At 39.9% G+C, this 484,828-nt stretch overlaps 7 protein-coding genes across 26 annotated transcripts; 4 read left to right on the top strand and 3 right to left on the bottom strand.

Annotated features, from left to right (window-relative positions):
* The first annotated feature begins 107,235 nt into the window (after nt 1-107,235).
* Nucleotides 107,236-224,016, top strand: MGAT5 (alpha-1,6-mannosylglycoprotein 6-beta-N-acetylglucosaminyltransferase). Of its 4 annotated transcripts, none has more exons than XM_082763173.1 (18): nt 107,236-107,402; nt 122,698-122,839; nt 149,788-150,178; nt 154,865-155,035; nt 168,226-168,302; nt 169,389-169,478; nt 180,963-181,034; nt 182,151-182,312; nt 184,063-184,232; nt 185,136-185,270; nt 191,322-191,455; nt 194,933-195,066; nt 201,546-201,695; nt 208,138-208,284; nt 211,573-211,689; nt 212,538-212,612; nt 216,004-216,161; nt 216,778-224,016. In XM_082763173.1, the coding sequence occupies exons 3-18, from the start codon at nt 149,941-149,943 to the stop codon at nt 216,974-216,976; spliced, it is 2,229 nt and encodes a 742-aa protein (XP_082619299.1). In that variant the 5' UTR covers nt 107,236-107,402; nt 122,698-122,839; nt 149,788-149,940; the 3' UTR covers nt 216,977-224,016. The 4 variants fall into 4 exon arrangements, with proteins under 4 accessions (XP_082619299.1, XP_082619298.1, XP_082619297.1 ...); XM_082763172.1 differs by having other exon boundaries at nt 122,693-122,839; XM_082763171.1 differs by lacking the exon at nt 122,698-122,839.
* A 5,137-nt stretch (nt 224,017-229,153) lies between these two features.
* Nucleotides 229,154-324,583, bottom strand: TMEM163 (transmembrane protein 163). 2 transcript variants are annotated; one of them, XM_082763039.1, is made up of 8 exons: nt 324,140-324,583; nt 319,236-319,355; nt 266,262-266,305; nt 265,060-265,151; nt 248,535-248,631; nt 234,726-234,837; nt 231,682-231,823; nt 229,154-230,272 (listed from the first exon to the last, which is right to left on the bottom strand). In XM_082763039.1, the coding sequence occupies exons 1-8, from the start codon at nt 324,315-324,317 to the stop codon at nt 230,212-230,214; spliced, it is 846 nt and encodes a 281-aa protein (XP_082619165.1). In that variant the 5' UTR covers nt 324,318-324,583; the 3' UTR covers nt 229,154-230,211. The 2 variants fall into 2 exon arrangements, with proteins under 2 accessions (XP_082619165.1, XP_082619166.1); XM_082763040.1 differs by lacking the exon at nt 319,236-319,355.
* An 11,551-nt stretch (nt 324,584-336,134) lies between these two features.
* On the top strand, nt 336,135-370,425 carry ACMSD (aminocarboxymuconate semialdehyde decarboxylase). Of its 2 annotated transcripts, none has more exons than XM_082762950.1 (10): nt 336,135-336,188; nt 346,929-346,973; nt 351,992-352,088; nt 354,897-354,946; nt 356,274-356,510; nt 359,108-359,201; nt 360,539-360,634; nt 361,104-361,276; nt 369,595-369,693; nt 370,007-370,425. In XM_082762950.1, exons 1-10 carry the CDS (start codon nt 336,150-336,152, stop codon nt 370,067-370,069), a joined length of 993 nt encoding a protein of 330 aa, XP_082619076.1. In that variant the 5' UTR covers nt 336,135-336,149; the 3' UTR covers nt 370,070-370,425. The 2 variants fall into 2 exon arrangements, with proteins under 2 accessions (XP_082619076.1, XP_082619075.1); XM_082762949.1 differs by lacking the exon at nt 336,135-336,188 and adding an exon at nt 343,207-343,390 and having other exon boundaries at nt 370,007-370,419.
* Nucleotides 370,426-373,449: 3,024 nt separating this feature from the next.
* CCNT2 (cyclin T2) lies at nt 373,450-400,813 on the top strand. Of its 7 annotated transcripts, none has more exons than XM_082763277.1 (10): nt 373,493-373,700; nt 374,198-374,279; nt 381,792-381,920; nt 383,010-383,070; nt 384,161-384,223; nt 390,037-390,082; nt 391,437-391,600; nt 393,518-393,588; nt 393,816-394,965; nt 395,064-400,813. In XM_082763277.1, the coding sequence occupies exons 1-10, from the start codon at nt 373,681-373,683 to the stop codon at nt 395,126-395,128; spliced, it is 1,851 nt and encodes a 616-aa protein (XP_082619403.1). In that variant the 5' UTR covers nt 373,493-373,680; the 3' UTR covers nt 395,129-400,813. The 7 variants fall into 7 exon arrangements, with proteins under 7 accessions (XP_082619400.1, XP_082619403.1, XP_082619404.1 ...); XM_082763278.1 differs by adding an exon at nt 387,052-387,213 and having other exon boundaries at nt 373,555-373,700; nt 393,816-400,813; XM_082763274.1 differs by having other exon boundaries at nt 373,450-373,700; nt 393,816-400,813.
* A 1,366-nt stretch (nt 400,814-402,179) lies between these two features.
* MAP3K19 (mitogen-activated protein kinase kinase kinase 19) lies at nt 402,180-410,008 on the bottom strand (the record flags this gene model as incomplete). The annotated part of the gene is made up of 5 exons (XM_082763231.1): nt 402,180-402,246; nt 403,780-404,477; nt 404,681-404,830; nt 405,279-407,732; nt 409,928-410,008. The coding sequence occupies 5 exons, from the start codon at nt 410,006-410,008 to the stop codon at nt 402,180-402,182; spliced, it is 3,450 nt and encodes a 1,149-aa protein (XP_082619357.1).
* A 4,744-nt stretch (nt 410,009-414,752) lies between these two features.
* On the top strand, nt 414,753-437,529 carry RAB3GAP1 (RAB3 GTPase activating protein catalytic subunit 1). The gene is made up of 24 exons (XM_082764009.1): nt 414,753-414,937; nt 415,035-415,090; nt 416,310-416,385; nt 417,676-417,808; nt 418,070-418,148; nt 418,846-418,965; nt 419,532-419,697; nt 420,484-420,583; nt 422,845-422,926; nt 423,690-423,758; nt 424,162-424,235; nt 424,763-424,855; nt 425,904-426,073; nt 426,274-426,372; nt 426,683-426,855; nt 427,793-427,847; nt 428,128-428,505; nt 428,868-429,005; nt 430,342-430,569; nt 431,069-431,165; nt 431,255-431,358; nt 431,460-431,575; nt 432,614-432,716; nt 435,627-437,529. The coding sequence occupies exons 1-24, from the start codon at nt 414,920-414,922 to the stop codon at nt 435,867-435,869; spliced, it is 2,970 nt and encodes a 989-aa protein (XP_082620135.1). The 5' UTR covers nt 414,753-414,919; the 3' UTR covers nt 435,870-437,529.
* A 36-nt stretch (nt 437,530-437,565) lies between these two features.
* ZRANB3 (zinc finger RANBP2-type containing 3) lies at nt 437,566-484,694 on the bottom strand. 9 transcript variants are annotated; one of them, XM_082763079.1, is made up of 22 exons: nt 484,595-484,622; nt 482,595-482,670; nt 478,874-479,032; nt 463,388-463,406; nt 462,134-462,312; nt 459,633-459,864; nt 457,892-457,977; nt 455,157-455,328; nt 454,602-454,730; nt 453,172-453,291; nt 452,340-452,459; nt 451,641-451,820; nt 450,263-450,415; nt 449,159-449,627; nt 447,992-448,186; nt 447,223-447,314; nt 445,605-445,706; nt 443,260-443,402; nt 441,666-441,809; nt 440,387-440,771; nt 439,108-439,239; nt 437,566-438,246 (listed from the first exon to the last, which is right to left on the bottom strand). In XM_082763079.1, the coding sequence occupies exons 3-22, from the start codon at nt 479,023-479,025 to the stop codon at nt 438,148-438,150; spliced, it is 3,303 nt and encodes a 1,100-aa protein (XP_082619205.1). In that variant the 5' UTR covers nt 479,026-479,032; nt 482,595-482,670; nt 484,595-484,622; the 3' UTR covers nt 437,566-438,147. The 9 variants fall into 9 exon arrangements, with proteins under 9 accessions (XP_082619205.1, XP_082619208.1, XP_082619204.1 ...); XM_082763082.1 differs by lacking the exon at nt 482,595-482,670 and having other exon boundaries at nt 437,566-438,281; nt 484,595-484,694; XM_082763078.1 differs by lacking the exon at nt 482,595-482,670 and having other exon boundaries at nt 484,595-484,694.
* Between the last annotated feature and the right edge of the window lie 134 nt (nt 484,695-484,828).

Genomic DNA, 484,828 nt, shown 5'->3' with positions numbered 1-484,828 from the left:
TTTATCCATCTAACTTCTATTCTAGGTCATCGTAAGATACAGTTACTGGCTGTGCAGATACAGCTTATTTTTGGCAGGAATGTCATGGCTTTTGTTAGAACAAAACTCACAACAGAAGCCCGTCCTTGACGAGCTACAGGTTGACTGCAAAGATAAATGAGTGGAAGTTGTGAGCTACAGCAGTCACTCCCGGGCTTAACATCTGAGGACTGCATCAAGGGACTGACTCTGCTTCATGCTGCCACATTTCCAATGGGCAGACAGCTCAGATGAGACATAATGAAGTGACCCAAGTACACACAGCCATTAGTAAAGCTTGTCAATTCACCTATCGCAGCGTAGGCAGGATCTGTTAAAGACCCAGTGTCTCATGCTAATACAAATCTATACCATCTCCAATACTGCTGTTTGCTGCTCACCAGCACGAGATCAGAAAACAGCTGGGATCCCGGATGCTTGCAGTCCCCTCTCCGCGACAGAGCCATAAAGCCGTGGTGTGAGCTGCTCGGCTCCCATCAGTTGAACAGGAGGTGGCAATTGCTGAGAGGATTTCCAGCCAGGGCCACCTAACAGCGCAGGGAGTTGTGCGTGCTCCAGCACAGCTTCACGCGGTGAGCCCGCGGGCCGTGCAAAAGCCTTTTTGTACCCAATGCCTGGGGCAAGGGCAGGCAAGCTGGCAGACTGCAGAACAGCATGGCCTAGAAGGATTAAACTGCAGGACATTCACATCCCAACAGATTGCAACACAATATAATATGAGGTTATGTAGCATAATGCAATACAATAACTCATACTACATGGAATAGAATAACCCCAATATGTTATAGTATTATTCCACAATAAATACTCAGATCACTGGAGGGCAAATTTGAAAAATAGTAAAACAAATCACAGGCTGCAGAACTTGCCCTCCTTGGAGTTGCACATGGTTGGAAGTGTCGGGCTGATCCTTAAAATATCACAGAAATTTCCCCAGAATGGCACCAGGGAACTGGAAAGCAAAACGCTCTTTGGAAATTAAAATTATTCTCTCTTTTACCATCACAATTAAGTATCAGTTTCATAAAACAAATACCTAAAAGCATGTGGGATCATCACATGTTAGCACAGTAAACACTTTTCTAAGCATGGGGTAGCTGGCAGAGAGGATAAACAACAGAACCAAGTAAAAATATGTGGAGAGAATAAAAGGAAATGTGTGGAGGCGGTGTATGAATCTCCTCAAATACTCACTGTCAAAAAAGGGTCTTCAGCTGAAGCAGTTTGATCAGGCTGGTAAGCTTTTGATCACAGAAACAGTTTGGGTTTTAACCTTACTAGGTGATTTTTCAAAGCTTTTTACCTCCCCTGCATGTCAGGAATAGGGGAAAGGTCCTCAGCAAAGGAAGGTTTTATTGCTGGAACAAACGATAGATCTCTCCTTTGTCACATTTACGAATTTAAGCTTCAGAGAAAGCAGCAAGTAAGATGTAACAACAATAAGTGTGCCCAGTTGGCCATTCTGCCCCATCTGGGGTCACGGGACATTATCCATCTGGTTTGTCCTTCCCAGCCCTGCTCTGCGCATGTACTGCCGCATGCTCCCCACCACCTCGCAGACAGCTCTGTGCAATGGGCTGCCTGCTCCCCTGTACCTGGCACTCCGGCACCTAAAAAGATGATATTCCATCTCCTGGAAGAGGACAGTAACACAGAAGTATTTCCTTTACCTCACATCCTACACTAGGAGAATCCTGTTCTTAAGTGTCAGGATAAACTTGACACCACATACTTACACGTAAGAAAGAGAATGGCTAAAATGAAATGTTTTATCTAACCTTTTTAGATGAGCTGAGAACTAAAATGAGCACCTACCATTTTTCCAGCTGTAACAGTGATGTGAAATCAATTCCTAAATCTTTTTCAGTTGCATAGTTTATGCTTCAATAGAATTCCAAAAAAGCATTCACAGGTGAAAATTGATGTGATGCCTTCAAAGGACATTGACTTTCACTATAAATTGCCTCACTGTAAAATACATTTTTAAGCAAATCATACAAAGTCTCTTTCAAGTGTTGCCACTTGAGCCAGGAAAGGGGACACAGAAGCTGGATTTTTAGCTTGCAAAGGAACTCAGAAACATTTTAAATGTGATTACTAAATACAAGTACCTTTGACTGGCTTTCATTAATTTCCCAATTTAAGCCATTATTCTTTCTTTGCCTTTCCTGTTGTTTCTGGAGTCGTGAGATTGATTCAGCCACCAGTGACCTTAGCCAGAGTTAATTGAAATCAATGGCATTAGTGCATTCTGGAGCAGGCCCAAAATCAACCTGCGTTCAAGGGCTTTTGTGTATCCTTAATCACACGAGTAAGTCTCTGCAAATTTAGATTCCAATGGGTCCAATCATTAGATCAGTTATGCAGTGTTTGATTTCACATATGGACAGTGGTCCCTCTCTGGTTATCAAATGTGGTCTCTACTAAGAGGAGAAGGTTATTTCCATAATTTCTTTCTGGTGAAAATACTTATTTCTGCAGGTGTTGGTGTTCCAGCAAGGCTGGCAGCTAATGGGAACGCTGACTAATTTGCACTCTCCTCCTGCCTTTTCGGACATGTCCCTGTGTGTCAGGAAGCAGAGGTATCAGCTTGTGAAACACACATTCCTCTGATGCGAGCATCTGGCCTCTTGGCAGCCAAGTCGTGACAGGTTCTGCAGCAGCTGTGATGGCTCCATGCTCTTTCAGATGGTTAAACAGCCTTGTTTTCTAGCCTCGCTGTTTGTTTTCTGCTGCACTCCTGGATGAAAGCCCATTTGCCCTTTTAATCAATGAACTGGCCGTTGGATTGGAGCAATCAGTTACATTTTTGTACATGTCAGAGCAGAGATTCTTGCCCGGGGAATGCCAGCCTCACAGCCCTGAGCTCTCGACTGGATGGTTGTGCTCCTCTGGCTGCACCCTGACACCCTCACCCATCGAAGGAAGGGTTGGTCGTCTTCCCAAAGCGAGGGCAAGTGCTAGCATATCGCCCTCCAGCCCTCAGGCATGGAATTGCCTCGCTCCTGTTCTATTACAGGACCTGGTAATCAGACTGAACAGAGGAAATGAGGAAAACGATTTATATATTTCAGATGGCTTTATAAACCATCCTCCCATGTGCATTCACCAGATGGAGATACAGATCTGGCTGGAAGCTGTACCCTTACGCTGTGCGGCACAGAGGTAGCAGCACATCAGCGTACTGAGGGGGAAAAATCCTCAAAGATTATATAAATCAGAACCAAATTTTATGTAAATTGCTTTTAAACACATAACACAAGTCCATAATATAGCAAACAGTTCCAAATAGTTCCCTTGAATGAACAAGCATGTTGCACTGTAACAGCTGGGGTGGTGTTAGGGATAACACCGCATCTTTTGAAAGCTCTCAGAGACCTCCTGAACGCTGGGAGCTGGCAGCCAGCTCCCGGCCATTTGTGAGCCCCTCTCTGCCCTCTCACTCCCAGCGATAACCCGTGTCTCTCTGTAACAGATGCCCTCTTTTCCCCCTGTGTATTGCTGCTTGTGGAGGAAAACCAAGTAACGAACTGGCTGGGTCAGCCTACTTTCTCTCTTACCAGGCTTTTACTCCAAGTTCTTCTTGTACTTGCCACAGGAAGCTCTTTTTGTGGGGTGCCACCGCTCCTGCTTCTGCCTTTCTGTCACAAAGGGGCCGCTTCTTGCTCCTGCTGCGGGGTGAGTCTGAGGCGGGAACAAAGCTGCCTGCTATCTACCTGCATGTGTTTCATCGATCCCTTGACGAGGACATAGTAACCATCTGATGGGTCCTATCACCCACTCTATTTGCCAAAGGGCACACATGTAGTTAATCAGTACCCACGAGCAGCTGTGGTCACTGGCCAAAGTGCCGCCGTGAGAGCAAGGCAGCGGCGTCCCCACAGGGCCCAGCCACACCAGGGCCTGTGAGGCCCAGCATGGCGACCAAAATGGGGCCCTCAGCTCCACTCTCGCCCAAAGGCTGCAAAAAAACAGCAATCCTGGAACTGTTAGAGAAACATTCATATAATTTAAAGATCTCTTTGGGTCTTTCAAATTCTGTCTTCAGAGCAGGACGGGGAGGAGCCACTACCAGCATATGACTTGTCAAATAAGAGGCGCAACAACACGCCGTGTTTTAATACCACACAGTTCCATACTGTGACACACCGCAGGGCTGATAAAAGCATCCCGTTTTCCTGGCTGTGATAAACAACAGTCTGCCTGAAACACCCTGCAAGTACACTGCTCCCACAGCACCCCTGAGACCCACAGAAAGCTGATCCAGCGGCACAGGTAAAACCCTCGGGGGTCAGTTGCCTGCTTAAAGCCAAAATAGAGCCACCAACAAATTAAAGTCTGGGAGTTACTGTTCTCTGTACTGCCAACAGCCCCCTGAACAGCATCACTAATTCTTACCAAAAAGTACCTCAATTCAAGGCCTCTGGCCTCCCTCCACTGCCCTCTTGAAAAATCCTTGTAGAAGACGGTGATAAATTGCACACCCACTTTCAACACGCAGGATTTCAACAATCTGCTATGATTACCTTAAATCTGTGAAATATAACAGTTCGTAACAGCCAGCTAAACAGTTTTCAGGGAAGGGGACCAAGTGTGGCTTTGCAAAAGGGATGATGAAACAGCCTGAAATTATTTTTGTGAGCAGAAAAGTTTCTCAGGCCTCCTGCAAAATAAAGCCCTCCATTCTGTGTGCCTGGCTCGAAAGGGGCAGGTATATCAAATGAAGGCTGTGCTGCTTTATCACGCTGCCTCTTCTACTACAGTACTGAAGATTTTATGGCACGCTATAAAGAGAGGAAAAACTCATCTTGTAATCATATAAACACAGTGAACAACACAGAATAAGTATCAATTACTTTTCAAGTTTCAGTGATAGCCTCAGCCCCTGAGGATAATTTCAAATGGTATGATAAAGACTTCAGTTAGATTAAAAGCATCAAAAGCAAGCTAGCGTTCAAAAACAAACAATTCACTCTCAGCTACCTAAGTTACAATAAATTTTCTGAACTGGCAGATTTCCCTCCTAGCTGTTCAGCTGTTCCTTCCCCACAGGTAAAACAAGTCAATCTGCTTGAGAAGACAATTTGCCACCCAGCTTACTTAACGCCACACATTAAAATAAAATGAATAATTTTGATGTCAAAACGCTGTTTTAATGTGAACCCACGGTTAAAAGAAACAACCACAACAGAGAAATGCAATCAGCTGCTGCTGACTTCTATACAGATTAGATCTAAATGAAATAACTGTCCAGCTTTTGGTCTCATATTTTACACCGAACCTTCCTCAATTCCTGCAGCAGGTCGCTGCAGATACGTTACTCTTTGCTTGCTTTAATCTCATGATCCACATTTTTCTCAGTGACATTATTATAAACACAAACGTGACTAACAGACAGCAGTAGATCTGTGATAAATTTTTATTCATCTGGAACCAAACCGATGATCAAGTTGTGTAACACGCTAGCGACTCAGCATAGCTGCATTTTACATTGACTTTGTGCCAGTGTATGTGATGGGAAAGTACACAATAGTGCAGAAAAGCAGTACTAGGTGATATTCACACAGTGCAACGCAGTGACCTGCAGAGGGGCTTGAAGTGTCTTTCAACAAGCTACCTGGGTTATGGGAAGCAGCCCCGCCACATCAGCTCCCTGCACGGAGCAGAAGGAAAGGAGTACTTCTCAGCATTGCTGCGGTCACGGTCCTCCACACACAGACTTCATATACCCATGGATACATGATTAATGAAATGGGCTATCACCAGCCAGAACCACTTGCTTAGTGCATTTGGCACATCCTAAAAATACAAGCCCTTTACAGTTTTATCTCAGAGATTCTAGCTCTAATTTGGGTTCTAGGCTGCATTACCAAACTACTTGGATCAAGTCTTGTGTGCTGACCAAGGGGTCGGTCATCACAGACACATGGGACAGCTTCTCGGGCATCTCCCCTGCCCTGTTGCTGCTTCCTTACCCCTCCAACAAGACGGATACAGCAGCACCCAGAATGCAGAAGTGTGTCTCACGCTGCACAAGTTTGCATTACCAGTTGGTATTGCTCATACCATACCACAGGTTTATGGACAACGTCTAAGAATTTTAAATAAGGCCCCAAACATTTCATTCACTGCCCATAATATTGACAATTTCCTTTCAGAGCTTTCCTTTCAAACATCCCAGAAGCCTGGACGTGAATAATTTCTCCAGTGCTCTAAGTTTGGCACATGTCTTTAAACAGATGGAAATTACTGTTATGCAGCCTTAGGACATATCAAGATCTCTTTTTGTTTCCATAATGAGGCCCAATTAATACCTACGACTTTCTGCCACTCAAATGATTTCAAAATATCAGGATTTCAGCCAGAACAGCCACGCTGATGTGTGCTTTCATGATTTAATCTAACTGTAATTATCTAAACCAATATCAACGTCAGTAATGATAGTCATTCTATAGGAAACTCAGGTATTCTGCTATATTCAAACTACACCTACTACAAAAGACTTCCCTTTCCCATTGCAGAAGCAACATTATATCATCATAAGGCTTCAAATTAGAGTAATATTATTGAGCTAGATAATCTTTGGGGAAGCCTCCATGGAAGTTTTGCTGCAAAATAGGATGGGACAGAGCAGTTGTCACTGTGTGCAATCTTACCACATGGCAAGCATTAGAAACATCTGCACAGAGAATCAGTGTGGAATAGCTGTTTTGTAGTGTGATTCACTGCTAATTTTGCAGTAACTTTTCTGTGTAGGCAAAGCCCTAAAACTAGGTTTCTATTTTTAAGACTTATAAATCTCAAAAGCTTTTACAGAAAATGATACCCATGAAAATGCAGTATTTATAAAACATTGCAAATGAATAACTTAATTATAGCTTATTTACCCGTCAGGACCAGGGTTACCACTCCCCCCTTAAAAAGTCAGTTTATGAATGCTTGAAATGCTCATGGCAATTCTTGAACTTTGTCCTGTTCATGAAAAGTTTGCTGTGATTACTTACTATTTTAAAAACAGGCAACTCTAGGCAAATAATAAGATGACACTTCTTCCTAATTAGCTGTACAGTTCATGAGTTTTTCTCCACCTGCAGCGCACTAGGAAACCTCTGAATTAATTCTCAGCAGCTTTGCTTGATCCACTAGGACTGTTCACTCGCTGTGGTTTCCAGCTGCTACCTAACATACCTGAAAATTTCCAACAACCTCAGAATCCTGGCTGTCGTATTCAGAACAGATTGAGAAATATTTTATTAGTATACCCAGATACATTACAAAACAGAAATTCTTTACAACATGGACAAGGCTGAACCAATGCTATTAAAATATAGGTAAACTGAACACAAGCAAGCTGCTTTCTTCTCCTCTCCTCCTTTCCTTAGAGAGATTCAGTGACAAGACAGTGTCAATAAATGCCACTGTGTCTTCCTGGGCACTATGTACATACAAAGCAGAAATGGTAAATACCGTGGCTGGAGTTGGTTTAATATTATATGCTATAATTTTTAAAAATATATTTAATTACTACTGTCAGAAGCTGTGCTAAAAATAGGTTATTGAGCTGCATTTTTTCTAAATGACAGATAACTGTAGGAATGCAGCATTCACAAGGAACTGTTTGTACTAGGCACTGTATTTCCCCTCCACCCAACAGCACTTCCAGCAGAAGATCATATGAATTCTGCAAATATATCAAGGAGAGAATAGACACCAAAGGCTGTAAAAACCAGAAGATCATAGACATGCAAGTATATGCAGGTGTTATAAGCAAACTACATTTTTATCCTGCCAAAAAGGCCTCTCTAATCTCAAGTCAGTGAGAATGTCCTCATTGCTCCAATATTTTCCCCCTAGCCACAACAATTATTTAAAATACATGTATGCAGCCATTGGAGTTTTTCACCTAGAATGATAACTTCATGTACACGCTGAAAATCAGCCTACATACTGGGGCTATCTGTACAGTTATTAAAATACTGCCAGCAGTCTTCAAGAAGGAGAAGAGCTTGGAATCCAGCTCCTCCTGTAGCCCTGACTCAAGCTAATTCTCCCGAAGCCGAGCGCAGAAGTCAGACCCTACGGGGCAGATAACTGACGCCAAATCACTGCTCCTCTGCCTCAGACCTACAGAGCTGGTTTGTTTCGGAAGGGTTTGGTGCTAAGGGCTGAAACCACAGCTGCCTGCTATCCAAGCAGCTGCGTAGGACGCGCTGCCCTGTGCTGCACCAGCCTGCTGGTGCTGCTGGCGGCCACTGGAGCTGGGCTCTCGCTTGTGGTCCGCTCCTGAGGCAGAGCTGTAAATCAAGGCATCCGAGTCAGCACAGCTTTAATTTACTCAAAATAAAGGCTTTATAAACCTATCTAAATACTCCCGCTTCCACTGGGAACAGCACTGTCCGCCAGTGCTAGGAACTGGAAACCCACCTTCCCAAACCGATGCCAAAGCAGGGGAGAAGCACGGCCCCGCTGACCTGGGCAGCAGGTAACGCTGCCAGGCCCCTGAAGTGACAAATCCCATGCCTTCCAATGATCAAGTATTTATTTTCTATGGGCCCCTGGGGAAGATAGTTGCCCTCCCTCAAGATGGCAGATTCTGGAAAAGTTTGTGAGGAAAGTAACACGGGTTTGGGGAGCAAGACAGTCTCAGGGGCACTGCTCAGGGACACACATTTATCTGGAAAGTTTTCCCCCGGAGTTCCCATGAATGCTGGAGAAGTCTCCCTGGCCACCTCAGGTCTGGAGCATCTTTACCACGATCTCTTCTTGCTGCCTGCAGTTACCCCACTACCGGTGTCTGCGCCTCACCACAGCGCTTACCCCTTGCTCTAGAACGTGAGCTTTAATTAAACGTTTCTACACCTTATGCCTGGAAGGAAGATTTATCAAAACAGGAGCGGAACATAAACCTTGAGCCTATATAAAGCCTGAGACACCAGCCCTGAAATTCTGCTAGTCTTTCTTAGCATGATGCTGAGATGAAATAACAGTACTTTGTAGAGGCAGCTTCACTGAGAACACCAACTTATTAAATAAAAATTAAAGAACAACTCTTGCTGTTTTTTTTTTTTTGGCACCGTTTTAAAGGTGCCCTAACAGATTTTACCTTCAAGTCTTACTGCTTTCCTCCTGATGACCCCAAAAGGAAATCTATATTATTTTTCCAATTTAAAATTTAAAACTTATTTAGAAACAAGGTATTAAAAGACTATAATAAATTGAACAACAGTATAATGGACTTACGTAGTAGAACGTTTCTAAAAATATATGTTTACACATTTAATTCGGCAAAAGCACCCTCCTTTCAAAAACAGCTGGGCTGCTGACCTGGAATTTCAGAAAACGAAGAGAGACTTCAACGCCGGGGCAAGGCCTCTACAGAGGCTGCACAGAGCCTGCTAGGGGTGTCACAGGCACTCAGAAACTGGCTCTTATCCACATATTTAGCATCCTGACCAAAACCCAGCCGGGGGTCTGCTGACGGCCACTGGGAACCCGTGGGGTGCCCTGGGCTTTGGGCAGGCGGAGAGGCGAGCTGCAGGGCGGCTCCGCGGTGCGCATTGCCAGCAGGAGCAGAAGCCGCAGGGACACGTCCCGTCCCGCAGCCCTGCCTCAGACAGCAAATCTTTCAGCCTTGGGGGAACGGCAGGCAAACAGTTTAATCACGGCACACCGCTGCGGGCATACAAAACCAGTTTTGTTTCGGGACAGAACCACAGAAACAACGAGGCACGGCACTGGGGTCACAGATGCTGCTGGGTCCTGCCTGCTGCTGGCTGGGAGGGCCAGGGAGCTTCCCTCAGCTCCCAGGTGGAAAACACCCAAAACTTCCCCGGCTGGGCACATTTGGCCACAGAGACATGCTTCAACTGAGCCGGGCCGCCCCACGGCCAGGCCATTCCACACAGGAAGGACTGGAAAGCTGTGTGGGTATGGCAGGGCCAGGCAAAGACGGAGCGACGTCCAGGTGGGCTACAAGGTAAAAGGCCGCAGTGTGGTTGCCCTCCGTGCACCGCTCAGCTCGGAGAGACGTGCTGGGCTTGCACAAAATACCCCCAGATGATTGCATTCTGGTTTTCGTCCCTACTGTAATGAAAGAGATGAAGCTATTAAACTTTCCCCATGTAAAAATCTAATTTATCATCCATACCGAGCTAAGCTTTGCAGCCACACCGATGTTCAGTGACAGTGCTACAGTAGGCAGTGCTTCTGTACACATTAGCTTTGAAGTCTTCCACACCCATGGACTGTCTCACATCTATCCAGCCTTACAGCTTACAGACACTCACCCAGTTAACACACAAGTACCTTCACAGGATTATATGGGGGAAAAGAGGAAAACAAGAGGGAACCCAACACACCATCCCCTCTCCTTGACTGAATGCCAGAGGTTGCCCCTTTTTCCCATTTCTCTTTCTTTGCTCTTGCAAAGTATGAATGACAGCACCCCATGGACACGCTTCTGGCAAGAATGGAGCTTCCTTCCATGCAGACGTGTTGCTCTCTTGGAGGACGCACTTCAAGAGGCCAAGTGTTCTTCTAACACGCAGCTTTCCAGTGTGAGTGACGGCTCCTCTCCCTCCACAGCACTCGGCAACCACACTGGTGCTAGGAAGATGGATTCAGCTCAGCTCTACCTGCCCACCATGCCACAGAAAATAGACCAGAAAGGTAGAGGTCTTCACTCCTTTTGAAGGGGGAAAAACATTTTCTGACCTCACTTTCCCAATCACGCTTCCATAGGTTGGTTGCACGCAGGGTCTGATAAATACTGAGCAAGTTTAAGGTTAATGTACACTCCTAAAAGATTGGACCACAAAAGGGAAAAGCTCAGACAAAAGCTCAAGACAATCAGCAAATGCAGCGTGCTGTCAGGATGGTGCTTTGCTGCACCGCACAGACCTGAGCAGCTCTGGGAGCAAAGCTGGTACAGAGGTGGGAATTTGGCTGAAAGCTGATGAAGCTCCTCCCAGTGCTACTGGCACTCACATAGCTGCGATCAAACAAATCTCACCTGAATTTTGTGAAGACACAAAGACAAATTACCACAGGAGTCACCATTTCTAAGTTTGTTACTGAAGTAGAGCACATGCAAAAAATTTACAAACCTCTTTGTGCAACACAATTTCCAGCACATCGCTGAAGACCCAAATTACTAAAAAAAAAAGAATAAAAAAAAATAAAAAAATGCAAAGGCCTGTGTGACAGTGTGTGGCAGGGAAACATCCATGTGTTGAGCCCTACAATTTCTATTTGCCAAGAGATACAATTGCAACTGCCGGATGCCACAGGGGATTAAACAGTTAACAGAAACGTCAGAAAATGCACAATTACATAAAATACAATCTGTCAGTCAGCTATTGGGAATGGACTACAAGGATGCCAGTGTAAGTGCACGTACTTATACCCAGAGACCACTTTAAACAGCCGAGCATGATTTACACGTACTGCAGCTGTCACGCACACTATTTTTGACATTCAAGAGCCTATGCATACTGTCACTCGAAGAAATTTCTAGTTATTTGCTATTTTGTAGATCTGTAAATCACATAAATGCTCATATTATTACCATGTGCTCTGACAGAGCACATGCATCAGCAGACCATCTCGGAAGAACTACAGTGATGAATTATTGATAGTATCTCACATAGCTGGCAAACATTTATTTGAAAATCAGACTCCTGTGATACAGAACCTGCTTCCTTCCAATCTTGAGATCGACCCTAATGTAAACTATAGCATACAACAGATTAAAAAATATATAGCCTAGCTCCCAATTCATGTTCTCATTTTTATCATTTGATGGTTCCCATAAAGATTGTTTATTATTGATGTGAAATGTTGGAACCAAAATATCCTGTAGCTGGAAACTGGAAGTCTCAGTGACTGAGTCAGTGTGACTCTTTTGGCCTCCTCTCAATATGCTTTATTTCTTCTGCTGAACAAACAAGCAGTCCCATTCTGTAATGACAAAGCAAACCCGAATTTTCCCATATTGTTTTGACAGATGTTGTCAGGGGCTGATTACAAAAACCTGTATACCTAGCAGATATTTACTACTATGATTTTCCGTAATGTAACTGAACTTACATGCAGAATAAACTCATGTCGTAAGAAGCTGTGCTAATGAAAAACCTCTGACTATGGAAATTAAACTGCAAAATAACTTTTCCAACTGCAGTAAAATCTATTTCATGAAAGGACCGATTATCAAAACACCTCGGTGTCTGGCTCTGGCACCTTGCAGGAGGAGATCAGATCTTTCTCCAAAGGTCTCCTTCCTCAAAAGCTCTCCGTGAGAACAGCCAGGCCAGCCTTTAGCTGACTGCTGCTTAGCTCAACGCATTTAGTCAGCATTTAGTCTGTTAATGAGTCTGTTTTGGACTCTGTTAGTTGGAAAATGCATCAAAGCTGCTGAGGTTCAATTATAACCAATTATTTTAAAGTTTTTTGGGGGTTTTCTGTTCCAGGATGGTTAGAGGATGATACTGTTTCACTGACCACATCAGGGCATTATTTTATCTCACAATACATACAAGTGGAACGGTGCTGCCGTACAACTACATGCAGAATTGAGAAAGGGAACGATTTTCTGTTCTCAGGTGTTAATGTGCCATTTGTAGCTGCCAAAAGGAAGATCCCAGACACCGCCACATCAAGGGGCTTCCTTTTGAATATTATTTTTCAGGTCTCTAGCCCCCACTGGCTCTGACATTTACTTGTTAGATAAGAGAGCACGAGTGAGTACCAAGAGGACAATCATCTTTTGAAGTTAAGGGAAAATGAGACCTACTGGATAAGGAGCATCGCTGCGAGGATATTTTCATCACAGCAAGGGTATTTAGACCAGCAGGTTTACACAGGCAACAGGTGTTTTTGCAAGCCCAGGTGACTAATAATTCTGGAAATTAAAAACATGTCACTCTGTATGACTGCCAAAAGAGATATTTCCCCACGTCATTTCGTCTGGGCAGAATGAAGCAATACAATTCGTATTTAAAAGCATGTTTCCCCAGTATTTCTCCAGATTTTGTACAGCCACAAAGATAAATGTGCGTGTATGTATGCGTACACACTACAGATAGGTTCAAATGACTAAATATAAATAAAAGGGCATCAACAACACAATTCACTTGGTTGGAGTGGGATCCTAACATAACACGAGTCAAAAGGTCGAAAAAGTTTGTGATTTGAACTTTTCACTGCTCTCTTTGATAAAAGACTTCCTTCAGTGAAAAAAGAGGGGTTTTAATTATCTGTGGAAACGTATCATTTGATGGCTTTTCTTCAGTTGTTTGTCTGCAGGTAATTGCATGTTAAGCAAGCCCAAACCTGAGGATTTTGCAGGTTTTCTATTTAGAAGTAAATGGGAACTGCAACTGGGGGAGGAAAAAAAAAGGAAAAAAAAAAAGAAAAAAAAGAAAAAAAAAAGCTTAATTCTTCACCAGTGTGGAGTAAAACTTGAAATATATTAACATAATTAGCATACAGGAGGAAAAGTATTTCAGTGAGAGTTAGGATATCTTATTCTCTACAAGGATATGGGCCTAAGCGCCGTAGGCTTTCCTGGATGTGAATAAAAGCCAAAGCCTATTTTAAAATCCACTAATTTTTCCAGTGATTTACTTTATCGTTAGACTACAGATCTGATCTGATAGAAACCTCAGAAAAATGGAAACCACTTTCTAAGTTAGTGTCCTTTTCCCAAAACATTCACTTTCTCCACATGAAAAACACATTAAAATGGGCTGCCATGCTCAGGAAGGATTCTGCCCCAGCCACTGTCCCTCCGTGTCATAAGGGTCATTGATGTGGCGCTCCTTCCATGCAGAAAATTATGTAAGAAATTACAAAAGAGCCCTACTAAAGATGATTCTCATTTCATATATTAATTGCCCAGGAACAGCAAGGTAAAAAGAACGTGTACCAGTGGGAATTTAAAGAGCACCGCTGAGCAAGCTACATGTATGGTAACAGTTCACATAAGCACTCCAACCACCCCAACACTACAGATCCTTTCCCAGTTTCCACAAGTTTCCAAGAAGCAGCACAGGGAGTCATCTCCCTCCACCTGATGATATTCACCTCGGTGGCATCCCACTGAGGGGATAATGCACTGGGATTTGTGCAGCTGAAACTGCCCCCGGGAGGCTTGTGAAAACCCTCAGCCCAACGCACTATTTAAAATCAAAGCCTGATTTAAGGAAAAAGACAAATTATTTGGAGGGCAACATCATTAAACTAACAGATAAAAAAAAACTGTGGCAAATATGCATACAGATGAGAATCAAGCAACACTTTTATTCAACAAAACAAAAAACTTCAAGTAACATTCATCCTCCAATACCTTTGAAATCAGTCATGCCTTCAGCAAAAAAAAAAAAAATGTCCTTGTGAGCTGTGATGATACTGATAATATCTCTGGCTGTAGGGAGTATTAGGTATTTGGAAAAACAGAGTCAGGCTAAATCTGGTCTGCTCATCGTTGCCTGACTTGCAGATGTGAAGCAGCCGTGGGGGAGCAGGGGGTGCTGTCACCACGCTCCCAGACCCTCCCACAGCACTCTAATGATGCTCCCGCAGATAGTACAAGCTGTGGGCATTTCCTCCCCCTCTTATTATTATTTTTTTTTTAACTTGTCTAACCCTGGAGAGTCCTCCAGACTGTACAGCATAGTACTGTTTAAGGCCAACATCTTACTTCATTGTGCCCCTGAATACAATTAAACTTCAAACTCAAGTTGATTGAAGGGGGATGATGCTTAGCATCTCTGTGAAAAAAAAATGAAGGTGGTTAAACCCATCAGCAAGTGATTCATCTTTCAGATGAAATGAGCACCACCAGAAAATAGTAGAATGCAACAGACAACAGAGAAACAAAACAGGTAGGTGCAATCTTTAATTTAGATATGATAATTTACACTGTTCTGGTCACCTTCAGCAATCATTACTGCATGCAGGAAGGGTGATGTAAACTGTAACTAGAGGGTGAAGAAAAGATGCCAAGGAATCAGATTAAAAAACACAAAAGGAAGTGGAATTTCAGCCAGACTGACACGCACAAGCATTTTCTTGAGCGATACATGGCTAGAGTGAGAGAGAGGCTGAGCTGTCATTGATTTCCTTTCAATTACACGAGCAAAGCCAAGAGGGCACAGCATTATTCATTATACGACCATCTTCCCAGTGGGCTGTATGCAAATAGGGCCCAGCACAGCAAAGTTGGATTGTCTCCGCAAGAGCACTTGCAGCAGATGCTCACCAAGTGGTTACGTGCGCTTCACCCAAAGACTGGCCATGGAAGTGGCAGTTCCAACCCCAAAGCCACCCTCCTTGCCACCAGCAGACCTCCCAGCTCTGTGTCACCCAGCCCAACACACTTCCCAGAGTAGAGCCACCACGGCCGTGGCTAACCACAGTCCACTCCCAGGAGATGCGCAGAGCCCAAGCGCTCACCGCTCGAGCAGGAGGCAGTGGGCCTGGCTGCGGGCTCGTGGCCAGCAAAGGATGCAGCAGCAGGGGGAGGCTTTGCTGAGACCCGGATCCTCACTCTGTGAGAAAAGAAATTCCCGAGAGGCTGTATTTACAAAGCATTAAAGTGCTGTTGGTCACATCCACTGCAATCCAATTGATCCAAACAAGAAACACTTGTAACTATCCAAGGCTGTCAATAATTCAAGAACAAGTTTTGCTTAGTTGAATTTCCGCAGCTGACGCCTCTCCCATTAAAGTCTCCCGTACTTCATATGCAGAGCTCTACAGATTTATTTCGTATACATGCTATGCTGCTCATATAAAGTTGTCATTTGAAATTATTTTAAGCATAATATTTACAAAATTAATTCAATAAGAAAGCTTACTGCTGAGGGATTCCGATTTTGACTGCTGAAATCACTTGGTCCAATCATTTATGGTAGTAAATAAATGTTATGAAACCTCATGGAGAAACTATTATCTAAATTACTGAACAAAAACAAAAAAAAGCATTTATTATGTTCCAGGAATGCATTTCTGGCAGAGAAAATAACATTCATATACAATGTCTTTTTATAGATTAGTCAGGGGAAAAAATGACTGCATTGATGTACTGCAAACTGTAAGGATTTTTTCCTCCCTGAAGAATTAGAAGTGACATCAGTTTTCATAATATCCAAAAAGAATAGAAAATACTTTGTTGAAAGAATTCCAGCTTTTTTATTCTGCTAAGTTGTGTTACTGGGACAAAAATTCCCATTGTTTATTGTCTGGCCAGTTGTGGATGTGGTGTACATAAAGGGAAAGTGTTTCAAGCTCTAAAAGATTTTTTTCTGAATAATTATTTTATTGTTTTCTCTCGAGCCAGGCAGCAAAATGACCCTACTGAGATCTGTGACAGCATTTGCCAGCGGATTCAAGCCTCCACCTCCAGCGCGCAGAATAAAGCTGTCCGTGTGGTCGTGGTGGAGCATTCTCAGACCATTTATTCCTGGATCAGGTGAGTTCAAACAATCCTCAGCGACAGCCAAAAACTTTGCTCAAAAAAAGGGCAGCGGTAATTACTGGGGTTCTGCAGAGGAAAACAGGCTATGAGATCTTCCCAAATTGCTAAGCAAAATGCAAAGTGTAGTGGGGGAAAAAAAGCATCCACAGGCTGGGATCTTAGAGTGAAGCTCTAGGGAAATCCACTTGTGCTCTTCTTCATCGCTGTACAACATCCAGAGCTTTGGATTATACTCCTACATGCAAATACACCTGATGGTGTGTATGGGATGTGTTGTCTATCCCAGGACAAGTCCCTTTATGAAATGTTTCTTCCCAGGTAGAAACTGGAAGGGTGAGCTTTTACTCCACCGGTTAAACTTCTCATAAAAATGGTTCGTGATGCCATGTGTTAGCAAGGAACTCAACAGATTGACCATGCTGTTGACTCTGACTTCAACAGTGCAGTTTATTTTTTTGTCCATCTCACTGGGAAAAGGATAAAAGTCACACATGTTGAGTTGGTGAGACACTGCCACTTGTCACGGGTTACCGCAGAGTCATGCAGGTCTGCATCAGAAAAACCCCTTACACAACTTGACTCACTCTGGCAAAAGTAGACAGCACCCATTTGTGCTAGTTACAGTTTGTCCTCTATTTCTTTACTGCATCCCAATATTCCATTGAAGAGCATTTCCTTTTTTTTTCCCCCCCCCCCCATCTACAAAACTTTGTTTGCGGAGTTAATGTTGGTATGGCATCCTTGCCCTCAGGATGAGTGACCCCCAGGGTTTGTTGTGTCTGTTAGGTGTAGTCTCAGCACATCTTAGCATCCCCGTTCTGCAAAAGACATAGGCAGTGAGGTACAGGGACTGTCCCATATGCCAAAAGCACAAGCTCTCAAAACGGTTTTGGTTCAGGGCTAAATGAAGAGATCAGGCCAAACGTCTGGACCCATCTGGCTTTGTACAGCTGTCCTTTAAGGTTTCTGGTGGTCTTCTGCCTGTGGCGGAATCCTGTTCTCGCAGGAGTCACCAGAAGGCTCCTTACTGTTGTCCTCTAAAATTAAAAACTCTACCAATGAACGCAGTCCCCCTCCAGAAGACATTTCAGGCCTTTCAGACCAAATGCACAACCTAAGTACCTCCTGTGCAGTAGCTGAGGATTTCACAGCAGAATGCGCTATGCAGCTGCGTGCCTAGCAAGCAGTGTCACACAGAATGAATTTTTCTTCCCTTTCATGTATTAAAAGGAGCACTTGACAAGAGACAAACTACGCTGTTGACTCAAACTTCGGCAGGCATTCCACAAGCCGCTGCTTTATGTGAGGCAGAGACCAGCAGCTCCGTACAATCATCAGTCATTTTGGGAAGTTCTTCTGCAAAGCCAAGATTATAACAGCTCAAAGGAAATAACTTTGCAACTGTCAAAAGGCAAGAACATGCTCATCTTTTGAAGAAGTCCTATAACAGTGACTGTCATTGCTAGGAGCAAAATTATTTAAGAGCTTCATAGAGAAAGGGTGATGGTGTGGTTGTTAAAGCACAAGCATTTAACCAAGATGATTTGGGTCTTTTTTGTTTGTTTTAAACTTTGCCACTGCCACCTGGGGGGCTTTGGGCCAACCCCTTACCCATCTGCATTTCTGCCCCACTCTACACCTCTCTCACTTTGAGGTACCCTTTTTTTCTCCACTCAGTTGATTCTGACTGCCAAGATCTGGGTGCCAGGAGCAAGCCAGCAGTGGCAGGGTGAAGCTGCAGTGACAGGAATGCCCCGGGGAGTGAGGCATCACCAACTGGGAGCACCACCTCCAGCATTCCTGTGCTGTCCTGCACCTGGTGCACGAAGCTGGATGCCCTCAATATCAAAGTCCAAATGAAGTTGCACCTGGATTCCAAAATCTTAAATCTTACTGAAGAATAAGTAGTTCTTCAGTTCTTTCCAACACCACCTGAATTAATTGGTAAAGCATATTTTTGGGTGACACCAATTGCCAAAGGTTCCAGTTGTGCACCAGCTGTGCTCTGAGGTTCAGCAAGTTCAGTGCAGCAATGACAATAAACCCCACCTTAGGATCCGTTCCAGTGAGCTGGGGCAAAGATAAACTATTTCCTAATGTAAGGTGGACTTTAGCTGGAAAGTAGTAAAGGGTGATTTGAGATTCATGTTTGCTCAGCTCTCTTTTCCCTTACCCCTCTCCTCCTCCTAACCCTCCCCCCCCATCCCTTTTTTTGTTGTTTTCCTCTTGTGCGTGAAGGAAATAGCTTTGTAGGAGTTAAAAAAAATAAACAACAAATCACAAAAAAAACCTCCACTTTGGTGTCCTGTCACATAGGTAGCCTGCTGCTTTGCAGAAGAATCAATGCTTTTACTATTCAAGAAAATGTGTCTTTGCTTACTGTACCAATTTTGTGAAACATTTAGTAATCAATGAAAGAAACACACCATCAACAGATCCTCCGTGGTGGAGGAAAGGTTAGCTCAGAAGAAGAGATGGAAGGCAAGCTCAAAGAGCTAATACCAATTATGTACTGCGTGCTGGAGAAATTGTAGTGTACGCCTCCCAGCGCTAGGAAGGATCTTGCCAGAGGTACCCACACCTTGAACAACAAAGCCGTGACATTCTGGGGGAAGCCTCCATACTTCTCTCTAGGATCCTTCAAATGCAAAAAAAAAAAATAAAATAAAATAAATCCATTTACTGATACTTAGCTTCAAAATTACTGTTTCAGCAACCCCTGACAGCCTCCTGAGGTGACCAAGTACAGTACAGGCAGAGCTGCTTTCTGTTCTCATAAAGCTCCATCATCGAGAGCTAGCCAATAAAATATTCTTCCAGTTCGTACTCTCACTAGCGATGCACTGTGTTTGCAGCACACGCTTGAGGCCAGGCAATCACAAAGCACTTTAAAATACCTTATTTTGCAGAACAGCTATAATCACACATCCCACCCTCACAAAGAGCCACGCACACCGGGGCTGAGCAGGGATTGCAGCACCTGATCGCTGCCCCTGCTGCCTGTGTGCCCAGGCCAGCCTTCAGACCTCCCCACTGAGTACCTGCCCTGCAAAAAGGAGCAGAGCAAAGTCTGCAGGGCTTTGTAAGAGATGAAATTTCACACCTGGTTATTCCCTGCATCATGTATTCCTAAGCCTCAAGAGTGTATTAACAACTCACATCACAAAAACCTGCATCACATTACTGAAAATAAGGAGTTAGCAACAAAAATGGCAAAACAAAAATGGCAAAAAAATAAAAAAAAATGCTGTGCTTCTCCGCAGGAGTGTCAAGAAAGTATAAAATAGTTTTAAAAGCTAACCTGCGCTAATAGGCATAACGATACTTGTTCCTTGGACTTTGCAATGCCAGAGCATGCTGCTCAAATTGTGTTGCTTTGAAAGAGCACATAGCTCCAGGAACACAGTCTGTTCCCCATTACAGCAGCCTCCCATACACAACCCTTTGCAGTGGGTCAGTTTCTTTCTTAGCTGTACACAGCCCTTCTAGAATAAAAAAAGGAAGACTCTAAATGCAGGTGTTACTTTGATAGTGTCCCCACATATATCCCCTACAGGCATAGAGGAGATGGAAAGGAAAGAGTAGGAACTACACAGCTACTGTTATTTTCTCTGGAAGGGCAACTTGGAAAGACTAATGAATTGGCTTTTCCTTTAGGACTAGCCACAAAAAGCCAGTGTGGGTGAGAGACTGGAAAACAGAAGCAAATTACTTCTCTTCCAACAAATTAAGGAAATAAAGGCAGTTCCTTCCTTGGAGCAGTCGCATTTATACAAATCGGTGTCTAGAGACACAGCCTAACCCTACAGGAACAAAGCTCTGTGTAATGAGCCCAGCTGCCTATCTGAGAAATTCTCCTGGGCCAATGCGACAAAGACAACATTCACGTGGGCTGCTGCAGAAGAAGTCTCATAAAAATTACCCTCAATTTCTGTTTAGTCGCTCCTACCACAAAAGAAAGGAAGGGAAGAGCTCCTTGACTTTGTACAGGAAAAAAATGACTTTGGTCCTGTAGGCTGGATTCAAGTTTGAAGGAATAATTTCATTAAGGCCCAGGATCCAGGCTGAGCACACTGATCACCAAGGCCCTAAAACCTCATCTGACTGCGATGCCCTCATTTATCAGCTTTAGTTACTGCTATGAGATTAAAGTTCCAGGCTACTGCATTGAACTGTGCAACTCGGGGTAACTAAAATAGTGATTGCATTGGAATAGTTCTCTGGAGAGGAAAGGATGGTCAGCAACTTAATTGTATGCACGATGATTTCATTGCTTAGGTGAGAGGCCTCTTCTGCCACTGAAGTACGTGAGCAGCTTTGAGGTCTGTCTTCTTGGGTTATCCACAGGATCTCAGACAGATAGTGTGAGATTCGAAATAATCATTTTAAAGACTATAGATTAAGAGTTACATTCATTACCAGAGCAAAGTACTGCAGAGAGAAGCCTACCAGAGCTCTTACCAGATGTTGAAGGACTACCTGAACCAGCCTTGACAATCCCATAATTTGGGTAATTAAAGGATAGCTCTATGTTTATGTTTTGTCATGAGTACTGATCACCACCCCACTTTATCCTTATTATGTAAAACTAACAGGAAGAGGAACTTCACATTAGAACTAGCTCCACAAGAAATAACAACACGTACTCACACAGCAAGTCCCACTAAGAGATTTCCTGCAATAAGTTCTGATTTGCCCTGCTTGCCTTTTACTATTTCTTACTCAAAATCAATCCTACCAAAAATGTAGTTCTTGTTACACACATATCTGGTATACATTACTCTTTCCTTTAAGCTTTCCAATAACCATGTCAGAGAGTTTTACAATTTATGTTAGCTGAGTATTTCTTCTCTTCCTTTACACATTGCACAACCTCTGTGTTTGGAAATAATTATCCATCCTTCCAACAACTTGCCCCTGACTTCACTATGCAGGATCCTAAGCAAATAGGAACCAAATCAATGACTGAACAAACAAAATAGTAAAGTTATTTTTAAGAATCCCACAGAACCAGAAATCCCAGAACTGAAGCCCCAGTAGAGTTGTTTTGCAACAGCAAACATGCCTGAAATGAACAGAAATCCATGTTTTGGCATTAAGATACCCCTAGAAAGTACGAGTAAACTACGAGTATGAAATGAATGAGAAAAGAACTGACCACCTCACTGAGGACCAGACCCTACTGTCTGTCGAAACTGAAGGAACATGAGTGCTACTCTAGCTTCTTCCAGCAGTTTCTCTATATGCACACAGGTGCAGCCATTGCGCTTGCTTTCAGCTTTCACTTCACAGGTCCAAGGTTATGAGGAAACTCTCAGGCACAGCTTTGGTGTAAAGGAAAAAATCTACTTTGTAAGCGCCCTGAATTCTCTCCCTTTTAATCTAGAAAACAAGCACCATCCTTTTGGCCTTAAAAAAAAATAATAAAATGATATCCCATTCCAATTTTTTCATACTCTAAACATAACTCTCAACTCCCTCTTGAGACTTGAAAGTTATGAGATCTCTCCACCCCTGTGCCGCACATTGCTGCAGAGATATTTATCTGGTTAAGTTTGATCAACAGAGGACACGTCCTGATCCAGGGTTTTGCATGGAACATGACCCAAGCCAGCCCATGCAATTACTTTTTATGGTTCAGTAGAAAATATCAACAACACTGGCCCTACCAGAGCTTTTCAGGTCTCTGGAACGGTCGTGGAAATTTAACCTTCATCGTGCTTACTAGAACAGGCTGTCCTCATGGCTCACAATTCCTCCTAAGTTATTCTTACTGCACTCAGGTTCCAGTAAGGGTAAAATGAAGAATTCTCTTATTAAATACGAAATATAAGCAATGCTATTCCACAGTTAACAGAAGTGAACACAAAAATCAAATACATAGATGTATTTCCTCCATCTTTCTGACCCTGCACAGTCCACCCAATGGTCTGCTAGGTATTCAGCTGCATTTTTGTTCTTGCACTGACTGCATTTATGTCAGAGGATCTAGACTTGAGGGTCTCTCATTCCTCTCTACCACTCTGAAAGAGCCATACTCACATTTTCAGCCCTGTCTTTCCTTCTTCCCCCAAGAGTTCCTAAATCTTAACTGGCTTGGGAATAGGGTTTGATCCTCCACTGGCACCAGTCCTGCCATCATCATGATGGGATGTGATTACCACATGCTCAGAGTGGAGTCAGCTCAAGAATTTTTAGTACCTGCAAAGCCTCAAAGAGACCCGTGGGCCACTGTCAGCTGAGGCAAATGGAAGCCAGTCCCAGCTCACTGTGTGCAGTGTGCTACTGCCTCCCGTCTAGGGAGGGACACGGTGGTGTGCAATCATGCTGGAGGGACAACGAGCATGAGAAGAAACTCTGGAAGATGCATCAGGTTTACTCCAAGTTAAGTCCTTCTGCAGTCTCCCATTATAAACAGCTTCTTCCTGGCCGTACGCCAGCAGGCTGGGGACCTCAGGACCAGATCCAATGACCATGGCAGAAGACACTTGCGGCAGAGAGAAGCACGTGCCATACAGCACCCGTCACAGAAACCAACCACCAGAGCTATGAGGGCTGACACAGGGCAACAGCCCCCTTGGGCCAACTCCTTCATCACTTGTACATCATCTGCACATCCTACAGGAGTCCTCATCAAGGCCACGAAGGTGGACCCAATGTAAGAGTCAGAGGCATCTATTCGCAGAGCTACAGGAAAATATCATGCACAGGAGAAGTCTCCCCCTCTGCCAGGTAAAAGGAGTTTAGTTAGAGTTCAGGCTGCATGAGACTCATCTTCATCCACTAATTAGCTTTCCCTCTGCTGCCATTCCACTTACTGTGAGGTTGGGGACAGGTTCTGTCCTCTGGAGTCCTCTAGAGCATCAGCAACATAATAAGGGAATGAACAGCAAATCCTAAGTAAAATGAATAGATGCTTTAATGCAGAAACCAGAGAGCACTTTGATTTTCAGGAAAGCAGCAGAATAGCCGTTCTCTAGTCCTGTGGGCAGTATAATCATTACGGACTCCTTGCAAGCCTTTTAATAAAGAAGGGTATATGTTCAGATACCCAAAGATTTCAGAGTTTGACCTGCCAAAGACATGAAGTAGTAGTGGCTATAGCCATACCAGAATCACTAATACTGCCCAGGGGAATATTGCAGAAAAGTTCTCATCTGTTTGCCATTATAAATTATACCGACCCTTCAGTTGGACTCATGTAATTTTCCCTGTGGAGTCACACCAGAGCCATACAACTTTTCAGCAAGTCATTCTGGGGGAAAAGCCCAATAGAAATCTGCCCGTGTTTTGGCAGAATTTAAGGACTAATATCCAAGGGAAAAAAAAAAAAAAAAAAAAAAAGGCGAGCTTTCCAAAGGATATTTAACCTTGGGGAGACCTAAAAAGCTTTTTAGCATTCCCAAACTATTTCCTTAACACCTGTGTAGAAGCACACTGTAGTTTGGAAAGTTTCACACGTAGCTCCACCTAAACTCCAGAGACCAGGCAGCAGCGTGCCCGTAGGTCAGTACGCTCCCCAAAGAGATGCTTGCTCCATGTTTAATTGTGCAGCAAAGGACTGCAAACGGTTGAAGCCCAAACGCTGGTACGAGAAGAAGGAAATACAGAAGTACTAATACATCCTTTTCACCTGTTTGCATCCTTTCTAAGCACCTCTCTCGTTTTCCTTGAGGTAAACAGTGTATTAGCTGAATCACTGGACCTCGGAGATACATCCATCATTGCATACATGAAAAGTACACGAAATGCAAAACATCATTGTGCAGGAGGACAGACTCATCTTTTGATTTATCCTGAGTCAGCCAAGTCTGTTTAAGATGGAGACTTAGTTTGAAACAAGTTTTGCCCATTGCTGGCCCTGAAGGTCCATCAAAAAGGTTAACAGCCCACTTTTTGGTGGGTCTCTACTCATGTATTGGCTTCCTCATCTCCCACCTCATTTACTTTGTAAATGTTCAGAAAGGAGTCGTTTGGTATTCTGTAACAAAAATACTCAAATAGCCCTGTTCATCTGCAGATCCAACAAATTTTGCAGATCTGCAAAATGTCCTAAAACATACCGTTTATTAAAAGTCAGATAGCATACAAAACTAACTACTAACAGTGTTAGCACACTACTGCAGCCATAGCTGGCTTGGTCCAGCCCCTTTCTTTAAGGTCAGCTAACTCCTTCACACTCCCTTCTGTACTCCCACTGCCTTTGGGCTTGGATCAGATCTTTAATGCTATAACAGACCAGGTGCTGCTAAAACTTTTATGCATGATTCAAGTCACTTAAGTCAAAAAAAAAAAAATCAACATATTATGTACCTATGTATTTCATGTACATGTATATAATTTCCGTAATACAAAACTGGGGCCAACACTTGTTTAATTGCAATACGTAACAGTGAATGGTGATGAGTAGGACTTACCCAAACAAAATAGTTCCTAATCTGTCAATAGATTTCGCTCTGAATACCCGCAGTTCAAAAAGGGTATTTTAACAAGAACACCAACCTCTCAATTTAGAGATTTTTTAATGTTGATTCTCTTGAATTTTATTGTCTTAACTGCATTAATTTTCATAGTATAAGTGTACTCTTATTTAAGTTTCTTGATAAGTGTTTTTAAAGTTTTATAATTTGACATTTATTTTGGCAATAAGCTTGTTGGTTTTTTTTATAAGCCTCCCTTTGGCACTCTCTCTGTGCTACTCACACATCAGCAATTAACAAGGCACTTTTAAACGCACCCCTACTGCTGCAATATGATCTGTCACCATGAAATTTGCAGGAAACTTTACTCACAGTTAAATATATGAAGCCAAGACTGAATGACCATTATATACTGGAATAGGAAGGAATTAGGAATTTTGTATAATTTCATATGAGTTTCATATGATAAGACACAATAGGTAGAAACAAGTACTTGTTAGTTATGGAAGATGTTCTCTGAATTCTTTATTACTTTCTGATAAGACTTAAAAAAAAAAAAAAAAAAAAAAGAGAGCGAGAGAGAACATAGGAAAAACTTTTCATTCCCCTACTTTTAGCTGCTTGTTGAATACCAAAAGGTAAAGAGAGTATTCAAGAGAGTATTCTCTGATACACTATTAGATAAAAAAACACTGATCCATCTATAAAAATATTTGCATTTGCATTTCTAAAATCAGCACAATAATCAGTTAAACAGCAAAAAGTAAACTTTACACAGGCATATTACAAGCAGCAAATTTTGAAGGCTCGCTTCTAACCTAGCAGGGCAGCGTAGCCATTCAAACCTAGACGTGCATTCATTTGTGCACCTATTGCACACAGTATCAGCAGCGACTGTGTACAGCTTCTTCTGGTAAGGTCTTTCACCTCTTCACATTGTCGCTTCCTCCCAAAACACGAGGTTAAATCAAAAGCATTAATGGCTTCTTTCAGAGCTCTAACTGCACACCTCCTTCAGAGCAACATTTAAAACATTAAACAAAAAAAAAATCTCTCCTTACTTACAAGGCAAAGCAGAAAAGGAAGGTCATTCATGACACCCCATTCACTATTTTCTGTTTCTTTCTGTAAATATTACAGTGCTACTGAAAAAAAATATCAAGTCTGAGGTTCTCAGATCTTCCTTCAGAGTTTTAATCATTCGCTTCCCAAGAAGGGGTTTAACAAATACCACAGTGTTCTGTCAATATTTGTATGCAGCACCACACAGGGCAAGCTGCCAAACTTGCATGGTTTAAAGAGCCAAGGGTGGAAAACTGACACCCTAACAAACACACTCCCCGCTTTGTCCCAGTTAAGGTGGTGCTAAAAGTGTCATCGTTGCTGCCGGACTGTGGTTGAGGACAGCTTTGTTCGACTGCCGTGCTTCTGCAGAAATGCAGCATTTAATAATCGCCTTCACCAAACTTCAGGGATTTGTTTCATGCCCAAACGGTTCTTAGGCAATTACGAGCCTTTTGCTTTCCACCAGCTGCACTTTAAATGTATTTTAATTGGCTGGAATTTCGAAGGAATCTATTTGGCAGTCATTTACATTTGAAGCACGCCCCTAGCAGCTGAAACAGGCCCCAGAAGCAGCCCGATTACTTCATCAAAAGAAACTGTTTGAATACCGTTGACTCCTACATAACTACAGTGAACTCCATTATATAGGTGTGGTGATGCAATTAATAATTCCTCGCTGCATTTTTGCTTATCCTGGGAGCAAAAAGCCTTATGAACTGAGAAACTGAGAGTGGTCTGCAGACTTACAGAGCTCGGCGTTAGTTTTCCAACATCGCTGCGCTTCCAGAGAGAGGCCTTCCTTCTGCTTTCTCTCTATCTGATCTGAGCCACTCTGTGGAAATGACAATGGTATTATTGTTTCTATACTTGCAACGCATTAAGAATGTTACCAGCTGGATTTCTGGATATAAAATTATTTTAAAAGCTAATGTGTTAGTTATTCGAGGATCAAAGTATAAAGCAAATTTAGTCCATTATATTAGTTATGGCTCATTTTTCCCCTTTCTCTTTATTTTTGGGCTCCTAAAAGCTTGCTCACTGCAAGCCAACTTTGCCGGGCCTTAGTTTAATGCAGCGAGTTCATCCTGCTCTGCAGTTTGTAATGCAGAGGTTTAAGGGCTGACAGCATTAGGGAGAGCTACCAACAGCTGCTCAGAGAAAAGAATGAGAAGACATTAATGAAAGAACCACAAGAATTCACACTGCAAAACGCAATATTTAGGCTGAATGTAGCAACATTAAGAAGTCAGATTTAAAAACAGAGAGACATTTCAAGCCATGCTGATTGAACGCGTGGTATCTGAAAAACCCAGAGCTCTGCAGCCCATGAAAGCTCCTGTGAAATTGTAACTGCTTGAGAGTTCACTTATCATCAGTGCGCCACGGAGGATGAAGGCGCAAAAGAAAGGGGATTATTCTCTAGCTGAAGCACAATGAGAACTGTTTTTTACATTTAAAAGGTGAATAGTTCTTGAAGTGAAGTTATGACAATACTTGCCGCCTACGGAGAAAAGCAGCATTTCAAGTGCATTGTATGAAAAGGAGAAGGATTAATGCCACAGAGAGAGACCATTATGCTGCAGAAGGGTTGCATATTTTAATAATTTGACTCCATCCAGCTCTGGAAATTTCCATAGTTAACTGGCTTATGCTCCTAAGAAGTACAAACCCTCAGTGTACGAAGGTCTTGAGGGAACTTACTGGAAGTAGCACTTGGGAGAAAGAAAAAAAAAGCAGACATGAAGAAGCAGCCAAAGCGGATGATAAATGATGAGAAGCCCGAGGATTTGTTAGTTTTAACTACCTCGTGATACTTCACTGAGAGAGGGTCAAGCAGCCATCCAGACTCTGTCCACATTCTTATGGTAACCCCGTGTATCACAATCACTTCATGTATTTTATCCTCAAATATATTCATGACATACAGAAATATTCTTGTCTTCCTGCTTTTGAAGGCACGACACCTCTGACCAAATTGGGACATGAACCCAGCACCTCAATGCCTTCCTTCTTTCATTATGCATCTATAGATGTCCCATGCAGACATGCTTGCAGCTACAGCACAGGTTAGAGCTGACCCTGGTTAACGGCTGAAAAGCACTACAAAGCATCTTAGATCTTTGAAAGCCAAAGGGAACAGAAGTAGAAGCTTAAATCCAGACTTTCCCTCCTCATCCAAGTGGGAACAGATGATTAGAGAGCACCGGACACCTCTATCTCATCTGTAGCCTACCAAAACTGATGACAAAACTCCAAACAAGTTCAAAAGGTAATATGGGTGAAGGAAGGAGAATCGCAGTGACCTCAGCCATAAACAAAAAGAAAATCCTAGATCATCACCAGCAATCGCAACTCACCGTATTTCAATCCGTAACCACATTACCTATACAACTTCACGTATTTGTTTGAAAAACAAAAGCCTTCCTGATAAATCTGCTACAGTGCGTCTGGGGATGTATCAGCAGGAATCATGCGGAGGACCAGGAGGAGGTCCAGGCGGGATGGCTGAGGGCACAGCAGCACAGCCTGCCCCGTCCCGCTGCCTCTGCCGAGCCCTGATCTGCAGAGAAAGGTCGGAGCTCTATTCATGCTGCCGCTCTGGGAATCCCTTGCGTTGTCATGGGCTGCGTGATGACAGCCATGAAGCCTTGATGTGGCACTGATTGTTAGAGGACACTGAAGACAATCGGCCATTATTTAGCTTCAATATCTATCTTTACTATTATTTAAATCGGAGGCACTGGCCAGTGTTTCCAGAGAAACAGCGCTGGTGTGATTTTCAAAAGAAGGAGACTGATTTATTTTCAAGACTCGTGTGGGATTCGAGTCACAGCCACAATAATCCTCAGAAAAGCTGTACACTAAACTGATTTTCTGGTAACAGTTACACAAGAAAACCCATGCATTGACAAAAACTTAAGCATATGAAACATTTACTATTAAGACAGTTAATAGCCCTTAGCGCAGTGAAAAAGAAAAGCATTACTTTGAAATTTCAGAAACTATTAAAAAAAAACAACATCGAGAGAAATATGGCTGCTATCAAAGGGAAGATAATCAATCCTTCAAAAGCAGGGACATCAAGCCGTAAAGAACACTTCCACCATGCCTAATGGCAATTCTCTGCTGCCTTCCTGCTCTAACTGCTGTTGGCATTCAGCTGGACAAGAGGAAAAAACATTACAGTACTACACACAGGCACGAATGAACTATGGCGAAGGAGAAACCCCACAGTGAATGGAAAGCCGATTTTCCCTTATGCAAATGCTACGCATCAATGAAACAGTTTCCAGTCAAACAGAACCATCTTGAGGAAATATATAAAGGCTATTGGTGTAACTGATACCTGGTTAAAAATGAAGGAGGCGAGGCAGACGAGAATATAAGCATGGAGGATTTATTGAAACACCAGCAGGGTCCTCGCAAAACACATGACAAAATACAAGAATGTCGTCTCTGAAAAGGACATTAGAAAGAATATGTCCTCTGACCAGCATGCTAGAAACCAGGAGGTAGAACCATTACAATAAGGCTTATTACAGGCTTTTACAAATTAGGTGAGAATACTGCCAGGTCAGATATTTCTCCTGAACACAGAGATTGCCCACCTGAAATGCTGTAAATGCAAGTAATTAGATGATCAGACTCTCCCTGGCCCTAATTGAGGTAGACAGGCAGAAGGTTGAGGTAGACAGGCAGAAGGAAAGCAGAGGACAAATCACAGCCCTTGTGCTCACAAAGACAGACCATACCTTCTGTACATTTCTTATCACTTTCTGCCTGCCCATCTTCCTTCTGCACATTTCAAGGTTTCCAGACCTGGGCAGGCAAGAACAGGGTAGCAGCAGACTTCAGCTCCACTGCCCTACAATGTTCTCCTAAGCATCACCACAAAGGCTGTCACAGCGCACCCACAACTCCACGATGCTGTGGTGTATGGGGAAGGATGTATATTTATGAAAATACACTTCCTTCTGTGACCTGTTTAGATCTGGTTCTGCACTCCTTGCTCATGAAGAAACTATTGTACTCCACTATGCCACTCCTGCTGCATTGCACTACTGACTAATGTTGACATATCCCTATTGGAAGCCCCCTTGGGGATTAATGATGATTAATGTCTTATGCTTCTGGATAAGAAAGTCTAGGCTTTGTAAACAAAAGAATGCATAGAGAATATACCTGATAATTTTTTTGGATGGCAGAACAGGTAAGGAAGACAGTCTTCTTCCTTGAGCACCTTGACTGCTTGACAGCAACAGCAAAGGGAGCTGGGGATGTCAGAAAGCAGCCCCTTCCTTCACAGGAGGCAGCACTGAGAAGTGTTTCCATGTTGTCAGTCTCCTGGGATTTCAAATGTCATCTGTCTGTACTGACTTGGAAGGAAAAAAAATTCTCTGATCCTGGAAGTGGAGCACAGGGCATGCTGCTGAAATACCAAGAGCTGAGATGATAGACAACCTTTGACTGATCAATTCCCTAAAGCTAAGATACGTGTTGTTGGTCCATTATCTGCTACACACACTCCTGTGAATTGGCATTTGCTGCACTACTACAGTCTTCAAAGTAGGCCCAAACAGCGTTAACATAGAAAAGATTTCTCAAAAAATAACAAATTATTTGTGTTCTAGACCAAATTTATACCCTTACCAAATACGGCTAGGCACAAAGTCATATGACTTAGCATTAACATCACTTTGGAAGTTTAATGTATATTAAAACCCATGGAAGTTTAACGTATATTAAAACCCATAGCATCACTTCTTAATCTTTTCCTTCAAAATATCATACCCACAAACTCGTTGTTATTACTTTTGTGTTCCCTTTTATCACTTGAAAATAAATAAGGTATTTTAAACATCAGTTAGCATTCAGAATTGCTGCAATCATATGCCCTGCAAACTGCTGCTACCAGATAAGGTAATCTGCTCCTGAAGAGAAGCATATGACCAAGCAGGGTGGTTATGGAAAACTTCAGACCACCCCTTTGCAAGGGCACGGTCTGAAAGTTCACATTTTCAAGGCAGAAGACAGGCGTGTGCAGAAGACAGTAAAGGTTGTGGGAGAATGCAGTTGGCTACAAACAGGTCTGGACAACATAACTGACTGCAGGGCAAAAGTAAACAGGCGTGGAGCAAAAACAATCCAAATTATGCATCTTGTGTGGATGCACATTCACCTCCAGGGTAGTCAGTCTGCTGCCCTGGAGAGATGCGTCATCTGCAGGTGCATATTTCCTTTGGTGAGTTAAGGCAAATGCCATTTTCAGCTGTGCCATGGTGGTTTACCTTAGGACCAAGCAGAGTCACATGCCAAACTGTGACAACTTGAAAAGAAATAACAAAAAAGCTATATATAGAGAGAAAAGAATCAGTGTTTCACACAATATTTAAAAATATTTACAACATCATCTGCTACTCTAATAGGTTATCTCACCGGGGATTAAATGAAGAATCAAGAGTGCTTACAGTTAGAGGAGTCAGGGGAAGATGCAAGCCAACAGCTGCTCTTTCTTATTACCTCTATTGGCTTAAATTTCTATTGAGCAAACAGGTAGAGGAAGACCAACAGATACTCAGCATAGAGAGTAACTATGGACACCTAGAAAAGCTTAAGGTTTGGTTTACACATTCCTAACAAAGCCTTGGTCATAAGGACTCACAGCTTGTAATAAAATAATGCCTGGAAAGTTATTTATTGAAAATGCTTTCCTTGAAATATAAGAAACTATGACATTTACACTAGCTTTGTTACGGTAAGACAGCCTGCAAAGATTTTATTATTATTAATAATATTTTAATTGAAACAGCACAGAACAGTAATACACAGCGTTACCAGTGAAAGTGGTCAACCACTGAGTTTTGTGAAATAGTGCTGTGGCCCAGGATACCAGCCGTACTAGCAGGTTATCGGTGCCTGCATGGAGTCCCACTGGTGCTGGGGAAGTTATTTCAGCAGAAAGTACCATATCACCCCTTAATCACTCAGGTTTTCAACACTACTTAGCAATTACCATAACAATTCATATATTAAGAATTTTGTTTCACATACTCTTTTAATAACAGTACTTGGAACTCTATACAGTATCAGGGAGCTCAGCATCTAACCCTTCCCAGAAGGCAGGCAAAAAGCAAGTGTCGTACTTTCATAATGCATTTAGGTACTGCATAGATGGGACATAATTAAAGCAAGACTTAATTAAAGCTTTTCTTCTCCGGAGACGGACAGGTAAAACATAACTTACTGTATTCCTGAGTACAAAAGAGTCTAAAATTGTCTCTCCTGTTACACAATTGTAGTCTCTCTGTGCAGCAAAAGAGGAAAAACAGTAACAGTCGGGAGTAAGTTTTGCTTCCACCTGTACCCTGCTCAGTCTGGACTAGTTTATAATACCTGGAAACAAAATAGTCAGGATTTGTTCTGCTTCATATAGAAAACTTGGCCTTTGTAGCATGCTGCTGAAAGACTGCATGGGTAATCCCTTCTGCTCATGCTAAACTGCACTGCCTTCAACAGTACACCACGAAAAATTAAGCAGGGTGGAACTAGCCACTTGAAAGTGTGTCCTTGGGCAAGTTACTTAGCTTTCTCGGTTAACAACGGGGTTTCTTTGTGGCGGTACTCACCACTCACTATCTGCAGGCATAGAAAGTACATCCACAAAGGCAGCATCGCTTGCTGGCACCACATTACTGAGCACTATGTAAACTTCGTGTTGGCTGCTTTGTGCTTGGAGGGAGATCTCCCAGACGGTGGCTGGCCACAGTATCCAGTATGGTGCACGGGGAGAGACTTAGAAAACAAAAACAGCAGCATGTGCTGAAGTCAGGTACACATTAAACCTCAGTCCCTCTTGTACCTGAAGAACCTTTTCAGAGCTGGGCAGAAATCCTTCTGCCCATTTCTATTCTAAACTGTGGGTCCCCTCTCTAAAAGGAACTGGGCAATGCCAGTTCTCTGACAAAACTTACACCTAAGGATACCACAGGAAGCAAGCTACTACTCTGTGTTCCTAAATAGCAGCTAGAGGTAAAACGGGTCAAGGAAAGGTGCCACCAGACTGTTCGCAGTGCCAGCAGTAAGCCAGCAACAGACATCTACTGAAACAGCCCAACTCTTACTGTAGAGACCCTCTGACTTCAGTCTGAGGGTGATGCAGAGGCAAAGCACAGATTGGAGAGACAGAGCTGGGGCAGGAATTGTACCCACGAGGTGGAAACAAGAGAACTGACATCTGTCAGATTCAGCTACAGACTTGCTGATATCCTTTCTTCTTAGTTCCTTGATCTGCAGAATAGGGATAACCTTCTCTTCTGATGACTGCAGTGGCAGGAGAAAAACTTCCATCAGTTATATTGAAGAATTTACTTACAAAATCCTCTGCTAGAAGAGACAGTTCAGGTCCTGTAACTGCATTACATGAGAACTATCACCCAAAAAATCTATTCACAGATTCTAAGTTCTCCTGAACACAAGTAACATTTTAGCAGAATTTTTCTTGTAAAGGCACAGGAAAGAAAGGGGGACAAAGAGTTACAGCATGACTAGTACACAAGTCCATGTTTTCTAAGGTCATAAAAATAAAGCAAGACAGTTCTGTATATTAGCTGTAAGATCTTCCAATTACCTCACTCTTCCTCCAAAAACAAATAAAGCTCCCTGACCATATCATTCGTTACTGAGTTTGCTCATCCTCCACCAAGTAACTCTGTGGGTGAATTCTGAACAAACAGAACTGCAGGATAGGGGTATTTATGATTACTCAACTAAGTAGACATGTGCACATGTAAACAGTCAAGCCAGAATTAGGGCATTTTTGTCAACGAACCAGCAAAAGACAGAAATAAAGGTAATAGAGTTGACAAAGAAGGACAAGAGAATAAACAGCCAGTCTGGGAAGAGGTAGCAAGTTCAGCATTTCAGTTTCCCAGACCTGATACTCACTTTTAAGGATTTCCCCCCCACACTATGAGTTCTGAGGCCTTAAGGTGCTATAGGATGTACAGCTGAATCTTCTATCCTGTTTTCATTTTCAAGACAACAACAAGCATTCACCAGATCAAAGGAGACTTGTGCCAGCACATTTTTTCCCCAGTGAACTAGAATTTGTCGTCTTAACCACAGAGCCCACAGACAACTTCTCACAGATGCATTCTAAGTTTTAAATAATCCATAGAAATATTTTAAACACCTTCTGATGACAAAGCACTGTTAATCATATTCCGTAGTGCAGGAGCAAAAACGGACAGCTGGATGTCTGCAAGAAGAAATGTGAATTCTGTTTGTAGCTGGAGTTTCCAGAGCCTCGGTAGTGATGCTCTGAATCAGTGCATTCTCTAGCTACCCAGACCAGTATCACGTATTTTTGAGATCACATTTATCCCTTCTCCAGTTGCAACAGAGATACGAACACAGTATGCTTCTGCAAATGATTGCTTACCCCAGATTTCCACTCCGGGAATCCTAGTCAAGGGTCTTGTGTTGATACACACCAAGAGTGAATAAGGCCCTGAGTATTTTGACAATAGAACAGCACTTAACTTCTAAACATATTGCCCAGCTGTGGTCTTATTAAATCTAAATAAACTGCATGTCTGAAGCAATTTTCTTCCTTGCATGATAAGCCTAGTTTGCTTTTGTTCTGATCCCTAAATAGACCTCTCCCATTTGTGTTTAGCCAAATATTTTGCTGTAAAACTTTAACAAGGGGAATGATGATTCACCTGAATTACAGCTATACATCTGCAGTAACTGTTTGTAAGGATGCTTGGATGCTCAACACACCCATGAGATGGCTTGCAAAATAATCCACAGGAATGTACATGAGAAAAAACAGCCATAAACACACCAAGATGAAGGTCTGACGGGGATTTAGTCAGTTAAGACAAATATTTTTGCACTAAGCAATTAGAGTCACAATTAGAAGGTGTTCTCTTCACTACATGGTAGGTGCGTACGGTTCAAATGGAAGAGATTGTTAGCGCTTTGGTCAGTAAGCTCATTCTTAAAAATTGCAAGCAGAAGGGGTGGATAAAGAGCCCCAGACCAGGTTGGCCTTGGATCACGCATGAAGATTGATGGAGCCAGAGCAGTTGCAATAACAAGCATTTCAATCATGCCCTAGGCCTCCCTAGGAAAGCGCTTTTAAAAGGCAACAATAGAGACACTACTGCTGATACAGGAAAACTACAGTGTGTATCATCTGGATCTCCCAGATGCTAGGCTGTGCGCCCGTGATGGATTGACTTGTCTACACGACGGCAGCACGTGGGGAGCGTTTCATTGTTCTTTTCTTCTGCAGCTATTCTTTGGGCTGCCTCCTCACAGCAACGGGGCACTGGGCTGCACGGGGCCTCAACGGCATCATATTACTTTTCCTCAGCTACCATCGCTAACTATATTCTGGTCGGTACTCTTCAATAAAAAGGACAAGCTCGGCTTTTGATTGTGCTGCAAGCAGTTGGAAACGCAGACCCAGCCTTTAAGCCATAATAACCCTAGCACACAGAACATATTTCATGTTCTATTTTTATGCTACTTCCATACTGTAATTAAAAGAAAAGATTACCACCTCTTTCTTCCCAATTAAAAATCTCCAGATGGAAGTAGATTGGGCATGGCAGATAGCAATCCAAAAAGAGAGACGATGAAGTGAAGCAAAGAGGGAATTTATCTTCATTTTATCAACAATTTCTAGGGAAATAAGGAATTACATTCATTAAGAAAAACAGCAATACTGTCTGCAGCACCAATGCAGTAGTCTGCAGCTGCGCAGCGGGAATTTCCAGGGATTCAGTAACCCTTTTACATGAAAAGGGACTTCTTCCATCCCATATGAAGAACAAATAGAACAGGATACGTTCATTTGGTCCATGATCAGAGAGAAAACAGGACTAAACATCACTGTACAAATGATGTCACAGCTTTGCAGCTCAGGATCTATATTGGTCTTTGAGGACTTCTAGGTTATCCAAAGTTTTCCTAGTGCGCTGCGGGACTGATTCTGTCATTCTGTCCCTGGTATCTGATGGCAGGACACGTGGGAATGGCACACAGCTGTGCCAGGGGATATTCAGACTTGACATGAGGAAAAGTTTATTTACCATGAGGGTTGGCAGGCACTGGCACAGGCTTCCTAGGGAGGTGGCTGATGGCCCAAGCCTCTCAGGGGTCAATCTTTATAGGTCCATCCCAACTGACCTATTGTATTCTCATCTTCTGTGGAGTTCCTGGAGTAATACCCATTTATTCCAACTGTGCAAGAAGAAAACATGAGACATTTGTTGGTGTTGTGTCATAGATGAAAGAGATACAAAAAGGCTGACCAAGCCACAGAACAGTAAAGCTGACTTGGGAGGGGAGAGAGGAAAAAAAGTAACTTTTTATGGGAAAAGAGCTGGGAGCACTGGAATACTGTCTTGCCAAAAAATAGTCTGATGGACTCTGGCCTGAATGGTGATTAGACCTTTGTCAGACAAACAAGAGGGAAGATAGGCTCCTCAGAGCTGCAAGATAAAGAGTCCTGCTCCATCAGCTCCTCAGCGTCTCATAGTGCAGAAAGGAGAGGCTCAGAGCTGCTGCTTATTTAAAGATAGACCTGCTAATCTGTGGCTTAATAATTATAAGCAAAGAGCATACAATTTGTTAAGTTTCAGGCCAAGTTTAGTCATATTTCCCCAGCACAGCAAATCCACCTACCCCTCTGGCAAGAAAATGAAAGATGTAAGAATCAAGAATAAACATGTACTACTGGAGGACACACACCGCATTTTTAAGCCCAGACGCTTAGAAGCTTTCACTATAAAGCAGTTAATGATAGGCCAAAACCCCAAAGCTTTTTTATTCTCCTTAACCATCTGTCAGCTTCAATTGCAGATAAAATAGGATCCTGATTTAAGTTTCAAAGATAAATCCAGCAAAACATCCAAAGTTTAGATCATCCCCATGACCACTGGTAAGTATCTTACAAGCATAAGTCATGGTGCATGACTTCGTTACCCCCTTGATTTCAAGCAATGTTATAATCCAGCTCTGCATGCAAAATGCTCGAATTCAGATTGACAGAGCCTATGGAATCTGTGGAAACAAGGATTCTTAAATAAAAAGCAGAAGAAAAAACAAAAGTTTCTGACCTCAAATCATGAAGTTTGCACAAAAAGCAGTATAATAAAACAGTCTGCAGTTATTTTATGGTCTGGTAGCTGATTTCCTGATAAGTACTGAGGGAGCATGCATATAGAGGAAAATCCCTAACATAAGTAAGAGTTACAAACAGAACTGCAGTCAAAAATTTCTCTGAAATGACCATGGTTCCTCCTAACATACTTCTCAGTACACTTATTTCCTTTGACCTGGAAAATCTGATAAAACTTGTGGGTTTCTTTTTTTTTTTTTTTTTTTCTAATATAAACTAAATAGCAAGAGAATTATTCAATGTGATTATTCCTTAAGCATGAACATGTAGTCATTTTTTAAAAATGTGGCTCTGGATGAAAATTTTTACATTTCCTTCATAGATCTGGAATGTGCAAAAGGAAAGATGTAGTTTTAGATGGTTTAGAAACCACCTTCATCTATATAAACATATATAAACATTAATGTTCTTCATATCTGGAAAAAAAAATCTACAAAACTAAAAACCAGGATATTAAGATGTAAAGTAACTTAAATCACGGTAAACTAGAACTGACTCAACAGCCAGCTGTGAAAAGAGAGATTCTAGATGAAATGGAGTGTAACATATTTACAAAAGAAAGCAAGGAACATAACCTTCAGCTTTCCCTGAGGCTTCATAAAAGAGATTCAACTGTGATTTAAGAGACCTGAGGCAGGAAGGCATCACAGAACACTGAAGATTGACTTGGCTTAAAAAATAAAAAATAAAAAAAAAATAGTTACTCAAAAGTTTACAAACAAGATATTATGCACTTAACTATATATATGAAACTATATATTTTTATATATATATATATATATATTTTTTTTTTTTTTCATCCTCTCTTCTTCTCCCATCCCATAAGATGATAAAAATCTATTGCTATACTGATGTGCTTCCATGCAAAGTATTCCTAATAAAATGAAAGTCCTCTTTGCAGGACAGTAAGATTAAAGTAACAGCAGCTAAATAGGAACAAGTTTTGCCCCATCCCTCTTCCAGCAAAATGAAGTTCAGACCTGCTCCAAAACCCTAGCCTTCTAGCAAGGCAGTTTCTCACTACAGTGAAACTTAGAAGGCATTCCAGAATTTAATGATATTTTACCATCTTCATTTTCCAGTAGTATTCACCACCATCCTAGTGCCTTATGTGTGCAGGCTTCAATCAAGTGTCACTGAAGCCTTTCCTTTACAGCAAAAAGCTGTTGCTTGCCTTCCCATCTCATAAGGCAGCTTCGTGTCAGGTGAACCTCATGTAACTGTAATTCAGTTTATGTTAACCTGCTGTCACCTCCTCCATTTCTCTATTTGAGCAGACCTGCTACTCAAGGAATCCTGCCCCGGTGCTTCCAGTTTATCAGACACCAAAACAAGTTCTCTGGTAAACCTGTGCTGTAACACCAGTCAGATCCGTAATTAGAGGAAATAAAAATGTCTAATGGAATATATATCTAATGAGGAAGAAAAAAACTGAGAAGTAAAAAAAAAAAAAAAAAGTCAGGTGTTCTATGAATCATTATGTGGCTTGTGGACTAAATTCTTTAATAATTATGTTTTTTGCTGACACGTTGTTTGTATTTGCCTTCATAACTATCTGTATTAATAATGAGTAATTTCATTTGGAAAATATTTACATAAAAGTATTTATTCTCATGCCATAGGCATAGATAATGGATTTTTAAAGGGGAAGAGCAGCCAGGAAATGACTAATGCTGCAACTAATTTAAAGTGCTGCTCTGGGATATCCCACCAGAAATCTATAGATACACAAGGGATGTGACTCCAACCTCAGTTACCACCACTTAAAAGAAACAAGGCTCCACTGGCCCTCAGGTTTTGGGATACTCCGTGATTCTGTAGTGTCTGAGTAGGAAGGGGCCCACAAGAGTTATCAGGTCCAACTCCTGGCTCCACACAGGACCACCCAAAGCCAGGCTCTGTGTCTGAGAGCGGTGTCCAAACACTTCTTGAACTCTGGCAGGCTCAGTGCTGTGACCACATCCTCGGTAAGTGCCCGACCACCCTCTGGGTGCAGACCCTTTCCCTAACCCGCAGCCTGACCCTCCCCTGTCCCAGCTCCATGCCGTTCCCTCGGGTCCTGTCGCTGTCCCCAGAGAGCAGAGCTCAGCACCTGCCCCTCCGCTCCCCTCGTGAGGGAGCTGCAGGCCGCCATGAGGCCTCCCCTCAGCCTGCTCTGCTCGGGGCTGAGCAAACCAAGGGACCTCAGCTGCTCCTCATACATCTTACCCTCCAGAACCTTCACCATCTTCGTAGCCCTCCTTGGGATGCTCTAATATTTTTATGTCCTTATATTGTGGTGCAAAAAGCTGCACGTGGTACTCAAGGCAAGGCCACCACCACACACATTATGCTACGCTCTGCCAGCCAGACAACATTCAGAAGTTTCCACTAGTGCAAAGGTTTTCAAAGCCACCCCCGTATGGTCTGCAACCACAGTTTACATTCATGGTTATAATGTTTGCAGGAGTAATTAATAGGGCAGGTGTAGAAATATTTGTCATATTTCACTGTGGCCCCACCATTTTCCTGTATTAATTGTTAACTCGGTCTACAGACATTTTCATTTGGAAATAAAGGGAACACAAAGCATTGTGGAGTAGGTAGAAGGCATAATGCTCTCTTCAGAAAAGACAGTCTGTGGAGAACAAAAAGAAGGATACAGGACGATGCTGATAGATTTTAGATGCAGAGCAATAAGGATCATGGTGACTCTGAACTTAGAACTGCCAAGACAGCAAAGCTGAGGAAAAAAGGCTGAACTGGACATCAGCTATTAATAATTCAACCATCCTCCTCCCTCAGGAACAGCTGAGTTTTGAATCCAAAAATCAGGTTTTCAGAATAGCTTTTACACCCAAAAAGGAAAGCATGTGAGAGAGCAGGACAACAAAGAGGAAACAGAAGAATCCTTCCCGACTGCTATTCCTGCTAGCTCTAGCTGTAGCTACCACTAAGCAACATTTATCTGTTCACACTTTACAACACCCTGCATTTGTACTAAGGAGTTTGTAAATTTGTAGTACAGCTAAGATTAGAAGTGATTTTATTGACATTTTTGTTTTACAAAGCATGGGGCTAATTTTACTTTGCATCATTTTTAAAGATATTCAGTTGCAGATAAGAAATAAACCTAAAACACACACAAGCTGCTATAACTTAAATTTTAAATGGTCTACTGTGGTTTCAAAGCTGCCAATTGTAATCAAATATATCCTTCTGAAAGCAAAGCTGTTGTACTGTAAAAAGCCTTGCCCGGGAATATTTCCCCACTTGGTGCTTGCTGTAAGAGGCCTGCCCAGTTCAGGCAAAAGCAGCCTCTACTGAGAGGGTGGGAAAGTGTAGTTAAAATGAAATATCAAGGAATGGACTGGAAAAGAACTTCCCATTGGCAAAAACAGGGAGCAAAGACTATGCAAAGTGCTGCTCAAAATCAAAAGGTTTTCCCAAAGCTGTTCAAGTATGATAGAGGTGAACAACCCCAGAGTGAGATGCAGAACGTGGCTATGCCTACAATACCCATCATAAGCTGAGAAAGGAGAAATAAAACTAAAAAGATCACAATAAAACATTACACACATCATGTGTTTTTCTTTACAGCTGTATCCATAGCTGAACATCCAAGGAATTCTGCAGATGTCTTCCTTACATTCCTCACAAAAGATAAACATCTGCTGGGCAATGAGACAGAACCAAGTGAATAAATATCTCAGGTTGGAAATACCCAAAGGACTTTGTGCGTCTTCAGTATCTTTTTGGACGGTTTGACTGTGTGAGTAACGCAGTACAGTGTAAAGTGAAGCCATTTAACAGGCCCACAATTAAGATATCCCCTCGTTGTTACAACTTCTTGCTTCCAAACTCAGCAGGTTCTCCGTTTGCTTTGCATGACTGAGGGAGAAAATCCCGACATGATACATTACTCTCCCTTTTGAACTTGCACTTTTAAACATTTCCAACAGCCTGTGCAGGAGGCAACCAAGAAACTAATGAGACCACTACATATGGCCTTTGGATGTTGCAGCCATTGTAAGCCCACAAGCCACACTGCCTGCTGCATATCAGGCGTTGGTGACAGCTGTCTCCTCGGAGGACAATCCACCCCAGCAGCACCTACACCCGGAGAGCCAGTTGTCTCTGTTGTGGCCAGCACAAAAGGCTCACTTGGGCATTATTCATGCAGCTCCGTGACAGATTGTGCCACACAGCATGGCTCCGTGCACCGACCTCTGCTCTGAGCATCATAGTGAATGCAGCAGGTCATAAGCGAAGTGTTTGCCCAAAAAGCTGTTATCATTTCTAAATTAGAAATGGCTAAACTGTGCAAAAGGCTTGCAAACATTTTGTCAGCGTTCCCACCCACAAGCCGTCCTAAGTTTTCCAGATTGCTTTGCAGCCACAAATCCAGCTGGCGACTGTGCATAACCTGTACAATGGACTGCCTAATACCTTGCTCATCTTGCAGGTTGGATATTTGATGGCTTATCCGTGGTTACAAATCACACCATCACACTGTGCTACTTTTATAAACGCAGCTAGGCCTGCTTTTAAATAATGGCTATGATTTCCAAAAGGGAGTCCACAGTCCTCTTAGGTGAACCAGAGCTAACAAAAGCACAACTCTGATTCTCTAAATCTGACAGGTTGCTCAAGAGATGGATGAATTTAGCATAGCTGGAAAGCATTGCTTCCAAGAAAGGTGACATGAGACAGATGCTAGTCATATCCCCCTATTTTTTTCCTGAGACTTACAAATAAGAGTTGAAATTTACCTCTGCCATGAAATAATATGTGCACTCTTGTTTCTCTGCCTTGGAGAATAAAAAAGAAAAAAAAAGAAAAGCTGCTACTTTTTTTTTCCAGAGCTAAATATACAAAGACATGCCTGAGTATTGCCATAGGCACCTTTAATGAAAATTTAAAAGACATTTCAAATGAAAACCTTGGCAAACATCTCCCTTCTACCACCCCCCCCCTCAAAAAAGAAAAAAAAAAATCAACTGCCAACAGCAAATATTTCCACTGGCGAACACTTTTCTGCTCTATAAAGTTCTTCCCCATTAGGAACCTCCTTCCCCAAAGGCCTGGTAAAAAGCGTTTGAGTGAGCTCCACAAATATTGTCAAGTGGAGGCTACACTTAGCCGGAGGGCCAGAAGGGACCATTAGATCATCTCGTCTAACACCTGCATTGAAAATAAAATAATAACAACAACAAACATGATTTCACTCTCTCAATTCTGTGTACAGTCAGCAAACTGCATTTGGTTGGCAAGTATCTTCCAGAAAGTCAGTCTTTACCTTTGCTCATCAAGAAATTGAGAGTCCACTCTGCAGCTCCCCTATTTTTATCTCTATGGAAATATCACATTATGCATCTCAAGAATAACTTCCTTGGAAAGAGCTACCCTTGTTTTTTGTTTTTTGTTTTTTTGTTTTTTTGTTTTTTACTATTACCTGTGTTTGTATTTCTGCCATGCCTCTTTCTAAATGCAGATTCTCCATCTCACTGAAATCTGTTTAAGCATGAGTTGACCCTGGTTGTACAATACTGAATTTATCAGTCATTTTGGAGCCACATCATAATAGAAGTGTACAGTTAAAAGTACACCCATCACTAACAGTAGCGTGCCAAATGTATAAGATAGACACATGTGCTAGTGGCATTGAGTCCTCTAGAGAGTGGATTTGGAGATGGATCCTGATTGACGCTGAACTACATTGATTTACTGGCATCTGTAAAGTAAAAGGGCTCCATCTATGACAGCTGCCCGATTTGGTTTATCTGCTAAGCAGTTAGTTCAGCTACTTATGTAGAAGTCTTGCATTTTTAATGCAACCCCCCCAAATGTGTTAAATAAAGATAAAATCAAGTTAAAATATTTCACCACATTTTGTTTTTAAAAGTATAAAACATTTCTAATCAGTTCTTGTCTTCCTGTACCCCTAATAGAATCATGGCACGTGCATATGCATTTTAAAGAACCTTCATGTTTATATATTTCCTATTTAATTTTATAGCACATAACTGAGTGGTTTACTGGCACTTCACATTTATAATTGATCACATGATTTTTGCCTGGTCTCACTTGCAGGAACATTTCCCATTTGGGGGAAGAAATCCAGATTGGAGTTATTTGTCCGTGAGGTAGTGTAGGTTTCTATTTATCAGCATATGATTGTTGTGGCTCTGGTTCTGTAGAACTATGTTAGCTTCCCGCAGTATAAAATGACATTTCTGCCTTTTTGACAGAAAGTATAAGTGATGGCACAAAATTAAATCCATTGTCTTCATAAAAAGATAAGAGATAATGAAGTAGAAAATAAATAAACAGAAGTTTCAACAGCAATAAATCCAACAAAACATGGAGGGATGTCAGCTTCTGAAATAGTTGGTATTCTGCTGAAATCTATGGCACAAATAAAGCATGTGTCTGTGTATATATAGAGCTGACACAAACCTGGGTCACCGTCCAGTCAGAATTAGTGGGAAGTATTATGCTTGATAGTAATGGTTTGCAGAATTGGCCTTAACATGGTCAAATCTGACACCTAGCAAACAGCTTTAATGTGCAAAGTCTGTTTTGCCTTCTGCAAGTGGTTTTGCCAAGACAAGAATAAAGTTATGACATCATCTGAAAAAAATCTAAATTACACTCTTACCTGAACAATGGGCCGCCTTGCTGTTTTGTGCAGTTTGCATACAATAGCTGTGCGTAAGCATTCCAAAGCAATCATTGTCAGTGCTCCAAATTTGCATCCTTGCCCATCCAAAGATAATGAAGTGCTTTGCAAACACTGGCTCTTAATCATTTGGGAAAATACATTCATCCTCAAACACCGCCCTTCAGAGGCACGTATGGAAAAGTGCTTTCTCCAACGCTGATGCATGCAGACTTTCTTATGAAGAAATATAAAGCTGTGTGGTATAAAACTACTCCTATCTCTCTGCACAGCATCATCATAAGCTTCCTCCTGTGTCAAAAACTATACTAGTCATCTGCAATAGGCACTCTTTATGAGAGAGAGGGGGAGGGGGAAAAAAAAGGAAAGATTTACTGTTTTATTGTAATTTATGGAAGAAACTTCATCATTATAGTAGAGACTTCATCTTTCACAGCAAGAAAAAAAGCATCATGTTCTGTTTTCAGATGCCTCCACTGGGAGGCATCCCTCAAATGATAAATAACATTGGCAGACGTAAGACTGGAACTCCGCTCTCCTCCAGGAGTGGAAGTGGAATTGAAGCTCCGACACAAGCATTTATAAAGTTGCTCGAGGAAAGCAACTACAATTAGAAGATATATATTTAAAATGAATCTTAGAATGTGTGAAAATCCGCAGGACTGAGGCACCTACCTACGGCTAAATACATGCTTGAGTACTTTCCTGACCTAGGGCCACAGCTGGGAGTTAGGAGTTTCTCATTGGCTTCAGCTCAGGCTCCCAGGTGTCTGTCAATGGTGAAATTAGAAAGCAGATATCTATTTGCACTCATTCGGTTTCTGTGCTAAATAACCTGCACTGACTTGAGGGCTACACCAAATCTTGCTGTCGTGGTTCCGCTCGAGTGGGCAGCCGAGCTCCACCACAGCCGCTCTCTCACTCCCCCTCCTCAAAGAGGAATGGGGAGAAAATATGTGAAAAGGGCTCAAGGATTGAGATAAGGACGAGAAAATCACGCAATAATTATTGTAACGGGCAAAACAGACTCGGCATAAGGAGATAGTAAGATTTATTGCCTACAACTAACAAGCAAGAGAAGTGAGAAAACAAAGGAAAAAAAAACCAAAAGCACCTCCCCCCCCCATCCACCCTTTTCCACCTCCTCCCCCCGAGCGGCGCAGGGGAACGGGGAATGGGGGTTATGGTCAGTCTACAGCACTTCTTCTCTGCCGCTCCTTCTCGGTCACTCTCGTCCCCTGTGCTGTGGGGTCCCACCCACGGGATGCAGTCCTTGATGAACTGATCCGGCGTGGGCTTCCCACAGGCAGCAGCTCTTCCAGAACTGCTCCAGATATGGGTCCGTACCACGGGGTCCATCCCTCAGGAGAAAACTGCTCCAACCTGGCTCCCCTACGGGCAGCAGCTCCTGCCAGATCACCTGCTCCTGCGTGGGCTCCTCTCCACGGGCTACAGGTCCGGCCCGGAATCTGCTCCGGCAGGGGTCTTCCACAGGCGGCAGCCTCCGTCGGTGCAGGGCCACCTGCTCCACCGTGGTCTCCTCCACGGGCTGCAGCGTGGAACCCTGCTCCACCGTGGTACTCCATGGGCTGCAGGGGGACATCCTGCTTCACCATGGTCCTCACCACAGGCCGCAGGGGACTTCTGCTCCGGCGCCTGGAGCACCTCTCCCCCTCCTTCTACACTGACCTTGGTGCAAGGCTGTTCTCCCACTCCCTTGACTCTCCCGGCTGCTGTGTGGCGCAGCGTTTTTTCCCTGTCTTAAATATGCTCTCACAGAGGCGCAAAACAACATCGCTTATTGGCTCGGATCTGGAAAACAATGGGGCCCTTCCCAAACATGGGGCAGCTTCTAGATCTTTCTCACAGAAACCACCCCTATGGCTCCCTGCTACCAAAACCTTGCCACGTAAACCCACTACACTTGCTCAAAATCATGCACCAGGCTGGGGAAAGAATGAAGTCACTAGCGTAACAATCAAGGAGTCAACATAATGAACACATCTGCAAAAACCTATAGGGAGACACTGGGCTCTTATAAGACAGGCAGATCATTTCAGTAGCTCCTGTGTAATGACTCTGCACAGAAATATCTGTGGTTTATACACAGCGTAATTCCACACAAACAGCTACAGGATAAAATAGATCACACTAATTCGTTTACGCACAAAGATGAAATCCCTGTGGATCTCAACGCATTCAGTAAGCTACAGCCTGTGATAAGCAGCCAGAATAGGTGGCCAACTGCACTGTCTGCAGCCTCCAGGAACCCCCAATCCCTTTCTTCCCCTCCTACAGCCTCTGCTAGGAAGGGACAATAGGATGGAGGCAGGTAGAGTTAATCCCCTGCAGTGCAGTACCAGTTACTTACCCCAACTAAGGAACAGCGATGTTATTATCAGCCCTGCTGCAAGCGTACACACTTGGATCACCAACATGAAGTTGTTTCCAGGTTGCAGAATAGTGATCGATTATTTGATGTTGGGTACCAAAAGCACCTGTCCACGAGGGCTCTGTTCCACGAACTAATTAAGATCAGATGGTCTTCGTTCTGTCTTTGCTTCTTATGTTTTCTTAGTGTCCTCTTAGAAATGTTGTGCTTCAAGTGGAGGGATCAGAACCCACTGAGCACAGATCAGCTATGGATTAAAGACTAATTAAAGTCTTAATTTAATTAAAGGCTAATTAAAGACTGCGTATAAAGAAACCTGCAGAGCAAGTGCCTGTCCTCTTATCTAAGCATGGCTACTAAAGCAATTTCTACGGATGTACTTGCAAATCCGTACATGTAACATCAATATTGCAACTCCTCACCAAGTCTTTTCAAGCTGCCAATCGGCTTTTCCCATTTGTCTCCATTTCCACATTTGTCAGACTGAATTCATTCCCTATGAATCGATACTAGCTAGCTTTTGTCAGCTGATACCTCTCCAGATGTTGTGTGATCTCACGGCTTATTAATGCCTCCAGGACACCGCCTGCCAGTAAGGTTGGGCACATAAACCTGTAATTGTTTGTCTTGTGCTCTTCCAAAGGGCTCCCACGCCGACTTACAGGTCTCCTCAGCAAGGTCAGCCAGAGAGAGCCACACGCAGAAAGCACGCTTAGGGCTGTTCACGAGGAGCACTCGGCATATTTCTCATTCCTTTAGTGGCCAAGACATTTGCAACGGCATAAATCTAAAATATATATCTACTGGCACAGAGCCCACAGATCCAGTGGTGGGAATTAAATGGTTATAAGTAAAAGAGAAGAGAAAGGGAGATGTTTCCCACACCTATCATTTGAAAACTTATCATTCAAAGAAAATCCCTCTCCTCCATCTCTTACAAATACTCTTTTGTGCCTGGTGCATTTCAAGTCGCTACTAGTCCTCAGGTTATGCCCTGAGAAGAGCCCCAACGCTAGAGAGAGCAAGATGTGACAGGAGAGCTGGCAGGAATCCAGCAGATACAATTTGCACAGCACAGATTTGAGGCAGCCTTAATTCAAGGTACAAACTACTGGGGGCTTCTACGGTGGAGTCTTAGACACTCATCTCAGAGACAGCGTGGGTACAGCAGAACGGAAAGCATGAATGACCACCTTATAAAAGGATTGCTCATACTGGAGAGCTACACAAAATCTTCTAGCTGCTTCTACTGCTATTCCAAATTCAGGTTTGCCTCCATGTCGTTGAATAGTTTTCTTTCAAAATCCAAGACTTTGCATAGTTTTAAAGTTCAGAACAGCATGCCTATGCTTGTGCAGGTGCTTCCCTCCTTCCCTTTCTGCATGTCTGAGAACTCCAGGCAGAGAGATCTCCCTATTTACACATCGATTAAACACCCTTCTTACCAGCCATACAATGTCATCTGTTAGTTCATTCCATATGATGCAGTACAGATCATTTAGATTATCCTAAAGCACATCAACATTTTTTAAAACTGTGTCAAATGGTCATTCAGAATTGGACTTCCACAGATTTTCCTTAAGCTACTGTACACAATGGGGCCTCTGAGCTCTTTGTGATTACACCTCTGTACCACAATTGTATGTGCAAGACCCACCTCAGCCAGGTTTACAGCCCTTCTCCTTTCTTTGCTTACTCCTAATGCCCTGCTTCAAGTTTTCACTCACTAAGAGGAACTGGTCCCATTTCCCACTTTCTTTACATCTGCCTAGAATTAAGTTTTCAGCATGTGTCCTTTTTCAGTCTCCATACTCATACCTTTGTCCTCAGTTTTGTAAACAGCACTAAAACCATAAGCATCCCAGCACTTGTCTTTCTAAGATTTCAGCCTCAGTTTTATGCCTACCTTTGTCTGCCTTACAAAGGAACAAAACTCATTTGTGATTACTCCGTGCAGGCTGGTCTCCAAAATTTGTACCTTGGTGATTCACTAACGGTTTGATATCAAGACCATCAGGTCCAGGAGCATCTCAGCTCTGCCTTTTATTTTTCCAAAATATTTCTGGGAAATTAAACACTTCTATTACTGCACAACTATGAAGTGTACTTATTTTCCTTACAAGCTAGTAGGTTATTACACCACCTGGCACTACATCTGACTCCACCATCCTCTCTGGTATCTTCCACAAACATTTCCTCCCAGAAATCCCCTCATTCCTTCCTGTTTGCCTCAGACTGACTGGCTGTTCCTCACTCAGGCTCCATCATATACTACTGGGAGTCTTCCCCCCTTACATGCCATTTAGCTCCATTTTCCTGCACTGGCTGATTTCTCCATCCCCCTTCCTCACACTCACACTCTTCTGTTTATTAACCTCCTCATAAAAGGGTCTCCAATTTAGAGATGATGCTTCTCTTGAGCATCAGCTATCTGCAACTTGCCAGACTTATGACGAGCCTCAGTCTCCTCAATAATCTCTCAAAATTCAATTGGAAACCCCAGGACTTTCTTTGATTGTGCTTCTACTCTGTAGAGCTTTCTGTCCATGAGGTTTATTAAGTGCTCTTCCATACCAGCTGCACAATTTGATAAATCCTATACCCTGTAGGCTTGTTTGCCCATGACATGTTTTCATATTCAGTATTCAGCTGCCATTTCAATCTTCCTTATCCTAACCAGAAAAAGACAGAGATGCTCCCCCTTTACTTACACAGGCACTAAAAAGCTCATAAAAACTCCTGCATACAAATATTTGCCGGCTTGTACTACTTGTTGGACTTCCAGCAAACACAGTCCGGTGGGTTTTTAAAGCTCTGCCCCTCAGCCAGCTCCCTATTAAACTTGACCCAGGACTGTGGGCAGGAAAGAAAATCTTGCCTGCCAGCAAAAAGGCTCCTACAATGTACCTGGGAAAGACCCCCCAGCCTACCAACTGCTACAGGTTAATGTCACCGTGCTACAGAAAAATTCTGCTGCTCACACAGCCTCTGAGCAAAGCCTCCTTCCTAATGCTCTGCTCCCTGTTTTCTGCTGGGCAGTTGGATTGAAACATCTTTCTGCTCCTTCTATGAAAACATTCTGGATTTTGGGGGAAGGATCACGACCTAAGATAAAACCTTGGCATCAGCCAAGCCCAGTGGCCACTAACACGACAGGGGGAAGACTTGGCCCAAAGGTTTCAGTGCCCTAAGGAACCAGCACCGATCTCTTGTCAAGTCTCCGCACGCAGAGCTGGATTAACTCTGGAGATTAACGCACTCTATCATCTCCTGAATATTTACACTTTATTTCATCTAATACCAAGTATGAATCTTGTAACTAGCTATTGCATATTAGCCTGTTCCATTCCCGTGATTTATGGCGCTCGTCTCTTGGCATCCACCTCCGAACATAAATCAACCAGCATATAAAAATCATTGCCAAAAAGAAATAAGATTTATGCGCAACTCAGTGGTCATGCAGCATCTCTAACTGTAAAAGATGTTCTCTAATCAATTTAAGACGCATCATCTTTCTCATCTCAGAGCTTTAAAAATATACAATATATTGAAAACCTATTCGCAGTAGTCCTCAAAGACTGCACTTTAAGCCCTTGTTTTCTGTAGCCCAATAATACAGGAGCACATCTTTCAGAAATACACCTTACAAGCAGTCAAATGCAGTCGTCAGCCTCCTAGTGTTAACAGTAGAACCTTTTCTGTCCTAATTTTTAGCACAAAGAATTACTACTAATGAAATTCAGCATTCCTGAGGCACAAATGAAAGGCAACACCTAATGGCAACTATTTCCATCATCTCCTTTGTTATTCCGAATGTTTTTATCTGTTGCCATTGTTGTTATCCCACAAACACAATTACTTCTAGAATTACAGTTGTTAGTAAAGTCTGTAATACAAAATGAGCCATACCTATCAAAGGTTATTATGATAAAGTCAGAGCTGCTATCTAAAATTTTTCCCAAAAGAATTGAGTACCATAAAAAGTAAACTTACCTTCACTAAGTATTTTTAATTGAGAAAGTATTGATTATCAAATTTCCAAGAATATATCATTACAACTTTATTTTTTGACAAGCTTTATCTGTATTTTGTGTGTGTGTGTGTTGTGGGTTTTTTGTTTTTTTTTTAAGTTTCTGAAAAAGTGTTGTAAAACCAAACAAAAAAAGTGTCAAGAAATCAAAACTTTTTAAGTAACAAGTTTTTAAGTTATGGTATTTGTGGAAAAATTAAAAAAAAAAAAAAAGCTCAGAAATTAGAATGCAGTAACAGATATACAAGATCTACAGTTTTCACAGAACCATCTTTCTTTTGAAGAAGTTTTATATCCCCAAAGAAATAGAGCTACAAATATTATTAGTCAGTCCTGTCAGCTAATGCATGGATGGAAACTCTGCAACTTCCTTCTGGATGTATCAGTGCTATTAAAAACCTAAATCAACAAGCATAAAAGCCCAAGGAAAATAAGGATGAAGTCAGTTCTCCCGTTTATTATTACCATTAATTAGAATAAAAGTAATTGTGTTTATATTGATCTGTAGCTACTGGATGAGAAACACAGATTCTTTGACACAAATGATCCCCTCAGATCATTAAAAGTCCTCTTCCAGGCCAGGAGAAGAAACGACAGCCATTACCCCCACAGAACACCTTCCCGATTTAGCAGAATGCTGTTATGTGCAACTCATCTCTTGGGGGTTTTGTCTGCATCCCTTCGGTTCACAAACCTTCCCCTGCCTCCGACCAAACTATCACAGAGATGTCTCCTCCTTGGGCTCTCTGCTCTGCCTGGACCCAGACCCACCCGGAGCAGAGCACTTGTTCCCCTGCCTGAGGCCAGGACCAGAGGCACAGGCCAAGAGCCGAGCAAAGCAGAGCCCAACCTGGGTAATAACCCCTGCAGCTGGAAGCTGCAGCCCAGCTGGAAGTCCTTCAGTACCATGCACAGCCTGTCTGCTTGGAGAAGCCCAGGAAACCCCAGCCCCTGAGCTCAGGGAGTTAAAATCCTTCACTTACCTCTCCCTCCCACAAGTAATTTTAATGGCATGGGTTTCAGCATAACCTGGGCACTTTAAAACCCAAAGCAAGTTGAACCCATATATCTTGTGTGTTGGTGTGGGGTTCCCCATGCACTGCTTTGAGCAGCTTGCTGAAGGCCTCCGGGGCCGAGGACTGAGCAGGGCTTTCTCTCTCCAGCTCATTTTCAGCTCTTGTTCCCACACAAATGTGTGGCGGTTTTAAAAATAAGATACTCATGTTTTATGGCCCTGACTGGGCATTTGATTTTCACAAGGGAAATAATACAGAAATGATGATAAATTGTCCAATAATTCCTCCAGTAGGAATCCAGGGAGAGAAGACACCGAAGAATTTAAAACTGGAAGTAGGAGCCAATTCAACAGGACAATGGTTTTGTTCTGGAAGAGTGTGTATGAAATGTTACTGCTCCTTTTTTTTGGGTTACTTCTGCTGAGAATATTTGTTCACTGTGACCATGATTTGTGAAGTTCTTTGAGCAATAGATAACTACAGCAGTGTTCACAATGTGCTATGCCAGTGAAAACACAGACTGCAAGCTTGCAGTGCAACTGCAGAATTAAACATTTGCTTATTTAGTGGGCCCTTTAATCGCCCTGTGAATCTTAGCAGCCTGCTGCAGTACTTGCCAAGGGTCATACTCCAACAAATCATCACCCAAGTGATGGAAGGAGAAGAGAAAAGGTGTACCGTACCCTCTTATGTCTCTGCGTTCAGGATGCGACAATTATCCCAGCTCCTCCGTACCTGGTTAACAGCTCACACAGGTGGTAAAGCTGTCAGGGTGTACGCATATTGCAACACATGCATAACACCACATAGTCATGCTTTCCTTGGAAAGGAAACAAATCATGAGCCCTCAACTGAAACGTTAGTCTCCTTCTTGGTTTGAGAACAAAACACTGCTAAACTCCAGCTGAACTGAACTTTTCGCTGGCATCTGACTGTGCCTCATGGCATTTAAGTATAATGAGAGAAGGACGAGAGAAGGACAGTCATAAAACAGTATATGGAAACTTTGGATATAACAACATTAAAGCCAAAGCTCCCACTTAACTTCAGAAGGGCCAGAATTTTAGCCCAAATCTAGAGATGATGACACAAAAACAATGTCACACCCCCCCACCAAGAAAAAAAACAACACACACACACACCCCTAAAACTAGTTGATTTACAGTATTCAAAATGAATATAATCAACGCTTCCACATGAAAGCAGAATGATTTATACCATAATATCCAAAAGAGACAAGACACAGATGTCAGGAACGCTTCAGAGAAGTTTAGCAATCATCTTTACAATGCAGCTTTTTATTCCTGTTATGCTGCTTAAAGGTACATGGACGTTTGCTACTTTGCAAATACACATTTCAATTCCTGCATTCACAACCAGTTTGAAACACATCCCAGTAAGAGCTGTTTTCCATGGTTCTGCATATTGCTGAGAAAAGAGAATGAATTTAAAGAAATACTGCAAATGGCTTAAGTTGGCATCAATTTCACTCCACCGTGTATGTGCAAACAGCCCCAAAACAAACACAATAAATAAAAAACTGAACCGAACTGGAACATCATTTGTCCACAAGACAAGACTCATTTCAAGATAAAGGAAATAAGGTACTGCAGCATCAGGAGAAAGACTGCTCATCCTTTAAGTCACCCAAACCTTTAATTCCTTACATTCTCATCTGCCTTAACAGAGGACACACACAAGATCTGGACTACACCCTCACAAATTCTTCCTCCACAAAAGCTGAATGCCCCCCTCCTCACTGAAATATAGTTTTGTTTTAAACCTGTTCTTGCATCCGCAACATGGAAATGGGGCTGGGGAACTCACATCTCATTGAAGTGAGGAGAAATTGAGGATGAGTAGCCTCTGTGAGCCTTCTGTAAATGAAGGCATTGTCTGACCTTTCATATTCTTATATTTATGCAAATTCTCCAAGAATATCCTAAATTGTTACTCAAGTTTAATGCCTTCGTGCAATTTAGCACCAAATATACCTGCATTATACATGCAGAGCCCATAGTTCATACTGAATGAACTCATTTATCTCAGAAATAGAGACACTACAACCACTTAGTACCTGGTGTGAACTTCTCTGCCAGCTACTTACCTGCACAAAACCAAGCAGACATTCCTTAGCAGCCCTTTCCTTAATTACTTGCGGTAGTTTAGGCTTTTGTTAGTGGGCACTATGCCTCTGTGCCATGTGTCACAAATATATCATGAGTAACACCGCAGTGATACTGAGACAACAGGTGTAAGAAACTATTACTAACACCTTCAGTCTTGATTTTGTCTTGGGTCCAAGAGATATTACTCTTAGTACAAATCCTGACATCTCATATTTACAGTGTGAAGTGGTGAATCAGTTCTTCTGTGTTGTCATTAACACACCATATCATTTGATTATAAGTTACAAGTATAAATGAGACCAAAATGGAGCTGCTGCTAGAAATATCTATTGAATGATTGATGTTCTCGCTGGTTTTTCAGTCCCATTGTCTGGTGTTTTGGTGCACTGCAGTGCAGTCATTTCTGACTCAAAAGCTCTGTGCAGGGGATTTAGGAAGATAGGACAGACTGCAAACGGCCTAAAAAAACCCTGAGAAATTTGGGACAACTTCATTGTGAACAAACTTCTATTCATCCGCTGAGTGTAATGCAGTGAGTGACAGCTTATACAGAACTTGGCAGGCTTCACAGAACGAGAAATAAAAGCAAACTTTTAGCCTGTGATAAGCTTTATGACAGGGCAGTAAAATCTTAATTGAGATACACTGAACCATACAAAGAAGCTTCTATAATACAATGCAGGTTTAAATGAATAGGCATAGTCAGAAGAAGATGAAAGAACCTTCATTTAATGATATAGCCTCTGATATTTTTATGGTATTATTCTAATTCTCACATTTGCTGTTTATCTTACCTATTCTTGGCATTTATACGATGCATAAGCAGATAAACTCTCGTATTTCCTCTCATTCTTGTAATTACTTTGACAAGCTTTAATTGCACTAGTCATTTTTAATTCTCGTTTTCAGAGGAACACGTAGCACAGCCTTAAAACTTGTATCATCTTGCCCATGAAGTTGTGCCACCCCAAACACAATTCTAAGCCTCCTGAAATCCAGCAGATGTTTAGCTCATTACATCACACCAAGTGTGGGAATAGCTCTTACCATACTTCTGTCTCATTGCACCCTCACTACAGGATTTGGTACGACAGGACGGTTTGTGCAGAAATTAAGTCAGCTGTAACTATAGAACGAGAGATGTTCAATCAATAGACTTCAGGGCAGCTCACGTGTTCGTGCAGACCTCCCACCAGAAAGTCACATTGCAATTAAGGGATTAATAAAGGAAGTAGAAATAAATATCTGAGGGCAGAGACTTATTTTATATCCTCTTTTGCACCATCATGACAAGGCAGCTGAGAAGACATGAATGATCTGCTGAACTTTAGTCTCTCTCAAGAGGCACCGCATGATTTGGACCGCATGAAATATTGCCCACATAAAAGGCTGCATCAGCTAAAGATTTTGAGCTCGAACTAGCAGCCTTTCTGTACCTAACAGCCCTACCTCCAATCCCAAAGCCAGCCCAAGCTTTGCATTTTTCTAGAAATTCTTTATAACACAGACCTAAACTCGTGGTCCAGACTGACAAGCAACAGCCCTAAAGTCAGACCAGATCCCCACCCCTGACCTCCAGCAATGCTCACCACAGCCCAAGACCCTTACAAGTCCCAGGGCGCTTTTAGACCCATCAGTATATCTCAGACTCTGCCAGTTCATATCCCATCCTTACTCCTAACCCACTGATTCTGCCAACCACAGAAACCTAAACAATTCTCGAAGGCACCTGCCCTGTATCTATCCCAACAATCTCTGGTCCTTCAGCACTTCTGATCTTTAACTCTGTCCCCTACTCTTAAATCATTTCTTCTCATGCATAACCCTGACCATGTTCCATACTTTCAGCCCGTATTTGTATCAGCCACTCATCTCCCAAGAGCACTAGGTTTTTTTCTGAGATAAAAGGAAATTCAGTCAAGGTTGTTTGCTGTGTCTCCACTTGCTGTTAAGTCAGGTTAACAGCTGCACAGAGCACTATTTTACAATCACACTGATCCAGTACCTGGTCACTATCCGATCCATTTGAAACTAACAGCCTTTAGAACATCGCGGCTGCTCTATCTGCTGTGCTACCACTGCCGGATCAGTAAACCTAAGGCAAGGATATTGGTCCTCCTGAGACTGACCACAGCCTGGGCTGATGCCCGTCATTCTGCTTGGTTGCCTTGACTACAGCCCCTTCTGTCAAGTAGCCCGTGAAGTCAGGAGTTCACTTTGCAAACACACAATCCTAACCTTTTGCTGGGGGTATTGCTGAGCCTCTTTCATCAGAAGCTGATAAAAGTTCACCACCACGATAAGGGATCACACGAATACAAGCTTTCTGGAGTCTTTCATTGTAGCTCCCATTTCTCCATCGAAATTTGAGCTTTAAGAATAAGACGAGCCGCTTTCTCCTCACTGTGTTTTGCTGTATGTGATTGCTTTGATGTCTACAAATTATAAAATCCCACATTTCTGATACATTTTTCAATTTGGTGAATGACCTTTGTAGCTGGTTGCCATGTGGAGTGCACTCATTCCAGTATTTAAATGCTATCCAAGTGGAACATCTTCCTCTTGAAGACATCACTGAAGACTCTTCAAAATTTAAAATTATTAATACTTTCTCTCAGTTACGTTCATGTAAACCACTGACATTACCCAGGGGCAGCAATGAGGTGAAGACGTTCCTACCATGGATGAAAAGAGCCCATTCATCGCCTGGAAAACTTCCGACTTCCAAATATCTGCCTTTGACCTCAAAGCAGTTTTATACTTAATTTTGGAGGGAAAAGAGAAGAAGAAGGATTGAAAACCCAGAGACATGGTCTCACCTTTGCATCTGAAACTGTTTCATTGATTTCAACAGATTTATTGCACTCAGTGTCACCGGGTAACAGGGTGTTTAATTCTTAGGGTTTTACTTCCATTTTAGCATGGCCATAGTTTTAAAGAGATGGATATTGGCAAAGGGAAGCAGACTGAAAAGGAAGGAGAGGGTAAAACTGTTTCCATGGCAACTCCTCCGATAACAGTAACAGTCTAGCTAGCCTAGAGGGATAGGTAAGCGAGACTAAAATATGTATGTAAAATAAATACTGTCAAGGCTCTTCTTCAGTTTATATACATGCATTTGAATTCAGGTACTGCCTGAAAAATCACAGATATTATGCACCCTGTATGTCCAATTTCAACAGTAAAAGAACATGTTTTACACTGTACAGAATGATTTAGGTGAGAAAACCCTGAGATCTGTCCATGGAAAAAAAATCATCGCTATATCTTCCCTAGGTAAGCTGCACAGGCTTTGGCTAATTTAGAAGTCCACTGAAGTGTCAGTGAAATGGATCTCCATATAGCTTGCCTCCTGTTTCATCGCAGGAATCATTGACCTAAAAGGTCTAGACGATTACTTTGCCATTGCTAGTAAGAAAGCAGATGCTGGCTTCACACGCTGACACCCTTCACGGTGGGGCCATGAGAAAGCCCTCTGGTGGCTGCAAGAACCTGGACAGCAAGAGGCCAGTGGCATGGCTGGCAAAGCCAGGCCAAGCAGAAAACCTTGGAAAACACACGGGAAAGATGTTAGAGGAGAGAGTCAGACAGCATTAGAAGGATGTTTAAAGAAATTAGGGGGTGCTTGTGGGAAAAAAAGCTCAGAAGTCATCACACTAGCACCGGGAAAATACCATGCCCATCCCCAGGATGCTCAAGGTCCCACACCCAGAGATGGGAACCCTGGAGCAGAGTCAACTGCCCCAGCTGCACTGCAGGATGGCTCAGGAAACAGATTCTGGACTGCAGAAACTTTACTCCAACGTGTGCAGGCAGAGTAACACCAACCAGTTCTCTTACCACATGTTGCAAGTTACTCCATGAGCAGCTTGGCTATTCTGCACCGAGGCTGTGGCTACAACTCCGTCTTCCTAAAATGCTCCTCTGCTGAGGCAGCAATTAGGAATCCAATTAGAACACTGACATCCTCTACAAGTCTTCGCTGCAACTTAAGTGATTCCTTTTTTCTTCGAGGGGGAAGAAATAATAGTCATTTATCTCCCATCTCATGTCCTGAGAACCACCTGCTGTTCTCATTACTCTTCTCTCATTTCTTTCAAACTCTTTCTTGAAGCGTGGTGCCTAGAGCTGAAGGCAGGATTCCAGCTGAGCCTTCACCAGCACCGAGGTGAGCAGAATAATTACATCTGACACTCCTCCTACAGCCTTCTGCAATGATATTTGCCTTTTTGCAACTGCGTCATGTAGCTGGCACACACCTGAGTAGCCAAAGACTTGCGATACATATGTATTTCATTTCCAAAAACAGAGCCTAACTTTATTTCCAGTTTAGCCTCTGTTCTGATGCCATCCTTTGGAGCGTTTGATAGCTCTCCTCTTCTTCATTTTGAGTCATAACAAATATTGTTGTAACTGCATTTGCTGCTCCATTAGCCAAGTTGCTAAAGGAAAATGCTGCCCAGAACTGAGTACACGACAGACCTGGTCTGCCCCAACTCCAGAAGCCCTCCCACCAGTTTCACAGCAAGCCACTGCACACCACTCAGGCTCACGAAAAACTTTTAAAAACTGCTTTTTAGTGTGTGTGCGCGCGCATGAGCACACATTAAAGCAATGACCTCCAGGCCTGCCCACCTAGCTGGATTATGGCATTTGGGAGTGTTTAAAAAAAAAAGCTTTACCTAAAAATACTTCAAAGCTCTCAGCTATACCAAAGGTACTGCTTCTGCCCTGTTGGGAGTTCAGCTGACGTACTGCATTTACATTGTGTGTCAAGGTAAGGCTCTTGATTGTCTTCAGCCCAGAATCCTTCAGAAATCAAAATTTGACTGACTGTTCTGCTGTGCACTAGCTCTTCCACACTTTTTCACTGTAAAGATACTTGCTATGCTCATTTTTCTCCCCTCCTTTGGGATATCATTCATGAAATCTTGCGGATAGCCTCAGATAGTTGAGCGATCACTGCAGTTGACTCCTTACATACTTAAAACCAAGCCTGGAGTTTACCAAGCCTTTTAACTAGAAAACACAGAATTTATTCTTTCCCTGCATTGGCCTACACATCTATCCCCTTATTAAAATTTATCTCATTAAGCATCTGATCACAATTAACTGTTCAGTGAAGACAGAAACAAAGGCGGCATTGAATACTCCAGTCCTGTCTGCTCCATCCATTATTTTCTCATCTTCTCTTTTCCCCCATTTAGCAGGGAACCTATGTTTTCCTTTTTTTTTTTTTTTCCTTCCTCCCCTCCTTATTCCTAATATATTCATAAAACCCACTTGGGTTGTCTTTTACATCCCTTGCCAAGCAAAACACACAGCACTCGTCCCACTAAATAAGACTGAGACACGTAACTGGGCAGTTCTCATAATCCATGAAACCTTGAGACATCCCAAATGCTCACTCTCTCTTGTGCTCTTGAAAAATATCAGCTGCGGATCAGCTCAATTCAAGTAGATTCCAGTGGAAGAACAGCTCATCAGCTACCAAATATAATTCCCTCTCACAAACAGAGTCCACTGCAGAGAGCTGTCACAGGAGACATTTGCACCACGTGCCGGGTGTCACTCCAACCTGCACCTTGTTTGTAAAAAGTCAAAGCTCAGATTAACCACTCCCCTCCTTGCACTTCAAAACCCACCATGGTCTCCAGAATCAGTGCAGTGAGTGACTCTACCGCAGCTCTGCACAGACTGTAAGAGTACTTAAAAGACTAACTCTGAAATATCTGTTTAAGTTCTTGCCTAGCAAAATAGTGAGCTTCCTTCAAGTTTTTCACTACCCATGTACTACCACAGGGCTTCTTATTTGTACACAGCTCCCTCCTCATGAATTGTCAAATAACTGCTTAAACAGTTTTAAAAGAATAGTTAGTTCTCTGCAGAGTTGTAAATAATTTATCATTGCCAAGAATCTGAAAATTAATCCATACCTGTCCATCCAAGCAATAGAGACATAACATTTTACTGGTTGCTAGAGAAAGGCTGCTGGTATTAAAGTGGGAGCTATTTAAAGTAATGCAAGGGAAAAAAATATTTTTGCTCTTATCCTCCTTCTTTCCTCGCCTTACTCCCCTGGTGACTTCGCACAATTTGCTAGCAGCCCGTCTTCTCCAACCTGGCTGCAGAGCCAGTGCCCTTTTGAACTCAGCCAGCAATCTCATCTGAAACACCTACAGCAGGAAGCGTGACAAACGCCGAGTAGCAGAACGCTGGCAGCGTTTATCAGATACTTCCATCTCCCCCTGTAAACTTCTGTCATGGGCATTCTGCATTCCCTGTCTGTTCAAACAGACAACCTGGAACAGTGACGTTATTCCTCGTAGAAAAAGCCCTCACTGGCAGATCCTGCAGACAAGATTTAAAGGCTGTGAAGGGGTTTGAAGTGTGAATGCACTCAGAGGTCACCCCTCTGCTCAAGGCCAGGCTGGATGGGGCTTTGGGCAGCCGGGGCTGGTGGGAGGTGCCCTTGCCCATGGCAGTGTGTTGGAATGAGATGGTCTTTAAGGCCCCTTCCAACCCAAACCATCCTGTGATATTCATGCCTGAAGTAGGTTTTAAGGGTATGGAGGAAGAGTTTACTCTAAAAAGAGTGATCAAATTTGTACAATTCTGCTTTTTTTTATATTAAAATTATTATATATATTTTTTTTTCATATTAACATATACCTAGAAGTTCTTTGGCAGTAAAATATTGTGCAGCCATGAATACAAGCACTGCTCTTCCTTCTGGAGGCCTCATTTTGCCTCCATTTGTGCCTCACTTCCTCTGATTCTTCCATGCTTTACAAGCAGTAATTACTAGACTCCAAAGAATTACACTTGAAAGTTTTGTTCTAGTAGCATTAAGCCTGACTTAGTATTCCAGAAACAGAAACCAACCTCAAAATGAACAAAAGCAGTAGGCAGGACATTACCTTTTTACACTAGTAAATAGTAACTGAACACAAAGTGCTATGGGAAGTCTTAAGACACAATCCTGTGCAACAAAATGCAGCAGTCCGTCAGTGTGTACACCTGAACTACTTCTGAATTATCTCACACAAGGCCAAGTTGGCAGCACAGCTGTGTTAGCATGATGCCCTGCCTGCGTTACTTACCCCAAGTCAAACTATCACATGCAACTGCAATCCAGGCAGCTACATTGCTTCTGGGATCAAGCTAGCTCAAAAACTACATTGTGCCACGTAGACATACACAGAGCGGTGGCAGAAGTGCAGTTTGAATGGATAAACTGTGCCATTTTTCAACTAAGTGACTTAATGGATGCAGCACTTCAAATCTGTTCCCATGGCAATGTAGAGACAGCAATGGAAATACAGGCAGTTTCCTCTTATACTCCCAGTACAAGGAGCAGAACAAAAACCTTTTCTCCATTTGAATGAACAAAAGCAGGAGCATTTTCCAGTGCAAACATGTAAAGCCAAAATCTTTCCCATGTCCCAACCACAGTAAAATTCATGAATAAACAGAAAAGACTTGCCAACAAGGTCAAAAAACTTGGGTTTTGCTTTGTCGGACCAACAGGGGTTAGGGCTGATTCACAGAGAACATCCTGCCCCCATTCCTCCTGAGCTAAAAATCAAAGCACTTTTGGAAGAAGAGTCCCAGATGTTCTTTCAAGAGGGTGAATAAAGGCAGAGACAGCCTGTAAGGTAGCCTCGGCTTTGCTGATTAGTCATCAGTTTCCATTGTGTGTGGAAACAGACAGCTAGCACAGTACAGGAAGCAAAGAGATACACCACACACACAGAGATCTCCCAGAGTATCTTTGTGATGTGTGTCAAAAAAAAAAATAAAATAGAAAGAGTCCAGACAAACTCCAAACAGTTCTCCTGGTCGCCTCTGCTACCTTAGAAGCCTGCACCCTCCCATCGCTCCCAAACAGAAGGTACCTCTTGGGCTGCTAGCTTCATTAACAGAGGGGATTTAAGAGAGATCCCTCTCACCACATTGTCCTGCTCTCTTGCATCACTGCAGTCTGGTCTGGCAATCTTCAGAAAAGCTGGCTGTCAGGCAGGCCCCTAAGGCAGGTGTTGAGAAAGCCCAGAGGCTGGGCCATCACACTGTGACTCAGCTGAACATCAATCTGTGTACCCAGCTCATGGTTTATCATAGCCACCTATTTTTGGTACTTGCATCCTAGTTGTACCTAAAAACACCAGTCAGCAGCAAGAACTCTGTTCTGCCAGGCATTTTGTACTTAAATCTGCCCCGTGTACACACAGAACACAAAAGCAGCACAACTAGCTGGCCTGCATACTGAAGAACTAAGCTAGAAAGCAACCCCTTTGCATGCTTTCTAGACTCAAACACCTGAAAAACTAACACAGAGATCACCTTGCTTAAGGGCTTGTAGCAGCAGCAATGCGTTTGCAGGAAGACGCCATAACTTCTTCCACTGGAACTGCTGTAGCCTGTCTGGCCTTCTTCAGGTCCTGAGTTCATCAGGAACCTGACCAAAGAACACAGATATTTCATTGCATTTTCCTGAAGGAAATACAGAGATTCAAATAGAAACAGACCCAGTCTCAGAATAAGCATCCTGACCTTTAATGCTATGAAAAAATATTATCATAGCATCCGTCATTTATTGCCTATCCAGAAGGCCAAGGCCAAGTTCTCCTGTTTTCATTGCAGAGCCCAGGCAAACAGCTTCTCCCCCGACCCTTTCCCATGTGGTCCTAATGGATTTGTCATTAGGAGCTTAGTTTCGGCTGCACTGTGTAAATCTAGAAAAGGAAAGTGAGAGCAGAGACTTCTGAGAGCAGCCCTCCAGCATAAACACCGGTCTGATTACACTGCCTGTCCACTGAGAAGTCCTCTGTCTGCCTCTGCCATCCCGCTTTTCTCCTCCCGAGCACTAGCAGTGAAGCACCAACATGCAGTAACACAGATCCTCTCTGTGAGCACAGCGCTGTCCCTGGGCCCTGAAATCCAGGGCACTGCCTGGCGGCTCTGTTCCACCTCACACTTCATGATACAGAGCCGAGCACTAAGAAGTGCAGGGCTCCAGCTGAGGAGACGCAGGCTTCCCGCTACCCTGCCTTTTAATTAAATAATAAACAGGATTAAATGGAACTCAATTCCCTGGGAAACTCCCACCCACTCCACGGGAGCGCATCACTCGCCAGCAGCCAGCACTGTAGGCACGTCTCTTTTTATTAATAAACGCTCCTCCACTGCAGACTCTGCTTCTGCTTCTGTCTCCCTGTCACTCTCAACGTGGGGCTTTCCTAATCTCTTGCCTTTAAACACGCCAAAGCCCATCATCAGGGTATTCAGAAAGAATCAGGATGGGATGTCTTTGCACATGTAGGCTGCGATATACTCAAACGTTCACAATACGGTCTTGAATTTAACCCGATGGATGTGGCAGAGTATTTTTGTTAATATTAATGAGAATTATTTTCTTTATAAAGGGCTCAGGGGCAGCTTCTCTGTGCTGAGTGCAGCATGCCAGTTCGCACTCCTCAGCCACGAGGAGTGCTCTTTGTACCACAGTGCACCCCGAGCAATCAGCATTTGGGATGTGAATTTTGCATCTCATCCAGTGGCATGTGGTCTGGAGACACACTTTACTTGGTTTCTCACAAAAAGCCCTGATAGCCTGTACCACTTCATCCCTGCTGTAATGTTAGCTGAGTCAGTGGAACTTAGCTGGCCCGGCTATGATTTATATATCTGCTGTACGGCCTGCTGCAGTAATTTCAGAACAGGCATATCACAGTGACCTTGACATGCCTTCTGTTCGCTGTTGTTTTTAGCAGTTTTAATGAATACATCTTTCCTGAGCAAAGGATCAAGATGTGGTCCCTTAGATTACCCACATGGATGATAGCTTCCAAATTCATTTTAAAAATCGCAGGGAAAGGATTTAAGAGTTATTACAAACAATTCAGAGATGGTGCCTTCTGAAAGCCTGATTATGCTCCCAGCCATCATTTTTCAGACAGAGGGAAATCTGTTAAAGTAAATCTCCAATTAGGATGCTTGTGTTCTTTTAAATTAATGTTTCATTTCAATTTTGTTGCCTAGTTCCTCCTGTCATTTTCTAAGGAATACATGTGCTGAAATCATCCCTTTGATGAGGCTTGGACAAGAAGCTTAGTGTGCTTTGATGTGGAAAAGGAAAATGGGCCTCCTTTTTCTACGGAACTGGCTTGCATTTCTACGGAATAGCAAGCTGTCGTTAATGCAGGGTGAGCCTAACTTCTTTTTTTCCAACCAGTAAAGAAGGCAGGAAGAAGCAGCTTATCCAAACACTAATGAGCAATCAGGTGATGACAAGAACTTCCACAGTTACCCAAGTTTCCATTATTCTCCTTATCCTTCAAAGCACCACAGGGCAGTGGAAGAAACCACATTTAGACCAGGAACTCCTAGGACAAAGCGATGCCACCTGGACATCAGAACTACGCACTTGTAGCATCACTCTGTGTCTGTGCAACCTTTGCATCGCTTGGCCGGTAAGAAGCAGAACTGAATCAGAGCAAGAAACCCATTTTTGGATTTGTTTTTCTCACTGATGTGCTCCCACAAGAATAGGAGGAAACAACTGAGGACATTCAGAGGCACTCATACCTAACACACCCCAACTATAGGGAGCAGCATCTGACCACAGAAGAAATGCAGCCAAGTAAGTCTGTAAAAGGACTTCGGTGTGTGAACAGAAGAGGTGCAATGGTACAGCCACAGTCTTCCCCTATAAATACATGTCCCTTGGTTTCATCTTTAGAAGAATCAGAAGCAAAGATCCAAATTGCTCCAGCAAAGCCAAGAATAGAAGTACTGCTGACATGGGCGTAAGATGGGTCAAGCCTAGACTCTGCTGATGGACAAGACACCCTGCTTTTGTCAACTAAAAGCAAGAATATGTCAAACTACATTAGCATGCTGAAAACCAAAACAAATGTCTGCCTTGTTACCTTCTATAACTGTTAACCACGAATAAAAGCAGGTAGTTGCTATGAGACCCATAGTTTTGTACATTGCAACCTCACTGCATCTAAAATATTAGCAATAACATCACGCTGCTGTATCTGGTTTCCTATACAGCAGGATGCTTCAACGTGAAAGTCACATTAAAAATGGATTGGATTAGATTAGACGTGCTAAGTGCCTTGTGCAAAGTGCAGCATACCTCCAACTCTCCTTTTTCTTAGAGAAGTCCATGAGAGCACCAAGCACTTCACATGAGCTGGTCAGTGATGACAGGCACGTCTCGTCTCCTCTGCGTTTCAGCACTTTCCCACATGCATACTGTATCAGTGAAAGGAATAACTTCACTTGAAGCTATTATGTGCTAAATCATACATAACACATAAAAGGTTTTTTACGCTGTTAATTTTAGAATGAGAAATACCCAGTTCTGCTAAGTTTTATGGCTCCCTTGCACTAAATGACATGCAGCAGAGAGAAGGCTGCCATTTCAGCTTATGCTGTTGGCAAGTTTTTGATTCTTTTTTGAGAAAGTTTCTTGCAGGTCAGTTCCACACACAAAGGAGGTAGAGAATTAACAATGTTAATAAAAATGCGCATTAATCAACCAATTCATTTTTAAAAAGATGCTCTTAGTCAGCAGAAAGTGTCACAGTGAATGATATATTGCCACCCTGATTCCACAAGCCACCTGCAGCTCATCAGGAAGCTATAAAGTAAATTCTTCAAAGAGAAACAAACAATCTTCTGACCCAAAAATAATGGAGAAAAAAAAAATGCAAAAGGGAAAAAAATCCATTCCCTCTATTGTGAGTCAGCTCTGGTGGGGAAAAAAAAGAAAGAAAGAAACCTGTAGCAGTTACATTTTTGGAGATGTCATGTTCCTACTTCTATATTCCTTTCCATTTCTTTGATCTAAAAAGATCTCAGCCACCGGGGGCTGAACCAATCCAGGAGATTTACATGGCTTCTCTGTTCACTCCTGGGTGCTTATCACATTTTCTACTGCAGGCACTTTTTAACAATTCTTTTTAATTTCAATTTGGAAAATACAGACACCACTACAGCACATAAGGCTGTCTTTCTTATACCTCCACTGACCTCAGGATTAGGGAAGGGTGAAGCTGTTCCCAGCTGTGCCTCCTGTGCTCATGCAAATCACTTGGGTACCGTACACCTCTCTCACACAAGTGAGCATCACTTCTTGTGCTGCGTTTCATTGCTGAAAAGGTTCCAGGTTGTTAATGCCACGCTTTGATTAGCCAAACTCTGTGCTGAAGACAGCTCCTTTTCTGACAGAAGCGTCACTGCTCCTACCCAGAGACTGACATGCTGTCACTGCAACGCACGCAACTCCTCTGCAGCAGGCAGGATACAGTGACCTGCGGAGAGAGAGAGCCCGTGCCACTAATAGAGGGCTAAAATCTGAGTTCTTTGCTTGCCATTAAATGCTGCTCCCTGGGCAAACACTCCTAGGCCAAGTAACAAGAGGGCAGTAGCTGCCGTGAAGGAAACAGCCCCGCAGCCATGCCCTGTCCTTCCTTGCCAAGCAAGCCGTGAAGGAGCATCTTAAATCCCAGAGAAGCAAATCATGACATGACAATCCTTTACGTGCTGGTAGGTGCATAATGCAGAGACATGTGAGGGAAAGCTGTCAGGAGGAGGAAGCCTAGGCGTACGTGCAGCACAAAGCCTGTATTTTACCTATCTAGAATCTAAAAATCCATTCCAAAGCACTAGCAGACAAAACTTCTGAATGTGACAAACAAGTTCTGGTACACATTTCAGCCTGACATTTTGCTGCTTCCTGCATGTACACAGAGACCCCTAGCTGCAATTCAGCTCAGGACAAGTACGTGCCTAAGAACACCGTTTATTATCATTTTAAGTGAATAGTCATGTTTCATTTTTAGCAACCATCACCCCAAGCTGCACAGCCGCATAGTGTCACTACCCTATACAGCACACCTGGCAATGCTCACAGATTTCCAGTGGCAAAAATCGGTCAATCGTATTTGCAGTTTCCCACTGAAACTTCTTGGCTGAAGGGTAGCTAAAACTTGTGTTATTCCCTACAGAAGTAACCAGAAGAGCCTCTGAGCACTACAAGATCTACCTCACAACCCTACAAAAGCTGAAGCATCATCTGGGGGGGTTTGATTCTAACAAGACGTGCTGGGAAGCCCTTAAAAAATGGTCATGGGAACTTTTATGATGAAACGAAATGCTGACTCCCCCTGTTTCCACGTTACCCCCTTACAAGCAGACCCCCAGCACAGCCACACGTGGCTCTGGAAGCGCAGCAGGCACCGACCTGAGACCAGGACTCTGCACGGAGCTGCCAGACAAGCCCGACCATGCAGGAGCCCAGCTGCACGCACCAGCTGCCAGCTCAAACACCAGATATGCCCGGGCACACAGGTCCCAGCATGTTCTGACCACCTGCCTCCAGAGGGCTGCCCCAACACTACACCCCAAAAGTGCCAGATGTGGCCAGAGCTGGGCCAGGTCTGCTTTGGGGACAGATGGCTCATCCACTTCTTGTTCCAACTTAACTCCACATTCACACCTCACAGCACCGCTAAGATCCCCCCTTTTCTCTGTGCTCTCAGAGTAACATCTGATGCTGTCCCTCTTCCCTCGACACAGACGGGTACTGTGACTGATTCAGCAAGGAAGCAAAGTACTTGTGTTTACACTTCCATTTACACAAACCCCAAGAAATATGTGATCCCACAGAGGTGATACACACTTCCTTATTTCTCCAGCTAAAAGAAAAGAAGATTTAAAATCACTTACAGCTTCCTGGGATCAGCACATTTAGCAGGAGGGCTGCTTCCATCTGCTGACTCACATAACAGCAATGAGCTTTTGGCCAGGTGTGCTGAACCCTACTGGATCAATGCAGAGGGGAAAAAGGCAAACTTGTTTGAGTACTCCATCCTCTAATGTACACAGAGAGATGCCAAGACAACCTGTGTACGCTCTACAAAGTCAAACTAATCGTATGTTATGTTGCCTCTTCCTATCCATCCTGCTTTCTCTCATATACACTCAAGCTATTAGGATGCTAGCAAATAAATCCTGAGGGAGAGAAAAAAGGCTGAGACCTCTTACACCTTGCTTCCAGATTTTCTGCCACTCCAGTTAAAGTCAATCAACTTGGTAAAATAACTTTTGGAGAAAATCAATCAAATGATCAGCTGAAGCAGTAGCTCCCTGTCTGAATGCAAGTATTGATGAGCAGAGATCTTAAGCAAAAAATATTGAAAAATACACGTATACATATATACGTAAAAATGTAGAAAAGGTAAGTGAGATTTTCCTCGAGTGGGCCACTGAAGTGAAAGAGATGCAGCAAACAGACAGGGAATGGGAGACTGTGGCCCTTCTCCTGCACCTTAAAGGTGGTCATAGTCATTTTTTGCCCTAACGTAAGATTAAGACACACAGATCTCACTATCACAGTGAACTCTGCCGCATTTCCCACAGCAAGCAGGGCCTGCGGGGAGGGCAGCAGCCCCCGGACAAGGCACATACCTGCTGCATATCCCACCAGACTGCTTGGGCTGCCTCGAGTCACCTTCCCCTTGGAGAGTCACAGCTCTCTACCACCCACACAGTAAGACAACTGAGGAGCCAGGAGGAGAACAGCAACACCTCGTGAGGCCCAAAAGCCATGATTAGACTCTCCCACACCTCTCCAGTTAGGGGAAGGAGGAATACCTACCTCTCCCAAGGCAGCTCTGAGCTAACCCTCAACGAGCTAGTGCTGGGACCTGAAGAGCCACAGCTGCAGCCAGCTCGTGCTCAGGCTGCTGAGCCTCCTGATCCCTGCCCACCGACTCCAGGCAGAAACCAGCTGGGCTGTGTAGATGTGCCAACCCATTCCAGCTCACACCTGTCCTGTAGGCATACCAAGAAGGTCTTGCCATATATCGCTACACCAAAACATTCAGAAACACGCTGTGGTACAGTACAGTACCCAAGAGCTCTGCTTTGGACATCTGTGGCTGGGAATTGCTCTCCTGAAAACAAACAAATGCCACAGCAAAGGCTGACTCACCTGGTTCACGTGCATCCCACAGCCATTTCTCTGGCCCACAGCTTGCCACACACCACTTGGGGCTGATTAACAACCTCGTGTACATGGGAACAACCTGACCCAATCATCTCCAGTAAAGGTTTCTCATTATGTCAGTTAGCAAGCAGCTAACTCCTCCTGCTGCTCGTTGAAAAAAAGAAAAAATGAATTTTCCTGTATGGGAACACATTCGAAGAAGAAATGCCCCATTAAGGGCAACAGTAAAATGCATTTGCATTTCAAAGGAGGCAAATTTGGCTTCCTAAACTCTAGAGGATCATGAGAGATTTCTTACTAGCTCTGTTGGTCATTAACAAGAAGTAACTCATCTGACACACCTGTCTATAAAAGAAGGATCGTGGAAGTGCCTGAGTCACTGAAAACAAAGCATTTTCAGATCTGCAAATGATAAGTGCTTTGGCACAAAAGCAGATATGCAGGACAGAGTTATTCATCATTCCTGCCCGCTAATAAGACAGCTTCCTAGACACCTAGGCAATTTCTGAAAACAGTTTCAACAATTTTGATTAATACCTACTGGGTGGCATTATTGCTTTCCTTGCTAAAAAAAAAAAAATAATAATAAAAAAAATACATTATAAAAACCATTTGTGATTGAGCTGTGTTAGAACAGCTCTTAAAACATAGCATTTCTTAGTTTCAGCCCAGCCTCCAAAAAAAAACTCTCATCAGATCAGATAAAGTGGGTGGGCATGATTAGGCTAATGCATAACTTTGCATGCAACTTTTAAAACTCATGGGCTGATGTATAAGGACGAGAGGGCTGTGAGACAGCACATCTTCCCCCATGGCTAACAGAGACAGACATGGAGCTCTCATAAATTCTTTAATGCAGAAGTTAAATATGAAAATCACGTGTAAGCAGAGTGACACGAGGTCTGGGGAAGCAGCTGACAATTGCTAGAGACTCATTGCAGAGCATATGAATTTTGACCTTCCCTTTACAACCAAGCAGGTTACGACCAAAGGCCAAGTACTTGCCATTCTGCTTTTTTTTTTTTTTTCCCTTTAGGTTACAAATCTTAATGTTATCTCAATATGCGTTATGAAATCATGCGCCTCATTAGGAGTAACGAGGCAGGCAAACATCGAACAGCCACTTTTAAGACCTTGCAGTGTTGCTTACACTGCGAGGAAGAGCACCAGGGCACAGGTAGAAAGGAGCTCTGAAGTAAGGGTGAAGTCGCTATGGAGATGCAGCTGATTAGCACGTGATCTGTAGGATATTAAGATGGATGTGAAGGATTAATAAACAAATAAATACGACAATCCTTTACGCCGCAGTTGTGCACTGATGCTGGATTCCCTCTTAACTCCCCGGCCTTTTGCTGCCACCTCCCGGGCTGCTGCTCGTCCGCGGCGGGGTCCCGCACAGCCGCGGGGTCTGGCTCTGCTCGGCGGGCTGGCTTTGTGAGAACTTCGTGTGATTGTGCAAATCCTGGCGCACGCACTGCACGATACAGACCGCGTTATATTGCAGCATGAAGCATAAATATCACTCCCACGCGGCGGGGCTCATTAAGGAGCGTAAAGCCTGTTGTGAGATCATTTATCGTCTCGTTTTACTCGTGGAGAGTGCGTGTTTGCAGAGGAGCTGTCCTGTAACAGCTGAGACAACAGCACGAGGCCAGGCCTACCTTGTACTGCCAGCCTTGCAGTCTTGCTCTAAGCAGAGCCCCAGGTATGCTTGCTCCCAAGCAGGTCTGCATACCTGTGCTGGCAGCACGACCCAGCCGCCTGCTGGGCGCAGAGATCCTCACGATCGGATTGTCCAGGGCTGCCTGCTGCCAGAAATGAAACTGGAACAGTTTAGGTGCAGGAAAACGTGGGCCTAATCCAGCTGGGAGAGCGGCGCCGAAATCCCTCAGGTAGAAATACACTGACAATGAATCGCTCTCTTATCCTTCGTCTGGATTATTTAATAAGTGAAGAATGGGCACTACAGGCTATTTTTCACCCAGCCAACGCCTTTCCTCATGCATGCAAATCAGCACACAGGAGATTTTATGCCCATTTTTCGCTTGGAAGGGAGCTAGAAGAGTATAAATTCATCTCAGTCCTTCACGCTTCCCCTGTTCACAACCGGTCATAACTTTCATTTATTGTTTGTGCTATCCTTTAAAACTAATCACACTTTGCTTTTCTATCTTGCCACTCCAGCGTCTTCTGCTATTGCATGAGGAATGACGGCAGTTTTCTAAGAGGCTCACAAGCAACTCGGTGGAATAATGTCCTTAGGCGCCCTCTGACTGGCTTGCAGCCCTGGCACCCTGCGCCTCTACATTAACCCCACGGAAGCAAACAGGAGATCCGACAGTGTCAGGGTAAGGGAGGGGAGACTTCAGCTTGTTATCTTTAGGTGTATCCTAAACCAAAGAAGTAAAGGATTTTCCTAAACACCAAAAGAAAAGTAAAAATCTACCACCATGGGTTTGGGATCAAAAGGACTAAAATAAAAGAAGGCAAATTTATTACCAAGAGCAGCAAAACACAAAAACAAGTTTCTATTCGACTAATTTTCAAGTTTCTAACACTATATTTTTATTTTATTAAAAGAAAGTTCCTCCAAACCATTTTTTTTTCAGATTATCCTTACATATTTCAGATCAGACCAACATGAGAGCTGCAGCAGCACCCCCCTGACGCCGCTCTCAGCGATCAGTACTTCCAGCATCCACCCTCCTCTCTGGGCGAGATTCCTGCAAAGCTGCAACTCCCACAGCTTGCCTGAGAAAAATCTCATGGATACGGTGGCTGTGAGCCTGGTGGGAAGAGAGATCTGCCATCCGCTTCTAGGAACAGCAGGTGAGGTGAGGTGGATGTGCAGAGGCTGAGGACAAACCATAGCCCCGGTCACCCTGTCCCTGCACTCTCACCGCTTGTCTGATGCACTCCGGGCATCTCACAGCCGTGGCCAGCACCCTCACCTAACGCATCTTTGATGTCACAGAGCCTTGCTGCCTCCCTTTTTGTAGGCTGGCTGGGCTCCTAATGGCAATTTTGCTACGGTAAGGCACAGATCTGGGCTGAAATGAAGCATTTTGCAACATTCAGAACAACAACAAGAAAAAAAGAGAAGACACAAAGGAGGAGTTCCAGCTTTATAACTCAGTTTATAGAAGAGCAGAAAGAGTTAAAATGAGAGGTTCTCTCCCGTGCATCTCACTGGTGCAAGAGGGATTCAGAACCAAGTGAACGCTCTCTAGAAAGGTTTTAAAAGGCATTTTCTGTCAAAAGAAACGTTTGATGTGTTCCATCTTTTGCTGTTAGGGCACACATAAAGGAACGACTTGGATAAAACTGTGTCAGAATTGCAATTCTGGAACAAAGGAAGGGCTCTCTGTAAAGAAAAAGGAAGGGCTCTCTGTAAACAGCACCTGCACTGTTAGAAAAGTCTCGATTGCTTCCTGGTGCTGAGCTGGGGCACGACTGGCCAACCAGCCTGGAAGGTGGCATCATCTCCTTACACGGGGCACCAGGACTGACCTCGGTTAGGTGGCTCAGCTGTGGGACCTGCCATCTTGCTGTGAGTTGAGGTGGCTCTGTACCCAAGAAACAAAAAGGTGATAGGTGTCCCCTTGTAGTAATGTCTGCGTTGATTTTTGGCACTTGTTCAGAGACTCCTTCAAAATTAGTCCAAACAAGCTCATGGAGAATCACCAGCCTCCTATGGCTAGGCCAGCTGGTCACGCTCACTACGAAGCGTATTGCTCATTTTAGGGCTGTCGTTCCTGAGCTGCCACACAAGTTTTGAGCCCCTCTTATTGCTGTGAATATTCTTAACATCCAAAAAAGTCAATATGGAAGTGCTGGGACAGAAGCACTAGAAAGCCAAGAAGAGCAAAGAGACACGTTTAGGAGCCCGTGAGCTCCCGTAGGTTAGCATCCTGTCAGTTTTGTTTGAGATACTCAGAGAAGCCAAATGCAAAGTCTGAATCAGTTTCACGATGATTTCCCTGCCAGAAGAGGTGGCATTCACTGTGAATGCATTACCAAAAAAAGAAAAGCACAATTGTTTCAAATGCCACATTTTTCAAATAATAGGTAGCTTCTGAAGCCTCATCTGAAAGGAATAACTCGAGCTGAGCCAGGTCATGCCCAGAGGATCCCAGGACTTTGCCATAAGGAACAGCACATGTCACAATCATTTTATTTCCTGAAAATCCGTGTGCTAGCAGAAAATTAAGTTAAAAGGCCTCTGTACACAAAGGATCTTTTTTACTTATTTTGCCCACAGTGTTCTCTGCTGCATCTCTGCTCTCTGCTTACCCAAAGAGCACAGTGTGTCCCCATGGCACAGCCCAGAGCAGAACAACATCTTCTCCAGAAGCCAGCACGCTCTCAGAGGCAGAGGACCAAGGCCATGCTAAAGCTGGGCTACCCACCATAATGCAGCACCTCACCCGCAGCTTTTAAGAGGTGCACACACCTATGCCAGAACACGGAGGAACAAGCTCTGTCGTAGGCCTTGGACAGCTTCACAGCTTTTTGGTCAGGCTTGCAAAAAGAGGCAGCTGGCACTACAGCCTGCCCCAGGGGCTACCTATTGGCTGCCCTTACATGACAGCTCCTGCACAGAAGTCTCAGTGCACCACAGCTGCCTTCAAGTTTTGCCAGGGATGTTCCGAGGGCAAAAAGCTCCCTTTTTTTTTGCGACACTTCTTGACAGGGACTCATCCCTTCTGCTGGGTGAACAGCCTCACTGGGGAGTGAACTGGCTGGGGAGCCTCAGGCAGGAGGGAACCTTGCAATTGCATTCAATAAAAGGGGAAAGGCCGGGAACCTCAGCCTGATCTGGAGCAATGCATTTGTCTTTAATCCAAAACCACCGGTGTGGTGTCACCTAGCATGTCCACACAAGGCTTTTCTGCCACAGAGTGATTTAATAGATTTATCTTAGAGCCTGTCCACTAGGTAGGAAACCTGGGCCAGCTAACTGGAATACTGGCTCTCCTTGCATTTCATTTAGCTAGAAGAAAACTAGATATGATGAAAAAAAGGTTTTAGAATAACTGAGGAAATCCTAAAATTATCATTCAGTGGCTGTATGGTGTCTCGTGTTATTTTAAATCAGGACTGACTGGGGTTGATCCTGCTAAAAACTAAACATTCAAATCTAGGTATAATTTTAATTAAGCCTAGCCCAGTACATAAGTGAACAGGAGCCACCTCTCTGATCCATGCTTCCTTCAAGCTAGGTGGCAACTGGCTCCCAGCTTCTCCTACAACTCTCTAATGTTGGATGGAGTCTCCAGAGAGAAGTGATTTCAAAACCAGCAAAGCATTCCTGGGAGTGGAATCTCTTTAGGCACTGATGTGAATTCCTAACATTTATATTGAAATACTGTGATGAGAGAGAAGAGGAAGAGTTAAATTGGCACCTTGTTGGGAAAGGCACCCATAAATTCTCCAGTGATTGCTCTCACAGCTGAACTAAACACGACAAGACAATTAATTGGCAAGGGGCACAAGGTGACAGCAAGATTATGACTAATGTGACAGCTAGCAGTTACAGCAGCCCCAGCACTCAGAAAGACTCCAGGGTTCCAGATAATATAGTGAAAAAAACTCTTTAGAAAGCACAGAGATACTGAGCACTGGAATAAGAGCGTGTACTGATAACATGCCTCTATGATATCTGTCTCCATCCAAAAATTGTCCATTTCTAATAGTCACAAGTAAGTATACCAGATTCTTCTGAGGTCCTGGGACATCACATTTGTCATGTTTCCCTATCACAGGGGCAAGCGATTGCTGCTTCTGGCAAGAAACCCCTGCATGATTTGTGGGCTCTTCCTCTGCTCTGTTTTAGAACAAACTACAAATGGTTAAAGGGAACCAGCTTTTCTTTGAACTGGAAGAGAACAGAGTGGTTCATAGATTCAGAAGCAACAGAGAGGTATTTAAAGAAATGACAGACTTTGATCTGAGAGCACTTCCTGACTAATACCACAGACAGACTCATACACATTATCATCAAACACATAGGTATGCTGATAAGTACGTGTGACTGAGCTTGCAATCACTACATCTTTTGTGTAATCATGCAAGCATACCCCAGCGCTATTCCACAGATAAATTTTCAATGGAGGAAACGCAGCCTAATGATATATGTTTGGCATAAAAGAAGCTAGATCAAAGACGGGTGTCAAAGCTGCAATCTTTTCAAGACGGGAGGGAGGAAATGTCAGGATGGCCTGAACAGTGCACAGTTTTTAGTCCTCTACGTCCTCCTGCTCCAAACCCAGACAGGCAATAATAAGTCCTCCTGGAGTATCTTGCTCCAAAACAAACCCAAAGCATTGAAATCAGTGTTTCACAAAGCTCTGAGAAGCACGTCAACACGCAGCATTACAGATAAGTGAGGCCCACAGAGGTCCAGGCCATGCCTGGACTAGGCTGGGAAGAGCCTGATATTCCCTGTTCTCATTTTCTTATTAGAGAGCTGGCAAGCGATGTTATCTAGATTTGCAGGGATTTATTGCCTGTTTCCAATCTTATCAAAATGAATAACCTCTGAGAAATTTCACAGACAAGCCTGCAGGCAGAGGGATACCTCGGCTGTTGAGATCAGCGTTTTTCGATGGCAGAAGATTGCAACATAAGGACCGTCCAGCCGGCTCTAAGCCACAGCGTTAGCGCTGATACCAAACTGTGACAGGATCAGTATTGCTGGCACCTCGTGCCCTGCTCTGCAACCTCAATTTGAGGAAATGAGTTAGCTGGTTGGAACCAGCACCAGCTACAGAGGTGCCCACCTTCGGCACCTGCTGACCCCAGAATCTACTGAGGGAGGTTTTTATGGGTTGTTTCCTTCCAGAGAGGTAGCAGTGCCAGTTAGACCCTCAGCCTGGAACACAGGAAATTTAGGCTCAAATTCCTTTTTAAATACAAATTCTTGAATGCCCTTGTGAAATCCATTTAGTTTCTTAGCACCCTGGTTCTGCTACCAGGCAATGTCCTGTGGCAGAAGAGGTGTTCAGGTGCGCAGAACATAGGTGTGGTGGAATGAGATGGATGACACGGGCAGCCAGGATGAGGAGTGATATCCCTCTGACATGCATTTCTGCACAGTACGGGCTGCTGGGTTTTTCCTCTCAGATTTTAGCAGCACTACAGCCTTTTATGACATTGAGCTCTTCACCGTACATGAAGCAGGTCATGTGAAACAAGCACCCCTTGCGAGGCAGCCCATCCTTCAAACACCCTGCGGAGGCATCCAGCCCCATCTGCAAATGCATTTTTCCAATGAACAACTGCAGCGTGATAAGGATTAGCAAGAAAATGGTTCCCTTCCAGTACTTTCAACCCCATGGACAGTTGTGGCCTCATATTAGCATCATTTAATCAGGAAAACAACAAACAAGCCTGGCCATTTTTAAGCCAGCCATGCCTGCTGCAGTGTGTCACCAGAAGCCTCAGTCATGCTAAAACCAAGATTAAAAACCAATTAAAACCAAGTTTCCATTGGTTTTCCATCAGTCTAATGCTACAGTCATTATACAAGGCCACCTCTTGTCTGCGTATACTGGTTTCAGCATTTTAAAAGAACAAGATGTCAAAAAGTGCCAGCTACTGCATAGGAAATGAGACTGGGGGATATATCACAGCCGCTTCTCTCTTCATCTAATGCACCCAAGATTTGAGTTTGATTTTGGTGCACTGAAGTATAGATATAATAGGTATCAGATTTTTTTAGTAGGGGTAATACCCTTCAAAATATTTTAAAGTATACAAATAGAAAGCAAACAGAAAGCAATTGGGCATCTTTTTCTACTCAGAAAGAAAAGTTTACTGCAACACTGTTAGAAGGAAGGGTACCCAAGAAAGTCCATTTCCTCCTTCCTCCCACTCTTCATAAGTGGTTCCTAAAATAGATTTTCCTTCCTATAAGCAATCTGGAGCTTTAATGGAAGATACTTTAACAGAAGGTAACACTTTCATTCATGCATTACTGGGAGATTGTAAGCCCAGGACACCTTTGCTCCGTGCCTCAAATATTAGCATGCCACTTCAGAAACAGCAAAACACAGACAGATCAAGCAGTAGTCTGTTCAGTCACCCAAAACCAAAGGGCTGTTGCCCACAACATCTAGGAATACTCCTGGCAAGTAAACAACTGTCAGTTTTTGCTGTTATAGGACAGAAAGCTCCCAAATACAACGATATTTAAGAACTCGTTTAAAAGCAATGTAATTCCATCAGTATGAGCAGCCTCTGAGTTTGGCTGGCCATTTCAAAAAGAGGGGAGTGAAAGAATCTCAGCACTGTAAGAAATCCCCAGCGCTGGAGCACATCTGACTTGTTTGATATTCCACATGCTGCACTAAAGAGCAGAAGACACGTCGTAAGCTTATATCCTTACTGAAGTGTAAGAGGTTCGCTTCAACAAAGAGCACGCTGCATTCTCTTGCATGATAAGTAGCATCTTTCTTTTAATCTTCTTTAATTAATATCTGTCAGCTAATTTTTAATTTGCCTGTATAATATGACCAATGGGCAGATGATTCATGAACTGATACAGCATTTCAAAAACTCTTTCATCAGTAGTCTGCATTCTTAATTATTTTGAAACTTCTGTGTTTGTCAAAACCCACAGTGCATTATCCTAATTTGTATTATGCCTGGAGGTTTCAGTGAAGTAAGAGCCCAGAGAAAGTAAATGAAGTTTTGATGGAGCCTGAGAAGTTGTTGTGAATACAACCTTCCCTTTCGCTTGCTTTGTTCTCTTGTGTTTCACAAACATACCTGTCTAAAGAAACGTGGATTTGGCACCGTGCCTATGGATTGAACTTCTGTGGATAACCCTAAGTGGATGGAAATGTAATTGGACAGAATCTCTATATCCCTTTTATGTATCTTAAATAAGGCAAGATTTTAGTTTACTGACGAGGGATTTTACTTGCTGAAATACAGAAAAGCTTTCTCAAGAATGAGGAGCACAACATCCCCTTTTTCAAGCAATAATTTATGAAATGTCTAGGGTTGTGTGCAAAGCAAACACTCAGGGCTCCCCTGCCCTACGCAGCTCAGCACTGAGCTTGTGCAACAGGGCTAAGTGCAAGGTAGACAGAATATGCCTTTCATTTGATGCTAGTCCCAGCTCTCAATTCTGCACACACAATTTACATTAAACAAGTATTAGTTAAAAAATAAATCAGCCTCAGAGCAGAGACCAGGCACAGGAGCTTTCCATTCCAGCCAAGCACCTTGAACACCAGACACCACAATTATTTTCATCTCTCTTTGATCTCCTTTTGGCCCCAGGAATACCTCACAGTGACCCACTTTTAGACCGGGCACAAGAGATTTCTCCCTCCGTTTACATCCTCATGCTGGGAGGCTCTTTGGTGAAAAAGCAAAGGGAATTCACAGCCATTCAGGCCACCAGCAGCTACACTCGGGAGCAGGCTCTGTACTTCGGAGCATCAGCTCTCAGAGCGTCTGCCTCAGATGCCATAATCTCCCTAAGCAAGGGGAAGTATCTGAGCTACGGACAGCACTTGGCATTTCCTTTGAGCTAATTCATTCAGCACACATCTGAGATACCACGCTGAATTACACCTTTGTTTTGGCAGCCATCCCCATCTCCCTTGTTTTTCATAACACTTCTCATTCCCAAACACGCAGTGTGCCTCCAGGTCGTTACGCTGCTTCCATAGCTTTGAAAGGCTCTAAGCCAGTCCTCAGGAGCTGTGACATCCACGGGGCATGAGATCCAAGGGGGTGAGGCCTGCTCAGATCCATATGTTGCCCCTGACCTGAAAATCCAAATTATACAACCTAGTTCTAATAAGGAATGAACTGACAGAGCACAACTGAAAAGCACTCTCAGGACAATGGGTCTGTTTTCAGGTGCATCCACGTTCTCTTGAACTGGAGCAATCACAAGCTGCTTCAATCCATTTTAATCCATCTTTTGTCCCCGAATTACAAACGCTGAGAAACCAAGGAAACTAGCTAGCAAGGTTGTCCAGACAGAGTAATTCGAGTATGGAAATGACCAAAGAAAAAAACAAACAAAAAGAAAGACTCTCAAGAGAAAGAAAAACTTGGCCAAATAGACATCCCAATGTAAAATGTGTCTATGTAGAGTTTGTAAAGGGATGGGAAGGGCATTCATTTGCAAAGAGCATTCTTCATAAACGAAAGGTATAGAAATATACCCAGGAGGGTTTAGCTGACCCGTACAAAGAAAATTGAGCTGACTCTTTAGTTCCTAAGTAGAGAAAGGCTAAAGAGGCAAGAAGTGAGGCCTTTAGCCACTCAAAATGTTGTGGAGTCAAAAGATAATTTAGGTCTGGCCTAGCAGTTAAATACAGCTTTTCTGCTGTTTTTAACAGAGATGGTTACATTCATGGGGATAATAGGAGGGCACCTCATAGCAGTGAAGCATTAACCACATCCTAGGAACTACCAACATTTGGAAAATCACAACAAAATTGAACATAAAGGGTAAATGGTCTCCACCCAAAGAGGTACAAAGATCACCAGTCCATCAGATAGCATATCTGTCTTTTAATTTGACAGTGATATGCTATGATCCAGAGCAAAAAAACATTGTGTGTATTTTTAAAAGTAGGGAGTGGTAAGAGAGAAATAACATTTTGCAAGACTTTAGTACCATTAGTGGAGAAATGAGTCAACCTAGGAGAGGGAGGTAAATTAAAACTGTGATGAAATGCCCCATGGTTTGATCAAGCTTGATGGTGGCAGCCTGTAGCATCCCTGTTCAATAAGAGAATTGTTTCCTTATACAAGTTCAATGATTGGAACTAATCTCTATAGACTTAAACCAGGCATTTCCTTCAGTGCCTCCAGGCAGATTATTAAAGTGGAAAAAATGGAGATTAAGAGAATAACTATTAAGTAGGTAAGAAGTGGAGATTGTAATTGTTTACACCACTGGGAAGAAGCATCCTCCTGATATCAGTGCTGTGCTCAGCTCTGCTTATATTTTAATAAAAATCTTGGTCCAAGAAAAAGGTGATCTAAAAAGGTGTGTGGTCCTAAAGCTTCAGGTAACACAGAATAGGAAAGCAGTGCTAATTACTCAGAATACGTCTTCATGCATGCCGAAAGAATTGCACAGCCTCATCAGTCTGAGATGGGCAGAAACTCAACACTGCAATTCCCCAGCCTGCTGCACCCACCCTGCCAGGCAGCCAGCCGGGGACAGGGGCAGAGGGAGGCACCAAGAGTCCAGAAATGGGGAGCAGCAGTGCCCGGCCACGTCCTCGGCTCCAGGCCATGGACCTCCTGCCACAGTGGCACGAAGTGGAGCTGGCTGGAGGCCCGACAGGAGGCCTGAATGCACACCTGCATTTAACTGACTAGTCACTAGATGTCGCTGAAAAATGTCTCAAAAGGCAGAGAGGGAAAAATACCTGTCTGTAAGCATGGCCAACACCATTTACCGGCTCCCAAGCAGGAGCGTGCACCCTGTGCCGAGCAGCAGCCCATCCCGAAGCCTTGGCCGAAAGGGAGCAGCAGTTCCTGTGCCTGAGCATCACTGACAAGTTTCGGTGCTGAGCACCACGGGTGCTGATGCAGATCTAGAGCTTGGCAGAAGTTCAGCACCCTCAATACGGCCAGTGGGACCCAAAGTGGTTTGTCCCAGGTGGTTTGTGAGTGTTGTACCAAATACCAGAGTTTCTACAGGCTGTACTAACTGCTCCCTTTTCACTCTACACTGAGAGCAATTCCTTCTCGGCCCTTTCGCCAAGGCCATTTCTTCCTAAGCACAAAAAAGCCACTGTTGGTACTGGATGGTTTAAATGCCGAGTCGGTGCCCACCATGGACACCCGGTAGCTGGTAGAAGGCAGCCGTCTGTGCCGTGTGCCCGTCAGCAATTCGACTTTCTTCCTCCCTGACAGCATGCTGGATAACCTTGTGCAAAAAAAAGGCAAAATGTTATTGCTACCATGCTTACAGCTCTATCTACTGCTTTTACTCTGCACCATGAGACAGAAAGTTTGTTTTCTACCTTGATTCTGAATGTGACTCTCATACTATTCATTTTATTTTTATTTTCATTTATTTAGTGGAACTGATCCAGAGGGAGAAGGCAATAATTTGTGGTGGTTTGGTCTTTTGTTGTTGTTGCTCTTTGTTTTCACTCTAAGAGAGCTAAAAGAAAGCTTGTGGGTTTTTTTGTTTGATTGTTTTTGTTTTTGTTTTTGTTTTGTTTTGTTTTTTTCCTGATAAAAACAAAAAATGATCAGTCCTTGGCTCCCTCACTTTATATGAAATAGTTATTGATGGCTTGCTGGTATAAATGCATACCAGACAGAAATTCAGTCCTCCCTAGCTCTATCCCCCACAGAGCATTTAACCACTGTCTGTGTAACACCGGAGCCACTTTCCTGTCTTTTTTTTGCTTCTAATGAATTTATAATACACAACGCCTTCCTGTACATCACTCCCCTTTCTGTAGAGGCCATGAGTTACTGCTTGTTCTTCCTCACAGACCTGTTCTTCCTCTGCTCCCACCTACAGAGCAGAGGCTCGGTCCTAATGAAAATCCATCTGTTTCTCCCTCCCATCTCATGCATGCCATCCACTAAAGGTAACAGCTGCTAGTTTCTCTGCCAGTCTTTCCTCCCTGTTGAGTGCTCTCATCCAGCTGCTAAAGTTCCCAGAAATACTTCACTCAGCACTGTCAGGGCAGGCCCCACTCCTGGGTACACCGTGGCCGCTGCTCCTTTCGCAGCAGCAAGAATTGTGGGCAAACCTGCAGCCTGACTGAAATTCCCACTGGTCTCAAGAAGATCAGGATTTCTTCCAGACTTGTATCGATGGAGAAGAGAGGAACTAGGGATTCCTTTTGTGGATCTAGCTGTCTGTATCACTGTACAAAATCACCTAATTTTGACTGGTGGATTTTGATTTAGCTGCTCATTCATAGCAGTCCTAATTGCTTTGTGATTCCTGCTCTATGACTGCATTTTTGACAAGTCTCATGATGTTATGAAACCTGATTTATTTATTGCTATGATCCTCATTCTCTGTATAAATTCAAATGTAACTTGTAATGACTTGAACTTTAAGCACTTTTATGCAATTTTAATTTTTAATGTACATCTTAATATCATTTTCCCCTGCTCTTTCCTAACTCACTTAAAAATACCATTAAAAATCACATGAGCTTGCAGTGGCTGTATCAAGCAGAGCAGTGGGAAAGGTGGCATTATGTCTCTCAAAAAAATGAATTAGATTTGTACTGGAGGAGCATTTTACCTTCAGGGAAATTGAATTCCAACATATGAACAGAAACTGTGAGAAGTCTGCCTGCGTATGGGCCTCAGAACTCACCCCAGCACTTGAAAAAAAATAAGTGACAACTCACAAAGTGTTTCTTCGTTCCTATTATACATGCAAAAAAAAAAAAAAAAAGTTTAAAAACTACATTTTAGAAGACTTCACAAACAATCTGAACTGCAAACCTTTTGACTGAGTTCAGCAGGTTGTGCCTTTGCAATTCATAGGCATTCAGAGATACAGTCCCCAAAATACAGATACAATTTACAGGAAGCATATTTGTCTCCACTGCTTAGATAGGGAGATCAGACAAAAGCCTGGAGTGCCTAATTTAAGCACCATGGCTGGTGGCTTAGTTTTGGTGTCAGGACACACCACAGATTGTACAGGAAGTCTGACTGACAGCTGAGGAAAACTGGCAGCCTAAAACACTTGTTCTTTTGAACTGCATGTCACAACACCCCGTGCAGCCTTGTACGTTAGGCAGAATTCCCCTCTTCAGTGCTGTCCCTGCACAGGAGCTTGTGAACGGTTCCCTTTAGGACCAGAGCCCTACCTTTTTGCTAGCACCATTCATCAGATCTTCAGGGCTAGCACAGCAAGCTCAATTCTGTTTTGCTTTACCTATTTTCAGTAGAATCGCTGATGATGCTTGAGTGAGGGAAAAAAAGTGTGACAGTTTTCAATCCCACAGTGAGTAGGCGGTGCTCATTGTCAAGGGGAGAGTAGAGAAGGAGCACGTAACTGTCCACAAAAGAAACCTTCAGATTTTAAGACTGAGGGGGGTCAATGATCATGGGGTCAATGATCAGCATTTGGTCTCCTGGTACTAAATCGATTAGATTGTTTATAGGTAAGCATGTTGAGCTTAAGGCGCTGAAAAAAATAATATAAAAAAGTCATAAGCATTTAATTAAATATCTACAGAAAGAAATCTATGGCTAGTTTGGAGGATGCAGTTGATTTACTAATGGGAGTTTTGAAGAACTCAGCAGCACAGCTGTATTTCCTCCCAAAGCAGAAACCAGAGCAGGTTGAAAAAGAAAGGTTCTGTTACACACAAACATTTAGGATGAGTTTGTTTTCTGAAACACGACTGCAGTCCACTGGGACTAAAATCAAGAGTTTTCAAGGATGGATATTTGGCAGTAACTTTGTTTAAGAAATAATACAAAACACATTTCAGATATGAAATATGCTATCTGCTGCCAGTAGCATGATGTTACCGGCTACTTAGAACTGGGCTCTCAAGCTTCCCAATGCAAATCCTCAGATGTCTGGAGAAACTGTCTGCTCGGATTCGCAGGGTTGCCAAGCCTGAAGTAGTTTAGCTGGCAAGTTTGCCTGAGAGCTACCGATCTTGGAAAATGGAGGTCTCACTGTCATTGTGCCAGCAAACTTCACTGTAATTTGGTGGAATGGAAACTCTTGCCATATATTAAGCAGAAGAAGAGGTAAACAAGGATCTGTAAGTAAGTAAGGGTTACATGTGGAGTCAAAACATGGAAACGAATACTTGTTCTCTCAGGGTAACCCGAGGGCAGAAGGGAGGGATCATTTCTGGTTCCCATCTGAATATAAACCATTGGAAAGAGGCAGACAGAAGAGAGGGGGAAAAAGAAGGAAGAAACAAAAGAGAATTTTAATTTCTTCCTTCATTGGTCTAAAGACCAAACTTTTCAAATCTTTTACCATATTGTTTAAAAAGGACTGGAGTTGTTACAAGTAGCAGAGCAGATCCCTGTGGGTTCAGCCCTGCTCCCGTGGAAGGTGATAGATGTAACAGCACGCCAGCTGTGAACGCACGGTGTGGCTGTGCAGACACGTGCACACAGTGAAGGGTTAGGGCTGACCATGTACATCAAATTGTATGAATTTAAAATAGATGCAGGGCTTTGTATTTTTCATCTGACCAGGGCCTGAGCTTGCTGTTTGTAACATGCAGAGCTTTTATGGAAACTTACCTGCAATTAAACCCGTTGTTGAAAGGCTTAGGAATATCTGGAGAATACTAATAAATTAAACAAACAAAAAAAGACCACACAATTGTCTAAAATAGCTGAGAGTCTAACATAAAAAAAAATAAATTTTGTCCTGTTGGTAAGTGAAAAGCAAAGAATATCTTCTCTTTTTCATATTTTTAGCTTTCCAGTCAGGATTGCAAATGGAAATATTTATTTGTGCCTTGGATTCTTATTTCTAATTAACAACAACTATTATTATCTGCTTCAGTCTATAGCTTCAGGATGTGCATGGCTTCCACAAAAACTTCTTAGTAAAACCACAGTGAATCACTCAAATTCAGGTCTCCGTGTAGCAGCCTCATATTACAACTACAGTCTAGCACTTAACAGAAAGTGAAGCAGAGTGGAAAAAGAAAAAAGAAAAAAAAAAAAAAGCCAAAAAAAGCCAAGGGGAGAAGGGGAGATCTCTGTAAGAGGTGTAGCCTCTTCCTTCTAGACGCCATTCCAGCAGTTGCTCCTCCCTGCCTTGCCACACTGCAGGGAATCTCTGCAGCAAACTCCAACAGAAGCTGTTACATAGCCCTAAGATGCTGCTACAACTGTTGTTAATATGTTGGTGATAAATATATAATCTTATGCCAATGTTTGTTTTTATAAAAGACAATATGCAGCTGCCATCCAATCTACGAATACGGAAAGGACCAGAAATAGCTCCTGAGTCATGATGAGCTTTTTTCTCATGATAGGGGAGTGGGTATCACTTAATTTATTTGATTCGTGTCTCCCACAGCACACATGTACATGCAGACATACTCTTACCTTGCTCTTCTTACTATTAACAACTTTCTTCTAGAGGTGTTACACTTGGCTGACTTACAACACTGAATTCACAGGTCAGAGTGACATACATAAGAGCTAAGGATAGACCATTGTTAGCCAGAAGGATCTAGCTTTGACTATTGTGAAGGAGATTAGATAATTTCAGAGTCCAGGCATCCTTACAGAAGATGGCAAGGCAAGCTTACCTTTAAATAAGTCCACCCATGACAAGAACAATTCACAATACTGACCATTCCCTGCTTCCCAGACACAAACACTTGTACAGCGTGGGGCAACTAAGCTGGGAGTGAGGGGGGAAGGAAATACATTTTCCTTAGAAGTCTCCAGTAAAGCGCATACACAAAAATGAAATGAATAAAAACTGGCAGTAAAATCATACCCTGCATTAATTTCCCAAACAGAATTTTGGTCCTGAAAAAGGGAGAAATAGGATGATATCGTGCCATCCATTCAGAGACATTTTGTGCTGGGTAAATTACATGATATTATTCAGAGACCAAAGTGGTCAGGGGCAACCTGGAACTCCAAGGTACACAGCCAGGGATTACTTACCTCAACTTATGAAGACATAGGAATATAGGTACACTGTTTTCTGACAACTTGAGCCACAGACGTCTTTTGTACTTGGATGTATGTATTGATTTTAGTTACACAGGTGTTCCCCAAGGACTCCTGACAGGTGATTTAACATCAGGAAACGTTGTGAAGCCATGCTGCTCCTCTCTGAATCAATTCTTCGTCTTGATAAGCTGATAAATGCACTTTGTTGCTTTTTGTGTTTTGTAACTAGTGGTTTCTCATAATTGGTTCTCAAAGCTTACTTTCTTCAGACTGCTCCTTTGATATTCTGTAATGCCACAGACTGTCTTTGAAGAGTGAGCAATAATTGAGAGCTTAAAAAGACTGGTAAAAGTTATAAAGTCATAAAACTCTATTTGATTCCTCCTTCAGTCTGCTTCCTGAAAACGCGCTGAATTTTAATGGTGAAGAGATCTTGTGGGTTTTGAATGAAAGATTCTTTTTCCTCTCAAGCCATGGTTTCTACTGCACAATCCTCATTGATATTTCATTGCCTTCAGGATAGCAGAATGTCTATAGAATTTTTTTCCAGGTCTCTTATCAACAGTGTTTTGTGACATTTGGCCCAAAAAACATGTACCTACTCTCCCAGGTTTCCTTTTCGAATGCATTGTGCAAATCAATTCTACATGGAGCTACAGTCATTGTGATACAAAAGGTACACCAAGACACATTTTTTGCGAATAGGCATTGTATTCTTTTTCATTTCACTTCTTGTTCCTGGCAGTTGCATATAGGAGCTTCCCATAAACTGAGTACATTTCTCTTCTTCTTTTCCCAAGGTGTGACTGAGCCATAAATAATTGATGCTTCTGTGAAGAAAAATGGTGGGAAGAAAATGAAAAAAACTTTCTTAATCATGGTGCACAGTTTCAAGTTCCACCAGCCCATTAACTCAAAATAAACTACTATGCATGCTGTCTGCTCACTGTCTGCACACTGACATTTACCAGGGGAGAGGCAGACAAGAAATAGTCAGTGACGAGATTTTTACAGACCAGAATAGTGACACTGTAATCTTGCTCTTTCCCACCCTGTCCCCATTGCCCCCTTTTCCAACCTCTATGTCCTTTTCAAGACTCAGCTAAAATGAGTCTCAGAAGTAACATAACATGTGTTCAAAACCAAAATACAGGTATTAGATTTCACTTGACATTAGAAGAGGTAGATGATGGGAAAGAGAGAAAAGGAAAAGGAGAGAAGGGGAAAGGAAGAGGAAGAGGATAAAAAGGGAAAGGGAAAGGGAGAGGGAAAGGGAAAAAAGAAAGGCAGTTTAAGCATTTTCTTGTTCCATGACAAGCGGCAGGAGAAACATTACTGTTACTAAGCTCATTTCTGTAGTCAACAGATGGTCTTGGAAATTGTTTTGGTGTTTTTTGTTTGTTACAGAAGAGAAAAAAAAAAAATGAAGTAGTTTCAAAAGATTGTATCGAAAAGGCATTGTGCCAATCCTACTTAAAGCAGCATTTCTCATACAGCTGAAAACAACTTTTACAGTTGTGAGTAGGTGTAAATATTACAGGACATTTTTAAGTACACATGAGCTCTGCCTCCAAATGAGAAGCAACAAGAAAAAGTCAGATGTTATCAGCCCAGTATACTTCATGCAGCCAGTCAGTGACAGCAGCCCACATGTGCCGAGGCCAGAGATGCTTTGATAAATCAAAAAATTTGCAGCATCATAGGAGCCATCAGCACAGCAAAATAACCTTCTTGGAGGCATGTGGTTATGCCTCTTCCTGAAAGGAAAAAAAAAAAAAAAAAGTGAAAAGCAGAAAAAAAACTTGCCTGGAAAAGCTGATTAACTGCTAGCTATGTATCATACAAATGGAAGCAAGAGCTCTTTAAATGGAAACAGAGTTACCACAGCATTTGAGTAATTAATGTCATGCCCTTTTATCAACTACTGTTATGGTTTGGGCTGGGATGGAGTTAATTTTCTTCACAGAGGCTCACCCAGTGCTGTGTTTTGAATTTTTGATGCAAATAGCGGTGGTAACACAGCGATGTTTCAGTAGCTGCAGAGCAGGGCTCACCCAGAGCCAAGGACTGCTCAGCTCCTGGGGCTGCCCTGCCAGCCAGGGGCTGGGAGGGGACACAGCCAGGACAGCTGGGCCAGGCTGCCCAAAGGGACGTCCCACACCATGGGGCGTTGTGCTCAGCAATAACACTGGGGTAAAGAAGGAGGAAAGGGAGGAACATTTGGAGTTTGTCTTCCCAAGAAGCCATTCCAAGTGCTGAGCCCTGCCTTCCTGGGAGTGGCTGAATGTGGCAGCTGATGGCATGTGGTGAACGGGCTCCTTGCTTTGCTTGCACACGCAGCTTTTGCTTTACTGCCCGTCTGCATCTCACCCCATGAGCTCTCGCACTTTTACCTTTCTGATTCTCTTCCCCATCCCACCTGGGGACAGCGAGCAAGCGGCTGGGTGGTGCTGTGCTGCCTGCTGGGCTGTCACAACAGCTCTCTTGGTGTCTTGTTTTAGGAAAATGATCAGTACTTAACACTGCTTCTGACCCTGGTCACATCCAGCCCCACCTAGTAACTGCTGATTCATTCCCAGTAGCTCCTTGCAGTTATCACAATGGAGACTGGGAAAAGCTAGGTATAAATGGCACTAAAACTAAATAACCACAGAGTACTTCATCCATGCGTTCTCCATCTGCTGCCTCCATTTATGGATAATAATGCCATTTGCAGACAACAGCAGCAAAACTTTTCTCCAGGGATTTATTTATATCCCTGTATTTCCTGGATTATGTATTTCCTGGATTATGGTTTGTACTTGCTAGTGCAATAAGTGCCCCAGAGAAACACTAAGTGCAGCAATTAAGAGAAGAGTTCATTTTCCTGCCCAAGTAATCCCTGCCTCCTAAGCCATCAATAGAAGGAATGCCTTAATACCACACTGCACCGGGAGCTGAATTCATGCTTCTCAAGCCACCACTACTAACAGAGGATAGCAGAACTGCAGGCTTGTTTACTCAAATGAAAGCATTTAAGTTACTCACCTGATCTGCGTCCACAGGCTGGTGAAAGGGAGGACATTGCTTCTGTGTTTTAGTAGCTTTGATAATTTCAAATTACGCCCCGGGGCTATTAAGGTGTACTACCAGAAAGAGATGGTGAGTTGAAAGATGAGGTTATTGACGTGCCTTCCCTGTGAAAAACTTGAGGCAAAACTGAAATGGTATTCTGCTTCTTTGTAATTTTTTCCTCTATTATTTAGCATAGATAGAATGTACACTCGGTGATGCCCTGTGCTTCTCGTGCAGATTATCCATCTTCCACTGTCATGTGTCCTAAATTACAAGTCCCCACTGCCTAGGCTGAATAATAAAATACTTACAACAGCAGCTGAAGGGGAATAAAAGCAAGCAACAAACAAGAGAGCTTTTATCTCCTTTCATTCTTATTTTTCCCTGTCCTTTTAACATCCAGCAGGACACAAAATGAATGACAAGGATTAAATTATTTGGCTGCCAGATTATCTCAGTGGCAGTTCTTAGCCGAATATCCATGCGAGTCATTGAGAGGTCATGATATGAACGAGTGAATCAGACTCTGCAGGGTCACTGCACATCTCCCTGTGTTACCTGCTCTCTGATAGAAGGAGGATTCAAAAGGAAAGATAACCCATCTAAACGAATTCTAAATATTGAATGAAATCAAAGCCAATAGATGGGGATTTTGGTTTTCTAACAAATCCAAGCTAAAAGGAACAGGAATTCTGCAGATGGCCTACATGAAAACTCCCAACATGCTTGCACCTGCCCACCCTTTAAAGTACATTTACTTCTGGAAAACAAAGATGCATCTCACCAACGGGAAATATGAGATCCTAATGTGCAGAAATTGAAATTCCAAAGCTACCATGTTGTCCTCACAAACCAATGATTTAAATTTGCAATGATTTAAAATTGCTCATTGTTCTGGTGAGATCCCATTGCTTCTTTGTTGCATTTATTTCCTCATTAGATTAAAAGGTGGTTGGGAAGGAGAATGTGTTTTACCTGCACAGTGCTTTGCACAATGAAATATTTATCTCCAAATGGAGATTCCAGGCTTTATTACCACATGAATAATATATGGAACTTGAGTTATGACCTCCCAAAGACCTGTTTACAGGTCAATTTTTCTGTCTGTTCACCATTGTGATTCATGACTATGGCCATTGATAATATTTTCTTATTTTATGATAAAGGTTATTTTTAATAACCTCACCTTGTCTTCATAGCTGTTAACTATTCTATCACCCCTTGCAAAAGTACACCACTTGTTTAAACTAAACTACTTATTTTAAAACAAACAAATAAAGAAAAAGCTCCTCTGTTGACTCAAGAAAAGCAGCCAGTAGCAGCTTAACCTAATAAGCAAGTTACCCCAGTGGATGACTCTTAATATAACAGCAGAAGAATTTGCTTTCATAATAGGCAACTGCCTGGTGGGCAAAACCAGCAGATGAGAAATTGCAGATTCCCATGACAAGGACATGCAAAGACACCACCTCCTATATTCTTCAGACATAAACTCTATCTTTTACAAGCATCTTATTAGAAGAGGAAAAGGTTCTATTAAAAATCTGCCTTGCTAAACTGACAGAGAGGAGAAAGAACTGAGACAACAAACACCATTTGCTTGCCTAGTCACTCCTAAGTTTTCCCTGATTCCTCCATACAGCTGAAGAGCAGATCATTTCTAAAGATATTCAAAGTGCTACTTGGCTATGACCTTAGCCCAGACACTCTGCCCGTTCTGCAACGCCTGCTCTCATATTGAAGATGTGTAGCATCGACTGCCCTCCTAAAGGCATTCAGCAAAAATAACTGAACTTCGTACACAGATGCAATGGAGGAAGTCAAGAGCATTTGTGTTTAGTCACCTTGGATTTTTAAGTATTTTTACGTTAATGCCTCTCTATACTTGTGTGTATGGTGCTTTCAGGAAATTACTAAGCAGTGGTGCTACAGGGAAGAGCCTCCTGCATAAAAAGAACAACAAAAAAGTTCTTCAGGCATGGTGAAGTTGTCTTGTGCTTTCTAAGATGGTCTGCACCTTCCAAGGAAAACTGTAACTAAAACAAAACACTTCATGGAAAAGCTGCAGGTACCTTCTGGGTAACACAGACCTCACATCTCTTCCTGTGTGTCTCCGACTTTTATTTAAGCCTGTTGATGAGGCTAAAAGTTTCCAAATACTTCAAGTACTGAAGGTAAGGCTCACTTCCCAGCAGTGAAAAATTGAACGCTGAGTTATAACAATTGCAATTTCCATTTCTAGGACTGGTGAGTGATGAGTGGTTTCATTACAGATAAAACATTGACAGCGTGACAGCGCTCCGTGAGACAGTACAAATACCTTCCCTACAGCTGGTGCCGTGTGCTTACCTGTTCCTGGCAGCCAGAAGAAACTATCAATACCCATGACAAGATACTAGAATGGGCTTCCCAAATTAACAAATTCTGTCCCTGCTATCAGCTAGCTATGGCACACAGTCCCCTTCATAACCTGATTGAAGGATATCCTCCGAACAAGTTGGGAAGAGCTCAGTCATATGGCTGCTATTACTGGAGTCTTCTCAGCTGCTGTCATTGTGAACAGGTAATCTCTCGGTTCATAGCAGACATTTTTGTTTTATCTGCCTAAATTAGGACTTTGTATTCTACAACACTAAATTGAAAGCCATTTCTACAAGCAAGGTAAGATAGCTCTTCTCAACCGTTTATAAGTCCCTTTGGGGAGCGCAATCTTTTCCATCCTTGGGGAATCACTTTATCCTTCAGTTCTCAGCAAAAATCTGAAATAAAAGTGGTTGCCACCTCAGCCGAGGAGCTTTCTTATTATTCCTTCTCCAGAACTATATTTCTTCCTTTAGCATAACCTCCCTTTAATACTAACTGTACTCCTTCAAGCCATTCCTAAAGTGTATTTACAATTCTTACATTAATACCAGTTCTAAAATTATCTAAAAGGTAAGCTTTAATGGTATGTAAGTGGTACATAAATATACTGTGCATTTCCTAAAGCTTCTTCCTGGTTCGCAACAATTTATTATTATTTTCTTATTTACGGTAATACTGCTTTTTCCAGAAGACAATGCCAGAACCTAAACGACAAAAATGGTGGTTTCACCATATGGGCTGCTATGAAGAAAACTAACCATGGCACAGCCAGACCCAGCACACTTCCAAATCCACAGTCAAAGCTTTCAAACTGTAAGGATGAGAAGGAACTCCGTTTGCTTTCATTTGGCTAAAAGACTCTTGCTTTCCAGAGCAGTTGTCATACTAATCTGTATGCTGTGTATGCCTTCAAGGACAGCACATCAGTGCTGCCAGCATGTAAAGGAAAATCAGGACAGTTTGTCAAGGGTTAATTAATCAAAGAATTTTTATAAATCCAAAGTGCATTTTGGAAGATTCACAATGGTCAGGATGAGTCTCAGAAACATAGAAAGCAAAACAAATTGTGGCTGTCAAGCAAAATTTAATCTTCTATTTGGAAGAGACATTGCTTGGCTTACAAAACCAAGACAGATAATGACCAGCAGGGACGTGGCAGTCCATGGATGCAGGGCCTAATGGAACCATTAACCCGCACGGAATAGTGCCACGCTGATCCAGCAGCACTTCCCAGATTTATCATGGCTTGGGGGAATCTTTCACAAGATTAAGAATACTTTATTTATTTATTTATTTATTGTATGGCCGACAAGGCTGCTCAGTTAGAAGGAGCTAATGGCAGTAAAATGATTTTAGAGAACCCCCAGGAGCTCAGGAAGTTGTTTCATATCTTAGTTAACGCCAGACGGCTGGGTAGTAAGGGAACAAACCAGAGATCCCAAATAAACAGCAATTAAGGGTTTGGTCTAGACTGTAAGACTGAAGATGTAACCTGCATCAGTGTTGTCTTCTAGTATAACTGATTCATTAGAAGAAGATGGATTTTTAAAATAAAATTACCCTGGTAAGTCATATTCTGGCACATATATCTTTATACATAGAGCACAGAAGACACAGAGGCAGAGGGCTTGCTGCTGTTGTCTCTGAGCAAGGTACCTATCGGCATAGTACAGTCTGGGGACAATGATGCAGCCTTCCTGACACTTCATTTTTTCCCAATTTTAACTTTTCTTCTTTACTCTTTCTTGTACCATTTATTTCTACAGATTACTCAGTTCAAGCACTTAAAAAAATATGTTATCACAAGCTTAAATCCAGTATTTTTTACAAAAGAAACTCTGCCTACAAAATGTTTTTTAATGAAGTTAGGAGAGCTTATGCTTTCAAGTCTACTCGATACACAATCTCAAAAACAAGAATAGGAAGGATTTTCTTCTCAAAACTTTCTGTGAAGCATTACGTTTGAAAGCAGGTGTTTCAAGGTGTTAACAGAGCTTGAAACAGGTTTATACTACTTGATTTTTCCTTTGCTTTTACATTTACAAAAATACTCCATAGCATATCTATAACATTTTATAGTATATACTCAAACAACATATTCACCCATTCTTTAATTTTGATAATTTAAGGTTTATGAAGGTGTGAGTGGCATGTACATCCATAACACAAGAAAACACTAAAACAACGTACTTGTTGAGATAATGAGGCAGGATAACAAACAAACTAACTAATAAAACACTACTGCTGTAGCTGGTTTTACTTTTAAAGCAGTCCACTTTGGGCAAATTACTTTTACAGTTGTTTAACCCCATGGACAGCTCAGGGAATTGCTTCTGTGGCTTCTAACAGAACTCTACATTTTTTTATTTGACTTCTGCTATTGCCATGGGTTGCATCAGACATCTGGGGAAAACAGTTCACTACCCCACCCCACCCCAACAACAACAACAATAAATAAAATAAATAAAAGCTCTTTGACACTGAGGTCAGGGAATAAAAAGCTACACAGAGGGATCAAACCTACCACAATGAAGAAGGCGTATCTGGAAAGTAAAAAGGAGGAGCCACTCATTCTTCCCAGGGCAGTATCATTTTCCTGTGTGAATACTTAGGCAGAGCTCACATTATTCATGCAAACATGTCCATGAGGGTCAATGGGAGCACAGCGAGCAGGATGTGCAATGACATTTCCCTGGAACCAACAGGGACCAGGAACTCTGCTGTGCCAGATATTGTTTATACACATTGAAAGGTCTTCTGGCTTCTACTGTCTAAACTATAAAAAGCTAAGGTAAGAGGAAGAGAAGAACAGAGGCACAGTGCAATTAATGCCGTGGTGAGCAGGATGCGTAAAACGCCCAGCTTCAGGTGTATGAACATTAGTGTCTGACTGCCCCAGTGTCTGAGTTTTTTGCTGGACCAGGGTCAAACTAATTTGACAAAGGTCACATACAGTGGAAGAGTTAAGCATTAAATTCCATTATTCTACAATCCAAGCTACATCAGTATTCAGCCCCAGACAATTAATCCTGTTATCCCAAATCCAGGCAATAACATGCTATGCACATTTACTTCTGTAACAGCAGTTTTACTGTATTGTGGTAAAGTGATAAAACAGATTAGGAATAATAAAAAGACCTAATAACACAAGAGTGTTTTTTTTTTTCCCCTAAATTTAAATGACGGAAAAATCCTCGAAAGAATAAAAGCAATTAGGTCAGATTCCTTGATAGTAGTTAGATATTATTCATGTACCTACACCACTTATAGAGTGTAAAACCATCCATTTAAAAATAAATATTGTATTACCACCTCATTTACTATCATTTTAAATGTACCTGCTTGTAAAGAATATGATAATATTCTTCATGTCAGAAGAGAGCTATCTTTTTTTTTTTTTCCATTAATCAAGCCAAATATCTGCCAGAACAAGTTTAAATCAAATCCTCCTCCTTCAGCACTATTTCAGTACGTATTCTTTCCCAGAACAGGCGGTTGCACGTTGCGTTTATGAAGTCACTGAAGTTGTGGTTGAACGTGACGGGACGTAGCATGAACTATTTGATCAAAGCAACTAAAATGCAAGAGGAAATAATGGACTGCCACATCAGATGGGAGGTATCTGATGGAAACCTCTTGTAACAAATTAAAACACCTTTGGTCTCTGAAAAGTGAGTAGCAGGTAATGCCCTAAATAAGATTCACTATTCATCAGTCTTTGTATTCACAACGTGTTTCAGGCATTTATTTTTGTTGTTGAAGAGACTCTCTTCATTCCTTCTCAAATCAAGGAGTTAGCATGAGCTGTGAGTCCTTAAGGAATGTGGTATCAGATGCTAGATTTATTTTGCTCTGTTTAAAATTCAAATGGATCATTTTTGAAGTAAAATCAGCTACAACAGGGATGTCTTTTGTTTTGATTAATTTGCTCAATTTGAAATGCTGGAGCTGGATTTGACTCCACACTATCAGTATAAGTAGAAAATCAGACACCCAGACAAGGATGCAGAGTCCTTCGCTTTTTGTTGGAGGGGAGACTATGACACAAAATGCATGCTTTTATGCAGATAGTACAATACAGCTGATGCAAATTCTATGCAGCCCTTGCTAAACGCTGTTCCGAGACCTGACAGGACCTTACAGCATCCAGCATCCCACAGAGCTTAGCTCTTCAAACAGAGAAGTCACCGACAAGTACATTTTTGCAAACAATTGTATTCCAACTGCACAGACCCTTATCAGTTCTTCCACAGAGAAAAGCAGCCCTGTCCACCAGACTGCCAACGTGGCCAATTTTCACACTTAGCTACACTCATTTTCCTCAGGAAACACACTATTAAGGACATGCTGATCAATATTTCTGTTTTCTATTTTTTTTTTCTATGAAGGACAGACAATTGTTACCAATTGTACAACCGAAGCTCATCTGTGAATTTCTCCAACCCCAAACAGTTTCTCAGCTTAAATTTTGTCTCCCTGTAATAGCTGCCTTATCTTTATTTTATATAACAGTGCTTTTTGTATAACTAAGTAAACAAAAATAAATAACAGAACCCCAGCGGTTCTGGTAAATTGTTCTCTGTAAATGGCTGCCATGCATTGCTTCAGCTCCGCGGTGGTGGCTCACTGCATCCCGACAGCTGAAAACTGCTCCTTTAGAAATCTCTTTCCACATGCCTTAGCCTTCACTCACCAATAGCTTCATTTTTTATCTTTTCAATATAGACACTGACAGGTCACATGTACCAGAACACAAAGAGTTGTCATGGCAGATCAGCCTACTGGTCCATCAGGCTTCCTATTCTGTCTTTACGAGATCTCAGAGGAAGGTGCAAATCCTCCTAATGCAATAAGCAATTATGCAATGGTACCCATAAGGGCAACATTTCTTTTCCACTTTGACAATCAGCTTATACCCAGAAGCAAAAGATGCTATTATCCTTTAAATAGTTTCCTACGTTGTGCATAACAGATTCCCTTCTCTTATGATCGATACGCAACAGGACATGGTCACAGTTAATAGGCTCCAAATCTAATTTGGCCAAAAAAGAATGAGACTAAAAATCCAGATTAACAGTACAGCTGCTTTTCAAAATTAAGATTGAAAAAAAAATAGAGAAGAAGCTGGATTCTGTGGCATTAACTTTCTTAAAGTTCTGTGTGCAAGCTGTCCAATGATTTTAGATTCACGTGTGACTCATGAGGAAGACAAAACAAATTTTAGCATCATGTGTCAGGAGCCATTTGGAACAGTCACGGAGTTCGTGACCTGGATTTATTTGCAGTCCTGCAGTAAACTCTGAATGCTAGCCTTTAATAACAACTATTTATATAGAAATACTGCTTTTATTCATGTTTCCTGCTGATATTTTGCATGTCAGTAATTGCTCCCTTGAAAAGGACTTTCCAAAAGAGTAGCTGTAATGTATTTCTGAGAGGAATCAAAGCCTATAATCCCATTATTCTGTGATTCCGGTACTTCTGGACCTACTGCTCAACAATCTGTTGAACTTGGAAGAGCTCAATTTCCGCAGTTTCCAGTCTACTTTGTAATTACTCTTCATAATTTGTAACAGATTATGCAGAATGTCCCACAGAGATCAGCAAACCATCCGAACTCTCTGAAACTCTGACAAAAATCATTGAGACGTGAGTCAGATGACTGTGAGTTCAGATTTCCTTTCTATTAATGGGTAGTCATTTTTCCATTCTTTGGAACCCTTATTTGAATCCCAAATCTGACATCTTTTCCCATGAAGGGAGTCAGCTATTAACCCTGGCTGGTGTTTAGGCTCAATCAGCAGGAAGGAAGACCAGCAGAACTAGAAAAATGAGAAAGAATATCCAGAGAACAGTTAGGAAAGAAGTAATTTGTACAGAGTGAGAAAGAAAAAACAAATGTGCTTTCAGAGACAAACCAGCAGCCTACTGAAGGCTATTAGCTTTGTAATTTATACTAAAACATGTTATTTCCCAAAACATTTGAAAGATCAAAAAAATACAGGAGAGGAATTGTTTTGAGTTCTGTAAATGGAAACAACTGGAATTACATGAAACTAAGAAAAGAAGGACTTAATGAGAAAACAGTAAATACAGCTGTTGGATTCCCTAGTATCAGTTAGATATGAAGAAAGTGTAGGAATTTGGAAAGTTCTTAAAAACAGCTTAAACAAAAACATCAGCAAATACACTGTGTGGGAGAAGGCGATTCCGCATTCGCAGCAGGACAGACAAGCCCTGACTGGTCTTTTCTGTGTGTAACTGCTGTAAGTCTGTACGTGCAAGGAACGGAACAGGAGATTGAAACAGTTTCTGACTTTTTTGAATAAGCACATATAAATGAGTACATCTATATGTGAATACATAAATGAGTAGATATAATTTCTAGGAAAGCATATGCAAAATAAACATTTGAAATATGTTCATTGGGTTCTCTGTGGTACATATGTAATTTTAAAACAAAAATGCCATCTAAAAGGGAAATATCCACAGGCTTCTACATTTACAGGAGTACGTATTGTTTGTCTAGGGTTTGCCATTAAATTCGTCTCTATTTTAGCAGCTGTTTTCATTTTTTGCCAGAAGGGGTTCAGGAGGGATTTGCAGTGATAGGGAAATCTAGGAATGTTGGTATAAAATAGACAATTAAAAGTTGTGTGGGTGGTTTCAGAAGTGACTCCACTGGTTTTAAGTATCTTTACAGCAAAAGGGCAATGTGGAGCTTTCCACAAAATAGTCAAGCACCTAAGCCTATGGGCTAGAACAGTGGTCGCTTCTCAAGTTCTTTCTGAAGGAAGAGTGGTTTGAAGCTTGCTTTGCACCTGCCCCAGGCATCTGCAGTTCCACCTGCTGAGCTGACAGGATAGCTCTGATGATTCCTACACTTTCTGGTACCATCCTCACTCAACCCCAGCTTCAGCAGGCTGGTTAGATTTTACCAAAGTAAACCTTTCAGCTACCTGATTTGACATACTCAGCCTGCAATATTTTTTAGGGGATGATTAATGGTAAATCACCAGTATATGCAAAAAAATTTCTTTCCTGCTAGCATCTTATACCTCATTAATCTACCTCCCTGCAATATTTATACACATTATAAGATGACATTTCTATAAACTCTGCTTCTCCTGACTCAACATTTGTCCTTGTTACTTGTCAACCACCCTAATTCCTACTGACTTCAAAAAAACAAGTCTTCAAACTACTAACTGTATTATTTAGCCAGATTTACTTAAACTGCAGTGATGTCCTAAATCACCTGCTACTCCATAAGCTAGGCAACCCATAGATAGACACATCTTCCTGCTTGCTAAGATCTAAATGCTTGTTAAGATCTCCTGGTCCTCTACCATGTGCAAATGTGAGGCTGCTGAGGGTCAGTAGGGGATAATCTGCAATACCTCTCCCCAGTTTGGGCTGATGGAGTCTGTATCAAAAGACTTTGTCCAATGGTCTTTCTCTTGCAACAAATCACAAAAGATGTTTAGGAATTTGATGCTGAAATATCTGTCATAAATCTGGCTAGAATTCAGTTCTACAATTTTAGATGAAGCCACCCAATCTTTCTTTGTGTCTTGTGCCTGTCAGGCGTGTTGTGTCTAAGGAGATAAAATTACCTATGAGAAATATATTCTAGAATGCCTAAGGAAGGAAACCAGAGAGAGGAGAGTCATTTGAAGCCAGGGACCTAACTTGATTAGGAATACTTGATTAGGAATTAAAATTCCAGGATCTCAGTCATATGAGAAAACTCAAAAGCTGGGCTGCATCTGCTTAGCAATGGGATGTATCTCCAGGGATAACCAAGTATGTCTAAATGCTTCCTATCCATGGGAATTGTTATGGGTCAAAGACCAGAGTGACATGAGAATCGGATTTGGAGATTCTACTTGAATTTTGCTTGTGACTGTTGATTTTTGTATAATAAAAAATATTCTTTTGGCAAAGAGTAAGAAAAATAAATAAATATACAGGTATATTTCAGTATCTGGGAAATCCACAGAATACCTCAAACCCAGGGGAGAAAAGGAAAAATAAAAATAAAAAATTGCCCATTTTCTAGTACATTTTTCATGTAGAAATAGCATCCATTATAATGGACAAGCTGCTATAAGTTCCTTGTATTGCTTTCCCAGATTCCTTCTGGCTGCAGTTGTTTTTATCACATTTATAAGTCCTGAATGGCCTAGGAGCTTATTACATTAGCAAGCTAAATAAAAACTTCTACTTGATGACTGGTTTTATTGGCCATCTACAACACAGAATTTCTTCCGAAGGTGGCAGCTCCCAGTAACAGCAGAAGTGATGGTTGAGGACAGAACACAGAAGGAAACTGAGTTTTTGGAATGATTTAAAGTTGAAGGAAACAAACAAAGAAAATAAAAGCTTTAGAAAACAGGACTTTTGTTTTCTTTAATACTGTCTTGTTCTTGGAAAATGAAGTTAGCCTTGTTACTTAAAGAAGAGCTTCCCCAATTCTTGTGTCCCGACTGATACTCACACCTGAGATTTTTCCTGTTAATGCATATATTTTATCAAATAAGTAGTAATTCACTCTTTTGTGATCCAGAATAATGTGAATTTTACAGCTGCAGAAAGCAAACACAACCGATTCCATCTTTGAATTCTGAACTATCTCACAATGTCCACCTATTGCTATAGAGCAGACCTGGGTGAAATAGTGAAGATGTGTTGTTATTTTCTGCACACACACCCCTTTTTTTTTTAGAAAAGGAATACATTTCTGAGTAAGTAAAAACTCTCCCAGGTTCCAGCTAGAGTCCTTTCTATTCAAAGGGACTGTCTGACAAAGGAATATTTTCCCTTAATGAATGGAAGCCTCTGTTGTCTGACTCCCTTCTGCAAGACTTCTCTCAGGCTGGCATATACATAAGGTCAAATGACTTGGTGCATGTCTAGTGGCTGCATTTACCATTAAGTAGCTTATTATTTTAAGAGACCTTGTACAGAATTATTCCTTTCTCATAATAATTTCACTTCAAATATATATTTTTTTGTCATGCATGACATGTCCTTGTTCAAGAAAAGCATCTCAGAGAAAGCAGTCTGTTAAGGTTAAGATACTTTACAGTCAGTATAATCCATTTCCATAAAGCCCACTGTATTATGCAAAAAAGTCTATAAAGTCCACTCTCTGCAAAAAAAAGAAACGATCCTTTTTTAAAAGATCTTCAACTGCAGTATAGTAAAAACACATAAAAATAACGAGTCTTGGGAGTTTAAGGTAAAAGTTGGAAGGCAGTGGTAGGACAGAGAAAATATGGTATTTCTGCTAGTAAGTAGTGAAGACAATTTTAATTTGTTAGGATTTATCAAATTCTTGCAAGAGCCAATTTAGGAACTCCATTGTATTTTGTCCATTCTAAATATGTTGAGTGAATATTGACGTTGGGCTAAACTTTGCAACTAGTCAAGCACCACTTTCAGAAAACTGCAGAAGTAAAGCAAGGGGGATCCTTTGCATAGACTTTCAATTTCCAGAAGTGTCCAGTCACTGCACGAGGAGACTCAGAGGTCACTGACATTCCAGGTGGACGAGCACTCCTCCAGGACTTTTGCGGAGCTTGAAAGACTGTGCCTATATTCTCTGTTGTACAAACATGGTGGGACCACAGATTGCATAGTGTCAGCATTCCAGAGAACTGCAAGCATCTAAAAGATTCTCACTGATGTCAGATGAAAATTTTCAAGCTGAAACTTTAAATTACTTTTAAGGAGATGCCATTTAGGATAACCTACAGAACTGAGTTATTATTTAGGAACTAAATTCCACAAATGCTTTCATTTAGCACCAACAACAGCAAGTATACGCTTGGTATTGTCCAGACCTTAGCCAACCCGAATGTTTTTGTTATTAATAACAGCAAACAACAACATAAATATACCTCAGCTTCGTATTCATAGACCATGGGACTCTTAACCTTTTAGACTTCTAAGTTAAAGCAAAGGGTACCTACCAGATCCACTTTACTAGCAGAAACTCTACAGGTAAGCTCTCATATGTGGCAGTTCTCCAGTCAAGAATTCTGTCTTTTTTGATCATCTCATAATTAACAGACAAGACCTACTATAAATAATTTCCTGGTTTAAAAATATTCCAGAATTTCAGACGTGGGGTGAATTACAGTGAATCAGTACCCTACAAAAAATTTCCTTCTTTTTGGGGGCTGACAGGAAGAGTGTTCAAAGCTGTTGATCTAAATCTCACAGTTTGAGTGTTTCTAATAATAACAGAAGCTTCATCTATCTCCTGTTGAGTCTGTTTTGTCACAGTTCATAAATTGTTGAAAACAGTTTCCTTTTTGTGAAGTTTTAGAATCAGTTCTTTCTTGGCTTTATAAAGCAGTCCCCAGTTTAATGTTTTCTATAAATCAAATGCCTCCCACTTCCAAACTTTAATTACCAAAATAGTGACAACAGCTCCCTTTTAAGTAGATAGAAAGTAAACTACATCTATTTTTAACACCCTGGTTTAACAGTTCCCATAAGTGAAATGTCACCTGGCTACTTGAGAGAGAAAAGATGCCAATTTCAGTGACTGCCTACGTGATCTGTTTTCTTCACCCCTGTGTGGTAATGCATTTAGCATTAGTAAAGAGTGAACTTTTAAGGTGAATTTCTGAATCTGTATATCCTTTTGAGTTTCAAATAAACAAGTTAATAAAATATTTTAAAGAAAAAAAAAATCACTTAAGAACAACTACACATACGGACAACAGTACTATCCAGATTGTGAAATTTATAGGAAATATAAACATCTTATAAAGTACTAGGCCTGGTTCTGAAATCTCAAATAGCAACCCAGTTTATACTGTAAAACCAGAATCAAAATTAAGGTTTATTTGGCTCCTAATAGTTGTTTTGGATATGAAGAACAACAGAAATGCAGAAACAATTAATAATGTAAGGCTGAAAAACAATCAGTTTCATGATTTTGTTTTGGCATTGACCCAGAGAGTCCTTGGTTATGCCAGCGATAATGCAGCAGAGATGCAAGTAGATTGTCTGTATTCCAAATTCATCTCTCCATTACACTGCTTGCAACCACACCAAGGGTGCACATTAGTTTATAAATAAATAAATAAATTTGTACATGAGACAGTTCTATGAGATGTGGTACTATAGCACCAAATTATTGGGGCTATATTGGGGATAAAGAGGTGTAACATCTACAGGTTGTTATGACTTACTGAATTAGAGGCATTCTGCACCTTGAGGAGGTTGAATTTCAGTGTAAACGCAAAGCATTCTGCCCTGTTCAGGTCGTTTCTGTTAAGGTGAAGCAGACAGTCCTTAGAAAAGATTCCGCAGATCAGTCAGCAAATAAGAATGTGGCAGCAGCTGCGCTCAGCCAGATGAAGGCCCATCTGCTCCCTGTCACAAAGAAAGAACAGGAGGAGACACTTTGGTAGGCAGAGGAAGGGACAGGACAAATACAGAATGATGCCCCCCAGGGAACATCTTCCCAGCTTCCTAACAGTCACAGATTTAGAGGCCTCTTTGAAGTCATTACCTAATTAGCAGCAGCTAAAGGATCTCTTATCCTTGAACTATGCAATTCATTTTCGAACCTATTTAAATTTTTGGCCTCCAGAAAATCCTGCAGATTCTACAATTTAACTTGTATGTTGTCTGAACGAGAATTTCAAGTTGTTTGCTTGAAATCCACTGCTAAAAATTCTTTGGGCGTCACAGGTTCTTTTGCTGTGGAAAACACTGACCAATTCTGCCCCATTGATGTTTATATGATTTAAGATTTCATAATCTTGTTGTATTTAATCTCTGTGACCTCTTTCTTAAGTCTCTAGTCAGTTTAGTCTTCTCATATGATGTAATTCAAAGTCTCTGATCACTCTTACCATCCTTTCCTGCTTTACTGTATCCTTTTTGAGGTAGGGGAAGAGAACTGCCAGGGGAAAACAAATCTGAGTGTACCACAGATCTGTACAGACATAGGAGTGTTTTATTTTGTTTACAGACCTTTTCTTAATAAGTCCCCAAATTCTGTTCTTTTGATCACTTGAACATGAGCTGATATTTTCTGAGACTCTTCAAAATAATCTCATAATCTCATTCCTGATTAGCAACATCAAACATCCATTTGGTGATATAGGCTGTCACTTTTCTGTGCAACTTTGCATTTATCATGCAAAGCAATATCAACACTAAATTATATCTGCTGTTCTATTTTCCTGTCACGTAGTATCACTGTATCCTTCTGCAACATTTTGCAATCAGCTTTAGATTTTATTATCATGAGCAATTTTATATCATCTGCAGTTGTCACCTCGATATTCCTTCCCTTTTCAGATGGCTTACAAACATGCTAAAAAAGCAAGGTCACAAAACAAGGTACTGAGGGATTCCAAAGATAAATTCCCTCCACGGTGACAAATGACCCTATATTCCTAATTCTATTTTTGTTTCCTGTGTTTGTTTTGTGTTTTTTTTTTTCTACTCCTATTTTTTTAGCCTTCTATGACAAATCTCATGACAATTTAATTTCTTTAAGTCACTAAGCATTTGGCTTAAGATTTTGTTTAAAAGTTGCCTGATACCTGAACAGAGATCACCCCGATCAGAAAGATGGTTACCGACTCCTTAAAATAGCAAACTAACCTGGGAGCTTATTGTTTACCTCCAAAGAATAGCATCGTGTATAGATATTAATCTATTATACATATGTCATCTGTATATATTTTATGCATATTTCCAGCCAATCCATCAGGGACAGAAGTCAAGCTAAGCCATTCATTTCCAATTTTCAGAGTAACTACAGCGCTCTCTGAAACTGGTGCCTCTGGTAATTATGAAAAGAGGCTGCTTAGGCAATGTACCGGAGATAAATGCTCAGAATCTTCCTTCCTTCGTTCCTTTAAAACACTTGGATGAATACCATCTAGCCCTAGTACTGTTAATTTCATTAATTCAATCCAAAAACTTTTGTATTGATTTTTTCAGTTTGAGACGATTGCTCCACAAAGATGATACTGGAATGGAAATTTCCCAAATGACCACCTTGGTAGCAAACACCAACACAAATAACCCACCCAGATTTTCTACTGTGTCCTTACCACCTTTGTTCCTTCTCAGTTTTACTCCGTTTCTGCCTTGACCGTGTATCTGCTGCACAGTCCCTCTGGCAAATCTCCTTGAGCGGCCAGTGACTTGTTTGCTCAGTAAAATCTCTAATTCCTCCGGGTCCAATGAAGTCTCTAAAATAAATCACGGTGCAATTTCAGTTTGCATTCAAATGAGAACACAGAGTATCTCTTGCACCTTGAGAAGTCATTCAAACCTGTGCAAGGTGGGTGTAAAATACGACCATTCTTACTAATTACTATGAAGAGCATGAGACACCGGAGAATCAATCAGATCTATCAAATTTAGACTGTGCCTATGAATTTTTCCAATTACATGCCACTTTGCACTGAGATGCCACTGTGATCTCTGAAAAAAATCTCAATTTTCCTGCAAACACGGCGCTGCTTAATATACTTTTTGCAGACATTACATACCGATTGGAAATGTCCGTTTTGGTACCGAAAAGCAATGGTTTATTTCCTGTTTGATAACTTAATGCAAAGTTAATGGAAATGTTTGTACAAATACAATTTATATTTACAATGCCTGTGGTAATGGGAAGATCTGTTGGAATACTGATCAGTTTTCCGGTGACAGAACATCGTATAACCTAGTTGTTACATTTATGAACGAGGGACAGAAGAAAACCTTCGAAGGTGAGGGTCAAATAATTAATGGGTTTGGTCTTTTGTGATGGGCAGAGTTTATAATACCTTTAAAAATAGGATTTTTTCATATCCATAAAAATTATGTGGGAAGGATACAGCTAAAGTCTAACTGCAAAGTCTTAACTGCTTTAAAAACAGGGGCTTTACCTGATTGTGGGCAAAGGACAGGAACATTTCCCATTTCCTACTCTTTCGATATTTAATCAGAGTTAAATCGAGGTTATCCTTTAGCAACCTTGAATTGTGAATGAGGAATGAAAGAGAGGGTGATTCTTCAAGATTTCAGTTTGTGATCAGAATACTAGTCTTGTTGAATATGAAAAATACAGAGCTTCAAAATTATTTTGCATTGCACTTCAAAAAAAAAAATCTGAAACACAGATGAGACCCTGAGAAAGGTGCAATCAGACAAAAAAAAAAAAAAAAAAAAAAGCAATATGCATTCTTGAATAAGACCACACAAGGTTTCTGATCTCTAGCATAGAGGTTGGAGTCATTTTGTGTTAAACGCATTTGTATGAATAAAGCTGAGGGAGAGACCTCAGAAAGCTTTAAAAGCTTATGTTGGAAGCCTCAGGACACAGCTACTGTGCTTGACAATGAAGAGAGAAACATGCTTTTCAGGAAGGTCTTTCATTTTCTCTTTGTTTCAAACTTTAGTCAGTTTTTCCTTCTTCTTTCCCTTCTTTTTCATTCTATTGAAGTCACATTCAACATTAATAACACAGCACTTGGCCTACCAGCAGAGTCCACCTGGTATCTGCAAAGCTAACAGATAACGTGTGGGGTTTATAAAAGAAGGTAAGAAACCCTGTAGAGAAAGTATGGAGACCTTCCAGAGTCCAAACAATAGGACTTGGAAGGAGATGCAGATCATAATGTAGGTTCTCTCTCGTTCCATCCCAAGTGCTTTATTGCTTTGTTCATCCAAAAAGCATTACGTGATGGAACGCTGTGCCCATTTACCTGAGACATGTATGGGCTTTCAACCAGAACCAAGGCAGGGACATTAGAGGTAGTCGACCTCAGAAGAAAGAGATTTCTATATAAAAAACATATTTTGTATATGTATATTCTCTAATAATAGGTATTTTATGATTTTGCTATTAGGAAAGGAAAACTAAATTTTACAATAACATATGTATGCTGTAATATCATTACACCTTGCCTCTTGTTATGCTTTATACTCTTGTTACGAGTCGAATGCTGACTTGAAGCAATTCTGGAGTTAGCACCGGTAAATTCTGTGCATTTACATTTTAGGTTAACATCCGGTGTTGTTCCATAATCAGAATTTCCCCAAAATCGGTATAGAGAAGTACAAAATAATTGGTCTCATAATGTAAACATTCCTTAAATTGTCCCCTCAATGTCTTTTAAGGATTACTTCTGTCCTGCTGTGTTGTGTTCACAGTTCACAATCAGGACTTCACAAATCTGTGACTTCTTAACACAGTCTGAGCCCTCGGCTAATCAGTAAGCTGAAAGACCTCCATGAACAAGAGGTATAGCTGAGACCCTCAGTCCCAGCCTTATGCAAAGCTTAAGCGTTCCCACAAACGCAACAGACTTACTAATTTGTCTTCTTCAACCACTGAACGTGGGCTCATGGGATGTGCTTGTTTGCAGGCACTGCAGATGTACCTGTGGTGACACTCAGGAAGCACGTGCAGAGCTACATGGCGGAGTGTGACAGCCCCCGGGAAGCACACTTCTGGCTACTCCTTGAACACATAGGTGCCCTTTGGAGGCACCCTAAATTCCCGTGTAGCACTTCCACATTGTTCCTCGCAGCACCCAGCGGTGGGGGGGATTAGCAGGCAGCGTCCTGGAGGTGGAGAGAGCTTGTGACTCAGCGATGCAAACAGGCAAGACGAGATGCCAGCATCAGGGCCCTGATTGCATTAATTGGCCTTAATGGTCCTAATCAGCCTCTCCTTGTGCTTTCACCCCCACACACACGCTCTTTTCCTGTAGGCAAAGAATGAGCAAGTGTATGGGTGAAGATTTAACCGTGACTTTCTTGCTGAGTGTAGAACAGGCCTGAGAGAGCTAACTCTTCATAAGTGGTGGCCTACTTGCTACACACTGCAGTCAGGAACCAACGGGTAAACGCCAGCTGATGGTTGGGTGCTCTTAATGCTTTAATGCTGTGGGGATCTCTGCTGTCTTCCCTCGGCCTCTTGCCTCTGCGCTCCCAGGAGCCGTCCTTTCCTCAGCGCGGTTCCCTGGGCAGGCAGCACTCTCAGCCCTGCGGCTCTCACTTCCCTCATGGATGTGCTTGGCGTGCTCATCTCTGCCAGGCTTTGCCGTTCGGCCGTGTCAGACACAAACGCTGTGGAATCGCCGTGACTTCCTCACCCTGTACGCGGAATCACCTCAGCGAGCTGTGAGCTCCTGAGCTGTCAGTTCCTACTGCTGCCTTTGGAAAGGGCTCTGCTGGGGGACTCGTGCGGTTATTTTCTGGGTAAGTTACTTCAGTAATACATCACGTCGAACCCAAAAGTGACGGATGGGCGCCACATCAGCTGCTGTGTGCGCGCATCCCCAAATTCAACCCTCAGAGGAGCGCGAATGTGGCCATCGCCCCCACAGCCGCTTTACCCCGCTGTGGCAGCAGCCAGCCCACCACCTCCACCACCACCTCCCCTCACGGCGTGCCCGGGAGCACTCTCCCCCTCGGGGCAGGCAGCAGGAGGCCGGCAGGAGGAGCGGGACCGCCCGCCAGGGGTCCCCCTCCGCCCGCAGCCGCCCCCTGACGGAGCGCTGGGCGCTGAGGGGCGGCGCCTTCCCGCCCCCTTCCTCCTCCTCCTCCTCCTCCCTCCCGCCTGCGGGCCGGGCTCGCACTTTGCAGACGCTCCCTTGCGGTGCCTCAGCCTGTCATAGGCGCGGGCGTGCGCGCGCGCATTCCCCCCCCCTCCCTCCCCGTTCCCCTCCCCTCTCCTCAGCGCCGCGCCGCTCTCCCTCCTCCTCCTCCCTCTCCCTCCGCGCCCGGCACTTTGCAGACGCTCCCTGCGCCCTCCTGCAGGCGGCCCGGCCGCCCCTCAGGCCGCGGGCCCATGGGCGCCGACGCCCCGCCCGCCGCGGGGGGCTGCGCTCGGGCGAGGCGCTGAGGTGAGGCGAGGCGGGTGCGGGGGGCGCCTCACGGCGGGGCGGCTGGGGGAGATGAGGGGGGGACGACGCGGGGGTCGTGGGGGTGTGAGGGGGGTGAGGGGAGTGAGGGAAGATGGCCCCGGGGGCGTTGGTGGCGCCCGTTGGTTCCCCTCAGGGCGCCCGTTGCCTCCCCTCAGGGCGATGAAGTTCGGGGTCGGGGCCGGGCGCCTCAGCCCCTGGGAGCCGCGGTGAGCCGGGGACGCGCCGTGCCCTTCATGCTGCGGGCTGGGAGCGGTGCCGGTGGGGTGCCCGCTCCGCTTTCCCTCAGCCGCCCGTCCCCGCTGGGGCTGTGTCCCGTCCCCCCCCCCCCTTCCCTTTTCCTCCGGCTGCGGGCTTGCTGCTCGCGGCTCTTCCCAAATAGTTTCATCATTTCGTAAAGGGCTGACAGCCGCTCTCCGGAGGAGGAACCGGTTGGTTGGTGTCGGTCGCTCTTGGAGCCATTTTGCCTGGGGACACTGGGTCCGGGTTCGGCTGAAGGGGGGATTTGCCTCCTCCTGTCTCCATCTCGCGCAATGGCCGAGTTCTCCAGGAGAAATCGTGCTGACTGCGGGACCCGCGGTTCACGTAGTGACTGGTGGCTGTGCCAAGCCTAATAGTGGTAAAAAATCCATCACTTTTCTTTTTTCTGGTGTTTTTATTACATATAAGGCAACTTGCAGTGCTGCCTCCTGCTCTGTACCTGTACAGGAGAATATAGGGAATAGTTTAGTCTTAAGCAGAGCGCTATGTGTACCGAAAGGACTGGCTACTCGCCTTAATTTAAGGTGTACAGGCTGTTTTTTCTTTCTCCTATGTAGAATATGGATTTATTTTCCATCAGCAAATAAGGTTTAAACAATATACGCGCCCCTTTTCTGGGTGGTAAATCCATCCTGCTGTCTAAGAAGGAGCCAGCTTGTACAGCCTGGACTGAAAAGATGCTGAAAGACCAAGTGGCTGAATACCGAGCGTAAGAAGATCAGGTTGCTTAAGCTCCAGGAACTGAACTGCCTAAAACTTAGGAAGCGGCCAGCAACACTGAGTGCAGATCATCTAAAATCCTTAATCTGCTTCGTGATGTAGAATCGGGCAAAATAATGAGGTGCTCTGCATTCCTGAAACGATTTAGATTAACAGCAATTGCTCTCCAGTTTGTCATCTCCTTCCAACCAAATTCCTTTCCCTTGATTTAAACAAAAAGCAAACAAAAAGTTACACCATCAACTTCTATTCTTGAGGTAATATGAAGGATTTTAGTAGCACCATTCATTTCAGTCTGAATTTAATTTATTCTTTTTATTATTTTTACAAGGTTACATTTCTGGCATTATATTCTGCTGTCATCTAACAGGTTTGCTTCGCTATTTTAATAAAATTTGCTTATTGTGCAGTTTTCCTCCCCATCTTGGCTCTCAAATTTTACTAAAATTCAGAGGTTGTTGACGTGAAGAGCCCTGCACTGATGTAGTAACTTGATTATTAGCTGTGTGGTAGGTGTTTTGAAGGCTTTTGTGAACACAGTGTTCATATTTTGAGCAGGTTGAATGCTAAAGAAGATTGCCTTAGTGTTTCATGAGAGAATTCGTTTTTGTTGTTGTGAAAAGGGACTGATAAGGGAGATAGAGCAGCAAACGTTACTTTATGGTTACTTGCTGACATTGACATAGTCTATTGAGCAGATGGTGGAAAGAAATCTGATATGATAAATATCAAAAAGCCAGGTTCTGGTAGTATTTTCATTTACGTCATGTTATTCCAAAAGTGCCTGCTGAACTCGCTTGCTTAGCTGCGTTTGGAACCCGAGCAGTGCTCCTGCAGTCACTTGGTAATGAAACGCAGGAGTAGCTGCTGGAGGAGATGAACATGCTGCACAGCGCTAATTAGCTGCGAATCTGATGAGGGGAAACTCTTCCACGAATCAAGCAGTTCTGCTATTATTGTGTCTTCAATTTAAGAAATTTCTTAAGTGGTTGGAGTGGTATGATGCCGTCCTTTAATCTTCTCTGCTTTTGCAGAGTTAGTATTTACACGGCTCTGCAATTCATATGTTGTAACAGTTAAACAAAAAGCAAAAAACACTTTTGTCTGCGATGCTTCAGAAGGAAAAGTAGAGTTTTGTATTTGCCTCTGTGTGTATGCACGCACATGCAAACCCCTCTGGTTTTCTTGTTTTAGCCTCCTGTTACTGGTATACATTATTGGATCTGTGAAGGCTTCACTGCATCTCGCTTCCATTTCTTGAACAGCCTGGATGAGCATGAGGGCATGTAACTTCTGTGAGAAATAAGTTTCATTGTTCAGATCCGGTTCTGGTAGTGGCTTGGTTTCCCTCACTTGTGACCCCATGTGCTTTTGTCAGTTTCTTGTGTTTTTTTGTTTGTTTTTGTGTGTGTGTGTGTTGGTGACAGTTACTGTGAGTTACTCCCCAGCCACAGAGGGAAGGAGAGAAAACTTTTCTACCAGTTTTTATTAGTTCTGTGCAAGACTTTAGTTATTGATATAGGAGCTTTATTTGGACAGCGTTGGAGGAGGAACAGCCGTGATTAGAACTCGTGACACGAGTGCTAGCACAACCTCTCAGATGCGTGGCAGCTGCTTTTTGTGACCGTGCAAACTTTCATCAAGGTGGATAGCCTCACTCTTCTGCTCAAGCTGGGGTGATGGTTGAGCTGTCTTGAGACAAAGTGGCAGGGTTTTGTTCTCGCCTTGCAACAAAAAGAAGTCTTGTTGGTTTTAATTGGGTGGTTCCTTCAAGGCCACGATGCAGGCACTCAAGCCAGGTTGTTGCTTCTGCCAGGAACTTCTGCTAAAAATGTGGCAGTTCTGTGTACTACGGAGACCCAAAGGAAGGAATGGAGAAGACAAAATTAGTTCAGGGGACAGGGATTCCCTCTTTGAATGCTCCAAGTAGCAAAGTCCATGATTCAAAGTAGCAAAGTCCTTTTCACAAGGAAAGCTTAAGTCAATGATGTGATTCATTTGATTTATTATTTATGGTTTGTATGAGCTAAGAATCCTGTGATCCTTGCCCTTCGTTGAGTCTCACAAGGTCCTGTTATTCCTATTAGCTAAGCATATTTCTTCATACATCCCACAGGCATTCCAAACTGTTTAACCTTGATTATTAGCCCAGCTCACTGGTGTTTGTCTTACTGCTTTTTCTTTCCTGATAGAAGACTGTAGTATTTGAAAGCTATCAACCACTTCTTTTGACCTCGTCCTTTAGACAAAAGGGTTTACGTGGGTTACAAGTAGCAGGCAGATTGTTTTAGTGACTTGTTTTTTCCTTACATAAGAAGGAAGGAGATTCGTACTGTTAGGAAAAAAACTGATTTCACTTGTATCAGTTGCTGGCCTTGAATCATGGAGTTTGTTTTGTTTCTTTGTGTCACCATTTTTTGTTTTGTTTTCCCCATACAGTGTATTGCTTTTGGTTACGCTTCCTGAGAATAGTTTTGTAACTAGAATGTCTTTCTGAAGTCAGAGATTTGAGTGAGGAAGCTTGTTGCTGCTTCCTGTCTGTTACCTGTTAAGGTTGCATTCCCTGCTTCCCGAAGAGTCAGGTGAGCCACGTGAGCACTCTGACTGTTGCACAGCAGTTTACATGACCCCTTTTGAGGTCCTATCAAAACATTTTCAGATAGCTACTGATGAAGTGGTCATTGAAGGTACAAGCTGCAGTGAATTACAAATCCTGCCATATTCTGTGGTCTGGAGGTTTATTGGATATGTTACATGTCAAGATATGGACACTCTGGATTCCAGCCCGTTATGTGATAGTCCTCATGTCTGAAACACGTGGGAGTGGAGTGGAGTCACCCATTCCTACAGAAGACCTCCAGCAGTGCAAAGCTGTATGTGTGGATTCACTCAGGCAGCGGTTCTCTTGGGCTTAAAATACTCTCTCTTATCCCTCTCCTCTTTTTTACCTCCCTGTTCTCTCCGTGTGTCTGTTCCCTTGCTGCAAAAATTTGTTCTTTTCTCCTTCCCTCCCCACTGCTGTGTCTGACAGAATGAAAACAAATCTCCGTTGGTTGCTTCAGGGCCGTTTTTGGAAGTTGCCCTTGAACTCTGCAGAATGTGGCTGTAATGTGCATCCGGTATACCTGGAAGATGATTCCAAGTATTAGAGACCCAATGTAATCAAACTTTCATTTTTCTCTGCTGTTATGACCTATTTTGTTAAAACAACTTCATGGTTTGAGTGTAGATGGTCTATTTGAAACGTTTCAGTGGTGATGTAAAACTTGCCAAGGTGGGATGCATGAAGGAGTTACGCGTGTTTTTCTTAACTCATTTAGTAAATTTGCACCTTTGATACGGTATTCATAGCGAAAATAAATCTTTGAACAGATCATTTACTTCTTAAAATGCTTTTATGTAATTTCAATGAGCCTGTCTTGATAGGCTCTGTTCAAGACAGCGTGTGCATTGATTTAATTTTGGATGTTGTAGACAAAGAAGAGTGAAAATGCTAGCCTGAAGTTCCTGTGACGAAAATTTTCACCATCCCATTCTCTTCTTATTCTATTCTGAAATGTGGTGACGTGACTGCCTTAAAAGCAGTGACACTGTTTGCTTGACCTAACTGTAGAGCCCAAGTCCCACGCTGCTGCAGTCCACTGTTGTGTGAAGGCTGTTTCTGCATGACAGAAATGCTTCCACTACGAGGGCTTCTCAGACATTGCTCCAAGTAACAGGAGCCATCAAATAGTTTTCTTTTCCTGAAGTTGGTTTGAACTGCCTATTTCTGCCTAGATGCAATTAAAGCATCATCATCCTGTCTGGATGAGTTTTCTTTCTGTTTTGCTTTTGGTATGAATTGTACATTAAAATGAACACACATACATGCACCTTTCCTAAAATGAATCTTGGTGTGTCTTTGTCTACCTGATCTCAGAATTTGAGCCACCTGACAAGGAGTCTTCTCCCTGGAAGGAAAAAAAAAAAAAAAAAGAGGAATGAAGCAGCCATGTATTTCATGCCTAGAAAAATCCAGAAATACTCTTAACACTGAGACTTTCATACTTGTTTTGCAAATGCCTGTGATAAAGGAGCTTGGCAGCAGTGTTCTCTGTACAAGATAATTTGCTGGATGCGGATACAAACTTTTCAATGCGATTAACACACTGTAAAACCAAAATCAGGTGAAGAAACAGCTCTGAAACTCCCTCCTGAAACACTGAGAGTCCTGACAAAAATGCATTTGGCTAGTGGTAGACACATGGCGTGTTCAGTGATAATTCTGGCAGGAGGAGGGGCTGCAAAATGAGGGGGCTGTGCCCTGGGCAGTAAGGAGATGTTTAAAACACAAGTAGGCAAGGAGTCCAAGCAAGGTACCTTTTTGGTGCTTGGGCAGAGGACATCTTAGAGGTAGGCTTGCAAGTAAAGAGCATGAGCAGGAAAGGGGCTCTTTTGCAGTCCATGTGCTGGTGGAATTTCAGGTGGAAAGTTAAAATATGTACCTCTGTTGAAGGGGTTGTGGACATGGGTCTAGAGAGCTCAGGAAAGAGTCTGGAAAAAAATATTTGGAGGACTGAACAAAATGACTTGTTTGAGAGAGGCTTTTGAAGGGCTCAGCCTGTTTGTAAGTTTAGTTTCTAGGTTTAGAAATCAGGTGTGAACTTTAAACAGACATAAAGCTAAATTAGAAAAGGAGGTTCCTTCTCCTTCTCTCTCTTTACCGCTCAGACGTCAGCATGGGTTGTGCTGCATATTTGACCGGATAATTACAGCTGCATCATTTCAATCAGTTCCTCGGCACATTGTTTTGCTTTGCAAGTTCTTAACGTGAACAGCTCCCCTCCCTGTATTTCCCTTCATGAAATGCAGTTTCACAAGCAACACTATTGATCCCCCAGGAGCATGGAGAAATGTAGCGTCGCTCTGTTGGCGCTTAAGATCTTTACATGTTAGGCAGCTACGTTTCTTTTACTACAGTGGGGAAAAAAAGCATGAAGGAGGAGAAAGCTTAAGTAGGAAAATACAGTGAAAGCACTTGCAGCTAACGGCTATTTTACTATACAAAAAATTGACCAGTTCTGAATATTTAGACAAATTTTAAGAGCCTGTGATCAAATTAAATGATTTTTATGGTTATACTTTAAAACAATTGGTTTTTATTTCTAATAGCCATTTTCTTAGATACTAATTGAGTTTACTGGTACACTAGTTCCAGAAATAATCTTTGCCTCAATATTGTAACTTCTCTTGAAAGAGGAATACAAACTGTCCTCCTTTCCTGCTAGGTAGTAGTAGTTCTTGTTGGAATACTTCTCCAGATTTTTTTTCTTGAGTAGTTTGGCAGTTACGTTCGAGAAATGGGATAATCAGTAAAACAAGAACTTCTGCGTTCCTTGTAATGATGTAAAAAACAAATGAAACCAGGTCACACACATAACAAAGCAAATTGACGTGTTAATTCTGAGCCTAGGTCTCAGTGCTTTCAGGCTTCTGGGGACACTTACTGCCCCTGCTTTATGGCACTAGTTGTTCAATATTGTGAAATCTTTGAGTTCTCTTTGCTGCCTCTCCTTAGGGCTGTCTGGAGAACCTGATAGGACTATGCATGATTCCTTTTGAGCAGCAGGCTGCAGTGACTATCATCTCACCAGTTTTATCCGAATTCTCACCAAGTAAGTTAAAGGGGGAGCGAGGAAGATTTTCAGACTGGAAAATGACTAAGATTTTGGCCTTGCTGCTGGCTTCCATTGAGGCTTGCTAGCAGCTTAGATGGAGGTTCCCTGGAAGTAGCGCTCACCAACTGATGGTCTGGAAGTTCAGCTCAATCTGTTCAGGATCTGTTGCCGCTGGTGGGTCACCAGTGGTGATTCAGTGTGCCCCTGGCCTGGAGGAAGGGATTTTCATCACACTGTAGCGAGAGGCTGAGTGCAGTGGATGAAGTGCCATCCTGATGTAAAAGGCGTGTTGCCGCTTGCTTTAGCTCTTGAGTAGATGCTATTTAAACCTCTGGCTTTGTTTATTGAAACTAGGACAACGAGGCCCGAGTGTGCTCTTAAAGTTTCCTTTGAGGTCTGTAGTGGCTGATTTAAAAATAAAAATCAGCTTGTTACAGGTTTAGCTTCTGTTCAGCTCATATTAAAGTCCTTGTACCTTGATACGTTTCCTGCCATAGTAGCTTTCGTGTGTCCCAGTTCCATGGCTTGCACGCTGTGAAATGGTACAGAAGAATGCCAATATTGTGTAAGCTACTTAAAACATGTCTAAGAGCACTTCCTTGCGTGCTGAGGCCTTGGTATGCGTGTGGCCACATCTACAGCAAAGAAAGCTATAAGCCTTATCGAGCAAAAAATGGTCTTTTAAGAAAACCCCACCAGCCGTTCCCCAGCTTCTTCACCTTTTACCTGTGTCAGCTGGGGAAGGAGCTCAGGAGGTGGTAAAGCTGCTGCTGTCAGTGGCAGTGTTGGCTTTGGCTGTTTGAACATCAGCCTAATTTAGAAGACTGGCTTTATTCCTTAAAATTCTGTGTTACTAGGGGGTTAATATGGGTTAAAGCTCCCTCCAGTAGGCCAGGTGGCCCCAGTTTTATTTAAGAAAGTAATGGCCTTTCCCCTCTCCCGAAATGTGCTGTGGAAGTACTATTAACATACGTGTTTGTGCCTATTCTAATTAGGACAAAAATATCCTACTCACTACAAAAACTTCTGATATTCAAATCAGATTTTGTGCTATTGATTTTGGATGTGTGTTATGCAAAGAGGTTTTTTTTTTTTTAACGAAGGCAGACTCTTGCCCTTCCACAAGCTACAGAGTATTTTTAAATATGCCACCCACCTCACTCTCTAAATAACTAAAATTTGGCATTTTATTAGAAAGGCTGCTGATGCAGCATTGTATTTTGGCAGAAATTACTCCAGGAACCCTACAGTGCTCAGTATTTCCACCATGCCTATCATATGAGGATCAGGCCTAATTGCTCAGGATAAAAATGTGACCTGTCTATAGAAATACAGGTGAAGAACATTTCCATTGCTGATTTTGTACTGACCTCCTCTGTCATCCTTGCATTTGACAAATAGAAGAAGAAATTTGTCAAATGGTATTAGCAAACTGTCTTCCTTTTTTTTCCCCTTCTGCTGCTGTCATTTGGCTTGCTGGTGTGGCTCACTGTACCGCTGATGGTTGTCCAGCTATTGTTGTGTTAAGGTCTTCATTTCCTAATTTGATATTTAAGAAATTTTTTGATAGTACACCAGTGTTTGAGCTGTAAAACTGATTTAGGAAAAAAATAAACAGGGAGAAGTGTTAGAAATTCTCCAGGACGTTGTGTAAGAGGTTTCAGGGTTTTGGTCGTACCTTCCTTTTCATCTGGGCTTGTGTCTTTCTCCTTCCTTCCCTGTTTTTGTGTAATTTGAAGCATGTTTTCTTTGTCACTGCTACTGAACTGTTGCTATTAGCACTGCCTCCTGTGTTCCACACCTCAAAAAGACTGAGAGGCTAATGGTGTTGTGCTCTCTTTTCATTTGGCATTCAGAAAAAATGCAGGCAACATACGTATTTCTGTTCTGCTCAGCCTGGCTGCTTCTCCACTGGAAGCAGCCTTCAGCTGGAGCATGAAAATTTTAGTGAACGTTCCTTTCTATTCAGCTGTTTCTCAATGTTAAGTCAAAACAGTCTTGCATATTGTTTTTTGTTGTCTTTTGCTTGGTTGTTGTTTTTCTTGTTGTTGTTAAGCTGGATTTCTGTTGTGTGTGAGAAGTGTTTGAGTGTCCTCTGCAGTGCTCAGGAAGAGGCAAGCTCTTTTTCTCAATACAGACTTCTGATGGCTTTTGTCTGTTTTCCCCAAACATCTTCTCTTCAAGGCTGTGGTTTCACTGTATGACTTGACATATTGTCATACACTCAATGTTTATGCTTTACCTTGCGTGTTCCTTCCCATCTTCCAGTTCTTTCTCACGTCTTTGTAACCTGTTTCCTTATTAGATATTTTAGAAAATCTTTACTGACCTGGGCTAAAACAGATCTCGTCCTTCCCCATCCAATCAACAAACCTGAACAGATTCTTCATCTGTAAAAATTAAGTAGAAATTCATGAAGTCTGAGAGGTATGGTTGTAGCTATGCGGAATCTTTGTATAGTCAGCTGATAATAGATATGAGATGAATATTTCTATTAGGTTGCCCACCAACTAATTGTCAAACCAGCTGATTTCAAAGATGGCTTGCATGCCTTTAGAAGGCCAGTGGATCTTTTATCTATTTCTTTGTCACATTGATAACACTTTCACGCAGTTCCTCTTCCTTTTTTTTTCTGATGTGGCTTTTTTCAACCAACCTCAAGCAACTGTCTGAAATGATTGAGTCATTTTACTGAAGGTCAGACTCTGCCCATGTTGCACAAGCTTTGAATCTACAGAAAATCAATGTAGCATGTTGAAGAGGTGAGTGATCATTAAGTGTCCTGTAGTTTGTCTGAATCTGCAGATTTTTTTTTTTTTTTTCCCTGGGGGGTTATTGGCACCGGAATTGACTTCCATATTTTGCTGTTCTAATCACATATCGGGCTTCGTTGCTGCATGGTCAGCCATTGGGATGGGTTGCCCAGGGAGGTGGTGGAGTCACCGTCCCTGGGGGTGTTCAAGGAAAGGTTGGATGTGGTGCTTGGGGACATGATTAGTGGGTGACATTGATGGTAGGGGGATGGTTGGACCAGGTGATCCTGGAGGTCTTTTCCAACCTTAATGATTCTATAATTCTATTCTGAATGTCTATATAGGCATCTCTTCTAAGCCAGTCATTATATTTAAAAAAACAAACTGTCATGGTTTAACCCGGCTGGCAGCTAAACACCACGCAGCCGTTCGCTCACCCTCCCCCCTCCCTCTCTGGGACGGGGGAGAGAAATGGAAAGTGAAGCCCGTGAGTTGAGATAAAGACAGTTTAATAAGACAGGAAAATAATAATAACAAAATAATAATAACAATAATAACAATAATGTTACAATGGTGATAATAGGAAAGTAATAATAATATGTACAAACAAGTGATGCACAATGCAATTGCTCACCACCCGCTGACCGATGCCCAGCTTAACCCCGAGCAGTCCGGCCCCCTCCCCCCGGCTAGCCACCCCTATATATTGTTTAGCATGACGTCAGATGGTATGGAATACCCCTTTGGCTAGTTCGGGTCACCTGTCCTGGGTCTGTCCCCTCCCAGCTCTTGCTGCACCCCCAGCCTGCCTGTTGGCAGGACAGAGCAAAAGTCTGAGGTGTCCTTGGCTTGGTATAAGCACTGCTCTGCAACAATTAAAACATCGGGGTGTTATCAGCACTCTTCTCATCCTAAGCCAAAACACAGCATTCCACCAGCTACTAGGAAGAAAATTAATTCTGTTCTAACTGAAACCAGGACACAAACAAAAAACAAAAACAAAAAACAAAAACTGGCTGAGCAGGAGAAACAAAGGTGATGTTATGACAATTATGAAGAAAACATGACCTTACTACTTCAGATTGTCTCAGCAGCTTGTTAGAACATCGGAGAGCTGAGCCAAGCAAGTCATCAAATGAATCTAAATTTCTGAACCTAGCTTTTTAATATCATTTAAAAATTCTTTTCCACAGAAAGCTTACACTTCTTTTATACTTCATTTGCAAGTGGGCTTTTTTGAGACCCTTTTTGCAGTGATGCTCCCCATTTCATTGTATACAGGTTTTAGGTACCTGGTGTGGAACTGAGTGTCATAGCAGCTAGAAGCCTGTAACCATGAAGTGGTGATCATTTTGATTTTTTAGCTAAGCAGAGAAAAAGTATTTCTAGTTCTAAAGAATCTTACGGAACGACAGGCAGAGAGTCTGGTGGTGGTGAAGCTGTTGTTAAGGAATTGTTGAAGTAACTGGTGGAGTTCGGCTGTCTTTAAGGTAAAGCAAACTTGCATATGGAGAACAGGAGCAATGCAGTTAATGAAGGAGAGGTTAGGGGTTAAATGAAACCTTACCTATGGGAAAACAAGTTTAGTTGCAGGACTACTGTGAAAATCAGGTGTTTCCTCAGGTTTAAAGAATAAATGAAAACCGCTCAAAAGCCATACGCTGAAATAACTGTTCGAAATAACTGCTTCTTAAATCCCTAATTATTATGTCATACAAAGTAATGTTACAGGACTACAGAGATGATTTTCAAAGCACTCTTCACACTTAAGCCTTAAGTCATGTGTTGGGTCCAAATCGTGGGGTGCATCTTTTCCTAGCATTAAAACAGCAGCCTAAGCTGGAATAAAGCCTGAAAGCTCTTGAGTGATATGAAGCTGTAGGAAGGAATATTGTAACCTCCTGAAGCACGGAGGGAAATGATAACGAATAAATATAGTGTAAAGATAAATAATAAATATAGGCTGTCTTTTGTCAGGCTGTTAGTAGGAACAGCTCTTCTCTTTAAGACCAGCCCTAATGAACATGAGCGACTGACATCTGAAGGGTTTTATTTTGCTGCCCCTGATTAGAGGTACCGTTACACTCTGCATTCACATGGCTCAGCTATGGGTTTATGTCTTCTGCAGTGGGCTGCAGGTGGAAGTCAGTAGGCTAAGGTACAAAACGGTAGTAGAATAGCCTGTCTTGGGTCCTTGTGCTTGTAGCTTACAAAGAAGGTGGATTGCTCCGGGTGTTAAAAATGTGCTAAAATGTCTTCAATAGTTTTCTGCAAGTTCTGTCAAATCCTGGCGGTTGCTAAGGTAAATCCATATAGCCTGGTTATACAAGGTTTAAAAGAGTAAGGCTTCCTGTACCCACTTAGCCTTTAAAGATGCGTGTGCCAGCACATTCCCCCAGTGAGTAGAAAGGAATGAATATTTTCATAATATTGGAAAATCTGTTCCTCTGTGTCTCTGCCTTATTATCTTTGCTAGCTATGACTAACCCACAAAGAAATCCATTCAGCTGTGGTAGCGTCAGTGATGTGGCCTCTTCCCCTCTGCTGCTACTACAGTACTGTTTGAAGACCATTTAAATTTTGCTCAGAGCTCTAGGTGATCTTTTTTGGCAGCCTTACGTATGCTTTTACATTAAGTGCTAGGTTGCAATAATTTTTAAAAGGCTTGTCTGAAAGTGGATGTTTTTGTGTGTATTTATAGGTGGTATTTGTCTTAGAGGCGTGGATTTATTTCACACCCTGTGCCTTTAGCTCATTAACAGGACCTTGGTTGTAGGAAGGTTTGTCATACCGGAGTTGTACAACAGTCAGAGAGAATGGATGCTGAACCTGGCCCTGAGGTCCAGAAGAAAATCAGAAAGTAGAAGTAATTCCAGTGGGTTTGCATATTTGATACTGGGTGCCTTTAAGAGCTCATTAGCATGTTCTCCACCTAATGTTTAATTAGATATGTGGCAAATAAATGTTGTCCTTGCTGCTAATGAAAGTTCCTTTTGAGGCAAGCCTACTACCACTGTATTTGTCCTGGAAAGTCTCCTAGCTTTCTCTTGTTACCTCAAAATACACTTATTTTCTGCACCCCCGTATTTTTCCCCCACTGTGACCATGCCAGAGATGAACATTATTTCCTCTTGGATTTCCTTTTGGACTCTGGAAACAGTTTGGTTTAGGACAGTGAAGAGCTTTGTGGAAGTAACACGTCCTGCTGTAGATGTTGCCAGGAGTTTAGAACGCAGCTACAGTGGAAAGATGTTTCCTACATTACAGCCACAGCAGCTCATCTGCTGTGGATAGCACCACTTGTCACAACCAGAGATATTTTTAGAGCATTTTTTAAGGTTCTGCTAGTTGTGTGTTGTTTGTTTGTTTTTTTTAATCAGTTTCATTTCATTACAATGCTTTAGTTCACAGAAAAGTGTTTTCTAAGAACTGACTTGTGTTCTAAGCACTGTAGGGAGAAAAACCTCAATTTGCCTGAGAGCGTGCCAAAGAGCTTGCATGGTGGAATTCCTGGTCTAGTGAAATCAAAGAGGAGGGTGACAGGTATAAAACATGCCCATAGATCATATAATCTTTGTATGGTTCAGCCAAGTGCAAAATTAACTCACCAGATTTGTTTCAGTTGCTTCAAATTGATTTGAAAAGGTGGAGAGGGGCAGAATTCCTTACACTGAAATTGTTCAAGATAACTGCAGTGGGCAGGAGAAGAAAATAACCCTTTGATGTCACTCAGAGTGAAAAACACAAGCTTAAATTCATGTCAAGGCAAATGCAATGCTATTTTGTAGTTGTATAAGGCTGTTTAAAGTGGTTATCAGTGTTGGGGAAAACATGTCTTTATTTTCCAGGCTCTTTTTTTTAACGTACCAAATAAGTGTTTTTTCCTCCTCCCCTTCCCACACTAGAAGGAACACTTTTTCCTCTGGGGACAGAGATAGGATGAAGCTAAATATATCACTTGTCGGCTGTATTCTCCATCACGTTGCTTCAGTGGTTATTATTTGAGTTTTACCTTCAGAGGTTCTGCCTGATATTTGGTGACATGCATAATGAATAGAGACATAGCAATTTAAAATTCATTCTTTATTGCACTTTGGTTTTAGTTTACAAAGTGCTATAAAAATGAAAGGGACTTTGTAAGCATTAATCCAGGCACTTGGGGAAATTTCACCTCGATTTGTGTGAAGAGGAAAGAAAACAGCATAGGACTCTGCTTGCAAGTTTGTTTTTTTTTGTTGTTGTTGTTTCGTTTTCTGGTTTCAAATGCTATGTAGGAAGGTGACATTTCTCTTCTTTCAAAGCACCACCCTTTCCGTGAGGGTGAGGAAGCCGGCTGGGTTTGAAGGCCATGACCTCTGGCCTAGCTGTGCGTTTTTGGTTGGTGTTCTTGCTTTCTGAAGCACCAGCTCGAACAGCCTAAAGGCCAGCCTGAGGAGAGCAATGCACGTCTCTGGAGAAGCAAGCCTGGGAGACAGCAGCTGGAGAAGAGGCTTCAGGTAGAAAGAGAGTGGCCTCTTCAGCAGTCCATTACTGCTCAGAGGTACAAAAGAAACTCTAGGTGTACCTAGGTGTGCTGTAGACATCAAAACCTTGTTCCTTTAAGTCGTCTTATGCTGTGCTTTGGGTAACTGAGGAAAGGACTGGAAGGTTCCCTTTCCCATTGCTAATGGGAGCCAAGCAACGATGAGGAATAAGTTTCATGCTGCTGTAAACAGTATTCAAGCTCTGGCTTTGCTTTTGATACTCCTGACTCTCAGAATTGGCATAACCAGTTGCCAGCAACAGCAGCTTTGTCCTGAAAGCCAGGCTTGGAAGTTCTACTGGTTGCGATCATTTACTCTGACTTTCCAGTCTGCAGCTAAATCCTGTTAATCCAGCTTCTAGTTCATCCAGTATTTTATCCTTTGTAGGAGCTGACAGTAAAAATTGTGAGTTCATGCTGGAAATGTGTGTTGGCAAATAGGTAGCCATTACAACGCACATCACAGGAGCATCTCCTCAAGCTTTATGCACAGCCTTTGATCGAGAACTTACTAGGGAGACACGGTGGCAGCATGCTGACCTGGAGAGGACAACAGAGTGGTAGTAGAAGGTGTTCTTGATCTTGATTGAAGGGCAATTTATACTGTCTGAGCTATTTTAATCAAAATAGCCAGACCAGCCAGCTTTGTAGTTCAAATAGCAAATGACTTCTAACCCGCTTTCATTTGACTGAAATGTCTGGGGGACTCTCATTCAGGTTAATTCCTTGGGCAGATGTGAGGAGGCAACGACTTCTGCTTGGAGAAAGAGTTGGGTTTCTGCTGGCAGGGGTGGATCTGGCAGAGGTCACGCCTTCCTGGCCCCAGCCTGTCACATCCAGAAATGTAGGCAGGGCATACTGAATCCCATGGTCCTCGTGACTTCCACTCAGCAAATCCTGTAACCATTTTCCTCTTCACTCTCTCCACCGCTTCAACTTCACTGTGATAGCTTCTGCTGCCAAAAAGGGCTGTGGGTAAGCACGTGAGCCTGCTTTCTATTTTCTAAATTATTTTTCCTGATGTTCAGGAAGAGATTAAAAAGTTGATCATTCTATATTGGGAAGCAGCATTAGGAAGTAAGAACAGAAGATACAAAATCTTGAATGAGTTGCAGGCACTAATGGGTCCTGACTATTTGCTGTGTTGTAGGATACTGGGGGGCGTGGAGAGAGAGGAAGAGGAAGAGATAAAAGCAGGGATTGCTCAGAGCTCAGGGGGCCGGCTCCATCCTTGGTCAGCATAGAGTGTGATGCTTTTGAGGCTGCTGCTTGGAATCGTTCCCCCAAAGGTGGAGAATGGCCAAGCTGAACAGCTCTTCATTATGAAAAGATACAATTTCTCCTTTTTGTTTTCACCAGCTCAGATACACACCTGACCCATCTGTCGGACAGCTTGGTTTGCACAACAAGCCGAAAGCTTGTGTAAGAGAGAGGCTCCTTTTGTTTTCGTGATCTGAACAGCTCATCAAGGGATCTGTTGATTTGGCACCGCTCCTCCAAAGAAGGGTGAGGAAATGAGTGGCTGGAGCAGAGGGATGAGGGGCGTGAAACGTGAAACAGGGCTGCCCCTTCTTCCTCCTCTTTTGCCCCACGTGCTCTTGATGTTCATTTGAAAACAGCAGACGTGGTAGTCTTGGTAAACCTTTATACCTTGCTAGGTACAAAGGCAGTAACTAAACACTAAGGGGGTTCTGTGGAAAAAAAAAAAAAAGCCAATTTCTCAGTTGTTTTGGTTATGTCACCACAGCCTCACTCCTGATGCTGCAGAATGTTTGTATAAAAATGCTTCAAATGTAAGCAACAGCCAGCATTTTTGTTTTGAGGCTGTTGTCAAGAAGGATGCACTTAAAAAGGACTTCTGACTGAGAATGCCCTGCCACACCTGGGGCAGTGTCAGAGTGCAGTACCAAGCCCATTGACGCTTCCTTTCGTGGGTCACATCTGGGTGCTTTGTGTTTTGGCACACGGTCAAAAACCGATTTAGCCCTTTACAGGGATTAAGCGTTGCTCTCAGACGTTGTAACTCAAAAGACTGTGTCCAGTGTGTGGTGTGAAATTAATCAAAAGGAAAGAAAATTAATGACCTGCTGTGGTGCCATCCATCAGGATATCACTCAGCAGGTGTGAAATTAACTTGCCTTGACTGTGGATTAAATTTAACGGCGTGACGTGAAACTACAGAAACCATTTCTGTTATTACTAGGGAGCAAGCAAGCTTTTTTTTTTTTTTTTTTTTTAAAGATTCCAGATTAATGAACTGCTTACGCCATACAGTGGATAGTCCTGTGATCATTTAACAGCATGAATTTAGATTATGTTCCCTAAGAAGATCACGTATTACTGTATCAGTAAAAATTGTTAAAGGCAGGCCGCAGAAATGCGTTTTTAATTTCTATAATTATGGAGCGCCAGATGGTGGGTGCATACTTGTTTCCAGTGTACTATTTCAGCTCAGATATAAGCAGTTGTGATCTTTATTTACAATTAATCAGATTTTAACCTAGGTGATTTGAAATTGCGTTGTGACTATAATGAGTTCCAAAGAAACACACAGAAGAAATGTCTCTGCTGCTTGCTATAGTTGCAAAAAAGCCTTTCTTTTTTTCCAGATCCTAATTCTGAGGATAGCAAAACTAGCCACTAACTTTAATTGTCTGCCAACTATTTTGGAATGAATATCTAATATTAGATTATCTACTTAAAGGACTTGATAAATCATGGTTAGTTTGTTACATATAGAGAGAGAGTTCTTTGAGAAGTAATAAAGAACTCAGTTCCCCTACCGAAGGTCGCAACCCTCAGAGTATACCCCTGCTGCTGAGGCTTGACTTCTTATCAGCTGCTCTGAAAGAGCAGCACTACAGAGATGTAAAATACATTACAGTTTATCAACTGCTCAAGATGAATGAGGAAGATGAAGGAAACATACCTCCCAGTTTAAAGATTCTGCCAACTATTTTTTTCTGTCCATTCCTGCTTCCTTATGCGTGTGCACTTTTTCTCTGCAGTTGCCTCATATTTTTCATGTGGCATTTATTACCAGCGTGAAGGCTCCCATTGACTTGAACATCCTCCTTTAAAAGGTTCAGTTGCCTCACCTGTTTTAGAACTCATGATGTTTGTGCCCTCAGCAGAGAAGTAGTCATTTATTTTTTTTTTTTTTTCATTCCTTCACACCCTCCTCACCCCTCTCCAAATCAATTCTGACTCCCCATTTCCAAGAATTAAGGAAGCTGCATGTTTGTGACTAGAAAGACTGAGTTGGGACTTGCATGGTACTTTCCTTGGAGGTGTATTAGCCCCACATCTATGAGTTCATCTTCAGGTTGGAAGTTCACAGTATACATGTATGACCATGTGCTTGACTATCTGCTCTTTATAAGTTGATTTGTTTGACCTCTTATTAAAGAACATCTGTGGTTCATAAAACACAATATTTTTGTTTAAATATTGTCAATCAGCTGTTAGTAAAGTGAAGGTCTAGTTAAAGCTTCACTGCTGTGGTACCAGAGACAAATGATGCTAGCATTGGTAACAAGATTTTGGTTCATTACAAGCATGATATAACCACCAAAGAAACATCAGGGCTGTCCAACTCGGTGGTTGTGTCACTGGCAGCCCTTTCTTCAAGGGTAAATCATAAGCAGTTCCTGGAGGATCTGTGCTGCCCTGCAACCTGATTGAAGAGCTCTGTTAAAAAAAAAAAATAAAAATAAAAATCCTTTTGTTGAACATTAATTTGGGTTGAACTGCCAGGATATTCTACAAGTTTTGTCTCCTCTTTGAAGAGAAATGTCAGTCTTGGTGCCTGTTTCAGGACGAGGAGTTGAACAAGTGATGGAGGCCTAATGCTTTTTATCTTTATAAGCATTAACAATTCAGGTCAAGCTTTTAACCGAGAATAAAGGCTAGATGATTACTAGAACAGTTATTTCAGCTGGACCTTTGGGCTGTTTTCTTTCCTGCATTAGAGAGTGAAAATCTTGATATGCATGCCTAAAGAGACTTGCTCTTTAGGCAGAGATTGTAACATGGTGCTCTTGCAAACTTGCTTGTGTTGAAGGAAACGCTGGAATATTGTGCTCAACTGCTGCCTGCAGTGTGGCATTTAGATTACTGGGCTTATTTAATGTACTCCTGCCATTCTCTTGCTGATGGCTTTTATAGCTGCCTAAGCTTTTATGATGAATTTGTAGCCCCTGGAGAGGGAAAGAAGAGAACAGATAACTTCAGCTCTTTCTGTTGAACTTGTTTAGGTTTTGAAGACAAGTGGAAGGAAAAGCAGCAGTCCTCTTCGCAGCTAGGGCAGCAAGACAGTTGATTTGTTTCTGTCCTGGGAAACTTCTTGCCAGCAAGAAGTCCTCATGTCTGTTTGCCATGATAGGCTGTGTGAGCTGGGTCTGTGGAATCTCTTTATTGTGTTTTGCCTTCAAGCTGAGCTTGTGTTGGCTGCTTTTGCGATTTGCTTTATCTCTGTATATCTATTCTATCCCATCAGAAGGGAGCACACGAAGCTAATGGAGCTGTTAGGGTGTCTTCACAGCAGTGCTTTTTTTTTTTTTAAAATGCAGCTCTCCTAGATTTTGGGATGAAGAGAACTCAGATTTTTCTGTATTGTCTGTAACACAGAAATATGCAAAACTGTTTCGTCAGCATGCTCAGAGTTGAGCAGTGTGATGCTATCTGCCTGTGAGCATGGGCTCCTGAGAGCATATTCCCGTTTCTCAGTTCAACTGAGGAGTGCTGTTGAAATGAGAAGACATCGATCCCTGCACGCAAGCAGAACCAATGGAGGAAAAAAAAAAAAAATAATAATAAAAAAAAAAACTGCTATTGAATGTGGTTTGCACAATATTGACCCAACTAGGGGAAGGGGGCCTGGATCTTCTGGTTGCACCCAGTATTTCCAGAGCATTTGTTCATCTCCCAGGTTATGCTGACAATGCTCTTGAGTTTCTGGTGGGCTCAGAGCATGTGAGCAAAGGGGGAGCTTGTGTCTGCTAGCAAAGACGTTGGCTGTAGCCAGTGGTTGAATCACTGGGTAGGGTTTTTTGTGGATCTGTGTGAGGAGTGAAGGCTTTATTTGGCTTTTCTCATGACATTCTCTGTATTTTCTCAAGCTGCAGTCAATAAATGTCCCTTCCCAAAGGAATTGCCAGTCTGTAGACTTGTGATTGTTATTCTAAGTCAGCCATGGAAACATGTTGTGTAACAAGTCTAAACTATGATATTTAACAAGATACTAATTCTTCATGGCAAAAATATAGAGTTGTTTAATTAGCACTCAAACCACTTCTTTAGCCCTCTAGTTCATTATGTCTCAAGTAGGTTTATGCCACTGATTCATATAGCTCATTACTGCTCATAAATGTCACTGTAAAATTACTTAAAATAAGAGTGTTAGCGTCTTGCTGTCATTAGTTCTACAGCTGGTTTGGTTGTGGTGACAAGTTGGTAGATAAAGTGTGAATTTTATAGTTGAAGATGTCAGGACTTGGAGAGCTTGCTGCTCCTTGTCATGGGAAGAGACATGCCTGCAGAGCTGAAAGCTGGAGTTGGAAACTTCTTTCTGGTCATATCTACTGCCTACCTCTTTTGTCAGCAGTATGAGTCAATGTCCCGCACAGAGTTTAAAAGCAATAAATGCAACGGTAAAAACTGTAAATTAAGTCACTGATGACACTTCTGGGAATGTGGCATCAATGAGAAGCTTTCACTGAATCTTTGTGTTCTCTGAGTAAATGGCAGGCAGTCAAGGTCTGGAGCATAACAGCATAGGCTGAAGTGGCCACTTCTTGAGTAGTGCAGCTGATGATTTCCAGATGCAAATTATAATAATTTGCTCAAATACTTTACACATAGGTGGGATCCTGTAATCTGCATCTCAGAAGACTGTTGACATTGTGAGAAGGAAACTAGAAACAGGACAGGAAAAGATTGTGTCAATCACTTGACCAATTGATAATATGATAAAAAGTCTTGATACTTTAAAGTAGCAAGTTGTGATGGTGAACAGATAACATGTCTGTCGGTGGCACTTGAAGTTTTTGTTGTTCTTTTTGATGATGTTGGCAAATTCCAATTCAGCTGAGTAGGAGAAGTCTTGGAGGCTAGAAGTTCAAATTGATTTATCTTAATAGATTCATGGGCCAAATATTTGGATATCTACAGTATCATGAGCTCTCCTTGTGACAGCTATCAGTAATTTTTGCGTGGCTTCATATGAACAGATTTCAAAGGTTGGAGGTTATGATGTTGCTTGTTTTATTGTGTATGTAGTGAATGAGGTACAGGGCTGTACAGGAGTAGCAGGCCAGCATTAGAGTCAAACTACATGACATGTTTCATGTTCCAGGGTGCAGTTCATCAGTGGGAAGAGATTATAGATGTGCAGAATTAAAATGGGAGCATCCCTGGTTTTAATGGAACTGATGTGGGTAAGATGTATCCGTCTACTAGAAATTAGTGAGGCACAGAATTTGGCCAGGTAAGAACTTGTATTATCAGACTGCAGTGGCACAAGTACTGCAACCTGAGCCCAGATCATTTTCTGGAAACCCTAAAGCAGTCTGCTAGGTATCTGTTGTTTGTTTGCTTGACAGGGATGTGCACATACACTTAGAGGAATATATCTCAAGTGACTGAAGATGAACTTCTTTTTATGTGTCTTTTTTTAAATGAACTGTAATGTTAACCAAAAGCGACATTCTAGTTTAGTCTCTGTTCAAAGAAAGATCTGTTTTTAATAATTTATGTGGAAGCTCTATGAAAGATTTAAAATGTGACAGCTCTGAAATAAGAAGATTGATGCTGCTCCGGTGTGATCTGATTTGGATTCTGACCTAATTTCTGTTAGTTAGTGATCGGTATAAAACTTGGTGGGGTACGTGAGCTTACGACTTCGGGAGGTTACTGGCTGATATTTTTAGGCCACCAGCTAATCCTGTTTAGGAATAGGATTCTCATCTGAAAACTGACAGGTCTTTAAATTCTTCCCATTTTGCTTTATGATGACAAATGGAAAGTGTACAGAAAAAGCAAAGGATTGATTGCCTATTTCCAAGTGCCTTGTGCTGTGCTGCTCTCATCTAGATAAGGATTCTCTGCATGCATGTGTTTAAGAAGTGGTATTTATTTATGATTGAACAGAATGAAAATCTTGTATTGAAGCTGTTAATTTTGCATGTACTCCAGAGGAGGTATGGAAAAACAATGCACACCGAAGATGTTTGGAGCCTTTCCTTCTGGATTTTTCTCATGTTGCCTTGTAGCTGTTTGCATAGCAGCCATACTGTAGATAAACTAACAAATGCAAATTCCCTGTTCTGTTTGCTTAGTCAGAAGCTGTATTCCATATATAAACACATCTTCCAGATGTTTTCTTCTTGTTAGCAGTTGCTTTCTTGCACTTGTAGCCTATGGCAGAGGCAAACGTGCTCTTTAATTCCAGTCTTACGGTGGGGTTGTCATCTGCTATGTCTGTTAAATTGATAAGTTAGTAGATGAAGTGTTTTGTCACTAGTTTCTACAGATGGAGTCCATACAGCTTACTATGGAATCCTTTAGATGAGTCCACCCATGTGATTTTTTTTTATTAAACGTCATAAAAATTAAGAAGAAGCAGGAAAAGAAAGGGCATCTCTGATGCTAGAGTGTTATATCCAGGTTTGTATTGTCTTGTAGCCGTTCTGTTTCCTTTCAGTTGTACATGTTGATGGGAAGGGAAGTCAAAGCTAAGTGGAAAGATGGGAATTTGGACTGAAAATAGAATGTGTATGAATAGTACTAGGTTGTACTGAAAATACTGTAACTCGCTCTATTGCTGCTATCCCAGTTAGAATCGAAGGTGTTATTTACGGAGAGGACCCAACTTGGAAGGCTTTATGGAGTGCCACAGCTTCCACCTGAGTATCTGCTCTACTACGCATAGAGCTGTGCATGTAGGTAATGAAGTGAGAGTCTGACAGTTTTGATGAGGTAAGGTGATCTTTATGTGAAGAAGGATTGTTCAGTTAGAGCTAAGAAAGTGAGCAAGGCGTTCAGGATTGCCTACAGGTGAGGTTCTTGCTGTGAGCTACTTTTGAGGCTGTATCTCATGGCAGTGGCTCTTGCTGACCGTGTTCTGCTTTTTGACTGCCTTGAGTTGTTAAAGGATAATTAAAGCACATTCAACACCTGTTTAATACTGTTATTGTCATATGAGCAATAGCTGTGCCATAATTTAATTTGGAATTGTTGGCTCAAATTGAACTGTGGGGCTTTTGTTGCCAGTTTAACTTGATAATACAAATGGGTCCTTCCCTTTTTAGTGAAAGGGGAAACATTGGACCAATCTCGATTTAATTTTTGACTTCCACCACCCCTTGCTCTGAACTGCTGCCTGCTAAGAACCCTCGTAATACATAGTTTGTGTAGTGAAACCTCTTTTATTGCCACAGAAAGCTCCCATCATGGCTTGGTGAGGCCTTCATTTCAGTGGCGATGAGGGGTTGGAGTGAAAGGCAGGGGAGTAGGAGGGTGTCACATCTGTATGGGCGACACCATGCCTTGCAAGACATCCCTGTGTCCTAGCACACAGCTATAGCCAAGCCCGTGTCTCCTCGGAGCAGAGACAGCTGCGGTTCTGTGGGCAGTGTTACCAGTGAAAGAGAGCAGCTAACTCTCAAGAGATCTCCCACGCAAGTCAAGACAAATTCTGCAGTTCTGCAGCACAATGTAGTTCTTATTTTTTTTCTTTCCTTCTTCTCCCTTCTTTACCAACTTTTGAGAGTTATTTCAGTGTTTTCTGGGAAGAAACTGATTCAGCTACTACTCATCAACCAGATGTTTGGGTGTATGAAACACTTCTCACTGAGGCTTTCTGCGCTTCCTTCAGAGCTACCTTAATAATTGTCCTTCCTCCATTTTTACTTCCCTGTCTTCCTTTTACCTCCTCTTTCCTCTGCAGTTTCTGTATATCACTCATGGTTTTTATTTGCCTCTACAATATCTGAGTAAATAATATCAGGTATTTGCAGAACTTGATTAATTGATTAAACTTTTCTAAAGCTGAAGCTGTAGACATTTTTGCAGACTTATTTAATTATCTGTATTCATCTGATCTGAATATTGCATAAATCACGCAACTTGAGCTTTCTACTCTTTAATTGCCTGGTTTAGTTATTGTGGCAGTGCTCACATGGAAAGAGGCTCTACTGCCTAAATACCCAAGTGGGCTGGATTCTGGTGAGAGAGGAGATGGCATGCTAAGGAAGGCTGCTTTTTGTTTGTTGTGGTCAGTGCAGGTGTTGAAGCCCATCTCACCTGCTAGGCAAGGGGCTGATTGTGCACATGGTGTGGAGGAGCGTTCAGTCTAAAGAGAAAAAGCCCAAGGTGTGGTGTTGAGGTAGAGTATGCTCAAAGCATGAAAGAGCCACTGAAAGTGTCACATGCTCCCAGCTAACCATGGGAATGGCTCACAGGTGATAGGAACAAGCATCAGTTCCAGTCTGAAGGGGGCCTCAAGCTGTCTGGCCACAGAACCCACCCCATAACAACTTTTCTGAGTGCAATGAAGTGACATAGTCATTAAAAAGCTAACCAACAAGTTAGGGTACTACTAAAAGGGAAGGATTGTGCCTAGAATTGGTCTGCTTTGCTTAGAAATTTTGCTGACAAGTGGCACTGATGCAGCAAGATGTTAAGGTGAGTTGGAAAGATGGGAAAGTGAGGATGGAAGTAGCTTGGGCTATCCCACTTTAAAAGATACCATAAAGAGCATCCAGTGCTCTAAGTGCTTCTTGTATATTAAATACATACCAGTATGTTTATGACTGCTGTCACAAACCTTGTAGTATTTATGTGCGTCGTTTGATGGCCTTAACTCAGAAATAATTAAATTAATCCCTTTCAAAGCCAAATAAAAACTTTACAGCACTGGACAAAAACATGTGATAGAAATCTAAACTCAGAACGCAGATTTGTTTTACTTGGTGTAATGACTGTGTGTCCTGTGGGATTTATGTAACAATTTTTAAGTGGCTCAGTGTATCAGGAGACCAAGGCAATTAGGTACTTAGAAGGGGCAAAGGGAGAAATGTCAATTGCTCTTTTAAAGACTGGGCAGCAACTCCTACGCTGTCAAGAAATGATCTTGCTTTTACATAAATTGCCACTGAACAGCTGTCTGTGTTCAGTGGGATGAATTCAGTGGGATGAATGAGCTTTAAAGAAGTTTAAAAGAGTTAATTTCTTATTCTTCCCAATACAATAAAATTCAGGACTTGCTCAGTCACATTGCAAGGATGTAGCAATAGGTGAGAAGCAGGCATTGGCAGTAGGGGTTAAAGATGCTGTATGTATCAAGTGTCATGCTGAAAACATGTAAAGTGGGGGCTGCTGTTTTGGGGTCATTCTTTTTCTTCTTCTGCTGCAGGAAAGTACATTGCTAATGATCTTGTATAAACTGAGCCTGAAGTGCATTCAGTGGTGGGCTTTTCTTCTCAAGTGTTGTCAGTGTAATCACGCCGCGTATTATGTTTTTATTTTGCTAAATGAAACGCTATATTTTCATTACTTAACTAAAAAAGAAACAAGAATGCATGAGTAGAGATGGCTTTTATAGTAGTCTTTATTTTCCCAGTACTGTAAGCAAATGCACTTTAAGTTGAGAAGCATCATTAAGCTGGATTTCTGAATGATGGAAATTATTCCTTAAGTTGTTCAGTGCTTTGATTTATTTATTTTTTTAACGGTGCAGTTCTTTTCCTTAGACCAAACTCTATGGGACTGAGTCTGTTACTTGATACCAGCTGTGTGTTTCCTTTTCTTCCTCCTGTTCCTGAACATGCAGCGTTGATAATTCCCCCCATTCAAGATCAAATGGACTCTTGGAAAAATGACGTATTTGTTTTAGATGCTATAGAAATCAACTCTGTATATCCATAATTTCTTGTAAGTAATCCAAAATAAATCTGTATACCTTCAAAATAAGGTTTTGCATTTCTGGGCAGCTTTCTAGTTTTTGTTTTCTTTCTTTTGGTGGAATGCACAAGAAGAGTTGAGGATGATTTTGGTACAGCTGGGTTATGGGAAGCCACACTACCAATGTCATGACCAAGCAGAGTAAGGCTGACTTACTGTGCTCATGTGTTGGCTAAAGCTCAGAGGAGAGTGCCCATGTGCTCTGACTGCTCGTGCTGACCTGTTGGGCTGTGCTGCTGTACTCATCAGAGCCGATGGCGGTGAGGAGTGCCCCACCACTGCCTACCAGCACGTCCTTGCTAGCTAGTGCTCTGGGCACGCAGCCTGGAGCCATGGCTAAATGGTGTGGGTAGCAGTGAAATTAGCCTCCTCCACCTGGCATGCCAGGTCATCCTCGTCCGCGTCAAGCCATCTCTCCGTTTGTTGGCATCTCTGAAGAAAGCTGATCTCTGCACAGCAAAAACACTAACAAAATCTGCTTCAGTTTACAAAGCTTAATATGTTGGGTTTCTTCTTTTCAAGTTTGTCCTCGAATCTCTTTCTTCCTACCTTCACTGCAACCTGTGTTTGTCAGATCCCTTGGGGCTGTCATTGTGTGGCATCAGCTGTGCAATGCTAATGAGCTTCAAGAAAACAGAACAGCAGTCTGTGCCTGGTGCAACCCCTGCAAGATCTCTATCAGTCTTGTTGTGTTTTCAGGAAGGCCACGTTTCTTGATAACATTAACTTTGTGAAAACAGCAACATTTTCTACAGCAGAGGCAGCTTACCAGTGTTTTAGCAAAGAAGTCCTGGCCATGTGTTACTGAACTCACTTAGTCTGCAGCTCTTGAAGTTATAACACAATTACGTGTTCAGGGTTGAGTGACTGACCCCCACAAACTTTAACTGGTGACAGAAATCTGCAGCGTCTCTGAAATGTGCTGACCCATCTGCCCTTGGGTTAAAAGAATCCTGTCCTAAAAGGTTGGTGTGGCCTACCTATGAGCCACAGTTTCATTCCATCTGTTACTGTGCATGTTCTGGAGATGAAGCCAAGAAGGAATGTACTAAATATAAGTACTCTTTCTGGGACTGCCCAGTCCTTGAACTGAACAAATTTTCTCAAATACCAAAATTAAGCAGCTTTTGACCACCTTCTCAAAAGACAAGGGGTAGGAAATGCCCTCCTTCGGCCTTCATTGCCTATATATTGCCTTTGTTCTTACTGTTTTTCACTCATCTGGAATGTTAGTCTGTATTAGAGCTATTCTTGTATTCATGTGCATTCATATGTATATATTGAATATGCTATGAAGGTATTTAAATTCGTAACTTAAGATATTTTTATAGTCAAATTATACTTAATCTGCTATAAAACTGATACAACGTAAAAGATGTGGCAGTAAACTGTGATTTCTTGTTATGGGGATAGTTGGTAAAATATGGGTCACCTTAATTTTCTAATATTTAAGCAAATCATGAGAAGTAGACGAAAACTTTTCAGTCCCAGTTCTCAAATTTACAGAAGAGATTTCTTTCTTTTGTGAATTCTTGATTTCCAGTTGTGATTTAGGTTGACTTTCTAACAGCAGCAAATATATACCAAATCCTAAATAAATTATTATTTTTTCTTTTTTAATATTGAAAAAGACTGAAAAAAGTCCTTCTGGAACAAAATAAAAAGGAAAAGCTGGTGCTGAAAAATTCAGCCCTCCCTCTTACCCTTCTATAAATTGCTGTTTAGTATTCCTGTCTCCATGTGTGAGCCCAAGGTCCAGGCTTGTGGTTTAAGCTATAAACAGAGATGAGATACTTTTATACAAGAATAAAAGTGCACAGATGGAGATAATCAGAAGTGACTTAACTGTGTAGGCATTTCCCGAGGTGCCAAAAGCCCACAATGCCAAGATGATGTTGATGAGAGCTACAGGTGCAAAGTGTGCTCAGACACATCCTTAGAGGCTGGTTCCTAAAAGGTGTGCAGACACCTTCGGGAGCCTCGTTAAGTGCAGTGGAAATTGTGCTTTTGGGTGTGTTCTTAAATCTCTTAGATGCCTCTTTGCATCTTTTGAGATGTCTTTAACATCCTTGATTTTTGCTCTGCTGTTGACAGTAGCCATAATTAAGGGGAGTTCTGTAGGGCTTGGCTTATAATTCTTGGTTAACTATAACAAATCCTGATGGTGTGGGCTAAAGACTAGAGACAAAAACTTTCAAGGACAATACTTGGCATGAAACAAAAGATTTCTGTGGGATAAATGAACCTATATGATACATTAAAATCCAGGTAAAGGACTTGATCTGCTTTAAGAGTTCTTAATTAAAAAAAAAAAAAAAAAAATTTTCTTTAAAAGAAAACAAACTTCCATAGTTACACCTCTTCGTTACAAAGAATTTTTGTCTCTTAGGAAAAAAAAAAAAAAAAGTAGAATCTGTTAACAAACTCTTTGCATTTTTAGTGGCAGTCACCTGGCATGACTGTCTGACAAAAATGCTTGTTGTTCTGTGCATGTCACTTGCACTTCAGCCATGCTTCTATAGTAATGGAAACATTGGCCTTGAAAGAGATTCAGGATTTGTTCTCATTCGTTAATAGTCATAATGATTAAATGTGGAGAATAACATGGCTTTGTTGTTTAATAATAAAAACTGTGAATGAGCATTTTTGGTGATATGTTCTTACATGTAAATCCTGTATTGACCAGTAAGCCTCCATTAAACTAAGAAGTTTCATGTTGTTGAAACCATGTTCTTCTCCCAAGCTGAATGTGAACACATTTAATTCTTTTTTTTTTTTTTTTATTTCCCCCAAACTCTACTTTGCTGTGATTTATACAGGGGGGGGAAAAAAAAAAGTGAGAAGACTGCCAGTCTCGTTGGCATGACTTCTTCCTGCTCGTTCTTTGTATTGCTGCTCCATCCACTTGCACCCTCAGCATTTACACGGCTCGGCTGCTGGGGGCAGGATCTGTCTTGTCCTCAGTGCTGTCAGATGACAAACCCAAGGCTCCTAATCCATATGGAGGATTTGCTGTAATGCAGTAATACAAGTTTGGAGGGGTAAGGCTATAATGCTCAAAACACTGCATGTGCAGTATGACACGGTCACTGGTGTATTCTGCTGAAATCCAGCCACTCCTTGGCTAGGAAACAGCAGTTGTGCGTCTTTCCTTTCTTTCCCTTCCACCTTTTGTTATGCTCTACAGGCTACACAATTGTACGGTTTGATACATTTACATATCTCAAATTTAGCTTTCCAGGCAGAAATACACAGACATTAATTACACCTTGACATGAAAAATGTGGGCAGGCTCACGGGGTTTTTGTGTTTCAGAGGAACTGGGGACTCTTCACAACTTAGGAAATTTTCTTCTAAGAAAATGTTTGCATGTTCTCCATGCTTACAGCTACAAATAGCGCTATCGCCAGCAGATGGTAGGTGGTAGGATTAACCTGGTTATTGTCTCACCTAATCATTTCCACCCTTTTAGGTGACATTTCAGTGTTTACTCATCCTCCAAGCTGCCAATTTGTACGATCTGAAATGTAATAGGGGAGAGCGGTGTGGTGGTTAGATAACTGTTCCTACTTGTCTCTCTGTTGTGTGTACAAACAGGGAGTTTTGTACTGTGTCCTTTATCTTGTATGTTTGCTCAAAACCTCTTCGATACCATGTCTTTAACAAGCTGATTTCTTCCTTCTGCTTCCATCGGTTGTTTAGTTCAGGCGAATGGATTTGTTTCAATGCAACCTGTAACCAGCCGTGCCTTCCTACAGCCTTTATTATTCCTTTAGCTTCTTTTAATTCTTTTTTTTCATTGGGAGTGGTACATAAGATTACACAGTCCACTGAGACCTTGGTGTTGCTGCTTCTCCAAGTAGCCTCGGTCAGCTCCTTTTGTTCGTTGGTTGTGTTTTAGGCAGTCCCCTTTGATTTGCTCCTCTTGAGAAATTGCACAAGAGGCCCTTCATTTATCTTTCCAAACCTGAGCATCTGGAATTTTCTTGCCATGTTGAAATGGAACGGTTTCAGTGGAGGAGGAGAAGTAAGGAATGTTAGGGAATGAATTTTTATTTAAAATAAATGGAATTCAGTGGGTGACCTGGTTTGTAGTTATGCAAATGCTCGCTTCAAAAATGAATTCTTGTCAAGGTTCTTGGGGAAAAAAAGTGGGATGTCTTGGTCCCTTTCTCTTTTCTGAAAACTATTTGTTCTCTGAGAACTTTTTCCTTGGAGTTGGCTACAGTGTGGAGAGCTTTCTGTTACTGTTTTCGCTGACGCTTTTCTAAGGCTTGCTGGTTTGCATTTCAAATCTCCCTGATGTTTATTTGCTTGCAGTGTTTGCAGTGTCACTTCAATTATGCTCATGATTTTTTTTTTAGGCATTTATCCTTCACCCACTGCTAACGTTAGATCTTGAGTAGTTTTGGTTCCCACCTTTGTCCTTCAAACTCTTCCTTTTTCTTCCCTACTCCCTAAAAAGACTGAATTACCAACTAAAGTGGTGAAAAATGCTATCTGACAGGTTATCTTTTCATTATCGTGCAGTTTTAAATGTGGTTTGCTTCTGTACCTTTGTAAAGCACATTTAACAAAGTCCTGTGTGGTTTAGATCTCTGTGCACTTAGGTGAAAATTACTTCTCATGTTGTGCATGTTTGTCAAAATACTCTTAATGCTTTTTTCCCCCCTACTAAACTACTTTTTCTGAAGTGATGAAAATGGTTCTGTTTGCTTGTTGATAGTTGCCTGAGAGAGAGCCTGCCTTCGATGGAGAATGAGATGCTTTTAGTTTTATATCTAGTGCATTATAATGCTTAGAAGCTAAATGATGAGAATTACCATTATAACTCCTTTTCTAAAGAAACTGGTGTTATACTGGGTTTTGTCTTTGTTTTGAGAGTGTAGAAAATTGGAGTAATAATTCTCTCCATCTCCTCAAAAGACTGAAATGTCTATTAAATTGGGAGAAAAAGCTTATCTACTAGGTTATTTTTTCATTATCATGCAGAAAAACTGGGGTTTCATTCTGTTTTAATTGAAAACATCAAGGAGCCAGGCCATAATGCAAGGGAAGCACGGTGCAGTTAGTAATGGGAAATAATTGAAGGGGTGCTGGGCGCAGACTGGTGCTTGGAGGAAATTGGCAGGAGGAAATTTAAGGGCATCAGCTTCGGGAGTTTCTGTGTGATTTGTCCCTGGCTGTGAAACCTGAGTGGAGCTGCAAGGGGATTTCTGTGGGCTTTTGTGTTCTGCATAACGTGTATGTCTTCCTCCTAGTACTGGGAAATCCAAGCCCATCAGACTTGGTGGTCCAGATTTTCTACTCTACTGCAAAGTGAGGGAGGCCAACAGAGGACACTGCATTTCTGTAGTACCTAAACTGACACCAAGGTACAGAAAATATTTATTTGGGTGCACATACAGTCAGTTGCTCTGTTAACTGACTGGGGCAGCTTATTGCAAGTGAAACTCTACCCGTGTGAGGGCCTAACAAGCTGTTCCTTCTTTACTTCAGTGACCTCTGCGTTGTGGTCGTAAATCCTAAGGAGCTGCTGCAGTCAGTACCGGGCACGCTGCAAGGATTGAGTCTGTATGCTGGGAAACAACTTCAGCTAATGACACACACGTGCTTGGATAGAATGTTTTCTGTTGGTCACACAGAGAAGCTCTCTCTGGTAGAAATGGCATGAGGAGATAGATTCTGCCTCTTTGGGACCCAAAACAGAGCTGCGGCTGAAGCTCCATGAGCAGCAGCCCTAGCAAACAAGCCGTGTACTTTCAGCTGATCGCACCAAACTTGTTGCATCTCTAAGCCAGGTGTTTGGTGGGTTGCTTTTCTGTTGGGTTTGGAGTTTGAAGTTCAGATGCGAAGGGGAAGAGGCAAGGGTGAGATATTTAAATCTTCCTTGATAAAGAAATCTGAACAATCTGATATGTACCACAGTCATCCTTTTCTCCAACAGGATGTGCTTCTTGGTTTGTGCTTATATAAAAGTGCAGAAAGGATGTTATGCAAATAAGTGTTTTTTAGCTTGACACTCACTACGCAGCCACCTGTTAAAACATAACGGTATGGATGAGTCCCAGCACGAGATACGAACGCTTTGCTGCTTGTGGTGAAATGTTTACTAACCAGAAAGCACATTTTGTTACCAAAGGAAAACTTGAGAGCTTGAAAAAGTGAATGTGTATGAACTGTGAGAGTTGGGCAGAGGCTGGTGGTGTTCTAGTAACTGAAACAGCCCAGCTGACTCCTGTAGAAAATTTCACTGTACTTCTGAACTACAGATGCAGGCAAGGCTGGGTTTAAAAGCATGTTCTTTTTTGACTGTTCAGATTTAAGAGTATCAGAAGAACTCTTGACACTCTCGTGAGAACCCTTAACCGAGTCTGAACTCGGTATCACTAGCCATACCAAATTATGTGCTGTCAGACCAGTGAGAGGGGTTCCTTCTCAGAAACCATGGGGAATAGCTACTGGCAGTTGCTGAAGTCTTTAAAGGATGTCTAGTTGTGCCTCTTCTGTCACCTGTGGTTAGATGTGTGGATGTGCAGTGTTTCTGAACATCTCTGCCTGCGTAAGTCTGTGCATAAAGCGTTTTGAAGAGGGTGGCTGCTTTGGAACATGTGGAGGCACTGCTCACAGTTCTGAAAAACAAGTGTAAAGGAACTCTAAATTGTTACTGACCGCATGGAAGGAGATCATGTTCACCAATTAATTAATTACTGTGACACTACACCTTGTGGTTTGTGAGATGTAAATGCTAATATGCAATTTGTACTAATTTTTTCGTAATCCTGCATGTAAATCTTGAATATCTTCTTGCAGTGCCTCTAGCTCTATTTCCTACTGTTTGCATCCAGCATCACCTTGCTACCTGGGCAGCAACCTTAACACAGACCCTTGATGTCTCGGGCAAAGGTAATGTTGTGTCTCAGCCCTGGTGGCAATGGAGAGCTGTAGAAATAGTTACACTTGTGAACGTAAGATCTACTTTATTGCATGTATATATTTATACACTAAGGGCCAGATCCTTATGGGGTAAACTGGCATCTGACCATATGAGATGTTTTTTGTTAAGCTGATCCATCAATACAGCAGCAGTACTGAGGAATAGTAATAATGAGGGAGTATCCCCTTATCTCGGAGAATGTATTTACAGAAGGTAAAATCACTGCCTGTGGCTTTCTCAGACAGGAGCTGGTCTGCCTATTCCTCGCTGAAGGTGAAAGCTCTGCCAGCTTTAAGTGTATCAGGAAGCACCAGTAACACCGTGAGCAAACTGTTTCCTTCATTGATGTTTACCGACCCGTTTGTGTGTGGGACTTTATTAGTTATACATCACTAGTTGCCCCTGTAATCTCCTTTTCATCTGTTGGCATCTCAGTCATAATGTTGATTTAATGACACTTAGTGGTTTGCTGTGTTTGCTTTTGTTGGTTTTGTTTTCTCCTGCATTGGCCAGCATGTTCAGTTTGTTAAGCCCTTGTCTTTTCAGGTCACTTCTGCTAGTGCCTTTTCATCTGCTTATGGCGTGTTTGGTTTACTTTGACTTGCATTGAAGTGTTTTGTTGCCTCATCTCCTCATTTGGAGCGTTTGTTTTCCTTCTCGCTCTGTCACCTTTCACTTTCTTGGCTAGCCTAATACTTGATTTTAGTCTTTATTGTAGTGATTTATTTCTCAGATGTTCAAGTTTTTTTCCCCTTTTTTACTCTTGTTCTCTCTGGCTTTCTTCCTGTATCTGTTATTCTGTAATTGCATCAATTGCTGTGTCAATGAATTGCTGATGATATTTTCCAAGCCTTGCTCATAATTAAAAGGAAGATCTCACCTTCTCTTCTGTGGCTCATATTATCATCCCCGACTTGTTATACTGAAAATGGGAATACAAAATTTATGCCCCTTTGATTTTTCTAGTCTAATTTTCCAGTGAAACAAGGCTCTTCCAGTCATCTTATTTTTGTCCCTCGTAATTTCAGAATCAGATGGAATTACTGTGGGACTGCTGGTTACACTTGTGCAGGTCTGTGTAAATTAGCAGCAGGCTCAGAAGACCCTTGCTAGCGCCGCAAGGGAAGACATGGAATCAAAAGAGATGATGAAAAATGCAGGAAGCTAAACTACAGCTTCCTCTTTGAAGTATTTGCATGTTGTTACAATGGTTACCTGGCTGTAAAATGGCCAGTGTGAGATCTGGGCAGCTTCAGCATGGGGCAGGAATTCAGGTAACCCTTTTGATACAATTGCAGCTCATTCAAACAGAAGCTGTATTCTGGTTTAAGACAGGTTCTGCCTTAGTAAACCTGCAGCTGTAGCCGTTCTGTAACCAAAATGTACCTGGGTAAAGGCGCAGCTTCTTGTATTCCTTTTTAGCCTTTGAAGTTGCTACGTGTTTTGTTACTTGAGGGAGTAACTGCAGGTACTTGATTTGAGTTAATTTTCTTGGCAATTCCTGTGGTGAATATCTATGATGTGAATGAGTTTGGTAGTTCAGGTTGTTTCCAAACATAGGTTCAAATGAGAAGCTTTTAGAAGTGAAGTAATAACCCTGCTGAGAACACTTCGGCTTGTATGGTGGAGTACTCTCGGAGATCACAAATGGGATTCCCCCGTAGTGAAGATATTCTAGGAAGGTACCAAATGCCCTCAAGCTGTGAGCAATTCCTCATTAAGAGGAGTAGGTACAACGCACGGCACTGTCCTGTCCCGTCCCCCCCGGTATTAACCCACACGTGTGGACATCAGATCCTCAAAACCTGTCATTTTATTTTGCAGATCTGCTCCTGTTCTGTTGTGGTACTTGCTAACATAAATCGAGATTTTGACACCTAAGGTGTGCTTTTGGCTGGTACAGACAGGCTTCAGGCTTCGCTTCCTGGTTCATTTCAGGATACCTTCAGTGAGGAAATGTCTTGTGTAAGATCTAACTACCTTCTTTGAGGAGGAAGAGCAAATCCATGATGACTCTGAAATGAAAGCATTTGATACTGTAAATAATTAAATTTGCCAAGATGTTAACATTTGCTTTGGAACTATGCTGCAGAAGGAATAAAGGTTTGCTTTCAGCACTGCAAATGAAGCTACTCTTGCTACCGAACTTTGAATGAGAGCATTGACAACAGCCTCAGCAGAGCATGCTCTGGAAAGGATGGCTTTCCAGTAATTTAGATGATTTATAAAAAGCATTGAGGCTTTGAAGAAAGTTCATTACCCAAAGCATCATCGTGCTGTGGACCAGAACCAGCAAGCAAAATGGCTTTCTTGAGTAATAATAGATGGTGGCTATCTAAAGGACCTGAAAACTTGGGAGGGAGAGAGGCTAAAAAAGATGCATTGTTAACGATGGGCTATAAGCAACAAAGAGCTGTCTGGGTTCTGCATCTGTCCTTACATACCAGTAGGTTCCCAAAATGCTCCGTTATGCAGAATAGCAGCTTAGAAACCTGTGTCGCTTGCTACGGCTTCTTAAAATTATTTCCTCTGTGTGTGTGCATGCATTTGTGTGTCCTCTCCCTCCCCCTCTCCCTGCCTGGCAGCAGTCTCAGTTTGAGAGAGCAACAAAGCGATAATACAGATTTACTTGCCTTATGCTGCTTGACTGTGCTGGCTGTTTTCTACATTTAATTTTTTTTTTTCACTTAGTTCTGTAAGGGCCACAGCTGAAGTATTCCTCTGAGTTTGCCAGTACAAGCTGTTCTACAGCTGTCTAGGGATGTTGGAAAAAGGGAGGCTGTTTTCCACCTACTTAAAATAGTTCCTAAGTTTTGTGCCCTACACAATATGAAGTAAAGCTCGTATTTGTGCAGAGGAAGCTGTATAGTTTATTACATCTTCAAGATAACTGGACAGCTCTGTCTTGTGTGACTGCAGTTTTCGAAGTGGGCTTTTGGGATGTGTGCAGACCTACACGTATGCCCCTTTAAACGTTTTGATAGTGGGATTGCAATGTTTCTGGTACGATGCTAGAGTTTAACAAAAAGCAAGCTTTGTAGCCCTGTTGCTGTTGCTGACTCAGCAACACTGCAGCCCCTCATCTGCTAGGACGGGACAGACTGCCTTTTAGTGCTAAGTAGAGCTGATCTCCCTGCTCCAAAATGTTACTTAGAAAGAGAAATAAGAACCATTAGCAGCGTTAATTTTGAGTGCTCATCTAATTGTGTCAGCAGTTGGTAAATACCAATGCTTATAAACAGGGTGTACACAGGCGGTATGGGATATATGTTGGAATGTTTTGCTGTTTTACTAAGTTTTACTAACTTTCAAATGAGATAGGTAACAAATTGCAATCTAATCTTTTCCCATAATAAAGAAAAGGCCTTAAATACAGAAACTAGAGAATAATCAACAGCGCTGTCACTTCCAAATGGGCGACTGTTGAAACTTTAATTCCATTAAATTCTGTGCTTCGGGGATGCAGCTCGTATTCTCAACCATTTGTCTAACCACATAAATTGGAATGTGTTCAAAACGCTTGCCAAGAACAAATCTGTAGGAAGAGATGTTATACTTTGACCCAGGTTCAACGTGTTCTAAAGCAACGAGAAATAAATATTTCTGAAGACTTATTTAATGCTCAGCTAGGGGAAAAAACAATTTATGATCTGATACGCACTTTTGCTCAGTAGCACACACACATTAATTTCCTATGCATTTCTTTCTACTTTTTCTCTATTTTAACCTGAGTCTCCTGTCTTTTTGTCTTGGTGTGACCTTTATGGAAAGCTTGGATGTATAATCCTGTAGCTGCAATTTATTGAAAGCCAGCTTAATAAGAATTTCTTTCATGTTTTGATTATCCTGCATCCCCTGCAAATGATAAGAACTTGAAGTAAGTTAATTTTCTTGCAGAGATGTATTAATTCTTCAGCATCTTTTGTTGTCTAAAACTTTTCCAATAAGATGTAGTAAGCATCAACATGTTTGGATCTTTTCTTAAATCTTGAACTTTCTCAGTTGCCCGCATGGGGTCCGGCACGATTGCCAGAGGCCGCATTTAGCCTGTTGGCCATCAGGTTGATGAGAGATGGTAGTTGGGCATCCACATCGATGAGAGCTTTTTTGCTGAACACAAAGCACTTTTTGACTTTGCTCTGTGAGCTGGACAGGGCTGCTGTTGAGAGCTGCTTGTTTTTCTCTTGGACAGACCGCAAGATGTGATGTAACAGGCGGAGTTGTGGTTAATAGCGGTGGGAGAGACGGGGGCCTGGAGTGTCTGCTCGGTGCGTGAAATGAGCTAACGATTCCATTTTTCTGTAATAAACATTGGTTCCCAGAGTGCTAAGTAGTTTGGGTGCTTTGATTATCAGCTGAATTCAATTCCATTTTTCATTTAAAATATTTTCTGAATAAGTTCAAAGCAATTTTTGTTAGCTCCTCCAGCTTCAGCTATACTCTCTGACCCATGGAGGCGGGAGAGAATTCCCCGAGCCCAAGCTGCACACACAGGACTCTGCTGTGTAATAACCGAAGGCATTTTGCTCATAGGCTTGGAGAATTTCCAGGTGATCTAAAAACTGTGAGACTGTGTTTCTCAGCAAGTGCCAGCGTTATGCCTCTCAGTGGTCATAATTCAGCTCTAAGTTCCAGAATGGCGTACGAGGATGTCGTGTGTTAGGCTTTGAGTTGGATGTCACCTTTTGGGTAGGTGCAAAGAGGGGAAGACAAAAAGGTGTGTGCTTGGATCAGAAAAATTCTGATCCATGATTCCTGTTCCTTAAATTCATTAAAATTAATGACGTGACTTAAGGTTTGCCTGTTGAGTTATGAGGGACTCTTGAAGGCAAGAAAATATGACCCAAGCATACTTCTTTGTTGAATTTAGGGATGTTTTCTAAGTCTTAGAATGACTGGGGCTCACAGTCTCTGTTTTTCAGTTACTTCCTCCTATATATAACAAAAAAGTAACTATTTCCTAATCTCTTGATCACCATGCTGACATCCCCAAATGTCATTTTTTCAGTGAGAAAATGATATTTCAGGAATCTTCTTTTAATGCAATGACAAGATAAATGTTATTAATGTACCCTGCAATTTGCCTGTAAATGGCTGCAAACATTTAAATTTTTTTCAAGGTTAGGGATATTTCTGGTTTTCTGAACTTTGAGGAAGTCTTCCAATTCCTAATCCTAAAATTAATTCAGGTTTTTGATCTGTAAGCACTGTTATTAAAAGACTGGGATAGGTTTTGGTTATGACCTTAAATTCATTGTCTGGAATGTCTTTAGTCCATAAGAATTATTTGAACCGTAAGAATTTCAGTCTGTAAGGATTTTTTCATATGGATTTTCTTGTAGCCTTTTTTTCGCTATTTAACACGTGTGGGTTAAAAACAATGGGATCACACAAAATTCCTTGTCACATCTTTCTTCCATGTCAAATCCTCAGTTCTGAGCTTCTCTGGTATTGATACTAAAGACATTTTGAGCTGTAGGTCAACTGTCTGAGCGGTATTCTTTTGTTGGCTTGTTCATCAACTGTGTTTTGATGCATTTCCCTTTGCTCTGGCCAGTCCATGCTCCAAACATGCTGAAGCTGGCGTGCATCTTCACGTAAAACAAGAATGGTCTCTGATCTAATGAACTCCTTTATGAGTTTTTTATAAAGACAGAGCAGGTACAGTAAAACATTGAATTAAGCAGTATAAGAAGATACGAGGTGCATCTTACTGATCAGAAAACATTTGGAAAACTGTGCAATATAAAATTGGTTTAATTAGTGAGTTCGGAGAGGGTTTTAGGTAGGATGCTGGAGGATGGCACTTAGCAGTGAGTGCTCAGTGTGAAAGAGCAAAGAGTAATGGTTGGGACACTCTGCATGATGGCTGAAGCATGTAGATTGATCCCTCTGCACAGTTTTGGGAAAAACAGGCTTTCTGCATGCTGGAGAGTGTCCTGTATCCTCCTCTTCTATCTTGGCTCTGGTTTACTGTGTGTTTGTGGGGAGGTTTGCCTTTGTCATCACTTCTTTGTAAACATTCCTCTTTGTCTTTCCTCCCTGAAATACCAAGGTAAGCAAACAACACGAAAAGCAGAATGACAATGTATGTTATGTAGGACTAAACTGCAGAAAATGCTGTGCTTGGTAGAAAATTGGAAACATTTTGGAGTGCTCTGTGAAATCACAGGCCCACATGGGGAAATGCTGCTTGAGTTGCCACCCAAACTGTTTCTAAGTGGAGAAATTTATTTTTGAAAGTGCAGGCAAGCTGCTTGCTCAAGATGCAAATTTACTTCTTTATGGCATCTTATCAATTCCTCTCCTTCAACTTTCTTCCCACCGCCTCCTGCCAATTTCTACTACACACACACATATATATGCGTGAAAGCAAACATGCCCCCCCCCGTCTAAAAAACAAACTCGGAGTATTTATACTCCTACTCTCCCTCAGTCCATCTGGCCTGCTTCTCCTGTTGTGCCCCGGTGGTGTTCTGCTTTTCTCACTCGGTGGTGTCGCATCCCAAATTGCCGCTTCGGGAGCAGCGTGCGGTGCCCTTTCAGCTGTGGAGGGGGGTGAGAGAGGAGAAGCAGTGACATCTGTCAGCTAGAAGAAAGGAACCAGCTGGCGGGAGCATTGCTGAAAATAAAGTTGAGCAGTAGGAAGAACAAAACTCAGGCTCCGTAGTTCAGATGAGGAAATGTTGTTATGCCTTCTTTTATATACTAAGGAACCTAAATTGTACCCCTACTAAAAGCATGCGTAAACATTGGTTACTAGACAAGGCTGGGATAGTTGCATGAATTTTCAGCTCCCTCTCCCTCCTGAGATGCTGGCATTGTCTTTGAGGGACGTAGAGGATGTGTGCAGCTCCAGTGAGCTGCAAACCTCGCGTTTGCCTACTTGGGTTAGCACTGCAGGCTTTGCTAGCTGCTTCTGCGCCTTTCAGATCTGTGTGCCTTGTCTGTTACAGGACTGATCCCAGCAGAATTAGGAGAATTTATTTTTGGGGTGGTTCAAGTGTATGACCTTAACAGTTGAAGTAAATTAAGTGATTAGTTGTTGGAATCAGCGGACTAAATGATCTGGCTGCGTCTGTCCTCTTGTCAGGGAAACCACCGGGTTGGTGCTGGGAGTTACTTTGCTGTCAGGTTTCTCCCGAAGTCTTGTGAAATGGGTTATTGCGGAACTTACCTCTTGGAAGAGCAAACAAAAAGCAGCTGCTGGAAGCTCTCAGTGGGTCCTGAGGCTGCAGTGCTCTTCCTCTGCTTCTGCGACCCCGCCAGGCTGGGAGGGCAGTGTGCTGCCCTTTGCAGATAAGGAGTGAACCTTTTGCTGTGCCTGCTGTCTGCCCCCTGCTTGGTGGTGTGAAGATGGTCAGCAACTAAAAGAAAAAAAAAAAGGGGGAAAAAAAAGAAAAACAACCAAGAAGTATGACTGCGTGGATTCAGTTGTGGTGAGATTTGGCTGGCTGCAGTTGAATTTGAGGAAGAACAAAACCATTCTTTATTAGTGTTGTGGTTCATTTTTTTGCTTTGCCTGGTATGTTTTTTCACTTCCACCCTGTTTTTCACGCTCAACTTGTAGTTTTGGTACAGTAGGTGCTCCCAGGAATTCAGAGGGGTCGTCTTTCTAACAGTTTCCCATACAACTTCACAACTATGACATAGCCAGTTCCTAGAGGGGTGCTGGAAGTATTTCAGGAGTTGTGCTAGAGTGAGAGCACCTCTTTCCAAGCCCCAAGGAAGGGGGACGCAGTCCCACATTCTGCAGAAGTGCATACAAATCTGTTTGCAAATCCTCTTCAGCTACTGCTTGCCATTGTGCACTTTGGAGAACAGGCGAAGTCGGAGTAAAGAGCATCAGCTCCTATCAGGGGACTTATAAAGGGGGAGGTGGGGAATAGGGAAATAAGCTGCCACCTACAGCTTGGCATTGGCTTACTTGATATGGGCAGAGAAATAACTAGTCAGCAGGCATGGCCAAAGTCCGTGAGCAATTATGATGGGCACGTGTGCGTTTATAACTTCACCTGTGGCTCACTTCAGTCACTCATTAATTTCTTGCTAGAACAGCAGCGTGGGAACATCTCTGATATTTCTGTCTCCATGCCCTTCACCTATCCCTTGATGTCTTCTGACCGATGTCTGTTTAGATACCGTATGTGTCGTCGTAAGTACGTGGCAGTCACTGCCTGTGGAATAGTTGTGTTGTCATCAACGTCTATCAAAGCTAGGATTAAACATACACCAAGGCCAGCACAGGCGTGCAGTCCAGCCACGGAAGGAGCCTGAAGCCCAGAGTCTTGTCCTGTGTGCTCTGAAAGCCTTCCTGCACACCAGCAGTGCTGTAAGTTGATGAGCTGCACAAATACTGCCTGGTCATCTCGGTGCTACTCGCTGGAATTGCTTTAATGGCAGCAAAAAATGGGCTGGATGTGGGGAGTAATTTCTCTGTTTTTCTTAGGGAAAATCCTTCATATTTCCTGACTGCCTTCTTACCATTTGGGGGTGTGTTTAAGGCTCTTTTTCTGATTGTTGATGAACAGAATAAAGAAGTCAACAGCTGTATTTAAGTAGGTAATGCTCATAGGTTAGACAGATGTTTATAATCATCCTTGGTTTTCCTCTAGAACTTAAATAAAATTGTGGGATACTTGCATTATTTTGTAATTGATATTTTTAATGTTCTGTGTGCTTTTGCTAACAATGTTTTATGAACAGTTGTTTAGGGCTTGTCTGTTAAAACAAGGGTGGTGGTAGCTTTACCTTCTTGTTCAATATTTAGTTTGTTGCATAAAGCTGATAATTGGGAACAAAATGTTGACTGTTCTAACCACAGATCGTATTGCCGCAGAGGACGCTGTCAGTTCTTAGGTGAAATTAAGTCACTGAAGGGATTCCTGTTGGATATTAGGTATTTCATTTCCAAATTGCAATGTTGTTTTAAACAACAATCTTCTGTATTTTTTTCACATCAGATGTTGTAAGAGAATTAGTAAAACATTCAATTTTTAGTGAAATAAGTGTTGCACTTCTCAGACAGCCCAAGAACGTCCCAAGACTATAGCTAAATAAACCAAAAGAAGTGAAACTTCCTTCTGCTGTTTCTCAGAAAATTCACTTAAGTTTATGAAGAGCAGCATTAATCCTTTGTAATCTTTTTTTCCATGAACTCGTGATTCATTTTTCTGCACCATTCTTCCTTAAGCAACAGATGGCTTCAAATTGTTCTTTTAGCAGCAAAGACGCCCGGTGCGGTTACTCCTCTTCTGCTTCCAGTTCTGTGTAACAACACACTTCCACAGGCAGTGGTCATCAGTAATCGCACGCAGAAGTCATGGTGGAAGTCAGGTAGTCCGGGGGTATTTCTGTCCCTCTGCAGAACCCCTAGCTGGACTGAAAGGGGAAGATCTAAAGGGAATTTTCACAAAAGCAGAGTGCTGCTAGCAGGCATCTGTGTAATTATCCTATTAAATGAGAGTAACATCTGCATTATCTGGGCAAGTGCAGAATGGGAGGGAACATTGTTTTCTAATCCTGTCTGGGAGCATTATGAAGTTAAAAGGATCGCATTTTACCAAATCCGTGTTTTAACACGATAGCTTACACTTAATTACCTTTTAATTACCTTTCTTCTCTTGTAGGGTTTTACGCTAAGGACCCTGCCTCTAGCCCTCATCACAGAGCTTTCCTTGCCTTTGGGTAGCTTATGCCAGGTTTTATTTTTGAGTTCACCATGAAAAGATGGTCCTACTGTTTGTCTTGAAGGCAGTTAGCCAACTTTTTTCCTTAGTGTGGGAAAGGCTCCGAGAATATTAATTTTTATATACAAAAGACGTGTTGTAGCATTCAGAGGGACGTGTGTGGAATTTAGCTGCAAAGTGCAAACTCATTGGACTCCATTTTATGAATAAGGAGTAATGATACATGGCAGAGGCCACACAGGAGCAGGAAGAGATTATTTCAGCCTTCTGACTCCTTGCAATGTAAGCCAGGAGAGTGGATTGGTTTAAATAATGTAGACTTTTTTTTTTTTTTTTTTTTTTTTTTTTTTGCTCTTTACCCTTGAGGGAGTCTGATTTCCTGATAATCAATCTAGCCATATGCCATAGCTCTTGCCAGGAACTCCTAACAGTGTCACTGCCAGCTAAAATTACGTGTTTTCTGAGAACTGAATTATGTTAAGAATTGTCTTAAATTGCTGCATTGGCAACATCACAAAGTTTTTTGTGTACACACACAGGGGAGGAAAAAAAAATGTTAAAGCAGCATTACCTTGAAATTCAGCTTGGAAACAGCTTCAAGCATTGAATTTGATCTGAGAGGTACTGAGAGGTGTTCTTCACCTGCTCAGGCGCATCACTCTTTGTTCTTTTTCCAGGGCTTTTCTTGGCTTGTTTGTGCTCTAATATAGTACAATATTGATATGTACAAACTAAACATTTACAAAAAAAAAAAAGCATATTGTCTACTCTTGTTTTATACTAGTTACAATGGAGACCTAGTAAAGCTGGTAAAAATTCCTAGTATTTTGTGTTAACTGTGCTACTTTTCTTTCCTCTTTCAACAGGATGGAACTGAGATACAGATACACGTTGACTAAGGAGTTGGAATAAGATTGAGTCCTGCTCTGTGATCTGTATATACCCGGACCATGAACTTGCTCTTTGGCTTTATGCTTTAGGACCCTTTGTAGTAACTCTGTGAGAAGCTGTTGGGAATCATGGCATTCTCTCCATGGAAGCTGTCCTCTCAGAAACTTGGCTTTTTTCTGGTGACTTTTGGTTTTATTTGGGGAATGATGCTTCTGCATTTTACTATTCAGCAGCAAACACAGCACGAAAGCAGTTCAGTCCTGCGTGAGCAAATTTTGGATCTCAGCAAAAGATACATCAAAGCATTAGCTGAAGAAAATAAAAATGTGGTTGATGGGCCTTATGTCGGAACAGTGACAGCATACGGTAAGCGTGTGTCCTAGATTATGTGATAATCTGATAAAGGGTTTTTCGAAGTTGTCCAAACATTGTACTTCCTAATGCTGCTCAGTTGACAGTACTTCATACTGTGGGTTTTCTGCACAGATGGAGAGAACGTTCTTTACTTGTAAGTTACAAAGTGGGACAAAATTTAAATTTTCAGTCATTTGGGAATGAAGTTATCAGCTAATTTTTAATTTTTTTTTTTTTTTTTACTGCATCTGTCTAGTAACAGTGTCTGTTATGCCTCAGGTTATTTGTTAGAACTTGATTTAAAAAAATGTGTGGTTTTGCTGTTCTTGAGAACCTTGGGAAGCTTTTCAGTTTACATGTCAGTGATTTAAAAAATTCCTTCTGGAAAAATAACTTGCCTCAGCAATAAAGCAGAGACCTGCAATGTTTATTTTTCCTCTTTTCCATTGCACTTCTGTGTCCAGTCAATTTACCTAACATTTAAGATTATGGATGTGGCCTAAGCTTACTGTTAAGCTTGAATACGTCATATTTACCTCAGGGTAGAAAACTTTCTTTCATGAGTTTCAGTGCTTGTCTGGCAGTTACTTCTGCGTAGTGGGTTGTAATGCTTCTCCCCCTCCATTTCATACTACATGGCAGTTCAGTTTGTGTTTATGTGAGAAAGCATGAAAGAAAGAAATTCATGGTGTGTTACAAGAAAACGTCATAAAAAAATATATTTAATTTCAAGTGAGGTGAGGTCCCTTTTTAATCTGATAGAATCTGATTGATTGATTTTTAAGCTCACTTTCTTTCCTACTTACCCGTGCCCTTTCAGACTATCTGGAGAATTAATTGCTAATTAGTCATCTTGATGTCTTTCTTTTAATATTTGTCTTGATATTTTGCTATAGAAAATCATCTGTTTTTTGTAGGCTTAAAAAGGAATTAAGGTTAGGGTGCAGCAGATCAAAGCTGCACTTCTTTTCTGTTGTTTTTCTCTTTGCATATAATGAAAATATCATGCTGGGATGTCGTCTTGTTTCTGTTACCACTTCTCTTAAAAAAAAAAAAAAAGTTTGTATGACGATGCTTTTTTGTAAGGCTGATATTGTTGTCCCTGACATAGCTAACAATTAGATTGCTTTGTTGCTTAAATAACGAGCATTCCCTATTCTTCAGTTCCTCAGTAACTTCTACTCATCTGTGACTTCACTTTGATCTCTACTGCTATTGTAATCTTACGGAGCAACACAAGCAAAACAGAGAGGTTGAATATCTCCAAGCACATAGAGGTCCCTAAAGGATTCACAGAATCAGGGAATGGTTGAGGTTGGAAGGGACCTCTGGAGGTCACCTTGTCCCAGCCCCCTGTAGGGCCCACCCAGCACCACGTCCAGGTGACTTCTCAAGACCTCCAAGGCAGGACACTCCACAGCCTCTCTGGGCAACCTCTGCCAGTGCTCTGTTACCTGCACAGGTGGCAGATGGAAGCTCTTGTGTTCTGGGTGGTGCCCGTGGCCTCTTGTCCAGGTGGGGCCTCACCAATGGTGACATGAAGGGAAGGGTTGCCTCTCTTAACCTGCAGTTACATTGTTTGCATAGTTTTTTTAAAAAAATAAAAACTATCTAATACATAACTGTTATCAATATCCCCTTATCTTGTAAGGTTGCTTGATTTTAGGTGAATTGAAGAAAAAAAGAAATAAACCAAAACAATATATTCCTCCAGAAGTTGAAGGGTAACTGCGTGAATCCGTGCCCTAGCTAGGATATCCTTAAGCTAAGCTCCCCCTGCAATTTTTTGCCTGTGACTTTCATTTCCTGCTCCAAGTCCTGCTGTGGAATACATTGACTTGCTGCCAAATAGTGGTCAGGTTCCCCAGGAGAAGTTAACAGCATTTGAAGGTGGGAGAAATAACTCTGTAACACTTCTGTAAGTTACAGCTAAATCTTGCAGAGAAATTTCAAGGTCTACAGCTAAGAAGAATTTGCAATTTAAAGACAAGTGTAGACAAGCATTTTTCAAATTAAGGAGTTTTGAAGGATGTAAAATCATGGTAATACATGTATTTAAAATGCTAGTGGGAAAGGCGCTATGGGGAGCGAATGGCACCATATGAAATAATGCTGCATTAAACTGAGTAAGATCGTTAGTCTGTCTTCCTTAGTGCACCAAATGATTTATTAATAGCAAATTACCAGGTTAGCTGTTCAGAAATAAACCCATTAATGTCTAAGGTTAGTGATAGTGTGTAGAAGTTGGTTCATTATTCCATGACAACTGCCCTTGCTATTTGGCCTTTTTATTTCTTGTAATCCTCTGATTGCTATTAGTGAACAGGCTTCGTGATTCCTGTGTGCAGGCTCCAAGTTTGCTTGATTTTGGCCACTTTTACCCACTCAAAAGATTTTCAGTCACTCATTAATCTTGATTGCATAGCTTGTTTTCTTTCTTTTGCTTTCTACTGTATTATCGGCCTGTCAGGTGGATCAAACATCTTCATTTAAAAAGCTGTATTCCAAATATAAATGAGTATTAGTTTTTTATAACAGTAAAGAGTTGTTTTACACAATTTTTTTTACAGTCTCTGCTTCTGCCTTCCCCTTCTCAAACTGGCCTTCAGTTGCTTTTTTGTTCTAGGAAGGAGTCTCTTACCACCATGTTTCAGCATTAGGGTTAAAAAGTTTCAGTATCAGGGTTAAAAGATTACAAGTTTCAGCTGTTTTTCACTTGATGCTCTGTCTGTGCCTTTGTGTACTGTGTTTCTTCCTCACTGTTTCCTGAATTTTTTGTACTACCATTTTTTCTTAGATTTTCCTTCTCTCTACCATGGTTTTGTTGATTTTAAGTCCCTCCTCCACACTTTGCTTTTCTTCTGCACACTACTATCCCATTAAGTAACTTCTGGACTCTGACTGAATCGTTTGATTTTCATAAATGCTTCTTTTATTTGTTGCACCACATCAATATTTAAAATTGTATAAAGGCACTGTATTATTAGCACTTAAGGTTCCACATTCTGATCTTTAATGTAGACTAAAGAAAACACACAATCACAAAGAAAAATACATTCTTTATGGCTCCATGGAAGAAATGTAACTCCTTTGCTAGAAAAAAATAACTAAATAAGCTTTCTAAATGCAGTAGCCTTCTCTTATTTACTCTCACATATGCACAAGAATTGAGCTGTCCCTAAGAAAAACAATAAGGAGCACAAAATCTCTTTTATGGCAAAACTGTAGCTGATACCAGGGCAGATGAATCCCTTCAGGTGTATGGAGGAATTTTTTATTGCAGATCAGAAAGCTGTTTGATTTTAAATTTGTGGAAAGCAGAAAGTGTATTATACAATGTACATGTAATTATTTTATGTAATTAAATGGGAAAATAATGTAAATTCATCATACCAAATTCTTTAATCATGAGACAAGTAAACGAACAAAGAACAGTACTTCTCTTTCATCTTATTTGGCTTGTTGCCACTTTAATTAAAGTGTAGTATTATAGCGGTCTATCTCCCTCCCTCCCCCCCGTTGCCCACAGTTCTTTTAGCTTACCCACATGTCTGTTACTTTAAGAAAACTGAACAAAAGAACTAGAAAACAAAAAATCAGGGAACATTTGCTTGGTTGTCATATGGATATGCAAACTCCTACTGCTGTTAGTTGCTTTCCATGCAAAGTGAAGTGCCACTTCTGATCCAACAGATAAGTACAAACAGATAAGTAGAAACAATCGCCAGCACAATGAACGAAAGAAATGGGTGATTTTTTTGTGTTTTGGATATACAACAGAAAGTTTGGACTTCAACACTGTGTGCCAGTGCAGAACCTGATTGTGGCGGAATAGATGCAGGAGAAGGTTTTGATACTGGCCCAAAGCTGTCCCCTCTTTTGGGAGTGGCATTGTGGTTTCCAAGTGACTGAGAATCTTACAGAGCATTAAATTCTGTTCCTCTGATGGCACTTGAATATGCATTAAGGTCTTGCTATTGGAGTAGTTGGGAAATATGGCAAGGACTTCCCTGCCAGATACCTCAATCAAGTCTAATGCCTGCTTTGCTTTTAAATTCAAGTACTTTGTCCTTGATTTCTCCTTTTTTCCTTTCTACTTATGCTTAATTTTGATAGCTCCAGCTGATTCTGGTAGATTGAATGAGCAGTTTTGTGAAATTGAAATGATTTGTGCCCCATGTGTTTGTGCTGGAGTGAAGCTCTTTCATTTTGCTTAAGACATCCCAAAACCCACCAGCAATGTGTAGGTACTGCATTAGAGGTGGGCAGCAGGTGTTTGTGTGTCTGTGCGAAGTTCCACCACAGTACCTGAAGGCAAGTGGTAGGTGCTTGTAAGATGCAGCCATTCATTGTTATTTAAGCAACATACTATTACTTGAGCTACTACAAAGCAAGTATTTGTTTTTTTATTTTTCTTCTATGGTTATACCCACATGGATGCACATTTCCCCCTCGAGTGTAGGATGCATACATGAGTTGCAGTGTGCTTTATAAAATGCATAGAAAGACCAGTTCCACGTCCAGGGAAACTTATACCTGAGGCTCAACAAAGTAGGGAACGTTAGAGCACAAAACTGCTAATGACAAAGACTTGCACTGATTGTGTGTGTGTGTATTTCAGTCTCATTCTTGTCTCTATTTTTTGGTTCTTATAGCATGCATTGCATTATTAAACATAACTTCCTTTTTCACTTATAGATTTGAAGAAAACGCTTGCTGTCTTGTTGGATAATATCTTGCAGCGCATTGGGAAGCTAGAGTCCAAGGTGGAAAATCTTGTACTGAATGGAACAGGAGCAAACTCTACCAACAATACTAGCACCACTCCTGCTCCCAGCTTAGGAGCAGTCGAAAAGCTTAATGTAGCAGGTGGGTATGGCAGCACATGTGGGCTGTTTAATCTGTATTTTCTCTCTCTATGCAATAATGTTTTTTGAGTTAAAGAAATTTGAAGTATCTTAAACAGAATTCAAAAGTCTAGCCCATACCAATTGTACTCTTAAGTCCACTGATCTTTTATAGTCTCAGAGGAAGACTTTCAGTGGTAACTTGGACACACTGAGGAAAATTATATTCTATGCCAAAATGTATAAGCTACTTTATTCACAGTAAATGTTTCATACTTTTAAATGTTTGTGCATTAGAAAGATGAAACTCAGCATATATTTTTTCACTAAGCCTTATTACTTGAGTTGGTACGAATATGCTCTGCATTTCTACCATATGCACTTGACTGGGTGTTAATTAAAAGAAAACATATGTGTACTGGTTATGAGATAAAAATGTAATTCCCTGCCCTGGCTAATAGCTCTTATGATTTGACACACAGAGATGACCTACCCTGGTACCTTCAGCTTATGCATTTTAAAAAGTCATTTGAAATCATTAGTTTTGTCTTTTGGCATAACTGCATGCTTAAATCTTTCCTACGCTTGGTTTTCCTAGCAAAATAAATACTTGTGTTGAGAGGGTGTTTAAATATGGCAAAAGGGAGCAGATGCAAGCTTTGTTAGGGTCATGCCTTTGACAAGAAGCCTGGGAGAGGGGTTGTGCAAGTGACAACACAGCTACAGCATGCCAGCAGAGTTAGTGTCAGCTGCTCTGTCCCACCAGCATTTGTCCATACCAGGATGTTCAAGCCATCACATGGTGAGAGAAGTCTTCTGTGTCTCATTTGCCACAAAATAAAAGCATGCTCATAGACATGTAGTAAAGCCCTGTGCATGCATTTTATGCTACTGCTTTTCTTGCAGTAATGCTTTTCCCCTTGTATCTCTGGAACTCTTTCCCGTGTCTCTCTGGTTTTGGTTAGACTGAAGACAGATTAGAAACAAGCAACTAAAGAGGTATGGCACTTGCAGGCTAGTGACAGGGTGAACCACATCACTGCCACAAGGAATACAACACAACATCTTAGTCACAGATGGAATTTGAGATAGGACAGGATTGTTACAGGTTCTGAGTTACATATAAAATGAAAAACAGACCTGTATATTTTGCTTTTGTAGTAGGACAAAAGAGAGACCTGATGCTGTTTTCAATAGATTTGCAGATAATTTGAAGAAGCAAACTCAGGTTGTTGTTTACATGTTGGTAGGCAAAGGACCATTGTTCCTGCTTGACTAGGATACATGACTAATCAGTTCTCAGGGTGAATTAATTTTGTTGTTGGAGTTGGCCAGAGTTGCAGCGTTAGTACTCGCGATCAACTTTTAAGGAGCTGGGTAGTTTTCAATTTGCTGAATCTATCTAGCTTTATGCTGCCTCGGGCTTGATCTGTGGCAAAGAACACTATTTGTCTTATTAGAGCTTCAGGCTTTTTTTTTTTTCTTTGACTCTTGATGCATTAAGTTTAAAATACCTCCCTGAAGCAATTATAGTAAATAGTGATGATGGAAAAAAACTTTAAGAAACAATATCTTAAGGTTTGATTAATATATTGTGCTGGTGTCTGTTTGGATGACATTACTGCTCAAGTATCTCCAGGCTGGATAGAACCAATGGCTAAAATAGAGCTTGGGACTAACCCGTGTGTATCTGCTGGTTAAAGTGTTTACTAATTGTCCATTTGAAGCCATGAGTAGAACTCGTTTCATTGGAGGCATTTCCCAATGGAAATGAAAAGTTTGTTTCTACTTTTGTCTTCATAGTAGTTTTCTGACAGTAACAGACTCTAGAAGCCGTACAGTTATTGCTTTGAGGTCAAATGTAAGTATATTCTATGTTAGCAGTGAGTTGTTCAGAAAATAAGCTGGGTAAGTAAATATTGTGATTACAATACCAGCCACAGTGGTGGTTTTTTCTGTTGTGATTCAAGTGTGTCCTTTTTTCTTGTTATAGAGCAACTGAGATAATCTGCAAATTGTTGTAGAGGAGGGATTTTGTTACCAATGGTTTGTCAGTTTATTGAAACTGAAACATGTATGCATACAAATACATGTGGTATTTCCATTGCTTTCTTTGTAATAGCTTATTCAGCTCTTAGCTGATGAAGTGATCACAAAATGCAGACACGATAGGATTACTGTTTCTATCAGCTGTAATATTTTAATGCTGACTTGAGAGGAATGATGTTACTTACTGCTAGTAATTTAAACTCTTTCCATGTGGACAACTATGCTAGGATGTTCCATAAATAATAAACATGTGTTTAATATTACTATTAATATTTTTAAAAGAGCACTTGAATTTGTTTTTGCAATTTTATTTTTTTTTTTTACCTCTGGAGTAAAATAAGCATTTAAAGCCTCATTCATCAGCGTAACAGTGCAGACTTCTACCAGACTATCCTAGAAGTGCGCTGCTTCCAGTAGAGCTACTTGATGAATTTAGGATTTTTGTCGCAATACTCTAAAACCTATAATCTGTGTAACCATGCTCCTTTATCTATGGTAAGGCTTCCTGAAATAAATGAAGCTTCATGCTCGCTTAAGCTGCACCATAATATCTATTCAGTGACTGTAAAATCTTACTTTTGTCCTCCCTGACCTTTTACAAAGTTTTTTATGTGCTATGTACTATCTGCTTAGCTACAGGTGATAAAATAGGATGTAATAGAAAGACAAGAAGCTGATTACATTGTAAATGTTTGTCTGTTTTCATTGCTGATTATTACTAGTCACAAGCTCAAGAACAAACATTTTTTTCTTATAAATTGAAACCTGACTACCATGGCGGACTAGACTTGTCAGTCTGAGCACCTTGAGATTTTTTGTTACATATTTTACATAATGCTAGTGCTTTCATTAAGGAAACAAAAAAGGGTACTTTTTACCCACATACTAGGAAGAACAAAAAAAAATGATTAGTCAACATTTCTTCTCTCAAAGTCTGCCTGTAAGTGGAATCTCTTTATCAGTTACATTGCTGTAAAGAGACAACTGTTGTAAAAACAGTATCTATGTGCTACAGGTAGTGGATGGTAATAATGAAGGAATCCTGGTTTATTTCCAGAGTCCAATTACTAGAATAAATCCAGTTTGGTTTTATGATTTTTTTTCCGGCTGTAATAAACAGAGCTGGTATGTGGTTGTGGCTCAGATTTACGGATTGCAAAATTCCTTTTTGTGAGATAAAAACACTGACACTCGGACCAGATCAGGATTTCTCGTTTTTTAATTTATCACATCTGTTGACATTATATGAACAACCAGAATAATAGTGTAGAAGATAATATTTACCATATTAAAAAGGATGGGTGTTTTCCCCCTGTTCATATGTACGTTGTTTTTTAGCTCGGATGGGAATTTGTGTCTGACTATGCAGGTAATCCAGGTAGTGAAGTTAATGTGTTCTGAGAAATGGCTGGCTGTTACACTTGCTGAACAAGTGGTTGAGAAATCAATTTGTTAAGAAAATGCTGATGTGTTTTTCAATGAGCTGAGGTCGGGATATTTAGTTTTGCCCAGTACACATGTTGATGGTAAAATATCTGCTGGTCCAGGAAAGCTCTTATGTATAATTAATGAACTTGCAAGGATACTTCTTCTAATGCACTACACATAAGCTAACACCACCTTTAGTTACTGCATTCCCTTGATACTGAATCTATCATCTGTCCTTCTAAGGAAGAAAAATAATAACTTGTTATGTACTTTGATGTTTTCAAATTCTTTTGTGGATATACATATCCAGACTTGGAGAGTGGTCATTGCAGCTGCCTGAACAGACCTGCTGTGTGTTTGCTGGTGGGCAGCAGGTGCCTCTAACTCTGTCAGTGTTGAGAAAGGGATGCGTGACCTTCACAGCCTTATATAGAAACAAATGAAATGAGGAAAGACCTAATAATCAGTTTTGTAGCTGCTTTGAAAACAACTAACTACTGGTTGTCATCAGAAAGGCATTTAAAGGGCTACCGAAGGTCATCTTAAACTTCGGTCAGTAACTTCTGTAGGTTATCTTGATAAGTAAAACGAAAAAGATGAAGTAAGACAGTCTGAGGAAAAGAACATACGTGGGAGACTACCTGGATATCCGAGTTTAAAACCGCCAAGCCCCACAGCACAATGTCCAACAAACAGAATGGAGTCTGCCCTCGGAAAGCGTGAGCAATGAGCACCGAGTCTCGGGATGTCCAGATGGGTGTTGAGCTGGGCGGTTTTACAACCAGGGGCATTGTGTAATAAAGGAATGAGCAATGCCTAATGTGAAAGAGCCTGTCGGTGAAGGAAAAAGGAGGCACCAGCCTGGGAAATAGCAGAACTGCTTGGCAGATTTGACGAATGATCTGTCTTTATTTTAGGATTAACAACACAGCCAGAAGTTGAATTAAGTCTGGCTAAACAGCACCCATCATGGCTATTTTGCTCTTGTAACAGCCTAATAGAAATGTTTGTGGCTTCCTAAAAACAGTTTTCATCAATCCTTCAGCCTGTGCTTTGACCACAGTAGCATGAACAAGCAATTTCTGTGATGGATATTACTTGGTATGGAGCCCATGACTTTTTCTTTCAGTGGGGTAGCCTCCTCGTTATCATAATGAAACCTACGACACGCTGTTATTGGGAGATTACCTAACATAAGTAAAATGTATTCTTTGAACAATATTTATAATTGTACTTTTGGGCAGAGGTGCAGAAATCGTAGGAACATGACTCAGTGTTTGAAATTTAGAGGCTGTGTCAAATTAATTATTCATTACTTTCCAAAAGTCTCTTTATCAGTTGTGCTTCTTGTTTGGCAAGCCATGGAGAAATGTAGCTTTTTTTCTGTTGTTCTACCTCTGGCTGTCAAGCCAGCTGTACAACTGAGACAGCAGTGGTGAAATCTGCAGCAGAAGATATTAGAGTGGTGTGCACAGTTCTTGGCACATTAAATGATCTGAAGAAAATCCATCTGGATTACGCTCGTTCGTGATAAGAAGGTGATAACAGCTGGTAGGAGGAAATGTTGAGGATTTAGCAAGGGCTGGAGCTCGGCTGTCTCTGAAGTAGGTAAATTCAAAGTTGTCTTGGATTCATTTTTCAGTTCACATTTAGAAACCAGAAATGTCTTTCTCCTCAGACTCTCAGACAAATTACATTGTTGATTTGGATATAGAAATGTACAGTGTGTTCACATCCGTGTTTTGTTTAGGTTTAGTGTTTGTGTAGTGTTGCTACACCTGGGTTCTTCCTCTGAATTTGGTTTTGCAGAATCATTCATTGAGAAGCGTAAGAGCAGAAGCTTCTCTTTTTGTTTGGCTTGCATGAAAGGATAGTGAAGTGCAAGATTTGTGTCACAAATATCTTTAATCCTAATCCCAAAGGAGTTGAGGTTGGGACCTCTGCTAGAGAATGAGATGGGGTGAGCTGATGCACTGCATAGGCAAAGTTGAAAAGCAAAGCCATGAAGTCCCTTGGATAGCTTGAGTAGGAGGGTAGGTGCTCCTTTTTTCTCCCTCTTAAGATCCATGAGTAAAACTATGAGCATGCTTTCTTTTCTCCCCTCCTCAAAAGCATCAAACAAGCTTGTTGATTTGATACCGACAATTTTCAACTGCTTCTCCAGAACCTCCATTTGCTTTATGAAAGAGTAAGTTGTTAATAGTGATGCTTACAAGGCTTCATCTGACTGGTTTCAGATGCAACGAAGTCCCTTTTTTCCTTCTCTCTCCCCCCTCTGTTTTCATTTGTCCAAATTTTATTTGATGAAAAGCTTTTAAGAGTTCTGGTAGTGATCTTCTCTGGCTTTGTGGGAAGTGGTATATTCTCATATACATAATAACATATTTATCTACACCTGGGGTGCAAAGCAGATAAGAGTTTTTGTCAGTCTTAGAACGGGATGCTCCGAGCCACTGCCAATCAAAACACTAGGTCAACCTTAAATTACTGGTTTTAAGATAAAAATGGGAGAATGGGAAACCGTGGCACCTTCAGGCAGGGCTTCTCTACAGCACAGCTTCTTTTGCAGCTGAGTTGTTGGATCCTTGTAACGGGCACAAGATCAGTTTCATTTAGGCAGTTTGGCTTTTAACACCAGGGCTTTACTAAGATAAAGCATTTGTTTGTTTGCTGGTTGTGTGGCACAGTGTTCTGCTAAGCGTATTTCGTCCGATAGGACAATCTCCTTGAACAAAAATGAACAAAGAGCGTATCCTGTTTTCTTTAAGTTTTTATTTTTTGATAAGCAGGGCATGTGGGTTTTGTGTTGCGGGTTGTTTATTTTTTTGGTTGGTTGGGCTTTTCTTGTTTATTTTTGCCTGAAATCTCGCTGTGTACTTCAGGCAGCCATGGGAAAAATTTGATTCAAGTAAATTGAAAGAAACTTTCAGTGCCTTATTCTTCAAACCACTGCTAAACAATAGTGGTATTAATTATGAATATAGCTGTTACAAACATTTTTTTTGGTCAAAATGTTGATTTTAAAGTAAGGGCGAAGGTGCTCTGAGGCCATTACCTTCACTATATTTCAGTGCGTGTTCAGTAAAACAAATTGCGGTAAGTGTCACAGTCTTAACGTTTCAGATGGTATAATTGCACAGAAAAGTGTACCAGTGTGGTTGTTAGCAGTGTTATTTGCATTGAAAAATGTGACTTTGGAAGATTTTTTGTGCCTTTGATCTCATAAAAATGAGGAAATGATGGTCTGTGTTCAAATTCCTCCCTTGCACATAGGTGACACTTGGAGGACTCCTTCCGAGCCTGAGCCCAGTTCAGTACCAGCGTGCTGTACGTACCCTGCTCAGGGAGGGAGAAATTCCTGGTGTATCTCTTCTTAGCTTCCACAGCATTTTGAGCTTATGTATTAGCATGTTCTGGTGTATAGGCTGAGTTCTCTTTAAAGATGTGAAGACTAAAGTTGTTCAAGTCACTCATTTGGATGCAGACTTCAGTATTTACTTGTCATCTAAAAGATGATGCGTGGATGCCTGTCAGCTAGCTGGCATCACCTGTGAATATGTAGCAAGGCAGACTGACAAGTCAGTTCTGGCAATGCTGCGAGCAGGCATTTTTATTTAATGTTGCTATGGTGAGAAGAACATTTGGCTTTGTATTTCCATGTACTTCTTCCTGCAGAGTTTGGGGTGACATGATGAAGACTTTGAGGTGGGAAGGAAGACTCGGGTAACTTTGTGAGAAGTTGGTTTGTTTCCATGGCTCTTTTCAAAGAACTTTGTTACGTGCAGGACAGACCTGTTGGTTTAACAGGCTGCGATGATGGTTTATCCCATAATGCTGTGCTTGCAGAGACAAACTTGATAAAAAGCTAAGTATTGTGTATTATTGTGAATTTCCAAAGCTGTCCTCCTGTCTTCAGAAGACTACAGTAGGTTTTTCTTCAGTTACAGTAGTACATATGGTATTAGCTATGGCCGTGCCTTAAAAACAAACTAGTCCTCACAAAACATCTGTGAGTACTGGATGCAATAGGATGTGGGCTCCGCTGATACCAGGAGTCAAGATTACAGTTTGCTCAGGGCAACACTTTGATTAGTATTTATTGTGCCTTCTCTGTTGTATTCTTCTCCACACTGTGTGTAATAGCAAGTGCTTTTTCCCATTTTCCTGTCAGTTTGCCTCCTGCAAAGGCAGTAGCTTGGAGCTGAGGAGAGCTGTGTTTTCAAGCCTCGCTGATCCAGCTCAGCATAATGACCGTGCAGAAGACCACACGTGAATATTTTCCACTGCAGTGCTAAGCTGTATTAGTAATGCTGAAAGGGGCTGTTAGTGGTCCCCGGGGCTGCATTCTGATTAACCACTTGACTACTACTTGAATTCTCCTAACATCGCATTGATTTCAGTAGCATTAATGGAACACAGCAGCACAGCTGGTGTGAGGATGGACTAGCAGTCGAAAAGTTAATTTTCTCTAAATCATACCAATGCTTTGCTCCCAAAGTTTCTGAAATGTTAGTAGAAAGCGGTTTGTGCTTTGCATTTACAATCGTGTAACCTCTAGTTTGTTTCTTTGAAAGTGTCGATAGTGCTTTCAGCTCACACTGCAAATTCTCTCTTTAAAGAAACCTTCCCAGCTGGAGAAGAAAAATGTGAATTAACTTGAGAATGTGTTAATTAGTAGGAGAAGGGAAGGGAAGGGAGATATTACACAAATGAAAATTGCCTTAACTAGAGTATTGCATCTAACCTTGGATTCCAGATTTCAGAACAGAAATAGAAGCAGAAAGATTCCATAAAGCAAGAATAGTACATTGATTTAATGATCAAAACCAGAAAGAGAGCAGGAAGAGAGAAAATTGGTGAATAGACTGATCAGATGATTACTCCATCCTTTTAATATTAAGGTTTCTGCTTTTATGAGATAGGAAACACTGAGTTGAGCTATTATTTGTGCTCTGCGTCATCACAAGGTACTCTAATATGCTTCTTCACGCTAGTCTGAAAATGGCCTTGATGTTCCAAAGTGTATAAACTTGACGGCATCTAAATTCTTAGGGTATTTCTGCTCTTGTAAGAACAAAGAGTTGGTCCTTACCCAGCTAGATATGCCACCAGTGTCACAGTTTGCAGTTCAATGGTGTTGGGGCTTCTTGATTTGCTTTAACCAAGAGTGCTATTTTAGAACTTCGTTAGGTATTCCGTTTGTCATAAAACAACAATCATTATTAAATAACTATGCTATTGCATCTTTTTTCTATTACTATTATTCAGCTTGCTGTCTTTGCAGATTGTTTCTAGGCTTCAAAACCATACTGAGAAAAACAAGCAATTTTTGAGGGTATCACAAAGCACGTTATTAAAGTACTTATTTATTGTAAGGGTATTTATTATTATAAGCCGTGCATAGCAAAGGGACAAAGTATGTATGCAGTACTTACTAAGCCTTATTTTTACTGTTTTGTGAGTGAGTAACTAGAGAGCAAACAAAAAATGAATGCCTCATCACAGATTATTCTTTGAGCCACACAGCTTGCTCTTGAGATTGTAAAGCTTCCCTAAAACAAACAAAACCCCCGATACGGAGTTGGATTGCATGAGCATTAAAGACCTGTACCTGCAAAGTGGCGTTTCAAGAGTTCAGTGTCAAAGGCAGGTGACTGGAACCAATCTGTCCTTAGCTGTACACAGCAACAAAGGAGAAGCATCCTTTGCAGAGCAAGGTCAGGTGGCTCAGCTTCAAGCTGCCACGTCATTCATGCTAATGCGCCAGACTTTGCACTGAAATAACTGCTAGTTGTTCACAAGTTCAGTTCTGCCTGCTGTGCACTAGCGATCTCTGATGCAGAGCTGGTAGTCTTCAAACAGCCCCAGACGTTGGTGAAGTGAACATATGGCTGCTTTCCGAGTGCCGAGATGGAGTTTTAGTTACATATCCAATGGCCCAGCACTGCACAAACGAAGCACTGCATTAAAAAAGCCTCTGTGCTCTTAGGTTTATAATGTGCTCACATCCAAGTTTTCAATATATCGGTGTAATAATGTATTAGGTAAATGTTTAATCTGTGCATAATAGCAATCAAGAGGATATAAGTTGTGCTTGACGTGAAAAACACTTGGGTGTCTATAGAATGGAAACTGGCATCATGGACTTAACTTAAGAGGAAAAAAGTGTGTTATCTGGTGTTCTGTGCTGACTTGACAGTTTGCATTTTTAACTGTTGGCATAAAGTTCTAAGTTTTGGCTGGAAAAATATCTCAGAACTCATATTTTACTTGCTATAAATCCTAATTAAGAATAAAAATCTGTGTGGTTTCTTATACTATTTTCTCACGAAAGCAGCATTAAAAATGTCTGGCTTTATGATGTATTTTGGGTTTGGGGCTTTTTCATCATCTTCCCACCAGGAAGAAGCTCTGTGCTCTTGACTTGTATTTTTAACTCGCTTTTTCACACTGCAAGACCAAGATTGGTGTAGGTCAGCATCCCCAGGTTTCCATTTGCTTCACGTGCTCTTTGTAAGCCATATAAAAGGGTACATTGCTAGTGTCTGTCTGAGGTGGTCACAGCTGTCCGTGGGATAAGTATGATTTGTTCACCTCTGGATTTCTGATGAAGGGGAGCGTGCTCTGTGCTAGCATGGATGGTGGCAGCCTCGGAACAAAACAGCATGAGCTGCTTTGGCAGCACAGGCACATTGTGAGCTAGATGTGCACGAGGAAATGCTGTCCAGCCCATGCTTCCTCCGCTGCTGCAGCTGCACAGCAGGGTGTGATGAGGGCAACCTGGGCTGTTAATCTGTAGCTGTCAGCTCACAGTTAGAGGCTGGCCACTGTGCCCTTGACTTTCAGTATTTTACAAGGCTGTTTTCTTTGTCTATAGTTCACAGCAGCTAATGCAGTAAGGGTGTGGAAAGGAGCCTTTCTGCTGCCCAGAAAGGAGCATGTTCCTTACACCTAGCTGGCAGCGAGCTGGTTGAAATGTAATTCTTCATGCAGGCTCTGATCGAGGACGAGGGAGAAGTGGGGAGGGATGGTTCTCAGTCTAGAACTCGCACTGACTGTGGCTAACATGGAAGCGTACTGCTTCAGGGCAAGCTCAGATCCACCACCGCTTTTCACAAGTGAACTCAGACTTCTGCATTTATTTCTCACACTAATGTATGGAGACCAGTATGTTCAAAACAAGAAAGGCATTAACATGCTCACCTATAAAAACATTTGAGTGCAGAGACTGTGTTTATGCATGCCAAAAGTGAACTATCTAGACTACAAATGCATGTGTACCTAGAGAGTCCGTTCTCTCTATCTTGTGTTTTTTCTCCTTCCTCCCGTTCTCAGGAGTGTCACAAGATACCAATGCAAATCTAATATGGTGTGACAGACTTGGCACACTAAAAGGTTTTGCTCAAAAATAAAGCATTACAGTTGTATTTCTTTAAGCACAGGGTAGTAAATAGCCTTTAGAAGAAGAGATGGTTTGTTGCCTAGACATTAAGTATTTTCAACCCTGAGTTCAGTACAATGTTGAAAGTTGAATTTTTCCTGCAGTTGAATTATATTTCTGATATGATATCATAGATTTAAAGTGTCTTTTATGTTTAGGGAAGATCTGGATTTAACATGTCTTATAAAAAGCTCAGTACTTATTTTGTATTCAGGCTTACGAGTTCCTAGTTTAGTAATGGATAGCATATCTAGCATAGAATATATTTGATTTCTTGAAATTCTCACAGAATTAGTTGACAAGTGAGGAGAGAACTTAGCTACCACCCAGATCTTAGATCTTTGTGAAACTGCTCAGAATACCAACTACTTCCCTCAAACTGCTACAGACAAGACCTGAATACTGGTGTGATGGATTACTTTGTATTTATGCAACGCCGTTCTTTTGCAGTACTGGAATTTTAATTTTCAGAATGCCTTTAAAGATTTATTCTGTAATTGTTCCTTATTACAAAGGATATGAATTATTAAAACTAGAACAGTCCTTTTGCAAGAGGAAATCTTCTGTAAACACAAATAAATAAACCTCAATACTGTTTTATTTTGCCTGAAAGGGAAAAAAAGTAAGGGCCAGACTTTAGACCACAAACTAATGTTTAGCTAATGGCATTATACTAATTATCAATAATCACCACAGTTTTATCCACACCTCTTTTTGTTTTAGGGTGTGTATTATTTGATCTCGAGCGCTTTTAGTACAATACAGGTGGGAGGTCTGACTCCTGAACTGAGTACAGCAGAAAGTCTCAGTGTTATTTACCTTTACTGAGGCAAAGTAGAACATGCGTCCAAGCTCTTGACACCTGTCTGCGTGCTCTGTGTGTTCCTTCTTTGGGCAGAAATCAGAGCCGTCGATGTCAGCAGTCTGGTCTGCAAGAATCCTGTATGGATAGCAACATCGGAGTATTTTGAAAGCACTTATTGATTTGAAATTATAAAGTCATCTGAAAAACTGCTTAGCTCCAGCGTTGTTGTCGGTGGGGGTACAGCTCGGTTTGTCAAATTGCTGCTGCTGCTGAGACTGCCAAATACATCTTCTTCCAGGCATAATTCTTCTTTCCCCATCCAATCCGTTTTGTAACACTTCACTTGCATTTCAAGCTTTATCTTTAAAATAAACTATTTCAAAAAAAACTAACTAAATAAAACGCAAAATATTCAGATAAATCAGGAAAAAGCTTTTTTTATTATACAGCAAAACCACAAGTACCCTAGCTTTTTTTCCATGGATTTTGGCCATACTCTATCCTAATGCTGCAGCCTTTTTTATTTTTTTAACTGAGATTTCTAATTAGCATATTCAGGTTGAGGTTGTGCAATATAACTACAAAAATGCCATGGTGTGAAGTGTTCCTATGTTGATGGATGGTTGGCTTTAATGATCTTGGTTCTAGTCCATGGGAAAAGCCAGAAATGATGCAGGTGTAATTTAGATAACTCCGGGAGGAACTAGCTAAATTAAAAAACTTATCCTCCGCTGACTCTGGTGAGAATCTCTCCACCACATTAATCATTTTTCTTGCCTCAAAGGCCTGTGTTAGTGGGTTCTTAGTAGAAAGTCCCATCCTGGAACTGGTGTGATAATGTCTTTAAATACTGCTCATTTTTCCTTGGTTTATGGTCTAAAAGAGTTGATCTGTCATATTCTTTAACATGCTGCAAAAACTGAGAATTACAAGGTATTAAAATAGTTAAATGTATATGCATTAGGAGACCATAATATTTTTTATGTTGCAGTGTTAGTTGTAAATTTAGATCATATCACAGTATTTAATTGGGTCAAGTATCTGGTGCCAAGCCTGCTGATCATGAGTATTCTATGAAATGATAACAGAATCGGAAAAATCTTGAGTTCACGTCTAGAGTAATGTACACCTTACAAGTGTTTGGCAATTATAAACAAATTATTGCAGTTTAGTAGCTTTAAGCATGCTTTCATTAGGAAGCTGTTTTGATTTTTATTATTTTCAGTATGGGTTAGCTTAATTTTTATTTAAGTCTTCATAGATTGCGTTGTATAATTCAGCGCTTACTGCAAGTCAAAGTTGAAAGCTATGTAACCTTTTTCTATAATCAAAAAAGAGCACACTGAGTTTTAATGATATAACAAATGTTACACAGTGGGACTCTTCAGTCAGTCTGGATGTGGATTCATAAAAATAAAAGGAAGGATTCATTAGGCTATCTGTCAGAACTGTAAAACAAAATTCAGTTATGGTCTCTGTTTCTCTTTAGATCTCATAAATGGAGCCCAAGAACAGTGTGAATTGCCTCCTATGGATGGTTTTCCTCACTGTGAAGGGAAAATAAAGGTAACTGTGAACTGTTCTTAATCTTATTATGTGTGTTTTGTTAAGAACTGAACGTATGTTGCAAGAAGTCACTATTCAGTGTTGTAATACAAGAGCAACTGGGTCAAAAAAGAGGGTATTTAGGAGCAGGTGTCACTACAAAACTCACCTTACCCTTTAATACTCCTGCAGAGAAACAAAGGGTCATCCTATTAAGAAAGACATAAAATGCCATGTTATATTAAAATGCCACATTATTTAATGAAATTACTCTTTGAATGCTGTTTTGTTATTTAGACACCTTCTCGTTTTTAAAAAGTCCTGTCTGTTTTCTTCCCCCATAGTGAGTCATTGGACGTCTCCCCACCCAGGGTTGGGATTTTGTGTGCACCTCACTCCAGCCCTCCCTCTCTTTCAGCAAGATGCTTGTTCATACTTCATATGTATGAACAATTGTTGAGTACTTTCATATGATTATCAAATGCTAGGATTTATTTCTGAAAGTGTAGCTGGCAAAGTGTACATGAAATTTCCTTACCTTTTTTTCTTAAAATAAAATTCTTACACTATAGTATTTAAAATAAATATGATTGTATATAAATTTGTTTTGATCCATTTTGACAAATGGGCTGTGTGGTGGCTATGAAATACATCATTTCTATGTTAAAATAAGAAGTTAAATGAATTATTTACTTCTGCAGAATTGGTATGTTCTTGGCAGAGTCAGATTACTGTCTTGGTAACTAAAATGACCAGTTAATTTGCAGAGCGTGTGTAACGGCGCAATGAAAGTCAGTTCCAGCCACACCCATGTGTATGAATCCTGATTATATTCTCCTTTTGGTATTTGCCTCTGCTTGCCTTGCTTACAGTTTGTGCAAACTGCACCCACACCTTATATGTAGTTCCTTCCCCACTGTAGTTGAATGCTGAGATGCAGTCTGCTGCAAAATATTCATAGAACTCTTTCGGTTATTTGTGGTTTTTATCAGTTTGGATATAGTGGCTTGCAGCTTTCCTTTGTTATTCATGACTTCAGTATGAAATGGTATGTTTCAGAGAGATTCTGTGAGGCTTAAACATAACCCTGTTCTTGTTCTGTTTCAGTGGATGAAAGATATGTGGCGATCGGATCCCTGTTATGCAAGTTACGGTGTAGATGGGTCCACGTGCTCCTTTTTTATTTACCTCAGTGAGGTCAGTAATCTTTTTATCTGCATAAGGGGAATATCATAGTGCCTCATTAGCTTTTGGTAACTGTTTGTAAACATTTTTCAAAACAAATAGCTTTCTTCAGAAAAATTCTAGAAAGGAAAACAATAAAACAGATTTTTGGAGAAGTGTTTTGCTATTTTTCTTCAGTCTACCAGGTGTTTCTAGCATTGGAGAATTTGAATGTTTGTAACTGAAGTGAAGTCAACAGCGACTGCTCAGTGAGTCCACACAAGATACCCTATAAAACTGAAGTGTGAAGTTCAGTCATAGATCCTTGCCTCTGAATGCTTGGTGTTGTCTTCTATGTAGTTCCTAAGGTAGCAGTAGATAGGAATTTTAGGGGGAGGTGTTTGGAGTGTGAAATTTAGGAAGTGGTATGCGGTAGTACATCCTCCTAGGAAGCATGGTCACTTCCTGCTTAAAGCTCAGTTTTGCACACAGCTGAATAAGGTGCTTGCCCTGGTGTTTTTGTAGGTTGTTTTTTTTTTTTTTTTTTTTTTCCATGGATCTCTCATTTCCTGAGCAATGCTTGTTTTCCAAGAAGAAATTATGGCTAACAAGACTCACTGTGAACTCTGTCACTAGTTGGTGGTGTGTATGCCAGAAATAGTCAAATGTATTTGATGACTTGACCCCTTTCTTAATAGTAAAATTCTGATTATTTACGGCAATTGACTTAGGTAGAAGTTCTGATGCCTAGTGGCTTCCCAGTTGTACAGAACTGAGAGAGCCAGTGCGGTTACAGAACTGTGAACTGATTTTAATTACACAGTTTCTGCAGGATTCCAGGAGGAAGGGCTGGGTTTTTAAATTCTGTATCAGAGATGAAAACAGTAAGTCTGTTATATGAGTAACTCAGTTATAATGAAAGCAGATTCTGTTCAGTTACTCAGCTTGCTGTAGCTGAACTTCTCAGGGCACTGCTTTAGGCAGCATTAGTAGTTAAATGCGTGTCCAAAACACGCATCTGAAGAAATAAAAAATGCTGGGTTTTATCACAAATTTGACTCACTACATTGCTAGCACTTAGTGTTGATTTATTTATGGGCTATAAAGCTGGTGTAGGAAAAGATCCAGTATGACTGTGTTATTTATCCTGTTATTTTTCAAAAAAGCTGAAGGTACGGTTTCGTAATCATCTGAAGCTGATCGAAGTTTCTACTAAAAGATTGTTGTAGCCTTAGTGGATTTCTATTAGTGCAGTAGTATATTGTCAGCCAGCTGGTGCTTCATGTCTCTAATGCAAATGTATCTTAAAAATGAGAATACCTGTCAACTGAATGTGAGAATCTGGTATTCTTAAATGACAAATTTATTATTTTGTGTTCCTGTTGAGTCACAGTATTTTCTGTGACAAACTTCTGTTTGATCATCAGCTTTGAAAACTAAGTTGATGCTGTTAGTCTTTTCATAATTGATCTTTCAGCTCATCCCTGTGGCAAAATGTGAGTAGCTCTTGCTCCTGATGTCGTATATTTCAGAATGCAGATGTACCTTGTGGTTATACAGATAACCACTTCTTATGTGCATCAGTTACAGTACTGTGTTCTCCCACTCTAAAACCATGTGCCTCAGCTTGCCAGGAAGGCTGTTTGTGAAATACTCTTGTGTTGACAAAAACAACTTTCTTTTGCCTTTGAGAAGGGGATCCATTTTTAAAGTGTAATGATATGTAAAGAATGTTAAGTACAGAATCTTCTTAAAAAATAACTTCTGAGAATTTTTGTTAGGTTCCTTATCAGATACTATTCCTCGTTAGTGAAATGCTATTTAGTGTAGTGTATCTTTATTGAGAACATAACAGTGAATGTAGGAAGATGTCGTTGTAGGCACACAAACACTTGTTCCTTCACACACCGATGAAGTTTATGAAGGTGTAGTGCCAGTTGTGGATTCCTACTGGCCCCAACCCTTCTTTCCTCACTTTTTATTGCATGTGGTAGCTATTCAGCTGCAACAGGCAGGACCTGCAGTCTTGGATCAGGACCACATTGTGTTATACTCATAAACAGTGCCAAGTAGATAGTACCTTCCTCAAATGAACTGCTGAGCCTACAGAAACTAGTATAAGGGCCTTCTGATTTGCACCTGGAACTTGGTTACGGAAGCAGAAGTTGTACTTAAATTATTTTGTTCCGCTAAAGCTTCAAGGCTTTTAGGGAAATTTTGAATCAAACTTTCAGGAACAGGGAAAAGTTACCACTTAAAACTACTCAAGGCAGAACTGTATTACTTCATAGCATTAAATATTGTATCATTTAGTCAGTAAACATTAAACCTTCTGGATAAAAAAAAATATATGAATAAATTACAGTTCAGTTGTTATTCTATGAGTTGTTGACCTTTTGCTTTTAAGTTCACAGCTAGCAGGAAGTAGTATGAGAAAATTCTTTTTATTTTGCTTGTGGATAAAATGTATCTCGTAATTGTTAAATGGTGTAAGAGGATTCATTCAGCTTGAGTTTTCAGAATGCTGTGAAATAAGCTAGTCTATTCGAAATAATTTTTAAATTGCATAAACTGCCTACTGTGTGCATAAGAATGTATCAAATACTTTTACAAATATCATAGTTGTAAGGCCTTTTCCATGCTTCTGTCCTTACAGTCTGCTCTGCTACCTGTAATATTTTGGAAGTTTAGTAGTATTTCTCTTAAAATTTAAGCCAAGGTAACAGATACATTAAAGGAGATGTTTTTCCAATGTAAGGCTTGTGTCACTTCACAAGAGGGCAAATGGGTGTTTTTTTACAAGGGTGCAGGAAGTTGATTTTTTTCTTTAGGAAGAAACGTAGAATTTGGGCAACTTGTTGCCTGATGGAACAAAGGTACAGTTAGCACCGTTGTCTGTGGGTATATTTGGGAACTTCAGACTAAGGCCTTACATATTTTTTGGAAGTTTTGTCCCCATGGCAGAATGTAAAACTAATATTGGTTGAGCATGTTATTAACCTTGAGTTTAAATTTGGCATTCTTAATCCTATGATTAATTCCATGATTAATGCCCAGCAGCAGAGGTTGAAAGCTTAAATGTTTGCGAATGCAAGCATGAAATGAAATTCTAATAACACTACAATGATGTGGATTTATGAGGTGTGTTGGCTGCTAAGGATAACTGGAAATGCTACTGCAAGAGTAATTTGTCAAAGTGGACAGGGATGAAGAGTTGACAGTTTATAGTATGGTTGCACAGCTGAATGATAAATGTGCCTACAGAGCTCTCAAGTAAAAACCGCTGGTTTAAAACATCAAACTGTGTTAGGGTTCTGGCAGGTTATTACTGTTAAGATTTTTTTTTCACTTCAAGGTAACTATCTAGGAATAAAATAGTTGCGTATACATCTTCTGTTTGAAAAGGCAATATTAAATTACGTGTAGAATCACAGAATGGTTGGGGTTGGAAGGGAACTTAAAGCCCATCCAGTTCCATCCCCCTGCCCTGGATAGCGACACCTTCCACCAGCCAAGGCTGCCCAAAGCCCCATCCAGCCTGGTCTTGGATACTGCCAGGGATGGGGCAGCCACAGCTTTTCTGGGCAGCCTGGTCCAGGGCCTCACCACCCTTATAGAGAAGAATTTCTTCCTTACATCTACTCCACTCTTTCAGTTTAAAGTTTCATCGTAGGGGCCCCTGACAAAGAGGCCCTCCCCAGCTTCCCTGTAGCTGCCTTTAGGTACAGGAAGGCTGCTTTAAGGTCTGCCTGGGGACTTCTCTTCTCCAGGCTGAGCAACCCCAATGCCCTCAGCTTGTCTTCATAGGAGAGGTGCAGTAGCCCTTTGATTATCTTTGTATGTCTACTTTTGCTCTTAAAATCACTTCTACAATCTAGTGTGACAAGCACATGTGCTCTTTCATACTTTTTCGGGATCTGATTTTATCTTCTAAAGCAATTCTATTAGGATGTTATATGTTTAACTCACCTCTCTCTAGTAAAGTGATTTCAAACCTATAAACAGAGGAGCCCAGAATGTTACTTTTCATTGTGTAATATGGGTCAGAACCACAGAGACACTGTAATTTGCCCATGGTTTATGCAAAGCCGTAAAAACACAGCTAGGAATAAAACTGTCCTACACCCTGGTTATGTTGTCACCGTGTATCTGCAAAACAAAAACAGCACAGTGAAAATCCAAGTCATCTTTTCTGCAGAGCCTGCACAAATGCAAGTATTAGCAGCTCTGCCTCCTCTGGTTTGCTTTTGACGGCGCTCCCGTAGGAGTACGAGTCATCGACAGCGAGCTTAACAGCTCTTCTCCACTTCTCTTCTGGTGTCTTGGCTGCTTGAGCAGACTGGGAGGCGAGCATGGCAGCAGAGGGAAAGCAAGAAGCTGTCCAAGGCGTTCAGGTTTAGTTTCTTTTATTATTTAAAGCTCTATCCTGTACAGACTTGCAGGTAAAGCTATAAGGATTTTGTACTTCAAACCAGCTGCCTTGCTGGAGGCACCAGGTCACTCCTGGTGGACAATGCACAACCGTGCAGTACTCTAGTTGTGCTGGAGCCTTTGAAAGACTGGAGGAGAAACAAATGTCCTGAATAGCAAAACCAGACTTGTGTTTTCTGGAAAGAAAGAGCAAGGCAGGGATTAGAAATGGCAAAAGTTGAAAAGGAAGTTAAGCTAACTAAGGTTTCTGAATAATTGCAGCATGATTTCCTTTTAACTGTGATACAAACTTACCCATTGAGAAGAGGTCTCCCTTCTAACCTTATTTAGTTATGAAAAAAGCCAGTTGGTTAACACTATGTCATTGCCACACTGGTTGATGGTTAGCATTGCTTCTGGTGAGAAATGTGTCAGAATGAATTTCTGGACAGTACAAGAACATGCTTCACTGCAAAATGTCAGTTTGCAGCTTATGAATTTAACTTGAGCAAATATCTTCTAAAAAATAAATTTGGCACAGTTTCCCAGCTTAATAACAACAAAAGGTGGAGGGATCTTATTGCTCCTTTCCTTCATTTAGACATTTGTGTCCTCAGAGGACTGCCTGCCACCCAGGAGCGGGACTGCTGCTGTGCCTGCTGGTCAGCTGGTGACTGTGGTGCAAGTTCCTGCAGCCCAGGGAAGCTCTCTCTGTTTTGCTCTTTTGTGCTCCCTTGAGATTTGATGCTGGAGCTGGGCAGCTATCATGAAGATTCCAGGCTTTGGATCCCAAACTCACCTTTCAGGTGCAAGTGCAGTGTTTGGTGTTCTTTTTCAAAGTGGATCCAACACTTCAAAAGACTAAAAAGCTGTTTCAGCAACCAGTCTTTGAAACTTCTGTAGCTTTTGTGTTTCCTAGTATACCACTGGAGAGAATTCTTATTTTTAGCTCTCTAGACTTCATAGAACCAACACTTTTTTTTTTTTTTTACAGTAATATTATTCTTTATGCTGTGAAGGGGTGGAGCAGAACAATACAGACCAAAGGTGATTTTCAATGTGGACTTGTTCCCACAATGCAGGCTGTAGTCTAAGGCATGTTTTAGTGAAATAGTGAAAACATCTGGTAATTACAGTTATGCAGGTTCCTTAAATCCTTGTGGTTTTGCTAGTTTACTGCAGTTTACTAGCTTCTGTGTGGAAGTCTCATTTCCCCAACTGCTGCTGCATGTGTTAGATAATCTCTAACAATGAGGTGAGTTAGCGATTTCCACTTCTTCAGTGTAACGTAACATTACACCAACTTCCTTAAATACTAAAGCATTACTTAAAAAAAAAAAAAAAAAAAAAACTAAAAAAAAAAAAAACCTAAAATAGCATTCTTGTCTGAAATGTAAATTAGCAAAAAGCTTGAACTGAACTTCTGCAGTTCCTAAGAAATTGAAATGCTGATGATATTCAGTACTTTGTCCCCAAATCAGCCTGGATTTGGGAGATTGGAGCTCAGCTATCTTTTCTACCTTGGGCACTTTTTTAAAAAAGGATTATTATTTTTCTGTCTTGCTGGAGGATGCCAGTGTAAGAGAGGGATAAAATTGAGCACATGTTACTGAAGCTAGATAAGAGACTGTTTGGGATTGCCCGTGGAAACAAACTCCCAACACTACCTGCATGTGCTTCTCAATTTCACTGAACAAGCTGGCAGTCATCTTACACACCACAGCTTTTGTCCCATCTTCAAAATGATTATGTATCACTGAGCAAATGCTAAACAAAATGTAGATGTTACGGCTTCTGGAGGAGCAGAGAAAGTCACCTTCCCAAAGGTAGCATTTCATTTGTCTCAAATACCTAAATGGGTTTTCTAAGTGAACATTGAGTTATCTTCTCTGCCTACCTGCGTACTGTCCAATAAATTTCAAGATGCAGTTTTTCACCACGTACTGCAGCGTTGTTTATTTCCTGCTCTTATTGACAGAAGATTGTTAATAGCAGCGCTTCGCCGTGGATTGAATTACACTGAGCAATAACTCCGCTCACCCAAAGTGCAAACGCACTTTAGTTTCCCCGTAGACGTGCTGCACCTTTCCTTCAAAAGAGTCCAAAATGAAGTTACTGCCAGGTGTTCAGCGAGTATCCTTCAGCTCCTGCTTTGTCCAACTCCCACTAGTGCTCTCTGTGAAAATATAAAGGACCTCCTGAAGCTGGGGATGTGGAGAGCCTCTGGCAGAGTACACTTGCATTCAGTTTGGAAATGCTCAGAGTGGCCTGTGCTACAGACGCTTGCCAGCTTTTTAGGAGTGTAATCAAGGTCCTTGCTCTGTAATATAGCTGAGCACTGCAAGCCTGACATCTCCTCAGTTTCATTGTATTTCTGAGGAAGAATTATTGGAACAGATGAAAGCTGCAAAGCCTCTGAGATACTTTTCTGATTGCCTAGGTTTGTTTGGGGTTTGTTTTGTTCTTTTTTTCATGTTAACTCTATAGTTCAGTTTAAGCAGTTCAGAGCACTTTCCACTAATACCAGGAATTGTGTAGCAATTTGGGGCTCCTAAAGTAGCCTGTAACCCAACCTTATAGAGGTTGGTTACAACCAATGTACAACCTACATATGCTGTAGACAGCGCTGTGTCTACTGTGATTCAGAACCAGGCAGGAGAGGCTAGGCTTCTCAGGTGGACTTAGTCTCTTGAGCATGATCAAAGGCTGCCCAGTGCATTTGATTTGCATTGAATTCAATGCTAGTTACAGGAGGCACAGCTGTTCTTAGTCAGAAATATGACAGGAGAAGATAAATATAGTCTGCTCTGAAAAACAGCTTAGCATTTGTATCACTCATCCAAAAAATGGGCAGTCTTCAAATCTGCACTTGCTGCTTCCCAACAATCTCCTGTAACTGCTGTTCTGGGCTTTATCACATCCTTCCTGCCCAATCATGCAGAACAGCAGAGCACTCAGTTGCTATGGAGAGAAGAAGCTAGAGGAAGAACCGATGCTAACCCAGGGAGAGTAAGGCTGTCCTGGAAAGCACAGAGAGAAGTCCCAGTTCCTTCTTCAGGGATTAGTTTATGTATTTTTTTTTTCTTAAATGATCAAGTAAAATGCATAAACAAGTTGAAAGGCAAGATCTGAACAAATACTGCTGCCCTCCTTCCTTTTGTTCAGACTTGTGGCTTTTGGCCATGTGGTTATCTGTAGCTAAACAAACACAAAGCTGCAGTGTTTGTACATTTCTGACAGATTTCATCTAGACACGCTTTAGTGATAAAGTAATCATTTGTCATCGTTTCCCGTGACAAGGAAAACATCTGTAACAGCAAGCAACAATACCATGTTTGTAACTCCATACTGCAGCCTTATGCACATTCTGTGTAGTCTTGCTATTTATAATCATGTATATGTGTGTATGTATGTGTATCCACATGGATTTTTTCTGTTGTATCTGCCACATGATCATAAAGATTGCTGGCCCAGGACAAGGTACACTTCTGTGCTGTTGCATTTCCTGCACACTTTTTTTCATTAGTTAGGTGGTACAGTCTAAAATTAACCAAGGCAGTATTTTTTTTCATGTCCCACTGCAGCAGCTTCCAGAAGATGTTTTGCAACACAAGTCCTGAATTCAACCCCTTATGTTCCCCAGCACATTGCTGTCTCATCCCTCATAGCTTCAACAAAAGCTGATGGGTCCCATAGGAAAACTTCTTCTGGGCACCGTGAGAGCAATGGGAGAGAAGGAAGCTCCAAGCATCAGGTCTTTTCCCTGAGCAGGCATTGCTGTTGGTGCTTGGCTATAAGACTAAGGAGATTAAAGGCCTTCACTCAAACCAATCTGAATGGTTTTCATCCACATTTATAGTTGGAGGTTGCTGCTCCAAGAGGTAAAACACAATTTCTGAGAGATCATTTCAATGCGGAAGGATGCTCAGAGCACCTCCCTTTGTTTTCGGAGAAGTTGGCTTGGCAGTGGTTACTGGGCTGAAGCTGAGACGAGCAACTGTGGGGCTTGCGCAGAACTGCTGAGCACAGTGACTGTCTGCTCCAGACCGTATTTGGTCACACAAGGCAACCAAGGAAATTACTGAACCCTTTGAGGTTTCATTTTGAGTGAGAGGAATCCTTGTGCTATTCTCTGTGAACCCTGGGCAACCTGTGCCAGTGCCCCACCAACCTTCAAGAACATCTTCCTAATGTTTGATCTAAATCTCCCCTCTTTCAATTCAAAGTCATTACCCTTTGTCCCATCACTACATCCCTGACAAAGAGTCCCTCCCCAGCTTTCCTGGAGGCCCCTGCAGGTACTGGAAGGCTGCTGCCATCCAAAACCATGGCTAACCGGAGGCTTTTTACTTGAAATGCATAGGAAAATACAATCGTTGTGTTTCCTGAGGAAAGCTGCAATTAAAATTTAGCAGCCTGATAGTTCTTGTGTAGGTAACATCACATCAACAGGCTGTTACATTCTGCAGTCGAAGCCTGTCAGTGCTATTGTTTCCCTTTCTAGTAACTTGACAAAGCCTCTCAAGTTTTAGATAACTTGTGTAGTTGCCTAGGCTGAAATCCCTCTCTGCTGCCGAAGAGCATAAATCATTGATCATCTGTTGCTCGCACTGAGCAGGGAAGCAAGAACCTGAAACAGAGAAATCTCTCTGTTCCCCCTGAAAACCTCGTCTTCGTTAGAAGTCTGATATTTCTTGAGTGCTAGGCACCTTTATAAGCACAGGTATTACAGCGTGCGTGGGCTTCTCTACTATAGCTTTTCACTGCTGCTTTCTTCATTCTGTGTCTGTGATGGTATCGCCGTGTTCTGAAAGTAACTTCTGAGTAAGCTGCAGTGTGTGTTGAGCCCTGCCGTGGCTCTGATCACCTTCTGATTTTCCTTTCACTTTCTCTTTGAACCGCTACATCGTAATTCCAGTTCTTTCTTTAATTGCCTGCAAAATTCACGTTTGTTTTGATCAACACAACAGCATTTTGGCTGTTTTGGTCATCATAATGTTTTCTTCCTGGAGGCGTGTGTGCCTTTGCTGGTTATTGCTCAAAACTACCTGAAATTCACTGCTAGGTTACACCTGGCTTGGTGAGTGTGTCAGTTGTGCTTTGCTTCTCCAACCCCACTTCCCCACGAGTCAGTAGATTAAGTTAATACAGTGATTATCTTCTTTCCCCTCCTCCTGTACATCACATTTTTAGTCTTCAACTTTGCTTTCCGCGTGCTCCTGTTCATTATTATCCCACATCTAACAGCTCTCACTTTGTGAGCCACTGGCTTAGCAAAATGTGCAAATCCTTTCCTTTTTCTATAAGAGAATGCCTCTGCGTTCTTCCTACTGCATTTACCACTCCTGAAAATAACGAGACAACCAGAATGCTTCGAAGAGTATGTGTTTAAAAATCTTCTGGTGAGCCAAGTTATGGTTTTTTTGTAGTTGTTTTTTTGTTACTGTTTTCAAACGAAAAGAGGAATTGACTAAACGCCAATATGGAAAAAATGAATGCTAGACCAGTTGTGATATATCCTTGAGTCTACTCCTGCAATGTTCATCCCTGAGCTGAAATGCAGCATTTTGATTTAGATTAGAAGGAAAATGGAATATTACTAAAAGCACAAAGGTACTGTATTGTTCAGCATGATGCCCCATGGTGCGGGACGTCCCTTTGGGCAGCCTGGCCCAGCTGTCCTGGCTGTGTCCCTTCCCAGCCCCTGGCTGGCAGGGCAGCCCCAGGAGCTGAGCAGTCCTTGGCTCTGGGTGAGCCCTGCTCTGCAGCAGCTGAAACACCGCTGTGTTATCACTGCTATTTTCATCAAAAAGTCAAAACACAGCACTGGGTGAGCCTCTGTGAAGAAAATTAACTCTGTCCCAGACAAAGCCATGGCAGGAGAAGAGAGAAATTGAGACTGTGTACAGTTTTTAATACAACTGTTTTCTAGTAGCGATTCCACAGCTAAAGTTAGGACTGTTAATTGCTACAATTTCTAGTATCCTTCCAGAGCTGGAGATAATGAATAATCAGGTATTTCAAACAAGGTTGTTCATGTCGTGGCTTTCAAACATTGCATTAAGTATGTTGGGTAGATGAATTCATAGCATTCAAATTAAGGCTTTTATATAATTTGTCAAAGAAAACTACGCTCGATACATTTCTTTTTTTTAATGAGGTTGTGATATTTGCTAATTTATTATTTTCATGTGGTTGGTTTTCTAGGCAATCATTCAGTCTTAAGGTATCAATCTCTAATGCTTCAGGCTTACAGGTCTGTGACTGGAGGGACCCTCCCTTTTTGCAATACAGTTCTGTTCCTGTTGTGCTTTTGTGGTTTGCCTCCAACAGTGAAATTCCTTCACAACACTGAATGGGCTGATTATTTGATGTGGGTTGTACAGATTCCACAGGACAAGTGAGATTCCTATGGAAAGCGCAGGCAGTTTCAGTGACTTGTGTCCATTTGCTGTTTCTTCCTTACCTACTAGCCGTTGTTTTTCTAGTAGACAGTGGTAGTACTGTATTTGCATGGATTGTTTCTCTCAGAATTATGGCTACTAGTACTTGCGGATACCATTACCTAAGTTAAAATCCTATTACTTATCAAATAAGATTTTTTGGTGAAGTCATCTTTCTTTCAATTTTTTGTCTAGATTTCTACAAGGTAGAACTCTGATCCTTGTTTTTTGATCCTTGTTTTTTCTCAGTCTTTTTATAGAGATATCCTAGGCAGATGGGAAATGTGTATATATAGAATACATATTTTGTAAGGTCTAGAAGCACAGAAAACTCAGTGCTTTTTGAAAATAATTTAGGACCTGCTCAGAAAAAGCATTTAGCAGCTGACCTCTGACTTGAAAGGGTTTTCTGTTATGTATTCATTATCATGAATGAATATCTAAATGCTACTTTTAGTTGCAAATTTGCAAGGTTAAAGTAGAATTGAATTGCAAAAAGTCTTCTTAAGCTTCTCTTAGAAGGCAGGTTTTGCCATGCAGTGACTTACTAATCAGCTGATGTTGTATTCAAACCATAGGAAAGTGGAACATAAAGGCAGTCAGAGTTTGGTAGAGGAGCTGAAAGTAAAATAGAATTGTTTGTTTTAATTTGATTGTTTTGCAGGTTGAAAATTGGTGTCCTCGTTTACCTTGGAGAGCAAAAAATCCTAATGAAGAAACCGATCAAAAAACAGTGGTAAGAAAAACATTAAAACATGGGTGTTCAGTAATTGTTCACTCAAAAGACCCTGGAAGCCTGTGCCACATAAATGCTAGTAAGACTAGAATTTACTATTGTTATTCCTCAGCTCCTCAAAACTGAAGGGCAGCTTCCTTGACTGTGTATATGTAGCTCGTCACATATTTTCTCAAGTCATACTGCAGTCTTGGTGGCAGATTTCCACTAAAAACATTCAAGTGTTCTAGTTTATGTAGCGTTGTACACAGATACTGAGAAAATTTGCAAAGCTATAGACTGTTCCCCAGTATTAAGTGACCATATGTGAAACTATCTATTTTTATTATCCCATAAATCTGGGCTTTATATAAAACAATGCTGTAACAGAAGAGGCCTATGTAAATTTCAGGTTTGTAAGGTTTTGATTTTTTCCTTGAGAAATAACTCAGTATGCAGTAGAGTTTTTAAACTGTTACAGCCTAATTATGTAGCACTTAGGTATTTTAAGATAATTATTGGGCTGCAAATGAACATCGCCTATAGAATTTTGGTGTAGAATGTCATACTTTGTAAAACCAATTGTTTTGCATCAGTCTGGCTTTCAAATGAATATTTCTTTTTAAAGGAATACTGTAGCAATGTTTCTGCCTTAATGTTATTGTAAGAGCCTTCCTTGTATTTTGAAGATTCATGATGATATCTGAATCCTCAGTGTAATTGTCTGAATTTATATTGTGTCCTAGAGATACTTTTAGCCTCCTTTGCAAACACATGAACAAAACTAAATCTTGTACTGCAGAAATAAATACATGGTGAAACGTTGCAAATATACTCCAGTGCTAATAAGTACTACTAACAAAAATAACCGTAATTTATATGGCTTAGAAATGTCCATTTAAATGGACATGGGAGGAGCCCAATTCCCACCTTGCTACAACCTCTTCTAAGGTAATTTGCAAAGTAAAATCTTGACTTTAGCATAAGAAGCATTATCCTTTTTTGTTTGCTTTTATTTATTATTTTTTTTTACACCAAATAATGTAAAGAACAATTCATGTTTGTGTAGTTTCGTCACTTCTGAAAGGTACACACAATAACATTGTCTTTTTGTTTGTTTTAATGACTTAATTGAAGGCTGAAATTCGTATCAACTTTGATCCTCTCTACAAAATGATGTCACGGCATGAGGAATTCAGGTGGATGATGTTACGCATCAGACGAATGGCTGATACCTGGATTGAAGCAATTAAATCACTTGCAGAAAAGCAAAATTTGGAGAAGAGAAAACGAAAGAAGGTAAGTTAAAACATTTTTTTAGCACTTGCCACTTGCAAACATTTGCCTTACTTAAGCTAAATTTTCCAAAAGTAACTTTGGAGCAGGAATACCAAATATGAGTAAAAGGCTCATGTTCGTACATTTGTCTCTTTTCAATGAGTATTTTGTTGTTTGGAATTATTTGTAAAATGGATTTGTGTTTGTATACATCCAGTAAGTCAGTCTTTGAATAAGTTTTTTAACATCTTTAATTTTGGATAAAAGAGAAGTTATGCAGAAGGTTTTAAAGAAATGAACTATAAATTTACCACAGACTGATTACAATGGAATGTTTTAAATAGTTGTAGAAAACAACAGTTGTATATTTCCTTTGGCCACAACTAAAATCTTACGTGGCATCTTTCTGGTTTGGGTTGGAGTGGGCTTGAAGTTGATCACAACTTTCAATCAGATCTCTTTTGACTTATAGTGAGTCCAGGTTAAAGTCTGTGAGACTCTTGAAATCAAAAAGTCTATTTTATTTGAATTATTTTTTTTAATTACTTCAATTAGTTAAGATAAAGCTGAAGCTCTTAAACACAGAAATTTCCCTTCCTGCCTTGTGCTTACTGGAGCCAAACCTGAGTGACAGTCAGAGTTGTGTTCCTGTCCCCTCAGAAGGCTGCCTGTCTGTGGCTCTGCTTCGTGCTTGCGATCCTCAGTCCCTGCAGGAGACCTGGGCTCCATATTGTGGCTCTCATGTTTGTCACTTACCACAGTCCTTGTGGAGGCTCACTCTCTGTCAAGGAGCAATGCTTTTCTTTCAAGCAGCAGTGCAGCCTGTTTTATTAAAGAAATGTAACATCTGAGAATACAGAAACTCAGAAATAAACAAAAGCAGCACTGTCCTGTACAGGCAGTTTTGATGGGATGCTCTAGTGCTTATTCTTTGCTTTTAAAAGTCCTTTAAGGTCTTTTTAAAGACCTTTTTTAAGGTCTGCAAACATATGGTGATTTCATTTTAATGTGTCTAGTTCTCTTCTGGGAGCAGAGATTAGAACAAGATGTTTTTATGAATGCTGCTTCTTTTTTAAAGAGTGAAGGATAAGGTTTTTGGTGTTTGGGGTTTATGTTTGGCACTATATGTATCAACACTCAAAGAGTAGTCCAGATGTGTAGCGAAGTGTTTGAACTCAGCTGTTGTGCTCCATTAGAAAGGCAAGCACAGATTTCAAGGAACTTTAGAGAAAACTCTCCTCCAGTGGCAGTGCAGAAAAAAGGTTGATAAAGCATCCTGTCATTCTTACGCAATCTTTCCAAGTTCCTTAATGGCTCATCCAAAAGAACATACCCTTCCTGGACCGAACTGTCCTGTTGCATAAGCAAGAATATCCTACTTGAGAATATAAGTGGTTATTCAAACAAAAGAAATTAATGTGAACCACAACTTACTTTCTGTGTAGAATTACATGTTGTTTTGTGAATAACACTGATTTAAGCATTTTGTAACTGATCTGCTGGCATATCATAGTGCAAAAGAATAAAGTAACATTCTTACAATTACTGTTCCAGAGATCTATTACAGAATTAAATTATTTACAGGGTCTCCAATTAGGGTGGAGGTGTTAGGTTGTTGTTGTTGTTGATTGTTGTTCTTGTGTGTTTGGCTTCATTGTTTGGTTGGGTTTTTGTGTGTGTCCATAGTGGGAATTTAAGAGAGAGAAAATGCTGTGAAGTATGCTAGTTACATGTTTAATGTTGGTAACTAACATACAACTTTTCTTTTCAGATTCTTGTTCATCTGGGGCTTTTGACGAAAGAATCTGGATTCAAGATTGCTGAGAATGCATTTAGTGGTGGCCCACTTGGTGAATTAGTCCAGTGGAGTGATTTAATTACATCTCTCTACTTACTGGGCCATGACATCAGGATTTCAGCTTCTCTGGCAGAGCTCAAGGAGTAAGGAGATTACTTTCAATTTTGAAACTGGAATACAAAAAAAATAATAAAAATCGGAAATTGTAAACTCCTGAAGCTTCTATTAACAAAGTGTATAATTTCTTGAAGCATAAAATGAAAGTGATAATTCACTAAACAGACAATAAGATTATTTTCATGAGCTAAATATGTGCTATAAAAGGATAATGTGTTTTCATTGTAGCTTCAGGCTCATGAGACTTCATAAATGAATGCTGTAAAATTCAGACTAAGCAGCTTATTCTTTAACATTCCAGGTGCTTTAACCAGCTGCAGTAAGAAGTTTTACAGATTATCCTAATTCTGTGTCCTCTTCTTCAGTTTTTACTATTCTTCACTCAGTATCTGATTTTAAAATAGAGGTTTTAATCCTTTAAACAGATTACTTTTGATGTAGTTAATTGCTTATGTTAGGTCACATTGCTGCCTCACTCATCTTTGTCTTGCTTTGCATGAGACGTTCAGCATTAGGCATAATACAGCTATTTTAAGGTTGGGAACATGCACCTTTTCCGTAGCTTTCATTTTTTTATAACATGACAGCATCATTTTGTAGAGAGCTCTTATTCCATCAAGCTGCCAATAGAAGAAATTTATTTCCAATCATTTCAGAACACTATTTTTAAACATTCAGATCATATTATTATTTTTTTTTTTAAGTGGATGGGATTTTTAGTGAAATTAGCTCTTTACTGATGCATATGCAGCTCTTTAATAAATGCTGAGGATCTTCAGCATTTGAATGTTTTTACATAGTTACTGATTTGGAAGAGATAAAACTAAGGCTTGTGTGAAAAGGTGAATTATTGGTATAAGTAATATAGCATGAATTTCAAGGTTGATCTGAAAGTAATACTTTTCCACGTTCCTTCTTTTTCCATCTAGGATTATGAAGAAGGTTGTAGGTAACAGATCTGGCTGTCCTACCCAGGGAGATAAAGTTGTAGAACTCATTTACATTGATATTGTGGGACTCACTCAGTTTAAGAAAACCCTTGGTCCATCGTGGGTACATTACCAGTGAGTATAATATTTATTTGACCTCTAAACTGCTTTGTTGAAGAGCTTTTGTGGAATAACATGTAAAAATACTAAAGTGGGTACACTTACATGAATTGGAATTTATTTAAAAGTAAAAATACAGTTCTCTGTTGTCCTTCATTCTTAAGAATAAAGCAACTGTTACCTGTTTGTTGCATACCAGATGTAAGGCCCTCCCCACGCACGTATGGAATACTTGTTGTAGATCGAAGCATTTTTAATCTTAATGAATTACATTGCTGAGTCATCATCTTTGTCTTTTCTTCATCCCCTCTCCCAAGTTTTGTTCTTCCCATCTATTTGTGAATTAATAGATGGGCTGAAAGATTATGGAACTTTGCTGTTGAGTTGGAGCAGAACATGCATGTTTTGCTTGTCTGTGTTTGTCTCCATACTGGATTGATGGTTGTGGGGATTTATCTATTTAAATTTTATTGTTTAACAACAATGTCATATTTTCTGTCCCATCCCTAAAAATGCTGGGGGCAGAATTGTCTTCACTAGTAATTCTAAAGAATAAATCTGCTGTTAACTGCAGTTGCTGTTGCTTCTGTAATCTATAAGCATTTTTCCATTAAGGATGGAAGATGGTTGTCACAAGAAATTACTTGGAATGGCCTTCTTATTGTCTGCAGTTTTAGAACCAGATTTCTTTTTATCAATATGTTTAAATGAGCAAGCCTCACACATGTTGCATTAATATAGATCAGCATGAAATAAAACCAAATCTAAATCACTGACTTTGATTTATTTTTTTTTAGACCTAATCAAATTAGCTGTATTTCATGATCTGTAAAGTCCAGTAAATCCTAGCTGAGGGAAGAAATTGAAAGGTTCTCTGAAGGCAGAAGAATTGTGTTTTTTCCTACTTCAGGATTTGCTAGAACATTGCATCTTTTCAGCATAATTTTAAATAAAAGTACTGTGATTAGCGTCGCATATTAGATTACTCTTAATCTCTTTTTTAAAGTAGAGGAGTAAACAGATACTTGGGTTTTTAGGAGCCTGCTAATAAAGCTAATCCCATTTTCCACTGAGTTAGAGTTGGCTGTCTGTCTGCCAGATGCAATTGTCATTAGGCGATCACATATGGTATTGTGGTCAGGATAGAAAACCAGGCTTAGGAAATTGTAACCAAAAGGGAAGAAGCGTTTTAAATTTCTACTTGGCATATTCTGTAGCAAAGATGGTGGAAATGCAGCATGACATTGAGTTTATTAGATCAGCTCTTCAATTTTTCTTGCTTGTTTCATGAATCATTAAATCTTAAGCTGCCAATCTGTTTTTCATTGATTCCTAATTTGTAGTAATGACTGACTTTTTTTTTGTTTAAGGAGAGAAGAATTAAATTTCACTGTAAATACATACGTTAGGCAGTATGAGATGTTTTTTAGCTGTGCTTTTGAGGAAGAAAAAATATCACTAGTTCTCTTCCACAGCCAGCATTGTGTATCTGGGGATTGAACAGGACCTCATCAGGTGTATACTGTTGCAGATCAGGTGTATTTATCTTTCTTGAGAGATTTTTGCCTAGTCTCTTAGAGAAGACTCCAAAAGACAGCAACAGTATTTCATACCTTAAAGAGAAGTTTAATAGTATCTTTCTTGGCTTGATATCTTGCAAACTGCATGTTCCTGCTTATCCCCCATGGTTTCAGAAAATAAATTACTTCCTCCCTCTCTCTGCCAGCTTGTAGAATATCTTATGTACTGTGCTTGCTTCAATTTGCCTTCTCTCCCCTGCCCCACATAAATAAATAAATTCAGAGGTTTGGATCACTCCTTATAATTCAGGTTTTCATTGCATTTTTTGGGGATCTCTGTAGTTACTTGATACTGTTCTTCAAGGTCAGTGTAGAAAACAGGGTCCAGAGTCTAGCAGAGACCATCAGAGAAGAAGAATTAATTCTTAGTTTCAAGCAAGCTGTCTCCTGTTAAATGATCCTGTTGCAACCTTTTTTCTTTCAGCATCATGAGTTACCTCATAAAGTTTGTCATAATAATATTTTTAAGTTAAGAGAGTAAGCCTGGTATAAAAGATCATATTTACGTATTCTTGTTGAATGCATTCCAGTAAAACAAAAGCATTATCACCTATAAAGCTGCCTCGTAGGCCTTGTTCTTCACAAACTTCTCTTCCTCACTCATTAGTATCTAATGTCAGCAGGAAAGATTTTTTCCTCTTGAAAGAGGTGTCCTGTTTTACGCCATGTAGTTCAGCAGATGTGTGCTGGTCAGCTTGGTCTTGTGTGCAGACCAGACTCAAATACAAATAAAATGTGTTTATTCACTTTGAAGTAGAGCAGTAGAATTAACCTGTGCCTTCAGAACAGGCTCTTCATAAGAGCGCAGTATGTAATCTTTGAGTGAACTTGAGCCCCGAGGAAAGTTTTGGCTGTCTCAAATCAGGTTTCTAGGACTCGTAGCTCACAAGAATGACCTGCTGTGAGAGGTGAGTGCTTCTCAGCAGCTGGAATACTGCATTGTACTTCTGAGGTCTGTAGCACCAGTGACTCCTGATAGTATGTGCTTTATCTGGGGTATAACTGTGCTACAAATAGCAGGAATACATCAAAACAGATTTCATTTGTTCTGAGCACCGTATTGTCAAGCAGAATGCCTGGACAAGCTGCATTTTTCTCTTCTGAAGTTTGGGTATTTGAACGCAGTTCACATGCGATGAAGCAACATAAAAATTAGTGGCTTAATATAGATTGAGGGGTGCAGCTCATTGCTTTTCTTGTCACCCGCGTCCTCTGTACAGCGCAGATGAATCTGGTATTTTTTCATTTTTCTCCAGCCTCTCTAGCAATGACTCATTCCCATATGCCTAAAATCTAACTGGCTTTATTCTTGAAACAAATGAACATGACAGGTATCCTGCAAAATGAGCAACATTCCCGCTGTTTACGTGTTTTCTAGAATACGTCTGTTTTAGGAGGGATATTTTCTGACTAAGTTCTTACATTTTGAATTTAAGTAGTGAGGGGCCTGAAAAAATACGTGCGTCTGCAGAGCTTGCTGTAGGCAGACGTGAGCTTGGCTGGGCATGAGCCAAAGCAGTCTGGAGTCTGTGTATGTGTGCGGGCATGTTGCTGTGCCTGAGCTCAGTGCACCTACAGAGCTTCTGCACCAGAACTGCTTGGGTTTTGACCGGCTTGCTCCCAGGAAAATGTCTGCTGTCTGTCTGCAGCCACGTGCCCTTCATTTAGCAGTGCCTGCTGGCGTAGGTGTTAGCTGCTGACAGTGATGGGTGCTGCTGGACAGCACTTCTCACCCAGACAGAGAGGATGTACAAGGAGGGAACAACTATAACCTCAGGTGGGAGAATGACCTGAATAAATATGTAGAAATACTTCCACCAGGGCAGCCCAGTTCAGATGGTGCAAATGCCCAATATTTATGGAAAAACGCTAACTTGAAAAATGGTGATAATTCTGGGTTACTTTTGTCCTTTTTTTTGTAAACACAACATTTGTCACTTCTAATATATCAGAAGAAAGAAAACATCGATGTGGTTGTTTCCATAGGCAATTTGCTACCCACCGATCCTTGTTTTAGAAGAACTGTTCTATGGTTTGTGGAAATCTTTTTGAGATGGGAAGAGTGCTTTCTGGTACACTCTGTGAAATATTCAGTGGTGCCACACTAGTGTGTCAAAGGACAGCGCTCTGTTCTATGGGGGTGATGTACCCCTTGTTTTCTCTTCTTTGGGTGTGAGAGAGATTTCAGACATAGTTTATTTTAAATACTGCCAGCTTCAGTGAGTTACAAATACACATATAATCACTAGTTTTCAGTAGTTCTGTTAGCTTCATAAAATTAGAAAGAAAAAGTTCAGTTCCTCATTTTAAAAAGGAGATGGGTCCGTTTCATTTTTACTTTAACATCTCGTGAATCAACCAACTGTGTCAATGAATAGGCAAATCAGTCTCACACCAGTTCCTTCTGCTGTGATCTCTTCCTGTCTTCCTGACTTTCTTCATGCCCTAATACTATAAACACAGGTTTCGTTTTCCCTGCTTCACTGCTTCACTTACTTTCCATTGCATCATATTTCCTGTACTTCTGCTTCAGAGCCCTGTGTAAGTTGGACTTAGTGACACCATATCACTCTAAATAATTGGTGCTAACATACCTTACACCTGAATACAGAAAAACGAGAGGAAATGAAGCACATTGAGACGTTTGCATGCACTGCAGTGCTCCTTAAACGTATGATTTGACAGACTCCAGTAGTGCTGCAGGTTTTCAGTAGCTTTCACCCATTTTCTTATTCCCCTGCATTCCTGTACCTGGCCAAAAGCTGTACATTTGCTAAGAATTCTGTTTTAAGGCCTGCCAAGAAGTAAGAGGGCTTTTATTACTCAGTGATTCATCAGTGCAGAAGTTGTTTTGGTCTTGCTAGAGTATTTTGTATGATGCAGAGATAATTGCTACTGTTGTAAAATATTTTCATTGAGAACAGTTGACATAAAACACTGCACAGAAACGGATCTGTCAGCTTTGTTGTTTGGTGAATCACAATGTGTTGTATCTTTTGACTTTCTTTTTTTGCTTGAAAGATCTCTATGAAGATTTAAAAACAAAGTAAATTTGCCCCTTTTGTACTCTGAAATACAAAGGTGGCATTTCATTTTGTTTTATTTGGTTTTGTTGTTGTTTTTTTTTTCTTTTTCACAATTTAATGAATACTTCAGTGAAAAGAGTAACATGTAAGTATGTAAGTGTGGTTTGGGGACTAAGTTTTTTCACTTTTTAATGCTGAACTATATTTGGAGCTAAGTTCTGTTACCTGCTGAAGCCAAGAACTTGATGTTTTACCGATGAGAATGTGTATGGGCTTGAGGCATGGGAAACTTTTTGAAGAGTGAGAAATACAGGCATTTTTTAAAGGCACTTTTACCAGCTACCGATATTCTGTGCCACCTCTGAGGTTGTGTTTCTTTCTTAGTGACAAAGTGTGTCGTGATAAGAGTTGATGTCTTTACATCACAACCCAATGTGGCACATGGCCCTGCACAGCCTGTATCAATCTTTTCCCCAGATTTTATTTGTGGAGGGCTGAAGAACAGAAGGGTCAGCAGCTTTAGAGCCAAGTAACACAATTCATTTGCAGTAGAGCTAACGGTCAGTGTGACCACTACAAATAAAGTTCCTGTCTAAGCCATATCAAAATTTTACAAGGCTGCATTTTGGAAACATAAATCCTTGAACCTGTATGCTAGAATATCCACCATCTTATATTGAGGGTGGTTTTTTTCAGCCTTTCATGTGCTGTGGATTCTTTTTAAAAATAACACGACTCATGACTGAAGTAGGTTTGTTTTTTGTTTTTTTTTTCAAGGAGTTAATAAGACTTTTCAATAAAGAACTGAGTGTGAATCTCTTCTCCAGACTCCTTGTAATCCAATGCCAAGGTTTCTCTTAGTTGCAGACATTTGACTTTTGTATTATTTTTTCAAATGTCTCTAACAAACAGTTTTACAAACAAATGGCCTGTCTGACTGCAAGTCTGCAAATTAAACTGTCTTCAGGGCTTCTCCAGTAGGTCTAACTGACCCAAAAGTCAGAATCTGGAGACTAAATAGAGTTGTCTAAAGACAAAATACTATTCTGCTCTGATCTTGGTATGTAGCCTTTGGCTGTTGCACTGGTTTTGTAGTAGTGGGTAAGAACATTAGGAAATAGATGAAGAATCCTCTCTTCTTCTGCCTAAATTCTACTTCAGAGCCCCAGGAATGTAGGTGACCGCAGCAGTGTTCCCATAAGCTGTACTTGGATGTTGAAGCATGAATTCATTTTCTGAGAACAAGGAAACCAAAACCAAGCTCCAGGGTTTCTATTTGAATGTCTGAAATGTCCTTCAACTTGCTGATTGTAGTGCCTTTGAAATTGAAATATGCCTTCAGTTTATAAATCATTCACAGTTGCAAATACAAACAGAACACATCTTAATTATAACTGTGTACACATATATATATATATATGCTTGTGTACCTGCAGTAAGTCTTTATTTTTTTCTTTTAGGTGTATGCTAAGAGTTCTGGATTCATTTGGAACTGAACCAGAGTTTAACCATGCCCATTACGCTCAGTCTAAAGGCCACAAGACACCATGGGGAAAGTGGAACCTTAACCCCCAGCAGTTCTATACGATGTTCCGTAAGTATCCCTGGCTTTATAAAGAAGCTGGGGTTTTAAAAAGGAATGCTGTCATTGAGAAGAATTCTTGTATTATTTAAAACAAGTTCATGACTTAATAAAATGCATGTAAAAGGGCAGAATCGTAAGTGTAGACTATGCAAATACTCTACCATACTGTCATACACACAAAAAAAAAAAAGCACAATAGCAAGGAAAATGATAGGGCATGGTATACCTATGTGGAAAGTGATGGCTGGCCTTTCCTTCAAAAAATTTTTGTCTCAATTTTTGGAGTGGATTTCTCACAAATTTTCACCAAACTTATTGTTATGTTGTGAGCATTTATCCTGAGAGGAACTGATTCTCACTTTTTTCCCAGCAGAGTACAAAGCTATTGGAAAACAAGTAGTAGATGTCAGTATTGTTATAAACATTTAAGGAATCTTTACATACTCCCCACCACCACCCCAGGAAAAGGAATTCTCTGTAAATTTTATCATGTTAAATGATTGCAGTGACCTATTCTAGCGCTAGTCTTTGACTTTATGAAACTCAGTTCTAGAATCAAAGGATCATTCTTTTGCATGCTGTAGTACTTTAAGTTTATCTCTGAAAAAAGCAGAAAGATTCACCACTGCCAGCTAGCTTGAGGGTATATGACGCTTAGGAAAGAGGAAGGTGCACGCTGTTACTTGCAGGAGCTTCTCAGCTCAAGTCCATAAGGAAGTCCTGGGCAGTGACCAGCCTGACCTCCGAAGTTTGCTGGTGATTCTTACCTGACGCCAAGACCAGGGACGTATGCTTTTTTTTTTTTTTTTTTTTTTTTTTCCAAATCAGACTCTATAGTCACATCTTGCAAACTTTCCTGCTCTTCACAGCAGAAGTATGCATGCTGCTGTCTAGCTTACATGCTTTTGAATTCGGTTGCCTTGTAAAATCCTTTGAAGAGGCACATTTTGTCTGTTAACATTTACTGTGCAAGTTTTTTCCATTCCCAGTTATGCAGAAGCAAGCAACCAAAGGCGTGGCGGGGAAATGGGACTTGGGAGTGGTTGCGGAGTTAGTGCCTGGACTTCAGTGAGCAGAGCTTGTTCCCTGTCCACATGACTTGTTAACATTTTTTGGTTTGTCATACATGGAAAATGAGCCAAAGGCCCAATTGTGCTGTATTTAAGTAGAACAGCTATTAGGAAATTTGATTGTGAGATCCTGCTTCAAGATAGCACCAAGGGTGACGGTGCACTTGAGGAAAGTAGTTGCATGACTACTTGTGGTACAGCTGTGTTTACTCCTCAATCCCACTCCAAGAAAGGCAGAAAAAAGTAAATCTTCCCTATAAGGAAGATGTTATCTGTTGCAGTACAGACTAATGTTACATTCTGTTGTTTGGAGCAGATCACTTCATAATAAATTTTCCAAAGAGTATGACTGTATTGAAACTCCAGTAGGTAACCATTTCTGGGTTTTAATACCAGCAATGACTGCTGTTTGGCTTTGCAGAGAAAGTGCTGAAGAGACTGCAAGCAAACTCATTCTGAAGCATGAGTGATTACAGTGCTATAGATTGTTCAAGGATTTTTCCTTTTTGTGCTAGGTGCTGAAGAATCAGCATGTTTGGATATCTAAAGTTTATTTTTGTATTTTGTCCTCTGCTGCAGAGAGAGCAGCATCTTTATTGGGTTATGATTGGAAGTGCATGTTATGAATCAGTAAAACTTTTACACCAGGTTGGAACCCTGGACACCTTCCCAAGATCCCCAGACTCTATTATGTTTTGAGAACTCTGATTATAAGGGCAAAAATTATTACTGAGCAAAAAGAAAGCCATATTCAAACCTGTGGCATATTACCAAATGCTTGAGCTTTCCAGAGGCGTGAACTTTTTTTCCCTTTTTATGTTCTTTTTAAAATCTTTTATGCAAAATAGCAGCATTGGTACTTCTTAAAACTGCATGGTCTTGCTTAAAAATCTGAGTGCTTTCTGTCAATGATATTTAAGGCCCTGAATTCCACCAGTTCTAAAACTTCAACAAAGGTTTAAATTCAAGTGTGTGCTGCCTTGCCTCTCTTTGAATGCGGTCTCTTATCCAAAAATACAAAAGGATAGAAAAATGCCCCTTTTCAGGAATATTTGCAACATGCCATTCACTGTGCTAAATGTTAAGGAGTCCTTGGGTTTAAGTGAGTGCCTAACGGTTGCTGAGACATTTTTCTGTGAAAGAAGGATAATTGTCATTTGAAAGATTAAATATAACAATAAAGGGAACCATGTACTGCGTATAGTTTCTGTTCTGTTGTGTTTTCCAATTTGCTGGGTTTGAGGAATCAAAAGTAAAGTGTCATAATAGCAATAGAATTTCTTTTTGTAGAACTTTGACTACGGGTTTAGCATTGTATGTTGTATGTCTGGGGTCTTTTTTTCCTCCATCTTTTCCTCCTTTTTTCCACCTTTTTCCCCCTTTTCTTTGGCAAAGCGCACTTACTAACAAGTTGTCAACTTGAATTAACAGAATTTGAAAGGTGAGACTTGCAGAGGAGATCCTGGTTTCCATTAGAGTGTTGTTCTGTGTAGACATGCAAGGCTGTGCCACTTTTTAAATAGGTGCAATACCCCCATATATTGCAGTATTTTTATACAATAGGAATGAATTCTTACCTGAAGCTGTGAACACTGCAGTCCATCCATGCAATTAAACACATTTTCAGCAAACAAGCAAACAACTTAGCTGTAATGAGCCTACAGCTCTGTGCCTTTAAAGGAGGAGAGCGAGAGCAGTGCCTAGTATCACTGGATGTCAGTGCTGAAAAAAGAACAATGGAGGCTAAAAGCATAGGAAATTAAGACCAAATTCCATAACCTTTGCAATTAACACAACAGTTTTGATCATTTCAGTTGTCACTTTTCGATATTTTAACATAGATATATGTAGTGAATTAGGCAGTGAAATTTCTGTTCTGATTTACATGGTGTGACTTCGTAGGCTAATACCTAACACAGATACATAATAGGCAGCAAGCTGGATGGAGTGTTAGCTCGCCTAATATAAGAGATGAGCCCAGGAAATTCACAAAAATTTATCACATTGAGAAACATACGGCTTTGTTAACCAGCATAAACCCAGTGTTTTTTCCAAGTGTTGGTGTTGCGTCTCTGGGATTGTCAAGCTAGATTCCTTCTGGCTCTCTTATCTCTAATAGTAAAGTAAAGCTGAACACACAAAGAATCGTTATCATTGGCCTGGGTCCAGCTGCAGACTTTCATTGCAGGAAATGAGCCAGAAAATAACTGCTTACTTCAGTAGACATATGCAGCAGGACTTAGTAAGAACTCTTCTCAATAATAAAGTAAGCAAATATATCTGTGTGAATGTGAAGAAAAGAGGTATCTGTTGTACATTGTGTTCCTTATACCTACTTTTATTTTTGTCAACGCTTATACTGTTGTAATGTTAATTAATGCTTTAAAATGTTTTGAATATTCTCCATTTCTTACAGCTCACACTCCAGACAACAGCTTCCTTGGATTTGTGGTAGAGCAGCATCTGAATTCCAGTGACATCAAACACATTAACGACATCAAAAGGCAAAATCAGTCTCTCGTTTATGGCAAAGTGGATAACTTCTGGAAGGTGAGTTTTCCATACCTGATATGCTTGAGCAAATTTATTTTGATCAATGTAATAGTGCATAATTCTAAACTTAAGTATTCTTTTTCTATAAATCTGTTAAGTTCTTTTTCTGAAAATAATCAAAGAATTCAGTTGAACAATTTGAAGTCTTTCTGATGAACAAGATTGTATCAATCTAGAATGAGATGGATCATCTGTTATTTATGCACACTTTCGTAGTATAATAAAGTTTTTATGGTCTTGATATCACAATAATTTTAGAAAATGCAGAAGCTATTACAAGTAATATGAAATTGAAGGTGTCATAGACTTTGTAGACTTTAATCGTTTTCGTAAACAAATGTCTCGATGATTTATTTTAATATATCTACAAACAAAAATGCGCTGTATTTTGCGCTAGAAGCTGTGTTTCACTGAAAACCCTAGAAGTGTGAAATCTCATTTTATCTCCCTGTAATAATAGCAGATGTGTTTTTTTAATACTTCAATTGCTGCAATGTCTCTTCCATTTGCAGAGGAGAGCTCCAGAATAACAACAATGAGATTTGGTCGTATTTTCACCGAGTATCATATGTTGGACTGTTAAGCTCACAGTGCTCACTGCTTTTTGTCCACTGTCCTTTCCTGGAGCTCTTTTTTTCTAGGCTCATACACCTGGGAGTGTAAATTTTGTTCAGCTTTCAAAGAAAAAGGATTATTCCTTAATAACAGTATTTCTTTTTCACTCATGTCTGTGTGTCCATATTCCTGGTGTGCCTTAGGACCTTATATTTTAAGCTCCTTCTCAATTGAAAATGGAACTCATCAGTACGTGCTGTGTCATACATAGGACCAAATGATACAACAGTGTGAGAGCATCTGTTTCTCACATTTTCCTTCCTTTTCTCTTCCTTGGCATAAGAATGTCAGTCTTACACAGTTTTCTGACCCATAGGACCAACATTGTCTGGTAACTGTGACTATACAGAATATGTTCTTGAAAACTGATAGCTACAAGTGGTCCATCTGTGAGACAAAAGAAAAACTTAAGGGAAAGGGGAGAATGCTAACAGGTTTTGTGTTAGAGAAAAGGTAGAGCTGAATGCTTCTTGGCTCCTCTGCTGAGAAAAATATGTACATTAGTTATGCTTGTTCAATTTCAATCTCTCAGGTTTAAATTTGGTTTTACTGCCCTAAGCTATGTAATCTGTGTCTTAACAGGAAATTTCGCTTAGCATCGTACTAAATACTGTGGCAGTTACTCTTTGAGCTCATGGAATAGAATGGCTTGGTTTGTCCCCATTTGCCCCCTGTTCTTCTGCCTGCAGAATGCTGGTGCAGAGCTGGGTTCCTTTAATTCATGTCTCTTCTAGCTGAGGCTCATGCACTTTTAGTTCCTGATCTCATTATCAGTCTCTCAGGAACAGTTGCATGTAATAATTGTCTACACTTCCTGACCTGAATTGTACTGCCTATCAGTACAACAACCTGTTGAGTACTGGTTAAATTTAAGGAACAAGATACTGGTGTAGTCACCAGCATTTGTTTTTTTCCCACTGTTATATATATATATCTTTTTCAGTTTATTCAGCCTGCATTAATTCAGAAATATGTATTAATAGATTATATGCCCAGAGGGAAGACTTGTGATTGTGTAGTCTGAGATTTGGTGTGACACAGAGGATATTCATGAGCTGATTAAGACAAGAATATGGCTTTTTTGGAAAAGAACATCCGATCTTGATTTTTAAATAGCACACAGTGGAAACCCCACTACTTCCTCTGGTAAATTCCTTAATTGCCTTCTCCCTCAAGACTGCATTACTTCTACTACAGATTTCCAAACTAATTTCCAGTTTTAATAGCAGGTATAGACTTTGTCTACTGGACTGATGTTTCTGTTCTGTTTTCCTATAGAAATACATAGGATGAGGCTAAAGCAACTCATAGTCGTCTTCTGAAAAGCCTGGATGTGCTGAGCCACTGAGAGCTTTGTGCTTTCTAATCTTTAAGCGTTCTCTCATGTCCCTTTTCGCTGAACCTTTTCAAGATTGTTCACATTCCTCTTGCAGTGTGAGTGTTGGCAAAGGGTGTGTGGGCCATAAGAGCCTTGAAGTCAGAAAGAAATACTACATGCATTATTATGCACATACCCTTTTCACCATTGGGAACTCATGTTTAGGTGACTTCTCAGCCAAAACCCTTGTATCTCGTATTTTCGAATTGCTTGTTCCAAGTCAGTGCTCCATTTCTGTAAGTAACGCCTGTCTTGTTTCTTCTAAGAGCTATAACTTAATATTTGGTGGTATTAAAATGCTTACTGAGGGCTTGTTACGTGAAGTGCATCGTAACTGTAACTTGCAGGCTGTAACAGCAGTCATGCCTATATGCACCCGTATGTGAAATGCAGTGACTGCAGATAGGCTTGGAATTGGTGACAATGTGGGGTGTGTTACATGGAGAGAGAAAATCTGGGTCTTGTGATCACCAAAAGGCCTGAACTAATCTTGTATCTGTAATTTATTTCATGTTTTCTCGTTTTCCCTGTGCAACGTTCTTTTCATCTGCTGTCACGGCATATACTGAACCAGGCTAATCTATTTGTCCTGCTATCTTCCTTTATATTGAACGTGGCCAGTTAACAAAAAGCATAATCTCCGCTGAACACACATCTCTGCTGGTTCTGGTCAGTCACTGAAGAAGCACAGTGTGAAGGGGAGGGTGCTCTGATTCCCAGACTAAAGTGCTTTTTCAGAATATCGCTCGCAGATAACTTGTTAAATTTTAAACCAAAAATTGTTGAAAAGTTGAAATGGAACTGAGGAGACTACATTGTCAGTTCAGAGTGAATTCTTTTCTTTTTTCTTCCCTGGGAGTGGGACTAGAATAGCTAACTGCCATCATGGTTTCCTATAGCCATGGACAAGGGTCCTTCTCTGCATCTAGCTAAACATGTAGAAGAAAGATCCCAAATTACTTGTTCCTTAATATTTGCTGGAAATCCCCATACACCCGTCACTGCTGCATGACTAGACAGAGTTGGAGAGGCTAGCTCAGACCATCTACTTAAACTGGTGAACTAACCCAGTTATTGTAGCTAAAGAGAACTATAGATTGCTTCCAGACAACAATCTGTCTTGCCACCTCATTCAGTGAGGTTAAACTCTGATATAAGCATGATGATACTTATGCCTTCAATCCTAAAAAGAAGAGTCAAGATTCATGATTCATGCATCTTACACTTCCATCCGTCTCAGTTACACACTGCATATACCACTGGATTTTGGTTTATCTTGGGATTGACACTTGGGCGAATAAGCACCCAAATGTTTGGGCCTCTAGATGTAACAGTATGCACTTAGGAAATATGCAAAGACCTGTCCCAGTAGTTCTTTCTAACCTGAATTGCATATGTCAAATTTTATAAAAGCATTGTGTTCTGATTTTTTTCAGTGTTTGAAGGTGTGGAAAGGTTATATGAGCTGTTTTACATGCATTTTGCAGTTTCAACTTTTGGCCTCCTAATCCACTTTGGGACTCTGAATCAAGATCTTGTGTAACATAATGAGCCTGTAGCTCTGCATATGTGATGGCTACTTTCATTCCCTGTGGAATTTACCGTGTTCTGTGCAGTTGCCCAAGTGGTCTAAAATTGTAAAGAATAATTATAGACTCAGACTGGCAAAGTCATAGTAAAACTTGGTCATGCCTTCTGTCTACCACATCAAGAAAATGAAAGTTCAGTTCTTCATGCATTGTGTTTCTACTATGATTTTTTTGTCACATTAATACCTCTTACATTTTCATCCAACAAACTTAAAATTTCAGCCTTTCAGGACTGAAATTGCTATGTCTCCCTGTCAACATTGTCTTAGGGAAAGACTTACCAGACAGTTGTCGTTTGATTTCTTTGATGAGAAGGGCTTTATGATGCTTTTAGAAGTAGGTAGAAATAATTGATGTACAGTAATAACAGTTCTGCACTCAGTGATCAACAAAAATGTCGTTCCTGAATGGCAAGTTTATTTTAGCTGCTAAAAACTTGTTTCAGAAAAGGCTTGTATGACTCTTAGTCACCGCTACTCTTACATTTTGGTTCTGAGGAGAAATAATTGCCTCTTTTGTGATGTGATTATCTTTCATGCTGTAGGTCTAGATTTGTACTGCAGACACCAGACGTACAGTGAATAATGCAATCTGACCCAAACTCTGCAGAGAATGCTGATTTTGCATTACTAGCCAGCAGCCCATGATCTGTTCTCTTTAAATTACCTTTGGAAAAGGAAAAATCTTCAGTTTATTTTTATTCTTTAAGATAAAAGAACGTTTGAATCTGCACGCAAGCAAGCAAACTCAGGAAATGGATTAGCAGCGGAAGGAATGTTGGGATTCTGTTTGTTTGCAAATCACATTCCTTGATTTATTTACTTACAGCCCTTGTATTTATAAATGCCGTATTTATGCTCTCTCACTTTCTAAACATTAAAAACATTGAATTAGAATGTTTTGCTCACTTAAAGCATACCTCCATTCCCCAGAAGTGCTACTGTAAATACAGCATAGAAACCTATTTGTTTCATCCTATACTGCTTTCTTTTGCTATATTCCCTGTTTTGTAACAAGCAGGTGCCGGTATTTATATAGAGGACAGCACATAAATACAATACAGTAGGAAGGTTCACCTTGTTATAGATGATTCGGGAAATATTTTGGGATACACTGAAGGTCCATTATGTGTATCAAAGAATGTTTCCAGCAGGATTTAAGTGATGAATGCCACAGATGTGTTACTGTTCTGACTGTTCCTGCAGTGCACAGGCAGGTCGTGTTGTCATTAATGCCCATGCTTCACGGCTTTCTCTTTGCGTTCAGAACACTGAAGCCAAACTTGCAGGCTTTGTTCATAGCAAGCGCTGGGCAGGCAGGAGTTAGTTCTGCTTCTGACAACAGGCTGGTGCTTCGTTCTGGGAAGACAAGGAGGCTACGCCATTTGTATTTCTCCTAAACATTTGCAAAGTTCCAAAATGGACTTTTGTTTAACAAAATATATGGCTTCTCTACGGTTTCTAATCGTGGTACTTTATTTTACACATAAAGGAAGGAACATCTCTTTCAGAGTAATTCAAACTTAAGTAGAAGTGGAATAAAAAAGAATAAGCTTTTTCTAATAGTTTGTGTCAATTAACAATAACAGCAACTGTATCAAAGAAGAAAGCACATTTGTCTCCATTTCTTGGCTATTTTATATAATACTCAGCCCAGGACATTGAATGGTGTGATCTTGGCATAGCCACCAGCCTAGAGCAGTTCAGTAATGAGGCAGGCAGTTTATTTCTTCACAAACAGAATCGCCAGCAGAAGAAGGTGCAGCTAGAAGCCAGTCGTTATGTGACATTGAATAACCTGTGTATTTGAACGTCTATCACCAGTTCATTTGGTAAGGAAGTTTCAGGAAGCAATGGTGTTCATTCTTTTAGGCCCGATGCCTTATTGTTCCTCCATGATTTTAAAAGACAGGGTTTTTCCAGTCTACTTGCCCTCTGAATGAACTTCAGTCAAATTGTTGGCCAGCTTTCATATAGGTCTGTGGAAGAACAGTGTACAGAATTTACATGACAAAAATAGTGATTTGAAGTAGAGTTCTTAAGAACTCCCTTGCTGCCAAGAAGTACAGAAACTTGTTTCGTGATTTCAGAGTTATTACTAAGACTATGTGCAAATATTGAGGGAAAGTCTCTGATCTGTGCTGCATACTGGCTGTAAATACAGTCTTTAGCTAATTGCTTTTGGAATGCTAGTAGTCTTTAAAACTCAAAAACATATGGCATTGAAAATTAAAGTAATTCTTGTTTGCAAACTAGGGTGGTGTACTGTTTTCTTGTGGGTTTTTTGTTTTGATTATTGCAACAATATAGAACTGTTACTCTGGGTCTTTTCCAAAATGCTTTTTAAAACTTTAGGTAATTTGGATATTTGGAGGTATCTTGTGATTCAGATACCACGTACTTAGATAAGAATGTGTTTTCATTTGGCAGGAGTGCAGCTTACCAGGTGAAATTCACCCTTTTCTTCACAAAGATGATGAACAATAATGAATTTTGTTTCATCTGTGACTAAAGCAGAATGACAATTTGATTTCTCTTTTTTTCTTCCTTTTAGGACAAGTGTTGTTTAGGCAGTGCTAAGAATACAGCTATCTGGTGACCTATTTTTGGTCCAGTTGGAAGTTAATAGGACCTTGATATTTATTTATACATACACTATGAAACAAAAAAAGCTGCAGTTCTCTTCCAAACTAGTAACAAAGAAAATTAATGATGTATGAAATATCAGATATTGTAGGAACCATGTAAAAAAAAAAAAAAAAGAAGCAGGATGTAAGGAACCATGTTAAAAAAAAAAAAAAAAATATATATATATATATATATATATAAAAGAAGCTTCTTCCCTTTCTAGCTTCTGCTTGAAACGTGTAAAATATTTTACTGTTGCTGTTGCAGGATAAGAAGGCTTATCTGGACGTCATTCACACCTATATGGAAGTCCATGGAACTGTTCACGGGACAAGCACAATGTATATTCCTGGCTATGTAAAAAACCACGGTATACTCAGTGGGCGGGATTTGCAGTTTCTGCTGAGAGAAACCAAGGTAAGTTGGTAAAGGAGAAATGGCAAAAATAGCTAAAGATAGACAGTATCTGAAGTACATGAATCTCACCTCCTACGATTGCGCTCCTAATTTTAAAGTACTGGAAAAATAAATGACCAATAAAAAGGAGATTTAACTGTCTTCTGTATGCTAAGAATACATTTTTCATCATGTCCGTGTTTTGTGGATTGACAGCAGTTCCTAGAAAATCAGGACCACAACCTACAGTCTGAGAGAGATGCTTAACAACCAACTTGAAAAATGTGGATGAATGCATTTTTCAGTTTCCTAAATGTGATATTCAGCTCAAGATTACCAGCTAAGAGTATAGTTTTAGATCTGTAATGTGAAAGTTAAGCATTATCCAAAAGACATGCAATAGAAATGGTTGCTCTGCCCTACCAATGACTTTAACCTAGACTAATCCTACTCTCTAGGGTAGAAAAGAAAGAAGGCAAGCACTTCATGCTCGATTCAGTTCTTTCCTCTGTTCCAGTTGTGCAGAGACAGAGAAAAACATTGTGTGCTTTTTGTGGTATGCTTTGCCTGTGGCCCCGTGGTCAAGGGAGCTCAAGATAAAGGACAGTGTATATATTTAAATAAATAAATTTTTGTCCAGGAAATCAGAATACTTTGTTGGATTTTCAATGTCATTCCCATAATCTTTGTGGAACACTTTACAACATTAAAATGCTTTAGTAGACTACCTTTAAGTAGAATGTTTAACTTTCAGTTGCTGAAATAAATGGGTCGTGTTTAAAATGAGCAAAAATATATGGAACTTACTCTCCATTGCTGATGGTTCCTTGCTGTGCACTTTTACTGAAAGAATCTATTAAAGAAGAAAAGAAAAAGCAAGTACTTTTCCAGTCTTCCCACACAACTGTAGAGATCTCCTTTTTGAAATATTTGGGAAAATGATGGTAATTTGACATCTCTGTGTGACAGCTGTTGGCAAATTATGACTTTTTAAAGGCAACCACTGGGTGTATGTACTTGATGCATACAGATACACATAATGTTGCAGATTAAAAAGTCAACATTTACTTTCATCATAGATAATACTGAGATTACACAGCTTTCACCTTCATGGAGTCTGAAATCACTGTGTTAATCATAGTACTAACGTGGGTAGAATATTGACATAGTAATAACCCCAAGTACAAACAATGACTTCTTTCTGGAAAAAACTGCGTTCTGTTCACCAAAATAGTAAAATAAGCTAATGAGCTTCTTATTGAGTTGCTGAACTCTAAATTTGCAAAGAACAGTTCATAATACTAGTTATATTTGAGTAAGTCTTGATCTTGAATTCTTTTTTGTCTGTCTTACATGTGTTACAATAAAAAACTTGATTTTCATTGTTAACTGGATAGCTCATCTAGTTATTGGTTACATTTGCTGTATGCTAAAATGCAACATAAAGACACAGTTTAGGACAAGTCAAAGTTAATGCATACTATGCAGTTTACACAGGGTTTTATGACAGAAAGTAGTGAGACTAGCTTTACTCCATCCTTTGACTAGTAATTGCAAGACTGAATGGAAGATACTAACTTGTGACAGTGAAGTACTCCTGTGCTCAATAAGTTCCTTATTTTTCACAAACTATATTTCTGTGAGAAGTGTGGATCCAAGCTGGAGCGTTTTCAGAGCCCTATGGGCATTTTAATGATTTTCTATACAATTGGTGTGTTGTTGGATTTTTTTTTTTTTTCCTCCTATCATTGAGGAAAGTTCTTTGAAAACTTACAGTTCTTTTTCTTTTTAGCTGGATGACTTGTTTAAAGGAACTTGCACCTGTCGACTTACTTTCCACTGCCTTGTTTTGCCCTTAGACAGTGAAATACCAATAGGTAACAGTCATGATTCTTGATCGGAGCTTTGCAATCCCAAAAATTGGTCCCTAAAGTAGTTGGTACAGTACATAGTTATTCTTGAAAGCATGCAGCTGCCGTTTTCTTCTAGAGTACGTTACAAAGCAATGTATTTCAGAATAAGTATGCTTTTCAAGCAGGAGGGGGCTGTTTGAGATTCATCGTGGCTAGCTCAGCTGTGCAGTGCGTGACACAAAGTGGAGATGCCAACAGCTCCTGATGAGAAGGTGGAGAGCCATTCATCACGTCAGAGGAAAATAGGGTAGGCAAGCTGGCAGCCTTCCTGCCAACTTAGCTGACTTCCAGCCAAGTGGGCAGCTGGAGGAGTTGGACCAGGCTGTCTTGGAGAACCAGTACTGAATTTTTGAAGAACACTCCTCCTTTAGAGAAAGTTTCAGATGCAAGTTTTTGCTTCCAGTCACTGAGCATTTTTGAGGGAGTCCAAATTCTTCTATTAAATGGATTTTACATTTTCTGAATGGTGATTCATAAAAGCAGGACCAGTACCCTGTTGAGGCGGTTTAGGAAAATTCCTGCTGTGGCGTTGGCTAAGTTTAAATAGGGAAATGAACTTTTACATTTTTTTTCTTATATTGCCTTTTAGGATGTAATATACTTTCACACACTTCACAAAATCAGCTGCATAGACATTTAACTAGTGAATCTATTCTAAAGGAGTTTCAATCTCAAAAGGATTGACTTTTTTCAGAAAGCATTGTATATTCTTGAGGAAAATATAGCAAGATAGTTAACAATAGTCTTTGTTGCATGTCTCTTTCTGTTGTTCGGAAGAAAATGTATGAAGTAGTTCAGTAAGGAGGCATACAAAAGTGGTGATAAACCCACCAGCCCAATAGAATAAATTAAATGAACTGCACTAACATTAAAAAGAGGAGAAGAAAAGATAAACACTCCTGTTCATGGAAGTATAGCACTTAGTCTCTGGAATATGAAATACTTCTCTTAAATATTGAGCTATTCAGGACTATACAGTTGCAACATTCATTCCTCATTTTATTCTTTTGCCCGTAAATGAGAAAGAGACTATTTGTTCAAGTACTTGTTTTAATAATGGTCCAATCTGTTTCTGTGAACTCTGTGGATAAATTGCTTAGTGTCAACTGAATGTCACTGGTTTTAAAGAATACAGATTTTTTTTTAAATCTGCTTTTTCATGGGAGTGGTTGTAAAGCCCTCGTTGAGTTGGATGTCATGTCAGGGAAGTTTCCATTGAGCTACTACACCATGAAGAGAATGCCAACACTGGGATCAGACAAGTGGCGTCTTGGCTGATGTGGTGCTTGCTGGCCAGCTCCAGAGCCTGAAATTTCCTAACAGGGATTCAGTTCACTGCAAATGCAGAAAAGGTTCCTAAGGAGCTTTTCCTATGAAAACCAAAGTATTCCGGCTGAAAGGTTTCAACTCCTGCTTTATTTGTTTCACTTGGGCAAGTGAGACCCTGCTTTTGATTCATGCAGCCCTACAGGTACGGCTGGGTAGCAGACCTTGCAGACAGGGAAGTGGTTTTAAAACATACACGCGGAAGACAAAAAAAAACAAAACCACCCTGATGCTAATAATCTTTCTACATCTGCATTTTTCTGCTGTTATCTCCTGTAGATACACTTTCATAAACTCCTCCTGACAATCATCTTGTATGTGGCATAAGCATACACCACCTGCTGTGGCATGTGCCCACTGGAAGCGCTGTGTTAATAATAACAGTGTGACTGTCAAAAACATTTTAAAGTTCAGAAAAATGCTCACACAGAACGAGATGCTTTCAAGAACCAACCCACCAGTGGAGTACAAAGGAATTCCACTCTGCCTAGTAATCTGGCTCCAGCTAATAAAGCAAGGTCAGGACTGTTTCTGAACATCGTGTAGCCACAGCTACGTTATCAACCCGGATTGGAAGCTTTGCTTTATGGACCTCCAGGTGTGGGGTGAAGGTGCCTGTCCTCTGCAGGCTGTGTTATCGGGCACAGCACCTGGTGAGAGAGCACCCTGGAAACCATGGTCAGGAGCCTTATGTGGAGGCAGCAGAGTGCATTTATGTCAGAAAACAGTGGAAACGCCGTCTGCTCCTAACCTGCCATTTCTGGGGGAGGGCGCCTTCTCTTCCACACAGCCTTATCTGTACTGAGGATGGATGGTACTTTGCTGGTAGCTGACAGTAGTTGTCCATTTTTAGTCTTTGTTGTTTCTACTGCATGTTTTGCCTTCTTTTTCCATTAGTGACTTGCAGCATTTCTATTACATGCCTTTAGGAAGTACCTTGAGGGATTGTTTTAGCCTTTTGGGAAGTAACAAGTTGCATGTAATTCAAAGGATTAGCAAATTAGAGCATCATGCCAATGAGTTACGGAAAGGACCTGAGTTCTCTAATGCTTGCCTTATGAATCCTAATGAATGTGGCTTTCTTGGAGCAATTAAGATAGTCCTCAGCTTTGATCTTTATCCCGTACAACAATACTTACCAAGGAACTTTTGTAAGGCCAGTTTTCAGGAGCAGGGTGGAGATTCAGTTTGGCTATCTCAGCTGAGCTGATGAAGGTGTTGTGATGGTGACTAACAGAAGACTTTGGAGGGCTGCAAGTAGGAGCTTGGGACTGCGAGCAGCAGCAACCTTGGACTCGGGGCCGGCAGGCAGCACACACAGACCCAGCATCCTAGCCATGAGGAGCATCCTTCTTTATTTCTTCAAAGGTGTGGTGCTGCTTAGAAGTAAGGTTTGAAAATGGATGTGAAACAGGTGGTAGGCTATTTATTATAGATTAAGTGTTGACAGTGTGCTCTGTGCTGTCAAAACACAAAAACACATTTCTTTCCCCATGGAGCTTCCTCCTAAACAAACGGACCAGTCAGACACAAAACTGTTCAGCAGTGCACAGCAGCAGTTTATCAGAAAAGTGAAGGACGAAGCAAACAAACCAGCCTTCTCTGCATAACAGGCAGATACTGGATCATGGGAGAATTGGTGCTTCAGGTGGTTCTAATTGCTGGTTCTCATCTGGTTGTCTGCTTGAACTAGGGAGTAGTTAAAAAATAATAATAATGACAACAGTAACATCCTATGTGCAGATTGCATGAAATGGTTTCACATCTGTAATTCGTTCTTTTCAAGAAACTGGAGTTCCTTTAAATTAAGCCTCGAGGTGAATGTCAGTATGTAACTTTTTTTTTTTTCTGGCAAAAAGGTGATGTATCTTATGCCATATATAAAAACCCAAATTTACATAATCTAGCTTTAGTGGAGCGAGGCTTTCAGATCTGTTTTTATCAGCCACTGGAGAGTTTTCTGCAAGATTTCTCAGCAAGATAGCTGAGAAACATTTTGCAAGTGGGTGACTTTTTTTTTAACCTGAAAATTGGAAACTGAAAGACCAATCTTCAGCTCTGTGCAGTGAAAATTGCATGCTCTCAAACGAGGTGAGAGGTGTTAACTTTCTTTTTAGCCAGCCAACTTGGAATTTGTGCTGTTGTCGTGGGTCAGAGAGGAGCAAGGCTGCAGTGCCTGCACCCAGCCCGACGTGCATCGATGCTTCCAGGTTAGCTCCTGGAAGGGCCCTTCGGTTGGGAATATCCTGTTACTAGGTGTCAATGCCATGTTGCAGAAAACTTCATGTAGAATAGTATAATTTGAATGGTTCTAAGTTATGAGTACTTGATTCTAATAGTGACGAAGATTCCCTTTTGTTTTGAAAAAAATGGGCAGCTCTATAATGTATGTATGTACGTGAAGTCATTCAGCGGTGCTGGGAGCTTGCTGGTATCAGAGCTTTTCATCTCCCATTACACACAGACTTCCAAATAAAAATATTTAATTCAGGGGGTTTAATTATGCTAGGCCAAGAAAAGGTTCAAGATCTAAATAAATGCTGTGCCACTGACAGAATATTACATTTCTTTGCATGAGGACAAACGCTGCCTTTTTGGAGCACCTGTGATCTCAGCTGACAACAAGGATGGCTTTGCGGTGCATTTTTTTCTCCTTCCATTTGCCTTGGGGGCACTGAATCCACCTAAGCCTATGCAAGCCCTTGCTGACTAGTTACAGTCTCTTCAGCTGCTGTTTGCTGCCATCTACCGTTTTAATTAGACTTAATCAGTCTGGCAGGAGCATGGTCGTACTGGCAAACCAGCAAGTTGGCTGATGTGGGGGAGAGGGGGAAGACAGTCGTGTAGCTGTTCGGGGAGGTCACTGCAGTAAAACCTGGACCTGCAAGAGAGCCCAGCAGCTTCGTGTGAATGCTAATCAAACCACCAAATGACTTCTTTCCCCTCTCCTGCCCCCAAAAAATGAAAGAGTCTGTTGTTGCCTCAGCCAAATGTAAAAACACTCAGCTCATTACAGAAGATTTTGGTCAGATGTTTGACGAGACATTCCAGTACTGCTCGGGTGTGAGGGAGTGAGCCACTGGATCCCTCCCATTTTCTTCTTAACATTAAGTTCTCTTAGGCTTGTACATTTTGAATGTGTTATTGTTTAGTTTATGTTAATTCTTAGCTTTCAATTTTTGTGAAGAACAAAATTAAGGTAGGCCATGTTTTCTATTTTTCAGCTCTTTGTTGGTCTTGGATTTCCATATGAAGGGCCTGCTCCTTTAGAAGCTATTGCTAATGGATGTGCTTTTCTGAATTTAAGATTTAATCCACCAAAAAGTAGCAAAAACACAGAGTTTTTCAAAGGCAAGCCTACACTCCGAGAGGTAAGCTTTGTTAATATTGGTAATTCCTGTATTGAAAATTTTTGTGGGTTTCTTTTTAGTAACACAATATAGGAAAAGTTGCATAAATGTTCACAATTAGTAGCGAAAAGTGTACAACTGTCATTTTCCTTAGCCATCAATGGGATTGTCAGTCCTTATTTCTAAAGCTTAATAAAAAATTCACTCCCATACTGTTAAGCTTTACTTCTGTGTCTGTCTGTGCATTCTGCTAATACTTGTTGAGAGACCATAAACAGGAATTTCATTAGGACACCTGATGTTCTGAGCTGAACAGGTAGGACACCATCTCTGGAGGCGTTCAAAGGAGGTGTAGATGTGGTGCTTAGGGGCATGGCCCGGGGGTGGACTGGGCAGTGCTAGGTAAATGGTTGGGCTTGGTGGTCTTAGAGCAAGGACTTTTCCAACCGAGGTAACTCTAAGCTTCTGTGTCCTGTGATGCTGATGCATCATTGGAAAGTTTTTGTTTGGCTGAGGAAATGTTACTGTATACTTTTCGGGAAGTGAATAGGTATTTAAGTAAATGAGAAAAACAGTATTTGCAGGTCACTGTGTATGTTTTGGGATTTTTTTCCTTCAGAAAAAATTCCACTCAAGGCACTGTTGTGTGCTGGTATTAACACTAACAACCCACTGCATTTGTGGTTGAACACTGAATAAATTTGGAGAACTGATTCTTCAAGAGAACAGGAAAACCAAACCTCAAGGTTTCATAACAGCCAGGGTGTTAAGACTCCAGTAAGGGAAAAACAATGCTAAGGAAGCCAGCCCCTCATCCTGGCACTGATAACATAAGATTTTTCTTCTTTGGTGTAGGTAAAATTCAGCACTTGCAAACATCTGATATTCACGTAGCCATTTCTGACATGAACACTTTTACTTGGGGCCGTTCCTCAGCAGTGTGTGTGTATGTGTCTATTTTCTTTCCGTGCTTGCCTGAAGGACAGCTCTGTGGTAACACTCGGGTGATGTGAAGCACGCACAGCAGTATTTCCCAGGAGAAGTTGCACTTGGGCTTTACAAACTGTGCACTGAGCAGTGCCAGGTAGCTCATGAGCATAGGACAGCTTCCCATTTAAAACCATGAACATGAGTTACTCACAACTTTGTGTGCCAGGGCTGTGGCCATCGTTCAGCTCATTACACACTCAGCAGGTACAGGACACTGAGTCCAAACTGACCCCTGCTCACAGCTCCCATTGCTAACGAAGGAGATCGCAGTAAGAAGTCCATTTAAACCTCCTCCTTGGCACCTTTTGAAGCTTTCCTTCCCTGAGCTGCTCAGCGGTGTGTCTCTTTTTCCAGTTGTTCTGTGCCCAGACGCTGGAACCAGCCAGGCCCAGTAAATCATCAGGACCCACCCAACCCAGCAGGAATCGTAGCACAGGGAGCGCCGTGCTAAATCCTGCCGGCTTCTGTCGGCTGGAACAGAAATGCCGTGCGCCTGACCACACAAAAGTCATCCCTGTTGGCAGCTCTGCTACAAAACAGTATAATGGGCGTTTGTCACAAACGTGGCTCCGTTCACGTGCGTAGCTGATCTATCGTAAGCGCAGCCTCTGCTGGAACTGCCACGGCTGCCTTTAGATCCAATCGCCTCTTACCCTGGTGCTGGTTCGTAGGAATCAAGGAAGTCCTTACAATACAATACCTCTGCCGGTGTTTTTAGGCTGTAAAGGAGAACAGGAGCTTGTGTAATTCTGCAAATTAATTATCTTCAAGTTGGTCTATGAATAAAGTTTATATTTAGTAGAGTGCAGGAACCATTGCGAGTCACTGTATCTCTTGTTCAGGTGGGATTTATTTAGTGGATCTGGGGCAGGAGGTGGCCAGGTTCCCTTCTGCTCCTGAGATGGGGTCCTCTAGCAAAAACTCCATATAAAAGCTGGAAAAGACCAGAAAAAGGGGAAATAAAACACGGTATGCTAAATCTAGTCAAAATGTGTTTGGTGGGTGCAGTTTCTTTCTCTACAGAAATCATTTTCTGCTTTTAGGAAGAAGGAAAAGAGACTTTCAATTAGAAATTCCAAATGCATTTATGAGAACTCTTAGGGGCTTTTACCGTAGCCAGGAGAAGTATCTCGTGAACACACGAAACGTTACGCCTCAGCTCATTAAATCATTTCAGTATTAGGAAATAATACATTTTGAAAGAGCAGGTACAGAATAACCTGTGCAGTAAAACCTGGTGAGAACGGGAGCAGTGACTGGCCTGAGAAGTGCAACTCTTCATCGGCCAGATCAGGTCTGGCCGAGGTGGTAGAGGAAAGGGTGGGCTGAAGCCTAATGCTGAAAGCTTTGTGGTACTTACCATGCTGTCTGTATTCATATTTTTAAGGGTACAATAGGTGGGTTTTTTGTGATCCCACGTATAATTGTAAGACTGATTACTTTTGTCCACAAACTAAATGCAATGGGCAAATTTGCAAATTTAGTTCCTTGTGTTCACTAAAGCAAGAGAGCAAGCATGGTGTATTTTTTAGCATCATGCATAGAGCGGCAGGTGTACAAAAATTGTCTATGACTAATCTATCCTGCAGTTTTCTGTGTTTATTTTGAAAAGTTTTCTTCTGAGACCAGTGTGAAACGTTCCCCTCTCTTCTGCAGCTTTTCCTTCCCTTCGGTGTGTTCCCTTGCGTGTTCATTTCACTCCCATGAGCCTGTCACCAAATATACCCTCAGTGCTGTCCTGCTAGTTCTGAAGCATCTAACAAGCAATCTCTGATAGCGCTTTTCTCTGTTATCTACTTGAGTATTTATTGAAATTGTTTTCCGACAAAGGGGTGAGCACAATGCAGTTAACCCTTCCTGAGGTCAGATCACGCTTGCAGTAGCAGCAGCAAGAGTCAGAACTCATCCGAAGCCATAGAAATGGTCATTTGCTACTCATGGAAGTTTACAATTGCTTGAAATTTGGGGAGATGGAGCAAGGACACAGTCTGGAGGTGGGACAGGGCAGGGATGACAGCTCTGGGGGATAGTCACGTGGGACCAGCCTGGAGTGGTAGCAACTGCTGCTGAGACAACGGGCGGCTTTCTGCCAGGGGGCCTTAGCCCAGTTCCTATTCAGTTTTCCAGCTACAGTTGCTCTCTAAATTGTAAACTCAAAAAAAATCTGAAAGATAGCTCAGAAGGAATGAAGTTGACTTCTCAGTTCTAGCAGAACCCCTGGGTTAGTGGAGCACATCCTATCTGTTCAGTCTGGTGAAGGGAGAGAGGAAATGATATCCTGAAACTGGAATTTTTACCGATGTCATTTCTTCCTTTCAGTTAACGTCTCAGCATCCCTATGCTGAAGTTTACATTGGGAAGCCCCATGTCTGGACTGTGGACATCAATGATCTTTCTGAAGTTGAGAGGGCTGTGAAATCAATTTTGAATCAAAAGGTGAGAAATGTATTCTCGATTTGTAATCAACACCTGAGAGCGTATAATGGAACATGCGTAGGCTTCCGTAATGTTAGTCTAATTAAAGGGCTGTGCTTTGTAGGTTATTGGGGAAAAAATGTTGTCTTTACAACCCTATGGTATCTAGTTATCATGATTTTGTACTAGACAAGTCAGTTTTCTACCTGAATTTAAAAAAAAAAAAAAAAAAACACAGTGAATTTGGATAGAAGTACGAATTTTGCATGTAATTTATAAAGCAATACATATTGTCTGTGCATTCAGTAAGGTTTCCTTGTTGATTCTTAGAGCAGTGCAGGCTGTCCAAGCACGTACTTAACTATTTTGACTGATTTTATAGCCTTAACATAACGGCCACTGAAGTGCCTATACACTTGCAGCATGGGATTCTAATCAGAGCACTTTCAAAAGAAACAAAAAGTTTGAAAAAATGTTGACAGCATGTTCAAAGGTATCATGTTCTTTTTGTGTCTCAATGTTTTGTTTTTTCACTTAAACTCCTAGAGCTGAAAGTTAGTTAAAACAGGAGCCCTAGTATCCAGAAGGGTCTCAGGGTAGTTTTATATCTATTACTTTGCAATAAACCCTGAAGTTCCAGCATTTGACATCTCCTTAAAGATAGTCACTGAGCAACTTTATAGCCATTACAATGGAGTAAAAATCAGCTCAAACTGCTGCTGACTCTGTACAATTGTGGTTTGTTAAGGAGTATATTTTCATTTATTTTTGCTTCTATAACGTAGTATTTGGAATACAAGCTGCTACCACAGTGCAACACGATGCTGATTTGAACAAAAATCTCTAACCTTAACACACTGTTTCAACAGATTGACCCCTATTTGCCCTATGAATTTACGTGTGAGGGAATGCTTCAGAGGATGAATGCATTTATTGAAAGACAGGTATGAACTTTTAGACTTTTATTGTGGGAAAATCTTCATGTTGGAAAGGGAAGACCCTCTCAGTTCTAAATCTTCTTAATGCTGCTGCTGTTCAAGTCAAAATGAACTTAACTGTGCAGTCTGTGGCTGGGCGGTTGCTTGGTCTGCTGAGGTTCCACTGGCAGTCTACAGGTATGGGGACGTTCACTTTTGTGTACGTGGCTCATAAAGCTCCTACCAGGCACTGTACCACTGGGATTTTTTTGTATACACAGAGGATGTTGAGCAGTTAAGATAGCGTGCTGGCTACTAAAATATTCATTCTGCATTTCAGTTTTGGCACTGGGTTCTGATTTGTCCATGAATGTCTGATTTGCCATATGTCTTTGCAAAAAATGGGTATACTTGTTTGTATTTCAGGATTTACAGGAGCTTTTAAAATTATATAACCGTATATACACATTTATACAAAGAACCTTCCTTCTTCTGGTATTGTATCGAAGCAGACAGGCAAAGTAATTTTTCAGCATGTACGTGGCCACTTTTACAGCTGGCATTGTTGGTGTGTACGCACAAAGCACCTCTGGACCATGAAGTGTCACATAAATATCAAGATAATTTTGTGATGTGTTTGCTTGGTCTCCTGCCAAAACCAGATCTGTTGCCAATGCCAACTTTCCCTTTTGTCCTGGCTGCTGCAGGAGAGTGATAAGAATAAACTATATCTCTGTTATGCCAATTGACTTCCGGAGTTTCTTTCAGGAGCTCTGGATGGGCTCCCGTACCTTTATTTCTGAAGATGACAGTGTTACAGGCAGTAGTAAAGAATAACATGGCGTCAGATCAAAAGTTCAGTTAACATAGCATAGCTACTTCCAACTTCCTGCCAATAAACACTTCGATGTTTTTTGCTGCTGTGCTGATGCTGTAGCCTGTAGAAATACCTCTGCTGCTGTTGATTCTTCTGAGTTAGCTGTAAATGAGATTTTTGGTCAATAAGGGAGAAATGGAGCTCCATAAAACGGAGCTCCATACAACAAAGATAGAGTCAATGTAGAGAGAGCATCTTTGGGCAAAACTGTTTCTTTCCCCTCTACACCTCTCCTGAGGACTAAGCCCTGATCTTTAGTGCAAGGCCCTCAGAAATAAATACAGCAGTATCATTTTGTTCACTGCTTTGACTAATTGTCAACAACTGTTGTTATTTCACAGCCACCAGGATGCTCAAGTACCATTACTAGCTCTATGTACTTAGTGTTGTGCCTGCCATGTCAGATGAAGCAAAACAAAAAAAAAACATTTTTTTTTTTTTTTTTAAAGAGTTTGGGGTTGGATGCAGGCAGAACAGCATCCTCCTTTGTCAGCAGCAGCTTACTTAGTGGGCTAAGTGCCTCACCTTAAAATTGTGGTTATAGGTGGAGTATAAACACCACCTCTGGTGAACCTTCACCTCTGGTTTTGCATAGCATCTTTTCTTTATTTAACCCTTACATGTGTCTGATTGTGGGGCAAGCCAGACTGGGGTGAAGTTACCACTTCGGTTGCCTGCTGTGGTTGATCAGGAAACCAGATGGTGACAGCCGAGTGCAGCACGGCTACAGCACAGCCGTGTGTGTGCTGCTACCTGCAGGGGCAACGTCCTGAGACATGCTTACAGGCAGCGTGTGCTGGGGAAGCCTTCCCACTGAGCTACGGACCAGAAATGGGAGGCTTGGCATTTTCGCCAAGAAATATTAAAAGCTGAAGTCCCCAGCAAATGGTGAAGCCTCACAAGTGGTTTCCCTGTCTGAATAACTTTGTCTTCTGGCTGCATAAGCTGGCAATCCCATCCAGTGTTACAGTACTGGGTTGGATTTGGAACCCAGATGAATTTCCTCCTACATCCAGTATTTAAATGTTGATTATAAAAGTGCAGAATAAGCAGAGCACCAAAGTCCAAATAACACAACCTCCACAAGCAACTTCATTAGAAATACCTTTGACCATCTGTTGTGAACCTGCTTCCCGTAGATGCTGTTAAAATCATTCTGCCACAAATGTCCTCTAAAATTACTCATTTCTTTCAAATCTGAAAGCTCATTCCTTTGCCATAGAATGCACTAAACCAAATAGATCAATGGCACCTATCAATGTAAATGTGTATGACTAAAAAATTAATTCATTTGCACTGTGACTTCAGGAAAAATCAGAATTTTTTCCTTTTCAATTTATGCCTGAAGCATAAATTGAGACATATTTAGATTCTATAGATGTGTATCATACTACTTTGGTACACCAAAATGCTACTGTGCAGATAAAGCAGCTGTACAAACCAGTAGTTCATTCACTGTGGTTATATTAAAGTGTTTGTGAGGATAATATTTATAAAATGTGGACTGATACGGTCTAACTGTGAACATCTGCTCTGTCCTATCAAATGCTTGACAAATGATTTAGGATATTAAATTTATGGTTAGACCTAGGGTTACTAAAGCCTCCGGCTTCAGCATGGGAAATCTAAACAGAGGAGAGAAATCAAAGAATTGATATTGAGAATTGGTAGGTGTTTTGAAATCTTGTATCTGTTAAAATTTCAAGTAGCCCAGCCTTCCTAAGCCTTGGGTCGCAGTCTGGGACCTGTTCCTAGTTTTGTCAGGAGAAAGCAAAGCAAACCCTCATGGAATGGGCCCAAACCTTTTGATGTCCTTTTGATGAGAGCTGCCAAATACTAAAGTGCTGGCTGAGTATAAAGGAGTGTTACATAAGGGCACCAATTAAATTTTTATCTTTACTTTTTCACACTTTAAATGTCAAGACTGTAAAAAACTTGTACTAGTCTTTGCTGGCAGGTGTGTTTAGGTAGTTTCTTCCTTCCCTTTTCTGCTGCATGTGATGCTTGGCTGCACGCGTTACTCTCAGCCAGCTTCTCTCATCGCTGGGAGAGCACCTCCAGCAGCACTTCCACCCAGAAGGGCAAGTGAACTCTTTGAACCCTGGCCGCTTCTTCAGTAGCGCCGGGAGTCCCCTGACCCTTTCCAGAGCAGTCGCCACATGGCCCACTTGAGGCATTTCCCACCTGTGGGGTAGCTGGCCTCTGCAACTTCCTCGTGGTACTACTGAGAGAGCCAAAATGGGTTGGATTTGTGAAATTAAAGAGAGGATCTGCAATTTCTTATGATTAATGAAGCAATGTGCAGGTGGAAAGAAGGTTCTTGGGGAGCCATGACCCCACCCTACCTCATTTCAACCAATAATCAGAGGTGGCAATTCCCTCATGCTAAAAATTCTTTTTGTTATGTTTCTTAGTAATTTTAGTACAACCAAGATGAACTGAAAAATGAGTGTTTGGGGTAATAATCACTTATTTAACTAATGGGGAAATTGCTACCAAGGGACTGGCTGCATCATCACAAGATACTGTCTGTCGCTGCAGGACTTCTGTCACGGGCAGGTGATGTGGCCCCCGTTAAGTGCCCTTCAAGTGAAAATCGCTGATCCTGGAAAATCCTGTAAGCAAGTTTGTCAGGAAAGCCAGCTCATCTGCGAGCCTTCCTTCTTCCAGCATCTTAACAAGGACAAAGCCCTGCTTAAGTAAGTACTTAAAAGCACAAATACGTTACTTGGTCTGTCTATGTTGCTCTGTTTTTTTGCCACATATGATGCTTTGTGTACGAGTTCTATGAGAAGGTCAGGTGGGGGGAGAAGCGCTGTTGGTTTTGGCAGCAGCAGCCTGTGAGGTCAGCAGTCAGTCCTTCACAGCAGCGGGTGGATGGCAGAAGTTACTGCTGTGCTGCGAGCTGTTTCACCTAGCGTGTGTTTTTGCAGTGAGGATACAGCCCCGAGACAAGCGCAGAGCCAAAAATTTACATCTTTGCCTTCCTTCCTCCACCTCCTACGTGCAAGCTCGGTACAGTGCCCTTCAACATTGGGCTGCCTGCATTAAGCAAAGGTGCTTGTGCTGCAGCATCACAGATGCCAGAAATGTGATTGTGTTTGAAGGGACTTGTAAAACCTGGGGCCCTCTGCAGCCCTGGCCGAGCAGGTGCACTGCTCCACAGCTTTGGCCGTAATGAATAGTACCTGAAAAAACACAGTTCTAGAGGTACTTGATTTAGTTTGTAATAGGGTATTTTACTTTATTTTTAGTGAGTTTAGTACTCAATTCCCATAAAGTCCACTGATTTTGATCATGTGCTTCACTTTTTAGGCATAACATTGAGTGTCTCACCATCGAGTCTGTGAATGACATTCTGGTCCCCTCCTTTGATGGCAGAAGGAAGCACTGCGTTTTCCAAGGTGACCTCTTACTGTTCAGCTGTGCTGGATCCCACCCAACCCATAGAAGAATCTGCCCGTGCAGGGACTATATTAAGGGACAGGTTGCGCTTTGTAAAGACTGCCTATAGCAGCAGAAGAGCTTTTTTTGAGTTGAGGACAAAATGTAAGTAGTTTTGAGAGGAGCTACTTATTACTTCCTGCACTTTTGTCCAGGTTTTTGGCTGCAGGCAGAGCTATCATTGCTGGGCAGAATTATCTACTAAGAGAGGAAGGATTCATAACAAACAGCTAACTGATCTTTTTTTTCCTATAAGAACATTTGCTGTGTAACTCTTCAAATTGCTTCATCTGTTTGCGAAGAGAAATGAGTTTCATGTTCTACAGTGATTTGAAGATGACTGCACAGAATAGTTTGTAGAAAATTCCCACACCCATCAAACTTCCTTCTTGGTTCTTTGGGTGACGTGTTTTCTATTTTTTTTAATGAGTTAGAACATCCCCGACCATGGTTAGCTAAAGGATGTCAGCATCATTCCAGTAGAAAACAAAAAAAGTGTGCTTGGGGGGGTGGGTGCAGGGGAGGGAGGACTACAATTTATTATAGGTGCACTGTTTTGGGGCCTGCTTTATCTCGAATGGCTGTAAAGTGGCTTACTTCACGAGAATTTGGAATCACAAGATAGCTCTTTATCTGTTATTGGCTTATCTGGGCCCAGTTCTTTGGTTTGTTTGTTTGTTTGTTTTTAACTTTGTATTCAACAAGGTATTGTCTGCACCACGGCTGCTGCACCACAGCAGCCTGAACAGCGAGCATCACGAGTGAGCCAACAGGCAGTTGCCAGAGCGTGACACATCTCGGTGACTCGACGACTGGCTCGGGTGGCGGCGTTCCCCGGGGTGGAACAGCCCCAAGAACGTGCTGCCATGTCACGGACGGACTCGTCCCAGTTTACTGGTCCCTTTTAGAGAGTGACCCTTGGAATTTGCCCACGCTTCTGTTGTAGTCTGTCTACTAGAAATTCTGTGTGAAGCAAAAAGTATTCAGCATCTTTGGAGCAATATTATCGTTAGAGCCTCAGTTTGTTGCGCCTTCCAGTAGTTCAAGTGTCGCTGAATGACATAGAAAGGTTAAACTAAGCTAACTATAATTATTGTATGGTAGAAATGTAAAATGTTGTCATAACTAGCTAGGTTTTTAAAGAGAAACTTTTTCTGAAGAACAAGAGGAGACAAACAACTGGTAAGAAAAGTACTGATCAATCTTGGGGGTTCTTTGATCATTTTTCTCTTTAGAGGGAGCGTTTTCTGCTGCTTTTTGGTCTTTAGTTTTTAACACCAGTTACAAAATTAGAAAAAAAAAAAAAAAAAAAAAAACAATTCAAGAGTTTGAGTTTGATTTGAAACAGCGAGTTAAATCTTACTTTCATAGAGCTGATTTTTGTTATTTTCAGCAGAAGGTGGCATGCCTGACAGCACCATTTGTAGTCAGGAAGCAATATGCTAAGGTTAGTGAGAAACAACTCGGCAGTATGTTTCGAAAGCAGCCATCATCTGCATGTTCCAAATTCGGATATGCTCTCATCATAGTGGAAAAAATCACATTGGCATGAGGGCTTTTTCATAAAGGTTAATATTACCAGATAATCATGAAAAGCACCAATGAAAAGCATAGAAACTTCAAACTTTCCTTTTTTGGAAACATCTGGTCAGATTTTTCTTGTAACTGGCATTCATTATCTGTGTGAGCATTCACATATCTCCTGACCAAAGACCAATCAAGGGAAACGCCGTGTAATCTTGGATAAATTCTGAGAAGCACAGAGAAGTACCAACTGAAAGTTTCAGTCTGCCAGCAGTGTTCGCTTTCTCGAGTTTGTTTCTTGCCTCAGCACTCCTGAGGGTGTCACGCTGTACCACCCGTAGCACTGCTGTGAACTACAGAGGACCTGAATCCTGAGCTTGCTGAGCATCCACAAAGCATCCATGGGAGATGCTGAGCAGCAGCAGTACCCCTGACTGGGTTGCGATGATAAAATCTGCTGTATTTTAGGGTAGTTTTCCAAACCCAGCGCAGTGGGGTCCTTTAAGGGGAGGCAAACATTTTGTATGAAAAGAAAACAAATGCAAACTAGTCTGAAATTCTTACTGCTAGCATATCCCAGCACTTGCTGCAGTCAGCACAAATGTAGCCTGCAGTTGTTTTAATGCCCTCGCAAAGCTGGGGGAGGAGGATTAGAAATGCCTCTGAGCAGGTGTGACAGTTCGCTTTGTATTTATATAAAATATTCCCCACATAACTGCGTATTTGTGCAACTGGAAAATCCTGCGTATTAAAGGAAGCCCGTGCTTCTACCTGGTGCTGGAAGTCCAGGCGACGGCTGAATTGGTCGTTTAGTTCAGCCCGAGGTTCTTCAGGCAGGCATTTCATTCAGAAGGACATATCACAGAATCACATCAGAAACAAAGATGTGTGTGTGTGCACTTACGAATGCGAACCGCGTCGCTCGGGCTGTAGTGTAATTCCTTGCTGTAAATACCGATGTGCTTGATGCCCACCGCTCTGCGGCCCACTTGGCATTCTGCTTTTTATTTTGCCTCTAAAGTTTTATAGATGGGGAAGGTTTTGTTGTTATAAGATTTTCTGGTCTAGTGCTTTGCTCAATGTTAAGTCTGCATTTACCACAGCAGGGAGAGTCTATTATAAGCTCTGTTTTTTGTTGTTGTTTTTTTTACATGCTGTAGCACTATTTCTTTCTAATCTACTGAACTGAATTACTGCATTCTGGCACAAATGAAACAGCAAACACCAATGCCGCTTGCATTTCAGCCAGGGACAGACTATCTGAACTGGCTTGGCGATCAGTTGGGTCTGATCCAGTTTCCACTGAAACCTATGGAGAATGAGTCCTTAATCGTAAAGAAAAAAGAATCGAGGCCTGTAATTTCATAGGCCCGTATTATTCATTTTGAACATAGTAGCTGGACCTCTATTTTCAGAAGAAATATTACTTTCATGAAATACAGCTTCAGTCTAAATTTCTGTAAAAGGAAGACGTCATACAAGAACTGTAAGTGGATAAACTTTGAAGTGCTGATACCGCACTGCCCCGTCCCCAAGCAGCATTAATTCATGCATTGGTACATAAGGGAATCCACCCACAGACAGGCACTCGGCAAATCCACGTGGGACTACTTAAAAGTTTGAGTGATTTAGTAAAATGTGTAATAAATCCATGTTTGAGGATGGAGGCCAGCCTTCTGTCCACATTCCAGAACTATTTTCCTTCCTAACTAAAGGCTAAAGATGTAGTCCGAGTATTGCACTTAAGGGTATTCGAGCTGGGGCTGTGCTACTGGCTGCGGTCGGACAGCTGAGTGTACGGCTTCTTTTACTCCAAAATCAGGTTTCTGCATGACTTGCGTTTGAATATATTGACCAGTGATTGATGGGGGAAAAATGTCAAAAGTTGCATAGAAAAACATTTTACAAGCTTTTAAACATATCTCTCATATCAAGACATTCTTTGTTTTGAAATTTTGTATTTTTGTATGTGACCTAGTTTTTTCAAAAGATCTTGTTCCTACGAGATTAGAAGACTTGAGAGAAACATTTACATATTTATTAAAATTAACATAAAATTATGGCTTGCCTTTGAAAGGTGAAGTTGGTAAATACACACTGTTTAAAAATGCCAATATAAACCTCATTTATTTCATATATGCAAGTTGATTTGCACATGTATAATAGAGTTGCTTTTTGCATTTTTTGCTTAGTTTCTTTGTTTCTTTTTGTACTTTATAGTTGCAGCTCTGTGTTTGTTTATATCAGATTGTTTCTCCTACAAATATTTAATGTTTATGTGCCTTTTTTTTTTTTAACTTTGGGGTTTGGATGGGTGTTTTGAATGTGGACACTGTCTGAACAAGTATAATGGAACACTAATTGCAGGTAAAAGTGGTGCTTGATGAGCATATACCTGTTAGCAGGATGAATTTTGAATGTTTTTACACAGCAGGGAAATTGGTTCTAAAAAAAAAAAAATACAAGGTAAGGGTTAGTAAGATAAAAGAAACTGTAACATATTAATGATTCTTGCAAAAAGTTGGTTCTGCAAGCAAAATGCCCGTTACTTGAATACCTGTAATTTGCCAGGTGTGCTCCTGCTAGGATGGGATGTCTGTGTAATGGCCAGAGAGCAGACTAAAGCGGTTACATTCCCCAGGGAGACAATGCTAACAGAAAATACCTGGTAGTCATACCTGATTTGATCAATACGAAGAGCTAAGATCTGTGTTCAAGTTGGTGAGGAGCTCGGTTTTTCAGATGGGGATGTCTGTAGGAGGAAATGCATGGGGTGAGCCAGGTGCTCCTACAGTCCTTTATGACACCTGAATTTACAGGTCTCAGTGGAGAGGGACCTCTGCCTGTTCATCTTACTGCAAATGATTTTCCTTTTAATGCTACTGCTTTGCTGTCAGAAGGACACTTTGCCTGAGAGCTGCTGCCCAGGTCTCGGCAGAATGGGCCTGTTTGTGGGCAGAGCCAGGATTCTGCGCGTTCCCTGTCCAGCTCCGCTCCCAAACACTTGTACCAGACTTCAAAATGTGCTTATTGACAGCATTCTGCCTTGTTCAAAGTGTCGGGCAGCTGCAGATGAGGTTGTTAGCTGTGTCCTCTCTCCTTACCTGGTCACGCTCCTGCTGTCCATTAAATCCTACTCGAGGTCCTCGGTTTACCCTTTAAATGAAAGACTCTCACCCCTCTGAAAAGCGAGTGGCCCCTCTGCGTCATAAAGGTGATTTACAAGTTTGCTGCTCTCAACATAAACAAAGTTCAAATTGCTTTTTTAAGTATAAATTTTGCTCAAGATACATTTCAGGACCAGATTTTGCTCCTAGGAAAAATAAATTAAAGGGGATGAATCAGGCTGGGTGCAATCTCATCCAAGTCTAATTAACTTCACGACTCCCACTGGCTTCAGTGATAGTGCAACTCCTCCTTTAATTTCTCCACAAATTAAAAAAAGCAGCTCTCCCTTTTTAATAAAGCACTCTGTGCTACAGCATGGACACCAGACGCAGGTTGCACTGCACACATTATCAGCAACCCGTCCTGCCTCTGCTGTGGCACCTGCCATTGCCCGCTGGGTTGGTGTTACTTGTTCAGGAGTGTCACTGCAGAACTTGGCTGTCTGTCTGTCTGTCCAGCCTACATTTTGAAGTGCTGGGGGCAGTGGAGGCTGTTTTTTTTGTTGTTGCTGTTTTTAAAGAGAGTATTAGCTCTCCATTTCCAGTTTTACAGTCTTTTTTTTCCAGGGGTGCTAAATTTTTGGCATGGCTATTCCTTTGTGATGTTTGCTCTACAGCTGCTATGCCTTCAACTTACAACTTGTGATTTCCATTTGTAGTTCTCTGGTCCCATCGTTTTAGGGACCACTGTAAAGTCAAGGAGAGCAATGCACTGACACATGTATGTTTTCTCTTCAGGCTGAAGGGGCCTGGGACAGATACAGTTTCTTTAGATGTGCTTTAATACTGCTGTAAATGTAACATCAAAACCTGTTTTATGGGCAGTGACTTAGCTCATCTTCACATTTTTAAACAGCTCTATAGTGTGTTTTTTTTTAAAGTTAGTTTGTAACTTCCAGATATTATATTTAAATGGAACATGTAAACAGCAAGCTCCGTGTATCAAGTGTGAAATGTTTACTGTAGGAATGTGCTGAAGATACCAGGGGCTGAACCTCAGATTTGAGGCATTGTTCGTGGGCTTTTTCCAGGGAAAAACAAAGTGCAACCATTGTCAATGCATCTTGTAATCCTTCACATATCCACCTAATGAAAACCAGTAGTAGCTTTTGATTCAGCAGGCCTCGCAACAGCACTAAGCCACCTGCTTATTAAATGGGTAAATCAATCAGGTCCTTAAGTATTGATAAAAATGAGTCATAACCCCACGGCCCACACACACAGCGCTAAAAACATGCTCAGCTGTAACCAAATCAGAAGCACCTTGCTCTGCTGGGGACTGGGTGTGCGTCCTGCACTGAGACTCCGTGTCCCTTTATCAAAGGCATGGGAGCAGCATCCCTCAGGGTGCACGAGGGCTTGCAGAACTGATGCATCACAGACCCTGCTGTCCCCACGTTTCTCAGCAAGAGTGAAACGTGCTGCTGCCTCCCTGTACCAGGGAAAGATGCCCAGATTGCAATGCACTGAGGTGCCTGCAGGCACCAGCCAGCCCTCAGGTGGCACGGCCTGCCTCGATCCCAGCAGCTGCAAAGGAGTTCAAGGTATCACACAGGTACACGATAAATCAAGTTAATCTAATCAACTGCTGTCTGAAGGCAGTTCTTTTTAATAGGGTTATGCCCACAACTAATTTGTTATGGTCATTAACAAGGCTGTAGCGCTACAATGACAGTGAAAACCATTTTTAAGAAGCCCTGGGTTTATTTGGTTTTCACAAAGAAGTACAGCAGAGGAAATGGCAGTGTTTACCAAAGGGAAAAATAAATGTTTTTGAGAAGGGTTACCCTGAAGATTCTAAGAGAGAAATGACAAAAATAGGGCAATATTCACGAAACTAGTTTAAGCTTAGAGAGGTTTGTCTCCTGAAGCTTGTTGGGCTGGCCACTGGAGGGTCAGCCTCTGGAGGGTAACGTGGGGCAGCTCTCTGGGCTCTGCTCTGATTCATCCCCTGGAGGAGTCTCTCCATGGGCGAAGGCTGTAAAATCCTGACTAATCCCCATAGCACCATAAATGGGAGAAAACAAAACAAAAACTTACTGAATCTGTAAAAATAAAAAGCTGCTTTTTTCAGGTAGTAATTTGGAATCAGTGAGAGTTTTTAGGTGTCTGTGAGCTGGCTGGTACCACGTGTGTTTGGTCTGAATCTCTCCTAAAATCTTGATTCTTTGTTGTATTTAAATGCTTGTGTTCCACTATATTTTGTTCAAGCAGTTTGATTCCAAAAGAACAGAACACAGTGGTTCGCATACTGTCAAGTTACTGGGGTTCAGTAGGATGGGATTATTTTATTTTTTTTTTTAGAAAAGTAAATGTCTGTACTTTAATGGCATAGAAAAATGCTTTGTTTTCACTGTTGTAGAAAAAAAACTAGGGAGAACTTTATTTTTCAATAAACTTTTTTCTTGTGTGATTTGGATTTATGATTGATTTGTGCCTAAATGGGGAGCCCACGAGCTGCCTATTTCTGTATGGCATCTGTGTGGCCTGTCCTGCAATTCTGCTGCTGCTGCTGGCCCACCCCTTGCAAAGCCAGCCATCGCCTGAGCTGTCCCACTGACCCACGTCATGGTGATCAGAACAGGCAAGTAATCATCTTCTGGTTTGGGTTTGTTTAAATCTACATTGGATTAAAAAAGGCATAAAATCAAGCTTCATTTCAGGAGGACAGGTCTACACTGCACTAGTTAGGAATTCTGTTTCCTAGAAATTTCAAGCACAAAAGGAAGATTTGGGAATTGCACGGTGAGACACTGCCATACAGTACTCATGTGGTAGGTACATCATGCCATTCAAAGAGAAAAGCTGTGTTGTGCTAGCATGGCCTTACAGAGTGTTGTCTATCAAAATCCAAGTTCAAAAGCAAAGAGCTTGTGCTGCTTAAGAAACGCTCACATGTGGAACAAGAGATCAAGCAGGAAACTTCGGACCAGGCGCCTGCATTGCTGCAGTTCACATCCCTCCCACGGCCGGGATGGAGTTGCTGCTGGAGAGCAGCAGTGGAGAGCAGCTGGTAGGTGCTGCAGCAACCTCCTGGGAAGTGCCAGGACTGTGTGAGACGTCACTTGTGTCATCAGAGACTGGGGTGTGCCCCCCGGGCACTTGATAGGTGCTGTAATAAAATGCCTGGGAGGTTATGAGCTGATGTGTCAGAAAAGACATGCAATATACATGTCTACAAAGAGAAATTCTTATGCTAAACAGTCAGTTTAGGAGCACTGAGAGGTTTCAGTGGAGCCATCCAGGCCTAATAGAAGAGGCTAAGAGGGGAGCACAGATTGCGTTGGGTCATAAAATGGTTGGGGGGTGGGGAGGAGTAAAAAATGAAGAGCAGGAACAGGAGCTGTTTATGTTATAGAAACGCCCATTTGTAAGACAATTGCTTCATACTTTTTGAAACTACACTGGAGGGAAGCAACTGCTTACTTGGCTACAACCACTTCCTTTTTCTACCTTTTTCCAAGTTTGTATGTTTTGGACTTTTTTTTTTTAATCTGGTCACACAACTGAGTAGTTGAAAGTTAGAACAGTACAGAAAGCTGTGACTATCACCTTGGGCTGGTTTTTTTTTTCCCCCTTTTTTCCTATTCTGATTAATGACACACACCACTAGTAATCAATAGCATTAATCAAGATGTCAGGCTGAAGCAAGAACGTGAAACGCCTCCAAGCTGGGAGAAGGCTTGTGCCTTGGTTGTGGCTATCCAGCTGCAGGTCTTTTTGCTGGCTGGAACGAGGCATTGCTTCGTTTCCCTACTTGTTGTTCAGCTCTGACATTGTAAGGAGGCATCTGTAAGACGGCAGGCAGTTACAGTCAGATGTGCTGCAGTCACGTAACAGAAAAAAAATGTATGAATGCTCGAACTTGGAATAAAAACCACACGTGTTGTGCAGCTGTATTGGAAAGAAGATCATTGGGGGAGATTAAATACTAAGTGCTTTAACTCTTGCACATTTAGACTGGTTTCAGTCAAACTCCAGCAGGTAGAGAGCCCATAGATGGAAACATTTCTGCGAGCAGCACGAAGCAGTCACTGGAAGGCTTCCCTCACGCTGCTACTTTCCACTTCAGCATGCAGCAGGCCAGCTGACTGCCTAATGATGCTCCTAATTTATGGTTGTGCTTGTCGGGACTTGCACGTTTTATTACTGTACCAATCGGGGGGTTGCATTTCACTGAACTCCTCACAGTAAATCTTTGTTGCCAAAAACTTAGGGATGTTTGCACGGAGCAGGCTCCGGGTGTGAAGTCTCGCTTTACTGGAGCCCTCAGCCTGGGGGAGCAGAGGCATCGCTTTGTGCACAGCTGTGACGAGGGAGCCTTCAGAGCAAAGCGTGCCGGACACAGATGCTGGAATGGTAGCAGCATCTCGTAAAGGAATTGTACCATGGAGCGAGGCTTTGCTGTTCCAGCAAGTGACGGCTGGTGTTCGCGATAAGATCAGTGCAGCAGAGCTCTGAAGCCCCCTCTCGGCTTTGATTTCCCCCTTCCAGAGCAGGCAGGAGGCAATGGGACCTGCCCAGGGCTGTGCTCGATGGCTCCTTTACTCCTTCCAGCGTGCTGAGGTGAAGGGTGATGGTCCCATGAGGCCCAGTCCTGTAAGGCCCGTGTCACTGAGATGTGACTTCTGAAAAATACCAGTTGGTTGCAAGAGCATTGGCTGACAAATGGCCATGTGTCCTTGTTACTTGTGAACCAGACTTTAAACATCGTAGCCCTTCTGTAAAGGCTTAGTATAAAAAGTATCGCAGCCTTCCTGCACCTGCTCTCCCTGGCGGTGGGGCCACTTCTGGGTGTGCAGGTGGTGTTGGGGTCTCCTCTCTCACACTGCCGGAGCAGCAGCCGTGCTGGCCCCAGCCTGCAGCACCAGGCAGGGAACAGCCCCGAAGTGCCCCGGCTTCGTCCTGCAGTTACAGGCACTGGGCAGTGTGTGCGGCCACAGCACCGCGCGGTGGCACTGCTCCCCCCACAGCAGCAGCCTGAGAGAAGCGACGGGTGCTGTGAGCACAGCGAAAAGCACTCTCCACCTTGCAAGTCCTGGATGGGGCGGCTGCAGAAATGCAGCCCGGGGACACCCCTGGGAGCAGCCCCGGTGCTTCCCTGCCTCTGTGGCTGCAGAGGCAGCGTGCTCGGTTACAGCTTCCCTACAAAGCTGGAAGCAGACTAAAGCAGTGCAGGATGCGAACTTGGTGATTTCTGAGTTCAAAAAAATATATGTAGCTTTTAACTACAAAGGGAACGTGACCAATTTCCATTATCTAACAAGGGAGGTATTCAACATGTACCACGTCCCTACCTGGCATATGCAAGGCACGGCTTGGGGCTCAAGGCTGCAGCTGCTGTAATCCTTGCTGTGAGAGCTGTTGGGAGCTTCCTTCTCTGCTGAACGGCAAGGCAAACTCAAAGCCTCTGCTCAGATTCATCGTCACTTTCAGGGATTAATTTGCAGCTCTGAGTTTGGGTAGGCTTTAGTGTGCAGCTTGTGATCACCAAGTGAAATGGCACGCTGGGCAGTGCTGAGGTTCAGGTGATTCGTCCTGAGCTACCTCAGCTTTTTTGAGAAGTCCACCTTCACTCAGCGTAGCTGGGCACTTGTTATGTCATAGTTAGGAAACAACTGGTGCAGACATCTACTGAAGAAAATCAATACAGAAAGTTTTACCTTTGGGTGCCTGGCTAGATCAGGACATCTCAGTAAACTGGATGAGCAGTGATTGCCGTTCCTTATGTGGTGTGCCAAAAGAAGTGGCTTTGATGCTAGCTGGCTTCATCGGCATGTATTTGTTCTCATTTTTGAGGTATCATTTCCTGGTCTTTTTCCTTTGAAGTCGCAGAAGTGTTGCAGTTATTTTCTTGTACTTACCTGCTAATATCAGAAGTGCTTTGAAGCACCTGAAAAGTTTCTGCAGTTTAGGATAGGACAGGATTAGGGATAGGATAGGATTAGGATAGGATAGGACAGGACAGGATAGGATAGGACAGAACAGGATGGTTGGCAGGGGTTTTCAAAGATCCCCAAGTCCAACTGCCTGACCACTTTCTCACCAGAAGTGTGTTACTGGGAGCATTATCCAGGTGCCTGCTGACCACTGGCAGTGCTGGGACATTACCCTCACTGGGAAACCTGTGTCACCATCTGCCCACCCTCACGGTAAAGTTAATCTGGTAAGAAAAAAGATGAAGTTGTTTAACCTCACCTTTTCCCAGGCTATGCAGCTGGAGGCTGTGCTTACAAACATCCTCTGAGAGGTGTGAAACTTCATTTACTCAGCTTTTACCTTTACCTCATGCAGGAACACATCTGCATCGTCCTGTGCTCAGCATTTTAACAGGCTGCTTTAACACTGGAGCTGGACACTGCTTTGAATGTCCTACGTGCTTTCAATGATCTGGGACCGTGTTGCCAAGATTATATCAGGAGTTAAGTATCTTGCCACAACCAATTTTACCTTCTTGCTTCTCTTCTGAAGCAGCTGGCACTGGGCTCTGCTAGAAACCTGCTGCTGTTGCGCACAGCCCTGCGGGGCAGCTCTGTTAGTAGGTCCCAGGGGTCATTCTAGTGACTAGCACTGGGACTGGAGAAGTAACAAAGCCCCTGAAGAGGTGGAAAAGGGTAAACAGCATGAACAGAACTAACAAATATATGAAACGTGTAATACAGGTAGGTTCGGGCCATGGGGCTATGATTCTGATGCTGTAAATGCTCGACACAAGTGAGTTCAGCTACAGGGACGTACCAGTTTCATGGCTCTCTTCAGGGGACTTGGGAAACACATTGGGAAAATATGAGGACTAAGCAAAAGCATAACAATTAGGCCCCTGTGCATGAAGAAAGGGTTTTGGGGTGGTATGTGCTATTTAGAAGTCCACCTTTTGTATGGTGACAAATCCTCTATGCTAGGTCCTTCTGGACTTCTTGCTGAATGCATTTATGAACACCCAGTGACAGTCGGGCATAAGCAGCACCAGGATACTGATATGAACAGTAGTATGAAGTTTGTTTACAACCATTTATACAAACTTGATCAATCCAAGATACATGTAAACCAGCTATAGCAGCCAAACAAAATTCATTTTGCAGTAAAGCATTTTATGTTGTTTCAAAAGGAAGTGTGACACCTTCCCAGCGCTGCACACCTCACGTAGGCACTGTCAGGCCAGTGAAACCTCTGGGGTCTCTCCCTGCATGTGTCATTTGGGGTTTGCTTTTAATAAAGATCCTTGAGAACCTGGCTAAGAACTTGCTAAGTGACACATGATGGGAAATACAGTTTTAGATAACACAAGGTGCCGGTAAAGAGAGTCCCCACTTTACTTCAGTCACTAAACTACTCCTTGTAGGGCTACTGTCATTTACATAACCTATTGTAGAGTAGCTAGAAATAGGAATTTCTAGCTACTTGGCTACTTACCACAGTCCTATTTCAACCTCTACAGTGGACTGTCTGCTATTTTTTATCCACCTTTGATAAACAGAAGCAACAATACTGTCTCTGTGTTGTGAAAGCCAACCTGAAATATATAAAATAAAGAGAAAATGGATATAGCCAGAGAATCCAGTTTAATAGGCTGCTATACAGGAAGACTTTGCTCTATGATACATTCTGGAAATAGTTTTCAAATGTTACTTACAGGTACTGTATAAAATAGATACCAGTTTTATTGACTATACATCAAGATTCTTTGATAATTTAACCTGCTATTTAGTAATACATAAGACGTGTGATGGAAGGTGAGCAACACTTTACGGAACAATCTAAGTCTAATAAATAGATCTCTATCTCACCACCAGGTTGAGCCACTGCTGTGTCATTGTCAGACTACAGAGCAACCACAAAGTCACACACGCTGACACATCTGTGCAAAGTACAATAGAAGATGAGAATCCCATTCCTCAAGCAGCTCCTCTTCCTTGCAGGACTTTTTGGCTTTGGTCTGTACAGTAATACTGCGTGTGCTTGTTTGATCCATGCAAAGCAATGGATGGTGTCTTGTTAGGAAAAATCAGAATTTAAACTGAGGAGGGATAGTTTCAGTTGGTTTAGGATTAAAACGGAGTACCTCTCTGCTCACAGAAAGGTTTGCAACTGCTCTTTCTGTGGGTCTATTTAAAAAGGGGTGGAAGAAGTTGCTACTTAAGTGTTTCAAGCAACACAGCTCTCGGTGTCCGCTCTCTACACAGGGTACTCTGTTAGCCAAAGAGGTTAGCAAGGCTTGCACTTCTGTTACAGCACATGTTGAGGAAAATACAGGCTGGGGGAAAAAAACAGGATCTGAAACTGGCACTTCTTTACCCACAGGTTTATCACATCATTAAGAACACTTTCACTCTAGAGTATACAACATGGCAGCTGGGTTAAAACTGCAAACTGCATGTTTTCTATTTTCACAGGAATCGATAGCATACTTGACAGAAAAATGCTGCTGTTTCGCTGAGTTGCAAGCAGTGTGCACATATGCCGGTTTTACAGAGAGATTTCCCATTAAAACAAACTTTAACAAAAACAGACCACGGGAAACAAACCGCATAGTTAATAAAATACCATTGGCACCACTTGCCAAAATGCATGATGCTGTAGGTCTACAGTCCTTACAAAGAAGAGGGTGTGAGCTTCACTCAAACATTTCGTAGTGGCGCGTTTGCCTTACACGGGGAACCATGTCGATGAGCAGCCTGCAGGGGAGAGCACAGGAGCAGTTATGCAGGGACACAAAAAGAAGGCCCTAGAACCGGGAGGTTTTATTTACTTACTTATACACACAAATTTATGTTATAAGTAAAAGAAAACTCACACATAGTAACCCTTATCTTGCTTTCTCCCGATCTAAATTAATTCTGCCCCAGAACTGATTCTGCCCAAAAGGGAGTCTAAAACTGTACAGAGATGGTATTGCCTTTAGAAAGTTTGGACACACAGCTGCATTTGGAAACTGAAATGCACAGCAGCAGTCACTTCTGGCTAGGGAAGATGGGGCATTAGTGGAAGAAAGCATCTTGTAGCCACCTGATTCCCACACAGCTGCTGTAAGGTCTCTAACCACACAGAACTGCAGCAGTTCCAGCAACTGGAAAAAATCAGGTCAGCTGCTAAAACAGAATTTAGTTTTACCCTTTGTTTTCTTCATTATCCCTTACTGTGTCTTGGTGACACAATGGCTGAGCTGACTGTCGGGCAGAATGTTGGCAGGGATGTAGTAGCACGAATTTCAGAGGCCCTACGAAAGGTTTCCAACGCTGTTTGGTACATTTAAATATTTTGGTACTGATTTGCCGCTATAGTTTTCCAGAATAGCTAGCTTTGCAATTGAAGTAACAGCAATTATAGTGCTTTTCCAGGAATGGTATTCCCCATTAAAATGTTAATTTAGTTTTCCAAGTTTAAGGGGAAAAAAAAGCACACAGCTTCCAGAGGGCTTACTGCAGCCTAGGGCTAGTTCTCTACAGTGGTGACTCCAATTAAATAGGTTGCTGCATCTCCCCCTTTGTCTTATGGCAGAAAGAGAGATGAAACACAAAACCCTTAGATTCCAAGCCACCAAGGGAAATTGTGGCAGTAAAGGAGCATGTGGCAGAGCTTCACTTGATCTTCCTCTATTTCTGATGTCACGAATCAAGAAATCATCTTGCAATTTAGTGGAAACAGCATTATTTGAAGTATAACTGGCTAACCTTCAGTTCCGAAGTTGCTACAGGGTCAGACTAAGAAAGAAATCAGAGGTAAGACCATTCTTTAAGCTTAGGCATCTTACCTTAAAGCTATGGTTTTGCTGGAAAAAACAGTGCTTAGAAGTGCAGCATGGAGTGATCTTACCACATATTTGTAATTATTTTTTTTTAATATTTCAAGGCCAAAACTCTAAATTCAGGTATAGAAAAGCCTTCCTTCCTACTGATGAGAGACAGCCAGACAGTCTTTTGTCCTTATTCATGCGCTGTGCTTCAATACTGGCAGCTAGTCTAACAAAATCCAGTGACAGATTTCACAGAAGTTACGCTGGCATTTAAGAGCCATAGCTTTTTCCATTAACAAGACAGCCCACCTACAGTATATAGAGAAATACCTACTAGCAGGAGATACTCACTTGATCCCATAGGCAAATATTGTTAGTCCAATTAAAACTCCTATACTGCCATCCAGAAACCAGACAGAAGAATTGTGTTTAAACACTTCTGCACTAAGAAGGATGGAAAATCCCATTATTCCACCTACAAGAGAGTTGAAACCTAGACGGGGGGGGAAAAAGGGAGAATCAAATCTCAATAACCTCACATACGGAGACAAGGTCACCTGTAGGGAGAAAAGCCGTGGTTGTAGCGGTACCACCAGAGAGGGACCCATACACGAGGTGAGCCAGGGCATGTCTACACAACAAACTTGGAATATTTGGTGTCTGACCAGTGTTTTGTAAGACCTCTGTCACTTGTCAGTTCTGATTTAAAATATTTTACATTCATTTCCCCATACTGTGTCTTGATTTAGTTGGTCCCAAACTTTTCATCCTCTGTTGAGTTCCAAATGCTAGATACCATGATGACAAATGAAGAAGACTAACTTGACATAGTCTGTGCTGTGTCATGAGCCAACTCCAGTCAGCTGCAGCTTATACTAATTGTCCATTTTTTTCCAGCTCTCCATGTCTGCCAAGAACCACATGCATGGCACTTACTCCTGAACGTCTCCTTTGATCCACGCCTCCCACATCCCAGCCCTACCTAAGTTGTGTTCATTTTTTCTGAAAGATGTAGCTAAGACTTGACCTTCTATAGCTGACCTACTTGTATAATCCATCCATATTTTGATTAAGATGCACCGGGTTCCTGTCAGGGGGAATTGAAGTGCAAAGGAAACCCTGGCATGGAAAAGCACGTGTTACCTAGCACGTCTGTGGCAGAATGGGGAGCGAAAGGTCTCAGACTCCCCAACCTGTGAGAAAAGGGTTTGGGGCTGTGTTTATTTGTGTTGTTGTTTGTTTGCTTGTTTGTTTTCCAGCTGTGGTAGTGCATTCTACAATAGGAATCTCAAAACTTGCACGTAAGTGCTTGATTGCTGAATTAATTATACCAGTCTAGCTAAACCAATATTGACACAAAGCACTCGAATGAGCTCCTGCTCTTTTTTATTCCCAAGCAATATAACTTGTACTGCTTATACTTGTCAATGAAATGTAGTGTGTGTATAAATATATTAAGTATAAATTAATTAACTATATATTTAAACCAGTGCAAAAGGCAGGAAATAATAAGACATTTTCTTGCTATTATTGGCTGACTGTTCCAAATGATCTAAAAGCTACTTTCAGAGGAAATTGTCCTCTCTTCCTGCCTGTCCTTCAGTCAAACCTTTCTTTGCTGGTGCAGCAGGCTGCAGGTATGAAACCAGATGCCACATTCTGTGCATAAGGCTCGCTAGCACAGGATACAACAGGTGGTTAAATCTGGGAGGGAAATGGGTATCTAAAACCTACAGGAAAGCTGGGTGACACTACCCGTCTGTCTCATCTCTGCACCTGTCCTTTGAGATGGTGCAAAATTCAAGATAGGAAAGGGCTGCATTTATTATCCAAAAGGCCATGAAATTTTGCTATACACAAACTGTATAAATGACATTCTGCCTTATCAGGATTAAAATATTAAGGCTTTAAAGAGCTACTGTTGTAAAGCCCTATTCGAAAACAAATGTTTTCTAAGAACAAATATCCTCAATAGAAGTTGACATGTATGGCAGAGAATCTGAAGTTTTGGAAATAAACCTATTTTTCAGAAAGAAGAATGTATGCTCAGCTTACTCAGAACAGTTTGCTGCTATACAGCCAGTGATCACAGGAGGTAAAACAGCAGGAAACAGAAAACACTAATAAAAGAAATGCAAGGGAGTGTTAAATCTGTCTCAGACACTGAATCACATTGTCTCCTCCTGATTGTTAATAAACCAAGTATACATGTAAATATTTTTTGTGAAAGAAGTTATCTAACTACATGTGGTAAGATCAGCCTCTCACATTTTCTAAAATAGCTCTAGAAAGAAGAAAATAGAAATAAAAAGCAGAATGAGTTAATTGTTTACTTTATTCCCTAATTTTTTAATCAAACGATGAGCAAGCTCCAGCTCAGAAGCAATATAATTAGCACAAGGATGTAATTATGGGCAAAGTGATCTCTGTGTTATACAGGAGACCAATTCAGAGCTAAAGTGATACAGGATTTTGTCAGCTAATGTTTTGTCTGAAAAAAGTTGATTGTTTAAAAAACAGGACACCTTTTTTAAAGGGAGGGTTAGATTTTGCCTGCTTAGAAATAGTTCTAAAACAGTCAACACATCTCGCTTACACTCTGACAGCAAAGGAAGTCAGACTCACTGGTCCAGTTCCCAGGATCCTTTCCAGAATCCTTTTTGCAGGTTGCTGATCTTTTTGTTTCACACAAAAAGGGGGTCCCTAGTAAGGAATAGGCTCACTGAACAACGTGGTCTGCTGGGAAATAATTACACCTGCAGGGAAGCAGTAACTTACTCCTACCTCCCTGCACTGCTGTTTTGATTATTTTTTTTTTTTGCTTCTTTTGTATTTATAATATAGATACTCACAAAGCATTTATATAAGCTGGACAACATAAAATATAAATACTTGTGTTATCACACATCACAAAAAGAAAAATGAAGTAGATTTAAATTACTCATACTAATGCAATTATATGCATGAAGGCTGATTGCTGCTGAAGGCAGGGAGGCATTCTCTGCAACAGACTTGCTACACATGCATTGTAGGCATGAGTTTATTCACCAGGTGTAGGCAGCAAGGATGGATGTGACTTTGCCAAAGCTATATAAATTGGTGTCATAGCCCCACGCTGCAGTCTAACCTCTGACACACACCTCATTGATTATATGCTCTCTCTATACTTGTATTATTGCTTACTATCTAGCCATTAACTGCTTGACTTCCATCAGACAAACCTATTTCAGTATCTACGTAAGATTCCAGTGGTACCATGGATTGTTCTGTTTCTTGTTTGTTTTCCAGTGGCTTTCTCATTTTGTTTCCCTTGTGCAGGGATCACTAGCACCCTATGTGTCTGCAGAATTCCTTTGGGGAGTCTATAAGTGCAACAGGATCATCTCCACACTCACCGTCAGTTATCAGCGCTCTGCTTGTAAGGACCTTTCCCAGCATAAATTTGATTACTGCCAAAACAGTGCAAAGGATGCCACTTAAAACGGAGACGCTATACAGGAAATCATCCTGAAAGAAAAGACATCAGACATTAGTACATCTTATGGTCCTGTCCTACATATTAAATGACAAATAGTACTCGTTAATATGCAATTACTTGTGCCACTGAATTATACAACCTGAGAAAAAGATTTCCTGAGTTATGACTTTCATGACAGCCGGTGCTTATTCTGTTTATAGTACTGTCAGTAATTGCTCTTGCAAACATAATTAATGATGGTTCCAAGCAACACAATTTGAACAGACCCAAACTCCTCAGATTCAGCTTATGTACCTGCTGGGCTGACTGCAGACTGCCTAGTAATCTGATGTCTAATGCAATCAAACACAAAGGCTCTACATGCAGGATAAAAGACTGAGAGCAAAATCCCACTTACCAGATCTTTGTTGATTTTTTTATTTTTTTTTAATGTGAGAAATAATAATTTAATTAATTTCCGAGTCTGCAATTGCTTTGATTATGTTTGTTTTCCTTCTTTCCTAAGGTAAAGTCTGGTCCAAGCTATAGCCATATGAGTTTTGCTACTGATGTGCAAAATTGGGTTTAGCTCTTAGAAAACAAATTTTCACTGGGCTTTCATTTCAAAGCTACAGAAATATCCACATTGCTTAATTTGAATACATAACGTGAGCTCCCTAGGCTCCCCTGACAGAAAGCTGAATGTCTATGTAGGGCAAATTTAATTATTGTTTAACATACGTTCTCTTAAGAGGTCATCTGCAGGCGCCTACCTCTTTCCCCTGACTATTTAGTGTTCAGCTGGGGAGAGCAGAGCCACTTTTGGGTGCTGAAACACTGGCACCGCAGCCAGGTGCCCAAAAGGGGTCCCTGTGCTTCCTCCCCAGTGAGGTCCATCAGCCCACGGGCAATGCAGAAGCACTACCATGCCTGCCTGCCACCTAACCACAGAGTTGGAATAGATTAATTTATTACTCTTCATAGAAGCTTTAATTTAAGCTGTTGCAACATCAGTAGAAATAAAGGAAATATCAAGAATACTTTTTTTTTTATCTGCAGGTCTAAGTGGGCCAGTGCCACTGGGACCCTGTTACCGATTAAAATACCCTGGCAAAAATCCCTGTTGATAGTAAACACTGTCATCATGATTCATCATCACCTCCATCCATTTTCGTTATTTCAGCAGCAATTCAACACCCAAAGAAATCAAAAAAGGGTTTTGAAGGCTGCATAGGAAGATACGCTGGGAACTGGATTACTAATGCAGTGTGCTCACATCCCCAAAATAATTCATTCCGTATGTTTTCCAGCAATTTTTTTAAGTTGTATTTTCCACGTCTACTTCATTCTCTGTCAGCCATGAGCTCATTCTCTAGAGCTGGTGCAGTATTGAACAGCAAGACGAAACGCACTGAGGGAAGGAGCACAAAACAGAAGAGGTTAGAACAAAGAACTAGAGCAACTGGGTAACGGTAGGAAAAAAAAAAAGGCATTTGTGAAATTATTTTACCAAAATAACTGGAAGATACCCAGTTAGTTTTGGAGTCAGGAAAGACTGGGAATGTTTGCTTGGTGCCAGCCCAGCGGGTAAAGCTGGAAGCTTCCAGAAGATCTGAAACAACAACAAAGCTTCCAAAGGCTGGATAAGCTTTGCAAGAAGCTCCTGCCAAATTTATGCTTCTATATGTTGTGCTTCTTCCTCAAAAATGTATATTTACCACACCCAACGATTTAATTTTGATAGTTTGACAAATTCTGGTTGGTTTGGGGATTTTGATCTCATCTAACATTTTATTAAATAGTTCATCTGATGTTTAATGTGCAGCATAGGTGTAAGAGTTCAGAATAACCTGAAGCAGAATGACACGCTCCCTCAACCTAATGACCACAGAGTCTCTACCCTGAGCTAGCAGTCAGAGCACTGCTCTCATGCCATCAGGCTGAATACAACTTTTCTACAGATGAGCAAGTTCATTTTCACTTTCTTTGCAATAGTAAGCATGGCGAGCAAACCTGCTCATGATCCCCTCGAGTCTGAAGGACCTGAACTTTCTTTTTTCCCTACAGAATCTCGACCCAGCTGGTCACCAACTGATAGGAACTGCCTTTCATCAGTTATTGACCCTGAAAAATAGCAGTATATATACTGTGATCAAAATCAGTCTAACAGCTTTAGTGACAGCCAAGGCAACTTATATGTGATACAGGTTTCTGAATAAACTCATAGAGTGAATTTATGAATCAGATTTTTATCAAGGTTTCAGGAACTAAAAAGTTTTCCTAAGTTCTTTTTGTTTAATAATAAAACACAGGCTCATTTTATTGCTAATACCAAAGTGACCGGATCAATCATTGCTCCTTTGCAATCACACTGAACATAGAAAGAGAATAAGGTAAAAAACGCTGCTCTTAATGTGAACACCTCAGTAATTTCTTGCTTTAGACTGTGCAGAATAGACTTTCAGAAGATTTTATCTCTTTTTGTCTCTCTAAGCAGTATTTAAAGAATGATCTCCAGTTCGTCGCAGTTTTACACAACAGCCACAAGGAGGCGGCCGATACTTCAGTACAAGGCGAGGAGACAAAACTGAAGGGAAAAAAAATCACCTAAATTCACTTTCCTCAGTCCTTTTCCGCGCTTGCTGGATCTCCAGGCACCCAGCTGGAAGAAGCAGCGTGAGGCTACATGCTGTTAGCAAGAAGGTTTTGTAGATGTAAGAGATCAGCTCAAAATCCGCGGTGAAGCCCAGCAGCTTGGCTGGCACCTACGGCACACAGGCCGAGCAGGTGAGGCAGCAAAAGGGCAGAAATCGGCTCAAAATGCTCCTTGGAGGCTACATACAGGACCAGAAGCCGGAAGTGGTTTAGGAGAGCATCTGTCTGTGCTGGTACACCACCAGCCTGCAGGATGTGACCGCTAAAAGGGGCTCAACATATTACCTGATCCCTCAGGGCCGCCGCATGACAGGACCTGGGGCTGGCGCACCCCCCTTGCTGCAGCGCCGTGGGGCCTGAAGAGTTAAGCACGTCATACTGGGGCTGTGAAATGCTGCCCATTAAACTAACCATCATTTGGAGAAATGAAGACGAGAGAAGCCATAACGGAGAGCCAAATTAATAAAATAAGCCTGGCCATCTGGCACCGTCTCCCTCAGGATCTTCCCTCAGTCGTGCCCTCTCTGTAGCCCTTGCCTTAGCATCTGACGGTCATCAAGAGCACGCAGCAGATCTAGCCAGACTCACTGCACACATTCCTGGTGTTATTTTAATTAAAGCAGCAGCAGCAAATTGGGACAGATGATAAAAATTTAAATTCTGATCATTTCCATATGATAAAGGCTTCTCAGCCTTGTAAATAAAGCTCTTTCCTTTTCCATTTCTTTTCATCATATTCCCTCATTACTATTACACTGTACATGAGACCTCAATTAATAGGCACACGTTATCTGGCTAGATGGCTTCATGTATAAAACAGCAGTGTACATAAAGCTAGGTGCTCATCCTGGGCCGCCATCTCATTACACAGCACTCTAACAGCTGCAATCTCCCAATTTAAGATTATTTTTTTTTTTTTATGCAAGATTTTACACCATGGTAGTTTCCCCGAAAAAAAGAGAGCTTTCCTAGGATGCTTTCTTTGCTCCTAAAAAAGGAATAATAGCAGTCCGCAGGCAGCTTTCCTGCACTTTATCCAAATGCATTGTCCCCACCAGTGCAGATGAGAACAGAGGTCTTAAAAAACATGACAACATTTCCATCCCTGCTTTCAAGGATCTCACCAAAAGCAGCAGTCTTCTTATGGCTTAAGGAAAATTTGTTGATGATGATGTTGTGACTTTGATCTCTTTCTGAATCTACTGTAAAAACTACAAAAAAAGCTGCAGGGGATGCTTCAGTGCTTAGCTTAGTAGGTGGAGATATTTTAACACAATTCCCAGCATAATAACTGAATTTTAGCTGATCTGTGCTCCTAGCCTTTTCCTAGAATGTCTTACTCGTTCTGACCCTAATAACTTGCCCAGATTTCATACCATATTACCACATTATTTCTACCAATTATTTTTTTTTCTCTTCTGTCCTTCATTTACACACCTTTAATTTCTTCTTTTGGGATGTAGAAATGTTCTTATTTCACCCTAAGTTTACAGCATTGAGTAAAAAGGTATTTATTGGCATGGGAAGAAGAAGGCCTCTCCCGCGTTCCTCACCAGTGGTGAGCCTCCTTCCTCCGTCAGCCACCACCAGCAGCCCCCCAGCATCACAGCCAGGAGCTGCTGGTACCATTTCTTCATCCCGCTCTGCCCTTCCCACAGAAGGCAGCCTCTCAGCGTGTCCCACCTCTTCTCTGCTGAGTCTTGCCCAGGAAAGAAGGGTTTGAAATGAAATGAGACATCTTGGCTGAGGAGGTAGGGACGTATTCCTGGAATGCTACAGCTGCTGTTGGCAGAAGTGATGTTGTGACTAGCCCAAACTACACCGGGTTTGTGCTGCTAAATACTGGTTTTCCCCATCCCTGCTGTCTCACACATCCCCACAATGACCCTTTCTCAGTCCAGGATGGGTCACTATCCTCTTCAGCACCCACCAGGGCCTGCTGCCACCCTGTTCCCCGTCCCCACCTCCATGTACCCTTGGCTGCCGCCTGCCCTCACCTCACCTGGGCATGCCGGCTGGCAGGGAGCACCTCACTTAAATGGATTTTGGTCTCCTGCCCTTAGAGATGTTCCTAACACAAACACTTTTTTAAAAAAGTCAAAATCTCTACCACACTTTCTCAGAAGTAATAAATAGTTTATGTAATCAGTCTACAGGGAGCTTCTGGGAAGCCAGAGGGCCTACCTCACCAGCTAGCTTCAAAAGGGACAAGAGTTTTAATTGCTTTTCACTGTCAGAAAACAAACCGACAGCCCAGCCTCTGACTCAAGTAGCAGACTCTTCGCATGGAGACACAAAGATCTATTATTAGCTCCAAAACAAAATCCTTATGAATGTTTAAACTTGTATCCTTAGTGCCAAGGCACTGTGACGAAGCAATTCCACACTCACTTTGTATCACTGCACCAAGACCTGAAAACAAGACTTCATCAATCCCTTCAATTAGCTAGTAACCCACAATTTAGGATAAAAGCTATCAACTACACATTTTTTTCATGTATCTGCAACATTCTCACCAACCTGTAACAGCATGTGTGTTTTAGGGTTAAATTCATTGTTTAAGGCCAAACAATGAACCATCACACCAAACTTACTGTAACAATAACAAAACAGGATTCTGATGTATAATTAATATATACAGTACTTTGATTTGAAATTATGTGCAATAAATTATATATATATATGTGAGAGAGACCAGAAGTGTATAGAGAAGTACGTATAGGGACACATGTACATATAAACACAAGCATTGCTTTATTGCTACTGACCTATAATTCAGCTGTTGATGTTGTTAAATATATTATGTATTTATTATAAATGATTGAATTTGCAAATAAACTAGAACTCAAAATGTTACACTGTGCCACTCCAAGCTCCCTCTTCAACTTTAATCAATAATATATGATAGAATTACACGCGGCCTAATCTTACAAGGGATTTCTTTTATAAAAGCATTGGAGGCACCACATCAGATGTGCATCACGTCTTTTGTATACAAACTGATTACATTTTCCTTCTTTGTTCTGCAGGAAATGTCAGAAATATGGCATGATGCTTGCTTACTCTTGCAAAAAAGTGTCCTTTGCCATACTAATGAGGACAAATGCCAAACTGCATTGACATTACATGTGTTATACTATTATCTAGGGAAACGCAAGCAGTAACTGAATAGTAAATGGATATTGATTTACAACCCCAGGTGAAATTAAAAGAGTCACTCTCAGTGTTGCTGGGTTGGGCTTTTTTAGCCTTCTTAATAAACAAGAAATTGTCTGCAAATTCTTTGTGGCAACAGTCAAGCTAAATCTCACCATTTTACACAAATTATATTTATTTCATTCAAGAATATATAGTGATTGACATGAGGAAGGTAAAGAGGCAAATGAAAAAAGGTTTTTATCAGAGAGATGTCAAGAGTTAACACTAGTAAATCCAGACATAAAACAATGCTTGAAAACTATGCTTAATTTGAGTTTTAAACCCATTTCCTAAAATACTAAGAAAACATCAAGAAATTACTAAAATTTACCCAGAAATCTAATCATAATGTCATCAATGTCATGGAAAATGACATAACTCCTCCTTATTTGTAATGAAACGTGTGCACCAAATCCTCAAGGTCGGTACTGGGTATGGATATAGCTCTGAAACATCAATAAAGGAATGGCAATTCCTTTTCCTACTGGGAATTACCTTATTATGGCCAACGCTGGCTGGAGAACAAATGCTGTGAGGAACAATAGGGGTAATGTTCTGAATCTGATAGCTACAAAAAAATAGTAAATCACTTCTGAGCCATTAAGAAGTGATTCTATTTTAGCTTCAGTACTCAACATTGTAGGAAAAAATAAAATAAATTATACAATCTGAGAATGATACAATCTGAGAATGATTCATTTAAAATTAAGTGGAAGGGTAAACAGAATGAAGGTTTTATATTCCAAATGCCAAATGTTGATTAACTTAATAAGTTGGATGTAATGAAGAACTGCTAAAATTATCAAAAAGCTTAGTTCCAAATAAACCAGAAAGGAAGAGCAGCTGGCCTACTTCTAACAATTCCAGCATGTGTATTAGGAACAAAGAAAAAGAGAAGGAAAAAAAAAGAACTGATGAGTGAAAACAAATTTCCTTATGAGTCAAGGATATGTAAGTGAAATAACAACTTAACAACTTTGGCATGTCATGCTGAAACAGACCCCACAAAAATAAAGCTTCACAGCTACGTAAGAAATAAAGAAAGAAAAAAAAAAAAGAAAAAGAAAAGTGGAAGTTATAGCTGTAATGTCACATCACTCTTTGCTGTGAAAAAAAGTTTTTCAAGGATTTTGTGACCTTTCTGTATTTTTTGAAGTCTTCCAAGCGTACTTGCACATAGCTATCTCTCATGAGAACTGTATTCACAGTGTTTGGGCAGATGCACTGTATAACCCCCCCCCAGGAAGTTAAAGCCAGTGTTACACACTTACGTGAGAGCTGAGGGCACTGCACAGGTTCTGTACAGCACATCTATATCCACTATTCTGTATATATATTCTCTACTCACTGTTCTGTATACCACACCTATACCCAATATTTTTCAAGAAATCTTAACCAAATATTTAAGCATCCTAGCTATATGAAAAAAAATAGGAGAGGAACAGTATGATTTCTTTCAAAAACAACATGTTCCAAAACAAGTGTAAAATGTCATCACATCTCTAAATTCATAAAATATGAAAGCTTTAATTAAAAACATTTTCAGACAAATGAGAAAGGAGGTCACAGCTTGATAAAGAAAATGACTTGCGCATATGTGTTGATGCATGCACAAACTGCGTCTACATAGACACCCACGCAGATTTGTTCCACAGGAAAATGAAGCATCTCTGCAAACTTGCATCTCTGCAAGAATTTCTTCACAGAGAAGAAATTTCTTCAGGCGTTGGAACAGGGAGGTGGTAAAGTGGCCATCCCTGGAGAGACACATGGATGTGGCACTGAGGGACATGGCTTAGTGATGGGACTTGGACGGTCAGGTTGACAAGTAGACCTGATGATCTTGAAGGTCACTTTCAACCTAGATGGCTCTTTGGTTCTGTTCTCTGGTGCTCAGTAAAAGTAATTTCCACAGCTTTCAAAATGTGACTGCCCTATATAGAGAGAATTTTTAGTTTCAGAGTATTTGTCACAGTAATTGTAGAAACACAGGAGGAACTGTACATCCATCCCCTGCCAGGGCAGTACTTGCAGTAAGTATGAAGGGAAACTCACCTGCAGGCACTTTTTGTTGTTTCTAAAATCAGGTGTGAGAGAAAAACAATCCATTATGCTTCTCAATGCATATATTCAATTTTAATGCTTTCCAGACCCTTTGGACAAACGGATGCCTTTAGCTGCAGTACTTCTCCTACATCTACACTTTTATCATCTACTCCCTAATTCATGGATAAATTAATTTAAAAACACAGTAAACAATATAATTCTATGGACCAGTTGTTAGAAAACACTGCTCTATGTCACAAATGTTGAAAACACTAGCAGAAGGGATTTTATTTCAGACCTTGAGGATTAATATATATCTCATTTACTTCAAAAGAAACTTATTCCCATGATATTAAAAAGTATATAATTAATACAAGTACAGAATTACAGAGTACGTGAAAAAATTAATTCACTGGCCAACTCTCCTGACACAGGATGTCATTTTTCAGGGCAGGCTTCTTTTTAATTATTATATAAAGTAATATGCATAGGGAAAATCCTAAATTTATCTAACAGCGACAATTTCTGAACTTGCCATTAACCGCAGGAGTTGGAATCTACATTTGTGAAAGTTCTGCAAAAATATCAGTTCAGTGCTCAGTAGTAATTTGGTAAAATGAACATAAGAAATTCATAAGTCATAATTTCTTCATAAGTCATGAAGAAAGTCAGTGATGACCAAAGATAATGAATGCCTCCCACATGAGGAAGGATTAAACAGAAAAGGATTCTACTGCTGTCAGAAGAGACTGGTGGAGCATACAATGGAGAAGACTTAAGACTGGGATGGAGATGATTAACAGGAAAATGCTGTAGCCATCATTTACCTCTTCCAGTACAGGAATTATGGAGGCAACAAATGAAGTCAAAATGTAGTAAATTCAAAAAAGCACAATGGGAATATTTCTTCCTACAGTACCTAATTACAGCATCATGTGATGTTGTCAATACTAAAAACCTAAGAAGTGCTTTAAAAAGTGTTAATAGAAATTCCTAGAAGAACAAGGGTATCAGAAGCTAGCATCCCCACGACCATGGGGCTTGCTGAGATGCAGATGGCCAGAACCAGGACCACCAGGCACCTGCTGCTGTCAGGAACAGGAACAGGAGCCAGGGCCTTCAGCCCAACTCAGCACGGCCACTGTTGTGGTTGCATATAGAAAACACATGCATTACCAGCAGCCAAAATTCCAGACAAGCATGTATTATTAAAATGGACCAGATTTTAAACCAATTAATCTATCTAGTCATTTATATTCTACCTTACAAGCTATTTCGAAGGCAAATAGAGTCCTTGGTATATTGAGCAAAGGAACTATAAATAGAAATAGAGCATTTCTGTGTTTTCCAGGGTTTTGAAGTATTTGAAAAACTGCAAAAAACATTGTCTGTGCTGACAGCATATACACTACATATTATTTGTAATTGCTTAACACAGAGGAAAAGGTAAAATAAATAAAAGCAGAAAAGAAAGGGAGAACCAGTATTAAAAAATGCAGAAAGTCAGTAGCTCTAATTGGCCTCTCTTCTAGGCCAATGTACATTGGGAGTGTTGTAATTCAGTGTGTTTGAATGAAATTACATTCAGCAAGGAATAAAAGAGAACTCAGCTAGGTGAGTGAAAAATGCCTGCCAGAGCTAAACTTGAGCTCCAGTGCTGCAAACTGAGCTGGAAATGCCATGAATATGTAAGCCTGTCATTCTCCTTTTGTTTGTCTGAATCCTGGTGAGGACTAGCAGACCTGCAACTGAAATCATCATATGAAATGACAAAAATATCACAGACTCCTGCTTCCAAATGTCCACATAAATAAAATAAAAGCTGTGTTCCAAACACTCGAAAAAGCATTCAATTGATTTCTCAGTCATGTGAAGTTTGCATCGTTTCTAGCTAGCAGTATTGCCATGAAAGCCACTTGTCTGAGATCCATCCACTTCAAGGACAACAGAATCTCTATACTAAAGAGCTCATAAATTCTTTTTTAAGGAAGTATCTTTCTCTCTGCATGCATATTAAGAACCGACAGAGAAGTAACCGATGTATCTTAAATCAAACAAGAAATACAACTAACTTTGTATAAGTGATCCAGAATGATTCAGAAGTGAGTAACTGCACTTGTAGGTCTTTAATCACAGCATGTTACAGTTCACTAAAGGTTACTTGATTGCTTGATCTGTTTCATTTGTTAAATTAAATTTGTCCACATCATATACTATTTTCTCCAAAACCTGCACAAATTAAGATGAACTCAGAAGTTATAACTGCTCGGAATTTGTAACTTTGACAAAGCCACTGAAGTTTCCCAAAAATTAAGATGTAAAAAAGACTTCGTTGTTCTGGCTGTGATGCAGTCAGCCATGGTGCTCTGCATTAACATTTTTGTTAATCTGGAATCCCACACAAATGGTAGAGCAATGCATTCAAAAACATTTCTGTCTTCAAGACTGATTTCATTAGTTTTGTGTTCACCATTGGAACACCAAGTCATTTTCCAGCTGAGTTTAACCACATTATCCCCTCAGACTGAAGTCACACATCTAAAATTTCACACGATGCTCTGAAAAGTACCCACACCTTCCATGACCTTTGCTTCAGGAAAGGCAAATTCAGACATATTGTACAAAAGCATCATGCAATTATGACTCAGATGTGAACACTTACACTGTAACCTACATCTTCTTAACCTGGTAAGGAGTTTTTCATGCTACTTTTATATCAGTCTGGGACACCAGTGGAGTTACACTGATCTTTTCTTCGTCTTGATGTTCTATTCTTGCTCATGCCACTAGGATAACATCCCTGGCATCAGAGTAGCATGCTAATACGAAATCCCAATGATACAGAAATCACCACCATGAAATAGTTCATGTCATTATTTGATGCAGAACAGGTTAGTTCATTACTAAACAAAATGCCATAACAGAAAATGTTCTTTTTCCATATGTGTCTAGGTTATATGATGTTACAGAAATTGGTTTTATTAGCGGTTAATTCACTGGTAGTTCAAGAAGTAGAAGATATCAGCCTAGATAAAAGTAGACAAAGAAACTTCTTCCACTACTTATTTCATTTGAGCAGATTTCTGCCCTTCTAAGAAGCTAATGATATTGCCTAGGCAGCTGTGCATGAACTGAGAACTCCCGTGATCAGCAAAGACCTAAACAACTGGGAGGAATGACTACTTCCACTGAGACAGAGAGCACTGCATAATGCTAAGGGACAAAATCAGGATCAGATTCAGGCACAGCTAGAGCAAATGAAAAAGTTTTATTAAACAACATCCTTCTGCCCAAGTAGTTTTAATGTAGCAACACTTAAGTTTAATACCTCACTGGCCATTACTTGCAGCAGTACCTTCACTACAACGCTGTTCTCTCAGTCCCCCCTTTTTTCATTGTTATTCCTGGTTTATACAGAGATCTTTCACCTGTCATGCAACCCTTACCTGCACCAGTTTCACAGTGAGATGTACTGGCAGACTTTGAAAAGAGAACCCTTGCTATGTCATTTAGGAGACACTCAACAGAAGTATCATCTTTTTTCATCCCTTGTTTTAACCTACTTTCCAGGGAGAACCGCAAGGTATGAAAATCCCTTTGTGCGTGCATGTGTGTGCCCTGCCAGACACATCTTTCAAACCACTGATGTTACTGGAGCACATGCATGAGTGAGAGCAGTCAGTCGGATGTCACAGGAACAATATTGTCCACTTATTCTGATACCAGGTCAAATGTAAGCAGTATCCACCCTAACTCGTGCCTACTCAACACAGTTTTTAGGCCACCAAAGTCTGAATCCAAAATAGTCTGTGACATAAGGGATGTGTACAAATTATGCCTATAGGACACTTGAAACACAGTGGGATTTGCTCTCTGAGGTCACCTGTCTGTAGGTTTCATGTTTTATTCCTGCTGTAAATAAATTTCAAAAATTAAAAGTTAAAATGTGAGGAAGTACCACGTCTGAAATTCATATGTAACTTTAATGGTGCAAATAAGAGACATTTCTTCCTGTGTAAGAAACAGAACCCTCACCTGAAGATGATACCTGTAATGATGGAAGAGTGAGATATGCCATACCTTTTAAACTTTTGTTCCTACTGCTGAAATTACTAGGGCACAATGAGTTAGACTGAGCCTTCTAAATTAATCTGATGTATACTACCATCAAGTCACCAAACGGGTCTTTTATTTTCAATCAAGGCCTCCCTTCTTATTTCTGCTTTGCACAGTCAATAGTATGTATTTATATTGAATTTTCTCACTAAATAGGAGTCAAACTGTAGCCAGATGCATTGTTTGGGCCGAGCCAAGTTAAGAGGTTGTCCATCTTCAACTGGCCTTCAATGTAGGGTCTTACCTCACCCTTACCAAGATCTCCTTCAGCCTTACTGGCACAATGGCATCCATGCTTGCTCCCTAACCCAGTTCTGTCGAAATGCTTTGGTTGAATTGGAGAACTGACTAACAAAAGCATTTGAGCTAACCTAGATCATTTTGACAGAACCAGGCTGGGGAGCAACTACATGTGCTGTTATGCTGGCAGAGCTGAGGAGGCAGTAAATTATGAAGAGTGGAAAAGAGGGGAAGTGAAATGCAAAGAAAACAGGAGTCATCTGTAGCCAAACAATGCACCTGGCTGCAATTCAGTAATGCATTAATTCATGGGCTTTTGCTATGCTACTCGTGGTTGCCCAAACTTCACTAAACTACTGAAAATAACTTTCTGTAGTTGCCCAGCTTCTACTTAGAAGTTTCCAAGGGCATACAGTACCCAGAATTCATCTGCAGTGCTAGCAGATGTAGCAGGTAACAGGTTCAAATTCCATTTTGTCTCTTTTTCCAGCTCTGCCTCCATCTCCTGGTCAAAAGCAAAGAGTTGAGGCTTCCCTCCAGCGCTGTGTGAATAATGGGACTTGCTGGCGAGAAGCCGAAAGACTGTCTACAGACCAAATTTAGTATGTATATAGCCCAAACTTCATGAAGGCTGAATGCAAAAGGTCCAGGTCAGGTTGCATATGCAATACCTGAACCAAAGCCTAATTTTGTTTGGGCATATTAGAGATAGTCTTCTGGGAGTGGAACTGTTGCCAAATGGCTCCTCTAGTGATTTGGATGAGTAGAGCTCAGGAAAGTTAGTAACCACTACTGGAAGGAAGCAAGCAGGACAGGACAGAGCAGAACTGAGAAAAAGGCTGCTGCAGAGAGCTGCTCTGTCGGCCAGGTAGGGGCTGGCTTTCATAACCAAAAGAAAGCACAGAGCAGGAGAAAAGCCCTTTGTGATGCTCCATGGTGAACCAGTTGAAAAGCCAGCTCTTTCACCCAGCATGCTCCCCTCACCTGTTTCATTCTTGCTACTTGTACATGGCTCTGGAATTGGAGGCAAGAGTTGGAAAACAAAAAAATAGAATCCCAAAATACATTTTTCCACATTAAAAATAAAATACTGAAGCTATTGGAGTACTAAACTGTGGAAAGATTCTCCTCTTAAAATTCTACCACTTTCTTTAAGCCCCGAGAGACTGCCTCATTTTAAGTGAACTTCTATTCCTGTATAAAAACCTGTATAAAAGTTTTAAGTGATTATGCTGCAAAAGATTTGGCCTGTAAAGGTAAATATGAAGGAGAGAAGATGGAGTCAAGCCTGTAAAAACCTATAAAGTCCAGACTCCATCACATAAGAAAAAAATACTGCTTGAAGACCAGGACCTGTACGTGCAGCCAGGCAGGATCTGCAGCTGCCACAGCTTCACCAAGTTCAACAAGGCTTGATAAAAGGAGACGTTGGCCTTTCTCAGTTTCACTGGCAGTGTAAAGAGAACATTTTAAAGAACATGAATCACCTTACCACTTCTGGAAGCACCTTCTTCGCTAGATCGTGGATGGCTTTGATCACAATACATATAGATGATAGGAGGAATATGACACCCAAGATAACACAAGCTCTGTGGAGAAAAAAAAATGGTTAAAAATTTGCGAAGAATATATTTGGAGTTTTCAACTCTCCTTCTGCTGGTGGGTAACACACAACTAAATTTTAATGATAAAAAATCTTATGTAGTTAAAGATATAGACTTGGATCAAAGAAGAGGGAAAAAAAAAAAAAAAAAAAGCATTTCTCAAAAAAAGAGGCATCTGGATCCTTCCCAGTTCTTCAAACTTGGATTGTATGTGAGAAGACAGGGTAGACCAGATGATGTTTCAGAGTATGAGTGAGGCAGAAAAACATGCCTCTTCTGCTCCTGATGACTTACCACGCAGTCGTCTAGAGGTCTGTTAGGTCTGCTTCTCCATTCGTTTTTTTTGTTGTTGTTTTGTATGGCATTAGAAATAAGCAAGGGAACTTCATCCTCTTTACCAAACTAGGTAAGATGATTGGTAAAAGTAGTGCAACAGAATGTGAAACCTCTGTTTCCTCCCCAGATCTCCATAAATAAATTATTTAATTAAACACAAGTATTAAAAAAATCCAGCAGGTTAAGTCACTGGGATTGCTTCACAGGCTGTCCAGGGGTCTCTCAGTACTAAATGTCAGAAGAAAGGAACAGAGCCTCACCAAATTAGGTGCTGTGTGGAATTAGACTTTTTGATCCTGCCCCACAATCTGATTTTAGAAAAAGCACACAACTAGGCCATCAAAGAGACAACAAAGTAACAGAATAATTGTTTTGGATGGGACACAGGCACAATAAAGGACTTATAAAGCAGGTAATGCAGACCCAGAAGTTCCCAGTCAAAAAGAAAATTCTTTGTTTTGTTCAAACATAGACTAATACCACTTTGAGATGGAGTTCCTCTTGCTTAGAAATACTACAGGATTTAAGGCTTTGATTTTCTCTACACAAACAATAACAGCCAGTCTACTACAGTATTGATATATCCATAACTCCACAAGTAGCTCTTCATATACAATTCTATTAGAAAATAGCAAAATACCATAAACAGATACACAGTAAGAGCATTTTTACTGTTTGAAGCATTAAATATTTAAGAATTGATTTCTACATGTACATTTTTTTCCCCCAGAATTTCTATTTCCTTTCTGTGGTATTCATTGCTTGGTACCTATCTGTTAGCTCGGTCTACGGGTGCTATAATTATTCCAGTAGCATGCTACTATTTTTACCAATTCAGACATCAGGCCATCTGGTGGTTGGCAGCACAAGCAATGTTCACATCAAGCTCAATCTGGGGACTGCAGTTGGACTGGTACTGCTGTGACTACGACAGAAAATGCAGCTGCAGCAGTGGCGCGGGCGAGGAGCTGGAGGAGCTGGTCATTTAATTCCCTAACACAAGGAACACAGAAACACACCGTGGACAATCCACGTAATCCTGTGGGTGAGATCTCAGTAAAGAGGCTGCCCTCACACAGAGGAGCACAGATAACAGAGGCCAGCATCCTTCCCAGCACCGGGGTAGTATGCTAAGCAAGGTACTGTCTCAGGTAGGCACAGCTCTGCTCCATCTATTTTAGGAGATGCTCAGCTCCTTATAGTCTTTGCAATAAACTGCAGCACAGCCCTCAGTCTTGTCCAACTTGATGTGCTATAAAAAGCCTGAAGAAAAGTTTAGAGACAGCCCTGTTACCCTGGAGTCCTACCCCTAGATTCCAACAGGAAAACAAAAATTTGGCCCACAACCTGTGGCAGAGAAAGAAACTTGCAGAATGGATTCCCTGAAATCCTGCAGTGATCATTAAATAGTCAAAAGGCTGGGAGGAAAGTTCATTTCCCAAAAAGAATGAACAAAATAAAAAATCAGAGGGCTTTCGGTTTTCTATGGTGCATTTGCAAGCAGATCCCAGTTCTGCAGTTGGTTCCTTCAGAGATTTGCAGTTTCACCCTGTCCAAATGGATCACTGCAGGCATCTGTCCAGAGCCTCTTGACCTAGTTTTGTCCAACTCAAAAATTTCCAGTACCGCCTTTTACTACTTCTGTAATATTTAGCACTGTTGTAACCTACAAAGTTTATTAATTAAATCCTTCACTTGCTGAGCCAGTGACAGGCAGAAATAAGATACATACACTTCATGCAAGAATTGCTGACGTTTCATCTGAAAGCAACACGGAAAGAAAAACTTTTCTGTCATTCCCAGCAGGCTTAAACCAACACAACCACAGATTCATCAGCTGGAAAGAATGGATTAAACTTCTTTGTGCCAATATTGTTTAACGCCAAGGGAATGGGCAAGAGAAGACAGTGAAACATCATCACCTTCCCTTGGCACATCTCCTATTCCCTGTACACATCCTCTGAGGAAGACAGGCAAGCAAACAGCAGACTAGCTGGCACAAGTTTAATGTGTCCAGGGAATCAGCACTTGCCCTGGCCATTGCCTGACTTGGTTCTCACTCCTGTTGGACTGTTTGTGCTTACCCTGATCTCTGTAAACTCTCCCACCACAAGCCTAACAGCAAACATTTTGCGTCTTTGCTATTGCCAGCAGACAAACCATGACTTCAGCAATCTTGAGCTGCTTATCTTATTCTCCAGATCGGTTTTACTGTGTCAAAAGAAAACCCATATACCTACTTAGCCAGAAATAGCTAAAAGAAGAAAGAAAAAAGAAATACATTAATAACAGTGACATGAGTATTAATAGCAGAGAGAAATGCAGTCTGAGGCTTGAATCAGCATTCAGACATCATATTTAGCAAGCCTAGCATCTCCTTTACATTCTGGCTTTTGGAATCCACAGCCATGCAAAATTCATGAGCAATGGCATAGTACTTTAAGTGCTAAAATACATGTTTCTTGTCCTCTTGAGTGTATCAATTCATCTGCAAAACCACTAGAGCAAAACACCGCATTACTACTGAGCCTACTGACGTAGCTTCTTTCAATCTCATTAGCCAGAAAAATAATTTCTATCTAGACTGCAAACTATGCAAAACACAAATAAAAATGCAGAATAAGAAACCTCCAAAATTAATTTGAAATTTTAACTGTAGTAAATAATGAAAAATTGTAAATGATTAGTACAACCTTGCTTTCTTTTCGAGCCATTAGACAACAAAAACTTTAATAGAAGCCTGCTAACTTTCATCTGCTAACAATTATTCAACTGCTTTGTAACCAAATGAAATGTTTCCAGCTGCACATGAAGGGTGTTAGTGCCAAGGTTGTAGGTAAATGCAATTTCATTAATAACATTCAATTAAATTGGATGAGCCAAATGGCATTTCTAAACAAGTTCACTTAGAAGTGACTGTAAAAATTAATGAAAGAGTAGTTAGATAAAAGTGAGGTTTGACTGGTATCTGATTTTCCAGATACCACTGGCTTGGGATCACCATAGCGTCAAAAAACACTCCTCAGACAAAGCATCTCCCTACTTGATCTTAAAAATCTGAAACATTACAAGTACCATATTAAATAGAAACAGAAAATAATGAGTGCATTGTCTGCAAAATTCACCATTAGCTATCAAAGAAATCTGTTCTTCAAATTTACGTGAATACCCTACTCTTACTTAAAAAGAAACATAAGTAGATTTTTTTTTAAGTACTAATTCACGGCCATTTCTAACTAAGATAAAATATGATCTTCCCACTATTTACTACATCATCAGAGATATGATGTATCTATAATGCAAAATAATCGATCACTACAGGTTTGGCAGGCTACAGAAAAGGTCTAATGAAGAATGCATGAATCTGAAATTTCCTTCATTTCCGTGTAATGTATTACTTTAATGGCTTCTAAACAGAAAGAGGAGCAGAAAGAATTTAGTCAAAACGTTTTAAAACCTAATGGAAAATGATGATTGGATTTCCAGAAACAATGAGCTTTCTGGAATTGTTTGGAGTGCTGAATATAAAGAACCAGAGACTAATTCAGAAAGGACAAGGTGAGGGCACCTCTCTGATATGCAAGCAATAACCAACTTTTAGGACAACTACAGCTCAAACATCCAAAGGTTTTTTCTTAGTGCAACAGCACAGGGAAGGTAAGAGTAATTAAATTTGCATACTAAGTAGAAAGAATTTAATACTACAATTTTAACAGTGAAACCATAAGGTCTCCTTTAGTCTGCTGTAGGAATTGGTAACATATGGTGATCTGCAGAAGATATTTCTTGATGCATTTTTGATGCCGTATTTCTATACAAGAAGCCAGAAGACAATATAAAGTATAATTCATTATATTAAAAAATGAACTCATAAATTTTGTCAGCTTTTCAATCTAACTTTGTCACAGATGAAACTGTTAAATAAGTCATACCACTGCCTTGAGCATTAAATATGAAACTATTTGGACTTTAAAAAGAATTTATATGGCTTTCAAGCTTTGATTATTCTTAGTCTACTCGTAGTGGAATTCAGAAATTTGATTATGTCTGAATTTTAATAATTAAACCCCTGTCTCGAAGTAAAACTTGGTTCTGGGTGCACTACAACCTGACCATTTCCCAAAGACCTTTTTCTGAAAGCAGTGCTACAACCCACTACAGTAGCAGTACAACAACTCAGACACAACCCGTGTATATTTATACAGCCCTATAAATACCCATTTTGATTTACACCAGTCCTGGATATTTCCACTTAAACCAATCACTATGAGGATAACTGTAATTGTATTTCACAACATACTGCTGCCACCTCATCTGCCATAGCACATTCCCCCTGTGGAGCTCAAATAGACAAAATCCTTCATTTTGAGGACAAAGTCTCATAACTCAAAAGGAAAGCAGAAGAGGAAATCCATCAAAGCAGGCAGCTGATAGTCTTTCCCTTAATCAACAGTTTGTTATTTTGCATACGTTAATGGCTTTTAAGCAAGTAGCTATGAAAAGGACTGAGATTCAGGGGGTTCCAACTCCACAAACTGTATTTTCAGGCTGCTATTAATAAGTTATCTAGTTATCTTTTTGTTTTGTTTTGTTTTGTTTTTCGTTCTTGCCACAGATTTAATTTGGGAAAAAAAAAAAAAAGTCTAACTATTCAATACATTTGCATCTAGCAGACACAGCAAAATAGCCTACTAATTCACAGATTTCTCTTTAATTCTGTCTTGCATTTGGAATCATTTGTTAGGATTCTCTACAGGTAGTGATAAGAGCAAAATCTTGTGATATTTCAGTCTTGGAACTGAAGTCCAATCTCACTCAGATTTCAATGGTGATTATTTTTCAATGTAATAGAACAATTTTACCTCTTGTATGGCTCTTGCCACACTGATTACTCATTACAAGATTCAGCCCATTACTTGCTCTTCTGTGTAAGCAGCAGCCAAACTGAATTAAGATTGCAGATTTAGACACTCAGCTACATGTTCTGTAACAATTTGGAAAGAAAAATAAATAAATAGATAAATATAATTGAAAAGTTATGAATACACCCCCAGAAACAATCTCTGCTATGTATTACCTCAGAAGGGATCTTTACTAAGCTACACAAGGATGAGTGACAGCAGAGGTTTCCTCATATCAATTCACTGCTATAAAATACCCACTGGAAGGTGCTTTGCTTCTTAATTATCATCCTTCTATCTTTCTGGCAAATGGAATACAGTGACACAGTACCAGCAAGGGTCCGTAATGAAGCTCTTGGTAATTACTCCTCTCAAGTCAATCTGCTCTAATATGCAGCAGAGAGGGTGCAGCAGAATTAAGGATTCAGAAAAAAATTAAGGATGCATGTGAACACAACCTGCAAATATGCACTAGCCTTCTCTTAGCAGCTCACAGCTACTGTTGCTTTGGGGCAGTAGAGAGGAAAAAGATTCTCATGTACCTGGTAGTTTGTCTGTTACATCCTGGAACCAATTTTACCAGCACACTTCAAATTCATTAAAATAGTCCCTGCAATGTGATGACACCATGCGGGATAATACAAGATTGCCAGTAGCAGTCTAATTACTTCCCAGTTCTGCTAACTTGATACATCTAAAATGAAATATTAAAAACCTGGCCTCCCTCCTCATTTAGCAATTATATCTGTCACTAAATATCTTGCTATTTTGGTTCTCTGGCACTGCATACTGAATCAGAGCGAAACAGGACTTCAGTGCAAAGATGTATTCAGGTTTTTAAAAGCTTTCAGTTCTACTGGTAATACAGCTACAGTAATATCTTGAGCAGAAAACAAACTATCTGCAGGTATTATTTTTGGCTGAGGATTTCAAAGGTGTAGTTTGTGAGGACCAGGAATCACAAATCAACACCTGCAGTAAAAGACTCTATGATTTCAGACTGGCTCAGCTCTAACCCACATCTGCACATCCCCGTGACATTTTTACTAGGCTAAATCTGGAAGTTAAACTTTCCCATTACAACAGAACTTCTAGTGGAGTGAATCTCTCTGACAACATAGGTGCATACAGCGGTAGCTCATTTCATTGCATTAGGTGCTAGTGCAGATTCCCAGTTTCACCACAAAGCAATCCCAAAGTGGTTTTGGTCAGTTGTGTTCAATCATTCCTGGCCCCTCCTTAACTCTCGTAGCCTGGATTACTTTACACTGTATAATATGTGTTCAGTTTATCTATATTTCATTCACTCATTCAATTTACCTTTTTCCCACATGAGTGTGCTTCCTCCAATATCCACAAGTTCGATTTTATTGCTCTCCCTCCTCACTTTTCTCTTCCCGGGTAATACCGAGTCTCACCAGGCTGTATCAATAGTTTACATAACTGCACTTTTTGTTCTCAGCTTGTGGTACTAATATGTAAAAGCCCCAGGTGTTCCTTAGTGAAAACATACATCCTGTGGCTGAATTAGGCCCCAAACTTTCCTTAGCCTGCAGGTAGAGATGGCTAACTGTAATTTAGTTTAATTCTGGACTTTTGGGTTGTTAAGAACCTTACCGTGATGTATTTCTCTACAAGAAACGGACTTTCCACCCCGAGAACTGATTGCCCATCGAGATTGTGCAGCCCCCATCCTTGGAAGTTTTCAAGAGCCTCCTGGATAAAGCTCTGGGTAACCTGTTCTGATCACAGACTGACTGCTTTGAGCAGGAGGTTGGGCTACAGATCTTCAAAGGGCCCTTCCAACCTGAATTATCCTATGATCCCATGGATCTTTACCCACAAAACATTTATCTCTGAAGGTTCTTTCAAGGTCTTCTAGCACTAATAGACCACAGAAAAGGCAATGTTACAGTCTCTACAGGCTGTTTTCACTGCTGGAGTGAAGAGGTAGCATGAAACTTTGCAAGGAATTGTAAGTTACCATTAAAATGTGATGCTGCAGGCCAATAAGTGCAATATGATTTCTAAACCCATGAGTAATATGAGACATTTCAGCAAAGCTGAACAAATCAGTTTTGTGATGGATATGTGATTTAATCTCTGAATAAACCCACTAATGAATCCTCTGGAGTTTAAGCAAGAAACAAAATTAAAATGATAAAACTAATTAATTTAATAAAGACCAGAAATGTGCTAATTCCTGTTTCCATGCGATTTGAAAGGACTTTAATATTAGTGGGTGACAGCATGAGCATCATGTATGCAGTTATTCAGGGGAAGTCATATGGCACAACACTGCAAGGCAGTAACTTGGAGCTGGCAATAGCCTGCACCACACTTCTAGATGAGAGGCAGTCTGCCTGCTTCAACAGAGCGAGGCTACTTTCATTTAATATTTCTATTACGGCAGCTCTTATAGTCTGATGACAGTAGCCAAGTATGTAGTTCCACTCACAGCCAGACGAAGATGTAAGGGTAGGCAAAACTGAATGTTGATACTGCAAGGGGGAGAACTCAGAGGAACAAACCCAATCCCTTGGTCACCAACAAGCTATTCTGTGGGGGCAGAACAGTGGCTTCTGGCTGGTGGGAACAGTGTACAGCAGAGTAGAGAAGCCAAAGTCAGAAAAGGTGGTGGACCAAGAACAGGTAATGGAAGAAGTCAGAGGACATTTTAGAGAGAAGGTGCTAAAAGTGCTCATTTTGGTTTACAGACATCAGGGGAGACAAGGGAGGTTCCTGCTTCTTCATCATACTCTGCTGCTAGATATTAAGCTTCTTTGTACCCAGCCAGACAGTTGTACTGGTTGTTTATGTTTGTGGTGTGGCTTATTTGTTATCAGGTTTAGTTACTGATGAAGGCTTGGACACCAAGCTGTACATAATCACAGCTGTTCTGTCTTTACACCTGCCTGTTGCTGGGTGAAGAGAGTCGCTTCAAAATGCACAGGAACAAAGTAAGCTCGATGTTCACTGCACATGTCCCAATCCACCTCCAACTGCCAGAATCCAGATCAGCAGCATTACACCCACTCCTTTTCCTCACCACAAAATAAATAAATAAATAAATAAATAAATCTCCAAATTACAACCCAAAGGGGCTTCAAGTCATATTCCAAACTATCATTGAAAGCACTTTCCTCACTTACTATATTAAAACATATACAGTGTTATCACATGGCCTAACCTCTCCTTCCACAACATGCAGGAAGATGCTGTTTATATCTGACACCCAGGTTAGCCACGCTAGGGATCCATTTCATGTAGAAAATGTCTTCTAGAACTTTTTATTACCTTCGCAAAGGTAACTAGTTGCTGAAGAACAGGGTATTAACATCCTTTAAAATCATGCAGCTAAAATGAGACATCATTTCCACAAATAATTTGATTCTCTAGGTATTATATATCTGCCAATATCTGCTTGTATCTTAAATGATATCTTAAATATCTGCTTTTAGGTTAAAAGACTTCTCTGCAACTCAGAGATTTTGAAAACTCTTAGGACCAGCTTTGTAGTTTCTGGTCTGTTTGGACTGTACAATTGCACTTAGGGCATGCCTGCCTTTCAACCTCCATCAGAACTCATGAAGAGCTCCTGGTCTCAGTAGCCACATAGCAGGTGAGCGAAGATCCTGTCCTTCCTCTGAAGCTGGAAATTAAAGCCTTCTGAGAATTTCTGTAATACTCATTTTTAGGGGGATTATCAAATTGCAGCACAGAACATTATATTTTACATAGTACGTATGTGTGTGCATACTAGGCAGTAACCACAAATACCACCTAATCAACTACTAGTGAAGTAAAAGGAGAGGCTTTCATAAACTAAATAGATTTTGGATCTAGCTCTAGTAAAATCATTGCCAAGTCTACAGATGCCACACTTTTTGAAACAGATTTTAGAATGTATAAATATATACATTTGCTATTTCGTATTTAATATAAATTCTATGTGTGAGAATTTTGTGTGTGTGTGTGCCTAAATGTATGCATACATGCATTTTTGCCTGGATAAGAGCAAAGTTTATGATTGCTTCACTTTTTGACTGAATAGGGGATAATAGATTTATGAAGAACGGATGCAGCCTTGCAAATCAGTCTAATGCAGGACCTCTGAAACTTGTATCCAGCACTGTACCTGGATGCAGCATTTGCAGACTAAGTATTTCAGAAGAAAAATGGTTTACAAATTTTCAGTGATTAAAAAAATAATAATAATTCTCCTCTTATAAAGTAAATATTCAAACACTTATTTTACAAACTCTGCTCTGTGCTCCTCCAGGTAGCAGAGACACACACGTGCCACAGGAGGACCAACTCACAAGAGCTGAGGACTGCACAAGATCTGCAGTTCAATTCTGAGCTCTTTGCAGATGGCATGCAATCTCCGTGCATTTGATGTTTTTCCAGATCACTTAGCTATTCCTTTCACTCATCACAAAAGAGTTTTTCCTCCAGCCACAGAGGTTTGCCCTTAACTGTGGGCAGGTGTGGATTCTGCCATCTGTGCATCTCTTTCTTACGTACAGCATAGACAAAATTATCCGCAGTTCTTTCAGATGTGGCTGATACTGTTGGGTCTGCATTGAGAGGATTATTTTCATTCAACACTACCTACGTTGACAGCACTCATTTAGTAGGGCTAGCCAGTACAGTGGAGTTAATCTGCATGTGACAATTTAAATAATGTACAAATACTGAAAAAGTTCAGTTTTTTGTTTTGTTTGCTTATTTTGTATCATGAGAGAACATACCCTGTGACACTGCAGATCAGCATGCTCTCTTCTTGTGAATCAAAGGAAAAGAAAGCCGAGGCAGACCTCACCTGGCAGTACCACAGTTGTTTCCTCCCATTAGGGGCAGTTTCTAACTCTTTTAAGCTCTGAGGGCAAAAGGAGGTTACATGATGATGCCCATACTGCATGCCCAAATGTAACACACACACACTCGATACAACTTCATGCCTGACATCCCCAGCTTCCAAAAATGTGATGCACCAGAAAGTAAAGAGCAGGAGAAGATGTAAAAAGAAAATCTGTATCCATAAGCTACCCATGCCGACAAAGGGAACGTTACAGCAAGACTCTTCCTTCAGGTATTTTCAGGGTGGATGTCTACTTACTACAAGGACGTTTACAGATGGTTTTATTATTGCTGTTTATTTAACTCTAAATTCCAGAGAGAAGGTAACTAAGCAACTGTTAAGGGTTTCTGATCACTTGACTAGGCTTCTTCAAAGGTCACATGCCTAAGAAGATGTATGACTATTAAAAAAAAAAAAAAAAAAAAAAAAAAAAAAACAACTGTTCAAAGCTGTATCTTTCTCCTAGAAAAAAACATCCACTGGTCCCTGGCAGTATTTGCAGCATTTACATGCCCAGTTGCTGCCCTGCCCCATCTACCTGTCATACTGTCACATAGCCCTAAATTTTACATCTAGTGCATAAAGTCGTAGGAAAGGGTCAGAACATCCTTTTTTCCTTCCTGCTTCCTTGCTTCTTTCCTTCTTTCCTTCCTTTTCTTCCCTTCCTCCCTCCCTTCCTTCCTCCTTCCCTTCATTACACACCCATACGCAGTGGATAATTGAGGTGTACGGATATCCACACAGCATATTTCTAGAGAAGTTCTCTGACATACATGCCTGTGCATATATGTTGTGTAACACACACAGATGAGAAATCAGGTGTACATCTTCACCAGTGAGCTTACTTAAACATAGGGGTAGGGTAGTGAAGGACAAATGTGAGAGGTTTTCTAATTGTTGCATCTAGCATGTCCATTATGAGTCAGGTTTCCTATTTGCTTCATCCCTCAGGAACAGTCAAATATCTTGCTTAGAGATATTTTTTGATTGAGTGTGTCAGACTATTCTTACCTTTATTACTGTAATAAGAAAATTAAATCGCATAGTGGGCAAATAATTCCTAATGAACTCGTGCTGCTCTGTGTTGCCATGACATAAGACATAATGAGTGCACCTGGAGCTGCACTACTACAGGTAGCTCCAACTAAGTCAGACATTCTTGCATTTCTTACAGATGCACTTCTCTGGAAAAAAATGTAAAAATAGGTGAGAACCCAGGTTAATTCCCCCCATAATTTAAGAACCTATTAAGAATCAAATCCTCAGGGCAGGCATTTTTCACTTGGACAATGAGTCCAGCACTCTGACAGTTTCAAATCTGGCTGCCACAGCTGAGATATAATGTACAGAGATGAAAGTTAAGTTACTGACACATGGCGAAGCTTTTAGACAATGTCTAATAGCAAGGCTGGAAAGACTGCAAGACCTTCCCAGTTCCTGATCCATTGTTTTTAAACCTAGCGTAAAGTGAGAAAAGATATGCAAAACAGGTACAGGAAGGGAGATAATTTAAGCCACCTACTCTTCCACGTGTCATCTTAGCCACAGAGAACAAGCACTCCAGACTAATACGCTGCTCCATTGCAGACAGGAACGCCTATTTGCACCCAGCGCAAAGCTTTCTCAGCAGCAGTGGAGGTGTGACAGATATCTGCAGCCTTGTCTGACACGCAGCAGCCTCCATCTAATTCCTGTTATTTTAATTCTCCAGCCTATGCTTTGGATGACAGTTTCACCAACATCAGAATAAAAGACACATCTGCATTCATTACGTATCATGTCATGGCAACACAGAGCACTATGAGTTCATTAGCAATTATTTGCCCATGGTACAACTTCATTTTCTTATTACAGTAATGAAGGTGGGACTAGCACACATACACTCTGACATACACAATCAAAAAAACTGTGAAAGAAATGTGAGCATTTTGCTCTCGGCTTTATCCAGCATGCTCATTAACAGTAAGGTTTCTTATTTACTCTGGCACTGGGTTAAGAAAGATGTTGACAGACTGCTTCTTGGGAAACACAGAATTTAAGCTGGCACCATCAACAAAATAATATATAATAAACACCAGCTGCAACTGTCACAAATCACCATGTTAAATACGCTGCACAGTTAGTTTCTGCAATGCCGAAGACACAAGCCCAAAAATAAAATAAATTAAAATAAAATAAAATAAAAAATAGCCCCCCCAAAAAATCCGAGGAGCAATGGACCCTGAGGACATAAGCAGATACTCAGCCCCTGCACTGCAGAGAAATGCAATTGTAGCTCTGTAATCTAGCAGGTTTGTTGCTTTATAACCTAAAAAGTAGCATTTCTGCTTGACCCAAGTAGGCTGCCAACAGCATTAATTTAGGGAGAGCAAAGTCCTGTTTCCCTGAACAGACGGGAATCAAACTTCCTTTTGTTCACAGTTTTGAGCCTTTTCCAACTACCTACACATAAAAAGCTCCGTCTTTTACTGATTTTTCACGAGGCTGTGTGCCCAAACTTTGTTATTCTGCTTCTCAGTCTCCTTGTTTAGTGGTGGTTCTCACTGTCTCCTCCTCAGCCCCAGTTCCATCACTCCAGTCCAATCCTTCATCCCTGAGTTTCCCCGATCAAAGAGCTGCCCTTTGGCTGTTCAGCTAGTTACTATTTCAGCCTCGCATGAGACATTTCCCAGGTCCCTAATGGCTCGGTCTTCTATTAAGAAATGGCATCTACTGCTATTTACTGAGTTTATGTACATGAAAAACCACTGCTACCACATCAATTTCAACGAATTTCTCCCTTCAACAAAATTTAGGTTTGCTTCAGCAACCCAAGAAACGATTGTGTTGCTAAAGATTAACTGGAGGGCAGAATACACCAGAGTATTTGTACACTGGTTATGGCCCGCTGGAAAGCAAATTGATTGCAAGATTTTGCCCTCTTGTATTTGATTGCCAAAACAGAAAGATAGTGAGAAACTATCCCAAAAGTACCAGTCACAAGCATACCAAACGTCCACCCCACTCCTAGATGCTATTAATGAGCCGGCTAGATAGACTCAAGCAGCATCTCATACACCTTACAATCTTACAGGGGCTTATACCTGATCCTTGTGAATATTCACTCTATTTTCAAAGCCACTTGGTATATCTAAAAATAAAGCATAAATATTTCATCATAATTAAAGCTGGAACTTGAACCTAACCAGATATACCTTCTCATGAAAAATTCTCCATCAATAAATACTTGAAAGGCCTGTGAGCCTCAGCTCCTCAGGCCATCGATTGCAAGGAGTTTTCAAGTGGGGTGAATCCCAAAGGTGAGTTATATTTGAGATTACTCTAGCTGAACTACCAAGAGAATCAGCAAAGATGTATGTTGTATAACTTCAGTCACATGTACACCAAGAAAGTTCTCCTCTTGCCCCAGAAAAGAAGAATCAAACACACTAGCAAAAATGAATCAGCAGGACAAATTTTCTTGGTAGTTACAAAACTACAGCCCCCTGAAGTCAAATGGAAATGCATCAGTTCAGCTTAACAGCACTTGGCACAGCAAGTGCTTTTTCTACTGCTCCTTCCCGTACCAGCTCACAAAATGCTGCATCTCACTTCCATATGGCTGCATCTTAGCAAGATTACGCAGTTCTTTTCTATCCTAGGATTTTATTGTAAGCATTTAATTCATCACATATCATGAGTCAGGCTGTATTCCCTGTATCTTTTTCTGGGGTTTCGTTTTTCATTCTACGTTGATGCCCTCTCTCCACAAAGTCTAACAGGATTGGATCCAACTTTGCCCTTCCAGGAAAGGCTTCCCACTGATTTCAGCAGGTTCTGGATCAATCTTCAGCTGTCAAGATTATATAACATGAATTTTTATACATTTGCAACATGTAATCTATTGGCAATTTCATTTGACTCCTGGTAAAGAACTTAAGAATACAGATTATTTTCAGGTACATTAGGATATACATAAATATAATATTTAAATGAATAAAAGACCTATAGATAAAGAACTAAACTGCACACACTGTGGCATACCTTTCTCTGGTAAACAGTAATAATGTGTTTACCGAAAAGCTGAGTTTTGCACAGGCTTGTAGCTTCTCCACTAAGGCAAAGCATGGCTAGGCACACAGAAACACGAATAACGCACAGCATGACAGCAGCACCTGCAGGAATTATGACCAAACCGTCCGGGGGGCTTAAAGCAGACTTTCCCACTGAGGCACTGGCACAGAGAAAACACGGACTGTGAAAGAACAGGTGTAGTTATAGCGCACGTGATTCACAAATTATTTACAAGTTAAGAAAGCAGCCAGGAGGAGCCATGCAACATTTTCTCAGTGTAGAGGAAAAAATAATTGCATTTGGGGTTTCAGGCAAGAGGCTGATTACACACAACAGGAAATTAGAAATGTGCTTCCCCTAAAAATCTGACCCAGTAGGAACTGCCTTAAGAGATCCAGCCATCTCTTTGCTTGGCCATGCAATGATGATTCTCTTGTCAAATCTAGAAACTGAGCAATAACCAGACTGCCTAAGCAGTGATTAATATTCCCAGCATATGGCAATATTCTTTCACTCCGTTCTGATCTCATCATGTAACCTTAGCTGTCTTCAACTAGAGGGCATGGCAAGTAATTCATTGACTTAATTTAGCTTTATGTAAAGCAGAGGGATTCTATGAAAGCAATTAAAAATGAGCATAAAAAGCAGGAAAATATGTTTGCCACTTTGCTTGTTCACTTTGCTGGCTTAGCCATAGGGATATGTTGATTCTTCTTTTGTATTGGGATTTATTTTCTCTATAAACTACTTTACAATGTTCACTTGAAAAAGCTCAGCAGAAGGAGATTTCAAAAATATGTTAATTAAATGTTGACAGGAATCTCTGTGGACGCCCACAAAAGCAAGATACCCAGGAAATGTCTGTTAAGATCTCCAAATTTGTGCAGGAAGACTAATTTTAATCACACATTTCTGGATTTATTTTTATGAATCAATGCCACATCAATCTTCTATGGCCTTTTATTCCCAACCGTTCTGTATGGAACCCCGCCAGAAAAGGATTCACAGCATTGGCAAGCTGTTGCATGAGCCTGAGTTAATGCATTTAAAAATACTGCTCACTGTTTTCTTAGTTTTTAGGAAAGGACTACGGAGACAAGTTATAGTCCCCTCTGTGTATTTTTCCTTGATTCCATAGGTCATATAAAAGGCCAGTTTCATCAGGCATCACCTTTTGTGGAAGGGACTTCATTAGACATGTTTCAGGACAAGAACACCTTATCCCCCCTAATTGCAGTCCTTTCCAGGGGATAGTGGAATTATCTTCAAACAAGCCAGATGGGGGACTGCTTGCAATGGCAGCACAGAACAGAAACAAGGCAGATAAATGCAATACAGTTTTCCATCTTGATGTACCATAAATATAGAGTCGGAGGCAAAAGCACTAGCTGGAATAATTCCCCAGCCAATCTCCACCTGATCTTCTCAGCTACCACACGTATTGCCAGCAGAAATGCTACACAGTGAAATGACGCAGAATACAACCTCCATTGTGATCAATGCTGCTCTGCAAACTAAAGATTTTTTTCCCCATAAGATTCATAAAACAATAATTAAATATTCCTCCTTTGCCAGCATACACCTTTTTCCATAAAGAAGACATACAAATATTGTTGAACTCTTACTAAAACCGCAGTAGTTCGACAATAAAAGCAAATTTCTGTGTGTATTTCCCTCTCTTTGTACAGCAGCACAAGTAAACTACGTCACCCTACTATCATAACACTAAAAGAGGCTTGATCTTATCAGATGTTAACCTCAACTTCTAATAATATCTCTAGCAGCTGAAGTCATCTGCATTCAAAGAGAAGGGGTTCAACATCACAATGTGAATTCAAGTTTTGTTAAGGGTTTTTTTAATAATATAAACACCAATTTTAAAGGGATATGATAAGAATGGTAAGAGTAATGGAGAAAAATGCAAAATAAGAGATTTACGTATCCATTACAGACTGCAAATACATTTCATCTGATACAGATGCTGCAAGGAGAAAAACAGCAAACAACAACAACAACAAGAACAACAAACAAAGCCCTAACAATTACTGTATTGGCTGAAAAGAAAATCCTAGTCACAGGGAGGTCTGCCCAAGTACAGGCTGCCTGTTTGGGTGCAAGCAGTAAATGGGCACAAGGAATGAATTCTTGCTGACAGGACGAAACTTTTTTTGCCAAAGCTCTGGAATCTGTAACATCACAGCTTGACAGCAAAAGCTCTGCAGGCCTTTATCAAAGCCAAAAGTAATTAAGTGTACTTACATGTACTCCCTGTGTGCAGAATGTACAGCAGCTGCGTTGCTGTAACGCCACAAAACTATCGCTGATGACAAAACATCCAGGGTAGCATCAAACTGAAAGAGATACAGAGTCAATCGGCTTGTGGGCCATTAATACGCCCTGTACCAGGAGGAATGCATTTACCATCCTGCTGCACAGGCACAACGCAGCTTCAAATAAATCATTTTAATGAATGTAGGATTTACATTCATTAAATTGATCTTCACATTTTTGCCATGTGTTATTGCACAATGATACACTTCAGAGCTCATTAAGTCATCAAGGGATCAAGAACATTTATTTGTAATCCATCACCTGTGAAGGAGTTCAAAAAAAAACTGCCACTGTGGCACCACAAGAGTTAAATTATTAATATATTCATATGCAAGGACTCTAAAAGTGATTGAAAATGCCTGTCAAACATTGCTTTTCCCTGGAAATTCACTATTTTTCTTCAGTAGGTTTGGTTTCAAAGCAAGGAAATATTAACTTTTTTTTCAAAATCCCATTTTATCGAGATTTCATATTATTCTATATCATCAGCAAGACAGAGAAGGTTTGTATTTCCAGCAAATGAAGACATGATGTTAGGTAACACCTAAAAATTGCAAAAAAACATGCTTGACCCCCTGTAAGAACTTTCATACCCAAGTCAAACTTCCTATGGAGTTCATCTAACCTTCAAATTTAAAGGCTAAAATGTTTGAAAACAGGCATTTTGTATGTCATAAGGAATTTTTTGCTCTGCCACCGATCAGGAAAGTCATGGCAGCAATTAAAGAAGAAGGTATCAACAGAAGTCAACAGAAGTTTTGCTATAGACTTCAACAGCAAGGTCATGCAAAATTCAGAAGGAACTTCAGAATTTGGCTCAAGTTCAACAAGGAAACCGAGTAAGTTGATAGATTTTGTAAAAGAAAACCATATCTGGTGGATATTACCTATCAAAGATGAGATATAAATATCAATATTAACTCCAGTGTAAGACTTAATAGGCAGAAACTGAAAAAGTGTAATGAAAATATTTTTACTATCCCTTCCATCATCAGACTCCAACATTAATTTTTCTAACCATCAGTGATTTTGCAAACCTTACCAAGAACTTACAATAAAAAAATAGAGTATTTCATGTTCAGAAAGATGAAAAAAAAGTTAGGGAATATTTAAGTTGTATCTCTACTTACAGCAAATCCAAATGATGATGCACTGTATCTCATTACGGAGACAGCTAAAGGAAAGAAAACATCATTTAGAATCAATTAATTTGTTTTATCCTTTCTTTTTATCTCACCTGGAAGCTACAAATTAGTTTCAACACATGGGCTTAGTTTCACCCAGCTGCCACTAGAAAGATCTGACCCACACTTACAGAAGGTCTATGAGGAAGACCTCATGCTCCAGGACATGGTTAGGTCACTCAAGATGCTTTTCTTTCTTCCAAAACAGGAATGGGACAAAGTTTACCACAGCATTCAGAAACTGTGTGTTTATGAAGTATGCTGCCTTTTGGATGAGGTTTTGGGTAAAAATATGTTGAAACCACAGTTTGAAACTCTCAGAAATTTCATGTCTCAGAGTGATTTTTGCTCCACCGGGGCACGAAGTCCACCTCTTTGAGAATGAATTCACTGCCAGAAAATTATGGAGGTCCATCCAGGCACCTTGACTGCCATCCTTTTTGCCAAAATCTTTTTTCATTAATGGCAAACTAGAGTTCTGTGGCACTTATTGGATAATCAGTGATTCAAATCTTGGAATAAATACCCCTTTTCTTATTCATCTAAGACGTAGCTCTGGCTACAAGCACAAAAGATACCACAAATATTTGGACTTTCTCATTACAGCTGACCAAAAAACAAAGAAAAGTCATCAAGTTCCTTTCCAGATTTGCTTTTATTCTCAAAGTTGAAGCATACTCAAGCAGGAAGTATGGATTTAGAGCTGCCTCTCATTACTAAATCATGATTTCCCACACTTCAGCTCCTAGGTGCAAAAATAGGCTGTACTCCTTGGTCAGATGCGCCAGGCAAGAGCTCCACTTGACAAGCTGACACCAGCTTGCAGTGTTCCAGCTGCAAATTTGAACACTTTACTGCATAAAAATATGTTTCCTATCAGATTCCCAAAGCATACCTCCTTAGAGTCATCCAGTTCCCAGAATTGCATAGGCTGCATCAAAAACATGGGCACTCACAGGCACACGTGTGCCTGCCCTGTGCCAGTAGTTATTGTTTTCATGTGATGCCATTTAAAGCCACTTTCTTCCTACTGTGTCTCTGGACTGCCTCTAAAGTGGATTTCTCTCCCCAATTTTGACTAATTTTCCAGCTTTTTTCCCCCTGCCCTAATCCAGATTTAAAACATTAACTCTGTGGTTCCCTTAAAAATGAGTACTAAACTGGGTTTCTGTGGGAGATACATCTTAAGAATGCTTTAGGAGATATATTTAGTGCCTTTAAAGCCTAGCTGTCTTTATTTTTATGTATTCTACCACAGTGCATACCCACAGCACTAATGTACAATCTGCTTGGCCTGAGCTATCTGAAACAGGAATTAAAACCAAGAATTAATCATTGGTTAATTACTGGACCAACAGTGTCACAAGTCTGCTCAAACCTTCTTGCTAGCCAGTGAATAAGATCGGTAGAAAAGACTTTCCAAGGACTGTTATGCTTGGGTATCCTTTCAGTACTAACTTGTAGTGGTAAAAGACTATAATAAAAATAGGACCATTTAAGCAAGGGGAAGATGTATTTTTGTGTTATTTAATTACATACCGGTTTTAACAACCCATTTGTCATTCTTTCCATGTCAAATAACGATGGTAAAGTACCTTCAGCAGTGATTTAAGCACGTTAATCCTTCCAGCTGACAAGTACAGTTATAAAGTTCACCAGTAAATCACTCCAGCTTACACGGGATCTCTGTCCAGCAGTCTAGGCTCTATGGCAAAGAAATCAACTGCAATAGTTGCATACAGGGCATTGACTACTGGATGTGGCCAGTCCAACCACCTCCCATAAAAACAACCACCGGCTCCCATCCTATGCCCTGAGAAAAGGGCTTTTGGGGAAGTTCTTGTTACCATCCCAGCACCTGAGACCCCTGGGTGATGGACTGAGGACCAGAAGTGGTCCTCATGACCGCAGCATCACTGCTGTGCACAGGAATAGATCACGAGGTGAGGGGTTTGCCCCCTTTCTCCTTGATATACATGCTCAGTTATTCCCAGGTGACTCCCTGATATTAAAACAAAACAGAACACACAGATTCCTGATCTCCATATTGAATCAGGATGATGGTAGGAAACAAGCAATGAGGAAAGAGCAGAGTGGGTAGCTTAAAAATCCTGTGGAGTCCCTGCATGCATTCAGCAGCTCCAGCAACATGACTGGGGGAGCCAGCTTTTAGCTATTCAATTGGCTGAATTGGGCAGCATTTTGTTACCTCGAAAACAAAGGAGATAATCCTAATGCATTTCCCAGACATTTGTAAACAGAACTTCCAAGCAGCCAGAACCTAAAAATAGAGGCAGCATAGTGAGACACAAAGCTAGCACTGTCTCCACCTGTACAGTGACATCAATCTGTGAAGTCTGCCAAGAGCCAGGTCAGATTTTACTACAGCTCCTTCACCCCCTCCAAAGTAATTCCAAATAAAGAGAAATACCCCCTTTTCCCATAAATTCTGTCCTCAGAAAAAAATATTTTTTTTCCCATTCTTGTTCCCATGTACCCCAGAAAAAACACATGGTTATGCCCCTAACAAACCACGCCAATTCAGCTCTTCAGCTACCCAGTCTCCTGCCAGCCTTTGCCAGGTTTAACCCATCTAAAACATAGTCCTGGAAAACCCAGACCTACAGGTACCCGAGACTGGGGAGAGCACAGGCACCTTTCTGCACAACCCAGTGAGGCAAGAAATAGGACAGAAATAACTCTGCCTCCTGCTCTCCCAGCCGGAAATCTCTGGGTCTGGCTTATCAGAAGGAAGGTACATAAAAGCACCTCCTCCGTCTGTCCCGAAATCTCCTATTACCAATTTAGAGAGGGGAAAGTGTTTTTCAGAAGCTTCTTGATGAGATAATCCACCTAGCGTTCACTTTAAAGGTAGCCCTTTGAAAGGCACACGTGAGAGTCAGCATATAAATGATCGGGCTTCAATGCACACGACCTGCACTTGGCAGAAACCAGGCAGGCAGTTTAAGCATCACTCGAAGTGTTGGGTTTATTTCTGTGTGTATTACCATGCACATCGTGCAGGTTGTGCAGTCGCGAGCAAGAGAGCTTAGAGCTGCACTGAATCCCAAGCGAAACTGAAGTGCTGTCTTTTCATCTCCTGGTGTTGGCACAACATCAAAACCTAGTATTACAATAAATATTTCAAAGTAAATCCAAGCACAGAAAACCAAAGGAGAAAAACTTTTTTAAAAATCCACAAAAAGTCCCTCACAACAACAAAACACCAAGAGCAGACATGGCTTGAGTCCTTTACTGCTTGTACTGACCCCTACTAATGCACAGCAGGGCCAGCAGGTACACATGCCTTTCCCCAGGTACCAAGTTTTCCCCACACAGAAATTTTAGGAAAGCAAGATTTACAGATGTTTATGCACACGCCTGCAGTATCTGCAATAAGCAGGGGAGCTGCAAATAGCTGCTGAACACCCGGTACCTCGGAGCTGACTCTGCCAGACATCGAATCTGCGTGGGTAGATCCCGTGCTGTCCATCAGCATCGTGTTCCTACACTCGTGTTTCTGTCTGAAAGTTAAAAAGACAAAACTGTACCAACCCTATCTGTACAAAATGTGAAGACTTTGCCAGTTTTATAATGATATCCCTGTGGTAAAGACCCTTAATTCTGGGCAATACCATTGTACCAGTTTGGTTTCAAGTGAAAGCATAACTTTGACCTTGAGCCCCAGAGAGTTACGATATTAAACTTGGCCCTTAATCTCAGTCGAGTTATGATAGATACATAGGAGTGCTGATCTTTCCACCTGTCTGGAAGTCTCTGTGCAGAGCGACGTGCAGAAGGGCATTCGGAGACTTCTGTCCCGGGGGAAGAAGATGCAGGATGCGTGTGATTTGGAGACCCTCCCTCAGCTCTGCCACTGACCAGGGTACGGCTGTAAGGCCAAGAAACCACTCTCCTCCAAGTTGTTGTTTTTTTCCAGTTTCTGAATTTGTTTTCTGCACACATCCTACACACTTCAGAGCAGCACTGCATCATCCAGCCTGCTTCTACTGCTCCCTGGACTGCAGGCAGAGCTGGACCTTAATGTGCACTAAAGCAGCAAAGCCAAGGAACCTAGGATTTACAGCTCCTTTCCTTCAAAAAGAAAGGTGCAATCCCACCAAAAGTATTAATCAGCTTTACCCTTTCCTTCATTTTTTTAAAGGACTGAGGTCCTTGATGTAAATGAGTGACTCTGTTTGATGTTACTTTTCTTTACTGCTTCCATAGTAAAACAAAACAAAAAAAGCTCAAGGTATCCTACATATCTTTGCAGATTCAGGTTGGTGACAAATGCTGCCATTGGTAGCGATAAAATTTTCCAGGACTATCTTTCATTCTTTCCTTGTACTCAGCTCATACTCTTTTGTTTAATTTTATTGCAATAGTTGAATCTTTAGCAGCTACAAATTTCCATAGCTTTATTTACTTCAGTGAACTATAAGTGTGTACCAGGAGAAGATTTTTCCCATTTATTAACAGTAAAAATAAATAAATAAATAAATAAACAAACAGCACAACTTCATGGCCTTGTGCAAAATTTTTTCTTGGAGTTTAATCCAAACAATCCTTTTCCGTTTGCTGGCATTGTAACAAAAGTACTAATGATTATCACCTCTGACTCCAGGATTTTTTTAAACAGAAATCATACATTTTTCTCTGTTTGTTGCAAAATCTATTTTTCATGGTTCTTACAAATAATTAAGGATCAGTTCTCCTTTAATTCCCTTTGCTTAAGGGAATTCCCATGTTTTCTGATGATATCTGTCTTGTCACTGCATCATTGTCTTATTGTAAAGGACCAGAGGACGCCCATTTCAGGAGTTACCTGTTCACAGGACTGGCTTTCAGGCAGGCAGCATGGATGCCATTGTCCCAAAGGGACTGATGAGTAGTCACTCATTATACTCCTCTTCACTACAAAAAGAGCATCCCTGGCAGGTCCCCCCAGTGAGCAGAACAGCCCTGGCAGCTGAGCAGGGCTGAACTATGCTCTCTGGTTGTTAGATCTTGAATTATGAAATATTCCTACTGGAAAAAACAAGCTATTACTTTCAGAAGATGAAAAAAAATATCCACGTGGAGAAAACAATGAATAATTTTCTCTGCAATACACAGTAAACAGCCCCCAAGAGCATACCAGTAGTATAAAAAAAAACAAGCAAACGTAGACTGATGAAGAGACACAGACCGAAGATAAATCAGTTCCTGATTTCAGAAAAAAATAATGTCTCTTTTAACAGCTGCTGAAATAACTTCCATAAACATCGAGCCTTCGCTGACGCACTTTGGTAGATGTAACACTAAGAAATGGTAAATCAGGTACACCAGAGCAGCCAGTGGTGCACGGCACTCTTTCCAGCACAGCTAGGCTAGAAATTATTCATTCAGGAAAAGCTTTTTGAAAAAATAAACAAACAAACAAACAAACAAACAAAAAAACACAGCAGAAATCAGGCAACTCCTGCAAGGCAGAGTTACCGACAATTTCCAGGGATGCTCCAAAGCCCGTGCAGCAGCAATCGTGCAGCACGTCCAAGCTGTGAGCAGAGCAGGGAGGAAGCAGGAGCCCTCCTGTCCAGCATCCCACTGCTTCACACACTCCTGTACTTCCTTTGCCGTATGCCAACCTTCTGTTTTCAAACTGGATCACCTCAAAAATAAACAAATAAATAAATAAAAGTATGCAAAAAAAAAAATAGGCAGAGAGATAGAGAGAAAAGAAACCACTATTTTGGGTCAGTTTTGGCTTTGCAGGGGGCAGGAACAAGTAGAGGGTCCATATGTTAATGCTCCAGTTATCTCAGGTTGACCTTTATCGGGATGCTAAATGCAAACGTTTGCATTTAAGTATAGGAATATTAACTCTTGAAGGCGTGTAAGAGAAGCTACTTTTCCTTCCACACACACGGTGCTAACTCTGTGCTACCGAACACACAGGTGTATGGGCTGCTGTATTTCCAACGGGGTCACTTGACTCACCCAAAATAACTCAGTGCAGTGACATTAAAGCACATCGTCTTTTAATGACACATGTATTATTGAAGCTCCAGTGCCAAAGACAACAACTGAAGAAGTCTGTGATGTTGTGTATGCCCCAGCTTCACATTTACTAGGGCAGCTTCTGCAGTTTATACCCACAACCCACAGGCTTTGCCTTTTGGAGTCTGATGTTAGCTGCCAAACCCAAAGGAAGCAGTCTGGCCCCAGACACAGGCAAGGAATGGGTGGTGCTTTGTTTAAAAACCCCACAAATGACCAGAACTGCTGAGTGATGCTAGACATACTCAACAGCCCTTTCTAAAGCCCTGGGACCAAGATGTGTAACTCTCTGTATCCAAATGAAGGTTATAGCACATTTAATGACCTAGGAGACTCTCCAGAGGTAAAATTTCTCCCATCTTGTTGTGTTTTACTGACAAGAGGGAAAGTGAGCAGAGAAGTGCTCAGATCCTCCACAGTATGAGGAGTTTATTCTCAGGAGCTTGGCCAGTTGCTTTGAGCAGATTTTACCTACATTAACAGAATAAGCCAGAATAGTATGGTGAAAGTTTGGAAATGCTTATCTAACTGGGTTTCTGGAAGCTTCGCAGAGATCCACTGAGCTCATATTTTATACCTGTACCCCCAGACCCTGGACACAGGCTGAATGTCTTTTACCAGTCCCTGAAGATCTGTCAGCCCCAGGCAGAGCCGTCCAGCCGTTAGCTTATGGGAACGCCCAGCCTGGATGCTGCCAGCCGGGCTTTGAACTGTTAATAAAAGAGATGAAATATTGCCATCTTTCTCATGGTCTGGGAAGTTCATGTCCTGGGGTCACACTAAAAAGACTGAGACCCTCACAAAAACCTACATAAAGAACAATAGCATACGCAAGCTACAGCTCGGATGGATAGAATTTAAATGCTACACATTTGCTACATATAAAGTGCCTGAATTTAAATTATATTTAAATTAAATTTAAATTCAAGCTAACCGTACAGCCCAACCAACAATAAATGTCTCTCTATAAAAAATGAGACTGTTTATTAGCTTTTAGTTAGAACATAAGCACATTAAGAAGAATATAACCACTGCAAACCGCATCCCCCCACCCAGCCCAAGGTTACTGGGCTCCACTACTGTGAGGAAGCATGGAGGTTTAAGTTCCACAAGATGTTTCACTTGAAGTTTGCCAAGTTTAGACTGAAGGAAATGGATCAGAAAACTCCAAATTCCAGACCTCCAGATTCAGAAGCTAATTTTTAATTTGACCCTATTTTTATCCTAATATTTCAAGTTTGGCTTGATTGTGAATTGTATTTTCCTCAATTGTGGTATATTAGGCACCAGGAACATTTAAAGAATCATCAATGCTGCTATTAAAATAACAAACAGGTGCAGTTTAAAAGCCTTCCAAAGAAACTTAAATAACTGTCCAGTATTGTAAAACCTAATTTTCAACCTATCAGGGTGTTACTAACTTCAAAACACCGGCCTTATGGTGCATCCAGGCAGCATTTCATTGCTTGGTATTCCAGGTTCAAAATCCTCACACCAGCAGACAAACCCAGCCCAGGCTTAAATACCTGGAAACATACTCCAGAGAAACCTCTGCTCCATATAAATTGGCTGACCCAAGTGCAGCATGGAGGATTTAGGTGTGTGAGGATTTAGGTAGCTTTGCCATACATCATGCTCCTTTCTAGAAGTATCCCATCTATCCCTTACCTGACATATCATTCTTAAATAACATCAGAAAAAAATATGGCTGTGATTTAAATCTACTCAGGTTGAATTCCTCCTGAAATTCCATAAATTTTCAGAAAAGAAATGTTTTAGCCATGGTAAGCATTTAATAACAGTCCACAAAAACATCTGTGCATTGGCTAAGCTCCCATCCTAACCACAGGAGCCCCTTCTCACTGTCTGCTCTCCACATCACAACACACGTGTGTTTTCTGGTTATAAATAAACACGGACCTGCCAGATCATATTCTCACTGTAAACTTCAATATACACATTTTTGATCAAAGATCTTTTTTTTTTTTCCTTGAATTTCAGTACAATTTTAAGCCGTTAATGTGCTGTAACAATGAATTGCACTGTTTTGTGTTTACCCTACAACATTTTCCAAACAAATGGGAACCTATTTTTTCTTTGTTTATGTTTCCTCTTTGCTTTTTAACACTGAAGGGTAAATGTAGTCCTAGCTACGTTCACTGCTGATAAATTTTAAAACGTTATATATTCAGTATTGTTTTGTAATGTTGTTGATTTGCTTTACATGAGTAGCAGCACTACTTCCACTGCAGTTATGAAATGGCTCAGGAACCTGGAATCGCAGCTGGATGTAACATGTAAAAGGGCTTAACTTGACCTGAACTGAAATGGCTGATTTGGGGGAAACAAACAAGTTTTTAATTGATGGATTTTAACGCCTTAATTCTGTATGTGTGTGGACAGAGTTATGAGGTCGTTAGAGACACACAGGTATATTTACAATAAACCCAACTTACAGCGGTTTCCCCAGTTAGCAGACAAGGAAAGAGACCTGGATCAAGGATCTCAGGAGATTTGAAGATGATGGGAGCAGAACAACTGGACTCTGAAGAGGAATTGTAATTGTTGGAAAAGGCAGCCAGGTCCAGGTGGTCGTCACATGTTCACACCTCATACTGCCTTACTAAGTTACTTTTGGAAACCCCTTAAATTTTCCCTTTTTTAGAGTTTTTAGCTACACAATGGCACTACAGTACTTCAACACTTCAGGATGGTACACAAACGAAAAATAGTTTTACCAGATGGAAGCATCTAGCAATTCTGCAAAGAGTGACAGCAGGCACCATGAATATCTCATCTATCTGAAGAAGTTGGTTAGCATGATAATTTGCCTTTTGTGATATTTCACACTCAAAGCACTGCCTCAACTTTTGGAAATGCAAACATTAACTACTGAAGGTGGTAACCCAATTAGAAACGATCTGCGTGATCTCTGTGGCATTCCCATAGCCTACCAGTTTTAAGAGATGCTATTTTTATACTAGAAGTGTTTCAACAGACTTCTGAAAATCAAAGCAGACTTGCTTTTAGACAGAAATATTGCAGCACTTGAGAAGTGGATCAGGTGCTGAATAAAACACAGAGTGAAGAGAATTTTGTACTGCCCTTTGTCTTATGTTAGTGTAATGTAATTATAGGCTTTTTAATTAATTGTCCTAATATTTCATGAGACTAATGCACCCCCCTTTGCTGGGTTATTATAAGCACTTTTTCTTCTCACTGCAAGCCATGTAACACAAGTGCAGTGAGACCTCTGAACACAAAAGTAGCTATTTTAAGCATCCTTGGGTTTAGACGGCTTTGAAAGCTTTTAAATTTGAAGCACAGAAAAATGAGTTCACACAGAATTGACAGCTGGACACCCAGTAATGAAGATACCCGAAATAATTATGTGAAAGAGATATTAAGGACAAATTCAGGTAAATGAGAACAGATAGGCTGGTCGGTTTGTTTGTTTTAAGCAATTTCTAGCATAATGATTTATCTGTGCTCTATTTTTGGCAAAAAAAAAAATCACATCAATTCAACAGGAAATCTGTCAGAGGAGTGAAGGTAAACTAAGATATTTGCTTCACACCTTCCTGAGTATTTTTGACTGGTTCCTCCCTCAGCTAACAGGTGGTAAGTCCCGCAGTGCTGTTCTTGGGGAAGATAAACACAATTAGAATAATTTCTCTGCAAATATGCATTCAGGATTTAGAAATCTGAGCCTGCTACCCTGACTGAAACCTGTCTGTGGCTCTGGCTCACGAAGGATCCTGGGACAGGGACCTAACCTGGAAGCTGGGGGGAACGGAGCACGATCCGATGCAGATCTGCCCCACGCAGCAGTGCAGCAGGCTTGTTCTCGGAGCCAACTGTTCTTGTCGCCACGTGGATCGATGCTTTCCACAGCACTTCCTACACCAGCCAGTCACTAACGTCACCACTGCCTCCCTCCGTCGTCAGCGGGAGCAGTGCGAGAGAGGAGCCTAATAATGCACAGATTGACAGCTTTTTCTCATCCCCATTTAAAGGTAAAAAAAAAAAAAAGAGGGCTTGGATTTATTTCTCTACGCGCTGCTTTCATGAGCATGGGAGGAATGGAGCATGGTGTGTAAGACAAGACCAGACGAAATTCACACTTTTGGCATTCAGTCTTATATTAGATGTTTGTCCTCTGAGCATTTTAATGACCTGAGAATATGAAAAACAAGGAAGATTCAAACTGGAAAGCTTTGGTCGTTGATTTTCTTTCTATCCTTTGTCACCATCCCTATAAAGACAAGCCACATATCACAGTAACCTCCATTTTAATTAGATGGCTAGCAAGCTGCCCAAGAACCAAAACAAGCTGCCAAATACAATTAAGCAGGTTGTCAGAATCTAGCACAACATTACACACTTTCTTTTTACAGAGAGATTAAGAATGCAAACCCTACCAGACACCTCCGTGAACTAGTAGAGAAACTTTAAGCCTGGCTTCAGATAAAATTGGACCAAGGATTTTTAAATGTGCAAGTTGCTTTTTGGTGTAGAGTTTTAGCTACTCCTCCTGACTGTGGGAGAGGACATCCATTCAAACTTCTCTGCCCGTGGGTGCAGCCAGCATGGGCGTGTAGACATCTCCCAACTCAGACTTGGAGAACTCTGACAGGGGAGTTCCCACACTCCAAGAATCTGCATTTTTTAAAATGCAACATCACTTGCAATCCCTTTGCTGGTTTTTATGTTCAAGAACTCATCTACATTGGGTATTTGACAAAACACTGAAATTCAAACATGAATTTCAATTCAGACATGGAAAAATTACATTGGAATAAAATCACATTTATTTTGGAACTGAGTGTAAGTTGGGAAAACTGTCACAATTTTACACAATACTTTTACTGGTCAATGTTATTAATATGAGTAAAAGTTACCCAACCAACTAGTAGTTCTGAATAAGCAACTATTTTTATCATTTAATTTTATTTTGACACTGTCTTATCAACATTTATGTATATTTATTGTATCATCGGCTATCTTGTGGCACAATAATACCTAGAATCTTACCCTATAAACTCATTTCTATGATCAAATGACTGGAAAGCAAGAGATAACCGTAAATGTTACCTTGCTGTTCATTCAGACCAGCTGGCGGATTTTGGCACTGACGTCGACAGGCAATCACAGCTTCTGACCAAAGTCACATTTCACTTTCATTTCTATCTCTGTTAGCAAAGATCATCATATTTGCACAAACTAATTCAATAGCCCAGATAACTGCAAGCAGAATGTATTGGTAGAGAAGGGAGGGAATTACAGGCTTATATAAATTCCCGCTCATTGGGTGTAAGCAAACTATTGAATATAGCGACTTCCACCCAAATCAGCTGGGCTCTGAGGAACAAGAGGTTTGCTCATGAAATAAATGGTGAAACTAGGATATAATATCTATAAAGTTACTTATCTGAATTCTCTAAACACAGAGAAAATGGTGCTTGCTGACTGCTTCCTGGTGAAGGTTATTCAAAAAGAAATGTTCAACATAGATACTCCCTACAGCTCTTATTATAAAAATACAACCTACTCTTAGCTTTATTTTAGCTTTGTCTTCAATGGAAGACATGTTAGTTCATTATTGTATAATAATTTTACTACTTTCTATTCCCACAAAACACTTTGAAGTGCACAAGTCCAGAAGACTTTTACTTGGCTGGACCTTCTTTGCCCACACATTTTTAACTAAAACACATTTTCTTTCGTTAGGATTTCAGCCCAGCAAAGATTGCAAACCCTTGCTTTATTTCTCATATGTCTGCTGGAATGTAAAGACAAAGTTTCAGCTGGGTTATTAATTCTTCTCTACGGATCACCAAACAATGAGAACTCATCCTCCTTAGGCAGATTTAATTAAAAATCCAAGTTCTGAACACAGACATTCCTGCTAAATAAATCAAAAGTCATGAAGAAGAAAAGGAAATCCCATGTTATCTTTTTTATCTTTCTAGGCTGAAATATAAACACACCTGTCAGGGACAGAAGCAGCTGTCTGATAGCTCTCTGTTGACTATAACCGTAGGAAGGAATTGAAAGCCCTTCAGACAAATCTCTTCTCAGGCAGCATGCTAATCTTAGCAATCTATTGCTAAGGGCCACAATAAAGAAGCCTGTCATCAATCCTACTTCAGTGTTGTAATACGGAGATGTTCTGCTAGCAAGGATGGCACAGAGAGAGCAGACACATGGGATGCCGAGAACAGCACTGCAGTCAGGCTCGGTATGCAAACCCCATATATTAAGCTAGCTGTGGGCTCTAAGCCATCCAGTAAAAATTACAATGAAATGTGAGCCTTAAAAACAATTTTCCTTTGTTCTGTGTTTTTAATGTGGCTTTGTTAGTTGCTTTTTAATAAAATATTTTTTTTTCTTTTTTTCTGGAAACACGTAATGCTGATTTTTCTAACAAAACCATTTTAAAACTATTACTGCTTTCTTTTAGTTGCTCAACCTGGACAATAGGTAGGAAATGTCACTCAGTAATTCACACAACCAGGAAGATCACAACAGCATCCAGAAGGATGCAGAGCTCTAAAACTACAAGAAAAAACAGCCAGTGATTGACATACTGCACTACTTTGCATCTTTCCAATTTTGGAGTAATTGGCTTGACACATCGACTGCTAATTCTGATCAAAGTAACAGAAAACTCTCATTCCTGTCTGTACTAGGTGAGCCTAATTTATCTGGAGAAAAAATAGTCCAGGTAACATCAGATAAAATGTGATGATAAGGCAGAAGGACATTAAAAAGCTGTATATTGCTATTTACAACATGTAACCATACTAATAAAACTCAAAGTGCATCCATTATTTTTTGTTTTCAATGTACAATTGCTCCAAGGAGCAAGCTCCTGAAAAATGACAGAAATGTATTCCCAGGACGTATCCCTTTATGTCAAACAGCATGCACCTCTTCTTTTAGCACACGAAGGGGTTTTGTTGCCTTTGTGTGTGTGTGTGTGTGTGTCTGTGTGCGATATAAAGGCTTCTTATTAGAATGAAACTAAAAGGAAATGCTCCACATTTCAGCATACTGGGATTGTTGAAAGCAGAATTGAGATGTAACTGACTTGCAGCTAAAATGACTTTTCAATGGAAGAGCAAAAGCACTAACAATCAATGGAGTCACCTCAAATATTCCAACTTAATATTTCTAAAATGATAAGCACAGTCAGAAAAACAGCTGTTTCCTGCCAACAGCACTCCTGAAAAGGGCAAACTTACAAAGGATTAACACATCTACAATTACAATGGATCTGTATTTAAAAAGTCCAGTGCTCTGAATTTGTATTCTCCAATCCTGTCCTTGAGCCTGAGATTAATTCCCTAAAAGTGTTAGGTCTTCAGTGGCTGAGAATCGTAACGCCACCGTAGCGTGTTATACCAGCCAGAGCTCTCTCGCTCACTATTCCCTCTGTGCCAGATTTGCTGCTCTCCTTTCCTGGTGCTGAAAGGCTTCGAGATGCACCAGCAGGGCTTCAGCCTGTGACGTGAGCACCACTGCCCCAAGCAAGCTCAGCTGCCTGCTGCAGGAAAGATGCTCCTCCTGCAAAGCCCTGCACACCAAAACGGGTGTCCATATTCAGTCACAGCTCTCATTATGTTTACCTACTCACTCTTTTTCATGATCCTGCAGCCTCCCTCCCAGGTAAGACATTCTTTAAAGTCCACAAGTTATTGAATTGTTTTCCCTGCATTGCTCCTATTCATCTTTTCTTTCCAGCTGCCCTATGGTCAGAGCCAGACACTGGGTATGCCCTGCAGCAATGTACAAGAGAAATTGCAGAAAGTTCCTTCAGCCTAGTTTTCACCACAATTAAGAGAGCATAAGAATAAAATCAGCACTGCAAAGCTAACATAAATGATCTAAAGTTAATGCGTATAAGCACAGAATTCAAACAACTTTGCAGCTATGTCTGAGAAGAATCTTAACAATTATTTCCCTTCTACCACCCCAAGCAGGTCAACTTCTCTTAGCCCATAAGATACTGTTGCCAAGATTCACACAAGTAGTCTATACTACTGCGTTAAATATTATTATTTTTTAATTAAAAAAAAAAAGATTATATGAGAAAAATAGCTTACTTTTGAAACGTAGAAAGAGCAAGCTACATATTATTCACTCTGCAAAGAAAATGACTGTGAGTTCTGAAGTACTGTATATTTCCCTCCCAGTACATTTCACAGTAACTTGATTGTAATGTATGAGATAAGCACCTAGGGCCTCAGACTATAAATCTACATCATGCTCTTCAGGTATCCTTATTATATTGCTTGATCATCCAGCTTTTATATAATTGACTGTTTCTAACAATCAGCCTAAATTTACAAATTTTCCATTTTGACCACAATGTGATGAAGAAGTATAAATATTTCCATGGAAATTATTGACAGAACTTGATCTATGATTCTGCTGGATAAAAAGAATATTTACAATTAAAAACTTTATTCTGGAAATGTATTTTTTAATGCCAGAAAGACAATACCCTTGGAAAGATAATATCCTTTCTTCAAAATTTGTAATGGCTTCTCAAATACCTTAGCAGTGTATCTTCCTTCTGCATACCATCTTTTCAAAACCAGCCCAAGACACGTTTTCATTCTACCAAAGATTAAAATGTAGAATAGGCAACTGAAAGGAATGGCCAGGGAGAGAATTTGGAGCTTGAGCTGAGGTTCTCCTGTGGCAGGATGCAGGAATGCCATGGCTACTTCTGATGGGAAGCACGAGATTAGTCACAGCACACGTGTGAAGTCTTGACAAGGTTTTTACCTTGTACATGAATGGAGGTGATCACTCTCTCTATAGAGTATGGACAGTTAACAATAGCATGTGTAAAATGAATTTGCAATATGCTAAGTCAAATAAACTCTACTCTGTGCCAGAAAGTCCTTATGACACAGAAGCCAACCTTTATGCTAGATGTATACTTGCCCTGTACACAGCCTGCTCCTCTGCTTCTCTCGTGAAGAGGGACCTTGGGGTTCAAATCTCGCAGTCATGTTATCCAAAGGTCTGGCACACAAATTACCTCTTGGAACCATGCTACGTTTCCTACAGGTATTCCAAACTAATGTAACTGAAACCCTGTAAGTGATCTCAGTTGTAAAAGGAAAAATTCAGAAGGAGGAAATGATCAAAAGCCTAAATAATAAATCTGAAGACTCCATTTATATAAGGCTATCAATTTGTTTTCTTCACATGCATAGCTTTCACAGGAATATGTAACAAAAGTATCTGCTCTTTTCCATACAAGACCTGTTTGGAATCTCCTTTTGTCGTAAACCATAGCAGAAACAAAATGACAAGCTGTTATTTGGACTGCTATACATTAAATATGATAGCAATGCTGATTCTTACTTGATTGCACAGTAGGAGATAAGCTCCAATTTAAATAGCTCAACAAGTTTCAAACCTTACAGTCCGAGCTATGAGCAAGCCTGTTTGCCTGCATGGCTTTTAATATTCTTCTGATGTCTAGACTAGAGGAAATCCCTGTGTTTATTTGCTCTTGTACTTCTGAGTGATCTTAACCATTAGCTTAAACACCTCCTCCTCTCCACGACTGTGGCTTGCGTCCACACTGCTCAAGGTTAGTTCCTCCATGGTGGACTGGCCTCTGTCACACTGGCTTTTATCTCATCTCATCTCATCATGATACTACATCAACCCAAAACGGGGACCTCCATATAGTTTAAAACAATTTCAAGATAAGATTCTCAATAGATAATGGCTAGTTGGGGAATGAATACTGGTAAACTAGGGGTCCAAAAAAACCCACTTCAGTAATAATGTGGTAACTCCTGGGAAGTTGTTGCTTTTGTTGAAAACGAGATATTTTTCTCAACAGCAAATACAGTCAAAGAGTAAAATTGTTCATCGGGAGTTAGTAAAGTAACAAAATGGCAAGAACTTTAAACAAAATTGTGAATGATTTTTGTTGATGCTGTACATTATTCAATGGAAATGTTTTTCTCAACTGTTTCTGCTAACCTGTCATGGAACAAACGCGGCAGTGATTGATCTGTATCTTTGTTGTTCTCTAATAAATTCTGGACTGGGTTTGTAGCTGCAGGATTGTTAACGGCTGCTGTTAACGAAATTGTAAAAACAGCTGTTTGCATTTGGGAGCTGTATACTGAAACCAGACCAGATGATTAATACCATGACAGGTATCCCAAAATGCAATCCTAAAGAGAAAGGTTCATTGGGATAGAAATACAGCTAGAAGAATATATGCATTAAAAAAAAAAAAAAAAAAAAAAAAAAAAAGAATTAATACTTGGTAAAATTACTTATTTAAAATTAATTCAAGTTGGCTGTATGTACCAATCCAGTTTCTCCTTTATAATTCAGGTTACTTCAACCTAAAAATATGCAGTCTTTATCATCTACTGATACAATTAGTCTGTCAGATTTGGACAAGAGTCTGAATTAGCATTTGGCAATCCCATTTATGATTTTTATGCCTTACAAAAACATTAAATATTAACTGCAACTTTGGTTATTTGCAATTTTGGATCTGACACTAGGGACAGTAAAATACCTAGGCCTTTAGCACTGCATGATGTTCAGGAAGGCTCTCAGAAAAGCCCTTTTGCTCTTGCTGTTTTTTGCATTTCTGTCTTGCAGTTGACCTGAAGTGGATGTATGGTATACTTCCTCGCTGCATCGCTTTCAGCTTGGACAGTTCCATACAAAAGATAGACTTTATACTGAAAAATCTCCCCGTAAAAACAGAGTTGAGCAAAGAATCTCAAAAAATAATTAATTTTATATGACCATTTATATGGCCAATTACTTTTATATGACCATTTATATGGCCATTGTAAAGAAAAAAAAATATTCCTGTGTACAATGAGAAAAATTGTTTGTTTTCTAAAACTAAAATACTCCCAGGCCCTTTTGAAAGCCAAGCCAATGACAATGACAAAGACTGATCACTCTGTGTTAGTCACCTTCTTCTGTAGCACGGCATTTACAAAACCTTGCTGACGTGCAGTGACTCACGGTACTTGTACACAGCTCCTGTGCTTTGCGAAAGATTAACGTAACCTTGCCACTGGTTACACAAGGAGAGAACTGGAAAACAAAGACAAAATGTAAATGCAGTTATATACCTATTCATTCCAGCTCATTTTAATACAGAGCCTGTTGCCAACCTCAGCTCTCACCCAGTGCCCAGGAAATCAATGGAATTACTTCAATTGATCCTAGTATACACTGGACCAGACCTACAACATCATTTAGTTGTTTCTCAATTTCAGTGGAAAAGTAGATATACTTACATAAGTGTATTTTTGACCTTTTATACAAACACTTTAAAACCTATTCAAAAATGAACCAGTGTCCTTGTTCTCTCTTGAAGGTACTCCAAAGCGCTATACTTATTAGGCCTCACTTTTAAAGCTAATCGACTCTAACAAAATGGCAGCACTTCTGTTCTTTTCAGTGTTACCCTAAGCCCTGTGCCTGAATTCCAGTGGTTCGGTAGGTTTGCATGACTTGAAAACATTTTCAGTTCATCTTAGAATGAATTTTACAAGGAAATTCTGATCCATAGACAAAACACTGTCACAGCAAAGTGCATCAATAAGATATTGGTTCATTGTTAGACATGTGAAAGGAAATATGTGAGTCCACATAGAAGTTTATTACAAAGAGTAATGTCCTTACAAAGAGTAATGTCCTTACAAAGAGTAAGTATGTCCTTTCTTTCCTAAAGAAATCTAACATAGCCTGAAGAACAAGATGTAACTACCATTTATTTTAGAAATGTCTAAATAAACACATCTAGAAACAGCATCAAAGAAAACCCTGCATAATGTTAATACTAAGGTTTGTATAGATTATTTATAAATGCTACAAGACAAAGAAAAATCCGCATAGCAAGTCCTGTAGAGAAGATGAGCTGATTTCCTAAAGAATGTGGTCAACTGATTACAGAACCACTTATGGTGCTTTAAAGATGCAGGTCCTCTCTTTATCACAGATCTTAGTGTAACCTGTTCTGATGACACAACTACATAATTAGAGAGATACCACACACAAAGGCACATATTCTTATTTTTCCCTTGTGGTTTGGAACGATTGCTGCACCAGCATCATCTCCAAAGCTGTGCAAGTGATGGAAGCACAGTAAAAACAAGTGTCCAAAACAAATCCCACTGCCTCTACACTTGACTAAGAATTCAAGAAGCTGCAGTAGTGTACAACAAGGCATGCTTCACATCAAACCAAAACAAACGTGAAGTTGTCATTTGCACACATCTGCCGACTGAAGAAAGTTTAGCACTGCAAAGCAAAATATCCTTCCGAGTGTTTTCATGTAGACATAGGCAACACAAACACTGGGAGGAAAGCAAGCCAAACTAGGCTGACAGATGTGGCAATATCCTACTTTTGTAGAAACCCAGAACAGTGTTGACACATGGAGATTCGGGTTGAAAATGAGGAGACATCTCTCCTCAGGAAGAGGAGATGATACGTACTGCCACAGCAAAAGGAGAGAAGCAAGCGGATGGCGTGTGGGTTTCCTGGTGTTCATCTGGCTCTGGTTTTCCTATTTTTTTTTCAGCAGAGGAGCCTTTGGTTCTAAATGAGGAAATCAGCGAGAAAAACAGCTGTGGCTCCTGCTCCTTTAAAACACAGCCCTGAAAAGCGACAGCCGAGCTGCTGGCCTCGGCTTGGGCAAAGCCAAGACTTGGGCTTTGTCCATCCCCGCCACATCTTCAGCTGTTGCCGTGACAACGCCGACATCGCCACATGCTGCGAGGCTCTCTGAGTTTAAATATTGTATAAATGAACATAAATCTTTCATATTCTCGGGCAGCTATTGTTTGTGAAGTGGGAGCCGTATTCCTCTTCTCAGCTTGACCAGAGGAAGAAATATTTAAAAAATTTACCAGAGGAAAAAGCAGGGATTGTTACGCACTGAGCACAGAAAAAATCTGATAGCCCAACCTGGCATAATTATATATATTTTTTTATTTTTTTTAATGAAAAACAGGAAAGTGGAACTGTATCCTGAATGCAGGAAAGGTCAATTTCAACAAATTTTCTCTCTTGAAAAATTCAGGTGTGTTGGAAAACTGGGGATCTCCACTGTAACTTATTTTCCATATAGAACCTTAAAATAGCTCAAGTAAAAGATTTTTTTTTAATGTTTTAGTATTCAAAGCGAACATTTGAGGGAGATTTTCAATTAATAGGTTTTGAGATTTTATTTTTTAATTCCTCTTGGATGATGTTTATAAACACTGAAGAGGGTAACAACAGAGGGTAACAACACTCCCGCCTGTCCCTAGCAGAGTTGCAAATCTCAAAGGTGACCCCATGCCTTCCTTTGGGGCTTTCTGCACTTGAGGATCTGTAAAAAATCTTTAAGACAGAGTATGGCTTCTATCACCATGGGCACATAGATCCATAAAAATGTTTCCATTATTTTCAGTCCTATATTCAGATAAGCATTGGTGATAACCCTACAAAGAAATTAGATCTTCAGCGTTTCATATTTGATTAAAGGAATTTTGGAATGAACATACAAAAACACAAGGAAGAAAAGAAGTCAACCTTTTCAACAAACAAACAAACAAAAAAAAAACAGCAAACCAGGACTTTTCCACCACAAAATCCTAGGAAGACACTCGTATAGGTATTACAAGGCAAAGCTGGCATGCAGTTGATATGCTGATGACACGTCACATCTCCAGCATTGACACCACTTGCTCTTTCAGTGGGGCCATCTTGTAGGGGCTGGGCCTCTGAGGCCAGCACCTCACAGAGAGAGCTGATAACTTCCATCCACGTTGGCACAGAACCTGGATGAGTTTATTTAGGACCGAACATAGCTGGCAGGATCGGCAGTGCACGTGATGCAGCACACACCATTAACATCAGAGGCAGTGTGCTTAGACTACCCCAATAATCCCCACCCTTGAGGTTCTTTGGCCTCGATGGGATCAGCCTCTTTTGTGAGCTACCTCATGGCTGCTTCTTCCCATGCAAAGAACACGGAGCTCCTCCTAAGGTCTCCTGACATAGATGTGCATCTGCCATGACTTCTATCCCAGAATACAGTGGCACTGGGGAGCAGGGTGTTCTTGTCTGCACATACACAGCAACACTGCAATGACCTATAGGGAAATGTATGAGATGAGATCAGGCTCATCTTAATTAGTCCCTTCATTTTCTTTATAGAGAGATAAAACATGTTATATTAGATAATAATAGATAATAATAGTTGTTGATAATAATAATAATAGTAGATAATAATAGGTGAAGTATTTCTTCTCGTTTTTTCTTTTAGGCTCCCTTTTCTGCTGTAGCATTGAAATGGAGATAATCAGTTCCCTCTGGAGCAAAGGCAAGTACCACGAACAGAACCGCACGGCTCAAGGGATGTTCAGCAACTGCACTCAATCAACACTTGCTCCTCCTGGAATAAAGAGGATGTGCCTCTGCATCAGGTTTAGCCATTGTCTACTGTTTGAACTGTGAGGCAGCCTCTGTCTATGCCATAATATGATTTGGGTTGAGGGGAAAAGGGCAAAGGATTATTTTAAAACTGTACTGCAAAGTCCATCCTTCATCTAATGAGGATTATCTAATTTACATCTGAAAACCTATACCTACTGCAAATGTGGAAGTCATAAAGGGACACGTGTGCAGGGCTGGAGCTGTTGGTGGGAAGGCAGATTTAAATTTACTATGCCAAGCTTCCTAGTCTACAAGAGCGTGCTAATTATTATCGCTAGAACAAAGGTTTTATTAAGCAAATGAATAAAACCTTTAATCACAATATTACCCTTCTTTCTGATGAATGTACACATCTAAAAGTTAATTAGAACTGAAAATAGCAGGCTTACGAGCACAGCATTTGCTGGCACATGGGCTGGCGTGTCGCGCTAAAAGGTGATAGTGCCAAACAAGTCATTTAGCCGTAACGTGGATTAAAGAAGGGATGAAAATAACAAATAAATGAATCGAATCAATAAATAGGCATCAATTAGTGGTCTTGATTTTGTAAACCCCAACAGAAACTGGCAACTTTCAGCCACATTAATATCTCATTTAAACTGGTAGCATTGCCCAAACTCTCATAAGTAACTCTATCTCCCTCGTTATTTCAGTAGATTGTAGGTTAATTATGAAAAGATTTGGAGCCTTCCCGACCTATCACTTTACACCCCTGAAATCCATTAAGGAAAGATAACACGGGGCCATCCGTGCATGCAGACACATGGGTTCCCTTCATCTCTGGAGCCAAACTGTACAACTCCAATTTCCCATTAATTAGATAATCTTTCTGAGGTTTATTTGCTAATTATCCTCAGTAGGATTTCAGCAGATGAAAAACATATACAGTGAAAAAAAGAAAAAGAAAAGGAAAAAAAAAAAAAAAAAAAAAACAACAACACAAAGAGAGACTTCTCTAAGAAACAGCGCATGCTAAGATGGAGTGAATACCCCACAGATTCTTGGGGATCCTTCCACCCTGACACCCCAAGGTTGTGCCAACTCCTCCTGGGGACATAGAGTAGCCAGAGTCCATTATGCTTTGAAATCATCCAACTCGAGGCAGGACTTCAAAATAAGATCATTTTACTACAAAAGCTTATTTAAGCAACTATATTTCACATGTGGGAAGAGGCACAAAACGTGTGATATTTACGGGCTATGTGTCATTTATTAGCTCTGGGAATTTCCTTCTTTTCCATTCTAGTTCAGGGTTTTCAGTTACTATGTGCCCACCAAATGCTCCAGAGATTGCATCTACAGCCAGTAAATCTCTCTCGAACTGATACTCCGCTGACAAGCTAGACATCTGGAACCAGAAAGGATGAGACAGGAAGAGAGAACTGTCAGACTTATCCTAGCAGCAGCAGAGCTTTATTCTTTCACCTTCTCCCAGCTAACCAAAATACGGCACGCAGTCTGGGCTGCTGCTGTTCTTGGCTGTCGTGCTGCCATCTCCTCCTCCATTTCCTCCAAGCCATTGCAATGCGGGTTTAGTTCCAGGACCTCCTACGCCCAAAATCTGAGCAGCAGTGTGCAGTGACTGGGGACATCTGAGAGGAGCAAAATGATACCTCAGCCACCTATCCAGCAACCAGAAAAAGGATGGCTCGGCACTGGCAGCTGCAGACCGGTCTCTTTTGCCACCAACCTGGCCATCTGCAGCACGCGTGACAGCAGCAGACACAGCCAGGTGTGTTCAAGCTCCAGCAGCACAGAAGCCAGCCTAGAGCCACAAAAATGCTAACAGCCTCCAATTGCGTCCCGCATGTGAACTTTGGTCACCGAAGCCAAGAGCTATTCAGAGAAAGTCAAGCACTGTGGGCGTGGTTGCGGATCTTGGGGGGTGTATGTCAGAAACTTGAAAAACAAAACCACTGTGGTGTACGTCTATATGTGACAAACTGTCTACCTCTTTCAGTGACAAGGGAAAGGTACAAATCCTTGCCTATAATAGATTCGTGAATATTTCATACGCTAAACTTCTGGTGTATGCTAAATTTCTGGTGTAAGGTGTTGATGTCTTGAGTTACTATAGATTGACCGTGCTCAAGAAGTTATTTCTGTTCTTTATCACTTGTCTACAGCACTCTCCATTTGAGATACCAGGAATATTTTTCAGCTTGATGGAAAGGGAAAAAAAGGAAAAAATAACCACTCAACAAGAGCTGATGGTTTATCAGTAAAGCAGACTGTCTCAGAGCACTCGAGAAACATCTGGACCAAATGTGTACCCCACAGCACTGCCTATACTTCTTGAGAGAATGCTTTTCTAAAGAAGCAACATGTAGCTGTGAAGTTAAAATAATGAAATAAAAGATAACTCCTGTGTTACATTCTTTTAATTATTTTTCGGTCCTGTTTTTAAAAGTATCTACTATTAACAAAGCCACAACTGAAGAGCCATGTATGTTATTCAGCATTTCAATCCTTGGGATAACAATGTTGAGAAATCTAAAGGGTATTTTGTTATTGTTACAAATGTCATGGCCATAAAGATACTGTACATAGATCATTCTCATCTAACTTTCAGAATTTTATGAAGGATTAAAAGGAACTGCACTCTCAGCAGTGTAACTTCCAAAGGACAACTTAATTAAAATTGGAAATTGCCTGTTCTGCATCCCTCCGAAGATTTCTGAGCACAGAAATCTTATTTACATGCACCAAAAGGTAAATAACTCAGGCTTTGTGCAATGAAAAATAATGCCAATTATGTTCATTTAATACATATCTATCATGGCCTGACTTCAAAAACTGGCAATAGCTCTTTCCTCTGTAAATGTTTTTTTATTTCTCTAACCATATTCTTGTCATCCATGTGATCTGAGAACAGGCCAGTGAAATATGTTACTTGCTCAACTCATGTAAAAACCTTCCAATGAAGGTATATAAATTTTGTTCAGAAATAGGGAAGGAATTATATTACATAAATGATTCTATGGAATTCTCACACTGTGGCATATAAATGAAAGGTCTATGAAGAAATAAAGTGGGTATTCTGTGTGTGCTGCAGATGTGGTCAGCATATTGTCATATTTACAGAATTCCCAGAGCAAGCCAGGCAAACAGGGAAAGCGATATTCAAAACAAAGCCATCTGGACAGGCTGTTTAAGCAAAACAACGTCCCACCTTAATGAATGTGCAGCTAAGTGGTTAGCTATTCTTCTCTAGTAGCACAGGTCAAGGTCTTAGTTAAGGTAAAAGAGGAGAATACATCACTGATTTCAGCCTTACCATTACAGGAATCATTTTTAACTGAAATTCTCTGGTATGTGCATTTGCTGTCAAAATCAGCTTCCCTTAGACCTGTTCATTTGGAGTAAAAACGTAGTGATGCTCCAGACTCAGATCTGGACAATGCACAGGACTGCACCTAGCGTGCGCCTATACATAATTACTGTATTTCTACTGGCATTAAACTACATCAACATTTTGAGTTCCTTAGTTATACACGCAGGGATTGCCTGTATTAAAACTTGAGAGTATTTTGCATTTTTATTTTCTCTTTCCAGTCTTCTATAATACGATCTAAAAGGCCTTGCATCACGTCCATTTTGCATACTGAAATATATATATATATATATATACACGTTTTATCTCTGGTTCTAAAATAACTAGACTAAAACAATGGTACAAAATGTCATATGTACAGTGAGCCTGGAACAGATTTCTCTGTTTTCACCAGCAAACTTCCTATTCCAAATGCAGGCCTGGAAACACAAATATTAATGACAACAACAAAAATAATTTGTGTTTGTATCCATCTGAGAGACAAACATATGCACTTAATGACACTACAGTCTACCATATCAATAACGTCTTTTAAAAAATTATATAAATACTCAATTAGTCAGTTGTTTTATTTGGAAAGACCCATTTCAAATATACCTTGTAAATATGGGATGTTCTAATGTTTTTACAATCCCTGTATTGTTGTAGTCAGTTCCTTCCCAAAAGCAAGGCTTAAAACTGCAATATACAGTAAGAGATTGATTAAATCAAAAATAAGTTAGTTAATCAGAATTTAGACTGAAATTCTACACTTACACAATGCCAGTTTTGTTTATCCAGGCAAAATGAGCAACTATGTATGATCACATTTCATTTTACGATAAAAAAAAAAATCATAAAAGACCAGAGTAAAAAAATATTTCTTGAGTATGGTGAAATATCAGTTCTGCTGCTGAAAATGCTTTTGCACATAGCAGGTTCCTAAAAACATACACTTTTCAACTCTCCTTGTGGAGTCAGATACAAACCTTTATACAAGGAGCAACTTGCAATCTAACGTCATCCTGGTGACAACTAACACAATTAGGCTGAAAATAAAAACTTTCATGCATCAGTTTCAATTAATGTTCTAACAAATGCACTGAGGCAATTCCGTTTACATCAAATGGTATCAGGATTTTAAAAATTCAAATAAATAAATATTGATATATAATGTATAGAATATTGCTGCCTATTCTGTAACTTTTTCTCTCCATCTCTTCCCTTCCACCCACTCTCCTGATACACTAGGAATATATGCCAGGAAATCATGTACTAGCCAAAAAAAAAATAAAAATCCGTTATGGATAAGGCTGCCTTTCCTTCCCACACTATACCTAATTTTCATGATCAACATGCAAATCTGATTGTATACATTCTTTTCTCTGCTTTTATAGGCATTTACTTCATAATGTTATAGAGTGATGAAGCACAGGACTGACAACTCCCATAATAAAGAAGTTTTCTTAAGGTAAAGTATTTTTAAGACTGTTTTGCAGTAAGCCATACCTCTCCTGGGTAGTTCAAATTCAGCATCTCTCCTATACCTGATATTCAGCTGCTGAAAGTCTGAGTTTGGCAGGTGGTAGCTGTTGCATTTTGTTCTACAGAATCAGATGTTGCACAGACCCCAGCCTATGAAACACCTAAACCTAGGAATAAAACTGCCTCCTGATGCTTACAGGATTAACACTTATTTAGTTTTTACCGTTACGTTGGTGATCCATTAGTATTTCACTTCTTCAGATACCTATAGCCATGGACAATACAGTTAAACTTCACCTATTCAAATATGGAACAAGTACAGGAAATCAAAGCAACAGCAGTTCGCTACTCTTTGCCAAAACAGAACCTCAAAGGATTTCCAAAACCAAAAATTTGAATAAGAGGTGAGAAAAAAATAATTGACTTGGAACTCTCAGTCTTCAATAAAGGATTTTCACTGGTCAAGACTTACGGCAGTTGATAACAGTAGTAGGTAATGTACTATGAATTGAAGATGAAATCCTGGCTCCAAAGTCAATGCCAAATTCCAACAGTACTTTTGAGCAATTCTTAGCCCTTCTGACTCAGTTTTTGAACTGTCAGTTGAGTGGGAGGTGTGAATTGAGGAAATGTTTTCATGCGTTTCCTCATTTAGCCATTTCTCCATAACATACATTGGCAGAGCTCAGAGAAAAAACACACCAGACTGTTCACTGTTTTCCAAGTGAATTACTCGGCTTTTTAGCTAAGCCAGCATTTACACCTCCCAGGGCTTCCAGAAATGCTGAAGGCTGCAATTCTAACTCCTCAACACAAAGACCCAAAGCCCAGGAACAATTCTCTGCCATGTTTTCACTGCCACTTTTTGCAAGTCATTCATCGTATAGATATATACACCTATTATACTTCAAGTTACTACTGAAAGGAAAAAAATGTTTGGAGATTTTGTAATGCAAAGAAACGTGTATGCATACTAAACCAAATACAAATTATCTTCATACCTTAAATGTTTATCAGAGTTTAAACTTCAGAAAAACATACACAGGCTGGAGTAGGCAAGAACTGCTGAGCAAAAAGGTAGAGTTGTCTCTGATGACTGCTTAGGCCAGGAGTTAGCAGTCTGATCTCTGGGGTCCTATTTCCAGCTCTGCTATTGACCAATTCTGGGGCTTCAGAGAGTATGATATAAAATGTAAAATGTAAAGATCCCTGTAGGGCTCAATCAGGTAGGTACGTTCTGGCCTTGTTTTATGAATTCACAACAGACAGAATAGGAAACATCCATCACTCTTTGAAATGCTTACTTAAAAGGGGACAAACCTTCAGCATTCCTTGTCTGAGAACAAAATGTTCTGATTCAAGCAATCGCTACAAGATCAGCCTGGTGAGAAGGTGGCAAATGGAAGAAAAGGACAAAAAAGTGCCAGGTGAAGTAGTGTGTGGAATAGGTACGTAGGAATTCAGTTTCATTCTGTGAAAGCCTTTTAATGGGTGTAGACATAAAAGCATGGAGGAACCTATTATTAAATCTAAACCTTCTCATTTCAGTTCTCATGGTATGGCATCTTTCAACACTGCAACAGTTTCTTGGGCTATGCAGAATAAAAAAGGTGGTGGGGCAGAAAGATCTAGAGTATTCAACAGTAGGACTCTCCAGGTTTCAATTGCTTGATGGTTTCAGGACTTCCAGGACTTGAAAAAGTATTTCAAGCATTTACAGAGGCCTCAGCAAAACGGCCTTAATAAGAACAATTATTAAGATATGGATGCTAGTGCAAATGGTGCGTGTGAATGAAACACTAAAAAACAACATAGAAAGCGTTCGCCCAACACTGATCATGCTAAAGACAAGGACAATAACCATGTGATTACAGAGTAACAAGAGAAGCATGAAAAACAAAACTTTTAAAACAAAACAATACTAACATCTGTATCAGTGGGGAAGAGTGGTAGAAACAGCAGTGGGCAAAACCTGGCCTCGTTAGCATCCACCGGCATGAATCGCCATGTCCCCAACTGGAGGTGTGCAAATGTGCCCAGCAAGATGTGTCCCCATAACACTCCTGTCTGTGAGGAGGGATGGGGGTGCACAGACAGCCTTAGGTGAGCTATAAAAGTGTTTAGAAATTCACAGTTACAAGTAAAGAGTTTGTAAGCATCTAATTCTGTGGGTTATCCATTGTATTGCTGATACTGAGCCTTCATGTACAATTTACTGATTGCCAATTACATGTCATTAATAAATGAACAAGCCACTTTGATCCTTGTTTGATTTAATCTACATTAACTGAGTAGTTTTTCCTGCAACGAGCATTCAAATCCAGTGCTACTGCAGGAAGAAACCCCAAAGTCACTACTGCCTAAATAATCACCTGGATCTCCACATCTACAAAGTCTCCTCGTAGGCTACAACATCTATAGAGAGCTCCAGGGCATGCAGCATCTTCAGTCAGATCAGTGCTCCCCAGACACACTGCAGCTGCCTACGCACATAAATCCAGGCTATCCCTGTGTTGCCATATGTCATTTTGCATGCAAACTATTTGAGGGCTTTTGTATTTCTGTGCTCTATTCATAGCGTACCTTGCAAGGCTTGGGAAAAGGCCCGTTGTAGTATATAAAAAATAAACTCTGTTAAGGTTCTCATTGGAAAGTGCCTTTTAAGTACATTGCACCATCAAGAGTCTTTGGGATATCCTGTTTGAGATAAAAATGGTTTACAAAACAACAGCCATTTTGTACGGCCTCTGCAGGAATGTATTTAAATGGACCTGTAAGCCTATTACAGCTGATTTTATTTAAAAGGTAAGGACGACAAAATTAGCAGGGAGATATATTAAAAAGTAGAAAAACATAAAATCCAAATACATTTTAGAGGTAATCCCTTCCAGTGGGTCAAACTACTTTGGCTTTTTCATGCCTACCATCACAACAGCAGGGTTTCATTATTCTGGTTTCCTAATTGCCGGTCTCCCTGCAAAACGTTGACAAAACAAAACCAAAAATAACAAACAGAACACACAGCACTGGTTTCTCAAGGGACCCATATACATGTTGATGCATGACTGCGAGATGAATAATTCAGGATCTTCCTATCTGAAAATGGTTTTTACATAACGAAGGTCTAAAAGCCCCTACATTCATTAAGAAAGATTAACAGCTACAACTGCGAATTCTGCGATTTATTGTCATTAGGCTCAACGGCTAGAGTGTGAGCTTTATACAGGCAAGGGACAAGGATCTGTCCGTGCTCTGCATTTTCTGGATAAATCATTCAATAGCTTTTCCTTGAAATGCATTTTAAAGATATTGATCGCTCAGGTGTGTCACATTAAAAATGCACCACTTAAGATACTGTTAGGGGAAACAGCTAACTAAAAAGCTAAAAGGGAGCTTCTAGCAAACAACAGCGTGAAGTCTGTCAGCCTGACAACGACATGCCATTTTGTGTCACATCACCAATGGGTCAGAGCAAATGAGGTACATACTGTGGGCTTCTCAGGGGCTCACCCTGATGCAGAAGGAAATCAGTGGCAGGAGGGAGGAAAGGCAGTGATTCCTGTGACAGTCAGCTTCTGCTAGCGAGAGGCTTTCCAGTTCTCTGCTTTTTGAGACATTAGCAGGTCCCACAGTGACCTATTTACGCCAGGACACTCACAAGTATCACGAGGATGCTGAACTTGGGATGGGGGTAGGGAGGGAAGCAGGGGAGAAAACACTCTGAGCTACCCTTTGTGTGGTGCCCTGAGCCCAGATCACTGTGCTACACGCAGTTCAGACACCAGCTAAGTCCTACAAAATTCACTACTATATTCTCAGACGAGTGTTAGCAAAGGATGCCATCCAATTATTGCTTTGCTTTAAACATTTTTTAGCAGAAAATGTGTTTATGCTTCCAAATAGCAGGCTCTTCCAAGAAAAACAGTCAAAGCACCAAACCGTAAACGAAGCATCCCATAATCTTTTGTAAGTGATCTCTCTAATATTAAATAAAGTTAAATGAGCCTCCCTGAATGCTTCCACTGACATATTTATGTCTTGTGTTTGTGGCTTTTGTGCTCATCTGCAGAGCTAACTAATAATAGGGCAATTCAATATGCATGCACAACATGGTACTACTCCATTAGCAAAAACATAAAGCCCAGCTATCAAAAAGCAGCTGATGGTTGTTATTCTTAAATTGCAGACCAGTGATATGGGGGGGCTGCCCATGTAACTCTATCAGATTTTTAAGGATTTTGAGGCTTGGGCCGGACATTCAGAAAAGGTTCTTCAGCCAGAACATGGTCAGGCAATGGGACAGGTTCCCCTGGGCAGTGGTCACAGCACCGAGCTGCCGGAGTTCAAGAAGTGTTTGGACAGAGCTCTCAGATATGGGGTCTGTTTTTGGGTGGTCCTGTGTGGAGCCAGGAGTTGGACTGGATGATCCTTGTGGGTCCCTTCCAACTCGGGATGTTTTATGACTCAAAATGCATTACAAGAGCATATACTGAAAAGTACACAGGTTCCTCAGGTTCCAGATTGATCAGTATCAGACCCCCAGGTCCATAGCCTACATTTTAATTCATAGCTACTTCAGAAGTGCAGCGTGCACTGACAGTAACTATTTGTGCCTTTCTCCAAAGCGAGACCTTATTTGTTGAAGAACAAGACCTTCAGATGTTACCACTTACTAATTTCAGGGTTTTAATGAAGATATGTCTGGAGAACCACTTTTGTCCTAAGTAGCCTTTGCCCTAATGACACAAAAAAACAAGTCAAAAATCTTTTTCTGTCTATGTATACTGAGAACTACACACACAAATACATGCCAAGGAGTTGAAATTAACTTGCTTATAAACCTAATAAAATGTGATCAACTGAACAGATGCAATGAGAAAAAGTTTCTTTTTCCAAAGCAGCTCCAAACTTTTTTTTTTTTTTTTTTTTTCAGGTAAGGTGATCGGTTTAATGGCTGGAGCTGAGGAGCGCATGAGCCCTGGCCACAGCCACCCAGCAGGGAGAAGGGCCCCTCTTTCAGTGCAACGAATGAATGGTGACAGCAGCCTCCCTTGGTCCAGGCTGGTACCAAGCTAGCCCCCAGGCCAGGCATGTCGTGCAGCCACCAGTAGGACTATCCGGTATTGTGTTATAAATGGTATTTCAGGAACACTGAATAATTTATATCAAATAGCACTTGTACTTCCAAATGCTAAGGCATCAGGAGGCACTATTCCAGGATAGGAAATAAGCACTGCATAAGTTGGAAGGAGCTGCTCCCCTTAGGCAAAATATTAGCTACCAAAAATATAAGTGAGATTTTCAAGTTCCTCCAAATGTTTCTGACTTTCAAAATCAGCACCAGCAGAGCTCATGCTATGATGCCACCAGTGCAGCAAAGCACATAACCCAACCATTCCCTTCAAGGACAAGTATCACTTGGTCTGAAAGACAGCAGGAATAGCACGTGTATTTCTGAACAGAATTGTACCTTTTTACAAGATTCCTGAAATTACCTATGTGTGTGTATGTATATATATACATATGTATATGAAGACAAAATGTTAATATTAAGAAATCAAAATATGAAAAGCTTGTGCTAACTTAAAACTTATAGTAGCAAAACTACATTTGGAAGACAAAACAGATAGGATTCATTAAGGAGGGAAACATTCTCCCATTGCAGGAGGAGAAACGGGGCCTAGTCTTGGATATATAGGTTTTCCACAGCATCCAACCAGTGTTAAGATCATAAAATAACCTCTAACAAGGAAGATCCCTTGCACATTGGATCCTTTAAGTCCAATATTTCTGCAGGAAAAAAAAAAAAAAAAAAAAGAAAAAGTTTCACACACTTCACTTGGTATGAATACCCACAATGGGATTTTGATTTATTTCAGAAAACATCTACTCTCTAATACAATGGAATATTTTAAAGTATGGAGTTTTTAAAGGAAATTTTATAGTGGAAAGTCCTATGCCAGACATTTGAGCCACTGATGACAGCAAGAGAGCTTCAAGTTTCTCTAAAATCTTCTCATGGAGTTTCATGGCACTTCAGAAATTGCCACACCATTTTTAAGTGAACTTTCTTGGTTTAGGTCCATGAATATCCTTTTGTTGATACATGTGTTTTCAAGCATCAAGAAAATAACCTGTACTCCCAAAGAAGTCCCTATTTCTATACATACCATTTCCAACATTGCCTCAACTAAACCTTTTCATAGGAACGATTTGTTGCATAATTACCATTTAATTATCAGATGAAATAGATCAGACACCTCAAAGGCACTTCCTTTGATATTTTTGCTGTTTTAATAGCACTGCATCCTACCCAGCTGACATGTGATGTGTGAAAGCCGGTGGTGTAGAATCCCACAGTGGTAGCACCTTCAGGTTCCGACACAAACACAGATTTAATCTATGCATTTATACAGCACTCTGCTTGTTAAAATAGCCTGGTGGATTGAGTTTGTATAAATTTAACTCCTGGTGTAATTTTTTAAATTACAATTTCCCCCACTAGATTGCTTCAAAGCGGAACTGCAAATGTATAAGATGCCTTCTGAACCCTTGCACCAACAAAATAAGCATTGCTTTGGAAATAACTTTACTATTTTTTCATCTTTTCAAACGTCAATGCACATTAAGGACTACTATTTACTGAACTTAGATGTATTACTGGAAGTACCCGCTACCCAGTACCAGGGTACTATTACTATCCCATGCTTTCTTTCTGATAATTATAGTGTTGTTACACATGGAAAAGCAACACGTGCCCAAATCACAGTGCAGCTCACATGCTAACTCTACATACTATTTGTTAGTAATTCATTACTATATTTCTCAGCTACACAAGTCTTTCGTCTTTGATTGTGAAATGAAACATGCTTCAACTAATATATTGTGTTTCTGAGAGGTAATTACTGTGAAAACAAGCCTCACAAACAGTTATAAAATAACCTTTTCATTAATGCTCACAGGCTTTCTACTGAAATTTGGCTTACAGAGCAGTGACTCAAATTGCAAAACTTCATAAAGTTCAAAACCTGACTTCATAAATTCCAACACCCTGCTGTCACAGGGCACACGATGTCAAACAATGTTAAACTTCACTGTTTGGAAATCCTGAGCTGCCAATCCCACCAAGTGATGGGTTAGATTTTGAAAATGAATAGATTATGTTTTGAAAATAACAAATATGATAAAAAATGAGTGACCTGGCCTGCAAGTCCTCTGGAATTAATATTTTCAAAATTATCTTTATTTTAAGGGAAGTTCATCTGATATAAAGATGGTATGGGGGAAAAAAGAACCACAATACTTCTATAATAACCCTTCTCCAACAATTCACAGAAAAAAAAATCACGGAAGGCAAAACCATACCTTAGGAGAAGATGCCAAGAGCTGATCTGGGGTACTAAGAGTCAGTGTTAGGCCTCTGAAGTCAGTCTTCAAATGATTCTTTTTCTAATGTACCCTTCCCAGTGGCACTAAACAGTAAGTATGGTCTGATTCACTGGCATTTAGTTGCTAGTGATAAACTACATGTATAAACCAAACACATAACATAACTGCAACTCAGTAGATACAATGGATCTGGAATTGTAGTTCCAAGACATAACCAAGACAAGAGCAGAGTTAGATCCAGGGGAAGCATAGAAACAAAAAGGACCTGGTTAACACCCCCCTGGAAAACCACATGGCAAGGTTACCAATGCTAATCAAGGCAATCAGTGCTATCAGTGCTCATCAGCCTGTCCAAGAACAGGTGCTTGTCCCCAAAGTAACGCTGTATATGTAACCTACAGAGTAGACTTTCACCCAAGAATGGTAAAAATGTAATAAAAAAACAGTGTTCAGTGATCAGAAGGGTATAAAGTATGCTGTTTAAGCACTTGACTAAAGCAGGTTCAGGTCCAAAACAAATGGGCACTTTCAAAGAAAAAAAAAAATAGGAGAAGGAAAAAAAGGGAGGAAGAAGTGAGCGAAAGGCAATACGCAGTTCTTTCAGTTTTATAACGTCTAAAATAGTATCCTAAATTATTAAACATGTAATTTGATTCTAATGGAATTTTTATTCTAGAGGCCGTTTCTTCACAAAAGAAAGATTTTCCCCTGCTTTTCAGAAGATTCATGCCCACAGCAAAAAGAGAAAATGTAAAGCCCAGTGACTAGAGGGGACAAATTATCCGCTGCTTGGTATCCCCACAACCCACCTCTCTGCCACACCTGACTCAATTTGTCCTCATCTTCCTCTAGGAGTAAGTAGAGCAACACCAGAAAACTGGCACGTGGACTGCCCCTGCTTTCTCACTCTCCCCTGCCGGGAGATGCTGCCCACAGAAGAGCAGAAGCAGAGGGCTGGTGCAGGCCTCCAGAGGCTGCACTTGGTACAAACACAGCTCCTGCCTGGCTCGGCGCTCAGCCTCTCGCCCAACAAACAGCAGCGCTTCCAGCAGAAGATTGCTTCTCCTTCTCCAACCTTTCTTTTTGCATTTTACACCTCAAATACAAAACCCCAGCTTTCCCGAGTACTTCTGGAAATCCTAATTTAATTTTTTAAGATGGCAAGCTATTCAGTTGCTGGGGACAGAAAACCATTCAAACTAATGTCAACTGCTTTGACGCCCACTACTTGCAACGCTGACCCAATGCCAGCTGAAGGCAATTAACCATATGAACTTAACAGGTTTGTATCGTGGAACTGCAGAAATACCATGTCATTACTTGTGCAGCGAGCACAGAAGAGAGGAAGTTGCTTAATATTCCTAATCTATTAGATAAATCATTTTTCTTTCCATTAAAATCCAAGCTAAGAAACTTGGCTGAGTTGAGTCAGAGTTTCATCTGATGGATACGAGTGCATATGCATAAAGAATTCACGTCTCCAGGTTCTGCTGCTTTCACACCAAGCTAAATTCTGCCTTTCTATAATCCAAGCAAATCAGGGGAGAAAGAAAAAAAAAATTGTCAATTAATTTTGGCGTCGCAAACTTGACAGTTGTTCAAAGCAGCTACCCTTGCTATTTTTACTAATCTTAAAATTCAACATGAGCTATGTGTAGCATTATGAATCACTATGTTATTTTCTAAACCAGCTCAGATTTAATCATCATTTCACCAAACAGAAAAGTAACACGATGTTCTGGATCCTTCACCAGTAACTGGGGAAGGGGGCACGGCACTAGAGGCAAACACTGTGAGCTGTGTGATACGGGGTCATAGCCTACAGGAAGTCAAAACAGAGCACGGTAATCCTTGCAAACAAGCAGGTGAACAAAAAAGTAAGACTAATGATTGCCAACAGCCAGAATACATCATCTCGCCATTTGCCAAGTAGAGAAAAGTTTGGCTCTGTGTAGAACAAGAAGCAAACCAGGCTGGCTACACCTGGGTACTGCCTGTGAGCCACTGACAGCAGCACCCGGCAGAGTTCAGAGCCTGGATTTTCAAACCACCTATGTCAGGGGATCCAGGAAGTAGTGAGGCACATAGGGTGAGACAGCCTGTCCTTCCAGAAATGTACAGGGAAATGGGTACTCAACCTTCTTAATGCCAAATTATATGAAAGGGATGCCCCCTGTACTCCTAAATGCTACAATTAAACCTGTACACCAGTAAATGCCATAACCAAAGCATTGCAATTTCCGTCATCTGTACATAAAAACTCCCGTTTTCCGTGCACTGATCTACAACACACTGTACTGTTTTAATGGCAATTTGCCTGAATAGCTGTAGTACTGGAGGCAGGAGAACAGATAAAATGAGCTGCACAGCAATGCAGCCTTCTCCCTTAGCCTGTGATCCGAAGCACGGTTCCTACTGGGCAGCGCTAATGTGCTTAATAAGCCGCTCTTTCTGAAACAGAAATAAAATGTTATTTCCATTTACCACTGGGAAAAGGGCAACTGAGGGTGTAAACACTTGGCCTAGAAAGTAGAGCATGCCAGTATGCAATATAGGATTGAAACATGATACTTGTTCCTATATATAAGGAAGTCAGCCTTACTGTACATATACACACAAAAAAAGGGGGGGCGGGGTCTTGTTTTTATTATTCTCTATGTAATAAAAAAATTAATCCAAATAGCTACATTTCCAATGGCAATTACTGCTTCTTCTCTGGTTCTCAGTGAACTCCATTACATGTCAAAGACTATAAGCCCCTCATAACGGGCTTAAAATTGCACTTAAAATCGCAGAAACTAAAATCAAAGGCTGTTTATCTCATCATTTTCTCAACATCCCTCACTGCTTCACAGACAGCCTTCCATTCTCTCATCAGCACTTCAATGAAAAAATAATATAAATTTAATTTTTAGACATTCCCTAAACTCACGGCCCATTTTAAACCACATGAATTCACTTGAATTTCAGAGTTTGAATTTGTGTTTCAGTGACTTTTCATACCCTTGCTTCCAGATGCTGTAACACAACAGAATTGCTTCCGTACTAATGTACAATCCCTCTTTGCTCTAACCCTTTGTCCTTCCAGAGAGCAAGAAACAAGAAAACAATGTTTTTCTAAGTGGCCATTAGATTCCTCCTAAAATAAGCATGGGAACAGATGAGGCAACAGGGACAGAAAGCATTGTCAGATATAATTGTGGGACGGGAAGGGTTAGGTTTTGATCTTCCCTTTTGACTTGAACACCACCATGAGTCTCACTGAGGGTTCCCCTCCCCACCTCAAACTCCCCAGTGCTACACCTGTAGGAACACGAAATTTTGATCTTGTCTCATTCATCTGCAGTTTATTTAAAAAGAGAGAATCAGAATTCAAAATGATCTTGACTTTTTTTTTTTTTTTTAATAGGTAGATGTAAGAAAATAGAATTAAAACCATATGCAGCCACATTAGAACCTCTTTCAAAGTCCTAGGTGCCGCCTTCTGTATTTCTGTGATTTCTGTCACTATACCAGCACTGTCACTTTTATCAAAAAGTGGTGGGCTGCTGCACTGTATTCTACACTATACCAACACATAGAAACAGATCTCTGTAGAACTCGAAGCCCAAGGCCATGATCCTACTAAGTGTATGAAGAGGATGTGAATAATCTCAATGAACACAAAACAAATAATTACATCTGTCATTCAAATTTCTAATCTCTAATTCCCTTCTAATTCTTTACCTTAAATTAAAATGGCTAGACCTGGGTGCAGCCTTCAAAATCCGAGTGCAAGGTAGTGACAGAAAAATGAAGTTACAGCATCAGAACTAGAAACTGAATGCAGATTTTCTGGAGCCTAACATTTGCCTAAAGCTAAAATAAATAACTTCTATTAAAACAAATCTGGACTTTACAAGGTAGCAAACAAAGCTAGAGGCAAAGGCACTGAGGAGATATTTGAGGACAGTTTAGTGATAATTTCTTAAACTGCTGTAGTAGGGTTTACAGACCTTGATTGCTTCAGTCAAAATCCTACCTTGAAAGCACGAACAAGTGCTCCCTGGCAATATCTTCAAATTGAAAATGTCTTTCTTTGAAGTAAACTGATTCCTAGGTTCATTAGGCTGCTCTTTGCAAACAGCTGTAGTACTGCGGGCATATTGCATGGCTTACCTTGTATGCTTATTGGTTTCATTTTATGTCACAACTAGGTAACTGTGAATTGGAAAACACAGCCTAAATAGTTCCCTTATGTACTTTTTTATTCTTTGTATTTTGTGCGTTCTTTTTACAAAGTCAAATCTTCTCAGCTATTGATCTCCCCCTACGTCAAAGAATTTTTATAGATTGCAGGGAAGATAATGAATACCAAGTATCTCCCAAACAGAGCCCCTTTATTAACATCTTCTGCTGACCCAGGATGTTGACTTTCCTTATCTCAATTTTTTTCAGTGTCACAAGACACATGCCATAGGGTATGAAAGTCTAAATCAATTCTGATTAAAGTCACACAAGTGAAATCAAGGGTGATGCATTACTGTGAGTGCAAGAGCTATGCATCATCATTAATGGGATACATTTCATTAATTTTCATGCTTCTTACCCAACCTCCTAGTGTAATCGTTGAATGTGCACACAAAAAGTTAGAGCATGGAAAACAAGATTATAAATGCTTAGGTCTAAAAGGTGTTCTTGCATTATATGGTAGTAACTGATACTTCTTCCATGTTCAGCTTGTTCCAAATGTGAGGCTTAGGACCCTGTGAAAGGAGAAACATACCATGTGCATTCATTCCTAACTTGCCCCCAGAGATGGACACATTCAAACTGAGGATCAAATCTGCTGCTTGTCAAAATCAAGCGGCTGTGAAACTGGCTGTAAAGCTCAGGTAGTATCACTTCTTAAACTACAGTTGACTGTGAAATACATCACTTGGATGATAGTTAAATAGATTCATTACGAGCAAAGGTCAGGCCTTCATGTGTCCACTACTTCTGATAAATGACCTATTTATACTTGCATGGGAAATTCTAAAAAAAAAAGACATAGGTGAACATGACAAGAATCAGCAAATGCAATTCTTTACCTTCAAAAGTTCCTTTTCTCCTAAGATATGTGAGTGTTTCAAAAACAGACAGCATGGTACACTCTTTTTTAATTAAATCAGTTTTGTGTCAGTATCAGTATCAGCTATAAGCAACCTTGCTCACTCTGCCAAGCAGCATAGAGCACAAAGGAGTGTACGCCTGGTTCTATAAACCCTGACCCCGTGCTGTCCCAGCTTGCTGGAGAACTTACTTTGTCGGAAACTGAGACTACATTTTGAGAAACACTGCATCCACACAACTTAATTCCTTATCACATTGTACTTAGCAAGGCACCAGCTTGTGCTCCTGCTTTTAATCACGGTATCTGCATGCTTATATTTACACATTAGGTCGTCCGACCAATTTTTCAGTCCTGCAGCTTCTTTGCAACCCAGTCACACAATCTGTTTTCCTTTGTGCCCTCTGCTACACAGAACAGGATGACCAAGTATCACTTCCCCCTTTGTAAAGTGGAGTGCAGCCAAGTTCAGGATGATCCACGGATGAGTCCATTTCCACCTCTGCTTAGCACAGCCATAGCTGGGTGCCAGCCTTCCTTTCCAACTGAGAGCATGCCTGTTCTCCTGAATGATGGGAATGCCATGGCAACCTGCAGGTCCACCTACCATTCACAGTTTTGAGGCTGATCATGCTCAAAGCTGTGTAACATATCAGTAATACCAAGATTACAAAAAGTCCCCTGGGGAAAAGCAAAAATCAGAAATCTCTCATCTTTAAAAGCACTCAAGTCACTCAAGTCCATATGATGATCAGACAAGACTTTTCTCATTCCAGGGACATGAGAATGAGAATAGTGAAGGTGCTGTGAAGGCAGCTCCGTAAGCAGTCTGATAAAAACAAAGACCCAACAGCCACAAACATGTGGGACACCCAAGACACAGAACCCTTCCCAATGCTGACCTGCAGACGCAATAGATTCTCTGCTAGTATTTAATCTTCTTTCATTAAGAATTCCTCCATGCGTCTTCCCTAATTCCCAACAACATTTTCAAACACTTCCTACACCACCTGAGGCTGCAATACTCTCCTGTGCACTGACTAGACCAGACAGTAATGCTTTTGTAGGTGGTTCAAGCCATCTACCTGAAGCTCCTCTCCCCAGCAGGCACTGAGATGACAAGTATAACAGGCTCAAAAAAGAAAGCAATATCATGGAAACACACATCCCATATGCTCAATAAGTGAACTGCATTAGAACACAAAAAAATTATGTCATAGTGACAAGCATTTTCTGACTTTACTTTTAAAACAAATTTATCACAATTTTGCGGGTGCTTTCTTTTGTTTTCTTTTAAATCAGTACCATATTTAGGAAACCTTTTTTTTTTTTTCTTATACTACAGAATTTTGCACATAATTTTGGCTTGCTTTTCATAAGATCAAAATTTAGCAAGGGTTTTTTTTTTCCCACTCAGCAGAAAGCTGCATTGCAGCAGTAAGCCTATTTAGAAAATACATACAGTACATAGCAAGAACAACTCATCACTAACTCCACTAAATTCTAGTGTGCCTAGCTGTCATTGCAAAATAGCAGCTATTTCACAACAAACTGTAAGCACACCAGCAGGAGATACAGAGTAAAACTTTATGTGCAGAAAGTCCTAAGACAGGAGGGTATGGCCACCCTCTACATTCTCAAAAAAAAAGGCAGATACAAACATTCAGCCACCTGGGAAAACCGGTCAGGAACACCGTGCTGGTTGACAGCATGACTGTTCACGTTGATAGACCTCCTTAGTCTTCAGAAACATCCTTACTTAGATTTTCAGCCCCTTGGAGCAGGGAGAAATCCTTCCCCACCGCAGCAACCTTCAGGGACCTACAGGACTCAACTAGCCTGACCCATCAGACTCCTGTTTCACATCCCTGCATCGTGCCCTGAAAAACATTCACAGCTCAGCAACAAACTATCAGCAGGCTCTTACAGTAGCAAATGCAGTCAAGTCCACATGCCCTGTGAAAGACACAGCTAACTTAGTTCTACCAGGGCACACCTGAGCCAGCCAAACCCTGGAAGAAACAGAAGAGTAGCAGTAGGACCTACAAAGACCACCAAGTCCAACCACCCCACCACTCCAGGGCTGACACAAAGTTAAAACAGATCATTTAGAGCATTATCCAAATGCCTCTTAAAAATGCCTGCTCAACTCCTGGGGGGAAAAAAATATGAAGAAAGAATAAAGGACAAACCATTTTGTAACCTGGTGGAATCCAACCACACAGTTTTCAAACCTCACTTTTGAACTGCGGAGTTTCCCTATAAAAGCCTCCCGATCTTCAGGTTCAGGTTTTCTCACCCAAAAAGTAAAAGTAGCAAACCTAGCATAGCCCTGCAAAAGAATAACCTCAGACTTGTGCTGAAAAGACAAGTTACAGAGAACATCAGGTCAAACAGAGTTTAATAAATAAATAAATAAAAGGTTCTTTCCTGGAAGTAAATATTCAATACCTCACTAATGCGTTCCTGTCAATGGACTAAAGGCACCATACTTGCTGCTCAGAGACTTAAGAAGTTTTTAAGCCGCCAACCTCCATCAGATCTCTTCCTTGCTGTCAAAAACTTTGTGCACACACAATTCCAGGCAAGTATTTCCTAGCATTCTCCCATCTTCCCTTGTTTCTCTACAGTACTCATTTGTTAGCAGGTTTACGTTGTAAAAAGTTCTTTCCCAAAATCTATCTGACTAATGAAAACTGTTACAAAACTAGTAATGAGAGTGACAGAAGAAATGCAGAAACGTTTACCTCTCTCTACTGTCGACCAAAGCTAGGGGAGAGGCAGAGATAGAAAGTCCAAGCTGCTAAGTAAATACTTGGGTACGGTGATTTTCACACGCTGTCTCACATTCTGGCACTTCTCTCTAGCTATCCAGCTGGCACACATCAGAAGTTCACACTTTCCTCTGTCTGTTCTCCAAGTCCAGGTGCCTTAATGAGCAGCGGGATTTTATCAGGCAACGCTTCCCTCCTGGTAGCAGCACACAGCTCCAGCAGATCAGGTGTAATGTTCACCAGTGGTGGTGACAAAGTGCTCAGCAGCCACAAATGCTGGAAACCACACCAACAACTGAATACATCAGGCAGCTCTAATAGCGGTGTGATCCCTTTCCAGGTTTGGGGCAAAACCACGCACTTCTCCATAAAAACATTGCTGGGCTGTGTGGTGGCTGCCCTGTGTGCGAGTCACATACATCTGAGCCACTGCAGCCTAACCTATTCTGTCACTTCGACATAGCTGTCGTCAGGTGAGCCACAGCAAACCATGGAAACTATCCCACAAATCAGCAGGTCCAGGGCTGAGACAAAGTCTCAGACTTCTTTGCCCAGAGCTCAAAATCCAGAATTCAGAGCCTGTTTTCACTACAGCAGACTTACAGTGCACATAAACACATCATCTACTATACAGCACAACACTCTGGCTTTTGGCAGAAAATTCATTTACTTTTTCATGTATCAAAACCTGAGGTGTGCAGATGGAGAAGAAGAAGCTTGCAGCAGCAAAATCATTTTCCCAAGGCTACGAAGAAAGCTTGGGCTATGACCAGGATCAAAACAGTCCCTGAAGCAAAATCTTGGCCAAATCCCTGTAAACCCAGCAGTATCTGAGTTAGTGTTAATTCACCTTTCTTCCTCAGCCTTTAAAAACACTTGTGAAAGTTTTAGCAGGCTGTCTTAAACAAATATTCTCTCTCCAAGAAATAAAGGATGAAAAGCAAGCCTAACCATTAAAAGAACAAGAAAATGCCAGAAGGATAAATAAGTTTGAAAACACCTCACCTATTATAAGTTCATCCTATCACTTGCCATATGTTTTAGTGTCGGATGCATTATCTATTTCAGACTGACATACATGTAAAGCCATGCAAGTCAAATCTATATGCATTTTCTCCAGCTGAAGATCTGCCCCTGTAAATTGTTATAAGAATATTTAGATTTTAAGCCCAAAGATCACATAATATTAAGACCAAATATCCCATTAAATATTACTTGCCACATTATTCCTTAATCCAAGCCTTGTTTTCATCCACCAGATGCTTCTCAGCAGGGAAATGTACGTATGCTAACCCAACGAGCATCCCTTGGTGGGAGAATGGCAGGGAAACTCCCTTTGAGCACTGTTCACCTGAGCATTCACCAGGAATCAAAAATCACCAGATCGGGTCATTTTTCTGCCCACATCTCAACAGCAGATTCTTTTATTTGTAAAACCACACGCACCAGCGGTAACAAAGGTCTTCACGCAATCTGAGCCCACACAGTAAAAGGGCCATAATGGATTTTACCTCTTTAACTAACAATCTGTAAAAATTAATTTGCTGTCCTATTTCTTCACGTCTAGCGAGAGGATTGTTAAATAATCTCTCTTTTTCCTGTTGCAGTTAATTACACACAGAAATACCGAGCCATGCTAACTAAAAAGGATGCGCAGTTTATTATCAGTTTCTAATGTGCCACAAAGAAGAACAAGCGAATGGGCCCTTTGGGGTACGATTAGTTCCACACAGTTAGGCATTATAGCCCGATATATGTTAACAGCGGGGTCTGTCAAGTGGGGAGGCAGACAGCAGTCCTGCAGGCTACATCCAGCCCTCAGTCACTCGCTTACAGAACAAGCCGAGACCGATGCCTTTGGTCTGCCTTCCCGTATCCCCAGCAGCGTGCACTTACGCACACACAAATTGATCAGCGTCAAACCCTGCCAGTCTGGGCTGCCCGTGCTGCTCAGCAGTTTGCTCGTGACTCCTCAGCCAAGCAGGTAGGAAGCGACCTTCTACCCCTGCACTCATTAGCCACGGAGTTAGGAACCACCACTTTTACCACCAAAATCATTAGCAGTTTTGCCAGTGGCTTCCCTAGCTCTAGCCAGGCCTGATGCTGGTTCCTTGGCTCTGCCCGATGTTTTCCATGGATCAGTTAGAAACACTTTTCTGTGATTAACTCCATTTACACTACATGTGAATTTTACTGTGTCCAGCACCAACCTGCTGTTAAATATCCAAAGCCATTCATTGCTTTGAGAAAGTACTCTTACCATGGCAGGATCACACATCATTCTTTCAGTCACAGTAAAATAGGCAGTTTCCACAAAATCCTACTTCTGAGTAACTCCTTTCTAATTTGGACTTCGGTATTTCCATTCCATCTCAACCAAAGCTGTCTATCAGCCTACCAGAATGGGAACTCAAGGAACTACTTTTATTTTGCCCAGCTACAGATCCTAGCTGACACTGCAGGCTGCATTTGCATCCTATTAAATCTCCCACTGAATGACAATAGATCTTTTCTATAAAATTTGAGAGTATTTCTTTTCAGAGCCTGGGGGAATACTGCTATCTTTTGGTCACTGATACATTTCTTTAAAAAATGGGATCCGAGAACAATGTGATTAAAGGTACATTTCCTTCACCTTGACATATTGAAAAGACACATCATACGTAACAGTTCCCTGATGCATAATCTTTAACGACAGGAGATACAGAGACTTCAGACCTGATGAGAAAACTTCATTTAGGATTCAGCTGAGGATCCAGTCCTGCAGTAGGTCTTACTCACGTTCTCAGCATTGCACCTGGCTTGAAAATGGCCCAGAGATCTCTCCAGAAAGGCAGAGTTTGTGGTGCAGGTACCAAAGCCCCTTATTTTGCAGCAGTTCCTGGAAGGCACTGTGCCTCTTGCCTAACTATTTTTATGTTACTTGTCAGACTATCCCCCTGCCTCTGCAGTTTTTATGTCTAGCAAAATACCAGCTGGTTATTTCTGGTCACTTCTTTGACTTAGCACTGACTAATCAGCTTCTTCTCACTCTGAAGTTGAGCTTTTCTTTCCCTTTTTCTGCACGCGCAGAGAAAACGAGACAGTAACAGGTCATACAGGAAAGTCAGAAGAGATACACAGGAGATCTTTATGCTTTTTTTTTTTTTTTTTTCCCCAGAGAAGGCTAATTTGCAAATGAAGGTTAGCGTTTTAATAAATGTTAACTTGCCTTGCCTTATCTCCAGACATTAGGCTTCAATCTTTACCAGAGATTTAAGATAATCCTTATTTGAACAAAACTAATTTGACCCAGTAGTACTGCCCTTTTAATGCAAAGCATCAAAGTCTTCCCAGCTTTCAGCCTGAGCTAATTGACCAACTGACACTGCAGTTGCTTGAGAGGCTATCAAAATCTGGGAATGTAAAACAGAGATCGGAACTGTAGACCCTTACCCTCAAAGCACCATCACCTCAATGGGAAAAAAAAAAAAAAAAAAAAAAGTATTTTTGCCTATTTTTATTTTAGACTACTGTTTGTGTAACATTTTCTACTAGGACTGATAATAGTTGTACCAAAAGACACATGCAGATTGTTTGCAACATGCCAGAAATGCATCCACCACTACACTGAAATAGCCCAGCAGTTTAACAGAGCATAGTGGGGATCAATCAGAGTTTATGACATACAGTGATCATTTAAAAAAAAAAAAAAAAATACTAGATTAATTTATATAACTGTATTTCAAACAAGATTAGTATTGCTTTTCCTTAAAAAGTGTCATAGCAGGTAAAAAACAGGAGTACCTAGGACATTAGTTTTACAGTCTTGCTGGTATTTTCAGAAACAAACGTGTCCTGAGGTTAAACCTGGGTAATTAACCCCAGAAGGGGCACCCCACCCTTTGCTATAAGCAAGTTTCTCCACCACCACCACCCAGCCCACCCGAGGCACCCATTTCCCCTGGTGCTGGCACTGGGAGCACGTTTGTCAGCCAGCCCGCAGGGTTTCTGCCGGGACGTGGTAACAGAGCTGCTGGGATTGACGCTGCGTTGTAAAGCAGCAGACATTATTTATGTGATTATTTCACTGGTATTAAGCTCCTCCTACGGTGCAGCCATACCAAAACGAGATGAGTCATCTGGAAATGAAAATCTGTCCTGAAAAGTATTAAAATCTAACGGGCTCCAGACCTCAAAAGGACCTCAAACACTCCTAGTGAAAAACCCCAGCAAGTGGGTGCCAAGAAGTAAACACCATGCTCTACCAACCTCCCCACAAAGCAAACCAGTTGTTATTTGAAAGTTCAAATCCGGTACAAGTTTTACATTTTGCTGTCTACCAAGTTAAAATACCTCGTCTTTAAAAATTTCTGGCAGAAGTAAAGAAAACCTAAAGAAAAGAAAGCCATTACTCATCCCTTTCCCTGCTGGCCAAGCAGTTTGTCATACCTCAGTAGTGACTTAAGACCTCACAAACATCAAACAATGAAGTGATAATGCACAACAAATATTAAACGCCTGTTTTTTTTCATTACTCTTGATTTTCAGTTCCAGATACAAAGAGTTACAAGTTCATCATCGACAATAAGCAAAGAAGCAGGTCTTTAATTGAGGGGAGCAGAGAAGAATCCTCATGCTTTATGTAAAGCAAGCTCTGCTGGTACATCAGGCATTCATAAAGCAGCCTGCTAACACATTTGTGCCCCTGCGCAATGGCTAAGTGTGTGATAAGCAAGTTACTGCTGTGGGGAACTGATACTACATCAATTGATTGAAAATACGTTTGACTTTTAAGACTGCAGTCATGTTTCTTCAAGGGCAGGTATATAACCGCCTGTCTTCACAATGTGCCGAAAAAAGCCAGAGCAGCAATTCAGACTTGTACTAGAGAATCATTTAAACTAAATTTTATACAAAAAAAAAAAAAAAAAAAGTCAGGGGGTTTTATGTACAATGGTTAATACTGATCACATGCAATAAACCTAATATCCATTCTTTTTCTAAATATTTTTGTCTACTTTCAGGCAAAACACACGTTTTTCTTCTGCTGCAGGCTAGGGATGGCTGTAGGGCACATCATTCCCACACCCGTCAGCCTTCAGCACCTGGTGGGCCTACAACCCTCCCCATTAAGCATTCAGTTCATCTTTTCCCAAACACAAAAGAGTCTCCATCTACACCTATCTCTAATGGCACAGAGTAATTCTCTGAGGGCTATGAGCAGGATGCCCAACAGCAGCCCAATTACTTACCACCGCCTTGTTGTTTACCTTACTCACCTGCACCCTGTACCTTGCCACCCAGCTGCTCTCTCCTAATTGGAAACTCTGAACCACCAAACGCAAGGCTGCCCGTAATGGAAACCCAGCAGAACTCCGACAGCAGAACTCAGGGCTGAATTGCAAGTGCCTAAAATCTCATGATGTAATATGAAAATATATTCACGATATTATGTAAAAATAATCACCGAATGGTTTGGGCTGGAAGGGGCCTTAAAACCCATCCAGTCCCAACCCCCTGCCACAGGCAGGGACACCTCCCACCAGCCCAGGTTGCTCCAAGCCCCATCCAGCCTGGCCTTGAGCACCTCCTGGGTGCAGCCACAGCTTCTCTGGGCAACCTGGTCCAGGGCCTCACAATCATCACAGTAAAGAATCCCTTCCAAATATCCAACCTAAATCTACCTTTTTTTTCAGTTTAAAACCATTATTCCTTGTCCTATGACTACAATCCCTGACAGAGTCCCTCTCCTGCTTTCCCATAGTCCCCCTTTAGGTAATAGAAGGGAATATTATATAAGCAATATAAAGGAATAATATATATTAGAATAAGTATATTATATATAAAGGTATTTTGTATGGTATAAGATTTATATTATATAATAGATGTTAAAAATGATTATAGTTCTTCAGGACTAGATATTGCCTAGACTTATTTCTTGCACAACAAAGCTCTGCATCTCAGCAAGGAAAAATAAAAGGAACAGACTTGTGATTATTATTTTTACACCACATAGCTTAGATCTAACATACCTGAGGATTCCTATTCTATATGAAATGATGTTATCGTGCTAGCTTTCCATCAATATTACCACCAGATTTTAATTTCAAAATTCCTTGGGATCACCTTCTCTCATCAGGAAGGAATCAGCATATAGATCAAGGAATGATTAAGCTTCAGTTTTCTAATGCAAAAATACAACAGGCTCTTATATTTTAAAGGTTAGCATTTAAAAATGAATTCAGTTGTTTTAATAAACTTTCAGCACAGCAACAATTTTTTAATTTTCTTTACTGCTTAAGTATATAGATACAGATCATCTACTGCCTCTATGCTACTCTAGATTTCACAGACTTCTGTCATCATTTTGCCCGTCAGCTCAGCAGAAGATTTCATGACGTGTGAAGCACTGCAGATTTCAGACCCATACTTCTGTTCAGCAGTCATCAGTCTTGAACTTGACATCCATATGCTATTTTCTCCTACCAAGAAAGTCACTTAGAGTTTTGTATGCCTAAAAAAAGACAGGCCCTTACTGGCTTCTCATTTCATTTTCAGTGAATGAAAATTGTATTTTGCTGTTACTAAGTACAGACTGACCTATACAAGACTCTCTTCTGCCAGTGCTGCACAGGCAATTTGGTTTTTGTCCTTTAGATATTACATATCATATGATATAAGGCCAAGCTCTGTTTTCAGCTGTAGTAATACAGCTATAAGGAGCACAATAGGGCTGCACAAATGTCACCAATATCAGAACTCTACCTTGGGAATTTAAATTCTATATTTCATTAACGCTTCTGTGAGACTACAACCCTGAAGCAGCTGCCTTTTTGTAAATGATGTAATTAAATGCCCTGAGAAGTATGCAAAATGAGGGATCTGCATACTATCACACAGCGGTTCTATTTTGTACTTAGCCTTGACTTCATTTTAAGTTTCTGCACGGTGTTGTGGCATAAAATGTAACTTTCTCAATAGACACAACAAATGTTCTACTGAAAAAAAAAAAAAAAAAAAAAAGATTCAGATTTTTAGGACTGAGAAATGCAGTGCTTTATAGTTCCCAGAAGAGAAAACACAAAGACCAAGACTTTCCATGTAGTCAGTGATCCTGGAGAATTCTGTTTAGGTGCCCAGCTGAGACGCTCTTAAACCAACCTGAGTTCTGAATGCCCGGAATTTTTCTGAAATTCAATGACCTTTAAAGACCGTTGGATTGGATAATCAAAGTAAAGAGGCTCAGAATCATGAGCCTTCAGCTACATTCATTATTAGTAGTAGTATTCACAGCTGCGTCCAGGGCATACTAAGTATTGTGCAAACAAGGCAAAGTCTGCATATATTTAATTTTTCTAGCAATGATAGGAATGGATCACTGGGAAAATCAGATTTTCATTACTAAATGAATACAGTCATTCCCCAACTTAGTTGTATGTGTAGCATGTCTGAGATGAGGAGTGACAGATGAAATCAATATATCCACATCCAAGCATACAGAGGACATCTTCACTTGCCCAGTGTTTGTCCACGTAACTCCATTTGAACTGCACTGGAGTAGCATAATAGGGGAGAAGAATTAGCAACCATGTCCTACAGCTAGCCAAAATGAGATTTTCTGGCTCAGTTTAGTCATTTGAATGAGGAAAGTGAACCCGGATCCAGACTTTCTAAGGTCTGTTGGCATTTCAATGTCTGCAGAGTCTAAGCTAGCATGAACCTCCTGTCTGAAAGCAAGCTCTATCCTAAAACTTCATTTTCCCTGCATTTCAAACAAAATGCCTCTCCAATCCCAGTATGTAAAAGTTTGCTTTAATAAACAATTTTTCAGGAATTCGTGTTTAAACACAAATGATTTTGCATACAAAATCAGAACATCAGTCTTATCCTTGGACCAATAGCTAATTCTGTAAAATACTTCCACTTACAGAACTATAGCTACCAAGCTGGCAACTGAAACACTGGACAGATTAATAGAATTCACCTTCTCAAAATAACAGTGCATATTTATTACACCAGCCTAAACAGTTACCAGGGTGAAACTTCAGATCATACACGTATCACTTGCACTAAAGTCTTCAGTTATTTCTACAAAGCTCAGCCCTCAAGTATGTCTACAGTGGTCTAAAACAAGAGGTCCATCAAGCAAGTGGGATGGATTCCACAACCTGCCTGCTATTTCCCCAGCATTTTGCAAATAGCCCAGCATCAACTTTTCCCGTGGTGCATTAACATGCAGAGCCTATTCAGGCATGCTCTGACCTCACCAGGACTCAAGTCCCACCTTGACCACTGCCCTTTACGAAGCTGACATACAGTCTAAATTAATCTCTGGCTACAAAGGGATCTTGCAGTGCAGAATTTGGTCTACGCGTTGTTTTGACATATCGATATGACCACTCCATTCGTTACGAAACAATTTTAGCTGATCAGATCAAAAAGATGAATGAACAGAACGTGTTCTGTGAATCACAAGTCTAAACGGGACAAGAAATACCAGGCAGAATGAGAGTTTGGTTTCTGCTTTGGTAATATGATCAGAGATTAGCTCGTTGGGCAGAAAATAAACTCTAACAGCAAAAGACGTATTTGTATTTTTTTTCAAAATTAGGTTTTAGTCATATAAATGTCAAGAAACTAAGAACAATGGGTTGCAAAACACAAAAGTTCCATTCCACCTGTAATAATCCCTCATCCTCTCTTATGACACTGAAACGAGGCTCACGATGAACCTACAACACTGCAGCTACAGGAAGGAGAAATTATAGTTGTTATTACAAAGTGATTTAGATCACACCATTATACTACACATACATACATTACAAAAATGTTTTACTACGCTATGATTCTTCTCTTGTATTATTGTGAAGCAGAAAGAAATACTTATGTTAAGGTGATTATTCCAGTAAGCAGAAAGAAATAATTATGTTAAGGTGATTATTCCAGTACTTACTTGGGGTGCTGAGCTGCAACTTAATGCTGATTTTAGTAACTTTCATCATGCCCAGTCTCAGTTTATGGCTGTTTTTATAAAAATGAATGTACACTCTTGATGAGAACTCTACAAGCATGCATATTTCAGGCAATATAGAAAGCAAAAGGGAAATGAACTTATCTCTCAGGCATTGCTTAGTATCTGATCATAAACATGTTGCACAAAACCCACAAATGTCAGAATACACAGAGCTGATCCTAAGCAAGCCTAACTTATTACAGCCGCTGAAGACAGCACCATAGGGCTCTGCTAACACCAAGGATTTTACAAAGTGGAGTCTGTAAAGACTTTATAGAAGCCTTGTGCAACCTTGTGCTGGCAAGCAATGTCTTCAACAGCACCCAGAGCTAGGGAGACCACGACAATTACCGCATGGTGCTTCTGCAGACAGGAAGCGGTATTTACAGACAGCAGCTCAAGCTGCCAAAAGGTCTCTTAAGAGCACAGCGATTCTGCAGTAAAATTAAGTATATTAAATACCTGACAGTAAAAAAGAATAGATCGTTCCAGAAATTTTGACCATATGTACTTTTAATAATAAGTCACACTTTTAATAATAAGTTAATAAGTCACACAGAGTTCAGTGGAGCTCTAGCCTCAAGTGCCACGGATCATTACTGAAATAAGGAACTTCTTTATGTATTCAGATCAACTCAAGATTTATCAGTCTCTTTCAATATTACCAAGCAAAAGATCAGGGTTCAGCTGGGTCACTGTAATCCCACTGGAAGGAAACATCTCATACCAATGTAAAGCAGCTATTCCAACACACTTTAATGCTGCAAAAATAGCTTGGGAAGCAACTTTGGTCTTTGAAAGGCTGGACATAATCAAGCTGCAGCACACAAGTGACAGGAAAGGTCATAAAAAAAGGGAAGGAAGTCTAGTTACAAATCCTTGGTTGGACAAGGGGGCTTGGGAACCACCTCCCCACTCCACACACAGTCCGTGCAACAAGTATCACTTTCCTTAGCATTTTTCCTGTCCTCCAGGTGCCCCATTTCTTCAGCTGCAGTTACCAAGCGATGCCAATTCCCTGGCCCAGCATCTTTACCATATCAATTGCAGCTGCAAAGCAGCATTGTAAGATACATTCAGAAGAAAGGATTTTGAGGCCTGTAAGAGTATAAACCAGAAATTTGCATATAGACCTTATGAGGAAATCAGAAAGAGTAGTGAGAGTACGTCAGTGTAGCCTGACAATTACCACAGCAGGTTCCCATTTCTCACTGCACATCACGGCTATGTTGCTAACACCTTACCATTACAGACAAGAGGTAAAAAGGAAGCAGGATACTTTAAATAGCAGGTGTTTGCAAAGAATTGGCAGTGTCAGACACCCCAGGGTGACAACCAGTCATTTATATAAAACAGGCAGCAAACTCTGGGAACCTGACATGTCTCCCAGATCACGGAGTGGCTAGAAAAACCTGCTAAAAGGACAGCAAAAGAGATGTGAGACAATAAACTGAACACAACTGCAAAATCGCATGGGGGAGCAAAATGATTCTAGAACCACTGCATTTTCCTCAAAGATTAAGAAGTTTTAATACTAAGCATACCAAACACCCTGACAATAGTTCAGTGGCACATAAGTTAACTGTCAATAGTTTATTAAGAGATCCCCTACAAATTGAATATGTATGTGTGCTGCTTCCTCTTTTGTTCTTCATAAATTTAACCCCTTCAGGCCATGAGGAAAGATTGCATAAACATAGCTGATTGCAGTCCTTCAATGACCACCAATTCCACAATATACATGCAGGCAGGGACTACTCTATCTGCCTTTTGTTGTTAGGATTTCTCAACACTACCAGAATGACACAAATAAGGAAAATAAAGAGGGGAAAAAAATAAATAAAGATAGCAGATAACCTAACTAAATTACAAAATTTTAAGAGACCTTTTTAAAAGAAATGGAGTGGTTTAACTGCTGTTTTTGTGCTTATATCTCGTAAATCTGACCTAAGTTTAAAATAAAATAAAGCTATTTCTCAATATTTCCTAAAATTATATTGTTAATATGAAAGGAATTAACTTTATTCTAAAACACAGTTTTATGTTGCTGCAGTACAAAAGACAGACTATTGCATTTTCATGAAGCAGAACAAAATGGAAACTCTGGTGCCCTGCTTTCTTGTTAATGCTCAAATTCTTTAGTGTTAGACTCTGCTTTTAAGTGTTCCTGCTCTTTTCTCTGCTTTTGAATCAAGCCGTCGTACCTATGTTTCCATAAAAACCGCTCCAAGTAATGTATTTTGGGTTTCAGAGACCATTTGGTCAGATTCTAATAATCTCTCCTGGGAGCTGACACCAACTTCCAGCAGCAGGTCGAACACTGCAGATTAGAATAATAAAACACATGCTGCTGCAGCTTCCAAAAAAAATGCAAGTGTCTTTTTCAAGCTGAAGAATGATGGTTTGAGACATCAAACCATCATTTTGATGCCTTGTCTCTTAGACAGAGCTTTCCTTTTGCTTATACAAACATACACATGTAATAATTCTTGTTTTTTTCCTCTTTTAAACAAAGAATGTGCCATTGCAAAGATTTTGATCCAGACTCCACATTTCTTTTGGTTCTTATGGAAATGTAGTGTTCCTCAGCTGACTAAGTTCGAATGCTAGTGGTTTAAAATTTTGCATTGAACTGAAATATATCTTTATTTACACAATGCGGCATTTTTTCCTGTTTTGAAATAAAATAAATATATTTCACTTTTCCAAATAAAGGGGTTTTTGTTTTTTTGTTTTTCAAAATTTTGTGTAAAGGTAAAATAGACAAATTTCTTGAAACTTAGGGAAAAACACTGGCTTAAAAACAGGCTGGTATTTCTCTTTCACATGAACAAGTTGTTAGGTTATCTGCTAGTGTAAGAAAAATTATATATTTCCCCCTTATAATTCACTGCTGTTTATTATGGTGTTCCAACCATGAATCCCAGGTGGATTAAGGCTTGTCATATTTGACCCCTTTGGTTAAAGGCAATCCACTCCATAATGATTTTTTTTTTACACTGTTCTGTAAAATGAACAGTTCCACATACATAAATACTAACAGGAATGAACATCTCCTGTTTCTTTCTCCGACCTTCAACAACCCTATTCTCTGCAGAAAAAAAAACACAACAGTTTTACTAATTTATAAGCACCATGCAGACACAGGCAGTCTAGAGAGAAACCTTTTTAGCAGTTGCAAAGAAAAAACATGAGAAAGCTTCCATAAAGATTCTGAAAAAATCTGAGAATCAAACAGAATAAAGAAGGAAAAAAAAAAAAAAGAAAAAAGAAAAAGGGAAAAAAAAAAGAAAGAGGTGTGAAGATTTAAAATATTCCCAATACTCACTGAAAGCAGCCACTGCAAGAGCCAGTGTGACAATAATGGAGACCCAGGAAACCCACAATGCCTTCTTTCTGTAGCTTTGAGCTTCATGAGGTTTTAGCCTTGTACTGCTTTCTAGTAAACCTGATAAGCAATAAGCAAAGAGGGTATGAACAATACAATGCTCTTTTTAAAAACACAGCTGTGTTAGTTCAGACCTAGATCGCATATTTACATTCTACATTACATATCAATACAGAATCAAATCCTCCTCACATTAGCACAGTTAGGTGAATAAAGCCATCAGAAATGTATGAGTAAGCAAGCACAACACACACAAGCTGGTTTGATTCCACACGGAAGGTAAGGCCCACACCTCAGCCACTTGTAAGAGCACTGCAGTTGTGTGGCAGTTAACAGAAATTCACATCACTTGTGTTTTCCACCTGTACATCTACACAAGAGAGAGCCCCGTCCTACACTCACTGAGATCAAAAATCATTTCTGCAGCTCAGGATCCTGAACGTAATTAACATAGGAGAAAAACTTGTGTCCGCCAGCCTCTGAGAAATAACCTACCAATGCACGGGAACACACTGCACATGTTGAGCATCAAAGTAGAAGCAGGCACACTTTAGAATCAAAGCTAGCACAGTTGAAAAGAACTCTTGAAGCATAATGTCCTCCCCCAAAGGTAAGAATACATCCCCGTCTAGAAGCTGCACCAGGAACTGTCTGAAGAACAATTCGGGCCTTACTCTAATCAGCACAAAAGTCTGCTAACAAAAGGGAACAGGACTGCTTCCTCTCTTCTTTGATGCTTTCAATTTGTGGGAATCTTTTGTCCACTCATCTTAAATTGCAGAAAAGAACCCAAGTTAAAAATAAAGTACGTTCTTTGGTTTTCGTTCTCTCAGTCTGAGTCTTAAGGCACTTTTCTGATGCATTCATAATTAAACATATTTGCCATTTGTTTATCCCATCCAGATTCTTTTCTGCATATGATATTCATCTAATTTGAAACATGCAAATACATTTTTTTTCACCAGCAAGTTCCAACTCAAATCTGCTGGTGACAGAAGGCCTGATGACTTTTAACTTTCTTAATGAATTACTCCAGAAATTGTGGGTGGTCCTTCTCAGGTGATGATCCCTTTTCAGAGGGACTTGCCTGCCCACAATGTGCAGAAGTAGGGCGCTGTGTGTAGAAATGTCATTGAAATGTGTGTAGAAATAGCACAGTCTTTCAGTCCAATGTCTTAGGCAAAGGGTAGGGAAGAGGAGTGCTGGCAGACAAAGCGGCAGATTAAAATCTAACAGCTGAAGCTGTCACTGTCCTCGCCTCCCCCAGTTTTATCTCCAACCTTTCTGATGGCTACTGCAACCCTGGAGGTAGGGACACCTGATCTGGTTATGAGCGTACTCCTGAACCCACACCACGCTTAGCCCAGTTTATTAATGCTAGCAGTTATTAATTTCAGCTGGCTGTAATGCGCTGGCTCAACACTGCAGTGGTTTCGGAATCAACACAGAAGTGAATCAGACATCTCTGCCTCAGGGGCAACAATGTGTCAGCAGCAGGGTAGGCATCCAGGGCTGGTAGCAATTTGAGCCACCAGATTTTATTCTGCCACTTCCAGCCTGTCAGAACTCTAATCCCAGAATAGTTGGTGGAATTCTCCCTCTCTTGGAAAAACGCCTTACGCTTTTTCACGTCAATTACTCTGCCTGGAAAGCAGAGAGAGTTTCTCTATTAGAGAGTTCAGAAAGACACTGGGAGAATTTAAATTAATGCTGTGTTTTCAGACAACTTCAAATATTTCCTCCCTTCTAGGCTACACTCTTCATGAATGAAAAAGAATTTGCAAACTTGCGCACAAGAGAATTACTAGGCCCAACAGAAAACAAGGTCTGTGTCTTAATATGCAAATTCTTTGTCTGACACCTGAAAATCACCAGATGACAACTCCGAAAGGTTGGAGTCCTTTACCTACAGCACTGCACAGCCATTTCTCACAAAGCCTCCCTTCATTTTTGTGAAAAAATACATATTTTTTGCAATGTTTCACCTATCTTCTGACAGGACACATAATGATTAACAGTTTAATTGCTATCTGATATGAGATCCATAACAACAGATTTTGAAATGAAGGATTAACTTCTACTAATAAAACCACATAGAAAAAATCTCATGTTTTTGTGATTCCCCCTTCCTGCCCCCTCCCCAGTACAAGCATTTTAAATTAAGGCCCAAATCTTGCTGGAGTATAAAGCAAAGCTTTCCTTAGCCAATTTTGATTCTCAAGACTTCAAACATGAAATAAACACAAAACAGAGAAAGAAACATCCTTCACCTGGTTCTTTCTTTAAAGACATCCTATAGTTCATGGCTACTGCTCACTATTACCTGGGAAGACCAACATATACAGTTGATAATTACAATTCAAATAATATCCTAATTAAGTTGAGAAGTGAATAATAAGCCCCAGAGCTGGCAAAGCACTGCTAATTAGTATTCACATGTCAAGCACGTGTCCAGTATGACAGAGACTGCAATCCTTATAAAACTGAACCACTTCTGCCGTGCATGTGTGTGTGTGTGTGTCTTTCTCTCTCTCTCTCTCTCTCTCAAAATGGCTGGCATATTCTAGCTATCAGATATGATCCCTTCCTTCCTAAAGTAGTATTTTCCGTAATTAAAATTCTCTTCCCTTAAAAGATTGTATTTTTCTCAGGAGTGTCCCAAGGGACAGCACACAAAAATACAAACTCATTCACAGGACTACCAAACCCATAACATGGAAATTATTGAGAATCAACACCTGCTCATTAATTTACACACAACAACACGATTCACAAGGTAAACCTCCACATTTTTTCTCTGACCATAAGAAAACAAATTTTAAGCATCCATTGGAGGCAGGCTGAATGATACTTTCAGTATAACCTGCATTGCAACAAAAATGAAAAGCTTGTATCTGCTGATAAAATTCCTCCACCCTGATATTAGCATACTGAATAATTTTACTGACAATTATTTATTTAATACATAGATAACCCTATGTTAAAGAAGAGACGATGAGCTGGTTAAATCCCCTGGATTTTTACTTTATCTTTTAGTATCTTCCTATATTAGCTGATTTTCTTCCAAAAAAAAATCAGAAGAAAAAAAACCTGCCTAACAGTTGCAGAACACAAGCTTGGCATATTTGTGAAGTGATTCTAGGATATTCTTTACCATATGCTGACTTACCAGAAGTACTTTTCTATTTGGCTAAAGGATCATTTTAAAATGTCAAGTTAGAATTTGTGAAAGAGATAAGGCAAATAGAAAAATTGTTCACATAAGATGTCAATTTAAGGACCCCATAAAAAAAAAAAAATACCACCGAATTTGGGTCTAGATCTCTAAGAGCAAATATCTTGTTCTGAAATTTGAGGTTATTTTTTATTTTTAGCAAACATGGAAGTATCATCTCTATAACTGGATCAGCTATGATTCATAGGAAAAGAGCATAAGAAAGAGTACAATCTAAAAGGACAGACTGTAACAATTCCAATGGGGACAACCTGCAAAAAGCAGACCAGAATATCCTCTATGATGGCTGGGAATTAAGCTGGGAGATGGAATTGGTGACTTTCCTATGAAAGACTGCAAGAAAAAGCTACCACAAGGGCCATTGGAAGAGTATGAATGCAAAGAAAGAAATAATCAGCAGCTTTAGTCTCTTCTCCCTCCTGGAAAGAAAGGTTAGGAACATTGCGCTCTCTCTTTTTGGAACTACCCTTACTAGCAAAAGGCCCAGCTTTCATCTTTAGCTCTGTCATACTGGGCACAAACGGGAAATTTCTGCACTCAAACTTCCACGTTTGAACCCTAACCAAAATTTCCGATTCCTACTACTTAAAACAGAACTGAAGCCTCAAGCTGCCCTCAGTCGAGATGCCTGCCACCTGCCATTGGCTGTGACAGTAAGGGCACCCTTGGGAAAAGGGTTGTCCCCAGTCCCAACGTGACCAAAAGCAGGCAGGGAAGGTGGTGATTCCTCTTCCCCAGTACATCTATTTCATGGCTAAAATAAGCGAGCAAGCACAGGAGTTCGGAAAGCTGGAGAGAGACCGGGAGGATACAGGGGTTACGTGTAGGATGTGGTGAAGACTGGGAACACAAAAGGGACTTTGGGATGCACAACGAAAAAAAAAAAAGAGAAATGGGACAAAATGGAACAGAGATGCTAAGGAAAACTCAGTATGTGAAATAAAAAATAGAGACAAATTGTGTGGAACAGGAGCCTGGAGGCGTTACGGAGGCCGGGGCAAGGCAGAGGGTTAAAATGGCAGCTGCCTGTATTCCCAGACGGGCGGCAGGTAAGCCAAGTGCCTCACACACCGCCAACAGCCGTCCAAAAATTAACGTGTTTGAGGCTAGCACGGCTGGGAAGCAGGCAGCCTTCCACCCCTGGTCAGGGTCTTCGGTAAAGAATAAAAAGAATAAAACACCACTCGGGGGACGGGGACTCAGGAGGGCCCTGACTGACCTGGCCGCCCGGGGCCCCGCTGACAGGAGCCCGGCGGCGCCATGTGCGCCCCGGGGCAGGCAAGTTTTCGGTGGGAGCAGCCCCGAGTGGAGTTTGTGAGGAGATTTTTAAAGCTGGGAAACGAAAAGGGAAAGGCTCGGGGAGCGGGGTGCTGTGAAGGAGTGCCCGCGGGGTCCGGGCAGAGCCGGTGTGGGGCTGACAGGGGTGGGAAGGGCTCCTGTGGAGACGTGAGGAGGTAGTGCTGCGGCCGTCAGGGGGCTGCAGGGGAAGACGGAGGGGGGAAAAAAACAAAATTAAAAAACTGCCGGGGGTGGGCGTCGGGCGGCCGGGGCCGGAGGGAGGCTGCCCCGGGGGAAGGCGGATGCGCGGTGAGGGACGCCGGGCGCTCACCTCGGTCCTCCAGCCCCTCGCTGAACTGCCCGCTCTCCCCGATCCGCAGCTGCTGCTGCTGCTGCTGCTGCTGCTGCTGCTGCTGCTGCTCCCGGGGGGGCAGCGCCGGGCTGCTCCCGGGGGGCTGCACGATGGCGGGGTCCGGGGTGCTGTCCAGGGCGGCTGCGGACGGCTCCATGGCTGGCGAGGAGGCGGCTGGCGAGCGGAGCGGCGAGGCGAGGAGCGAGCGGGAGCATCCAGCCCGGGTGCGAGCCCGGGGAGAGGAGGAGACAGACTCCGGCTCAGAGCATCAGGGAGCCGGGGCCAGGCGGCGAACAAACTCCTCCGGCTGCTCCCCGCGGCCGCCTCATCGCGAACCTCGGCGCCGCCGCCGCCGCCGGGGGGCAGGTGGGAGAGCGGTGCCGCCTCCCGGCGCTGCCCTTCCCCTCCCCGCCCCGGGGAGCGCCTTCGGAGGCGGCAGCAGCAGCGCCCGGCTCCGGGGACGGGACCGGGGATGGGACCGGGACCGGGGGGCAGCTGTGCCCCGTGCCGAGCGGCCTGTGAGGAGCCGCCGTCCCGCCGGGGTGTTGGGGAGGGGAGAGGTGGCGGCCCTCCCTCCCCTCAGGGCCGCCGGGGCTGGCTGAGGCTGAGGGAAGCCCCCCACAGCCCGCAGGGATCTCGGGCTTGAGGCGCTTGGCCTGTCGGGCTCCCCTCGCCATGCCGGGCTCTGCCTTCCCCCTGCGGGGTTTGGGGTGTCTTCAGAGGGCAGAGCCCCCCGTGGCCCCCTTAGGATGAGGGGCAAACGCTGCCCCCCGCTCCCGAGGTGCTGGTCCGGCAGTGGAGCAAGGCGCCATCCGCCCCTCTTGCCAGATTTGCAGGTGAATTTGCTCTCTCTCCATCCGCTATTGCCATTTTTCAGGACCACAAGCACCCCTCTCAGATCCCGCAGAGGTGAAATTTGGTCATGTAGACAGCTATTAGTTAATATTAGGCTAAAATCTGTCCCAAAACATACGGCGGTGTCATGGGGGTGCATGGGATTAGAGCTGGAGACTTGTTGGTGTCCACAGACACACACAGTTCTCTCGCTTGGCCTTCCTAGGGCCACAGAAAAACACTGGTGAAAAAAAAAAAAAAAAAAAAAAAAAAAAACACCTTAGGAGAACAGAAGTGGGGAAAAAATAGAGAATTTTACTGATAGATCTGTGCCAGAGCTGTTAGCTTCTTCCTCTCTGCTGGTTTCTAATGACTAAATAGAGAAGTGCAAATAAGGAAAAGCGTTTTCTGTGCTAGCACAGGCTCCCAGTTGCGTGCTCACTGGCATGCAGATAAATGTTGAAACTGCACTGTGCTCTGACTTGCATCTAGGAAAATACCAGAAGACAATTAGACACTGCAGCCTGGGTCCTCAGTTGGTACGTAAGCGTATAATCTCCATTTATGTTATATAAAGTTCAGGTTGCCTTTTTCTTTTGACAGGTTAGCAAATCTGGGGAGTATGGAAAGACCAGTGGGAAACCAGTATTTATGCAAACCGAGGAACATGATTTTGTATGTTGTCAATCTTGCCTTAAAAAAGTTTTGTGACGATTTAGGAATACCTATTTGGGAATGGTTCGTGAGCTAGTGAGCTGACTTAGTTTTAAGCAAATGCCTCAATGCTGTATGATAATCTTTTCAGCTGTATTTTAAAACATTTATTATTTTAAAAAGTAAATGTAAGTAAACATTAAGGAAAGGTATATAAACTATAATTTTAGAAACTTATTGATGTTCAGGCCTTATAGAATGAAGATGGAATTCAACCTTATAGAATTGAGTTGGCTATCATGGCGAGAGGGACTGGTGTTTGCTTTTTACCTAATCTAATGATTCCTTCATGTATAGTCTGCTGTGTATACTAAACGAAATATTTTTGAAGCCTTCTGCCTCTCACTTAAATTTGATCTTCACCCTTATCTATCTTACTGTGCTTGGTGATCTCAGGGCTTTTGCTCTTCTAGTTGGATTGACATAAACGTGAATATAAACAATGCCTAAAGTATTTTTATTTTCCTTCATGTAATGGATGCAATATTGCCAAGTGTCTATTTGATGTTAATGTCAAAAGACATTCTCACTTGCATAAGCTAACACAAGTGAGTTATTCTGAGGGAAATGCTTTTTGGGGTTTGGGCTTAGCTGGGAGAGATTGGAAACTAGTAACTCCTGCAAATATATTTTTTTTCTTTATGGGCTGTTCATAGATATGAGATATAGATATGAGATATGAGAATGAAAAGTAGAAAATAACTTCTGTTATTTGCTCAAAGTATTAGATTGCCACATCTCTGTAGCACTTATAATGTGTTTGTAAAGAAAAGAAAATCCTTACCTTTGAGTAGAACCAATTTTGTAACCTGATGAGAGACAAAGGATTGGGGCCAAATCACTTTTCAGCACCTGGCAGGGATACAAAACCTCTGAGTCAGATTTGGGAGTCATGCTCCCATGCAGAGTTTATCCATTGCAAGCCATGAAGAGTCCCTTGAAATTGCTGCAACGGATTTAATGCTGCCTAATACAACTACTGCAAGATTCTCTCTCTTCTAGGGAGATATGTCCATATCAAATGGATTCCAGCAGGATTCCTTGCATAAATGGAAAACAGACCACTGATTCGCATCGAACACTACTTCCTTTCTGTAAGTCTCTGTAAGTTACTCTAGCATTCTTATAACTTCCAGAAATCATCACAAGAGGAAAGTTCCTGGAGATTCCTAATTCTGGTTCTTTAAAAGGAGGTGAAAGAGGCAGGTTTCCAAATGACTTGGAAATGAAAGTAAAAATAATAACAATCATAATAATAATAAAAAAAAAAAGCTAGGATGACCTAACCAGAAGTTTTCAACTTTAATATGTTTCGTTTTCTTTTTTTTAGATGTTCTCAATTGCTGTTCTTGCATGAAACTGTCTGGTAGGGGCTGCAGCTGTCTCTATTTGTATAAATGCTATAGTGTTCAGGCTATAGAAAAGAATATGAGGCTTGTAAAGAATATTGGTGTTTCTTCTAAATTACTCTTTTCAGTGCTTTCAAACATGGCCTCATGAGAAGGGATGTACTCTGCCTGTAAGTAAATACAAATTCAAAACATTCAGCTCCACAATGCAGAGTCTTTCAGATCAGACCATTATTTATATAAGCTGGCTATTGAGAAGCAGAAAGACTGCAACATCATAGAAGCCAGAAGCTGCTTTCTTTTCCAGCATTGCCTATAATTTCTCATGACACCTCTTTGACCCAAAGTATATTACATTGGATAAAGAGGTAAGGTTAGGGGTTTAAAGACCTGGGTCCTGTTTTCCATCCCTTTTGGACTTTTTGTGTAGCAAGTCTGTATGCAAAGTCAACTAAGAGAAAAAGACCTGGCCATAATCATTGTGTTATTATATGATATTATTTCTTGGCTTCTCAAATATCCCTTTGTTGGAGAGGAACCAGGAGAATCCCAAATCAATTAAAAACAAACAAACAAACAAAAAAATCAATGAAAAATCACTTCCCTGGGTTCAATCTAAATCAGCTGATGCCACCCCATGTTCTGTAGCTGCTGCAAGATTAACATCCACTTGCAGAACTTTCTTCCCTGCTGGAACTGCCTGTAATTTCCATAACATTTTGCCTTCCATAGAAAAGGTGGTTCCAAATTGGATGGAGGTCTCTTGCACCCCAGCAACCAATGATAATGAAGAAAACCTTGTTTTTCTTTATCCAGATTGTCTGTGTTCTGTTTTTGCTGAGGTTACTTGTGGTGGTGGTGGTGGTTCATTTGTTCCTTCTTCCTGCCCCTCCTCCTTCCTTCTACTGAATAAGTGAAAAATACCTATCAGATTTGTGATACTTCCTTCAGGCCCACTCTAACTCTTAGCAGTCACAGAAAAAAAAAATATATTTGACAAAGTTTGGATGAGGTCCATCATTTTACTCATTTCCAAGGTAGACATTCTCCTGGGGAAACAGCATTCTCTTGACAGTAGAGTAAGCTGTCGTCCTGTTATAGTCCCCTTGTTTCACTTAAACATTGTCATACTACCATCAGCGCCCACTATGGCATGATAAAGAGTAGCACAGTGCAAAGAGGCAGAAAGAACATGGTATTACCTCATTCTGCAGAGTGGAACCAATGGGTGGCAACAGGAAAACAGGTCCCGTTTCTTCTGTCAGACAGTGGTCACTGTGCGAGTGTAGAACATCTGTTATTCCTTGTCAGTCTCTGTAGGGTGAAATAAATCCATTTTCATTATAAGCACAGTTGGATGTGTTAGTATGTTCATTTGTCATGCTGAAAATGAGAGGTACATCTATTCTAGACTTATATTTCCTTTTCTTTTTAACACTACTTACAGGAACATTTTCACCTGAATTAGCAGAACACTGTGGTGCATTCAGAGACTCCGAAGAAGGAAGTTTGCTTGTTTTGATTGACATTAACTAGTCGATATTCCATATTGACCAGCACCTTGAGTGCAGCACTTAAGTTGAGAGCACTCCTGCATATTTGGGAAGAGTGTCAGCTGGCCCGGTGATTATGTTTTAGTATGTTTAAAGGCATAAGAGCAATACAATACTGTCACCATTAGCCAACTTGTTTGCAGGGTTGTGTTTCATACACATCTTAAATGGAAAAACGGCCTTTTTCTGGCAGCAAAATACTGTATTTGTCACTGACATTTTATTGCAGTATCAGGAGTGCTAGTGTAGGCCAGGATGGTTTATTAGTTTGGTCAGAGGCCTTATGACATTCAAAAGAAAACATTCACTTCGTACTTTCATCAGTTGGTATTTCATGGAACTCCAGCAGGAGGTAATCGCATCCCCATTCAGTTCCACAGGAGACACATCTGAAACAAAAACTAAGTACCAATCCAATTCCAAGTGGATGGGCAGACAACCATCCTGTAAAGGTCATCGCTATAGATAAAATTCACTGTTACTCCTCTAAGGCCAAGCTCTGAGACTGATTCATCCAAATACTTCTAAAGGCAAAGCCTTCAAGTAAGTGTTGGTATTTTTTAAACACTCAGTGCATGCCATACAACTACCATTTTGTGTCCATTGTGCGGGTGAGACAGTATGATTCTTTGCCATTTAGACATTTTCTCTAGCGAAACTAATATATGAAATACATCTCTAAAGTGATGAAATCCTCCAGATTCTGTATTTCACAGCCTTCTTATAACAAACCTGATCTTTTATTTTTATAGTCTCTTGACCATCTTGTGCAGTATTGGCTTCCATAGTTTTGTTTTATGAGCAAATACAAATTAGTCTAAATTTTGTAGGATGTTTTTAACCGTTTCTTTTGTTTGCTTATTTTTTTTCATGTAGGTGGAGGAGGATACATATTTTCCTATTGTTTTATAGATCACTTGTAGTCCCACAGCATGTTTCACGGTCTACAGGATGAGAAATTCTATACTATGTTCTCTTAAATCTGTATATATACCTCTGAACCTAGCATTAGTCACCCTATTTTTTAATTTAAAATAATGCAATAATAATGATATTAGTACAACAATGGTACATTAATTTTTAAACTGCACAGCAGGGTTAAATTATTACCCAATGTATGGAGGTCACTTAGTGTTTTTCTCTTACAATGGGTTAAATAGAGTTTAAATTGAACTAATTTCTCTTCTTGGCATTTTTAGACTGAACATTAACTTGGGTCAAAAATAATCAGATTGTTATTTTGAGAAAAGGATATGATAATTTGGTATTTTTTCCTTCAGGCTATGAAAGAGTGCATATAATACGATTCCCAGGGGATACAGCTTGCAATGACCTTGGTAAGTAATTGATGACACCTCACGTAAGCACCTACTCTTCCTCTATATGATGTTGCAGGATCATATTTGCAAAAAATGCCCAAGCGAGCTGGAGCCATGAGCATTAATAAATGCTATTGTGGCTTCAAAAGAGGAGTGAAACACTGCAAAATATGTCATCCTTAAGTGAGCAGATCATGAAGAAGATTCTGCACAATGGGCATTTCCCATCTTAAAACTTTTTAAAAACCGGTTTAGAATTAAAAATTAAATATAAATATGGGGAAACCAAAGGTTTACCCACAAAAACTTACTATTTTGTTTAGAGAAGCATAACATCATGCAAGATTGCATGCCTCTATTTTAAACAAATGTATTTAGCCTTATGCATTAAAAATATATTAAAAAATAAGAGTCATAATGACTACCTTGAATGTAAGGATTTCATGAGAAAAAGGGACTATTTGCATTTATTTATAGGATTTGTCTGTGTCAGAAGAAAGATGTGATGGGATTTATGCATAGTGTTGTCCAACCCATACCTATTTGCTTTTCCAATCTTTTAAACTCTCTAAGCTGTGACTTGGATTAAAATCTTATTCTTTGGCAAGTAGCATCATCAACAAAAGAGTGATCTTCTTTTGCCTTGCTGTATATTTATTTTTTTTATCAGAAGATGATGTAGAAGTATTTGAAGAAATACATTTTTGTTAACCTGTAGCAAACTAACGATATGTATATTCCTTCCACTCTACTGGTAAGTAAAGACTCCACACTTCACTTATGCTGTGAATTGTCTGATAAAATGTATATGACAATATTTTTGTATTGTTTTGAATAGCTAATCCACATTGTTTAGAGAGTTGGAAAAGAATATCTTATCCTTTTCTTATGCCAAGTGAATTGCAACTAGGGTTCTGTGCATTTCCACTTGAGTACTTAGCCAGGATGATTGTAGAAAGTGTTTGAAAATAGAATGTTAGCCACAGCCAACATGAATGTTTTGTAAAAACATGTTCTTCTTCATAACCAGGAAACTACATTCATTCTATTGTGTGCCAGTTTTTTGTGGTTGTTTTTTTTTGTTGTTGTTGTTTTTATCTGTCCAGAGAGAGGCTTGACTGTTTAAATCATCTCACTCTTCTAGGTTTTGATGGAGATCAGTTTCCCAGGTACTTAGTCCACCTGTTGCCAGCTTACATTTCTTTGTTTGGTTTTGTTTCTGCTTTTTTTTTTTTTTTTTTTTTTTTTTCCTGAGTGGTAGCAGAATTACTTTCCTGACTCCTGGCATGCAATTTGAGTTTGAATATTTCATTTCTATCACTGTAGGTAATATCATGAAATTCTTCAGATACTAATTTTAGGAATATTACTGGGTTAAGCAAAAATAATGCTGGCAGCATGTAGAGCAATTTTAATAGGATCCTTGCATCCTCGATTTTCTGGATATATTTATTTCTCATCCTCTTAGGTAAAAGGTTCAGTGGGCAATGGGAAAAATAGGAAACAGTGATTAAAATCCCCTTTATGATTTTAAGAACATGAATCACATAATTCACTGTATTATTCTAGTGAGAAGAAACAGGAGCTAGTGTCTTGTGGAATTGAAGACCAAAATTTTCTATTGTATTGCAGCTAAGCCATTTTTCATGTGCAGCAGTAGCAAAAGTGATGGATCTGTTTGATCTAGAGTGATGAAATGTGCTGTGAATATTGACATTTATCTATCCATACTGAATATCATCTGAATTTGTATAAGGTGACAGGGTAATTGGTTAATAAGCATACTAAAACATTTATATTACATTTAGCAGTGACATGGAGTTATGCATGGCTACCAGCATTTGCTAATTTTACAGGGAAGAGTAGCATCTTTAATAAGCTGAGTTCCAGTCACATTTTTCATTTTCTGCAAAGCTGTCAATGGTGCCCTAAAAATAATCAAGAGATGGTCGATCATACAGTAATATAGACAGCTTCTTCTCCGCCATCAAGACTACATGTACCTTCAATATCAGGGTTCAAAAACATTTCAACAGCCACAGATATTTCACTTAATTTTCACATCGTGTTAGAAAATATGTATTTTAGGGTGTTTACATTACTTATAAAGTTTATGTACTTGGTTTCATTTTAATTTATCTATTGACTGTCACAGGTGTATGTGGGCTGTACAAATTAGGTACGTTTTACTTATAATTTTGGTCAATTTGAGGCAATATTTGTAAAAAAAATAAGTAATAGATTTTCCTAAACCAGTTGTATTACATTTCCAAGTAATACACTCAGAAAGTGTAGCTGGGCAGACAGTCCTTCAAGAAGGGTTTGTATGTGCAACAGTACCTACTTTTTTCACCTGTTGGTTTAATTAAAAAAAAAAAAAAAAGTCATTTCTTTGTACCAGGGTGTCTTTATTTCTTATAATCTGTTTTTGTTGTTGTTGTTGTTTTGTTGTTTTCTTTGGTGGTGGTGGTGGTTTTTTACATGTTTAAGATCTAACTGTATAATCTCTTATCAGGAGGTGCTAAGGTACAGCCCTTTTTATAGAATAACTTTTCAGGTTACATCAGCTTTGAACCTTACTTGGGTCAGAAATGATGACTTGTGTCATGTGGGAAACAATTTCTTTGCCAAAAGTTTGAAATTCTGAAAAGATCAGCTTGCAGAAGGAAAAAAATAGCAATAGCACTCGATTTTGTTTTTCATCTCGGTGCCCAAAAGAACCTCAGATTCCCTTTAAGTTCTATAAATGTAATTATTCGAGACTCAACTCATGGCTTATAAAAAAAAATGTAATTGCTGTCTTGCTAATGCAATGTATCAGCACTGTGTCTTGTCCCACTGGCTGGTGAATCACAGATTGGGCTGATAAACTGAATTTAGTAAGTACAACTCCCAGAGAGGCAGTTAACAATGGCAGGATGCTGCAAGTTCAGGAAATGCAGCCTTGGCTGTAGGGCAGCATTGGTAAAGGGGGCATTTGTCTGAGGTTTGAACCTCAGACATGAGGCTTGACTGTTCTGCCTGGTACTGTAGGCAGATGTCTACATCACTTGAGGCTCCAAAATGTGTTGTACTTCTTCAGTAGAACTGCTTCTTTGTCATCCTATCCTTAAAAACCTTTACCTTGGTATTGTTTTCAAAACTAAAGGGGAAATATAAGCAGAATCATCAGAATAGATAACCTGGGACAATGGCCACAAGCTGTGGCTTGAGAGGTTCAGAAAGGACATCCAAAATATTCTTCACTGTGATGTTAGAGCAGCACTTGAACAGCTTACTGAGAGACATGGTGGAGTCTTCCTCCCTGGAGAATTTCTAAATTCAACTGGGAAAAAAGCCACAGGTAACCACATCTGACTTGGTATAGGCGTGCTGATAGTCCTCAGAGATGTGAGTTGAAGTGAATGATCCCACTGGGTCCCTCGTGTCCGAATTTGTAGGATTCTGCCAATAAAACATCAGGGGCTATGTAACTGTAAGGTTTTACCTAGTAAATGATAAATTAAGCAATATCAAAATAGGTTGACACAACATGTGCAGAGGATAAGAGGCAGTGTTAACTCAGGCCTCTGAGCAAGTTAATTCGCCAATAAATGGCAGGTGCTATGTTTTTGTGAAGGAAAAGAGTCTAATGGCTTTCTTCCCTTGGATTATGCCTTTCCTGTTGGCTTTGGAAAGGCTATTAATGGAGCATATTACTTATCTGGTACAAATAGCCTCTCTTGACCACTTAGTCTACTCTGATCTTTTTATGACAAGCCTATTTCCTTTAGATTGTATAAATTTGATTTTTAGGCTTTTTTCACTGTCTTAATTCTGACTTGTATCTGTTTATGGGCACTGAAAAGTGACCTCATAGTTCTGAAGATGATGTTCTTCATTCTAAAACTCTCCAGAATTACAGGTAGTTTTGGCTGATGTATCAGTAAACTTCTTTGAATTGCCTCCTTTACCGGATGATTTGGGTGTCATTCTGTTGATCAAAAAAATCAACCCCTATGTAAAATTAAAATGGAAAAGAAAATCAAGAGGCTTCCAAGGTCTATTACATATCCTACAATCATTGTAAATACAAGTTCACTGGGATTAAGATTTGTGTTTCTTGCCTTTGGGGATAAAATGTCTTTGGAATATATTTAAATTTGGTAAAGATCTTTTATCATGGAGGTTTTGAAAATTAAGTTATAGTTCTTCTGCCTTAAGTTTAATTCAGTATTAAAACTGTCAAGTAGTTGCAACACTGATTAGACTTACATTTCATGGGATATGTAGACAGACTTGTTGCCTCTATACTTGTTGATTTTTCCACTAGATGGCATTATGCATTAACTGCAAGTTAATTTATAAACTTCCCTATAATTGAATGTGCTAAAGACTTTAAAAACAAGAAATGATCTATAGTGCTTACTCCTATCCTATGCAAGAGGGAAAGAACTGTGGCTTAAAAATCACTTGACCTACTTCTACCTAAGAGTAAGCCAATCCATCCTTAATGCATCAAATATGGATTTGCTCAAAGCAATAAAGGAAGTGAGCCATGGCAACAATATCTGATCCTGTGTGCTGTGCACTTTTTAGAATAAAACTCTTCCAACCTTTTCTGCATTTAACATTTGAAGAGTGACTTCAGTGCTGCAAATTGCTTCCTTTCTGGCTACATGGCTTCAGCTGAAGTAATAGGAAGAATCCTAAGTAAAGGCAGAAGATTGCTTTTAAATAGAGAGTCTTATAGGAGACTTTGTTTTCTATTTAGTAGGTAATTCAGGCAAGCTTATCAGAATAATTTATCACTGCAAGTGTAAATATAGGTAAGCTGTTGTTGCCTTCACCTAGGTAAAATGAACTATTAGTGACCCCTTACACTGCACAATTAGATGCTGCTCAAGAGCGAGGTTTCTAAAACAGAAGGTCCTAACTAGCAAAGCACCATCTGCAGTAGAACAAAGGTCAAACACCTTCAAAAGAAGATTTTTGCTTTAATTCTAAAATTTGTGGTGATTAGGCAAGGAGCAAGCAGCTCTCCCAACAGCAAGAAGAAGGCAAGGGCAAGGATTTGGTATGTGAGAAGCAAGGATGCAGCACTAGTGGTGCAGGGAGAGGAGAGGAAATGAAACAGGCAGGTAGCAAAGCCAGTGATGGAGGAAAAAAGGAACCATGAGGGTGAAGAATGTGGTGACAGGAAGGCCCAAATTTTTATGCCAAGCTTGCTAATTTTTTGTGTGTGTCAGTGTGTGTAGGCACATGGGTATTAGTTTTAAATCCATGATATGGGGGAAAAGATAGCTAGGTGGTCCTCTGGTTTTAACTTGTCTTCCATAACTACAGATGGGATTCTCAAAAGAGTGCTTATCATATTGCTGATTGGATATGTATTGTCCAGGGTGCAGTTCTCTGTTCTCATTCTGTTTTCTGAGGTTATTTATATCTTGATTTGTTATGTAGAATATGAGAGATTCCAGGCTGGAAATGGGCACGTTATTTTATTGTGATGGTGCATGTTACTGTCTATGGAATCTTAAATAATATGTAAAAGGGGGTCTAGAATACAAACTGAGATGAACCAGTTTGGTTGAGCTGGGCCAAATATGGAAAATCATCCAAGGCCAAGAAAACCCTAAATATGAGCTTAGTATTAAACAGGTCTCTTAAATTTTCCTGGTAATGAAGCATGGAGTAGGAAAATACTTTTTTAATTTATTTTTTTTTTTTAACAACTTGCATTTAAGGTTGTCTCTGAATTGGGCTTCTGTGAAGAGTACCTACCAGTGTCTGTTGTAAAAAAGTATCAGAATAATTGCCCTAAATTCAGACAGTTAAGCTATTTATGTTTTCTACTCAAAGCTTTATTTCACTTGTGGTAGCCCCTGAGTTTTAATAAAGTATAGTTTTAATTGCTGTATGCAGTGCATGGTATAGATAATGCAATTTATGATTCTTTGCCTTAGCAGTGTTTATAGTTTGTACTTGCCTGTGATGGTCAATGTGATTCAACGCTTCAGTGACACTGATGTAAAACATGTCACGGTACCTGCTTTCTACCACACTGTTATTAAGCCTTTGGAAGCTCAGATCAGCAGGTTGGGCATCAGGAAGTTTTGTATAGGCATCTGTCTTTTTTCCAACAGTAACTCTTTCTTTCTTCATCCTCCAGCTCGTGTTGCAGAGGCCAGGATCTGCTGATAGGTACATCATGGTATGATGGAGACTGTAGCACAAGTGAATGCTGGTGGTAGCGTCTGTCATCTGCTGTCATACCAAGGTAGGGGATCATTTATTTTATTTCAGCTGGTTCAGGCTCACTCTGTGCTCTTCTGAGATACATATATATATATATATATATACACGTATATATATTTGATTTTGAGTGAACTGCACTGAATCATGGGAAAGCAGACTGACTTAAGAAGCAATCTAACTGTATTTCAGCTATATTGTTGAAGCACCTATAAACTGCAACTCTGGATTAGAGTATAATTCCACTGAATTGGTGTAACTGCTTTCTTTTTGTCTTGAGATGAAGAGTTTGTAGGTTTTTGTTTGTTAGTAGTATCAGAAATTATTTTAAAATTTTATTATTGGTTATTTTTTATAAGCACACCTATTTTGTTACTAGGATGTGAAACTCGAAAGCTTCACAAATAGCATCAAATCTTATCATTAATACGCAGATTTTCATATGAAAAAGATTAGTGCAAGGCCTTCCTTTACTGTTTGGTAAGTGGTGAGCATTTATTGAAAATCAACATAAAAACCTTGTATTTGAAATGTATGTTCTACAATGTGATCCAAATGGTAGTGCTCCAGGCCCCTTGGGGATTTTAATACATCCACTTGTTTAAGAACATATTGCAGAGTTGAGTAAATGTGTGAGAAGAGTGAATATTTGGAAGCATGGACTTTTCTGTTCCTAAAAACGCTGTTTTACCAGAGACGAAGCAAATTTAAAACAACCATTCATCAAGCAATAAATTGTATGAATGTGTAAAACATTCATTACAAATTCCCAGCACTTAGCAGCAGGAGTTCAACCCAATTGTACTTTGACATTGAAGCTTCAGCCACTAAATTAGACGGCAGCAACTTGCGTCACTTACCACAGGCAAAATCTATTTCAATCAATATTAAATAAGTGTTCTATGTATATATTGCAATCACTAGTTGGTGCTCCACTTAATGCACTACAAATTGTGACCAATAGTATTTGGAGTGAGCTGCACAAATATTGTTCAAATGTATGGTTTATAATGCAATAATATTATAATGCAATTTTCTACCCTGAGGCACCATACTGACATGGGCAATCAGACATAATCCAAAAACTCTAAACTGCTTTTGTGTTTAACTACTGAACTTTGGGAAAAGTTTACCTCTAATTCCTCATTTAAATTGGTCCATCTTTGCAAAAACTACTTTTTGATCTGAAACTATCTCTTACTAGATCTCTTCTGAAAAGACTAGTGACAGTTTTATTGTGTTGACGGATTACTAGTGTTCTATTAGCAGTTCATTGCCTTACAGTAACATTAAGAACTGCTAATAGGATATTCTGTAAAGCTTTACTCAATCACAGCCTGTGCAGCAGCATTATGGCCCCTTTTGCATTACAGAAACGTAGTCTGACCTGTAGCATCACCTTCTGATTCTACTGTAAAATTGCTTGTCACCAGACAACAGAGCAATACTTCCATCAGTATTTATATTATATTTGATGGAAGTAATGCTAACCATCAGATAACCCTCCACAGTGCCAGGCTTCATTCAGGGTCAACACCAGTGGGAGAGTATGAGTGTCATGACTATATTCTTATAGTCATCTGTTAACAACTGGTTGTTTTTTCCAACTGACCACATTTTCTGTGATCTGTAGACATGAAAGTGGTAATCATTGGGACAAATTTTTGCTGAAATTGCTGATGCAACTTCTGTAGAAGAACTGGAATGAATAAAACTGAGTGAAAGCTTCAATACTTGAAGCTTTCTTAATCTTTATGATAATCTGAACTGTATTCTCATTCTGGTAAATAATCGTAAGATCTTGTGGATTTCAAAAGAAATAATTTTGAAGCATGAATACTATTTTGGAATTATTGTATGGGGGAAAATAAATCCTGAAATGTGAAAAACAAAACAAAACAAAACAAAAAAAACCCACGTATTTGAACTCAGCAAGTGAAAGTAGGCTCCAGAAATCCTCTGTGGAGGCATTCCTCTGCTGAACGTCTTCCAGATGAATGAATAAGTGCACCTGCACTATGAAACCCTGAACATTTACGTTGTAAATATCTGCGTAACTGGAAAGATCTTTGCACTGGCACTCATTGCTGTAGGTCTACAGATATCAATATTCCTGTCTCTCAGAGACTTAGTAAATGCATCGTTTAAAATCACCGAAGCTGGGACTAATGATTTGCACAACAATTTCTGGAAACCAGGCTTTCATCTTAGTCCCTTGCAGAAGATCTCCTTGGTGAGTGGGATTCCCAGCCACTCAGAAATAATGGATCATACGACTTCGTGTTCAAGCAGACCTTGAGGATCCAGGAAGAAACCTGTTTCTTCATCTCAGGCTTAGTAGCACAGAGGAGACATAAGCACACTTCTGCAGTGTTCTAGAGGCAGGTGTAGGATTTTTTTTAAGCAGTAGTACAAATTCAGATATTATTTTGAATAGTTGGTTACTTGTCTGTCTTTCTGAAGCAGCAAAAGCTCTGAGAAGACCAATCTTATCCCTAAAATTCAGACATCCCCAAACAATGGCACAGAGAGACCTGTGGAAAGAAAGGTGGGGACGTGTCCAGCACATGAAAAAAAGTTGTAAGACAACATTTGGCACCATATAATTATTTATTTATTTTAGACACCGACCTTCTAAATGATTGCAACAATCTCATATGTTTCCATGGGGTATTAACTTGAAAATTATGCTTTTAATATCAGTAGCTGTAAGCTTCAATCCATCTGTTCTTTCTGGCCCACACTACTGGTATCTGTCTGGTTGCTCTCACTGCACAAGAGTGACACTTGGACTGATATGTTCTTAAGTAGAATCTCTTTTATATCTAAAAGTAAAAAAAAAAAAAAAAAAAAAAGAAAATTCTATTTTACTTGTGCTGAAATTCTGGAAAATATCTATTTAATTGTATTTGGTAGAACATTTCTATGCAAGATAAATGCATGGTAAGTGTAAATCACAATACTGCAGTTGTGGTGTATTAAGAAAATGATATTATTTGAAGGACAGTAATATGGTTTTATTTGGATTCAGAATGCCATCTGAGTTTCAAAAAATTACCAATTTTTAGAAACCTGAAAATAAATGAGCATTTATTAAGGCTTACCTTACATGGCAGAGCATGCAGTAGTGGCCAGGAATTTGGCATGGGACACACTGTTTGCTTTCACCACTGTGTGATTCGTGTGCTGCCAAAGGCATCAGCAACCTTGGCCACCTCTACACGATAAATTTTAGTGACGTCCTGTGCTGGCTGTGGCAGGTCTAATAGTTCAACCACCTGGTGAGGTCATCCTGAGCTTGTGCGACCATGAAGCTTCACCAGGCAAGTTTGATAGCTTCAGAAGCATCAGAGATGCATCAGTACAGTGACATCTGAGCTAAAAAGCTCAATTTCTCTGCAAGACTAAACTGACTCAGACACAGAGCAGCATCAGCTCTGATGTTTGTCTAAACAGAAGCTCTTTCAGTTGTTCATTTCTGCAGAGGGTTTTGAGTAACAAAATGAAAAGTGTAGTTTCCTTGCCCTCGGATTTTGGAAAATAATGTGTTTAATGATCAGTACACCGGTACTGCTGTCATCTTGAGCTGATGCTGTGGCATCCAGACTGGAGATGTGTGTATCTCTGCTCTTGAATTCTGCAGACATGCATAAAGGAACTGCAGACATCACAGCCCGGCGAGCTAGGCAAGCCCTCGTGCGTTCAGCCAGTCCAGTCGGAGTTTTTGGTAGATGGTATTTAAGAAGGGAGAATTGTAATGCCACCCACTCTCTGGGATACAGCTTCATAAAGGGTTTTACGGGTGTAATTGTAGCTGGACGTGTCCTCCTGGTGTAGCTGTGCTATGTACACTGATGTTTTCCTAAAAAAAATAAATCCTTTGCGTAGTATTTTGATATCTACATATGGAAGCTAGTGCGTAGGAACTTCATACTATTATTGCTCATGAGAACAGAAACCACAACCATTGCTGTTGTTCCCCACAGAAGGGAAGCCTTACCATTTCCTCTAAATTCTGGGTTCTCTGGAGTCCCAGAAGAGGATTAAGTTCTGCAAGTGGTCTAAAAGAAACTAGTGCCATACATAAATGTAGTGATGCAGGTGGGGCATGTCACCTTTATATATGTTCCCTCTTAATGTACATAGGCGGCTCCTTTTGGCTGGGAAGATGCCTGTGCACTTTAGTTCTCTCCAGCAGGTGTTGTGAGTACATTCCTTGACTGATTTATGTACTTTTTTTTTCCACACTTTGTGTACTGGGCCTGGCTGGGCTGGAGCTAACTTTCCACCGTGTTTTTTCCACTGCTGAACAGTGCTGGCACAGCATCAAGGCTGCCTCTCCAAAGGCCAGTAGGCTGGGGGTGGGCAAGAGGTGGGCAAAAGCTTCATAACATTTTTGTTATGAAGGTGTTGGTCTTCCTGAGCAACAGCTACATGTATCAAGGCCCTACTTCCCAAGATGTGCCTGAGCATCACTTACTGCCTTTGCTATTTTTTTCCCCTTTCATTAAACTGTAAGGTTTGGATTTATTTATTTTTTTTTTGCTTTTCCTTCTTTTTCATTTTCTCCCTCTCCCTCATCCTGCTGAGGACGGGGAGTGAGGGAGCAGCTGTGTGGGACTTCGCTGCCTATCAGTGTTAAACCACAGCACTTTGCCGTCTCATCTAAATGCTCTAGGATGTAAATTCTCTGTGGGTAGCCCAAGAGTGGGTACAGGTCAGAGGCTGATACCTAACAGGTCTTTTATATGTCCTCAAATGGTAGGATGTACTTTCTGTTGCCCCAGTCATTCTGCGTGTGAAAGCTTCCATCTGGTCAGAACCTCCTGCCTGACAGAAAGCACAGTGAGTTTCAGCTCCTCTCCCTCTCTCTAGGGCAGCCTGAAAAAGTTGCATGTCTTCCTAGCTACCATTGCCAGCTCCTGCACCTCTGCGTCACACTCCAGAAATTCCCAACCAGATGGAGACAGATAGCAAGGGCCATGCTAAAAGCCGTCACGTTGCATTAGAGCACAAACTCAGTATAGAGGCCGAGGCATGTAAGTCACTCAGCTGGTAAAAGGCAGATTGTCCAAAATATTAGGCAAGGTGGCCTGTTTTTCAAACCTATGCACTCGAAGCGGGGTGCAAGGATAACTGGAGATGCTCTTGTTTGTAGCCACTGCCAGTCCTTCTGCTGCTGATCCAATGGACCGTGATGGATCCAGCCAGATGTCTTACTGGCACTAAGATCAAGTTGAAATGGATGCAAATTTTGCCTTTGACTGGTATGGTTTCCAAGTGATGCTTGCTGTTAAATGAAATGCAGTGTGGGAGTACACACTGTTTGCAAGCTAATCTGTGTCTTGGGAGCAGCAACTAACAGCTCCATCTTTTTTTAGAGCTGAGAAAAGTAAAGCACAGTTTTGAAGAAAAGCTGATCTCTGCAGCCATGGTGACTTAAGAGGAGAAACTATTGGACTGCTGTTGTGCATCTTGGACTATCTAGACACACAAACCTTGTGGTCCTCTCCTTCACTAGTACTTCTGCCTCCTATGCTTAAATGGGGAATTGTCCTCCAGAGATCTCTTCATTGAAGAAAATGAATCAATACTTCTTCCTTATCTCTGCTCTTGTATATACAAGGATGTTTCTTGCCAGCTGGCTAACACTCTAGTACTGGATTGTTCAAAATACCTGTCACATTTGGGAGCAAGAGAGCAAATTTGCAGCTTGACCTGTCAGCCTGGTCAAGAACAGACTGGTTAGGATTTTGGAATGGAAATAATTGCTATTTTCAATCCCATTTTTCTGATGTGCAAAAGCAAATTATTTGCTCTCCTGCTTACTGTAGCACATACTCTCCCAAAAGCTGCTGCTTCCTATTTAACATTCAGTCTTCCTTGATCTCAGGTTGCAGAGAAGCACACAATCAACCAACCAACCAACCATGTTACAAGCAGTTGACTTCAAGATTAGGCAGGTTAACTGACCACATCAGAAGCAGACTTGCTGAATGAGGGAACAAGCAGGGAAATACAACAAAGTCATTAAAAAAAAAAAATCAAGCCCAAATAAAATATCAAACTCAGAAAAAGGTTGAAACAAAATGGACCACTTGTTTTTCAAGTTCCTTGATTTCAGGGTGAAAGATTCACAGCAAAATTTAGTTTTAAAATATCTGCTTTTTTCATTAGAAACAATTTAATCAATAAATGGTTAACCAGCTTTGGCAAGAAGACACCATGTGAGTAGCTTGTGTTGAAATAATTTATATAAATAAATTATTTTATTAAATTATTAATTAGAAATAAATTATAGAAAGAACAGTACGACACAGGTAAAAGACAAGGGTATTTGGAGGAAAGAAGTGTAATATTAAATTGAGTAAAGGGTGAACCATGAGATGTAATTACGCAGAAAATCTGAGGGAGCTCCAGTTAAGCTTCACTTAGGATGCAGAAGTCATTTGCCATATTAACTAGTGCACTCCACTGACCTTAATTAATGGTAATCTCAGCCATTCTCCTCCCTGATCTTGAACCAATTTGAGAGGCTCTGAGCACCAATATGCAGTAGCATGTGTAAATATCCTCAGAAAACCAATAATCAAAGGGAGGAAATGAAGTGCAGAGCATAGATTTGGCTATGATTCAGTATTTCTGTTAAATTTTTAATATAACTTAAGAAAATGCAAAGGAATGAAGAGAGGAGGTATGACTGTTTACCAAGAGCGTATTATACACTCGCTACAAGTCATTTCAGCATCTAAGAGGGAGAAAGGAGGAAATTCAAATCAACCTGTTTAATACATTTATTCTGATTCAATTTCATTGAATGATTTTCAGTTCGTAATGCTGAGCCTATAAATGAGCTTGCATTTTAGATTCTAGGTAACAAACCCCTTTATACTGCCAATATAAACATGAATGCTTCCCTTTGCCCTCAGCCAGCTGTAGTTTATGCATTAACAGGGACTTTCTGCTAGAAGCCTTTGTTCTTTCACAGAGCCACTCCTCTGGGATCCAGGCTCCCTGGCTGGTTACTGTATTTAGTTCTCATGACCCGCAGCAGGTGGATCTGAACCGCAGCCGAAGTCAATAACTGCTGAACCAGGGACAGGAAGGATAGTAGCAATTACACAGAAAACATTTTCTGAGAAAGAGTATTTCTCCTTTGATACTTCAAAAATGAAAATTGATATTCATAGCCACATTCTACCTAAGGAATGGCCTGACCTAGAAAAGGTAATAAGAGTTTAGATATTCAGTGCCTTATGTTATCAGCAACCATTGGTACCAATGTAATTCTTGAAAAATCAGTGAATGAAAGGTTCTCTTAGAAATTCCTGTTTTCGGTAGGTTTTTGTCTGATTTGATTTTTTTTTCAGATGTAAGATATTTGTATTAAATTACTATGCAAAACAAGAGTCCTATTAAGAAAACCTGGCTGTTACCCACTTTCTATTTAGACTCATGTCATTTTTTTGTTGTTTTTTTATGAGACCTGTAACTATCGAATGATGAGGCATAAATTCCATTTTCTTGATGAAAGTAGAGCTGTCAAGCTCCCAAATGGTATTCACTTTTGTTTTAAATAGGAGAAATAAGCAAAAGTTTGACAAGATTAATGTTACCTAAGACAAAAGTCATTCATTCTCATCTTATGCCCACAGGCATGAAAGTCATTCATTCATTTCAATAGGTATGGGAGAACTCTAAGTATGGTTAACTGATGATTATGATTGTTTTACTAATATCTGTTGTTTTTCTCAGTTACTGGGAAGGAGTTGCATATTGTATTACAAATACTAAATTTTAGTTGTCACAACACTGAAGCTATAAGTCAACTTGTCTTAACTTTGCATTTCTGCATGCTATTATTATTATTAGTATTTAACAACATAAATTTATGCTTGTCAGTAGCAATTTTATGACTCTGAAAAGTATTTGAGAATGGAAAGTGTCATTTAGGTTTTTATGTAATAATTCTACTCCTTTTCTTACTTCAGATTATCAAAAGCAATGTAGTCATCTGGTTCTGAATTAGGTTTTAGAGTTGTTCCCTGAATAATTATAATCACAACTGAATACAGAGGTGGCTGATCTAAGGATCTTGGATTCATAAGGGATCACATCTTCAGTGGTACAAAGGGTACTGAAAAAGATCACACAGGTAAAACTGTATATATTGGTTATACACGCAAACAAAATCGTTTGCAATTTACAGAATTCTAGGATAGCTATCTTTTATAACTCATGGTAGAAGAGTCAGACTAGAAACACTGCATTGTTGGTTCTTCTCTTATTGTAATTCTGTGCTGGTAGCAGTTTGAATGAGCATTGCCTGTGTCTGCCAGTGGTATGGAACCACTTGATTTCATTGTGCCTGCCTTTGACAACAAAAGAATGCCATTGTTTCAGCCATGCTCTTAGGCCTCGGGCACACTAACTGACACTCTGTTTGACACCATACATCTCTTTCACTTTACTCTTTTGAGGTTGATGATGGCAAACTCTCAGGTAAGCATTTTGTATGCATTAGCTCCATGTTCCTGGGACTTTAAACATGACAGTCCAGTATCAGTTAGATGTTAGCCAGAGAGCAGCTGCAAAATGTAAGGAAAAAAGTCAGGAGAAAACCTGTTGCTAAAAACATATATGGGATTATTTCTTCGTTAGTAGTGAAGAGTAACATTATTATGCATAAAGCCTCCTGGAAGGGAATGTTTGTTTCCTCTTTTACCTAGGAAGGGCTTTTTAAACATCTATTTAAACTTCCTATTTGTAATTGTAAGAGCTCTTCAATGGAAAACACATACACACAGGATAATGTAGGTGAGATGATAGGTATTTTTGAGAACAATTATTTTTGTATTGAGTGGATAGGAGTTTAAATATCTAGTCTACAAAAAAAAAAAAAAAAAAGACTACTCTTGTTTGTTTCAGATTGTGTAGTCCTTGTCTGTGCAATATCCCTATAAAAATCCCTATAAAAATTCTTTATTCTGATTTTGAATTATTTACATATTTTTGTCTGTCTATGATTTAAAAGGACAATAAATTCATTGGTATAAAATCACCTCAAGAGTCCCTTGATATTCATAGATATATGTGAAAGATGAATTCCTTGTTGTTAATCCCTGAGGTCAGCTGTAGGCCAGTGTTGCATTTATTTAAATGCTGATTAAAGAGGCTAATACAATTTTTTTAAAGGTAATCTCTGTCTGCTAGTTTTTGTTTCCTCTTTTCGAAAGTTTGAGCATTTCAAAGGTTTGTTAGAAAGAAGAAAACAGAATTGAAAACAACCCTCAGGATTCCCTAGAACCCTCTGAAAATTCAAGCCATTAACGTGGCCTTCTACGTCTCATGCATGGAAGACCAATTAGGCAATCCTAGCATGCTCACGTAATGTTAAACTTCTTTCTTTTTTTCCGTCTTATAAATGCTGAATCTTGAATCTCTGACTAGAACATTCTATTATCAAGATAATTATTAAGAGCTTAAGAACCCATAATAAGTACAAAAATGCATATAAATTAATGAAATCCTTCAGTAAGGACCATCAATGCATCCAATTAATAATGAACAGGTAAAAAGAAGACTAGCAGTTCAAAATCAGACCAGTGAGATTCTCTATTCTCCCTGAGCACCTTTAAGGTACTAATTTTTTGTACAGCTTCTAAATGCAATTAGCATGGAGCTAGAAAAAAGTAAAGTTCTCATTAGATGTCATAAATTTTTCCTTAACTGTAAATGTGTTATGTATGTAAATATATATAAATATATATAGTTTATATATAAATATATATAAAAAATAAAAGTTTGAATTTAAATAAAATTTACCTAGCTACATAGCTAAAAGTAAATAATTGACTGAAATACTCTTAGCTGTGGAAATTACGATCTCTGATTGACTGAAGTCAGGAGGCTTGGCTCTACACGCCTACCGAGGGAAAGCTGACAGCTGCATTTCGCAATGATGTGTTATCACGGGAAATTCAGGATTGTATTCAAATTGTTTACACTTCAGTGAAAGAAATCCCTGCTTTTACTCAGATTCCTTTTAAACTTTTCGTAATAGAAAAAAAGGAATTTTGAGCATTGTTTTCAGTCTACTATGTTATTTTGAGATTTCTAATCTGATAAGTTATGAAAATGCAATCAGCTTCTTTTGTGATATGTTTTGGTTTTGGTGTGTTTTTTCTTTTTCTTTTTTCTTTTTTTTTTGTATAAACAATTTTGAATCTTTCTGAAAGAATCAATGAGCATCTAAGCTTCTCCTTTAAGCTTCTCTTGGCTGTTTAAATATTAATAGAGAGAGACTGACCTTCAGTACTGCTGATGAATCATGAAAGCTGAAAAGTTGAATCGATACATCTTTGTGCTAATGATTAACTGATTACAATTTGTTAGAATTGGAAGATTGTCAGCTCAATTTTCATATTGCCAAGTGCTTGATTCAATTTTTGCAGTGTTAAAATACGATTCCAATTAGAACCTCAATATATATTATGCAACTTTAAGCACTTTGAAATCAGTTTTCAGGCTTATTTTAAAATGCTGTTGAACTTGAAGCTAAAAGTTCAGATTTACAAACAGCAATAGTACAGTCTGGTTAAACTTTGGTGCTTTTGTTGAAGTTTGGGGCTACTTGTGGGCTCAATGCTGAGCATATGCTTCAGTATTTCTCCTGAATAAGGTACTGCTGGGTTATAAGAAATAAATTTTGATTATTATTGCAGAGTGCTAACTAGTTACTGGCTTTTTCTTCTTTCTTTTACAGAGATATGGATATGGTGGATGGGTACAGCTGGATCATCACTGCAAGGTGTGGGCTGTTTGGTTGGTCTTGTGTTGTCATTAGGAGTAAAAACTCCTAGGATATCCATTAAGAAGCAAAGTGGCAATAAGATTGGCCGAGTCTTTGATACATATTTATCTAGAGGTTTATCTTTTCTGAAGTAATATCACTCAAAGTCCAAATATACCTCAGCAGAACTTTTTGCTTAAGATGTGAAATGACTATACCAAATTTCACATACCCGTGTATGAGCTGTTTTCCATTATTCTTTTTTTGTCATAATATCATCTAAACATGGGTACGGGTAGCTCTTAGGAATTGTTTTCAATAAGTCTAAAGCAAGATAAGCCTAAAGCAGATAACATATTGACTACTTTTAACTAAAAGAATTCTTCTGTATGAGAAGCAAAACCAAAAGGAACTCGTATTTTAATAAAAGTTAGCTCAGTCATGAAAATATCTTCAAAGGGAAAGAGTAACTTCTGTAATGTTATGACAAGGAGAACAAACAGCGGTTTCAATATCCAGGAACAGTAGGAAAAATACCTAGATTTGGGGATCGTTATACACAACAGTAGGAGCCTGAGGTTTCTTGGCAAGTAGAAGGCAGACAGTCTGATTACACTTCATCCTTCACCCACTCCATTAACTTCACAAAGCCACTTCTAAGCTACATAAATATAACAGGAACATGTCTCCACATGCTATGATTCTATGCTAATGGTCTGGCTACATTCAGAATCCATTCTTCTTGTAGTGAATTTAGCAAAATACATGCATTTACTGTGATGGAGACAGAAACTGTGTTTTTAAAGGCTTGGTTCTGATCTCACTCACAGTAGAGCAAATCGGAAGGAATTTCAGTGACATCCACAGTGAGACAGCAATATAAAAATTCTGAAAGCAAGATCAAAATGTTGCTGTATATCTTTTGGTAAGAGCATTTAAACGATACTAGAGTAAGTGGTTATTTATTTATTTATTTATTTTGTGCAGGAAGGCATAATGACCTAAGAGAGGCAAGGCTGATAAGGCAAAGTAATACCCTTTATACATTACTATGTAGGTGAACTATACTGACTTATTTTAAAGATGTTCCCTCGATTACCATATAATGTCTTTAGCAGTCAGATATCCCTGTGTATCTCCAACGCTGTCATGGGAAGCCAGCTTCCTCCTGTGACCTGTCAGCTCCCGGCTTCTAGGAATCTTTCAGAGAGCCTGTCACTGCAAATGGCACTGACCTCTGGAAGCAGGAAGATTGGAAACGTGTCTCAGGAGACCTCAGTTCACTTCCAACTCCATTTCATATGTACCTGCCCTAATTTGAGAAATGCCATCTGTAACTGCCTACCAGAGGTGTGCTGTTAGTTGTACTGAAGGGATAAAGACAATGCAAGGTGTTAGGAGGATAATTAAGGAAAAGATACGAAGGTAACAGAGGATGGATAGGTAAGAGCAGAAAGAACAATTTGGATATAGACAAGCAAGACAGAAGATACAAAGTTAGGAGCATGAATAGCTCAACAGTGTCAACACATGACCCCCATAAATCATGTGAGGAGTGCAAATAACTGGTTAAATCCAGTTGTATACTGTGTTAATTTCAGTGGAACTAGACACTCCACTGGTCATTTTGCAGAATCATACTCCTTTGTGATTGTATACATATGCACACAGTAAATTTTTTGAACAAAAAAAGCTGGTAAGATGGATATGATAATGCCTATTTATTGCAACCTAATGATACATGCTGTTGTCATGCTATAGTATGCAAGGCTATGCTGTCAAGTGCCACAAATTGCCAAAATTGTTTTTGAAAGAGGGCCACAGAATAGGAAGGCTGGGACTAAGAATGAGGAGGAAACAGATATTATGCTGAAATTTCAGATATGAGTCTAAGCAGGCATGGGAGGAGAGAACAAGCCACCTGCTGAACCAAAGTGTGGATGGCACAGCTACTGAGATTCTGGTAGGTGCAGGAAGGGGAGACGTGGAGACATTTTTAGCAGCTTAACTGTTTTTATAGACCTGATGCTAACACTCCTTGCTAAAAATAGTTTGCAAAGGAACTTTGTGGCAAGTTAATAATAGCCTGATACACTCTGCAGAGAATTCTGTCTAGCCCACTTCTGTCTGAAAGTGTTGCAAGAAAATAATCATGGCAAAAGAAAATCTTGTTCAGATCTGTTTGGCTGGGGAAGTTAACTCTTGAAATTTTTTAAAAAGGTAAAACTTCAGATGCCATTCTGTGAAGAAGCATCAGGGTCAAACTGGAAGAAAATAATTCCATGCATTTTTAAGGAAGTGCAATTTGGGGTGTAACTGAGTGGTTTAGCAATGCAGTAATTTAAATGTAGATTGCTGAACCAGGTCAGCCTCCTAGATTTCATCCTTAAATCTCTCTCTCTTAATTTACACATAAATTAATTAAAGTCTTGAATATTAGATAATATTAAGAATAGAATAGAGTAGGTGATAGAATTTTCCAGCTGTTCCCTTAGAAAATTGTGTTAATTTGCCAAATAGAGATCTAATGTCTTTTCTGAAATTTTCGTAAAAGCATCCATTTCTTTGCAACCTGAAAATTTTCATTCTCATCCATGTTTCATTCTCATTGCTGGAAAAAAAAAAAAAATCTCACCAATTGAGGTGTCTGAGTAATTTTTTATTTTAAAAAATATCAGGTGCAGATTAGTGGCAGTGTCTAAAGACAATAGCAGTATGACTGAATTTCCAGTTACAGCGTTGCTGGGGTAGATCTTTCAATTCTGACAGACATGAGCATGAATCTATTCAGAAGATGATGTTTTGCTTTCCTGCATAATCAAGTCTGTTGTTCCTCACACACAATGCTGTGAGTTTAGCCTTGACCTGGAGCATGTTTTTGTTCACAAAGAATCAGTTAATGCAAATGAAAATAGGAAGCTGTTCAATGAAGTCTTCAATGAGAACAACACATGGCTTATTAGAAACCTTTCTTATTTTGCAAACCCTGCTGCAGCTTGCAGAAAACCACTGTTCATCTCAGCATTTATGTATAAGCACTGTCAAGGTTGCAGGTGAAATTACAGTTTTCACATGTTAGCAGAAGGAAATATATATATGTATGTATATATTTATATATATGAGTAGTTCAGCTGCTGTGCTGTAGCTGTGTCTGAGTAAAGAATTAAAATTCGCCTGTGTTCACAGAAATACTCCCAGCGGTAAACCAATAAAGGCCACACAATCTATTTGTATGTGGTACAATGCTCAGATCTACTCTGTTTTCTCTGCTCACACCCTGAATATTTTTCCATTTATTAGGCAATCTGCTGCAATGGGCTGATCTTTTTTTAATGCATCGGAGTATATGGCCAGAGTAAAACTTCTTGTCAGGTTGGAAAATCAATTTTACAAGAACCTGAAGTATTTTACCAGAGGATCAGGACTATGTGATTGTTATTACTGACTGTAATATTTCAAGTAATTTTCACAAACTGTGTTACAGCTATCAAGTACCTTGACAGTTTGCCAAGGCAGCACAGTTAGATTTGTTGAAGAGAGCTGTAAAATATTCATTAGGGCAGTGTATTTGTGAATGATGCTTGAAGTTAATAACAAATTCAAGGTTAAGAAGTCTGGCTTCCCTGAAGGAGGTGATAGAAACCCAGCTCTTCACTGATTAGTGAAATATGGTAGGTTATTTCTGTTTTAAAATAATAACAGGGAATATTATGATTTATCAGATTTTTATTTAGCAATATAGACAAGTGTCTTGGGGATCCTAAATAAAATATTTTTGTGGGGAAAATAAAGTGGCCTTTAGAGAGAAAGAATTCCCTTTCCAGAAGTGTCAGAAGACTGCCCTACACTTAGCTTGTGTTTACTGTGAAGGTGAAAGAGTAACTGCTGTGCTTCCTCACAGTTTATCTGGTTTTCAATTTTCAACTGTACATTCAGTGTCCCTTCTGTCCAGCACGTTTCCTGCATGACCACGCTCACCGATTCCATATCCTCAGATCCAAGATGGGGATCTTGAGGACTTCAGCTATTTCACTTACACTCAAAGTAGCTACAAGCAACCAAATAACACTCAGGCCTTACAACTATTGGTAAATTATAGCTAATCAATTACTTCTAAGCCAACAGAAATACTGTCTGGTCTGTCTTTACAAGATCATAGAAGCATGGTTATGTAAAACCCAGACAAGCATTTTCCTTTGCTTAATGTGATGTCATTGTCCTACTCATCATCTTTGCACAGTTGACATATCAACCAAAAAATAAGTTTGAAAAGGAAGTTTCCATGTTGACAGTTAATGGAACAGTATTAAATTTCCTGACCTTGATAATATTTTGAACTTTTAAGTTTGGGAATTAGTGGTGGAGGAATGGGAAAGGTATTACAGTAATTCAGGTCATGGTTTATACTGTGTTCAGCTTTGTGCTTTGGTTGTTGTTTTTTGTTTGTTTGTTTGCTTGCTTGCTTTTTCCAAATACAGTTTTTCAGTAATTCTGTTCCTAAGGAGAAAATGTAATCTGAAGACAACATAATAGGTCTGCTTTTGCCTCAGTATGACTGGTGATCTGAAACAACTGGCTGGAATTTAAGAGAGTTGCACAGTTATTTCTGTAGTTATTGGAAGCATTTTATGGTGTTGATTTTAAAAGAACACACGCATACCCAAGGGGAAAATTTAGCACAGATTTAATTAGAGTGTTATCTGGAGGTCAGCATTTGATTTGGAGATAAACTTTGGTTAAGACAGCTTGTATCTTTTCCAAACATATGGAGTGATATGCACTGCAATATAAAGGGATTTTTTTTTTTATTTTAAAGAATTAATTCATGTCATCTAAACTATAAATGACTATTTTTACAGTCTTTTATTAATTACTGTTTTAAAATAGTTTTTGATTTAAAAATACCTACTGAATAAAAATAAAAGAACAAAAATCTGTCTCTGAATTCATGTAAAGCACAATATACTCAAGTCACTATATAAATTATCATGTACTACTTTGTCACATTTATAATATATGAAAATGTCATTTTACAGGGACAGGCAAGGATGATGAAGGATGGAAAGGTTTTTAGAGTTATTCAAGAGAACTGCTGGGATCCAGAAGTACGGATCAAGGAGATGGACCTCTCAGGTACCTCTGTTAAGGAACTGAAATGATTGTGTCTCATTCAGAATAACATCTCTGTTAGTGCATCTGAAAGTGGTTAATAACCATATAAAAATCAAAAGGTTTAGCAAACTACTTCCTTAATTTAAATCCACTAAAATCAGTGAAAAATGTTACGTTTTATATTCAGACTCAAATGGGGCATGTTCCAATAACTTTTTCTCATTTTCAGTAGCAATTCATTCCCCCACTTTTTTTTTCCACAAATGTCAAGAGTCTGCGTTTCTTGTAAGATTTTTTTTATATAATTGTTTCCTTTTGTAATATTTTTTCTGTTTAGGTGATGCAATTTCATTCCATATTTTTGCTAGAGGATTCTGAGCTTAGAGAACTGCTACCATTAGTCTTTCAGGAAAGAGTTTTCCTGATTTAGAAATAAATTTGAAAATTTGGCATGTAGTTTATTTTCCACCAGGTTCCTTCATGCCACTAAATGAGATTTACAAGATGTGAGACTGAAAATGAGCAAAGAAATTTTTAGTCTGATCAATTATTTTTCTATTTGTAATGGCAGAAAAGAAAATGTATCATAAAAGCAGCACCACAGTATTTCTTCACAAACTAAACAGTGCTTACTTACTTGTGTTAAAAAAAAAAAAAAAAAAAAAAAAAAACTCTAAAACTGTGTGTTACAGCACCATCTGGTGACTTGTGCTCTAAAAATGTCCCTTTTTATTACTGCACTCCAAAGATACAGGCATCAGCTAATTAAGTGTTTTAAAAAAAATCTTACTGTTTTTCATTCTTTTAATAATAAAGATTGTGGTCTATGTTTATTCCTGTCAGTTTACAAAGCTTATGGCTACTTAGTTCAATGACAACTTTATGTAACACAGACCAAGATGGATCATACTGAAAAAATAAACATCCAAATATGGCATAACTCCACACTGAACAAAGCTAGTAGCAGTCTTTGTAAGATGCTATTAATTCAGAGAAATAACTTACAGCTTGGTTGCTAAAAGGCTTTGTTTGTGCAGTGCCCTAGAAATCTTGCCGATTATAAGAAATGGTAGCCAATGTACCAAAGAGACTGAATTAATTCTCATAATCATGTGTCCTAGGTCTAATTAGTGTATAAACCTGTGTCTTGATCTACTCAATAAAACAAACTATAAAGGTAATTAAGGAAAACAAGCTGTAAAGGTAATTAACAACACAGTTCTGTGATACAAATCATCACAACTTTGTGGGATAAAATCTTTCAGTTAATCCTAACTGCCTCTTCTTATTATTTTCACCTTGTAAAACTTTCTGAAGAGGTGCTTCCTACCTCCGCAATCAAACCAAACATGCACTGACTGGTCTGTGTGTCATTGCAGTGGTATGGTTAGTAATGAAATGCCTGCCATTATGGTATATCATCTGCTAATCTCTTTGCACCAAGGGGACTCAGAAAGCTAAGAGAAAACATATTTGGAATATAAAGTAGAGGGTCTTTTTTTTTTTTTTTTTTTTTCCCCATACTGATTCATCTTCTTACTAAATCTAGTGTCTGGGATTGTTCAGCATAGAAATCTACCTATGTTAGATTATGTTAAATTTGCTTGGAAGCGTAAAAATGGACTGGAACCAGATACAAAGCATTGTGTGGAAAACCTGGAGAAGGTTCTCAAGCATACTAATCAAGTGACCAGCAGCATATTGGTGGACAATACAACATAGGCTGTACTTAGATGAATATGTCATTGTAGACGTGATTCTTAACCTCCAAACCATGGCTGCTGCACATTATGTTAATCAAATCTTGCAAGAGAGATGCCTGAGTCAGCTTTTCCTCTTGTTTCCTACTCAAAATAAAGAGAATGATATAAAGCATTTTGCTAAAAATTTAAGTGCTTTGTCAAGGTCATTCTTTTAAATTCTCATAGGGTTTTTCTGCCATCTTTTGGATTAGTATTTTTATTACTAACACCCATGTTAATTTTTTTTAAAGCATGATAAAATGCATGCATATCTGTTACAATATGAGATGGTGCTGCAATCAGACTAAAAATTAAAGAAAAATACATTTTTGCATGTAACTGTTTAGTGAAGTCCTAATTACTATTTGTTGTTTGTTCTGTTGTATATTTGTAAAGTTCATTCTTTTAAACACATGTGAGGGTGTAGACTTGTCTTTGAACAGAAACCAAACAACGTAGAGTTAATTCTCTACTGCTATCATCAAAGTTATTTCTAACACCAGATAGACTTTCTTATACTTAAAAGCTCAGTAGTACAGCCTCAGGATGAATAAAACCTAACACAACACAGCTTTTGGAAACATTTAGGAAAACATTGTTTAACAACCATTGTTAACATAACATTGTTGATCTTTGATCAAGTTTACATATTTATTTATTAATTATATATATATAATTATATATAAGAAGTGTGACCCAAAGTAAACAAGATATTGAATACTGTTTGTTTAACAAAGATTCATTCATTTATGTAACATTAAATTGCTATTTTATTAAATTTTATGCATGCATATCGAACACTGCTAAAATCTTAAAAAAAAAATACTTAATTTCACAAAATAATCTGCTGTAAGTTTTTTATCTCCTTAAGTAAAACATTGCAATCCTAATAAGCTGATACACCACAAGATTTATTACCATGACCATCAACTAGCAAAAAACAGGTTCTGTTCATACCAAAGTTAGAACATTCTTTCCATTTTAGTAGTTACCTTCTAGGCCTCTGCCTTTCAAACCAAAGTACTTTCTTATTTTCAACATTTTATCAAAAGAATGAAATATTAATAACTGTTCTTTTCCTTCTCAGGAGTCACAGTCCAAGTCCTTTCCACAGTCCCTGTAATGTTCAGCTACTGGGTAGGTTCCTACTAGCATATTTTGTAATTTATATGTTACAATTTTTTAGAAAAATTCCTCAACCTCCTGTAAATTAGGTGATTGAAATAGGCACTAGAGCACTGAAGTAAACGGGGAATTGTTTTGCTGAGAAAAACGAAATAAGAAGTAGTCCAGGAATTGGAGGAGCCAGCAGGGTGTCCTGGCAAAGCTCCACTCTGGAGTACACACAGTAATTAAAAATAACCCAGCAACAGAATTTTTGCTGGGGATCTTATCAGGGGGTAGCTGGAAACATGGAGAGAGCATTCACTTAACACAAGTCCCTGGTTAGCAGGAAGGTGTGTATGGACTGATTCCAGGAGTTAGGCATCAATCAGTATCTTCTCATGAACTAAAAAATCAAAGGTATTTTTGTGACTTCAGTCCACTTCCTTTTAAATGTGGCATGGGAGGAGCACTCGTTGACATAGAATCCTTTGAAACTTAAAATTCAGTTGCAAATTGTAGCTAATATGTTTCGTGCACGGCTTGATCCTGAATGCATCAAGGAAGTTAAAATAGTCTGAGAAGATAAATCATAGCAATATGATTTTCTCAATACATTCTTAATTTGACTGTTTGAACTTTATGACTAGAAGTCAAGTAAACAGGCATGCTACATGAAAGTCATTGTGTTAAGTCCATGCATAAGTAGTGCCACTGAATTTCAGAATTTCTTGTTGCATGAAACACGTTTAAAATTTCACTCTGATATTTATGGGAATTTTTTCCTCTAGGAATATATTAGGGGGAAAACAGGAAACTAATTGGGTGAATATTGCGGTTCCTTAGCTAGATATTGCAGTTCCCTTACTTGAATTATAACTTATCCTTTTCTAAATGTTAGAGAGCTTTGCTCAAATTTTCTCTGTAAAATTCTCGTGCTCCATCATTCCACATTTATTATATTTCTCTCTTCAACTCTGATAATAGGATAGTAAATATTCATTGCTGTGTTTGAAACTGGTTTGCTCAGGTTTTTGCATTTGGATAAACAAAAACAAAGGACTGGTTTATACAACAGACCAGATACTTTAGTGCATCAGCAACCTGGGCCTTCTTACTTTCTTCCTGAGCACTAAAGGCAGCCACAGTTGATATAATATTTGAGACAAGAAGGAGAACTTTACACACAGGATTTAAAACAAAATTTAGCCCTACTGATTTCCAGCCATTCAGAACTGTAAATTTCTAATTCAAACACTGTCTCTGAATTGTTTGCAGTGACATTTATCCAATATCTTCCAAAGGTGATAACATTTGAGAACTATATTTTAATGTACTATTCTGCTTAATATCTTATCAGGCCAAACCTCAGGATACTTTAGATCTATCCCAGATATTAAATAATGACTTAGCTGCTACAGTAAAAAAGTACCCCAAGAGGTTCATTGGCTTGGGTACGTTACCTTTACAAGCTCCAGACCTGGCTGTGAAGGAAATGCATCGGTGTGTGAATGAACTTGGCTTTCCTGGAGTACAAATAGGATCTCATGTCAACGAATGGGACCTGAATGCACCAGAACTGTATGATATTTATGCTGTGAGTAAATGTTTCTCTTTTTATTTGATGGAATTCTGTGACATGGAATTCTGTCTAAAAATATCTTGAGATGTGTTCAATCATCAGCTAAATTTATATATACATTAAAACAATTGACCCTCCTATTCTGCTTAGTGTAAAAGAAAGAACATTTACAGGAGACTGTCAGTAATTTTCTTTAGTGACTGGGAAATCAAGCTACTAAGAACATTCATTTAAAATTACACAAGCTTTCTTAAAGAGTGCACCTCAAATGTTTTTTAATTGTGGATTCATTTATCCAGCCTGCTTAAACCTGTGAAATAACACTGAGGTCTGAGACTTGTGTTAGTGCTTGGTACCAGGTTTCTTATTCACCCAAGTGAAATCAACACAATCCCACTTTCACACCATGCAGTTACATCCGACTAATCACCAGTGGTCAGAGAGCTTCAGCTTTAATTATACGTGATAATTGATCATATGATGTAATGACAAGAAAGTGATATAAAACATCCTGAAACCTACTTCATAATAATGAATAATGAAATCTTTTTATGATATGAATTCTTACCGCAGAGTTGCCTTCTTGGTTTGTGAAGAGAAGTGCAGTATGAAGTAAAGCATTTCTACACTGTTTGCTTTGGGGTTCAAGTTACTATATCCAATCCTATTGAGATAATTGATAAACTCTCTGAGATTTTCAGAGATTTCAAAGTAAGATACCTATAGAGCCAAAGTATCCTATATGCAAATGGAACCAAAAATTCCAAATGTTTTGGTTATAAAATGAGCTTATAGATTGCATTTCTTAAATAGTCTGAGGTTGATTTAGGGATGGCCATTTTTATAACTTACAGAGTTTCATCAATGTACATTCTTTATCTGTTTCACAGGTTATTATAGGTGTCATCTTGAAATTGATCCATAGAGGTTGTTTTTCAGAATTCTCTATTTACTCAATAATGCTATTAGCATAGCATCTGGGCTGTTTGTTTTCGTGGTCACAAGCAGTCTGCTATCAGCTTCTGCTCTTGGAGATGCACACACTCTCAGACTTGCAGAATGGTTGAGGTTGGAAGGGCTGTCTGGAAGTAATCTGGTCCAGGGCCTCTGCTCTAGCAGTGCCACCTACAGCAGTTTGTCCAGGACCATGTCCGGGCCGATTTTGAAGACCTCCAAGGAGGGAGATTCCAAAACCTCTCTGGGCAACCTCTGCCAGTGCTCTGTCACCCACACAGTGCAGGAGTGCTTCCTGATGTTTAGGTGGAACCTCTTGTGTTTCAGTTGGTGCCCCCTGTCTCTTGTCCTGGCACTGGGCATCACAGAGAGCTTGGCTCCATCATTTTTGTACCTTCCCTTTAGGTATTTATATACATTGATAAGATGCCCCTGTGCCTCCTCTTCGCTAGGCTGAATACTCCCAACTCTCTCAGCCTTTCTTTATGGGAGAGCTGATCCAGTCCTTTAGGGACTCTTCACTAAACTTTCTGCAGTAGCTCCACATTTCCCTTGTACTGGGATCTCTCTAATGTACTGTACGTTCTTCAGCTTATGTTTAGCACGTGTAGGAAGAAACCTCTGTCATTTTTAGAAATGTTCCTGGATAATAAAGATTGTGAAATTAAGCCATATTTGATACTGAAATTTATCAATCTGCCAAGCCAGTTACTGAATTGCTATTTTCAATTTGCAAATGTATATGACAATTACTCCGTACAATCCAAAAGTTGCAGTTTTATTTATGTATGTGTGGGTAAATAAACCAAAATTCTTCAAATGTGTGATAGTCTCCTTAGCAACAAGAGGAGGTTCAGAAATACAACTGACAAAATGAACCTGTTAAATCCCAGTTAAGGATATGAATGATGTTGATGAGTGTATACTTAAAATTAAGCACATAGTTAAGCACATAACATTAAGCACATAGTCACAATTGGGATCAGCATCCTGTGTTGTTTCTCTGCTTTCCTTTCCAAAGGTAGGAGTAATTGGAAAAATTGATGTATCAGCGTGGACATGGGTTCTTTCTTGATCAGAATGCAGCTAGATTTCTGACTCAGGGTGGATTAGGAACAGTTTTAACTTTTTTTTTTTTTTAAACCAAGCAGAGGGACAAAGGGGGCAAATGTAGCACAACAACTATAAAAACTCCTTAGTGAAGCAGGAACAATTCTAGAAAACCATCCTAAAATGGTTCTATAAAACGTTCTGAGAAGTAATCCTTATATGTGAAACGAAACCAATAGAAGCCTAATTTGAACTGAGTTTTATACTGCAGGATGACTGATGTACACACAGCTAAAAAATGGGTTTGTAGCACATTAATGTGAGGAACATTTGGCTTACTGGAAAGATATTATCATCAGTGTTTCCAGTCCTGTAGTCTCAAAAAGAACTTTGAGTCTGAGTGAGGACTTCAGGATATGTACCAGAGGATACATACCAGAGGAGTATATAAAATTGCTTATAGTTCTTACTTATAATTCTGCACCTGTTTATATTACTAGTACTAATATTTGGTCCAGTTTTGTAGGAAACCTTTAAAGCATGGCTAAAACCTAAGATGCATTTTGGTAGGATTAAGTCAAGATTTAGATGTTTTGTATTTGCTGCAGGCTGCTGAACAATTAAATTGCTGTCTTTTTGTACATCCCTGGGACATGCAACTAGATGGAAGGATGTCCAAGTACTGGTTTCCATGGCTGATAGGTAAGTGTACATTTACTTTGCTTAATTTTTGTTTACAGACTGTCACTGGACTAAGTAAAAAGAGTAAGCGAAACCAAACACTGTTTCCTAGAATTTCATTGGACTATTTCCTAGTAATAGGTTGATTGGAGAAGAAATACTGAATCTAAGTTCACATCAACTATAGCTGAAACAACGTGTACTTCAGAAGCTCCCCAGAGACGGAGGGAATTCATCTAGTTTCTGTTTTATTCCCCACCCACTAGGTAAATGCGGATGACATTGAATAACCAGAAGTAGGTTAGCTTGCTACTTAGAAATGGAAATGTTTAAGACTGATTCCACCCTCACTCTTTTTTGTGTTTTTGTTTTGTTTTTCTTTTGTTTGTTTGTTTTTCAGAGGTTTGCTCTGCCTCTAGTAGAGATGCTCTGAACAATATATGCAATATGCATATAAGACATGTTCTGCAAAACACTCTTGAAAATCGTAGTGTCCCAAGCAACAGCACATTATTTTAGAATAATATCAGTTAGTCTTAATCAGAGCAAGCTCTACAACATAGACTTAAAAAGAGATTAAAATTGTTACATTTACCTAACAAAGCATAATAATCTAAAATATTTTCCTAATTAGTCCAGAAGGCTTTGCATCTGAGAGTACAGAACAAACATGAATTAAAGACACCCTTTTGTGTGGGATAGGTATTGTTTCCACCAAGGAGAGGGTAATTCCAACAGTTCCTTATTTCCAAGCTGGATATCTAAAGTTATGTACATAAATGACATAATATTCTAAATATAATAGGTGTGCTGAGAAATGGAGGGTTGATATAGGAACCTAAACTCCTGTTAGATCCCTAGCACTGGACATCCAAGCTATTGAGAGATATCAGTTCTTTCTAAACTGTAGAAATTGGCACCATGTCATAACTAAACCACAGTTCCATGTTGGAATATGCTCCAATGTATCTGCTCTACTTTCCACACAAAGGAAACCCAGAAGCACAGGTGAGAAGAGAACATGGTAGATTCCAGACTTGCCTTTGAGCCAGGATAACTGTGGAGCTAAGCCAGTGAAATGCCGTTCAGGACATAACCCAGCTTGCCAGACAGTTGTCCCTGTGGTATAGGATAAAAAGTGGGTTTAGAATTCAGAAGATCCCAGCTTCTTGTCCCATTTCCTCCTTTCAATTAATTAGCATGGATGGCTGTGTTCCTTCAGCAGGGAAAACGCATAACCTTTAGCAGCTGCTCTGTAACTTACTTTTTCAGTATGCTCAAGGCTTTTTGAGGAAAATGAAGATAACATCTAAAATTCAAGATTTGGCCATATATGATAAAGCTTTTTTTGTTCCTAGGCATGCCAGCAGAAACAACCATGGCCATTTGTTCCATGATTATGGGAGGAATTTTTGAAAAATTTCCTAAGCTTAAAGTTTGCTTTGCACATGGAGGTGAGTAATATACTTGGTTTTTAGTTGAGCATGATACAATTGTATTTTCTGGTATGCCAGTTAATGTGGTTACCACTGTAAGCCTGCCACCTGCTGAGTACTCTTAGCCCAGTGAGGATATCTGCCAGATGGGTTGCTCATACTAATGTTCTGTAGCATGATTCAGCCAATGTTTGAACTGCTATGGTAGCCTTTAAGGAAATGGAGGAGTGAGAGGAGACAGGAGTCAGTTTATGGGCTTAGGGAAAGGAGGAGTAGGGACCAGTAGGAATTTGGGCGTTACTGTCGTGAAGAAGTGGGGAAAACAGAGAAAGAAGGTAATGAAAGGGAAGGAATAAAAAAATTGCCAGTACAGGGCACTTTCATTCTATATAGTTAACAATAAAACTTACATATCTCTTTGTTGATGATGTCACTCTTTCCCTCCTTCATATTTTCAATTTCTGTTGCTAAAAATTTGTCCTTGTAGGTGGAGCTTTTCCATACACAGTGGGGCGAATCTCCCATGGATTCAACGTGCGCCCTGATCTGTGTGCAGTGGATAATAAGGTGGATCCAAGAAAATACCTTGGTTCATTTTACACAGACTCTCTTGTCCATGATAGTGGTGCACTAAGGCTTCTAACAAGTGTAATAGGAGAGGTGAGTTTTAATGCTTCCAGAAGTAGGTAAGTCATTCTGGGATTATTTCTCTCTATGAAATAGCAAAAGGAGAAGAAAGGAAGAAAGCAAGAAAAAGACAGCATATTCATCTAGTTACTGTTCACCTAGAGTTATTATAAACTGACGTGCTTCTGTAGTGTTGATTATGTTCCTTACTATAGTAGGGAGTTTTTGAGGTGCTGGTTTTAATCAAGGAAATCATCCACTGTGAACCCTAGTTCACAGAGACTAGTTCCTTGCATAAGGTTAACCAGGATTTAGGACTGCAGGAATGGCAAGACGTCGCATCAGGGAAAGGTCAGGTTGGATATTATGAGAAGATTCTTCTCTAAGAGATGGTATGACACTGAGACAGGCTCTCCAGAGAAGTGGTCACAGCAACCAGCCTGATGGAGTTCTAGAACCATTTCAACAACACTCTCAGACATAGGGTCTGGTTTTTGGGTGGTCCTGTGTGGAGCCAGGAGTTGGCCTCAATGATCGTGGTGGGTCCCTTCTGACTCAGGATATTCTGTGATTCTAGGATGGGACTGCAAACAAAGGCTGCCTCATTTGGAGCCTTTCTTTCAAATGTCTTTAAGTGCATACTTCTTCAAGTGCGTACCTGAAGAAATCAAGTAGTATTTCCACTTGGCAAGTTGTAGGCATTAAAAAGTCAGTAATAAAGATGATTTTTGTGGGCATCCTGGCTAGCACATTAAACATCACGGCCTTCAAAAATATTTTAATTGTTAGAATAGAAAGTGAAGAAATCTTTGTACTTTTGCAGACTGTTTATATCATATACAGTGTGCATCAGAAAAAATCCAAGGCCATTCAAATAATTCCTTCTTATTAGTAATTCAAATGATTCCTTCTTATTATTAAATACTCAGGAAGGAGGGGAAGACAGCATAACTCTTGCCAACTTCTAATGGATAGCTACAAATCAACAAGAGGCTTGTATTTGTGTCCTGATCTCTTGAACTCACCAGATAACAAATACAGAAATGCAAACTGTTGATGTTGGCTTTCTTGTGTCGACAACTGTATTCATCTTCCTGTATATTAGTTTCTAGGCTACTTAGTACTTCCTCAGGTATGAGGCTGTTGTCACCAGGGCCTCTTGTATGACCAAAGTTCAGAAAAACAGCTAAGTAAGATGTTTTCCTTCTTTCTAAAGAAAAAGTTACTGTTGATTTCTCATTTTTATCTTTAAAGTCTGAATGGGTTGCTGCAATAAGTCTGTACAGAAACTGATACAGAAATGACTTGCCTGGGTCAACCAAAAATAATAAAGCAGAATAAATTATTGCTTTTCCTTATCTTGGTACTGTGGACCCAGATCACATCTGTTTGAAATCCATGGGTTTTCAGTCTGTGCTGCACAGGAAATCTGTATCCTTGAGATTGGATTCAGCTTCCCTACAGTACTTTTGCTTTTTAGGAAAACTGTGTTTAAAGATTCATGAAAAATTCAACAGTGACAGCACATATACACCTTGACACAATGCTGTCACAAGTTTTTGTGAAGTGTATATACACAATGTATTTATATATGTATACAATTACAATAACACTACAGCTATAAGAACAGAAGGGAGAATATTTCTCTCTTAAATCCATCAGGAATCAAAAATAGATTTGTAGGAGAAGCCCCATAAAATGTGCAAAGAAACTGCCATGAAGCTTTAGTTCCATTATCAGCAAGAAAGATAAATCCCGGCTTGATTTACTTGTCAGAAGATCTGCTAATGAGCTCTTAGTATTGGCAAGTTCTTATAACATCCGTGGGTATTAACTCAGGTGGCATTTGCCAAGTTCTTTCCAGGCATATTACAGCATTTTTTTGGCAATGTTAGTCCTCCTGAGCACTGATCTGTGTCAGGGATGAAGTTTTAGGCACCAAACTCATTATTAACAAAATGCTAGGGCTCCAGCCCAATATTGATTTCTGTTAATTTCTGCTACCAACCTTTAAATGGTAAATATGTCATGGTCAACAGTACCTGACTTTTTGTGATGTATAATTACCTTTTGAATGTAACTGTAATTTACAGTATCCAATGGCATTAAGTCATTTTGAGAAAAGATTTGAAAATGTTATTATATGTGATGTGCACTTCAATTTTATAAGATACCTGAAAGCTTATAGAATAACAGTTTGGCACTTGCCTTCTGTTATCCCCAAATCCAGGCCATGTTTGTCATAAGTATATTCTCATTCTACACACAGGTATAGTATAGCAGGGATGAGTCTAGCTCTTGAATTTTAAATTGCCATGTGTAGGTGGTCAGATTCCTTTGTTGTTGTTATTATTATTTATTGTTATTGCCAAGGAGACAAGACCACTCGCTTGTTTTGTTGTTTGCATTTTTAAATGTTGGGAGGCATATTTTGCCATCATTAGAAAGACCTTGGTGAATTAGAAGCTGTGCGATTCAACATAGCTGAAACCCACACATCCTTTTTTTTTTGGTCTGTTACTGTTTTTGAGTTAAACTATTGAATTTAAGAGCAAAGCAGGAAAGAAAGTACAACAGGATGCTTAATACGTTAATACATTACTGAGGAGCTTAACTTTTTTTTTTTTTTTTTCTGTTTAACATGCATAGAATTCAAGTCTCAGAGCAGTTCTGCGTTAGAGTAGCAAGTTAGCTTTCCACCTCAAGGCTGCTCTGAGCTATGGTGACTGTGGGAATTGTACTGTCTATGCATCACGCTTAAACTCTTAACTTCCATACCTTGCCTCCTAAGAAGCAACACATAGACTGCATAGCTGGTAATTTGTTGTGGATTGCAATTGGCTAATCTAAAAGTTACTTGGCATTGTTAAAAAATCATGTGCAGGAGCCTCTCCAGTGTCTCTTCCCTTGCCAACAGATTTCTGAAATTAAGCTTCTTGACGCAATACATTAGCTCAGTGTACTACTTGGGATGTTGGTATCCTTAATTCTCTGAGTGGTTTGAGCTCAGCAATATGACATAAGGTGGAAAGGTCTGGGAGAGGTTACTGGCTGAAGGGAATGGAATAGGGCTTCTGCAACTGATTCTATTCTTTAAATTCAATCTGAGAAACTGGATTTGCTGTCTTTTGTTTTCTATCTGATAGGAGGTAAGTCATCCTCTTCCCACTTTATTGTTCTGCCTATGACATATCAGTGTTGTCATTTAAGTATCTGTGCTTGTACTTGGCTTTTAATGAACACAGTTGTGAAGTCCAGACAATAACAAATGTCTCTGATGATAACAGCAGTAGAATCTTTCCCAGTATAAAAACAGTGCTAGAAACAAGGAATTATTGAAGGAAAATGAAAGATTTAAGATCCAAATAAAAATTCTGCTGCGTACAGTCATTTTACATTAAGTCTGTTTTTGCAGGTATATGTTACCTTTGCACTCTTGTTTTCAACAGCCTCACTGATCCTTTGCCTCTTACTCATATTCTTATCTCTGTGATAAGATGGCACATTTTATTTGTTGTGCCTGTTACCCTTTCTATACACATAAATATTATCATCCACTCTTTGTATCTTTACATAATACCAAATCACGTATTTTACATAAAATTCTTTTGCAGCCATTTGCCCCTGTGTAGCTTGTAGTCTGAGGAAGAAAGACTCCTTAGGTATATTCAATTTGTGTCGGGTTCAAGCATCTCTCTAGTCCCCTGCTGCATGCCGGAGAACATTCCTGCTTAACTGGTCATTGGAAGATACCTCTCATGGTGTAGTGAGCCTTCACTGGACCTCTGCAGCCTCTCTGGGATCAGATTTGGTTACCCTGTGGAGGATGCACTGCAGGGCTGGGCGTTTGTGAAAGCACAAGGATTCCTTTTCAGGCTGCTATTTTTTAGTAAACCCTTTCACTGGTGGAACATGCTGACTTTTATAGCCAATTTCTTTTTTTAAAGCCTTACAGAGGTTTAGATGAATTTTACCTAGTACCTCTTTCTTTCTGATTTAGTAGGCAGTCCTGCTTTGTTCAGTTTAATAATTACTGTTTCATGAGAGGCAGCTTTCTTTGCCAGGTTGGGTATAATCTGAGCTCGACTGACCAGTTGATAACTTTAGTGAGGAGTAAATCTACTTTTTTCAGTGTGCGTCTTCATTTTCAGTGTCTCCTTTGCAGAATGTTGTGTTTTATAGTAATTTTTCACATTAACAAGCACAACAGAATACAGATATCTAAACAGAATAAATGCAGCCATCCTGTCTTGGAGGGGGAAAATACTTGGGTGGTATTGGGTGGTTGGCCTCAGGGCCAAAAAACCGTCTACAGCCTGCTTTATCTACAAGTGCATACATAGTCTTTGACATGACTATATCTGAGTGGGCCATGTGCTGGCAATATAATTAGCCATGCCTGTGTTACATCATTCTAAAATTCCCCTACTCCAAAGGATTCCTTATCCAGAACAGCACTGATAGGATGGAGTGAGCTCTGTTATCTTTAATTCTAAGGGGAGAAGGTGGGGGAAGAAACTGAACAGGTTGAAATCTAAGCTCTACTTTGCAGAGGTTCAGAGCAATGTGAAGGCCATTGAATTAGTGAAATACATCACCTATAGAAATTATTTGAGGTAGGAAGAGCTTTGAGTCAGGCACATATAATGAGCAGCTATTTATTTTACTGGCTAAAGATCAGGCTGCCAGGAAGAAGCACTTGATGGAGATAGCGTTGTATTTATGGCAGATATTTTCAAGAAAAGTCTCAGTCCAGTGGAACTACTCATAGAGCCAGATTTCTTTCAAAATAAAGGAGCAGTTTAATTAAAATGAGACTTTCTTCTTTCTTAATGTGAAACACGGTAAGAGAGTTACGTGTATTTAACGAAGAAGCAGATTTGGCTTCTTGTTGCAATATTTGGCAACCATGGTACTGAAAAGTCATGAGTCAGATCCCAAAAACTCAAATGCTTTTAAGAATTAGGAGAACTTGGAAAGCAGTACATTGTCTTTCTCTTTTTCAAAGCCTAGGGCATCTTATCCTTGAAGAAACATTCACATCGTATTTTAAAGCTTTGCTTTATAACCATGAAGATGAAAAACTTCCCTCATTTTCCCATTAAAGCTGATGTTCTCACATAATACCATTCCAAAAGTCAAATCATGTGTTGGCAGAATAACAAGGGTAAGATGAATAAATGCCAGGCTAAAAACATTGCGATTGGGTCTCTCGCATGACGTGTAACTTTATAAACCAAAGGTTTGAAATAGGACAACTCTCGGGAGTATAGCTGGGAGCTGTGCAGGAAGGGCATCAGTGTATGTAAAGATCTGCATACACGTGGCATCAGGTCCTCAGGGAACAGCCATTACGTGGCATAAAAATGTCATGTGTGGGCCTCGAGCTTATGAATATTAAAATCCAGGGATAGCTCTGAGTCACGTACATTTAACTTCAGCCCTTCCTAGTTTGGGGTGCAGGTTAATTGGAGCCTATCCCAGTTAAAGGAGGCAGCAGTAAACATTTCTGAGAAATACTTTTGTGAGGCTGCGGATTTGCTGCAGTCCTTTGCTCTCCCCACAATGAGGTAGCATGAAGTGAATAAACTAAACAAAAAGTCCCTAAAGATTCTGGCTATAAAAAGTGAAGATCTGGGTTGGCAGATGATTAAATGATTCAGTGCATCTCTGCAAAAACCTCATGGTGATTCTTCAGCGTCCATCACCAGTAGGTAAAACGTTCTCAGGCCAGAAGCTGGAGCTGAACTGGCTATAACAATCTGGCCTTTTCTTGAGATGTATTCCGACAGCAGGAAAGAAGGTGAGATTCAGGAGAAATACAATTTTTCACTGACGTAAGAGGAAGAAACCATGCTTGACTTTCTTTGAGATTCATTTCAAGATTCAGGTCTGTACTGCTGTGAAAAAAATTCCCTTGAGTAGAAGGGTCTGTTGAGGCAAATTGTCAGCCATATTTACCTTTCTGAAAGGCAAGAGGCTTTATTAAGGCACTGAACATTACGGTCTAATAAGAAAAATGAACTTTGCTGATATCTTTATCATTTATACATGTACAATGATAGACAATATGCCAGGAGTGTTGTTTATCTGCAGAGACTTCACAGGACTTCTCTGAGGCCAGCTGATAAATACAGGGATTGCAAACCCCATTTTACAGATGGGTATAAACTGAAGCTCAAAGATTATAAATAAATAGCCTAATAAATAGCAGCAATAATTCTACTTCTAGATGTTCTCATTAATTTACAGCTCTTAATTTTGCTGTTTATGAACAGATCCCCTGAAACACTAGGAAACGCTTTAAACTAGAGGAAAATAAAAAAATAATTGAAATAACATATACAGATTATTCCAATGATGCAGTGAGATTTCTTTCTGCTCTGGTATACAGGAAACTTAAACAAGAATGTACAAACCTTCCTGACCTTCTTAATTTTCAGTAATAAGCAGCTGAGAAGGTACTTTCTCCTTTACTAAGAAATCCGTTTTCCAATATGAAGTTAGTATGCTAATTGGTATTTTTTGCTTTTGTTGTTGTTGTTTAGTTGTTGTATTTTTTTGTGGCATACATTTGTTTTTCATATGTGCAGAAAATGCCTTGGTACCAGATTGCACTTTATAATGAATAAAAGAATGTATTTGGCTGTTTAATCGTACACATACCCAAATATATTTTGTTTAATCTGCACTCAGAAATTGATGCAGTAGACAGAGGAATATAAATTCTCCTGTTCTAATCATATGGCAGGACTTCTGTAATACATTATAATACAATAATATAGGAGAGAACAATAGAATTTGTATCTTTGGATTTCTTGTGAGGGTTCGTTTAGACTCTTTCACAGACTCTCTGGTGACATCTATTGGAGGTAAAATAAATAAGCAGCATTTGACAAACAAGAAAAAGAACAATTTCATAAAATAACTGAAATATGTTTTCTTTGTCCTATTTCATATTGGCAACTGAATTTAAATGCTATAACAAGTTCCCCAAAATTCATGAGCTTGACTTTAAATTTATGAGACATTTCAAAACATACATTTTTAATGAAAATGGTGGTTTTCAAATATTCATGTCTCCAGGAGATGAAGCTTGAAAGAAAATAGACTTTTGATAAAATCAAGTGAGTTGGCAATATTCAATCTCTAGGGTAGATGATAATATGAGAAATATCATTGCCGTGTGGAAATGAACATATAACAATGCGGACCCATTGAGAATCTGCCTATTCGTTTCCGCCTCTGATAACAAGAGTGATGCATACGGATTTATTTCAGAAATAAATCGGATCATGTCACTCAGATTCTCACATACAGGTTTCCAGCTCACAGTTAATACCCAATCCCAGTCAAAGACAATGACATTTTAAGAAAATCATAGACTTCCAAAAAATATAGGAAATTCGGAAATGAGATTTTGATTGTATTATCTGAAGCTGAATACCAGTTAAATTAGGAAGTTAAATACCAGTTAAATATTTTTTGAATTTAAATGTTTGTGTAATAGTTCTACATTTTACCATGCTTAAGTAGTATCATGTTGCAAGTATTACAGCTTTTAAAGTATTTCATGAAAGATAATTTTGATTGCTTTGGGTTGGTTGGTTGTTTGTTTTATTACACATTCTTTTCAAGTATATATAAATTCAGGTTTGTCTGAGTGAGTGCATTTATGTGTGTGTATAATCAAGAATTTCAAATTCAAGAATCCAAATCCTAGCATCTTTTGTGAGCTTGGTGGAGAACTTCCTGAGATCCTTCAAGAAATCTGCCAAAAGATTTCATGGTCTTTTTGGACAGCAGTGCAGAGCATGCAAGTAACTTCCTTGAACATGAAAAATAATTCAGAAGTAGAAACAGTACTAGTAGGGCAGGAGATGAAAAATAGATGCCATTTTGTAACATTTCAAAGCTGCACCACAATAAAGAAAGTCAATCTCCATAGGAAATTACCATTTGTACTTGTACCATAGTCATCAGAGCAGCCACTCACTTCCACATGCCCAGGTTTTACATTTTGAATTTTCTGTATATCAGAAATAAAAGTACTCAACACTTTAGTTAGGCAACACAGAAACAATTAATAAACAGACAATACTATTTTTAAAATTTAAATTCCCAAATAATCTCGAATACTTGTTTTTAAGCTTTGTTGTTTTGTTTTTTTTTTTGTTTTTTTTTTTTAATGTAAATTGGAATCCAGAGACTATGTTCACATTCACTTTCATAATGAATCAGTTCAATGTATATATGTAACTTCCTGTGATTTATTCTAAATTCCAGAAAGCATGTGAAACTATATCCTTTGATGATACTACAGAATGTATGATGTGTTTCTTTATCACTAGGACAAAGTTATTTTAGGGACAGATTATCCTTTTCCACTGGGGGAACTGGAACCTGGAAAACTGATTGACTCAATGGAAGATTTTGACCATAAACTGAAGGTATAATTTGGGTGGATGGATTTTTTGGTTTTTGTTTGTTGGTGGGACGAGGGGGGGAGAGGAGAGTGGGGAGGGGGGCGGGGGGGGAGGGAATGAATCATTTTTAAGGCTCTAGTTTTAGACCTGAGGGGAAAAAAAATGAAAAATCAGTGGAGTACAGTAATTCCTGCAAAGATTGGAAGAGGCCCTTCAGTCTCTTTAAAGCAGTTCATGAGAGCATTTTAAAGCAAGAGTGAAAGCATCTGAGTAAAAACAATTGACTAAAACATGACTTAAATACACACAAACATATATAAGTGTTTTATTTTTACAGGATAAACTCAAGGCTGGCAATGCTCTGGAATTTTTGGGTCTTAGCAGAAAACAATTTGAATGACTATGAAGATATTAAAAAGACCAAACTTCAGATAAAACATTGACTCCTTAGGGATACTTCAACTTTGCATGTGCAATTGTACTGTGAAAAATAAATTTGACAAGTACGTTTCAGTCTACTGTTATTTCCAAAACGGGGGAACTGGAAATGCATAATATACAGAACTTGAAAGACTATGTTTGCCTTTATCCACTGACTGAAACTGCAGCATACAGTATGTCAGCCCAGCACTTTGAGCATGTGCACTGACACTTTGTAGATGTGGTAGGCAGAAAAAGGTCTATGCAGGGATGTGTTCTTTAGCTGCTGCCTACGCCCCGGGCAATTAATTGATCAGGAACAATTGGAACAAAATGATTGTAGGTACAAAAATGAGGTATTTGTGTAGATAATACTTTATGCATCACTGTTAGTGTCAGAATAAATAATGCTGCTTAACAATGGCATGGATTAATGTTAGATGCCTTAAAAACACTTTCTAATGGTAAGGTTGGATACTTCAACTGTTGAGATGTTAATGCTCTTTCCAGTTTCAGTGCTGCTGTAAGTATGGAAAGATGGTTTTCTTTGTAGGCTACTCAAATGGGTTTTCATGATGCCTCAGGAGGGCATCCTCCTCCTGAGAAGCTTTTATGCTAGTCAGAACAATGCTGTTGTTCACTGAGACTCTCCATCCTCATGTGCACATTTGTTTGCTGCATCAGGTGTCACCATTTTTCTGTTTAGCCTCCAGCCACTCCAGGAAAAATAATATTAGGCAGAGTTTTGTTTGCGGCTGTGTCTGTAACTGTCCTTATAATCACAGAATGAACCTGAAGGATTCAGCAAGTCCTGCTGATAACAGCCTCTGTTGGACTACTGAGAAAGCTTTGTCCTTCTTTATAGAGTTTAAAAAAAAAAAAAAAAAAAAAGTGTGTACAGTTTAATTATATGTTTGCCCAAATATTGCATTTCAATCTTTCCTTTATTGCTTCTCCAAATATACCCCATTAAAGACTAATGGATATCAGAGGCAACTCAGTAGTAGTCAGCAACTCAGAGATTTGGGCCCTGTGAATTTTAGGTAAGAGGGGGGAAAAAAAAAAAAGAAAAAAAAAAGGCCTAAATAAAACATCTTTAACAATATTAATTGTCCTCAGGTTTGCAAGACTTCTGTTGATTATTTAAATATCTACATGCAAGTATTGAGTTAACTGACTGATTTTTCAACCAGATTGTTTTAATTAAATTTCGAAGTAGAAAAAAGGCAACTTTCTTCTACCTTCAGTATGTTTGATTTTCACAGATGTTGAAATGGATTTAAGAGGAAAATATGTTATGATTCCTGCAATACATTTTAATCAGATTAATCAATTAATTCTTCAGCTTTTTAATGATCAAAACCTGTTAAGTGAGAATGCACTGTTGCATCTTCGGGGACAGAGGTCAGAAGCTTACCCAGTAGCAAACCCAGTATTTAATTACCGTCACCTATGACTGGAGGGGTGATTGCAGCACTCTGCATGACAAGTAAGTAGTGCATACCCTGCATAAATCATATTCATTATGTACTGTCATTATTTAATGATGTTCTACTTATTCTTGATGTATTAAGATTTTTAAGCCAGGGATATAATTCTCTGTCTTCCTTTTTTTTTTTTTTCCATTAACACTGCTGATTGATGTAAATATAAATTACATAGACAAGAACATTCCTAATACTCTTCCATGAGTTTTTATGGGAACTAAAAATATACAGAGAACACTCGAGTTCCAAAAGTTTTGCACAATGATTTAAACAATGAGGTAAAACATTGCACTTCTTTAAGATTGCTAAGGGCCCAAAAATATGATGGCAAAGATAAGCTCCTAATGACAACAGAAGCCTTGGTAGTTGAATTTAAAGTGGACATGCAAAATCTTAAAGATGTTCTGCAATTGGAAAGATCGGGCAAGTAATTCCATGCTGCATGGTATTTCTGTATGTATCATTAGGGTTCTGTCACGTCTGGTTATAAAATCATAACTGCTTATATAAAATTAGCACTGAAGTTTAGAAGAACTAGTTGTGACCTCATTGTAAGTGACCAAAGCTGCTGTGCAGTGCTAGTGGCACATGCTACAGGAGAAGAAGCTCTCGTTTTGAGCCATGGTGATCAGCACTTTAAATACAGACACCTTTTGGTACCTTTGGACCACTGAATGCAGTTGTCTCAAACTGCTACTGTAAATCGGTATCTATCCCGTGTGAGCACGCAGTGAGAAATATCTGCAATTAGCAGGTGATAAAATAGATTTAAATGACTTTAAATGAACCCGGTTCCCTCACAAAACATTACACAGTGCTTATTTTTTATTTTTTTTTTTGTCAGGAGGAGGGAGGGGTTACTAAAATGCTAAACTCAACCCTGTCAAAGCTCTTTAAAGTTTTCTCCCACCCCTGCTGCGTATTCCCATATGACAGCTTCTGCCTCCTTCTTCGTGCCATTGCGTGCTATTTGCAAGGCAATAAATAGGATCACTGAAAAAAACGAGATCTGAAGAAATCTGTGAGCCTTTATTCATACAAAAATGTTCAGAGAGGCAAGAGGCGAGTTACACCGAGCTGCCAGCATCCCCAACTGGTAACTGTCTAAGAAGTATGATATGACAGCACCTGGCAGCACCTCAGAGCAGGACCTGCTCCACTAGGCTTTTTGTTTGTGTGGGAAGTCCCTTAGACAAGTAGTAAGTGATTTTTTTAACCTGGTCCCAGCAAAATAACCAGTGCCTGGTGCTGGGCGAGCCTCGACAGCTGGGAGCAGGCAGCAGCCGGGGGGCCGCTCCTCACACACCCACACCCGGTTCTGAGGCGGCTACGTGAAGTTGGGACACCAAAGTTCCACTCGTGGCTGCTTCCACGTCGAGGGGAGGCGCTGGTTTTTACACTTTAGAATGAAAAGAAAAGCACGCAAACGGTAGGAGAGATTAAGCGTTTATTAGAAGTAAATTTATCAGACGGGGAGCGCGACTCAGCAAGGAGCCGGGTGAATCTGAGCTTGGACGCCCTGCCCGCTCAGCCTCCCATTAATCCCAACTGATGGTGTAAAAAAATTAAAGCAAAACAAAACCAAAACATTTTTGTGCGGCTGCCTTCGGCTCGCCCACCCCTTGACGAGCTGCCTGACAGACCCCGAGCCCGCCAACGGAGCTATGCCCCCTACGTCATTTCCGTATTCCAGAAACTGGGCGGCTCCTTTACGCAGCCGGAGAGGGGCCGGGCCGCGGAGGGGCCGGGCTACGCAAGCGGCGTAACCCCCTCGCGGAGGCGCGGCCGCTCTCGCGAGAGGCGCCGCGGAGGGCGGGGGGGGGCGGTGGCGGAGGCTGCGGGCGGGGCCGGGGCCGCGGCCGCGGGGGGGGGAGGGGGCGGCGGCGCCATGGCGGCGGCGGCGGGATCGGGACCAGGCTCAGGCGCGGGCTCCTCAGCGCGGGGCTGTGGCGGAGGAGGAGGAGGAGGAGGAGGCGGCTCGACGGCGGCGTCGCGGTGGTTCTTCAGCCGCGAGCAGCTGGACAACACGCCCTCCCGGCGCTGCGGCGTGGAGGCCGACAAGGAGCTCTCGTACCGGCAGCAGGCGGCCAACCTCATCCAGGACATGGGCCAGCGCCTCAACGTGTATCCCGGCGGGGCTGGGGCTGGGGCGGGTGGGGGCGGCAGCGGTCGGTAACCCGCGGTAACCGTCGTTAACCGTCCCTAACCGTCGTTAGCCGCCGGGCGGGAGGAGGAGGAGGAGGCCGAAGCCCCCTCCTCAGCGGCTTTGTGGGCGGGCGGGCCCCGCGCCGCCGGCTGGGGGCTGCCCCCAACCCCGGCCAAAAAAATGATGAAATTGGGGTAAAACGCGAATGCTCGAGCCCGTATCGCAGCGCGTGTCATCAGGCGAGGAGGGCTCGCGTGATGAATGGGGGGGCCCGCCTGCTACCGCCACGCTGCCTGTGGGGATCCGCGCTAGCGCCTGCTGAGTGCTCCTCAGGGCCGCTCAGCATCGCCTTCTCGGGCCGTTTCCAGGTGAAGGAGCTGTGTTGGAAGCCAGGGTTGGTGTAGAAGGAACAACGATCTCATTAGTTACAGGCGGTTTTCATAATACCTGCTCTTTCCTTAATCTAGTCCTCCAGATCTCAGCTGACAATAAATACTGCGATTGTTTACATGCACAGGTTTTATATGCACCATTCCTTCACAAAGTTTAATAGGAACGTAAGTACAATTTTACACGTTGGAATAATGTGCCTGTGATTTTGGCAGCATAGCTAACAAAGGTTATGTTCCTCTGCTGGATTGCAAAGTTCAATGTGTTTATAGGCCTTCCAGCCTCTTGCCAGGGGTTTACTAGCGGTAACAATACTTTCTCTTCAACTTCGAATTATTTTGTTTTGTTTTCTGCCTCCTAAAGAAAAAAATTAGGCACCATCAGCAAACACATCTCAGATGTGTGAAGAATGCGTTTAGATGTTTTGAAGCTGGCTGATGCTTATGTGCTGTAGTTGGAAGGGCTGATGTGCAGGAACACACATTTTTCTTAATGAAGGCAGCGGCAGAGCTAGCACGGTGTGTCTGACAATTCTGAGGTGGTTAGATGTGTATCCATATGGATTATGCATCTCCTCTTGAAAACCAGCATAAATTCATTTCACTACTCCTGTATTAAGGAGCTTGACAATAAGTCATGTTAGACAAGCAAAATCTGCTGAGAAAACGCTGGTCGTCCTGTTTCATCTAATGAAATGAGCATGCTGAATTTGATTAGTGTAAGTGTTATGAAGAGCAGAATTCTTCAGTAAAACTATTCTTTGTAATTAAGTGTTGTTGTGTTGTTTTTTAAACAAGTACGGATCTTGTGATACCGATTTCAAGAATTCAAGCTTTTTATTTTATGTCCGGAGTACTGGATGTAATAGGAAAAAAAAAAAACAGTAAAATAGGATTCTAGATATCCTTTGTATTTGTTTTTTTTTATTTTTATTTTTTTAAGTACTTCATGCTAACTTTGCAAGAACACTGATGCTGGTGGTATGTCATAAAGCGATGAGGATGACTCTTTTTTTCAGACCTTGTTTATTTATGACAAAATAAATTAGGTGTGTGAAAGATGTTGCGATCTTGACCAGAGTAGGCCTTCGTCTACCAAGGGGTGGAGTGTTGCAAACCTTGGTTGGAAATTTGGGCAGACAGTGATCGTAGTTGGTCACAGCGTTAGCCAACTCTTGTGTCTGGTGTTGACTTTGTTGTTGGCTGAGCAAATGGGCATCTTATTTGGTGGTCACTGGGGAAGGAATACATAGTAATTTGTAGACGGATTTCAGAGGTGTGTCTAATTATTTTTGTGCATAATCGGAGATAAATTCAAACTGAGGCAGCAAGCTTGTTACCAAGACTGTAGTTCTTTGCATCTGAGATAAAAGCTAAGCCTATAAATGCAACTGGAGCCAAGTGTGCATCAATCTGAAACACTCAACAGGAAGAACTGTGTAACGCGGGTTTTATGTAGTGTTAGAGAGCTGTGTGTTGAACTGATAGATGTATAAACCAGAAGGTGCTCCCCTGAAATAGTTCTCTAGTTGTAGAGCAAGAATAGCACACACGAGAATCAAGTTCCAACAAGCTTTGTAACAAAATACGTCTTTTAGTAGTGCTTCTGTACTATATCAAGCGAAGGCAGTAAAGCGCTCATTCCATCTTCTCCCCCTCCGTGCGCTGTGCCACCAGTGCAGCAGTAACCTGGAGCTGCGGAGGCATCTGGAGCTTTCTGGGGCTCTTTGTGGGTGGTTTGTGGACTTGGACTAGGAATGGAGAGGTTGCTCTGTGCAAAGGTGCCTGAGCAAGGGCTTGTGCTGTGATGCATTGCCTGCTAGATTACGGTTTGTCCTCTTAGCTGGTAATCAAGGATAGATTTAGGTAGCAAGAAGCTTTAGCTGCCGTGTTCTGGTTTTCGCCAGATGCTAGAAATTGCCGGGTCACTTGGAACTGAAAGTACAGTGGTACATGGATATGCGGTGCCCTTGTTATGAAAAGTAAACTTTCAGTTATATTTGTGAATCTTAACATTTACAAGTTAGCTATGAAATGGCTGAATGCCATGAGAACTCCAACTGTTAAAGCAGAATAAAGTGCATTGTTACATTAAATCTCAGGTAATAACATTCAGCTAAAAGTTGAAAGGAAGTGTGCTGCAAGTTTGCACTCGGTAATATTGATTCATGCTGAATAACTTCCAGTAGTTCTTAATAAGGCCAGGCAGTAGCTTTCTGGGTGTGCTGATGGAGAAATTACTTATTTTCCTATTCTTCTAGAGTGAATGGGGGGCCTCTTTCAGAATTCTTACTCCCAAACCATCTGGCAGGTTCTGTGTTGAGAAACAAAAAGCCAAGGACTGTAATAAATACTTAATATCAAATCTCCAGAGTACTAGGCAAGCTGAAAAATACTAACAGTGTTCATCCACTGCAAGAAGAAACTAGCGCTTGAAAATTAAGTAATAAGGTCCTGCCAGATGGAAGACCTAGCTAAAAAGGTTTACGGTACATGCAGCGTATCAATCAACGTGTGCGTGCGGTGATGTGTATCCTTGGAAAGAAGGGAGCTGACAGCTGGGGTAGAAATTTAGACCGCCTTTAGCAGGAATTCCTTATGATCTCTAATTGAAGAAAATTAGCCTTTATTTTCTTGCCTTATTGGTAGGTTAATGTTTTCAGTTGAGTAACGCGCACTTGGGTGTTTGTGCTCCTGTACAGTCGCTGGGTTATGCAAATACGTGTGTGTGTCTTACATATGAGGCACGTGCACTTCGTTGCTGTTAGTAAACAGGTCTTCTAGGGGAAGCTCATTTACTGAATAACTGTTGGCCTAATGCTGTTCTTTTTATCTTAATTTAATTTTATTCCTGAACAATTCTACAGGCTTTCAAGATTTTGAGGATCAGCTGTGAATAGGGACCGGAACTCACAACCGTATTTACAATCTGTAGAGCCACAGGGCTGGGACACAACAGTTAATGTGGCCAGTGTGTGTTATGATTGTGTTGCATTTACTGCTCTAAGGGCCCAATATCCATATTTTTACTAAATTACTGTGGTTTAGCATTTTGAAATGCTATGGTTTATCTATAGAGTACTTCCAGTCGCAAAGAAGAGCGTGTTTCTTTGATGCCGCAGTCAAAGAGCAGTTGCAGTGCTCCAGTATGGTGAAAACTTGCTTAAAGCTGGTCAAGAGAATTGGATGCCCTGACTACTAATCTTCCCTACCCATGCAAATCGTGTTTCAGTGTGAATCACCTCAGCAGTAGTACAAATCATTACTTCTATTTTTGCAGCTGACCAGGGCACGGTGACTTTGGTTTGCTGAGCACAAACTTTGCCCAAAGATCAGGGAGTGGGAGAGCTTGCTGACTTCTCATGGGAAATATTAGCATTTAACAGTAATACTTCAAAACATCTCGAAAATTAAAACTCTTCTGAAAATACTACTTCTGTGATACTTTGTCAGTTAATACTGTGTAGGAATGCTGCTTGTAGAAGTGTACTGTGCAGTACACTGATTTCAAGAGCAGAAGGGGGAAGAATTTGTGGTATGTTGGAAATGAGAGGTAAGGCATCCAAATGGTAGCTGTATTTTTAAATCTAACACTTAGAAGTGCTGTGTGGAATAGCAAACAACTAGTTGAAAATGTACTAGATGACGGCCAGTTTTTTTTCTGATATGCAGTGGGACATAGTAAAGTGCCTAAAGAGAGGCTGCGGAAGGAATTTTTCCTGAGGTGCAAGGTAGGTGAGTTGAATGTGCAGAGTTTGGGGGGAGTTCTTTTGTTTCCTGTTTTTCTATTACTTCCCTGTCTTCCACACCCCATCCAAATTGCAATATTAAAGAATTGACTTTGCAGCTGTGCTAGTTCTCAAAACTTTCATAATATGCACCACACTTCAGGGAGGCTGGTTGTAGACACTTCTGTTTTCAATCTTGCAGTTTAACACAGTTGCTGTTTTTATGCAGTGTAAGCTGCTGGTAATAATTACTTTTTTAAAAAATGAAAAAAAAAAAAAAACAACTTGCAGTTCTTTGTTGCTCCATCATAGAGTGGCACTTGCAGCTCCATCATAGACTGAAACCACTTAGTATCTTGAGCTGCTGCACATCAAGCCTAAAAACATACTACTCTTGGCGTTAAAAGGGAGAGGGAGTTCTCAGGAAGCTGTGTGCATGCTGCAGATGCATTCTGAGGTTATTCCAAATGTCTTCATTGCAGTGAGACTTTGTACAAGGTGTCTGGTACTTTTTGTGTCAAAAAGGACTTGTACCACTTCTACCAATAAAACTTGCCGTATAATGCCCTTTGACTATCATAATAATAAGGATTGTGTGTTTTGTATTTTTATTTCATTGGAACTTGATTTCTGATACTCTTAGCTAGTAGGAAAGTGGGATTTAACTTCATAAATCATGTGTCTTCTGAAGATATTTCTCAAATCTTAAACATTTTGGATGTGTAATAATTCACTTTAATTATTTTGTTTTATATCAAATGAGGATGCTCATGTAGCAGAAAGCTTACAGCTTTGCCAAGTCTGTCTTTAATACTGCTTTTTTTTCTACCTTGCTTTTTCTGCCATTTCTGAGAATTGGAAGTGGTTGAAGCCTTTATGAGTAACTTTGCAGTTAGACACTTAGCAAGTGATGTGTTCTTCACTGAAGACTCTGCAAGCCGAGTCTGAAATGTTACTAGGATGTCTATTTTCCTCAAATACCAAGGGAGACAAAAGTACTGACCTACTCTAAACGGGGAAAGCGAACCCTAGTTCTAGACAAGACAAAGACCTGAAAGTCTTTGGCCTGAAGCCAACACTTCGTTAAGTAAGTAGATAATTGTGGCGTACGTAGGTTTCTGATGAACCAGAGTTAAACGCCACTTAATCACTTCGAATTGTATAAACATACAGAACGGTTTCATGTAAGGTCTTGGAGATCAGGAATTACGTGGAGACTTCTTGGCATGATCTCAGCCTTTTCAGTGTATTAGAAAATATCCAGAAGTCAGCCTGGTGAAGGCTGCGTGTTTTTGGAATTAAGTAAAACCTTGGTGCGGTCAGACGTAGAGTAACAGAGAGTGAGAATTTGCTGCTAATTGAGTTGTGCAGTTCTTCGTTGCTTGGTTCTGAAGAATTGGTTGTGAATTGTAAATATTTTCTATAGTAATAGGTGGATGTTGGTTTTTTTTTTGTTGTTGTTTTGTTTGTTTTTTTTCAGAGAAGTAAAATGTGGAAATGCCCTGTATAGAATTTGGAACAGAACCACAGACTGGGTAGAAATAGGCCTTGTATTCAGGTGTATTTGACTTAAATTTCTATGTGAAGCTAGGAGAACTAAGGCCTGAATGCAGCAACCTGAATGGTGGGATGGCAGGGCAGGAAGGAGAGAGAGAAGAGCGTAGTTGGGTTTGCTGCGTAGAGGAAAACAGCTTTTGTTGTCTTCCTCTCCAACTGTGACTGCTGACTCTCTTGTTTAAACACAAAAACAACTACTAATAAAAACTGAGTGGTCGTGAAGGCACGGGAAGGATCATTTTATCTTCAAATGAAGCTGCTTCCCACTGTCCAGGCTGTTCCTGATTCCATCCACTTCATGACTCAGTTTTCCTCCCTCAGTGATTCCACGGAGCTGAGTCCTTTCTATGCCAGGTTCAGTCATCACAGTCCACTTACTGCAGTTCTCTCTTGGGTAAAAAGTGGAGCCTGTTCTAGTTAGATAATGCCTCCATGTCTGTACAACATCTTGTCAAACTCCTTTCCCTAAAACTGTTGATTCTTAACTGTTCTCAATTTCCTCTCTTCTCAGTAGTTTGCATTTCTCTGGCTTCCCAGCCCTGTCTGCTAACTTGGGTTTTCCCAGAAGCTCAGGATTATGTTGGAGAATGTAATCCTTAGCATCAGGTGTCAGCTTTGGATGTGACTGCCCTTACATGTGTGTACTACTGTACTTCTCCTCAAAGCTGTTGTTACTTCAGCTTTCTGAACTCCAGAAAGTCTTTCCTTCACATGTAATACTTAGAAATTTGTCTCCTGGCTTAAGTGAGGCATGTTTTAAATTGTACAGCCCTAGGAAAGGGATTTTCTTCCAGAACTTCATGTCTTTACTTCAAACAATGTGGGTATGAACTTCTCAAAAAATGTTAGGATCTTAAATGTGAGTGCTAATGTGGCCTGGTTCAGCACCACTTCACTTCAGGCTTTTATTTCACTCGTTTGTAAGGGTCAAGTTACAAAGTCCTTGAAGGAGTTTTTGGTCTCAGTTGTGAGAATTTGCTGCCTGTGACTTGGTGGTGGTGGTTTGGTTGTTGTTTTAGAGCACTGGGTTTCTTAATAGCATGTTTCTGTGCATCAGAGGGTATCACCTTCCCAGGGTATCAATTCTCCTCGAGTCTGCCAGCTTACAAGTTCTCCTTAAGATCTAAGTGGACATTTCAGAGTGATTTGAGGAGCCTTTAAATGTATCAAGGGAGCACTTGTTGCCTCTTTAAATGTAATGGGTAATCATTAAATGTTCAGTTCTAATTAGCCTATTGCAGTTTTTTGTATATTGGGAATTTCATACCAAATGTTTAATTTTGGCATAACAAAGAGCTACTTACAAGAAAATTCTAGGGGGAAGTATGACTGCTGTTCAGCTCATTCAGTCTAATTGTGTGTGGGCGCTGGATAAAAAATCCAGTACCTGCACTATTGACACTGTGCATCAATTACATACTCAACAAGCAGCTATTTAAATTCCTGAAGAAATGCTTAATTTTAACCAATTCAATCTGCTGATATCTACATGAAGATTTCTGCTGTCATCTTAATTCATGTTTAACACGGACAACTTTTGCATACAAGGAGGACACTGATTCTTTTCATTCATGTGTGGTTAGCCATGTTCCACATGTAGATAAATCAGTTATTCTAGCTGACAGCTAAGCATCAAAACTATTTTAATTGCAAAATCCTAGGTGATACAGCACTGAGTAGGTGCTTTGCTGCCAGCTTATGACACCTAGAGTTGTTTTTCTTAATTATCTTTAAATGTAACTTGTCTTCGTTAGTAATATCTGATATAACTGGTGTTTTGTGAATCTTTGTGCTTTGCTCTCCAGATACTACTGGGTGTATAGCAAAGTTTCTAGGAATAAACTTCTGTGCCATCAGTGGCTGTGCTAAGAGGTTACACTTACTATGATTATACTTCTATAACCTATATTTATGTAACAAACTATTTTCCTTAAAGTTCTCTGCCAAGTTGCTTGCTTTTTAGGAGAAACACATGCTTGCAGAACCTGAGATCAGCAGTTTTAGCTCGTGCTGAAAAGGTGGTGTGACGGCTCACTACTGTGCTAGGACTTGGATGAGCTTTCTCATCAAGTGTTTTTAACCTGAAAAGTCACTTCTGGTGTGGCTAAATCTTCTGGACCAAGTCTGTGCTTTTTGTGTTGAACTAGAATTAGCTTGACCACAGACATCTCACTCAGTGTAATGTTGCATTTATGCTACTCCTTCCACATGGTGCTGGGAGGATTGCATTACTTATAAAATAAAATATGATCGGTTATTTTTACTGTGCTGCATGATTTCAGAACTGTTTAAAAAAAAATTAAACCTCTAAACCTTTTCTAATTACTAGTTTGTGTTCTCCATAAAAAATAAAGTCCTACTTGTAAAAAGTTAAATCTGTGTTTTTCTTCTTCAGATAATATCTCCTACGGCATTGTTCTTGGCTGCAAAAGTGGAAGAACAGCCACGGAAACTCGAACATGTTATTAAAGTAGCACATGCCTGTCTTCACCCTCAAGAGCCACTACTGGATACAAAGAGTGATGTAGGTGGAAGTCATGGTTTTAGAGATAATCAAATGACGCTTCATCTGACGAGTTGTTACATTGTCTTGACTGGATTATTGCTGTCTGCATACTAGAAAAAACACCTGTGTTTAAACCATTCAGATCTTTGTATTACTTAATGTAACTAATTGAGGACTCAGGTATCTGTGTTATGACACTTGGAAGGGTTGCTTCACCTTAAACTTGCATTATTTTTAAAACTTCCCCATGTGTAGTAGAAATCTTGATGAGACATTAAATGAGAGGTTTCACACATGGTTTTGTGAGTTCCATACTTTGTGTAGAGAGTTGAGGACACTGAGTATTCCTCTCTCTCAGCCAGAGGCTGACTGTGCTGTTGTCTACCTTCTGTTTTAAAGGATGCCATGCAGGCAGTCAGCCACTGTCTCTGCTGTATACTGGTCTTCCTTCCATTTGCCAGACTTTGTACAGCTTCCACTTACTTCACAGTTTCCATTTTCTTTCCTGTGATGAAGCTTCCTGGAACCAACTGTGAGAAAGTATGGTGGAAATGCACCAGAGTTGCTCTGCTGGAATGTCAGGCTGAGCTAGTTATACCCCGCTGGACCTGAACTGACATATAAGCTATTTGCTGTGCTCCCAGTTCTTGGAATGACACATGGAGGTGTACTATTATATACGTTGGAGCCCAGAACACAGGCCAACTGGGTATCTCCAGCTGTATTTTAAAGTACTTCTGAAATGGAGAACCTGCGTAGAGATAGTTGAGTTTGTTTGCACTGACAAGCCTCCATAATGTACATAGCAGTCCTCATCCTCCCAACGATGCTTTGCTGGAATAACTGTGTAAGATTGAAATGAAGTAAATCTTACTGAGAAAGATGGTTAGGCTGCTGTAACTGAGGGATAACTGAATTTACAGTGAGGCCTATACAAGTAGAAGGAAGTCTTACTGCAGTAAAGTATTCTGAATGCTCAGTGCTCACTGGCATGGGTACTGGTCTTTAATTTATGTTGATAATGCCAGTGTTCAAGTAGGAAGTGTGTAATTGAAATTTTGAGATGATAGATACCTACGTCTTGACGTGTTTGCTTATTTGTTTCAGGCATACCTTCAGCAAGCTCAAGAGCTGGTTATACTTGAAACAATAATGCTTCAAACTTTAGGTATGTCTTTTTAAATGCCTGTTGTGCAGCCCATTTGCCATGAGCCAGTCATGGGACCCAGGTAGCTGGATTTTTGATGTGCCTTTGGTATGCTAGAATTTTACTATTTTTTTTGTATGCAACTTCTGACCTGTGAGTCTAGTTTTATATCACCAGTTGCTGTTGTGTTGACTCTGGAGAAAAAAGGCATACCAATACTTGTCAAATAAATGTTTCTGACAGTTTGATGGAGTAGAAATGTATACCCTTCCAAATAGATGTTATTCCAAAGTATTAATTGTGTTGGTATTTATTTACACAACGTAGCATGTGCTAGGTCAGCTGTATGTGTTCTGAAGCACTTGGCAAAAGCTTTATATACCAAGTGCTCTTCCCTGTTTTGCCTTTCAATAGAAAAATACTATCTAGTTGAGCAGAGTTGTTACCTCTGAACATTGCAATTTGTAGTGTAACCATTTAATGGATTCAGGTAGTTCCAAAATCAAAAATGCAGTGTTCTGATAAGAAACTGTTCTGGCTTTAAACTAACATAAATAGAGACAACTACAGCTGGCAGCCCTGAGAACACTGACTTCCTAAATACCACTTTGAGTGTATTGCTTTAAAAAAAAAAAAGGAAGAAAATAGTAGTGACCTACTTCTTAAAATAGCTTAATAAACAAAGGCTTTTGAAGTGACTGACCTACAAATTGACTTAATTGGTAATCTCATAGATGGAATATGTTCAAGCCCCAGAAATGATTGAATAAAGCAGACGTGTGCATACATAAACATTTCAGTGTCTGTGATACAGCTCATACTGATAAGCATACTAGAAACTGTTTGTGCGTGTTCAACCTGAAAAATGCAGTAACTTCACATATTCTATGTAGGACTTGAGGGATAATGCAGGGATATTTTACTAATTGATCTGGAAATGGTTCTACCTTTCAGAAATACAAAAGTGCAGAATAAGAAACAGTTAAATAGTATTACATGATCTGCAGTGCAAAGGTTTAGTAGGTATTAGGTCTCTGGGGGAAGGAAAAGGTCTCTTTTTTATGGTACAGATGGAAATGTGTAGTTCTAAAACATATTCTTAACTCTTCAGGTTTTGAGATTACCATTGAACATCCGCACACAGATGTTGTGAAATGTACGCAATTAGTGAGAGGTCAGTGGCTTTTATCCCCTTCCGTAAGCCCTTTTTTTTTTTACATTTCTAGTAAAATTTATAGGTGATGTTATTTGTGCAATATGAACAATTGTTGTCCAAAGAGTTTGTTTAAGGCTAACTACTAAAAGTTTGATCTTAACCATTACAGTCTGATGAAGAGTCCAGTTCTTTGTCCTTCATGAATTTTTCTTTTGCTTGCTTAGTAGCTTTGATTGAATAATCTGTTCCATGTTCTTTCAAATGACAGAAGCAATTACTAGTTGAGAACTAAATTCTGGGTTGATTATTTTCACTCTGAAGTAGCTTTACGAAATAGTAATAGAATTAGTCTTTGTGCTGGTTGATAGCTAACAGTAGCTTTCTACCTTAATTTTTTTAGGTAATGAGCTATGGGATAAAAAGAGTGCATAGCAGGTCTGCTATTGCATGCAAATACTTAAAGATGTGACTAATTATTTTTCTAGAGAAGGACGTACTTAATTTGGATTGGGTGGTAGCAAACCTCCAACCTTTGGTGTTTCGTATCCTCTTAACTTACATGCAGTTCATTAACGTGACTCTAGCTAGAAATCTGTTTTGTTCTTTAGTTTTTTTTTGTTGAGTGTTGGTACACCTTCTTTAACTCTTAAATCAGTTTCCTTTAGAGTTCTAAAGAGCTTTTCATAAGATGGAGGATGAAAAATTGATTTTAAGTGCTTTTTCACTTTGATCGTGTTCTTGAATTGGAAATTATTAGACTGTAGTTGTTGATCTTTAGTCATTAGTTGTTGTTGTTCACATTGAAAAATGCGAAGTTAAATGCTTCAAAGTTGTTTTTCTCCCCCCCTATAAAATACAGGAAAGGTAGGCATAACATTATCATGTTAACTAGGTCTGTTTGCTAGTAACTCTAGAATGAAAGCTGTTCTTTGAGAGAGAAATATTTCTTTTCCCATTTTGAAGTACCTTAGTGGTGTAGTGTCTTCAGAGTTTGAGGAGAGCTGGTGCCATTTGTAGCTTATTTGCATATAAAGTAGCTTTGTTGCAATTCTTTAAGAAGATTCTTTGCTTTCTGTCCAGATTTGATTGTGACTCAGTGCATAAGTCTGATTGCACCTAGTGTCTCAGTGAATCAGCAGCTCGAAAGTTCTGTCATGGTTTTTTTTTTTGTTTGTTTTGTTTTGTTTTTTCAGCTCTTGGTCAGTATAAAAGTTAGCACACTTCTTGTTGATTTCGCGTGAGCCCCTGCACTTCAGCTCTGTGTCTTAGGGGAGTGGGAAGGGGTGATAAGCAGCATGGTAGCTACTCCACGATTTCTCCATTAGCAAGTGTGTTTTCCTGGAGCTTAGAAGAAGAAAGGCATATGTTACAGAAACTTCATTTCTTTTACTCAAGTACATAACCCTCTAAGACAGTTCAGCTTTTTCCTGTGCGTTTTGCGTGCTGCTTTTGTGTACTAACACAGTTCATACACTGAAGGTACATGCTACTTTTAAAACTTGACGTTTTCAAGCTAGTACTTAATGTCAGTGCAGTTTAACAAAATACATAAAATTCAAAATTATATGAAGTCTTGAAATCTGAAGACTGCGCTGAGGGCTGAAAATCTACATACCCCAAGAACTTGTGCAAAGTGAATTTAATACAACAGGTGCTTGAAAACCTCCTGTCTCGGGTAGGCATGCTTCCTGGTATATGTACATGCAAGTAGAATTCCTGGCAGCATATCCCCCTCCTAGGTTTCTTCATCCAGTTCTGGTAATATGCTGTCTTGGACATGAAGTATTATTCTAAAGGGCAAAGTGATCCCCTCTTATATTAAAGGGGATTAATTTATCCGGGACTATTATGATTAAAACCTTCAACTGTGTGTTTGAGAGGAGAAGGAAGGGAAGGAGATAATTTGGCTGACTGAGCAGTCAAAAGAGAGGCTACAAGGTAGCTGAGGTCTGTGGCTGTGCTTAACAAGGCTCTGGCTCAGCACCTGTGTGTTGAATTGCAGTGTGGTGAGAAAGTGCCCTGGTGCCTCAGAGAAGCTGGCTAAAACAAGTTTAACAAAGGTGCTAAGAAATGGGCTGATTCCTATATTAATTCTTGTTATCTTGCATCCAGGATGGTGCACTTCGTGCCCTCACCTGTAGTAATCTGTAATTACCTTTAAGAAATGGGTTCTGTTGCTGAGGCTCACAAGTTCTAGCCAAGTCCTTTGTCAGATGACCCAGTGACTAGTAGAGGCCTACCAGAACAAATTCCTGGAAGCTGAACTAGTCAGGGGGACTTGGTGCAAACAGCCATAATCTGCTTCAACGTACAACTAAAGGAAAAGTTGAACCCTTTGTCTCTGTTTGAAGGCCTGTCTGAAAGTGGTATTAGACAAGACAGATTGTCAGTAAGGGGTGACTGGGAAGGTGCGTAGTGACTCATGATGCTGAGGCATGAGGTGTATCTAATTATTCATTCTGATCTTCAGAGATCCGTGGGTTCCTTAAATTGTTCCATCTGTACAGCTTAGTCAGGGTAGTGGACAAGGAAAGGTGTGGGCTCAGACTTTTTTCTGCACCGTTCTTCCTCAGTGTCAAGAGACTGAGAAGAGGAAACAGGGCCATCATTCCTTAGGTCCTCTGAGGAATCTGGGGCAGTGGATCTGTGAAGGCCTGTCAGCAAGCTCCAGTGCCCATTCCATGGAAGCTCCGTGCTGAAGAGGAGAAGAGAGGAAAAAAAAAAAACCTGCTCCTGGTGTCAAACCTTTACTGGCTTGCATGCTAGTTCAGCAGTGAAGCTGCCCTAGTGCTGAGACCATCGCAGTGTCCTCTTAAGCTCTGGGGCAAAATCAAGTCTGTTCTCAGCCTCCTGGTGGAGCTTGAAGGGGAAGAATCTATATTGTTATCCACGTCTTGGGAAGTCTTCAGTCATTCCTTTTGCCATGTTGGTACACGACACTCTTTTGGAACTGAAGATTGGATCACAAGGATTTCTAGGATTGTTCTTGCTGCTCTGCAGGTTATCAGGTATCTCGAACACCCATGATCCTTACTAATCTTTTGGAAGTTGCAGTAGCAAATTCTGCAAACATACAGCAGTGTCTGTGCGCTGCTGCTGTTGGTTAAGTCTGGCTGATAAAGGCTGCAGAAGAGGCAGTGAATCTGAACGAATCTGCTTTTTCAGAGGGTACTCTAAGGAAAACCTAAATCTCAGTGGTGTGGAGAGATCTTAGACACCAGCTGTGCTCCAGCCGCGCTATCGGCGGCCTTCGCATTCTGAACTTTCACCTTAGGCTTTCACAGGCCTGTTCCCAGCATTTAAAAGCTTCCAAGAGAGAAGCCGCCAGGACTGCTCAGACCTGAACACCTGCACCGTGGCTGCCTCCAGTTCTTTCCAGCAGGTGTCTGCCTACATAGCTCCGTTCGGGGCCTGTGGCTTTTGTTTTCTTTTTGCTCAGAAGGATTTTGGCAACCTTTTCTGTCTTTTGATATTGACTGGCATATCTGCGGCCTCCTCTTCCTGGGGATGCTTGCCTACATTCCCAGGGTCCTAGGCACAGCAAGCCACCGTGCTCCTAAGGGTGACTTGCCAGTTGCGTTTTCGTGATTGTCTCAAGATCAAAGATAGTGTGAAGAAAAGATTCAGAATGTCTTGGAATTGCATCAGCTGAACTGTGTGGCCATGTCCAGTAAGAAATATTTTGGCTTCATGTTGGTAATTTCTTGAACTCAGTAGCTTTTTTGGGATGTGTATCGAGACTGCAAGTCCTGCTTGAAAATCTTCATTACTAATTACGTAATCCCCTGCCTTACGGTCGCTTATGCAGCAGTGAGACAGGTTAGGTGTTTTTAAATCACTCCTGAATGATAAAATATAAAACTGATTGTTAATGGCTGCTGTCAGTCATCTGTCCTGAGGCTTGTGAGTTGTAACAGACCAGCTGTGCTGGCTTGTTTTAACCTCTGCACTTCCAGATGATTTTAGCTTGGAGATGCACTTTCCACAAAAGGAAATAACAAAATACAGGAACCAAGATTGATTAGCTTTTAGTGGATAGATTCTGCTGAACCAAAGTTGTCCCAAATGTAAGAGAAGAGTTTGGGACAGTTGTTCTCAGTGGTGCATGGTTTTGGCAATGTTCATTATTTAGCTGTAAGCACATTGAAACAAGTACGATACTGCCTGTAAGATAGGTTAAGGTCTTTATCACATTGACTTTTTGTTGAGGCTAAAACGTGTGTTTCAAGATGTGATTCTTTTCTTCCAGGTGTGTGTTTTGATTTACTCAACTTTGAAGCTGATGTTAAATAGAAGTTTTCTGGCATCTGCTTTTCCTCCTTTTTCAGATGTGCCATTTCAGTGAGAGTAGAGATGCTTCTTGGTCTGGTCCCAAAATTCAAATACAGTGTAACTGTACAGAACGTAGATATGATTGAAGAGCTTTTAAACATTATTTGAAAAATTAAGAGCAAGATATCAATTCCAGTCTTATTAAAGCATTTTATATTTTCATTTGTTATAATAGTCTCATTTCACATTGTTAATACTGCCTGGTACTTCTGATGGGAGGGAGAGGAAATTGAACATACCTATCTGGCATAAAATTACCATTATAGTTTGGAAACTAAATGTTATAGTATAATGTTGTCACATAGGTCACCTTCTGATTATTATGGATTAGTAAGATCTGTGTAGCAGTGGTCCCTGTTACCTTGCTACTTCTGTATTCTTTTCTATTCTGTGTTCTGCCCAGATGTGTAGTGTGAAGACAAACCTGATTAACACCCTCTGGCAATCATCCCATTTTTAATACACGTTCTTTAAATTAAATTTTAAAGGCCATTGCAGTGTTTCTCAAATTTAATAGAAAGATCACTTTTAAAATAAAGCTTTGTGACAGTGTACCCTTTGACATAAAATTCAACAATGCACTTTCTGCAGGTAGCACTGATTTCAAGTGGTAGTGTCAAAGTAAGAATTCAATGAAGGCTGCGTTCAATCCTCGGTTTAAGCCATTGTGCCCAGCTATCCCATTATGTACGTGTTACAGTAAGTCCTTTACTTGAGTGAGGATCACGGGGGCTTTCCTGGTAGGGTTAGTGCTAGATGTTGTAGCAGTTGGAAGTCATTGGCTTGTCCTTTTTGGTACGTTGAGGTCTTGGGTTGTGTGTTTTCTTTTTGTTTTGTTTTGTTATTTTGTCTGGCTAAAATGTAGTCATTTAATTCGTACCAGAATTTTCAATGGAGGTTTAACAGAAATGTGTAACAAAATGCTATGAGTGCTGTGCCCTTGATCAGGGGAGCAGAAAACTTGCTTAGTTTTGTTAACCATCTGTCTTGGGAGCTTGCTGTGTTCTGAGGTGCTAGGGGAGAGACGTGGTTGTGTTTTGGGGGTGTGGTGGGTTCTCCAGCTATCCCACTGTGTTCTCAAAGGGCAGAACTTGCGCTGTACCAGGAACTGGCTTCTATGGACTGCCTTGCTGCAGTGTGTAGGTGGGGCAGGGTTACGCTGGGGGGCAGCCATAGGTGAGGGTGGGGAAGCAGGTGTGCCTAGAGGAGAGTGCTGCCATGTATGAGGCTTTTGTGGGGTAGATAAGCAAAGGGGAACTTTGTTCTGTGGGTTGTCTTGGGGGGCAGAGTCAGGGAACTGAAGGACTGGGCCATCTCCACTTGCTGAATGTAATGGGCACGTCCGTATCTTGGAAAGATTTTAAAGGCTAGCTAGTTAAATTCAAATCAGTTCTGTGAAAATAGGAAATGGTGCTTATGGAAGGCAAAATTGCTTCAGTTTTGGAATGAACAGGAGTTAGAGTAGATGCTTAATCTCTCTGTTTTTCTTTTTCTTACAGCAAGCAAGGATTTGGCACAGACATCCTATTTCATGGCTACCAACAGGTTGTTATCCTGAACCTCTTTGTTGCACTGTTGTAGCACACTATAGCTTCCTTTACTGCAGGGCCCCCTACATGTGTCTTACCCTTGTTGCAACAGGAGACTGGGCCATCTACAGTGGTGGTACCTTTCTGTTTGCAGTGCGGTGTATTGTACAAGGGCCTGACGGCACAAAGGGGTTAAATGCACAATGAGAAGTGTAGTGGTGCTTTCTGATGACATTTTCTCGATTGTGAGTGCATAAGTCTAAAATTGGTAGCCTGAATAGCAGCTAAAGATTACAAAGAGATAAACTTAACCTAGAAATTCGAGCATCTTGGTAAGTACAAAACTATTTCCAGTTTACACTTGTAGTTAATGGCAGTTTTCTCTTAACTTTAAATATATTGATCCAATCTTAACTTATAAAATTGTAGTGGGCCTAAGATCTTTTCAACCAGTTGATTTTTCTTTTCCAATATACTAGAAGTAGTCCAATGTTCTTCCTTTTAGAAACAGCTCTTTAAACTTAACATACAGTTTGAAAACTTAAGTACTTGTATTAAAGTTAAAGGATTCCAGATGGGGATTGTACATGGGTAGCCTGTTGTAGAAAGGTAAAATTTGAGAGCAGACTTCAGTATTGATTTCTTGATTATTCCAATTTATTTCTTGCAAGACAACTTTGAGCTTTATTTAATCAGAATTAAACTGTATGTAGCTAAGTTTTAAGTAATATCTACTACTGGTTGGTCAGAATTCTTCCAGCCAAGCATTTTCTGGGGGTTCCTTAGTGGGCAGGGTTCTGTATTTGAAGCAGCTGTTAAGATAAGCTGTGATAAAGTGGTGATACTGAACCAATGCCTTTGTGCTGGTGCCAGCTGGAAACTGAAGCTGAGTTCACAAATATCCCAGGTTCTGGCCTAGTGAAAGCTAAGCTGACAAGTAATTCACTGGGCCTCTGTCGAACTTGGGTGTACCTTCATTTACTAGACTAATTTGGAGGCTGCATAATGAGCTGTATGGTTGTTTGTTTTTTTTTTTACTGTAGGTAGAATTTAATTGACCATATTATACTAATTTCTTTCTTAGTACTTAAGTACAGTAGAATAATTGGTAAATTTCTTTACTGTTAACTACGCTTTTATAGAAAAAGCAAATTAAACTTTCTGCCAGATAAATGCCCTATCCTTTGTTTTATTAGGGCAGTAAGATACATTAAGAACTTAATCCAAAATATGTTCCTTGAATTAATGTTTAACTGCTGTTACTTGACAAATTATCTTATGCTGTGTGTTAATGCTTGATTTGTTGTTGTTTTTTTTTATTTTACATGTTTGATTTCCTTTGGTTCCTCATTATGAAATTTATGCAACAGTCTTCACCTTACTACATTCTGTCTTCAATACAAGCCTACGGTGATAGCATGTGTGTGCATTCACTTGGCCTGCAAGTGGTCTAACTGGGAGATTCCAGTATCGACTGATGGGAAACACTGGTGGGAATATGTGGATCCTTCGGTTACTCTGGAATTGCTGGATGGTAAGTAGTGCTGCCTTTCCACATCTGAGTTTCGAGTGCTTATTAATAATGTCCCTAAGAATAGGAGCAGAGCATAGTAAGAATATAGCTTTAAGCCTAAAATAAGTTTCACGGACTTCGTGCAGAGGGTCCTCAGGTATGAGGAAGGTATAGGAGAGGGAAGAGCTTAGGAGGATAGTTCTGAGACCCTTCTGATTTCAATGTGTGAGCTGGGATATGCACAGACCTTTTGTTAGGTACAGGCTAGAGGTTGGCTTTTTAGGGCTTTCCAGGGCAGGGCAAACAGCTAGAGGAGCATTTCTGCAAATCCATGGAATCCAGATAATTTTATGTACACAGGTGTTCAATTGTACAGTGTCACTGAGACAGCCATTCTTAAAACTACATAAATCTAACATCAACAAACATAATTCTGTGTTAACGTAAGCAGAGCCTATGATACCTCAAACTCCTGCAGAAATAGTTTTCTTGTTGTTAAATGGCTTCTTTCAGGAAGAAAACACGCTTAGAAGACCATATGCCTAGACGTCTTACCAGCTTTTGTTCTGACCCTGCTTTCCGTGTTGTTACCCACTACTACCTGTGGGCTATCCTATTGCTTTGTGGATTATAGGGTTTAGAAGGCAGAAATGGCACTTACTGCAGTGGGGCCTGAACTTACGGCCTTTGTAGCTGCCTTATGTAGGTGGTGGTTTCTGGGGGGCTCACATCCATTGGGCTTTGCTTGTAGTTCTAGAGCGAAGAATTATTTCAGAGAGGTGCTGATGGAAGCCTCCAGGCATGGTACGGCCCAGCATAGCTCCCCGTGACGTGCTCTTCCTGTCAGCTGAGCTTTCATTTCTTAATGGCCTGATTATATTTTGAAAATGCAAACCGGAGTAGGTGCCACGTGAATCACAGCATCTGAGTGAGCTTGAAATTGCAAGCTCAAATGGCTCTGTCTTAGGATTCTTTTAAGCTGTACCTTCAAATTCAGCCACTACCCTGTCTTCTCAGCTGTCTGTCGCCTGTGCGTGTTTGGTAGGCATGCATCCTTGTAATTTTTAAAATCCTGTGAGATGTGTGCTGCGAGCCTGCAGTGACCACTGCTTAACTCTGTAAGTGTCTGTGGAGCTGGTGTCTGAAGCAAAGACGTGGGAGCAGACTGAAGTGGTGAGGTGCTTTTGCACTTGGGAGCAACTTGGTTTGTAACCTGCTGTGTGGTTCAGGAGGAGCCAGTTCTTCCAGACCTGCAACAGGGCTACTCTCCCATTTGAGTTCTGACTGCACCTAATTTATTTTTAGCTTACGAGTAACACAAAATTTCAGTTGAAAGTATTTTTGTTGTAGCTGACAAGTGTAGAGCCCTAGGTTTCCTTGTGGGCCTACTAATTGCAGGGACTTTTTTTTAAACACAGCCAGCTGCTTTGCCTTGAACACAAATGAACTGAAACCTGTTGTTTAAAATAGTGCTTCCTACGGTCCCATGGCTGATGTTTTGCCCAGATCTGTTACTGGTTGCTCCTGAAGTTCAGTGAAATGACTGAAATGGTGACTTAGAGGTTTAGATTTTAAGGGAAATTTAACATCACACAGGAAATGCTTAAACTGGATGGCAAATGTGTTATTTTAAGAGCTGCTGTTTGTACAGCTCTAGAAATTTTTGGTCTAATAAATACAGACTCTGCAAGAGTGTAAGTCTTAAATGCGGATCTGCTTTTCAGAGTGCATGTAGTGGTTAAAGCCTGTTGTAGTGAAATACTGCAGCCATTTTTGTTCAGCACTTATCAAACAAGATTTTTGATTAAATATCAATTCAAGTCATGTGTAACCTGTACTGCTAAAGCAGTATGCTGTTAGTCTAGAAAACTGATTAAAGGCAAACCTGCTTATTACAGAATCAGATATAAAATATGTTCTTTTTGTTTTTCTACCCAGAACTAACGCACGAGTTTCTGCAAATACTGGAAAAAACACCTAGCAGGCTGAAGAGAATTAGAAATTGGCGGGTAAGAAATTTTCCTGTAAGAATTTAGCCAAAAGGAATGATGAACTTGTAGGAGAACTATGAATCAAGGGAAAAAACGGAGCTTTATCCTATTTGTTCTTTATTCCTGTAGCTGGGCTGGGGGATGAAACCTTGAGTCAGCTTTTATCCTCACCTTTGAGCTAAACTGGATGTTCTTTACAAGTATTCTAAGCTGTGTATTTTCTCACTTGTTTCCTTTCTGCACAGGCTAACCAGGCTGCTAGGAAACCTAAAGGTGATGGGCAGGTGTCCGAGAACTCGCTTCTTGGCTCGTCTTTGGTCCAGAATTCCATTTTGGTGGATACAGTTACTGGTGTGGCCGCGAATACAAGTTTCCAAAAACCATCGACATCATTTCCTGCACCGGTACCTCTGACCTCAGGAAGTATTTCTGTTCCAGATAGTCATGCACCTGAAAATTTGGCAATACTAGCAACAGGGATGCCAAGTACCTCATACAATTTGGCATCCCACCAGGAATGGCCTCAGCATCAAGAACAAAGCAGGACAGAACAAATATACTCTCAGAAACAGGAGACGTTACCTCCTAGTCAGTATAACATGAACTTCCAGCCTGGGACGTCTGTACAGCTGCACTCGGGAGTACATCACAGACCCGACAAACTTGCCGAGCATTCTGCTGTCAAACAAGAGTATTCTCATAAGTCAGGAAACAAACACCACGGACAAGTTGCTGCTCCCGTAATAATTCCTCAGAAAATGTCTCTGGATAAATACAGAGAGAAACGCAAACTAGAAACCCTTGAACTGGATGTGAGAGAACACTACGTAGCAACCCCAGGCGAACAGCCACACAAAAAACACATGCCGGCACAGACAGCCAGCGGTGCTTCCGTTACGTCTCCCATTAAAATGAAAATCCCCATCACGAACGCAGAGAAGCCTGAAAAACACGTGTCTGATAAAAAAGAAAAGGGAGGCTCGCTCAAACTGCGCATACCCATCCCGCCCACAGAAAAGGGTGCCAGTAAGGAGGAGCTGAAAATGAAAATTAAAGTTTCCTCCTCAGAAAGACATAGCTCATCGGATGAGGGCAGTGGAAAAAGTAAGCACTCCAGTCCGCACGTTAGCAAGGAACACAAGGAGAAGCACAAAGACCACTCCTTAAATCGCCACCACAGCATGGGTCACAAGCACTCCCACTCTCACAGTGGCAGCAGCAGTGGCGGCAGTAAGCATAGTGCTGACGGCTTAACACCGACTGCTCTGAGGAGCCCCGTTGGCCTGAGTAGTGACGGCAATTCCTCTAGTTCCGGCTCGTCAAGGAAGAAGTTGCACAGCAACGATGCTTCTCACAACCACCACTCCAAAATGAGCAAAAGTTCCAAAAGTTCAGGTAGTTCATCTAGTTCTTCCTCTGTTAAGCAGTATGTATCCTCTCACAGCTCTGTTTTTAACCTTCCCTTACCCCCTCCTCCCCCTGTCACATACCAGGTGGGCTACGGACATCTCAGCACCCTCGTGAAACTGGACAAGAAGCCAGTGGAGAACGGTCCTGATGCCCATCACCAGTACAGTACAAACAGCCAGCATATGGACTACAAAGACACATTCGACATGCTGGATTCGCTGTTAAGTGCCCAAGGAATGAACATGTAGTCGATTCTTAGGTTGTTTTTCTTTCCTTTTTTGTTTTTAATTTAAGAATTGTTAGAACGGAAAACTTCCTACTCTAGCAGTGGCAACACCAGCTGTTGCTGCCGTGGTTTCAGTATATGTAAGTGCTGCTTTATCCTTCACTCTGAAAAGAAGAGGTATAGTAAACGAGTCTTTATCTCCACATATGATAGTGTTATAAATACTGTAATAGCATGGAAGGTGCAAAAAATCTCAGTATTTCTACAACTGCAGCTAAGAACAGTAGAATGAACGTCTGCTTTTAGGTGCATAGGATGCCTCGAGCATTGATTATTTATAATTTTGAGTACCGCAGCCACAACTTTTTTGTTGCTTAGTTTTTGAATGAGTGTAATTGTTTTCTTGTGTATTTATACTGTATGTATGATTTGCATGTTTCGAAGATAAAGGGATTAAAACAGTATACTGACAACTGTTTACAAGAAAGTGGAGAAAAATGTACATACATTTTTGTATGTTTAGATATACCATAAATACTCAGGATTGGAGCTGCTTGTAAGTATAACAAAATACACATAACTTTATTTTATCTTGTCAGAGTCCATCAGTTACCCAAACCGAGATGGCACTTTGTCTTGTTTATCTTTATAAACTGTAGGCCTTATTGGAAGCCACTTAAAAGGGACACTTCACTAGAGAAGGTATCCAGTACCACGTAGGGTCTCCACCAGACAGTATTACCCACGAGGCAGGAAACAGGGTGGGCCTCTGCTTGCTGACTGTGGCCAGAGCTTTGAAATGTCCCTAATTTCTTGAAGGAAAAAGGAATTAAAATAAAAGTTTACATAATATCTTGATGTGAAGTGCATTTAAATGTTTATTGGCTTGATGCAGTAAAATAGACACAGAGCTGTTAATAATGGTTACGTAGATTTAATGTGACTTAACTGCAATTCCTAACTGTCATGGTGGGAAAATCATCTTTTTTTAAGAAGTCATAATTTATTTTAATAGTAAACAGGAGTCACTGTTTCCATTACCATTTCAGAATAATATCCATGTTCTGAAATCCAAAAAGTGTACTTGTGTGTGATGCCATATTTCTTTTACAGGTGAATGCAGTCTTCACAGTAAATAAGAATAAAACTATTGATATCCCAACTTTATATTCCAACAATAAAATAGTTATCATTGATTCTGTGCATTGTACTTGTCATTAGTTACCAAATTGGAAGATACTTGTTCTGTTTTTTCAGCTCTGTGGGGAAAAAAAATCAGTCTCCCAGTTAAACCACTAGCATACATTTTTATCTGCCTGCAAGTGTCAGTGTTACAGCTTGTGTGCTCTTTCCACAGTGTTTCAAAATATATGACAGGTGTGAATGTTCACGTGTTCTCAAAGCCAATACTACAGCTCAGCCTGGATAAGTGAACTGACTTTCTGGGTTCTTACTCAAAACTATTCATAAGCTATGAAGTACCTCAACACAAACTCAGTATATGGTAGCAACAGACAGTTCTTAGTCACTTATTTTAACTCAGAAGCAAACAGGATGTGAAGTAGGCTTTTGCTAGTTTTGCTAAGCCACCTCCTTCACTTCGTGCTTGTGTAATTCTGTCATCTCAGATGTCAGACCCGGCACCTAGCCCTTCCAGTTGTGTTACTCAAGCGTGCTTTAAATGATAAAACTGCTCAAAACCTACCCAGATGGTAGTTGCTGTATGATGTAACTACAGGTATATCAATTACTATGTAATACTCTCTTTCCAGTAATGCAAACGCTTGTAATTACTTGAATAAGTTTTATTTGAATGAACTATGGATACTTTTTTTACACTAAGGAATATTTAAATGGAAACCTGATGGCATCTTCTGCTAAATCTAACCTGAAATCTCGGCCCATGTACAAAATGCAAAGCTGTCTTATCCTTACTGTGGTTGATTTTCTCTGTTCAGAATGTATTTAAACCCTTTGTTACATTTCTGCATTGTTGAGTATTTTCTATCCTTTTGTAGTCTGTTTCCTTTCCATCTCAGCTCTACGCTTAGATCTGGCTTTTAGCAAATGTAATCTGCATTATGTACTGTCCTAGGCTATAGCATGGGCAGATGGATGAAAAAGCAGTAAGTTGTCTTCATTTTGTCTTTAAAGCACTACACTGCTCTTCTTTTAAAGCACTACACTGCTTTTCAAGTCTGTTTAAATAGTTGTGCCATTAAATGCATCTTACACAGCCACTTTGGATAAGCAATATATTGTACTGTAAATATAGCAATTGCTGTCATAAGTTGGAGTTGAAATGTCTGGATGATAACTAGTGCCTGTCTAATAGAAATTGGAAAAGAGCATAGGTCTTCATCTTAAGGTGCTGTTTCAAAATAACTATTTCCTATTTTGATTCTAGGAAATTGTGAAACCTTGTGGACAAAATGTTGCTATGCTACATTGAGATCCAAACTGATTTTTGGTTTCTCTGTAAAGAATATCCATAAAAGTCATTGGTTTTGATTTTCAATGTGACTGTAAATATGTGAAACTGTATTTGTCTTTGTGTCCGGAACTAAATTCAGTGTGGTGGGAGTAGGGGGTGAGAGGGAAGGAGAGGACATGCAGCGAGATGCCACTGATGTTCCCTGACCGAAACCCACTGCCAATTAGTGAATCGTGTGAATTGGGGCCTGGCTGAGGTGTGTGAAAGGAGTGAAAATTCACTCACTGATCAGCCTCAACCTCCCAAGTGAATGACTGAATAAATGCAATAAAAGGCTAACAGATGACACTATTACTCTGTTCATCACCCATTACAAGTTTTTTGTTGTAAATTGAGTACGTGCATTATGTAATTTTGTAAAATTAAGCTTTAGTGCAGACCTTGCTATGACACTATTAAAAATATTCCCTTTTTGTGAGATACAAGGTTTGTAGAATAGTGAGATTCTTTTGTATGTTGAAACTTAATTCTGTTCCTAATGGTGGGAGTGCTGAAGTAATGTATCTCACTGTGATCTGGTACTTCGGTATTTGCATAAAACAGCAGTTCTGTATATTCTTTTGGCAAATTGTAAATATAAATGTTTCATATTAGCATAGTTGAATTTTTGAGGTACAGCCATTTGTGTGAGATTAGAAAGAAACTTTATTTCTAAGAAATTGTAAAAAAAAAAAAAAAAAAAAAAAAAAGTATTTTCAATAAAATTCCCTACCTCACCTCAACTGTGCAGAAATTATCCCATTTCCTATGTTTAATTTTCCAACTTCATGTGCAGATCCCTGTTAATTATTGGCAAAAACACTGTTTTCCATCAAAACAATCAAATAGTAAATTACTTTAAAGTTCCATGTATAACTTGTTTCCCTTGCTTGCTTCATGTTATGGTGCCCAGGCTTAGGAACACGCTGCAAATTCTGTTTGCGTGCCAGAAAAGCAAAACCTAGACACTTTACAGCATCTTAAGAGATGCATGTATGTTTTCTTATCCAGCCTGGGTCTATGAGCCTGTACCATGTAACTTCAGTGTGCAGTGGCTGGCCATGCTTGATAGCTTTTCCTTTTAGTGAATGGGAGGGGATGGAGGGGAAAGGGTGTTGACAACAGCTTTTTGTCTCTGTAAGACCACAGGGGAAAGGTTCCCAGTCAGTTTTGCTTAAAGGGGATTTAGCAAACACGTTCTTTGCTTTCTTTAATTGCAATGTAAACACATGTTCCAGAAATGAATTCTAAAAATAAATCTTAAAAGACTTGAAAGCTGAACTAGCTAATTAATTCATTCTTTTTTCTGAAATGCTTAATTCTGTACACTTTAATTTAAAAAATAACACCAGGAGTTTTCTCTCACATTGCTGTGGAGGATGACTCTCTCTGACTTCTCCGGAGGTGAATGTAGCAAACTCAATTCAACTCTCTAAACTAAAAAGCTGGAAGTACCTGGTTTTGATTCCTAGGTGTTCCTGTACTCAAAACTGCACCCTTTTTCTTACTGTAGTTCAGAAGTTTTGTGTTCCTTGGCAGTACCTGTAAACTTCAGTTCCTGAAGCTGCCTTGGGCTATGGGACCCTATGAAAATTAGGGGAGAAAACTTACTCTACTCTGAGTGCTTGAATCCCTTCCTCAGGGGAGAACTTTTGGCCTTTTTGGATTACGTGCAAAAACTGGAATTTAGATAGGGCTGTAGATAATGGCAGCAGTTCCTGCCAGAAGTTGTGAGAAAGCTGTGCAAGTCGGTGCTAATTTTGAACCTGAATCTCCAAAGACTGTGGGTTTCTGAGCTTGATGTCTGCTTCCTTGAGAAGTATGGTCGATAAATGTATTTTGAGATGTAAATTTTTATGTCATGGGTGGTTGTAGTTTCAAGACCAGTGCAGAATAGTTGGGTTGGCACACCTACAAAACCTAACTTTCCTGAACAGAGCTCAGAGCTTTAAATATTACTGCATACAATAAAAAAAAATATACTAGGTATCCCCTACAGTGATAAGGGGACACATACTTTCATATGCTTGAATTTAAACTCTAAATGTTGAGGAAACTTGGCATTACAGCAAAGTGGCTGTACCTGCTGCTTGGTAGCCTGCATACTTTACAGTGGGGTCTTCACTGCTGTTTTGCTTCTGGCCTCTGTTTTTTAGAAATGAAGGCAGCAAATTCAAAAAAATAAATAAGGTTTGTCCTACTCAAATACTGTAAATTGTAAAGCATGTCTCTTTTCAGTGAGGCGCTTTTCATCAAAAATAAGGATTTAAGAAGATTTAAAAAACTTTTCTCCTTATCAGCTTAGATGCCTCATTAGAGGTATCTGGATTTTGATGTGAAACATCTATATCTCCTTAAGTAAGAAATACACAAAGTTAGACTTGTCTACGTGATGCCCAAGATTCCCTACATCAACATACTCCTTGGTTAAGCAGTGCTGAGAACAGGGCTGGTACATGAGCACATATCCCCTGTTCTCAAGTACGCTTAAGCTGAAAAAAAAAACTTTTTGCAAGTGCTGGCATTAAATAATACCCTCATTCTCTAAATCTGGTTAAACAAGTAAAAAACCTCAGAGTCTTGTCTTAAAAACTTTAAACCTTTTTTTTAAAAAAGTAGAAAACTAATGTTAGCGTAGCTGGACTAAACACTACATTTAAATTCCAAATAACAACTAACCCTAACATTAGAGAACTCACACTCTAACAGATCTTAGTTTCGGTTATAAGATGTGCATGAGGAGGAGGATTCATAGCTCTGAAAATTCGAATTAACTGCATATCCTCGAGCATTCCCATTCTTTCCCCACTTGTGACTGTCATCTCAGTATCATTTCATGCTAAATAAAAATTCATATTTACTTTTCAGCTTTTTTTTGGAAACACTCCCTTAATCTAGGAAGAATTAATATACACCTTGGAGTTATGTACATCTCACTTGAGTTCACGTGCCAGGGCTCCTACCTTTTTTTCTGCAAGGTACTTTAATGTGAAGATACTCAAGTTGCCATGGATTTTGGCATGAGGACCAAGCGGTATTCCTCAAAATGGGACTGATAACTGTTTAAGATTGGAAGATTACTGTGATGCTAGGATTTCTCTCATAATGGCATAATGCTGTCTGTTATGTGACATCATACCTAGAGAAACTACACAAATAAAGAGTTTTGCTAAAAGTACTTACTGATTTCTCTTCATTTTTATAAAGTTTAGACCAAATTGCTCTCTGAAGTCAGGCTACTGGAATAAGATAAAATTTGAAAGCTATTTAAGTAACTAAAATGCTAAGCACTCTGGGGGAAGCTGATCTTATATAAACCAAAACTGTTTGTTGCTTTCCTTCTTTGTTTTGTAAAACGCTCATTTTTGAATTCGCTGCTGGTACAAGAGTCAGAGTCTTGAACTCTTGAGGGCTCAGCCCTTGAAAGTTCTAGGGCTGAGTTTTACTATGTCTTCCTAGAAACTAGGTGCTCACAAGAGATTCACCCCATTTTAACAGTTTCTGCAATGTTCTATTCCCCTGAAATCTTAAATATACTGAGAAGGAAGCCCCATCAGGAAGAAGACAGCCTATTACTAGGCTGAATCTTTTTTTTTTTAATTATTATTACTGATATATCATAACGTTCTTCAAATGGTATTTCATTACATTCAGTTACTAGTAGGTAGTAGCTAGTTCCACTAACTACCTGTAAAAAAAAAACAAACAACTCCACCCTTGGCAATATGCAAAAGCCAAATGGCCAAGGGCTGCCTTAGCAGCCCAGCTTGGAGCAGTGGGGTTAGACAGGGCCATCTCCAGAAAAGACAATCTCAAATCTCTGATTCATAATTCTAGAGAGATTAAGAAATTACCTTGATGTAAACTCCATAAGGATACATCTGTGTACAACTGGGCATCTCTTCTCATTATCACTCCAGTATCTTGTAGCTGATAAACCTCAGCAGCAAAAGATAAAAAGGATTGATACGTGTGTACAGACTAGTTTTGTGGTTCTTTCCAACAGCTAAAATTGAAAGGCACATCTACCTAAACAAACGCATCAGTATGTTTTATGCCAACATAACCACATGGTTTGGCATTTTCCTGGGATTACAGGCACATTTAAACACTCATCTGTGAGTCTGAGTAGAGCTTTCTGAATCTGCAATGCTTTCTGCTGATACCACGTGTTCCAAAGGCTTTTACAGACAAATTGGCACTCCCAACTTACCTTGCTTGTCACGGACTGGTGATAGTGTTATGGGGTGTTTTTTTTAAGTCTCCTCAAATGCAACAAATTGTACAGCCCTGTGTTCACAGCGAAGGAATGCCCATTCCAATGAGCACAGACATCACAAAAAATGTTAATCACCGCCTAAAAATAGCCTTCTTGTCTACAAAGTTACCTCTAGTAAGTTCGGCTGTCACTTTTAAGTCCAGTTCCTTCTGATGTTTTCCACAGGCAGAAATCTTCTTTTGTGTGAAAGGTAAACTGGTTTGGCAGGAGTTTTGAAAAATTCACTGTCTTCCTTTCACAAAGGGATGGTCCAGCAACTGCAGAGCAGAAGGGCGTTCATGTTGATCTCTGCATTGAGGGTTTGAAAAATCAGTACATAAAATGAATATGCACTCCTGTAATGTAATTATTTGTAAAATTTAAATACAAACTTAGGCTTTTTATTTTTTTTCTTAACTCTGCTGTCATTACTCCTTTTCAGTTTTTTGTTTTGTATTTTATAAAGCTGGTAGAAAGGAGGGCAGAATTTAGGGGAAGAGATTGTTACCATGTATGACTTATAAAAGTGAAATAACTTATTACAAAAATCTTTCTTTGCTCCTCTAAATTCCTACCAAAACTTGGAATAATTCTTATTCAGCTATTTCATGTGCACCAAAAGTGTATTTAAGAAACATGTTAATTATTTGTTTGGCCTTGTGTCAGTCTGTTTTGCCATCTCCAGTCAACCTGACTCATGTTAAGGAGGCCATTTGGGCTTATAGTATTGCAAGAATCAAGGAGTTTGGCTTTTTTCAACACTCAACTTGGAGAAAAGTGAAACAAGGGAAACAATAAAGGGCACTGATTTCTTAAGTAAAAAAATTAATAGGAAAGACAGGATGAGGAAGGTGTTTTATATTTGGGACATGGTGAGATCATATATTAAAACTTTGCCGCTAAAGATGCATCATTTAAAAGAAAAAGGAAAAAAAATACTGTATTGAAAATCTTTCTATTTGTATATTTCCTTCTCCCTAACAACTCCTGATATCTTTTAACTACTAGTATATCTGAATCAATGTATCTATGATATTGCTATTTACTGACAACAGTTATTCTGGTTACTGTTATATGGTCTGCACGGACCATAACAATTCTAATCCGAGGATTAAAATTCAGGGCACTGTCATACCCACTAAATTATGTGCTTCTCTCTAGTGCCCAAATCTGGTCATAAAAGATTGATAACAATTTCATACAGACATCAATTTCATAAGAACCACCAATGGAGGTCGGAAACTTATCTCTTCAGATGACAGTCCATTTAAAAGTCTGGGACAAAGCTGGTATTTAAAATAGAATAAACACCACAGGGGTAATTCTTATAATGAGTGAATGAGTTTGTCTTAAATAAAGAGAGCTTTATGTTTCCAGTAGGTATGTATTTCCTGGGCTGGCAGTGATAACATATTTTTCTGCTGCAGAAGATGAGAATTATGTGAAACCCTTTCACTTAGAATACTGTCCTCAAAACAACTTCCTAGACACAGGCCAGACTCAGCCAATGGGATATTGGAACAGCAAGGCACTTCAAAGAAAATTAGCCAGCATTTGTCTAAAATGCAACGGTAACATGTTTCTGAAGGAAAGTTAAAGGAAACGTAAATGCTGTGTATAAGGCCCCATCAAAAAGAACATGTGACTATTTTTAACAACATTATGGAGAGTAAATCTCTTTTATGTATACTGCTATTCAGTGGCTTTCCTGAAATGCTGTAAAACCTAAGGATTTACAGTACAGTTCTTCTACACAGCCATATGTGCCATTTAAGATAGCCTAAGCTTCCACACACACTATGTGCATTTTTCCTTTTCTTCTTCAGCTAAGAATCCACATACCTGGTTAAGCACGCATGCACAAAGTCCGCTGCAGCTCCCGAGAATCGGTCAGGCAGGGAAGGCATCAGCCCTCTGTGGGCCCCGATATAGAACATGGCAGCTATCCTGTCCATGGAAGCCAGCGGTGGTTTTCCTGTTGCCATCTCAAACACGGTGCAGCCAACGCTCCAGATGTCCGATTTCCTTCCGTATCCAGACTCATTTATAACTTCTGGTGCCATCCAGTACGGAGTCCCGTGCACGGACTTGAGCATCTCGCTGTGTGTGCCGCTGAGGCTGGCCCAGGCTAAGCGCCGGGCACAGCCAAAGTCGATCAGCTTTACTACACCGCTTGGCATGAGCATAACGTTATTGCCCTTGATATCTCTGTGCACCACACCATTGCTGTGTAGGTATGCAACCCCCTCTAGAATTTGTTTCGTATATTTACAAAAGACAATTTCTGTCAATGGACCAAACCGATGAATAATACTAGAAATTGAGCCACCGGGAACGAACTCCATGAAAATGCTTAACATGTTGTCTTCCAGACAAGTTCCTAAATAAGTTACAATATTGACATGTTTCAGTGTCTTCAAAAGATCGACTTCCTCATGCAACTTCTGGTACTCCTTTTCTGTAGTGAGTTGATCTGACGTATCCAAAACAACCTGTTTTACTGCTATTAATTGTCCCTGGCTTGTCAGACCGCAGTATACCTACAACGAAACTAGCAGTTATTAAAATGAAACATGAATAAAAGTGTATGTTCACTTATTTTACAGGGTATCTTTCTGTTTGTCGTGTTTCACTGCATAACCAAAAATATTTATTTGTTGCACTGGACAACAGTCAGTTATAAGGTGAGACGTAGCTCAGAGATGATCAGTGCATCTCTTAACATACTGAGATTTTAACTTACTGTGCCATAGGCTCCCTTTCCAAGAACTTCACCCCTCGTCCACATGATAGTATCCTTGTTAGTTAAAATGCTTCCCGGCACTGCAGTGGATTCCTCAAAGTTTAGCAGGTCTCTTTCTTCATTTGATCCCAAAAAGACTCTACTGTAACTCTGCTTGAAAGATGATGGGCAGCGTGAGGAGAAAGCAAGGGGGAAAAAAAAAGCTTCATATTATCATTACATTTCTTATAAGGAGTAACTTTCACCCGGCATGATTCTCTCTCTTTCTCTTCCTCCTCCCCACCCATACAGTCCTTGCCTGGCACATCGACACAACAGCTCCTGAAACAGAAACTTGCCTCCTAGCTGTCTCTGTCACACCTGAACACGATTGTGCCTTGTGTCAGACAGGCAGCATCTAACATGGGTGTCCTCAGCTGGGTACCAGAAGACGCAGAGGACAGCCCAAGGAGAAGAGACCCGATCATTAATGAGCACACATTACCCGTACTTCAGTTAAACACTGTGTTCTTAGTTAACATCATGACTCATCGTTCATCCACAGTTGTGTTGGAGCATCACCCAAAGGACCTAGCAAGTTACAAGAAGTTATTTTTACCTTCACTAGAGCACTATTTACTATTTCTCCATCTCCATTCATCGTATTTCCTTCTTTCGTATGGGCATTCTGCATTTTGGAATCTGCAATTTTTGTTCTTGCAGAGTTGATGTCTTTTTCTTCAAGCACTCGCAATTCTGCAGCCAGACAACAAAGCAACTCATCAGTCATGTCCTTTTTACCTGCCCAGGACAAAATGTTTTGACTTGTCTGGAAACTGGGACTTGTAACATTTGTTGCCTGAATCACTGAAGGCTGAGTCAATTCATTTGCCAGACTGCTGCCCTGAGGTGTGTATGCCCAACTCTGACCTATTTTTTTTGCAAGGGATTGACACTGCAGACTGTCTGAAAAGTGCAATGATTCACGTGGGTTTATAGTCCTGAAGGAGGTCTGGTCTGATCCCAGGCCTGTGCAGCCGTCCTTATCCACCCTGCATTGGGGCACACAAATGTTCTGGTCAGTTAATGAACTGCTGCGCTCAGCAGCACATTCTGTGTAGTCTTTATTACTGAACTGAAGAAGATTCTGGCTACAGGTAGAAGCTATCTGATGGTTGGATAGATCCTGACTGTCTAAAGAATTCTCTAAAGAGACTTCTGTAATAGGAGATAACTTTGAATTTGAATTTTTTTTATTTTGTCTGGTTGATCGTGAAAGCTCTTCTAAAAATATAAGCTGATCATCCAAGTCTCCACAAACCAGCGACATGCTTGGAGTCTGTATTTGACAATCTGGACCAGAAGTTATTACATTATCTTGCTTTGTGTTGCTATCACTCAATTTGATACTTTTGTCCTTTGGAATTAAGCTTTTCTGCTTTTGTTTGGTACCAGATACGGTCTTCTTTGGCTTAGAATATGTTCTCTTTTGAGTGTTTCTTACTTGGCTGCTCTCTCTCCTTTTATTGCAGGTAGATCTGCAGGTGCTAGCAGTGCATCTCCCAGGTGGAGCAGAACAAACATCTCTGTAAAAACTGTTCTCGTGTTGATCAAGCTCACGCATGTGGGAATAGACTGGAGTTGCAAACATTTCGTAAATACCTGGACCATTGTCATTTGAATTTATTTTCTTGAACATGTCACTGTATTTCAGATGTACAAAATCTGAAGCAGACTGTGCACATGGTAGAGAAAGAGGAGTAACAGGTTTCTTTAAAATAACTGGATTTTGGCAACAGGAGAAACTTTGCTTTTTAAGTTTTTGATCACTCTGAGGAAAATGGTATTTGTTTGCTTGAGGTATTTTTTTCTGACATTTCAGGGAAGTCTCAGGTTTCATGCATGGCAGATGCAAAGATGGAAAAATCCGATTCTTGGCATTCATCTCTTGTGTATGATATTTTGTGGAAATCTCATCAGAAACAATGACTCCTTCAGTTATCTTTATCTTGCTACTTATTTTAGATTTTGATGAATGTTTGTTTCTATTCATCTTTATCTCACCTTTGTCATTTTCTTTGCGAGCAGGAACATTGCAGCTCTGACTAGCACAAGGAGGGAGGCTATGAATGACAGCCCTTCTCCCGGCAGGACGTTTAGCAACGTGTGGTTCCTTGGCTGGTTTTTGTTCAGAGAACATAATGTGGGCAGCAGGTACAAGCTCACTTTGATCTTTTGCAGTAGTTTCTTGCGTTGCTTCTTTTTTCTTTTCAAAATGAAGAAGACAAACATTATTTTCTGTTTGTTTTCCAGAACAATCTTGCACTCTGGGAATGACTGCAGCTCCAGAGTTACCTTCTAAGGCATGGTAGGCCTCTGTCACTTCATTTGTACAGGAAGAAGCTAAATCATGGTTTCCAAGCATGAAGTTCATGCCCTCAGCATCTTCACAGGGTATATAACCCACTGTCATTTCTGGAACATCTCCTCCTATAGCAGTTGTGCAGGAATTCTCCACTTGTTTTTCCTTCTCGCCAGCTCTTAACGTGTCTGTGTTGTTTGACACAGGACATAGAGCTGTAAATATTCCACAGTTTATCACAGCGTAACTTGAGCTGAAGTAGGAAGAGCTATCATCCCAATAACTGACTTGGGTCATAATCTCTACGTCCTTACAAGCCACTGAAAACTGATGCTTTATCTGGTCATTCTTTTCAATATTGGTAGCTACATCAGCTTCCCTCCATTTCAAATAGTTTTCAATTTCTTCTTTGGTGTCACTAGAGTACTTATATTTATCCTTGCTGAAGCAACACAGGTCTTCTGTTGGAGTGAACTTATCAGAAATAGTAGCCACAATCAGACCTGAAGACTTTGACTTTTCAGCGTCTCTTTTTAATAGATTGTCTAACTGATACTGATAAAATTTGTTAGCTGGTTTTACAGGCTGAGGAATAAAGTTCATAATATTGAAGATATTTCTGATCTTGGTGCTTCCATTGACAAAATTATCCTCTAGAAGAGCAAGATGAATTGTTCTTACAGGCTGAAATGTCACTGGTGGCAAATGAAACTGTAATTTCCATTAAAAGAAAAAAAAAAAAAAGTTAATAATGTACTACAGAACAGATACAGGTAAAATCTAATCACTAAGAACCGAGTAGGTGAAGGAAAAATAATCAGAAAATGATTACTCTTTGATATATTCCCATATTTAACTTAACATGAAGTGTAATTTCAAAAACACATTATTTTTCTCACATCCAGAGTTATTCCTAAGTATTTTTAGCACAGAAAATGGGATCCTTTGTTTATGGCCTAAGTCACTATTCATGACTTAAAAATAACAAACTTTGTCCGCATACACAAATTATCTCATCAGTTATTAACCACGTGTTGAGCTATATAGCATGTTTGATATAGGAATTCAAAACTTTCACGTGCCAAAGTTTTCTTGCTGTGCACTCTCACTGAACGAAAGCACCACTCTCATGCCGATATTTAAAGCCTTTTTATGTAACCCTCCAAAGTGTGCTGACAGCAGTAATTATATTCCCAACGGAACTAAGGATCATGAAAGCAGTTGTTAAAAATCAAAAGCTATAGTGTTATAACAGAATGCTATTTTACCCATGCAAAAAACAATCTTTACAAATTATTTATTGCTTTTAAGAGATGTTGCTATAATTCTAAATATGTACCTCTTTCATGTGTTCAATGTAGTCTTACAAAAAACTTCAAAAACCATGTCAGACAGGCCACAGATTTAGCTCACAGAATTTAAAGTATGTTGGAAAATAGCACAGTCTGCGCTACATTTTGTCAGTGAAGTTTAATGGATAGCTACCAAAAGACCATTTTCTGGTATGGCAGCTAACGCAGTAGTCTGTTGTGTTTAGGATGTATTTTATTATTCTTCCCTTCTTTCTTCTCTCTCCCCTTAATCAAAAGGTACTGTATGTCTTTGAAAGAGAACAGATTTGAGAATTTGAGTGCATTGTTGTGATTATTCAGATGAACTGTGAGAATAATTTTCTGACAATATTATTTCTATTCTTTATTTTTATAGGAAAGGGAGAAAAAATAAACTCAAATACACTGTATACTTTTATGCAAATGAATGCAATAGAAATAATTACATAGGCACATGCTCTGACTACACACTTGCATGTCTCTATTCAACATCAGTTTGCAATCTGCAGGAAATTTTTGTTTGCATTCCAAGGGCAAACTGAGGCTTGAATGTGCCAGAAAAAGCAATGAGTGCTGTTTTGAAATTTATCGTTTGGAAGGCTTTGTCTAGTCTGCATGGTTTTAGTCTGAATGTTCAATTTATTCCAAATGATATTCTCTAGAAATCACCAGAGCCTAAGATGTGAAATAAAGCTGTATTAAGTCACGTTGAGGTCAACTGAATTATTTTCTTAAACACTTCCCTCCACTAGGAATACTTTTTTCCATAGCTCCTTTTATGACCTTCTGTCAGAACTTCTAGACTTTTCTGTAACTTTTTTCCTGTGAATACTTTCATAGTCTGCAGTAGGTACACTAAAGCACACAGATAATTCATTAAGTCTTCTGTACAAAGGGCTATTAATTAATAACTATAACGACCAAATTATCTTTGTTTCCAAAAATAGTATATTTGATCTTTTGCAACATTTAAGGCTCACCTGGCATGAAGCACTGATTTATGTTAAACAACTAACTTGCTTGTGTGTACAGAAGTAGCTATCAAAACTGTTTTGTCACGAATCCTGTTTACACGTCACAAAATTTCATGTCAAATATGTTTAATTCTAAAACATTATTTTTATATGTTAGGAAAATAAATTTCAGCCATCACTTAATATCAAGGCAGTTCTTCAATTCTGCTTCAATTTTAAATTACCCATCAATACATGGAATTGTTTTGTTTTTGAATTCAGCAAAGCTAGACAACTGTGTCTAACATACAGAATACACATACCTGAAATTAACTTATGTATTTCCATTATAAGAGGTTCTATATCTTCTTGAACTTCCAGTCCCTTCCACCCCCCAAAATCCCTGATGTAACAGTTCACTGATGATTTTTTATATAGATCTGAACATTTGCTGATATATATGTATATATAAAATCTATGTACAAATAACTGATGTTCATCTGAAAGGCTGAAGAATAAGTAGAAGAAACTACCCGCGCTTCTTTCGTGTTGCTATATTTCAAGTTTTGAAAGTATGTAATACTTTTAATTGTGTCCAGCTTTATACATAACACCATCTTACCTCAGATTTCTTGTTCCTCTTTTCTCGTACTGTAATATTTAACCCTTGAAAATCAAAACAAATGAAATATTGGTTTGGCATTCTTAAACAGAGTACAATTTTCATGCATAAATTAATTTCAAACTGTAGGGCTCTGAGGACCAGGAATCTGTCTAATGTGCAGTTGCAATCCATGTTATAAATCTGCTATAAAGAAGAAAGTTGAAAGTTGAAATTGAATTGTGATACTGAATCTTAAATCGCACTTTCTGTAGAACATGGTGAAATATAGTAATTTTAAAATAGTTTTATTCTAATAATTTAAGCAAATATCTCTTCTCAATTTCAGATGTTTGCTAACTTCAACATGTAGCTAATTAATGCCATTATGAATTAATTAATTCCATTATGAGGAAAAAAGTGAAAGATACGCTATCCTGGCCGCTGCTGAGAATTCCACTATATGTTTTGTGGACTCAGTTTCATTATACAGAGTAATGTTCTCTGTCATCGCTTCTCTTTGTCTCTTTCATTTCCCAAATACACATACACATCATTAAAGAAGATGTTCAACATGGTTGAAAGTCTAGTTAATATGAAGAAGTTGAACAAACATAAAGACAATTTAAAATTTAAATAAAAAGGACATATGAGGCTTTGGAACCTCACTTGATAGCAATGTATAGCTATATTTAAAAGTTGTGACTTTTAAAATAGAACTTACTTTGTTGTGCATGTGCTTGTATTATCTGAAAGGCACCCAAATCCATAAATGATTTTGAAATGTTGGATTCTGTGCATGTGGCCTGTAGCAGAAAGCTGAAGTCAAAGCCGTGTCTTATGTTCTCTTTCTTCAGCAAGAAAGGTAGAGTAGTGTGCTCTCCCATCTGTAACGCTAACTGATTTTTACTTTTAAAACATGCCACTTGTTTATCTGGTCATAATCCGGTTGTTGGTATTATCTGGCTAAAAGGCAAAAAGCAAAAAACAAAACAGTATAAAAAAAAGTGTAAGGAGCCTACTCAGTTCAAATAATCAAGTGACGTAGAAATAATGTGAACAAGAAGACTGTAAGATCCAAGAATGTCAAAGTATTTTCTCTTTCTTGATCCATCCAAGAAGTTGGTGCTCTCCCCAGCAGTATCTGGCTGCAATACCAGGGACTGATTACAAATGACAACGAATGACAGACAACACAGACAAATCCAACACATGAATGGGAAAAAGTATTACCCACCTTCTCCTTCTTGATAAAACCTGATTGCTTCCAGCATGATTTTTTTTTTTTTTAAGAACCATCAGGAAAGTATGTCAGAAGAATTCCAGAGACCAGGTGCACCTTTGTTATTCATAAAATGTGCTATGGCCTGCCTGAAAGAATAGAGGCTATGTAGACAAGACTCAGATTTCAGCCATCTGCTTTCTGAAGAATGGAAAATCCAAATATGGAAAAAAATAAATCCTGTGACTGAAAAGAGGTTGAAAATACAGTCTACATTAATCTTAAAGCTGTATGTGAGATAATTGTCTTTTTAATTAAATCAAACGCTGATGTAAAACCATATACATTTTTCCTCATACTGTACCAAATAATTAGTTCATCTAGTGCAATATCCTGCCTCCGGCAATGACCAGGAATTGACTTTGGGAAGAAAGAAACACTGTATAACTCATAGGGTTGCATCTAGCATCTGGCACTAAGTACATTTTTTCACACTGACAGGCTAATACCTGCTTTGTCTTCATTTTTGAATACCCAAAACTCCCAGCAAAAGAGGCTCAAAAACCAAAACTTTCTGAGCTTGTACACTGCAGTCTCAACAAAGTTTCAATGACAGCTTATTCCAATGAAACATGAAGCCAACTGGAATCTTTCTAGCAATTTGAGAGAAATATGAACCAGTCATTAATTTAATTTAAAAATAATTTGTAAGTGTCTTAAGAAATAGTTGTTCTATAGTACAAAAACAGCGTAGTTTTAAATGTATGCTCAAAAACTAGCTAGTTATTTTTCTCTACAGAGCCACAGTCTCACTGATATCAACAAGCTATAAATTTCATCCTTTACCTCAGATCTATTATAAACTCATAAGTACACACATGGCAATGCATTATCTCTGAATATTACAAAGGTAATTTTTAAGTGTTTAAAAATGTACACATTATAAAAAATAACTTGCAGTTACATGATTGTTTTGTTGTTGTTGCCACTGGATGTCTGTGACCTGTGCTATAAAAGATGCTTTTATTAGGCTTTACCCTTAATTAGAAGGTTATAGTGAACCTCTCTCCCAACTAATCAGCATACACTGAAGGAGCTAGATATCACCCTCTTGCTAAATATAGCTATGTGTGGGCAATATTGATCCTCTACAGTTAACAACATTCCTGAATATGGTGAGTAACCACACCGTGAGCTGGTTCACAAGTACAAAAACAACAACCCTCTTTTCTAAGAAACTCAAAGATGAAAAATGCCACAAGATGCTAGTGATATAAACAATAAGAAACAATGACAAATTGCAGAAGAATGAGAGGGTGAAATTAAAGCTTTTGAAGATCAGAACTTTTTGATGGCTAACCCTTAAAATAAATCTCAATTAATACTTCTTGTGGATTTGGGGTCATTTCTGAAAAACACTATGAACTTCTGTTACTCAAGTGACAAGAACACATAATGTAATTAAAGACAGTGAAACAAAATTAATAAAAGATACTATTATTAATATTGCCTAACTATATTACAATATTTCCCATTGTCTTTATTATTTAGCAAACAATTTATAGTTTCAAAAATACAGAAGATATTGTTAGATACCTTATGTGTATAAAAATATGTGAATGAATATGAATATATATTTAAAGATATATGAATAGAAGCCTCAAATTCCTACAGGGTAACTCTGGGCAACATTCCTCTGAGTGGAAAATTGTAAAGTCCATAATGGAATATGTAATAATGTAAAAATAAGTATTTTTTTCCTACTGTCTAATCAATATAGTACCACAATTTATGTATTTTACCCATTCATATTCTTGCTAATAGTATTGAACGAGGTCTAACTTTTCCTGCAGCATAAATATATTCTCCTTTCTAGATTATGTGGCATGCTTTATTATATTGACATAATTGATATAGTGTGGCAGTGAACTCACCTTTTTAACTGTGTAAGAAATACATGCTATGTCCATTTAAAACAGTGATCTTTCATTAAACTTTTTTTTTTTTTTGCATTTGCACCTTCAATTTAATTTATTGCGATATATTCCCTCCTCAAACAAAAACATTACTTAACCACCATACACATGCTACCTAAGTAACTAGTTTTAGAACTTAATTTGTATGGCAGGCTAAAATAAAGGTATAGTTTTTAGAAGATTGTTTATGGCTATTAAATCTATCAATAGATGGACTGTGAAAAATAGGACACCTAGTGGCTCTTATGTTAATTTCTTCACAAAATTTCCTCTCTGATCTTTTTCTCACATGCTGGTTTCTACCGCATTCCTTGTCCTGACATGACTCAACTGAATAAAATGCTCAATATTATAAATTTTTCACACTTAGTAGCAAATAACATTTTCAACATTCTTTGTAAGTTTTATTAAAAGTTTTTCCTAACAACAACGTCAGATACTATCCTAGCAATGCTTTTTTTTTTTTTTTTGGCAGCGTGTCTGTGTGTTTTTGTTGTTTTAAGTTCCCTCATAAATACTTCATGTCAATTTATTCATAAATAAATTGACTTTTCTATTTTTCTTTGCACCTGAGCTCAGGGGTCTCAGTAGAGCTACTAATGCATCTGGGAGAACTGCCTAACGTCAAGGTACCATTTATTAATGGTGAGATGTATGCAACAGATGGAAGGTGGCGAGCCACATAGCTGCCTGTCCTTACGAACCATTCCAGCTCAGCGTCACTGCACAGCTCAGTGGAAACGAGTTCCTCGTCTTAGTTCACAGAGGAGGAAAGAGAAACGTTGAATGTTATGACTAAGGTCACCCAACGAGCTGTGCAAAAGTAGCTTGAGTATGCACTCCTGTTTTATCATTCTTATGCTAAACACAAGATAATCCTTTAAAACGCTTATTCCGTTGTATTAGTCTGTTAAGAGTTATATCAGATCGTGAACTTCTCCAAACTTCGTCCTTTCTTGGATACACGAGACCCCCTTCAGAGCACTGGCTGACGAGGCCCTACCAAGCGGCCACAACCCCCATCTTACCGTGTGGAGAAGGGGTGACAGAGGCGCAGCAACCCGCCCAGGAGCCGCAGGGCATCCCCAGCTGGCAGCCGTGCCCCTTGGCCGGGCGGCACCACATCCAAACCCCAGCCTCACGGCCCGAGCCCTTCGCTGCGTGCCGCTCCGGCGGAGACGGGCGGGTGCGTTTACACGGCGTTGCCGGGGGAACTCCGGCTGCGGGCCGGGAACCGGGCTGGGAGGCGCTGCTTGGGGCAGGGCCGGCTGTGGGGATTCCGGGCTTAGGGCGAGCTGAGGGGGAGTGGGGAGAAAATGGTGTGAGAGGGGCTCGGGGGATGATGGTGTGAGGGGATTTTGGGGGGAGCTGCTGTGAGAGGCGCCCGGAGGTTCCGTGCCCCGACACCCGGGGACTTAGGGCTCGCTCTGTTTTCTTGAGGACCGCGACACCGGGCACAGGGGGCAGCTCGGCTCCTGGCCGACCGCCTCGTCCGCCCCCAGGTCCAGCCGGCCCCATGGGGACAAGCTGCGACGCCCAAGCGGGTGGGCGGCCGGCCGGGCAGCCATTTTGTGTGCCCTCTCAGGCCGGCCCTGAGGGAGCCGGGGAGCTTCGGCGGGCGAGCCCAGCTTTGATACAGGACGCCCGGGAGGAGTAGCCCTGAGGCACCGCAGCTCCGCGGCCGGTGCCGCCTCCCGGGGCAGGGCGAAGCGAGCCGGGGCGGCCCCGTGATGAGGCGAGGAGCGGGCGGAGAGCCCGGCGCCGCCTTCCCGTCAGCCGCAGCAGGCAGGGCGGGGGGCCGGGCAGCGTCGCAAAATGGCGGCGGACAGCGAGGTGAGCGTTAACCCTCCCCCCGCTCCCTTCCCTCTGCCTCCCCTCGGTGCCTCAGCCGCCGCCTCCCCGCTCACCGCCTGCCCCTCTCTCCCCACAGCCCGAGTCGGAGGTGTTCGAGATCACGGATTTCACCACCGCCTCCGAGTGGGAGCGGTACGTGCTGCTGCGGGACCGGGGAGAGGGGCTGCGCGGCTCCTGCCGGGGCTCCGGGGGGCTCTGAGGGCTGGCAGGCGCCGCCGGGACCGTTCGTCTCCTTCGCGGCCCGGCCGCCTTTCTGGCGGCTTCGGGCGCAGTTTTTCCAAGTTTTCAGCTACTCCGTGGCCTTGTTTTGTTGTTAGGTGAACTTAGGCGGCCCCAGAAGGTGTCTGTGCCCCATCATCGGGGTTAACGCAGCGCCAGGGGCAGGGGGACCGGGACAGTGCCTGCTGGTGGTACTGCTCGGCAGGCTAAGAGGATCGAGCCAAGCCCTTCCTGAGCTTAGCGAAAGATCTGGCTTAATGTCTGTTTGAAGGGGATCGGAATAAACATCTGGAAGAGCTCTGTGGGTTTTTATGTTGTATTAATAATGTAGTTGTCTCAGATGAAGCCCTCAAAAGTTAGAAGAAAATTTAAGGTGCAGATTGCTCTTGCATTCTTGGCGTACTATTTCATAGAAATCCTGGAATCATTAAGGTTAGAAAAGGCCTCCAAGATCATCTGGTCCAACCGCTCCCCTACCACCGGTGTCACCCACTAACCCATGTCCCCAAGCACCACGTCCAGCCTTTCCTTGAACACCCCAGGGGACGGTGACTCCACCACCTCCCTGGGCAACCAGTCCCAATACCTAACCATTCTTTCTGAGAAGAAATATCTCCTAATTTCCAACCTGAGCCTCTCCTAGCGCAACTTGAGGCCGTTCGCTCTAGTCCTTTCACTAGTTATTTGCAAGAAGAGGCTGACCCCTGTTTCTTAAAATGTCTGAATTGGTAATAATGACTATGACAGAAGCAGACAAAGATTTTAAGCACTGTCTTTAAATCTGAATTTCAATTACAATTATGTGTCAAACATTTATTCTTTCTGTCAACAGTGAAATAGGGGAATATTTTCTTAAAACCAATCTGCTGCAGTACCAGACTAAAATAAGCGAGATTTTATAATCACTCAAAGCATGTTCATAGCAATTGCTAAAAATAACTATAATCTGCAATGTAAACTTAGAAGTACCACTTCATTCATACAAGGAAGTGGTTCTGTTCCTGTTGTGATACTTGGTGTTTTTTTTAAGGTATTCCATAGTAGGACAACATACTGGCTGCTTTAGGGAGCTGAATTACAGTGCAAGCTGAACAAGTCTTCAGGAAATAATGACTTTTCCCCTTCCTACTAGATTCATTTCAAAAATAGAAGAAGTATTGAATGACTGGAAACTTATTGGGATTTCTTCAGGCAAACCTCTAGAAAAGGTCAGTTGCTGCTTCCAGATGTTCTGTTAGAATTCTTAACTAGCAATCCATATGGATGTGTTTACATGTGCTGTCATTTATGTAAGTGTGGCAGGTAATGATTTATATTGGGAATTTCACTTGTAAAGCTGGCTACTGGATGAACAAGTGCTGTAAGTCTGTTGGTGGGTTGTCTGGAAAATGGTCTCCTTTTTTCCTTTTTTTTATTGCCAGTTTTCAGTCTGGAAATACAGTTCAAGCTGTTTGAAATTCTCAAGGAGTTTCTTTTTGCCTGACCTCATGCCTTCGTCACACCTCACATACTTATGGTTGAGGTTTTCATTGAGTTTCTGGTGACTCAGTATGTTTCATAGATCAGAGAGATTATTTTTTTTTCCCAAAGTCTAATTAGAGCCTTTGTGGTGCTTCTTCAGTCTTTTAAAACATACAGGAAATTATCGAGCTCTTCTGCATATTAGAATATTTAAATACATAAATAGAATATGCTTGTTATTGTGAATAAAATTAGCTGTTTTGGTTTGAATGGTTGCCATGTTTCCAGGCGAGTTTTATGATACTTAATTTTAGTCATGATACAAACTATTCAGAATTAATATTTAGGGTTGAGAACTAGTTCGCTATTTTATCTGTCAGTGTATTCATACATATTTTGTTTTCTAGACCAGACCTCTCTTTTTGCTTTCCAGTGAGAAGACACTCTTTACAAAGGGTGGTTGTCCAATTTGCTTAGTTTACTAGCAGCTGTAAAATTCTGTACAGTGCCGTTTATTTTTTTCCCCCTTATGTATCCTCACATGTAGTATTGTTGCTTAAAATTTAATTATCCTCACAGAAGTTTTGCAGGTTTTAGATACGTAATCATTTATCAGTGAAAGCATGTTCAAAGTAAATACTAAAGAAGCATTTGCATAGAGTGGTAGGGTTGACAGGTAGGGGGTGCAGATGCTTAAGATGTGTAGTTCCCTTCATGTGAGGGGAAATATTTACCTCTTTATTGCCTTATAAATCTCAAGATTTTGTGGGGGACAAGATTTCCTTGAAATGAACATTATTAGTAACGTGGATTTTAACATTCAGGTACCTTTAGTATGAAGTGTTTTGAGAATCATCTTTATATATCTTTAAACCATGCCTTGCTATGTAGAATAAAACGGTAGCAGAAAAAGGTGGACAAATGTTATAGATTGTTTAGGCAGTATATTTTGTAAAGTTCATGAATGTTAACCTAAATTTATGTGATGAAACAAAAGCTTTGTGTGTGTGTTTGTGTTTTTTTTTTTTAATCTATAGGGTATATATACCACAGGAACATGGGAAGAGAAATCAGATGAAATTTCATTTGCAGACTTCAAATTCTCAGTTACCCATCATTATCTTGTACAAGAACCCAGTGACAGAGATGGGAAAGAAGAACCTGCAGAAGGTAGCTTACAGTTCTCTTTTGCATCTGAATTATGTCACTGGCATAAGGATATGACAGAAGACAATTTCAAAATGTGGAATTCATAGTGCATTGATTTGAATCTGTGTGGACTTTTGAGGTGTCTGATGGGTGGGATCTGACATCTCTGATTTCAGTGTTTTACATTGGACAAATGCTAAAGAATTTACAAACTGCTAAAGAAGTAAATTGTAAGGTAGCTGAATGGACACTGATGCTCTTATGTATCAATTTGTTTTGCAGATGCCCTTCCTCTGCCTATGCAGGACTTGTTGTGCATGAACAACGACTTTCCTCCTAGAGCTCACTGTCTGGTAAGATGGTATGTATGCTGCCTCTCTTCTTCCCTAAATAAACATAGCAATTGAAAAATCTTTGATGCTGACAAAATCTTTTTTTTTTTTTTTTTTTTTTTTTTCCATCCGGTGTTAAAGCTTAAGGAAAATGGTTCTTTGTATGGGATGCAATAAAGAGCTGAAAACAAAACAAAACAAACAAAAAAACCCACAGTCTTTCCAAAATATTTTTTCTGAATTTCTTAGACTAATCAGGCTTTAACATGTGTGAAATTTAGATGGATTCTCAAAAACAAAGCTTTAGCACCTTAAGAGAGGAAAAAACTGTAATAACAACCAAATACTTCTTAATAAAGCAAATCTGTAGCAGATTATTGTATTCTTCAAGAGATTGTTTTAAAGTATAAATAATTACAGTTATTATTAACTTAAGTAATAAACTCAGAACTGATAGATCTGGAAATCGTCATGCTACTTTAATAGTGTTTGAATGCTTGTGAATGCCTGTAGTTACTGATGTGAGAATCTGCAGTGCTACATATTCAGTCACTTCTTGACCTCTCTGAAAGAGGGTCTCACGTCCAAATAACAGATTCACAGTTGGTTGGTGGCAATTCCATTATTCAGATCATAATATTTCTAACAATTCTGTGTTTAAGCTGATTTACTAGAAAATAGAAAAGTCAAGTGTTTTTTTTGTTTTTCCTTCTCACCCCCTCCAAGGTATGGCTTGCGGGAGTTTGTGGTTATTGCTCCAGCTGCAAATAATGATGCAGTTCTTAGTGAATCCAAATGTAACCTTCTGCTGAGTTCTGTTTCTATTGCATTGGGCAACACTGGCTGGTAAGTGAAAGCCTAAACTTTTTAGCACGTCAAGATGAACTACTATACTTATATTTTTAGGAAAAAGTATTAATTTATTAGCGAATTACATTCTGAGTTTGTTGTATTTGCACCATGATGTTTAAAAAAAAAAAAAAAAAATTAAAAAACAGTCTTCCCATGGTAACTATAAAATGATTGATTCAGTATGTTTATATTCATTGTTATTTAAAAACCTCCAAGTCTTTAAAAACTGATGCAAGTTATTCGAATAATTGGCATACAGAGCATAAACTCTGGAAGAAGCTTTCTTATCTGTGTTGTAACAGTAACTTATCATATTCCTCAAAAATACTTAGACTAAAAATTAACCACTGATACGCTTTTGTGTTTGTGTTTATGACACAACAATTTGTTAGGCATTCCATGTAATGATGAAATTAATATTTTTCTATGATTCATATTCAGCATTTTGTGTTCCACTAAGAAAACGTATTCCAAAAATATGATATTCCAAATTTTTTTAGCTAGTTCAAAAGGCTATGAGATATCATGACATTTTAAATAATCTGAAATATGTTTTATAGTCAGGTACCGTTATTTGTGCAAATACATCAGAAATGGCGACGAATGTATGTTGGAGAATGCCAAGGTCCAGGAGTTCGAACTGACTTTGAAATGGTTCACCTTCGCAAAGTGCCAAATCAGTACACTCACTTATCAGGATTGCTGGATATCTTCAAGTCCAAGATTGTAAGTGCATCTGTATGTGTACGCCTGATACTAAGAATAATTCTATTACCTGATTGCTGTACGTTCACTTCTGTCTTCTAGGGATTTATTTTGCAAGGGTAAGACTCACACTGCCAATACCAACAAAGTCTCCTTCCAGATATTGCTACTCTGTGTCTAGTAGTAGAAAGTACAACTGAGCAACAAAACATAATTTTTTATTTCATTCTTCTGTCTTTATTTTCCACAGGGCATGTGAAAGAATGTTTCTGTTTTGCAGTTTACTTGTAATAAGTCTCTTCTCAATTTCCTTCAAGCAAACACTATTTCCTCTTTGAAAAGAGAGAGAAAGGTTGGGGTGCAATTTTTATTCTGATACTTTGTTGTTCCTGCACCCAACCAATAAATTAAGAGGGAAGAAAAACATGATGGAAATCTGAGAAGTCTAAGTGGACTTCTATAGAGGAGTATGGGGGACTGCAACACTTCACAACTGATACTGGTAGTCAGCAGTCTCATCAAAACACTGAGAGAAGTCCTTATTGAAAATCTAACATATTCTAGATTAGAGTTACTTGTGAATAAACAGTTAAATGGAGCATGTAAATGTTGCATAGGTTTTAGAAAGCTTATAAGCTTAGTTTTGCAATGAGTGTCTTGTTGAGCAAAGACTTTATTAGTAATTCTTGCGTTGTTGTAGTTCAGATAAAATTAGCTATAATACAAACTGTCATAACTTAGGTTCTGTTCAAGGATATTGTAGAAGATGTATTCTTTACACTTAATTTTTCCTTTAATGTTTTCAAGGGATGCCCACTAATGCCACTGCCTCCAGTTAGCATGGCCATTCGGCTTACATACGTGCTTCAAGACTGGCAACAGTATTTCTGGCCGCAGCAGCCACCAGGTGAGAGTTTTGTGTCCACAGAATAACTTGTTTTAAGATAAACAATTAGTTAATGCTAAAGAAAATGTTTGTGTATTTTGCCAGAGGAATTAAACATTGTTTTCTGCATTACTACAAAACGCTTTAGTTACAACTCTCTGTGATGAGCTAGTAAATCTAAAGCTCCTCTGAAATCATGGGTTAGAAATATACTTTTTTTTTTTTCATTAGAATTCAGAGATACAGCTTGTGATGCTTCTAAAACTGCAGGGTCTATTGGAAGAGAAATGGGTGACTGTCTATAGATCTGTAAAGAATTCTGCCCTGGGCTCCACAGGGAAACGGTTGGATTTAGGTTTTGATAGATGCTAATACTTCGCACTAGTACTGAAATTTTATTGAAATTATTTTATTGAAATTATTGAAATTTTGAATTTATTGAACTATTGAAATTTTATTGAAATTATTTACAATAATTTCAGTAAAATAACTGATTTTAGTGCTTCATTATTTACCTATTTATCTCTACTAACAATGAAACAGGAAACATCTTTTCTATGTTCATTTAAACTTTGAATTTAAAAAGTCCACAGTGTTAAGTAAGCTAAGTAGTTGATGCATTCTTTTTGTATAGGAAAAAGTGCTGATCAAGCTTTTTACTATAGGAGGTCTTAGGAAAGGAAGGAAAGAAGAAAAGTAACGTGTAGTCTTAAACCTAAAGTACGTATACCAGACTTGATAAGTTTATGCAACAGTAATGCTCTTTAGAAAAATCTGTGCTAGTTTACTCACTTGGTAATCTCACAGTGAACTCTTACAAGCTTGCTTGGTGGTAACGTTTTCTTGGGCTCCAAGGATTTGCTCTTAACAGACCTATTCATATAGAGATAGCATCAGGAAGTAAATTATAAACTTCTGGCTCAAAGTTAAGCAAATCTATAGGAAAAAGGTAGGTTAGTTCCTTCTCAACATGTGTTTTTATTAGTAACGTGGTATTTTAGGCACAAGGTGAGCAATTAAAAGGCCCAAGATCTATTCTTAGCTTGGTAGTAGGTTTGCATAACAGGATGAAGTATTTAGGGTGTACTTAGAGGGACAGAACCTGTATGACATCAGTCTGGTTGCTAATTATTTGACTTTTATTTGCTTAAAAAAAAAAATCACAGATGCACAGATGTGTTTTGAAGGATCCCTATAGAGTAGCAATGAATCATGCTACTCTGGTCATGTCTCTTGCTTTAAGCAGGTTAAATAAACTCTACTTTTCTAGAAGTTTCTGGATAAAGAACCAGGCGTAACATAGTGTATTGCAGAATCTTGAGACAAACAACGTTTTTACTGCTGTTGCTACATGCAGTTGTGGTTATATCTTCTTTGTGAATAACTAGACCAGGAATTTATTGCCCTCAACCACTCAACTAGTTATTCTCAAATAAAGCCAAAGAATTTGAATATGTACTTTATCTTCTCTGAAGAAGAAAGTTGGAGAAATAACTTAATTAATTTATTCAAATACTTTGTCTGTTCTAATTCCTCTGTTTTGTATGCAAATAATTTATCAGATGCATTTGAAATTAAGGATCAGAGGTTGTAATAACATTATTACAATGTCTTTACAATACGTTATTACCCATTTAAATTTTTGATCGGGAAAGAGTGTCGATGTTTGTTTTGTCTTTAAAATGTATAACGTGGGAAGTGGTTGGGGATGCTGGGAGGCATCTTTAGCTTTTTTTTTATTTTATTTATTTATTTATTTTTGTGGTAAAAGGAATCGCCCACATCATTGGGTTAAGGCTTTAACTGCAGCAGACAACAAATTCTTTCCATAAAATTTTCAAACAACATTTTCAAAGTAGTTGGTTTCTCACTCCTGCAGAGTTGATTTTCCAGAGTCTCTCTTTTCTGCCTGGAACTGATCTCTTGCATAAATCATTTCATGACAAATTTGTGTCTGTTTGTTCTTTTGTGGACATAGACTTCTTAAGGATACCTTTATAGCTTTATAGTCATCTGTTCCTGCATAAATGGAATAACATTTGTTCAACACAAGCGACAAGAGTTTTGTCTGTGGCTTTTATTGTCCAGTTTCAAGATTAATTCCTGGTTTCTGTTGGAAACAACTACTTTGGCTTTGTGCTAAGATTACATCTTCATATCTCTGTAACCTTAGCTGTTCAGCTTGTTTCTGATGAGCTTACATACTGTGATCTTTTTCCTATCAAATTAAAATGTTGTGCTTCTTAAAATACTCCACAAATTCTGTATTGATCTGTCTTCAGATATAGATGCACTAGTTGGGGGAGAAGTTGGAGGTCTTGAGTTTGGGAAGTTACCGTTTGGTGCCTGTGAGGACCCTATTAGGTAAGATAAGAGTTTAAAAAAACAAAACAAAACAAAACAACAACAACAAAAAAAAACAGTTTTTTATAACCTCCTTAGTAGAGGACTTAAATGTGTGTTATTTGAAGTCTGAGCTTTGCCTGCATCTCACTTATTATGTCACTAATAGAAGGTTTTGTTATTCAAGTACTTGCTCTAATCACAAATAATACCAAAGCTGTGTATTCAGAGTTCTGGCTTGTAAGTGTTTCACCATAAACTTTTAGAGTACTCAGTTTGTCTCTGAAATTACTATGTTGAAGTGTACCTTAAATGGAGATAAACCTTAAAAATGATGTACTTTCATTCAGCAGTTGGACTTGTTTTTTTCTTGTACTACGACATTTGTGGGAAACTTAAAATGAGAGGGTCTAGTAACTGAGTTATTAAAATCCCTCTAACACCCTCTTCTGAATGCCCATCACCACTCAACAAATCAAGGAGTCATTTAATGCATTAGTATTTAATGCTGTAGGAAATTTATGAAAATTTTTATTTTTTCTGTACTGGGATACCTAGGATATAATGGAGAGGAGTGTTGAAAGAGTTCTGCGTGCCAGCTACCACTAAGGTTCAGTGTAATGCTGGGTGACATGCTTTAGAATAACCAAAGGAACGTATACAGCGAGGAAAACATGCACGCTTCTGGACTTAGCTGCAAAATATGTATAGGAATTTAAATATGAGTTGTCATGTATGTCAAGATCTTAACTGTGATGGAGTCTAAAATCTTGTTCTGTTTCAGTGAGCTCCACTTGGCTACCACATGGCCTCACCTAACAGAAGGTATAATTGTCGACAATGATGTTTACTCGTAAGTATTTTGCTTGAACTGCAGTATCTACCTGTGTACTGCCTTGTTAACTACTGCATTTTAGTTACCCCATTCCCATGTTTTTTGTTAAGCTTTCTAAAGAGTAGGAACAATATATACTGATATTTCAGAAAGGAAAAAAATAATTGCTGTCTACTGATTTAATTAATGCAGAAATGAGTTTTTGACGTGTAAAATTACTTTCTTTTAATGTGTACTAAAGTTGAGCTGAATTCTGCTTACAATTCTTATTCTTGTTAATTATGTTGATGAAACAAGGACATTGCTTGAATGTCATAATGTTTGTCATATTCTTCCGTGTAATGTGGTGTAATTTGATACTCATCTCTTGCATACCTATGGTGACAGAATTACCTTTTTTTCTATTTTTATTTTTTTTTAGTGACCTGGATCCTATTCAAGCACCACAGTGGTCTGTGAGAATCAGAAAAGCAGATAATCCTCAGTGTCTATTAGGTAAGATAACTGAATTTCCAATCTTCTACTATAGCTTTTAGGCTATTAAGACTTGAGTTTAGAACTGAATGGTAGATTACCGGATGACCTCTGTTTCCTCACTCCCCTCATTTCTTTGAGTGGACTATATTATGGGCTTCTTTTTCCAAGAAAACAAGCTTGCATTAAGCACTGTGTGTGTATATCAATTTCCTTAGCTGGATCGATCTGTCTGTGACAGCATTGATAAGCCTGGAGAACAGTACTATTGCCCATCCTGACCTTTGAGCTTGTGGAGGAAAGGGGTGAAGAAATGGATTAAGCTGCATGCAGGACTGTGCTGTGGAGCGGTGGCCGATAGCTGTTTAGCTATGCATTTCCTGAGGCTTTAATTATGTGATTTAGAGATGTTTGTGCTTCAGAACAGATTATAATGTTCATGCAGACTAAGAGAGAATTTATCATCCTTCAAGAATTACTTTGAGATTTAGTTTATTGTTCAATGACGTTTTAATTGTAGTGGTTCAGAAACTTTGTGTCTCTTACAGGTGACTTTCTTAATGAATTCTTTAAGCTTTGCCGTCGGAAGGAGTCAACCGATGAGATACTTGGAAGGTCTGCGTTTGAAGAGGATGGAAAAGGTAACACTAAAATCTTGTTGACTTGTGTTACTTTGTATTTAGATGTTTCACAAATTTTGCCTTTCTTACCCCTCTTTTCCTGACTTCAGATTCTCTAGCATTTTTTACTTGTTACTCTTAGGCACTTACTGGAACATTTCTGAGTTTTCCGGTCAGTGCTGCCTGGTACCATTTCTCAAGAATTCTTGGCGAGCCTAACTGCCAAAGTCCCCGAGGACAAATTCCTGTGTCACGGATATTTTTTAATTGGAGAACTAGACTTGACATTGTACTAGTATGTACAAGAGGTTTTTTTGACTATTACTTCATGGTTTCTTATTTTCATAACTTTTTTCTACCTTTTGAAGTACCATGTTCTATGTTTTTAACAGCCAGTTTAAACTGTTTGAGAGTCTGTCCTCTAATATCCTTGAAACATTTGCCAAGATGAGGTTTTCCAGGCTGCTGTAATTATTCACTTAAATTTGTTTTAATTCTTCCTAACAATGTAATTCATTTTATTATAAAAGAAGTTCCAAAGTTTACCAGCAACAATTTTGTCTGGAAAAAAATCATCTTGTTTGGGTTCCCTGAAGACTCTAGAACAGAATATGCATAGACCACATATGGTCATATATAGTGATAAAACAGGATTTACATAAGGCTAATCTAAAGCTTCAGCATACGTTTGATTAGTCTTTAACTTCAACATATTCTCTTTTTGCTGCGTGTAAATGAAGTTTATACAGTGGCTTTATAGCAGGCTTTTTGCTGATACACTGCCTGTCTGCAAGTATGCAGTGCTTGCAGCAGGTGGCAGGCACTACCTGCAGCCAACCCAGTCTAGTCTTCGTTCAGAAAAATAAATCAAGGCGGTTGATTTGTGACTCCTGGTTGTGCTTTATGTCTTTGTGGCTAAGAACAGTGAGTATTGAGGATCAACAATGAAAGCACAAGGGTATAGAGTGTTAAAAATCAATACAAGATGCATAGGCTGAATATGACACACAAACTATAAGAGCTGTTTCTTTCTTTTTTTTTTTTTTTTTTTCCTTTTTTAATGTTACAGAGGTTGCTGATATTACTCATGCTTTGTCGAAGCTCACAGAGCCAGCACCTGTTCCGATCCATAAGTTATCAGTCACAAATATGGTTCACAGTGCAAAGAAAAAGATTCGCAAACACAGAGGTGTAGATGAATCACCTTTGAACAATGAAGTTCTGAACACTATTCTTCTGGTAAGTGAGCTACCGGTGCACACCAGATTCATAAAAATTATATTTCCTGCTTGCACTGACACATTTGGTTTATAGCAGAATTGCAATTAAAAAAGTTTCAGATGTCAGTTCCATTTTTGAATTACCATTGATCAGCTTCTTGAAACACAGCCTAAGTTGTTACTGGTGCAAGTTTGAATTTTTGTTTTTGTTTCTTCAAGTTCTTATTTCCTGATGCTGCTGAAAAGCTTGCAGATGGAGTTGAAAGTGGAACTAGCCCTTCATCAGGGAACAATCCTCCTCCAGAGAATGAAGATTATGTGAGTTTTACTGACTGACACTTGAGAGAGGGAATGCACAATTTTTAGTGTGTGTTAATACAGACTTTGCTGTGGTTGCCTTCTAATAGATAAGATTATCTTTGTGGAATCTCCAGGTAGAAAATAGTGAATGTTTGTAGGTGGTGGTTTTCCTTATTTATTTTTTTCCTTCCAAAGGCTCATTTTTGGTACCTTATAGGCTTAAAGCATTAGTTAGCCAGTTGTATTGACAAACAGGACACAGATGGTATGGTTTTGGAGAAAATGCCATTGGTTCTACATTTCTTGCTTTCTTTTATTTTTTGTGTAGAATCTCTTCAGTCAGTTTAAATCTGCTCCTTCTGATAGTCTGACGTACAAACTAGCTTTATGCCTTTGTATGATAAACTTCTACCACGGAGGAGTAAAAGGAGTGGCACATCTTTGGCAAGAATTTGTGTTAGAAATGCGCTACAGATGGGAAAACAACTACCTTATCCCAGGGTAAGATTTGTTTGTTGTTGTGTCATAGAAAATGTCATTTCAGGAACAGAGCAAGTTCACTGTGGCTTTGAAATATGCCAATATTTATATTTATTTATTTGTTTGCTTTCAAATGCTATCTTCCGTTTTTATTACCTTTCTTCCCTAAAGCAAGAAAGGCAAGAGAGGTGAGGAAGTGTCTGTGCCCTCCATTGATCTTCGAGATGTCTGTAGGAAGCTCAAGTTAAAGATTATATGAAGGAGGAAAAAGAAGCTTATGCAAATGCTTAGCTTCCAGTCTATCATGAAATAAAAAAGAAGGAGATAATATAATCTGAAATACCTTTTCTTCGTGGTGGTTTCACCACTTTTCCAAGGGAGCAGTTCCAAGTTCCTGCTGGTATAGTAGCCTTATTGGGCAGTTTGTGCTGTCTCACCTATCCACACCCTTCCCTGCTTGTTGCAGACCAAATGAAGGGCTCTGTCAGGAGGAGGTATCAGTGTAGAGTAAATGTATCAGTTCCTTTTATTTTTTTGTGGGTTGGACTGGCCACTTACTCATTAGTTTGTACTTTGAAATGGGTACACTAACAAATAAAATGGAATGTGAACAGTTTTAAAGTGGGGTCAAAGGTGCTTAATTTGTTGCTTGAAAACAGTTACTCTTTTAACATCCAAACAGAAAATTGACAGGAAATGCAGAATGTCTCTGTATTGTACTGCTGTGAATGATCTTTGAGCTCCAGATATGATCTCTAGGAAATAAAAGTAGTTTAAATTCTGGGCTTGTTCAATCATAACTTGTCTCCTGATACCACAGAATTGCTGCATAGTTTGACTGGTGGGAGTGGGTTCAGTGTGGATATTTGTCCTTTTCTTGGGTTTCGTATGATTTAAGACTGCGTGTGTGAAAGATTCAGCTTCATAAATGATAATAGTTGCTTCTACCTTTTGTTAGATTAGCTAATGGCCCTCCAGATCTGAGATGCTGTTTACTGCATCAGAAGCTTCAGGTAAATATCCCAAATTTAAGAATGATTTTTCTCCTAGGGAAACAGTCAAAATCATAACCATTATTAGCTAAATATGTTGGGTTTGTAGATCTAGTTATCCTTTATTATTTGGGTCTGGACATCGTTTCTTGGGAAAATCTTTGTTATAGCACCAATTCAATTGAATTAATAACTTTTGGAGTTTTAAGAGATTATTAGTGACTCTCCAAGTCCTCTGTGGCATTGTTTCCATAAGAGAAGTAATTGTTAAGCACTTGTTGTTTTTCCTTTAACTTGTTAGATGTTAAATTGTTGCATTGAAAGAAAGAAAGCAAGAGATGAGGGGAAAAGGGGGAGCGTGTCTGATCGTTCACCTGCTGGTTCTTCTGGTGATGCTGGAAAAGGAGCAGACCACTCTGGAGATAACTCAAAGGAGACTGATAAGGAAAAAGAAGTTGGCAAGTCTTGGGAATCGTGGAGTGACAGTGAGGAAGAATTTTTTGAATGTCTAAGTGACACAGAAGATCTGAAAGGAAATGGGCAGGAAAATGGAAAGAAAGGAGGAACCAAAGAGGGCAGCAAAGAGCCTGTGAACTTAAAACCAGAAGGTCGCCTGCATCCTCACGGAAAGCTGACACTGCTGCACCCAGGAGAACCTCTCTACATCCCGATAACACAGGTTAGGTGGCCAGAGATGAGCCCGGTGTGCAATGTGAGACTGATGCAGTATGAGTCATACCTAGGGTTGTGAAATTGTATATAGCGTGAAGGTTATAGATTTATTTGTACTTAAAATTGCCAAGGGTTTTTGCCTGAAAAGCTTGTTTTCCATTTTGAAAACTTGGTGAGGCTGCTTAAAATGAAATCTCACATGCTCTTGTTTTATTTAAGAGTGTGTCTCCTTACAAAATTTCACTCAAACCAACTTTTTTTTTTCCCTTTTAAACCAAGAACTAAATTGTCTTGGCTACCTTACATTTTCCTTAATAAGGGCTAAGAGTAGGAGAACTATTTGTAAGCTTGCCTTTTTCCATGTTACAGGAACCAGCACCCATGACTGAAGATTTGTTGGAAGAACAGTCTGAGGTGCTGGCAAAACTAGGGACCTCGGCAGAAGGTGCACATCTTCGAGCACGCATGCAGAGTGCCTGCTTGCTCTCAGATATGGAGTCCTTTAAGGTAGTACGACTTGAAAAATTCTGTGAGACTGCTTTCCTTTTAATTAAATTGTTTCTTGTGCTTGTGTTGAACAAGTGTGAAGGTTTTTATGACAAGTTTTACTGTTTTCCTTCCACAAAATAGTTTTAATATAGTTTAAAGTTGATAATAAAAACCTATAGAGAAAACTGAACACTTTAGAACCTATGGCTATCCCGTCAATTATAACATAATGTTCCAGTAACTTTGTACAAAGTCTGACTTGTGTGGCTTTCTTTAGAATGGGAAAAAATGCACTCAGTTGATACTGGGAATTAAAACTCAGGATAGGCTGTACAAAAGTGTCAGAAGAAAATTGAGCATCAGTGTTCTGAATCAAAATTACGTGTGCCTCCCTCACACCACCTTGTAAGGATGAAAGGTAAAGGTGCAGAAAACAAAATAATTAATTTTCACAATTCTGTATTTGGAATTTGGAGAAGAGATGGATACAACTTCAAAGTACAGCTGAAGATGTTTTGTTATTTAGTAGGAGGAATAAGTTATCACTATTTAAAGGTTCTGTACAGCTGTTCATTAAATTAGGATTGGACTAGCTGTGGTTTTGAGTAACTTGCTTCATTTCTTTGCTGAATTCTGTAGAGGGAGCTAAGAGCACATAAGCTGTTTTTAACAAAGGATTTCAGAACTCTAAAAGGATTTGAGATTTTGTCATGAAATATATGTGTGTGTGGGCATGCATATGTTGCAGTGCGGCTGTGTAATAAAAGGATGCAGGTGCACTGTACAGTCAGGCTATTTATAACATCAGTATCAATTTATTAGCAGTAATCCATATCATATTAGATAGACATAGCAGTTTTATTTCTGTGCTGCAAGTGATCTTAAACCTTGCAGTAGAGCTATAGAACGGTGGTTTGACAGGGAAGTGCACTTCCCATAGGTACCTTGCATAGATGGCTGGGTTTCCTTTTTTTTCTGGTGTAAGCTTATATGTGATAATTAATATTCATTGCATTTATAAAGCACCAGATAGAAGCCTGGCTTAACAGTGAAATTTTGAGCTTGCCCAAAGTAACTCGTGAATGTACTGAATTTTGGGAATAAGAGGAAGCTTTATTATGTGTTGATGTGGGTTCCACACACACTTTCTGCTCCCTAGCATTCTCTTAGTTTGCAGTTACTTTCTCCCCTCACCCAGGTCTCTTTCGTACTGTAGTTTGACTGCAAGCAGAATTCTCAGAGTTTCTGGCTTGTAGCCTGTGCTCCACCCTATAAACGACATTGCCTTCCTACCCAGGCTATGACATTTTTGTAGGATTTTTCAGGTACAAATTTTATCTCATTTTCTTTCCAGGCAGCTAATCCTGGCTGCTGTCTGGAAGACTTTGTGAGGTGGTACTCCCCTCGGGATTACATTGAAGAGGAAGTGGTTGATGAAAAGGGGAATGTGGTAATTAAAGGTGAGCTGAGCGCCCGAATGAAGATCCCTAGCAACATGTGGGTAGAGGCCTGGGAGACAGCAAAACCGGTCCCAGCACGGAGGCAGAAGAGACTCTTCGATGACACCAGAGAAGCAGAGAAGGTAAAAATTCTGTGGCTAGTGATAGTCTGATCTGTAATGCTTGTACAGACCTTACAGCAGCCCTTTCTTCTTCCAACAAGATTAGAACTATATCCTTTGAGTGATTCAACTGTTCCGTAAATGGCTTAGAGTTAATCAGAAGTCCTTGCTGCCATACAACAGTGTGTTTGGAATCTAAAATCTAAAACTGTGTGGGTTGTAGCTTTACAAACAGTTTTACATAGGTACTTCTTTGAATTATTAGTAAATAGATCTGTATCAGCACTTGTGTGTTAGGAAACTAAATGTTCCTAACTAGTGATTATTTTTAGTTTCATTCGAACTTGCTGGGACTGTAAGCAACCACTAGGAGTTGAGTAAGGTCTACCTATTGATTCCTGTCTCGTAATGATACTCCCTTCTTGTTACTTCTTTCATGTAACTACTCGTCTTTTGTGCTTAACCTTATCTTTGAGAAGAAGTTTGGAGCACTAATGTATTAAATTTTCTAATGTTCTAGGTGCTTCATTACCTTGCAGTTCAGAAACCAGCTGACCTTGCAAGACATCTCTTGTCTTGCATCATCCATGCAGCTGTACTCAAGGTAAAGGAAGAAGGTAAATAATGTTTAATAAATTATTAAGATATTTTAGGTTGAACACTGATGCAATAATGAGAACTTGCTTGTTTCTTTTTCTCCTAATAGAAGTACTAGAAGATATATCTTCAGTTAAGAAGATTATTAAACAGATAATATCCCATTCCAGTAAAGTTCTACGATTTCCAAATCCAGAGGACAAGAAGCTGGAAGTAAGACTTCTATATTGGCCATAGCTGAAAACTTGATAGATGTGTGTACTGTTCATGGGAGTGCTAAAATAACATTTTTTGTTTTTATTAAACTCCTGCAGGAAATCATTGCTCAGATTATGAGTGTGGAAGCTATCATCGCCAGAGCCAGGTCTTTGAAAGCAAAATTTGGAGTAGAGAAATGTGAAAACGAGGAGGAGAAGGAAGATCTGCAAAGGTAACTGATTTTCTTCCCTTTTTCTTGTGATGCCCTTTTTTAAAAAGTTTCAAAATTTTAGGACATCAGAAAGTGGTGATAATAAAGAGATACTGAAGAATCACACTTAATAGCTGTAAAAATTCAGTGTCCATGTTCCTATGCTACCAAGATGTGATTTGTGGGTACCCTGTATGCCCATCAAAGTAACCATCTCTTTAAAAGCGTGTGATACAGATAATTTCAATGAAATTTGTTTTCTGTTGATGGTGCTGGAGATTTCATTATTTTTGTGTTAAGTGAGTGGTGCACACGATCAACTTTGTTGCAATATATGTAAAAATGGAAGGACAAGGAATTTAGTGTTTTCTATAATATGGAATGAAATGCTGCCCAGAGTTGCATTTTCTCATTCTACTCTCCATACTGATTTTAAATGTATTATTGAGGAACCATAGGAATGAAAAATGACAATACGTTTCACTGCATCTGACTTTTTGCTTAGGCAGAGGAACATGGAGAGTTGCGGGGCTCTCCCTGGGCTGCAGCCTCCTTCAGGGCACATCCACCTGCTCCTTACAGTTTACCCATCTTCCTTAGGAGCCTGGCTGCCACGTGAATTAACGGAGGGCAGCAGGTCCTTTCAGGGGGTGACCTGCAGTCTGGGGGAGTTAAAACAAAACAGCTGCATAATCTGCCTTTCCTGTCCTCAGCTGGGAGGCTGCCTTGTTCCACTCAGTTCTAGCCTGCTTCTGTGGGAAAACAGCTGCTTTGCGTGAGAGGAGGAGCCATGAGGTAGGGGGCAGCACAGAAGGCTGAGGGCTGGAGGCCTAGGCTAAAGGGAGAGGAGTGAAGGTGATGGTGTTTGTGTGATGCTGGGAAATGTCATTTGTTTGCCTTAGATTTTTTTTTCAACAGAGAACTGTGTCTGCCAGTTCTTACTCTGTGCTAATAACGCTAGGTGGAGGTCTCCTCACAGGAAACAACGCTAGTTTTCGATTAGAAAACGCAGTAAGCATGATACATATATTTATTTTTTTCAATAATTTGTACTGTCAGATTTGTAAACTGCCTCCTGGAGCAGCCGGAAGTGTCCGTTCTTGGTGCAGGAAGAGGACCTGCTGGCAGCGTTATTCACAAGCTGTTCGTGAATGCCCAGAGGGTAAGAGAGAGTTCTTGACTGCTTTGCTGATGCTTCTGATTCAAATGGTTTGAGGCAGTGCTTAACATGTGATGGCAGTTTATGTTGTCTCCATATGTGCATGTACTTTTATAAATATGATTGAAGGGGGTGGTTCTTTTGTGTGATATTCAACATGATTTTAGCCATAACAGAACCTCGTGAGACAAGAGATGATCTGGGATGTGAAACACTGAAGGAAGCTGTTAGGTGTGCCATTCAGTGTTTGACGTACTTAAATGGTGACATCAGTAATGGAACTATAGCACAAATTTCTGCTTTATTCACGTTGCACAATATACGCAACATCACAGTGAGAAGAATCAAGTGTGCTGATGGTTTCACAAAGGAATGGAGGAATGCATGTTCTAATGTTTAATACTTTAGAAGGAGGAACTCTTTAGACTGAGGCTTGTATTTGGAATACTTTGTTGTATGGAAATTCATGTGCTTAGGAAGAGTTCCTTCCTTTTCCAGTACAACTCTACATTCACTTTACTTACTGTCAGTGTTGCATCTGTTTTCTTGAAACTTTTCCATATTGTTATAAATAATCCCTTCTTCTCTTAAGCAGTATTTTTTAATAACTAGCTTGGTAAGTATTGATTTCCAGACTTCTTGGACTGCACTCAGCCTACAGTTTCTCTCAGAATTTCACCTATTCATAGCATCAAATTGCCTAATTAAAATTTAACTGCATTGCTAATAACAAGGTGGCATAATGTTACAGACACCTTAAAGCCTGAAATCCTGTTTGGATATCACTGCTGTTTTTCAAAAAAAAAAAAAAAAAAAAAAGCCAACAACAACAAAAAAACTAAGATGCAGATGCTTTTAATAATAATCTCTATTTTGCAACTCAACATAAAAAGGACCATTCTGAAAACAGCCCTGGTTATTCTGAGAAATGAAAATTGGAACATTTGGTTTACCTTTAGGAGAACTTGAGTCTGTAGCATACAAATCTCAGTGTGTAAGCCAGCCTGACTTACCAGCTTCCCTTTAAAGCTTAAGATTGTGCCCGTAAGCGTAGGCACTTGCCTTTTAGTAACGTGGTATTATGTTTTTGAAGTTGAGTACAAGCTTGTAACATTAATAATCGATAAAGATATATGTAATGTCTATGGGTTTGTTTCTTTTGAACCATCAGTAACTAAAGCTAGCTTCTGGGTACCTCTCACTAGTCACTGGTCACTGTTAAGACTTCTTAGTGGGATGGGAGCGCACTTGCTACAGAAAACCCTCACATTTAATCTGCCGTGAATTATTTTGATAGAGAGCTGTTCGGTAAATAGAAGTTGAATGACTTTTTTGTTCATTAGCTTTTGCTTCTGGACTCTCCTCTGAGTTGTGTAAAACGTCTTGTTATATTCTCAAGCTTTCTCAGGAAAATTATGATAGCAAATGCATGTTCTTGGAAGTAGAGTGCATGATATCTCTTAAACCTACAGTCTCCTTCTAACCTCTTGTAAGTCATCTCTGACTTGCCTTTGTTTCTATCTTTCATCATTGGTTCTTTTCTCATCCTTTTTCAAGCTGACTGAATCTTCTGATGAGGTAACCAACTTTGTCCCTCATTTCCCACTCATCTTCCCTAGTTGCATAGAGCTGAACCTTTTGGTAGATACAGCACAAAGCCTGATGTGGTTTATACTGTTGTTCACGTATTAAGTGTAAAAATAATTTTGTGTTTCCAGAATGGTTTTTCCTTATTCACAGACTTCTTAGAGCCTATCAGAAAGTGGAAAAAAAAAAAAATTATAAGCATAACAAAGAAAACCAGCCCACCCGCAAACATTTCTTCCAGTTAATACTGAATTTTCTGATGCTGAAATACATAGCCTCACCTTCATACCCATCTCTGTTACTGTCACTGTTTTTTGCTTATTAAACAGCCAGATGTTTTGGGGGAGGTATTGATGGACGGTACGACATGGTGGATGTCACAGTCCAGATACCACCAAAACTATCGAGATAGCAATGCTTATTAACACTACCAAAACTTTTGGACAAAGGTACGGAGGGGCTGGGAGGGAGAACCAGGGAAACTTGTGAAGGAGTGTAGCAAAGGGAATATCCTCTGTTGGTTTCTTTAAACAGTTCTTGTAGGAACAACTGCCACTTACCCTGGTGACTTACCCTCTGTCACCGGCTGCAGAGCTGGGTCCCTGCTCCTGAGGACTGGGGGGAGAGAGGTTGGAAGCAGCATGGGTGTGAGGCTCATCCTGGGGTTCTTCTGCAGTCTTGAGTTGTGGCCAGCTAAACACAGGCACTGTTAGCGTGTCGGTGTGTAATTAGGAAGTGTCTTTTGGGCTGTCTGAGGAGCAGCCAGGAGCTGGAGCATGCTGGTCATTCTTCAGTGTTCAGACTCCAGCGCTGCTGCTTACCGGCTCTGAGGCAATGGGTAATGAGGGCAGTGACAGCCGTCTGCTCTGTGACATACCCTCAGTAAGCTGCTCTTTGGCCATGAGGGGCAAGTATGGAAGTAGCATGCTGTTCGAAAGGCAGGTAGCTTTCCATCAAGACTCCAGGATGTTTGCTGGTTGCTTCTAAAAGGAGGTTGGCTTGGCTGTGTGTAGCCACAAGAAGCTGAGGCTGGAGCCCTGACTGAGAAGGGGCTGTTTTGTCTGGTGAAAACCCTTGCTTCACACTTGTCAAAAACCAGGGAGTTTAGTCTAGGCTGAGCTTTACCATCCACATACGAAGGTTCTTCCATTTGACCGTGTGCAGTTTATTTCTCGACATCCCATTAGTGTCTTGCACTGTGTACATGTAAAGCCTTCTGATGTGTTACCATTTCTAATCTTCCTCTTTTTCTCTTAAGAATTATTTTCTGAATCTCACTCTTGATAAACAGCTCGCCCTGCAATTATACTTCTGCTTTTGTTTAAGGTTTCTGCAATGCCTCCACTTGACGAAGAACTGAGGAGATCAGGTTCATCAGACGAGCGAAGACTCAACACGGGCACGGTTCCAGACTTCCCACCCCCCACAGGGCGGGAGGTTATTTTGCGCACAACTGTCCCCCGCCCCGCACCCTACTCGAAACCATTGCCCCAGCGCATGTACAGCGTGCTTACAAAAGAAGATTTTCGACTTGCAGGTGCCTTTTCATCGGACACAACGTTCTTCTGATGTAACTAGCTGGGGTAGCTTGTGTCTTCACAAGTAGAATGCTATTCCTTTTCCTTCAGGGAAGTTATCACTTAGAGATTTACCAGCTTGTGGTGAGGAGAAAGCACGGTTGTCATTAGTGACAGAGAGGAGCAGTCCCAAGGACAGAGCAGAACTGATGGCTGGGAGGAATGCTTGCAGCAACTCTGTCTTGGAGGTTTGGCATGGACGTGCAAGTAGTTTTATTCAGACCTCTGGGGAAGAAAGTTCAGCTTCTCCCCTCTGTCCCAAGGGAGCAAATTTTGTTGCATAGGCTTGTTTAATAATTAACATTAATGGGCTATATGCAAATACTTCGTGTTGAAATTTATGGAAAACGTGCTGCTTTATAGTTCTTAATCAGACATGATAAAATGATATTAGCTTACTTAAATTGATGTGCAAACATGAAGTAATTTGTATTTATTGCTAATCACAAATATTGAGCTCAGTATTTTTTTTGTTAATCAGTATGTTGCAAATACTTCTGAAATACCCTTGATTATTTTTTTTTTGAAGTATACAGTACATCCTAGTTCATGCTTACCTCTCCTAGCACTGCAATAGTTGTCCAAAAAAGATCTTGTCTTGGATGCTCCTCCTAAATATAACTAAGGATATTTGGGGCTATTAGCTACCATACCCCTAATAGCTGTAAGTGGATCACTTACTTTGGGATACTTCATATCCTTCTCTGCATGCAAGGGCCAAAGCTGTATGTAAATTACATGTACAGAGGTGTTTTACTGTAGCCAACGTAGTGATCGTTAGAGCCCATCTGAATGCAGCCTGTCTTTAACATGATGTGATGACACATGCTGTAACCTAACCCCCTTGAATATCATGCGGACACTGCGATGTGTATGTGCCAATGCTGCTCTACAGTGATCCCGGTGTGTTTTAATCAGTCAGATCAGATACTTTATAAAGTGAACTGTAAGAACAGCGGTGTTGTCATTAATAAATTTCGACTTAGTATTCGTTCTCAGCTTCTTTGGGTGAATAGTGTTGGTTTTGTCAAAACACTTTTTAAAATGTCATCCTTGTGGAATTTGATGTAGGAACAAAATGGCTTGTGACTGTATCAAGTACAGAAAGGGAAGTTCTGTCTCACAGAATAGGCTCCCAGCTGTTACCCTAAACCTGCCCTGCAGGGAGAGCTGCCAGGACTTAGAATGGGTCCCTCAGTTAAATTTGCATTGTGGTTGTGGCTGCTGGAAAAGTCCAGTAGTTTCACTGCATAGAAGATGGAATAGTCCCAGCACTATCCATCCTGATCTTTAACTGAGAAAAAGAATGTGTAAAGCAGTAAGAATTTTCTGATAAGGAGAACTGCTGAAAGCTTTTCAGTGTATTCTATCTAGCTCTACCTGGAAGTGTATAACAGGTAATGCTTTCAGAAAAATGATTGGTGCACAGATGTGCATTGCTGCTGCCCTGAGAGCATACAAGGGGCAGGGAAGAAACACAAAAACATTAAAAGATTACATTGGTTTATTTGAAGGAACCATAGAGAAAGTGACATGAACAATGCAAAATAACCATTATCGCTACACTCATGATAAAGTAGCATTTCCTAGAACTTACCCTGGATCAGATAGGAGCAATAGGTACTACTTTTAGCATGAGTAAGTGTTAAATACTAACTAAAGAGACTAAATACTAAATACTAAAGAGACGTTACATGTCCATTTTTATTTAATCTAAGTCCTTTAAGTCAGGTCCAGTGCCAATACTATGTCTGCCATAGCTGATTACAGTCTTCGCAAGGCTGCTATTATCTAACGTCCTGTATAGGTATGAGAGGGTTTTAAAAGAAACAGATGGCCTGCATTGGTACAGAGATCTGAGGCAATATTTTTTCCAGTAATTTTAATTATGTGAACAAAGAAAAGAACTTAAACTAAGCTCTGTAACAGTTGAACACCAAGACTAACACAGGTTGCAACAGCACTTTCTCTAATTCCTGTAGGTGTAAACACACTCATGAAAATAGTACAGTAACAATGCTGTGTTATAGGTGCACACAGCAATTCAGCTTTAAACTGAGGGGGGGTCACAAAAATATAACCATGATTGAGTATCTTGGATTCACTCATCTCTGAAAATCAGCGTTATAAATTTTTCGGATTTAGTTACACATTTTCTTCTCTTTATCAACACACTGATAGACTTATTTTTTAAATATGTACACAAGGAAAACTATGTAATGATACTAGTTCCTGACTTACTTACAATGTAACTGAATATATTCACTATTTTACATCTTCACAAAAAACTTAGTGATATCACAGCCATACTTTGTAGCTAAGGAACGTCGCTTCATCTGACTTCTTTCCTTGGCCTGTTTTGCAGTTCTCTGCAAAAGAGAAAGGTACTGTTGTTGCTTGGCACCTACCAGGAAAGCATTATTGCACAGTTAAGACTTTAATCTAATTTGCAGCAGACAACATACTAAAATGCAAGTATTTATTAAGGTGAGTAACCTGTTGCATCATAACACTTTAATGCTACTGACTTGCATTCTCTCTGGGGCCTTCCTATGGGCTGAGCTGTGCCATGCCACAGACAAGGTAACAAAGCTTCCGTTACTGAGTACAAACTAAATGAGTACTAATGAAGCATTTCTGACTAAAGTTCTTTTTTACTGGGAGCTTTTCTTCTCATTTATAACAACTTGGGCACTCTTCCTCATGAGAGGCACAAAGCAATAACTGATTTTTACTGTAGATATAATAACGTGATCTCAATTACCTATAAGACAGTTTTAGTTTCTCTTGCCAGAGCAAACCTGTAATTTGCTACAAGTTATGTTCCAAGTACTTACCAGGATAGGTCAAATGAGGAGAGAAGCTATCAATAGGCAGCTGTCCTCAGACAATGCATTTCTTGTTTGGTTGCACAGCTTTTCAGCCCAGCAACAGCACAACACCTCCCACGGACGGGGAGGGGATATTGAGGATAGCCAGAACGAGCCGTGACCGTATGGGAACAGAGAAGCTGAGGGCACATTGGGTGTTCAGCTGGTGACAAGGGGGCTCAGTAGGGCCCTAGTGAAAATCTACTGCCTGGAGAGGCAGTGCTATGAAGTCTACTCCCTAGAGATTACCAGCCCAGAGTAGGTCTGGGCTGGTGAATACCGGCACGCAGACATACTGCCCTGATACACGTTATGTTTCCATGCTTGAAGACAGTGATTTTTTGCCTGTACCGTACTGACCTCTCTGTGGCAGATCGTGCACAGAGTCTGAAGGTTTTCCAGGGAGCACTGCCCTCCTCCACTGTAGACAGGCTTGATGTGATCCACCTGCCAGAAGTGACCTTCTGTGGGATTTGTTATAATTTCATTTAACTGCAATAAGAGAGGACATGACAACAGGAGCATTAGATATTCCTTCTGAAGTACATGTATGTTCTCCAGTAAGAACAAGAAAATAATTCAGGAAAGTAGCTATTCATAGTCTTTATCAAGAGAATGAAAGTGTTATAAATTTTCTGTTACTCCCTGCAGACAGGCAAAGAGCTGTAATTTTAATTGGCCTAGTTTTACCCAGCCTGCAGCACGCTGAAGCACACGACAGCGGATCAAGAAAAAACAGAAGGAAAGGTTCAGTTTTCTTGACCGGTACAGTAAATTATCTTCAATGTCATTTTATCAATAACAAGTGCTGATATTAAAAGGTTGTAAGAAACCCACTCTCCACAGGACTTTTCATCTCAGTATTTTAGATTTTCATTAACTTGCATTTTCAAAAGCCACAAGCAACAGCAAGCTAATCTCATGCATATGGCCAGTAATGGTAAATGATTTTTGATCTTTTGCAAGTTTATAGGGGTGTAAGCAGGATTTCTTTTAAAATCTAGAACCAGTAACTTCTGAATTTCAACTTCACAGCAGAAAAAAATGGTATTCAGAAATCAAAATACTGCCTTGTGTAGGAATGTTCTCTCTCCCAGCTCCATTGCCTCCTATCAGTAAAGAAGCAATCACAGCCGGGGAAGAACAGCAGTATTTTTTTTTACGCATTTTGAGGTGATATTGAGGGGAACTGTGTCATCTGGCTTTTGCTAAGCTCCTGCCAAACATTCTGCAAAGCAGGAGTAGCCTCATACTACTGACTACATCCATTCCTTAATTCTGCCCATAACCATACAGTTTGTGAATAAAATGCATTTCAAATAAAATTGGCTGCAATGTAGATATCCCTATGGAATCAGAATTCCTGTAATTAGGAATTACATCCCTAATTGAGGATGCCTGTCCCTTTTAGATGTCTTTAGGTCTTTGATGACACTGACATTTTGATTGTTTGGTTTTGTTTGTGTTTAGTGTATGTGTGGGTTTTTTTTTGGCCTTTTTTTTTTTTTTTTTTTTTACGCTGTTGTTGGTGCTGGGTAACTACCTTAAGCCTGTAAGAGTAACGTTTTAGATTTCTCTGCACTGTCTACTCCAGAACTACACGGATTAGCTCTAAGTGTTCAAAAAGCAATATTAATACCTGCCCAAGTGGAAGGTGAGACATCCAAGAGCTCTCCAGGAGTTTCTTACGCTGATTCTTAGGCGCATCTCTGATGTTCAGATAAAGCTCGTGGGCATTCTGATGACAGAACTGGCAAACGCCGTGTTCAATTTCAAACACCTTAGTCCTGATGTAGCTATGACTAGAACGAATCGAGAAGTCCTCCTGGCAGGCAAGAGAGCAGAATCGCGTGTCCCAGGCACGGGCCTGGTCAAGCTGAGTCGTGGGCTGCTGACAGCTGAGACAAAGCGGGTTCCCTTCACTGTCCAAGGCTTGCAAATAGCCTTTGGGCAGGGGAGAGCCTTCAGTTTCAGTCTGATCTGGACAAAGAGCTGAAAAACCTTTTCCATTCTCCAAAAGCAACCTGTTTACAGAGAACGAAGTACTGCTATTAGTAAAGCAGGTATTCAACAACACAATTCTGTAAGTCCTTTTGTCATAGAATCAGAATAGTTTGGGTTGGAAGGGATGTTAAAGACCATCTAGTTCCAACCCTCTGAGTGAAGAATTTCCTCCTAACATCTAATCTAAACCTCTTTTAGTTTAAAACCATTTCCCTTCGTCCTATCATTACCTGACTGAGTAAAAAGTCACTCTGGATATGCATTGTGTATTTCCATTAGATATCTTTTATGCTCAAAAATACACATTTCAGTTGGAAGATCATCTTACTTGGGTTGGTATCTGCACAGCTGCACGTCATACTAGCTAAAATAATGCTGCGTTTATAAAGAAAAGGTGGTTCCTTTCATGCACATATACACATGAACGTATGTCCCCTTTTCAGCAGAAGTCAAAGGAAAAGATCCTGGTTTCTCTCTGCAACTTTCACAGCTGCCTATCAATTTTCTAAATAAAGTTTGCCTTGAGGCAAGAACTGTCTGAGAACAGAGGGCATTTTCTGTCCAAAATTTTCATATTTTCTGCCTTATTCTACATTATGAAGTAGAATAGAAGAAAATTTGCTACCTAATTTGAGGTTGACTGCACAAGCCAGCCTGAGCTAAAGCTCTTATTTCCTTAACCAAATAGTGTAACTATTTTCTTGTTTCATTTTGTTACTCAGTTAATTAGAAGCTGTATCAGCAGACAACAGGTATATATGCACAAGCTAAATCGTTAATGGCTCATTACCAATTTCAGCAAATTTCCTACCTAAATACTATAGCTCAGCAAGGTAAACACTCATAACGACTTTGCTACTTTAAAAATAAAGTCTATGAAGATAAGCTTAATCATTTTACTGCATTAAACTTACTTTGTGGAGTGGCCTGATTGTTCAGTAGAAGCACTTTCATTCTTCAGACAAACCTTATTTTCTTTAGAGATGAGGCGAAGACTGCCCCCGCTGCTGCTAGCTTTGCTAAGCGAGGCTGCTGCCACATCCTCTTTGGTCACATACCTAAAATAATTCAAAATTCTGTCAATACATTAAAACACGAAAAATCTCTCTCAAAGAATATTCATACTTGGCTGCAGCAAGATTGGTGCTGCATATTCTCTTGAAACATTCCTTACATCCTGGACTAGAAAGGAATAGTTTGGGAAAACATACTTCTCCATATGACTTCCGTATTACGTAAGATTGCATCTTCTAAAACCAGGATCAACTCCATTCAGCAAACAAATTATTTTGCATAGAAGAGTTAAAAAGGTGAAAGTAATCTGATACTGATTGACAGTAGAATCTGAAAGCTATTTTGTTTCAGTTTAGAGAAGTGTTAACTGATATTCTAGGGGATACAGGAGGCTTTAAAAGCTCTGGAGGACTCCTGCTCAGTTATTTATCTTAGAAATCAATTTATCTTCACATGAAAATATACAAACCACCACCGCTTTTAAGTAGAATTATCTTAAAATCCCTTCACTCTGATCATTCTTCAAAGAATGACATTCAGACAACTTATAAATATACCTCTCTGTGTTACACAACTGCTAAACCCCATATACCACCTTAGGACACCAGCGTAGGTTACAGTAGATTTTCTAACACAGTTTGCAGTTAGAGCTTTCTTATATTTTATGGAAGAAAATGATCAGACATCAGGTTAAGAAATACATACTACTTATACTATTGGAATTAAAAAACTCTGTTCTCTTACTTGAATGCTTACCTCCATCAAATAATACATATAAAATGCAAATTATCACCCTGGAGAATTTAACAGTAGGGACTGACAGGCAGAGGCACCTTGGTGAGTAAGCTAAGTAAGGTAAACCTGTACAAATGAGAATTTTTGTGAAGAGCGATGACAGCAGGTAAGCTGCAAGTGTGTACTGGGGAAGATAATGCATCAGAAAAAGGACAGACAGTGGAAAAAGGTGAATTCAGATTTTAACTAGGATTAAACGCTATCATTGTTCAATATCACCCAGTGAGAAAAACAATAATTTTCAGAAATGTCATCCACAGGGATAAGAATTATTTGAAGAAAAACTGAGTAAGAGAAAGGTTTGGACTAGGCTGTGAATTATAATTAAAGGATTGTAGCATTGATGGCAACTAATGATTTATTCCTGCTTCAAAGCAGGAAATTCAACAAGATTTTTTTTTTAACCTTGCTTTTGAGTCCCTAACGGTCATGATTTTTCCTCAACAACTTCTAGCAAGCTCCAGGTGTTTAAACATGCAAAGCAGAAGGCCAGAATAGCTGCTGAATGTGACACACTGAGGGACAGGGAAGCAGATACTTCCCTTCCAACAGATTTACTGATGTGCTCAGTCACCTACTCCTGTCACTATGAGACAGTCATTGAGCTGTGGGTTTACAGTCCCAGCATCTCTCCTCTGAAAGTTACATTAAACACACGGAGCTTCATGCAGCAATAAATAAGGGGGGAAAAATACATACCTTTTTGTGCTGCCGGCCACTGACTGCTTTTTAGACAACTCCTCTGCAGCATGAATAGGACTACAAAATATCTGACCACTTTTTCTGACAATTTTCTGTTTCACTGCTGTGAGGCGATTCCATTCTTTCACAAACCTCAGTATCTGGTGGAGAACGCTATTGTCAGCAGCATGACAGGCATCAAGCAGAAACACTTAATTACAGAGAAAGGGAGCTAGGAATTACTATATTCAAAATTCAATGGAAAAAAGCTGGTACAATCTGAGATGGTCTCTTCAAGTCAGCTTTCATGCAAGCTGCAGCCCTCTTCTTGCTCAAGCTGAGACAGCTTTGGCATTGTCTACTATGGCTCTGCTCTGAGAGGTATTGAGAGGTATGCTGCTTCAGAAGGTAGAAAACAAGGTTAGAAATTGACTTTTTTAATCTGAGCTACAGTGATAGGAGAATGGTTTTGTGAGAAAGCCTAAAATAACCCTTCTTGTGGAGCGAAACTGCTGATGGGAAAAACAGATGGGCAGAAGTTTTCTTACAGCAGCCCTGTTCTTTTTGCACTAGGCCGCTCAGAAAAGGAAGGTTTGCTCCAGTTACTTGAACTGCATTTATCATTTGCTTTACACACCACCTTTCTTCTTTCCTCTAACCTTCTGATACATGCTTAACACCAGGTTAACGGTTGGTGTACAACTGTTTCAGCTGTGGAATTTTAACAGAACCACAGAGGTACCTGCTCTGAGGTTACTGTATTCTTTTACAATAATACAGTGCCAAAAAAATTCACATATATTATCAAAATTACTGTGTTACATTTGCTATTAGTGGTATGACATCACCAAATTATCTTAAAATTATACAGCTGGTTCTACCACAAGTCCACTCTTCTCTGGGGCGTTACAGTGCAGCACACAGTGATCTATGAAGGTAGAGATATGGCTTATCATCAAAATATTCAAAGGACAATAATTTTGAGCAATTTAACCTGTACTTCATCTTTTTTCAGAGCAATCTCAAACTGATACAACTGTAGGATCCTACAGAAAAACTGATGAACTGCTTAACACTATATTTCAGAAAGAAAATGGAGAATATAGCATAGTACTGATCAGCTTTCCTTATTTTGCATTTAGAATTTGAAAGTATAATAAAATAAAGCTGCTCTGAGGGACTTAATCATTTCTGGTAGTGAACCTCATGGATTTTTACAGGCCAGGAAGCCACATAAAATTTTGAAGCTGTAAATTGACAAAAATTGGATGATTAATGGATTAACCACGAGGAATTGAGTAGAAAAAATGTGCCTACATAGGAATTTAGAATTTACAACATGGCTGCTTTCTTTAGGATATGTGTAGAGGAAAAATGGTTTCATCCCACCACCACCTCTCCAACAGGAAATAAGTGGGAGTAACAACATGACCCCCAGTGACAACAATATGAGCCAGTAGTGATAGGACCCAGTTTTGTTTTTTTCCATTCCACTATTTGCTGACTTGAAACAATCTAGTAGGCAGTATCATGGTGTTTCTGAACGTGGACTGTGGTAAGAATAAATTGTGCATTGTGCAGTATGGACTTAATTGTGATTTCAGCTTCATTCAGCAACGTTCTTCAAGACAATGACACATCAATAATTTTCTTTTTCTCTTTAAAGTATTTTTTTCATGGCAAATGTGAAAGTGTACTGATCAGTCTTACTTCTAAGTCAGAGCCACAAGAAAGAAGTCAAGGAAATTGCAGGATATAACAGAAACATGGGAGCAGTTACTAACGTGGGTATTTTAATCTACAAGGTAACATAGCACATCCAATTTAAATTCTGATTTCATTACTTTTAGTTCTTCGTTTAACAGCATTCATGTTCTCACACACCATTATGAATGTGCCCATTATTGCTGAAATAACTGAAGATGCTTATCGCAGTGGAGTTACGCCCTACGCAGTGTTGAACATTGTTAGGAGACCAAAGGATGAAGTGAGAGAGGAGGCCTGCTCAGAACTGCAGCTCTGATACAATCTAGCACGTTCGTATTCATCACACACCATACATAATTCATAACCTTTAAAATGCTATTTTGTTGACTTATGAATGTTAGTTACTAATTCTGTAAATGAGAAACTAAATGATGCCTGGTTGACTCCATCTACAGAAATGTTAACAGGAGGTATGATAATCTGCCAGAGGAACAGACTGCATAATTAATATTCACATCAACATTTATAACATCTGCTTGCACTGATGAAACTGTGCCTAGATCCCAAGGCCTGAAAGTGTTCTGCATTTATTAAAAAAAAGTCCAAGCACTCCATATTAAACATTATAGTACTGTGCCAGTAGAATTTGTACTTGCCAATGAACGATTTTGTTTATGCTGGAAGGTCTCTGGCAAATCCTCCCAGTTATCCAGCTGTATGTCCAACGGAATGAAATTATGATTCAGTGGTTCACCATCCTACACAAGAAAACAGTTTTGTTTACAGATGAAATGTAGTACAATCTAGAAAAAATGATCTGTTTCAACTGGATTATCCTCCTCTTCCAACTAAATTTAGACCCTGAAGGTAAGATTTTTCCAGGAACAAATGATAAGCCACACATGCATGATAATGCTGCAGATGCAAGAAACATTACTCACATTAATATATCCAAAAGTAAACAGGGTGAAAGTTTTACATTTGAAACTGATTCCTTGCAAATAGTTCAGAGACAAACAAACTGCCTTAAAGTAATAAACTGAAATTATAATTCTCTTGACTGAATTTCCAAGTGAAATGAATAATTATAGAATGGAGAATGTCATCCTTCATTACCATTTAAATTCAGATTTTATTTTTTGTTTTTAATGTGTTTTTTTGTTTTTTTTTTTTTTATATATGAACAAGTTCGACTCTACCTAATTTTTCAGAAACAAGTTGTCCCCAGAGGGGACATGACCCAGGAACTTACTGATGATTCACAAAAATTTGAGGGAATGATTTAAAGCAGATTTCCCCGGTGTATTATGGTTCAGTAGAAAGATTTTGTGCAATATATAGCATAACAAAGTTCTGATTCAAGCCAAAACAAAACAGTTGACCAATACCATCCAAAATGTGTTTTTATCTTAAAGTAAAATGTGCAAAGCTAGGAAGCATAATATGCTTTATGTATATCACACAAATTTGCAGATACAAGAAAACACTTTTTTTTTTGACTGTTTTTTCTAGCTCTATCAGCTCAACTAATAAAAATGTACTGCCTCAAAGACTTGCCCTCAGCTATTCGTGATGCTTTACAGTTGCACCTAAATACACTGACTCATTCAGTAGCTTCGGAGAAACCTTCTAAGTAAAGGCTTCCAACCCTTAAAAGAAGTGATCAGCAAGTCCTGTCTTCTCTATGAAAGATGACCTAGAAAATTACCACCTGCTAGTTTCTGTCCTACTATGACCGCTGGATTAATGATAACGTGTTTTATTCAAGAAATTACTTATACACAGCACCAATGCCTACCTTTGTGAAAATGTGGTGGCAATATTTTATTTACTTATTTACTTATTTAGTCTGGTGGGATTCACTGATTACTGTAAGTCTACAAATATTTTGGAATAGCACACTAGCTGCAAAAAGGAGAATAGTTTATCATTCCAGTGATTCAAAGTTGTGGTAAAATACTATAATAAAAACAGGAATCTTAAATATCACTTCAAATTCTATCAGGTAATCTGAACATACATCTAGTGCATTAGCACCTTATAAAGATAAGCTCGGAGAAGTGTTAGAAGCTATATATCTAGAGAATTATTACTTAGAATTATTACCACAGAGAGAAAGAACTAGAATAATAAAGTACCTAATTTTTGTATATTTCACTTAATAAAAAAATACTGTTTTTTATATAAAGCATAACAAATGAAACATCAGTATTTCATAGGACATTCTACTTTGGCATTTAAAAATGATAAAAAGCATGCTCATTTCAGGTTTACCTTTGTATAGAGGTGAATTCTATCAGTGTTCCTGCTTGCACAGAACATAAGCCCATCATACACTAGAAATGTGTCCGATTGATCTAAATCTTCTATAAAGACAAAAAATTTTGAAATTAAGAAATTTTCTTCATTTTGTCCACTCAGACATTAAAAACAATATTATACCTGTCTTTTAAGGAGTTATGAAATTTCCCAATTTGGTGCACATACAAACTTTTTTGTAGGAACACTGTTAATCTCTTATCTTTTCTTCCCTACCCCCTTCCAATTTTCAGAAATTGTGGCACAAACTTGAAGAAAATATATACCACACTAGGATTCTATATCTAATTCCAGAATAACAAGATACACACAACTCAAGCTGCAAGCTATTAAGATGTCTCTGTACTTTCTGTTTCTCCTGAACTACCCATCATCTCTTTTATCTGTGGCTGTCCTGAACTCAAGTAAACACCATCATAAGTTTCAATAAATCTCTATGTTGTAACTTAAGGTTCACACTCGCTAGTTTGACATAGTTCCTATGTCAGCCAAAACCCCTGTATTTCCTCTGGCGTTGTTTGAAAAGAGTAGGTTTAGACATCATCACAATTCAGTAAACATCCCAGGCTGAAATGAAAAGTCATGTGCTAGTCTATGTACTTCTTTCTTTCAAATACACTTTTGAAAGGTTTTCATTTAAAAGTTCTGTTTCTTGCCAGAGGCGGTCAAGACAGTTTCACAGACAGGATACTATCATCTTTCTTTTGCAGTAGTCCCACTTTACCTTCTCCACACTTTTTTTCACCTTCTTCACTTTCAATTTTAACAGCTTCTTGTTCACTGATTTCAACAGATCGTTCAGTCACTGTTTCCCCCAAGTCTTCTCCTTTATCTTCAGCATTCCATGGTGTTCTCTGTTCATTTCTTCCGGAGTCTTCTGACATGCTTTCTTCAATCTGGCTAGCGGGATTTCTCTCAGCTACAGATGAAGAAAAGTGATCACTTATACTATCCATATAAACAGATAGAGCTACTCAGTACGTATATGGACACAAAACTATGCAACTGAAATGCAAAGAAATTGCATTTTATTCTCTAATATCATCATGGTGCAACCACTTTTAAAAAAAGCTAACTTCAATATTAGGAGCATAAACACATGGACCACGGTATTCCACTTCAGCAATTTCATGTACCCAGCTTTATGTCAACATACATGTAATAATGTGGTTAGCAATCGCCTATTATATATATTTATTGTACACCTTAAACACATGAAGTAGTTTTCCAGGCATTGATCTATACTTAAGAAATTCAGAAGTTGAATTACTTAATCAACCAGAGAGACTTAAAGAAAAGAAAAAAAGAAAAAGAACCTTACTCCTTTCTTTGCAATTTAAATTGCAAATATGGGGATAGATTTATAAATATGTTTTAATAAGTTCCCAGATAGCATAAATAAATTTAATAAAAGGTATTTATTCTGATCTGTTGGAGTGAGAAATGCTGTATTTTCAAGGCAATGGCTCCCATGATAACTGTACAATACCCAAGTTAATAAAAACATCTACGCTACATCATTTAGTTTTGACAAGCTGTGAAAAATTTTACCATTTAATTGGATTCAGAATAACCATAAACCTTTGCAAAGAAAAGATACATTTGCTACAAAGAAAACAAAATGCATATTCTTGCTCACTCTATCTGTATCTTGTTAACTTTCAGCTGAAGTCTCTATTTGTTTCAAATTAGAAAAACTGAAAAAATCCTCAGGAAAAATAAAATTAAGGAAGATCACTTAACAGGTATTTGTCTGCTCATGTAAAGGTATCATTCTTCACAGTTTGCCTGTAACTGTGTATATTTATATATTTAAAAATACTTTATTTTCTGAAACTAATCACAACTGGAATGAAGAGCGCATGCTTTCTCTACAGCATGGGTCACTTACCATTACTGTTCTGAGGGCAACTGCACATTTCACAGTAAGGCAGCAATTCGTTATTACTGTAAGTGCAAGCACTACAGTGCCAAACTTTAGTTAAAGCTGTGCTTTTACTTGAAGTGTTTGAGTCACAAGGAAGGACTTCAGCATTTTTTTCTGTAAACAAAGTGGACTTTTTTCCAGTTAAAGATTTTTTCTTTTTCTTACTGGAGCTGACTGGAGTAGATCCACTTATGCTTCTTGCTCTTTTAGCTTCACGTTCAGATGAACTTTCATGACAAATCATATCCACATTGTTTAGTCTTGTGGAATCCAGGTTTTCACTGCTCTTCTCTGCATCCTCTTCTTTTGTGACTTCTGAAGATTCTGGATCAGTATTTAATGATTCACTACCTGAAAATATTTTGCGTTTCTTCTCAGAGGAGGATTTTGGGGAAAAGAAGGAACGTATGTCATGCTGTCTTTCCTTTTCAAACTAGGAAAGGAGAAAGAAATATGTAAACCCATCTTGTATTTACAGCATCAGAAATGGCCAAAATTATTGCTTTTATCCATTAGTAGTGCTCACTAACACAGGAAGCTAGTTTCAGTTTGGACATATTTTACAAAAGATATTTTCCTTAAAGAATAAACAGCTAGCAAAAAAGCAATTCAACATTGATCTTCTGTTTTGTAAAAATTATTTTCAAAATTCTTAACAAAGTCTGAAAACAGTGACACAGAGTTGATATGCTGCATGCCTTTTTTCTGACCATGCCTATTACAAAGAAAGCCTTTAAACACTGCTTTTAAAATAATCATATTGTATTTAATTGTCTATTAATGAAGTTATGATTTAAACAGAAATGACATGCTCCTATCAGACTGAGGGTGATTCAAACACCTAAATGATAACATAAGGACATATGCAAAAACTGGTGACATTTATGCCCAGCAAATCACTTTCTCCAACTTCACTAACTTTTTGAAATGGAACTCACGTTGTATTTATCCCACTCATTCAGTGTTTCTCTACTAGTAAAATCTGCAGTGCACACAAAGCTTAGGTGAGCAATGGCTATGTTTTTTTGAAATGACAGAATACTGAAAAACATAAGTTTTAAGTCTTACATGTGTAAATAGAACTTCATTTTGGGTGTCTTCTAGACTTTCATTTGGGGCCCAAGTTTCAGCAAAACTCAAAAAATCCCATTTCTCCTTGTCACCTTCTTCAGCCTGCATTCTCTCTTTCTTGCCATTCAAGGTGCTGCCTGTAACTTTGGCCTGAAGAAAGAAGACTTGCATAGGAGTTCTGAAGAATTCACGTTGGAACAAATTTAGTTATCTAAATGCGCTCATTACGAATGTGTAAACAGAGTTTGCAAGAGAAAAGTGAGAAACTCTGTAGTAACTCAAAGTAACTTTGGTTAAAACCGTTCTTCTTTCAGTTGTCCAAATCAAAAGTCATTTTTCTGCAAGAATAAGTAGCATATCTAACATGTGACATATAAAATGTCAGTACCTACAGGAATTAGAATAATTTCATTCCTCAAATGAATTTCAAATACAGTTTGCAGTTCCTTGATTCTGTAAACTGTGATTACTTTCCAGCAGCAGAGGAAAATGTTGACAAAAATGGTTATCAGTTTCTCAATATAATAACAATATGGACAGAAGCAATTGCACCACTCCAACAAAGGGGTAGCCAAACGCAAGAATGAATTGCCACAAATTGGAATAGAGCACTTAACTGGCATTTGCATCAGAAGAAATTGCATAACCACAATCTCATTAAGTTCTGACAATTAGAGTTTAAAAGGCTATTCTCTTTCTCACTTTACACCTCTGGAACTGTCAGAAGATGAGAGCTGACACAACATAACACACTTCAGCTATCAAAGCGAGACACGTAATAAATGGCATCAAAGGTTATAAAAAGGTCACAAAAGCAAAACAGCTAAATGACTTTTAGTTCTGTGAAGATCTTCCAAATACTGAAAGAATGTAGAATGGGGAACTGACCTTCCTAAAACAACTGGGTAGTACCTGACAACAAGAAGGTAAGACTACTTGACCTTGGGTGAGATTAAGAAATGTTATTTGGGAATACTCCTGTCTCTCAGAAATGAAGTTAGAAAGGTATAACATTCACTCAATAATACTAATAAAAAAATCTCTAGGTGTTATGACTGCATGGAAAACCTTAAATTTATAAATTGAGCAACCAGAGCAATAAAAGGCTAGAAGGAAGAAAAAACAATAAATGTGAACTATCCCATTCACCTAAGCAAAGAGTTACCTTATTTATCTTTCAACCTTTAATGGAGAGCAAAAGATAGGAAACACTCATTCAGAACAGTCATTTTGATAATTAGCAATTCTTGGTCTATTGATTTGTCTTATACTAGAACAGTGCTCTAAACAAACAAAAATGTTATTTGCCACTCTCACTTAAGTGGTATCTTAAACACAGTGAGTTTCTGGTTATTTGGTTCTGTTCCACACATACCTTGCGATTCAGCATTGCCCACATAAGAGGATCCAATGTTCCTTTTGCAATAAGGAAGTGAATATTCACAGAACTGCACTGCCCAATTCGGTGTGCTCTGTCTTCTGCTTGCTTAATATGGCCTGGATCCCAATATAATTCAGCAAACACAACATGAGTAGCAGCAGTGAAAGTTAAACCCTAACCAAAATAAGCAAGTAGATAAATTTTAGAAAAAAAAATCTCCACACAAAGCTACATGCTGCACAGAACATTTTTATATGTTAATAAGGGGGACCCATGGGGACAGGAGATGGGCCTTCTACACTGATTTTTTCTTTGACCCTCAGGTAGGTACTAATAAGATTCAATAAACACTCCAATATTATGCAAAGACTGCATACTGCTTTTCATTATGGAAATAAATGTTACTTATTAATCTGGTACTTTAAGAGAGAAAATAGAGTGTGATTTTCGTTGTTGTTGGTTTTTTTTACTAATTATTCTAGCACAAGATGCTGCTGCTTATCTTGATTTTACTCATGTAATTTTAATGGAGGCTTAAAACAGTTAACATGATTAGTGCAAAAAATGAATACATATGTCTCCAAAATATATACTGTATGAACTGCCTTCAATTAAATAACTTGAGTCATCAAGTGACATCAGTATTTATTCTTGAAGTTTCTTATTTCACATACTTCCTTTTTTTAATCCTACCTGACCAGCTGCCTGAATACTCAAAATAGCAACTCGTGTATCAGGATCCTTCTGAAACTGATTAACAAGATGTATTCTTTCCGAGGAAGGAACACTTCCATCTATCCGTATGTAGCGAACCTGTAACATATTATAACAGAGACAAAAATGAAATCATCCCTGCTCATTTTTTGATCCAATCACCCTCTGTCCCCCAATACAAATACAAAAACATCTGTTCTATTCCAGTCATGGGGACATGGGTAACTCAGTAGCTTTTTGCCTTTTGATCTACAATTAAGCCTGTTTATCTAGAAAACTGATGACTCAGCACTCCGCATTTACAGAAGACAACAGAGTGACAGACTCTTGAAATTGTATACTCCACAGAACCTGCAATTTCCCTGATGGGACTAATTAAAATTCAAAGCACTTGCAAAATAATAGCTTAATATTAAATAGCACAGTTAGCCATTGTTCCCTAGCAATGGATGAGAGTCTAAGACCAATAACATGAAGGTGGTTTGTAGACATTTTTATTGCTTTGAATTAAACAGAGAAAAAAACAAAGTACACAGAAGCATATTGGTATATATAATAAAAAAAAGCCACTTGGGAAACAACTGCCTACAACATTAATTCAATAATGAAGTATCATACCAGATAAGAGTGTTTACATTATCCTTGTGTACAAAACAGTTCTTCCAAACTCCACAATTCTTTTAATCCAGTGGCACTGACCTGTATATACTTAAACTCCTTAAATTCCAGGTAGTTCTGCTCAGTTCAAACACACCTGTTGTGTATTTGTAAAGTCTGAAATTAAATGAGTGCGCATTTGATAAATTATTACCTTATTTTCTATAACTGCCTCTGTACAGGCTTGAAGCATGCTTAAATGATGAGCAAAAACTAGAAACTTCAATTTGTCATTTTCAAGCATCATTTTGATATAGTCCTTTACTGCTCCTGCCTGGAGTAAGAGAGTAAGTTTTCATGAGTTAAACATATAAAACATTCAAAATGACAGTTTTTACTTTAATGCCTTTCAATTTCTTTTGAAATAAAAAGGTAAATGGCCATGGTTTTTGTTATCCATTTAAGATTTTATGGAACAGTAATTATTAAATTATTCAGATTGTTTTAAAAAGTACCATAAATTTATGTCTTAATAGTGAAACCTATTTCCTTTCTTTAGAGAAAAAACCTTCATCCTCAAAAGATCACACAATTAGATGTCACTTCTTTCAGATTTAGATGCAAATAAAAATACTTTTAGTTATGACACCATTATCTGGTGTTTCAAACCATGCTAAAATAAACCTCCTAATTTCTGTCCAAACATAAACGGATAAGACATTGCTTAATGAGAACATCTGTATCTGCAGCCATAAATCAATGTATCAAAACCAAAAAAATAGTTTTGATACTTTCATGACACTGCAATCATGTACTGTTAGCATTTGCGTATTTAAACATTCATAGAATTCTTTTGTGTCAAGTATCATTTTCAATAGCTTTTATAACAGCTATTAAAATAATGACAGTTACTAATAAGATTTATCAATGGTAACTAGTAAGATTTAATAGTTAATAGCAACTAATAAGATTTATCAAGATCAATATCAATGGTTAATACAATACCCACAGTTGCAATCCCCTGACTTTTTTCTCTTTTTCCTCTTTCAACTCTCTGTCTAAAAATGGGTTGACAGTGATAGGGGAGAGAATAAAAAAGTATGGAAGAAATAGCAACACAACCACAATAATATCTTTAAGATATGTAAAAAAATTAAGAAAAAATTTCAAGTAGTCAGTCTCTGTTCTTATTGATACAACAGCCTGCAGAACTTTTATTTATTTTTAAATACTTTTTTCTAAAAATAGATTAGCATAAAGAAATCTGATAACATTAAAAAGTAAGGGTGTAAAACTTTTGGTTAACAACTTGTTTTTTCTCACATCTTAAGTATAGGAGGAAAATACAGAACAGGGGACTCCATCTGTTAAAACAGAGACTAGCTAGAGCGGATTATTCTTTTTGTTTATCCGTGGAGAGAACCAGTACTGGCAGAGCACAGTCTGCATAAGGACTCTATCAGCACCATCCTGTACCACATGCCAACTGGATCAGCTGCAGCAGCTGCCAACACACAGACACATCGCTGAAGTACCCGCCTTCAGTACATTCCTAGTCTAGGAGATGCCAATACAACTGATTTTATTAAGTTAAACCACACTGAAAAAAATAAATGTATCCTAAAAAAATACTTCCATGCTTACCTTGGCAATGGCTGTTTCTTTATACATGCGTGTGATTAGACTCATGACTTCAACAAAGTGGCTTTCATTGGCATCTGAATTCAGGTTTCTCATTAATTTCTCCCACTCTGCAAAAGTAGCATTCAAATTCTGAGTGGCAGAAGAGATCAGTGGTTAGATAGATGTACAAATAATTTATTGACAGTTTAGACAGTACAAAGCATTCTCTACCACAATATTGATTTGCATGAAACATTTAGGAACGGAATACTTATGAGAGTATCAAATTTGTCTAAAAGTAATTGCAGGATTCAAAATCTAATAGAAAAGAAGACAAAAAGGAAGAAGATTGTTTTAAAATTAGGCACATTTTATAATTACTTGATGACAAAGTGGCATATTCATGTTCTTCACATATTTTAAAAAGAATAATACAGATGCTATGTTATATATGTAGTTACAAAGAATACATGAATATAATACACATGCATATAAATATATATATATACATATATATAGGTAAAATTTATAGACATTACTAACAAATGTGGTTTTAGCATTAAGTGGAAAATACACCTTAGCTGTGGCTTGTGGGAGGTCAAATGGAATACGCTGCCTAACTTTGGGAGGCAACTGAGTTAGAACATCATTCTTGAGTCTTCTGATCATAATTTCTCTTAAAAGCTGATGCAATTCTTCTAAATTTGAAGCTCCTCTACAGTCCCATTGCGCTCTTTTACCAAAAAATCTGGAAAAAAACATAAAAATCAGCATTAACAGTGAAAACTGGCTCTTCCACATCCAACAGAAACTTTCAGTACGTAATTAATTTTAAAACACACAGTTAGATATGAAGGCATGCTGGATAGCAATATTCAGTGTTCCTGGTTACACTGGAGAGATGATTGCTTTCTCTCTGATTCTTTCCAACACTGAAGCCAGAGCTTTTTCAATTTTCCAGCAGTTATTGCTACCTGCAGGCCTGACTACCCATCAGATGTACACAGTCCTGTATCTCATCCCAGCTGCACTACCCTTTCTGTGAGAAGCAGAAGTTCCAGATACCATTTTAAAACTCTTCTTTCAACGGACTAATGAAAAGAATATACCATAGTAACAATGTTCCTTATTATATTATAGAGGGGAACAAATGATAGAGAAACTGACAAAAATGCTGCAAATATCACCATTAATATTTCTGTGTTTCCCCCTGAGAATTCCCTGCTAGTTACAGTCAGCTTCCTGTTTTAAATGCAATGCTATTTAATGAACAAGGCTAAATAAAGGAAGTAGATTTAAGGTTAAAAAGCTAAAGGTTGAAACAGAGAAATAAATTACTAAATTATTGTTCCTTTTTCTTCCTTTAGTTGTTTTCAAGGACATGTTGCAGCAGAAAGAACAGCTTTTCAGTGTCAATATCGTCAAGATGTAAAGAAAACAACTAGTACGACAGATTTTGCTGGCTTAGAGAAAAGCCCAGGTGGCATTTTCCAAGACAAAAGAGCACATTGCAAGCATGTAATTCCACTGGTAAAAATTATTTTAAAAATTTAAGAATTTTAAGCCTTACTGAGCTTATCAACAGTATTTCATTGGCTGACTATGATCAGTTTTGAAAGGAGCTGAGGGACTCATTTCTGCACTGGCAAAGTAATGATGTAGCTCACTTAGAATGTTGCACAGAGGGATGACAGCTACATCCTTTGCTCACCTCGCTTCTTTAGTCTGTTTATATGACTGTCCTTAGAAAGGGTTCCTCCCTCCAACTTGAGCATTGGGGATAAAAGAAATGTTAGCTGAAAACTCACAGAAATACTTAGGACCTCATCCTTAGAAACAGGTGCCTATGAACACCTAAGTCAAAAAACCATTTTCACAGAAAGTTCTGCATAAAACAATCCCATCAAGTTTATTACCACAGGATGTTTTGTTTCAGTCATTAAGACAAAGTTTTTTATTGAGAGCTTGCCAAACCCTGAACTTGATTCCTATTACATTTATGCCATTCCAAAAATAAGATAATCATCTATGATTGTGTAGTTAACCATGCTGTACCCACGCACACTTGTGGTGTGAAAATTACACATGCATTCAGTCAAAACACCATGGAAAAAATAGCATTTCTCTGTCTGAAAATTAGGCAGCACCCTTCCTTGTTATTAAAAGTTTAATGCTGATAAAACACATATGATGAAAGAAAAACCAAGCTATACCAAGCTATATGAAAATGAAACTGTGTAATTATTACTGTAAAAAAATCTAAATGCTAGACAATTTCGCCGACAAAATCTACTGTTCCAAATATATGTAAAATTTATAGATAAGAAATTTTTGTAAAGGTTCTTCCCTTCTCAAAACTTCTTTCATTCCAGATTGCAAAACAGATTCAGATGGGTAAAGCTAAGCATTTCATATCAGAACTTCTTCTGTCCCCTCTATTTTGGAATATATCCAGAGAAACTGATCATTAAACTAAAGCTGAGGAAAGCAAACAGAGGGGTATGGGTACTCATGAAGTTAATGATTTTAAACACATGAAATATGAAAGCACATGAAAGATGCAAGGGGTAAAAATGGGTTAAAATTTAATTAGGAATGTATTTGAAAGAAGCAAATAGGAGACAAGGTAGTGGACAAGAACTTACAGTTCACACTGTCCACAGTTCTACAGTGATTCAAATCATGAAGCTGAACTACAAACACACTACCAGGCTTTGGGGAATTTCATGCCTTTATCTCTTTTTACCATATACAGTGTTCTTTTCCCCAAGTGTTAAGGGATAGTAAAAAGTTTGGATCCCATAATAAAAAGAAATGTAATTTATTACATGATATGCATAAAGGACTGACAATCAAAAACTCAAGTTTCAGCTTTAACTGAAACACTAGCTCTAAAGGTAAAACATATACATTTCATACTAACAATGGTAAATTTGGAAATCATTTTACTTAACAGAATGTTGGCACTTCCACTTTCTCTCAAACTTTAATGGCTTCCAATTTATTCTTTAAGTAAAGTCTTCTGTCAATTTAATCCTCTCTCCAAATCTTCCTAAACACTGACAAAAAAACCTGTGTGGAAGCCAAGCTATCTTCTACGTTTGTACAAAATATGTATTTATACTTTTCCTCTGCAAGGTCCCTAATTCTCTTTGATGGAGGAGATGTTATCTGATCCTATGTCTACAAACACAATGGCAAACATACAGCAATAGAGATGTTATTTATCGATTCTCTCATTTCACATGAGAAGAAAATCAAAGACACCAAAGACAATTAATAAGAAAATAAAAGGACAAGTACAATAATACCTGAGATGAGCATTACAGTATTTCTTGGCATATTCATTCCAAGTTCCGAATCTTTTTGGAAAAAGTGCCTCAATCTGCATGAAAAGCTGTAAAAAAAAAAAAAAGTGACAGTGACAAATTGCCTGTAAATGTAAGACTATTCAGAAATAATTCTCACTTATTACAAGATTATTGCATTAAGCTTACATTCAGCAGTTGCACAGAAAATAACTAGCTCAGCACATATGCAAAGAACATTTTTTAAGGATATGCTCATGTCTTCAGGCAGGACTGCTGTATGAAGCCCTCAAAGAGAGAGTACCCTGAACACCACAGTGGTGTTAGAGACTTGGAAAAGACAAACTGAACAAGAAAACATGGACAAGAAGATATTCTTCCTAATAACATAACGTTTGTGATTTGCCAGGCACATAAACTTCTGCAAAGCATCAGTGCAGGCATTCAATGCTCTGAAGCGGCAAGCAGAGTCCTGTTTCTTAAAAGAATGAGTGGGATTTTCATGTATTAAGTTCTACTTTAAAAAACAGACAGAGTCATTACGGACCAGAAATTCCATACCTTTTTTCACAGCTGAGTAATGGGGATAGGGATGGGAACAGTTTACACAACCTTAACCAGAAAGAATCCTACCTTACAAGCTGTTTTACTGTCAAACCTTTCTGGATTCAGCAATGAATCCAAGACCCATTGCTAAGGGAGAGCAGAGAGGACATCAAGACAGCAGTAGTCTGGAAGGCTCTCTGTCTTTCCCTGTTATCCTCTTAAGTCTACTGTACATTTTGGACTAGATGATCTCCAGAGGTCCCTTCAAGCCAAATTGTGCTGGGGAGGTTCAGGTTGGAAATGAGGAGACATTTATTCTCAGAAAGAGTGGTCAAAGATTGGGACGGGTTGCCCAGGGAGGCGGTGCTGTCACCATCCTGGGGGTGTTCAAGGAGAGGTTGGACCTGGTGCTCAGGGACATGGTTTAGTGGGTGACATTGGTGTTAGGGAGGTGGTTGGACCAGATGATCTTGGAGGGTTTCTCCAACCTTAACGGTTCTGTGATTCTATGAAATGCACAAATATTATTTTAAGCCCTCTACGTTCCCTTGATAGAAAATTAGATCCTATACTCCATTTATTTCTACATTTGATTAAAACAAAACAAAACAGTTTGTTGGGTTCATTATAAAATCCAAGAGATTTTTGTTTCTACTCTGCTCCTCCCCAGTTCCATAAATTGATCTTCCATCAAGGAAAATTCATCATTCTGGATAGCAACTAGCACTAGATAGATTTTTTCCACTTTTGCTATTAGCAAAATTTTGCTATTAGAGAATGTTAGCAATAACAAAAAGACCAGAGAGAAATAAATTACTGCCTATATCAGATGAGGATATAGAAGACTTAATGCAAATTTGTGTCTACCAAGGACTCTCTTATCCAGCAGAAATAAATAGCTCTCTACTCAAACCCTCTATTTTCTATTTCAGCCAACAATCTGGTCTATTATGAGAAAGATTAATTTCTTATAAGAAACAGTCCCAAGTCACCTGTTCATAAGCCTAAAAGGAGTTTGTAAAAACATCAATACAATCAAATTAAAGAACACTTTTTTACTTTCTTTTTTGTGCTTCCTAACGTAGCTAGTGACCTGCTTTATTTTCTAATGCATATAATTGTACGTATTTAATAAAATTACAAAATTGTAAGCTCATTAGTGATACTATCCTTCAAAAAAGCACAGCATGGCAAATACCTCTTCAGGTCTTCCCAGAGCAGGAGTTCCAGTAAGAAGAATAGCTCTAACAGCTTTCTGCACAATCGGCAACAAGATCTTGCTGCGGGTGGCATTTCTGGATTTCATGTAGTGTGATTCATCAATCACAACTACCTTAAAGTTCTGCTTGTATAACGTGTCTACTAAAGTTTGGGCATCAGAAGTTAACAGGCCGTACCCCAGAATCGTCACTTTGCTGGTTGATATTCTCCTAGAAGAGAAAATCCAGAAGTTGTCTTAGTAAATTTTCATCGTAGAAAAATTAATATAGCAATGGAATTATTAGTTAGTATAGTTAGCTTAGTTTAAACTAAAACAGATTTTTTTAAGCAGGTATGTATGATACCTTTTAGATTGGTTAATTAGTAAGCTGTCAGGTTGGCTAATAATACAGGCTTTTCATTTAGAAGAAAATCTAGCATATGACACTTCTAAATCACACACATTTCATAACCATTTTCAGAAGACATTGTTGTGTGAAATGAGCAGCTAAGTAACACCATGCCCTTCTCTCATTCGCCCTCATCAGAGGCAGGGGGAGAAAATACAATGAAAAAAACTTTGTGGGTTAAGATAAGGACTTTTTTTTTTAAAACAATTATTTGTAAATAATTTCTTACTATACATGTAAGAACATACCCAGGCCCAAGGCATGCATTGTTTTTAAAATCACTAGAGAGCACTGTGGCCCTTCAGAAGCCTTTGAGCAACACACGGACACTTAGTTGTTAGACAAACAAGTTACCAGAACTCGAGTCTTAGCTGGTCTGTCCATCTGTCAGACACTACTGCTCTGCTGGCATGATTTTTATTTGTTCCCCAGTAGCAATGGATCAAAACCCAATCAACTAAGTGAAATTTTCTTACAGTACTTATGCAAAAGAAGGTACGTGCACATGCACATTCATGCTTCTGGATATGGAGGGAGAGGCAATGGTCAGAGTACTGGCACTGTGGCCAACACTTTGCACCCTCTGGCTGCTACTGCGCAGATAAATGCAGCAACCAGGAAAACAAGGATTTCTCCTCCTCTGTGGAACATGGTGGAAAAGAAATTAGAAATAAAATTGTTTATTATTAGTTGAAAGTTAATTCAAGAAATATCTCCTTTCAAATGTAGTTAGAAATTTAGACACCCTGAACTGATTTCTGAGTATATTTTAACTTATTCACATTAAGTTAAACAACATTCAAGCAGTAAATTTCGTTGTTGAAGTTTTGAAGAAAAGCAAAGTATTGAACTGAGAGAAATCAAAGGCTGAACACAGAGAAGCACAATTTTCCAAATTGCTAAACCAAGTGTACCTGCTCTGTTTTTGCATTTTCTTGCAAAAATTTAATTAGCTCAAGAGCTACCTCACTTACAGCTACGAAGCTTCCTGGGAGTTAAACAGAAAGCCAGGTTTTTTCCTCTTTTATTGTTATGAACAAAAGTAAGTAATAGTGGTTAACGTCTACTCTTTTTTTTAAAATCTCATGATAAAATGAACAGAATTCTGTTTGACACTTACTTTTGCCATCATTTACCCTTATTCCACATTTCTCCTTTCTGCATTTAGAACTATAAGCATGGAGTTTGTGTGCATTTTAGCTGAAGAGCTAAAAAAAAAGGCTCATTAAATCTTTATTCTATTTCCCATATTCCTATGAGAAAGTTATATTTTGACTATCAGTAGCAACTATTCCTTAATCAAGCTTTTAATTTATGCTGTTACCACAAGGAAGGTTCCAAGCTACTGTCTCATCAGCATGTCTTGGCAGTTAAGTCACTTTCTGATACTCCCCAGAAAATGTGGAGATCATCTTCTAAATCCACAAGTTTTAGAACAATATCGTGACATTCCCATGAAATCAACCATGTCATTTACAGTAAAAGAGACTAAAAAAAAATGCCTTTGTAATTGAGTGTTTCCTCCCAATAGGAGAGTTATTCTAACAGCACCCAAGACTTGTAGTCACACACTGATGAATTTATGCTATTAAGTCTAAAGATAGAAAGCTCAGGTCACAAGGACCTTTGCAGTTACTTAGAGAATACTTATTTTAACTTCTAAATTTTGTCAGTGTGTTAAATGGAATATAAATGGTAATTACTTCCTTATTTTATAATGCGTACCAGAAGTTTGCAAAAAATGTGCTCAAACTGTTTTACGACGAATAACAAATCCTAGCTAATTCAACAGAGTTGACACAGAACTGAATATGTTCAATGAGAGACACACTAAGGTAACCAAATTTTAAGCAGACAACCCTTGCTACTGTACAATCAGACCTCTCCATTTCAAAGGAGATGAAAAACAAACATAATTCCAACTCTCAACTGAAAGATATAGCACCTAATTGAAATATCTTTTATTTTGCTGGAATCCTTACCTTCCATTATGGCCATAATATATACTGTACCTTTTTCACATATATACTGGAATCAGGTCACAGAATGGAACAAGCCTTTCCATAGTTCATTAATGAACTTTACTCACCCAGTATCGGTTTTGTTCTGAATGATGATAATATCATCTGGAGAGAGTTCTGGAATCCACTTCTCCATCTCATCAACCCAAGGGTATCTCAGAGATGAAGGCACGACAATTAAGAGAGGCCATTCGTTTTTGTAGTAGTAGGAAATGGCAATTGCTTGAATTGTTTTACCTAGACCCATCTGGGAAAAGAAAAAAAAATTAGAAGTTTATGCTCAGAAAACATACTCAAGTCTCAAGAGCCTCTCTATTTTGCAAAAAAAGAACCAGATGCAGGGAACAAAACCAAAGAGGTAGTTCCACAGTATATATTTAATTGTCAATTTGTTACCACGGATAATCTTTCATGAAAAAAGATACTTCTCTTTAACAGGATTAATACATATTGCATATTTGGCTAGCTCATTAAAGGTAAAAAAAAAAAGCATTTCCATTGATTTCAGAAGGTTTTTTACTCATGGCTTTAGTAGGATGGACTATAAGGGTAATCGAACCCTTTAACTTGTTAACCCTTTAACAAGTTAACCCTTTAACTGCCAAAATCATTTTAAAAAGACTACTCAAAGGAAAGATAATTCTTTCTTGAAGTTGATTTTTCTTCTAGCTCCGTTTTGCTAAATAATATCCCAAATTATAAATGGGATGCTACATCAATCCTCAATCACTACCTCTTTTTCAATAAGGTTTTATACATCAATTAATGTAAAATAAAATAATGATTATACCCTATTACAAAAATGCTTTTTTTCTGTAGTAAGAAATTCTGAACTCAAATTTCCCTAATATGGAATAAATTCATATATTTGAAAATGTATACAGTCATGAATTTCATTAATAGTACTTGTCCTTGTTACAAAAATTCTTCTTTGGAAGCATACCTCTCTTTGGTACACAAATGTCTCCTAATCCATTAAAAAAATAAATAAATAAATAAATAAAAGCTATCTATACAATAATAAAGTGCTAAAAATAAAAATAAACTGCATTAAGATTTTAAGGACCTAACAGCATATAAGATTTAGCCTAAGTAGAATAAAAGTACCTTTCAAAGCTTTCTCAAAGCTTGTCTTAATCTTTTGTCAGATATATATATATTTTTAATTAGGTATTTTCAGAATACCTACTGAATATTATATGAATTAGGCTTCCTTCACTGCCAACTGTTCTGCCCACATCCCCCAAACAAGAAAAATCACATCTGAATGGAGCACATTAAGACAAGAAAAATGGTGTTAAAGGAATAGGAACATCACTTACCTCATCAGCAATCATACACCTAAGCATGAAATGAGAAGATAGGGGAAAAAAACAGAAACAAACAGTAAATATAACATATGAATAAATACTTATAAATTGTTTGCTATAAATTTAAGTTAAGGATTTACCAAAACCAAAGGGTTTCCTCTGTCACCAAATGAGAAAAGGTAGACTTCCTTTCTACAGCATCCTTGATAATAACTGTAAAATTTGGTATAAATGTAAAAATAAGCATACCACTTACTCTAGTTTTATATTCCATTTATTAGTACTAATGAAGAACATGCATAGTGAAATTGAATTGCTGCTTTGGTCTAGTGATATATTAAATATAATCTTAAGAGACATTTTCAGGTTGTGAAGTACATCTTCAGTTTTGTTGTCTTTCAGAAACAGCAATGGTTTTGCTGCTTCATGATTAAGATTGTTTATTTGATTGACTGATTTAGAAAAGGCTGATTTCCAGAACAATTTGTGTTGAAATAGAAACAGACACCTTCTCAACCCTTAACTGTACTAGCTAAACCATTAGGAAATGAACTCATTTTTTTTTCCATTTTGGATCATTTAGTTTATGCTACTCCATGTAAAGACAATAATGACGAGTCTACAGGCAAAACTAGCACATGCTTTACATTTTCTACATATCAAATGCCATCTTCAATATAAATTTCTTATAGGTATTTTAAGTTGCCTTAACTCATTCTTAACTCATATAGGATCTAGGGAACTTCGGAGCACACCAAAGTTTCTTTATAAAATTTTTGAGACTGGATGAAGGACAAATGCGATTATTTGGTGGACATTTAGGGATTCCATTAAATGGATAATGCTACAGCTTTCCACACACTTGCCCTGAGCTATTTCACAAACTTTTACCTCTGCTATTTTACAAGCTTATGCAAGCTGGGAAAAAAATCGAAATAATAAAAACAAACTACAATAACAACAACCACAAGAAAAAGCATAAAAACACAAAAACAAAAAAGCAAACAAAACCAACACCACAACAAAAAAGCCTATCCCATTTGAAAGCATTATCTAAAGAATTAAGAAAGTTTGTTCTAACTCTTGTAATTACTAGATGAAATAACTACATTCAATTCACACACCAACAAATTCAGAGGAAGACAAATTCCAAGAAAAAGCTGTGAACATAATAAAGAGGAGTAGAAAAAACAATCTACTCCCTATAAGTAATCATTTTGCTGCAAGACATAAGTTTCCTTTTTTCTTGTAGCAACAGCAGACTGCATAAAACTATAGGCTTACAAAGAATTTTCTGACCAGAATCAGCACCGGGAGTTAAGAAGCAAGATCTAAAATAAGCTCAAAGTGTAAATTTCTGCAAGTTTGGAAGAAATGTCAGAGTTCAATAGCAATACCTGCTTGGGTTTCAGTTAAGTAATTGGCAACTAGATGAATCTTCCAGGTATTAACTAATCTGGGCAGCTTTTCAAGCACCATATGATTTTCCCAATTTTCATAAAAAGCAGTGGCAGAATAATTCTCACCATTTCATAACAGTGTCACACAAACTGCAGGGGCTTAGTCAAACCATTGGCAAATATAGCACGGGGTGCTGTTGCTTGAACAAATGGCAGCAATAGATTGACAGCTGTATGCAGTCCATCACTGTGCTTTAGGACTTATATATGTTTACCAACAGGAAAGCACCAAGTCTCAGAAAATGAGATACTTTGAGCTCTAGAAGGGAACAGACTTTGCAGGCCACTCTACTTATTTTCCCCTGTCTCAAGGAGAAAAAGCAAAAGACTTCTGCCTTGGTTTTTGGCTTCTCATCCTCAGGAGCTTTCAGTCAGACCCAAAATAGTCTTGATGAATTGCTCTGGATGAATTTCTTACTGTGTATTCCCACCCACTACATCTTCTGAGGAAACTGAAATTTCTCCTACTCTTATGCCGCATAACTAGACATGCACCCAGTGCACCATGCAACCCAAGTGAAATGCTGATTCCATGAAAATATTGGAGGCCTTCCAGGTCTCTGCATCTATATCCAAATTTAACACATGAAGATATAAAAATTCTGTATTTTGATAACCTTTTAAAGTAGCACAGACTACTTTTTTTATTTTTGTGTTTGTATGTCAGGTACTTGGAAGTTCATGCAGCTGCCCAACAGCACAACAGAAGCTCTCTTTTCAGCACAAACCCCAGCCGCTTTACATTAATGATTAATGCCTGCAGCAGCCCCATCAGCTGTGACTGTAGCCAGTAACGTACCTTTTGCCATGAGCCCAAAATGGATGGTTCTGGGGCAGAGAATGTACAGTGGGACTTTACAGACATGACGTGCGAGATAACAATTCGATATTCTGAGAAATCTGGTATACTGTTGTTTACTCATTCAACCTGACAGGTTCAACGTCAACTAATTGCAACATTTTCTTTCAGCTGACATAAGAGTAACTCAAAACATATCTTATATAACTCCAGTTTTTATAAATAACTATCTACTTGTAATAATTTTAACAAAATAATTTAACAAACTCCCTCACTCCCCAACAAAACCCCAGCTTTAACCATATATTTTTTCTGATTTTTATGTTTTTCACTTCACACTTGGTAGGGATGGAGTGATAAAAGCAAAGATTGAAAACATAACAAAATAAAAACACCAAATCTGCACTGATTTACAAAAAGGGAGGAAAAGAATATTTTTAGTGGCAACTCATGTCTGTGGAGCCTTCGTGTTTGTGATTTGCAGCCAGGTGAATACATTTATTTGCAGAAAACCAATAAAAAATTCTAATTTTAAAATAATGCCAGGTTTGTGTTGTTTTTTTTTTTTTCCATGTAATACTCTTAGTTAATTGCTTCAACCGTAGTTTAGAAAACAAATCATCTTTCCTGCAGATTCTTTAAGAGGACAACCGATTTCAGATTAATCATTTTTTAAAAACAGTTTGAAGCCTGAAATCAGCTGGAATGTACAACAACCTAATGTTGCAGGATTTATTTATTTATTTATTTTTTTTTAACTCCTTAAACAGATACAGAAAATGAGTATGAAAATGAGAATGCCAATCTGCTACAGAGCAGAGGCATCACAAGAATAAACCAAAAACATTCCTCAACAATACAGTATGTTTAATCCTAAAGAATAAGAGAGCAAATATGTAAATACAGCAATACCCAAAAGTGTGTTGCATCTGAGTAGCATCTGCTAGTAAGGAATTGTGGTAAAGAGAACAAGAACACAAATGTTCCTTGCCAATTTACACTGACAAATGCAGTATTTCTCAGCATATCAACTTACATTTTTAGCAGAGTTGCATAAATAAATGTACATCATGTCACTTTAGACATGCATCTTCTATGTAGAGGCAATAAACCTACGTTAACATGAGCCACAGATTTTGAGAATTTAAGCGAGAATATCTAACATGCCATTGTACTATTTTTTGGCATATGTGAACCAACTACTTATACCTTCATTCCTTTTTTCAGAGTAACAAGCTAAAATGAAGAAATTCAGAGTGATTTACGAAGTGGTCTGACAATTAAAAAGCTAAAGAGCAATCAAAATAAAAAGCCTTAAAAATTTGTCAACCACTGGAACAGGAGTTTTTTCCACTAAACAAATAGTTTTTTTTTCCATTAGTTTACTGTAGCCACTTAAACTTTAGTGACTTGAATATCTGCAGAACAACAGGAAGTTGTTCTGTTTTATTGTTTTCAAACGTTTTCACACTGTGCACATAGAATCTTCTGCTTTCATGCCTATTAGCTTCAAATTAGTATGTCTTAAGTGAAACTTCTAATGAAGCAGGGACAAAAGTGTTGGCTTTAAAATATTTATAGAAATTCAGTTTTGTTGCTGGTAAATGAGTGGAAGAACAAAGTCACTGCCATCTTTTTATCCATATAAAAGCTTTAACTTCCTTGATTCTGCCGTAACAATACAAAGAGATCCCACAGAAACACCTATATGCTTAAAATAGCTACATAATTAAGGACGGCAGCAATTAGAATTCTCATCAATACTCTAAATTCTAGCATAAGACAAGTTGCTATTGACACATTTCCACTCTCTAGCTAATCTAGATTTTATTGTATACTGATCTATTTCTACACCTATCAGAAGAGAACTTTTTTTTCCACAGCATGTCTCAAAAATAGAAGTTTGCTAGTATACTGGACATTATTATTTTTAACAAAGCATTATCCATATTTTAAATAGTGGAAACTTATCTGGTCACTCATGCACATTTGTCTAAGCTACTGAAAAATGCAAATTGATTCATAACATAAATAAGCTTTACCTGAACTTTGCTAAGCTCCTACACTGTAAGGCTGACTCTAGATTTTGCTTTTAACAATCATTTTCATAGCCTCTCTTGACACTATTCACATTTCCAGCTGTGATTCTAATACTCAGCACCTTGCTGATTAGGAAGAGCTGGATCTGGTGTACTTCTTCCTGCTGGGCAGCTATTGATAAAGTTTCCTGAACAGCCCTGCAAAATCAAGTAACATTAGTTGAGAAGTATTAGAATTCAATGGAAACCTAGAATGAATGTACATCGGGTAAAATAAAAAGATATTAGAATGACAAAAGGAAAAAAAAACAACTTTTTTTTTGTTTGTTTCTTTTTTGGTGTTGTTCATTTGTTAGATAAAGATATCATCACTTTTCAGGGGAGATGGAGAAATATAAACACCACTATATAACATATTGGTGAATGCCACCCATCCAGAATACTGCGTAACATTTTGATCATCCACATCCCATTGTCTTCCGACAAATTCAAGCCAGAAGAGATGCAAGAAAGATCTACTAGAAAGATTAAGGGGAAACAAAGCTACCCTATTCTAGCTGAAACCAGGACACCATGGTAGGTGACACCAGTAGAGAAATAGTTTCTTCATCTCTGAAAGTAAACGCTGAAATGGAATGCTTATTCCTCCCCTCACTGTTCTGTAAATCCACGAAGAAGAAAAATTCCACGGGTAGAAAGTACAACAGTGTTGGTACATAAAATACTTGGCTTACATTTAAGCTAGAAATTAGAATGATGTTCTTAATCACACTAATAACAGTATTTGTAAAGAATCCTGGGGCAAAAAAGTAATTTAGTACAAGGCGGAACCCAAATTGTGCTAGGAATTAGTACAGTGTGGATCCTTCCAGCAACAGAAACTTCAGGACACAGGTGACCTCCAATTCTATGTTCCCACAATGACAGTACAGTTTCTGTTAACAGAATTACAAAAGATATGGTACTTCTACATACAACTCACACCCTATTAAGTCTGGGTCTCTTTAAAAAGTACTATAACTCAACAATAGATCCTCAAATGTAGTTGTCCCCTATCCATTTTGCAATAATTTGCAGTAAAATCAAAGTGGGGAAACTACTAAGCAGTGGAAAGATGCACAGCATTGGAGGCCATGCAGATTCTGGAAGCAAAATTATCTTTTCGTTACCTGAACATAACCCACACTGCTTATGAATCACAATATTTTTGATTTTGTTAGTATCATCAGAAGAGAAAGTATAATAATTGTCACTTAGAAACGTATTGAATTCTGCTGCAAATGCTTGTGGCTCAATAGTGATATTTGCTATTTAGTTAAGTATTAATTCTCTTCCCTCACTCAATGCTGAAATAGCTTTGTATTGGATTTTTATCCTATGCTTGCAATCCATACACCTTTCAGTCATTTAAACATTTGACTAGACACATCACAGACTGCTATGAATCAGGTGCACAAAGTTGTTTTTAACACTCCATTTCGAGTATCTGAATGTGTTAGGTCCTGTTATGATACAGTATCCAACATGAATCACTGCTTTGATCCACACCATTCACATTCAAATCCCTGAACTGCTACAGTTTCAAAACTGCTGATTTATGTCAGCTAACTAACATTATCAGCACAACTAATGAAGTTTTGACGTTATACACAAGATGAGTTTATGATACAGGTAGAAGTTAATAAAACCAATGTTAGTAGAAATTGGGTATGTTCAAGTTATATTATGACTTGATGCACTTCGGAGCATTAAAACTCTGTAGTTTTCCCAGTTTTAGATACTTAAACCAGCTTGCTTAACCTAGCTGGTATATATCAGAGGTCCTATCTTTGTTACTCTAAAGCAACGTAAAATAGCTTATATTACTGAGAGGGAAATCGTCAAGTGTCCCAGTTTATAATCACAGCAATTAGTTTTGAAATGTACAGAATTTCCCTATCATTAGAGCCCAGATTGTACAGAACTCATAAGATCCAATAGTCACATTAAACTGGTAAGAAGAACTACTTCACATTTTGCTTTACGTAACCTTAAAAATATGCAGCCTCTATTTATAACAAACTTCAGTATGTTCTATATTACTGCAGTCAGACAAGCTGCCAACACGAACATAAAGGTTTCATGCTGTCAAAGCAGAAGAAACAGATCTTCAGATACACTGAAGGGACAAATACGTATTTTTGTTTCACATATTTTGACTGCAAGAAGACAGACTTCTTGTTCTCTGAAGTTCAATTAGTCATTTCCTCTCAACTGGTAGTTACCCAATTTGAGCTTCATCATTCATATCCCATCTGTTCATATGACACCTTAATAATAGCTCTATCCAAGAATACAAATCAGAGCTATGATACGCAGTTCCATATCCTGTTATAAGCTCAGCCCACACGGTCAAAAGTTTCTGAAAACCAGGAAAAAGCATTTGAGATGCCTCAGTTACATTTCCCATCAGCAAAAAAGTCCAACCATGAAAAAGTATCACAGTCAATGGCAAGTTCTCTGTTTCTTTCCCATTGCATTTCTAAATGTTCGCCTTCTTCACAGTGAATCCCGTGGCTAGCACTTGAATCTCTGTCCGTTTGTGAAGAAATTCTGCTATTTTTTCTTAACAGAAAATCTCATCAGAATCTCACTGTGGTGCACTGCACATGCTGCTATAAACTTCCTAATATTCACGAGTCATTCACAGGTGTAGGCTTAGCAGCGGGCTTTGGACACAGCTTTCCATGTATTTTCATAAACAGAAGGGAACCACCCAGTCTGATTTCCACCAGATTTTAATAACCTTTTCATTTCAAGATGTATTAGCTTTAAAATAAAACTAAGAGAAAGTATCCTGGTAAGTGAATATGCATGCAAAGCAGAAAGAGCAAGAAACCTATTGTGTTGGTTCACCCCACATGCATGTAGGTCTGAAACCTTTTTGTAGATCCCCACACAAGAGAATACAAACACCTAAGGCTGTAATTTAAGTGACCACACAAAGCTGGATGAATCAGAACCCCAGAACCAGATATTCAAGCGTTAGCAAACACTATCAAAACAGTCTTGTAAAGGTATCAAGCACCAAGCAAAAATGCACTTACAGAAGGAAGCAACCCCAAACCCACGTCTAAGAAAGCTCTGGTCAGGAAAGCTCTGCCAAGAGAGAAGGGATAATTTTTCAAACCTCACAATGCACAGGAAGAGCTTCTGGTTTTATTGATGTCAAGAAGACTGAGCCAGCTTTGTAAAGAATAAGGAGAAACAGATCTTTAACACTGTATGCAGATGAGATTGGAGAAGCAGAACATTTAAATGAAAATTATTTCTATTTCTGTGTGTATGGGTTACATTCAGGTCATCCTTCTGAAATGGTGGTATTTCGATATTACCAAGTAAGTGATGCCATTATAGCTTCTTATATTAATTATGTCTACTTCAGCAAGGTATCTTTGCAAAGACAAAATCTCTTTTTGAACTTTCTTCTTGGAAAAATACTGATTACCAACACGCTGACATATGTGAGGTTTAACCTTATAATCTATATAATTTATATATACATTAAAAAGAAATATGTATTTAACCACGAATAAGTCACACAGTGCTACACGTTTCTTGTAACTACAGAAATATTTTGCAATAATATTCTCCCTAAACTAGACAGTTCTGCCTCCTTATGCATCATGGATTAAAAGTTGAAGGGGATATAGCAATACAATATACTTACTGCTTGCTTGTGGGGATAATTTAACTTTTTGATTTATTTTCAACATCTGTTTATCCAGAAAATACAGAGCTGCAGGTAGCCTTTTCAGAACAAAATGCTTTACTTTTAGTTACATTTTCCAACATAAACACTCAAAACAGTAGCACTTGATTTCTTAAAACACTGAAAAATTTTGTTACTACTCAAACAAATTAAAGCTGTTTTTGTTAATGTAATCTTTGGAACATGTTGTACAGAGGAAGCTTGCGTCTTTCTTTCACTAGTGTGGGTGTCCTGATATTCTTGGGATTCTCACCTACTCATGTGAGTCAGTTTTATATAACGCTACAACATATAATTTACCTCCTACTCACAAGCCAACACTTTAGCACTAACATCTTAACCAAGGGTTATTTAAGGAGTCTGAACTTAGTACATTTTTATATAAAACTGCGCAAGCAACCGTTACATTTGTGTGTCAGTAATCACAGCACACAGTCCTAAAACTAGAACAAAGAGAGATGACTTCCTTGCAAAAATAATCAAGGTTGTTTCACCAGAAATAGAGCCCCAGAAGATTTAAGCTAGATGATACCCTTGCTCTTGAAGTACACTATGTATTTAAAAAACTAAATGAAAAAACAACCCTCAAGCTAATGTAAGATGCAGTAAATTGCCCCATATGCAGTGTTACTGATTCCCTAAAGGAATATGGAGGAGAATGGTTGTGCCAAGTTTTATGCTTTTCTCCAACACTGCTCAACCTACAACTGAATGAAACATCTAAAATGTTCCATGCTTATGAAGATTTGCAATCTAGGAGAGCACATTAGCCTACATATTTCAGGATTTAAGCATGGGCAAGGATGTGTGGAATAACACATATCAAAGTGGTCAAGGTGAAGTTTAAGCTCAGAGAGCTGGAATCACTGAATAGTTTGGGTTGAAGGGGCCTTAAAAATTATGCAATTCCACCCCCCTGCTATGGGCAGGGACACCTCCCACCACACCAGGTTGCTCAAGCCCCATTCAGCCTCCAGGGATGGGGAATCCACAGCTTCTCAGGGCAACTTGTTCCAGTGTCTCACCGCTCTCTGAGTAAAGAATTTCATCTTTAGGTCTAACCTAAATCTACCCTCTTTCATCTTAAAACTGTTACCCCTTGTCCTATCTCTAGAAGACCTGGCAAAAAGTCTCTCTCCATCTTTCTTATAAGCCCCCTCAGCCCCAATCAGTTCACCAGCCGATTCATTGCAAGAAAAGTTGACATCAGTTAATTGGAACAGTTGGAATAACATCAACTAATTTCAACTACTGACAATGTAGGCTACAAGCTTTAACCTAGATATTAATTGGCATGATTGAAATATATGTAATCAATGGTAGCTCTTCCTTAGGATGCAGTCTAATGACTTTCAATGAAAATTAGTTACCTGTCATTACTTTACCAATAAAATTTGCTTTCCCATCTGACATTCCCTGCAGTGATGTGCACTGCAAAAGCTGCAGAACTAGTCTCTTCAAATCTTCCTCCTTATTCCCATCTGATCTGAAGATACACAGTCAACAGAGATAGTTGTTGACAGCACATAATGCTTCAAGTCACCAAGTATAAATTAAAATAAAAATTAAACATTCATAAAAATATAATATTCATAGGCATGACTCAAAAAAAAAAAAGAAAGGAATTTCATTTTGAAACATGCAAATTTAATTAATGTGGCATCTATCAAAGTCATTGTGAAAAAAGCAGAGAAAGTAAGATCTCCCAAAAGAAATGATGATTATCTTCACCCTTCCTATTTTGGAAATTCTTCTCTATATTTTCAAGTCTGAACTCCCCATCTTAAAACCAAATCAATCAAAAGTTTAGCAACAAGAAATCAGATTAACTCCAAATTCACAACAAAATTGATACTGTAACATTTGCACTCCTTAACAGATGCTGTATTTGGTAATTATACCAACCCAACATCCTTACCTGCAGCATGTAAGAATGACATTCATTGTGTGCTTAGCAGTCAGAACTCTCACTCAGATTTCAAACACATTACTCTTACCAAAGTGGCCCAATATAAGTAAAACTTGAAGAAAAAATCTTCTTTAAAATGTTCTCCATAAATGTCAGTGTCAGGTACAACATACTGAGAATGATTAAATTGCTCCATAAAATGCAAACTCTCCATGTCAACCATTTCTGTTAAATTTTTCTGCCTATAGGAATTAATGGTTAATGTTTTCATTGCATAAATGAAGTTGCATGCAACTAACTTATATGGAAAGAAGAAGTTCAGTATGCTATTGTGTTTTGAAGACATAATAATAGAGATGAAAAATTATAAGGCTCAACTGAAAATAACTGTGCCACAGCTTCCACAAGAAAAATATTGAGAAGTACTTTTAGAGGACAGTCCAGAAGTACTCTGTAAAGTATTTTTGATAAGTATTACTTTGAAACATGTAGCTGATTCTGAAAAAGAAATGGCTTTAGAGAAGAGTAAAAACCAGTTGGCCACACAATCACAATACAGACTTTAGCAATCTATGACCTCTCAAACAAAGGACAGAAAAAATAGATGCAGACAGCAACACATGTACATGCATCTAAGCTTAGTGTTTCAAAATGGAAATGGATGAAAATATTTTACTTTTCCAATGTTTCCTTTTATTCATAACTACTAACATAAAATACAGAATCAAACTCAGTAAAAATGATAAAAAAATAAGAATTAAAAGGAAAAATAATTAAACAAAAAGAGAAGGATCTGCTGCTCTAGCAGCAATTAAAACATGCATAGAGACAAGTGTAGACCAACATATTTTCTCCTACTGTATCAAATTCCAAAAGCTAGAAATACATCTCCACTACACTCTCAAACATACAGAAATGATACCCTTCATGCTGCTCAGTGGCTGATATAGAAAAGTTAAGCTGATTAAGGCTTCCTTGTTCAGAGTCTAGACAAAGAAACCTTAACACAGATAACCTCTCTCTTGTGTTCTGAAGAATTCTATAAAAAGGAACCTTTCCACCCCCACCCGATGTACCACACACGCAGACTATAGGTTTATTTTCTGGCAGGTTGAATGAAATAGTACAAAGCAGATTCAGAATAAGGACTTCTGAGAATTTGAGATTTCAAGGGAAAAAAAAACATTAGTCTATTGGATGCTGCCACATCCAGACTCAATTTCCTTGCATCCTGTTCCCTTCTTATTACTGTCCTAGAAAGTTAAAGAAAATTGTGCAGAAATTTGTGCAAGAATTTCAATATAACATATATCAGGAATTCCTGACCCAACAAACTGGTATTCCATCACCAGGAATTTTAAAATTTCTATTTGTTTCCTGCCCAAGAGCTATCATTTCTACGATTCAACAACTAAAACCTCGTCAGACTGTATACACTCTACCTTTCCTGTAAGGAACTGGAGCTAGAATCTTTTAGCCTTGTTCATAAGCTTTGAGAAAATTCTGATTTGAGCCTTTGCTTTTCTGGTCTATTCTGAGAGGCTGGGAGAAGGAAATTAATTTCTATGAAGACTGATAAAAGTTTTTGAGCCAAAAATATGTTTTAATTTATGAAGAACTAAGTGCTTCTCCTGTGTTGACTGCTAGAGTTCAGAGACACAGTCAATGGAAAATAAAAATATTGTTTTGAATTGCAGCCAACTGACTTGCTATTATACTAGGTGACACTCTGTTCTATAATGAACTCTCTATCACAATGATTTTCTGTAGCCTATTATCCAAAACAACATTAAATAATATAACAATCTTTATTACTCTATTAAATGACCTGCCTAACAAAATAAATCTCTTCATTAAAAGATAGCTCTTAATGCCAGATATGAGGTCCCCATATCATGTTGCCTCTTTATTACTGTAACTATACTCAAATAATTTTAAGCCAGCATGTATAAGATACTAAATATCACATACTTTAGAACACACAAGTTAACACATTAACTCTAAAACTTATACAGATAGCATTAAAAAGCAAAAATTATATATGAATCACAGCTGGAATAAAATATAGGTATTAGCAAAAGTATCGATAAGTGTTTCAATATTTATAAAAACTTTCATTTTAAAAAATATTACTTGTCAGAGAAAAAGAGTTACAATGGTAATGCACTTGTACACATTGAACCATGTACAAGAAAAGGAGAAAAAAGCACAACAGGGAACTAGACTATGCTAGTTAAACTGTTTGAGCGTGCAGTTATAATAGAAAAGCTTATTTCATACGTGGTAAACAACTCTTCTTTCTCATCCACAAGCAAGGTAGCTTAAACACATTGTTCTGCCAACACTTCTAGGAAAAAAAATCTGTATGTCTGAAGGCATCTTCCTCAGATACCATCAACAAGGCAAGCAACACTAAAAATGGTGTTTGTAAATCACATGCTAGCAAATTTTATTACAAAAGTTGGTAAAGTATTCAGCAATATGGTTTGTATGTGTTAGCTGCAAGAGACATAACTCTAAAATAGCAAGCTTCTAACTTTTACAGTGTATTTAGGTGAGCAAGCTGTCTATAATTAAAGTAAATAACATATAATATAAATATATGAATATAAATATATATTTATGATGTTTTAAAAGTAAGCTAGTTTCCCTGGATGAAAAAAAAAGAAATAAAATAGTTTTCAGGTATGGAATTTGCATGTACCCACCTTTTCTGCACATTAATGGTTCAGGTTATAAAGAAAGATTTCCATCCCTACGCACCTCTTCCCAAATGCACTTCTGAAGAACAATCTCTAGTAAAAAGTAAAGATCAGTAACTCTATGGCTTCTTAAGGCATGTCTGTCAGCTAAAAGGTATCTTACCATATTTTGAATTACACAGTCTTGTTGGCTCTAGAATTACTGTATTTTTATTATTTCCTAGAAAAGTGTTAGGCAGCATGTGTTGCTCTAGACAAAGCTTTTGGAGCATTTATTGCAAAAAAAAATAAATAAACACACACGATCTGTCTGCTTCTCCTGCCTCCCTTTTACCATTGAATCAAAAGCACAAATCACAACAGCATATTTATCTTATCATTAGGGGAACTATGGGGGAATTAATAGGTTAATCTCTGCCCCATTAGTGTCTCAGAGGGTGCATTTCATCCAAGACCATATTTTCTTTTTGTTCTAATAATGCTGGGAGCTTGTCTAACCTGAGATAACATGAACTGAATGTCTACAGCCAGCAGTAGAGCACTTTCTCTACACCACTTTCCTGCCACTACAGCAAAGCATGGATTAAGTGATGGCTGCACAGGGAGCGCACAGCCCAAGGGAGAGAAGAAAGACGAGCCCAGATGCACATACTGCTTACTTCAAGTCCCAGGTTTATATATTTTTAAAATTAGAAAAGACACTTTTATGGAAAAGCACCAGACCTTGCTAAAATATACTGATGGAAATAGTGAAAGAAGGCTTAAATCATTAAGGAGTACACAAAAGGGAGAGATTTGTGTGAGCCAAGGGCTGATACACTAATAAGAAAATTCAGCTACAAGCTGCAGCACAGGCTCTTGTTCTGTTTTGGGACTAAGAAAAAATTAGATCTGCCTGAGCAAAGCACAGATTTTTTAAAAAGTACTGCTCTGGAAAGTTTGACATAACACATTTTACTTTGTACAGAGGCTGGCTGGGAGCAGGCATACTGTTCTCCTCAACTTGACCCAGCTACTGAATAGAACTTGCTACGCCAGTGAATGAGATTTCTTGCACTCCTGACGAAAATACATTCCTACCCATTTTATAGTAAAAATATCAGTGCCATATTACTCAACAATCTTTTGTTAATGACAGGTTTCAAGAAAAGAAAAAAGCAAAACCCCTAATTCTAATTAAAAACAGTCACATTCCCTCTTTTATGGTCATTCCAAACCTTTCTACATACTTACTGCAGACAATTGTTTCTGCTCAAGGAAGAAGAAAGAAAAATGTAATTAAAATTTACAGTTAAACAGTTTCCTGAGGAACCTGTATATTACATGGTAGGCTGCAAAGCTTTATGCCACTTTCAGATGCATCCATTAGCCTACAGTAGTTAACATTAAAGACAATAAATACATTTATATTTTTGTGTTATTTCAGTTTGTGTATACAAATGCACCTCTATTACATACAATATAAACTTCACTTCCCCTTACTAGAATCAGATCAACTGTGATATAGTAGTAGCCTAAGGCTTTGAATTTATTAAATTCAACTCAAATACAGACTTTTGCTGTCTATTCTCTCCAAGTCTTAGTGATCTATTAAAACTGTATATGTTTATCCTCACAGTTACACCGGGCAGCAGTGAAGTACCTCACATGACTGGTGGTCACAGAGAAGTTAATGACAACACAGCATAAAACTGTTAAAATCCCAGGCTTTAAATTCAAGCTTGCACCTGAACAGCTGGACCCATCCTTCTACTCTGCTACCTACTTTGGCAGCCTAAAATAGATGGCTTATGAGACAGAAATATTACCATTACTGAAGTTTTTTGGCCAGATGACTAGAAATAAAGTGAAATACTTCAGAGAAAATTTGACTTGATCATAAGTTCCATATAACTGCAGGGACTGATGAGAAACATTTCCTTTCCCATTTTTAATCTTTAGAGAAGGCCGTGCACATTTCTCATCTCCTACAGAAACATCACAAACAGTATCAGGCAACCCTCTTAGGCCCCAAGCCTCTTGTATTGAGCAAGATGATGAGGTTATCAGAAACTAACTTCATCCTTCCTCACAACTTAAGCCCAAACTGTTTCTTTTGTGCCAGACCTCTAAGATGTCATTACTTTCCAAAAGAACAACATCCAGTAGTTTCATGGCTTTAGGCTGCAATTGCCTGGTTATTAGAAAATTTATAAATCAGAAATCACATTTCCCTTCCCACTTCTTCATCCCTGTAACTCAGCAACATGCTCTTACTCAGCAAAATATTTACAGACTCTGCTGCATAAACGATTTTTCTGATTTATCAGGTACCTAATTGTCAAATGCCTTTTTTATCAGTTGCTGCACTTGCTAACCGAGCATTCTGCTAGTCTTCTTCTGCTCTGCTGTTGCAGCTCAGTGAGTTCCAGAACACCCTGATTACATACCAGAATTGTACAAAGTTTAAAATAGAATACCACACAGATGCATCAAGATCTGTTAGTCATTCTCTTAACAGCTCTACCACGCCATTAAGAACTACAGAAGCAAATGTGAATCAATTTATTTTAAGCATTCTCCATTAACATGACAAAAAGGATGGTCCTGCTGATAGCAGCCTCCTCTTATATGAGGAGATCTTTGATACTACAAGTCTCTTTTGCGCTATTAAATATTTCTTCCTCCTCTGGAGGAAGAAAAAACACCTCATTATAAGCCATGTTATCTTACAGTTTGCAATAAAAAATCTGTAATATAACTCTCCTAAGCGTTGCTGTATTTGCATAGTTTTTGTAACCATTCATTACATCTACCTAGAATAATTCTATTTAGCACATGACAGAATAAGGATTTTACCTGCCATTTCTCTGAAGTGCAAATATGATGCCTTTCTCCTGAAAAGGCAGCAGTTTCTTTCTCAGTCTTTCAGGTAGAAAGGACAGCTTAGCATCAACATTTTCAGAATCAGAAGCTTCAAGTGTAGGTGTTCCTTGGAACACACAAGCCATGTTGAGCCTAGGGGAAACAAAATCAAAAAAGATATCTAACTTAAAAGATAGGTCTGCAACACATTACAGAATAAAGCTTCATGGAATAATGGTAACTTGAAATAATTGGTATCTAAGTAAGTTGCCCTTACAATAACAACATTAGGTGGAAACGAAAAGGAAATGCTCAGACTAGCCAGTTGACTATTTCTTACAGGTTTTTACAAAAAAAACAACAACACAACCAAACACCTGGCTTTTCACAGATGTCACATATGACAATTTAATTAATAGAAAACATATTGCAAATTAAGACCACCAGAATCACCATATTAATTAGTAACTATGAAGGTCAAAAAAAACAAAAGCGTGATAACTTTTTTTTTTAAAGAAAGGCAAAGTCACAAAGTTGTTGTAATTCAATGTACATTGAATTGATTTATAAGGAACATCAGTCTCCGCAAAATAACCCTCCCCCCCCCCCCAAAAAAAAGACAACAAAAACATCCCCACATTTCAAACATCCTTCCCATTTCCAAAGTAGCACAACTTCATTTGTATTAGCATGGAAATAAAGAGCTAAACCAACTTGCCACACACAAAGCAGCCTGCCTCAGTGTAGAGCAAGAAACAGGCAGTACAGCTTTGTACCTCTCTTTACAGCCATGATCATGGCAACATGTGAGCATGGCTAGGAAGTTTTGCCCATGAGAAGTCAGTTGCAAGAAGAACATTCAGGAAAGGAGTGGAGGAAGAATGCTGTCTTCAGCAGCAAAAATGTCACCAAGATCATTAGAGAACGATGGTGAGATCTTGGTATCAGACTTGTTTCAATGTGTTTTATCAATACACTTTATTTTTCTTTTATAACAACGTCCTTGAAAACATATTACTTCTTTTTTCCTTTTCTTCTAAAATTGATTCATTTTCATTTTTTGGCTTGTTTGGCTACCAATGATCTCAGGTGGACCTGACCAGCATTGTTTAGGCATACACAAGAAATCTAGAACTACAAAAGAAACTTTATTCCTTTCAGAAATAAAATCTTAAACCACAGAATTAATCAATGCCAATTCTCATACTAAAGACTCTCATATTCTTCAGGGTATAAATATGAACTTGATTCACTTTTGTGCAAGGGAAAAGAGTTGGAGAAGAAATCCTAGCTTTTTTTTCTCTTATAACTTCCAAAAATTGTATATGTTAGCGCTCAGTAGCAGTACACTAACTAAACATGAGGAAAGGAACAAACCTTTTCATCAAGGCATAGAGGAAAAGTCTTTAACCCCACACTGCCTAATTGCCTAATTTCATAGCCTGTGTGAGGATTGGGACCTTAGTTATGCTGGGAACACAAAACATCAGGCAAAATATGCCTCTTGGATTGTCAACAGTAGATACTGTACTACCAGGCTCAGTAACAGAATTCTATAAGAACACCATGTTGTGCCCAGATTCTTTTCTACTGATACATTTCTGAAGCAACTCAGAACAATTCAGATATGATTTAGTGAGCATGATGTATGATTCTTCCTGTGGATTTAATGATTCATTATAATCACAGTAAGAAACGTACTGAGCTACACGGCCATTCACTTCGAAGATCTGCAGGACTAAACCATCTGGTTCTTGCACTGACTAGTTACGTGGTAAGCCCGACCTGAGGACGATGCAAGGGGTTCAGTAATCAACACAGTAAAGCAAGATTATGCAAAACAGAGGTTGCAACAGATGCCTTCTAACGTTCCAGGGAACTGGCAAGGAAAACATTGATTCAAAAGGAATTATATACCATGGTGACAGAGAACAGCACCTCTGTATTCCTAAGGAATTCCATTTATGATTTTTTAGCTACAAAAACTGATGTGCACTCTTCCAACCGAAGTTACATTCTCTGCAGTGAACAGAATCCAGCCGTAACTGTGCTGTGGCACACTCAAATACTACTTCAATACATATGTTGAAAGAGCTTGGGGTTTTGTTCTGGCATGACTGTACAAACACCTCCATCTTCCAAGGGCCATTATGTTACTAAAACCGAGAAATCTTCCCATTTGGCGAGGTGGGATGTCCCAGGCCATCAGAACTCCCTGGCATGGTGTGGTGAGACTCTGGCCGTGGTGCTGCACGACCCCAGTGGAGATCCCAGAGCAGGACTGGCAGACCCACTGCCGTAGCCTCCTACCACTGCTGAGCCACTTGTGCCCTGCCTTGTCCGATAGCTGAGGCTGTCCTAAAAGTGATCCAAAAAAAAGGGAAAAGAAAGGGGGACTAGAAAGAGCAGCAAAAAGAAGTTATTGGGAATTTGCCTTTCTGTAGCAAACAAATCTGGTAGTACTGAAGTACTGTGGACAAAAATGTCTGTGAACAGACGTACACAACAAGGGACCAGATTATTCTGTAAACCCACTCAACTGTTTCACAACCCTAGAAAAAAAAATCAGGATTTTGGTGTATCCTGTCACTGGCACCACTGGCCAGACTAATGATATTCAGACTGAAAATGAGTAATTGCTTTTTTGGCTATATGATGAATTATAGGCATACCTATCAAGAAACACATCACACTTAGAGAGCTGGAAGGAAAATGCTGGTAATACTGGGGAACTTCTGTCCGTACTTTCTTGGGCATCTTTTACCACTTTTCTACAACAAAGTGGTGGGTAACCACAGCTGTTTTGATGCATCATTCTGCTGGAGAATGTGGGAGGAAATAAGCAAGCACATCTGAATTGGAATTTAAGATTTCAAGCAACACTCAAAGTTGAGGTATAAGGATTGTATTTACTATTTCTATGGATTTGGTTCTATTTTGTATCAAATCATCTAGCTACCACAGAATCTATTTTTAGCGATTCACCCAGCAATGAGAACTCCGTGGCAGTTATAGGGTAAGGAAATCTGTGTTCCTTTTGCAAAACAGACATACGGTGTCATCTGTCATCACACTATTCGCTGTGGCTTTTTTCCCGGTTTTGTGAGTGGAATCTCTCTCGTATCCTTAAGGAAATGACATTTTGTACCTTGGGTTCTTGGAACACTCAACAGCAGATAAAAGTGCTACAATCAGTATCAAGGCTCTTCTGCAGATGTCCATCGCTGAACATTGCTCAACGGAAAAGGGCAACCCTCTAGCTTGCTCTAGGTGATGCATTGCACAGACAAGAAGCTGTAAAACGCTGGTAAACACTAATTTCATCTCTCGGTTGAGCAAACAGAAATGTTTCAGCTCTAACTGTTGTGAAATCAATCATAATCACTTCAAGAATTCAATTACAGTATTTTCCACAGAGTGGGTTGGTTTTTTTTCTTCCTTTAAAAGTTGATGAATGCACTTCAAGACTACTGGCAAAAACAAACACAACATTCCTCTAGTGCCAGCCTTTACCGAGTATGCTGGATGACTGGTGGGCCGACAGACCCATTCAGTGCTCAGCTCTGTGATTCACCACCGAGCAACATCTCTGACTCACTTTCTGTGATGATTTTCCCTTTCTATACAGAAGCGGAGAAAATGAATGCTTTCGATCGACTTGCTACACAGCTTGTGGTGAGTGACAAAATGAAAATGAAATGTTAACATAACTAACCTCCTGTTGAATTAGATTATGACAACATTCGTCTACCGAAACCTTGAATAAAAAACGCAGTTTCACATGTATAAATCTGAATTAGAGAGAAAAAGCACATATAAATCATTGGTATGTAGTAATGCTATTAAAAAATGTGTCTGGATCACAGTCACTAAATGAGTTAAAACCAACTTGGCAGATCTATCTTAAGTACCAGCAGCAACACAGAAAGCACTAGCTACCAAACATGTATGAGTTTTTCTTTGTTGTGTTTTTTTTTTCCCCTAAGTGAATAATGAAATGATTGGTGAATAATTAAAGAATAATAGGTAAATAATTAAAGAAATCTGCATGCAGTGAGTGCTACTGTAATAACAGCACTGTCCTATAGCTCTACCCCACATTTACAGATTATTGCAATTATTGTTAGCATGAACTTGTTAATGATTATACAAAGAATCATATGGTGAAGACTTAAAAAATCTCTGCCATGATTTCTGAATAACACCAGCAGCGTTAAGAACCCACATTCAGCCAATTCTCATGCCTGTCGTACTATTCCAATACCCAGCGCTGCAGAAGACACTATGAAAGGCATATTGACCCTATGAAAGATTTATGCTGGGCATATAGAAAATAAGAATGAACAATGATGAAACAAGGCAGTGAAACAAATGAATTTCAGTGAATTGCCTTTTATTGATCCTTTAAAGTAATAATTAAACTGAAAATCAATGCCTTGTATATAATTACTGCGGTAGTGGTAGTTATTTGTATTTTGTTTTTAGACAGATCCATTATGAACAGCATCGTAGTAATTTCAGTGAATAATTTAAACAAACCAAAGCCTATTTTAAAGTCAAAAAGTGTAGCAGAAGCATCGCTGTACACTGAAAGGAAGACGACCAGTTCACGCCTGTTGTTCTACCCATTGCAGATTCAGAAGCTCTAAGAACAGAGAGAAAGGATTAGTGCACACATTTTCTCTAATTGTTATTTTTTCCATTTGCTGGCATGTTCCTAACATGTTGTAATATGCATCCTGACAACCCTCCCACATTTTTAGATCACAAAGTCAGGAACTTTAGTTTTCTTAGATAAAATAGACCTGAAAGGTTAGATGTGGAGACCAAGCTTTTCACTCAGAGGCTCATCGAGTAAACAGCAGCTACAGAAGCTTCGTGACTAACAACTCAAAACCACAAAAACACTAAATGAAAATCCAAGTGTTCCTTCGAGTGTTTTGAAGGAGCTCAAGGCTGAAGTGGCTGAATTACTAAAAATAGTAGCTATTCATCAAAAATGGCCTTAGTATCTCACGACTAGGGAGTGATAAGCAATCACACGTTTTGAAAACAGTAACAATCCATGGAACACAGCTCACTGCTATCACAGAATGGCTCAGGTCGGAAGGGACCTTGAAGATCCTCCAGCTCCAACCCCCTGCCATGGGCAGGGATGCCACCCACTGGATCAGGTTGGCCAAGGCCCCCCCCAGCCTGGCCTTGAGCACCTGCAGGGATGGGGCAGCCACAGCTCCTCTGGGCAGCCTGTGCCAGGGCCTCACCACCCTCACAGTGAACAATTTCCATCTTTTGCCTAAGTTTGACCCTTGTTCAACCGTGCCAGTTTCCTACCTTCCCTGCTTGATTTGTTACATACAGGAGCTCTTGTGCTCCGAGGAAAACCTCTGGTGGGTTTGCCTAACAAAGGAGATTGTCCACGATGGACTCCAGGAATCTCCCAGAGCCTGCTTGGGGCAGCTCCTGAGGCAACTCTTTGTTAACACGGGCGGCAGATTCACCTCACGGGGGGCACATTCACCTCACCGGGGGCACATTCACCTCACGCAGCACCCCCAGCCGCCCTCAGCTGCTCGGGCTGCCCGTCAGGAGACACCACACGAAGCTCAAACCGCCCCCAGCAGCCCCCATCAGGCGCTTTAGGGGCGCTGCGGACAGGGCGGGACCCCTGAGGGCCCCCTCACAGCGCCCCCGCCCCTCCCCCCCTCCACTCACGGGCTCCTCGCGCCCTTGGCGGGCTCCCGGCTCAAACCGCCGCCGGCCGGAGGTGACGCGAGCCGGGAGCGCGCGCACGCTCCGCACTGGGCGGGAGGGGGGTGAGGGACTACAGCTCCCAGCATGCCCCGCGAGGCCGCTGCGGCTCGCGGAAGGCTGCGGAAACGGGGCGGGGCTATCGCCGCCCGGGCTGCGGGAGAGAGGGGGGAGGGCGCTGCCGCTGCCGGCGCCGCG

The sequence above is a fragment of the Aythya marila genome, assembly GCF_965140915.1.
Source record: "Aythya marila genome assembly, chromosome: 6".
NCBI lineage: Eukaryota > Metazoa > Chordata > Aves > Anseriformes > Anatidae > Aythya > Aythya marila.
This window is presented reverse-complemented; position numbering and strand designations above follow the sequence as displayed.

Coding starts and splice junctions, on each gene's coding strand:
- ACMSD (XM_082762949.1), top strand. CDS start 343,334: ATGAAAATTGATATTCATAGCCACATTCTACCTAAGGAATGGCCTGAC. Junction 346,974..351,991: donor AGCTGGATCATCACTGCAAG/GTGTGGGCTGTT, acceptor GTCATTTTACAG/GGACAGGCAAGGATGATGAA. Junction 360,635..361,103: donor AGTTTGCTTTGCACATGGAG/GTGAGTAATATA, acceptor TTGTCCTTGTAG/GTGGAGCTTTTCCATACACA.
- MGAT5 (XM_082763171.1), top strand. CDS start 149,941: ATGGCATTCTCTCCATGGAAGCTGTCCTCTCAGAAACTTGGCTTTTTT. Junction 182,313..184,062: donor AGAAGAGAAAACGAAAGAAG/GTAAGTTAAAAC, acceptor TTTTCTTTTCAG/ATTCTTGTTCATCTGGGGCT. Junction 195,067..201,545: donor AAGTGGATAACTTCTGGAAG/GTGAGTTTTCCA, acceptor TTGCTGTTGCAG/GATAAGAAGGCTTATCTGGA.
- TMEM163 (XM_082763039.1), bottom strand. CDS start 324,317: ATGGAGCCGTCCGCAGCCGCCCTGGACAGCACCCCGGACCCCGCCATC. Junction 319,356..324,139: donor CGAGGGGCTGGAGGACCGAG/GTGAGCGCCCGG, acceptor ATTGCTTATCAG/GTTTACTAGAAAGCAGTACA. Junction 231,824..234,725: donor CAGAGCGCTGATAACTGACG/GTGAGTGTGGAG, acceptor CCCCCCGTCTAG/GTTTCAACTCTCTTGTAGGT.
- ZRANB3 (XM_082763078.1), bottom strand. CDS start 479,025: ATGGCTTGTGTGTTCCAAGGAACACCTACACTTGAAGCTTCTGATTCT. Junction 453,292..454,601: donor AAGAAACAGCCATTGCCAAG/GTAAGCATGGAA, acceptor CTCTTACTCCAG/GCAGGAGCAGTAAAGGACTA. Junction 440,772..441,665: donor CAATCAGGCCACTCCACAAA/GTAAGTTTAATG, acceptor CTCTGTAAACAG/GTTGCTTTTGGAGAATGGAA.
- RAB3GAP1 (XM_082764009.1), top strand. Junction 416,386..417,675: donor CAGGCAAACCTCTAGAAAAG/GTCAGTTGCTGC, acceptor TTTAATCTATAG/GGTATATATACCACAGGAAC. Junction 431,576..432,613: donor GAGAAGGAAGATCTGCAAAG/GTAACTGATTTT, acceptor TTGTACTGTCAG/ATTTGTAAACTGCCTCCTGG.
- CCNT2 (XM_082763274.1), top strand. CDS start 373,465: ATGGCGGCGGCGGCGGGATCGGGACCAGGCTCAGGCGCGGGCTCCTCA. Junction 381,921..383,009: donor TACTGGATACAAAGAGTGAT/GTAGGTGGAAGT, acceptor TATTTGTTTCAG/GCATACCTTCAGCAAGCTCA. Junction 393,589..393,815: donor AGAGAATTAGAAATTGGCGG/GTAAGAAATTTT, acceptor CTTTCTGCACAG/GCTAACCAGGCTGCTAGGAA.